The 558,226-nt window shown below is 39.6% G+C and overlaps 2 protein-coding genes across 4 annotated transcripts in view; one reads left to right on the top strand and one right to left on the bottom strand.

Moving 5' to 3' along the window:
• Positions 1-102,616, top strand: part of LOC135462722 (atrial natriuretic peptide receptor 1-like) — a 212,983-nt gene extending 110,367 nt beyond the window's left edge. For all 3 annotated transcript variants that reach the window (XM_064739944.1, XM_064739945.1, XM_064739946.1), the window contains exons 2-22: positions 27,134-27,245; positions 42,786-42,981; positions 47,440-47,575; positions 49,435-49,526; positions 53,186-53,324; positions 67,648-67,732; positions 75,653-75,776; positions 79,108-79,206; positions 80,146-80,223; positions 85,639-85,743; positions 86,268-86,339; positions 88,350-88,515; positions 92,530-92,691; positions 93,234-93,405; positions 95,056-95,205; positions 97,819-97,942; positions 98,315-98,383; positions 98,992-99,166; positions 99,811-99,909; positions 101,688-101,779; positions 102,480-102,616. In XM_064739944.1, the coding sequence (XP_064596014.1) occupies positions 27,134-27,245; positions 42,786-42,981; positions 47,440-47,575; positions 49,435-49,526; positions 53,186-53,324; positions 67,648-67,732; positions 75,653-75,776; positions 79,108-79,206; positions 80,146-80,223; positions 85,639-85,743; positions 86,268-86,339; positions 88,350-88,515; positions 92,530-92,691; positions 93,234-93,405; positions 95,056-95,205; positions 97,819-97,942; positions 98,315-98,383; positions 98,992-99,166; positions 99,811-99,909; positions 101,688-101,779; positions 102,480-102,608 (2,576 nt within the window). In that variant the 3' untranslated portion in view covers positions 102,609-102,616. The remainder of the gene's footprint in view (positions 1-27,133; positions 27,246-42,785; positions 42,982-47,439; positions 47,576-49,434; positions 49,527-53,185; positions 53,325-67,647; positions 67,733-75,652; positions 75,777-79,107; positions 79,207-80,145; positions 80,224-85,638; positions 85,744-86,267; positions 86,340-88,349; positions 88,516-92,529; positions 92,692-93,233; positions 93,406-95,055; positions 95,206-97,818; positions 97,943-98,314; positions 98,384-98,991; positions 99,167-99,810; positions 99,910-101,687; positions 101,780-102,479) is intronic.
• Positions 102,617-108,709: 6,093 nt separating this feature from the next.
• LOC135462723 (atrial natriuretic peptide receptor 1-like) lies at positions 108,710-507,299 on the bottom strand. The gene is given in 23 exon segments (XM_064739947.1): positions 108,710-108,847; positions 110,666-110,757; positions 111,595-111,693; positions 112,350-112,524; positions 113,094-113,162; positions 113,583-113,706; positions 118,080-118,229; positions 122,033-122,204; positions 129,792-129,947; positions 130,666-130,831; positions 131,876-131,947; positions 132,630-132,734; positions 140,478-140,555; positions 142,437-142,535; positions 144,171-144,294; positions 149,333-149,417; positions 158,378-158,516; positions 160,484-160,575; positions 161,275-161,410; positions 163,934-164,077; positions 164,079-164,130; positions 183,923-184,034; positions 506,442-507,299. Coding segments are annotated over 23 exon segments (3,300 nt in total). The 5' UTR covers positions 507,220-507,299; the 3' UTR covers positions 108,710-108,766.
• Between the last annotated feature and the right edge of the window lie 50,927 nt (positions 507,300-558,226).

The following is a 558,226-nucleotide window of genomic DNA, read 5'->3' as shown; positions in this document are numbered from 1 at the left end:
ATTTAGCTACTTCTAGCCTTTGATCGCCGCGGAGTTAAACTGAATAAAAGGTTCTGGTTAAAAATGGTTTTGCCGCATCTGTGAATTTCACATTTCTTTAGCGCGGATACACCATGGTGTTTCTGAAAACAGGCTTTGTCGGGCGTGGAACGGAACATGTGTTTTCGTGCAAATTTGACTAATTTGGAGGTCAGCTCCTGAGCTCTCCCAATAGCCACAAATTCGAGTAGTACAGCGCCCGGTTGTCAGCGTGACCTACTTTGAAGAGTTATAATTAAACCAGACGTGTTGGGTTATTAGTTCCCGACCCTCTCCCGACTCCCAGACAATCGCCAGCCCAACAAAACAATCTTAAATGCTCTTACCGTGTGTGGAATCAACGCAGGAGTTTGGATCCATTAAATTAATTGCAAATTCTAACATCGTAGAAACTGAAATTATGAAAATCTTCTAGCTTTACTAAACAATCCAGCTGTCTCACACAGGAGGACAATCGACTAATTGTCTTTGGCATTTAAGATATCACCCGTAATTTACATAATTCAACAATATTTTTTTGTAACAATTAAATGTATACAGTTCTTAGGATTTACCGTTTACTGTATCATTTTGTTGATTTTTGACACTTGTCATCCTCATTTATTTATTGGTTTTTTTTTTAAATTATGCAATGGCGGTCAGTCACGGACTTCCAATGAGTTACTCACCAACTTATTTGCAAAAAGGGGCTTCCTTCCCCCGGCCGTTACAAAGCAGCTCAAAGCTATGCACACATCACATTTGTCGGTGTATGAAATCATGTTCTGTCAGGAATAAACCGTAAAAAATGTGGATAGTCTATGGATTTCGGAACACCGCGACCTCAAAGTGGCCATTGTTCATCGCTGTGGCCTCAAACGACGTCAAAAATGCAGCTACGATTTTTGATACGTGAATGACGGGTACCACTATCATCGCCTCGACGCCCTAAATTAGACATCTAAAGAGTGGTCACTTTCCGGTAAACGTTAAACGGGACAAGTGTAAGAATTCATGTTAAAAATAATAATTGAGTGATCTTCACCAAACAAAAAAACATAATGTTGCGAATGCAAAATCCATGCAGAGGAAACGAAAGTTATAGTTATGAATTATTAACAGGACATATCTATTAATTCGTGCATACTAATTAATGGTCCGTCGATTTACCCTGGAAAAAATGTTTGGGTTCTGTGATGTGTTTATGTTTGGGGTTTCCATTCAGAGGTTCATGGAGGTCCTTAGGCATATTCAAGAGTTATTCCAAAAGGGACTGAGTTATACCCCTCTTATGCATGTCTCGGTCTGCTTCTGTCAATTCTTCACTCTTTGGACAATTTAAGTGCCTTGACATTCTAAGCCATTGTTGAAAACGCCAGATGCTAATGTAATCGGCTTGACATTAAAATATCAAATGCCATTGAAGTACTTTGGGCAAGAAATAAATGTGTAGCCAATAACTTTGTTTTTGTTCCAGTTGTGTTTGTGTCCCAGGCGAATTCCACATTTATAATCGCCTTACAAAACGCGCACAATTCTTGGCTGTTGTGAGATATGAATTCATATTGATTTGGAAATATCAGAGGCCAACAAATGCGATGAGAGGAATGAATTTAAATTCAAGGCGCATTAATCTTTGGGAGCATGTTAGATTGATGTTATAACCAAGGGATTTCTGTCTGATTTAGGGGAAAAATAATTCAGTGCTACTGAATTAACATTTCGTTGGTGTTAAATTTCTATTCACCAGCAATGCACTTTACGCAATGAAGTAAATTCCGAATTCCGGATTTTATAGGTGTATACTTTCTCATGTATTGTGGTTTTAATATTTGTATTCAACTATGCCTTTATTTTATTCAATTAGTAAGTTATCAGTTACGTCAGAAGTTCGAAAGCATTCTGTTTATTAAGCCGCTTGCTTGAATTAAGGTGTGAGATTTTCAGATATGTATACACTATATTATGCAATTATTCACCTTGTTTTCCCAAAACACAACTGTCACCTGCAAAACAGTGTTTCTGGGACAGATGCACCAGCTCGTTGCCCATTTTGATAGGGAAGATCTGCGGTTTTCTGGAGACCATACTCTCCAAATCAATGACGAGATCACATCACCCCTGGGCTAAGGTTCATTCCAACTGTGTCAGGGCTCAACAAGAATGTCAAGCTACAGCCGGACACTAAGTGACTTGGCATAGGAATAGGATATAGGTCTTTCAGGGTCACCATGCTTTAACTTGACGTACATACAAGATTTCGGGAAGTTGCTAACTATTGAGAACGGTTCATTTACAGGCGAATGTTAGACAGTCTGCGATCTGTCCTGCAATGCATGGGATGTTCCAAGACGTTTGATTGTATGCGTTACAAGTAACGGTAAATAGATTCAGCGGAGTAAAACGGCTTTCTATCGAATTTTTATACCAGACTGTGTGTAAATAACGCAGTGATTTTTGAACTACTGTATTTTACCTAAAATTTTGCCATGTCAAATGTACCTTTTGAAGAACAGATATGCTCCAACATTATCTTTTTGATGCTATCGCATAGGATTTTATGCAAAAATTTAATCAAACTTCACAAAAACCTATGTAAGGTGGATGAATGAAATGATAATTAAGTAAAACCTTTCATTTGGAAGATGTTCGGTTTTACAGTATTTATGCTGCTTATTTTGACTTTACTGAGTTCAGCTTGTGTTTCTAAAGAGCTTTAAAATGCATTTTTATGGACAACTTAACAATCTGAACCATAAAGTCATTCTGCGCATTCAGAGGAAATGTGAATATCTTGTAACTAAGCCATTCATAGGTACTCTCAAAAAATAATCTGTTACATTTAACAGAAAGTCTGTTGTGTGAGTTATGCTAGAGTGTATTCTGCTAATAGAACAGGTTATTCTGTTATATATAACACGCATATTCTGTTGATTCAACATAAATATTCCATCAGACTAACAAGATACTATGTACAAATATGACACAATATTCTGTTATAATAACAGGATATATTTTAGCATCACTCAGACTTTCTGTTAAAATTTAAAGATTATTTTTGGAGTGCATTGTACTTTGTAATTATCCACCGACTTGAGTGGTGCTCTTTTTTACACCTTAAAGTTGATGATGGTGTTTCGAACACAGTTCGGTATCAGCTATGATAACTTATGGCCAACTTTATATCATATACTCCAATCATCAGCCTTATATAGAGAATATATATGATGTCCATTTCACAGTAACCATAGGCCCTCATCTCCTCAGAACACAATTATTGGCTGCAAGTCATGGCTCTATAGGTTGATGGAAGTGCCCATTCTGATCTCAGAAATATTCATGTCTCTGGACGGTTTTAGCAAAATCGATGTCCGAATGTTGTCGCTTCAAGGCCCTGACTCAGCCGCATTGTAAACGGTTTTTTTCTGGAACGTTGTCCTCCCTTAAGTCGGGTCGTCAGTAACTTGACGTTCGGGCGATCAGGGGCTTTCAGGTCCATGTACCCACAACTAATGTTCGCCACCAACCCACTGAAAACAGACTGTGCCTAACGACATCAGTGTTGTAGCTGATGAAAAGAGGATCTTTTGACCAGCGCATGGGTCCATTCTGGGATTGTCCCTGGAGCACAAGAGGCTGCTTGAAGTGCACGGATTTTCGCCACATTAACTATTTTGACATGCAAATGGCAGTTAATGGAGCCGGCCGAATACAAGGCTTTATTCAGAAGGACTTCACCTCCACTCATTCCGGTGTACTTGTCCCAAGTTAATCGCTCCCTTCTACCTCGACTTAGATATTGACTATTGACTATTTCTACTTCCAAGGAACCCTACTTTTGGCAAATCTTGCATGTCTACGGAGCTTGACCATATTACCTTACTAACATCGTATCTGACAAGAACGGAGACGGAGAACCTTAATCTGAAGTTCGTGTAACAATTGTTATGCAATCAGGGTTTTATTCATTTATTTGATTGGTATTGTACTTATACCACGACCGCCATCATTATGGTGGGAGGAAACTGGACAGAACCTAGGAAAAACCCACCATCCCCCTCAGGTTGTGCCAGACCTTCCCAGATATGATCGGGGAGAAAGCCAGCATGAGATGGAACTGCAGTAGTGAGAGTCTCGTGAGTCATTGCGCCGAGCTGGCACGCTAACTACTCGGCCACAGGCTAAATGGGGGCCCCTGTCGGATGAGGAGGAATGCATGTTCGTTTAACATAAAGATAACATTAATTCCTATATATAAATAGCATATATATATATATATACAGTTGGATTAAAGAGAGAGGCGTTCTTGAGTTTCCAATGTCACTTAAAATTTAAAAAAAGCCACCTTAAATTAGCACCAATACCGAATTTTAAGTGTTAACTTATTCATTAATTTCATTGGAGCCCAGCTTTGTGGTAAGAGGGGAAAGTAAGTGCTAATTAAGTAATATTTCAATTGTCTCACATCAGAACAAAGGCAATGATGTAGATGCATTCCAAGCCATAATATAGCAGAACGCTAGAGGGGCTATACACTAATGCGATGTATTCATAAATAAGAGTGTTGTATATGGAGTCTTAACACTTAGAACGTGAGTTCTAAATCAAAATCCTGTTCAGTATCTACTCCCGTGCATATAAATCAAGCAGGGAAAGAATAATAAATAAACGGTTTACACGAATTAAACGAATATTATTAGTTTTAAGACCACAGCTGTATTGGAGGTTTTGTGATCAGAGGTTCATTTTCATTCTTACTTTTTGTATGCCTACTTTTACATTTTCTAATGCCAGGGAAAACTTTCTTTACTACCGAATCTTTCACCGAAATTTGGTTATCACATCTTATCAACAAAACTGCCTTTAATATTGGCACCTTGTGCGGTAGGTAAATAAATATACCAATTACTTAAAATCACTTTTGTCTCGGAAGACCTTCAGTGTTTGTTTTCCAGCGGAGATCCATTCATTCGATCGTGGCCAAGCACTTCTGTCAAATGTAAATGCAATTTGAGCTAGCCTGATAGTGTATCGATGCGCCACAGATTTCGCTTGATCTATTGGTCAATGCGGGTGATATACGGTCCAATCAATTGGCACCAAATCTTCTTCTGCGGAAGTACTCCAGACGAGCTTGACAGCACAAAATAAGTTTGTGTCCGTTTTAAGACCTGACTCTTTTACGTACGTCTACGCCTTATAAAGGCCTAGTGACTAAATTAGTTTAAGATTCAGTACAGTGCGTCAAAGGGAACTCCGCGAGTCAGATAAAAAGCTTTGGATGTAAAACAGGGGTATTTTGCCACATGTGTAGGTTGTTATCCCCTATTTAACTCTTGTAATTTTGCGATATACGTTGTCCAAAACCTTCCAGCTTTTGTGATTATATGGAGCCGTCAGGTAGCTGATGCCTAAATAGTTTCCTGCGATACAGAAAAGAAATAAGATTTTGTTAGCATTCTGGTTTTCTTCATGCTGAGTGTTTGGTACTTGTTAAAATAAAAGCTGAACAAAAAAACAGTGAAACCGCAAACGTCGCCAGTAGTTTTCTAGAAGGGATCGACTATCCCAACCCAACAGGTAACGGCGGCCAGGGCCGCATATGTCCGTAGCCGGAGATGCTTTCTAGGCGCTTTCTAGTGACACATTGCACTACATTGTACATCGTAGCCCAATAGGCGATGGTCAAGAGACCGCCCAAACCCCGGAAAGTCTGGTATTTCAGATAGCTGCAGACACGCGTTTTGGGCGATTCTTCGTGACTGAATATAGTATAGACAGAATGGATGAATTACATATTAGTCCATTTTTTCATAAAAATTCCTAACTTTTGTTGGTTAAGCCGGTCAATCCTCGGAGGAAGCTCATTTTAGGCGATTTCTAACGACTGAATTCCTTTTTCCTACCAACGCTTCTAGAAACAACTCTGAATCCCCACCGACCCATGCTTCCAGTGTTGACCTTGGCTGTTATGTTGAAATCGATATACACAAACAAATATCATGTCTTCATATAGTTTCAATATTGTTTTATATTGCTAGTATAACACATATGTAGTGATAAATACGACTGGAAAAATACAATCATCTTTCCCTCAACAACATTCGTGTTCATATATATTGCTTCCCGTATCCCCCCACCCCCCTCTTCTTTCCCTTGACATCAGTCAGTCGGATTATAACTATCATTTCGACAGTCTAGAAATACCTGTGTACCTTTAATACTGTTCAGGCTCAGTCGTTATAGCTATGGAAGAGGGCACCGCATTGTAAACTCTTGTCGACACCACTATGTATGATGCGATGAACTGACACTGAGGTGGAGAAAACTAGGTTTGATGGTTTGAGCGTTTTCCGTGTTCCACCCACAGGTCTCACAAACCTGCCATAACGCCACGATACTGAGATCTTTGTATGATTGCACGTTCCGCCAGAGAGCCATAATTCACGTCACATCTCGCGTGGACAGACGGCGTAAATCGTTTTATTGCTGAACCACGATATAAATCCTAGGCAAAATGCTAGCGTTGACTCAGTGCTTATTGCTATACAGTGGCAGTAAATTAAGTTTAGTATCGGTATGGCCAGTTTACAAGAATCTACTCGCGATTTGACGAGAAGGCTTTTAATGTAACAAAAAGCTTGAAAAACATCATGGGAACCTCGGGATTTGCTGTTATGCTAAACATTTTACAGCGTGCACTTACACGAAAATAAAAGACCATTCATGCTTAATGGTCTGGGCAATGAATCAGAGCTGGGAAACCAACGGAGCTATTTTCTGTCGCAGCCTGCGGTGGATTTATTTACAGTTTGTTCAGTATATAAAACTTTGTTTGTCTCATCAGCACTTCACTTTGCAGTTTACGCCTCCGCCATTTTGTTCATTTAGAATCCTTACAACTGAAAATGTCCGCTTATGGTTTGCAAGATTGCTTGGTGACGGTAGAGGCACATCAACATTATATGGACTATATGAGAAGAAGCAATAATGTACCGAACCACCAAAACCTGACCTAGTTATCGTTTTTACATTATGGAGCTGAAGTTAGACGGAGCTAATTTTTTTCACTACAATGAGTTATTGTTCGACACTAATTCTAAATGATACAAAAGTTTGCAACTGTGAAATGAGAAATTTAAAATAATGTCAAAAACAAAATCGGAAAAAAATGCAATCGCGCTAAGACAAAGAAACGTCCTCATCCAGGGATTTCTTAATTTTCAGCACCAGCAAAAAATGAGAAATTTTAGAGGCTGTAACCTCGGCCTGAACGGAGACTCCATCCCGAAGCGCAAAACCAAACATCCTTTGTGGTGATAGTGACTTGTTGGCAAATCGCATGCAAATGTAATATTCGCACAATTTTCTGTGATCTACAGACATCGAGAACTGCAGGATTTGTGCAACTAAATAACAACGAGAATGAACCATACATGTTCACGATGATGGCATGGATGCACCAAGGATTCGTAATTTCAAAACGATTTAACAATAAAAAAAAGGGAAACTAGGAAAATGGAGAAAAAAGGTGTAAATTTACTTTTTTATACTTGGGAAGTGGATTGTTATATGCCTTTGTTCGACGCTGAACGTCTCTCAGTTCAATGAGCAGTTTGAAGCTTATACTGTGGGTTTTCCTTGATGGACACAGCAGAAGTTAGTTGGATTCTACTATTAAAAGACTGCAGAAAAACACAGATGCACAATATGGTCTTCTGAGAATCACACGACAAAGGTAATGAGGTCATTGACGCTAACTTTGTTTAGAATATCACATAAAGATCTTTGACGGTTCACACAACTCTTTACATCCTCGCTTAGAAAATGAACTCATCTACTTATCGGATGAGTTGTCTTCATTTTTATATACCAGAGATTTACTCGTAAGAAATAAAAGCGAATCCAAACCTTTTATAAATATTTACACAGTGGTCTACTGCCCAGTTGATAGATGTACCATGTGTGTTCACAGATTTTAGTTGATATTTTCTTCCAGTGAACATGTATTTTAGTCTTGAAAATGTTTTTAATACATCATTTCATTTATTTACATAATAAATGTCTGGAATAATTATGGCTTTGCCACCGCAACTTTCCGGTACCGGGCTAGTTCCTAAGCATTGGATCGTTCTCAGTAGGACACAACTTAATGTTTGGTTTGTTCTCCGCGACAGCCAAATTCTTGACAGTTGTGAATATACGCGATAATATATATATATATATATATATATATATATATATATATATATATATATATATATATATATATATATATATATATATATATATATATATATATATATATATATATATATATATATATATATATATATATATATATATATATATATATATATATATATATATATTATCGTGTATGAAGAAGACAAGAACAATAGGCCTGCAGAAGTGCAAACGAAAATCTTTAGAAACGTCGTCTTTTTTGCCTCACGATTTGTGGGGCTGTTGTCTGATTTTTGCTAAAACTCTATGTATATCATGTATATGTAAATAAGCGGAGAAAATAACAGATTTTTCAGTTTTAGAGAAATCCTAATTATACATGAATTAGAAGAGCTATAACACACATGTAGTTGTCTGGGCGCGTGTCTCATGCAGAGAGAAGACTATACTGTAGATCCGGGATACCGTCAAACATACGCCATGATATCGCCTTTATGTAAATAAAAATAACTGGGAAGTGTTATTTCAGGCGTTCACCGACAGCTGTCCCGATAAACTTTCACCACTTTTGCGGAAACCTAAATGTTCTCACCTGAAATTGTGCGCAAGAGAGCCACTTTATTATCTGCCAGAATGTCTTATAATTTTGTCTGCGTGATTTATTATTCTTAAGATGATTTATTATACGTCGTGCGATTTTATCTTCACAAGTTCACATCAATAGGAAGCCGCGACTATTCCAGAGCCCAGCTAAAGCATACTGGTTGACCTGCGCAGTTTTCTCTCCAACAGCGGCTTCCGATTACTTCCTGCGCAATGATTTGTCAAAAGAAATATTCTTGCCGGAAAACTAGTCCCACGGCATTGGTGGACTAAATCACAGGGTCATTTTTTCTAGATCAAAAGGCTTTCTTTTTATACAACGTAAACGTAAAGCTATGTAAATGTACGGAACTGCGGCTGCACGCAAATATGATACCCCAGGAAGAATAATATTGTTTCTTCTCCGGATGTTGTGGAGGACTGATCTCTTTTGACTGCAGGCGAACGCAAAATTAAGGGAATGAAAGACGTACAAATAGTAGTGCATTTTTGCTAATGCAGTGATCTAATGTATTTAAGCTAAGTGTTTGCATTCCAAAGTTATTAAAAGTTACTTAATAAACATATTAATGCAATACTTGAAACCGAGATAGGCAAAATTTAACACTTTTAATGAAATTGGAATATTGTCTTACTCGATATCACAAGTTATTACTGCGTGACAGTGTGGTGCGGCAATATTATTACCGCTTTATATTATATTAATTGGCTGTAAGTTTAAGTCCAGTTCATGCTGGCTTCCTCTCCGGCCGTATGTGGGAAGGTTTGACAGCAACCTGCGGATGGTCGTGGGTTTCCCCCGGGCTCTGCCCGGTTTACTCCCACCATAATGCCGGACGCCGTTGTATAAGTGAAATATTGTTGAGTACGACGTAGAACACCAAATATTATAATATATATACATGTATTATATTGATGTTTATACCAATCCATTACTGGTTTGTTATTGCACGTTAAGTATTTACTGATCATATTCACCGGACTGTTTTGATAAGTTTTTTCTTATCCACAACAAGGGCTAGATTTATTTGTGTTTGTTTAAAAGATTTTAAAGGTAACACATTCCTTTAACAATCGACTATGTTTTAATTAAGGACTATACTGCCTACCCATGGTATAGAAGAGGAATTCCCAGAAGTGCTTGTAGCTCATAAAATAGAGTATGCAGGTCAGTGCAGTTGAACGAATTCTCAGAGAATCTCCATATATCAGCCGCACATCTGAAGGTCTCAGTCTGCGAACTTAATTAAAGCCCCTGCCAATGATTTTGTCAGATTTTTGGATAATTTGGCAATGATTGCCCCTCCAACATTAGCCAGTGATAGTGGACGCCGTTGAAATATTTCTCCACGTTATCTTCTTCAAAAGAAGCTGGGTACTGGGAAAGAAATATTGGTGTCCCTCTAAGTCCCCCATCGTCTGGTAATTACAACTTGAGACGGCTCATAAATTTTACAACCGCAATCCGATCCCGTCTTATTCAACATTATAGATGGTAGGGAATTTATGGGACAGGGAGCATCCTTTTAATGCTATAACCCTCCGCGAGATGGCTGACTAAACGGTGTACTCCAATGACCATGCGAGCACCACGACCTCATAATTACTAAGAGCAGACAAGTTGGGGGTGGATGGATTAGGTTGGTTATTATTGGGCGGGTGGGGGAAGGTTCTGGCTCGCTGATTAAATGGTTCTTAGAACATCGAGCTTTGTGTATTCGAATCGTTTATAGGAATCGATACATGCCACTCGCGTTATACATAATTGAAGTAGTCTTCAGAAGTCATGCTTAAACTTTAACTGGTTGAGTCAATATTACCGTCAACGTCAAACATGTCAGATTTCAGTAATTTTGGTCTGATAGAATTGAATGAAAAGTGTCCTGAGAGATGTATATATCTGGTTATCTGATATTTATCAATATCTTGCTTTTAAGTCTTTTTAAGATATATGTTCAGTGTTTGATATTTTAAGTGGCAAATATCCTGTAATAATCCTTTTTCGACTTTGTTGGGGAGGAGTTAATTTGTGTTAGATTAGAACTGTTTACCTTTATAGGTTAGTAGTTTTCAGTTGTATGTAAGCAGGGAGTAAACAGGATGGCGGGGAAATTAGCGAAGCAAAATGGGAACCCTGATCCACTGATATAAATGTGAGCCGTGAGAACACTGGCTCGAGTGAGACTCGAACTCACGACCACGGAGCCATCGCACTTTGGAAGAGGAATGGATAAACTTTGGTCATTATGAATCAGCCGTGGAAGCATAATCAAAATTCGAATGCACACCGCCGAACTGAGAAAATAAAAAGATGACGAAGTTTATAATGGGTTGCGCGCCATGGACAACTAACTAGCTCCTGTCACACAACATCCGGTTGACAATTTACATACGACATGTCACCAGTTATCAAGCTGTGGTCATTGTTCTGCTGAACCCATTTACCCTAATGCCTCTTCTGTGTTAGGTTCAAAACGAAATTGCTTCTATGATGTTGTCAATACAGCAAGCTGACCATAAAGCTGTATTGCAGGCCTACAATGACATGGGTTGTAAATGCAGTCCTCGTATTTGCCAACACACGTCATATATATATATATATATATATATATATATATATATATATATATATATATATATATATATATATATATATATATATATATATACATAATTATGCCCTGCATAAAGACGTGAATATCAACCTTAATGTGCTTCCGCCCCTGCTGTGTCTGTTCATCTTCCTGCAGACACTTGTTCAAGCGGGAAACCAATAGTAGATGAAAGCCAATAATTTCCATTTGCTAGCCAATTATAGGTTATTGGCTTGTAGGAGAACGTGGACCAGACCCAGGGCATCGATAAGTATATGAACTGGTCGGTAAATTACTCAGCCTGCGAGACCAATGCTCTCAGAGTTCTGCGAGGCAAGCGTTCGATATAGAATATGTACTATTAAACAAAAGCGTTGACTTAAAATGGGGTGGCAGGTTTAGGTACGTGTTATCATGAGCTTAACTTGTACTTTGGCGACGTTTCGATATTATACTGTATAAAAGATCGAACGCCCTGGACGGGATTTCTTGCTGATAAGTTTAGTGTCAAGTACCGTGACATGACAGTCGTGTATAGTCAAACTGTTATATAATAGATACAATATGGCGATAAAATTGTCCCATCTGAGAATCTCAACTGAAGAATACCCTAGCAATTTTTCCCGCCAGCTACCAAGCTATAAGAAAGAGTCCAGTGATTAGAGGTAATGTGACTGTCAAATGTTCCATTTTGTCTTTTAAACCAGAATGTTTCAAATCAGTCAGTGAGCAATGTCTTTCTAGAAGATCATAATCTGCTAGGCGACAAATTACTGCTGTGATTTTGTATTAATGCTGTTTATTAGAATTCCCCGTTCCCTACGTTACCATGGTGTCTTAACCATACTTGGAAGCCTGTACACTTGTGAAATCTGAGCCAGACTCCCAGTTCAGATCGGAATAAAGTTAGGCTCGGGATGTTTTACCGATCATCATGATAAAATTTTTCACATAATTTTGGGTTCTAGGAAACCATAAGACTAGAGTCCTATGCAAAGGTTACTTTCACAAAACTTTTCAAGTTATGTTTCTCGTAACGTTAAAACGTTGTATAGTTTATTGTGTCATAACGCGACGTCATTTACGAGAAAAATTACGAAACACTGATTCACGAAAACTTACGAAAGTGGGCCCAGGTGGATAGTCTTTCAGTTTATTTATTTGATTGAGTGAGGAAACAGAGCAGAGCCCGGGAGAAACCTACAAACATTCGAAGATTGCTGGAACACCATTTTGATTTGTAAGCATGCCATAGAAGGAGAAAAATTATCGCGAATTCAAACCCCCCCCCCCAAAACAGAGCATCCATTTCATTGGTAAATTGCTACTTGTCTCCACATTTGATTTATCAAATTATGTTGGATTCAGGTTTAATATTATTGGGCATGTGATGCTCAGTCATAGAAGTTTATGTATTTGCCTCTCAATCACTAGGTCACTTAAGGTGTGGATTCATTTCACGGTGAAGCTTAAGACTGGCCTTGGTGGCACGGAATGGTCGGTGGTGTCTTGTGTGGTCTTGCTTTGCTTTAAAGTTACAAGTTGTAACTTCCAACTTTCACGTCAAATTTGAATTTGCTTACCTTGTAATTTGAAGATACATGTCACAAGTTGAACATTTAACGTCTAGCTTAGACCTTAGAAATTTAAGGGAAGGGGTTGTGTATCAACTGTCTGCAACGTCCCCAAGAAATGTGTCCTTGCAAAGCCATTTCAATGTGAATATAACCGTAAACTGTACAATTCCTCCCACGTTTACGCCGTCAAAAGCCATTTGATTGCAAAACAGCCCCCACTTTGGACCAAATTTGAAATTATTTAGGTGGTTATTGAAGACAGTGATTAGATTAAGACCGTTGTTTGTTGACAATGACTCGACCCAATGGAATTTGACACCACTCTTGGGGATTGGATTCACGCCGCAGACAAGATGCCAGGGAAACACATCGGACGGCGTGTAACGACGAGACAAGGGTTTTTTTCGGAATTAAATACAGTCGGAAAAGTCCCAGGAAATAGAAGAGAGAGAGAGAGACATCAATCTAGAAAATACACATTTTTTGTCCCGCAACCCTGAAGGCAGACCAAACTTTGCTGATTCTTTGATCTAAAGAGCTTTTGTCAAAGGAATTACCGAAAATGATGCTATTTTGTCCTTTTTTTCGACTTTTTGATGTTTGCGAAATCCCGAATTGTTTCCAACTCTTCAGGGTTTCAGACCACGTTTTATCCACGGGGTTACAAGAAGTGCAATTACGAAATTTGGAGAAACCTATTGACCGCGGCATGTGAAATGCCCTCTTGATTTTCTGTGGCCAGTTTAAATTATCTGATCTCTATGTACGTCTGTCATTAAGAGGATTGAAAAACAATTTTTTTCCTAGCAATTTGGCTTATCTAATAAAACATCAACACAGCAGGACTTACACGGAGCTATGTCCGTATAAATTAATGTGTGACTTTGCCAGCTTTTTCGTGTTGGAGTGCCAGGTACTAAAGCAACCCGCAGGCACAGACATTGGGCAATATTTGAAGCAACAAATGGTGTTACAAAAGAAATGCTGAATGGAGATTGCGGAGTTATGTGTGTCTTCACTTTAAAATTTGTGTCTGTAAACAAAATTACTATAAACTCTCTAGAGAGTTTTCTTAATCAGTTTTGTCGGTTACCTATTACTATCTTCGAACTGTCACAATGTCGTTGCTGCTCTAGTTTTGCTCTCCAGGATGTATAACCTTTTGTGTCACATACTTGTCATTTGGCCGATCGACAGTTTATAGTAATTTTGTAGAAAGTATTATATTTTTTGTTTGTTTTACGTTTTTCCTAGCCTGAAAACATATCTGAGAGGTGAACAATGGTCATTAAAGCGTTAAATCTCAATTGTTTTGACAATAACAAAGACAAGATATTTCAAACCCCGAACTGTCTGAAAAGAGCCTTTCTTCCTTTGACAACGATTACATTTTTAAAGGCATAACAACATTCGTGGTAAACTGTCATCGTAAACATGTTAAAACCAGTTACAATGCAATTGCTGGAGAATGTCAGATCAGTATTTTGGAAATTGATTCCTGATAAATAGCGTAAAGATAACATTTTGTTTGAGAATGGAAAGTGGGAAATATATCTCATTTTGTATGTTACTGAGTTTGCAGTGTATGAATTTAAAGTCAACGGAAATCGTTCAGCACGGAAAAAAAAAGGTTGGATTTTTTGTGAAGCCATGGAAATTGGCCATACCGGCCAATGCAGTTTTGTCTCCAAAATGAAACTGATAATGTCCATAAATTACATTGAAAGTTGCTCTTTTAAGGTCTGTGATTTGACCCAGGATTGACCCTGGATCTATCCTTTTCACATGCGAAAACGTTGAGGAATTAGAGTACTTGTTAGAAGCTAAATCCTTATGACTAGATTTAAAAGAGTGTTAGCATAGGCGTTTAGTCCATCCTATCTTTTATCGATCGAGGCAGGTAAGTTGAAGAAAATGAAATAAAAAAATAATAATTGTGCCTTCCTTATATTAAAAGAATGTGAGCAGTAGGTCATGACCTTTTTGCGAGAGTTTATATATATTCACGCAAAATCAAACTACTTTAGAAAAACGTCCAACTTTCTGATAGGACTCACATAAAAGAGAAAGTAATCAGCAAATGCGTTTCTCCCACACTTGCTCTTAAATATTTAATGCATCTTTACGGGATAAAGATTGCCTCTGTGGTACAACCATAAAACTGTTTTAGTTATATACAGGGCAACGCCTGAGGATATGAGCATAACGACTGAATGATACGAATTGGCAGGTCAAGGACCATGGGGCAATATCCCCATGTAATAATATTGTTATTGTCGTCGTGATCAACATACCTTCTGGTGTATAGTTATATTGTTTAAAACAGAATGGTAATTCCTATTTCCATAATTATCAACTCATTTTTTCCATCATGAGATCTAATTATACAAATGCCAGGTATTTATAATTATTGAGCATGATCTCCAGACGAGACAGGTGGAGCCATGAACAAAGTCTTGGTATGCATGACAAAGGCGCGTTAGAAATAATCAGCCCAGTCCGCCATTACCAACACCTAATGGCTAATCTTCAACGCCTGCAGCTGGCTATGAACAGCGCCTTGATTTCTCGAGTAGTTTGCCCGCAAATCACTCACCCACCCACTGCACACCATCGCCGACTTCAGTTAATTGTCCCAAAGCCCGCGTTAGAATTACGAAATTGCTGGGCGTTCTTCATAACAACGCATTCCATCCGCCCGAGCGGGTGGCAATAGTTTATCTTCAACGTATCATGAGGTTAAAGTTAGGCAGTGAAAATGCCGCGAAATCTTTACACTACTCAGGGGATCAAGATTATACGCCAGGCTCCCAAGTAGGTCCAGGCTCTTTCCGTGTTCTGCTAATTGATATCATTTCTCCGCCTGAGATCCTTGGTTGTCTTTGGCCTGCATACAAGCAAACTCACACGTATGACTGCGTATCACTGAACCTCTATGCCTTAGATATAGTACAGGTGGTAGCCTTGGCTGGCAGAGTTCGTGATAGCGGCATCTCAACATACATAGAAAGAAATAGCAATGAGGTAAAGTGAAAGTATGGCATTCTGTTCTTGTCTGAGTTATTATATGTAACACTTACGTTATTTTGTAAGTACTTTGAATGATCAAAGAGTATGCGAAAATAGAGGGGATAGCTATCTAACAAATCAGCCTGCAAATTGAAGGCGTGATATTTTCAAGGGGCCTAATTTATTTATTGATTTGATTGGTGTTTTACGCCGCATTCAAGAATATTTCACTTATACGAGGGCGGACAGCATTATGGTGGGAGGAAAAGGGGCAGAGATAGAGGGAAACTCACGACCATCCGTAGATTGCTGGCAGTCAGCATGAGATGGACTTGAACTCACAACGACTGTAATTTGACTGCTCAAAACAGTGCCGTGATAGCACGTGTCTTACTTGTTGAAAGGCCAGCACCATTATTCGGCAAGGATTTCGAAGTTCCTTGTTAAATTTTTGTACATTGAAAGGCAAACACCATAACCCTCTTTCATCATGCGTTAAGTTAGACAACCAAACATAGAAAAGTACATTAAAGCCGGCATCAAAACCAGAGACAAAGACAAGCCCTTACTTGTTAAAAATGTCAATAAACATACCTCTATGAACAAAGCCCCCCTCTCCCCCACACACAAAATCCACCTTACAATCTGCGTATTTAGTCTTGAAAACTAAGTACATAAATTGTAGATGTAGTTTGTACCATGTTCCATTTATTTTGTGTTTAATATAACCATGTTTAATATAACCAAGTTATATTATATAATGTTTTTTCTTTATCATTTATGCATTTGCTCTGGACGGTTCAGTCTCTGACACGGTGTAGTGTCAATGTTGCGATCACATCAGTTAGAATGTGTGGATATAAATCATACGACACATTCAGTATATAAAGCCCAGACAAATCAAACCATAATGGATATATTAGTAACGGTTAAACATTCTTTCAAGACACTGTTAAAATCATTTCATATATTGACTTAATTCAAGACTTTAGTGCGGGTTGCAATTTGTCGTACCAAAACGGAAGCTTACAAATTTGTTGTTTCTTGGTATGAATGCCAATGCTGGGATTGAACTCCTCTCCGATATAATCACTGCAATAATGTAGCATCGCTCGGAGTAATATGTTGGCCAAGATAACAAAACACCATTGATTTCTTGAAAACCGACTCTTTTTTTTCTTAGTCGCGTCACGTCTTGCACATTTTTTAAACGTCTGGTACACATCAAACAAACAGTTTCAATAAAAACACCGTCATTCATAGTATCTAGAAGTGTCCGCCAGATTACAGATGACCTAAATCTGTAGCTGATACAGTTTTCTCTGCCAGTGACCTACAGTGCCCTCGATACTCATCGAGACGCATAATGGCGAGTGTTTCTGTCATTTCCTGCCCCTGCTGATTGCCGGTTTGATTACAACCTACAACGTGGGCAGCCTCTTTGGTTGCCAGGAGATGTACTCTCTGCTTCTTCTTTCCAACATTCCGATATTGTCTGCAAACTTTGACGTCTAGCAGCTTTTGTGAGTAGATGATGAATGTTTCACAAACCATCTCTCTTTCCTGTGCAGACGGTATGTTTTAGTAGACTACACATACACAGGTGTGGAAGACACGTTATCTTCCAAGAAAGTAATTACACACAGGCGACGTTGACAGTTTTATGTCTCCTGGTCCCCAGGAGCAATGAGTGCGGTGAAACCTCCAAGTTTCCTCTCGAAGCCAGGTTTGAACCTTTACTTAGCGTGTCTCAGCCATTGAAAGGTGAACGCCTTAGCCACTTGGTCGCGATTTGCTAACATACTCCTTAATCAATAATAATCATTTACCATAATCAATAATGAGACAATTGATTCATTGACCCATTTATTCAAGCAAATAGCATTCAGTGTTAACAGATTTATCGCTACATGTCATGCACTTACCGAAAAAAGATATAAATAAAAGCCGAAAAAGATATAAATAAAAGCCGAATTGATGTTGTAACACCGACTTTTTTGTGTGAAACTTGTATGGCAGTGAATTATTTCATTTAATCTGATATATTTGCTTATTTCTTGCTTCAGTGATGTTTGAATATCACTAGGTCTTCAGACTTCGTGAGAATTTCGTTTCACATCTTGTAAACTACACCGTAAGGTGTCGTTGCTAATAGGGCAGTTAAGACGTACCAGATATGTAAGAGATCCATCAGTCCTTATGTTCCTTAGAGTGTTTTGTGCATGAGATAAAAACACTAGTTGCCATTAAGATAGTCCATGTTACGGATTCATAGCCACATGCGAATGTGCCGCTATTGGATCACAGCTATTTTAACGATAATTGGTCTATTTATTGTAGATAGTCAATACATGCTAGATCGTCCCTATACCATATGAGCATGTTAGTCTCTTCTGACCCTCTCTCATCCTGTTTGAAGTATGTCCATGTAGCTAGCTGGCGCCTTCCACCATTAGTTGATAACAGTGTTAATAATTAATGTGTCTTCCATCGTCAGGAATCAACATTGTTTCGGTTAGAGGGGTTTTATGTTATCGCTAATCATCTGATTCTAACAATGTTGCTTGCATTCTTTCACTCAGCCGGTAAATTGTATTAAAGAAAAAAGTGTTTATATATTATTTTCCCAGGGTAACTGCCATGTTTCTTGCATTCATGTAGTTAGTTAATACCTTTGATCGTCCAAAATCAACAGTGTTTAATAGCCAGGTTTAGTAGCCGTACTGTTTTTCATGCCTCACGTATGCACGTGAAGATCGGTAGTCGTACTCTATTTCATATCTCACGTTTGCACGTGAAGATCAGTAGCCGTACTCTTTTTTATGCCTCACGTATGCACGTTAAGATCGGTGGTCGTACTGTTTTTCATACCTCACGTTTGCACGTGAAGATCAGTAGCCGTACTCTTTTTTATGCCTCACGTATGCACGTGAAGATCGCTGGCCGTACTCTTTTTCATTTCTCATGTATGTTTTTGCAGTTTAGTATTACTTCTCTAGATGTTTCAAGCTCTCCCACCACAAGGTCTACAAGGATTTATGGGTCATGTTTCGTTTATGAAGCAGTAAATATTCGTTAGTATTCAAATAAATTATGCAATATCCGCTTACGCACAAAGACGATCTTTGCGCCAGCACTGTTTATCGGGGCTAGGACTACTTTGTTATTCGATTCAGTGATTGCTTATCTTCGCATAAACAAACAAGTGTAATAGCTTCCGTTAGTATGCTTTGAATTTTGTGAAATCCTGTTACGATATAATGAATTTAAGTGTAATTGAAATGTAATTATTTTCATCACATAAAAGAGCAACCACTTTCGTTAGATTTCCTGTTTACTGGAAGTTACAGCATACTAATTTCAATTAATGCTGACAGATGTTATGTTAATGGTTAAAACACCAAAAGTACACTCTGTCTAAAATAATTTATACGTTTGTCTGTTGATTAAACTGCCTTCCAGTCGTCTTCTAACCATATCAAAACCTTGTGTCATATTTGAATAGGCTATCCCCCTTGTCGATCTACTTTGCTGCTGAAGTTTTGTTATTAGCATGCTGTAAGCACCAATCTTAACAGACTAACGCCACACGTCGGGGGTGGAGATGGAGAGGGGGTGGGGGTTGTGTTGGGGCGGGGAATAAACGGCGCCGATGAGGGAGGTGGTACTAGTCGTACTAATGTCAGATGTACTAGCCGCAACCTATGCTGGTATGCTGGAAACATTCAATCGCCCAACGTTCCAACAGAATTCCAGCTTCTGTATTTTGAAATGAAGTCACCATGTGTTCTATGAAAGAACGATTGTAATTGGTTGTTTATTCTAAGTCTCGCCACTGGACAGAGTGAACGGGCCTGGGGCATTTGTTGCCATCTTCCCTTAAGCTGAGAGGCCAACGAAATTACCAGTCAGTATAATGTTTGGGCGTTGTTAAATGGTATAGTTAACAAGTTTAACAACTTTTCAAATTTGCTTACGATAAAACAGTAGTATAGGGCAAGGAATCTAGATCTAAATTTAGTCCGTGAAGTTGGGATCGTTGAAAATTTCCAATTTTGAAGTTTAAGGTATGACCCAGGTTTGGAATGAAGCCAAGATATGATTTTAATGACATTAAATCAACCGATCATCGAAGCCATGTTTGTCACAACAGTATGTCATCACAAGCCCATTTGTTTGATAAAAAACGCTTGCATTACTGATACATTGGCAGTGGTGCATTTTAAATCTTGCATGGAAACGGTCTTGTTTGATATGAATGTAGTCATCTTTCGTTTCAAGAATGCGTTACACCAAACTTCAAGAGCGTAATGATGGCTTTGTTGCTCCATCATTTGTCAAAAACATGCTCCTTCCTGATGAAATCTTTGGAGCCCATGAGTGGGCGAGGTTGACGCCCAAAATACATAGAAAAAGATTTTATTCTCCTTTTAGCAAAATTAAATTTGCAATGGGACTTTCTCAGAACTAATTTGTCCATTCTCTGGAATTCTCCACGTGAAGCCAAACTTGTTAACTATACCATTTAACAACGCCCAAGCATTATACTGACTGGTAATTTCGTTGGCCTCTCAGCTTAAGGGAAGATGGCAACAAATGCCGAAGACCTTCTTATGCCTGACAGTATCACCGTGTTTACATTAGTGGTATTTTTTGTCTGCGTCTACGATGTGTTTATATGGTGGTACCTTAACGTTTGTATACTAACTGGAGAATATTTACTTTAGTTATGTAAGCACTTCTTAAACGTGGGTACCGCTTAGGTCTGAAAACACTCAATCTTGTTTGACTTATCTCCGTTATTTTGTATGGAATATCAAAACTATGGAGAAGAAAAAATTTAAACAAGTTTTTCATAAACGGTATACATGTCAACATTTTTTCCACACCACATGTGAAGAGTTACACTTCTTGATGATAGTGGCGACCTGCGCATATCGTTCTCTAGATGGTATTTAATCTCATCCAAATTTCCCATCATCACCCCAGTCGTTCATCTCTTTACACGTACGATTTGAACAGGATCCAAATTAACCTCTGAGATTTCCAACTTCAGGAATTCTTTATGATAAAGAAGATGCATGTCTGAACTATTATTTTTTCCAATTTTTCCCTTCACCTTTACATTAGTGTAAGATTTAGGCAAAGCAAGCTAACATTATTGTGTCAAAATGTGCAAATTATTTACTTCTGTATACCACGGGAACCTGCGAATAGGTGTAATTTACAATCAACTACAATGTGTTCTGTTCTTCAGCTAAAGATCTTACTTTATACGTGTTTCATGAAAGCAGACACTCATAATGATGGACTACAGGAAAGAACCAAACAGTACACAAGTTTGGACAGTGTTGCTGACGCGGGAAAAAAGCTTAAAGAAGTGCCCAGAGCATTTTATTGGTGTTTACGCATATAAATGGAACAACGCCCTAAAGATGGGAAAATGCGTCATTTAATCTATTTAAAGCGGACAGAACTTTTGGCAAAACACTAAACTGTGGACAGACGAAACGTATCAGACACTTGCCATAGCCTGCAGGCCCATATAACTCAATGCCTAACCGTGGGACCGCCTTACCTACAGCAATCTTATGATCTGCCGGATTAAATCGAAACCCACTTCTGCTTTTTCTAAGCAACCCAAAACGAAAGAGCCTCTTATCTGAACTTCTGGTGCAACCTGATGCTGAATTAGTCTTGTATGTAAACACACATCTCCCTCTCTCAGCATCCTTGCAATGGTTCAATTACCCGGTATCTAGAATAAAGAAAGAAAACTTAGAGCTCTGTGTACCATATAACACAAGCTTTCTACATTCGTGTAATTGCACGATGTGTTAAGTTACTTTAATCTGTTATTGCTCGGCCACGTGCTTCGCAGTGACGTCATAGTCACTTGATAACATTATTCGCCGTGTTTGTAATCATCAAAAAAACATTGTCCCTGAGGCTTTTTTTTTTCGGTGGGTAGAAATGTAGAGTAGATCATTGTAAAGAGCGACAGGCGCTGATAATTATTCATATCCACATATCCGGATTCCAGGACTCCGAAGAACAATTCCGTCTTTGCTCTACTGGCCATACAGTTCAGTGTTTTGTTTTCTCAATTTGGTGCAAAATTCGGCTCGACACGCCTTGTTCAGCAGAACAACCAGAATTGTTGTATAATCACCCTATAATGAAATTATACAAAAAACGAAACGTCACCAAATGTTCCTATTTTAGGTTAGAAAAAAAAAAATGGTGTTGAACCCATGTACAAAGACTTGCGTGATAGGGGCGGCTTTTGATTTTGCTGCATTCATATGTAAGAGTACCCGTACATTTACATGTTCTGATGAAATTGTATGTGAAGCATTATGAAAGTAAAGACAATCTATCAAGTTTCTCTTCAGAGCCCATACTTCATGGCTTCCCCCCGCCCCTCCACCCGGGATTATGACCAGACCATTGCATGAAATTCAGCTATAATCGCCCGATAGAGGTAGATTCCTTGTGGTGCCCCGGGTGTTGTAACGATACAACCATACCTTCCGCCCGCCCATCTTGTAATTGGTACTAAGACGTTCGCCACAAGAAACGGGCAATTGTGTATAGGAAGAGAGATTGCGTTGCTGACTCTGTTGATCCCATGGAAAGTGGATGGATGATAAGACTTGCCCAGAATCAAGTTTGGCTATCTCCGTTTTCGGCTCACAGGGGGCTACTGATATCTTCCGATTATTCGTTGACCAGCAAAACTAACACAGATTTATCACTTTCTTTTCTTCATTTATTTCACTGATAAGTACATGCTTATCTAATTGTTTATTTCATTGTTGAGGTCAAGATCAATTTTCCCCCGAGCAATCCAGATCTAGATCGTGGAGCGTCACATTATCTCTTCGTATTCCTCTTGGAGAATGTCATGACAAATCACTGTGAAAAAAAAATAGAAGTTATTTTAATTCACCTTCATCATTGGTCATTAAGAGACAAATAGATGTATCTTCATTTTAAAATCTCAAGTTACACTGAACAAAAAGATGCCTTGATTTGTGTAAAGAAATTGTTTCAAAGCAAGATCTGCCTCAATTGTACGTATACAATTTGTAATTTCTAAAGATTTTCTTCGTGCAGATATTCTTTTACGATTCTGAGCGAGTTCGAATTATTGTCGTCATTCGCCAACAGAAGGGGCAATGCATCAAATGGAAAATACATTGTTGGCGTGAAACGCGATAAAACCATAAACGATAATCCCTTACTTCTGATCGCGTGTTTCTGAAAGCTTTTCCCGTAGATTTTATCTTCTTGTTGCTCTTTCTGTTTAAATTTCAAGGCTTAAATGTGCTATTACAGATGCTGGTTTAGAATACTGGTGAAGTACATTCATCCACACAGTATATGTCCATATTATATGCTGACTGTCAGCGAAATGTCTCCATCACAATGCGATAATTCACTAGCCGGCGTTTTTTTTTACCCATAATACTTTTTTATACAAATTCACTTGCTATTCATCTTGCACCGTTAATGGTTTTCAACATCCGGGCAACGTGTCATTTGCTCGTAACTAGTGTTCGGTAGAGCGGGAAAAAATTATGAGCAATATTGATTTCTCCAGTGATAGCCTATTAACCTATGTGCATTGTTACAGAGGCTCTATCAAGGAAAATATTGAAACTGTCACTTATTACTTAAAGCACTGCAAGCGGCTTGCCACAGAATTCGGTAGGCCCTTCTTCTCACAAACCTACAGATTGAAGCTGTCTTCACTCTTACTAACGGCATTTAACGAACGAAGACTGAAGTGCAGTTATCGTTTCCTTCAAGTTTTTCTCGCTCTTGTTCATTTTTTTTTTCTTTTCTTAACGACAAGGAATGCCTATATTTACGTTAGACCTTGAAATGTTTACATAAACATCGAACAGATCTGACAGGATTGACTGTAGAGTTTACATCTTTTCAACATCATTTCAAACTGTTGGATTTTTCCGGATAATTAAATTCCACGCAGATAAATATAGCATCAGATCGGTGTAAATATAATACCACTAATTTCCTTTTTACTTATTTACCGATGTGGTGTTTAACGCTATATTCAAATATTTGCCCAGTCCGATGGCTCAGTTGGTAGAGCGTCCGCCACTGGAGCGGTAGATCTAGGGTCAATCCTGGGTCGAGTCACACATAAGCCCTTAAAAGAGTAAGTTGTAGCTTCCTCCCTTGGCTTTCAGCATTAAACGGATAGTACAACGACTGGTTGACCCGTAACAGCATAATGTCTCAGGCGGAGCAGCCTACTTGCTTAGGTAATTCGTTTCAGTGAAGCAGGATTAAATAAAAGCAGCGGTGGATATCCGTGCTGCAACAAGGGGGCACATTGCACGTTTCATGCACTATATGACTGGATGACATATTCCAGATAGGTGACGTCTAATACATTTCACTAACATCGCTGCACGTTCATTTTACAAAATTCTTATAAATGCACAGTTGATACCGTTTTATATTTTACATGAACAGTTAGAACTACAACTACACCATGTTTTCATTGCTGTCGTTTTACTGGGTATGGTGACGTCTTTTACATATTACGCCATCGGCTCTATATGCTTACAAGCTGTCTGACGGGACAACATATCCTTTTGTCTGGAGATCGTGGGTACTGAGCCTACGATGAGTACCCACCGCAGCAGATGTATATCATTGCCACGTTTAACAACGCCTAGTTCCGTGATATAAGCTGCTATTCTGCTATTTTATTGCTCTCCGGAGACGCTATGGAATTCTCGTCTCTCCAGAACCGACTGGACAGTGTCTAAAATTACGGGGCTTATCTGGGTGGTTCACGTTGTAGATGGAGAAATAACGAGGTTTTTGTCTCAGACAGCGCCTTCTTGTGGCTAAAGGGACGGGCGTTTTGCAATCTGAGAAAGCAAACTAAACACGCGAATTTCTTGTTAGTTAGCAGGGAGGCTGACAATTCCTCATTTAGACTCGTCGTCTTATGTCGGAGCTTATTAACACCCTAAGTGCCGGTGTTGACATCCTATTCTGAAATTTTGGCGCTTTATTGCGTGATCATCGGCAAGTTGGTATAGATCTGTTCATATGCTTTTATATTGTAACTAGATGGAGTGTCAAATATAGTATCTTCGGTATCAGATAAAACCGCAGACATATCGAAACCGCAGGCATACTGAAAAGAACTGCAAGGAGTCACTATCGGAACATAACCAGACAAAAGTTGCAACTTTCCAAAGGCATTTCTGTATGGTTAGATGGCGAATTTGAAGATTTATTTCATCCATTCCTCATTACAGTATTTGTTTACTTATACTGATAACATCAGTCAGATGAAAGCGAAATTTACAGAATACCGACGTCTGTAACGGCTTGCTAATATAAGGGTACTTATATTAAAGAAACAGACGTACTCTTTCATACTAGCTGCTACTCGTTCCTCTTGTTGTCATTCAAACGTACTATTATTCACCGTATGCGGAATGACAGATTAGTTTGCCTCACGTATACGATTGTGTGCTCATCAACAGACGTTGCAGACATATCTGAATTTATGAAAGGACAGGCAAATAATAAATGTCAATAAAGCATGCGTGTGGCTGTGAATGTCAGTTCAAGATTCATTTGACTTGTGAGTGTACACAAAAATCGAAGCAGACATGATGTTTCTTGGTGCGATTAGTGTGCCGGGTAACGGTAGCGTGAGCGATGCAACCGCTGTTTGAATAACACACGGCAATCTTCAACAAAACTGTGTACTTTGTAGCGAGCATATGCAACTTTTAGCGACGCTGTTATGTTTGCGTAACTAAGAAATCGATGCTAAGACTTTGATCCAGAGAAACACATGCAGCCGAATTAGAACGGCTGATACTTGTGCGTGCGTGACATTTAGCTGTACAATGACCCGCTCCCTATGTTTGCTTGTACAACGAAATGTGATACCAACCAGTTTTATTTTCCTTAGAGGGGATTTTAAACTGCGACAACATTGTTCAGTCTATAGGTACATTTGCAAATGAGATCAAGATTGATTTTAGGGTGAATTCTTGTTCTATTTTTTAAGATTACACAAATGTACGTTTCTTCAGTTTACGATATTCCTTGTTCTTCTGTGGAGTGAAAGCATAGCCAATAACAACGAAAAATAAACTAGTTGACTAAAATCTACAATTCCCTCGTCTTTTTGGAACTTCATAATTATTTCGAACTCTAAAATGCTTTACCTTTGATGAGGTATTTGTAATGGCTGAACACAATCTTCGTTAATAAGTTAAATAACTGAGTGCATAGTAAAACGCAATGCATTCTTCACCCGTACGACATTTTTCTGACAGCATTTTGCTCTACCAGGACCAAAATCACACCTCCCCACCCCCATACCACCCTTACCCCCATCCTACACGAACGCGCACCAGCTTCCACACCCAGGTTTATCATTGTCACTGTCACCAACAGATTTCTTACCTAATTCTGCTATGCCCTGAGGATACTGGCCGTCTAAGTTTAATATTTAACGGGCCGGATTTCACCTGTGACCTTTGACCTGTGACCATTTGCCATTTATTATACCGTCGTCCCTGCTTTGGTTTTACTCTCCATGCTACATGTACATAACTACACACTGTACACCTGTGTCTTCTGTATGTCTGATTCTTTTCAATTATTCATTGCATGTTCTCTATATGCTCACACAAACTACTTGTTTGCATGCTTGTGTGGATTTGTGCATGCTGGAACCGTTTGTTGGACTCTGCCCACCTCCTGGCGTTACTCATGCTTGGAACAACGTTGAAGAGCGTTGCATAATATTCCAACCTTAATGACCCCTTTGATTTGTATATACTGTTTTGCTGGCTATGACGTATTTTGATCATATCTGTAATAATATTATTTCCGTGGCTAAATGCAATTTTATTTATTTATTTTTTGGGCAGATATATCGTGGAACATGCTACAGGCCATATTGCCGTTTTATTTTGTCTAACTCTATTTTACAGGGTACTTTTCACGCAGTGATCTGGACGTAATACGCGTCAGCTCAAACTGTTTTCCCAACGTCTCATTTATATTTAAGCTGTTTTGGTTGATGTTTTTATTGATTATAAACTTTGCCCATTGTTTGTATGCCTACAGTTGTCGTACTCTGCGCCTCTCCAGACTCTGTCCGGGACATTATGCTGAAGGCGGAGGAACTTCAGTTCGACAATGGAGAGTATGTCTTCTTCAATATCGACCTGTTTGTCAGGTAAGGTGCATTCATTTTTTGTTGTCATGAATCAGACAGTTTGGTTTTAGGCAGATTTGCTGAACAGGCATTACATGTACACACTATAAAAGAAGCAAAAAATAGCCGATGTGACGGTTTAGGTTTTAACGCATGCGCATTTCCAGGATGCATCACACCATCAAGACCAAGAAAACTCTCCCTAACAACCAGAAGTAGGAGAACAACTACAACAACGCCATCAATCACAGCTAAGGAAGAATAGGGGGTTTTGGTCGCAGAGCCAAAAGATCGTTATATTTTGAATTGGTGCAAAGAGTTCTTACCAGAAATGGTGATTAGATATTACCAAACTTAAGGGAGAAAGCAACTCTATCTTTCAGTACAAAAGCCGGAATGAGAGCAGACAATGATATATTTTATGACGCAACAATTTCGTTTCTTATCTGGGACCGCTTCGTTGGCCTTACGGTTAGAGCGTCCACCTCGAAGTCGGGAGACCCGGGATCAAACCCAGGTCGAGGTCATACCAAGACTTAATAGTACTTGTTCCTGCCTCGATTGGCATTCAGCACTGAAAGGCTAGAGCAAGGATACAGAATTAGTTGGCCTGGTGTAGATATAGTGTGTCTGGATGGGGTGTCATATCTGGTGTCTTTGGCATGAAACTTCAGTGGCGGCAATACTTTAGCGGTTTGGACTCGCCGTGCCGCAAGAAGACGCAGTATATGTACACACTATGTGACTCATCGTCGTCATATGACTGGAACATTGTTCATTACGACGTTAAAACCAAAGCATACATGCAAACATTTCTTATCTGGTGTTCTAGCGAGAAATCTATTCACATACAATACCCACAGCTGACATATAACAAAAAAAAATAGCAAGACAAATCTAAATGAAGTTAGAGTGAAATTAGGTGAAACGTGATATAAAGGCTATTAAGTTTTATGACTGAGTATTTATTCATCCAAATTATATCCAGAGATTCTATAAACCGTTGGCCTTATACCCACGGCTCTCATGCACCATAATTTTGTATTTTGTTTGGGTGTAGGAGTTTTAAAATAAATGAACATATCATTTCCAATTTTGCTTTCAAAGTTACATGAAGATCATTTTATTATACCCATATAATCTTTGTACGTCTGGACATGCGTACATGTCGACAGGAATAAATGACAGCCTAAGTACATACAATGAAGACAACAAAGCTAATTAGTCTTGTCCATAGGGAAGGCAAAAAGGGTTTAGGGGCGTACCACCTGTGATCTGTCTCTGCCAACCTGACTATCACGTTCATGAACCGTCAATGGGAGTTCCAAGACCATTATCGAGCATCTCGTTCCTTCATGATCCACACAGGCATACCCTCAAAGGAATATTTAAGAAAATAATAAATAATGCCTAACAATATTTATCGACGCAAAGGAAACAGGTCTCGGTGAACAATGTTGTCAGGTACACAATCGACATTTCGGACATGCTATCCGAATCAAATTTTGAGCGACTCATTGTTAATTCACATGCATACGAATACGAGCGAGTGCTTGATCTATGTTTAGGCTGAATTTTCACTGTTAACTAAATAAATGAATATATGGTGGTGAGGGTGAGCCGTCATGCTTTCCGAACAAGGTCTGGTTTTTGCCCGTCATAAACTGCATTAGATCTCGCGTAAGAGTTGCTTAATGTTGCTGCCAGCTACATTGTTATTTTCTGTTCGGCGTTCTCATATTGCATCTGAACCTGGGCCTTTTGGCATGTACACACTCCAAAAACATCCAGTACCCCAATTTATGTATTCTTTTATTTATTTGCATTACGTAACACTTGGCAATACTAACATATATCGCACCTCGAAATCGTTCTATAGACATTTACACCCGATGGAAACATTGACAGTTCTTGCCAATATGTCAATATATCTTTGCTTTACACGAGAATGCACGGTTTACTTCATATGCTGCACACGGACCAGATTAGAGAAATCAGAAAACTGGGTAGATTCCCCTTTGGGTATAAGTACTTGCTAGCGTTTTTACGAATTTTAACGAAGGTATAGTTTTGGCAGAAACACACGTTCTGATTTATTAGCAATGGTTAAAATAGTATGAGAATAGGTTTATAAGGACACGAAAAACATTGAGTCTGTACCGATTTTAATTGCGGATTCTGTCGGTTAAAGTTGGTCAACTGTGTAAAGGCGACATGGGCATTTGATTGAGTTACTCTTGTGCTATTCGATATTTGGGAAGTTAATCTGTACTGCAGGGAGTTCATTCGGTCAGTAAATGGGTCATCTGAGTGACCACTCTTTCCGTTCGGATTAGTTGTGTTTGTTTCATTGTAAACTGAGTGAGTCAAACAGTCAGGATATGTATCCAAGTTATGCTGTTTGTCATCATTTTCCCATTGCCCTCTCATAACCGACCAAGTTGAAACAATACCGAACTACGTGTAAGCAGCAGATCAATTCGTTTATTATACTGGACACTTGGGCTGTCAATAAGTCCGCTTGACAGTCGTAAAATGTTTCTAATATAATGATTCCTGTAGGATAACACAAACCACCGCCACCCAACCACCCAACCACCCAACCACCCACTTTATCTGTCCACAAAGACGCAGTAATACAGTCAGACACAAATACAACGTGTAGACTTGGTAGTTTGAGCTTAAGTCGATGCGTCTAATCTTGTAAGGTAGTCCTTTCCACATATACTCTACTTACATCGATTTTCACAGAGCATCTCTCTGCGTTCAATATTAAAGGGACGTGTCCCGATATTAGCTGAGCGGTAGCTGTTGACGGGCAAATTCTGACGCAAAATACTGTCCTTTAACCGTATGTAACTTCGAAAACATTCCCAAAATGCCAATAAAAAACACAATCTTGTCCTCACCATTGCGCCCTTCATCGGTGCTTCAGTGAATTTCGATCGGTCGCAAATTAAACACGGCTCAGTGGTTAATTTTGTTTTCTCTCAAAGTCTGTCCTGCCTGGGGACCCTTAAGGATACCGGCAACAGAAATCGTTCCCGCAAACTTCCGGTCCCTTGTCGATGGATCAACCTAAAGGGGTTTTGCAATGATCAACTTAAGAGAGGTGAAGTGGTCAGACTTGAAACTAGGATGGCGTAATTAGTTTAAGGCTTCGAAGCACCGAGTTTCACCACAATTTATAATCAAGAATCCGTCAGTTATTCTCTGTGTGCCTACTCCTCGTAAGAAAGACGTACAAAATTCTTGTCCGAAAACTGCAGACCAATAAACGAAATCCCATGCCTTTATGTCATACGTTTTAATAAGAAAGCTGTCACAATATATGAACTTTCAAAATAGCAATACTATCCGATGAAGGATGTAGACCATTTTGTATCACATTTTGCACGTCGTATAATGCAAGTAGGGCACGGATGATAAACACATTTATTACTGATTTTACATCCCAGAATAATAATATAAATAAATACATACATAAATAAATAAATGAATAAATAGACAATTGTCGATTTTATGTATTATAACAATCGTTCTCAATGGAATCTAATAAAAACATCCCGTAGATCACTAAGCTTTTGGTAAAAAGTGCAAACGTACTTTGTAATAGATAAAATCATCATTTTTCTATTTATTTATTTATTTACTTATTTATTTATTCGATTGGTGTTTTACGCCGTACTCAAGAATATTTCACTTGTACGACGATGGCTAGCGTTGTCGTGACAAGAAACCGGGCAGAGCCCAGGGGAAAACCATGACCATCCGCCGGTTGTTGACAGACCCGTCCCACGTACGGAACAATTTTTTAACATGGATTAAAAAAACCGTTTATTTTTATAAGTGCAGAATCATGTTTTATCTCGCAGATCTATCATTGCTTGCCTGTTTTAAATATAAATGTAAAGGCCGTGAGGAAACCTTCGTGAGGAAACCTTCGTAAGGAGTGTGCAGAAAAGTTTATACTCCTTGATGGTACCTTTTAGTACACATGTACATCTACAATATACCACAATATTAGCCAAACCATGGAACAAAATTTTGTACATTTGAAACCAACGCTGTAGCAATAATTGCGTCCGCACGTTGACCTCGGCTTGTTGTAGCAAAAACATGTCCTGGATGTCGAAAACAAGAGTTTGGTGCAAATTGCGGCTGCAGTTTTTGTATCACGTTGCAATGCGGAATATCGCCAAGACACGAGGCACCACTTCTGATAGCAAGGGCTTGCACTTTCAACGTTGTGGAAATTTTTTTGCAGTTTCACTTTCGAAGATAAATGAGTTGTCTTCTAAATTTATGATCGAGCCGTTCTGCAAACAATGAATCTCAGTAGTTGTGTATGCATAACGTCAAAGATTTTTTTAAACCAGATGTTCAAGGCTTGGTGTTGTATCATCGTGTACTGGTCCAACGCGATATTCTGCTAATCAGCTCTCTTTGATTCGTAAGGTAAACAGCTAGTCCATTACCAGTGTTTTGGACTATTTAATATGCAAGGAGTATTTACGGAGCGTTAAAGGCAGAGAAGCCCATTACAGTGAATTGACTGATGATGTTACATTTTCAGGTGCCGTGGTAAGCATGACCGATTCCATGACACTGAGCCAAGACGTGTCTGAAAGTTGTCTAAAGTTGACACAAATTTATAAGTTACTGTACAGTGTTGTAACTCCGTTTAATAACTGATGAGGTCTAGAGATTTGGATTTACAGAGGAAAAAGAACTAGTAATCTTTTACGGTGTTTAACTTTCTGTTGGATATATCTCGCCAAGTTTTAGAGGACGCCCGAAATGCTCATGGCAATTTTTTTTTCTCGCGAGTTCTGAGGAAGAAATGGAAAGATGCTTAGGTTTATAATGAAAAGAACCATAAGAGCGTTACTGAATTGAAGCATATTATCTCGTAATACACTCTAATTCACTCCTCTTAAAATAAAACACCTTGCAATGAGGTTTGCCGTTTTATGTGTTATGGCTAGATTCTGTAACCGAATTTGCTGAACGTATGGAAGAATTTCGTACAGTAGTACATGATATTGAATAATATAACATGGAGCGTGAATATAAGCGTCATGTCCGACATTCGTATACCATTCGTAGTCCGTAAGGGGAGTTCCAAGTCGATTATCGCAAGATCCAATTCCAAAACAACGTTTAACACTAGCTCCAAAAGACAGAGGTATGTAAGAAATTATACAAATAGAAAATAAAGCCGGTAACACACAAGAAAGAAGCGGTCATCAGTTTTCAATGATGCCAGATGAGGAACCACAGTGCCATAACTGGTAAATGATCACACGTAATAGGTAAAATTTGGAATTTTGTCAGCTTAGCTGAGTTAAGATTTTTTATTCTTACTGTTCGAGTAAACTATTAAGTTGTAGCATCTTACATAATTCCTGACACCATGGACTCAGCAGAATTAGGTAGACAAATACGCTGGCAATAAATATAATTTATTAGAGGTTACTTTTCTAGAATTTCTTAACACGTCGTCAGTATCATGCAAAAAAATAAATATGCCGTTCATATTTACTTTTTTGGCTTTGACGAAGACTTGGAGGTTGTGTTGTCCAAAAACATCAAAGCATTTTTTCTACGGAAGCATCCACTAATAACTCAAACGTTTCTTTATAACACGTAGCTAATGAGGAACTGTGCGCAGCGCACATTTGCAGATTTAATTGGCAGGTGTTTTGCACCGTGCTGGAAACTGTTCTACATGTACGATCCTAGATAAATCTATAGGTTGAGGAACCTTAAAAAACTTCATCAGCTCACCATGGCAGCTTGTTACTCCAAGACGCAGTTTTGTAGAGATGCACTTTAGGAGATTACGTGGAACGAACAGAATTAACTAAACATGTCTGATAAAGTATACACAGAACAGCTTTTCAGTACCTTGCAGAACATTTCTGACAGCGTCAAAGCAAATGTTTCGACACTGAGACCGAGTGTGTTATTTCCGAATGCCCCACACTCTGACGTAGCCCCAGGGAGATACCACTGCCAAGAATTCCAGGAACTTCATGTTTTCCGAAAACTGTGCATAATATGAAGTTGATGATTCCGTTATAAGGCGACTTAATTGGGCTGTACACTGTTAAAATTTTCCCGTAAAACGTTTTACTGAAGAACTGCATAGAATCTGCATCCGATTCAGTAAAGTCTGACTTGACATAAAAGTGTACGTTTAAGTTTGTAATGCAAAAGTTAACATTTCTCTTGGTAGACTTTCACCGCTCGTGAATCAAGAGGTCAACCTCTATTGTAACATTGACTCCTACAGCATGTATTTGTAGTCCTCCGTTATGCATGCTGCAGTAGGCCTATTTGCTTTAGGAATATGGTGATTTAATACACACAATTTAAAAAACACAATCGTCTTACATTCTCAAATGTAAACGTTCAGCTATACATACACTGTAATCGCTGAACATGTACTAGGAATCCTTGCGCAGACCTTTCCATTGATCTCACTGCGCCAACGAACAAGCGCCCATAACACTGCATTATATTAACTCAGTGGTGTTGCACAGTTATATCAGGGTGAGCTAGGTCGTGTCGACATAAGCACAACGTCTTAGTTGACGGTCCCACAGCGCCTTCATAAGACTGTGGATCGTTTTCAGTCAGTAGAGATGTTCAACAAGGCGCGCATTTTTATCCTAGAGTGGAGATGTGTCTGCGTCGTTGCTTTTTGAATAGAGACAATAAGACGTTTTCGTTAAGCATTGTATTGCGTAAATGTCACCCTTACTATGCCATAACTAAAATTCTTCCTGTCTGCTGATCAGAACGTAGGACAGCTACGTCGATTCTTATTATAATCAAAGTTCGCCCAAGGTTTCTATGCTCATAGAAATTCCGTTTATACGGCAGAGAAAATTGATGCTATATTATTTGCATGTAGTAGAAATTCTTACTGCGCTTCCGCCAGTTTTCATTGCCTCAGAAGCATCTTCCTGGTTTTTCAGCATAGCTTTATGGTGGCATAACAACTGTCCGTTTGATCATGTCTTCTGTCACTTGGTCTCCGATATCTGTTTAACCTTTAACGTTTCAAATGCCCTTTATTTCTAAATCACAAATCTTTAAAGAATCAATGAGTGATCATTGCTAAACGCCTCTGTGAAAGAAGTTATTGAATTAATTCAACGAAATACCGTGAAATGTACAAAAATATTGAATTAAAAATTTACCCCAAAAGAACTAGATTCAAGATTTTATAAAACAAGGGCCTTAAATATAATTATTTACAAAATGTTACATGTACTGAGAAAAAAGGATATATGACTTTTTGGAAACACACGGTTACTGGGCGATACCACGGCGTTAGTTACAGGGTATTAGAGTATTAATCTAAATTTCAGACTGGAGAATTGTGAGCAGAAAAACCTTCTAGACACAAGCATTTTTTTCTGCGTCCACGACTGAAAACACCCACTGGCAAATCCCATTTCTGTTTTCCAGGACACAAACTTTTCTTCCAAGCTGCTTAAGGTGTTTTCGAGGAAAATCCACAGGTAGTGACCGGGATCTCTGTTACAGTTTGCCTTAAGCGGATTCTAGATTGTGCTAGGGACGACCAACTAGCACTGTGGAAACAGGCAAAGTTAAGATCGTCTGGATTGGTTAGCGGGTTGAGGGAAGTAAAGGCTTGGGGGAACTTTGACCAAAGCTAGATGCCAGTTCATGTAGAAAACCCTCCACGTGTGTCAGCTAGGACGTATTTGATTCTAATAGGTAGATTTTGGTGTGTCACACAGCGAAATGTATCAATGTGTCAGCTGGAAAGCATTGACACCACTGCACTATGCAATCCAGAAGCCAGACAAATGCTTGGATATGGAATATGGACTGAGCAATGCTGTTCTACATTTAGACGGTTCAAGGTTTATTACATCTCTATAACACAGTCACCATAACAAAACATGTGGGTGTCACACTGATCTCGTTTGAAACATATGCTCCACAAACCCCACAATCCTGATCACGTTGTGAGGATTAAATTCTCACCATATCATTAATGATTCCTTTTTACCGTAAACTTCATGAGTAGAATAAGACCTTCTTCTGCGCGAGCAAAGATACCTGGGGATCTTAGTTAAGCATCCCTCCCTAAAGAGAATGGCTTGGGATGGCGTTAAGTGAGGCAGTTGCCGGCCTTCCAATTGCATTACCCGCAGTATTACTCAAGATGTAACGGTCATTACGATCGGAACTGCAACACGAGGCCAGCAGCATTTCGCTGATTAGTTTTGCAACGATTGATTAATTACTACTCCCGGAAGACGCGCACTATTTCGTTCTTCCGCTCGGTTTCAGAAATGAACTACAGGGCGGAATTCGAAACAAGAGTCCATGCGAATCAAATGGGGATACCTGGAATGATGGCACTCTTCTCATCCTACGAGTACATGTAACGGCATACCAAGAGTTATTCCGCGTACTTTCAGTATTTTTATAACTTTATTTTCAAAATTTACACATCACATGACTCAAGGCTGTTTATTATTTACAGATATGGAATTACTGTGATTTATGAATGCATGTAGCCCAGGTTACGTCCGATTTGATATCGAGATCAGCATGTCTGTAGTTTAAAACTGTGTCAAAACGCGAGCAATTGAATACAATGAGCTCCAGCCAGCCATTTTAAAACTTTGGGGATATAACATCGCTGTCAGCATTAATCTATCATATTACAGCTATTTGAGAGAATATTTATTACATTCTTTATCTCAGATTCCGTGGTTAGATTTATCTTGCTCCTATTGCCACGTGACCAAACGGTGTCTAATTCAGCAGAATAGGCGTCATATTTCTTTTAATCCGCTTTATTTGAATGACGTGAATGATTTCAAGAATATGCAAAGTGAAACAGACGTGTTGAAAAATATGCAAGTCAACCCACCTGACTTAACGATTTCCAACCAAAATGACCCCGCTTTCTTCGCCACATGTTTAATTCCACCCTGTTTATCTTAAAGGTTTACCCATGATGGATACGGTCTAGACTATAGGTAGATTAGGATATCTCGCAAATCTGGGCTTTCTACAAAGTCATCGACGGAGAAAACATTTCAATCTACTGAAGGTTTATATGAAAATTGTGTGAAAATTAAAAAACAAATTAAAACTCGGATGAATGAATGAAATGATTAAGTGTAACACCACATTGACAGTTTTAATATATTGACAGGAAACTATATTAAAAAAAATTAATAAATATAGCTTTTGTACAATATCATACAATGTTTTAAAATATATGTAAATATTTAATAATATCATCACCAGGGGACAATACCCCCATGGAGGACACTATATAATGAAACATAATGAAAAGGACCCATTACTTTCAAGGGACCCACAAGGGAGATAAAGCTTTAAGATAGTCACCGTTACGCCACTTTCGCCTAGGATTTTTAAGTCCTGTTGTTTTCACCCGGGACACCCCGCGAGGGTAGGCGAATAAAAGTTTTATATTGGGAACGTGCGGTATTGCTATTACCTTGAGTTTTGCCTCTCAGGCTTTCAAACATAAACATTGAACACCATGAGTGGCCGATCAGAATGCTTTCATGACATTCAACTTAGAATTCAAATATTTAATGGAACAGGTTCGAGGAAATTTTATAAAGGTACGTCGGAGGTGTGCATGTATTGAGGTACATGTATGTCTTCTTTGTCTCAAAAACGAGATGAGATAATAAAAAAAGCTCTAGGGACTCAAAAACCATCAAACACGACATGTTTTCGTTTCCCTATAGGTCAAATGGTGAAGATACCTTATCTGTACAATGGTTAGCACGCCACCTGGAGGGTTCGCCTGGGGAGTCACTCTTAACCATTAAGACATCGTGTTCCGGCTAGCGGTAGTTTCGCAGTGTCGTGAGTTCGAAGCTTGGGGGTACCGGAAGAGGTCCGGTGATTGTCCACCCGTTTAGCCCAGTTTCATCTGCTCATAACCTCGAACGCCCAATCCCTACTCACCCCATTTCACGCGGGCCTGTAGTAATGCAAATAATAATAATAATAATGAAACAAAAACAAACAAAAATAGAAAAAAGAAAATAAATAACTTAACTAAGAAGATATACGGCATGCAAGCAGCTGTCCATCTTGAAATGGACATGTGTCAGTTATCACGTGGGACATTTTAACTGAATTATTCCTCTGAATGTTTATGATTTAGTGACAGTAATATGTTTCTACTCCCACAGTCCTAGTTCATTTCTTGAGGAGATCTGGTTGAGTCTACATGTACCGTGATGGAGATGTTCTTTCTGGATGGCAGCTAGGAGAATTGACCATGTAGCTTGCTTGGCCAAATTGATGGGCACTGGTCAAACCCATCAATATACCTTCTGCTTGATCAACTACACATCCATTATTACATCTGGCCGGAGCTCTTGAACACGTGGTCGTGAAATGTGGCACAATTGTCGGGAATTGTGTTCAGTCCTTATCACTTCAACATTGCTGATTTGATTTGACGTCGGGTCGCCAATCCAAAGTCGATAGGCGGTATTTCCTGACTTTTGTGTAGGGCTTCTCCTGGGACAGGGATGGGATTGTGGCTGTTGAGGGGAGTGGGGACTGTCAGTTCGTTTACCACCATAACGGGTGGAAATTTTCTCTTGGTCAGAGTAAGTCATGAACCTCTTAAGAGGAAAATGTCAGTCTTCGGCCCGGAGGAAGCGGGGACCGAACGGATCTTGTCAGATATAGCGTCAGTTGTCTGGACACATGAATGGCCTCTCTTGGTCCCGACACCGTCTGATATTACAATCGCCTCGCGTTTCCAGACGCTCTGAAGGAAAGGCCACCTGCTGGAGCATAAGACATCTCTTTCAAGCATACCGTGCTAATTGTTTCGATCCAATAAACCAACGAAGCAACCGAACACGCTCTTGGTGTCACGCGAAGGGTGCTCGATATATGACGCTGTACCATCTAAACCATTTGTCAGTGTTCTTTGAAACTTTGTAGGAGTTTTCCTACGGTGTTTTAGACGGTTGAGTAAGTCGTTGACAAATGGCACGAATATACAGTACAAAGCCAACCGGCATGTCAGGGTTAATGTGCATGCAGTTTATCCTTACTAATTTGATAAACTTGTCATTTCCTCTTGAAAGCAACATGGAATAAAGTATTTTCAATTCGATTACGCTTGATTTAACTCGATTTTTATTGGCAGTTTTTTTTTGCACTTATCAAATGGTTTGGTTTATATTAATATTTTTGTGAGACGCGATATTGTTTTGTTTTCTTTTATAGATATAAGTATTGACTAGTTGTAAATTGTAGAACAACAATATAATGGTGAACGCTCTCATCTGGATGAACTGATTTCAGGAAACTGTTAAAAACTTGATGAAACGTTCCTGACTAAGCTGTGAAGTTGTCTATTGTAACATAAACCGGAGTACACTATGAACTATATTAATGGTTATATTTAACGTATTGCGCTGTGAAATATTTCCGTGGTAATGACCTCATTACTGAACTGTGAAGTATTGTATGTCCATGGTAATATTAACCGTATTGCACTATGAGCTATGTCCGGAATAATGTATATCGCATCGCACTGTGAACTATGTCCAGAATAGTATATACCGTATTACACTATGAAGTATGTCGGGGAAAATGTATACCGTATTGCACTGTGAAGTATGTCCTGAATAGTGTATACCGCATTAAACTATGAAGTATGTCGGGAACAGTGTATACCGTGTTTCACTGTGAGGTATGTCCGGAATAATGTATACCGTATTGCACTGTGAAGTGTGTCCGGAATACTGTATCCCGTATTACACTATAAAGTATGTCCTGAATAGTGTATACCGCATTAAACTATGAAGTATGTCGGAAACAGTGTATACCGTGTTTCACTGTGAGGTATGTCCGGAATAATGTATACCGTATTGCACTGTGAAGTATGTCCTGAATAGTGTATACCGCATTAAACTATGAAGTATGTCGGAAACAGTGTATACCGTGTTTCACTGTGAGGTATGTCCGGAATAATGTATACCGTATTGCACTGTGAAGTGTGTCCGGAATACTGTATCCCGTATTACACTATGAAGTATGTCGGGAATAGTGTATACCGTGTTTCACTGTGAGGTATGTCCGGAATAATGTATACCGTATTGCATTGTGAAGTGTGTCCGGAATAATGTATCCCGTATTACACTATGGGGTATGTTTCCAATTATTGTATACCGTTTTGCACTGAAGTATGTCCGGAATAGTGTATACCGCATTATACTATGAAGTATGTCGGGAACAGTGTATACCGTGTTTCACTGTGAGGTATGTCCGGAATAATGTATACCGTATTGCACTGTGAAGTGTGTCCGGAATACTGTATCCCGTATTACACTATGAAATAAGTCAGGAATAATGTATACCGTTTTCCACTCTGATGTATGTCCGGAATAGTGTATAATGTACTGCACTGGAAAGTATGTCCGGAATAATGTACACCGTGCTGCGCTGTGAAGTATGTCCGGAATAATGTATACCGTGTTGCACTATGAAGTATGTCCGGAATAATGTATACCGTGTTGCACTATGAACTATGTCCGGAAGAGTGTCAGAGATAATTTAAAGCGTAATGCGTCGTGAAATATTCCCGTGAAATGTGTCTGTAGTAGTATTTACCGCACTGCGCTGTGACATGTCCATGGTAATATATACCACACTGTGCTGTGACATGTCCGTGGTAATATATACCGTTCTGTGCTGCGACATATGTCCGTGGTAATATATACCGCACTGTGCTGTGACATGTGCTTGGTAATATATACCGTTCTGTGCTGTGACATGTCCGTGGTAATATATACCGCACTGTGCTGTGACATATCCGTGGTAGTATATACCGCACTGTGCTGTGACATGTGCTTGGTAATATATATCCCACTGTGCTGTGACATGTCCGTGGTAATATATATCCCACTGTGCTGTGACATGTCCGTGGTAATATATACCGCACTGTGCTGTGACATGTGCTTGGTAATATATACCGTTCTGTGCTGTGACATGTCCGTGGTAATATATATCCCACTGTGCTGTGACATATCCGTGGTAGTATATACCGCACTGTGCTGTGACATGTGCTTGGTAATATATACCGTTCTGTGCTGTGACATGTCCGTGGTAATATATATCCCACTGTGCTGTGACATGTCCGTGGTAATATATATCCCACTGTGCTGTGACATGTCCGTGGTAAGGTGGGAGTATGAACCTTGTTGACTAAAACATCGATAGCCAATGCGAGAAGAGAGCGTAAAAGGGCAAAAAAGCCCAACGATCAGCGTGAAGGAAATAATCCATTCTATCAATTGTTCCTAGCGGGATAATATTGTGCATTAAATTTTCATCACGCTGCCAATGCTACGATACCTCTGAATGCGTACATGCCTGAAATCGATCAGTTTGTGGTCTACCATATAATAACACGATCCTGACGAAACTGTACTGCCTACGGCCTCACGTATAAGTACGTTGGAAAGTTCCATGGATTCTACTGAGGGCTTTGCGGTAAGGTGATGTCCCAGGGTATGGAAATGCAATCCTGCCATTACAACCCCACCCCTCCCCACTTGCATCACACTACCACCTAGTAATAACCTTGAAAAGGGACCTCTGAACTACAGACGGGGTACTAATGCATATTCATGAAGTTTGGGGGGGGGTGTTTTACTTTAATTAGGATGTATTTACGAAAGATCAGTCTTGCGAAGAGCGGTTGCAATCCGTTTATCAGTTTTATGCCATTATAAAGGCACTTGCAGTGTTTTACATTTGTTGTGAATCAGGAATACTTTTTTGTGTTGACATATGTTTAATAGGGAATCATAATTAATATATTAACAATGCATGAAATTCCATAACTCACCAAACACAAACTGATATAATGCTGAGTGTTTGTTAATTAACATGTCAACTGAATTTTAAATATTCCTGACATTAGCGCAAATGGAATTGTGCACTCCAGCTTTTCTCTTAATGACACGTGATTCCGGATCGTAAAACTGAGCGACTTCAAATAAAGAAAGGTAATCTTCTTTTTTCATCTGTGTTGAAGAATAACACGATTGGAGTAACCTGGGTGAATTTGTGGGTGGGTTGCGCAGACTTCGGGTGCCCCGTTATTTCACAGCCATATGATATCGATAATAATCATCACTAATCAAATGTTTAAATATTTCAAAGTAATCTGTAAAATAGGATGACAATGGAAATGCAATACACACTGTATCAATAAAAATCTAAGGGGTAAACATTAGCACATAACAGGCTGGTAAAAAACCGCACATTGTAAACGTGTAGATGACACCAAATGTAGTCCAGCGATTCGAGAACAGCACGCAACGAATGTCAAAGAATCTGACACAACTAAATGAACACTGTCGGCGTTCACATAGTGGCACACAATGAAGATAAACGATTCAACAAGAGCACACAACGAACGTTAGTGATGTTCACATGATTATCTAACGTTTAAAGAAGGGTACATTTTGAACCTTGAAGGCAATGTACTCAAGGAAATTTTAACAATCTCTCATGGAGAGTGTCTAATGGATGGTGCAAAAGGATCGGTTAAAGAATCCCACACAGTGAACGTTTGTGGCATCTTGCACAATGAATAGTCAAAGCATCGCAAACAACGATGAATCGCGCATAATGAAAGTCGATGGCATCGCGCACAATGAACGGTTAAAAATCGCGAATGACGAGCGTCTATTGCATCGCGCACAAAGGACGGTTAGAAAATCACACAATAATGCGATTGTGCACCATGAACAGTTAACATGAACAGTTAAAGATGAACGTCTATTGCACCGCACACAGTCAATAGTCAAAGCATCGCACACAACGAACGGTTGAAGAATCGCGTACGATGAACGATACACAAGAAACGGTTAAAAATCACACAATAATAAAGCATCGCACACCACGAACCGTTTAAAATCGCGAACGATTAACGGCTAGTGCATCACACACAATGAATGGTTAAATAATCGCGCACAAAAAAAAGCATTTAAGGCATCGTACACAACGAATGGTCAGCAAACGTCTAAGACATCGCTCACAACAAACAGTTAAAATAATGATACACCGTTGACGTCTTGTGTCTTGCACACAACGCCCGGGTAAAGACTCGCACACAATGATCACTGACAATAAACGGTGTAGACAAACAGCACAATATGAGTCAACAAAACAGAAGTTAATTCCAATCCATGTCGTTTTTGCCTTTAGGTACCCTAACCACCAATTTGGAATAAAAGCCGGTAATGCGTTTCATAAAGCCATATAGTGGTCGTATTACGAAAGGTTTCATCGGTTCTCTTTTGCATTATGATCATAATATCCTCTGCATATGCAATAGATATTTAAGTTCACCATCTTAGATGCTATAATGCTATCCTCTAAAAACCAATGCTGATAGTTACACTTAATGCATTTGTAATTACAATGTCGTCGTGGCATACAGTACAGTAGTCCTTCACTCTTCGTTTATCCCTTTCACAGTAAAAACCAGAGTGAAGTTCCTTGGTATCGTGCCAACGACACGAAAGAAACCAACGAGCGGGCCCGGAAAGCTTACGAGGCGTTGATGACCGTGACGCTCCGGAAACCCACGAGTCCTGCCTACCACCGCTTCTCGGACGAAGTGAAGCGAAGAGCGCAATCCAAGTACGAGAATTTTACGTATGGGGAAGAGGAGGTAAGCGTGTTGATAGTAAGAAGAAAAGAAAAAAACGCAATCGTTATACAATTCTTCATCGAAATATATACCACGAAGCTTGTACTTTTGCACACATTTAGTATAATGAGAGTGTATAAAAATTATTGCTTTAATGAAAATGGAGAAAAATATTTTTCAATAATTCATTTTAATGTATATTATGTAATTTTAATAGCCCCTCCATTTTATGCATATTTTTCGTCAATACTCGGAAATACTCGGAAATGACGTCACTGGGAACCCGGGGCCAAATTAGCTTTCACGTTAATAATGTCTTTAAAGGTGTAAGAAAAATGATAAACATGATAGGGTGCCCAAATATGTTTTGTTAACAAATGGCCAATATTCAGCGATGCAAATTTTTGTGCAGCCTTTTATGACAGTTCATAATCATAGCAATTGTACTCGTGTACAGTTTACATATTTATTTATTTATTTGATTGGTGTTTTACGCCGTACTCAAGAATATTTCACTTATACGACGGCAGCCAGCATTATGGTGAGTGGAAACCGGGCAGAGGCCGGGGGAAACCCACGACGATCCGCAGGTTGCTGTCAGACCTTTCCACGTACGGCCAGTGAAGAAGCCAGCATGGGCATGTACAGTTTAGGATCAGGCTATTTCGTCGTTTAGCAAGGGGATTTTTGTACTACATAAATAGCCTTTTCTCTATACAATCGCTTGATCCACAGCATCTGAATTGCCTGTGTAAATGGACTAGAAAACAAATGTCTATTTACGAAATGAGAAAGATCGAGGGAAAAAAACCTAGGAGATGAATGTCGAAGAGACGTAATATAAACGTTTCTCGCATTACCGATAGTTTATGGTACAGACTGACTGCAAATGGCTTCATTTTCTCTCTGCATGCTTATCCCGCGAATTGCCAGTTTATATCACATATCGTTTTACATGCTGGTTCTTTGTTGGATGGCCACACAAGAGATTTACCATCTGAAGAAGTGAAGACTTTGTTCTGAGTGCTTGTACGTTCTATTCGCATTAAAAAAGTACGGGACAGTCTGTGTTGATTCATACATATGTAGGCTTGATAACTGTGGCAGATTTAAACTGTTATTATTACATATAATCAGAAGTCCATTACCTAGAAGTATGCAAGTTTCGTATAGCTAGCCTTCAAGGCACAGTTCACATGTTACGACATCTGTAGAACCTCGCGCCACCTGGTGGAGAAATATGCCAACGTCCTGGGTGGAAATTGTGCACCGAATCATGGGAAATCTGATTGTAAACGGTTGCTGCATGAATTGGTCACACCTTGAAATCGAAACTCCGTTTTTAAAAATTACGATTTTGCTGATCATTGTTGATTTGCGGTTAAAAACACACTGACTATTTTATATTTCCAAGAAACTACATGCGTAAACAATTACTGTCAAAGACATTGATGTCCTTTTACCGCGTTTGAAATCCATCATGCATCAGCCGTTCCTCAAACGTTTACTGCACAAGAGAGAAAAAGAAAAATACATGACTGCACAGACATGTTTTGTTAGAGATCGAAGAAAGGTGTAAAGTGCCGTGGAGACTAGCTATAGAGAAGTTGCATACTTCAAAGTAATGGAGTTCTGATATAACATTTTCCCGTAGTGCATTTGAGAAAAAACACTCCCTTTATTTCCAATAAAATTTTGCTGCACATTTGTACAGCCACATCTGACTTAAATGGGCAGACACATCCAAAGATCACTTAAGTAGACAGATAGGCCTATATACATCCAAAGATCACTTTAGTAGATATATAGGCCTATTCACATCCCAAAGATCACTTTAGTAGATATATAGGCCTATTTACATCCCAAAGATCACTTTAGTAGACATATAGGCCTATACACATCCAAAGATCACTTTAGTACACTGATAGGCCTATGTACTATGGCCATGTACTATGTCACCCAAAACGGACAGATATACAATAAACACCCACAGAGGTTTGGATCAGGAGGTCAGGAGGAAATTTGGCGTGCTTGAAAATAAGCTTAAGGATGTACATAGGTCATAATGTAAAATATAAAATATATGTATATCGCGAGAATTCAAACATGCTGACGTAACTTTCAGAACAGTGTTCTGCATATATGACATCGCGTTTTTCGAACTACACTGCTGTCATTTACATATTTCCGTAGAAATATCCCCAACCAAATTTCGTGAAAATGGTCTCGTCGCTTCAGTACAGTTACTACTGGATGTATTTCTATACTCCACAATGCCTTTTTCAAACAGGGATTGAGATTCAAATCTCCAGATAGCCTTGACAAGAAATTGCACTTGTGGGATGAATCCCTTTCCACAGTGGACGCAGGAGTGGGCGCTTGTAGGTTGGCGTTCGCCCTACTCTGAAACACATGATAACATCAATACATTTGTCGTTATTCTTTGGCGCCGACAAGTTCAGTAGTCCACCAAAAGGCTGCCCCGGTCTCTGCCTCTCCAGTTGTCCGGTTTTGATCGATAACGCAAACACACTAGAATCATTTGTCTCCACAAAATCATCAATGTCTGCTTCGCGGTCATATGTTACCATAATTGCCATTGTCTGTCCAGACGTCTCTTTTTGTCCCCGTGTGATTAGCATGGCATGTTCACGGACAGTACTGAGCTGGTCAGAATATCTAACCATTCTTCAAGGTCTGCCGGGGTAAAGAAAAGAACAAAGCAAATAGTGACAAAGCTATTTTTCTGTGTGTCACAGTCTCTGTAGAATTGCTGTGCAGGGCCGCAAAGATTTAGCGGAGTATGAGACACAGTTTTCAAATCTCCGGTCGCCTTACTACAAGGAATGTTTAAGAGCATCATGAACGATCCTCTTCAGGGTTGTGGCTTGTGGTAGTTGTGTTACAATCTAGACGGACTGGTCGTAACAGTATGTGCTTGTGTTTCATATCTTAAATGAGTTTTGGTGGGAATTTGGCCCATCGCTCAAATGAAGTGTCAGACCGAAGGCAATCAGCCTGTCCAGTCTACAAGTAACTGTCTGTCAATGGCTGATTTCAAACTGAAACCCGGATCACCAGACAAGCGGATTTTTACGTTTTTTTGTTGTTGTAGGCATATGTGTTTTTGAAATTAATATAAAAAAATTAAAGCATTCATCAGATAAGGTTTAAAGTGACGGAACACTGAGGCCACCTGCCCGGATTCAAAACCACAACTTCCTTGTCCTAGCAAAATCGTAGAACACTTGAATGTAATGAGTAACAAGCATCAACTTTTTTACCTCCAGTGTTAAGTGCTTTTAGTCCTTGCTATACAAAAGACAAACTACTATTTTAACCATGAAAAAAGTCGTACCCCAAAAGGATTTTTTGCAAAGGTTGGAAGGCCTAAAATACAAATTCTCCGCAAACTGTGTTCTGCGATACACCTTCCTTCATCCCCGCAGAAGGACGAGCATTGGGATTTTTGCAGTTGACTCTAGCATGTATAACGCTACTGAAGTTGACACATTTTACAAGAAAAACATACGCTTAAATATTTTATGTATTAAAATTGTAAAAACAGAATATGGAGGAAAAAGTCTAGATCTTATGCATCAGCTAAGGGCCGAATCTAGGAATGTTTAAGAGAAAGATAAATGCACTGCAAAGGTCTTTTTCGCGTCCAGAATTCTGACAGTCGCTCTTCAATGGTCTGTGTTGCATTTGGTAAACGACAATAATAGGCCACAAAGCACTGTATATTAACTGTAAGATCAGGCTTTGCTTATTCCAATTTTGTTTTCAAGTGTATGATGCAATTTTGCTTGAAAATCATTTCACTTTACAATGTTAACAACGTATATCTGATCGGAAGAAGCCATGTTTTGGTGGCATTTCCAACGTTGCCTACGTGAAATATTTAATACACCCGGATAACGTATTTGCAGTTTACGTTGGTGGACGTTTTCCTTGCTTGTTTCGATACTTGGTCAAGGCCCCTTTCTAAAGCAAAAATGCTACATCTTGAAACGGTCTATTATTTGTAAATCTCGATGAATTGTCCATCTTCATTGAAAAAGTTAATCTTGTGAGAAGGAAATGCTGTAAAGAAAACCACTCCTGCTATGACAACAATTTCACATGACGTCTCTTTGGAAGGAGTGATGGGAAGAGTCGACTGCCTCGTATTTTAGAATCATTACTTTGCTTCTCCCCACTGGTTAGACTCCCAAGGCTCTGTCCGGTTTCCTCCCACCATAATGCTGACCCTCGTCGTATAAGTGAAATATTCTTTGAACTTGGGCGTCCAATGAACACCCATAAAATCAATAAATATTGGTCAGTCGCATGTGTTTCAAAATGAATATAAAATGTAATTCATCTCTACTTCTTTCTCCCACGCTCCTTGGTTAAATGGAAAAGCATGGATCCGGAGAAAGTGGAGACAAACGGGCTTAATAAAATAACTTATTTCTGTATCATATGTCTTTGTAGGTGAACAGTTTCGTTGGAGCCTTCCACGATGCTGTCATTCTCTATGCTCTTGCTCTAAACGAGACCCTCGCAGAAAACGGGAACATCACCGATGGCGCCGAAATCACCAGGCGAATGTGGAACAGGACCTTTGAAGGTATTGTTGACATGCACACACCTTTGTCACTCATAATCTATGTCTGAATAATAGTCTGAGTCCAACAGTATCAAATAAAAAAGACAAAGAACTAAGGTTTGTATTATGTTCTTCATTAAACCGAACTAAATAACCAGAAAAAGTAGTGAGATTACGTTTTCGTAAATTATTAGTCATGGTATGGTTGCTGTTATACACTCAAAAAATAATCTGTTAGTTTCAACAGAACTTCTGTTGTCTGAGTGATGCTAGAATGTATTCTGTCATTGTAGCAGATTGTTGTGTTAAATATAACACACGTTCTATTATTTTAACATAAAGATTCCATTAGACAAACAGGATATTATGTTGGATGTGACAGGATATTGTGGTTTAACACATTGACTCTGACAACCCACTACAGTCGCCAGTACAGCGGCGGGCTGTAGCCGTTTCTGCCTTCCACCCGAACAGGTGTCAGCGATCGCCTCTTGTGTGAGGTTTATACTGTAACGGCGAGTGACACAGAGCATTTTTCTCTTTTAGCATTCCAAAGCTGGTTTTAATTTTGTCATTTATGTTTATTCAACGTAATCTTAGTGTATTATTTGTGTAGTTGTGGACGTACATTCTTGAAGACATCTATAACAGTGGATTACCGAACTGAACATTCACAGAAAATGCCACACCAGCAAAAAGTATCGTAATTTTGGAGGTTTTATCAATAGAAGTAAGTGTTTCTAAGTCACCAAACTTTGAGGAAAAGCAGAGAAACCAGTTATTCATCGTGGGTTTGTTGAAGTGTTGAATAGAACCGTACTATAGTCAGTCGTTTTCTCACTTCAGCTACGCAAAAATACCAACACATTTTGTCGCCGAAGGCATTCGTCGTTCATTGGTCAGTAGTTGCCCTAGATTCTATCACGTGACAGAGCGGGACAGAATCATCCTACACATTCCTTTCAGAATAAATGATAAACACAAAGCAAAATAATTCCATCGTCATCAGATTCACTTTCTGATACACTAATATCTGATTCAATGTCACATTCTATGTCAGCGTACGGTCTATCATTGTGAAGCTGTGAAGCCGAAACAATCCTCTTCTTCGCTAGACTCGGCCAACGAAGACATGTTGACACTCAGGTGTGTGCGATTCGATAAATAGGTTCTAATTTTGTTGTGGTTAGGCATTCAAGCCATTAAAACCGCCAAAATACTAGTAAATACAACCCTAAGACATCCAGACAGGTGTGTTTTAATTGATTTATACTTGAACAAAACATTTGAAAGCGAAATAAGCACCCAGTGAGAAGTGGTGTCACATGCAGGTTTAGCCTCTCCTCGGGATATGAGGTCCTATCGGCCGCGCGGATATACCCGCACCTCGGGTTGAGACAGAGCGCTCTGCATGCGGCCTGAGCCGCGCGTCAGAGTGAATGGGTTAATGAAGAATACACATTCTAACATCACTCGGACAACAAACCTTATGTTAAAATGAACAGATTAAAACATTTTGAGTGTATCAGAACATTGAATACCATCTGGTGAATGAATAGCATTTGAAGTTTTTGGCCAAACAGCGCATTGTGACAAATTAGTTCAGTCATTTTAAAATATTGTGCAAAAATATTTTGCGTGCTACATATTATTATTATTATTATTATTATTATTATTATTATGTTATTGTTTTTTCTAAATCTAGGAACATTATAGTACTAAGTCGGACATTTCCTCATGCTCCTAAAAATGGTCAATTCACATACAACTCGTTCTCTGGAAAGAGAAAACGCCTGATAAGAGTTTTTAAATTGGATTTTTTGGTTCATGGAATCACAAACTCACTGCCTAAGCAAAGTCTGTTTCTTATTGCATTCTAGGCATAACGGGCACAGTCAGTATCGACGCTAATGGTGACCGGAATGGGGATTACTCGTTGTTGGACCTCAATCCAGTAACCCAAAAATTTGAGGTGAGTCATGGAACGGCTGGCACTCGATTGATCAATTGATTGATTGATTGATTGATGTTTAATGACCTGCTTTTCATTCATACCCTGGCAGTTACTAACAAACTCGTCAATCCCATATCTGGCGTATAGATATGTACACAATATTGTTTGAAGATAAGTAGAACACAATATGTACACCATATTGTTTTCCAGATAAGAAGAACACAATCGTCAAAGGGGTACAAATATGTACACCATATTGTTTTCCGGATAAGAAGAACACAAACGTCATCGACCACATGTTGTCACAAAGGTCTTATAAGCATTGAGACCGACCACCCTTTGGAGAAGGCCATAAACACGTGTATCTTGTTGTGAAACCAATACGCAAGGAGAATGATCTTGCATCTTAAAAATGTCTGTTTGGACACTGCTGTATGCATGTATGTGTGACTAAAGCAAAAATATTTGATGAAAATCAATGTCTTCTGCATTTTGGCGTTCATTTGTGCGTTTAATGGATTTGTAATTTATATCATTTGAATTTTACGCCATACTCAAAAATATTTCATTTATACAACCTCTGCCATTATTGTTGGAGGAAACACCAAATTCTGCGTTTCCGTAAATCGAGAGTTTCGTGCAAACTATGGTCATAGCTGGTGTAAGCTCACACTATACCAGCGCGTACCAGTCGCGATTAATGAGGTTGTGCATGGAATTTTAACATTTCAAACTTTTCAATTAGATTACCACTGTAAATAGAACACGCATGAGTCCAATATCCAGTATGGCAATTATTTGCGTTATTCTTGTTTAAAACAGGAAAGTTGATTTGGCTAGCGAATATAATCTCAGATATTGCTTTTTTACTATAAGGTCACGTATATCAGACAAACAGCAGTCACAACCAACATATCTAGACAGATCTATCACTAATGGGTCCCATAGCTGCAGTCAACGGAAGCTGTAGTGTTCGTTCTGTCACTGTTTTGGCATACATAGATTTAAACTGACTTGGTCTGAAAGTCATTTCAAATAAAATTACATTCGACAGTAGGGATAAGAAACCATCGTTTATCTCTTTGTCCCACAATGGTAGTATTTAAAAAATTTCGTCTTACAAATAACTTCCAACAATGCCACCTTGATATTCCACATAGCGTGGGAATCAGCGATCAAACGCTTTAGTTTCTCTAAAGGGGCCACTCCATTTCAAATAAAATGAATGACGTTTACTTTTTTTACTTTGGTCATCTCACATTGACTTTACATTCGTCAAAAATTACACTATTAATGACGGAGGTTCTTATAGCTACGTGCCTCTAGTATAAAAAGTTAAATATAATCCAAGTATACTCAAGACAAAACTGTTTCAATCTCTCAAAAGATCCGAATTAAGAACTGAAGAACGTTAAAAGTTCACACCGTAGTGCTTTTTTGTACATCGGTGCGCTTATTTCGTGACAAACTGCGTCACAAAACACAGTTCATTATTATTGAAAATTATGTGTCGGCGTGTTTTCTTTTCCTAACTGCAATTTGTTTCCAAATCTAGAACACGGTATATTGATTTTTTTCAGTAGAGCTTTTTAAAATGAAATAAAAACAGTAGTTCCAGGAGATTTCATTTCATTTCCATCCATTAAATTCACAACGGGCGTCTTTCGGAAAGAAAGTAATTGCTTTTGTGCTTGGAACAGCCTGGAGTTTGAATCCCCAGGTCTGTTCGACAAGTCCATATGCTCATTTCCCAAGTCGCTTGTGGTTTGTTAAGTATATGGTGCAGTGTTGTTGGTTTTGCCTATCTTTTTTCCAAGGCGTTTCAAATTTTCTGTCAGCTGCGATTTCCAATCTGCCAATGACGTGGGTAGGAATGAAATTGCAAAAACATGCTGACAGATCTGGCATGATATTCGTTGTTTTTATCATTTGGCCCTAATGGCCGACTTTGTTAAAGTTGTGCCGCTAGAGACTATGCCAGCTACTGGATAAATGTCACTTATTTATTACTTTCCATGTATGGTGTTCATGTTTTGAACGACTATTGATGAAAAAATGCGGGACTCGTCACACAGCCTTTTCAATGGTGTTCATGTATGGTAACTGCCGATCCAGCAAAGAGTAGAGTCAAAACATGAACGCCATTGACAAAGCTGTGTGATGTTGTCATTGTTTTCATCAATGACAACAACAACAACAACACAGGGCATCAGCTGAAGGAGCAGTAAACATATAGCTTTTCAGAAAGATTCCTTGTTTGTGACTTTGTGGCGCTCTATCCAATTTACTCCAAAAGTGAACCTTACATTCACTGTGGCTCAGTTGGTTAGCGCGCTAGCGCAGCTTAATGATCCTGGCGCCTCTCACCAATGTGGCCGCTGTGAGTTCAAGTCCAGCTCATGCTGGCTTCCTCACCGGCTGTAGGTGGTAAGGTCTGCCAGCATCCTGCGGATGGCCGTGGCTCTGCCAGGCTCCCTCCGACCATAATGCTGGACGCCGTGGTATAAGTGCAATATTCTTGAGTATGGCGTAAAACATCAATCAGATAAATAAATAAATAAATTTACAGTATACATGTGTTAGGGAATTATTAAGCATGGTGATGACAATTACTGAGAATTTAGCACATAAACCTCTATTTTAGCGGGTCTTAACAGCGTGGTTAAGGTGATTTCATTTCTAAGTAACAAAACGTAGTCTCGCCATATGTTTTTTTTTGGGGGGGGGGGGGTGGAGCTGATTTTCTCCATACCCTCTGCATTCACCCTCTACCAACAAGGGTTGGATAGTGGTCCTCTACATAAAGTTCGGGGGAGACATCATAAGTTCCATCAGCATGACACAGTCGCAGGTAGATGAGTTTTCCAGTAATTCGCCAGATGTACGTGGCGTGTTTTTCCACGTATGCATTGTCACCATTATATAAGTGACAAATTTCATTTATTTATTTATTTATTTATTTGATTGGTGTTTAAGGCCGTACTCAAGAATATTTCACTTATACGACGGCGGCCAGCATTATAGTGGGTGGAAACCGGGCATAGCCCGGGGAAACCCACGGCCATCCGCAGGTTGTTGGCAGGCCTTCTCACTTACAGTCGGAGAGGACCCCAGCATGAGGACCCACAGCGACCGCACCGGTGAGAGGCTCCTGGGTCATTACGCTGCGCTAGCGCGCTAACCAACAGAGCCATGGAGGCCCGAAACAAATTTCATAGCATGGCATATAATAGCATATCAATAAATAAGTCGCCCCCCTAAATTTTATATGGTTTTAGGGCCCAGCTGTTTGAATGTGTATTAGCTAATATCTGTCTTAAGTCATATTTTAAATTCAACATTTTAGCCAATCTCAGCAGCTAATGTAGTTGTCCAAAGTTAAAGTATAAGAGCAGCAGATATGCTTCATATTTAATATACTGTTATTTAACCCATGAATTTCTCCGTGTCTCAACGGTGGTTTCTAGTCTAACAATGATGTTAGCCCGAACGCAAATACGCAATCCGTTAATGATCCCGTCATACCAGCTGTTGTTTTTCTTGACCTTCAGCTCTACTCGTTCCATTTGATTAGTACTCATCGTCGATTTGGCAACTTTACAAGTTGGTACGCGTGAATTTGTCTAAAGATCGCTTAAACACTGACACAGTATCCCTTATACTGATCTCTTCTACAGGTTGTCGCTAATTACTATGGCAATAAGAAGGTGTACGAGCCCGTCACGGGGAAAAGGATACATTGGGCAGGGGGTCGGAATTCACCACCTCCGGACACACCCGAGTGTGGCTTCGACTACTCTCTGTGCCCTCCAGAAGGTAAGCGCACTTTGTTGAGCACAATTCTCTATGTTTATCCAGTTCTTGTGCTTAGCCAATGTTTGTCTAAATATGTATATCACGATAAACCATTCAGTTAATGAAGAGAATTCTCATGTAATTATGATATTGGATATATGACTTAACTTGGCCGAATTTTAGAACGAATGAGACTGGGCAGAAACAAGAAAATACAGGTTGTTTATACCAAGATCATATTTTGATCAGATCTGAACAGGGGAATTTCTTTATAAGTTCATGAGATTTTAGAAACTTCTCGGATAGCAAGTATCAACATGCGTTACTGAATTGAGTGTTGGTCTCAGAAATCTCTTTCAGAGATGTTTACCTCTTTGGTAAGTATTATGCTCCGACTCTCGTCTAATCCAGATTCACTTGGTATGTACAAAGTAAAAAAAAAACGGAAATAGACATTTAAAGAGTTCTGCAAAAAAAAAAAAAAAAACAACTCGTTGTATCATGTGGAAGTCCTCACTATATTGCTCTATCTATACTGCTCGCTGTGATTGTTTAACCACTCACACCTATTCTACGCTCCTGATCTTAGCCCTGCCACGCGGTATTTTACGCTGTCGTTTGACTCCGTACGCGCTATGTTTGTCAACTCATTACGAAGGATTAATCGCTCACGAGAGTTTTGGTTTGAGGTAAGTATCATTATCCCTACATCTATTGGAATTAGATCGATGATTTTTTTTTTGACAATCTATTTCACTGAGTGTTTAGACGGACTTGGATCTGTTCATAATAGTTTCCGATTTTTGGCTAGTTTTGTGTGGAAAGGTCATAAACGCAGTACTTGACTAAAAAAGAAAGCAATGACGTTATGGCCTGTGATATGAATTAAGTGTGAAAGACAGTTTTCTTTTTTAATAATAACAGGCTTATTGCTTGAAATATTTTATGTATCCGAAGGTGTTGTTTGATATACTAGTATATATTTTGCAATTAATAGATCTTACATTTTATCTTTTCTCGTATGTAAAAGACACAATTTGCAGAAACAGTTTCTAAACGGTTATTCATGGTTGATAGTTTCACATCTTTTTTAGTTTTTCTCTCCCTTTTACGTAATATGAAATGAACATTAAACTGAAACTCTGTCTCTAATTCTCGTTGTTTCTTGCCTACCAGATGATTTCGGTATGTGCTGTAGCTAGTATGTACATATACTCTGTAACACAATATACAGCAGTATTGTATGAACATGTATTTTCAGAACTATACTCCTCTATCAGAGCCATCTGTTATTCAAATCGAAGAATATTGACGGGAGCAACTGAGGGTGACTTACATATACTGTGCGCACTATGAAGGGTAGGCCTGTAATGGTACCATTTGAACTCACCTATAACGCTAATATCATTTGCCTCATCCATATAAGTGTTTCCCTTCCTAGAACGATGCCCGGTTAATGAACTTAATGGTAAGTAGGGTTATCGACGACTAAGGTGATTTGTATATGTTTGTGTAAGTCACGTGTGGGAATGTTTGTTAGTAACTTGCCAAAGGACGATGGTTTACACGGGGCACTCCGGTCTCATCCAGTCATAAAGCTGACCTTCGTCGGATAAGTTCAAATGTCATACTTTTGGTGGTAAAGAACAGCTAAATTTCATGTGATGAACACAATGTTTGGGTAACTGATACGATGATTGTATGCATGGTAGTGTGCATGTTTCCTTTGTCCTGTCTAATACTACAAAACATAATGTACATTTCCCTATAATGTACTACTGCATGAACATATTTGAAATAAATGTGTACCCAAGGAATTTAAAATACTTAAGTGGTGTACTTTTGTTTCTACTTCAGTGACAACAGCATATTGGATATACAGTGTATCTCTGAAAACGAAATAGAGATAAAAATGACTTTTCGGCCATTTCTGTGTCCAGGAGAGGAAATCCCAAGTTAGGTGTCGGTGTATAGAAATGTTTATAACAAGGAATTGCTATTCCAGTATAGCAAGGCATTTTGGCTCTGGCTGATGTACTTCTCCAACTGCCACATAATGCATCACTCCAGTATTATGTCATTTGTCCGTATACAACGGAGAAATTTTTCTATAGACATACCCCTAGGGTTTACTTTATCCAAAGAGATGTCTTTAGCATATTTGGATATTACACAGTGTAAATTGTACGTGATCTAGTCTTGACCACTTACCACCGCCACACCAAATGCACTTTCTCACCTCTGTACTCACTGCCAATTACAGGATCGCCGTCAATCAAAGCCTAGCAAATAGCTGTCAATGTCGTTGGTCTATACCAGACGATTCGATTGGTGAAACGTAACCGGAGATGGTCTGCTTTGGCGAGAATATGACAGCTGTAAACTTCCTCACTGTTCTCTACCATACCGCTTGTTTACGATCTTAGACAGGAGGCTTCCCATAGGGACAAGTGCTCTACATAAGCCGCCAGTGTTTTCAGTCGGTTTAAATACGTTGAAAGTAGCTCAAGGTGTTGTTTGGCATCTAAGAGTTTTGGGGCTAGACGGGAAGCTGCCAAAAACATTCACGACGGAAAACTGAGACTGGTGATGGACTTGTAGTAGCCGATATTCGTCAATGGAATAAATTAATACAGGCGATAATGCATGAGCTATTGTGGATATTGCAGTCAACGAAATGTCATATCAACAGGCGCAAATTCGCACAAAAGCGATGTCGTGTCGCACGCGGGCGCTCGTTATGTAAACGCTCGTGCGAAAAGATAGGATTTCGAAGACTTGCCCAACAGATCGAGTGACCACATGATACACAGATATAACGACTGCTTGTTAATGGTAACATGTGACATTTGCAATTAAATCTGTGTAGAAAAGATTTTTGGCGTGTGGCTTTGGCACAGGGTAAATAATATATAACGAAACGTGTGTGTTGCAGTTTTTAATAAACAAAGCATAAATTTGATGTGGATGAATGGTGCTCTATACTTCACGAAATATTATTGTCTCTGCTAATAAAGCCATTCCTAACAAGTTGGTTGTTTTTAAAATTTATGACAAACCGGGGGTAACCAGTGGGATAAAACACCATATGAGAATTCGTGAACAATTATACAGTATATTGGAAATGGATTACACCGCGTACAGAAAACAAAAAAATTACGTTACTACTTTACTTAGACCAGCTAAAGATAACCATAAAATCAATATCATTAATAAAATAACCCCAAATAATGTTATTAATAAACAATGGTGGGAAATTTTGCTAAATCATTCCTTAAATCATCAAACTTATGTTTTTCTGATATTTTACCGCTTTTTTCCACGTTGTATGAATGTGATACAAAATAAAAGGCTAATTTGCTAAACACCTACTTTATCACTATTAGCACTATTAGCAGCCTCCAAGACACTGATGTGGAAATACCCGTTTTACCAATTCCTAGAAAGAAGCCTCTCACTTCTTTAGAAATAGAAGAAAATGATGTCTGCCTTGAATTCAATAGCCTTGGCACAACCAAAGCAACTAGCCCGGACGGAATAAGTCAAAAAGAACTTACGGAATCTTCAAACATTCTAGCTCCAATCTTCACCAAGTTTTTTTTTACTATTCGCTAAAAAAGAAAATATATCCATCTGCATGGAGAATAGCTAATATTACCCCTATTTTTAAATCCGCTGATCGCCATGTGCCAGAAAATTACATACCCATTTCTATTTTATGTTGTCCTAGGACAATATTTGAAAAAGTTATTTTTTGCAAAATTATACGATTTTCTAAAGAAGTCGATATCTAAGACACAATATGAAATTATTTTAAATAAATCAGCAGCCCTCCAACTTCTCGACATGTATTTGGACATAGCTAAAGCACTTAACGAAAGTAAGGAAATATTTTTTTTTATATTTGTTGATATTTCAAAAGCGTTTGACAGAGTGTGGCATAAGGGATTAATAGCCAAACTGAAAAGTTTTGGGAATAATGGTGATCTTCTTGAATGGTTCAAAAGTTATTTGAATAATAGAAAAACAGAGAGTTGTTGTCGGTGGTCGTGGATCTAATACCGAGACGACTAGTGCAGGTTCACCACAGGGTTGTGTACCCTTGTTTTTTTATTTTTTATTAATGACCCATTTTTAGTTATTGCAAACAATGTCAAACTCTTTGCTGACGACACTGGTTTATATGTTTTGTCAGATAATTTGTCATTAGGTACAGTCCACCAAACATTGTTGAAGGATCTATCTACTACTGAATCGGTCATCTCCTTGGTTTGTAAAATTTAATTCTAACAGAACTAAATTTCTACTTCTGTCTAGACGTAGAACGCCATCGCGGCCGCAGCTGACATTCCAAACAGTAGCTATCCAGTCGTGCCAAACACATAAACTGTAGCAAAGACGAAATTGTACCATGTTAAGGTTAACGGCACAGTTTTCAAAATTTAAAGACGAAGTATATTTAACCTTGAAGATCGAATATCTGTGTTTCTCTTTGCGTCCTGTAGTATAAAGGTTATCACCGTTACACTGTACCCTGCCTCCTGTCCACCCAACACCACAGACGTGCAGTGGAGTAATAAGTATAAAGCAAGATGAGATGAACTTCAAGGATACAACAACAACGTTCCACGCTGTCTTTGGCTTTGTTGCAGTGAGATGAAATGGAAGACTAACTAATTGCTTTTTGAGGCTATAGTATAGCGTGGTATCATCCGGAAACTTGTGGCAAGATTGAGTTTCTTGGATTTAGCTTTAATTCCGGACGTCATATTTTTGTCGGGAATGTTTGAGATTACCTTAGTGGGCTGTCCATATCGTGCGGAGCTTTCTGTGTCTCATCACCTTTGTCCTCGTCTCATCTGTCTTGATCAATTTGCCTCAACAGCAAGAGGTCAATGAAGCTCAATGCTGCTCGTGATGTCCTCTTGAGTCCAGCGATGGAGTGTTGACACTGATGCATGTGGAAAGCGCTTGCTTCCTTCACTCGTTTAACTCCAGCAAATCTCGACACACCATCGACAGATGATTGCCTCGGTATATCGTCCCTTTGGAGCAGTGGGTGAAAATCGACCGTGGCTGAGCAGTTTAAGATATTTCACACTTTATTTTGATTGTGCTTCTGCAATATAAATCCGATTGCCAAATCATGTTTCACATCTTCCATTGATCTAAATCGCATTATTGTTTTTCTCCCAAGCTGTTCTGATCGATGTTTCACCGGATTCCATTGCATTACCAGAATTAATCGAAAGACTAGAATATCCGATATTAAATTCTTCTAGCTTCTTTTTTGATGTGATGTTTTTTGAAAAGATTACTCCAAGAGGAAAATGACAAACTGAATATGGCCCATATTATTTTATTTGCCACGGCTTTGCAGCTTCGTGTGACTTGTGGACAAAAAAAATGCTGTTATCAAAAGCATTCGATTTTCTATACTATCATACGAATTTCTTATTTGTTGCCCAAAATCGTTATATGGTGTATTTATGCTTCAGGTGTTTTTCAGTAAACAATGAAATAAACGTGAGATTAAAAAATACCCACTATAGAAAATAACCCTTTACATCTTAATCCTTGGAAGAACTCTATCCAACGTCTATTTCAACCACCCCCTACTTCCGAGTCGCGTGATACCTAAGACTCTAAAATCGAGATTCGTTGATTCCCCGCTCTTTTGGCGCTAGTCGGCCCGGCATCAGCGTATCACTGATGTTCGACGTCACATGTGTCTTTAGGAGCATCATATTTGTCTTGTAGATGTAATATCTGCAATGTATTGTGAACTAATGTGTATCTCTTGTGAAGTGTCATATTTGTCTTGTAGATGTAATATCTGCAATGTCTTGTGAACTAATGTGTATCTCTTGTGAAGTGTCATATTTGTCTTGTAGATGTAATATCTGCAATGTCTTGTGAACTAATGTGTATCTCTTGTGAAGTGTCATATTTGTCTTGTAGATGTAATATCTGCAATGTCTTGTGAACTAATGTGTATCTCTTGTGAAGTGTCATATTTGTCTTGTGGAGCCTTATATCGTCCAATGAAGCGTCATATACGTGCTTTGGAGCGTCAATTTATGCCCTGTGGAACCACAAATCTGTCTTGTGGAACGTCACATCTGTCTTGTAGGGAGTCGAGTCTGTCTTGTGGAGTCTATTGTCTGCCTTTTGGAGCGTCATGTACAACGTATGTACTGTGGAACGTACGCCAGTCCGTTTTGTTTAGCGTCTTATCTGTGATATTGAGCCCCATATCTGTGTTTTGGTGTCTCATATCTGTGTTGTAGAGCGTCATATCTGTGTTATGGAGCGTCATATCTGTGTTAAGGAGCGTCATATTTGCATTTTGGTATCTCATATCTGTGTTGTGGAGCGTCATATCTGTGTTATGGAGCGTCATATCTGTGTTATGGAGCGTCATATCTGTGTTTTGATGTCTCATATCAGTGTTACAGAGCGTCATATCTATGCTGCGGAGTTTCATATCTGTGTTCTGGAGCATTATATATGTGTTGGTAGACGACATATCCGTTTTTGGAGCGTCATGTCTGTCATGCTGGACGCCACATGTTTCTGTGAATCGCTACATCTTTCCTTTTCCAAATGGCGTTCTGGTGAAACAGCGCCGTTGAGACATGACCGCAACCATGTACATGTAGAAGCGAACAAACAAAACATATAACTTGATTTTATCCCATTTGGCTGCCAACTACCTCTTAACAAAAGCCTTATGAAATGTTGAGCATTTGAATGGAATTATTTTTTCTATATGGGAAAGAAAACTCACAAGACTTTACTAATTCGCTAATACCAAACCTCCAAAAAAACCCACAGACAGTATGATCTGGTAATGACTGATTTATTTTTAAAGTGTGAAGGTTGGTTTTTACTCTTTTGTGTTGGACAAACCTTATTGATTCCAAAGCCAATGGGGTGATAGGAATAGAAAATATATTGGCGAATAATTCCATTCAACATAGGATTTAATTTTTTTAGGGCCGCAATATGGACAGATTAAACTCATTCATAGTTTGCTTTTGCTTAGAGTATTCAAATTGATGTTAAGCTTTCCTGTCGTTTTTCAATGTTCATATTAAATTCCATATTCCTTGTGTCTGAAGTACTATAGTCTTTTTGATTACTGAGTGACGCCATAATCATAATCTTTCAAGTTACTTTCATACTATACTGTTAATTAAATCTGAGTTTTCATACACTGTAGCACTCGCTATTTATAAACTGGCAATTGATCAAGACATGCATTTACCTTGTGCTACTTGTTTCATGTTGCCCAGTGTGGGAGTCTCCCGCCAACACCCAAACCCCCTCCCCAACCTCCATAATTCCTGATAGACCTTGTTGGTTTCTCCTCCTACCCCACGTGGCAAGGTCTGTCCGCAGACTGCACAGTCTTGGGTTTCGCCCGTGCTCTGCCCGTTTTCCTCTTACTATAAATATTCTTGAGTACAGCGTTAAATGTCAATGAAATAAAAAGATAAAAGTGTATATATGTATCAGGAGTCTAAAAACCGTCTGTGTATAAACAAGCTGTCGCCATTCAAATTTTATTGGCCAAAATTGCGGCGTAGATGATCCAAGAATTGCGGTCAACAATAAGAGACACTATCCTTTCTATTGGCTAGACATGGAGCTGTGTTTTTTCCTGTCAAATAAGTCAACTCTGCTAACAGGAAACCAATCCCTGTAATGTTAAGAAATGAAAAACAATTGTCAAGACAGCAATTAGATACCACATCGGTTTTGTCACATTGAGACTACCAAACAACCAAAAAAAAAAAAAAGCAAACAACAAAAAAATCATTGATTAGAACACTGCATAAGAAGATTGTACAACTTTTTCATGAAGAAAACCTCAAAAAGCGCACCGACTTAAGCAAAGAAAGAAATGAGGCAGAAACATGAACTGAATTTTAATGAAATAGTGAAACCCGGTCAGAAGTGCCGAGGCTCCCATTTTAACTGCAACCTACGGATGATCGTGGGTTTCCGCCGGGCTTTGCCCGGTTTCCTACCACCATAATTCTGGCCGCCGTCGTATAAATCATTCTTAAAAACACCAATCAAATTAAAAAATAAATAAATAAATTACAGGTTCTATAAATTTCAAACTTAGAACAGGAAAGACTTCCGACATCTCAGACTGTAGTTGATACCATGTTCTGCAGTAAAGAATTATTCTGTTCTTTACTGCAGAACATGAAATTCAAAGCTCTCTAAGGCAAATTATTTAAATGTATCTATCGATAAATAATGAAGATGGTCCTGTTTACTATAATATTTGAGTTTATTGAAAATATTAACCACTTTGGCATGTAATCATTTCACCTGTTTACTATAATAAACAGTTCCATTTAGTTACTAAATATAATTCTTTGATGAATAAACACCAGGACGCGTTTTAAGATTGCAACACACATGTGTTTAAAAAAAAACACATTGATTTTAGTGTGTTTGCTATGCACTATACTACCTAACACTGGGCATTAAAATCGTTTGGCAAGCCTGTCGTGTATTTAGCCGGGTTGTAGTTACCAAGGGCTACACTTTAAAACTGGCTAGCTCATTCCATCCTCTAGGCTCCCCAGCAATTAGCTCAAATACACTTATACAAATCCATTAAAGCGCCTGACATTTAAAAAGGTGTTTCGAAAATGAAAGCCATAAAAGTTCCGACGAATGCCTTTGGTTATTTCATACTGTCGTTAGCGCGCTTCTGCCTTTGGTAAATATGGGTTATATGTAATTTTGCACAGGTATATAAATAGGCTTTGGACTATCCCCACTTAATAATACAGCAATATTTATGGCACGACTATAGAAACCGTCGGAAGACATCCTCAATTGGCTTCTCAAAGAGCCTGAAGTTTGTAAAAATGAACAACTATCCAAGAAAAGGCATGTCATTTGGAACGCAAACTGGCTTGGACTGAAATTTAGCCAGGGGGGAGCCAGTATCTTAGCCCGATGTCCCTGGTTTTATTACAAATTTTTCATATCCCCAAGAGCGGGTAATAGAGTCAACACGATCGGTTGAAACCTAGCCTTTTATTAGCAAGGAGTCATTATTACAAGGTAAACACACGTGTCGTTTATTCTGACGATGCCTTGGGTGAGCTAATATTATGAATCTGATATATGAATGCAAAATATGCCTTCAGAAGATTAAAGATAGGAGTACAGTGCCAGAGAGATTTGTCCAGAAGCAATGGCATCTCTACACATCTTTGTTATGAGCAGGGCCCTTCACTATTCTCCATCTCAGATCTGGTCGATGAAGATAAACTTTCCAGACATAGCTTCAGGTCCTTTTTGGCTTGAAGAGATTCCCCAATGTACAGGAAGACTTATATTCTGTTCGTCCTATGTGAACAGTATATAAATCACGAAAGATTTTTTTAGTACAGAGATTGGATTACGAAAATATCGTTTGTTACTGTTGAATTCAGGATTAGAGCAATTTACCAACTTGGCATTTGAATCTTTATTTGTACAGAGATTGCTCTTCACTTAGGGAGCTTGGGAAGGCTGAGTGTTATACGTAGAAAAAAATTCTTCAGGTTCATCCCGCCATGTGGGCAGGAGTTGCTGGGTTAACATAGGGATTTTCTGACCACTCTATACACCAAGCTAAAAGGAACTGACCATGAGATAGTCGTAGAGGTCAATGTCAGTCAGTTTCTTAGTCCGTTATTATTTGCTTATGTGCATGGCGTTTTACTCCAGTCTTAAGAGTTTTTTTACTTTTGTGACGGTTGTCCTCATTTATTTTCAAAAGAAACCGGATAAAGGTGCGAGCAAGGACACCGCTTCAGGTACCTCTAAATAACCCCGATCTAACGCCATAACAAAATTTGCAAGTGCTGGATTCGAACTCGCCACGTCGTTAGCCAAGACATATTCTGCACTTTCCTACAGCACTTTGCAATGCTGCTTTAAAAACCCCATTAGTCAATGTTTGCCTATTTCGTTCCACGTATTCATTCAAATAACTGGGAAAATATGTCGTTCACAGACTATTACAGACCTTTAACTCAGTAAGTTCAGCCTTGGATTAAAATGTTTACAGGACGTGTAACCTCATTATTCACAAAGGTTGAAGGTTAACCTGTTTATCATAGACCCATCATGCACCATACCAGCTGAGTAAACCTAATGTGTTTGTGTGATCCTGTTATATATGGGGATTGTTTTCACACATACACATTTCTTATCTAAACCTAATAATGTATTGCAGCCAATGTTACTACTATGTCCTTGGTCCCTTAGCTTTTGATCAACAATTTGTTTTTCTCATCGACCTGAATTTAGAATGATTCACTTGTCACTCAAGATAAGTTGAGAAAGGGGGAAAATAACCAACAATTACGTAAACATCAGTGTACAACAACCATTAGAACTGTATCTGCAAATACCTGGTTTACCTTACTGAAGACATACATGTTCGATGCCAACTATAAGGCCCACCCACAAATCTACACGTTTGACCTTTGATTCAGTAAGCGAAAGAATATAAGACACGATTTTAGACATAGATTTTAACGATCTTTCTACTGATTTTTACATGTTGTTAACGTATATTCTCCTATTTTACACATTTACACAGGAAATTATGAAGACAAGCCCACTTACCTTTACATTCCCCTTATTTTATCTGATAAAAACAAACCTATTTAATAGGGATTTTACGATAGACCTTAGCTGTAGGCGAATTCACCCCAAACCATATACAACAGGTGTAGCCGAATTGACCCTAAAGCATAGACCATCGCCAAAAACTGTTTTAAAACTCTACAAAACGCATGTTTCCATCACTACAAAACGCATGTTCCATAGGCTTCACAACGCATGTTTCCAAACGCCTTACAAGACATGTTTCCCTACGCCGTAGAACACATGTTTCAATACACCTTGTATCACATGTTTCCAAACGCCTTACAACGCATGTTTCCAAACGCTTTGTATCGCAAGATTCCAAGTACCTCAAAACGAGTGCTTCCAACAGACTAACACTGCATGTTCCCAGCCGTCTGGAAACGCAAGTTTCCAAACGTTTTTAACACCTGTTTTATTCTAATTCTATTCGACGAGATTGTAACATGTAAAAATCCACACGGCGGTTAGAACGGTCCTCCAACGGTGACTGATTTAGGAGCAGTTATCTCTCAAATGACAGACTGGTGGATAAGGCGGTAATGCAAACGAACGTATCCAAGTGTTCTCTTGAATCCTTGAAAATGGGCCACACATAGAGGTAATTTATTTGTCAGGCTCATGGCCGTGGACAGCTTACATGGCCTAATGGCGAAATCAATTGATAAACGACCATTGTTTTTACCCTGCTTCAGGCATTCACCTGCAGAGCGTTCACGCTTCCCCGCCTTCCTTTCTAAGCATTTTAACCAAAGCCTGTGCACGACTGCAGCTCTCTCATAGGTTTATTTTCTGTTTTGCCTAAGAACGCTAACTGTCTCACTAACACCGTTAATTCAACATTTGTATGGATGTACATATAGCTTACGAATATCAAAGCTGGGAGGCAATACCCACAAAGTGAGAACTCCTTCTGGCAGGTTGAACAAAAGACGTCCACGTATATTTATTTATTTATTTATTTATTTATTTATTTATTTATTTATTTATTTATTTATTTATTTATTTATTTATTTGATTAGTGTTTTACGCCGTATTCAAAAATATTTCACTTGTGCGACGGCATTATGGCCTGAGAAAGCCCAAGTCTTTCTGTGCTAGCAGACCAAATATGTCCAAATCCTAATGAAAACGCCTCATTTTCTGCTGAAATGCTGGACTGCTTGTTGGTTATAACCAGGGAGACGTACACTGCAGCACTGGAAAATAAGGTACAACTCTTTTGAGCACTGTGTTAAAGTTCTACATTGCAGTTTCCAATACCATTCTGAATCGATTCTCCAAATGCTTGTTTAATGTGACCCAAACTTATATGTAATTTCAGTGTTCAAGAAAATGCAAAGCTTTGAGATTAATATAAATATAAACGTACATTTAGTCGCTAATAATTGTTAAATTCCACATTTACTTATGTGGAAGTAAATTATACTTATGATATTACCGTGGTGTAACCATATTTATTTTATGAGTATAATTTTTTATGAGCGCTAACTAGATACCTGCCAAAGGGCAGAGGTTTAATCCGCTTCCCGGTTTTCTTCATTACCCTTTTTTTTTGACCACCATCAGAACGGAGAAATACTTAGCGTTATCTGGGATGAAATATCAATCAAATAAGTATTAATTAATAAAAACAATGATCGGTGTAATTTGTACACAGTTGACACTGCAAAGTTTTAGATTTGATGATTATGATGGAGTGAAACATGAACTACCTGTTTGTTAAAACGAGGTATTGTTAAAGAAATCTACCTTGAATTAACTTTATTTTCAACTGAGGTTGCATTTTAACGTTAATTTCGCGTTCATCAGCATTAAAACTTGGGTGTCGCTTTGCACCTGGCACACTTTTAAAAACCCGACCTAAGGGTCTTCCAAGAATAACATACCACTGTGACGTTAATCTTCAAGTTTATTTTCTGACGCTCCAATAAGAGATGAGACTCTACATGCCATTTCTTACTCAAAACGTTACTTTTGCCATGTATTTTGTACGTCAGACACAAATAAAGCATTATGCAATAAATTCGCTTCACTGAGACTGTAAGCCGTTCTTTAATGCTTGCATACACATTCGGTGACTCTGAGACTACGAACGCCATGTTTGTGAAATGACCCGAGAACTTCTGTCGAGCGAATGGGCATTAGCGGAGCGTGGATGAGCAACGCGATACTGTCCTATCGCTATAAATATACATGCCGTAAACGGGGCGGAATAAAGCGTTTCAAACTGTATCGGTTTCAGGATATCAGGAAGTCTTCCAAGGCCTTGGGAAAACAAGTGTTCTTTACTTTCCGTGGAATCTCATTGATCCTCAGTTTAGAGGAACAATTACATGGGTGGATTTAAGAATACGCCACGTACATGTAACTGTTATTTGACTTTACGGCGGTCTGACTTTTAATCCCTTGTCTTTGAGCACTTGTGTAAATGCCTGTTGTTTTGAAACCAGGAAGAAATATTTTATTTGTTGACTAGTTTACAGCGTGCCATGGTGTGTTGGTTTTTGGCTTCAATCCCAAATTAATGTGAACGATTTAACAAAAACAGCAACTCTGCAAAATTTGGCTTGAAACAAACAAATAAATCAATGTCAGTGGACTCAACATTACATCACTTTTTGTTTTTATTTGAAATATTTTTAGTGCACGATTACCTCATTTTACCTACAATGATGTAATTTTCAAAATACATGAAATGAACAGTGAGTGCTTTACACTGTATATAGACAATTCAAACTTATAAACACGTATTGCAGGGAACCGGTCCTCCATTGTAAAATGAAGGTGTGGTAGAACATCTGTCTCATAAGTGAGAGACGAGAGGTTCAATCCTGGGAGTTGGATTATATGCCTAAGGGTAGTCAATAGACAATTTGTGTAATGTGTTCAATGCATGCCGTTGGCATGGCATATCAATAAGCCAGCTCTAAAAATATGTCGACATTCTGACTAAGAATCACAAACAGTGGGATCTTGTATTTCTAACAATTTACGTCCTTAGGCCTTCTCAATTATGGGGTAATCATGTTTGTTTTTCTTGGGGGGTGGAGGGTAGGGTTAGTTCGCTCAGTGGAACATGGAATTGTTCCTTGTCTACTTAAGGGGCTTTTCGGTCACCCATAAACTGACCGCTATCATATGAATCCACCATTGATGACTCACTGATTCAACAATCGTTGAAGTTTAGAAATTTGGAAAACCGGAATTTTGATACGCTTTGAAGCAATGACTCTGTTAAGTACACTATAGGCACGATATATAGTAATACTTTATTGTGGCGTCCAAATCAGACAATTATGAACCCCGGAGAATATTATGTTATTTGACGTGTAAGGGCCTTCGTGGCCTTGTGGTTAGAAGGTCAACGCACCGGAATGACCCTGGGGCCCCTCACAACTCGATTGCTGTCCTGCTCTTGCTGACTTCCTCTTTGGCCTTATACGTGCGAGGTCTGCAGTAATCTGCGGATGGTCGTGTGTTTCCCCAGGGCTCTGCCCGGTTTACTCGGACCCTATGCTGCCCGTCGTCCTATAATGTTTTGAGTGCGGCGTAAAACTGCAATCAGATATATGAATAAATAATTTCTCGTGGAAATTCTGCGGAAACGAAAGCACAAGCGATATCTACCAATATTTGTAACGCGCCTGTGTCATTTGTTTTGTTTCAGAACCCATCCCAGAGTATGTGATCGTCATCATTGTGTTAGGATCCATCTTGCTGATGGTGCTGGTTGCTGCTTTCTTCATCTACAGGTAAGAGGCTTGCTGTTGTTGTTGTTCACTATTTACTTACTGGCTTTCGGTTAAACAAGTTTTACCCCCCAGATCGTCACAGCTATTCGTCAAAAATGACGTCATATAGTATGTTATTAATTTATGAAGGATGCAACGGTGGCGTCGCTTGTAACAACAAATGCTCAGTGGTTAACTCTTTGGAGATTTTGAGCTGCAGTGTAAGAACAAATCAACGCATTTCACTTGTCATGGTCGTATAGCGTATCACACTGTCGTTGGGGAAAATAATTGACTAGTCCCCAATAATAATGCTAGTATCGACTAAACATAATCCAAATGCCAATTTGCCTACCCCGTTCTTGGACGCTGCCAAACAGATCTCCATCTCTCAGCTCACAGGTCACGGGTTCGAATCCATCTCCGTATGGAGGCATCTGTGGTTTATGACACAAGATTCGTGAGGTTCCTGGCGAGATGCGACGGCTCTCACATGACTTTTGTTTTCGATTCTTAAATACATTCAAATTATTCATAAAATTGAAAATGCCTCTAGCCGGTACATTTTTCTTTGGACTATAGAATTAAGCCATATTAGAGGCTCTCAGGCCCAATCTTCAATCAAATCCACAAATTATTAAATACCACATATTGACAGTAGTCCATATAATTCTGCAATATGCACAGCTATAAAAATACTGACAATAATCTTTCTTTGCACAGACAAAATGATAAACATCACATAATTAGCAATAAGAAAAATTTTGTTACAAAATATCTTGTCACCTAGTAATTAGATTTATGAATCCGCCCGCTTTGCGTATTTCGCACATTGTTCTTTTTTAACATTGATTTACATAGCTGTTAGCGATAGAATTTGTTTACTTAATGCCTGTACTTTTGGTGAGTTTGTTCGAATTGCGGCATTTCTAGAATAGCGTATTTCTCATTCGTGATATTAACCACGTTTGCATCCCGTTACATCCGTTTTGACATCGGTTTAAAAAGGTTAATTGTAGCACATTTTTAGTAATCATTCATCACCTTACTAAAAACAATAACTTTCAGTCATCATAAATAAATACCTTTACGTTCTTCACCTTTGTCCTGTTCTGATTTCTTTAAGATAAGGATGTTTAATAAGTTTCTTTTTTTATAATTGTTGGGTAAAAATTGATATGAATAAAGTTTTATATCCTTACATGCATACTGAGGCCATTTTAAAGATGGGTGTACGGACGGCAATGCAATTTTATCGCCATGTATGAAAAATATGTAGTATATAGTATCTCAGCGTCCTACAAAATATCGAATACAGAGTTCATGTTATAAAATATATAACAACTTATAATAGAGATTTCTTTTAATATGCAAGTCACATACATTAGTCAGTGTAAGTAACTGTAGACACATTATATGCATATTGTAGAATTTAAAAGTAGATTACAAATGATATTTTCTTTGATGAAGGATATTTTCACATATTTATTTACCAAAAATGTGGTTAGATTAAAGAATTTTGATGGTGATACTGAAAAAGACAAACAGGTCTACATAAACACTAAAAAATAAAGCTCTTTATGGCATCCAATGTCTTCTATATATTAGTTGTCAGGTTTGGTTCCCTGTGCATAAATAGAATATTGATCTCCGTATCTTTCAGCATTTATTACTGAATAAAGTTTTTGTTTCAAGATGAGACTTGCATCCAAACAAGAATTTTTTAGACAAAAATGCGCTCCATTTTTTGTTCATTTAGATGGATCACTCGTGGCCGAAAACAAGTAAGCTTTTAGCTATTGCATATCTAAAAACACCTACACAACACCAAGAACTAAATTTAATACAGAAAAGAACAACGGCATTTTAAACCAAGTTCACCTTTCGCGAGATTTTTTAAAATTTTTAATTACATGTTACGCGCCTTAGAGACAAATCTGCATGTTTGTTCATATGTAATTGAATTACTTTTTGCCTATCCAATTGGCTGACATTGTATCACCTTATTCTAGTAAGAATACGTCGGCCAGACTAGATGCGACATAACAGAAATCATTGTGTCACCGTCGATCTATTTTTAAGTTAGAGATAAGCCAGATGAGCGTTTCAACTGACAAGTAGTCTAGGAATAGTGGTTTTTTATCGTCCAGGTTAAGGTTATTAATTTGAGATATATGAGCTTTTGGTTAATTTTTTTTTTGAACTTTCTTTGCAAATGCACGGAACACAGAATTAAGACGACTTGTTTTAAACATTTGTTAAACTCTAATGATTCACCGTATTGGAATTCCTGTTCAGATCACAGCCGTATAAAACACTTTCGTTTGGATTTAATTTGCCGTTTTATGTGTAGTGCAAAATAAATACTTATGGATTCGCATTACCTAATATGTCAACCGTTTTCAATGTCCGAGAATTCGATGAATCAGCACCAGGGTATTTAAATACGGGTTATTTTGATATCAACACATTTGTCATGCTAACCCAAACTATCGAGAGGCAAAGGCAAAATATGTTCAAGTTCCTGAGTGATTCCAAATACAAGATAAGTGTTACACAACCAAGAGCAAAGTGTGAAAAGCGCTGCGTCAATTTGTAGATCGGGTGTACGAAGAGGATACAAGTCTGCAATGGAGATGAAAGTTAAGACCTCCTCCGCCGGAAGTGACGAAGTAATATGGCGACCTGCGCAATCGATGGCCCCCTTACGATAATAGGCCATCAACTTTAACGTTGGCGGAAGTTTCATGTTGAACACGATCAGGGGAGATAATTATTCGACTGAGCCCTTTTTTGTGCTTCCAATGTGATCTTATTATTAAGATTTATATTAATCTGCTTAACGTACCATTTATATGGTGAACATTAGCATAGCTTTCAGTATTACCCTATGTGTATTCAAACGGATTCATCGTCAAAAAGGGGAATACAGAACTGCTTACATTATTGCAATCATCATGAGCCGTGCATTTCTAACAGTTTTTCAGGTTTATATTTTTTGCCATTTCCAAGGACTATATTTACCCAGGACTATATGCCATTCATATAATACTCAAAATTATTGCCATACCACTACCTTTTTTTCATTAGATACCCTAACTTCTCTCTGACGCATGCAATTTACGTTTTCTCGCAGTTGCTTTGAAAATAAAATAGCTTTAATGGAAACTTAAAACCTGTGTCAAAGTTTCCTATTTAAGAGAACATATAAATTGACAGCAAAAATTTAGGAACAGAGGTAAACGCTCTGTACGGTGTTTTGCTGGTTTGATTTACTATTGTTTTACATCTAACCACTCTGTCAAAAATCATGTCAGTATAATTACATGGGTTTTCTGTTCAGCAATTAACTCTGATTCTAGCATTAAAAGCCAATTCGGATCTTTCCTCGGTTGAATAATCTGGCTGATTGGACGGTGCATTTATCTGTAACCAGTTAGGCCGCGTGTTCAAATCCAGCTATGGACGAGGTGTGAATATTTGGTAAGGTGTAATAGTGCCCAGTTTTTCTGCACCCATAAACTTGACCATTGCCATCGTAGCGAATTTTGCTTGACTATTGCGGAGAGAAGGCAAATCACTCAAATAAAGATTAACCACAGCTAGATTACATAAGGCGATGGTATGCAGGCGTGCAGTTAGTCGTCAGGTGCTAAGTACACACACTATGCATCGGAAAAGTAACTAGAAGGTGAGAAATTTTAGCTTTTCAGCATGAAGCCTACATGTATGCGGACGACAGTATATCTTGGTGATACCCCCTTTCTCTGCTGCAATATTTACATCTTGCTTGTAAAATTTATAATGCGGCTCTGTTTGAACACCTGTCGTAAACCTTTGAGTTTCGTGGACTAATATACCCCTGACGATGATAATGATTATTTTGATTGCTACCTTATCCTCTGAGGTAGAGTAGATATGTTATAAGTATTTGCACATCGCACGTACTTGTATCTAAACATTTTACATTGTGCATCGTGCATCGCATTGAATCAGCTGTTAACAAGTACAGGCTTATGAATTACATGTAGTTTAATGACGTATCTTTTAGACCAGTGTTTCATGCCGTATTCAAGTATTTATTGACGGTGAAATGGAGACTGACTTTGTCGGAAACTACTGCAAAGCGGGGGATAACCGAGAAGCTGCAGTCGTACAAAGTAGCACTTCTGTCTAACGCGTTATTTTTCACAGAAAGGTTGATTTTGGAAAGGTAGACTCGCTTGTTGGGGGGGGGGGGGGGGGGGAGGTCTGTGTATGAAGAGATAGGTAATAAACATAGTTCAAGCTTCCCAGACTTCTGTTTTCACGTTGACTGTCAGGGTCCCAGGCCACAAATAGACAGCTGAAGTGTATCACATCATCCGACATGTTTTGCCACATTAATTGGCAAAAAGATTTCGTGCCAGCGTTTACGTTTGAAGCCGGCTCCAGGAAGCGCTACAAGCGACACGGCATTGTGTGGGATCTTCAGCAGTGGGGATCCGCCGTAAGGTGGTAGATACACATTGTCCCATCAGCAATTTACGTTTAAAACCTCCGAAAAGAAACACAGCCTCGTAAAAAGCTCAACGACATATCGCATTATCTGTTATTAGCACAATATAATAATACATGTTTTTTATATATTTGGGACCATGTCCACAAACCTTTTTTTGTCTTAAATCAAAAATTAAAGTTAATATATCGCCCGAAAAGTTCAAATTTTGACAGCTCTATCTTAACACTTGTTACTCTTCCCCAAGTTTAACTACCTTAGTCCGTAATTAAGCATTTAAATTCAAAGTTTCACCCAACTCAAAACCAGTTTTGTGGAATCGATGACTGAGGTTTAACTCCACACTCAATAATGTCATGCTTCTAAAATGGCAGTCTATGGGTGGAGGAAACTATTCTGAAAACCGTCAACCTGCTCCAGGTGCTTGACAAACCGTAAAAGTGGGAAAAATCCACCGGAAACTAACGACAGCTGGATTCGATCATATCACTTCAAAAATTAGAGGTCATTGGTATAATTGATTTATTTGATTGGTGTTTTACTGTTTAAGACGTGTCCAAGAATATTTCACTGATGCATTATGGTAAATGAAATCCGAGTAAATCAAGGGAGAAACCCACGACTATCTTCAATTTGCTGGCAGACTTTCCCACGAACGATTGGAGAGAAAGCCAACATCAGCCGGGCTTGAACTCACAACGAGCCGAACGCTTTGGAGGAATGAGACACAGACATTATCAAACTGTACATACAGGCTGTGCACGCGTTTATGTAAGGAGCTCCATATCGTGTAACATATTGTGCACATTGCGAATAACAGGATTAAGGAATGCTTGAAGCCATAAGTAACCTTGGGCATCTTGGGAAAGAAAATTATATTCTGCGTAGTTGTTGAATAGAATGTATCGCTGTGATTGGTTGCATGGCAAATAGGCTTCATTATTAACCACTGGTCTAATTATAAGTGACAAGAAGAACCTGGTTTTCGGAAATAAATGTAAACAAGGATTTCGGTTTTTGGCTTTGTAATTACGTTTCTGTGCAGTTACTGTTTTTGAGCTTATAAGAAATAGAGTAAAAGAGGGTATTAGTTCTTTGCAAATCGAGTAATGGCTACTTGTTAATGTGAAGGACTTCACGTGCCGTTGAAGATCGCAAACATGGCCGTCCGTAGTTATTTATAGGAAATGAATAGGAACAACCACTTGACCTCCTGCCATATGACATCACAGTTTGCAGGTGCTCCTTCGTCACATCTATCCTGAAAAATCAGCTTGCGGAATCCTCGACAGTATAACGACGTATATGACTTAATTATAACTTATTCCATTGTCTCACATTAAGCCAAGATGACGTTTATAAGATTAGAGGCACAGCACTGTGAGAAAACCCAGAGCAGCGACGACAGTGTGATAGCTGGCAAATGGTCACACGCAACCGATGAAATACGGCTACAGCATAGAGAGTAAAACCAGAGTAGCGACGACAGTGTGATGGCTGGCAAATGATCACACGTAACCCGTGAAATACGGTGTGTTGTTCATTTACCTCATTTAGGGTTTTATTGTCATTTATTGTTGACGCGCAATAGCACCATGGCTTAAGCAGAATTAAGTCAAAAGAATGCAGGGATGTTAATTGCAATTTATTATACGTCACTGGTCTAGAATTTCTCAAAATGCTGTGCTGTCAGCACATTTAACATTCTGTCACATTAAAATTGCTATCAAGTGATTAAGTCAAGGGAAATATAATGTTGTAATGCCAGTTTTGCGATCATGATCCACAATTCTGCACGTTCCGCACGAATGTATCGTTCTCTAACATAAGTAAACAGCTTACCTAAGAACAGTGCAGTTCTGAGTTGGAACTCTTTCGTTGCTGGAGGTAAAATGTGTCCTGTTATGTATCAGAAATGTTAGGCAACTAATTCTGAATACATTTAGCATAACATGGCCGGACGTCACAAAAAGGTTGTTTAAGAGTAGACGAACGATGGAGAAAATTAAGGAGCTGATCGTTTGCGGTCCTCATCAGTTCCCAAAGGAAACAAATTGTCATTTGTGCCCCTTGAGCACGGCGAAATATGTGATCAGTAAAGTAATATCAGCAAAAGTTGCCGAGACTTGTGACAAGTTATATGATACGGTAGAGAATATCTAGCCTCGTCAAAAGAGTTCCATCTCAGAACTCCCCTATTATAGCTGTAGGTACATGTATCCAACTCTCTAGCTAGTGTATTCACCACGTACAGAACTGCAGCGATCATCTTCTCCATTAATTGTCCATAAGTCCATAATGATATTTGATCAATGTTTCATAGAGTACTCAGTTAAAGCTATTCAGTTTGTGCAGATTAAAGAACCTTTATTTTTGAAATGTTCACACTTGTTGATTACCTTAATATATAGACGCACGGGCGAAAATTGTTTCCATTTTCACCTTTGTACGCATGTTGTCCAGTTAGGAGGTATTTACATACATGCATAGATTATTACGTACTCGAAAAATTAAAATATTTCATGCAGCTTTTTCTGAAAGTTATACTGTTTATTGATTTTAGTGATTAAATGATTTGATAATCAACATGCATATGTGTCTTAGGTCTATTCATAATGGTGTTTCTGACAATTGTGATGTTTCTTCATGCTATTTCTGGGAATTGTAATGTGTGACCATATTATTTCTAAGAATTGTAATGTTTCATCATGTTGTTTCTGGGAATTGTAATGTTTCATCATGTTGTTTCTGGGAATTGTAATGTGTGACCATATTATTTCTAAGAATTGTAATGTTTCATCATGTTGTTTCTGGGAATTGTAATGTTTTATCATTCTATTTCTGGGAATTATGATATCTTTTCCTGCTATTATTAGAAATTGTAAAGTTTCTCAATGCTGTTTTTGGGGATCCTTTCACAAAGAGCTTTTAGCTTGGACAAATTCACGTTTTAAAATTTTGTCTTAGTGCTTTATATACAGACCTGGAATGTAAAGTTGCTTTTTAGTTAATTTCTTGTATCCAGAAAAGAGAACTCATCAATCTAATATTTGTTGAAGACATGTATTTCTCTGTGGGTTCTGCTTATAGGCTTCGTCTGGCAGTTTCTGATTATACCCTAAACAGATCATGTTCAATACCGGAAGCTTGTTTTTTGTTTTTACTTGACATTTTCTTACCCTGGTTTTCTCCGAAAATAATTTTCTGCACACACCCACAAGATTGATCAAGTGCAAAGTCTTGTTGTTGTTGTTGTTTGGAAAAAAGTACCCAAATGTCCACATACCCATACTTTAAATTGCCTCAACAAATTGCCTGTGTGATTTTGTCAGATACACAGCGGATTTCATTGATTATTATCTGTTGCGCAATTCCACATTTTCTGTAGAGTCGTGTTTATTGTGGGTTTAATTGGATTTAATTTTTTTTTTCCTTTGTAACAGACATATCAAACTGGAGGCAGAACTGGCGGAAATGAATTGGCGAGTAAGGTGGGAAGATATAATGTTTGGAACAGGAGAAAAAACGAAACAGGAGAGGAACGGGAGTAGGCTTAGCCTCAACCGGGTAATTATTTTGTAATTACTTATGTTCCTTTAATTGAATGTGCTAGCGAATTTCTGCTGGTGGAAACTGAACAAACTTTAATTACCAAAAAATCTATATGGTAAAAATGTAAAATTTGCTTTAGATTTTCTGTAAAACAAGTGCGCTTCTTAGCATAAGGTGAAAGAGTGGGTATATTATTTTCATCACGTGTTTATCTTAATTATGAATTTATTTCCCCAAACTGCCGATTTGATCAATCTCCTCAATATGGTAACCAAGATCTCATATTTGGACGGCTGGTTAGCGTGCGAACACAGCACAATGACCCAGGAGCTTCTCGCCAATCTTTGAGCTCACATCCACTTCAGACTGGCTTCCTCTGTGGTTGTACGTGAAAAGGCCTGGCTGAAATTTGGGGATGGACGTGGGTTTCCCAGGGGCTGTGATTGCCATTGTCTAACTATAAGTGAGATGTATCGATTAAATAAATAAATTACAGATTCATGGTATTTTCTTGTAGCAAAGCTCTTTGTAAGCCTACGTCATCACTGAGTAATGTTCAAGGTGATTAAAACTTATCATCTGGACCCGAGAGTCAGTCACGGATTAACATCGTGTAACTTAACACATGAAAAAAATCTAAGTCGAGCGTAAATGAACTAGGTAATATTCTTTGCATTATACCCTTGTCCTTTGAGATAATTAGCGAGCTCGCAGGGAGACAGCTTTTTTCCCCTTCATCGAGATGAAGTACGTGAGCTTAGAACGCTTAGAGAACAGCAGTGGTTTCAGATTATTGTGCATGCCAGAATTCTGACCTGAATCCAACACCACTTCAAGGAAGTCACTACTGACATAGAGCTGGAGCGTGACAAAGGGATTTCGTCAAAGCCATAATCCAAGTCATATCCTAAGTTTTTCTTTGAAAACACATTAATCAGAGCACGGAAAATTACTCCAGTTAACGTGCAAGTATTTGATGTCTATCTTTTTTATTTATTTATTTTATTTATTTGATTATTTCACTTATGCGATAGCAGCCAGCATTACGGTGGGAGGAAGCCGGGCAGAGCCCGGGGGAAACCCACGACCATTAGCAGGTTGCTGGTGAACCTAGCTTATGGCCGGAGAGGAAGCCAGCATGAGCATTGGTGAGAGGCTCCAGGGTCTTTTCCCTGCGCTAGCGGGCTAACCGACTGAGCCACGAAGGCCCCGGTTTCCCTTTTTTAAAATCTAAATATTCCGTTGCACTTCTTTCTTGTACAAAGGTGAATGGGTGTATCACCTAAATCACCGAAGGTAAAACCCTTACCTTCTAATAGGGGAAGGTATATGGTTACCCACTGTAGGTCCAAAAGACTCAGTTGAAACTGAAATATTACCTAGGTGGGGGTTAAGCTATAATTCATTTTGTTATTTTTGAAAAATATGAGGAACTATGCACGAGTTAATGTAGTTGGTCTTATACTATTACATCTTGTGACAACTCTAATAAAATGGCTCAATGTGATACAAGGCTCAATACTTCGGTTTTCTTTGAACCATTTTCAAGAATGAATAAAAAATGTTGTCAGGGCAATGTGGGCATCAGAGTAAAAACAAGTTGAACATGCAAGGGCTTGAAACCTAAAATTACATGACAAGCCTCACTCTATAATGTCTGTAAGAGTATAGGCAGGGATACGTTTCATAAAAGCTTTGTAAATTGCATTTTATACTTAACTTCCCAAATCACACCAAATTCTAAGCTAAATGAATTTCGCCAACGTTAACTTAACTCTAACTGAGTCTGAATCCCAAGGTGAAACCCGCTTAAAAACACAATGGCAGTAACTCAGCTATTGTGCTTAGGAAGAGAAGTTCACTGTTAAAGCAGACAAAGGAGTTTACCAGAACAGAACCAATCCTGAGAAAGGTCTATCTGAAACAAAAATCTTTAAGAATATCGTCTCTGGCCCACGGCAATATTGTTTGGCGTGGATCTTGTACAAGACGCCATGCGGTTGCCGACAAAGAGGAGCTTTGCTCTTCGTCCTGGCGACGAGCCCCTTTATTGTGTAGTTCGTAATTTTCAGATCTTTGACAATCCATCGCAAAAATATATAAGTGAACTGCAATACAACAACAACGGAACAACTTGATAGGCATATAACCCTCTTAACACAAAAAGAGTTCCAAGAAGGCACCAACTAACATTAAAAATAAATTTACTTAGCTAAGTTTACTTGAAAGTGTTTATTGGAATGCAATTTGTCCGGCTTACCAAGATATTGTAAGTAAGCTTAGAGGCCTATTGCACTTGGTCTAAGAAAACTTCCAGGAAACCGTCCACATATTAATTAATTAGGAAAGCCGTAACATGGTACAATGGGTGGATAATAATAAAAAAAATACGAAGAGACAAATATATAAGGCGGATAGTGTCGGTTAAAAAGAAACATAATGTTACCAAAGCTGAAAAAAAAATGACATTTATAATGTGTTTGCAAAGGATGGATTTAAATGGCTGTGAGAAGCTGAATGGTTAGCTAAGTGAATCGCAATGGGGGACAATAGGAGCTGATCAACAATTACGGCAGACAGGGTTCCTCCTTTGCTCGTGGATTGGAAAAATGTTGTAGTGCATCCCTTCTCGCTCACTTGTTCTCCTGCTTGGGAGGAGTGTAGCAGTTAAAAAATGCAATCTGTCAAAAGAAGGAATCATATCAAATAGAAGAACACGTGGTATATCTCATATCTGCTTGCCAAGAATTCCTGTTTCTCTCTTTAAAGCCATATTTGTTTATTTTTGGCTCAGCAAAACTATAAGTTTCACCTACACATCTAATAAGACTCATGGCCAAGCGTTGACACTCCAACACCCTCCACTCCCATCCCCGTCCCCTCCACGCAAAAAAAAATATGACATACGATACTGAATTTCAATCACTCAATTTACAAAAGTCATTGATGACAATATATGAGATCGTCTTGTTCATCTTGTCTAATGGAAAACAAAGCTATCCAGGACTGCTGCTTGCCTCTGACAATCCAGACGTGTTTCAGACGACTGCCATCAATGTCTATGCACGAACTGGGAATCTTACCAGCCTATTACATGTCGGTCCAAGCAATGGGATCCTTTGTTCTTTTTTGTAGTATACGTCGCTGTTTCAGCGTTCTGTTGTGGGGGTTTCCACCCGCCACAACGCGTAAATACAAATAAAATAAATAAATCAAATAAAAGTGAACAATTTTACACTGCTATAAATTAATTAATCTGTTGATAATTTTTTATGGAAAACTTCATGTCCACAAAAATCAAGTTTATTGAAGAATGCTAACAAATGTGAGCTCTGTTTCCTTTCAGCGCTATTCCATGGCCAGTTCCATATCCGGCGACACCATTGCGGTTCACCTCAGCGACGTGGGAAACAAACAGTTGTTCACCAAAACGGGATATTATAAGGTAAAATTTGCAACCGTTGCCCTGGAAATAAAAGAGAGCAATCAGTAAATAAATCCGAACCGGACATTTCTTGACACACGGATGTCTATCTCGCGGAAGGAATATGAGCTATAGCTAGCAGGACAGCGTAAAGGCCAAAGGCCGCATCGAGCTGAGTGCTGTGGATATTAAGTGATATTAAAAACCCAAACCTAACAAGGGTCATCGATTTTGCGAACTATATTACTGAATCCGTCTATTAACGCTCGTTTAGCAAATTGAGTTGACAATCAAGCCTGTGTGACGGCACATAATGTAATGGTTGTTACTCTCGTTTTATTAGTAAACAGTGGTTTTTTGAATTTTGGTAAGGGCATTGGAAGTGCATCTCTTCTGTGAGTGTTAACCTCATAGAAATTCGTACACGATATAACAGATAACAACAGAGATGGTGTAAAGCATGCCTTAAACCCTAGTGTGGTACAACTGGGTATTCGGATTCTTTTTGTAACGTTGAATGGTTTAATTTTTTGCGGTAAGGGTGCACATTTTCTGCATATTATATTTCCCCCTGCATCCACCTTTACATAAACGCTGTAGCTATATGAAGGCATGGATATGTCAATAAGCCTGCGTCAAACGACCATTTCCCCCGGGCTGTGCCCGGTTTCCACCCGCCATAGTGCTGACCGCTGTCGTATAAGTGAAATATTCTTGAGTACGGCGTAAAACACCAATCAAATAAATAAAATAAATAAATCAAACGACCCTATGTCAGATGGCTAGAAACATGTCTATTTTCAGCTGCTTAATACGATTGTGAGGTCAATGAAACTCTTCGTTGTAAACCAGGTATTCACTTAACTTCCAAAAGTAATAAAACGTGTACGTAATAACCGTATGCAACAAAACCATTGCAAACATGTTTGTGTTTAACATGAGATTTCTTCATCTTCACAGGGGACAATTGTTGCTATAAAGAAGATTAATCGCACTAACTTCAACATCAACAAACCTGCGTTAATGGAAATTAAAAAGGTAGGTATCAATATGTAATAACGAAGTATCTTTCGGCTCGATTGAAAGGTGATGTTGCCAGAAACATTCAAAAACAGTTGTCTTTTGAACCACCCACATCAGACCGTCTTCATATTTCGGTCTTTGTTTCGTAAAACCCGACAGTCTTCAGCGTTGTAGTGTCAGCGACGTCTCATTCGCTGCAAGAAGACGTTACACGCTTTGTGGCGTCAACTTGCGCCGGAATGACATTAATGACAAAATATGAAAAAAGCTTATTCTTTCTACACATGCATGACTTTGCATTTAGAGCGTAGAGAGTTACGTATAACACATTTACGCTTCAGAACTCTGCATTATTTTTCAGTACATGGATGACATTTAAAATGTTGAGGAAATTCATCGCTAAAAGTGGGGGCCATAATAAAAGTTCGTGTCTCTCTGAACACCGGCTCTAATTTAATAACGAATGCCCTGTAGATCTGTGCGCCAAAATCTGTCGTTTGTCTTTCCATATATGTGCTATTAGACAAAAGAAATCGCTTAACTGCTCATAGTGGAGTTAAATTCTAGGCTCTAAATTCAACCTGCAGAAAGAGTTCTCTTTTTGTTTTTTTGATCCTGACTCAATTTCTTTATAATATTAAACATTACTGGAAACGCTATACCTCCTACGCATGGAGAGAAAAAAAAACGAATGGGGTATTTAACATGCTTGACTGACAATCGAGGTGTCAGTAGTGAAATAAATCTAAACAGCTTCTATAATAGAAAAAAAAGTTATCTGCCACCATTCTTCGAGGCTGAGTCGTCCATTTAACATTTCTCTCACAGTTACGTAATAAATCACTCTTGCGATTTGCGTGGAACGTAATGGCCAAGCGTTCTGGTCTCGTGATATTCAACAGAAAATGACATCTGAGGCGATGAATTCAATGCCAGTATCGGTACACAGTTTTACCACGAAAAAAGGGTTCTAACAAAGACCGCGGTGTTGAATGGTGTTTTAATGACAGTGTGAGAATTGGATTATAACACAGTAGAACATGCTTTTCTCATTTGCTTAATCATGCTCACCGAAGAGTATCGGTCTTGCTCTAGTGGATGCTTTGGATATATCAAAGCTCATCCGTTTTGTTCCGTAGGAAGTCCCTCGGCTGTTTGCAGAGATAGACCTATAAAAATGCCCCCAGTTGTGTTAACCCCCAAAACATAATCTCTCTCCGTCTTACAACTGATTGGTCAATCAATATTGTAACGCGATATCTACTGGCCGAGGGGTCCAGAGAGATGAATTTCATGCCACAAGCCCGTTGCCAATCAGGTCGTGAGTTCGAATCCAGCTACCGATAACTTTGGCCGAGTGGTTGGCGATCTTTCGCAGCAAAATGTTCCAAGAGCCTTTCACAAATGCGATCGCTGTGAGTTCAAGTGTAACTCATGATGGATTCCCCTCTGGCCGTACGTAGGAAAATCTGTCAGCAACAAGCAGATGGCCCGGATTTCCCCTCACGCCCAGCTCGGCTCCCTCCCAATATTTTGTTAACTGACGTCCTGTAAATGAAATATCCTTGAGTACGGCGTAAAATACCAGTCAAATAAATAAATAAATGAATCAATCAATTTCATTTCCTGCTGAGACGTTAGGTCACGTTATTTGTCACTAGTCCAGTGGGTGAAACGATATCCTTTCTTACAGCGCAGAAAGTGTTTTATCTATAAAAAGAGACTGGAAACCTAGAAGCATAAGTATTTATATTACAAAATGGATCAAAAAATTAGCTGTGTTTAACTTTCAAAGCCACTACCACGAATTCAATACTATACCATTAAAACCCATGTGAACAGAGGACGCACTTTTTTAAATATGTTTGACCTGTCATTTCTTTAGGTTTTCTTGAACAATTTAACCACTAGGCGGATTATCGCCGCCACAAGTATTTGAACAAATTGAACAAAAACTTCGTTGTGACAGATTTTTATCTGAAACCAGTGAGCCCTTAGTTAATGCCCACCTGGTTCCCCCAAAAAGCTCGGTCGGGAACTATCTGAATGACTCTAGATTATTCATAGCAACTATAAATCACTGGACAACATCGACTAATAATACAATCGGTATTGCCTCCAATTTTCAAATCGGTTATCAGAATAACAATTGGCTAGAGTTATGTGGAAAAAAATAGATCTTCCATTCAAGTCTCAATTTGTAGTGAGTCGAAAAATGGCAGGCTCTATCGATTTCGCTTGTGTGTTAGCGATAGTCCGATAAAATGTGCAAGCTTTTGAAAGGATGTCATTCTGACGGGTAAAACGAATGAAACCTGCTTTTTGTTTATCCATGGTATTTAGGGAGAACAGGGCCGTGTTATGCCGTTTTTTGTGTTTGCCAGTTTTTCTCATACAAAAATCAGGAATGGTCCGAAGTTTCTCGTCTATAAATAATCAATTAATTATATTTTCTTATCATAAACTATTAAATTCTTTACTGGTTCAGTTACAGGTGTGAAATATTGGTGAAAAATTGATACTTATTTTTCGAATAATAATAAAGAAACAGATCGTGCCCAACAAACCCCATCACTATGTCCACACTTTTTCGCAAACCAAAATGAAAAGATTCCTATTTCCGGTCAGAAGCTGCGATGAAGGAGCGTTTACACGAGTGTATGTGAGAAAAGAGGCGTAGCTCTCACGTTCCACCTATTGATTAAATGTTGATTACTGTCGATTCAGTGACGAGTTATTTGTTTGATTTATAACACGTCATAAAATTATGACACCCTGTATGTTTTGAATGAACAGGTTTTATACATCGAATATACTGTGAAAAAAAAGCAAGTCAGAATCCGTGTCGTGTTTTAACTGGTTGTGACGAACAAGACGCATGCGTATTTTAAAAAATACGTAGTGCCTTCACGAACAAAAACAACAACAATATCGTCTTCTTGTACAGTTGCTCGTCGGCGCTAAAGACAGAAATGGGGTTCCAGACGGAACCTCAGTTAGTATGCAATTGAAAAGAATTCAGCAATGGTGGAATAAAGACCAGAGACTGGGCCAGGGTTTATAACTCGCCGAGAGGAGTAAGCACATTGGATGATGTTAGTGTTTCGTAGATTTACAGGAATTTCCCTCAGTCCCTTTTGCAATTTAAGTCGACATGCCCCTTTACATAAAACACGCTGAATCAAAGGTACAATTAGGGTTGCCTGCATCAATAAGACTCTGCAGACTTAGTAATGGACTGTTTGCCCGAGAAATGCGAAGTTGGCTCTAAAACGGATATCCATCCAAGATTAAGCTGATTTCAACTAACATGATAGATTACGCAGCAATCTGTTGGCGACATTTCTACCGAAGCGCCGGACAAGCCCCGAAACGAGTTTGTAAGCCTTGCCCTGACAGGTCAATTTCCGATCGTCACCATGGCGACAATGGCGACAGTGTTACCTTGATAAAAAAAAAACCCTGCTGTTTCGGGTGACGATTTGGCTTGGTTTAATATGACCTTATGGGTCTTTTTATAAGTAATCAATTTTCGATAATTCAACGTCTGTTAAGGAAGGAAGGAAAGAACCTTAAAAAATGAATTCCTTTTTTACTCCGGGACACAAGAGGTCCTCCATTTGCCACGTGTTATATTGCGTTGAGGCTTTAAACCATTCTTTGTCCGGAAAAGGTTTTTTTTTTTCAAGCGGGTTTTCTTCAGTTCGCCTTCTAACACGATTGTACGTAAAACCATTACAGAAAATTTTCACTTTTGAAACACGAGATGAGTAAGTTGCGAACACACCAAGGTGATTATCGGCCACAGCCTTCCTGTTTTCTCCCTAATCCAGCTGTTATTTGGTGGTCTGCGACATTCCGTGTTAAAATGTTCCAAAGAAGAAGTGGTTTTTCGGGGTAGCTCCTCCGATTCCTCTCACCGTATCTCTTCAAAAGAATATTTGATATAGGTAAAGGATGTAGAAAATACATCCCCTAATATTAAAGTAGTCTGACAGTTCTGCAAATACTGCAAAGTTATCTCATCACAATATATAATACTCCCGTACTCATGGAAGCCGTAATACGCGCAAGGCCCATACCTACAAAGTCAATAACCGCTTTCCATATAACAGTACACATGACACAGACATGAAGAAATATTCTCGCATATATGCATGTGTAGTTAAAGGGTTACAAGAAAAACATGTGGAACAGTATTTGCTGGTTGAGAAACGTTTAATTTTAGCTCTGTCGGGCTTACCCATAGGTTATTATTTATATAGGCTTAGCGGTAGCTCCTCCCTACTCCCTGCAGCCGTGTTTCACAAACCTACTGTGCTTTCCCTCTAGCTTTAAAGCTGCCATCAGTAAAACATTCATGCCCGTATACCCCATGTCTAAGCTGTTCTAGTAAAAGCGCACTGGTACAGAACTCCTCTACGGTAGATCAATTTCGAAAGCCTTGCGGGCTGGACGGCCATGTTGACAATACGTCATCGTCGATCACTCGGCTCTTGCCGGGTTTTAGCCTACCGACCGAGACACGGAAGTAAACAGCAACACCAAAGCTCCTGCCGGTAAAGTGTGTTCTATGGTTAAGCCCGCTAGAGCTAGTGTGATTTATAAAGTGACAGTATCAAAAGGGAAACTGTCACTGGTATAGGCTCACAAGAAGATGGGCATGTAATTAAAACCACCAGACAAATGAAATAGTAATGATGTCTTTCAGACTGCTACCCATCCCAAGACCAATGATTTGTTACAACCCCTCATAAAGAAGTTAACATGTTTTTGCCCACGTTTATTTGTCTGTCTCTTTAAAGCGGTATTTAAGGCTCTTGCATTCATACGACGGCAGTGAGTTTATATGAGTGAATGAAACCGCAATGCGCGTTGCCGGGCCCCTGATAAATACCCTGAGCGCGAAGCGATGCCGAATCAACACGAGCTGGTTTCGAGCCAGCGACCTCCATAGCCCAGGGCCAATCGTCTGCTACAAGAACAGCAGTTGGTAGAATGAACAATAGAGTGTCACTTGTGGTTAATCAGTTCGTCACACGTGCGGTTAGTCAAATCACGTCCCAAATCGGCATCTCTTCATTATACAAAAGCCGTACGCACATGATATTTGAAGAGTACTAGGTGCAGCTTGACCGAAAATATTTTGTGGATTTTAACCACATTCCAGAAAACGAAAAAAATTTCAGTCTGGTTCCTTATATTTTCCTTATATTTCCGAGAGGGTTAGCACCTCAGCGCCGTGCAAAGTTGCAGGAGCTTCGCACCAATGCGGTCACTGTGTGTTCCAGCCCACCTCATGCTGGTTTCCTCTCCTGGTCGTGGCTGGCAACCTGGTTGTGAGTTCCCTCCCGCCATGATGCTGGACGCCGTTGCATACAGGTATGTTTTTCAACGAATAATCTTTTATTATGTTTCTTCCTCTTTCAGATTAAGGATTTACAGAACGACCATATTTGTCGGTTTATAGGCGCCAGCATTGACCCGCCCCACCAGTGCATACTTACAGAATACTGCCAAAAAGGCAGTCTGCAGGTAAGGCCTCATCCCTGATCGCTCCAATCCGTTTTGTGTCATCGAAGACAAAAAAGAAACGTTTGTCTCAATTTCTGACCTTTAGGACGACGCTTCATGTTTCATGTTGTGTAGGTATATGTGCTGTTGGTAATTGGTTTCCCCAGAGCATTAGACAGCTCCGGTTGAACGGTGGTAATTCACTCACGCCTACGCTGTTCCCACGATGATGTCCCTTGACTGGGAATTCTCTAACGCTTATCTTGCTTGAAATTCTAAATAGCATCCTTATTGTAAGTGCCGAAGCTCTTCATTGAAGCAGAGCAATGTTTAAATTTTTTTTCTCGCTGAGTAATTATTTTTGAGAGATAGTGTAACTAATTTTACATTGCCCTACACGATCAAACAAAAATGTTGACAGAGTAAGTTTCCACTTTCAGCGAAAAAGGCAAAACCTCATTTGACTTGGCTTGGCACGATTTGGCTGTGATATTGCTTATGGAGAACAAATGGCTTATATTTCAATGGTTTATTTCAATTCACAGGATGTATTAGAAAACGAACAGATCAAACTTGATTGGATGTTCAGATATTCACTGATGCAGGACATTGTGCGGGTGAGTAGTTGTAGGAACTACTTTTTCTTTGGAACTATAAACCTCTCGTACATCCCGTTCTTTGGAACAGAATTCGGCATGTATTCTGCCCACGATGTGATGGCTAGGACGTTCGATTCGGCTCTTTGTTTTACTGCCTTCGCTTTATGCAACATTAAACGAACGTACAATCACTCATTTGTTAATCTGATAGAATCCGTCACATACGGATCTAGTCAAACACAAGATCTATAAAAACTGCTTTGTTAAATTTACAGAATACTTTGTGTCTCTAACAATGGAAGACTAGATTGTGTCACTGCACCAATCTACAGCGTCGTTTGTATGACAGGATCGCTCTGTTCTTCTAAAAGAATGCTGTTGTTGCTGTAACCGGTTATTGTGTTGCATATAACATAATGTTACGTTGCTGTAACATAATCTATTCTAGCATCACTGAGAAAACAGAATATGGCGTTAAATTTAACAAATTATTTTTAGAGTGTATAGTGGGCACAAGCGGTAAATATCTGACATGACTGGTTAATACTCTACGTCCGTTGTCCTTGGAACGGACCGTTCATATTCTAGGAGCGATCACTCAAGTGTCGGACTTGAAACCTAGATAGCATTGCATGTGTGCATGTGTGCAATGGTTTTACGTCGTACTTAACGATTTTTCAGTCATCCGACGACGAGGAGTCTTCAGGTGTGTATATGCACAATGTATTCATTTAGGAGTGGAAGGGAGTCCATGCCGCCAAAGTGCTGCCACTGAAGAATGATACCGAAGACACCAGACATGACACCACACCCAATCAAATTATACAGGCACAGTACCAGCCAGTCATGTCTGCAGACTCTAACATCTTAGTGCTCTGCGACAACCGAAGCAGCAACAATAAACATTTGAAAAAAGTCTTTGGTTTGACCTGACCTGGGATTGATCCCGGGTCTCCCGACAATGGGAAGGATACTCTTCCAATTAGCCCACCGAAACGGTGTACATTCTATTGATGCACCAAGGAGATACCATCATGGTATGAGCGAAATAATGTTGAAAACAACGTTACACCCAATCAACTAATCAATCTTTCAATCAGTGAAAAATTTGGCTTTGGCAAATCCCTAAGCAGTTTTCCATTTTGCCGTTCCATGTATCTATTTGGCAGACGCTGTTTTGAAAACAAAGTCCCTCAGACATGCGATGCCCTGTTTTGAATCAACTATGGCCTGGAAAAGCAGTGCTGCTCTCATTATCGACCAGATTCTGAGAAGGAAAACTTGTCGCTACTCCATTTTCGTCTAACCTTTATTTTTTTTATTTTTTTTTTGACATTAATGATGTTGTGTGTGTTAAATGACATACGACGAAGTGATATGCGGAAAAAAATTAGCAAACCTTATTCACGGTGCATTCTGAATGTATGTCAGGGCTCGCAGGGTCTAGTTTACATTTAAAAAGGCTTCCCCAGGAGTATTTCTTCGATGGATAAGTTCCCCGTGTATTGATATATATAACAAGCGTAATGGTGTGGGTATTACTTGCTAGTCGCCCAACCCCTTCGTTGTAAGGTCTTATCACCCATTCCTGCAAATTAGCTGCTAGTAGGAGAAACTAAATAGTAACCGTGCTGCTAACAGTGACAAGGACAGCCCCTCAGCTGGTACTGCTAACAACAGTAACAGAGACAGTACCTCAGTCACTGGGGGAATTGTGTGACTGCTACCAACAATAAAGAGACAGCCCTGCCCCCCCCCCCCCCCCCCCCACTCCCCAGTCACTGGGGGAACTCCTTTACTGCTTCCAACACTGACACGGGGAGTCCATTCGTCACTGGAGTCCCAATTTTACAGGAACGTTCGTTCTTACCGACAGTTGAAGGGTTTGCGTTGTACGATTCACACATTAAAAACACGCAGCACATTGCTCTAACTTATCTTTTCTTGAAACTCTTTCCTTTAATTCTGCGGTGAACTGTGCACTTGGAAAAACGAATTTTTTTATTAAGACATTTTCTTTAATTGCAGGGCATGACATACTTACACAGCAGTGAAGTCCGCAGCCATGGGAATTTGAAAAGTACAAACTGTGTCGTGGACAGCAGATTTGTGTTGAAAATTACAGATTTCGGGCTACATTCTCTAAGAGACGAAGAAGACGATGCCGACTTCAACACGTTCGCTTACTATAACAGTGAGTTATATCCATAGTCCATGTTTTCTAATCCCGGTCTATTTTCTTTCTTTTTTGGAGGAGTGGGGGGGAGTATAATGAAGTTTAAGGCCATAGTGCCCAGCGGCCAGGATCATCTTGTCAGTTAGTCTAGGGTCATACTGTCCCATAAGCTAGGGTCATATTGCCCATAGGTTTGGGCCATATTGTCCATTGGGCTAGTGCCATATTGTCCACTATGCTAGTGCCATATTGTTCATTAGGCAACGGCAATATATTCCATTAGGCCGGACCTTCATTGCCCATTAACATAAGCTCCCATTGTTCCATTAGTCAAACTAACTCAATTTCAAACCACTACACGTAAGTCATCGTTAAGATTATTAAAACAGTAGACATTTATCATTTCAACGTTCGTCATTTTAAGTCTTTTACATCCCAGCATTGGTTTTTGCTAAACCACAAATCGTAAGGATCTCTACGTGGCGGGTGGTTTTGCGGCTCATGCAGTCCTTTGCACACGTCACACCATACCTCTTGAGATAGGCCGCTCTCAATAGAATCCCACTCGTTCTTCCATTCCAGGTATCTCGCGTGTTCTCGCGGATTTTTGTCCAAATACAGCAGATATTCACCAAGATCTTCTGGTGTTCTAAAATCGGACGTCCTGATGAATGAATTAGGGGGTGCCAGATCGGTATAATTCGCCCCACCGCGCACGATTATAGTGACGTCATTTTTGCTGTACGCAAATACTTTCTCGGTGATGTAGTCCTCGCAAATGGAGTTTTCAAATGCCAAGTAGAATTTATACGAAGTGTTCAGCATTTCCTCGCATTCCTGCTTATTACTTTTAGGGCACTCGTCCCTGCCGCACTTACCAAATATGTCAACGGGCACTATTTTCTGTAACCGCTTCACGTACTCCATTCGTCCGTTGGCATGGTTACAGTTGCTGACGAACCAGGCGACCATCTTGCTTTTCTGCATGACGACTTCAGTCCAATTACGCTGTCTCGGAAATTCTCGCTTGACGAATTTTCCGAACGATATCTGGAAGTCTGACTTTTGGTTATACGTCATTGTCCAATTGAACTGGCCTCTCCAATACTCGGGTAGTTTCGGGACATTTACGGGAGATTCGAGACTGAAGAAAATCCACACCTGGCCCGGGGGACGCACCTTTGGAAGAATAGGATTTAGGCGAGGGACGTGGAACAGAACGGCTGAGCTATGCTTCATTTTACTTCTTCCCCACATTAGAGCGCAGTTTCGAACTGGGCACTGTAAACGTTTAAACAGGTTATCGCCTAGTCCAAGGGTCCAGTCCTTTGCTCCGAAGAAGTCGTTGTACAGCAGAATATATTTGGTTGTCGTGTCCACATGGTTCCCCCGGCTTAATTGTCGGTATCGAACTGCTTTTTTCATCCGTTTTTTCTGCTTCCCATTGATCAAGAAGCTAGCCAGTCTGGGCATACCGTACGGGGCGGCCTCGAAGTCCTCGTCTGTATCGAAGTCGCCCGCGTGGGCGTTCATCGTGATCAGCATTATGATCAAGAAAAATCCGGTGATCAGCCAAGTTAATAGAACTTTTCGCTTCCACCTCATCGCGATGTTAAATGGAGCTGAATTCTAGGATTTTCGTATAGATGTGTGTGCGTTGTCTGGAAAAAATAATCCAAGAAATATAGGCCATTTAGTTGTGTATAAAAAGTAAAGATAAGTAAAACGAAAGCGAAAACAGCAAAAAAGATCTTTTGAACGCTCCAGGCAAACCAAAGGGCAGTTTGTTGTATAGTCGTGCCAAAACAAAGCTACTTCGATAGCGTGTCATGTTATGCAAGGGAGACAACTGCTGATGATTTACAGTTTTCGTGGTGGTACATTTCTAACCTCCTCCGTAGTTTCCTTGGAAGTTCATTGTATCGGAGTTTCAGATTTTCTTGTCAGGATTATAAAGAGTGCGAACCATCGCCTAATTTATTCCTGGTTAATAAATTAGCGCTTAACAATGTACAGTATAGTTCTGAAACGAACAGTTTTGGAGTTAGGCCTTTGCTGGCCCCTTTTGCTAAAAACTCGCTCAAGCCCTCTTGAATAAATACAGAGATCTGACCTTTTATCTGGTCTTCATGTTTGTTTATCATACCTTTACTATCATTCTGACGAAAGGTCAGATAAAATTAAGTCTGTGTAACACACAAAAAAAGGAATTCCTTATCTACACATCAATTGTTTTGACAAGAACTTCAGAAAATCATGCCAAGATTTAGCTTCACATCCAAGGTAACACTTTAGACAAAATTAAGTCTGTGTAACACGCGAGGACTTTCTTACCTAGAATAGGAAGATCTGAACAAAAACTTGAGACAAATTTAAGTCCATGTAACAAATAAAGACTCTCTTACCTGCATAACGTGTTTGATATCCTTTACAGAAACCGCTGGATCTGTGGGACGGACTAAAAGGGAAACACCAGAGTCTGCTTTATAACGCCACACATAGATTATTGGTTCTGGCTGCTTTATCTTTTAATAAGCGCGGCATATTTTCAGTTTGCACTCAAGAGATGCAACCAATGGAGAAAGCCGAAGCTGTGCTGGAATGCTGTTATCCGGACACAGTACGAAAGCACCTGTCATTTTCAATCAGCATCTTAATTAGTTGCAGCATCCGATTTATTAATGAGTCGAATTTAATAATTATAGCCTTATTTGCTAATTACCTCTTGTCACGCCGACGATGTTGTGTAATGAGATTTAAGACAGCCTTTTGTCAACGGCCAGAATATTACCTGTGTGTGCGTCTTTGGTGACTGAAAATCTATAAACACGTGTACAATGTGCATGAACGGATAGGAACTCAATATTGGCATCCCACTTTTCCACGTGATCTCAAAACAAAAATGTTATAACTGTTTAAAACGTATATATCAAAATCAGAGGAGCTATATATAATGAGTTTTAGGGGGAATGTAGTGACCAGTATTGTTTAGTGACATGGTCGCCCAAAATTTGGATATTTAAATAAATTCTGAGTGCGACGTATTAACGAAGTTTTGAAATTCGTTCATAAACTAAAATCACTCACGTTGAAATAAAAAATATTCGTTAAGTATGTAGCTTGTACGAACTCGGAAAAGTCTTGCCGTTATTCGAATTCAACGCAAAGATGGCTGGCCATTTTGCCTCATTAATATTCAACCGGAAGGGCCCGAAGCACATACGCAGCGTTTGGAAAGTTCCCTATGATACCGACTTTCGATCAATGGACGTACACATACATACATGCAGAGTACGGCAGCTTAAACAGCACTGAAAGAAGATTACGAATCAGTAAGAGTCAGAAACGTGCATCTGTTCGAAGTGTAACACGCCCTGCCCACAACAACAACAACATTTGCACAACTTATTAAGTAGTAGTTTTGCGACATCTTTTTGCGACGTTGTGCTTGGCCCAACGTAATAAAGATCTATCTATCTATCATTATACCATATTTAGAAGCATACAAATGAAGTAAATAAATATATAAATTCACGCGTAGAATTCTGCAATGTTAGTCTGTACCAGTTTATTTATACTGATAGTCGCTGTATATTTATTTTACACCTTTACTTCAGCTACACTGGAGACCTCATTGGTTATGCGGTCACAGTAACCCAGAAGTCTCTCGCCAATGCTGTTGCTATTATTTCAAGTCCAGCTCATGCTGGCTTCCTCGTCGGTCGCACGTTGAATTCTCGGCCAGCAAAATATGGATTGCCATGGGCATCCACCGTTCTCCCCCGATAGCGAATTCTTTATCTACACAATCTATTTCATTGATCTTAATTTTTTCTAGCACCTTTAGCTGTAAGTTATGAGAGATTCCATAGTAACCATAAACGCATTCTGCCATTATGCACTTCTAATCAACTCTTCAGCTTGTGTTTGGTTAATCCTTCGAATTAACTTTCGAAATAAAAAATGTCTAGATTTTTTGCTGAAACTGGCAGATAAATATGCCTTAATGTGTTGTTGTCGTTGTTGTTGCAGGCAAACTCTGGACAGCACCGGAGTTACTCCGCATGCACAATCGGCCACCAGAGGGCACTCAGAAAGGGGACGTCTACAGTTTTGCCATCATCTGTCAGGAGATTGTGTACAGATATGGCGTCTTTTATTTATCAAATTGCGAAGGCGAAATAGGACCACAAGGTGCTTTGCGTTAGTCAGTGTCGTCTTGAATATATGCCCATACGGCTTTTATCTTCACATGTTTAGTAATTGTTTAGTAATAAGCAAAATACATTTGCCTGGTGAGAGAGCAATTTAAAAAAAACTCATTCAAGATACACAGGAATTCACGAAAACTGCTTCTTTCCTCTACACAAAGTCGTTTAAAAGTAAGCTTATTCCGCTTAAATACGATAGCTTACAAACTTAAAATGGGTAGAAATGGTTTTCTATTTGGGCATAAATATACATTTTGATTATTATGATAGAAAATGTGTAAAAATTGTGTGTTTGCCAACAAATTTATAACACAAATGAAGTATTTCACTATGCTAGTGGACAACATGCATCAACGCCATGTAACTTTGAATAACCTGTGATAGAAAATGAAGTCTTGGGGCATACTCTTTCATTATATATCGTTGAAAACCAAAACCTCATTTTCCGGAACTCAATACAACTCATATTAGAACAAATATTGATACAGGTTTTTGGTAATATGGACATTTCGTATTTTATACCAGAGATATACCAGAAATTAAAAGATGGCGTCCGCCCGTACTTCCGGCCTACTATGGAGCCTGCGGACTGTCCGAATGACGAACTGGCGGCCGTTATCCGTCGATGTTGGTCGGAAGATCCAGCGGAAAGACCCGATTTCCAGAGTTTGAAATCTATAGTTCGAAAATTAAATAAGTAAGTACATTTTGTATTATTGATTTATCAAAACAAATCATTGCACCAGCGTCAAGAGGAATGCAAATCTAGACTCAGTTATTTTATTCATCAGTCCAAATTTAGAAACCCTAATATTGGAGACACGGATCTAATAACAACCCCACGAACAGATTTCTCAACGTTTTATCCGCAATACAACTTAACACTGCTCATTCTCAAATTTTCCACTAAATTGAAACAGAACTGTTCACCATATTTGTATATTCACGGTGGCCTTGGCGATGGCGTCACGCTTCCCGCCAAAAGGAACATATGTCGATTAAAACAGCTGCGGGCGACAGGCTAGGTCACTGTGGACAACCAAGCGGAACAAATAAATACCACATTAGCAGGTGGCCAGCGGAAACTCGTGTGGCAACGCATGACTTGTGTCATTCACCAGCACGGGGGGGGGGGGGGGGGGGGCAAAAGAATTCGTCTGGAACACTGTAAATAATTATGTTGGGTTTAATCGATTTGATCTTGAGCAAGCTTATTCGTGCCTGTCCAACCGGGGTACTCACGGGGGTAATCATGGTAGATGGATGTCATACTTACTTTAGGGTGATATAAATGCGTTAATAAGTGAAAGGGTTTAGGGGCTTGTTGCTATGGCTATAGGATAATTGGGGATTTTGGGACCGTAACATTTTCATATATTTTGCTGTAACCGTAAATCTTACATCTAAAAGCAGTAAGATGATGTCTTACAGTAACATAAGAACAGAAAATGTAGATGTACGCACAAACAGTTGGTGCCGTTCCAGACAAAAAAAGAGAAGTATTACCGTTTAGAAAGACAGGGTAACTGATGGTGTGTATAATCCTACAGCAGAATTCGTGTTCCATTTATTTATTTATTTGATTGGTGTTTTACGCCGTACTCAAGAATATTTTACTTATACGACGGCAGCCAGCATTATGGTGGGAGGAAACCGAGCAGAGCCCGGGGAAGCCCGCTGGCAGACCTTCCCACGTAACTTCGTTTTCCAGAGCACATTTTTAATAACATGCAGCATGATTTGCAGTAATGCCAATTCTTGATATCCGGGTTTGTTTACAACAACTGCTGTTTCTCACAGTGTACAAAACTCGTTAAGTTGTACGACAGAATTAAGCAAGCGAGCTGTGCCAAGAGAAACGTTTCATCCAAGGGACATCACTCTGGAACCCATTTGCACTTAACCGCTGTGGATGTCCAGTAAGAAAGTATACCCGCCATTAGTATAACTGAAGTGCACTTCGTTTTTCTCTTTGATCACTTTTTGTCATAGGCATTCTGCACATGTGTTAGTCTTACTACATCCGTTTTAGGCAAATTGAAATGATCACTTTTTGTCATAGGCATTCTGCACATTTGTTAGTCTTACTACATCCATTTTTGGCAAATTGAAATGATCACTTTTTGTCATAAGCATTCTGCACATTTGTTAGTCTTACTACATCCATTTTTGGCAAATTGAAACGATTCTTTACGATATCATCAGTGTCTACATATACATGTATTCACATTAAATACTTGCTCCCGAGTCCATTTCCTCGGAAAAATGTCGGAAATGATGATATGACGGCGGGCTCAGGTGAGTCATCTTATAAGTGTAATATTTATGGTCTGACTTTCCCCCTTAGGGATGGAGACAAGGGTAACATACTCGACAACCTGCTCTCCCGGATGGAGCAGTACGCCAACAACCTGGAGGCGCTGGTGGAGGAGAGAACTGCCGACTACCTCGAGCAGAAGAAAAAGGCAGAGGATTTGCTTTATAGTATGCTGCCCAAGTAAGTGCTGATTCAGTGAAGAATGTCTAGGTTGAATCAGATGGCGTCTTTGAGAAGAGCATAAAAGGGTAACTCGTTGAAACATTCGAGTGAGTGAGTGAGCGCTTGGGTTTTAACGTCGTACTTAACAATTTTTCAGTCATATGACGACAAAGCAATTCTTAGAGTGCATGTAATGTATCTCCTTGTTGTAGGACGGATTTCTACCGCTCTTTTATCTAGTGCTGCTTCACTGAGACGCCTTACCGAAGGCAAGTAAGGCGCCCGGTCCGAACGATTATACTCATACGGGTCAACCAGTGGTTGCACTATCCCTTTCATACTGAACACCAAGCGAGGAAGTCACAACTTCCTCTTTTAAAGTCTTAGGTGTGACTCAACCCAGGATTGATCCTGGATCTACCGCTCCCGACTTGATACATTCGAAGATAATCAGCTACAAACTGAGTGGTGCTTTACACACAATCTCCGAGCGGTTTAAAGACCGTCGGTATTTATTTAATAATTACCTCATAAGCCCTCATTATAATGAGGCCTCCGTGGCTCAGTCGGTTAGCGCGCTAGCGCAGCGTAATGACCCAGGAGCCTCTCACCAATGCGGTCGCTGTGAGTTCAAGTCCAGCTCATGCTGGCTTCCTCTCCGGCCGTAAGTGGGAAGATCTGCCAGCAACCTGCGGATGGTCGTGGGTTTCCACCCACCTTAATGCTGGCCGCCGTCGTATAAGTGAAATATTCTTGAGTACGGCGTAAAACACCAATCAAATAAATAAATAAATAAATAAACATTATAATGAACCTGCGTGTTTTTTTACCGCCTCACACGCTTCCCGCTGCGACGGTCGGCTCTCCCGACAGGGAGCCGTTCGCTAGAGCCAAGTTAATGAGGTGCCCGTCACGTCATCCCTCTGACATCACCGTAAGAAGTGGCTCATACTGAACAACACAGTTCACTTATACCAAATCAAATCTTCTACGAGATAATACCAAAATAATACCATGTCAGACTGTGAAACAGACATACTGGAGATTCCAATGTGTATTCCACCTGTCGACCCTACATATATGATCCTATACAAACTGATTCAGCACGTGGAGCCCAGGAAATCAGCCAAGTAAACCGCTCCTCTCATTCATCAGACAGCGAGTCTGACCACGGCTACAGCTGTCAGAAACCAACAGATTTTCGGACTGACAACTGGACCTGGTAACTACATTTATCTCAGCTAATTCCTTGCTATTTTACTATAATGGTGGCCGCCGTAGTATAAATGAAATATTCCTGAGTATAGATTAAACCGGCAATCAAATAAATAAATTTCTTTGCTATTCGAGACCGCGAACATCCCGGCATTAGTAGTTTTACTCGCACCAACACGCTTTGCTCGCGCAGACACTGCGGTGAAAACATTGTCAAAATAACATGGGAGTTAATACAGGCCTCTGAACCGCGGGATCTTAAGTCCAAAACTAAGTTTCGTTAAAGTTCATAATTTACACATGCTATGCAAAATGTTCTGCAGTAAGCATACTGCAATTTCTGGTTATTAAAAGCCGTAGCTCTCAAAATATTCCTTTAGAATGGCAAAGAAAGAAATTCCACCTCCCTTTACCAGCTGACTACTGCATCGGGTCGAAACGAATCCTTTTTTTTCGTTACGTGTTTAAAGCTTTCTACCATGAATTCTGCACGTATCGAGCCAGCACCTTCTTTCAATGACGTCACTTACTCGGCAGCCTCGCTTTGAAATTCACAATGTGCATATTCAGCCAGGAGGGTTACCGCAAAACGACTACACACAGGTCATATATGGTTAAAGGGGACCAAATTCTATCAATTTGAATTTTTTAAACAATATGGAGGCAAAAAATATAGAAAATCTTGACAGTATTAATCTAAGGTTGCCCCGAGTACGATTCCCGACCGTTAACGTGTGGAACTCTAAGCTCAAATTCAGTCATCTCTGGATCGAATGCAGCTTTGCATAACGATATCACGTAGTACCATTCTTTAGAGATGCAAATGATTCAATCGGATACCTGGAATTGCGTGTTATCCGTTGGACCATTCGCTGGAGCTTTAGACGCAGTTCAACCCAAACTCGTCTCACGCAGCTGATTCCAATGGTTAATGTCTATGGGAACAGCAAGGTTGAACATCATTCACATAATGATGACCCATTCCAACTGAAGAATAAGACAGAGTTGGAACCAGCTGTAGTTTTGTGAGACTGCTGGAAAACTACGCACCGATTCCTGTACTTAAGTCATTACGGCGCCTACACAAGCACTTGCGGACCCACGCAACAGCCAGCTTGACTAATGTGTTATTTTCAGTCCGAAGATAGCTCTGACGTTAGATTTCACCAATTTTTTTTCGGCCAAGGGTGGCCTCAAACCATCAGGTATTTTAAATGAAGCGCGCTCTGACGTTGGTTTGGGGCCATCTATGGCCAAATAAAATTTTTGCCACACATAACGTCAGATCAATCTTGAACTATGTTTGTTTTACACCCGTGTGTTAAACAAGATGTCCTACAATTGGCGGTGAGGAATCATCAATGAAAAAGATCGAGATAGAATGAAACTAACATGTTCAAACAATTTATTCCACAGACAAGTAGCCAGGCAGCTGATAGCTGGAGAATCTGTGGCAGCGGAAAATTTTGACAGCGTAACTATTTACTTCAGTGATATTTGTGGCTTTACCGCCATGTCGTCCGAGAGCACTCCCATGCAGGTAATATCGAGTATAAATAATGAATCTAACCGTATCTACAGTATATTTTTACCGATTGATTTTTGCATAACTGAGATATATTTATATTTTTATCTTACTTCATAGCATGGTAATTTGTAATACTAATGTAGACTTTTGTATAATTATATTTTGAGATTTTGGTGCTGATTTTATTAACGTTTATTATTAATTGGTCGTTGTGAATATGACTTTGTATATTGTTTTACCAGTTGACGGATTGAACTGTGATTTAGATACTTCGATTTCTATTAGATCCTGTTTCGTTTTCAATCTGAAGTAGCCAGGAAATGTGATGGCATTACAAAAACCTAACATATGGCACCATAACAGTGATTTTATTTCTATTCACAGGTGATCGACTTACTTAACGATTTGTATACGGCATTCGATTCCATCATTGAAAACTTCGACGTATATAAGGTGAGGATTAATTAGAGATCGACAACCTTGTCATAATGTTTCTAAGTACTAAGTCCTACCGCTTTGAAATCACATGGCATGTACACAATCATGTAAATAAAAGTTCAGAGTTTTTAAAACGTTTGTCCACAGAGGCAAGTCCGCGCCAAGGCAAAAAAATATTGTGCTTTGCATATCTACAACTTTTGAGCAGTACAATACTCGAAAATAACCTGGGTAAACCGCTTGATTTTAGAGGTAGTGTGAAGTGTCATAGAATGACCGATAAAACACTACCGGTATACAAGTTTAAAAAACAGTTACAGCTACACTGAAAGGAACCGTGGTCAGAAGACACTCGAACAATATCAACCCTCCAGTTAGGCTTTTATGCTCCACATAGATATGCTTCACTTTCATCCAAAGTTGGGGGTTACACAGATATTAAGTCTACTAACTGATTTGTCTGATAATTGAATTTGCATCAGCGGTAGGTCAGTTGGGAAGGCGTTCTCGGCACAATTTGATGCTTTCTTGTAATAGATTTCTACATGAAAGTTCCATCCTTGCTGACATTGCAGTGTATTTTTGATTAACCTAAATTTGTATTTTCTTTTCTGTTATTCCAGGTAGAAACGATAGGTGATGCGTACATGGTTGTTTCTGGGTTACCGGTGAGAAACGGAAATGTCCACGCACGTGAAGTAGCCCGGATGTCACTTGCCCTCCTCAAGGCAGTTCTGTCATTCAAAATAAGGCACCGCCCTAACGACCAGTTGAAACTCCGTATAGGAATACACAGTGGTAAGTGATGACGAGGGTGATGTCGCTGACGACGACGACGACGATGATAACATTTACAATAATCGCTTGTGGTATTCTTTAGGTGGAATAATGTACACGACAACCACAGTAAAGTGACTCAGAAAAATATTTTTTTAAAGAAAAAAGGCGATAAAGGAAATTGACATGTCTCCCTAGCTGTAAGAAAAAAAAACCCTGCAGCATTCGCCAACAACGTATTTATTGTTTTCTATGGTAACTTAAGAATGAATAGTTATGTGTCAACGCTACCTATAGGTTGCGGTATTGCTGATTAGAACTTGTTTAAACGAATAGGCAGAGTTCATATCTGGGAATTATCTACAGCAGGAATTTGTCGATTGGCAGGAGAATGCAACCTATCATCCACTTCAGCTACAAAAGGCCATAGCAGACTGTTTGAGGTTGTCTCAGCAAGCCTTAGTATGTTTAGGCCATCTTAAAAGATGTTGACTAAATGTTTCTTCGACTTACGAAATGTTGCAGTATTATTACTTCGGCTTCCACGAGGTGTTATGTCTATCATCTATGTGTACTTGCCGCTTGATAACAAACAGCAAAAGAGTTTATTTATACTATTAATTTAAGCTATTTGGATATTCAGCAATCGATTTTTTTTTGTTTAGGTTCAGTGTGCGCGGGGGTTGTGGGATTGAAAATGCCCAGGTATTGTTTATTCGGTGATACTGTTAACACGGCATCAAGAATGGAGTCAAACGGTTTACGTAAGTACCTATTTAAGACGGCCGTGTTGAGAGAACAGCCTCCAAATGTAGCGTCAATTTTAATTGACGGCTGTTTCACGTCATGTCTATTTTGACGCCTAGATCAAGTTATTCTTTGTTCGCAGTGATTTAAAAGAGAAGAAAACTTTTTAAAATGGCACCATACGCTGAAAAGAGCACATTTTTTTCTATATGGTGGTGCCTGCTGCATAATTTTTCGATTTTTCCTCGCCATACACGTAAAGCCTGAAAACGGCAAAGCTGGCAAAAAGTCCATGGTGTCCTCCATCTTTAACACCCTATAATTTATGCTGGCGTGTGTTGCCTCTCAGCCAGTTAGAGTCGTTAAAACTACCGGCTTGTTCGTGTAAACTCGGAACCTACGTCCAACATTCCGGTTTACCGATCGTCAACCGGAAAACGAACTGTACTGTTTGCTACCTTCTGGGAAGAAGAGTTCTACCGGAAATGTACGAACTGCACTTCGGCGGTTTCCGACGGCAATTCTCCTCCTTACACAGACGACTTCAGGACTAGTACTTAGGCAAGCTGGAGTCGCCCACAGCGCATTTTGGCGCTGACTTTATTTACAGTTTATCAACTTGAGATACATATTAGAATTTTTTTTTATGGCATGCACCTGCAAGGAAATACATACTCTTTTCAATGGTATTTGACTGATATTTAAATTTTCTTCTCCTTTAAATTTGACCGAGCGTGATAAATACACCACCGGTCCTTCCTTCCGTTACACACTAGGAATGAAGTTTGTAAAACAGTCTTTTAAGGAGTTATCACCCTTTGTGTGCGACAGGGAACCGCTTAACAGTGCTTTATATTGTACCTTGCACCAAATCGTCCAATAATCGACAAGTGCTGCGAAGAGCTGAGCTCAAAGCTGAATATTCCAATTTACTTTCACTTGTGTAATATCGTCTAAAATCTATTGAACAATGTGAATGAAGTAAGTTTGGTTAGAAGTTCTTTGCAGAATTTCGCACTACTTTCTCATGCCAAGGACCATATTTCGTTCGTTGATTAGCTTTTGTCGTCATGCTATCCGGGAAAGTATCAGTTAAAAGCCCCATTTTATTATATTTCCGCTTGACTTCATTAAATTTTAGGTTGTGTGAGCAACGCGTCAGTGACTTTTTGTTTCTAAAGATTACATTCGCTTTATCAGTTCTCTTCAGTCAAAAAAATGTCAAAAACCACGTGGACAATGTATTTTCCGATTCAGAATGTCATATGCTAAGTTTTACTATTTTTGTGTATTAATCTTGTTGATTTAATATAATGCAACCTGAGGATGGTCGTGAGTTTCCCCCAACCTCTGCCCAGTTTCCTCCCACCATAATGCTGGCTGTCGTCGTATATGTGAAATATTCTTGAGTACGGTGTAAGACACCAATCAAATAAATAAATAAATAAATATAATTACAAATGCAGTTGCACAAAAAATGGAGTGAAACTGATGTTGATTAGTCAGATATCTTTAGTAGATTATTTTAATACTGGCTATTTGTTCAGAATTGTCAACTCATGCTGACTTCCTCTCCAGTCGTACGTGAGAAGGTATGCAACCTGCGGACGGTTGTTGGTTTCTCTCGAACTCATTTCATATTCCTCCCACCATAATGCTGTCCGCCGTCGTTTTAGTAAAATATTCTTCAGCCAGGCATAAAACTCTAATCAGACAAATAAATACTCATCAGTAATTGTTCCAAAGCCATCCGTGTGCAAAATCGTTACTGATTTAGTTTCTCTATTTGTTACAGCGCTGAAAATACATGTGAGTCCATATACAAAGAAAGTGTTGGACGACTTCGGGACGTTTGATCTGGAGTTACGTGGTGCTGTAGAGATGAAGGTTGGTTTAGATTATCCCAAGTAATTCGGCTCATAAAGTTACGTTCTCCTGCCAAAGAAATAAAGAAAAGGCCCAAAGACGTGTAGCAAAAGGTTTTCACTACATTTGTGTTAGAATGCTGCTCTCGATGGTTGCTGCTGGCAGCTTTCGTTTTTACCCACGATAACGGATATGGCTGTTCTCACGGGTGCTCTCCATTGATTGTGATGCGTAGTGTATAGGCACCAATAAATATGTGCCAAATGTATGACCTGTACCATCTGCATTCAGCAGAAGGTCCTGTAGCCCATCCTTAGTCATTGCCTGTCACCAGCTGTTTGGTAGCATTTAACTTTAATAGCTCCTAGCCTATTTTCCTCTCCGGTTCATCATAGACAGATTCTGATGATCGAGCGTGGGTCATCCCTCAGGCTTTCTCTAGTTTCTTTCCACTACATAATATAAAACATCAGTCGTGTCAGTGAAATATCCTTGAGTGCGACGGAAAACAACAATCAAATAAATCAAACCAAATCTTTGTCCCTTTACATTTATTACTTTCTTTAACATATCTCTGTTCATGAGAGAAGTGTGTTTAGCGCATTATTCAAAAAGACAGTTTAAGTTATTGCGGTTACAGTTTTCTTCTCGGTACATAGTATGTCATTGCTTAAGTAGATATAACCAGTTCGTATACATGCATACCATTTTGTTATTTTAGGGAAAAGGGAAAGTCACCACTTACTGGCTAAACGGTGAATATCCCGATGTGAAGAAAAGTGGCTCTGGCAATAATATAAAAGCTCCAGACTCGCCAGATAATAATGTCAAGACGACATCTAACTCTTGATGCAGTCTCGATGAATCCTGTGCACAGCTGTGTGACTAGTAGAACCTGCAAGATTTCCGATGTTTTTGATGGCAGGGTAACTATGCTACTGGTTTTCAAGGAATAGTCTCGGCTGCGGGTTGGAGATTTTGGGTAAGCGTGATTTTACGAGCATCTGGGAGCGGAAACAGAAGTTTGGACCGGAAGCGGAAAGAGAATCCTAGGCCAAGATCTGATGTCGGTCGAGGCCCGTGGACATGCCGGAAGTGTCATACCCTGGATTGATCGGGCTGGAACCCGAGATATACACTCACACTGGATTTACCTTTCCTTTAGATGTGCCGAATGATACCTGCGATGTGTTTTTATTACTTACGCATTATTAAAAGCGTGTTTTGTATCTATGTTTGCTCTCGGAGGGGTCGAATAATGCGCTTAACGGAAGGTACTGTTCAATTGCGTATGTTATTTTTATTCGGAAATTCGTATTGTTTCAGCACAGATCGACATACATGTAGTATCGTTGTTCTTTGGTGTGTCTGGCATTTTCTGGAACAGGATTGAAATGATTACTAACCTTGCATTTGGACAGCTTCCCACCACTAAAACAACTCATGTGTGCTCGATTTTGCTGGATCTCGCAGTATACGTGATTTGGGGGAACTTCCCAACGCTTTACGATGACGTCTACATACCTCCATATCTCTGCGATCGGGTGATACAAAATATTGCTTCTCGCGTTACGTGACATGTGATATTGTGACGTGTATAAGTGCACGTGCTACCTTATCAGAGAACGAAGAAAGTGGCATTCTCTGTGTGGATATTTTACGTGTATATAAATGCTGGCTACGTGCATATTAACGTGCACATGTGCTACGCATGGACGTGTACAGAAGCATTTAGTAGATGTATGAGAAATCATCATACCGACACAGTGCATTAACTCGTACATTGTTTTTGCTCAAATAGTGTTCATCTATGTGTTTAGCAGCATTTACAAGTTTAGTCAACACGTTTAGCCATGGGATTTTACTTCACCTATGTAATGTGAACACACCACACACAACTGAAAACACAGGGTAGTTGAATATACCCCAGTGTTAAATTGAATATATATATATATATATACCTGTAGACACCTACGTTCAACTGCATCCGTATAGAGGCTACCGATGAGGATACTGCTGAGAATCTTCTTGCAGAGAAAGGCACGTACGCAGTTCTGCTGAAGGAAGTGCACACAATGGAATACACATCCTGAAATGTCTGGCTGTTGGATGCACTCAAGTGAGACGATACACTCAAGTGAGACGATACACTCAAGTAGAGTTGTATTCGCGCTTCTGCTTAGTACATGTACATCTATTTCAGCTGTGCATAGGCTTGGTATAGTGGATGACTTTAGTGGAGAAATGTGTTCTGATGTGTCAGTTGAATGTAGTTGACTGTAATCGTGAACGTGCATATTTACGAATAGTGCAATCACCTTCGCATAATGCACTGGAGTTACCAGGTGTGCAATTTGTCTGATAGCCGACTTGAAATGACCCAGGCATACATATCAGTGAGGTCAATTTGACCGCTAAGTGAATGGGAAGGTCAATACTTACACCAGTTGTGCATACAATGAAGCGGAGGCGAGTGGCTCTGCCTCTGGAGACAGTAACACCAAAGCTGGAGTATGTTCTGTCTACTTTTTGTTATGAATAGCTCCTGGAGATTGCCCGTTGTTAATATTCTTGTTTTCCTAACGTGTCACGATATTCAATCATGTTTTGGGTGTGCTAACAACCACAGTAAATGCGTTGGTGGAATTGAAATATCAACTGCACATATGCTGATCTTCTTTTCTACCACATTTGCATCTCGAGCTTACAGTGAGTTTGTATACAGCATTCATCGATGGCAGAAACCGTTTGCAATATACAGCGGACAGGTTTTTTTTCAATAGTGCCCGCCTCCATTTTGAAATTTGTGTGACTTACGGGTTTTCAGCTAATTGTAATATATGACGTAACTTATGACGTAATAGCTATGTCATTTTCCATGTAAATGTACTTAATAGTTATGCGCACTTTGACTTCTCTCTGGCTGCAGTTTCTTTGTATTTCCACATCTACATATGTAAAGCAGATTCCTACGCTGGCGGATTTATAAATTCCGTTTGAAAGTACTCATTACATAGTTTTCTTCGTAGTGGCTAGAAACTCACCCTGCAGCATCTGTCCATCTCTTCACCAACACTATTGCTTTTCTGCAGAAGATGTACATGTTCAGTTATGTAGCCCTTTGTCAGATGTTGATCCATTTGCCACGTTATGCGTTTCGGCATACGAATCATTCTTTTACTTTATTGCTACCCGTCATTATGAACGTGAAATACCTAACATAGTAAGACTTTATGTGATGTAAATATATATAAATATATACATATACAATTACGTTTTGTTAGTAATAAATACAAGTTAGAATTTTTTCGACAACTGAGTTTTGCGATCAACAAGTATCTGAATAAGTCATCCTGTGCGGATTCGAATTGCGGAGATGCCATGGTTTGTGGATTCCTTAACGTGCATACGTGATTGTTTGTGGATTCAACTGATGGATACGTGATTGTTTGTGGATTCAACTGATGGATACGTGATTGTTTGTGGATTCAACTGATGGATAGGTGATTGTTTGTGGATTCAACTGATGGATACGTGATTGTTTGTGGATACAACTGATGGATACGTGATTGTTTGTGGATACAACTGATGGATACGTGATTGTTTGTGGATTCAACTGATGGATACGTGATTGTTTGTGGATACAAATGGTGGATTCGTGATTGTTTGTGGATACAAATGATGGATACATGATTGTCTGTGGATTCAAATGGTGGATACGTGATTGCTTGTGGATTCATATGTAAATTCTACGAACTCAACAGCGCAGAATGCTTTAGTGTGAGGATAAAGCGCACTGTTTGCAACACGAGTTTTGGGTCGGATATTAGAACACTATAGTTTGGTGGCGTCTCAGAACACAAAGGTTATTTCCTAGGTGGAACGATTCAAAACACGAGCTATGCCCTATTTTCGAATGTTTTTCTATACGCAACGTAATCCCACAGGTTCCGTTATTCCGTAAACACTAAAATATATTGTGCACAGTTTCTGTGGAGCTGCCGATATATGTGAAGGTTGCCATGCCCCTTAAAGGCCCTTTCGCACACTTTTCACCCTACCAAAAGAGCATTATCTGATGAAAGTTGCAGAATGCATATAGAGTACTTTCCGGAATGGGTTTGTTTCGGTCACAAAATGCGACTTATGTCACCTAGTGAGCAAACGACAGCAGTCTTTATAGGCTTGAGCCCAACTCAAGAGGTCATCAGAACACTCCTTACAACGCATGCACCATTCCGTCATCCCTTGGCAACATTTGTGCCGAAATCTTACATAAGGCCGAAGTCACTGTGGTCACAGTGGTGATAGAGGAAGGAAGTGATATCAAAAAACACAGAACCTCTGTGTCATCCTTTGTTCTAATAACTCTTAAAGTGGGACAATTCCTCATTCGACATAGCATTGCTTTATTTAATAGAAAACAGTCAAACATTCGATTTAAATGGCTTTAAACATACAATAGATATGCCTTTTGCGGGCCATTTCTGGTGTGAAGCGAAAAATATCAAGCTTGGGTGATATTACAATGGTGCGCCGCCAAGAATGAGCGTGGAAGGCAAATTAAGGAATAACTCGGCATGGTGACAAATTCAGTGTAATATATAACATATCCATAGTGTTAAGGCTTACACCAGAATAGATTGTTAGAATTTCAGTAACAATAGAAGGGAAATGATTCAAGATCTATATACACACGATGCACAGGTACGTAATAATAATATTAATAATAATAAGTAAACAACCCGCTTTATGATATGCAATCACGTAATTTAGTCGGTAACATGGTAATAATAAATATCTTAATCATTTCCACACGTATCCTGTCAATGCTGCAATCGTTCCGCAATGCTAGATTATATCTGTTCCACCAGTAATAAAGCATAAGCACGTATCCATAATCTATCAGTATCATATATAACGAAAACCTTGGCAACCGACAACGAGAAAAACACTGAAAACGAGACTTGTTATTTTAACGAACTAATTTATCAGCTACGTGAAATGTTTCACCCACCTCAGGAAATATCCAGTTCTATCTTGTCAGCCTGGCTTTGATAAAGTATTGGTGTTATCGTGCCAGGCTTGCCTTTTCGCTTCATATGTTTTCATAGTTTAGACTATTTCATGTATTACTTATTTTCATTTTCTACAAATAGGAGTGATAATCATTTTTTTGTCTTGTTAGAAAAACCGTCAGCATTTTTTCTGAACAGGGAAACATCTGGGAACCTGTGTGATACACACTTCTAATGTAATGGGAAAATACAGCTTTATTTTCGGATTTCTTGCACCAATTGTTCCTGTAATCAGATGCTTGTACGTTCTATTCAACATACCTTACAACATCACCAAATAAACGTTACGACATTGTGCGCCATTTTGTGGCGATTTTGCCAACTTAGGGAAGTTTTCAACAATATTGTTTAGTTTGTCAAACGGGATTTCGTTTTAGAAAGCTTCAGGCTGGATCTGATTTCTGCCCAGATGTCAATAACTTCTTACAGAGCTATTTAGATCTGCTACGTTTGTTAATTGCGCAAACGCACCAGTCGATGGTCTCCTACAAAACTGTATGATACACCAGTACATTAAACGTCCTATCTTTCAAGGAACTCACGTTGCAAAAAGTGGGTAAAGCTGCATTTAGAAGGACCGACACCCATAACAAAAAGCCCTGTCATACACCATTCTCTGTATGGGAGGCGCTATGGAAAAATCAACCATGCACGCTGCAGATAGATTGTAAGTTCTTAGTTCGGGAACTTGTAAGCAATATTAAGCAATATTAAGCACTATACCATCTATGAAAGGTAGATGAATACCTTACACACGTGAGACTGATATTCATTCGTAACGTTGAAGCAAGTTGAAATAGCAAATTGACATTCATCCAAGTGCACAAAAAAGCAGACACTGTGACGTAGCAGGTTGACGTGACGTTTGTATCCTACTATATGCCGAGAATATGATGTGGTTGTTAAAAGGCCCTGTGTACAAAACAATTTAACCACGATCACAATGAAAAAACAGTTTGAATTTTAAACAATCATCCCATAGTACATGTTTCGATTAAAATCACTAATAAGTACAGCAAAAGTTCTACCCAGCTTTTGTTGAGCTCCGGCCAGTGGTGTAACGTTTTGGCACTAACTCAGGCCAGTGTTTTAACGTGTTGGCACCAACTTTCGCCAGTGATGTGAAAACATTCGTTTTGCAGAATAATCATTGCTTTTTCTGCCTTCAGCCTGTTGATTAAGAGCTTTTGGGTACGCTTATACAAAAGCAGTACCCTAATAAATCCCGATTTGCTAAAAAAAAGTCATTGTACCACCGCTGCACCATTTTAAACGAAGAGTCAAAACTACAGGTTATTTTGCTGAAGATCCACCGCGGATGGCACACGGCCATTTGTCACTAAGATCCAATGAGGATGATAGGCAGTCATTTTGTCACCACGGCTATCATCATCATCCGCACGACACGGTTACTTCCGTGTGATGCAACTACAGTACATCGGGTTCAAAACCTCATCCTTATCGTGAGGTATGTGACAAAAGGTATCAAGTACGTAAAACATCCTGTCCAGGACGTTTAAATAGACACGTTAGTAAAGAAACGTGGTTTTCACACAAATCATGCCCCTGCTAAGCCTTCTTAGGCAGGCATTCGTAAGTTGGCCGTATATAAATACACTCGGCAAATCTTGATGCTGTACTGATTTTCATCAAGGTGTTGAAGACTGTTCAGATCCTTCGAACACATCTAAAAGGTGCTCCAACACTCATACGATTACACCAGAGACAGTGAAAAACAATTCCTGAACGTTTCATTGTCGAGATCTTTCCATATCCATCACTCGTACATTTTCTCTGGAATCACTATCCAAGCGTCTTTTAGTATGCCTTGTTACTGTCAACATATCTGAGTTTTAGTTATGCACAGCCTTCGTATGTCGTTCTGAGACGAGTCCATCATGCGGGAAAAACAATCATCACTTGAATGACATCATAACTTGTTGGCTTTGACGTCATTCCCAGGGGAGGGGCTTTCTCCCTCTAACCAATACGTTGTCACAACACCTTTTCCCTGCAACGAAATAGACAAGATGTGAATTGGCATGATATATGAAAGAACTACGGGGAACTACGGGACAACTGTGTTCTGTTTTGTACACATGGACCATAGTTACACAATCTGGTACACATTTAAAGTGTTGTCACAAAATATGTGTATGCTAAGTACATATAAATGTGAGTGTACAAATCTGCTGCTATCCATGAGTACCCGTAGTACACACCTTGTGTATGTCTTTGAACACAACTGCCTTTACAGGAAAGTAAATAAACCTGACAGCAGTTAGCAAAATTATGCAAAACCCGTACTGAAATACCCGCGCAAATGTCAATGTGTAACTGTGGTAAACACTTTGCACAGAATACACTTTAAAGAGGAGCAAACAAATGTATTATCTTGAAATCTTAGTCATTAATGATTTTCATAATTAAGATGACATGTATTTTTCTCAGTTGTATTCGAGTTCATAACTTTTCACTTAAAAAGCTCCGTAACGCTACATTTAGTTGGTTCCACCATCGGTTCGAATCGACAACTATCGCAGTTCCAATGCCCATTACCAGTACTGTCTGGGCCTGTTCATATTCGTTCTAAGACATTTCGGGTACGCCATTTAAATGGGGTCTATGTTACTATGTTAAGTAAGGCTGTGTTACTTTAAAGAAATAAAGAAGTAAATCAGGCTATATTACTTTAATGTAAATCAGTCTATGTTACTTCAAAGAAAAAAAACTCATACCCACCAAATAACGCATGTAGTGCTAAGGACGCCCAAAATTGTATTATATGCTTAGTATATTCTTGGTGTAAGCAATAGATGTGGATTTGATAACAGATTAAGCGAGTGAAACCGGTTGATATGACATCAGCTGGACTAACGCGTCTCGATCACATGCCAACATGCCATCACCCGAACCATCATTGTAACAGACTTCTTTAACAGTTCACTCGCCATTTTCTGTAGTTCTGTATGAATGTCGTTCTACTGGAGATTTTAGCCAAACTTGAATATTAGGATGCTCTGTAGTCAAAAAATATACTCTTGCGTGGTTTGAAATTTTAGAATTGTCTATAGGTAGAAAGCTACTAGACATCCGTTAGAGAAGTGTTAGCTTTCTTAAGATTATGCTCCACATTTTCAATGCATAAACCAAATATTCTTGAGCATCGTCATCTGGTAACTTTATAAATATTATGCTTTCTAAATACACACACACATCGGTAATCTCGCGTGGTTTTTAAAACTGGAAAATCGCCCGTGAATGGAATTGTGCTGGATTGCAGTTACATAAATTTTAGTTTGTTTCTCAGTCTACACCGCTGCACAGCAAAACATAAGACAAAACATCATTGTATGAAGTTAATATTTTACATTTTATTGGCACTCAGACATACATTCTCGCGTGTAGTGTTTCTAAAACTAGAATTTAGTACAGACAGATCGTTCCAGGATCAGCATATGTTTGAATGCACTCAGACACAGGTACAAATGTCCCAGTAGCAACCTTGGGCAAGGTTTGAGTACAGGACACCAGAAGACAACCTCTTACAGAGCTCCTTTCTCAAGGCATTAGTGCTTTTAAGAAGATTTCTTTAGTTTCGCAAACAGAAATTTATTCCCTGGGCAAGGTAACGCTGAACACAACATAAAAGGCCGCCAGATATGCATTGTTTTGATACAAACCGACTAATTAAATTGTTTTTATACTTGAAATATGCCGGAAATCGTCTACCGGATGCAATGTTACACATTAATGGCATTCGTTTGATGAAACGGAATGACCGGGGAAACTGAGTTGTTTCGCAGAGTGCATTCAGTAAGAACTTTACCTTCATTTCAACTGGGCCCCTGAGCTCCAACCGGAAAGTACCGAAGTCGTCCAACACAGCCTTAGTGTCCGGGGAGACATGTATACGAAGAGCTGTGGAAACCGGAAAGGAAAAAAATGAGACTGGATAAGCAAATGGGCTTCAGTATTAACGAGTCATTTATATCACGTTTTATAACAAATACAGGCTCATATCATTTTTACATTTTCTAGAATTTTCAAATCCGGTATTAAAAGATATAATCACGTCTCAGTAAACATAGTTGTCTATTTTAACATAATGTAAATTGTGACACACCACACATAAATCAGCGAGATGTAGTTTTGAATAGTAGATGTTGCCGGTCGTCATGTAATATTCGTGGGTGAAACATTCCATGCAAATCTACTTACCTCACCGTTATTTTATTATTGTTTATAAATTTATTGGTGTTTAACACCAAGCTCAGAAAATGTTCAGTTTATATGGGGTGGCCAGGATTATTGCTGGAAGTAACGAGGGGGGAGGGGAGGGGGGGGGGGCTGGAGTAAACAACTGACAAACATTCTCACTTAAGGCTGCAGAAGAAACAGCTAGACCCGGGATCATGCTTGCGATTTCATTTGACACGGGTCTGATGGTCGCATCAAGCCAGCGCATAATGTGTGCATTTATATTTCTTCTGGACACATGAAATCACCCAATACAGCATTCGGCTCAAAACGAAGAGGGAAGGGTATTTCTACAGAGAATTTACTGGCTTGTAAGTTTGAAAAGGGTAAACAAAACGACAAAAATCACCTTCAAATCAAAGCGTAAACCGTAAAACACCATTTAAATAAATATAAAATGTTGGCTATAAACCCTACAGCGCCAGACGGACATGGAGAGGGGTTAATAGTAAGCTTTCAAATTTTTGTAAACTATGTTAAACTGGGCAATCCACTTACGCTGTCCATTAGACTCCATTCTTGATGCCGTGTTCACTGTGTCCCCAAATAGGCAGTACCTTGGCATCTTCAGACCAACCACACCTGCGCACACGGAACCTGGAAATACCGGATGAATGGAGATATGGAAAACTGACTAAAGAGGAAATACCGAAGGGTTCTTGCAAATGCAGTCGAAGTTTTGCTATTATTTTAGAATAGTCCATGTAATTATCTATCACACAATATCAGCTTGTCTGAGGACCTGTTACAATTTCAAATCAGGAAAGCAGTTTCTAAAATCCAAATAGCGGATCGCATCATAACAACAAAAAAGGGTATTTTCTCAATGGCTATATTTTGAGCTTTTTCTTAGGATGTACAAAAATTTACGGTTAAGACTCTCTAATAATAAATCATACAGTCGCCATCGTTTCACGTTTTTAGGAGAATAACTTAGCAATGAGTTAGATCTATGTGTTCTTCTCACAGTTTAGGCGTCCGTGTGCCACAGTTTCACTCGTTTAAAGATGGAACTACAGTTGCAATACGAAGGTTAACCAAAGGACCACTAATCTTTTATCTGGCTGGATTACCTCCCCTAGACTGACTTCTGAAAGAGTGAGAGTGCTCGGGGTTTAACGTCGTACTCAACAATTTTTCAGTCATATGATGACGAGAGAGGTAACCTGAGATCTGGAGCTTGTCTGATACTAACAAATGTAACATTAAGAAATTATCTCAATTTCTGTAGCCGAGTAAACAGATATATTTACCCGTGTGAATTCCTATACGCAGTTTTAATTGGTCGTTAGGTTTATGACGTATCTTAAAAGATCGAACACAGTTCAACAGGGCCAATGACATCCGGGCGATTTCACGAGCGTGAAGGTTTCCGTTTTTCACTGGTAAACCGGAAGCCACCATATACGCGTCGCCTATTGTCTCCACCTGAAATTATCAAAACAAACATTATTAGTTAAAGACTGTTTCTAGGAATTTCGAGAACTAAAATCAGCTGGAAAAAATATTCTCTAGGAATCGCCAGTAAGAATACATAAATCATAGACGTAATGTATTCAAATTATATCGATGTTAAGTTTGTAAGTACAATAGAACATGTCACTAGGCCTTTCAAAGGGAACGTCACACACATATAGGTGTAGAACCAGTATAAGCTTAGGTATTTGAAGAATGAAACGGGCAGAGAAATAGTAGCTGGATTCCACTCTTTACCATTGTTATATTGACGTTTGAATATTGCTTTAAAACAAATAGGCCTACATGCATTTCTCAGATAATCTAAGGGGTGAAAAAATATTATATTATTCGTTGTTAAACGTTTTTTGCGTTATTCGTATTTTGTTTATGAATTGACTAAAATGGGGTTCTTAGTGGGCGAGGGGGGGGGGAGCGGAATAAAACAAACATTGTCACAAACAAGAGGCGACTTTGCAGAAGCATGGACTTCTTCTTGTAAGTGTTATTTGTTGTAGAGAAAATCGTAGTTTGTTACTCACCTTGTATATATCAAAATTCTCTATAATTGAGTCAAATGCTGTGTACAGATCGTTAAGCAAATCGACAACCTGGAATATATAACACAAATTCATGTTTAGAGACACGAATTAAAACCTTACCGTCAACACAATATATCGATTGAAGCATTAACTGAAAAGTCAAACTTTACTTTTGATTTTGGTTTATTGATATATATTTTGTCTGTGTTTTACATCATACTTTGGCATGTTACACTTACACTGACCAATACTGGACAGAGCTAGCAGCAAACTGCAGCCCAGCAACACTCCCTATGTGACGTAAAAGTCAAAGTCTGATCATGTAACTGTCTTTACTTTCTGAGTGAGCTACCCGCGAGAAAAAGTAGGATCCCCCTGCTAAACACTGCCTAGCATAGAATCACTTACATACGCTAAACCTACTGAGGAATTTTCTGTGAAGTGTATCACGATATGGCGTCACAGTATGACGTCACAACCAAACCTCACCTGCATGGGCGTGCTCTCTGACGACATCGCCGTAAAGCCGCAGATATCACTGAAATATATGGTCACGTGGTCAAACGTCTCCGCCGTCACCGATTCTCCAGCAATCAGCTGTCTGGCCACAGGTCTATGGAAAATAAAGAACACAAAGAAATAATTTCTTTGTTTCCATCACGGCTGTCTCTTTCAAGTCACATTTTTGTATTTGATCTCAGTGGAAGGTCTACACTCTCAAGTACCGTCTCTGTAAAGTCGAAAACATCGGTTGAGAGACTACTTATCAAGGAGCATGTATCTCCTGAATCAGAAGTCCCGCGTGCTCTCAGTGTTACCCGGATGAAGCATTATGCCGATGACACCAATCACGACACTCTACCAAAATACTCTACACGGACACTGCCAGTCAAGCTTCGTATGGTCTCTTTGTATTAGATCTGTTTGAGCGAATCTATAGTAACGAATTGCACCTGAACAAAATAACTTACAATGACTTCGAAAGCCTTCCTTCACAGGATTTATTTTCCTATTTATTTTATTTTCTTCAGAGAAAGGTAGATGATGGAGACAAATTACATGCAAATTACATGCATTCCTTCGTCGTCATATGACTGAAAAACTGTTAAGTACGACGATAAACCCCACGAACTCACTCACTCAAAGGTAGACATGTTCGAACTCGTCTCTATACTGCGTTTGGAAGCTTCTTTTGCTAATTCAACGTTCATTCCTGGCTACCTCCGCGACTTTGACTTGACATATCGCATCACCTTCCAACCCCCTGCTATATGTGTTCGGTAATTGAGAGCATTTAATAGGTTTCGCCTTCAATGTCAACGGTTTATTGATCGGCTCAGGCTTGCCGTTAGAATACCGCTAAGTCTCATGGACCGCCTTCTGTGCAACGGTATGTAGCGATCTGTATGTGAAGGCAATCACACGCCTTACGCAAAAAGAGACGTGTAGCTTATCCAAAGGTAAACTTAGAATGTCGCTGAAGTTTAAAGCAGGATGTACCTCAATCGATGTATAAACTCAATAAACGTCTGTGTTATGTGTACTGTGATTTCTTGCGAGTTCTGAAGCCGATGCTTCGTGAGACCTTTTGTTAAGCGAGTATCCCGGTCAACTTCGGTAGTACAGCTCCTATCGTCACTCATTTGATGCGTAGTGTTAATATTACCTGCATAAATGCAGACAAGGACTCTTATGGCCGTACGTTTGCTCCAAAATTCTTGCTGAAATTATTGTATTGCATGGTATTGAGCACATGTATGAGAGAGAATCGCCTCGTGGCATTATTTCTTCCGGTTCGCTTATATGGTTTGAAGGCAAATGCGCGTGCATGTATGAAATGCTTTCTCAGTGCTAAATCTTTGGAAAAATACCATCGATTAAGCGCAAAGAACTCCTGTGAAACTCAAAATAAATCACCAGGGCGATAATACGTTCATCCAAAGTAGACTTTCAGGTGGATAAAATGGAAATTAACATCGATCAATCACTTCGCCTAGCGGGTGCTCATTTACAGGGAGACAACCGTGATCAGGATGATAGACCGACGAACCAATGAAGGAAGATTTATGAAAAGCGATGGCCCAATCAGTTTTAGACCGGCACAGGGCATGCGCACTGGTACGGAGTTATATAAGCCAAAGACACCAGGCATGACAACCGACTCAGTTACACTATACTGACACTGAGCAAACTAATCCCGTTTCCTTGTTCTAGCCTCTCAATTCTGTCGGCCAAGCAATTTTAAGAAGCTATGTTCATCTACGAGAGAACGGCCGTTTACAAAAGAGGATTTCCGGAGAATCTTTAATATGGAGTTAACAGTGAAAGTTTGATTAATCGTTTTGTCAACATAAATGGCCATTAATTTAACAGAAGTCCATGGCTTATTCCTTTGAAAAATTTCTAAAGAGTAAATAGAGATATTTTCCTGGACGGTTGATTAGCCTCATCTGTTAGGGTGTGGTCGAGTGCGGTTAGATCAAACGATTTCGTCGAATGAGCTAGGCTGCCAGATACCGTTTTCTAATGATGCTATTGTAAATCAAACCATGCCACATAAACATCAGAAGTGCCTCATAGCAGAACATTGTTGTTATGTGAGCAAATTCAAACAACTAAACCCCTTTCGACAAGAATTTGTTCATGGCTGACAGGCTGAGGAATCAGACCGGCTCTTGCAACAGAAAACTAAACAAAAGTGTATCACAATCATACTTTAGATCAACATACTTCAGTTTTGAAGCGTGAAATCCTCGTGAATTGGTAGCGTTTCCAGACCGATTGAACTCAGAACTGTAGACGCATTTACAGTGGATTTACATTTGTTTGTAACTGGTTTCAATTTTCCAAAAGCCTTTTGGGATTGGCGATGTAAGAGTGGAGGGGTAGCGACACACAGCCAAGTACCGCTAAGATCGATATCTCGGATTGCATCAATATTAAGCCCACGTTTTCCGAATAAGGCGATCAGCCGGGGAATAGTTGGGTAGCCAAGGGCCGTCCACGCAGGAGGCCCGCATTACCATATGCTCTCATTTGTGGAATCGGACAACCCAGTGCATGTTCGGAATGTGGGAGAACCTGGCTATTGCTTCCACGTCGTCTCCGGCAGATATTCGTTTAACGTATCTTACACTCCATCATTAACCGTGCATTCCCTGCGGGGGACATACGCTGCTTCTCCCACACAGTGTCCACTGTTAGTTAGTCTATGTATAAAAAGGTATTCAGCGTATGCAAATGTCCAATACATGACTAAAGGTGAAGACTGTTCAAATTCTAGCATCCACACAAAGGCTGGGAGCGGTTCTTTGCTAAATGGTCAATGGGATTGTTCTTTAACCGCTAGGACACGCGAGGTGCGAACTTAACACCGGTCTTGGAAAGGGAATTGGTACATTCCTCCGCATTCACTTCTTGTTGGACGTTAGAGACAATAAACTGTGGGTGACGCTTGCGGGGTCGTATGCTTAAAGTACTTAGAAGTCAACTTGTCTTCCACCAAAATGCTATGGAACTCTGTACATCACACATGTGACTGTCGTCGTATATTTTATTTATTTATTTGATTGGTGTTTTGCGCCGTTTTGATGAGAGGCTCCTGGGCCATTGTCCCGTGCTGGCGTTCTAACCCCCTTGGCCACGTCGTATACGTAAAAACAAAAAAAAATTCAGGAGTATGACGTTAAAATCAGTTAAAAGAATAAAAAAACACAAATATTACAGGAAGAATATGAAAAAGAAAAATTTTATCAATCTGTGAAAAAATAAAACCAGAGCTGACGTCTTTGTTCTAAAGCCGCTTATCGATTTGATTTTGTTTTATTCGGCAAAAAAGTAGCTCAAAATAGTTTGAAATATAGTTTTGTTTTTTCTCTTCTCAACGCTGAAGATAAATTAAATCATCAACAAAAGGGTAAAGCGGTTAGCAATATTTGATTTAGTTTATTCGTTAAATCTACTGCGGACTATTACACGGCCATTCCTGTTATCCAGAAATGGAGTTGAACAATTTTTAGCGGTTTATATTTTTCCTGTAAAGCCGTTGTCCTTCATTTGCAATGTACACTGCTAAAAGAAATTTAGCATCTAAGCCTGCAATTCATGTACCACGTGCAGTACAATAAGACACAGATTTATTTCCTCTTTTATCTAGGTCAGAAGATGTACATGCTGTGAAGCAGTTGCATCATCGCATTTATGGGAAAACGTTGTCAGAGTTCATCTTTGTTTCTCTAGAGGTCGGCGAGTGTAGTTTGGGCCTCGACGCTATCTACCAGCACTAAGTAGAGTATTAATTAACAGGCTTGGCGTGGGGGGTAATCAGGACCTGAAACTGCCTGTGTCCGACACCGAACAATAAAAACGAAAAGATACCCTTTGGAAAATTACCCAAGGGAATTTCATCCAATTAAGTAGATACCCGTTGACTCAGGCGAAGTGTAATTGGTGCTGATAATAAAAACCAGTAAAACAAGAAATTAACGGCGGCACCACCAGATTGCCCTCCGAGCTTTCTATGTAAACAGAGCGTAGTCGAGAGCTAATCATCACTGAAAACAACATGAACTAATCCAGTGTCAGAGTTCATTTGCAGTCAGCTATAGGACAGTCTGTACGGTTGATTCCAAAAAAGGGGTGGGATAGGATGTTACGCTAATCGTGATTGTAGGATTTCTTGATTATTGCTCAAGATTGGTGTTATAATGTGGACAAGAAAGCGCCTTAATTCCACGAAGTGCCCACAAACGAAAAAAATCATAATTTAAATACGCTAAAATTAATATCAGAGTGTTCACAAACTTTAAAATTGAGGTACAGAGTGTCTGACATTAGACATTAAAATACGTTAAACTTTGTTTCTTTACCAAGCCTTCTCGTCAAGATCGGTGCAAAACTATAAGCATAAAATGTTGCTTTTCTCGAAAACATCATTTGGGAAGATGTACGATTTTTACTCTGCTCTTTCACCAAAGGGGCACTTACTTGGGCAGCATACTATAAAGCAGATCCTCTGCCTTTTTCTTCTGCTCGAGGTAGTCGGCAGTTCTCTCCTCCACCAGCGCCTCCAGGTTGTTGGCGTACTGCTCCATCCGGGACAGTAGGTTGTCGAGTATGTTACCCTTGTCTCCATCCCTTGGAGGAAAAAGGCAAGAGAATTCCACATGTGAGTATGCGATTAATCTAAAATGATACCAACTGGCGTAAACTCAACACCACAAAACATCCTTGTAGTAAGAATGGGTCATCTAACTTTGAGTCATTTATGAGTGGTTCTACGTACATATTTATCGTCATAAATGAAAAGAAATAGCATACATATATAGTACACTGTGCCAAAACGTACAACCTATTCTGTAAAAATAACCGTTTCCTGGATTATTCCATGCGACGAAAATAAGAAAGGTTAAAACTGGCTAAACACAGATTCTAACTTACTACCTCACCTATTCGTGCTGTAGTCAGTTTAGTCTTAATAGATGGCTGGTAACAACGTGTCTGTGCTTAAACTATTATGGACATTGAACTGGTTAATTCAGGGCGGGAAACATCCCAGTCGTTAGCAGGGTTCATTAGAAACGGCCCACACCCCATTAGAGAGAGGCTTTGTGCCATGCAATTACCAGATACCATTTCCCATTGATTAACCAATATATTACCCAAGTAACGGAGACAGATGAAATTAGCATAGAACATTCCCTATTACAGGTCAGACTTTGCCCATTTGGAGTTATTTACTTGGGTGTACTGAGACTATACTATAGCGCGTGGAAGTCTGGTTCACATTGAAAACACACTACTATTTTAGGTGTAGACCTCTCAGAATGGAATGTCGATTGATACAGGATGATATTTTTCAATTTTTCTAGGCTATTATAAAATTACCCGTTATCGCCACCACTTCTCGTAGTACTTTCTACGAGACAGATAATTTAAGGCAAAATATATGTCACATGAATAGGACCATTTAAATCTTCAGCGAATACATAAAAAAATTCTCTAGAAATAACTGGGTAACTTGTGACGTGTTTTCTGCAGAAATCACGTAAATTTTATATAAAAAAAACAATACATTAAAATAGCTTTTTGTCATATTAAATCAATTGGAAAATTTAATGCAAGACCAATGACTGCCGATGTTGATTTAAAGTTCCATCCAGAACTATACTAACTAGGTGAATATAAGCGTCATGTCCGACAGTCCGTAAAAGAGTCACTAGAAAGCTGACACCAAAACTAAAGGTTTAATAGTGCGCTGAGTTGAAGTCACTGATGTATTACTCCTCGTTGCAGGTTAAACCCAACCGAAGAACATATGTTTGACAAGGGGAATTCGTGCACATAGGAACTCAGGAGTGTCGCTTACTGTACACTGATGCATGTTTAAGAGTATAAGCAAGCGGGATGGTTCTTGTTGTACAGAAGAAAACGTTACTCTTGTTTTGTTTGGTTTGTTTTTCCACCGGAAATAGCTATATTTATATACAACTTGAATAGAATGATACGCCTCTTTGTTCTTACTGACGGTAATTCATGTTTGTGTTGTATCTGTGATGCTTTAGCCATGCTCTGCCTTGTTTAATATGACTCCAATCACACAAGGGAAACATTACTGAGCGCCACATAAAACGTAGTTCAAATAAACGAAGTGTGTTATAAGAAATCCAGTATACAGGATGACAACTTTGACAGTAGAAACCAAACCACGTAAGTTACAAAAGTAAAAACATATACCCAGCACAATAAGAAACAAAGAAGAGAAGGATCATGCATGCTTGTCTGTTGACTGTGTTTGTTGAATCAAACTTCGGTGGCCCTTCGCTTGGAGATTGTCTGTACACAAATGTCACGCTTGGTCTGCGATACACGGTAATGGGTACGTGCATTAGTAGCGTCAACAATGGGGTTACTGGTAAGTCATACACAGACTACTCCCACTGATCTATTTTCTTTTATAAACCTATGGCAAAGCTAAAGCCGGCGCGGGACTGTGCTGAAACAAACACCGGCCGTTTTGCAAACAAAAAAGGAAGCCTGCTGGGGATCGTCACTAGCGTTGTATTAATAAACCATAAAGTTGCGCAGATTGGAAATATTGATATTATTTCTGATGATACGAATGTGCTGGTTTATGAAATGTATGACATCGACCGTACCACACACAAAACATACTGGACAAATAAAAACATACATAATTATAAATTTACTACATATTGTGGTAAGCTTGGTTTGGTTCAATTAGCGCGTTTAATACAATAAACAAATACAACAGCAACAACATCAACACTCAAGAAGAATGAAAGAATGATTCTGGCTCGACGACTCTTCGGCAGTATAGCAGCCATATCGTGTTGATACAAAATGCAACGCACGCGCCATTTCCAAACACATCCGTTGGCCCCTAGGGACCAGAGGAACCCGCGCGCAGCAACAACAACGCCCCGCTCGAATAAACCGTTGCCGGTAGCAGCAACAAGGCCCGTTGAGACGAAGCAGAGCCATGAGTGCAATAACAATTTTCATCTGACTTCGCACAGTTGGTCACATATTATGTGCGGGTACGAAAAGGTAAATGTTGTTCTTTTACCTCAAGATGTTGGAAATTGACACGCTTAAACACCTGTCGTGCATATAAATTACCATTTTAGTCGATCAGCCGTTATTCTTAGTGAAAGTTATCCCGTCCGAAAATGATGTATGCGCTGGCAATCTGGGTTATTTCGTTGGTTTATAAAGAGACTCTGGGTAAAGTACATTTAAACAGTACACCCAACAGTCTGCCGTTAACATAACCAAAGTATATCTATAGAGTGAATACGTTGTCATGGGAGCATGGTTCCACTAAATAATCAAAGAGCAGTACTTGAGATTACTTTTCACACATTTCACGCAGTAATAAATAAGTAATTGCTACAAAACAGTGCCGTTTCCAACCCCCCCCCCCCCCTTATGTCAGAAGCTGTACTTTACCCACAGGACACTTATTCATTTCAGGACATGCCCAAAAGAAAACAATTGAAAGATTTTGTTGGTCTGTACTACAAACATACCTTTCACATAAATATAGAATGAAACTTTCCAGTTTCAGGGAACGACCAATATCATGACAACAAACACCACAAATCTGAGATGTCTTCAGCCATATAAGATTTTGTGTTCGTTGAGAAACTGTAACCTTTTTGAGCCAATATGGCTACTCACGGACCGTTCCGATTTCTTGGATTAAAACAATCACTCACAGAATAATAACTGTCACATGGAAATGCCACACAGCTAAGAAAGGCCTTACACATGCCTTGGTTATTATCTACTCATTTATCTACTTGACAAAGTATTCTTACAAGTACAATATTTCATTTGCCTAAAAAAATAGTTTCAAATCAAACCGTATGCTTCACTTTGCCTAAAAAGTTGCTTCTCTTCCTTGGGTGTACGCTACACATATTGTATCTGTACTTGGTATGGGCACATTCGTCAATCGTTCTAGATTGCTTTGTGCACCCCTGTTACATTTAATAGCCCATTTAATAGCCAAGCTAATCTAAGTAATCTAGGTCCGAATTTCTAAAGCCTCTCAAGACAAATTTATTTATTTATTTGATTGATGTTTTACGCCGTATTCAAGAATATTTCACTTATACGACGGCGGCCAGCATTAAGGTGGGAGGAAACCGGGCACAGCCCGGGGGAAACCCACGACCATCCGCAGGTTGCTGACAGACCTTCCCACGTACGGCTGGAGACTCAAGTTAAATAACCAATCTCACGTTCAAATGAAAAAACTGTATAGTGATTATTTACTACACGACAACGCACTAACCAAATTTGAGTTATTTCCTGTTCTCAGGGTGTTTTTGTTAAGGGCTTGCAATTAAAGACTTACGTCGTAAGTCGCTTGATAAATACTGGCCCTTGTCCAATATGGATAAGATGCTCACTTGTTTAGTTTCCGTATGATGGACTTGAGCGACTGGAAATCAGGCCGTTCCATGGGGTCCTCCGCCCAGCACCTCCGTATGATCCCCGCCAAATCGTCCGACGGACAATCATCGTCCTTCATGGTGGGCCGGAAATAGGGCTTCACTCCGTTTTTCACTTTCTGGTACACATCTGAAAATTGTTGATAACACAATAGAAGCGATATGATCATAGCCTGAACGGATCACAACAATGCTTATGTCCGCGACAATACCACCGCCTCTGGGAAGGCTGTGCCAAACATGATATTGCGTTAGCCTGACTGCTTCGTGCATTGGGAACTCGATACAGCGATCTGGCAGTACGCGGCTACTGAGGCAGTGACGACATTAGATTTTGCCTGCGGAAGACCAGTTGCACGGCCGAGTTAGCCTCCGATACACTCACCGGGGAAATCAACAAGAGCCATTACAAACGATCGGTAGATATCCCCTATCAGTGGACACCACATCAAGCTACTGTTCAAACGAGTTCTCACAGCAGATGCAAACAGAGCCATGCAAAGCCACCTTCAGGCAATCTTCACATCAGTAAGTGTTTTCACTCACAGCGCTACAGACCTGGCGTTTACACCATGAAAAGGACCCGCAGTACAATTGAAAACAAAGCCGAGCCACAAGTACACAGGCGTGCTGCGCTCAACTAATTGATGATGGAAAAAGAAAAGTTTTTTTATATAAAAAAAATAAAAACCCTAATTGATTTCTCGGCCAATGACCTAGGCCTCCAGACCACGATATTAACGACTAAGTTAACGCATACGATGAGATTTATTTACTGTATGTCATATACAAATTCATGTATACTATCCTTATATTAAACAAACATTAAGTTTCGTACAGTGAATTACTCATAGGCCTAACCGACATGGGTTTTGGTTTGGAATATTTTAAAAGGATTTGACGTGGGTGAGTAGGTTTTAATTTCACGTAGATATGTGGGTTTTTGGTCTGACTTGGATGTGTATTTTTACTTTAGTAGAAATGGATGGGGTTTAATTTGACATGGATGGGTGGGGTTAGGCTTCACAAGGGTGCTCACGGTAGGCTTCAATTTGACATGGACGTGTGGTTGTGCTTAAGTAGCAGATGGTTGATTTTTATTTGATATGGACGGGTGGGTTTTGGTGATGGATTTTATTTTAACATCAATGTGTACTTTATTGTTTAACATGATTAAATGGGTTTTGGTTTGACATGGATGGGTGGGATCTGGTCTGACAAGGACGGGTGGGTTTTGGTTTGACATGGATGGGTGGGATCTGGTCTGACAAGGATGGGTGTGTTTTGGTTTGACGTGGATGGGTGGGATCTGGTTTGACAAGGACAAGTGGGTTTTGGTTTGACATGGATGGGTGGGATCTGGTCTGACAAGGACGGGTGGGTTTTGGTTTGACATAGATGGGTGGGATCTGGTCTGACAAGGACGGGTGGGTTTTGGTTTGATATGGATGGGAAAGCTATGGTGGCACAACCTGCCGGTGGCAAATATGCGTCCTAGTTTGTTAGGCTGATTCTGAGCTGTCACTTTAGAAACAGTTACCCATAGCCTACACAGTGTTGCTATCAACACAATTCCGCTACCCGCATGTAATGTGTCAGTCTCCAGATGTCATTCACACTGCAGCAAGTCAACACCTCGGTCATATTACAAATGATGCTTGTCAGCAAAACAAATGATTTGCATGTTGTGTAGATATTTCTGTTTGGCATTTGCTTCTAGGCTATTCAACAGTTCATCAATACTACATCACACCGCTGTTTCCGGTTAGCAACTGCATCTTATTAAAGCTGTACTTATTGTAAATATTGATATCACAAACTTGTTTATATCTCATGTCAGAATAATTTCTGATGACATTAATTACATCAGCACGAGCAATCATTCTAATTTTTTGTTTTGCTTTAATAAGGTAACGATTATATTAGCCATGGAATTTTCAACACTGGCATGAACTAGGGAGTTATTAAACATGTAGACATAAACTGGGTAGATATAATCACTGAAAAGAGACACATAACAGACATAAACCATGTGGGAAAAGTCCGGCATGCATTAGCCATATAGACATGAATCGGGTGGACATACAATGAGTATACAAAACTAACTGACCAAATGTCGTTCATGCCGCCTTTATGTATAGTAAAATCGTGAACAAATTATTAAAAGACCTATTTAGAAGAAATGAAAGAATAATATTTTCATTTAGTTACGAAACAAAAATACAAATGCTCTTTCTCCACCGTTATAAAATAAGAGTCAGATCCGAATACATGAGCAATGTCGGTGAGAGACTACACTGATGTAAATCCAGGGTAAGAGATTCAAGGCTTAGCAAAGAGAAGTTCCAATCGATACGTTTTCCATTTCTGTGGCCATTATAGTGTTGTTATGTGCTCCCAGGGAGCGATGAAAACGATACAGGTAGTCTCGTTAAGCAAGAGACCCTACACGAGAGGCTATCTGATCTTAAACCGAACATTAAACGTAGACGCCTGACTGTCTATAAATGAGAAGTCAACTGCGCAACCAGAGACCTCGGTCATTCTGAACACACCAGTCGTTCGGAATTTTCGATCCAGGCCTAATGAGTCCAACGCTTCAACAGTCTCAAGTTTAAGGCACGTTGAAGATTTACTAATAGGATGGTTTATCATGGATGGTGAAGAATTTTCATTAGTCAGGAGAACTAAGCCAAACTGATCAATGGGGCCATCATAAAAAATAATAGTTTGGCGATAACCATCCCGCTAAATGATACACTTGAAGGTATGTGAAGAAAGGTTATTTACAGGCCTTTCAGCGCGCATGCGTTAATTCGCACAGAAATTAACGCCACGATGGATGAGGTGTTACATACCCAAAACAATGCAATTTCGGAGGGGGGCTGTTACCCAGTGTAAAATGTCAACTAGTTCGGGTCACCCTTGATCATTTTGTTGTGTGGCCGAGGTCATGGTGCATATTTAGTCTGACTGGCTAATAAAAATAGTCCCCTGGGACACCGCCTCAAGCATAAACTCCCCACAAAACTTCGGCTGACATTCGCCCGAAATCCAGCCGCGGCTATCGGCGTGGTCCGTTAAACTGTTTGATGCAAATTGGATTGAATCAATTACAGGAGAATGTTGCGGAGGAAGACGTCAACCTGACAACCCCCCTTTAAAGTAATTATCGTCTGTTTTGTGGCCGATATAAGCTTATACTAGACCACTGTCGACCAATATATTGCAACTAACACCAATTGCATATTTATTTTTCTTAAACCGATGTGCTCGGGGATTATAGTTCGCTACTTTTTAAGCATTTACCTGAACTGTTAGAATAAAACCCTCACTGGGGTCAATTGACAAGAGGCCGTATTTCACCGGTTGACCATTTGCCAACCATCACACTGTCGTCGCTGCTCTGGTTTGACTCTCTGTGCTGTACGTCTACCATACTGTCGTCGCTACTCTGCTTTTACTCTCTGTACTGTACGTTTTAAATTATATACTAGAATCTGATCCGGCGCTCTAATTGGAATTTCTATCCTGATTTGTAATAATTTGAGAATCTGATGTCGACTCAAACAGCCTTTGTGTTAAAATTAAGATATTAATTTTTTGATTGTGGGGATATTGCGCTTAAATAACGCAGACGGTAAAACACCCTATATCTGCAATCCATCTAAAGCCCTACCATTATGATTCTAACTGTGTAGCAGAACGCTGATTACCAGCAAACACCAAGGCTGTCAGCCAGAACAGAACACGAGCTTGACGTACCTCGCGTCAACTACTGTTCACCGTTAGATATATATATAGAGAGAGAGAGCCTTCAGTATCGATCCATGTCTCCCTATTCCACGAATATTCTTTTAGAACTCCTGGTTCCAAGAGAGAAATCTAGAGCGAAGAACCTGGATGTTATCTTGATCACTCATCACACTGCTATCAGGCGACATTACTGAGAGTGGCTGTCACACTTTGTGCCGAGCACTTCTGTACTATGGTATTCGTGGACGGGCCGTAAACTTCGTTAATGACAAACTGATTTGATCTCCTGGTTATTAATACGAAGGTCACAAAGCTGTCATGTTCTGACCGGGACGCTGAAGATATAGAACAAATAGGGCGGATTTATTTCGACCTGACCTGCTTCGTAATCCGATTACCTCCCTTAAGAGCCTCGACGTTGGTTATTAATTCCGCGGTTCACCGACAGAAAAATAAGACAATGGCAGTGATGGCGGGGATGACACACCAAACGACTACAAGATGGGAATATTTGGGTTCTGTCCCTAGATTAAGCGAAACCTCTTCTCTCACAATGGTGACTAGGATTGTAGCAGGATTAAGGTCACGCGAGCACATTGATTTTCTTAGCTATTTATGTAGTAAATTTATCAACTTTAATCTCACAAATAAAAAATCCCCAATCATTCACGTGATTCCATTCCATGCCACCACATGTAGCTGGCATTTCTTTTATAACACACATAAAAAAAATCAGCCTAGCATGACCATCATGTTGAGCTGTGCTTACTGGAAGTATAATCGTGGCATTTTGTCTCCATGCTAAGCTACAGAGGGTGGGCGGTAACACTGGGAAGAAAAATATCTGTTTTATCCGAAACAGACGTAAAAATCTGATATACTTTAACTAGGTGGAAAATAGCAGAGCAGATATATACTGTATCAACAACCTAATCTGTCAGTGTGTCAGCATTACCCAAGCAGTGCTGATTTACTCCTTAGTTGCGAGACAAATCTTAAACCGAATTGCCTGAATTGCGCATTTGTAACCTTAACCACTGCTGTCTTGCAATGCAGGGCTAGTTTTCCTTGTAATCCTCACCTCAAAGGTGGGAAAGAACGATACACTAGCAGACATGAACAATGGTTTGGCAGGAACGAACAATAGACTAGCAGGAATGAACAATAAACTAGCAGGAATGACCGAGAGACTAGCAGGAACGAACAACAGACTAGCCGGAATGTACAACAGACTAAACATCTTTGGCCGGTAAGAAGTTTGCGTTAACATGCCCCAGTTAAAAGTTAAAGCATTGTGCCTTTTTTATCGTTTATATGCACAGTAGGCCATTTTGTTCATGTAGAAATGGGAAAAGGGTGATTGAGTGAGTGAGTTAGTGAGTGAGTGAGTGCTTGGGATTTAACGTTGAAGTGAGAATAGAACCATCCAATCAATTTCTGAGAGTTTAATATTACACGGACAAAGCAGTTAAATTTTTGAGCGGAAATGCTTTGTGGTTTTCTAAACGGAAAATCAAATGGCGAAATGTTATCTCTCAACAAGCCTCTAACAAGCCTCCCACGTGTTCCTTTATCTTTCTTCCATTTCGCATTCCCCCATTGAATTAGAAACATTCGCCAAGAGAAACAAGGGACAAAGACTACCTTTGGGACAATATTTAAGTTATAACAATCATTGTGAGCTCAAGAGGGGAGCAGTTTAGAGGAATTAAATATTTTCGAACGCAGAAATGAACTGGGATGTTTTTTCCTTTGCTTTACTACGTTTTTTTACGATTTTTCCGTCAAGGCAAAAAATAACTACGGAGAGATGTAAGAATCAGCCACACTAGGAATCTAGCCACACTAGCAGAGTCAGATCTGACTACCTCTTAAGTGTTTCAAGTTGTATTCACAACTTATTTCTCAACACACTATACCTCAATACCGTAGACAGGTGTCCTGTTATCACATTCCATAGGTACTAACATAGAAACATTGTAATCGGATTAGGCCTAAGGGACTTGCAGCCCACATACAGAATACTAGTCTATCGTTCAAAGAAAAATTGATCAATTTTGTAAGTATGTCCACTCTTGGTGTCACAATACGGTGAATGGCTTAGGATATAAAATCTCTATCGGAAGTGCATTGGTAAACCAATACTCGAGTGCTGTATTAAATAAGGAGGTCTTTGGGGACAGGAGTTAATTAGAAGTGCATTAGTAGACCAAGACTCAAATGTTGTATTAAATAAGGAGGTCTCTGGGGACAGGAGTTAATTAGAAGTGCATTAGTAGACCAAGACTCAAATGCTGTATTAAATGAGAAGGTCTTTGGGGACAGGAGTTAATTAGAAGTGCATTAGTAGACCAAGACTCAAATGCTGTATTAAATAAGGAGGTCTTTGGGGACAGGAGTTAATTAGAAGTGCATTAGTAGACCAAGACTCAAATGCTGTGTTAAATAAGGAGGTCTTTGGGGACAGGAGTTAATTAGAAGTGCATTAGTAGACCAAGACTCAAATGCTGTATTAAATAAGGAGGTCTTTGGGGACAGGAGTTAATTAGAAGTGCATTAGTAGACCAAGACTCAAATGCTGTGTTAAATAAGGAGGTCTTTGGGGACAGCAGTTAATTAGAAGTGCATTAGTAGACCAAGACTCAAATGCTGTATTAAATAAGGAGGTCTTTGGGGACAGGAGTTAATTAGAAGTGCATTAGTAGACCAAGACTCAAATGCTGTATTAAATAAGGAGGTCTTTGGGGACAGGAGTTAATTAGAAGTGCATTGGTAGACCAAGACTCAAATGCTGTGTTAAATAAGGAAGTCTTTGGGGACAGGAGTTAATTAGAAGTGCATTAGTAGACCAAGACTCAAATGCTGTATTAAATAAGGAGGTCTTTGGGGACAGGAGTTAATTAGAAGTGCATTAGTAGACCAAGACTCAAATGTTGTATTAAATGAGAAGGTCTTTGGGGACTAGTGAAATTAACTCTTTGGTTGCTTGGTGATTGAGATATTAGCGTGTGTCAATCCATCGATGGGACTGATTCACACTAAAACGGTATGGGCGTCAACGAAATCTGCATATTTCACGTTATTTCTTATCTAATTTACAAGAGAATAAAAAGATTAAAATCTTCTAGAGGGCCCAACAAGCTCTAAAACTTAAAACCAATCATTTTCCATTGGATTAAACCAAGTTGTATTCCACCTTTACACCTGATCTTCATCAAAAATATTCTTGTATGTCTCGCTAACTACCAATTAAATAAAAAATAAATCTTTTCTTCAAAAAGCTGCCTAATTTTTAAGCCGAACATCTTTAAAAAATGAAAGGTATCTTCTGATCGGAAAACCAACAGAACTGTTGGTTATAATCAATAGCTCTGATGGACGGGAAACTTGTGGATGACAGAGTTGTGTCCCCTTAGATTTGTGATGTTTTCTTTTTCTTGCAGTTGTGATTTGATCACCTTTCTTAAATTACACAACTTATACTTGATTTACGGAAGCGTGGACTTAACAATCTGGACTGTTACTATTCTCAGGTTTAATCAACAGCAAACAAATATTGCATTAGCGTAATAAAAAAATATTTCCAGCGCATGAGATGTCTAATGTTAAACACAAAATAAATTGTTCTGTTTACGGAGGTAATGCCCGAACTACGGGGACACGAAATGATCCTATCGATTTTAAATTACGACATGCAAATTAACAGCTAAAACTGAATTAAAATTCTGCACATCACATTACACAAAATGCTGTAAAAATAAAAGAATAATACTCGTATCTGTTTTTAGCAATATACGTTGCAAAGTACTACCACCTGGTCAAATTGTATATTTTTCATTTCTTCAATCTTTTGTATTACGGCCGATTTTATTAAACCATATACACCTTTTACACAGAAAAACACTGCATTACACATTCAATTATTTCTCTTAGAAAATATACAAAATACCATTTCACGCACCTTGAGGCCCCAGGTCGCTGTATTCTAAATAAAAGACACCACATCTGTAAACAATCTCCTGACAGATGATGGCGAAACTGTAGACGTCCCCTTTCTGAGTGCCCTCTGGTGGCCGATTGTGCATGCGCAGTAGCTCTGGTGAAGTCCACAGTTTACCTGCAACGGCAAAGTGCATTTTAGACTTCTGGGTTGCTGTTTCGGGGAAACAACATTGCGCCATTAGTGATTAGGCTTAGTGTGTATAAGTGCAGGTGCATCGCACGGGTTCGGATGAATGAATGGATATGGCTTAACGCCCCATCGGCAATATTTCAGTCATACCGTCGCGACGCTAGGGTCAGAGTGTCTAATGCTGATAGATAGTGGTGCAAAGCAAGCGAAGGGTTTGGCGCATGCGCTATTAGGAGTATGTGGTCATATATGATGTGATCATGGGGTGCTGAAAAGGGTTGAGAGAGTGGTTGATTTTGCGTAAAACGTGTTATGTTGCACCATGCTACATGTATATCGATGTATAATGCAACAAATGGCTCAGGTTAGGTCAAAAGGCGGTCGAGTTACACATGTAAAGAGCACGTCAAAGGCCGTTAATATTGTCGAGTTACAAATGTAAAGAGCACGTCAACGACCATTAATATTGTCGAGTTACAATTATAATGAGCACGTTTAAAGGTCGTTAATATTGTCGAGTTACAAATGTAATGTAAAATGACTAATAGTTAAGAACGCAGATTCAACTAAGGATACTAAATGGAAAGAAGTGTTTCTCTTTCTGCTTTAAAGTAAACCGGTTTAACCCTATAATAAAAAAAAGCTTATTATAAACATGACTTGAAAACTTGAAAGTGTATTGTTATAATAAACAAATTCTTACTGTTATAATATGCAAATGTATTCATATCGGAGTCGTCGTCAAAGTCACGGATAGAATGGAGGCCGAAGTCAGTGATTTTCAGCACAAACCGGCTGTCCACCACACAATTCGTACTCTTCAGATTGCCGTGACTTCTCACTTCACTGCTGTGGAGGTAAGCCATACCCTGTGGAGGAAGCAAATACAGGAATTCGTTTAAGCGATTGAGGTATAACGCTGTGCACAAGAACATTGGAATGTGACCAAGTTTTCAGCACAGGGAAACTCGGAAGTTCGAAGAAACCTTGTGTAAGTACCTGCCGAACTTTCCCATGTGTGACGAACAGAATCTCATCCACAACGCATCCTCAAGGCGCAGGACACTTTCATCGAATGGAAGCCATCTTCAGAGAAAGTCATTCAGCAATGTCAAAACGGCCTTGATAACCATGTGCGCCAAAAGTGCATCAAAAGCATTCCTTGTAAGATTTATTTATTTGATTGGTGTTTTACGCCGTACTCAAGAATACTTCACTTATACGACGGCGCCCAGCATTATGGTGATGGGAAGTCAGGCAAAGCCTGGGCAAGCCCACGACCATCCGTAGGTTGCTGCAGAACCTTCACAAGTAAAGCCGGAGAGGAAACCAACATGAGCTGGACTTGAACTCACATCAACCGCAATAGTGAGAGACTCCTGGGTCATTACGCTGCACTAACGCGCTAACCAACTGAGCCACGGAGGCCCCGATTCCTTGTACGAGGCTAGGGATTTGAGAAGTGTTTAATACGTCATGGCGATAACGCAAGCAACTTTACCGATCGACCACTATCAGTACTGTAGTACACACCAGTGAATCATTTGGTTATCAACTTCAGGGTACCGTAGGTTGAAAGGTTCTTGGATGTAACCAGGGACGTATCTAGTTACGACCAAAAACCAATGGAAAGAGGAACACTTATGCCTTAACAACAATACGATATCTAGGTCAAGTTCGGAATATGCTCCACAGGAATTATTTTTTTGGTCCCGACCTGACACAGGTTCATGTCAGATGAGAGTATTCTAAAGCTGAGTTAGATCCAGTATAACATGTGATCAGTTTTCTACCATAACTACTTAGATAAAATCTAACTGGTAATATCTTAACCAGTTCCTAACATCTCCTCAATTCGGTGGAGTTGGGTGTAGTATGTCCTAGGGTTGGCCAATCATGTATACGCCACTTACCCTAACGATGTCCTGCATAAGAGAGTATCGGAACATCCAATCCAACTTTATCTGTTCATTTTCCAAAACATCCTGAAAAAACAAAAATGTCAAAATCATTAACACTCATATTTACTCAAGACAAATTGAATGGGATTGAGAAGTACTGATCATCGTCTCTCGACGAACTCATAGCATGGTTGTCTCCCTTTCATCATGAGCACTACACATTTTCAGTCCAGGTACATTTCTGTGCAATTGCTCCACATTCCCCATACTTTCTTTATCATATCTTTATTTTATCGCATATCGCATTTTCAGTGGGCAATTGTTTTCAGGAAGCACACAGGCTCTCCGTAAGCTCTCTGCAAAGCTATGGCAGAATTTAAATGTGTGTTTTTTTTCTGCATTGATAAAATTCCAATGCCCATAATACCCGATTCGGTAAGAAATCAAACAAGGAGTACGAATACTTTTAACCACGTTATCATATCACACTTCGTTTCCAACACCACAGCAAAAATGTACGTCTTTGTACATAAAGTTGCGAATCAAAGATAAGTACACACATGCTTCATATAACGGAGCGATATTGTGGTGAAGCGATCATCACGCTTCAGAGTGAAATTTTCTTGTTATCAGGTAGAATTGTGTGCACGTTTCAACCCTGTCATATTAAAAAACGAGGAAAAATCATGTGGAGACGTGGGTTTCCGTTTTACATGATTGGTACTCCAACTGTCCTTATATTCCGATGTACATCGTTCTGTCTTACCTGTAAACTACCTTTCTGGCAGTATTCGGTCAAAACGCATTGGTTTGGTGGGTCGATATTGGCTCCTATAAACCGACACAGGTGGTCGTTCTGTAAATCCTTAATCTGGAAAGGTGAGAAAGAAACCATACATGTATCATCGCTTTCTCGCCGCCTCGCAGCCTTGCTACCTTCACCTTCGTAATGTGGGGTAAAGTGGCGAGACTAATTTCTCTTCATTACTTCGCTCATCTATTGGAACTACATTTCAGCGCTGCTCTGTGCATTTTCTAACAAAAAATAACCTCTGTAAGCCTCTTTATGACAGGAATCTTTGGTTTCACTAAACAAAAAAAAACTACAACACCTTTATGGTGTTAACATGTATTTTCCCCATATGCAGTAGTACGAAGTCACATGCAATTATTTGGTTCACAAATGTTACCGTAACACCATGGGAATAAAATCTGAGCTGAAAATTGTACCGCATAAAACGGAGACGCTTAAGATAACGATTTGATGCGCGTGCGCATGAAGCCAGTTGTATGAAGGATAAAATACCTCAGCCGAGCACGTGACTTTCCTTTATCGGTATGCGGCAACATAATGTAAAAATGTCAAGTCTATACTGGCGACCGTTATACTCTTTGTTTGCTATCAGTTTGTATCATCTTCTTGAATCGCTTTGTTTGATCTTATTGACAAATAGGAAAGGTTTCTCAGATGTTAGTGTGCAGACTTTTCACCGTATCCGGCACATCTATTTAATCTACACACTACAATAACCACTGTAATTTGGATTAACCCTATGAGTGCGTGCTTGATTAAATCAATAAGGCCGATGCCAACGCCGACGGCAATGCCAACGCCAACAGTCTGTTATGACAAGCTCGGCCTGTACTTGTAATGGACCAGAGGTAGATCACATGGTATGCATGTACTTGTCCCAATAGAGGTATTATCGAAAACAGAGTGACGCATCTGTAATTTCAGCTATTATTTTAACAACCAAAGACATGTACCTTTAAACAGTACAAATATCGACACAGACTGTTAGACCTTACAACGACCTAGTACAAGAAAAAAATATATGTGATGTCGTTTTAGGGAAAGGTAAATTAGAACGCTTTTGTACGTATGTCTAGAAAGGGACATGTCAACCTCATGTAGTCTACCCATGCAAAAGCGTAAGTCAGGTGAATTTACAATATTTAAGAACAAAAGTATGTCCCTGTGTCAATACCTGCGTCAAATGGACAATCGTGAGCTTATTCCAACTAAAGCAGGCAAATTAATTGTAAAAAAAAAATCAAATTAGACTTTTTTTGATGTAATCGCGAGGCATACATCGTCCAGCGGCACATCTCGTTTTCATCAGTGTCATCAGATCCACTTTGATCGTCAACCATAAGCATGCCCCTAGTACAATGACGCTGATCCATCTTTGTGGGGGTAATTAGGGAAACTGAGAACAGCGAAAAGGCTGTGAGTATTTCCATCATCAAAGGGAGCGGGCGATGTACGCATTGCAGTCCAGTGTGTGTGGATGATCATCGATTTTGTTCAAATCTGGGACAGGTGACCCGTTTAAGGGCTAAACAAGGTACACGTCTGACAGGTAAAAAAAATGAGGATATAAAATACAATACGGTTCCATGCAATTCACTGAGGCAATGCGTGAAAGAGGCTGTATCCACAAGATAGCCATATGTAGTATGTCTCAGTTGTATTTGGTATGTCTCAGTTGTATTTAGTTTCTCTCAGTTGCATATAGTATAGAGCAGTTTTGTAACGTATGTGTCAATAGAATGCAGTGTGTCTCAGTTGTGTGTGGTGTCTCAGCTGTGTGTAATACCCCTGTTGCATGTAGTATGTCACCGTTGCATGTAGTCTCAGTTGTATCTAGTATCTCTCACTTGTATGTAGTATGTCTCTGTTGTATGCAGTATGTCACAGTTGTAGGTAGTATCTCTCACTTGTATTTAGTATGTCCCTGTTGTATGCAATATGTCTCAGTTGTAGGTAGTAAGTCTCAGCTGTATGTAGTATGTCTCTGTTGTATGTAGTATGTCACAGTTGTAGGTAGTATCTCTCACTTGTATTTAGTATGTCTCTGCTGAATGTAGTATGTCACAGTTGTAGGTAGTATCTCTCACTTGTATTTAGTATGTCTCTGTTGTATGTAGTATGTCACAGTTGTAGGTAGTAAGTCTCAGCTGTATGTAGTATGTCTCTGTTGTATGTAGTATGTCACAGTTGTAGGTAGTATCTCTTACTTGTAGTTAGTATGTCTCTGTTGTATGCAGTATGTATCAGTTGTAGGTAGTAAGTCTCAGCTGTATGTAGTATGTCTCTGTTGTATGTAGTATGTCACAGTTGTAGGTGGTATCTCTCACTTGTATTTAGTATGTCTCTGTTGTATGCAGTATGTCTCAGTTGTTAGTAGTATCTCTCACTTGTATTTAGTATGTCTCTGTTGTATGCAGTATGTCTCAGTTGTAAATAGTAAGTCTCAGCTGTATGTGGTATGTCTCTGTTGTATGTAGTATGTCACAGTTGTAGGTAGTATCTCTCACTTGTATTTAGTATGTCTCTGCTGTATGTAGTATGTCACAGTTGTAGGTAGTATCTCTCTCTTGTATTAAGTATGTCTCTGTTGTATACAGTATGTCACAGTTGTAAGTAGGAAGTCTCAGCTGTATGTGGTATGTCTCTGTTGTATGTAGTATGTCACAGTTGTAGGTAGTATCTCTCACTTGTATTTAGTAGTATGTCTCTGCTGTATGTAGTATGTCACAGTTGTAGGTAGTATCTCTCACTTGCATTTAGTATGTCTCTGTTGTATGCAGTATGTAACAGTTGTAAGTAGGAAGTCTCAGCTGTATGTGGTATGTCTCTGTTGTATGTAGTATGTCACAGTTGTAGGTAGTATCTCTCACTTGTATTTAGTATGTCTCTGCTGTATGTAGTATGTCACAGTTGTAGGTAGTATCTCTCACTTGTATTTAGTATGTCTCTGTTGTATGCAGTATGTCACAGTTGTAGGTAGTATCTCTCACTTGTATTTAGTATGTCTCTGCTGTATGTAGTATGTCAAAGTTGTAGGTAGTATCTCTCACTTGTATTTAGTATGTCTCTGTTGTATGCAGTATGTCTCAGTTGTAAGTAGTAAGTCTCAGCTGTATGTGGTATGTCTCTGTTGTATGTAGTATGTCACAGTTGTAGGTAGTATCTCTCACTTGTATTTAGTATGTCTCTGCTGTATGTAGTATGTCACAGTTGTAGGTAGTATCTCTCACTTGTATTTAGTATGTCTCTGTTGTATGCAGTATGTCTCAGTTGTAGGTAGTATCTCTCACTTGTATTTAGTATGTCTCTGTTGTATGCAGTATGTCTCAGTTGTAAATAGTAAGTCTCAGCTGTATGTGGTATGTCTCTGTTGTATGTAGTATGTCACAGTTGTAGGTAGTATCTCTCACTTGTATTTAGTATGTCTCTGCTGTATGTAGTATGTCACAGTTGTAGGTAGTATCTCTCACTTGTATTTAGTATGTCTCTGTTGTATGCACTATGTTACAGTTGTAAGTAGGAAGTCTCAGCTGTATGTGGTATGTCTCTGTTGTATGTAGTATGTCACAGTTGTATGTAGTATCTCTCACTTGTATTTAGTATGTCTCTGCTGTATGTAGTATGTCACCGTTGCATGTAGTCTCAGTTGTAGGTAGTATCTCTCAGTTGTAGGTAGTATCTCTCAGTTGTAGGTAGTATCTCTCAGTTGTAGGTAGTATCTCTCAGTTGTAGGTAGTATGTCTCTGTTGTATGTAGTTTGTCACAGTTGTAGGTAGTATCTCTCACTTGTATTTAGTATGTCTGCTGTATGTAGTATGTCACAGTTGTAGGTAGTATCTCTCACTTGTATGTGGTAAGTCTCAGCTGTATGTAGTATGTCTCTGCTGTATGTAGTATGTCTCTGCTGTATGTAGTATGTCACAGTTGTAGATAGTATCTCAGTTGTAGGTAGTAAGTCTCAGTTGTATGTAGTATGCCTCAGTTGCATGTGGTATGTCTCTGTTGTATGTAGTATCTCTCAGTTGTAGGTAGTATCTCTCACTTGTATGTGGTAAGTCTCAGCTGTATGTAGTATGTCTCTGCTGTATGTAGTATGTCTCTGCTGTATGTAGTATGTCACAGTTGTAGATAGTATCTCAGTTGTAGGTAGTAAGTTTCAGTTGTATGTAGTATCTTTCAGTTATACGACGGCGGCCAGTATTATGGTGGGTGGAAACCGGGGAGGCCAGGGGAAACCCATAACCATCCGCAGGTTACTGGCAGACCTTCCCACGTACGGCCGGAGAGGAGGCCAGAATGAGCTCGACTTGAGCTCATAGCGACCGCATAGTTTATTTGAACCTCACATTACTACAAGCCACCCATGACCATCCGCACCTTGCTGGTAGACCTTCCCACGCACTCGAGGCTTTAACTCCGACCTCTAAAAATTTAGGTGGAGCCAGGAACTGACTAAATATGTAATCATATTATCTTCCATTTGGATGTACTATGTATTATTCGCCAATTGTATCGAATTCGGAAAAGAGTTATTATAATTGTATACAACATTTCGGCGTCGATTCCCTATGGTAAAGAGAAACTGTGTTGCAAAATCCGATTGTCCAGTCAGCGTGCAGGACGGAATTCATTGCATTCCCTAGTGGTTTTCTGCTCATGCGCAGACTGGAGTAAACGACCTCGACGGTAACTCTTAGCGTGTATACCTAACTAGGTTGGATCCCATCGAGCAATCCAGACAAATCAAAACTGTTTAATATTCACAGCTTTTATTCTATGGCTTTCCATATTTTTTTTCGGCAAGGCTGAATTCAATTCACTAGCAATTTCCTGTTTCTTCCTCCATCGTGTAAAATATGCTCTTCCCGTTCTTTCCGGACAAAGAGTGAGTAAATTCATTTTACGTCATTTCTGTGGCTTTGGGGAAAAATCGCCAATGCATACAAATAGAAAGATTAGATATCCTAAAAAAAATGAACAATAAGAATCTAAGTTTGTTTGATGGGGGTTGAACATTTTCAATTTCTTTTTATGCAAATTGTGTTCGCCTTTGTTGAAATTCATGGAGTATCTCTTTATACACAGCGCATACATGTACAAACTAAAAGTGGAACTCATAAAGAAGGTAAGAAAACTAAAAAACACGTCTAAAATGAATATCACATATTAAAACAGCAATAAGTAATATTTTAGACAGTGAAAATGAGACTGTTGATTGTTTCCTGCCAAAACATTATGCAGTGTAAATTACATACAATCTGAAAATGTTTCAAAGTGTTATCCGTCTGAAATATGGATAGGCAGACAGTTAAAGTGCTGGCTGTCCGCGCCTCTGATAACCTTGACCAATATCATTATGCTATTTATGTAACACGCGGGTCAGTAGCTTGCCAGTGGTCAGTGGTTTATCCCGGGCAACCCCGTTTCTTTAACCCGTAAAACTGACAGCCATCGCGCAAGTCAAACCTCCTTGAGCGTGGCGTAGCACAGCAACCTGTACAAAAAATGTAACTCTACGGACATATAGCTACTGTGGTTTGACTCGTTTTGCTCACGCTTGTTGCAGTCTGCGAAGTAGGCTGCCTGGGTATAAGTATCAGTATATTATCTGCAATAAGAAAGCCTTTGTCAAACAAATACGTGTATATACGGTACGTTATCATCTATGACTATTGTCACAAATTGAACAACCTTACTAAAAACGGGGCTGATTACTCTTCCACAGCTCATTAGGCACTCCTCTCCTCCCCTTCACACTTCTGCCCGTGTAAAAAAAAACCGCCCGCGCACTTATCAACCAGGCGAACTGCCCTCAACGGGGTTTTGCAAACACGAATAGCAATATTTTGAAGCTACGGCAACCAAAAAAAAAGCAGTTTTTCAACAAAGTGCACCTTTCGCGTTCAAGTCCTTTAATCCAACACCTCTCCTAGTGTCACAACTCAGCGAGATTTTGTGAACACGAATAGCATTATTTTAAAGCTATGGAAGCCTAGAAAAGCCCGGTTTTTCTTCGCAATGTGCAGCTTTCGTGTTCAACATAAGACCTTTCATCTAAGACATAACTGAACAAAGGGGAAATCAAATTACATGTTCGTCTCTTTCTAAATTCCACACTGTAACAGTCGGTTCACACACACCTGCTTTTGGACGCATACGCGTAATCGGAGATTGACCTACTTCCGGAGGACTCCGGAGCAGTCCGCCAACTCCTAGGGCAATGGTCGGTTAAAATTCCCCATGTGTTGCTCAAAACATTTAGCCATCATCAGGCAGCTTCCTGTTTCAGTTTAAGCATAGACTGAGGAAACGTTCACGGAGCAACTAAAGTTGCTATCTTGAGGGAACATTTCAAAGGGCATATTACTAATATGTTCAAACTGGTAAACCTATTTAGCCAGAGCTCCGAACTGCCATAGGTCAGTTGGATAAACCTACAATCCTATTTGCCTTCTGTAAGGAAACCTGTTTTGTGCCATCGGCCTCATCCGGTTCAAAGGAATAGCGACTTACAGTGGGGTTTATATTAAGTACGGAGTAACAGGTACAGAAATCCATCATTACATCTCGCGACAAATGCTATTTTTTCCCCTGCATAATTGTATTGCAAGAAAAACCAGGTTACATCTATGATACACACCTTCATTTTAGCGACGTTGTTCAGAAATGGGTTTTTTTTTCTGTAAAAGGAGCCGTGCTTTTAATCACTTTTGTCCACAATCATAGAAAATTGAGGCTTATTATAAGAGCGTTAAGTATCAGAAATTCGAAACACACCAATCTTTGAGCAAACTGGTAGGAATACCTAACACATATGACCATTGAATAGGTGTTACTGAAAATACCTTTCTATCCCAGAAATTCAACTAAAGTTAAGATTACGAATTATTTTAGATAGCAGGGTTGTCGAGGTCTTGGTGCCAGTTATATTCAATGAAAAATGACACTTACCTTTGGACAATATTTCATTTTTGCTCTTTTTGTCTAAGAAGTACACGAATTGTGTTCCTTATAGCTTATCTCGAAATTGCTTAGGTTTCAGTCAATGACTGAACGCCTCCGGAGTGTTATATCAACATTGTGACAACACGTGATGATGGGAAGGTTGAAGAAGGTGCTGAGAAGAGTATTAACTCTTGGACATCCGAAGCTTCATGGTTTTGAAACACATGGTGCGAAAGCCGCTGAATCTGTTGTACCGCACACAATTGAAATCGACAAATGCAAGACGTAGAACAAACACAAGGCTAGTTTAATTTAATCTAATACAGAAAAATCTTGTTAACATGGATTTAGATCAATGAGCAACCCGGTCCAGTATGGCTATTGATTTACCCCAAACAGGCCATCGTTTTTTTTCCCCCTCAACTGCTCTTTCCAAATGTTACACACCGCATCATGTTTAAAATGAAATAAGGCAATTTTTGATGTACAATGCAGTGGCTAGCAATGTGCATGTCGGTACCGTTAAATGTTATATTGCGTCAATATTGAACTCCTGAGTTTAGAATGCCAGTTTCTGGTTTCTGTTGTATAACCTCAGCCCACATTTGTCAAGGCAAGGCAGCCGGCACTACCACTCCCCAAATCCAATCTATTATTAAGCCAACTATTCTGGATTGTATAAAAATGGTACCGTGAGGACGTCAACTACCTTTATTTATGTATTACTTGAGACAAATTGGGTCATCACGAGATTCGATTCATTGGCCAGGCGTGAGGATACAATCGCTAACCGAATTACTCAATAGCCGCGAGACATTCCGCACTAAGAATACAAACCCCTTATGCATTGCTTACCCGTTTTATCTCCATTAGTAACGGCTTGTTGATGTTGAAACTGGTCCTGTTGATTCTCTTGATGGCGACGATCGTTCCCTGGAGAAGACAAAAAAAGGGAGATGTCAACACGTAATTTTGACGAATGTAAAAACCGCATGACTGCGCATGCTCATGTCTCATGTGATCCTATATCATGCTGGTATCGGGTTCTCTGGAAACGTACATGTTCTCAAATCTCGCAAAGCAGGATAACTCTCCACCTGGGTGGAACTAACTGAGCAGAATGACTCTTAGAGCACATGCTAAGTAGACGCAAAATGCTGTAGTTACGATGTTGATTAGCAAAATGATTACATTCAATCAAATATCCTTAAAAGTGGGACCCCTATGAAAAAACTTGGTAAATTAATTCTATAAAGGTTTATTCAGAATAGATTATTCTGAGATTATTGCTTTCGAACTGAAATGAAAAAAAGGAAAATTGACGAATGTTAACCGAACTGGGTACTAAAGATGAGAGAAATAAGAAGTAGAAAAATAATAAAACGTGCCCTACCATTGAACGATTGTCGGTGTGTAGGTGGTGATTAACAGGTCAACACTATAGGCCTAAGGAAACTGCCTTGTTTTCGATCCCGAGGTCGCAGGCTCGAATCCAGTTCATGCGGGTTTGATCGCACAGCATGTCATGGAGTTTGTTAAAGCAAAGATTTTCGCAGCGCACTGGCAAATTTTTCCAAGCCACGTGATTGAAAAGTTTAAATATGATTGGACAGAAGGCTGTATTGCTATACTTTTTGTCAGAAAATGAATGAAGCTTTGAAGACCATAAATTGCATAATGGGAACAACATTTCCTAACGTTTGCCATTGTCCTGATATCGGACGCGCTCATTTTGGTTTGAAAATCCGAAGTCCTTTTGCGCGCATTAACATATCAAAAAGCCTTAGAATCGCAGCTTATTTACAAAGAATACTTAGTATTCCGACGGCAAACCGGCCAGGGGACTGTCACACGGAATACTCCCTTCAACTCAAGAGACACATTATCACTTAAGAACGTGATTGGAATATGATCCTTCCATCAAGCTCACTTCAGATACTCCGTTTAGACGACTTCAAAATCCATCATGAAGTCAAGCAAGTGCGCCCAGCCATCAATCATAACATTAGGTGGTATATCTCAGTATTGTTCTAACAAGCAACCGAAATGAATTTTTCAGTCTTATATTTTCTCCGTGGAATAATACCAAAATCTTTGACATTTTAGCACGTTGTCCCTGGATAAAGTTTGCAGACACTAGCGCGCTTTGGGTTCTTTAATGGCTCTTCAAATATTTCCTAAGGGAATCAAAGTTACGTCTTCGACATTTTTGAAGCTTTTGCTTTGATTAGTACTGCGAATGCAGAGTGGGGAAATCCGGTAAGGTTCTTTTTAGAAATTCAATGTTTTCCCTCCTCGTACATATACCATGGACTATTGACATTTACTGTTTACATTACAAAGTTACATAGTTTAATAGTTATATTTAGGAAACTATTTCTATCTTTGTGAATGCGACTGTTTCGTGCATGAATTAACCATGTGACTTTAGTACATGGCGTTTAGAATATCTCGTAGCACAGATATAATTAAGTGCAGAGCAGAATCAAATAAAATGTCTACCTGAGACATATAGAGCATAAAGATGTATACCATTGTACACATACTGTCCGTTGAATTAAAAAGTTAGTTAAACACATTGTGTTCTTAAACAAAAAGACAGCGATAATCTTGGAGGAAGCACACTGAAGAGACTTAATTGCTCACATGAGGGATTAAAGACGTTTACCGTTGATCAGATATTGAGTCACGAACTAAAAGGCTGCCATACCTTCCTTTCTTAATCTGAATTAATGATGCTTAGGAAGTCTATTATGTGATTGCGAAAATTTCCGCAGCAATCCTTAAGAGGTTAGACCTGAAGATTTCACTTACCTTAAAATACCCGGTTTTGGTAAAAAGTTGTTTATTGCCCACGTCACTGAGATGGACCGCTATGGTATCCCCTGATATTGAGCTGGCTACAGAGTACCGCTGTACAAATAGAGAAAAGAATGAAAACGATTAGGGATTGGGTTACCATGTGTATGTATGCAGTCATATTTATTGTTGAACAATGAGGTTACGTGTTCGAATCCAGCTTTGGCTGGCTGTGGTTATAGGATGGTGCCGGGCGAAGGACGACATTTTTTCACGCAATTCGGTTTCCTCCTGTTCCTGTGACAGTCATTCAGCCGATATTTACAGTTTTTTTCTTCATATTGTTGAGATATTGAATATCCTACCCGTAAAAGGGAAAATTCATAGTTGTGGTATCAAGTTTTTTTAGACTGTGTTAAAATCTGTGTTAAAAGTGGCAAGGCGAACAAATGTGTTCTCCTAGTAGACAAGGCGCAATCATGCCAGACAATTGACGAAACTATTTTTTCTCTGCATATGCACTTGGCAGCCGTGATACCAGTGAAATAACTGTATAGAGACAAGAAATAGACAAATCTTTAGATAAACGAATACCATGTTTATCCACTAGTGGCGTTTACAATTTGATCGCTTATGATAATAGAGACCTTTAGTTAGATGTTACAAGTTGTAACTTTTGACTTCAAAGTTGAATTAGTTTACCTATTCTCCTGTGAAGCTACAAGTTACGAGTTCAACCTTCAACTTCCATCTGAAGGTCTCTAATTACACTGTACATGACAGACAGACACTTGGAGTAACAGGGCCAGGATATAGTTCCTATAATCTATTTCCAGCCAATGGCATACCATCTTGTTCTGAAGTTTGTTAAAGTCAACGTTCAAATAATGTCACCATATTCTCTTTGGTAGCTTTCTCATCAAGATATCTGTACAATCCCCACGGTGAATGAAAAGCTCATATCACGGACAGTGTCCGTATCTTCGGCCAAACACAGCAACAGCAGGGATAGTCTCATATAAGTTCATCTTTTTTCAACCCTTGTTGTTGAAAGCAAATATCGCTCAGACTGTCCTGCTTATTTCTGGGCAGGAGCCTGGCTCCATTTTATCGAAGCTCCAGACGCATTTCCGGGCCTTGACCAGATACCATTCACAATGCCAGCCGTATAATTGACTCCGTTACCTAACCGACGTATCTGTGGCTACTGCGTGAAGATGAAAGTAGACAAGAGTTGCCGTCGGCAGCGAATGACTTAACAACACCCAATATTCCTCAAAAATCCTTTAATATCGAGGTATTGGATTTTCTCCCCTGGCACTTTTTGAGCTCGTGAATTGGAAGCCTTAGAGTGGAGCAATAAGGTATGAAATAACTACTGCATGGTATTCTGCATGGGGTGAAGGAATGTGTCAACCACAGCTCAACCACATTGAACTGTAAGTGTAGCTCAAACTGTTCTCCTCGCTTTGAGAAAATTTTGAATATAGAGTATGGTTAAAGCCTACCATCCAATATAATTCTTTGCAAGGTATGAGCTATATCTTTCGTTAATGAATCATCAGGATCTCAGCCCTGAGGCTATACAAATTGTAACATGGTAACCAAATGAGAATACACTGCCTTAGGATATGGTTAAGTGCACATAGCTCACAGTGGTAATGTGCTAGTTTGTTACCAACGTAGACAGTAAAGGTTTGCCTTACAACGATGGGTATGACCAAAAAAAAAAAAAAAAAACCAACTAACCCGGTTCAGACTCATCCTGCTCCCTTGGCGCTCTAGTTTCCGCTTTTCCATCGTTCCGAACATTATATCCTCCCATCTTACCCGCCAGTTCATCTCCGCTAACTCGGCTTCCAACTTGATGTGTCTGTGTCAAGATACAAAAGATTCTGTCAACGAGTCAAGAAAAAATAAGCTCTCAAGCAAATGAATCTGTCAGCGGTTTAATTTAAGTACTTAATATTTTCGCGCGTATGTGTGTGAAAAACCTCGCTGTCCGTCGAGTGGAACAAAACGGTGTAAAAGTGACGTTGAGAGCTTTAGACCACAGGAATTATTCAACTGCTTGTCGGTTTTTTAAAAAATTACCATGGTAAACGGAAGTAGGGCAACGTGGTTATATCAGAGAGTATATGTTATAAATTTCACCTTGTTTATCGCTTATATCACAAGATTGTATAGATTGGGTACAGATTAAGCACATGACTGGTACAGTTTTAAGGACTGGTTTACTGTTAGCTGTCAGTGTAAATTACAGCACTAATAAACTAAACGAAAAATCGCAAGCAGATAAAAAAATTGTGCATTAGTTACAATCATGTCTATCTATTTAAATCATTGAGACTGATTTTGCTGTCAGTGTCGCATATCCATGTGCTTTCACCGAAATCAAGACAACTATGCAGGGGCTTGGAAAATAGCCCGCGTTATACGAGTTTAGTCAATCTATTTGGAGATGTTCCATATTATTAAGGGAGTGGAGGACAGGGGTTGAGAGGAGAGGGAGGGAGGGGGGAGGGGGGTACGATGTCATGGTACTGAGCATAGACTTTGTCTATGCTCTTCTTTCATCATCCAGGGAAAAAAATACTTTGTTTTCAATCCCAAGCTTCTCACTATTGAACTTTACCGAGAATTTAACTACAACTGTCATATGTTGGCTACAAGGTTCGTCCACGTTGACCCCAGAAGACATCCGTGTTTTTAAAGCTAGTGGCAAATAACCATTCCAACAGGTTGCTATGCTTTGCAAATTGCATGTGTAGTTGGCCCGTTGTACAATTTTGAGACAGTTGCCTCCATAAAGTGTGACCGGAAGTGACTAATTATGCAATTGGTATTTAAAACAAAGTTAATGTTATGGACAACTGTGCCCTTCAGTCTCACATGTAACGACATATCGCCATGTCATTACCACATAATCACATCAATATAAATAATTACTATCTGACCATTCCTAACCCGGTAATCTGTAGGCTTCCTAAGTGATAAACCTACATACATTAATCTGCAGGCGTGGTTCTTTCAATGATCATCCCAACCAATTTATAACCACTAATGGATCAATCTTCCCAGATAAACCAAACTGAATCTAGATAATGGAATAAGAGTCTGTCTACACTTACGATAAAGTAAGTTAAACTAATGTGTTCATCAGAACACAATGCTGGAATAAAGATAAGCTGTATATATCACAAAACTCATTTACACGACAGTCAGCGTACTTACAGATTCATTCCCAAGGCATAAAAACATAAAGATGTTGTGTCCGGCTATGTGGCAGTTACGCCATAGTAACTAATCCATTTTGCCTTTTCGCAAGTCAACCGAATAAGAAAAAATGGTCAAAATAACCATCTCGTAGAATGGACGGAAGGTCGCAACTCATCCACCTTTATAAAGCGTCGAAATACAGAAGATAAGTTCCCAAAAAAACTTTTTCCTTGTTGGCTGGGATTGAATATTGTAAGGCGATGTTGTATTCGAGAAAAGTGACTGGAAAAGATTCACGACCGTTTGAAAAAAGTGCACAAAACTCTGCAGAGAAATTATTTAACCTGCTTGGATTAGGCCACCCCATGTCTTTTTCCAGGAAAAGGTTCTAAAAAAGGAATAACAGTTTCTTTGAACAGATGCTCTTTCACATTTGGCGAGTTTCATATGCAGCAGCTTCAAAATGAAGAAACAGACGACAGTGCAACTTCCGGTGGGTTGAGTGGTCATGCTTGGTATCTGTGTGGAACATTGTCCTGTGCGTTAATAGAGGAAATCAATGGGGTTCATTTCAATGTTAAGTTGATATCAAGAAAAAGAAGCTGGCATGTGTCCTGCCATGGAATTGCCAACGCTTTCCCTAACTAAAAAGAAGAGTCCCTTGCAATCGATAAAAGTTTGAACTGGTCTCCCGTCACTTTTTGGGATCGACCTAAGAAGAGAACTTCCTGTTTTGGCGCGACAGGAACCCACATTTTCCTGACATACACGTTTTAGAAATCCCTATATCAAACCGCTAATTACCTGGCTGTAGTTCACCTTTTTAAAAGTGTCCCCCCCCCCCCCCCCCCCCACCCACCGATGGTTTAGAATGTGCGCCTCTTACAATGAGATATAAACATATTAGTGGTAAACACCCATTTCGCACTAAGTTTTTGAATCTTTTTGTATAAATATTTATCACTAGCGTCGTGCAAAAAGGGTAGTAGCACAAATTTTTAATGTAGCGTATACCCGGTAGCTGTTAAACAGAAGGTTGAAACCGTCTGAAAATTACGCTCTAAAATTCATCTGTTAGAAGCAACATGATGTTTTCTTGTTGATGCTACAATAAACTACATTAATGTAACACAATAATATCTTATGGACAATGTAGTACCTCGCTACACTAAGAAGAGATCATGTAATATATAACACAATAATTTTGGCAGTAACATGGAAGTTCTCAAAAACAAAAACAAAAAAGTATTTTGTCGACGTAACACATTGCAATAGATATCAGCGTATTTTTTTTTACCAAATCCTGTTTAAGGCATGGTTCTACGGGGCTTTTAAGTTGCTACTTTTTAAACATTTACATGAACAGTTAGAATAAAACTCAGTGGTACATTGACCTGAGGCTGTATTTCACCGGTTAGTATGCCAGCTATCACACTGTCGTTGCTGCTATGCTTTTGCTCTCTGTGTTAATGTGTCTTAATTATATTGTCAGGAAATTACGTCCACCCTGTAAACGTTAACGTTCGTTGCATTTCTGTAGCATAACTTTTGGTTTTCTGATGAATTAGACTATATGGCATTTTCACCATGACTTAAGTGTTTCGTTTTTAAAGTAGTGTAATAAACAATGTCAAAATCACAGGCGTCATCTTCCGTAAATCTGTGTTGAAAAAGAGTTTATACAGCTGTATTTGCCTTTCTTTACATCCAACTCCAACCTTATCTCTGAAATATTAATGCGATTTTCGCTGCAGCTACTTTCCTGAAACACCCAACGCTCAACGATTGTAAATGAGTTTGGAAAGAAACGCATGTAGCAGTTAACAAGACTATGGCTTTAAACATTAATTAAGCTCAATAACTAATTCCATGGAGATGTTTCTGACTTAGGGTAAAATTTAAGATTGACTGAAGTCAAAAATCGCTTTGTGCAATAAAAAGTTATGTCTAAGTCACGTGTGAAGAAAATCAGGTAAACTATAATTTCATAAATGCAATCGTTATCCCATCCAAGGAAATGGGTAGACTTCATGCGACTATTTTAACAATAGTTCCACGGTTCCACAGACCTTCCCAATTACGGCCGTTTCTCCCTTTAAAGACGTTTTCAAGAAGGTCTCCAAAACAGCAGAAGCAAAGCATTATTACTCCGGCCAAATATCAGTATTTACAAAACACAAGTCTTATCCACACTGTTACTACACCGGCTAGAATTTCCGCTGGACATCTGTGAAAGCCAAGGCAATTTGTAATCATGGAGACATTATGGCCTTTCTGGCACCAAATACTGATCTACGTGAGGATTCACATGACACGGGTCCACGGTATAACCCATGTGGGGTATAATAATTTTGAATGACACGTCTCCTCCCATTGACGGATTAATTTACGACGCCGTGATCTCCTTGTATATCGTGCGACAGGTTTCGTCCCATCCTTGAAGTTCTCCGCTACAATATGACGGTCATTAACGAAGATTTAAGCTGGGCTTAGACCGTTGTTCATATTAAAGTAAAGGCAAAGGGCAATGAATATTGCACACGGTATCAGTAGTAATAGGGGGCTATTTATGGAGTGGAGCAGAGTGCTATCAATCTGTTCATCTGACAATTCAGACAGACTTAGCAAATTATGTACGCATATGTAAGATAAAGTTCCCAAGTTTACCAACGACTTTCAGGGTTTCCTTACACGTATCTTTCCGCAATCTCTTCACTATTGTGTAAGCCCATAACATTATCATGTTTAGTGTTCAGGTTAAGGATATATTTCCATACTTTTCGAACAAAAATGGAGAATGAATCCAATTTAAAAGTACTGCATTAAATTCAAGAACATATCATGAAGTGGATCAGAAACGTTGAATAAGGAAGTAAGTTTCACTCAAATGAAAAACTGCCGAAGCAGGTGGTAACTAAATATGTTTCTTAAAAATATTTAACCTTTTGCCGCTGAAAACAAAAATTATTATTAACGTACACTTCATAAGCAAAAAAAAAATATCCTCTTTAAACAATTTTTAAGTTTTTGACGATCTCACCATTTTGCCTTTAATCAAACAAGAATAAGGTAACATGTCTGATTTCTTCCACGTCAAGTTAGTGAGTAGGTCGACTAGAGAGTTTAAACATGCTTTTAAGTAACTCTAGGCACTCATTATTCATTAAAATATTTCGCATACTCAGAACATATCCAGTGTATATCCATTTGTGCCAAATGTATTTACTTCTTTGATTGGAGATTAACGCCATATACACTAAAAAAATAATCTGTTAAATTTAACAGCAAATCCGTTGTCTGAGTGATGCTAGAATGTATTCTATTATTTCAGCAGATTGTTCTGTTAAATATAATACACATACTCTATCAACATTAGAATTCCAGTAGACTAACAGGATATTATGTCCAGTATGACAGAATATTATATTATGGTAACTGAATGCATTCTAGCCATTCTAACACCACTCAAAAAACAGAATATCTGTTGAAACTAAACAGATCAAATTTTTGAGTGTATTTAAAAAAAAGACGACTGTGAGGTTTATTACTGGTAGGAGAAACCAGGAGTTCCCTGGGTAAACTACAGCTGGATTCGAACTGTCGAGAGCCCGGGTCAAGGACCTGACATTCACTTTTTCCTTCATGTAAAGATTGCCACAAAGCGTTCGCGTATAGCTTTCACAATGACTTACCTGTATATAAAGAAAGCCGCGACAAGGACAATGACCAGTAATGACCCGAGAACAATGATGACGATCCCGTATTCTGGGAAAGGCTCTGGAAAGAGAGAAAAGGAGACAATTTAGTTCTACTTTATAATGACTTATTCGTGTTTTTTTTATGCATTCACTGCACTGTCTTAGTTGACTTATATGTTTGAAGCAACGCTGATGGTGCATTGTGGAAAAGGTACCTGAGGGACCTCTTGACGTGGAACAACGAGAAGAGGATGTGAACAGTCGACCTTCCGTGTGACAGGCTTATCGTATACAGTGAACCCAACACCTGATGCGCCAGGTTCACTGTATACACATAGGCCAGCCAAGCCCGGCTGCCATGAGAAGAAATCGTCACAAACTTAATGTGTACGAAGTGTGTAGTTATTTATTTCATTGTTTCGTATTTTTGCAAAATATGTAGAAATAGTGGTGTAGAAACAGATATCATGAATCACATTCTACAACCACTGTTCCTATTTGTACGATTCCTTCATTATCTCGTATTTTATATACTTTCTTAGTAAAGTAAGGCCCGGAGAATATTGATCTTCAACGTTCATATTGGTTGACGGCTGGTCTAAATGTTACCCAACATAGAACGCCCTGCGACAGTTGGATTTGAACCCACGCTAATAATGCTATGCACGTGTGAATGTATTTGGGATAGGGAGGTAAAATAGCATTGAAGCATATCTTGGATTATCGTCTCAGCAATAGACGGGGCGAATTTAATGAAAACCGAAATATCTCCATCTTCAAATTAAATCGCTGTTTTCTAATCAGCCGCCAGCTAGAGTATAGATCCGTCTTAGACAAGTTTACAGATTTTCGGTTTCCGTTTGGGTCCTTCAATAGCTATTAGCTGAACATAATCAGTACTAATGTACCAATTTAGAGCCTATTGGACGGGACGGAGAAGGGCTCTCGGCTCAGAGGCGAAGAGCCACTTAACCCAACACTAACTATTTAATGAAAACTACGGTTGACTAGTCTCACCACAATGACAATCCGACAGATCGTTAAGACCATTCTAATCTGGGCTGTGAAGCGGCTTATCGGCGTGACTGGCTTCATTACCTATAGGAGTAGAACGTTATGAAAAGTCCTTCAGTAGTTTGTGCCCATTTTGAATGACTCTTCTCCCTTTCAACAAGCCATTTTGCTATATTCAGAGCATCCGGTAGGTCATCCAGTAAGATGAGGCGTGGACAAAAATTCTTAAAATAGACCATAACATCTATGGTACCAGGCGGGACATCGGTACACAGGGAAAGACAAGTACGGTTCAGATGTTGTGTATTCGCTTGCGCAGTGTCACGTTTGTTGACACAAAACTAACCATAATCGCACGGGGAATAACGGTCCATAAACCTGCATGTAAAGACTCTTCTTTCTGTGGAGTCCTATAGGGTGTCACACAGCATGAATACGGATGATGATCATGCGTAAATTTTGTCACATTCCATTTTATTTACATTCTGATAGACAGTTGAAAAAGCTAGCGCTAACAAAAAAGATCCTGATGGATCCGCACTGTAAAGCATGTTCTTAATATAAAAAAAGAAGACTGAATCCCCTCTACGACCCTCGCTCAAACCGTGAAATTCTTGGTCTGCTGGGAAGCGCAACATGTGTCGCCCTGCTGTCTCCAAGCCAGTTCAAAAGGCACATCAATCAAACGTAATTTGATACATCGCTAAAATATTTGGGATCATTATACGGCTATCTTCTGGCATAACCGAGTACCTTAAAAATGATACAGTGATATTTAAAAATCACCTTAGCTCTCACAAAAGATTATCTTGAAGGTTGGATGATGTGCCTTCGTCAGCGTAGAAAGAAGATGCCCAAGAATTAATTTGTCAAAATATAAATCAGATTGATTTCGTGGAACAAATCGGGCGTAATTATTTTAATTCGGGAAGTCTTAACGACAGTTATTAAGTGCTGAATACATTTTGACAAGTCTGTTGTAGAAAAGCCAGACTAATATTGAAATGATAAATGCAGATATCTTTTTGACCAATTTCGTCACCGGATAAGGTAGAACTCAGCCGATAAAAGCCCTCTGCCTTTCATTTACAGATCAATCTTTAGGAACCCAATTTCAGTCTGATAGCTGTTGACCCATTTGAAGATATTGCTCACTCGAGGGCGCCGTCAACCAATCAAAAGCGATTAAGGATTTTTCTCCGAGACTGGTCTACCGGAATCCATATAAGTTGATGCCTGTCTTTATACGTGCTTGCTGATAAAGACGCTGAATTTAAATACGCCCAAGCATCAACATTTTAGCACCAGTAGACGTAGAAAGTAAATAGAATTGACTTGAATGATCCGACTTGTGATATCAAACGCAATGCACTATATTGCGATGTCGAGAATGTAACAGAGTAGAAAAAGAAGGATTTAAACAAGACTGTGTTGTTTGTATTCGTGGAACACTGGTCTGTGTATTACAACAAATGACTTGATTTGAACATATACGATGACCATACACTTTGGGAAAACTCCGTCTTGATGACGATACCAAGCGTACATAATCAAATTATAATTTTCATATTAAAGAAGGGTGTGGTTGCCGGAAATATGGGTGGGGAGAGGTAGAGGACATGTAGAGGGGTTGTAACGCAAGGCAAATATCTTCAACCTTATTTGATTATTGACCCCCCAATACATTTCCTTCAGCACGAACGGCATCGTATAAGTGAAATATAATTCGGTCTTGGAGTAAAAAAAAAAAACAATGAAATAAAAAAATAATTTTGCTCATTATCACTTCATGAAAGCAAGACACTTCCTATGTACCTATGTAAAGACATTTACATAGGTACATTTACTTCTTATTGCAAAAAACTGTTCCGTAAGAGTTAATGAGTAACAGACTTTTTGGAACATATTAGTCCAACCAACCACCCCTCCCCCCCACCACCACCACCCCTCCCCCCCCCCCCCCCCACCACCACCAACCCTTCACCAAACCCCACCCCTCTCATCCACAAAACGCCAAGCGTAAAATGATATCTCCGAGAATTTACCAAACCTCACATAGGACACATCCTTGAAGGAGATTGTCTGTTTTCGTCTGTAGCACAATCAGATTCGTGCGCTGCACTGAATGGCCAACCTTATCGAGATGCGCTTTTCCTGTGCGTTGGTGCACACATTTGCATCGATGACGAACAATCTGCTCGAGGCACAGTAACGGCTAACAAATGGCGGGTATTAATGGCATGTTTATTATATGCCCTGTGATAAAATATCACAAAAAAGTGCTTCTTCCTTCCGATGCCAAAATAAAATAGCATAAACAGCGGGCAAAGTACGAGTCTAATATCACGTGCAATCAGTCCTGTTATTTTTTCAGTGATTTTATCCTGACAGAAGCCGTCGTAGTTGCCTTCTGCTTTGGAAGCTAATTTTTTTTATCTATGGGTTGTGACTGAAGATTACCTGACGGCATGATGGACGACTGGCCGTCACTGTTGGTGAATTTATGGCAAGAAACAAATTATTTCCGATCAATACAAGGCCCAAACGCTGACCCAAGTATGTTAATCATTGGCTAGCTTGCCAGTAACGTTAAGAGACTTCCGCTTCACCGCGTGCATCGCGAACTACCTCCGAAAAGGTCTCTCATATTGAGGCTGTGCTGTCACAGTGCGGTTATTGCAAAAAAACTAAGAACGCAAATATTTCCGAACCCCTCCGAGCAAAAAAATGCTACTTGCTCACTGAGCCAAAAGCTATATTGTTAAAGACGTCGGTGGCAAGGATATCTCAAATGAAGAAGAAACTGGGCCTGGCCATCCCAGACGGCTTCACCGAAAAAGTTGTTGAAAGACGTACAAGAAATGTTTCAGTTCGCTGCGGCAAAATCAATAGCCTGATGGATTGTTTGGCAAACCCTATATGGAGTTTTCAACTATTGGAAGAGCACTGACCCACACCTAAGCCCCGCTAGAGTTAAATGGGTATTGATTCCCTCATAAGGAAACCTCGACATTGTATAGAGCATCTAAAATATATTTACTATTAAGCAGAGAATGAGAAAAAATAATTTAATTACTAACAGATGAAATGTAATAATTTGGACTATTTATTTATTTATCTGATTGGTGTTTTACGCCGTACTCAAGAATACTTCACTTATACGACGGCGGCCAGCATTATGGTGAGGGGAAACCAGGCAAAATCCGGGCAAGCCCACGACCATCCGCAGGTTGTTGACAGACCTTCCCACGTACGGCTGGAGAGGAAACCAACATGATCTGGACTTGAACTCACAGCGACCGCATTGGTGAGAGGCCCTTGGGTCATTGTGCTGCACTAGCGCGCTAACCAAGTGAGCCACGGAGGCCCCAATTTGGATTCTGTAAGTTTACGCAAACAATTAAAGGTTGAACTTAAATTTACAAAAGAATGTCAGCTTAAGGTAAATCTTTAAAGAAATGGCTGAAAATTAAGTACATCAAAAGTGGTGATACACCAAGGACAATGATGCATTTATTTATTTGATTGGTGTTTTACGCCATACTTAAGAATGTTTCACTTATACAACGGCGAACCACATTATCGTGGGAGGAAACCGACATTGATGTCATTTGGTAGTTTGCATTTATTGATTAAGCCGATAATTGTCTCACGCCGTACGTAAAAATGTAACATTTAATGTTTATGTTGTAATAAAACGGTTATCACCAGGGTTAAACCTTAGGCCTTTAGCAAGAAACTGAACAACTTTCTCACGTGTGACGTACAGATATTAACACCACTCTGATGGATGACATGTGGTCGTCGACAAACCATATATACTGCTCAAACGTCGCCAACCGCTTATTTTCACGAAGTCCCCACGAACTGCGCCAGGTGGAAAATTCACAAATTGAACGGGATTTAATCCGCATCTCGAGTACGTACTTTGGCAAAAACAAAAACAGCATCGACATATGTCACCAATGCCTTATTGTCAAATGGCAATGTTAATGCTAATGTCCTGCTTCTCAAATGTCTTATTCAACAAACACGAAGAGATGAGCCATTGTTAATTTTTCTCCAATCCTCCCGGAACTTCGTTGAAGTCAATAAGGAAATTGCCGACGATCGACCGTCCGGCATATATATATATATATATATATATATATATATATATATATATATATATATATACACACAAATGTGTTATCTTCGCAAACTTTTACATATAACATGTGCAAACAACTATACGACACTTGCTCTGCTGTAACAAGGACATCATTATGTAGTGCACGTAAACACTTACGCTAATGATGGCCTGCAATAGGAAATCGTGTCCCATATATATGGTGAGTCTTACTCAATCTCTGGAAAACACCCTCTCTAGCTGTTTCCTTTGCGTGACGTTAAAAAATCATGGAACAACGCCATACACAGCACCCGTGAATAAGACGACCGACTGATTTATTCATTTATTGATTGTTGATGTTTAAATTGTATGATGGCGATCATTTTGGGGGACTGGAGGTATCCGAAGTGCGCAGGACCTTTAACAAGTCAGTGACGTACAGATATGCGCACCATATTGGCTGAAAACAAATTGTCGTTAACGATCGTGTGGCTGCCAAAACGGGAACGAATGTTGTCGACCGCTTCCCTCCAAATGGCCAAAAAACAAAATCAGTATCTAAGGCTGGGCTTGAACCCTCACCACAAGTGTCCTAAGGACTGGAAGTCAAAGGCCTCTAACCGCTCGGTCACGGCCCGACAAGTGAACCGTGAGAGTCTCCCATTTTAAATGATGATTCCATAAATAAGTTATTAAATACGTGACTCGTACATGGCCCATAATCCTCAGACAAAAATACAACAGACGGTGTTCAAATCCCCTGCAGCCTAGTAAACCAGTGGGCTGACTTGTATCTTTCCCTGTATTACAATGAAATTATATGTTCATTCGTTTTCTGGGCATATGTATACCCTTTTAATTAAACTCGACTAAGCTGTAAGAAGTGTTGGTTTAAATTGTTATGGTGTGAGTTTATCTTTACTGAGAATATTCTGTTTCCAAATTTTTCTATGCCCCACCCTTGTCTATCACGCACTTGCACCGCTTTAAGGCGAGAGATATTAATATAACATTTATCGCCTGGATCGGGACACAAGCGTCATCAAAACACGTACATCTATCCCTCCCAGGGCATGTACTTCAACGTTAATTTCCTGAATGTTACTCAGTTTCAGGTAACGTCCTCTAAGATCGATCCCCTCTCCCTTGCGAGCAATTAGTTAATACTCTCCGCTGATTGTTTCTTCTGTGGGGTGCTATGTCAAAGAGCTACTACTCCATTAACTCCGTGTGGTATACTAATAACACGAATGGGGTCAGGGTATCGAATAGTGCATGCATAAATAAATAGCCGGCTTAAGCCTGAACCCATACTATAATGACGCTATGCATATTGTCCGTTCCTATACTGCGGATGGTCGTGGGTTTCCCCTGGGCTTTGCCCGGTTTCCACCCACCATAATTCTGGCCGCCGTAATATAAGTGAAATATTCTTAAGTACGGGGTAAAACACCAATCAAATAAATAAATCAATAAATCAATGTTTACATTGATTTACGTGTATCCGATACATATTTGTTGCACAGTGTTGTATGCGGCGCTGTTTCAAGTCATGAAAACTAGTTGAACCAACTGGTAAAACGACATGCAGCTCTACGCTTGAAGATGTGCCAGAAGATACAATCAAGTTTTCTTGTTGACTCAAGCCCTGACTATCTTATTTGCTTACCTGAAACCGAAAATCATCTATATTTGGTGTATGATTCCCAATATTCCAATTATAACAGAGCACTGATGTATGCTTCAGGTGTCTTCTTAAAACACGAAATTTGGCTTAGCAACATAGGGATTTTTCGCCTTTCAGGAAAAAAATTTGTACGGACAATTGCTACGACTGAAATATGTCCATTTCTTATGACAGAGAAAAAATGGCATTCGTATATGAAAATATGATGTTTGTTACTTTTTGCCTTGGTCTGATTCAAATCCCATGAGTGTCCACAATCGCTACAATGAATACATGAATAGTTGCAATCAAAGCCCAACTGATGTGCATATTTTTATTTCGGACAATTCATATATAGTAGTATGGCACACGATTTGAATACTGATTTTACTAGAAAAGTCCTAATTTCGCGTGCTTCTCTTTTCATAACTCTTTGGTTCTTTGTATTAAATTCCACTGGGAATCGACATTGCGAGCAGAGCGTTCATTGTGATTGGCGGCTGGTATATCGAGATGTGTTTCTACGCATGGATTCTGATGTTAAAGCGAGTAGAGTTGTCTTCATATAGATTTTTTTAAATCTTACTGTTTTCGTAGATAAGGCAATCGTTTGTTGCGTTACACAAAACTACAGCGGAAACAACTACTAAAGTCCACATTTTGCCGCCGTGGTCAAATCAGCTTGTCTCACTGTTGCGAAGTTGCCCTTCATCTTATCTCGCTGTTGCGAAGTTGCCCTTTGTAGGCTAAGCAGCAAAAACTTCCACATTCCACGTTAGATCAAGGAAAAAGTCCCCTGTAGCATTGTTGATATCAGCAGTTAAAGGGATTGGATATTATTGCCGGAAAGAGGAAGGGGATTAATATACGAGAATGTGACTGGTTAGAATTACTTCTTTCCAACTAAGATGTCTGCATCCGATTGCATTAACCTTTCACTGTTTTTTTTTAATTTTTTTTTTCTCGTTTACTGAGCAAAAATATTACACACAAAAATAAAGGTGCTGCTTTTTAAACTGATCAATGGTATGTTTTTCTTCTCTTTTCGGAGAAAGATACCAGTATGAGCAGAAAGAATTGTGCTCTGCTTCACTCAGCACGAATGTTTGATCATATCCACTGTTTTTATATTGAAACAGAACTGCTTGTCGCGATACAGATGTTACGTTACGTTAGGTATTGCCTAAAGTATAAGGTACACGTCGCAAAAAATCGATCCGCACCTATACCGTACCAAACATACTCTATCATTCTATAATAGTGTCAGAGTATGGGACGCTTATGAAATTTTAAAATAGACACAATACTTTTATTAGCAAATATTATCTTGAATCTCGAACAGTCTATGTCAAGGATGTGCCAAAGGCGCTAACGTGCATGCCTTCACTACACACTTTTATCGAGAGACTATATGGACGATGACGCCTTGCTTAAACAGCCGGACCCAACTAAAACACGGCTGGTACATGGCCTTGTATTTGACTTGGGTATTGTTAAAGTATTATTTTCCATACCTACTGCATGGAAGTAATAAATTCCACTCTATTTTGTGTATTTAAATACATAAACATAAACTGAAGTAACATGTGTTTACCCTTGTATGTCCATGTTCACTTACACTGTAAACCCGCATTAATAAAACTGACATGCCCAATTCAACCGTTATAAAATACATTTAGGCTTGAAAGACAAGATGTCGATTTCAGGACAAGTATTCTGAGGCAACCAATAAGGGTATCGAACTCAAGGCATAGGCGATCTATAATCTATGTGTCCAGCAATTTTGGAATTGGACCTACCGTTAGTTTGCGAATGGCAAGACTGATTGGTCATCACAAGTCATTAAGAGAACTCATTATATTCCTTGAAAAGGAAAGCGTGGGATTTAGGAGTGTCACTCCCTGTTCACACCCACATATACCCCAAGGTGAACATTACCAATACATCGGCGCGAATGGTGGCTGACAAATGCCACAGTGCGCTTCCAGTAATGTTAACGGCGATGAAGCAAAGGGGCGAAGTTGCAAAGCGAAGGGGTGAAATCGTGATGCACCCCCTCCCCCTCCCCCGCCCTCCACTCCACCCCACGCATCGCAACTTCAACAGTTCGCATGATCACCCTTGATGTAACTGAAGGTATACTGTGGCCCTCGCCAGCTATCATAGACACAAGAATGACAAATTCATGGATATCCAGCACATTCGTACCCTCTAAGTACATTATAAAGATTTACGGGGATAGACTTACTGTCTGGTGGGCATTTTGACCCATCAAATCCACACTTTGGTGTATCCGAGGGAGGGGAATCACGACCACCCGCCCAGTATATCCGTTTATTGGGCACTGGTTCGTAGATTTTCTTGTTGCCGTAGTAATTTGCAACAACCTGCAGTGAAAGGAAGCACACACATAAATTTATTTAGTGTTCATGTATATGCAGTGTCTTATATTGGAAGATCATGCCGTAAGGAGCAGTCAGACTGATTTATTTATTTGATTGTGTTTTACGCCGTACTCAAGAATATTTCACTTATACGACGGCGGCCAGCATTACCGTGAAAGGAAACGACCATCCGGCAGGTTGCCGACAGACCTTCTCACGTACGTTCGGAGAGGAAGCCAGCATGAGCTGGACTTGACGGCGACGGCGTTGGTGCAGGGCTCCTGGGTCATGGCGCCTTGCTGGTGTTCTAACACACCAGGTCACGGAACCTTAACCAATCACACAGTTCAATAAGAAATATATAGGCAGACGCTGCTTTCATTTGGTAGAGCATAGCTGTGACCTTTGTTTTGGAAACACAAATATTTAACGCATTGCCAGTAGGCTGAATCTTATAAAGGAAGGTGATACGTGTGTGTGGTAAAACAACGCGAATAACTGCTCTGTATAATTTCGATATATAACCAAGCAGTAAACACCGAAGGTCGATATATAACCAAGCAGTAAACACTATCATAACCAAAGGTCGATATATAACCAAGCAGTAAACACTATCATAACCGAAGGCTGATATATCACGAAGCAGTACACACTATCATAACCGAAGGTCGATATATAACCAAGCAGTAAACACTATCATAAGCGAAGGTCGATATTTCATCAAGCTGTAAACACTATTCACAACCGAAGGTCGAGATATATATTCTATTTCTTTTTAAAGGCTGTGGCGGAAGACAAAGAATGCAATTTCCTTCGTAAAGATTGCACCATGTACTTGTTTCCAAGAAGTCGTCATTGTTTCAGACAAAAGCACTTTCAGAGGTGCCTGGATGTCGTGTCGACCCATTAGTATAGCCATTAATTGTGTTTAGCATGGCAAGTACTCGCTGGTGTTCATTTCAATCATGTAAGGTCTTGTGTTATATTACCGTTGTACTGACAGATCTCGTCTTCACGACAATTAGTTAAGTATGTCGCGTCAGCATGTTGACAGTCACCTTGTGGTCTGCCTACATTCGTCTCCATTTAATGATAAACCTTTTGCTCCCAGCAATGCCGACAAGGCGACGACATTGTCAGTAAGCTGTAGGGTATGGATAGGCAGCAAGACGTAAAATACATTAGTTAAGCTCTCATTAATAATATGCAAAAACCAGATCTGGATGTGATCTGGAATCTATCAAACCTCATTCCCATAGAAAACAGATGCATTAATTTTATGACAATATACTGAAAACCAGGCATAGGGCTCGCAAAGAAATGCCAGAACAACTAGATTCACTCTTGATTACCTAAGACCTGTACATCTCCATGTACCCAGTGATATAGGGTGCCGATATAGAGGTGTTCACAACATGACAGAGGTTGATCCTATACAATGCTGCTGTGTGACATTTCACGAAGTAACCGCAATGGCAATCTTAGGAAATAAAAGATTTTTTGCCGTTCTGTGTGTTCGCATAAAAAACACCTATACAGGAGGTTGTTCTCAGTTTATGCACGATGCAGTATTTCGGTTATCCGGTCTGTATTATACGCCGTACTCCACAATATTTCAAACATTTGTCGGTGATCAGACTTGATGGATGTGAAAAGCATACAGGGCCGTGAAAATTCACCGTAGCTGTTCATAAAACTTGCAACGCGACTGTTTAAAAGCTATAACCGACTCGTCGGAGTTCGATTTAATACACTGTTATATGACACCTCGTTGGACGGCTTGCATGGCCAACGAAGACAAATAAAAGTTTTTAGTACGCCTGTAACTGGATTCACGTCTGCTGGGTCACGCTGAGTCTCGTATAGCGAGAGAACGCAAAAGGTAACGGCATCGTGGAAAGCCCCATCAACGCTATTATGTGTAATAATTTAAGAGTTCAAAAACGAAGCAAAGCAAGCGCAAACTGTACCTCAAACTTTCCTGTTGATGGGTTGAGATCCAGTAGGGAGTAATCTGCATTTCTGTCACCGTTTGCATCAATACTGACAGTCCCTGTTATTCCTGTCAAGTACAAATTATAATGATGATAATCATAAGGGTATAATCATGGGACAATGCCTGTCTCTTCTGGCATAATTACAGAAACATGCTTCCACGGGGGGAGGGGAGGGTGGTGTGGTCATAGAAAACAGGGTAGGAATTGAACCAAGGTAAGTAGAAAATATGAAGTAGAGCCAGAGGAACGGCGTGATATGGATTCGATCTCACGCCTCCAAGTATTAAGGGATTATTGTCTCCAGTTTAGAATCACTTTGCTTGACTTAAATATGGTCAGGGTACGTACTCTTTACAATTCATTTTAGTTTTCATTTCACTATAGGCAGCAGGAAATATAAGGTTTAAAAGGTAAAATGGAGTTTGTGATTGAACTCCTTTGTCGGTAAAGGTTAAAAAGTCCTACTGTATCATCTTACAACCGTCTTCACCCTTCGTCTACTCTGAACAACATTTTCGTTAAACATTTTCAGACGACAATTTTAAAGTAAATGTAATAAAAAATGGCATATTAATATTTCTGAACCTCTGTGAACTTTAGACGTTCCTGAAGCAAAGCCGCGTCAGCTATCTACCCGGAAAATGGCGAGACAGGTGGTCGGTAAACTAATTTCAAGAAAAGTTGCCTCGGATTTTTGACAAGTCACATGATACAGAAGCACTATTTTTACCTTCAACAACAAAAGAGTTCGAACTCAAACATACCGTTAAAAGTTCTGTTCCACATTCGCTTTGTAATCTCCACGCCGTTTGTGATATTCCCGTTAGCCTCGAGAGTCTCGTTGAGAGCGAGAGCGTAAAGGATGACGGCATCGTGGAAAGCACCAACGAAACTGTTGACCTGGAAAAAAAAGGGAATAGATATTAACTATATACCAGGCCATGTTTTCAGTTCGCCAGAAAAATACAGGCCCAAAAAGTCTTAAACTCTTTCATATTTATAACATATATTTAAAAGTATACTGTCTTACTATAGCGAATCCGAAAAGTTTTATACTATGCCTGAGGGATTTTCATGGCTTGTAGATCTGTGAGGCTAATATGAACGACTGTTTCTATTTTCGTCAAAACCGTGAAAAATAAATGACATCGTTATTTTGCGCACTTGACAAAACTATTTTTTGTCTTTCAGGAACCTCGTCGTAATAGACTCGTAACTAGCACAAAACACGTAACCACAAAAAAATCTTGCCAGCAGGCGCGGAAAGGAGTTCGCTGTTTCATTCGCCAAGCCGTTTTGAAAAAAAGCGAAACAGCATTTTGAAATCAAGGATTTTACATTTGAACTTCCGGAGAAATTCGCGCAAGCTAGGTATTTGATGGGATAATGACAAGAAAATCCAAGGCTGCATATCCAAATACAGAGTCAGTCGTCAGCATGAAAATGTTGGAGTTCGGGCGCATGCTAAAACGAACATTCTGTTTATAACGTTGCCAAGGGCTTTTCTCGAATGTACATTTGAACACAATTCCCTGGCAGAGGCTCAAGGCTTAAAGAGAAATTCTTTAGAATCGTCAATTTGCGCTGCAAACAGACTTATGTGGAAAGCCATCCTGTAAGTCCGCTTAACAAAACGTATTGACTGCTAAGCGCCACTCTGAGCTTTAATGCATCCGAAATGTGTGGTAACGTGTTATCTCGCTTTCTCTTGACAACGTGATCGCTTTAGAGATTAGCCCTCAACAGTCATAATGGGTACAAGACCTCAAATGTTCCAATAGCAACATACGATGGCTCCAGATGCTCTGAGTTTGTAAATAGATGGGGTGTTCGTGATAATTGCGGCCACCTTCGAGAAAAGTTGAGACACGATTTGGAAAACTCGCCTTGGTTTGAAATGAGTGTTGTGAGTCAATTGTACAGACTCCAGAATCTACACGGAGCTGTTAGTGCATGTACTTTTTTTCTGCGTTCTGAGATAAGCGTTCACAATAAGGACCGGAACACGTCGTAAAACACTGACGTCAAGCTGCAGAGGGAGGTAATCTTGTTCTTAAAACGTAGGAAACAGAAAGTCGCGCATTATTGCGACCATGTTCGGCTTTTGTTCAACTGTTTTCAACAGGATGAACAGCACAAGAATGGAAAATTTCGATTAAAACTCTTCGATTTGTTACAAATGCAAGGAAAAATTAACCACATTGCATCATCGTTTCCTTGTGTGTTTGCTTTGGATTTCATTAGGCGTCCGGCGTTGCGTCAACGACGTCCGCTCCTGGCTTTGACAGGTCAAGAACATTAACACCAAAAAAAAAAAAAACACACGGAAGGATTTATATACAAAAAATACATTGACGTAATACTGTTACGTCAATGGGATAGACATTACCATATTTCCAATTACCAATACCCGAATACCATCACGGTTTTGTTAATACGTTCATTACCCTTGTCCAAAATTACAGGATAACAGCTTGGTACACGTGTTGTTTTGGACGTAATTCAGAAAACCGTTTGCATTCTAGTCACAGGGGTCTAACTTGACCTCACTCAAATGGTCTGGATTGTATCCAATGACCTGTATTATAACTGGGGCCTAAGCTTTACCTCGCGTATTTTCCCCGCTGCTACGAACATAGCAGTCTGCACTGCAATCTGGTGGAGCGGAAAGTCTGGTGTATTAATGGTTCTTAACACAGGGTCAATGACCAATATAAACATATTCCGTATTGCTTCACACAGCTTCTTTTAGGAATGATTTGTCTATGGGATAAAACGCTCTTGAACTATTCAAATATCGATTTATTTTCGTTCCGACAAAGAACAATTCAAGGAATGCATTTATACACACGGACTATATAGACAAAATCATGTTTCGGTGCTTTTACTTCACTTCTCTTGGTCGCTGAATTAGCTGCATTTCTCCCGGTCGATGCATAACTACAGTACAAATTTTTTTTTTTTTTTTTACTTCACTGGTGTTTGACGCCATCCTCAAGAATATTTCACTTGTACGACAGCGGGCAGCATCATTGTGGGAGGAAACCGGGCAGTGTCTGACTGACCTACCCACGTATGACTGGAGAATAGGCCAGCATTTAACTTGACCTGACCTCTCAACGATGGCATTTGTGAAGAACTCCTGCGTTTCTATCGGGTAGAAACAATAAAACTATAAATTAGAAAGAAACCAAAAACGCAGCTGACATTGAACTGCATCCTTTTCAACTTAATAACTCGACAAATGAAACCAATTTCTGTCTTTAACAAATCCCATTCATAAAAAACAATGGGCTAATGTGAGGCTTTCAACGTCATCCAGCTTACATACAAAACGTTATCGAAAATGCGGAAATGTACAACGGATTACACTGTTTGGAAAGGTTTCCCTTTGTAAAAACAGATAAATGTTCATTCCCTTACCTCCTCTTCCCCGTACGTAAAATTAGCATATTTCATCCTGGCTCTTTTCTTGACTTCTTCTGAGAATCGGTGATACTCGGGACTCGTCGGTTTCCGGAGCGTCACCGTCATCAACGCCTCGTACGCCTTTCGGGCCCTCTCGTTTCCTTTCCGGAGGATCTTCGGGCCGGTACCAGGGAAACTCGCTCTGGTTTTTGCTGAAAGAATATCCAAAAAACGCATTATACATTGTAATCGTAATTTATAATCGAAAATGGGAAATACATTATTTATTTATTTATATATTTGATTGGGAAGTTAAGCCTTGCTCATGAATATTTGATTTTGCGGCGGTGGCCAGAATTATGGTAAGAGGAAACTGGACGTAGCTGTGGAGAGACCATCCGCAGGCTGTTCACCATATTGGTGAGAGTCTCCTGAGCAATTGTGCCGGAAGTTCCCGCTCAATGTCGACTGTTTCGGGAGGAAACTGCGCTGAGCCCTATGGGAAACCCATAACCATCCGCAAACCATTTTAAAGACGTGATGATAGAAGGACTGATGAATCTTGCATGAATCTCTCACTTCAAGAAATAAAATGACAAATGACAATGTTGATAAATATGGATTGTAACAACCCGCTAAGTCATCTTTATAAATTTTAATGTTCATTTGCATCAAACCATACATGTAAATGGGAAACTTGTGCACCAGTGTGAATGTGGGTATGGTGGAGAGTGAGCCCATATACCGAACACGATTTATTTTTTAAAAAATCACGCAAGTCTCAGTTCGAACTCTCTTCTCATCGTCGCATCAGTAATATCCTTAAAAATATATTTACCTTGAATGGGCCAAGGCGTCAGGAAAAGAAAGTCGCAGAGTGATATTTTACTCCATTACAAATCGCATCATTTTCAATGTGGGGGCTGTGGAGAGTGAGCGCATATACCGAACACGATTTATTTTTTAAAAAATCACGCAAGTCTCAGTTCGAACTCTCTTCTCATCGTCTCATCAGTAATATCCTTAAAAATATTTTTACCTTGAATGGGCCAAGGCGTCAGGAAAAGAAAGTCGCAGAGTGATATTTTACTCCATTACAAATCGCATCATTTTGAATGTGGGGGCTGTGGAGAGTGAGCGCATATACCGAACACGATTTATTTTTTAAAAAATCACGCAAGTCTCAGTTCGAACTCTCTCCTCATCGTCACATCAGTGATATCTTTAAAAATATTTTTACCTTGAATGGGCCAATTCGTCAGGAAAAGAAAGTCGCAGAGTGATATTTTACTCCATTACAAATCGAATCATTTTCAATGTGGGGGCTGTGGAGAGTGAGCGCATATACCGAACACGATTTATTTAAAAAATCACGCAATTCTCAGTTCGAACTCTCTCCTCATCGTCGCATCAGTGATATCTTTAAAAATATTTTTACCTTGAATGGGCCAAGGCGTCAGGAAAAGAAAGTCGCAGAGTGATATTTTACTCTATTACAAATCGCATCATTTTGAATTATAGCACTGCAGCGTTTTCTATAGACACGTCTTCATCCTAGCAGATATGCTTGTCCGGAATTTATTATTAAAAAACAGATTCCTTTGGGAATGTTTATGGTGGACTTCAATCTCAAATCGGATTATTTTCGGTTATTAGTTCTGAAGCAAATTGCCGCAAATAAGCTATTAGCTTAAAAAAAACACAAAACCTTCGTTGGAAATAGGCGAAATACAGCTTGTGGTAATAAAACATCGGAGTACTTAAAATCGAGACACCAATATATTTCCAAACCCGGAGATTTTCTTTTAATCTTTTTTGAGAGAAAACGTAGATCCGACAACGCATAAATCAGACATGGCCATCTGTCAACTTCCCGGATAGTTTCGCAAACTGCATTTCTTTCTTTGCTGCACATTTCAGTTTTTTCCTGTGGATAGCAATACGTTTATATAAAACTAAAACATACAGAGATACTTTTCTGAAAAATACGATACGATGTTGAAAAGAATTACCAAAACAAGATGAATTGTCCTGCTTCATGATTGTCTCTTGTGTCTAGAAAGATAAGCCATAGTAAACGTTGGAGTCTTCATAGTAATTCTCCTGACAGCCATCACGGACTTATTTATATGAAAGAATGAAATAAAAGAGTGACATGCGAGAATCGTTTTTTCCTCGAATAACCACCTAAAATGAGGGTACACGGTTTGACTAATTTGTTTTTGCTCGCGATTTTCATCGTTTTCATGATCATTTCAATAATTGTAGGCCTATTGTAGCAAACCGGTATCTGTGTTGGATAGGCCTATCGCCTCATACTTGAGGCTATCCCTTTTTCCATAAACCTATGCCATTATACTTGAGCCTATTCCCTTGCTCTTAAAAATATAGTACTATACCTTAGCATACAGCATTATACCCTAGCATCCTTATCTTGAAACTATCTCTAGTACTTGAGCTTTTTGCCCTTATATCTGCGTGTTAACTTTGTACTGCAGCCAATCCCTTTTCCGGGAGGTTACACCTTCTAACAGAGATCTATCCCCTTTAACCTGAGCCCATGCATGTTCTATATTTGAACAGGTTCCCTAAGCAATGCGTGACCAATTAGAGCACCGGGCTTTATCTTCTTCCAACATTCCATTGCCCCAATGACGTGTTAATATGAAAGATTAACAGATACTGCATCTAATTGCTTATCCCCATTAACGCCAGCCCATGAGTGTTCTATATTTGAACATATCTCCTAACTTATATTGGATCATCTCCTTTTATATTGGAGACTATCCCATTCAAAGCAATGCGTGGCCAATTAGAGCACCGGGGTTTATCTTCTTCACCAATGTCCAACATTCCCTTACCAAAATGACGTGTTAATATGAAAAAGTACAAGACATTGGGTCTAATTAAAAGGTATTGGGCGCTCTCTGGTGCCAGTGAAACTTGATACAACACATGTGTTAGTTAGTAACCCTTTAAAGTGGTCTATCAGTGAATGGTGTAATTGCTATATACTACTGTCTACGTGGTTGTAAGTCGCTAAATGATTATTAATAAATGTGTACTATGGATGGTTGAGTGTCTCATGCAGTATAATGAAAACGACGACAAGTCGCTTATTGGCGCAACGTAATTTTGAAACTGGGTGACTGGAATTCAACGAAACATCACTTCAAGAGTTCCAAAGTGGTCTCAGAACGAACCAATACTCTGAATCTACGTCTTTAAAGTTTCTGAGACGAAATAATGTAAAGAAAATGGAAACTATACATGCATGTTGAAGAATTTGTCATGATGGCCACTTTGTGATGGGGAAGGTCTGCAAATTAGACCACGGGCTACAGTGTCCGTTAACTTGGTACAGGGCAATGTGTCGCTCCTAATCTCCGACCAACTGGATGATAACTGTAATTAAGCCTTTGATCTTAGTAATTACACATCCCTAGCACGTCAGTCAGACATTGGTTAAAGTAGAACAGGGTAGATGTTAAAAGGCTTCTGTCTGTTTCCACATTGACAGATAGCGTTACAAATTGAAACAGCATACAGTGTCTCTGTCTTTGCCTCAAATTAAAGTTACCGTAAATAGCATTTCAACCAAATAGACACATCTTGCAGTAATGTAGGCGTATGTGGCAGTGTTATAAAATATTAACCTGAAGGAAAATATGCACAGTTTGCGAAAAGTAAGTGTATTGGAGCGCAACATAGGCTTGCTATGAAGCGCTTGATTCCTGCTAAATTTAATGCATCAGTTATATAGAGTAGCATGATTTACATACATTTTGTAATACATCAGCTACCACTTTTATGAGAAATCAATGACTCTTTATTTTATATTTGATATTTACTTATTTTTTATGGGTGTTGTCAGGAATATTTTACTGATACGACAACGACCAGCACTGTGCTGGGAGTAAACCGTGCAGAACCCGGGAGACCGTCATGACCATCCGCAGGTTGCTGCAGACGTTTACACATACGGCGAGAGAGTATTTTTTATACAAAGATATATTTAGCGGAAAGTTTTCAAATTTGATTGAATGGTTGATTGTTTGACTGATTGAACTTTACGGCCGTTTAAGAATAATAAACCCTTAACCAGGAAGTGACCATATTGAAAATGTTTAAAGATGTTTATAGTCGTGCATGCATGTTAACAGGTTAGATAGATACAGAGAGTTTTGGTTGACGTGTCATGTCAGCCACAGCACTGGATTGTAGGAATCGTAGCGAACTACGGGTTGGCCACTGCATCCTTTCTTAAGACTTTGCACTGTACATAATGGATATCTTTTTGAGTGAAGAGGCGTTCGTGTAACCAGGGGCGCTATTAATGAAAATGAACATGTTTTAAAGGATTATTACGCGAGGAATGTTGACGAAAACCACATCGTGGATAACCCGGAACATTTTAATCGAGCATGTATGACACAACTTAATTGCGGACTGCCTCAGATCTTCAAACTACAAAGTGGTCTCAGCAATAAACCGCGCAAAAGATAGCAAAACACACAAAAAGACTTCATAACTTATGTTTTGCATTAAATATCGCTGTGGGGGGATGTCATGCAAAAACAGGTGCTTGGCTGGCACTGATTACTCGGAGGCCAGACACACACGTGCGTTGCGCATGTCAAGTAGGTGATTAATACCCAGTAGTCTATTTAAAAAGGAGTTACTTTTTTGCCACCAGAGTACAGCGCGACTTAAGAGATTTTCGCTGTAATTTGGTACCACTAACAACCCTTACCTATGGAGCAGCGAATGAATGACGCAGAGGGAGACTCTTGCTTAAAGTATTTGACAAGATTATCTCTTTATGTGGCATATAGCAACATACATCTCTACAGCAACACTGCGGTGAAAGGCTCACAAGTGGCTGGGGCAAGTCATGTTACCACTCCAGAATCAAGCTGAGACTTGCGTAATTATTCCAAAGCACAGGATGTAAAGGCGCTTAAGTCATTTCAGTAATATCATCACCTTGTTAACCGAAAGGAAAAGAAAGGATATGCTTTACCCATAATCGGATTTAGGAAATTAACCACTGATTAAACGAACTACGCACACAGTCATCGAAGTGTATCGCTAACTATAAAACAGATCATCTGGAAAAGACTAGTACACTCTATTAGTTCAGCCTTTTTCTTACCTTGCACTGTAGGTTTTGCAGCCTTTTTTACTTCAGAGCATTTTTTTTTTACTTAGCAATATTTGCGTCAAATTCAACTTTCTCATCTACATCGGCCGCTTTAATCCGCTATAATGAGCAACAGACAGCTTAGGCCTGGTTGAACAGTAAGAATAGTAATTAATTTGATATGTATTTTTACCAGATGTTGACAAGTATTAGTCTTATCGTTTAATCACCAGAAGCCTCACTATGATATAATCAGAGGACATTAGCTCCTAATTGACTTGCAAATGATTGAGACAAACGCAAATTGGCAAACTAATTGGTCCAAGTAAAGGTTTTTGTACACCAGGATGTTTTATCGTTTAATTCAAAGTTGAAAAAAAAACCGTCTTAGATAGTTAATACGCCGGCTCGCTGCAATTATCAGGGCTTTGCGCAGTGATGTGGAATCCAATCCCCTTGCTGTGTCTGCAGTTTTGAGTCAGGGAGTTTGTAAGCTGTGTGTCAAAGGTCATTTGGTTTACTCCGGTTTTCCTCACACACACAACTTTACTGCCGTTATAATAGAAAAAAAATTATCCAGTACGTATTTAAACGCCAATCAGTCAATGTATTAATCAATTAACCAATCAACAAAGTTGAAATTTGTTCCGCTTAGTATCTGTAATGAAAAACTTGACATTGATCGTTTTCTCATTAACGAGGTATAACAAAACGTCTGTATATATAACTGATCTTTTAGTTCAACAGGCGTCAAATAACTCTTATGAAATACTATCTTTTCCTGTAATGTGCATTTTAATGTTAAATTTGTCTTCCAGTGGCCTTTTCTTTAATGTTGCCAGATAAGGTTCAAATGCTATTTACGGTAACTTCAATTTGACAAAAGACAAAAAATATCGTATCCTCTTTCTATTTGTAGCACTATCTGCCAATGTGGAAACCCATAGAGGCCATTTAACATCTACCCTGTTCTACTTTAACCAATGTCTGACTGACGTGCTAGGGATGTTTAATTATTAAGATCAAAGGCTTAATTACAGTTATCATCCAGTTGGTCGGAGATTAGGAGCGACATATTGACCTGTACCAAGTTAACGGACACAGTAGCCCGTGGTCTAATTTGCAGACCTTCCCCATCACAAAGTGGCCATCACGACAAATTCTTCAATATACATGTAATTTCCAGAAATGCATTATTTCTTCTCAGACATGTAGACGAAGACTTAGACCCAGATTATTGGTTCATTCTAAGATTAATTTTGCACCTAAATGTGAAGTTTCTTGGAATTTTATTCAGCCATATTCGAAATTACATTGTGCCACTAAGCAAATTGTAACCGTTTTATTATGTTGTATTAGACGCATGTACATTTATTAATAATCATTCAGCGACCTACATCCAAGTACAATGTACAACTGACTGATTCACTGATAGAGAACAGCAAACGGATAATCATTATTGAATGTGTGAAATGACACGTCATATGGCGAACCTGCAGCACGTAAAGGTTTTTAATCAGTTGCAGTATCTTTTGATCCCCCATATTAACACGTCATTGGGGCAAGGAAATGTTCGACACTAGCAAGGTAAATAAAGCCCTGCCATCTAACTGGCCATGCGCTGATTATATTAAAGCCTGACTGGACAAAACCAAGAAGATTTGTCTGAAGGGCACTCCGTAACAAACGACACGAGAATTTGTATCTGTCACGATTACAGTCCTGGGGAAGTGATGCCAGTAATATTAACTCACTGTGTGAATTTTCTAGACAAATATGTATTTATTTGTAGCGGAATATAAGTTTCTCCCTCTTTTTGCCACTGGCCTGGAAGCCTGTTTAAAGTGTAAAAAAACAGCAACATGTTCTTTATGCATAGATAAAGAGTTTCTGTCCTGTCCGTTCAGATAGCTCTGGATTTCTTTCGCTAAATATGTGCCTGTATACGGAATAAGGGCATAATTAACAACGTTATCATTGATGAATAATTTTACCGCTCGACACCGTTATTAAAATAAGTGACTAAAATGGTAAAAAAAGACCAACAACCCCATGCTTTTACACGTGTCAACCAAAGACATGTATTTTTAACTTCTTAACTTTAACCCATATGTCAGGATGGCCTGATGGGACCTAATTAGTTTTCACCCAACGCATAACAGCAGAGAATAGGGAAAATGCCTCGCTAGTATTATGTCAAAAACTCGCTTACTTCCATTATGGTCATATGGTTTCCCCTGGGCCTCCGCCCATTTTCCACCCACCATAATACTAGGTGCCGTCGTATAAGTGAAACAGTATGGAGTATGATGTACGCCAATCAAACAAATAAATAAATGAATCACTACGTTTGTCACGAGAATTTACCACACAAATATGAGACTGAATGCCAGTTTAGCAGGGTTACTGTACTAGGTGAGGATAATCTACCAGAGACGTCCCCTGAACACTGATCCAAAAAAAGTCACCCGCTCTTTCTTCAGTGGTGTGGAGACACCGTTATTCCCTCGGTAATTTGATATTCAATTCACGATGTTTTATGCCCGGTGGTGTACACTGCTATCTCTATACCTTACCCTTGATGCATTTATCGTTAAAGGACAATCAGACTCCGCTTCTACCCAAAGGGATTTCCAAAACTTCTGATAAGTCGGTGCGGTTATCTGTGTCCGTGTAGTATTTCTAAGTGCTATCAAGATCCCTCGGAACGTCTGATTTTGTTTAATTTCCTCAGGTTCAAAAATTTAATGGAAACGCTTTTTTTTAGATACTGCGTTACCATTTAATTTGGACATTAGATTAAGGAAACATGACATTTTGATTTGTGCGAAAAAAGTCGGTTTACATAGGGTTTAGCATTGCTTGGATACATAAGAATATTACCCCAGGCTAGTTTCATCCACTGAGAACGATGACCACTGTCATATAGGCGAGATAATGAAGAGCACGGCGTAAGGAAGCACTTAGTAAGTCAAGAATATTTCATTTACATTGCCGCCATCACAGGAATGCGAATAATAGGGACTAAAGCCGTGAACCATCACCCACTGAAGCTGCGAACCATCACATACTGAAGCTGCGACCCATCACCGATTGAAGCTGCGAACCATCACCGATTGAAGCTGCGAACCATTACAGACTGAAGCTGCGACCCATCACCGATTGAAGCTGCGAACCATTACAGACTGAAGCTGCGAAGCGTTACAGACATAAACGACATTACAGACAAGGAACGGTCAAACTCCGCGGAAAGAGTGATTTTGACACAATAATTCATGTATTTTCGTCGGAAATATCTCCAAATTATAATTATTTCATATTTAAAACACACGCCATTGTTTTACCCACACATCAGCTTTTTCTGTATGTGTACCCAGCTACTCTAGATGAGATGTCGCGATCACAACATACTGTGGTACTTGCTCCCGTGTTCAAAAATAGGAGCAGCATGATTTCTTGACATTTCCCCTATAGGCCGAGAAATACCGATGGTTTAGCACGAAATACGCCTACAAGTCCACTGGTGCTAATGTTAAGATCAATTAGGAAAGAATCGCAATGCGATCTTCCCATTGGACAAGTCACAAACGGGATTAATGATGAGGAACGATTTTTCTACAGCTGTGTGCACAGAGGCCTCGCTTAGACATAGCAAAACATTTCCAGCTCTACTCAAAATGTAACCTACATGAATACGTTATTCCTCGAAAGCAAAATACCTTGTTTTACGAACTAGTACATCTCCAAGTATAATAAGGAATTTATACAAATAAATAAATCAATAATAACAATCATACAAATAAAAAAATTATGACGGCCATTAAAAAGGAAAAGTTCTGTTTTACCATGGACCGTCCAGGAATAGTTAGGTATTCAAATCGTCGTGTCATCAGTGAGATAAAACAATACATATACTGCGATACCGGCTTCATGCCTCTCTCATATTCATTTCAAGCATAGCAATTCAGCTGAGATATATTTGTTCTCACTTTTCCATTAACCAAAAGGGCCCAATGGTCTACTTGGATACGTCTGCGGAAATATCCTTGTATATACATTAATTAATCCAAGTCATGTATCTTTGGGCCTCGGGACACTTTTTGATTTATCCATAGCCCCGTAACTAAGTCGTCACTAAGGATATGACCAAGATATGGAATGTTATGGACATCTCACGGTAAACTCGTTGAGCGGGATGACTTTTTTAGGCCCACCGTTCCACATACAAGGCTCCAGGAAACCAACATAATGCATATGTTGATATGTCAATGTGTATTTCATTGATGAATACGAACTGAACTGTTGTTTTTGTTATTTTTCATCTTTTTCTAAGAAAATAAGTCACTTATGTTTGGTGTTTCTTTTTTTTTTTAATCTTTCTAAACATAAATGTTCATAGGCAAGAGATACCGGTGCATTAGGTAGAACTTTTTTCTCACAGTCTTTAACTAAATACCTTACTCTCGTCCACTGGCACTAATGGACCGTTGCATACTTTTGTTTAATGCACTTCTGCTTTTAACTCGCGGTAAATCTCGTTTTTCGTTTCGCTTCCGACGACAACACCTCTTCTTGCAAAAACACTCAGTCCACCGATTTCAAGCAGGTCTACACTTTTATTGCCTCGACCGGAGCCGCTCGCGTTCTTCGGATCTGTACTATTTTATTGGTTTTGAACGACAGTGGTCTCCATCTGGCGATCAAAACGGATTTCCACCAAGTTAACGGTTGTCTGATTAGATTATATGACCAAGTGCTGGTATGATCAGTCAGGTATAATTAAGCTTTAGGGGAAGCCCCCTACGTTGGGCACGGCATATATAAACTGTTAGCTGGCCCGTCAAGGGGGAGTTGCCTCGGGGGAAGGTGTCTGCTACCATTAGCACGATCGACGTCCCAGCGGGCTAATTCGTGTCTACCAGGAACGACAGCTGATAGTTCCCAGGGGGGGACATTTCAGGTTATTTTGGTATATTTTCAGACAATCTACAGAACTTCCTTGTAATGGTCCATTACTGGTCGCCAAGAGATTGCTTGTTTCATGGATCTCTTTTTGGTACCTACCACACATGGCCCCAAATTCTTGCTTACTCGACCAGACATTAGCTTAAGTCTTTGCTTCCCAGGGCCACCCTGTCTTTCAAAGTTTGAGTGCAAGCCTCGGGATAAAGCATACTAACTAGACTCTTCCTCTAAGTTCAGGCTTACATATAAAGTTGTTTCAGAATGTTAAAAATATTGGTGACAGACGAGTATCATCTATCAAACAATACTTTTTTTGTTTAATATAAAATAATAAACATGGTCGTTTGCTAGGTTAAAAGTCAAAACTGGATAGAAGTACGCTCATGTTTGGCCATTAAAAGCAAAACAACCATAGGACACCTTGCAGAGAAGGCCTCATATTTGACATGATTTCAACACAAATTTGCGATTAGCTCTTCTCATTGTCGAATAATAGTGATTTGCGATTTAGGGAAAGTCATTATCACTGGCTCGCCAAAGCTACAATGGGTAAAATTCATTAATTGGTATATGTTGTAAAGGTGTGAACAATGCATCTCTAATTTCGCTAAAGACTGTTCGCTCAACGACAAGGAGAAATGATAAAGCAATGTTTATGATGGACAGGGCGAGCGATGTTGCATAATGTCAGAAATCAATTAATTAGAAATGTTTAACCACAAGTTATGTCAATACTGCATGCTCCAGGTGAGATTTATGGATGAAGGAAACCACTTGTCAGACACGTGAAACCTTCTAGCCAAGGGCGGCACAGAAACCAGCGATAGATTGGTTGTAACACGCGATGTGACCTTTCAAAGAGCGGTAATATTTACAAACATATTCTACCGTCCCGCAGCTGTACGAGCTCAGTAATGTGGATTTACAGCCGTCAATAATGCTGCCATAACAATAGGTGTCTGGAAATATTCGTGATGTTTCAATTTATAAAATCTCTATTTGCTCCACAAAAACAGAAACACAACCAATGTGCCCCTACGGCCAGGAAAATGTTAATCAGCATATTGTTACCGCGTATGTGTGGAAAGAGTAACAGAAGCCGCGGGGCCGAAAGACAAGCCTGTTCAATCCCAAACCCGGCATGTTGTCAGAATGCGCTGGCTTTGTCTCGTAGCCAGATCAATGTATACATTACTTGGAAAGCACTTCTACCTGAATAGCCTGGACTTGACGGCATTTAGTTGGGCTCGTTGCTCCGTCAAAACTACTACAACAGTCAGAACACAGAGGCCCTCTTGTTTAGAATCTGATAATGGCCAATTTATAGGAGAGGCTTTCATCCGAATCGGTAAGCTCCTACTTACGCCATGTTGATCAACCGTGTAAGTTTGCCTGGACGTCAGACAGGGGGAGAGTTAAGGGTCTTGTTATCTTTGACAGGCACGCTGGGTTTGTAACCTCTTACACCACTGGCTGATTACGGCTGGATTATATTCCAGCAACAGACTAAATGATTGGCCAAAAGTTCATTATTGGGTAAATGCGATGCCCTTTTTGGAAAGATTTGGATTGGCAATATCTGCGTCGATACAGACATTCGTCAGTAAGCTGTCAACTTTGATGGACGTCCCGGATCAACAATCCCAAGACTACGAAGACTTTCAATGCATCGTTCAACATCAACCACCAACGAATTAAGAAAGTGTATATAAAGTAAACATTTTTTACACTTATGGATTTATGAATAAACTTATATTCACGAATCTAATTTCTGGCGTCTAGAATATTTGACCTTCATAACATGTGCTAACGACACTGGCAGGTGTGGCGTCACCATTTTATCGAAGCGTACGCATACACGCAGAACACACATTTTCCAAGACAAGAATAGGCAGCTCAGAGCTGACCCAAATGAACACGCATGCACAGGAAAAGTTTCCATAAAGTGGACTGAGCAGCCAGTACGCCAGATTTATGTCTTTTAATAGTCAAAGGTGTCCACTTTGACCTTTCACTGCTTACAGCGCATGCGCCGCTCTATACGCTCGCTTTACATCACAGCTGCCACTAGAGAAGCTTGGTCTTTGGAGTCTGTACGACGCCTGGAGGGTTGTTCAGACCTAACCCTCGCCATTAGCATCCTCGCGCGGAACTACAATTAAATTGTTCCAGGTGTTGATTGGAATCATGTTGTGGAAACTTTAGACGAATAGAAAGCATATGTGTGAAGTATTATTATACACAATATCATAAACTGGTCGAGGCAGGGTTTTTTTTTTGTGTTTTCTGACATCACGTCCTGCTTCATCACCGTAACCCCACTCACATCAGCGTTCTTCAAGACTTTCATGGAAAATCTGCTAGTGGTGGCAGTGATGTACACCAAATGTTAGAGAGTATGCGCATACAGTAAGTATGACGTTGTCCAAGGCGGCTTCGTTTGGCTACCGCGAACGCAGAACCAAGCTTTGATTTCAATATCACCTAGTATGGTATAAATCAAATTCAATTTAATCTAGCCATCTGATTTTTTTTTTCGTATTCTTTCGAATATTAATTAAAAACATTCATGCATTTTTATTATCTGTCTTTCGTATTATTTGATATGATCATACAACAGTGGTGCCGTCTCCTGACGTGATCCAACGCAAACAGCGGTTGATGTAAGCTTACGAAAAACATTTGTTCGGTCGCTATGGCATCCGTGTATTTTATATATATACGATAAGACAAACGAAATATTTCACGAAGCAGCCTAGGGCAATCTGCGTCGATGCTTCGTGGGAATGTTACTGGTAGATTTTATCTGCCCAAAATCCATGAATAGGAAATCACCGTCTGAGCTATATAGGTCATCAGACACAGTCAAAACCTTTGACAAGACTGATCCGTTGTGATAGAACGATATGAAAAGGGTCACTCACCATGGACCTTACACATATTGTTGTAATCCGCAACACGATTGGTGCAAAATCCAGCACACTGGTGTAGGTGCCAGTCATTATTCGGTTCAAGGTTTGGATGTCATTCCATATGCTGGAACATAAGTCTATCTTTTACACTATCTGTCAATATTATTGCGATCTCTGTTGGCTACAGTCCATGCCCTGGCCACAAGCCTTATATTTTCGGGGTCAGATTCAGCATTACTAGACGTAAGTGTCAGTGATCGGCTGATCAGCCCATCCAACGTACAGTCGTCTACCCATTATAATGCAGTATACAGTACATCGTGTACAAACCTAAATATTCCAAGAGCTATGTAGAGACATTCTGAAATATAAAATATATATAATAACAAAGAAATAAATAATAAATAGCTTGTATCGGACAGTATATATATATGTATATATATATATATATATATATATATATATATATATATATATATATATATATATATATATATATATATATATATACTGTCCGATACAAGCTATTCATTATTTATTTCTTTGTTATTTCTTTGTTTTATAAAGACTGACTAACCAGATAGCCGTAGAGCAGCCAGGCGATAAAACTGTATGACACCACCGCACAATGCCTAACGCCAAGAAACCCCTAGGCGATAACAGGATTCGAACACTAGACTGAAATATCCAATGAAGCATTATGTGAAAATGACCCCTTGTTCCTGTATCAATGTAACGGCGCTTTGTTGGTTTTCAATAGATTATGGTCAATCACCCGTCAGGGGAATCAAACATTTTTCTGTGTAACTGGACGTTGTTGATAGCCTGTTGCAATGGGCTCTTTCTTACTCTAACAAACACTGTCCACTGGCACGGTAGAAAAGAGGTAATTTCAGAATCAAACCTTCCACATACCCTACATCTTTGAGCAAGTTTGGTCAAAGTCCTATAGGCCAATCTAACAGAGGCAGGATATCGATAATGTGGAAACACCATTGGGGCTAGTCCGCTAACCAGACAGTCCTGGAGCCTAATACAATTGAGGCAACTGAACAAATCTTTGTCATAACCCACAGGACTAAGGCCGATCGTAAACGAAAATGACCATGGTATCCCGGGGACATAGCGTTCACCTTAAGAACAACGAGGGAATCAGACGTTCCAAAACTTTACCCATGGCGACTGATTTACGGACACCTCGCACTCAAATTCTATACCAGCACAGACATTTCCCTCCATCCATGTTCCCAATAATCATTACAGTTGTTCGACAGGACAGTCAAGGGTTTAGTGCGCTAGGGTGAATACGTACGCAGTTTGTTAAATGAATAAAGTTTTGGACAGCCACTAAGGGAAATCCGTGCCTTCCTAGAAGGCTGTACGATCGATGGCCTCGTTATGAAAGCAGCAGTCAGTTCTCTTTGCTAGAAGACAATAACGCACGGTCACAAGAAAAATTGAAAATGAAACATGCTTTTTTAATCGCACAAATCCACCTTAAATTCTTCAACTGGAGTTGGATTATCAGACGACATCATAAACAACTCAATGTACTAAAAAATAGTTTGAATCCAGATGAATGTTTTCGACAAGACTTTTTGCTGCACATGTGTTTATAGTGCTTTTGTAAACACATCAGGGAACTGCGACATATCCGTTATTCAGAATAACAACAATGAAAAAGTATGCTTTTTAAATTTATGCGTGATACTTTTTGGATGCATATATACATTTGGCAAAATGTCATCAATTTCAATAAAGCAATGAAAGCCGATGTCGTATAAGTGAAAAACTATTGAGAAGGGCGTAAGATATAAATAAAACAAAACAAATAAATAATAAATAAAGCAATGTACAGACGCTGTACTCCTCTCAGATCTGGAGAGTCATTACTTGATTGCAGAGTTAACACACACTCTAAAACTGGTTGTTTTAGTTTTTGCTAATCCACACTCACCCCTCTTGCCTTGTATCTCACCTGAGATCTTTAATTGTATATTAGGTTATTGTTACATGGAATCGTAGAGGTCATCGGTGAGTCAAAGAATCAGCCGATTAGTCTTCTGTGAGATACCTGGTAAAAGCTCAATGCTACATTAAATTGGATAAAAGCGGTGATTAAATTTTTGGGGGATAATATCCACTTTTTGTGTCAAAATATGGAATATTAATGACTATAGATAACAACCGACATCGAACAAAAGCTTCCAGTCTGCATTATTGCCTAAGGCCAGCATTGTGCTCGACTGCTAAGCATCAACCGTTGGGTACTGCTGTCTTATCATCAAGCAAGATGCATATCCAGAAATATGCAATATCTCTAATCCCAATATGCATTTTACATCTATAAATGTACTCACAGTTGTAGCAAACGTATTTTTTATGAGAACGCAATGCTGACATGCTGTGTAAGAAGAAAATGTTACAGCCTTAACAGGTGTTTAAAAATGAGACATAATGGCGAGACAGACTCAATATTTGCAATGCATGATGTATTTGTCAGATAATGGCAGATAATAAGACTTGTTCAGGGCTCATGAAGGACCCATACCGAATCAAGACGTCTATGATAAACATCAGTGAAATGTTGTCCAAATCCGCCATAAACCATGGCATGTACTGCATTTGAAGGCGAATGGTAAACACCGAATGCGTACGCTCAAGGTACCACATACCACAGTCTGGTTACAAGTGAACTAGGTCGAACACCGAATCGTACAAAGCATCAGGATTATCTCTTACTGGGTATAAAATGATGAAAATTCTCACGCCTGCCTTTACCTTTATCACTCCAATGATTGTGTTCCCTATTTATCCCACATGTTTTAACTGCCACCACTGACAATGACATATTGTGTGTGTGTAATTCTCGTCTGACCTAAAAATACAATGCCATCTTTTTCGTGTTAAACTTTAAGATAGGCAGGCGGAAAAGGCCACTTTGTTAGATAGCATAACAGCACTTGTACATCCCATCACGCAATTCGCTCTTACATCGCTTACACGGTGCGCCCGAAAAAGAACACCTTTGGATGGATGAAGACAAAGACAAATATGATGGAGTACCGATTTTGTGAGGGAGTCGTGGGGGGGGGGGGGGGGCTTTTTTTAAAAATGATTTAATCGTATCCATCGGGATCTCTTGATAATGCATCTCCCTTCGTATATCGTTGTACACTTCCTCTGCCCAGAGCCTCGTTCTCATGCGTACTTTCTAAAACATTGACTTGCACAATTTATCAGATGAAGCAATATGCCTTTCTCTTGACGGAATGGGATCAGAAAAAAATAACAGTTGTAATACAACAACTATCATGTTTTATAACCAAATTATCAAGATTTTCTGCACAAAGAGTTTTTTCCTCAGATTTTCCTGCCCATAAGCAATCTGTACAAGTGAGTATATACACATTGAAAAAATATGGTGTAACGTATCTAAACCAGACGTAGTTGCAAACATCCCATTTTCGTTGTTTCATTGGTCATTATTTTAGATATGACTGTTATTCACCTAGTATGGTCATCTCACACTTACGGGTTTTGTCTCTTAGAGCGTGCATATTTATTGATGTATTGGTGTTTAATGACGTACTCAGGAATGTTTTACTTACACCGCCTTCACCCACGGTCCGTTTCTTGTGTGGTGGGAAATGCATTGAGTACATGTAGCAGAAGTAAGCTTTGGCAGGAAGCCTAACCGATAAACTGATTCAGGTGTCACAAACATTTATTAAAGACAATTAATACCGTTTTAAACGGGTTTTAGTATGTGCACATTCCAGTTTTATTTCCTTAATCTCTGTGCGTGTAACGCAACCACTTAATATCTACGTAATAACAAAAGGTGTAATTTTACAGAGGAATTTGGTGGCAGTTGCAAAACAATGCAATATTATGTATCTAAAGGCTCCTTGTGTTGACGTTACGATCAACTGCGGTGGGTACATAAACAAGGTAATGTCAAAATATGGCTCAACGTTACGACTTTCGAAGACAATAGGCTGTAAAGGTACAAACATCAACAGAATAATCACGAGTATGTTGAGAAGTTAAAGCCCAAAATATTGTACCTTGTTGGATAATACTTGTGAGTTCAATCACGCTGGCTTCCTCTCCGTCAAGTAAGTGAATTATACTTAAGTAAAGCGTAAAACACCGAATAAGTGAATAGATATTGTTGAATATGTCTATACTGCCAATCTACAGTCATTACAGTAATTATTGTGTATTTGGATTTGAACACATTTACGATGCTTATATCTGTCGAAAAATACACATCATTGTGTATATATACAGAAAATTGACACAGAGCAGTGTGTTCATCTGGCTATATGAGGTGGAGAAAACCAGAATGCCAGCAGACCATCATTCACTGCGGAGTAACCAACGAACACTTCAGCGTGCGATGCACACACACACACACCCGGACTCCTCACCAGATCAGGCGGAATATGCATGTCATAATTGTGGAAGACGGAAGGCAAGTGCACTTAACACAGTAACGCTTTCCACACAGCCATCTAAGACAACTGATTGATTGACATCAAGACTACGAGAGCCCCGGAGTAGTGAGAATCTAAGGTTTCCCTGCCATATGCTCTGCGTCTATGCCAATTAGTTTTACAAAATTCTTAACAAGGTTTAAAACAGGGTTGAGTGTGTCCATCTGGCAAATGTTATCTGGCAAAACGAACAGATTTAATATATATGCTGGTGAAAAAATCAACCGCAAGGTTCAATCACGATATAAAAGAAAATGTCTGTTAGAGCAACAGACTGTTTTCCAGTTACAGGTATAAACGAATTTCTCTTTTAGGGTAACTGATTTGTTGTCAGTTAAACCAATACAAACTAATATCTCCCTTAGGAGATCTGATCTGTTGTCAGTTACACCAATATAAAATAATATATCATTTAGGGCATCTGATTTGTTGTCAGTTACACCAATATAACATAATATTCGTCAGTTACACAGATAAAACAACATATGTTTTAGGGTAACTGACTCGTTGTCAGTTACACGGATATCAAGCATTATCTCTTTTACGGTCATAGATTTCTTTTGTGAGATACACGGTTGTAAAATACTATCTCTTTTAGGACAACAGATTTTTGACAGTTACAAGGAAGGAATAATGTGTTCATTTCCGATACAACACATATTACAGTCAAGTACAAGATGCTGTTTCCATGTACCGACCGCAACACAAAAACTACCAAACGTAAGTTGGCGCAACATTTGCCATCTTCTATTATCCGAAGCCCAACGATGAGACGTCTTTGTATACTTGTAGAGGTAAACGATCGTTTTACAGATGATGCAATACAAACAGCCTGAGCAGAGCCTGAATACAAAAAGCTCTGGTTCAGAGTGCATGGCCGACCCGAGCGAAATCAATTTGGTTGTCAAGAGCTCTTAAAAAAAGATTTAAACAGTGTTTCGACCGTTCTACGCCGACAGTGTCTGTCTTCTTCAACAAATAGTAATGTCCTTGCTAGAAGGGCTACATTGAACAGAACTCCTATGCTATTTGTTGAACGCGGTGTTAAAATCAATCGCCCTCACGGCGAACAGACCTGTTGATCGAAGGGCCCCTTAGAATTAAGCAATTGGAGGAGGACATAAGTGTCCGAGGAGGGTGTCGGTCTGAGGCACTATTAACCCACTATGGGCCAAATTAATTTCTCCGCCAAAATGTAATTTCCTTCTTAACCGTATGTAGAGAAGCTTCATATACTCGGATCCCCATGACTTTACAAGATAAATGATGTCAAAGTTTAACCAGAATGAAGGTGCAAGTAAATAAGCTTTGATTATGTATACGAGTTTTTAGCAATGTGTCAGATGGTATAATGTAGGGTCTCCATGATGTATGATAATTCTCACATTATTCTGTAACATTATTCTGTGACATTATTCTGAGTCCAATTGTACAACTGTTTGCTTGTAACACGTAAACGTCGAGTCAAATTTGCACAATAAATATACGCCCACAAAATAAAACAGATACATTCATGAAATGATGACACACCCGGCATGGACAATGTGTGTGTCTGAACAAACCATACATCAGCTGAGTTACCTATTAAAAACTCATAACAATAACCACAAAGGAAGGAAGACCTATCTATAATTAATACAGATAATATTATAGTTTCAATGGCATCTATTAACTTTACTTTCACGACGGTCACCCGTATGAGCGGATAAAAGAAATACAACAAAGGCTCAACAATGTATGTCTATATACCATGGTAAGATTATAAGGAAAATATCTGGAATGGCGGGAACCTACATACCGCACGTGATGTTGCCTCATTCAATATTCCTATTCTTTTTGGTGACCATAGCTGGCACCCCTTTGTTATATATAAAACGCTTGTTACAGGCTGTCTTTTTCATATTTACTCTTGACATTTTTTAAACACCATATTCCGGCGACGTAAAGGAACATATCCAAAATGACGTCGATGTGTGCTAAAATGTGGATTATAACGATGTTGTAATGTGATTGTGATCAAGTCTGACAGGATGATAAGCGCAAGGATTTGCGCAGAACTTTAAAATCTTAACTTTTACGACACTTCATTCACCTTTAGGTTTATGAGTGGAAGAAATCAGAAATTCGAAATCCATTTAAAAAAATTCCTGGCAATCCGCATAATATAAATGAGAAGACAAACCAACAATGGCAAGGTTCGAACTCGCGGCTTCATAACTCCTTAATCTGTTGCCACCTTAGTAACAATACATCACCTAGGCCTTTTTCCGTAAGACAGATGACTTGGATGTCTGAGCCATCTACGGTCCAATGCTCAGAGTAACTAAAATGCGGCGTTATCATTGCCTGGTATCTGTTAAGGTCGAGAAACCTTGTGCTAATAGAGCGTGCTGCGCTTCGTCCAAAGGCTCCACGTCACGCAAGACGATAATCAGGTCTGGCAATGGAATGCAAACATGAGATAGGTCGATCATCTACTTACCTCCCGAACAAGTCGATGTTAAAGAAGACGTATTCTCCATTGTCAAATTTGAGTTCCTCGGCTTTGAGCATGATCTCTCGCACAGAGTTCGGAGAGGCACATAGCACAACAACTACAAAAAACAAAAATATACTTGGGTAACATCTCCACAAATATTTACGATTTTGTATTTTACATTATGTAACATTGTAAAGTTATAAGGCAAAAAAAAAATGTCAGTGGATGTTTAATGACAATAATAACAATACACCAAAAACAAGTGTTAAACATAGGCTTAAACATGTATTTTTTTTATTTCATTGTTTTCTTAGAGCCATTTTTAAGAATGTGTATCGCATATATAAAATGTATCCTTCGACCTGCAGGTGCAACGTCATCACTTAAAACACACAAAATGTCTCAGAGGTGAATAAAATAAAATTATGGTATGATGAAGAGGAAGAGGAAAACAGTCACAAGTTCTGTGGCTATGTTTTCGATCTACAGCCATGTATTCCTCTCATGCCCTTACGTATGGCTTCCTGAGGATAGATTCCGTTCACAAACCAAGCAAATTCGTTTTCCGTAAGAGAGATGTTCGTTCTTTAATAATCGTTAATACATACGGGGCCTATAGAATTTTAGTTAAACCATTAATGTGTGGGTAAGCAGAATTAATGCTTTTCACGACTTGCTTCTATAGAGGTTATACTCTGTTTCTGTCACGGAAGGTCAATTGCAAATTCTTTCATATCTCTTTCACTGGGGCCTTTAAAGTAACACGGGACAGGGAGAAAATTACATCACAAGGACTTCAAGACCGCATTCCAAGCCTTTTTACAATGGTGTCCAAGAAAATACAGCTATGCGCCATAAAAATTGCAAGCAATTCACCAAGGTCATAAAATAATACCCGATGTCGAGAATGCTATAAAAGCTGAATGTAATAAACTTGACATCCAGATGGATGGGTGTCATATTCATGTCTATTTTATTTTCGGAATGGGAATTCGACTGGATTCCCTACAGATCGATTTCGTTTCGTCCTAAAAACCATAAAAAGTTAGATCGCCGAAAGACCGAATTTACACAGGATTATAAAAAAAGGACATGATTGATGACAGAGTACAGGATGACCAGAACAAGCGGTCTGTTTGTCGAAAGGACATTAAAAACCGGTATCAGCTGATGCCATATTGGGGAACCCCCATCCTGGACCAAATCCCTTCGCAAAGATTCGCAAAGCACGAGGGCCCCCAAAGCCTGGGCATTAGTTTTAAAATCAGATTGTGTGTTCATTGACAGCCATACAAGTCACGTGAAATGTGAAACTCTCCAGTTCACGCTCATCGTAGAGGTCTGGGTGACAATCAGTAGCTTGCACAGTTGAAAATCACAATATATCCCCCTCCCCTTCCAAAAAAATAAAGGGGGGGGGGGGAATAATTCAATATAGTACGAAAAGATCATTATCATTCAATTATGTATACAAGCAATGACATTCACTTCGAATCGCACCGTTGATACTGAATAATTTGAATACCAGAAAAACTGCCCGGAAAGAATCGCAAAAATATAATTTCAAAATGTGCTTGAGCTGACGCCATTTCTGCATTTGAAACTTTCCAATTTTGATCTTAGAATCATGTTTCGTTGGCGTTTTTGTCAAACCTTTCGCATGCGCCAGGCGTTTCCGTTTGATTCGATCAAACGCACTTTCCTTTGGTGCAGCAATAGACAGCGACAAAGCAACAAAAACTCGTAACTGATGTCGACTAGCTTCGTTATTCCATCAGCATGTCCTTGTTTGTAAAACAGAAAACGTCTGACTCCAATAACACGTTTTTGTCTGTTTTTCATATGGATTTTCTGACAGAGGCGTTAGCGCCTTTAACAGATATCAGGCATGCCTATGAGAAAGATGGCAGAGATAAGACGGAAATAATGCCACACAGGCGTCAAGACATAATTAGTATGTCCGCCAAAAATGACCAAAGCCTCGCATTTACCGCGATCAAAGGATCGAATACCGGGATTGCGTCAGATTATTCTTCTATTGTAATAATTACTGAGAAACAATACTAAAAGCATAATGTTCAATGAATCCTATTCAGAACGGTAAAGAAGTAAACATATTGCAAGTGTAATATTAAAGCAATCTTAAAATAATGCTAAATATGAGATGCTTCCACGATTGTAAACTCAAACATCGATACTGTCCACAAAGCATGGTACCGTAATGATATGTGTTTAGTCGTGGTAATTAACAAGATTACTGGAAATTGTTCCACTCAAGGCACGAATTCAAAACATTTTAATTGAATGACATTTTCAATGCAAGTTGTCTGAGTGGCATTTAGAAGTTGGGATGGAAGTACACTGGACAAGGCATTCTTCATAAGAATACCTTGTCCAGTGTATTATCAAGTGAGGACGATGACAGCGATCTTAACGATGTTAGTAACTACATTTAAACGTCGAGTTTGGGACCTCCGTGGCTCAGTCGGTTAGCGCGCTAGCGCAGCGCAATGACCCAGGAGTCTCTCACCAATGCGGTCGTTGTGAGTTCAAGTCCAGCTCGTACTGGCTTCCTCTCCGGCCTTACGTGGGAAGGTCTGGCAGCAACCTGCGGATGGTCGTGGGTTTCCCCCGGGCTCTGTCCGGTTTCCTCCCGCCATAATGCTGGCCACCGTCGTATAAGTGAAATATTCTTGAGTACGGCGTAAAACACCAATCAAATAAATAAATAAATAAAGAAACGTCGTGTTAATAAACCAAGACGTTGTATATCCATAAGAATGCCTTGTCTCGTGTAAATGTGCAAGCAGTGTACAACGTTCTTTTCGATGTTGCACGTGTATTCATTGTACAAAACAGCATTTAAAGCCCCGAAATAAGACATGGATGCACCACATAGCGTTAGCTTATAAGCGCCTTGCTTCAGGCAGATCATGCGTGGTCGCAGATCCAAACGTGCGATGCTCGCTGCGTACAGGAAAGTGTATACACACCTCTTTGACGAGATAAGGTAAGGTGATATATCCGAAACAAGATTCAAGTCAAATCTCCAGAAAATATGAAACGATTGAGCCATGAATCATGGAAGTGAATCTAACTTTTCATTGAGGTGGAGATGTTTATGTGAAATTACACAAAAATAAATTCCGAAGACTCATTTTCAAGTATTTTTACACCATGACTGATGACTCCTGACTTGTGGTTATGTTTCTGACAGCTCAATTGATTTTTTTTCTCACCCTGTCATCCAAATGATTTCGTGAATGATTCATGACTCCAGAGTAGCCGGTAACACCTGTCAGTCGGTGACAAACGTCCCACTCTTATTGAGATGAATTCGAGTTACATAACTGACAATATTCAACCCTCGTCAATCACCTCACCCGGCCGCCAGATGGCGCTGTGAAGGCTTTATTCAATCATATTCGATCTAGCCAGATAGGACGAGCCGTCCTCATTTTCGGCCTTGAGTTTTGACCTTTGGTGGAATGTGTCGGCTTGGAACCCGATTTTTCATGGATTGACAGTAGGCCTATTCATTACCATCACATGTTCGATTTCTGGAGTTGACTCATTGCCACCCCCACCCCTTCCGGGTTGGTCAGGCTGTAAGGGACGGGTGCCATAATAAGATTGGATTCGTAGGGTTATTGACAGCTGTTAACCTGTATTGTAATGGCCATTCCAATAACGCCTCGCACATTAAATGCCGGCCTCCATTTCAAACTCGCTGCATACGTTGACTGTAATTTACTACGAACGCTGTTGGACGGACAGCGCATGATGACCATCTTATGCGGTCTCCGGCAAAATGCAAAGGATGTACCATACATTCTGAAATCCGACACCATGCTACACTTTCCATGTGGAGCTAAGATCATGCAGTTCTCACCTTGTCTGGTAGCAATATTTAAAGTCTCTTTCCTATTCACTGACAACATATTTTCAATGAAAGCATATTTCAAAATAATTAAAGACGTGCAGTATATGTAAACCCTATAAACCTGCCCTACACGAAACACGTACAGGGGATAACAGTGGGCTCACCAAAACCTAACTTACTAATATTACGTGGACGCATGGTTTTTGTGTTCAGATTTTTTATATAAGAATAATAATAATATAAAACAATAATATAAGAATTTAATATTCAAACTGCGATGTTTCGTTCGCAGTTCACTAAAAATATCATAATTTCCAAGTATATTTAAAAAATTGCTATCGACGCATGCCCAGACTACAACATACATTAAATGTCACTTTACTAACAAAGCTTATCACTGCAAGCCATCACCACAATAAACACAAGTCTGCGGACACGCTCTTGTAACGGCTACCATTCTGAGAATAGTATGCTTTGAAGAGACACAAAAACACCCTAAGTCTATCGTAGAGTGGCTTCGTTTTAGCATCATGACATCCACACTTAAAATAACCAGTATCAATTTCTCGTGCAGCAGGTCTTCGTCGAAACAGCTGGCTGTAATGCATGGTATCAGCACACAGGTTAAAAATACCACAGGCGGCCGGCAATGCACAGCGAGCATAACTGACAAGCATATAAAAACGCCTGCCAAATGAAGATGTTGTTGTAGATGGTTCGCGTCATGGATAGGCAGGCCAGTTTAGTAAGTTCCTTCTTTCCCTTTCCCCAAAGGAAAGAGAAAGTTTGGAGGGTGAGGAAGGGAATTTACGGCACAGAGCTAATCTTTCAGGCGATTCGTTGGGAAAACTAAAGCTGGGCGTACTGACTGTAAAACCGAGACCATTTTTTTTTTTAAAGTCTGACTGATAGGTCGAATTTACATCGATTGATATATACGAGTATACATGTACATCTTATAAAGAAAGACACATGGGGACAGTACATGGTCAAGTAGTTACAAAAAAGGTCGTGCTATTTCGCTTATATTTTTCATAAAAATGCGCATCACTCTAAAAGAGTTTGTACATGTCATATATTAGGCATATAATAGCAATTAGAACAAGAAGATGAGGATTCAAGTGAATCTAGACATGACAATAAAACAGAAGAAACCACGCTTGGAGAAACCCTTTTTAATTAGATAATCATCGCCCGGGATTTGCACACAGCATACTGGGGTCCAGTAAAATAGACTACACTACTTTTCATCATGTTTATTACGCCTTGTTGTTTGATTGTATCCAAATTGTAAAACGGAAATTGTTTGAAACGAGAGTGTATAGTGAGTACCCTGGAGTAAACGGCTCGCTGCAGACTGTATCCCAATGAGCAGTTCGTTTTCAAGATAACTGCACTTACTTACAATCGTACCTTATTAATCCCGTTAACAAAACTGAGACCTTCCCATTAATGAGCACGGAGCCGTTAATGCGGCCGTGATTAAGTGGAAGCCTAACGGTGGGATTGTACGTTTAAGCAGTAACCAGACCGAAGTAGATGCGACCATGAAACACAATACTGTCACATAGGCAAAGCTCGAGCTTCGATCAATCTTCCTTTATTTATATCGTTATGGGTGTTTAGATGAAGGCTCTTTCTACACAATAACTTCCCTAGCAACGTCTCACAGGAAGATAACAGTATATCACACCAAAAATTCAGCTTCAAACCTCGCCTTAACAAATTTAAAATGGTGGGGAATCACTCCCGGGTATTGGTATTTGGCCCCGGACAACAAAGCGATCTTAGAATCAAGTTAAAATTGCAGTCATTGAACTTGGTATGTTCGTTTGTGTCTTTTCAGCTGAAGTTCGGTTCACAATAACTTATTCAGAATTTACGTTGCCAAGCAATATTTTGACATTGTTATGTAAGAACTAACAACTTCAAGTCATTTTCAATTTTGACTTCAGTCTAAGTTGGATTCGTGATCTTGGGTCCTGCTCTCTAACAGATAGCGTGTAGTCGGCTAATTGTATACGTTTTGGACAAAAATCACCGTTAGAGCTCGAGTCCAAATAACGATGATGTTTTAGAAAAACTGAACCTTAATGCTCATTAAGTCTGAACATTTGGAAATCCCAGTACATACTCTAGGCTGTGCTCACATACGGTACCAGTCACTAAAATCAGATAAACCCATGAATATTTCTTTGCAATTTCCGGTTAAGTACGTTACATGATCTAAGTCGTGAAGTCTTGTTATTCATCATTGCAAATTCTGTGACTACATAAAAAAAACAAAAGAATCTATCGACTGAATCTAGAGGGTACCAAAGAGTTGGGTAAGTCTTATACGTTGTGTAGGGAACTAAGACGAAACCAGTATATGCAAATTAACAGTATATGCGCATGTTTCATGTTTTTGCATGCGTATGCCAAAAATGAAGAAAAGAAACGGAGACGATGGAAAGATCTCAACACCAACAGTATATGCGCATGTTTCATGTCTTTGCAGAAAAAATGACTTAGCGTATGCCAAAAAATAAAGAAAAGAAACGGAGACTGTTGAAAGATCTCAACACTATCAAATTACGACACACAGAAGCAACTAAAATGAACTAAATGCAAAGGTCACATAAATTTATTTATTTATTTGATTGGTGTTTTATGCCGTATTCAAGAATATTTCACTTATACGACGGCGGCTAGCATTATGGTGGGTGGAAACCGGGCAGAGCCCGGGGGAAACCCACGACCATCCGCAGGCTGCTGTCAGACCGGTCACATAAAAGCCGACAAAACCCCTGAACAAAACTGTTGTAAGCATTTTGCGGAGCTTCGCGTGCGTGGTGTTAATAATTAGGTCTAAAACAAAAAAAAATCGGAAATTTATGGTCGAATGTTCTCAGAAGAACGGATAAGCCGCCAATGGTAGATACACTCGAGGTATTCCCAAAACATTCCTTACACATAAAGCATGTGTCTGCAGGTCAACAACTTTGCACGTCGACACAGTACGCGGATAGCAATTATTCAGCGTGCTAATGTAGTCGTTTTCTTAACGAACGGGGGTGGGGGGGGGGGGTGCGGTGGAGAGAGAGAGAGGGAGAGAGACAGACAGACAGACAGACAAGGGGAAGACAGACACGGGTTCCAGATGTCAAACACATGCGATTAATTTCAAGGGCCCTGTAGAAACACGCTGGCTTAAAGCGTGGCTAGCAATGTTTTCCAATTCGGACATGCAGTACATGAAGGACGAGGGGGAGGGGATGTTGTATGACAGAGTCTAGCACCACGTAAATGATGCTTTGGCACCGTTTTTTTATTTGTAAGCCTTACAAGCCATGGTGCCAGGTACGAATGTAGAAATTAACTCAGGGTTCCACGGTATGAACTACGTAGGTTTAGAAAAAAATCTAGAGTTGTATGAACGCAAGACATGCGTGCTACACCGCCAGTAAATGCTGATTCGACGTGTCAGAGACCTTTTTCTAAATCCCTTGGACACAACTTCCTCACAACCCTAGAGGGTAAGAGACTTGTTTGTTGTAGATGGTACACGAAACTCGTAGTTAAGTGCGCGCAGTTTGAGTAACGCATGCACTTATCTGATGTAATTAAGGCTGATACACGTGTTTCCGGTAAAACACTTCGCCACAGCTGCGAAATTCAACATATTGAAATTCATGTCTTCTTGCACGCTGGCCTCACGTTAAGTGCATTGTGTATGCTAAGAGATATAGGACTAATGTAAAAGATCAACCGAACAACACACGGAACAGCCGACTAAGGCTGTTTAGTCGATGCTAAAATGGTGACCTCTTATGTTCACATGTACATGATGTAGATAGCGTTAACTCCGATGCTTTTACCTGTCTTGATCTTAAAGGAAAAACGATGTTAGAAGAGAATGAGACCGTGGTCGATCTCGTTTCAAAAGCTGCGGGGAAATCAGAGCACGTTGTCACTGCGGAAAGTCATGTTAAAAGTACCCGTTTAAAACCTTGAAAGTTAAATGGTGTTTCTGTCCGTAAAACATATTTTAATTGAGGCACGGGATTAAGTCATCCGTGAAAATGGTGTAGAGCATTCCTTCTGAACTTGAAGATTGTCGAACGGGGAACAGAAACGTAGACAGGAAAACTCTCTGGAAGGTATTAAGCCACCTGCCAAAATGCCATATAGCATTCCTTTTAAACTTAAGGAACAATGGTTAAAAATATCAACCTTAGGTGTGTCCTCGAATTATCGGGAAGAAAAAGACATTAAGCCACCTGAGAACATGCTGTAGACCATTCTTTTTGAACTTGAGGAATGATTGTGGAAAAACCCAGATCGGGTTTAGGTATCTCCTCGAAATATCGGGAAGAGACAGGTAGACAGGGAAACTCTCTGGTAAGCAATAAGCCCCCAGAGAAAATGTTACAGATGACTCGTTTGGGACTTGAGGAATAGTTGTCATATGACACCCATGGTACTCAGGTTTCTCCTCTGGTCTTCGGGAACAGAAATGTAGAAAATGAAACTCTTTGGAAGGGAGGCATGATTAAACAAAGTGAGATCAAGTAAGGAAATACGTCTTAAGGTCTGGAACAACAATAGCCAGAGAACACCGGTCGTCCTCTAAGGTTGGCTTGGAAACAGTATGTAGATGCCAGCATACCAACACAGAAAATCAAGACATCATTAAGCAAGCCCAGAGACTCTCTGGGAATAGACATCATTAGGTAGCTAGGATGAGACACCATTAGCCACCAGGCCATGTGAGCAGCTACAACAATGGTCAAAGTGCTCTCACTTGTTTAAGTCTATCCATCAGCTCTCAGAAATAAATATACCAACACTGTTATCGAGACCAATGCCTCATAGCAAACTGTCTATATATACATCAAGGTCATAGAAAGAATGAGTAAAAACCGTTGTAATGCGCCAAAACGCGAGCGTTAATTTGTGTAGGAAATAGCTGCTCTAATTACTACAAAAAAGAAGAGATTTATCCCTCATATCGACCTCAAAAGTGGCGGTACAGATCAAAAGGAGTGGAGAGATTTGTCCGGATTAAGTTCCTTCCATAATTAAAGCGCTGTGCTCAGCTGCGTGTCTCTAGCGCCGACTGCATGGCACGCTATGCATGATGTTGGGGCAAAACTGTATATTTTTTTTTCAGCTGTACTACAATAACACAGACTGTTGTACAAATCACTACTTCAGTTACTTGCTGTTTTTAGCTCTGTTGTTTAATGATGTAAAAAATTAACGCATTATGAACTACAAAGAACACAAATATTGTAATAATTTTTTTAATATTATTTTTTTTACAAATCAAACAAATACTTTGTGTACAACTTTACATTTTTCAGAAAGTAGACCGGAAAACTAGATTTGCTGGTGTCATTTTGTGAGCTACCGTTTGCGATGTTTCCTTTCCTTTTGTTTTTTTTCTTCATTTGCAAATTTCTTTTTATTTTTGGGGGATATATTCTCCCAAATCATACCATATTAAATAGCTAAGGGTCTCAACATACATTTTCGATAACTGCTGTGCATATGAAGTGTGTTAGGCAAGTGAAAAGAAGTAACAAAAGGTAGAAAAGAACTCGGGAAGGTTAATATAGCGAATTTACTTTATCTCCAGATATATTCTGATTTATGTACCAAAACGACACTTTATTTTGCCAAACACGCTTTCGTAAGCCATAATACATTGGCGTGTATAGCTTTAATCCACTTCTTTGCTAGAACATTTATAGTCATAGTCCACATAAGCTAGGGTTTAAGGTCCTAACACGTATTTTCCTAGCTAACATTTGCTGCCAAAACGGTTCAGCAGAGCGGGATAAATAAGCCATGGGACATGCTGATACATAACTGATTTAATTTCGTCAATGACTATGGATGACAGTGACCAAGCCATGCTCGGCAATGCCATTAGAATTCCATGTCGAATAAATGCATTTCCACTGTACACTGTGTTAAACCAGCCTATATCGTCCCAAAGGACATACAGTGGATGAAAAGAGAGATAGAGCAAGATCTAAACAGATGACGAACATACACCAGAGCACTTAGAGTGGTCTAGCGCAGGTTAAACCTGAGCTATAATACACGAAAAGCAGAAGGAAAAAACGATATGCAGAGGGTATCATGTTAGAAACCGGCAAAAGATCTGTTAAGTTATTAACTGTTCGCAGCGCACGAATTCGTGGGCATGTAATTGGTTAAATTAAGTGGATTTCTCCAGCAGCTATAAAACAGACAGGGACATCTGTAGCGAAATACTGCGGGTTATGTTGGCAAACAATTCCAATCGAATTATCGTCGGCTGAGGTCGTCTTGATAGAAATGACTTATCCCGATCGAAACCTGGAAGGCCATGTCTACTCCTCGGCACAAGGTTCAAAAACCGAACAAACACTAGTGTCCCAGGCTGCTTTTACAACCTTGCCTTGCAGTACACTAACTGTCAAAGTAAATCAGATTGCAGAAGGGAGCGTTATCGAAGGCCTCTTGAAATGTCTTCAGGAGATTGCATGCGACCGCTACTACGCACGCCTCTAAAGCACAACCGCTACCTTGTCGATGAAATGAAGGCATTAGAGTCACCATTGTGCTTTGGCGTAACATCGTTGATGACTGTCCTCTCGTCAAATGCCCACACCAGATGTTCTACTGTTACTCGAGGAATTACACCCCGGGTAAGGTTTAATGAAGTCAGAAGCACTGCGCCACTACGTTTCCGACTACAAAAAAAAAACTCCCCACCAGCCCATTGCGTCAATAAAAAAAGCTTCGGAAAAGAAAAAAAACTCTTGAGATTCTCGTTGAACAGACCTGACGCGAGGTACAGGCTGACACAAATGGAGTTAATTTGCCGCTTTCGAAATAAACATGAAGATGCTAGGCAGTCATCAAACTGCTATTATTATACATCAATGCTCAGCAATATTGTCAATCGAACATCCTTAGCTAAAATAAACCCTCTTTTTCGGCTCGACGAAGCTGTCATTTCGCCTTCCTCTTATCACGCGTTCAGTCCCTAGGGGGTAACGATTGGTCTTCTACATCGATAAGACTTTTCCGAAGAGATTTTATTCCCGCAAAATGTTATGTAATTCGTGGATGCAGAACGGCTGAGGTTTTGATCTGTTCTAACCTGATGGATGGATATCCTTGTCTATGATCAAGTTTTGTCTGTAATATGATTCCAGCAAAATGATGGTGCTATCGCCATACGACAAAAAATATTTTCCAATAGTACATATTGAAAATTTTAACGCGTTCTTTTAACGGTGGAAATAGTATTACCTATATGAACAAATCCAGTATGGCAAAAATAACGATATAAGTGATATGCCTTCATATTGGGATAAAAAATAATAATAATAATTTACTTAAATGACAATGGAAATTTTTGTAACTGATCTCTGTTATGCAATTTTGGTTGCATCTATGTGTTGAAACAGACATTAATTTACCGGCCGTCAACCAAAATAGATATCCCAGTTCAACAACCGCAAAGACAATTGCAAAAATGACGTTTAATAATAAAACAAACCAAAAAAGAACTAAGAAAGCATACAATTACGAAAATAGGATGGAGAAGTAGTCAAGGTAACTGAGTGAAAACAGTATTCAAAACTAGTACATAAGTTGTCGATAATAGAATATGTTTCTCAGTTGCGCTTCGATTGCATATATCTAACGTGGCGATCTGATTCAACACGATGAGTAGAAATCCCCTTGCCCCGGGTTAAAGGGGATTAGACACAATCGTGAAGCAGGGCGCCAGAGATTCTGGTCCCTCTGCCTATCTTACAAGAGAATTATACTCTCTGTAAAACTTAAGAAACCTAGAGTGAAGACCTTTGAAGGAAGGCACACGAAAGCGCATTTGCCTTTGCTTTCAGAGGAACGGTCATAAGAATGCTTAGTACGACATTTGGCCGTTGCCTGGATCATTTATAAGACGGTTTCATGTCTATTCATCCATCATTCCTTGTTATCAAGTGATAAGGTTTGCAAATATTCGAAAGCATGTCCTTGGAACTATTGGGTGATGGAACACAGTCCAATTACCAGATTATTTTGTGCCTTCCATTTCCAGCCTTTCATCAGTGTAAATTCCCCTGTTAAACCCCACCCCCACCCCATAACCCTCAAGTTATGACTAGTATGAGCTTATTGAGAAGAAGGGAACAAGGGGTTGGTTTTTCGAAATAGCTTCCAGGCAGACTGACACACATTTCAATAAAATGTCATGCACTTCCGGGAAAGCTATAATGCATCGGATTCCTGGCATAAAACGCATGTGTAAATAGCATAACGTTTAAGATGGTTACCATTATGTTAATATGGATGACAAATGTATGGCTTACATATGTAACCATTCACTTTAATGTAGCTACATGTAGGCATACCATTACTTACACATTTCAAATTTTCCAAATCTTAATGTTCAAAAAGCGTAAATATTAACGAAGCACAGTACTGTCTGATCCTAAAGATATACTTTATGCGTATCATCTACCCATCCCAGGCACATCGTGATCGAATGTGACCTTCATGGGCAGCCCATGCGCGGATGGTAGCATCATCCTGATCGCATCTTACGCTGATCTTTTCTAAGTCGGTACACGTAATCTCGTTTCGACCATTTTACGGCACTTCATAACCTTTGTCTACACGCTAGCCATAGACATGACATGTGCCTTCAGTTTGGCTGGTGTAGTGACGAGTAAAGTATCAGTCAATGGTTTACCATTTGCCTAATTCCCATTCATTCAAGCCACTAAAAAGTCAATTAGTGTCCGAAACAGTCAAAACTCGATTTGCATTTTATCATAATTATGTCGGATCCTACGGATCGCATCCTACGCCCATCATATGCGGATATTACACCCATCTTGGCTGTATGATCGGCGTATGATGTGAAGATCTTTTTGGGATATCAAGCCCTTCCTACGCGGATGTTTCGACCCACATCCGTGCCAGATATATATTGTAAGGATCGAACAGTACTGTAAAAAGCCCAATCGTTTCCCCGATCTCATAGATACGGTGGTGTTTCAATAGATATTCAAACGAAAGTCATGTGCACGAGTATTGAAAATTAGCAGCTGAGTTGACCGCCATGAAAACGTTGGATGACAACCAAAATTTCAATAACCATCGATGTGGGACAAGAAAATAGCGACATCGGATGAATCCCGCTTAAACTCAACGTTAAACGCGACAGATAGTAGCATGCAATGGACCGCTTTATGAAGGCGCCTGAAGAAGTCTAAATCGGTTTTAAATGTCAATAATTATTTACTCCTGGCAAATGAAGCTCATCTCTGGTAGCCTCCACCGCTATAAATGCAGCTGATTCAATGCCGTCGACGAAAAAAGTAAACACTCAAACCTTTCTTTGTCCTCCAGCTTCACCAAAGAGAAATTACGTTAACAAACCAGTTAGGTCAATAAGCCCTAAGTACGAGTGAAAAATATGGCAATTGACTTGTTTAATATTCAGCCTGGGATGAAGTGAACCAAAGAGGAATTTTAGGGTGAATATACGCTTATTTCTTTAAATATTTATTTCACTTATGTTTAAGGTTGCATTTTACTTACTAAGTCATGTTGCATGGTGCAGGAACCGAAACAGTCAGAGCTAAAAGCCGGCCAGACCCTTTTGATCATTGATGATTTAGCCGGTTGAATGATAGGTTGTTTGAGAGTAATACTCTACCTCATTCCTTATTATATACTGTAAAATACATAATTCAAATATGTGAAGAATCGTAAGGCTTTTTCCAGGCTCCCTGGAAATTTCATAAAGCCTGTCTGATCACAGAATTGATTTATTTGATTGGTGTTTTACGCCGTACTCACGAATATTTCACTTATACGACGGCGGCCAGCATTATGATGGGAGGAAACTGGGCAGAGCCCGAGGGAAACCCACGGCCATCTGCTATATGCTGATAGACCTTCCCACGTATGACCGGACAAGAAGGCAGCATGAGCTGGACTTGAACTCACAGCGACCGCATTGGTGAGACGCTTCTGCGTCATTACGCTGCGCTAGCGAAGTAACCGGAAGGGTCACTGAGAATTGACGTTAACATACTAGTTGTCACACTATTGTAACTGCCTTTTAATTGCTAAACTATCTGTAAGGCATATTTTTACTTGTCATTCTGAGTAACAGTCCTGTTATGGAGTAATACGTGTAACAGTCCTCTTATGGAGTAATACGTGTAAACAACCACCTTTAGCAAAGTTGGCATTTCCATGAACTGTGATTGATTGTAGGCTGCTGGCAAATCCTCCCGTGTACGACCGTGAGTGCAAGTTAAACTCGTATCAAGTATAATATCCGGCATTGACAAGTATATTTAGCGACAATGCCGGGTAAAATTTGTCCAAAACATACGGCCAATAACTGGATTAATTTGAATTACTTCTTAGATACATTAATTATTTTTGGCGAACAGAAAAACCACTTTAATGACAGACTGACTTCTGCTGTAACGTCATACTGTCTAGGACTGTTACATTTTAGACTGTGTGCTGGTATTCCCAGTGTAGACTGATACGTACAAAGCTGAAGTTTCTCTGTAGTTATTGCCATTTCCCCGTCTCGCCTGGTCCATAATTGGCTTAATTTGACCAGATCCAATACTCTGGTTTGCAAGGTAGCTGAGCGACATTGTCCAGGTCTGCTTTATTAAAGACCATGTCCACTTTAAACTCCATGTCTTAGCGTATGCCATAACAAATGATTCAAGAGCACGGCTGTGAATGGCTTTCAATGATGCTAACTCTGTAGAGACATGCGCTGATCCATCGCCGTCAGCTTTAATTAAAACTGTGTATAAACAGACGCGCATCTTCCCTTTAAGCAGACAAAATGACATGAGCAGCAAAACACCAGAGCTTAGTTGCAGCGTCCGACCCTCCTGAGGGGTCTTCGCATGGGCCTCTGTGCTTCTTCCACCTCGATGCCAGAAAACAGAGGTGAAGGTCGTCCTTACGCAATACTTCATAGCAGACACCGGATTTATTAACCCCATGGAAATGCCGCAATCTCTTTATGGAAATCTCACTGAGAAAAATTCTTCCAAAGACAGGAAATTGCATGACTAATGCCGTTCTTCCTTTGTGCTAATACCGCGATATTAGCCTGTCACCAGCCATAACTGTCTGGAACAACCATACTAGTATTGTAAGGCATATTCTACAATATATGTTTTAGCGTTGCCATATTTTTATGCTGAGGTAAAATACGGTTTGGCCCTGTTTGGCCATACACCATCCATATACATGCTTGCGAACAATTCATATATTGAAATGAGAGAAAAAAGAAATCAGAATAAACAGAAAGAACATGACGGCGTATAGTTTCTCCAGGCTGCTTTAGGTGTAGAGTGATATGAATTTTATATGTTAACTTAATTGTTCTGTTCAGAACAACAAAAGTTTAGCGGAAAAGAGGATCTGGAGGCCTGAATCTGAGAGTGTATAGCAGCGAATCAACGAATTGTTCCCAACGTTGCACTACTTGTGTATTACACTGCACACAGCTATCAATCCAAGGCCGTGCATCTCGTGCAACAAGATTCTAAAGTTGGACCTTTTCTGGAAATGGAACGAAAAGGATTCGTATATACCGCATCGGTTTATTTCTTTGCTTCTTCCATTTTATATAAAACGGCTAACAGTGGGTTTTTTCAGTCGATCAGTCAAGCCAAATAGCTTAGAGGCATTACATCAACTAGAAAACTATACACACGTTTGTTTTATCTTTAAACTGCGTATATCTAATCTATTACAATTATATGTTGCCACTTCTGGCGTAGTTCTTTTATGTCGCATGTAGCCTAAGGCGTCTCACAGCAACCAAAGGCAAATCGTTGTCCAAAAACGATCAGAATATTACAGGAAAATCCAATCTAGCAATGAGACCAGGGTCGTATTGACAATATAAAGTAACAAGGGAACGTCAACTTTGGCAGTGGTTAAATCAACTAACACTGCCTACCCTTCAAGGCTATTTAGTTATTCACTCTGAAACGCACACATGGCGATCATCCGGCATAAAAACCAGCAACAGTGAAACAGATAGACGTTGTTACATAAGAAATGTATTTCGTTGTGGTGTAATTCCAGCCACCTTTCTGCGTTGCTGGGTGACACCAACTCCTGCGGACAAACTGAACGACAATCGTTTAATCAGTTTAAGGGCCCCACGTGGCCTAGTGGTTAGCGTGCTAACTCAGCACACTGACCCAGGAGAGTCTCACCAAAGCAGTGGTTGTGAAACTGGCTTCCTCTGCGGTCGTACGTTGAAAGGTCTGCCAGTAACATGTAGTTCTGTCCGGTACCACCACCCACCCAACCATCCCCCCCCCCCCCCCCTTAACGACTTAGTGGGGCTCATGATTCAAGATACAGGGCAACTACACAGGTCTGGATCTAAAAACAATAAGATCTGCTCTGTCAATGCAAACACCTCTTACTATGTCAGTTTTCATGTCGGTCTACATTAAATTCATTACAAAGTGGCAAATATGCCTTCATTCCGGTTTGCTTATTAAAATTATATTGATGAAATTTCTCTGAATATATCGTATGGAGCAAGTTGCTCAAAATTGTCGTACAAGTGTGGGTACAAGCGGCCTAGTATCACATTAATGTGGATCAGATGAGTTTCTCATGCACGATTTATTACCTCATTTGCATTGATATTACAACTGTTATGTGTTATTAAATTGATTCCTTGGGGCGCTTTATCGTATAACCACGTGTTATTGAAGGATCTGACATGACTGAGTCCGAGTACTATGCGTGACTATACAATGCCTTCTATGTATAGGTGTTATATATACTGACCACCATATAATTCTATCCATGTGAATAACATTTGAATTTACACTAATATTTGCATAACAGCAATATCTTACCAGAATGTATCTTACCAGAACTCTTTGCAACATATTGTATTCTCTAGTACATCAGCAACATAACAAGGTGTGTCTATAAAGTCAAAGATGAATTTACGGTAATATTAGATACATATTATATATATTAATATTAGATTACATCATCATCAAATGGTGTGGAAATAAAATTATGTAGCGGCTGTTCAAGCAATTAGCAATTCAAGGTTAAGTCAGAAACTACCTTCGAAAAGTCTTAATTCAGTTCCTTTCAAGTATTCGCCTAGTTTAGTGATCAAGATAGGTCTTTGATCTCGAGGGGGGCCTCCGTGGCTCAGTCGGTGAGCGCGCTAGCGCAGCGTAATGACCCAGGAGCCTCTCACCAATGCGGTCGCTGTGAGTTCAAGTCCAGCTCATGCTGGCTTCCTCTCCGGCCGTACGTGGGAAGGTCTGCCAGCAACCTGCGGATGGTCGTGGGTTTCCCCCGGGCTGTGCCCGGTTTCCACCCACCATAATGCTGGCCGCCGTCGTATAAGTGAAATATTCTTGAGTACGGCGTAAAACACCAATCAAAAAAAAAAAAAATCTTTGATCTCGACGACTAGGTCAGTTTGGTGGATTTCAACGAATCAAAGCAGGATTCGGTACCGGTAATGTGAGATAACACGATGTCGTAATCTAGCGCAAAAAACAGATTTAGATTTATTGACAAAACAATTAAGCTCCGAAACAGCGCATGGAGAAAACCGGAAGTAGTTCGGTGTCTTTCTGGTGCAAAATTAGGATGCTGACATTTTTTGGTGGGAAAAACTTAAACCATATGCTGCTGCGTTGATAAGAAGGCTTTGTTTGCTCTTGTCTGTAATTCTGTTACCCAAATCGATTAAATGAACATTTATTTTTGTCCAGTTCAATGCTTCATCGGGGGAAAAAATGTTTTGCCATGTTTCCATGACGTGCGGTGCCTTTGACATCGTTAACTGTGATCCCAGATTAAGGTGTGCACGACAGCGAAGGAAGGCTTTCTTTTGCGATTCCCAGAGTCAACGCCGATCAATGTATGCCGCTAGATGTGATCTGCCGTTTGGCTTTTACTTTATTGACGCGCAGAAACCACATATCTTCCTATACGAAGCCATGGAATCTAATCCGAAACAATGGAAATTCCCCGATAGACTTTGACGGATGAAGCCACTGTGTTTGCTACTTATACATCGCAGACTATCCTGTCACATTACACATACATAATGGACAGACAAGGTACTATGAAAGTCGTCGATGACAACTACCTGAAAGCCGAAAGGTACTTCATCATTACGTACCGGTACGACCTGGTGTAGGCATTTAATAATTTCCGCCTTCGCAAAGACGATTTGCTTTCACGTAATTATCTCTCAACAAATATTATCGCAAAGAAGCAATGTTTGCCTGATGCCGAGGTGCTTTTGTCTGGGTTCGGACTGTAATCCGATTATTAGCATGCGCAAAAATAACCACATGGGCATAATTATTATACTGCGTTGCTCACTGTAAATGGTACAGTTGCAATATCAGTACATCATGTAACGGGTGCTGAATTCTCAACACTGTCAATAAACATTCAACTCTTGCCGGAGAGCTGTTCATAGCCAGCCATGTGCGAACCCTTTGTGAGAGGGATTCCACTACGCGGGCCTTACTGCTAAAGCTTTCATGTTGGGGTATTACATGTCTCCTACATTTATACATCTCAGTAAGTTAAATCGCTAATATGGAGGTCGCAAACTTTATAATCCCGCTAGAGGGCGCTTGTGCGAAGCAGGACCTAGAACCACTGTTTCGTCACAATGGATCGTAGCGCAACGTCTGCTATTTTACAATGTGTCAGTTTCTCTTGTAACGTCGCGCTATCCTTATTGTGACGTCATCATCATGGGCTGAGAAAGGAGCATATGACAGCAATAAAATGACATCAAGGTGCTCCTGCCAGGCGTTTGACAGGTTCATAGAATTCATACTATAATATTCGATTGAGCTTGTCGCCGTTTCACACCTGTTTCCATAAGTGGTCCACTGTGACAACAAAATATCTTCACAAAATAAATTCCTGCGATGTCAAAGCGCCAAAGACGCTTTCAGTTGTTTTGACTGAGTCCTGAACCTATGAATCAATAAAACAAACGACCTACTAAACTTTTGTCGACGTCGTCAACGCTTTCTCAAACACCATAGGTAGAACTAAGAGCGACATGAATTGCCGTGCAGCAATTGTTTCTCTGGAAATGACGAATGACTATGTCCATTTGGATCACTGTTTCCGATAGAACTGTAGAAAGAGAGTGCCGCAGACATACGGCATTTAACCGAATAAAATCGACCTTTTTTTCGGAAGGTACGCAGAGAAAAGTAATCAACTGTTCTGAATTAAAAGCTTGAGAAATTGATGAACATAAACCACATGATGCTAACAACTTTAGGAAGGAAAAAAATCGGTTGCCAAGGCTGGCGTGGAACAATGGTGTCCAAGCCAAATTCCATGGGTAGCCACGTTATTGCTGAGAACTGGGGCAAAAGGTTCTGTACATTACAGACACAAATAACCGTGTCTCTTTTGTACGTGATATTCGGCGGTCTTGCCCAAACTTGACCATAGAGGATGACCCTGTAAGGACCATGATAAGAGTGGAAGGTTTGGCGTAGCTATGGCAGGAGAGGACATCGCAGCCAAAGCAAACTATAAGACCTAGGGTAGTAATTTCTCTGTAAAGCTAGCGATGAGGGTCGTGCTGAAATACCCACTCATCTGTTTCGCTGGCTATACCATGGCTGTGTATGGTTATTTCGTCTGCCCGAAATGAATTAATGGAAGTACCACTGTGCCTTGAGTTTAAGGAATAGCTAGTTACCCTGGGGATTTCCTTGGATATCTGTGGTATTGACTATTGACTGAACAACGCCCAGAGGTATTTTGACGAAGTGGGACCGAATGATACCATGAGGGCAAGGCTAAAGGTTTTGCACGGATCGCCAACCGGATCAATGCCAAGATATTCTCACCAACCAGCCTGCCTTTGATTTCTACTATCCGACTTTATGGATCAAACTGCCACGCCAATTTTGACTTTAGACAGAAGCCCTATCCCTGGTCTATTTGCAGCCACACGTATCAGGTGAATTCGATCGCATCGACTAAACTTTTTAGTTCAATAGCTAATGACTGCCCATTGTCAACACTTCGAATTGCTAGTCATGCCGCTTTAAAGGCAATGTCGCGCATAAGCAACTCGATAGCTGAAAAAGTCAGCATTGTCCATAATGGACAAGAAAGAAAACAAAAACAAGGTGAAAGTCCGCGTACCGGAAGTGGACTCCAAAAACACTTAGCACTATTTACAAGAGTAACAGTATATACGTCGTTACCGCACTTGGAAAGTTTGTAACTTCAAGCTGCCGAGATAGAACCATTGGCATACAGATGTGGAGAACAGGCCGGTTCTCTAAATTGGGGTTATAACCACATACATCGCATATAGAGCAAATGCTTCCTATAAACACATTTAGTTAGCATGGTAGCCATAGTTAAAGATCTTAAATTTTTTTTCATTGTTTTAATGACCAATCATTTGCTGGAAGCAACCGGTAGGTTTCAGAGAGGCAAAGAACTTGGCCACAAGGTCGCTAAAGTCAGTCGCTGTGATTTGACGGATGCCAACCCTTCATCATCACTGAGAACTGACGCTAAACGAAAAGAACAAGCGGCGCTGTGTGGCGTTCAACCATCTAAAGGAACTGTCAAGCAGAATCAGAAAGGCTTATGGAGAAACGTCGATCCTCTGAAAGCCCGCCTGTGAGGCCGCCGCTGACCGGCCCAGCTGTGATCGAATGTCAAACCGCCTTGACCATAGGGGTCATCGTTAGTTGTTCACATGACGGCTTGTCGGCCATATTAGTCACATCCGGGTCACTTCACCCACGACTTCTGAAGTTCTGCCGGCAGGTTTACGATGCCGAGGAGCCAGACGTAGGCGTTATCGCTTTCGCACATGTGCTGGGCGTCTCGAAAGCTGGCCACAAAAGCCAGGACTAGCTCATGGTTGGGTTATTTCGAGGCGAAAACACCTAGGGTGCATTTAACCATATAATCATACATTAAACTTACAGTATCATTTACGCCTAAACCCATACGTTCGACGTAAGTTAGATTTTGGTGTAAATTTAATGCGATATGTCTAGTCTAAGGTACCAGAAATTTTGCTAGAAATGAGTATTTGTGACGTCGCGTTCACCATGAATGACTATCAAATCGAACCGTCGGACTCAACTTGTCGTGTAAAAAAAGGTCACAGGGTATTTCATGCGATTGTAGCATTTGGCAAATCGCATGCCATGAAAAAATTATCTTGTTAAATTTAACAAAAATATCTGTTGTCTGAGTGATGCAAGAATGTTATCGGTTATTACAGCAGATTGTTTGGTTAAATACAAAACATATACGAGTATTCTGTTAATTCAACATAATCATTCTATTAGACTACCAAGATATTATGTTAAATACGACACAATACTGTGTTATAGTAAGAGAATACATTCTAGCATCAATGAGACAACAGACTTTCTTTTAAATTTAACACATTAATTCTTTGAGTGTAATCTGAACGCAACTGATGGAATATTCTCTATGTCTGTTTTACCGTAGGCATAATTCCATGATGTATGTCTCAATTTTGCCCTCGTGGGAGGCGGATACTATAACTGATTCAGACATAATGATCACATTAGTAAAATTGCAATTGCAAATAAGCAACACTAACATGTGTAGGCCTTGTATAACACATTTCCGTGGTGAAAGAAATATTGGAAAATAATTCCATCAACAACGACATATTTTTTTCACGCCAGAATTGATATTGCTTCCCTTCACACTGGCCTTGTTAAAATCACATCTAGAGACAGTTTTCTGTTTTGCCTTTACAGCATTTTGTCAGTTCTCATTTTGTCAGTTCAAAGTCAATGACTTAACACGGAGTATCACTTCATATTTCTGCGTTTCTCAGACAAAGTGTCTACATCATCAAACTTAAGTGTGAAAATTCGAGTTCACAGTTGAGGGAATCACCGTAAATGTTATTTCGTAAAGCATTTCCTTCATTGATGCGTAAGCGCTGAATAGATACCAAACTGCACAACGTCCAATGACAGTATTTTTTAAGGAAAACGTGTTCCAATAATCAAAATGCATTGATACTAATAATCGATTAACCGATTTAGTTCATGATTAGTAATGACTGATTACTGCCTATGATAATCGCTCAGACATTTCATACATCTCATAGCGAGTGGGCGGCGAACTTCCCCTTGTGGTCATAATATGTATTGTTTATAGGTAACTGAGCTCACTTACTGATGACATAAAGAATGGCAAGACTGTTCTAACGCAATACCCTCGTCCTTGGTGCAACATGTAATAAAGATGCTGGTTTGTTCTTAGCTTATAGTCACATGGGCGAGTGTTGATGGATATTTCAGCTTGAAATGACACCTAAGTTTGACGCCAGGTAGAAAAACTCAATGGTATCAATTTGCATGGCAATAAGCCGAGTTCGAATGGTTTTATCAGTGAGTTTAGCTAATGTCTCATCCAGGAGACAGAAAAGTCGTAATGTCTTAAAATTTAGCTCCACTAAACTTTTTGGTTTCTTGCTCGAGGCATGCTCGAGAAAAAAACTCAGATGAATTTCCTTATATTGTCTCAAAGAACTCTGTCGGGAAAAACCCGGATGTGATACTGACTGCCTAATGAAACTGGGCAACATCAAACAAAGAGCGATGCCCTTTCCATGAAAGGTATTTAGCACGTCATTGCTTTTGCAAAGCAGCATCTTTCACGTCAAACACCTATTACACGCAAACCTTAGTGAAAACTCAAAATAACATCAAAAGATACCCTCATGAATAAATTTGGGTACCAGAGTTTTAAAAAAGAAGAAGAAAAAAAAACACCTCTTCGTAGATACATGTGATGTATTTTAGTGTTTTTTTTAGTGTTGACAGTTTGGATCACAAGCTTTGGAGCTTTGCTAGTAAGGAGAAAACTTCATTTCCTGATATCAAGAGAGCCGTTTCATCAAACACATTAACGAACATCAGGTAATACACATGTCTTTTAATTAAGGTTCACAATATTGATGGCCGATTTGGTGAAGAAGTCATAAACCACCTGACCGAGATCATGCCTCCGTCAAAATTATATACTATTTTCACAAAATATTACGGTATATGCAATTCGCCATTAGTAACCTTTAAGTTATGGCGGGCATTTAGATTTGATATCGAAATCCATTGTTCTTGTCTTTGCTCATACTGATAAACACTGGCATAATAAGTAGCAGCAAGATGAAAAGACGTTTTCATATATTACATATATCTCTGTCCGATCTGGCAAAATGTAACTTCCAATGTTATTGCATCGTATTAACATTACGGTTCTCTCTCCTCATATATCAGTGTATTTCGGTTAACAAAGAGATCAAATGCATGGAATTTTCATTGCAGCATATATATATATATATATATATATATATATATATATATATATATATATATATATATATATATATATATATATATATATATATATATATATATATATATATATATATAGACATTAACACAGTGGGGTCGCAACTCTCCAAAAATAGGCCGTTGGGAAATTTGCAAATATTTATTTATTTATTTGATTGATGTTTTACGCCGTACTCAACAATATTTCACTTATACGACGGCAACCAGCATTATGGTGGGAGGAGACCGGTCAGAGCCCGGGGGAAACCCACGACCATCCGCAGGTTGCTGACAAATCTTCCCACTTACAACCGGAGAAGAAGCCAGCATGAGCTGAACTTCAACTCACAGCGACCGCATTGGTGAAAGGCCTCTGGGTCATTACGCTGCGCTAGCGCGCTAACCAACTGAGCCACGGAGGCGTCCACTTAGCAAATAGAAAGGAGTAATTTTATGTAAGAATAACAGAATATAGGCCCAATTGCTTCCTGCAAATGTTAGTTCCATTGTTCTATTAGGAAGGCGCGGGGGGACGAGTATCTGCTTCCGGTTAGTCACTGTTTTACGATCCCATAAAGAACTGCGCGTCAACGAAGCCTCTGCCATATCAAAGCTATACTACTAAGTTAAGTGGACCTCAATGTGTAACGCATCCAAGTGTACACACGTCTTGGTGCACGGCAGCAGGTGGTGTCCCTTTTATCCTGAATTGGCACTCTGTTTTCCCTCCTTGAATGCAGAACTTAATTGCGGAAAGATTTTATCGGAATTGACTTCGTACTTTTATTCACCAGTGCCCTGAAGCACAGTGCACGGAGAGGAGTTCAAACCACGGTTCAGATGATTTTGCATATTTTTTACCCTAACTTGCACTTTAAGCTATGATATTCAGGGGCCAAATTATTCCGCAATATCTTCAGGCGACCAGGAACAATTTAAGGTGATAATTACGGACTACGTTTTTCGTTTACATTGGAAAATGGACAATTTACGTCCACTGGGCCATTAAGACAACTAAAAACTTTCCCCAGCAGCACCATTGCATAAACATGTAAATTGTGCTCTAGATAGAGTTCCACTTGGTCATTACTCTGCAATTTATCGCAGTTGTCACATCTGACATGTTAAATGCCCGAGTATATTGTGACATGACAAAGGTTAACCGCTTGAGCGAATGCTGGGGTGCACTTAATGCTTCTGTCCATTCGTCTGATGGCACTGGGTGACACGCCTCAGGGTATGGCCTGCACTGCAGGGCAGTGATTCAAAACCAAGGTCTTTAAAAAACGTTACAACTACCGGGGTATTCAGAGGTTAAATCCCACGATTCGAAGGTTCACTGATCTGTTAGCCTTGGACTAATAATAAGGAAACCTTCAATGGGCAGTGCAAAGCAATAGGAAGTATAGTTTACGTTACGTTTAAGTAGAGCACAGCCAAGGTAAAACGTCAAAACTAGGTAGGGGATTAGCGCGCTCCTGGGGGTGTTGTAGACAGTTTGTAGAGGGTCTGTACAGCACCTGAAGACAGCTCCTGGACAGACAGTGTTAGAGGGCAATAAAGCAGTTGTCAAGATTGGATGTGTCAGGTCAAGTGTCACAAGTTGAGAACTGCAGAGTGATGGCCACAAGTCTGGTGTCGCATACAGAGGACAGCAAAGATGTAGGCATTAGGAGTGATGTCAGGTATGGTGTCCCACAGAGCACAGTGAAACCTTCAATGACCCTTGCATAAAAAGTATATGGCTTGATAATGCATATATACACTGCTGCTACAAGAAGTGAACGTTCTTTAACACTAATAACAGTGGTAGAGTAAGGCATACTCTGAGAGAGCCGTTCTGAATGTTGAATAACACCATATGAGATTTGATCGTCTCTCTTTCAGACCGAAATAATAAAAAAAAAACCTTTACGCTGATTATACTATGATAGGGAATATACAAAACGCAGCACATCGGTCCAGGACGCCTGTTACGTCACATTCAGCCTAGTAAGCCTAATGAAGAATGGGGTGTGTATCAGTGAGCCAGCAGAGAATGGTGTGGGTTGAAGTGAGAAAGGAGTGTGAGGTGGGCATTATATCCGGAAAAGGAACCGTGTCCGCCGCATATCTTATACATACATGGAGAAATGCAGATGCTTACGATACATCTGTTCACATATAAGTTAAAAGTGCGATAGAATACACCCCACTGCACCATCAGGGAACGTTCTAATGTCGTATCCATGTCGACTAGCGATAACATTCAACATTTTGACATGCTTTCTAATCTTATTCCATAAATTGATCATAAGCTGACATATGCATACTTCTTAGGTCGGCGATATCGGCAAGGGAAAATTGTGTTCAGCAATCTCATTTGGTTTGATTGGTGTTATAAGCCGTACTCAAGAATTTTTCACTCATACGAAGGCGACCGCCCCGGAACGAATTAGCTGTTAAGAATCCACGTTTGTATTTAATGTATTTAAATCATAATCCTTGATTCCTTAGCCCATTGTCACATTCTTCACAAACACACTCATATTAACAGCCATTTTTTGGCAACTAATACGAAAGTGTAACACTGCAAAAAGAAGCCCTTACACTACCTATTTGAGATGAAGAGTAAAAGAATACATTACATTGAAGATGCAATAAGAAATGGCAATTGCCATGGAAGTCATTTAAATAATGGAACATGGAACAGGCACTCTTTAGAGTGTCAAGTATGTCTCGATACGTCTGTCCCTTAATGTAGAAAACCTTGCAACAGGAGGACGACTGGACGCTCGGCCGGATGATGTGTCTACCATTAAACTATTCCTGAGATGAGTGACCATTTCAGTTTTGAATACTATCAGTAACACAAAAATAAAACCATTCATATGACTAGATGAAAATTGTTAAGGTATGGTGTTATATATGGCCCACTAAGTGCATGTAAACATTGCTTATAAAAAGGCAATGAATGAAAGTTGCATTCTTTACATAAAGACCATATCATCAGAGTGAAGTTTCATGCATTTTTAGGTATCAATGTGTAAACTTGAATTTAAAAAAAAATTAAGAAATAAAACAAGGACGTGTGTCTTACTTCTGACTTTTTGAGATACTTCATGGAGCAGTTCACCGTAATCCACATTTTCTGTCTGATCGTATTTCCTGTTCCAAGGTCGGACTCCCAATTCCTGATGGAGTTCAATGAAAATGGATTCGATTTGAAAGTAACATTTGGAGCGCTCAGAATTGGCCTGCGTTTTAATATCGTGATAGAGTAAACCGACGCGGGACCAATTAAAATGACGGACGACGTCGACGAAAAACAAACCCGCTTTTTCGTAAGAACCTTGTATCCGGGTTAAGAGTTTATATTCAGCCTTGCTTTTAAAGGCCGCCACCAAGCCGCCGGCACTGATCACCGGTATCCCCCAAGAGTAAGAAAATCGTGCGACGGGGGCGACGGCGTAAGCACATGCCGGACCGAGGAACACATGAGCGGCCTTGTTTACCACCATATCAATGGCAGCCAAGGGACCTGTTGTATCTGAACAGTTGGAATCTTGAATATTTAAAACCAGATTGTGATTTGGTAGTAGTGTTTCGTTTCTCGTCACCGCTTCCACGGCGTATTCTATGGCGGGTCCCGTCAGCTTTAAACTCCATGGGTAAGATTCGTTTTCTGGCAGTATAACGCCGATGTAGACGTTTGTCTTGGTAGTCAACACGCAGGGACAAGAGCGGAGGCAGATAAACACAAGCACCAATAATCCAACACGGATTCTGAACAGTGGTACCATTGTCCTCTTAACGCATGGCATGAGGGCGAGTTTGCCGGCTAGAAGCGCTCAAGGTAAAATAATAAACTGAAGAATATTTCTCCAAAAGGCGAACCCATCAACGCAAGGTGGAATTTAATTTTGGTATTTTAGATCTACTTTGAAACAGAAGAGGGAGAATATATATCCTCGATTCCTTATTTATTCAAACAAAGGCACAACCGATATATTCCTTCCAGACATGGTAAAAATGGCCACGGTAGAGCACAAGAAAGGACACCTAACCTAGTGAAATAGGCATCACCATCGCTCCAGGTAATATCTGCGCCGTGCAGCAATTAATTAACACAAATGACACGTGAATTAGCCTCGGTTCACATCCTCTTAGCACCAACAAATGAGATAGAAAAACACATAAAGCACCATCGGCAAGGGAGGCTGGCATCAACTGATTGCAGTTACATGGTGGGTTCCTTTCCCTGTGAGAGAAATACGTTATGCAGTGCTGTGCAACGGTTACACCCGTGCCGTCCCCCATCCTCCAGACTCCTTGGCTCACGGGCGCTATCTCCGGCGAAAGAAACCATACCCCAAGAGAGACGACCAGGCGACATTGAAAAGATACGTGATCGATTCTCGGTTTTGAAAAACCCTCTGCTATGTCCCAGGGACAAACTCAGGGTCTGATCCCTCCAGCTGACTGACGCGTCTCCTCGAGGAGGAAACTTCTAAACGTCATACTACCTCTGCGCCAATATGCCTTTTCAGCGATATTAGCGAAGTGGCTTCTGTGTCAACTCCACGGAGAAAATTTCCTCAAATTCAACTCAAGTGTGGAAGATTGTGCGTGGTCGACAGAGCACGAATCCACTTGCCCTCTGGCACTTGTTGCCAACACGCAGCTGTGGTAATTCTCCAAGGTTTATAGACTACCATATCTCATACGGCGGCGCGCATCTAATCACAGGCCATCTCACAAACGACGGTCTTAATATATTTTATATCCCAATCTTAATACCAATTAAATCGGCAAGGGCCTAGCGCGATCGCCTAGCGTGTAAGAGCGGTTATTGGTGAGAGAAACACCGTGAATAGAACTGTAAAGTGCACGGTAATAAAAAAGGCCTGGCTTCGTCTCGATGGTATCGCAGTCAGCAACAGATATACACCTGTCATTCGGTGGTGAACACTAAATTCAAGTTTGATAAAAAGGGAGGAAAAACACGGACAGTTTCATCAGGTTTGGAAATAGCTGTGCGTAAGATTGGGAACTATTCAAATATACGTAACCGTGTTCCTCCTCTGCGTTGATATTAGCGTGAGTTTTAAAATGAAAATATCCTCTGTTTCGTGGGCGGCTTTCCTTCGTATACAGCGCTATTATGATGACGATATGACAGTTGTCAGTTTCACTGCCGTCTACTCATCCGGATCGCCAGCGGCCTTTGGTTGAAAATCTGGTAGAGAATCCGTCTCTCTCGGAATGGATTTTATCACGATGATAATTCATTATCCTCCTGGACCAGAATACATTTAATCCAAGACGAAAGACAGCGTCATTAATGTCCAGCTCATGAATGTTTGATCAAATGATTTCCTTCTTGCGAGTGCTCATAAGTTCTTCATTTGATCAGATGTACGCTGTGGCATGTAAGTGTCCGCAACGGATGTCACTGGAGTCGACAGCTATGTCCCTGCATCTTGTGAACGGTAATCAATAAAATGCCAAGAACAAGTGTAAACTTCACGTCCTGCACGCTCCAGTTGCTCTCCTCGCTGAGCTCTTAAAAGCCATGGGCTCGCGCTTTGTGCGCGGCAGATGAGCACGGCGCCTTAAGGTATCCTCTGCCGATCACAGCTATCACAGAGCACACATGAAACCAGCCACTAGCATACACTCTTCAAGCACTCTTCTTCGCACGGTGTTTATGTACTTTGGGTTAACAGCAATCGAGACCAGCCTGAACAGGGCGTAACGGGAAATTGCCTACATTTATCTATCTAGTACAAAAGCTACGCTGACAGTTCGGCGGCATATGCACAACGATCTAGTCCTAAGCCCGAGAAACTAGGCGGAATACGACAACGCTCGTTACAGGCTTAAGGCGGGCCTTTGACCGTAATTTACTTAAAGTGCCCATTAAGCCTTCGTATCCTGACCGCGACTAACTTGTCCTATTAGGTAGGCTCCCTTTGGGCCAATGCCTGTCCCAATGCCCGATTAAGGTATTACAGGCTTACATCGCTCGGCTTGCCAGAAGAAATCGGCCGTTGATTGTGGGGCATGTCCCCAAGAGCGCTAGACTATGATTTTAAACCTTCGGAGAAATCTCCGTAAATTAGGCCTTAGTGACATCGTCAATAGTTTCAACGCTTATGGTACACAAAGATATCCCTGTGTCTCGGAGCCGGTTCTTGCGCGGCCTTCCAATCTTTCTGGCCCTGACTAGCACGTGTCTCGTCGATGTATCGAACTCAGCTTTGCATTATCCGTGAATCAAGATGCCAGCAGTAAAATTGCAATATGCAAATGGGGGTAGCGAAACAAGCGGACTTTAAGAAAAATGGAGAGAAGGACGTACAAATCTGTTCTTGAATGATCGAGCGTTGTCCGAATAAATAATCGTCTTCATGCTCAATAAAAACCCACTAAAATTGTTCGGGAAATCCGTATTTTCAATAACTAGCCATAAACACATTTTTCTTAATTTCTTGCGGCTTGCTTCGGAGCAGCCTTTATGGTCACATTTGCATTTGTCTGAATAGAGGATCCGGAGCACCGTTGTAAAAAAGGGAGGGGTATCTCGGTAAAGGATATGAGACATCTTTCAGCAACCCGCTTCCTGTGAAAAAAAATCTCTGCAATAAGCTGCTTTATATTGCCACTCGTTTATAGACGGAACTCAAAGTACACCATGCTTACAGTCACAAAACACACGGGAGCTTTCAACGTAAACCTTAAAACTGATAACAAAATCAATATTTTAAACACCTGGAGCAATACAATTTTGGCTCAGATAATTACGTGGGTCCCTCTTTTTTCAGCATGTGCATAATAATACATGAAAGAGAGCTTTTACAAGATACTGAGGATGCAAAATTTCTTCCAGGACGGTATATGATGATAATAATGATGGTGATAATGGTGATGGTGACGATGATGATGATGGTAATGGTAATGGTGATGATTATAGTGATGACGATTATATTGGTAATGGTAATGATGATAATGGTTATGGTGATAATGATGATGATGATGGTAATGATATACCCAGAAATACAAAACAAACTTTTCCAGGACTTTGTACCTTTCATAGTGTGAAACATAAATCAATGTCTAGCAAAGATGCTATCATGTTATCATGATAAAATAAAATGAAGTACAGAGGGACATAACAGCTTGCGGCATGGCAGACAGTTGCAGATTTTTCAAACCAATCCATTTAGTAAAATTAGAAATCTAATACTGAGGAAACGGGAAACAGTTTTTCTACAGTTCTTTTTCTATCTACGCCGTAGTGTACTGATTACTTCACGAGTAAGTCAATTTGAGTTTTGAAAGGATTTTTTGACTTGTCCGTTGATACTCAATATTGATTGTGTGCTTTCGATGATATGCCATTCTGTCAATGATTTACTGATCACTTCCCCGACAGAAAAGACTGGGTCAACTGCCCCAAAACCTGAGTTATACAGTTGAGCTAATTCACCTCAGAAAATTTGATCATATGACGGAAAAAAAGGCGTCAAAGACTTCAATGAGTTTTCTGACTAACCGAGTCAACATTATAATAAGATGAGTTTCATGATTCAGCTGATCTGATCAGATGACTCGGTTGTCCGGGCTGATTTTGATCAGTTGTACATCTCACATTTTTGACTCAGCTGATCCAAATTTTTCTCCCAGTGTTGTTGGACTGGTATTTTAAAACATTTTCTCTGTTTATGTCTCCTTGGATTGGTTGAACTATTTAAAAAACTAACTCGAAATGAATTAATTCCATTATTCTGGCCTTGTCAAGTTTTATAGATAATTACCGTCTGTGGCCATATGCTAACAGAAGCTATCCGTGTAATAAAGACAAAACAAGACCGCGTCAGCTGGGTTTGAAAGCACGATCTCGTACCGTCGCGAATTTACACAAAAAATAACAGAAACAGGTTGTTATATGACAACAGTGAGCCATTGGGAGTGTTCAAGCGAGATCTGCATGGCGTTGATGCGGTGTATAAAGTGCAACCAAAGACATGGGATTTTCGAGGCACTGGAACGAAATTCGATCAGCTGGCTTCCTTTCAATTGATCATATTTTATTATACAACGTGAGCGACATACTGATGCCCATGTGATCGTCCATCTTGAGGTGCTGGTTTAATGCGATGTTATCAAACTAGACATGACTGTTATTAGACATCGTCATATGACCCCCAAATGAATTTATAATTCCCCCATTTGGAGTCGTGTTTCGAAACAAAACAGTTATGCCAGCATTAAATACTATCGTTAGTTGAGACGCGCAGTCAGTGGCTTCTGCCTCGATCTGGCTACAGCCCATGCGCCCTGGTTTACGCGGCCACGTGTTCTAATCTACCGCCCACAACGGCTTCATGTCAGGCGGTTTATCAGGTACCTCCCGAAGACCGCTGATTTACTTTGAGCACGCCGGTTTCTTCCACATATACGTCTGGCCGCGCTCATAAATAATAAATAAGCAGTTTCAGATTTGCCCGCAAAAGTATTGTTTGTTGCGACAATTTGACACTACAAATAACTTATAGATATGAGGGTGTGAATATTACTATAACCTAACCGAACATCCAGCCTGTTATCTATGTCTCCAAGCCAGTGCCTATGTAAGTTTCATATACAGTAGTTAACTAATATTTTTACATCGCATGCTGTATTAAAATAGAAATATAAACAAAAATCTGCAGACAACATGAACATCCCAGCATTTGACCAGTAGAGGGAAAATTAGAAATATACGGTGTTAAATTTAACGAGGCTATAATAAAGGATTTTGGTATAAAAAATAAGGCAAAGGTATAAAATGTTTGCTATTATTTTCGAATGGCACACGTATTTACCTTTCACGTTTCTTATTATTACGAGGTGATGTTTGAAAAGGCTGGCCAGGAAAGCCTTGTATGATGTAGTCATATAGTTCCTTTTTTTATTTTGGAAATCCACCCAAACCGTAGAAAGCATCAGGTATTTGTCTGTTTACAACGCTTTTCTGCTGATATTCTTTACAATTCATTCACATTCAGTTTCAAACTGGGTCACAACATGCAACTGCGCAGTTTCACGTCACGTGGACTTGACAAGTGTAAAAGGGAAGTTCGATGCGTGTCACCATGGTTACAACGATGGTCTTTCTCTTTCGCTAAAGATTTATCGGTGTTTAGGTTAACCAAGGGGCTTCCATACGTGTTGATGTGGAAAGTAAAGCGTATCCGTTTAACGCTTAAAGGCAACATGGGACCGAAATGGTCAAAATTAAAAGACTGGTTTAAACTAACTTATTTCATCACATTTATTAAGTAATTGGTTTTGTCCAGATTACAAATTAAATCTAACAAAAGGTACATTAATGCGAAGTGAAAAAGTGTTGCCAGTCTTCCTTTTAAAATCGACAGAGCAGGTAGTGCAACTTTGTGACACCTCAAGGATGGCCCATGCAGTAACTGTCTAGCTATTTAAAACAGGCGCAGTCAGAGGGCCAAATAGCCTGGATGTAAATTTCCTGTTACGCGTGTAAGGGCCACACCCTTTACAGCAAAATATCCATCAAGTCGCCTGCGCGTCAGCTAGAAAACAATACTACCCACCGGGTAGCATGTGACATGTCAAAGCCGTTACCAGTTGCCCTTTTAAACCCAGACTTCCTGTTCTTCAACAAGTCACCGAACTAGCTCCACCTCTGCCGCGGGTAAACCGAGAGCGGCCATTAGTGAGTATTGACATAAGCTTTCTTGTTCGGAACTCCCTCAAGACACAAAGAGACCACCCCACCCACATATACGATCCCCTGCTGCTGACTGACAGACATGGTGGTTCAGTGGTATAGGGAAGAGCAGGCTTTAAATACAAAAGACTCTCAGCCAACAAGTTTTCATTCAGCTTAATTTTTTACGCCAGGCTTTATTGCTTTTTGTATTTGGATCTCGAACAGGCTGCATGATCAACATTATTCTCTTCTAAACAGTACAAAAACCAATGTGGTATCTTAAATAGTACAAAAACGAGTGTGGTATCTTAAAACATACAAAAACAAACTCACTCTTATAAATGGCGGATAGAGAAGTGTGCTCTTCTCAGACAGTACAAAAACAAACATGCCCTTCTAAACAGTGGACAGAGAAGTGTGCTCTTCTCAGGCGGTACAAAAACAAACATGCCCTTCTAAACAGTGGACAGAGAAGTGTGCTCTTCTCAGGCGGTACAAAAACAAACATGCCCTTCTAAACAGTGGACAGAGAGGTGTGGTCTTCTCAGACAGTAAAACAACAAGCATACCCTTCTGGTCTTCTCAGACAGTACAAAAACAAGCATGCCCTTCTAAACAGTGAACAGAGAAATGCAATGTTCTCAGACAGTAAAACAAAAAAACAAGCATGCCCTTCTACACAGCGGACAGAAAAGTGTGCTAACCTCAGACAGTAAAAACAAAAAACAAGCATGCCCTTCTAAACAGCGGACAGAAAAGTGTGCTAACCTCAGCCAGTAAAAAAAAGACAAAAACAAACAAACAAACAGGCATGCCCCTTTAAACAGTGGGCAGACAAGTGGGCTCCTATAAACAGTGCACACACAATCGACAAATCAGAACACACGTCCATGATGTGTATGAAATCTTTTTGAAGTCAACAAAAACATGAAGCATCTGACGTCGAAAACATCAGGTGTTTTACATATACCCACTCAGTATTCTGACGAGTGAATGAACAAAAGATAACGTATAATAGTCTCGGGGCCTCCGTGGCTCAGTCGGTTAGCGCGCTAGCGCAGCATAATGACCCAGGAGCCTCTCACCAATGCGGTCGCTGTGAGTTCAAGTCCAGCTCGTGCTGGCTTCCTCTCCGGCCGTATGTGGGAAGGTCTGCCAGTAACCTGCGGATGGTCGTGGGTTTCCCCCGGGCTCTGCCCGGTTTCCACCCACCATAATACTGGCCGCCGTCGTATAAGTGAAATACTCTTGAGTACGGCGTAAAACACCAATCAAATAAATAAATAAATATAATAGTCTCACATCGCCTTAACCAGTATATCAGGAATCTTTCCTTCAAGGATACATGGAACGTTTTGGTTTTATTTCTTAATGTGCAGATTAGCATATGTAACTGAGTATAACAACACAAGCGAATTTTTGAATTTCCACTTTGGGGGTAAAAATGTCTTCGAAGTACATTAGTCTTAAACCCCCAGCGGTTAGTCCGGAAATGAAACAGCTTGCAGCGGTGACGTCAACGGTGATCCCTGTTTAAAAGGAACTATGTAGGAAGCATACGGAATGGGCGCGGGTTTAGGGGCGCGGAGAGGGGCGCTGATCTGGCCTGAAGAAGCAATGCAGTATCTGTATACGTGTCACCAAGTCCACACTGTAGCGACACGGTTAACGGAAAATATGCATAACATAGAAGGGTAATTAACAGGTATAAAGATATCCTCAAAATGAAATTTTTTTAACACAAATTCCGGGCCATGATTTTCTTCATTTGTCATGGAAACATAATCTTTGTTTTATGGTTCCTTTTCATGTGTCCTTTAAAGTCCATATTTCAGCAAAGCCTAGAAAATCTTGCGTCATATTAAATCCACAAGCGTGCCAAGAAGAAGACTAAGCTTCCCCCACCCTACCCCACCTCACCTCGACACTTACAAAAACTACTCTCAGCCGTTTGCTTAAAGGTGGAGAGAACATAAAAATGATATAACGTTCATATGAAAGAGGGGGAAAAGTTATTCCTAAATGTGGTCTTCAATATTTTTTTCAGATTTTCCTTAAGGAGAAAAAGACACTTGCATATAATTTTTGTATGATGGCTGTTTGGGACCACCTTTTGGTTTTTATAGTCTTTGTTTAATAATGTCATAAATGAGGATGTAACACATGTTTAATAAAATATTTTTGCACTATAATTTGTTCTTTCAGCTAACAAATGTATTAAACCTCAATTTGGATCATATTTATAATTTTAACATATTGATAAATATTTTCATAATTTAGGTTAAATGCATGTGTTTCGATATAAACAAAAAAATTCACATTCAGATAAATTTATTAGACAAGCATCACCTCCTTATTTAGAACATTACTATGCAACAACGATAAATACCAAAAGTTGGTCCCAAATACTTACCAAACAAAAAAATGTGTTCAAATAACTAGAAAAAAAACTTAAAATAAAACAAACACTAAAAATCATATTTGCAAATAAGTTTTGACGCTCTTTCATATCATTTGGGCAACATTTTTATGTTTTCTTCTCCTTTAAGGAGAATGTTATAGGTAACGGTTACATGCTTCGAGAAAATACTTCCATATTTCATGAACACCTGTAGGTTTTAAGGTTTTCAGTGGTTGTTTTTCTAGCAGCTAACATAATAAGTGACCACGCTGTAAGCTAACAACGTTGAGCACAATACACAACGTTAATTAAGTATTACCCGAAAACATCACAAGTCCCAGCACGTGTCAAACTGCCCTTGCTGAATAGTTTTCGACACGTGCATGGGGTTTTGTCAATATCAGTTTCGATTATCTGGCGACAGGGAATTCCATTTAAGGATTCAATCAAGCATGACAAGCACTGACTCTCAGACTTAGCCTTGATGGCATGCTGCATTTTACACGGGCCATAGATTTGAAACGTACATTAGATAAAGTTCTTCGATAAATCCAACGAGATGTCTCAGGCAGATATATGCATTACCCGCATTGATTTATATGAGCACCTACTAGTTTAGAAATAGCAACAATTTTCATAATCCGCTGACGTGTGTTGCCATGAGTGCACCTAAGTGTTGTCGTCCATTGAGAAAGAAGGGTGATAAAAATCACAGGCCTTTCTTCTAGCCATAAAAGCGGATAATACATTTTAATTGTTTGTAAATGGCTGCAAGATGTTGCAGGGCTGCCCCATTTATATCCGCAAAATGGGGGCTGTTTTCCCTTTCTCATTGAAGCCGACGGGATATTTTAATAATAGAAACGTACGACTTTTTGCTTAGGTTTCATGGTAAAATGCATGACTTTGTGTTTACTGGTATGTCTCGGCAGAGCCGATAATTCGTAATGGCGCCATTAGTTTTGCCGCCACACTAGCAAAGTGTGTGTTTTTGTATCTACTTGTACATGTGCCATCATAGTAGTAGAATGAGTGTGTGTGTGTTAGGGGGATGGGGTAGGGGTGGGGATGGGGGTGTCCCTGGGTTGGCTCTGTTACTTAGTGCGCTATCGCAGCGTAATGACTCAGGAGCCGCTCACCCGTGCCGTCGCTGCCAGTGCGTGGGAAGGTCTGGAAGTAACCTGCGGACGGTCATGGGTTTCTCTCGGACTCTGCTGGCCGCTGTCGAATAAGTGAAATATTCTTGAGTACGGCGTAAACAGCAATCAAATAAATAAACAGAATGGATGGTTTGCTGTTAACGTGTATGTGCCCTTACGGTAGCAGAATACATATTTTGGTGTCTACGTGTATGCGCCGTCACGGTAGCAGAATGTAATGGTTTGGTGTTCATTCTTAGAACAATAGAACGCACGAGACAGTGAAACCCGTGCATTTGGGTCTATGGAGAGCCGCAAAGATAAAACGCATGATTTAATAAATATATATATATATATATATATATATATATATATATATATATATATATATATATATATATATATATATATATATATATATATATATTTAATATGGTACTTCAAAATCTTTGCCTGCTGATGGTGAGCAGAGTCAACTGAAGTCAAGTGCCCTTCAAAAGTTTATATGAATACAGGGATGCACAATGCAGATTGTCCCCTCCCAGATCAACTTCGTGGATCGATGTGTCTATGCAGGTATATTGCCTCAAAGAGTTATTCCCCCTGAAAAAATCTTTCCTCCACAGCTTTGCTTTCGTTCTGCGAGTTGAACGTTGTAAATTTCAGCCCCGACTCTTCGTTCTAGCAGATAATCTACTTTCTCTTCCTGCAGCTGTGGAGATTATTGCATTTCCGGGAAAGAAATTTATCCATTTAACTCAATTAAAGCATGCTCGCTGGAAACTGATAGCCTTACTGACGTAAAAACCGACAGAAAATTGGCAGTAATTAGGAGTACAAAAGCCCTGGAAATTGCAACCCGTTTTTAACCTAATAAAAGTTGTACATTGTCCAGGTCGATAAAATTTACTTAACAAAATTATACACTTTTATCAAAACTAGTTGCACAGCACGAAGGCCTAGAAGGAATAGCAATGATTTCTCAGAAAGCGTTCATCTGGCTGTTGCATGTAGAGTATGATATACCTTGTAAGGTATTTCCTCACAGATTTTACGAATCTAATGATTGTCAGCTAACAATTGCGCAAGGAAATTTCCATCCACGCGCAACCTATTGTTAAGATAGCTTAACACTTATCTTCATTTATTTTATATTTCCATTATTTTCGTGTATAGGACCCCTTGCAACAAGATGGAAAATCGCCCCACTTCGTTGCAGCAATGAGGTGTAATTCTTTCATGTAGGAAAACAAGTAAAGCTTGCTGGAATACGAAGTGCAGTTACTGAAGAATATGTGTGTCAAAGATTGGAGTGATGCCATTTATACTTCTTGTTTTTTTATTTCATCAAATGGCAAAATTAGGTCCAAATGCAGATTTTGATATTTTAAGACATTTTCCTAAGAGCATTCTCTTCATGATAAAAATATGATTAGGTGAAGCAAAATCGTTTCCACATAGTTGTTATCTAGTTAGGGAATGGTAAGCTATAACGAAGCATCGCGTTGATTCAAAGATACTTTTATAAATTGAAAAATATAAAATAATTTGGAAGTTTGGAGCAACTCTACATTCTCCATAATGGCTGCTAACGTCTGCCATGCAATAGTCCAGTGGCAACATTCCTGTCTTGAAACCGTTGTGTCTAATAGGATATCGAGTTCGATTCCTATAGTCGGATATATTTTTAGTGCTTAACTAAGTGAGGTAAGGAAGGGCGGTTTCATTTGAACTGAAAAAGAGGCTCTTTTTTATATTCCTTCACATATCGTCAACCTATATGTTGGATAAGTTTAAATATATTGCTGTAAATCTATACATATTATATACAGTAATCTTTCAATGAAAACTCATCGCTATTTACTTCAGCTTACAGCATGCCGTACAATTACATTGAGAAAGGGGGGCAAGTGTTTTTCATTTTACCATCGTAATAAATGGTTATTAAAGACGCTGTTATGTGCATACGGTATAATTCGTAAGACAAAATTTGCTTCAAATACCAAAATTAGATGAAAAAGAATAATATCGTATGCATTTTAACGGCATACAGTTGGCCGATGGTTAGAGACGAATATTTTGGCTCGGCCTATTCCACTGGCTACACCCATTACATAACAGTTTCAATCGCATACCGGGAAATCCTCGCGTCATTTCGTAGACGATCTGTCACTGTGAGCAGAATGACAGTTTTTATTTATTTATTTATTTATTTGATGGGTGTTTTACGCCGTACTCAAGAATATTTCACTTATACGATGGCGACCAGCATTATGGTGGAAGGAAACCGGGCACAGCCCTGGGGAAACCCACGACCATCCGCATGTTGCTGCAGACCTTCCCACGTACGGCCGGAGATGAAGCCAGCATGAGCTGGAGTTTAACTCACAGCGACCGCATTGGCGAGAGACTCCTTGGTCATTACGCTGCGCTAGCAAGCTAACCGACTGAGCCACGAAGGCCCCACAGAATAGACCAACGGTTTCCCATCTTGTTGCAAGACATCCTTTAATGACAATAAACAACCTGGAGTAAATTAACGAGAGGCTGGATTCCACTGGTTACGTATGATTTTTTGCCCACTATCGCGCTGGTGTTGCTGCTTTGATTCCTAGTTTCCTTCTCTATGCTGTAGTATTTCATATTAATGTAACATCGCAGGGCTTCTCTCTCTTTTTCTGTTTTTTGGTGCAAATTACGAATTCCTGTTTAAGAACAACAGTTAAAGATCCTGTCATCTTTCTCACAAAACTGACAATACAACGAAAAATAAGAGTTTCAATATAATAAGTATATAAATAAATAAGGAGATTCCTGTTGTTATTAAGAAGATTTTATATATAATTAAGTAAAATAATCTTAAGTAATACGGGCTAAAAGATGAGGATTCGCCGTCTATCCAGGGGGCCACGCCCGCCAAGCTCCCCTGGTTTCAGCTAAAAGCCCCATACCCAATTCCGGATGTCCCATGTTCGAATCTGTCTTCTGGTCAAAGTTACAAAATCGTGAAGTTTGATTATGGCGCTGATTTCAAAACTTGTATGCGTTAAGTGTAGGTCACTTTAGCACGACGAATCTGACACCGTTGAATAGAACCCTGTACCACAGTCATATAACAATCCTGGTTTTCATCGAACAGAATCCAGTATAAAAAAAAGACGCCATTTTTAATTTATCCGGTATTGTTTAGAATTAAATTCCTGCATGCACAGAAAGGGGGTTGTTACGTACAGGCCACCATAATAGTCATTCCCACAGGACGTCATTGCTTCTTCCTATATGTGCAACACGACTGTTGCATTATTTGATGGTTTATGTCATAGGGATATATCTCTCCAACTATGAGCTCACGTGAAACGCCACGTGCACGTGGTAAATGATCTACGCTAACATAAAAGCCATAATTCCACCTTGGGCCATTGTCTCTCAAGATATCGCGGTGAAACCCAAATTCCCTAAATTAAGTGCTAATTATGTCTTCGCATGTTAATCAACTCGGTACAGCCTTTAGCAGAAGGCTCAATTTTCACATTTAGCTAGCTAAATAAACGCTGCAAGCTGTATCGGATCCTTTCAGACTGGTTACTGTACGCCATAAGCCTAACAGTTTTCCGTAACCCTTGAATCGCTCACACACTGCATAAACAAAACTATCTAATTTTAAATTGATGCATCTGTGTGACTATGTGTATACTTCGAATTCTCCACGAACGATTATCTGGGCGACTTCGCGCTATGTCGGGCGTATTACTGAACATCCTAGGAAACAACCAGCATTCGCGAAATCGCATATTACATATGCAGATTGGGCAATGACGAGATCAGATAAGGGCACTGCGCTTGTAACAGAAACAAATGCAAGGATGGAGAAACATGGTCGATGGAAAATATTACACAACAATAAAGAAATTAGGTTACCAAGGTAGATTCGCCCACAGTTTTCTAACCAGACCAAAAAATCCTCTAGTATGAAGTCATTTATTTGTTTTCGACAGTTTAAGAAATACCAAGCCCACTGTACAAAACATCCGAAGGCAGAACAAGCAGCCGAGTTATCTAGGGCATTCACATTCACACCACTCAGGCACTGTATCGATTATCTCCCCTTTCACCAACTCTCAGTTTATTCCATGCATTCGCCCACCATCGCACATTTACTTCAATACATGTCTATTTCACCACTGTGCATTTGCAGTAGCAATTAGCATTTTGCATGCATGACAGAAACCAAAAAAAAAAAAGCAGATTGACCATAATCAATACTATACCCCCTAACTCAAAATTGTTTACGGTTTCCTTCCACCATAATGTTGGAGGCCGTTGTATAAGTGAAATATTCTTGAGTACGGCGTAAAAACAAGTATAAAATAAATCAAATTTGTTAATTTAAATTTTATAACTTTAACCCTTGTTTTCATTCAATACCATAAGCTTGTCTTCTATGTTTCTCGTTTAGGCGAACACAGATTACGCTCCTTAAATCGAGCTCATCATTATCTGGACTCAACTGACATATGTAAGCCACCGATTTCCCAGGAGATGGGCAACAGGAAAATAAAGTGACACAGCCCCGGGGGAGAAACGTATTATCTCTTCATGGACTAAACAACATATTGACAGAGAGATACTTACAACATTTATATATGAATGTGTCGATTAACACATTGCCAGCGGCTGTTTAAATAATAGATCTAAAGCGATGCTTTTCTCAATTAAGGGGCTTCAATGCTTCAACAATGTATGTAAGGTTTTGGCTTTCCCTAATTATATATCATAACATAGACGTCATTGGTTGAAAACTCCACCAATGATTTGTCGTGAAACTCGATCCCGAAAGCATATGTCTTGCCGTGCTGTCTGAGTGAGCGTTTGACACAACATTGGACAGAGGACATTAATAAGCCAAAGTCAAGGATATCGTGTTGCTCAAACAGAATCGCCGGCAACGGTGTGCACCCGAACATCTACATTTACAACACGTCTGACGTGAGGTGAATATATCGGGATTAGCACGGAATTTAAGTATTTGGTAGGAGACATAGATATATACCACCACTGGTATACACGAGTCGTCCCAAACGACATTCCATTTTCAAATCGTTTCATATACACAACTACTCATTTCCAACACTTCATCACTGATTCTATTTACTACTTCAAACTAACATATTTTTAGCACATCCCTAACATGAACGATATTGACATTTATTTCATTAGCGTAAATGCACAAAGAGGTAAACCTTCTGTAATTTAACCGACTATTTGATTTGCCCGTATGGTTGGTCAGTTGGGTTGTTTATTGATCGACTGATTGATTTACGGATTGTTTGACTGATTGATTGATTGACTCATTGATTCCTGGGTGGACTGAACCACCATTTCAATGATGCTGAGTTACAGAGCGTGCAATGACCGGAAGAAAGTCGGTCATCGGTCTTCATATTCTAAAGTAAAACGTCAGAATATGTATTCTTAAATGCACATAAATATTTTTTTCCGCTAAATAAACCAGGGCGGGTGGTAAAGTATAAAACAACAGTTCTCTAGTTTTTGAAAAACAAAATAACGGATAGATAGACATAATAGAAAAAGTACGTTTCGGCCATGTGATATTATAAACAAGGTCTATTAAAACAGCAGAACACCTGATTATCCATGCAAATGTACTGTGGCACAGAAATTTGTGCAACCGTTTGAGGCATGTACTGTAAGACAGTGCTTATTATTCATCTTCATATATGATTTCATTTTTCGTCTCCTCTTTTCACAAATGTCTCTACACAACAATTCTGGTAAGATATACTGCTTTAGTCTCATTTAGTCGTAAGGGTTTTCAGTGGCCAAAATGAAGAAATTGAGGCATCGCCACGTAAATGTAAAATGTTTCACAACCTTCCAGCGCTTTTCCTACGGTCTTTGTTAAGCGCCACGGATCTTTGTCGCTTGACAAAGATCCAAGATAAAAGGTTGAACACTTGTTTACCTTTTTCTTTTGCGTGGTGATGGCTGCGTGTCTTCATTATTGTAAGTACACGGCGATGTATGCAAAAATAACTATATGCTCGTATACTATATCACGTACTAATAACAGTAAACAGAAAACGGCCGTTAGGGATATCGGAAAAGATTCTTTGAGCGGGGATACATTGCGAGCAAATGTTTCAGCCAAAGCTTATTTCAGAATGCTTGACCATAGTGTATCAGTGCAATGGTGACTGGACCAGCGTGAACGGGCGTACTTGTGAAGTCAAATTAATGGGCCAGACGAGTCCGTCAATTAAACCCGATCGTCTTTGAGCCTTACTGCCCGAGGGTAGCAATGGCTTATTATTTTTTGTACCGATCTCGTCTCCGGTGGATCGGACGTTAAGTGAAGCGATAAGACATCCCATCAATAACTGACCACGCCCTTCAATAGCACGCGGATAAAAATGGCCGTATATCTATTTCATCCACAACTTTTGGTGAAAATTCCGTGATACATTCCAAACAAAACACCAGGCAACGGGACTAAACCGATAGCCAGATGCTAATGGCTTTCGATAAATAATGCACGGTATCTTGATAAACGAGCAAGCGGCCAAATGCTCTAAGTCGAAGCAATTTGCTGCGCCAGATCCGCCGATGCTTTCCGCGCCTCTATTCAGTGCAGTGAGCTTCCGACCCGCCACGAACACATCACCGTCGCTGTTACCACCATCGCCTTGATGCAAAGGTTCTACGCAAGGAGAGCGTCTCGCGGTATTAAATATAGATATATTTTTATGACGGTACTTAACCTGGGGGCTTTATATAATTCATCACAAGAAATGAAGGCGAAAAAGCAGAAGAAAAACCAAATTACCGTTTTTCACTATAAGCAATTTTCTCGACCGATACTTTTAACATTAATATATACATGGTAAAATAAGGCTGGTGTTTACCCTAAATTGTGAATGATTAATGTGAAAAGTACTGTTAGTTTTTCTTTCACCAGTGTAAAAACAGGCAGCGAGATTTCAGTGTCAAACTACGTATACCCACAAGAAAACTACATACAATTAATGGTCGATGATTTGCAGTAACGGCGTAACTCTACAAAGAGTCAGTTCGAAGAACTTCATTTTCAACACACGTGTAAACATTTGTATAGAATAGATTATTGTTTTAAGTAACATTTAAATCCCAAAGACAGCACCTCTGAAGCATTATATAAGATTATCCACGAAAATTGCCAAATTCACACTAGTTTTATATAGTGTGGTTATATACCATTTCTAGAGCATGTCAATGAGAGTCCTTTAACAAAACGTAAATGTACGATGGTTTGCACACAACACGCGGGAGAATAATTTAGAGTTAGGGGATAGGGGTGACTGTATCAATGGATTGGTTGTGCATAAAAGTGGGGCGGGTGGGGGATTGGTACCGTCGAGTGTGGGTGAAATGGCAGTCTTGCGGTGGGTCGGGGGGGGGGGGGTGGGGGTGGGGGTGACTCTAATGTCAGTTTCCAGTGACTTGTTATTTGCTATCTCCCTGACAACTGAGACGAGTTTTGACTTCTCCTCTAACATAAAGATCAATGTGATGTGATAGAAAGCCAGTCCGTAGCATCCCACCATGAGTAATCCAATAACGCTTGATTGTTGCCATTATTCTTGCTTCTATCTCACAAAATTTCTCTGTCTTCCCTTTGTGTTGTTTCATTGAAGCGAGCTGATATCCTCTATCATTCTGTAGTTTTAAATCGGGATATGCTGCTGCCTCTATCGATACAACGTTACACACTTGCCTGTCAGTATTACTTAAGCTACATGAAATAAGCCAAAGGAAACCACCGCTATATTGCCTATCTGTATCACTGATGTCATTAAACATGCCTAAAGGAAACCAGCGCTATATTGCTATAACATCATACATTTGCCTCTCTTTAATGCTGAAGCTTCATGAAACAAGCCTAAAGGAAACAAACGCTATATATTTGTCTATCTATATTACTTGAAACAAAGTCAAAGGAAGCTGAAGCTATATTGATATAACGTTATACATTTGCTAATCTGTACTGCTTAAGCTATATAAAACTAAACCAAAGGAAACCGGCGATATATTGATATAACATTATATATCTGGCCACCTTATTACTTAGGATACATGAAACAAGCTATCGTCGTCATATGACTGAAAAATTGTTGAGTACGACGTTAAACCCCAAGCACTCACTCACTCACTGAAACAAGCTAAGAGGAAACCAACACTATATTGATATAACATTATACATTTGCCTATCTGTATTACTTAAGCTACATGAAATAAAGGAAACAAACGTTTCATTGCTACAACGCTGTATATATTTGCCTATTTACATTCCTTAAAAATTAATGCAACACGCCTTAAGGAATATGGTTGTAAGATTGTCGCAAAGCCCGAGATTAGGTGACTAACGGCTTTTACAAAACCCCAGGCACCACAGCTCTTCCATAGTTTTCTAATATAACGTATGGATGTGTAATACGTATATAAATGTCATGTTCACCGTCTTTGTGGAGCCATTTTAAGACAGTCTTATTTACGCGAGAGGCTTTAATCACATCTTTATCGAAGTGTTATCAATGGTCCTTTAAAAACCAGGATTTACAGTTCATAAATGCGGCTGTACATGTCTTGATGTTTTACGTGTCGTTCTTGGGTTGCGTTTAGGTCAGTTCGATGAAGCTTTAACTTCACTTAAACGCATCGAGTGCCAATAACAAATTACCTGGCGCAAATCAACACTCCATGACGTGGCTACGGCTATATGCTAAGTATACAGAACGTGTATTTACTGTTTCATCGTCAGATGTCAGTGCGCCCATTGGGTTTCCCCTGCAAAAACCTCAATAATTACAAAGTTTAAATTTCATTTGGCTTCTCATGTCAGGCCTAATGCATCGCTGAGAGGTTTTTGGGGCTCCTGACGGATTTCAAGAAGCCACGATCTCCAGTACGACGCTTCCGGAAAGACAACAGGGCACCTATGAGCTCCCGGTGAAAATTGCTCGACGTCGAGGCGATGGTAGCCTTTCCTCCGAAGTCCCCCGTGGCGGCTGCCTATCGCTGCTAGCAGTTTGAATGATTAAACTGTACCATATCAACAGCCAGTCATTAACCCGTGTCACTAGTTGAGATATTGAAGCGTGAAATGCGATAATATTTTGCTTCATCGGATTGCCATATTGACTTCATCACCTTGTATTTGTGATAAGCTCGAAGCCTTAAACCTCTCCGCTAACTATTTGTCTTTTGAACCACTTCTAAGAGTGTAATGAGCTGGGAATCGTGATTTTTTTCCCTAAACCATCGTTTGAACCACCCAGGGAATTAAGGCTCATTACGAGCGATTTTCTAACTACGTAACGCAGTTTATCCCAGTTCTTTCCCCCTCTGCATTAAAAAAATCTAATGAACTGACGGTTTGTAATTGCAGAGGAACATTAGCCAATACACGTATCCTGTAGATGAATGCGCATGTCCACGCATAAACTGTCCCTTCTGTTTTACCTTTGAGAGAAAATATTTTTGCAAATCTGTGAAAAAGGAAATGACGCTTAAAACCATGCTCGGAGAAAAGCAGCAATTGTCTTAATTTGAAAAATTAAATTTTCGTCGAGTATAGTATGGCTTAATAACTACGCAATGCTGAAGGTCATGCTATCTGCAACTACCAAGTACTTGAGCACTGGTGCTATATACAAATAGAGTGATACAAGACGTTAGACACCGATCAAAAAGATAAAACAAAAAAGTAAGTAGATAACCAGAAGATGATATTATCAGAGTAGAAATGTTCCACACAAGACAATAAAAGATTGTTTCTGCCCACAGTATATACTGACGGACTGCAATTTATGCATGATTTTGTATTATAAAAAAATTAACGGTTTTTAAAAATAAAACGCAGACCACTGTCATCAACGGTTTTAAACCTGGTAGGAAAATACACAGGTATAAAGGCTGATAAACGTTTTTGTATTGTATAGCGGGGAGAACTGTGGACAGCTTTGACTCATTTGTATGTATAGTTTGACTATTAGCCGCCATCTTGCTCCCTCTCTGTCTGCCAGTTTTCGCCTCCAACCCACGCCACGAAACCTCGGCGGAAAACCAAGAGTGTTGAAATCTTTCGTCGAAACAATGTAATCACGGAGAGAAGCTGTCAGTGAAATATTAGTCTGTGAATCTCCCGTGGAGGAAAACAGCCGACGACAGATCGTCTGTGTATATCCGTTAGTCCCTTTGTCGCATAGCCGCCATTTTATCACTTTTGAGAGGACTTGAAGTGCCGACTAATGACGCTACAGCATGTTTATTGTTGCAACAGGAGAGGGAGTAACGAGTGTTCTGTAGGTGAGTGAAGATGAAATAGATGTGGTCTAATTCCAATACAATTTCCCAGTGAACTCTACACAGGGGTCGGGATAAGCGTGGAAAAAGGCGTCGAAGTGGGTATTAAGTTTTGACACGTGAGGGCGGATCAAGCCAAAACCTCCGTGCCCTCCAAGGATGACCACGGCCCAAGATACGGAAGGAACTTTGATTAAATATTTGCTTAGAGACGAACGGATTAATCAAGCGTTCAGATAAAGAGAAGAGTGGTCCGTCGCCGACTGTGTTCTTTTAGTAGCACCAGGGATTAGTCACGTGATCGATCGAACCAAATCACAATAAGAAGACGGAGGAATGTTTGCAAATTACCGGCCACTCGTCAGGAGGTGCTACATTCTAATTACCCCCATGTTTTAAGCCAGCAAGGCTTGATCCCATAAGGGTTTTCAAACATGCATCCATTTTTTTTCACAAACTTAATGTCCAAATTAAGCATTCTTACACAGCGCTTCTTAGAGGAAACTTGCAAATGATAATGGACTTTACTCCGTTTTTATTGTTTTTTATGATCCTGATGTAAACGGTATTTCTTTCTTTCGTTGTTTTGGATAGTGATGGATTATCACACCAGATAAGTTATAAGATTAACTCACAAGTTAAATCGCCAAATAAACTTTGGATCTCTTAAACAAAAGAGCTAAAAACAACGATTGCCTCTCGTGTAGCTATATTGCTTGTGTCTCGAGGTATTTTATAGAACGCCTGTTCAAGGATAAGTTCATATCAATGCTTAAGTAAAGATAGTTGACATATTTTGATATTTTATCGCTTTTCAGGGCCACTCACATCCCCGATACTTTGCCTAACTTGAAATCAAAATCGAGTATATTGAGGCATCGTCCCCAAGCTACTTACGACGACTGTTTTTATACATTTGTTCGACAGGCGGTGCAACTGATGACATTGCTTTGACCAGTTGATGATTTGATTACTATGGAAGGCACTGTCACGATTTAGAAGGTACTATTGATATTTTATGTCAATTAAGCGCATTTTTTCAAGGACACAGAATCCTCCCCATCCCCATCCCTAAAGCGTTCCATGTTTCTATGCAATTAAAATAATGATGCCACAACCTTCTAGTGCAATCGTGTGATGAAATCCACATATTATGTGCTTACAATTTAAAAAAAAAATAATAATTTACATCAGATTTTTCCAACAGAATTTCCTCATTGTCAACTTAATCTCTAAAGAGAGCCACAGGCTACGTAAGGTGCGAGGAACTTTGATAGAAAATGCAAATTCAATTCAACACACAACGACCTTCTGGAAGCTATTTAGGGAGTTTCGTAAGCTTTACCTGATTAGTTTTGAAATTCTGAGGAGGACGAAAAGAAAATTTATATTAGGTATCCCTTTGATTTTTGTTCCTTCCGAAAACTATTCCTCTGGCAAGATTTCCGGTTATTATTCTGGAAAAGTTTTTATGATCATTGGGAATAAATATCGAATCCTGCTTTGCGATATTCTCATTAAAATAAAGACCGCCTTTTACTGGCTCTATAAATTTTGAGCACATCTGGCGAGACTTTATTAGTTTCTTCTTTTCGCCATCACCTGACCCCACTTTAGATTCCAATAAGTTCGCTCTGGACAGCGTGCGCTAAAAAATAGACATTTTCCACAATAGGCCGCAGAGATCACCCGCCTCCCATCGTCTCCCCTCTCTCGTCCCTCTAGTGTTGCATCTGTATAGCAAAGTCATTTCCTGTTTTGACGGTCTCAGCAACACGGCCAAATTTCAATATGGATCGTTTCGCCTTCGCTAGACAACGCGGAAAAATTCAATATATATTAGTCACATGACAAATGCAATTGCTGACGCCGAAAAACGGGATAAATACCTTCTACATTAAAATCCCTGAGGGGAAATGACTTCGATTTGAACTTTGATTGTCTGTCGTTTCCCGAAGGTATGTTTTTTTACTGAATGACACAGCTCCGTTTTTTTCATAAGTTTGTCATGAATTCTAAAGCTTTAAACGAAGGCCAGCTCGCTTACATTTAAACTGCTTGCCCTGAAAAGTGGTCAAAATCACAGGAATAATTTTTTTTTCTTGTAATGAATACATTCGGACTAAATATTGTTCAAACTGTATCCAGTTATGAGGGATGGAAACAAACAAAATATGTAATTTTGAGTTGTCAGTGTACGCGTCACTATGGCAACTGTTTTGAAATCCAGGCGCTATGTTTTATTGCATTCATGAGCATGATCCCAGAAACGCTTACACAGAGGTAGTTATCAAGGCATGACGACCATTAACAAATATAACCATTAACGGATGCTAATATCTGAATTTGCAGAATGTAATCCTTGTGTAATGCGATAAATGATGCGCCCAGATATATTCGCCTAACTACTTAAAAGGTTTCGCGAATCAAAACTTGTCAAGGTAATTATAATTCTGAGCGAACTGCGAAGGACAATGGAAAATAATGCACATACTGTAAGATTAGTCAGAGCACACAGAAGTCACCAAGTGGAAAATCAACTGTTAATCTGATCAAAGCACAAAGTTCTCGGCTGGTTTGGCGTGAAACAGCAGAAATCGTTATCATAATTCCAATTGCGCCATGGCACTAAATATCCATAGGTTTCTATCTAAAGGTTCTTTTCATGATAAATCGTAATTTCCTGGCTTTCAACAATAAGCGACAAATCCATACGTTCGGGTACATAATGTTCCACTGTAGGAAACGACTCTATATAACATTTTAGGATAAAAATAGAGTACACATATGCTACTATTGCACAGTGACTGCAGTAATAATTACTTCCTTGGCGTGCTTCAATGCTTTGAGCCAAAAAGAATTCAATGAAAAATTTCTGTGTAAAAGTGAAATAAGTATCTTGAATAGTATAACGGTAGATAATCCTCGAAACCGGTGCTGCTAACTTTTCACCCGTAACAGCAAATAAGATGCATATCATAATCCATAACATATGTAGTTTATAAGTTGATAACATATGTATCCCAACGTCAACAATACCTCATTGGAACCTCTATTTTGTGGAGTGTAAGAATCAGGAACGGTTTAGCGTATCGCGTATGGAGTTACGTGAACTTGCATTACAGATCCATCGTGACAAGTACAAGGCGGTGTTATCGCAGCTACACGCACGTATATAGCGCAACCCACGCTTCGCCGGACTGAGCCTAACCCCATAATAAAAGTGCCGTGGTAGTGGGACTTGTTTTAGATAAGAACCAAGCAGCACGGACATTTTTGATATATTTACCTGACAACAACCCGTATCACAACAGTGTATGCACAATCTAGGGCCTAGTGCTTGTCATCGACTATGGCAAAAACAAGTGTCAATTCCCTTTCAGAGGAAACGCGCAATGGAAATCATTTCCTTGGGATTATTGCTAATCAATGATATGTCTACCGCAGATCCGAGGCGCGTCACGCGATCTCGATACGATATCGGCGAACAACTTTCAACAACGTTTGCTTGTTTCAGGTTAAAAGTTAACAGCACCAATTGTGGCGCCAGAATTTGAAAAGACAACTTCGTACCATCGAATAATTTGTCTGGTTGACTTTCCAAAAGAGCCACCACACTGACTTTCAGCAAACAGATTGAGCTCCTATGGACAATAGAAATCATTGCTCTGACCCAATTCAAGACATACGAAATCCATAGACCTCCTTAAGTTCGTATGTCCAATTTTGTTCTGCAACTCTGACGTCAGCAAGTTTTTGTAGCTCCCGTCTCAATTCACATTCTTTTGTAGTCCCGTTGCGCCGAGATTTCAACGCGATGAGTTCAGACCACAGGAGAGGGTATTACTTGCATGTGTTAGGGATGTCGTATGTCGTGTTTGCACAAAATATGATAAAGGCTTATTCCTAATTTATTTATTTCATTGGTGCTTTACGCCCTACTCAAGAATATTTCACTTATACGACGGCGGCCAGCATTATGGTGGGTGGAAACCGGGCAGAGCCCTGGGGAAAACCACGACCATCCGCAGGTTGCTAGAAGACCTTCCCACGAACGGCCCGAGAGGAAGCCAGCATTAGCTGGACTTGAACTTACAGCGACTGCATTGGTGAGAGGCTCCTGGGTCGTTACGCCCCCCCCCCCCCCCACCCCCCTCCACACGCACAAACACACGCACTATTCCCAAGATATAGACTGAGCTGATACTGTATTATGCGGGAACGGTAAAATTCACCCGCTGTCTAACGCCCTTCCTTTATTATCATACATGGAAGTTTGTACGCTCTTAAATCACCTAGGTAGCATGTAAGCACTGCAACGTCACAGAAGAAAACGATGTAACCTAGTGCGATGTGGACCCTTTTGTAGAACCCGTCTGTAAGTCTCAAATTGCGACAGACTGCACATGATAACATGTTAATGAGAAAATTTGTATCTAAATTTATCGACTTCCATTAACGCAGGTGGACAAACGCAGACGCTTTAGTCTTTTTTCAGTCAGCAGTCTTGGAGTATATCAGTTAGGAGAACTGTGTCCGGTCGAGAAGCAGGGGATACAGATCTCATCCCAAGGACGTTAGTGGATTTACTTCAGTGGAAATGCAAAACGCAGAGATATTAATATTGCGCTGCTATGACATTAAACGCCGCTGGCACGTGGCGAAACTAATGTCGAGTGTTAATACTAGGCATGGAACTAGACAAACAGATGGAGGAGTGATACAGATGTAGACATGGCGCTAAACAAACAGATGGATAAGTGACACAGATGTAGACATGGCGCTGGACAAATAGATGGAGGAGTCATACAGAAGTAATATTGAATGTGTGCTTCCAGGTCATCGCTTGTAACATCCGTCATAAAGACATTGCCAAGATTACAAAGCGCTGTGGCTAGGGAAACAGTACTTCTAACTTCTTTAGTAAATGGCCAAAATCCAAAATATAACATCCTCAGGCGATTTGCTAACACTTTAACCATAATTAGTGCCAGGGTTATGTGTTCCAAACATTACACTTGTGTCGAATCAATGCCTTCTCTTAAAAGGTGTCATATAACTAACATCTTTGACGACAAGGGTGTTAAAAGCGGCTTCCTCACTACATTTTCCCACCAGTTACTTTGCGCTCATCAAATGGGCTTACATTTCTTCAGTTGAGGTAGATTAGCATCGCCTCAAGGGCGATTAAATACTAATTTGCGCTGCGTATTACTCCCGCTAGGACCAAATCTTTTAAGTGATATCTATGAATCCTTTCTCCTCTGTGCGAGAAATTCCCACTATTTATCGTCACTGCCAACATTTATTTGCCTTTATTCACCTTCTAGTATACCTAAAAAGATAAATCTGTAAAATCAGTACGCTATTAACAGAACTTTTTGTTCTAGCAACAGATACCCCTGATATAAATATATATTAAAAACAGATGAAATATGGTTTCCTCAATTTATTCGACACAACACGAATCTAGCTGCATGCTCCGTATCAACTGAATATCTTGTCTTCATCATACCTTACCGCAAGAGAAAACAGATGACAAAAATGATGCCACGGACTTGGCTTACTGTTGCACATATAGTTGACCAATGGTAATGACATTTCCACTTATCCCATTACTACGTGGTTAAGTAACTGAGTGGTTTGGTAAAAGCTCACTGGGGATATAACGCACCAGTTCATGTAATAAGAGCACTGGGGCGTTTCAAATATGTAATATCTACATTAGCCCTTGTGCTATGATCTGATGCACGCTGCGCTTCAGCTCGAAATATGTCACATCAACCTTGTCAAGGGTCTAAAAAAAATGAAACCAACAAAGAAAAAAAAATCATGAAACAGGAAACAAATATCATCCTGAAAGGGATGCCGATTTCAGAGCTAAACTGTTGCGTGCTTACGAACAACACGTCGTCGTTCATTTGGTTGGAGCACAGATCTGATTCTTCACGCTTGTTGACGACAATTTGGCTTCGGCAAATGCAATCTCTGTGTTCGACCTGGTCCACTACTGAGTCATGTGTCGTTGTTCTAATCATGGTTGCATGGTGGAATATATTTGGCTTGTTAAACGGGAGTGGATGCACCGAACAACACCGCTTCAGCATCCAGGATCTGTATTTCCCATGGGGCAAGATGTCGCTTTGATCAACGATAAGGTATACCTAGAAAGCCAACCTGTACCCAAATGCGGCTTCAGACTACTCTAGGCACTGTTCATATGCATTAAATATGCATGGTGGAAGATTCAGCGATGTAGATATATGTCATTGATACCGGCGTTGCTGATAACTTAGGATGGTCGACTGAATAGTACTAAAACAACTATATGTCCCGCGAGCGAAAACGAACAGCGCAAATGTTAATGAAAGTTGCAGAAAGTCCGTTATATTAAGATCTTTTTGGTACAGTGGAATGCGTGCCCATGATTGTCACCGACAATATGTGCATTAGACAGAGCGTGGTGAAAAATGCAAGTAGCAACTTTCCACTACGAGCAACTGTTTGAAACAAAAGTACATGTACTTTAGCATTTATAGACTACATCAAGTGCACAGTTATCATGCAATAATCAAATTTCAACCATGCGGCGATGGTGAGTCATCAAAAGTGTGTGTATATATATATATACTGTGTCTTCTTGTCACAGGTAAACCTGTTTATACCTGAATTTCTGCCTTTTGATTAAAGGATTGACCAAATGTCTTTGATTCAAAAATATACCCTCTTGTCTTTGCAATGACACGAGTATATACACAACTAAGAACAGTGTTTTTTATTATTGTTTTTATGTTTTTTTATGTCAAAAATACTCTTTGATCAAATTTACAGGTAGTGTAAGACATGAACCAATCGTGACACTGCTTCTAACAGCGTGACCATCAGCACTGAAAATCATAGGCAACGTGACCATCAGCATTGTAAACCATAGGCAGCAGTGAGGGGAAATGGACATAGGGGAAACAGTCAATGGACCGTTTCACCGTACACAACACAGCGCAAATAATCCAACACAACAAAACACAATTTGTGCAAGGACCTTGAAAAAAAAATAAGTGGAATGTTTTACGATTTGATATTGACGGTAATGTTAAATCAGAGGATAAATAGTTAAATTTTCCAAGACTGCAGGTTGTAAGGGCTAAAACACTTCTCGTATCAAGAATACAATATTAGAGGCTATAACGGAATTAGCTCGACATCCGTCAAAAGTCTCATCCATGTCACTTGAAAGTTGCCCGTGTTTCTGAAGTTAATACTGGACTGATCTACGTTCATCAAAGTGACATTTAGTATCTTAATAATAGTTGGGGTAAATTATGTACACGCATTATGACGCAGAAAGTATATTACAGAGGTCTGCCAATGTTCTCAAGTTCGCTAAAACGCCCTTTCGAGGTAAAAATCAGGTCCTTGGCTGATTGCACTCAAGTGTGCATCTTGATGTTTGGCTGCGCCTTCAAGTCAAGAGACTCGTGAAATACATGCCGAAGGATGGTGGTTTTAATCCAGCTCTCTGGTTTCCCCCACCTATAAACCACACCTTCATCATTTCAGTACACATTCCTTAAGTGCAGCATTAAACGCCATCAATTCAATCAATCAGCCTATCAGTCTATTTCTAAGATCTTTCATGGCATTTTGAGTGCTTCTCACTTTTTTTAAATTTTGCTCGTCGAGACTGATATTAATTATCCATATACCGTACGTGGGAAGGTCTGCCAGCAGCCTGCGGATGGTCGTGGGTTCCCATCGGACTATGCCCGGTTTCCTCCCACCATAATGCTGGCCGCCATCGTAAAAGTGAAATATTCTTGAGTACAGCGTAAAACATCATCAAATAAATAAATAAACAAAATATCCATATGTAATTTATCATCAGGGCATGGACTATTTTTGCAAATAATTTGGGTTGTTCGCGCATGATTTGACGTTGTGGCATCATATGCACTTTTAACATTGTTTTTCGTAGTGATGTATCGATACATACAAGCCATCATCTTAAAATACATTCCATATAAGGATATAAGAAAATACAATATACAAGATACTAAACATGCTTACTGCGAGAGGACATGGCAATCTTCTTTAACATTTTCACGTAGTTGACGTCTTTTAGCGTCTCAGTGAAACCTTCCGCCGTTACTTTAACGCCTAGGCTTTTGAACGTCGTTTCATACAACGCCTCCAGGGTGAAATAGCACGGCGACCTCTCCCTTCCTTCCACTTTTTCGTAGATAAGGCCCAGATTCCGCCACAGGTAATGTTCCAATATATTGGCGAAAAACATGCCCGCCTTTTCGTACGTCCCTTGCATCCTTGTCAACAACCTATATTCCTTTTTGTCGTGAAATGCCTCGGCGAGAGCCCCAGCAGTAATTAGGGGGATCCCCCAAGAATACGAAAAACGGGCCACACCGGCTACAGCATAGTCGCATGCTGGCCCAATAAACACATGGGCTAGTTTTGTGTGCATTAGGTCAATGGCTGCCAGTGGGCCATACGTAGCCGAACATTGTGAATCCCTGACATGCAATGTGAGTTCAAATCCAGGAAGAATCGTTTGGTTTTTTCGAATCGTTTCGATTGCATATTGAATAGCAGCTAAATTGAGGGACATTTTGAACATCCATGAAGACTTCGGAGGATTTTTTGGTAATATGACGCCGAATTTTACTTCCTTTTTAGGCCTGGAAAAGCCATGAACTATTGAAGTTCCCAGGATGGCTACGATTAAACCAATGAGGCGTAGATCCATTCTGACCAAATAATTTACGCCGGCACACTTGTACAAATGTACACTGTTCAAAGGGTGTTGCTTGGAATCTTCATCCAGTTAAACCGAGTCATCATCTAGACGATATAGAAAAATAAACAGTATGCGTGTTTGCTCTGAGACGATAAATATGCCTTCAAAATTTCCATAAAATTCGCTGATTATTTATCAGGACAATTCGGTTTCCTAAACGCAAACTGTTCCGAAGCTTGTAATACCTTTCTTCACAGAAGGGCGTTTGCTTTAAATGTTTAAAACTTTTCGTATCAACTAAAAATATCGATCTCTCTCAATAACAAACGGCAAATGATCACAGACCAGATGCCGACGGACAATGGGAACGAAATCAAAGGTAAATGCTGTCGGCTTTGAAATTCCACTCCAATCCAGATGCATTAAATTCACAAACGTACATCCAGTGACGAATTCCTCTCGAGTGAAGCTTCCTTTTGTTCTGCAAGCAGCCGTCGGGTGGGTGAAATCAATCGGACTGTAGTAATTCCAACCCCTACAACACAAACCTACAACGACGACCACCGTATTTAAGTCAAAGGCGCACAATAACTCGATGGCATCGTCCTACCTATGCTGGAGCCCGCGGCACAAAACTGTCGCTTGTGAACCCGCTGGTAGGGTATTTGGAGTCGACTCACGGGGAAAGCTGTGACTGAATTATGTAAAGAATTCCTCGGACATAAGTGATGGCCTGCTTTAGTGAAAGGCCACAAGAGATCGGCGTAGAGCAGGGACTCCACCGAAGGTATCGTTCGCGTCCGATTTCTGTGCACGTTGTGCAATTGGCGATTAGTCGAACGACTCTCCCAATCACAGCTCGGCGGGAAAGGACAATAATCCAGGGTGGGCCAGCGCGTCACAGAGATCTAGCCGTGGATAAACCATACCGATAAATGGGATTGAGGAATCGCGGACAGCCGGCCTTTGGCTATTGAAGAAAACTCCAACGCCGACTGCGATAGGAGAGGAATCTCTACGAATCTCCGGTGCTCATCAGTTAATATTTAGATTGTTGAATGGGCTTATCTGTTTGGCCGGCCGTATGGGGCTTGTTGACTGAAGTACCCTGACCAGGAACTCAACCGGATTTCTGCGCCTGACGGCACTGCCAGAAGCCACCGTAGGACGAAGTTTCATCAGTATAAGGGGAAATGCTGTCGGCGGACTGGACAAAGGCCCGAGGTCTCTTTTTGCTGAGGCACCGAGGCCTCGCGAACGAGTTAGCTATGAAAGGCAAAAGCTTATATTGATATCAATCTACGGGCAACTGACAGGCAAATAGGGCTCATAATATATAGCATATCTTCCCAAATACACCCGTTTAAATCATTCATCCCGGCAACGCACTTGCCGGCCAACGTATCAGAAATGTGTCTTCCGATTTTGACAGCCGTACTGTGGCTGTTTCGTGCCTGAGTCGCTTTCCACAGAGAAGACCTCGAAAGGCTTTGTGCGTGCTTCTCTGCCGCTAAAAGCAACAGCCTTGTGTTCTTAAGTGGCCTCGTTTACAAGACAGCCCTATGTTTCATTTGCCTTCTAAACACCTTCTAAAAGGAAACAAAAAACGCTTCATGCGTGGCAATAAAGATAATTTTTCCCTGGACTGTCTCGGTGAGGCGTTGCGCTGTAACAGGTCTTTCGGAGCTTCCCGGCACACTAAGGCACTTAAAGTAGGAAATAAGAGAAAAAAAAACTGACTCCATATCACAGATTTCCCCCATTCCTCATCCAGATCCACTCCGTTAGTATGTCGACGAACACCATCGTCTCCAATCACACTTATACCGTTTCACCCCCAAAAGTCTGTTCGCGTGCTATCCTGTAGCAGCCAGTAATCGCGCTGTCAAGTCAAGACTCCTCCTTATCGAACGAAACGAAACCCGCTTGATTACGTTGTCAAAACTAGGAAAACTTGACTACAAATCTGACTGCAGTGTGACGCTTGGAGGTTGAAGAGTCCTTCTCAATGGCCTGCAATATCAGACAATTGCTTGATTGCGACGTCTGTACAGATTCTTATCCAAACCTTCTGCGATGGTGATATAAAAATTTAAAGCTTCCCGTGAAGCGTAAATATAGGACTACACTGTTGCAGGCGCTTCCACTCTCCAACCCTCTTAGACCATAAATAATTTACTTTAGCAAACGGTTAGCGCGAGTTGCTGATAATGGCGTGATCTTTCCTCAAGACGTTGCCAATCCAAGTGAACAAAGAGCAAACGAGCCGCGCCAAATACTTTAGCGTCTCTACTAGCACAAATTCGCGTTCCCTAACCGTCGACAGGTACTTAGCTCTGATTGAAGATTTCAAGAGTTTTCATATTTTCCACACGTCTATATCCTAGTATTGTTAAGCCAATCCATTTGTCCATGGAGGTAACAATAGACAGACTGGACCTTCCCCCCGGTTGGGAAACAAAGTTGGCTGCCCACGAAAACATGAGTGGAACTTGCAGACAAGATCTGTGTTCGAATCCAAGAAAGTTCGATTCAGTGATCACGTATCAAAGATTTCTCTTACAGTCTAGTGTAACTGTTCGTCACGCTTGGTATTCCATGTATATATATATATATATATATATATATATATATATATATATATATAATATATATATATATATATATATATATATATATATATATATATATATATATATATATATATATATATAATGGCAAACGTGTGTATATATAAAATTGCGTCGACTACTCCACATAAGTAATTTCCTCAATTTGACGACTATGACCCATGGTGTCCATAGTCGACATATCAATTAAACGACTCAAATGATTTCGCACCCTTGACTCGAATGACTGGATTATTGTAGACGTAAGTAAACCTCTCAGTTGGGTTTTGATTGGAAAGGTAGATAAATTCATGAGGTTTGCCACACATTATGACTTTAACAGCTGGTGAGGACGGTTGATTTCTGATCAAAACAAATTATCACATGTTAACACGTGACACAATATTCAATAAACAGCCTGTATTTCACGCATTACGTATGAGAAATAATGAAGTATATATACCCCAAATACTTAAATAAATCTGCAAGAAAAGGGCTGCCCATTGGTTGATATTGTATCGGTATTTCAGCTGTATCAAGTTATAATTGACACACAAGACAATGACTGTCCGGGTCTTGTGGGGGGTGGGGAGGGGGGATTTTAACTCAGCTGTTAAAATTGTACCGGATGTATTCCTCCGACACAAGCCCGATAACTTCCAGTCCTGAACGGTGGTACGTACAGTCTGTAACAATCCCGTGTAATCCCTAACTTCCGGTATTCAGTCCGCAACATCTTTATCACCTTATCTTTAGGAGCACCAAATAAGCCGACGTTCTGATCTGTCATTTCCTAAAACACAGCGGTCTTATCAACTTCATTTTCTTGGATAAGACATTCATTTATTACTCTTTAACCCACAAACTGGCTCTGTATTTTGATGTTCGGAGTTCAAGGTTAATTCAACTGAAATAAAAAAGAGGAGAGTGCATTTTTCTTGATAAGGTAAATGTGTTTGTCAACCATGACACAAACAGCTGCGGGTTTTTAGTTTTTTTTTTTGTTTTTTTTTTCACAGAGAGCATAAGACTGTTTTACTAGTTTCAGAGATTACCGCCTGTCTCACAGTTCGCGGTTTTACCTCCGTGTCGTTTCCCCAGCCTAACTCAATCTTCGGAGAGTTGGAAAACTACATAGTACTTGTAAAATCGTGAGAGGAATTACAAAAACAAATGTTCACAGATACGATTCAAAAGACCAAAAAAACAAAACACTGCTGATCGTTCAATTTCCTAACAGATAAAAACAAACCCCGATAAATGTTTCTTTCAGTAAAATCGATTTTGCGTTTATTTGATTGCGCTATGTATCACGGTTTTTTTCTTACTCTATTTTTTGGCTAGACATGGCAATCATGAAATTTTGTGTTTGTTAAGAACATGACTGGGGTAATAACTCTGTTTATTTGCTTTAAACTCCTTTCCGTGGAAAAAACAAAATTTACCTCATTCATCATGCTTTGATTTATCTTAGTCACTTGCTTTTCTGGCAGACAATTTTCATCGAGAAACAAACGAGAGCAAAACATAACATTCCAGACTGCTTGCGTATCAGTTGTGCTTACATGAGTAAAATCCTGTCTTTATATTACTTGATTGGGTGTCATATGCTACGCAAAAATATTTCATTTATTTGACTGCGATCAAAGTAATGGGTGTAGGGAATACGCTTTCACTCAGAGCCCATGAAAACTTTATCCGGGTTCAAATTGGCAGACATTATGAGTATTGCTACACGTAAACAGAGGATATAGACACAAGAATGCCTGAACATACAGTTGGATACATACCAGTCGTATTAATGCTACTTCTACAGATACCAGAAGTCAGGGTAATTACAAGGTTATTTGCTTATTTACCTATTTATTTAATTATTTCATTATTTATTTAATTGATGAACGTTTAAATATTATTGTGAGAGGAAACCGAGCAGACATGGGGGGAATCTCACGACCATCCCCGGGTGGCGAATCTAATAGTTAGTGCTGGTTTGGCGAGACTAGCAGGCGTTGAACACTGAGTTCACCTTTTAAAATGTATCTCTTGTCAGTTCAGCTGCGACTTTAAGCCAAGAGGTTAGCCACGCTCCTGGCGAAGGGTGGTGGTTTCTTTCGTGCATTCTGGTTTCACCCACTCAAGACCCTAACATCTCTCATTTAAGTGAAAAGAAATCTTTAGCACGACCTTACACGCCAGTCAAAACAAAAAATGAAACGTCACATCGAAACACGAAATCACACATACTGAGCGCGAGGGAAACATTTGCTCCATGCGATTTTAAACAAATTCTTCAAAACTCTAGAACACATTAAACTGAGTCTTCAAATGGTAAACACGGGCTAACTGTTCGTCTGTGAAAAACAAAACGCTAATAAAAACAGAAGAATCTTTACAACTGCTAGCTTTGAAGTGTCCTCTTTGAAGCAGACAGCATTGTGGCGCGGTTTCTACATCTGGTAAAGGATCCTTTCATCTAAATCGAATTCCTCCGGCAGTTTTTGCCAACTTTTCACCCGCTCAACTCATATCTGGATTTCTTTGTGCTTTCACCCTTACTCACAAAATTTGGCCATTTCCTGCCAGCATCTCAGAGGCGGATGGTGGGGTGTGGGATGGATTGGGAGGGAGGGGAGGGGGTAGGGGTGAGTGGATGAATTTATACTACTAATATACACGACAAACATTTTCTAAAACGCTATGGTCAGGGCTATGCATTATGGATTGTCTCGTGGTGAACTGTTAAGATCATTCTGGGTCACTGGTACCAGCTACGGTCAGGCTTATATGGAAAGTGTGTCTTGTTCCATAAGGGTCTTTGGTCAATGCAAACATAGAAATACGAGACCGGTCGACTGAAGAGCGAGCCAGGCTGACAGCAGGGGGTAATTGGACATAAAATGACGTCGTTGGTTGATGAAACGATTGGCTGATTTAGGTACGGCTTCAGACAACACGGAATACACAAATAGCCTTACGTTGAACTGAAGACCAATTTAGCTGACTGACGGGCTTGATTAACTGATTGACTGATTGATCCGATCTTAACGAACCCTTGGCTTGAGCTATTAATCGCTGAACGGTTTGGTCAACTCAATGGCTGATGAACTCACTTACTGATTGATTCATTGGTTAATACGTTTCACGAAATAGGAAAGAAAACGGAATTACCGCACATTGGCAGTTTAAGCTGACTTTCTCTTCGGTCGAATGTGGGAAGGTCTTAGAGCAACCAGCGAATGGTGGTGGGTTACCTCAGGTTGAAAACCCTGCCCGGTTTCCTCCCACCATAAAAGAAGGCCGTCGTATAAGTGAAATATTCTTGAGTACGCCGTTAAACACCAATCAAATAAATAAATAAATAAACAAATTTTCACACTGACAGAGACATAGGCTAACTTATAGGATCTTAGTTCGTGAACTCCCTGAATTATCTCGCCTATGATGAACGGTTAAAGACGGATTTCGAAGAGTCCCTAGATACATGGAGAAGAACTATTAAAGAGTGACTAATAATCGCTTCATACGATTAAAAAAGAAATATTTTCCACCTGGGCCTAATCCGAAAAATGTTTATTTCAGGTAATGCAATTAATCAGAGAGAAATATCATAAAACGTGTCATAACTGTCATTTAACAGATATTTAAGTCTTTCCATAAAACATGTCCCGAAAACAATCGTGTTATTACTAAGGAATGGTCTGCAAGAGATCTGCACTGGGCCAATTTCAAGACAGTGAGCTAAAATGTTATCAATAATAAATGGCAGTTTGATAAGTTAGGGCTCCCAGAGGGCAGTATAACCACATTGGGCGCGCTAGGGGTTGGGATTCGAGCAAAAATGGCGCCCTAAGGCATTATTATGTCAAATGTTCAACTATTGAATTATTAAACAGTTTTACCTTCGCGGCATGTACTGCAGTTGAAGGACAGGCAGGAAATTGTGAGACAAATATACAGAGCAAGCGGGAAGGCGATACTTTTTTTCTAGTATTATGTCAACGACAGAGCATATTCGTTAGAACAGATCGAAGGAAGGGCGTGGGCAAGATGAACGAAAATTACCTGAGCAGTTTTCCCACACAATCGGTTTGAAAAATTTAATGTGACTTTGACAGTTGCCTTGGTAAGGAGCCCTCGTGAGGTACCCTTTGTTAGATCCCCTTGCGAGGCGCCCCTGTCATCTGCCCAGGTGATTTACCCTTGTGAGACGTAGACAGCTAAATGGCTTTATCTGGCTCATTCTAGACTATTGCCTCACACATGTGCTTTTGTGGTTTGACAGATGTTCCTATCAATTTTCCTATTGGCCACTTAGAAGAGTGTGTCGGAATATTAATCTTTATCTTGTTCTAAACTATCATAAATTGCGCCTTGGTTTGACCATACATTGCTTCTTAACGGACAGCGCTAGAGAGCCATGCTGATCTGTTGGTAATGAACCTCAGAGGATTGAGGATAGACTAGAAGACCTTAGAAGAATCGACTGAGGATAGATTCGAAGTATACATCGATATTACAGGTCGCGTCAAAAGTTGTCTAACTAATCTTAGCCGAACCTAAAAAAGAACATGTGATGTCAACATCAAAACATACAAAATCAAGTAAATTAAACCATACTGGAGAAGAATTTGATCATCATCATTTGATCATTGCCAAGTTAACTGTCGCTTTCTGTGAAGAAGATCGAAATTAATAAGGTAATTTTGCTTCAACGGAACATGTCACAGCATCCAGTGAATTATTTAACAGCAGCCCACAGAGAGCAATAAAAATAATGGAGCTTTGTTTTAATATTCCTAAATGTGATTACGCGATTTCATGTAATGAAGTAACACTGTCTCGGATACGATAACTTAATGTTGTAATGTATTGACACCAAGCTGAAACCCACCTCGCTCTTTTACGTCAACGAAGGGCTGACAAAATTAATTCAAGATGAATAATTGCACATATTTGGACTCAATAACCCGCTTGGTGGTCTGTTTTCTGTAGATGTGTCATCACTGATGTCTTTATATCTTATACTGGTAGGCATCGCTATGAAACAGTTGCAAATGTCAAGGTCAAAGTGAAACCAAATTGAAAGAGAGATGTCCTATTCAGAGGCGTACTGCTGCATTTTATTTTAATCTCAAGAAGAATGTAAGCAAAAACCAAATTGATGACATAAATGTCTGGCAACAATGCCATTCATATAAAAAAGGATTAAAGAAAAAGTCAGTTTGTAAATGCTTTTCTTTGTATGATAACCAGTTCTAACATAAAAGCAGTGAAGAAATAACCTTCCATTTGGACATGGTTAAATCTGGGCTTCTTTTCCCCTAATACATTTTTCTCGTTTTATGGAGTGAAAAAAAGAGACAATCATCCTGTGTGAAAAAAAAACCGCATACTCTTTACCGAAAGACGTGGAAAGCATGGAGTATTTTTCGGAGTAGACGGGTGTATTTCTCTTTCCCTTAGAGCCTAATACATCATCGGTGAAAACGCACACAGACTTCATTAACTGTTACGGTGGCTATAATACACCCAACCGCCTAAAGCTACTTGATTTATGGCAATGACATATTTATCGACATCAGTCACGCACGCAGAAACAAAGGCGCACGCGATGTCAGAATACGTATACCGCACACATGTGCTTGCGTACGCGATGTCAGACTACATATACCTCACACGTGTGCCTACGTAGGCGATTTCAGATTACATATGCCTCACTCACGTGCCTGCGTACGAGATGTCAGACTACATATACTTCACATGTGTGCCTGCGTACGCGATGTCAGATTACATATGCCTCACTCACGTGCCTGCGTACGTGATGTCAGACTACATATACTTCACATGTGTGCCAGCGTACGCGATGTCAGATTACATATACCTACTCACGTGCCTGCGTACGCGATGTCAGACTACATATACCTCAAACATATGCCTGCGTACGCGATGTCAGAATACGTATACCTCACACAAGTGCCTGCGCACGCGATATCAGACTACATATACCTCACACGTGTGCCGCGTACGCAATATCAGACTACATGTACTTCATACACGTGTCTGTGTAAACACTGGTATACAGTGTTCAACAACATGTGTATGGCCACACCGGCATCCTATACAGCAGACGCGGAATATGATTTGACGGACAAAATGTACCGCTGCCGGTCGCTGGAAAGTGTAACAAGAGTGCGTTTCTTAAAGGTCATGCGATATGAACACAAAAGAAAAGAAAAATTAGCGTTTTTCTTTAGATTCTCAACTTTGTGCAGAAATATATGGTCAACACCTGTGATATGACAGGTAATTTTTGCCCCAGACTAATTACTGTCAACATCGTTTACTACACGTACACACAGCATACGTTGGGATACCACCTGCAATATTATAAACCTGGAAATCACTTCTCTTTATTTCACAGCTGCAGTTGGAACCGAGATGGACACAGACGTCAGCCTGTGACCATGGACAACGTTATATATGACAATGACATCGCTCATATATGTATAGCTGATACTGTATTGCGTAGAATCCTGACACTTTTTTTCTTTACAATATGATACTATTTAAGCAGTTGCATAAGCCGTTAGAATAAAAAACCTAACCGAGTTAAACTGACAAGAGACCCGTGTTCACAGGTTACATATGACCACTTGTAAAGAGAGAAATTGCTGTCGTTTTTCTTGTTTTACTCTCTATACAGTTCACTCGTTTACATCCTACAGCAGTAAGTTTATTTATTAATTTGATTGGTGTTTTACGCCGTGCTCAAGAATATTTCACTTATGCGACGGCGGCCAGCATTACGGTGGGTGGAAACCGGGCATAGCCCGGGGGAAACCCACGACCATCCGAAGGCTGCTGGAAGACCTTCCCACTTACGGCCGGAGAGGAAGCCAGCATGAGTACAGCAGTAAGTGGAGTACTGGCTGGCTAAACATGTAAGATTCTTTAATCGTCATTTTTAATCACGTGACCGTGGTACTAGCCCCGAACTTTACTATTTTCCCGAAATACTATTTTTCTTTTCGATGATAATTGTTACACACAAAACATTCATCTGTTAAATTTAACAGAAAGTCTGTTATCTGAGTGATGCTGGAATGTGTTCTGTTATTACAGTAGATTGTTCTGTTAAATATAAAGCACACCTATTATCTTAAGTCAACATAAAATGTCTATTAGACTAATAGGATATTATGTCAAATATGACAGAATATTATGCTATAATAACAGAATTATATTCTAACATCACCCAAGCAACACACTTTCTGTTAAATTTAACAGAATAGTTTTTGAGTGTACTTGCTACTGACACTCATTATCAGGAAAAATAACTGATGCTAAAACCCGCAAACATATTTGATGGCGTCTTATTAATGAAGAACATTTGATTTAACCATTAAGGTGTTACATGTACATGTAAATAATACAGTGGCGGTTCCATTTATCAATTCGAGAATCATAAAACTCATTTTCATAAGAACCTAAAACACCATCTCCCAAAGAAATATGTCATAAATAATATATATGAATATAACATAAAGGTGGTAAGATAAGTCACCGGTTTTATATGGGTATTCAATCGGTGTGACATCCAATTCAAATTTCAATCTTGTATTACATTAATAATTTCCAGGTTAAAAACAAAACACAAATAAAGGTACTATGTCTGTGAGATTTTTTTTTCCGGACAATGCTGAGTGAAGCCGATCTTACTCGAGTAACGGAATACAGCGATCCGGAAATGGCTGTTCTCATCTGGATTCTGTAGAGGAATTATACAGTCGTATTAATTGTGGAATGATGATTTCCAGTTATTTATGACCATCCAAATAAGATGATGTCAAAAATAAGACAGCTTGTTTTGGTATTGTGTAGTTTATGCACCACAAGACCGGATTCCAGGTTAACGAGTGTAAGAGTACAGACCTGTAAATCGGCAGACAGAAGGTGGGACGAACGAGACAAATATAAGTACTAAAATGTACCCAGACGTGTCTCTGTACGTTAATTTTCACATGGAAATTGCCATGACGACAGCTCCAATCTAATATACCTTGTCGGACCCACAATCTAATAGATATGCTCTTATCATCATTGGGTTCATAAGTTATACATGGACATGCGCATCGAGGTGTCAGGAGGTTTTATAGAGTAATATACAGAGTGCTTATTTATGTCCCACGCCTGGATTTATCCAAATTAACCATTAAACCATGCAGACCAAGCCACATGGAACAAAGCGTAAATCACGGCCTCGGGTATGCCTAAGTTGTGGTGGGAAATGTACATGCGTTGTTTTTAATAAACCGAAAATAAATAACTTTCGCAGCTTACCAAGTGTATGGCAAGGAGAAGTTCATAATAACGCGCGATTTGAGAATACTGGTGGACCGTAAGTCCCTGAGATCTGGTACTTTTGTATTGTTTTCGCCTGATTGTTAATTAAATGTAATGGCAAGACAACAGTTCGGTTATTCTGGACCAATGACGTCAAATAATTTACAGTTACATTCACTGCAAAACTATGTATTGTGACTACTTTCCAGTGATCACTCTCTATTCTGATGCCTTTTGCCATCCGCAGGCTGCTGCAGACCTTCCGGCATGCGGCCGGAGCATGACGAAAACATAATCAGAGCACCTGTTATTCGAACTAACGAGAATTACAAACCATAAATTTATCCCCCCCCCCTCCTCCCCCGAAAAATGGATTACACAGGACAAAATTACAAACTTGATAACATTAACCTACAATCTGCCCCACTCATGGAGTTCGACACGTTGTCAAGAGCAGTTTTTTTAGGCGTGCATGACAGTAGTTTTTTAAGCGTGTTCTATTCGAGGCACGATCATAAATGAATACAACGTATTTTCTAGCCAGATAAATCCACCTGATGCTCTTAACTTTATTTTACAACCAAAATAAGGCCCATTTAAATAGATCACGTGTTATGGTGATATAGTATTGCCTGGTTTTATCGTTTCCCAGTGTATGTTCATTAGCTAACAGATAGGTGTGTAATAAAGAAACATCAACAAGCGCGCCATCCAAGCCATGGAGGAAGCAACAAAGACACGTGGGGCGATCTGCATGAATGTCAACTGCCGACACATTCTCTAAAGAACGTAAAAATTGGCGATTTGCTAATTTGCAACTGTCATTATTTGCGTGATAAACTCGTCGATGTCACCAAAGTTCGTGCTGTAGCCTGTATGTTTTCCTCAGCCTTCAAGCACGGACATTCTTAATTATTCATATATGTCAAACTTAAGCCGACAACGCGATGCCTTAGCTTTTTGCTCAAGTGTCGCATGCAAGCACTTAGCAGTGCCGGGCAACACCCGCGGGACCAGCAGAGTTCGTGCTTCGCCTTAATTATTCATCGTCTGTATTATCCTCAGTTTATAGTAACTTTCTATGCCTACAGTCTGAGCATCAGTTGCTTTTGTCTAAGTCACACTTTTTTTGCACGCCTAAATACCAAGTGCCACCTTTTCGGTCGTGTAAGATGTAAGCAAAATTATACTGAAAGAACAGAAGAGTTTTCAACCCACTTGTCTGTCTGCGTGCGGTTATAAAATATATTCAATATCACTTGATGTATGGTTAGACGGAGGTCAGTTTTGAAAGAAGGTTACATAAGACAAAACTTTCACGAGACAGATTACCGTATGACACTATGCAGAAATGTCACGATACAGCAGCACTTTAAGCATAGTTGTACTGTACACAGTACAATTAAACTACACAGTGCACTTCGGCTACTCTGTGAAACTATGCCGCTCATACTCTGTGACTCTTACAAAGTTTCCTGTCTCTGACTGTGCACCAAGAAACTTGGCAGTTACAACAGTACTGAGGGATTTTTGCGACATTTCTGAACAGTACAGCGAGGTAATGCCTGGGATTGGCCGCAGTAGTGGAACGGCATGTCCAATCTTTTCACTAAGGCACTAAGGCATGATCAGAACGCCACATATGCATCATCATTAAGATAAATGATGATTATTAAAAAAAGGATACAATATTATTCATAATTGTTATGCAAGGACTTCCATTTTCAATACACTATAATAAATTTCCACAATGTCATAACTTGAGGGCTAAATCCAACACGGTGGGAAGCCAATCGTGCTTTGCATGACACATAACTTAATATCACTTTTCCTCTTCGATGAAATCCAAACACTTCTTAGGAGAAAAAAAGAAAAGAAAAAAAAAAGCCAATATGCAAATATGCATGGCGCTAAATTCACTTTATGCGAGAAGGCGGAATTGCTTTCACTGAAAAGATTGACGACATCTCAGCAGTATTATCGATGAAATGCAGCAATAACTGCTGCTAAAGCCGTCTCCATTTACACCCACTTCTGTTGGCTAGAATTTATTTTGTCACCGCGCTTCGGTTTTCGTCTGCAATTACCACCAGTGGGCACGCGAAGGTGTAATTTAGAAACACGTTGTACCTGTCGCACCTGTTCTAGCCCTACCTCAGTGTTATACAATACTTTAGAACTTTCTCCTCCAAAAACCAGTTTTCACGCAGTAATGATGATCCTTGGCATTAAGTTACCCCTTTATTGTAAAGGTATTTAATGGCGTCATTAGTTCAGCGAAATTTCGGCGTCTTTCAAACCACAAGGCAAGACAGTATTAATGTGATGGCTCCGATTACCCGTCGGAATAATGAGTTTCACATTACATGTAAATAATAGATGTATGTGACCAAAGCTCTAAATAGCGCCCATTTAGTGGAGTCATAAATACGAAATCAGAGACAAACTGTGTCAACGATTTAAAGTGCAAGAAAATGGGAATTTATATTCTTGTGAGGTTAAATGTCATAGCATATACCAGCAAAGATAGTAAAATCAATTAAGCCTGGGCAATGGCGAAGTTTAATTTTTATACAAGAATTTACGGTTAAAATATCAAATAATGGCCGATTAAAGATGTATGTGAGGTCGACGGTACTTCCGCTAAGTGAAATAAAATATACAGAGATGTACAAATACAGCTGAATAACAGGATAGTAAGTTCAGTATGACCCGGTTTTCTACTGTAGAGCATATGTTTCACACCAGTATGGAATAAACCTAGCTGTACGGTTCAAATTCTCGTCTTGCTCATGGCCTGAAGCTGACGGGAGGAAAACAGGATTTCTCCGATAGGTTTTAAAGCATAATCAACTCAGTGAACATCGCACATCCAAATACATTCCCCTGAGGCGGCTGTTCAGAGCTTAAAGTTAAGGGGCGTCTCCCGTGATAAAGGACTGCCCGAACATACTGAAGACAATCGTACCAAACATTATAAGATGAGCTTTCATCTTGTCAAAAGTTCTTACAGTTTCTCAAGGAGCCATAGCTTTGTTCTCGAGATAAACTTGATATTTTGTTTAAGTATGCGACAGTGTGTGATCCTGGGTGTGTAAAGGCATATTTTAGTCACACAATAACACGCTATTGCAGACATACCCTGAAGGGGACGTTATTAAAATGGCCTTGACATTGAGAAGAATATCGTTCTAGACGGAGCAGAAGGCCACTTAAGGGAACAGAGAAGTTTCAAAACCGAAAAAACAGCGCGACAAACGAACTGATTTCGCATTGGATATATTGATATCATTTAAAACTACTGATTTCGTACATGAAACAACCAGCTTATTTCGTACATGAAACACCCAGCCCATTTCGTATATGGAACACCCAGCCCATTTCGTTCAAAAAACACCCAGCTGATTTCGTATACAAAACACCCAGGTGATTTCCTACATGAAACAACCAGCTTATTTCGTACATGAAACACCCAGATGATTTCCTGCATCAAACACCCAGCTCATTTCCAACATGAAACACCCAGCTCATTTCCAACATGAAACACCCAGATGATTTCCTGCATCAAACACCCAGCTCATTTCCAACATGAAACACCCAGCTCATTTCCTGCATGAAACACCCAGCTCATTTCCTACATGAAACACCCAGCTCATTTCCAACATGAAACACCTAGCTCATTTCGTACACGAAACACCCAGCTCATTTCTTACATGAAACACCTAGCTCATTTCTAACATGAAACACCCAGCTCATTTCGTACATGAAACACCCAGCGGATTAGGTTCATAAAACACGCAGCTCATTTCGTACATGAAACACCCAGCCCATTTCGTATATGGAACACCCAGCCCATTTCGTTCAAAAAACACCCAGCTGATTTCGTATACAAAACATCCAGGTGATTTCGTACATGAAACACCCAGCTGAGTTCGTACATGAACCGCCCAGATGATTTTGTACATGAAACACCTGGATGGTTTCGTACATGAAACACCTAGCTGATTTCGTGCATGGAACAACCAGCTGATTTCGTTCACGAAACACCCAGCTGATTTAGTGTATGGAACACATTCAGTCCGAATATGTGACTATTCTTCTGTTATAAATCTCATCTCCAACCTGCAAACTTTGAGGATGGTGAGAAGCGTCAATCAGATACATACAATTTAAGTAATGCTTAAATTGTAAGTATTGATTTATACATGTTGTGTCCAATCTCCATCGTCCATCGTCGTATTGGACAGTTTCTCATGTGATTATATGCTTGCCTATAGCAATATTGCCTGAACATGCGTGTTTGTGGTAAGTCTCGGACATTCAAAAATATATTCCTATCTCTAAAATATATCGTTCCATTTTGAAATGATTGCCACTAATCCAAATAGGGGCCTCCGTGGCTCAGTTGGTTAGCGCGCTAGCGCAGAGTAATGACCCAGGAGTCTCTCACCAATGTGGTCGCTTGTGATTTCAAGTCCAGCTCATGCTGGCTTCTTCTCGGGCCGTAAGAGGGAAGGTCTGCCTGCAACCTGCGGATGGTCGTGGGTTTCACCCGGGCTGCCCGCTTTCCACCCACCATTATGCTGACCGCCGTCGTATAAGTGAAATATTCTTGAGTACGGCGTAAAACACCAATCAAATAAATAAATAAATAAATAATCCAAATATGCCACGTTTTCTTAGCGTACGCTTAGCGCAATAAACAGATGTACTGTAAACTGTAATCTGTATACTTAAAAATGTGACTTTTATTTATTTCGCTTAATTCGCCGGCGTTTTACGCAATCTTCCGGAATGTTTAACTAATACAAACAAGCATGCACATAAGCAGCAATTAATATTTTAAAATGAAAACCGGCTTTCTGTCATTTAGTATTTATTGCCTGTACTTGGAACAGTGTACAAAATGAGCCGTAATACTTCCTTTCTGTATACCTATGACATGCAGGCGATTTACGTTTGCACGGACGATTCAAATTTGTCTCGCTCTTTACTTGGCTGACGGCAGGAAAAAGGTACTAAAATAGAAACAGATCTTGTGTCCGTTGAGCGAACTGTCCAGTACATTAGCCACAAAGTCTGTTGCACTCACTGGAAACAATTGACAAGTCTCGTGGAAAATAAGAGATAACGCCTGTTCTTGAAGCACTAGGCCATGCGGTATAGCCGAAATAACTCGGCATACATATTACCGCATTCAGTGGAACAAAAATAGACCAGACTTCTTGCGTCTCTGAAATTCACATTACAGAATCATACTTAAAGCAAATTGCGCGAATTACCGTTATTTAAATCAAAGAAAAAATAGCTTCAAAGAGCTCCGTGGTTTCTTCGTTGGCCAAACGTCGCGCCTTACCAAAGGGTTCATATAAAAACGGTGGTTTGTATGGTCGGGACGAAACAACATTTCGACGTGATAATCTTGCAACTTCTTAACTCGTTCCGGAAAGAATATCTGTATAACTAATATTTACACTACAAAGAGCGCCAGGCTGGATTGAAAACTCGAGCTAATGCTAAATATCATCCCACACGACCTCTTTGTCCTAGGGAAAAATCTGCATCTGAATGGATGACGGTCGCAAATACTCCATACGACAAAAATCAATTCAATGATTAAACTTGCATGTGGAAGTAAAAGCTGGGCTAGCGTTCTCACGTTGGCATAAGTCACTAGACAAAGCGCTGCATTTCAGGGAAAATCCAGGTGCCAGAGACAATGTTCCCAAAATGTTCCCAGGGATCGTGGAGCTTCACCACTTCGTGATAACACAAAGCATTCTTGAGGAATTTTTGGGCCAATTTCTAACAAATTTACTGCACTTTGTTCACTATTTCTGCAAAGAGAGTTGTGCCAAGGAGCTTGTATTTTCTACTTTTAAGCATATAATAGTTTAAATAAAAGCTCAACTGAGGTAAACTGGCAAGTGGTAGGATTCCAGAAGTACTACGCATGTCGAGACGGTAATATTTGCCAACTGTCACCATGACGTCACTGCTCTGGCTTTCCTTTCTATGCTGTGATTATTTATATTCAGTTCATTTCTTGTCAAGATGATACTATGTTCGCCATGGCACGGGTTTTAACATAAAGAACAAACGGTTTGAGCATGTATATATTAAATCTGCTGATGCGTTAAAATATATTAAACAGAGGCAGAAAAGCACGCATATTAAATTTACTGCTGCAAATGCATATTTTGTGGATGCATGTTTATTAACAGAAACGCATTTCTTTGGAAGAGTTGTTATTATTGGTGAGAAAAGAAATTTCTTTTCCAAACATCTGGATGCTTGTGCATGTGATTTTGTGCTGGCATGTGATTTTGTGCTGGCATGAGATTTTGTGCTGGCATGTGATTTTGTGCTGGCATGAGATTTTGTGCTGGCATGTGATTTTGTGCTGGCATGAGATTTTGTGCTGGCATGTGATTTTGTGCTGGCATGAGATTTTGTGCTGGCATGAGACTTTGTGCTGGCATGAGATTTTGGGCTGGCATGTGATTTTGTGCTGGCATGTGATTTTGTGCTGGCATGAGATTTTGTGCTGGCATGTGATTTTGGGCTGGCATGTGATTTTATGCTGGCATGTGATTTTGTGCTGGCATGAGATTTTGTGCTGGCACGAGACTTTGTGCTGGCATGAGATTTTGAACTGGCGTGAGATTTTGTGCTGGCATGAGACTTTGTGCTGGCATGAGATTTTGTGCTGGCATGAGACTTTGTGCTGGCATGAGATTTTGAACTGGCGTGAGATTTTTGCGAGTGCTTTCTTTTATTGGAAGATTTACTGGAGTGCTTCTCGAGGATGCGAAATGTCCTGAGATTTTGGGGATGTGATTTTATATGGATGTGACATCTTGTGTGGGTGTGATTCACATTGACGTGATCTGTGTAAACACAGAAGTTCACGTGGATATGAATCTGAGTGGTTGTTGTTGTTGTTCTGGATGATCATTTCGGTACCGAATAACGTATGTTAATTATTGTTATCGTATTCCGAACAGAACTTGAAATTTCAGCGTGTTTTTTTTCCATGCAGAAAAGCACTTACTCTAACGTTCAGTTTAAGGATGACAAGGATGGGTGTGAGGAGAGAGAGGGATGGGGTAGGGGTAAGAGGAACTGGGACAGGTAGGAGCTGGAAAGTAGTGGACTCAGTTTCAGAGTATGATATTGATCACGGTCATTTCTGTGACCATTATTCATCTCTTCGTGCCTCCAAACAAATAATGGTGACTAATGCGGATATTCGTTATCATCACTAATTGTCGCTTCATGAAACCACTACCTGCCTATTAACTGCAAATCCTATTTTTATTCATTTCTCGTACGTCATTTAAAAGACAGCCGATGTGGCAGATACATTCTCATCAATGTACACCGAAACCCACATTAACGATACATAAAACTACGGCTGATGGATGATCCAGGTGGAAGAAATACATTTGCCAAGGCGTAATCGGTAGTGCACAATACAAATCTGTTTGGATATAATGCCAGTGGTCTTTTGTTGTTTTTTTTTAAATCGTGGAAACTGGTTCTTTATTAGCAAGTTTTGAATTCATATCATCGTACAACATGACATTTCTGCAAGTAATCAGGCAACGAATCCGTTGAATGCTAAGTAAATACCGAGTATATTAAATACTTCACCATACCAGTAGCAAGTATAAAATAAAGCTTTTGGGTTCAAAGCAGGGTCTAGATCTAAATACACAGCTATATTGTCTGTTGTCTAGCACAAGGGATTTAGAGTGGCATTGCTCGTGTCAGTGTCCCCGAGACAGGCTTTATTACTTGTGGCGAACAGTGAAACATGAAGACGACTGGAAAAACACAGAATTGTGACTATCACTTGGATCAGTTTTTATCTCTGCTAAGGACAGATCAGCAAGAAACTGTTTCATGTGATTTCTCAAATACACAAAGTTCAAGTCCAATTATAAACGTAACTGTAAACGGCTGACAGCAAATCAAAACTTGCTTGAGACATTTTTAATCTTACGCAGAAGAGAAACCTTTAAATTTGCGATCGCTTTTTTTTGTGCTTACTTCATGGCCGTGTTCATGTAAAATGAGTCGCTCTCCAGTATCACGCTGTTCCGGTTTTTCTTGTCAGCTCGAGAATTGCTCAAGCTGGGAGTAACATTTTAATTTGAAATGAACGTTTTTTCCCCATGACTACCAATTACATTTTATCGATGTAAATGATACCAATAAGAACAGTTTCGATTAAAACCTCCTCTGCTATTTACTATACTAGACAGCTTCACCCGAGAACGGATTTCGACACTTACAGATTAACCAGGTTAGCTACACATATGGGCAATTAAATTTTACATGACTCGACATCAACAGTTCAGCTTTCTTTAACGGCGAGTGTCCTTTATTGCCGGTCAGGGTGGAAATGAGACTAGAAAACTAACTCACTGAATCTACCGCTATGAATTTTGCTCGTGTACATTAAATGTATTTATTGACAATACGTAACGTATTGATTATCGATTAGGCGATGTCGAGATTTCCAATATATATTCCTTCCGTATGACGAAAGGCTCCCCAACTGCTTTTCGTCCGCTGACAACGCCAGGCTGATGTTTTGATCGAAAAATAAGACTGCGTGGGCACGGTTTGCAATCATATCTTCAACCACATCAGGTTGGCTTCCCCAGATGGTGCGATATGGGTTATATTTGGATTCATTTCAACAAAAAATGTTAGGATTCCTAATGGATGTAACCGTATAAACAACGCATAAAGCTAGGTTAGTCCTCTTTTTATCTGTTTCGTCACATGTTACAATAAAACCCCAAATCAGGTAAACTGACAGGAAGAGGCATTTCACCGGTTACGCGTAACCATTTGCCAACTATCACTCTGTCGTCGCTGCTCTGATTTTACTCTCTGTGCTGTAGCCGTATTTCACCGGATACGTGTGACCATTTGCCAACTATCACTCTGTCGTCGCTGCTCTGATTTTACTCTCTGTGCTGTAGCCGTATTTCACCGGATACGTGTGACCATTTGCCAACTATCACTCTGTCGTCGCTGCTCTGGTTTTGCTCTCTATTTCGCACGCCTTTAACTGTATACTGTACAGCTTTAGTTACATTAAAATGGAAATGATTTACGCTTTCCAAAAAGTACTTATAGACTAGATAGACTTGCATATACTTTAAGTGACGATATGGTGTTTTACTTCTCCGATACGCCTGTGTTTTCGACTTACTTTCACACTAACTTTTTTACTTTCTACTTAACACTGCCTATACTTTTTATCACAAAGTATATTCTACCATGCATATTGGACTCTAAGACACAATCATACATTCACTCATCTTTTTAGTTGAATGCATATCTACTGTTGCAGTGACTTGGATAAGAAGATGCGTATGGTATAGTATCAAATATCATCGACCCAACCAAATGTTTTAAAATAATTTTCTTCAAACATAATATTATTAGAACGGTATTAAGATGTCTCCTAAAACGCTCAAGTTCAACTTTCCACATTTCCTAAGAGCTGAAATGGTACATGTTAAAACATTTCAAAATATTACTCTATGTGATGATTTTTTACAACATTCTAAACAGTTATAATGCCGAACCTGAAAAATGTCTGTTTGGCATAATATATAGTCGTGTATGCTTTATCCCTGGATGAACTAAAATTCTGCTGACGGTTTAAGCATCTCGGGGGAGTTGTCACTTTGAAGTATATAAATGTTTGTGTAGGTTAAATGTGATGGAAACACATTTCCGATAATTCTCGACCAGTGAGGTGCAATAAGTTGCAATCAACATAATTGCATATTTTTTTTATTAAACTTGCTTAAGCCATGGTAATATGGGGCGCGTAAATAGCTGCTATTGAAGCATTGACATGAAGTTAGAATACAACGCTGACTGATGTAAAGTAATGAGAGACAGTATTTCAACGGATTGGTGTAAACACATCCCGGCTACTAAACAGCCGACGTTTTGCTCTGTATGCTGCTGTCTAATTTTGTCTCTTAGGAGACTACTGAAATGTTGGGGAATGCGGGCAAAACTTGAGAGATACCACCCAGACCTTCAGCAGGTATATGACGGGAATTGTAACCTTTAAGTGTAGTGGAGCAAGCAAAAGTTTAGATTGTGTATATTCCCTCTCACTTATTAAGTGTACGTGTTCAAGATGAGAAATAAAATAGGAGACCCCTCACATATGTATGTATACACCATGTCCTAAAGACAGATCTCTGTTTGCTTTATTTATTTGATTGGCGTTTTACTACGAACTCAGGAATATTTCATTTATACGACAGTGGCCATCATTATAGTGGGATGAATCCGAACAAAGCCCGGCGAAAACCTATGACCAGGTTTTTGGCAGAGCTTCCCACGTACGAACGTTGAAGAAGCCAGCTTGAGGTGGACTTGAACTCACAGCTAGCGCATTAGCAAGAGGTTCCTGCGTGATTGCGCAGCGCTAGCACGCTAAATACGACGCGAAGGGGGTCTAAAGAGAATAAAATTCTACATATAGGCAACTTGGTCTTTGTTGTGATGGATTTCTGCCAACAGCATTTTGAAGAGTAATGAGAACATTACAGTATTCGTCTGGGAGACAAGAGCAGGCCTTTGGATGAGATGTAATTCTGCTATTCCTTTCCCTGGAGCACTGCAGCATACCGTAGATGCGTCATATCAAAGGGTTTTTCAATAGTGTTATTGCAGTCCACGTTTGGTGGTCAGCATTGGAGAGAAATCGTAAGGCACATTCAATCCGAATGCAGCACACTTTGATAGGACTCTGTGTAATGTCTGACACGTGGGGCATGACAATCACAGCTATGAGTGCGCGGACAATGAATCAATACGCTAGTACAGTCACAGCATGGATAAAATAACACAAGTGTTGAGGGTGAGAGCTCGCTAGCTTAGTTACTTAAGTCCTTGGTCTCATCACAATGAACAACCTCTTGACCAATGATGTCAATTTCAATCCTAAGATAGCGTAATGCCATGACATTTTGTGGCTTTACGAGGACATTTGGTGCCTTTTTGAGGACATTTTGTACATTTTCCAGGCCATTTTTTGCCATTGCGAGGACATTTCCTAGACAAATTGGTAACTGAATACGCGTGCATTTCACCACAACAATGATCAATTAACCACATTTTTCATGGAAAAATAAAGCGAACACTTTAAGGTCACGTGACCCGATTTATCTCACGCTGAGTCGTCTATGGCTATACGTTTGTCATGTACTGTCAAAATAGTTTTTTTCTGTTGTTAAAAGTTTTAAGCACAGCTTAAAACAAGACTTAAAAGATTTTCAAAAATTATTATAAAGCTCACCTAAAAAAATAAATTTGGAGTTAAACAAAACTAGAAAAGAAATGAAAGATAAGTAAATATTAAATTAATAAATACAAAAACAACTGCTGTATCAACTGCACTATGGTTGGGATAGAATCTCCATTCTAAACCATCCACAAACATGCCTTATCGTAAGAGACTGACGTAGATTGTAAACCGGATTACAAACAGATTTTGAAATGTAACTGTGCTTTTTTTGTCCATTAGCTAAATCAGTGTTGATTGTGATATTAAAGAAACTGCTTGGGGCTGCAATGCTGGACTGTGTTGTTTGATGTTTTAATGTCACGAAAACTGCCAACGAGAGTCGAGTTTTATGGCAACAATACGTTTCTCCCCCTGGCCAGTCCGTCTGATTCCTCAAAAAGATAATAGGTTACATTGAACAAGATTTAAAATTCTACCGACTAAAATCATGTGTGATTCTTTGGTGTGCAAAGTCGTCAGTAAAGGAGGACGTTTGTTGTAACTAGTTGCCCAAGGGTGATTGTGACACCTCACAAGATTTGGTGTTGTTGTAACGGTTGTTGTTGTAACGAACATCTGGGGTTAAATTCATGTGGAAAGAGCCTTCAGCCGGCTTGTTGCGCCACTTTTCTGAAAATTGGTATAAAATATTCATTTGAGAGGAAAGTGAGAGGCGCGTATTCGCCCTTAAGGCTTGCGAGTTAGTTCAATCTAGATTCCCAGAGGGACCCAAAAAATGGCTGCGAAATACTTTCTATATTTCCTCATTAGAACGTGACCTGGCGCCAACTCTTGTCATTTTGTTTACGCTAAAACACGTTGACATCGGAGTATGTGTGATTGGAGCTCCCCAAGGTCAGAGAAAGCAGGCTTGCTGAGATTTCCCGAGGCGTTCGCAAGATTTTGCTGCCAAGCACTCTGTCATCGTATGGTAGCCTATGGAAACCAATCGTCATTGCTACAGTGGTAGGTTTTGACAGCGCATTTGACAAGCTCTGCGGTGTAATTTTGGCATGAAATCCTGATAAAGAACCTCTGAAGTCGATCATAAAGTCATATCTAGGCCGTTGGGAACGTGGTAGCGATACATTAGGAGCAATTGGATTTTAAAAGGTTCGCGATAACGTGATGAGAGGATCCTTTACCGAAGAGCCTGTATAACGGTAGTGACCAGATCCGCTTCTGACAAGCAGCGGAAATATGCAATAAAATCCCTGTAATTCGAGTAATTCTGCCAAATTTGGCTGCCAAGCTAACTCCGATGCGGCCGATAAAGCCAATGCAATATGCAGTTGATGGCTGTGCAGCTATTAACGTATGGTTGCCTTGTTCCGTACGGCAGTACAGCGGCTTCGGCGGCACATCAGCAAGCGAACAGGACGCCAAGCTGCCGACAACGTCAATTTACGGGAGTGGGCTTCCATGACATTCCAAAACATTCATTTCATTCTGGATCGGTCAATTGCATATTCGTTCCGCCAAGCGTGCATTGCCATACAGAGGGGTTTAATCAGGAAATGACACTGGCGTTACCAAGCGCACAGAGAATTCGTGTTGAGTTCGTCCATTATGGGCAGACTTACATGCTGTGCTCTTGTTTTTGTCCCTGTCGTTTCAAGGGAATAAGGCCAAAAGTTCCTAACAGCCAAGTGAGCTAGCAAGGACGATCGGTTCACTTAAAAGCAGTTGTGGCTTAAACAACCTGTTGTGGTTAAGACTGAGTGTATTATAGAGTCTATTTCATTTTACAGAGTCGCCTATATTCAGCTGCCTGTAAGTCAAAGTCATACACGCTACCAAAATTGCCTTTTGCCAGTGATACCTCACAACACAAGATCTACACATGGTTATGTTGAAGTCCATATTCTTGCAAAAAAAAATAAATAAATTAGAACACTTTTTCTAATTCATAATGTTAAAAAGCTTAAGCTCAGTTTCGACGCCAAGAACCCATTGCCTATGGTGACGTCATACGTATTCAAAAACAAGTGGCATGCTAGGGAATGGGCATGGAGAGTAATTCACTTTACAATAGGTGCACCAGCATGCTGTTAGAGCAAACTCCACGCAGTGACACCGCCTACACTACACTCTCAGTGAAAAGACTACGTTGTTTTTTGTGACAAAATTTCCTCATATCCAACTTTAAAACCATACTGCCGTAAGATCAAAAACCACGAGAGATAAAATAAAATTCATTTATTAAGGATATAATATACTAGAACTTGTCAACAGTTTCAAATATGGCAGTCAGAAACAGGGCTTGTAGTAAACTCGATAGCTGTTTAGGCAACTGGTGTCGCCCGCCGTCAAAACATGTAGAATTCCGGCCAATATCCAGCATGATTCTGGTTTTTGAATAAGTTTGACGTCACTCGAGGCAATGCGTTCTTTCCGTCGAAACCGAGCTTATGGGCGTTAACATTATGGATTAGAAAAACTGTTCTAACTTCATTTCCCTTGCAATAATGTGTAAGTCAGACACATTCGTGTGCAGAGCTTATGTTGTTAGTTGTGACTGACTAAACACAATTTTGGTAGCGAATTTGACTGATTTTACAGACAGCTGAAAATAGGCGACTCCCTAAAAGAAATGGACTATAGCTGGTTTTATTTACAATGCAGCTGAAGAGAAAATGTCAACACGTGGACTATTCTGATTTCACCAATAAATCATTTTTTTTTTATTATTTTGATTATTGCCCAACACAATGGGTGTTTTATGGGTGGAGAAAACCAAAGCGTCCGACGTTTGGCAAGGTACTGATGAACTTTCATCACGTGGTCCTGAACAAACGTTAGACGATGCAAACAACCACACCAGCAGCGTCACCAAGGCCCCACATTAGGCTAAAGAAATAAATGATGCTTATTAAATGCCTGTTCATATAACGGTTTTACAACACTAACACATACGCATGTATTTAAATCAGCCTAGATCCTGATCTTTAAAATTCTTATCGAAATAATTTAAATTGCTGGACTCCCTACAAACGATGCACATAGATAAAGCAGTCTCTCACCAATGCGGTCGCTGTGAGTTCAAGTCCAGCTCATGCTGGCTTCCTCTCCGGCCGTAAGTGGGAAACTCTGTCGGCAACCTGCGGATGGTCGTGGGTTTCCCCCGGGCTGTGCCCGGTTTCCACCCACCATAATGCTGACCGCCGTCGTATAAGAGGAATATTCTTGAGTACGGTGTAAAACACCAATCAAATAAATAAATAAATATCGTGGGAGGAAACCGGGCAGAGCCTTTTGCCTTTACAGAGAAAGTGTTTCCTAGTACTATTTCCTGGGTGAAGCCAAAGCTATAGAATGTATTCGTCAAAATGTAGACAGTGGTATATCAGCCCTCCACCAGTATGGGCATTTCAGATCGATGATCGTAAGGCCAGTTCCCAACCTGACCTTTATTTATTTTGTTCGATTGGTGTTTTACGCCCTACTCAAGAATATTTCACTTCTGTGATAGGGGCCAGCATTATGGTGGGTGAAAATCGGGCCGCGCCCGGGGGAACCCACGAACACCAGCAGGTTGCTGGAAGACCTTCCCACGTACGGCCGGAGAGGAAACCAGCAAACCGACGTTAAACACAAACCACCAGAGAACTGAGAAAGTATATGAAGTACGATAAAGTATTAGGGCGGAATGATGCAAAGAGAAACAACCGTTTTCAATGATGTAAGAAACGCCCAAGTAATGTTCTAGGTGAGTGAAGTCAGATCAGTATTCAAACTGTGTACCATGATAGAATATAAGTAGTCGATAATAAAAATATTTATTTCAGTTGCGCTTTTCAATGCAACTGTTCATATATCTAACGTGGCGACCTGATTCAAAACGATGAAGATACATCCCCCAGCCCCGGGTTAAGCAAAATTAGACACAATTATGAAGTAGAGTGCGGGAAATTCTGAAAAAAAAATCTGTCCATATTTACTTACAAGAGAATAATACTCGTTCTATATAACAGACGCTGAATGTTAAGTCATTGGCGAGGTCTTTAGTCGCAGACATAAACCAGGTGATCTCCACACTGGGAAGCTATGTGATCAATATGGCGGTGCAATCCAGCCTCTTTAAGGGTGGACTTTTTCAATCATCAGGGTAATTTTTAACCTACAGCGGTGTGATACCGTTTAATGACAAGGTCGTTATTTCACCCATGGGACGGCAGAGACCATCTGGTCGTCCGTTGAGAGACAAGAGGTGCCGAACGCCCCGCCTTAAATAAACGGTAATGATATTCGGTTCATCGAGGCAGGTGAAGTTTTAAGGCAGCCTAGGCTCCTAATCAATGACGATGAGACGGAAGATGGGACAATAACGTTTAAATCTGATGTCTGCGGTTTTAACGAGGGCCTTGGTACCTTCCAGGGCAGCGGAGATTGAATTCCGTGACGAGGCTGAATGCGTCTTCCTTCCAACGGTAAACTCTCTAGTGAGCAGGGGAGACCATAAAGAAATATCCCCGGTTAAAGTCGCTGTGTTAAACACTTCTAGGCCTAAGATCGATCGGGCAATAGGTGATTTAGTGCCGTTTTATTAAAGTCGTTAAGAGCAAGGCTTAAAATCGTCTCCTATAGCCGGATTAATTCGATTTGGCTAATTTATATTACCACAGAAAAAAAAGCATTCTCTGAGGTAAAAAGCAGTAATCGTCGGAGTGTGAAATCTATACAATCAGTGACAATACTGGAAAATGTTGAATCAATGTTTAGAACACAAAGACAAGTATGGCCTCTTTTTTTCGGTGGGGGAGATGGGGGAGATTGAGTTCTAAGAAAGGAAAAGGTAAATTTAGGCCTTGTAACAAAAATTAGCGTTTATATCATAACGTATAAAAACTGCATCAAATGCTAACGAAATGATCAGGATAAATGTACAAACCAAATAGCTTCAAACCTTAGTCATAGTGCATAGGGGTATTTGTGGTTTTGTGGTTGCCACCCTATGCGGTTTCTCTGTGGTGAATGGGACATGAAAATTGGTTTGCCAGACTATGCCAGTAGGAGAGGCTCACGATAGCCAGTTGTGTTACATCTTTCTAACAACACTTACTGACTTGTTGATGTTACGGTGTGTTAAATGTGATTAATTTTTGTTGAATTTGCTTAAGCCATGGCGGTAGAGGGCGAGTACTTTGCTACAGGTAAAGTATTTACAGGGACAGTTGGAAACTTCACACTTAAAACAGAGTTTGTGGGGCCTCCGTGGCTCAGTTGGTTAGCGCGCTAGCGCAGCGTAATGACCCAGGAGTCTCTCACCAATGCGGTCGCTGTGAGTTCAAGTCCAGCTCATGCTGGCTTCCTCTCCGGCCGTATGTGGGAAGGTCTGTCAGCAACCTGTGGGTGGTCGTTTCCCCCGGGCTGTGTCCGGTTTCCACCCACCATAACGCTGGCCACCGTCGTATAAGTGAAATATTCTTGAGTACAGCGTAAAACACCAATCAAATAAATAAATAAATAAACACAGCTTAAAATGATGTTATCTAAAGCCATATATTTTGTCAGACATCTACAGGTTGGGCATTATAACTGCTTAAAATCCTGTAAGGGTGAGTGAGTGGGTGAGTGAGTGAGTGAGTGATTGGGGCTTAACGTCGTGCTCAACAATTGCTCAGTCATATGACGACGAAGGAATCCTTAGGAAGTATGCACTGTACCTCCTTGTTGCAGGACGGATTTCCACCGCTCTTTTATCTAGTGCTGTTTCACTTAGACGACTTACCGAAGGCAAGTAAGCCGCCCCGCCAGAGCCGTTATACTGATACTTGTCAACCAGTCGTTGCACCATCCCTTTCATGCTGAACACCAAGCGAGGGAGTTACAACATCATCTTTTAAAGCCTTACGTGTGACTCGACCTAGGATTGATCCTGGATCTACCACTCCCGAAGCGGACGCTCTACCAACTGTGCTATCAGGGTCGGTAAAATCATGTAAGGAGTCATTATATAGAGTAACATTTTGAAATGTTTTAACATGTATCATTTCAACTCCTAAGAAATGTAGAAAATTAACATTTGCGTTTTAGGAGAGTACCTTATTATCGTTCTTTTGATATTACGTTTGAAGAAAAACATTTTAACAATAGAAAACAAGTCGATTGCCCCGGCGATATTTGCTTACGGACTACACATCTTCTTGCCCACGTCACTACAACAGTCGGTATACATTTAGCTGAACAGATGACCAGATTCATGCCTATGATTCAGAGGTCAATCTGCATCATAGTCTATATTCTGTGATTAAAAGTACAGGAAGTATTAAAGGAGAAGGAAACTTAAAAAACATGACATTAAAAAGCATGTAATGACATTATAGAGCACACGAAAAGAGCACATTTTTTTCTATCTGGTGGTGCCTGCTGCATAATTTTGCGATTTTTCCTCGCCATACACGTAAAGCCTGAGAACGGCAAAGCTGGTATAAATCGCTGAATCCATCGCGTTCTCCATCTTTAACAGCCTGTAATTTATGCAGGGGGTGTGTTGCTTCTCAGCCAATGAGAGTCGTTAAATCTGCCGGCTTGTTCGTGTAAACTCTGAACTTACGTCCAACATTCCGGTTTCTCGATTGTCAAGCGGAAAACGAACTGCACTGTTCGCTACCTTCTGGGAAAGAGACTTCCTCCGGAAATGTAAGAACTGCACTTCGGAGTTTTCCGACGGCAATTCTACTCCTAACACGGAAAACTTCGGGAGTAGTTCTTGGGTAAAATAGAGTCGCCCACAGCGGATGCTGGCGCTAACTTAGAAAGAAAGTATAAGTAAGTGTCGCATGCAAACCGAAAACAGAGACATCAGGAAGAAGTGAAACACCATATCGTTTACTTACACTATGTGTAATCTTGAAACTATCAGTACAGTTTGGAAGGCGTACAATATTTCTATTAGAATATAATTAAAGCCGTACCGCATAGAGAGTAAACCAGACCAGTGATGGCAGTGTGGTTGCTGCCAAATGATCACAGGTAAGTGGTGAAAGACGGCCTGCTGACAATTTATCTCAGTTCGCCCTGTGGTACATTACAACCGAAACCCCAAATAATCTGCTTAAAAGTTACCCGAGAACCGCTTCTCCCATGCGTCCAACGCGTTCACTAGCATTGGTACAATTCAGATGTCCACACCATCCTGAAGTTCGCCCGAGTTTTTTTGGCTACAAGTTTCATTTGTTCAACAAGAGTTGTATCCCTTTGACCTCGTATTGCGCTTAGTTAACACGCAGTGTGTGCTAAATACGTGGACCGAACCGCGAGAAACGGATGTCTGTCTTACAAGTTAGCGCGAAATAGTCAGGCATAACAGACAGAAGGCCAAGTAATGCTGCGGTCGTTTTACCTTCGTTTGACGCCTGCATTTAATATTATTCATGAACATATAAACATGTATCATTGTAATCTTTCAATTTATATCACTTTCTCTTTAATTACCGACTCCTTTGAATAATGCAAGATGAAAGTTTTCAACTACAGATACATTTTCTTGGATATTAATAAATACCTATGAATACAACTATTTGTATAGACTCTAGATATGACAAGAACTGTATTTATTATCAAAAAACGTTTACTTCTTAAGATTCCAGCATGCTGTAGAGAAAATATGTTCCATTAGCAGAGTACTAGCAGATTTTATTTATCTAAGACACAAATATGTATGTGAGACATGATTAAATTAACGGATTACACACCCCTCGGCGTCACGGTCAAAGGGGCGTAACCCAGTGCTTACACAGCACGTTTCACACAGTGGGTATGACATCAATCGATTTTGCCAGTTACAGTGCGGTTGATACAAGATATAGACCTTGAAAGTGGCTGCAGGGTGTAAAAGACAGTGTTACTAATGAGTACCCTCAAACAACGTTCTCAAAATTCACTCTGTAAAAAAATTCTCAAAAAAAAAAATATTTTGAAACAAAATAATCCTTTTTTTTTAAAAGATCTGAGGTGTTTTTGTCTTTATGGAGAATAAAAAGAAACCAAAGTTGCATATATATACGCCTGCAGGCGTTTTGCAGATAAACCTACATTTGTAACGAATGGGAAAAAAGGTGCTTCTTTTCGGACGTTCAAACATTGAGAATGACTATGAAATCTTTGAGATACAGCTATCCACCATAAAAAAAAACGAAAACGATGACTGATACTGTTGAAAAACAGATGCACTGCAGCGTAAAAAATGGCCTACACCTCGTGAATAAGGGGGTTATTTCTTGATAATTTCTTGTCAAAATTTATCCTTTTTGAAAATGAAAATGTTGTTTGTGACGCTGCTGTCCAATATAAATGGTGTTTCCACTGTAGAGTAGTTCGTTCTTGGAAAGATTTATAAACAAAAAAATTTTTAAAAAATACAGCAAGATTTAGTAAAAACATAATTTGATTTACATGATTTATGTTTGGCATTAACTGCTTTTTATTACAGTTGTTAATTTTCCATTATTACGTGGCATGAATGACAAATCAATATCATACAGCTAGATAGATAGCCAGAAAGGCAAATATTTTAATACATGCCGACTTAGCTACACTTATAAGGCTACGCATAATCTTTGCAGGATCTAGGAACACAGGGAGTTGTTCTTACATTTACACATTTTTAATGATCTCAACATGACTAAAAAAGTTCCTCACGGCCAGAAAGGCATCAAATGTGTTCCATGAAAGCTCACCATGTGTTATTCACTTGTTCAGACCAGATTGTCTTATCAAGACTGCTGTGTCTCATTCCTAAGCTATGGACCAATCTTTCATGACTTTTATCCCTGTATATTGTTGTTTGTTATGATTCTATATCTAACTGCATGACCCTCAAACTATATAACAGGGGCCTCCGGGGCTCAGTTGGTTAATGACTTAGAAGCCTCTCACCGATGCGGTCGCTGTGAGTTCAAGTCCAGCTCATGCTGTCTTCCCCTCCGGCCGTAAGTGCCTGCAACATGCGGATGGTCGTGGGTTTCCCCCGGGCTCAGCAAAGTTTCCTCCCACCGTAATGCTGGCCGCCGTCGTATAAGTGAAATATTCTTGAGTACGGCGTGAAACACCAATCAAATAAATAAATAAAATAAAAGCCTATAACTGATTACACATAAAACACACTTGAGTTTTTTTCATTCCCCACTTACCGGCCCCAATAGCACAGTTGATAGAGCGTTAACGTCGAGAACCCGTAGATCCAGGATGAATCGTGGGTCAGGTCATACCTACGATCTTAAAAGAGGAAGTTGTAACTTCCGAGATACAACAGCAGTGGAAATCCTGCAAAAAAGTCACTCTAAGGACTCATTCGTGGTCATATGACTGAAAAAATTGTTAAATGTGATGTACAGATGATGACAAAATAATAAAACACAAACTTGAACCAGAATTAGACAACAAAGGAAAACAAAAACTTATTTTCCAAGGTATTGTGTACAACGTCCAACACATATTGCGTTTAGATCTTTCCACACAAAAACTTTGCTTATTCACCACAAGATAAAGCTATTCAAATATGGAACAGGGCTCTTGTTGGAAAGAACACGATTTGTGTTCATGCAAAACAGGGTTTTGTGTGTGTAGTTTACATTGTAATGCCGGCATTATTGTGTTCATAATTCAAATATTGAAATTTAAAGGAAAAGCTTGGATTTTGTGAGTACGATTGTGCCACGGGTAATTTTTTTTTCAAAACACCATCGAGTACAAGTTGAAAGGCAGAGCAAAAATACGGTAAAGATGGGTTTCTGGTTAAAGGAGCGCATCACGTTGCATCGCTTCAGGCGAATACAATGGGCAAACCTTAGATCAAGGGGAGTAACTCTCTATGTACTTTCTAACCATACCTAACAATTACAATAAATCCGCCCTGCAGTCGCACCTCGTAAATCAGCTGATTATACTTATCGCTAGGCGGAGACAGGTTGTCGCTGGAATTACGCAAGGAATCTGAGAGGAGACACATGCACATTATATCGCTTTTAGCACGCAAGGCTAAAATTCTGCGAACTATTTTCTTACTGTGTAAGCACAGCAATCAGTGGCCGTGTAACCCACGAGGCACGGGAGGGAAAACGTGGTTGAGAGAAAAAAAGTGCTAAGTGTTGAGAATTGGCTTAAGTGATTCCGTAAAGTGTTGCTCTCCCCGGCACGAGTGTGCCAATTAAGACACAAGTTATCCACCCTGGGTGTATAGCTCTTTCGTAAACGAGGTGATAAAAAAAAGGTTTCGATATCGAAGCGGTGTCACTTGGGACGAGCAATTACAGTGCAGATTGGGGATGAAAAGGACATTGGCAGAAATATTTAATTGGCTGTTTGAATAACTGTACCCAGAGCTGAGCCTAAAACTGCGCTTTTTCCCCATACATTTCTGTTTGCATATGTCAACAAATTGTACTCTTTTCTTAGCAGCCTGACATTTACGGTAAACTCTCGAACAAGAGATATTAATATCACCACAGAAATTATATACTTTAAAATAATTTAAGTGTGAATATTGTTTAGTATTTTGGGGGTATTTATTAGGAAAATTGTTGGTATGAATATTACAGTTATCGCATTATGGGTAGAACACAATGGCCCTATGTCCGGATAAATCACTAGTCTACGTGCTGTCGACAAACTGTTGGCGGTGTCAGATTTGCAGGACATTATGAATGACAGATGCGAGTATTAAGCCGAATAAAAAAATGCTTAATTTCTAAAATTGGAGAAGTTGTGTTTTCCTACCTTTCATACCTTCCTATGACCCGACCTTTTGGGTCGATACTAGGGTATATGTATGAAATTAGTCATATAGACTGAAAAGCTTTTAAAATCTAAAAAAAAGCAAATGCTGCAAGGTGTATAAATGAAAGAAACGCCAGTTGATCGTTGTCGCCAGAGAATTTTCTAAACTAAAATGCTTGTGAACCAATACAAGGTGTTCTTGCGCATGACAAAGCAATTGGAACATTAAATATTTGTTTAGAATGATATCAAACTCTTTATGACGCCACCGGCGATATACGATATCAATATGGCTCCAACTTATTATCCAAAAATCTTACTGCATTCAAGTAAGTAAAACTGAGAAAAAATTTAATCTTAAAATATAGTTAAGGCTTTTTGCATACAGCAGTCAGTGTTTTTCCTGCTGATGGTGGCTACATTCTTGTGCATCTGTTCGTGTTTAAAACCAGCGGCTGGTGAGTCTGGCACCCACTGGCTGTTCAACTTCCCAGGCGTTATCATTACACAGATGTTTGCAACGAACTCCAGTCGTAGCACCGGTTATTTTCTGCGTAAAAACGTACATCATACATGGCGTGCGTATGCACATGGAAAGGTCGCATCGTTATAAATCATCAGTGCTGCCATGCATAAAGATGCGGGGAATGGCACCAGCGGCAAACTAGCCTGGTTATAGATGAGAGATGAATCTGTCGCCCCTGGTGCAAGCCACTAACGAGAAGGGATAAAGATTAGTGCCGCTCACAGACCATATTTTGACCCACAAAGATAAAAGGCCTTCGAACCACGGCTTATCGACGGCGGGTACGTCTGTGGGGGGGGGGGGGGGGGGGTGGGTACAAACCAGCTAGAACACACAAATAGGTGCATGTCCGTTGCAGCGGTTAGATTCTATGTCAAAGAGGTGGATGTTAGAATTTCTGCGGTTGTGACAGGTGCGCAAACTTAATTAGTCAAGCAGATCATATCTCATAATATAATCTTAATCCATTGCGTTTTTATAGGTGTACAATCAACTGCTTGGTTGACCAGACTTCGCGATTTAAAAACACCTCAGCAGTTTCCACATATCCAATTCTGACTTTAGTAAAATATTTGCACTGTGTTTTAAATGCTTATTGTTTTAGACCATGCGCATTAAAACTACAAACACATACGAAGTTTTACATTAAACTAAATATATTTATGTATACGAGGCTACAAAAAGCATATGATATCGAAGTTTTAAATAACGTCGTTAATTGGTTCGTGTAATCGGAGCTTCAAAGTTCTCATATATAATAAGAAATTTGGAGGAAATGGCCAGTTTGTTTCTTACATTACCGTAGGTAGGCTACCTGGAGATCATCAAACGCCTCTCTGTAGGTCCCATAAGCTCTTGTGCTACAAGTATGTGTCGAAAAGATTTTTAAATCGGAAAACATGATTTACGCACAAAGGAATTACTTTTCGTCTCAGCCAGGTGGAATGTGTTGGGGTAGGTCCTGACTACCCCAGGGTAACAAAGCTGTTTTAGAGTTAAAGTTATCATAAAGTGTGCCACAAAACAAAACCAAAAAAAAAAAAAACAGAGGAGACTGAACTGATTTCAACATTGAGACGTCTACACGTGTCGCAACACCTACGTGTTAGTCAGTCACTTGCCCTGGCGACCTGCCAGCTAATCCCCCTCGGAAGAACCGCCATTGTATAAGAAAGACATTATAAAGTTGAATTATTTTTCATCAGCGAAGCCAGATTCATTATGGCAGTATTATCTCAACGTCGGCAAGAAAGAGACTGTGCTACATGACCCGGAGGAGACCCTGTTATGTCCGGTATAGTTAACTAATGCCAGTACGGCCAGCGAATGCTGAAACCCATTGAGGCCGGAGACAAAGACGATAAGGTCCGCTGAAAGAACACGTTTGTGCCAACGAAAGCCGTCTCATATACAAACTGCCAAACTGAGAGAAACATCGGTTGTTCAAACACGGATCAAAACCGAAAATTTTGAGTTAAGCACTGGCTTTTTTGTTATCACTTTCACGTCCGATCCTGTACACTGGAGCATGGTACCGATGGTATATATAGGACAGTTCTTCAGGTTTGTGACGTCGCACTATACAGCCAGCATGGCAAATTAAAACCAAATCTTATTTATGCTGATAAAATAGTGTTTCTCCTTTCCTTCTAAAAGTCGAAAAACCAATATATTTGTTTATTTGTTGGTCGATATCTTCTTTATTTACATCAATAATAGGTTCTTTTATATTTTTTCTCTTGGGCGTAAGCTAGTGTGGTCGAAGCGACCTAACATCATAGCCGGATTCTCCCGCTCGAGAGATCAATATGTATGCCAAAGTTAGATGAAATCAAGCAACCTGTCTACTGGACTAACCCGCCCATCTGTCTACCGGACTGTGAGAGCTACCAGGATGCTTCCCTTTCCTCCCCAGGGATAATAGTTTGGGTAAAATATGTGGACCAATATTGATACGCCGGTGCTGAAAACCGCAGTAGTTGATCAAAGCCGCGTGAAGCTAAACGAATCATGCCCCATTAATCGCTTGAGTAACGGTCCGGATCGTGACCGGCAAAGACGCTGACATAACGACTTCGGAGAATACGTTGTGGATGATCCAATTTGTTCCATATTTGTTAGTATTTTTAATAATTTATGATTGCCACAATTGTCCAGTCCTGAGTTAATATAATGTGAATGCAAATTATTATGCAGATATCAAACGGTTGAACATTTTCAGCATCAGCAATTTTCTATCAGCGCCAACGTAGTTGAGAGTATCGCAGCTGCTGCAACAATGTAATACTGCTGCAACAATGTAATATCGCTCAGATTCCTCACATCATGTTTCGAGTAGATCCATAATCGGCAAAAGAAAATATTCAAAGCACATGTTGGGATTCGAACCCATGCGCAGGTTTACAATGGGAGATATAATTTCTGGTGGAGGGTGTTTAATCCATTCAGACGGCAATAAAGTAATCAACAGGTCCTTTGGGTAAGCAAGTTTAAAGACTCGCCAGCCGACTATGCAGTGACAAACAGAGTTAGCCTACAGTAATCAACCGTGATTCTAGATTCGGAGAGTAATTTCCCGTCAGTCACCAGGGACACTTATTTTATATAACGGGGCCGACTTCCATGACGATAAGGGCCAGCCACAGTCGACGTATTAGAATAGGAGTGGTTTCATTTGAAGGGACCCCACCACGGGAGATGTACCCCCCAATGATGACATTCTGCACAGGTGATTTACGATCTCTTATTTCTATGACGAACTCAATCGCCAATCACCGTGGCCTTGATGGCCCCAGTCAGCTTGATAAATCACCAAGTCTGGCCATCCCGTAAATCCGGCCAAACTTTCACCCACGGTGCGTCTAACTACATCGGCCAATTATTATTGGATCCCCGATGATGTCCTAATTTTAGGCACAGCGTTTTCTCTCTGCGTCCTGGCTTCCTGGTATGCAGGGGTTGTACATACAGGTATACGGTGAAGAACATCTGTCATGTGTATCGAATTAAGCTAAGTGGTTCACCGATTCAGTGTGTACTTCGTACGCGTAATGACACCACTATTGTTCGTATATTGAGGAATAAGCTCATCAGCGTGCATATTTATCTACACGTTACACCACTGACTTACAACAGCACATAGTTGTTTACTGAGACAAGCATACGAAACCACAGTCTGGGAAATGTTTGCTTTTTTAAAGCAATTTCCGCCTTGATATGCAACAGATGTTTATGCTTATGTTCATTTTCGAGATGATCCACATGTTTCTTATAATACAAGCGATTGATAAATATGTACAGCCAGTCAAATAAGTAATGAAACATTTTTTTTGGCTAAATTTCAATTTTTTGTATAAAATTTCATGAGGGAAACAATATATTCTTGTATATAAAGCTAGGTCAATGTAAATACACAGAGGAGTGTCACAGATAAGCTTGGACATTGGTGCAAAGCTATGACAGATCTGAACAATATTTTTTTGAAGCAAAGCTTAACATGCTTGTGTTGACAACGGCAGATCAGGTAAAAAGTCTTGACAAAAATGTTGAGAACATCTATGCCCGTACTAATGTAATATAGTGACATAAAGGAAAACACGGTCAGCAACCAAACATAAGTTAAAGCAGTCAATTCCTCTTTTTCTTAAGCTGAGCACTGAGGACAGCATCTCAGCTTCTCTATAAAATATTGAAAACCTTTGAAAGTAAACACTGATGACAAATGAGATGTACACATGTACAAATACTAATGCAATGTCTGGAGCATATTTTGGTACCATCACTATGCGTCCTATTTAATACATGTATGTATGGTAGGGCTTTTACGTTGTGCATCTTCACGACACGGGCTAATTAACTGTAAGGCAGTCTACAAAATGCAGAGACGAAATATACTATTTTGGTACTAGATATGTTCCATAGGAAAAGGTTTGTGTATATGCCAGACATAACAACCATATTGTCTACACTTGTGTAAAAAAAAGGATTCATCCGCGTGTATGAAATATAGTCTGGAGTAGGGCGATGGTTTGCAAGTTTGATTACTGGAAATGGTGTAGGCGGGCTTTGGGGCCATGCTGCCCATTCAAGCACAGCCCCAATCTATCAAAAGTGACATAATCTTGATGGGGACAACCTGGGCAAATGTATGCTAAGCGAGTGCAGCTGAGCCAGTGAAGTAGACGGGGGAAATAAAGTCAGCTTATAACAAAAAACACTGAGTTCCGATGCATTATCTAGAGAACAAACGACGACGTTTATTCAACAGACCGACGGACGGAGAGCTGAGTTGGGTCAATCAATTCTGAACGCGTCGAAATACTTCCTAAGAAAGAAGTCGGTTTTGACGGAGAAAGCGTAGTGGTGGAAGTAAATTATTTAACACAAATGCCGTCGGCGTTGACAGGAAGTTGGCCAAAAAAGACGGCTCTTTCTTCGTACTGGGGAAACGATGAGGTACTGTAAAATTGTAAAGACATGATCTCCTTCTTAGTTGTTCAAAATGGGATGACAACTTCACTATTAGGGCCATGAAAACAAGCGTTTTCTCCTTTGCTGATTTCAAAAAAGGAGTCTTGACATCGAACTCCTTTGTCGATAGAGGTAAAACAGATGCCTCGGTGTACTGTGTGACTTGTCAGAAACGTTTTAGGCAAATTTTATTGACATTAATGTCACGGACATCTTTCTTGCCATATTCCGGTGACACAAATTATAGAATATGTAATCAGACACACTTGCCTAACCTCTCTGACAAGTCAGATGGTATTGTTGGACTTTGACAAAAGACATCGACCTGGAAGTTCCATATTAACCAGATATGTCGCTAAAATCAATCGCTAGAGAAGTTGATTTGAATGTGCATGGACTTACAATACCCTTTAGTAATCATGATAATTGTTTATATTTATACTTCAATCCCACGAAGCAAGTGTCTTTACACAAGATTGGACAGAACCATTTACTTCTGGGTCAAGCTATTTCAAAGAAGATCTTCAACAAATAAACAAAAAACTACAATCGTCATAAAATCCTTCGCGTCCACATTCACATTGGCTAACCGAAGCTTTGCAAGGGGGTCTCTGTTTGTCTTTCAAGGCTCGATTGGGTTCGAGCTGGACACCAATATTTTCAATTTTCCATTCACCAGCTCCATTATACCCAAAAGGCTTCACAAAATACAACTACAGCGTACTCACTGGCGAGTTCGGAGGTTATATAACGGAGGTTATATTACCGTGCTATTAACGTTATTAACATAGCAGAGCTGACTGGTTATTACTAAATTGCTTCCGTAATGCAGACAGAGCGATATGCGAGCAATTACTGAAGGTAGTTACCAGCCGGTTATAACTATATTGCCACTATTATCTCCTTTTGTGTTATTAAAATAGATGGTGTCTGGCGTTGTGTCGGTAATTAGCTGTTTTGTAGTTATTACTTCAGATGACTTCTCCTGCGTAGAAACACAGACAACGGTAACAGTCTCGTTAAAAACAAAGATATGCAGAGCTTGTCTGTACTGTACTGAACCAGAATGTCGTGACAACAAAGCTGATTAACGCTATTTATTCAACGCCCACCATGTTAAATAGAGAGGCGTCGACGTGACGTAAAACAGTTAACAGGTTATGTCGTCACCATCAATTCGTTTTCGATCTGTTCTTAAGACAGACACATGCATACACGTTTCCCAGAACATGTTCACTACACAGATCTTTCCATCTTTCGTTTCTAGTTAAGTTGAAAACTCTTTTTTTTTTATTTTTCAGCTTAAATCTGCCAATTGTCCCAGTCATTCTGAGACTCCACGATTCTTAGTTCGATCCCTACACGCAGTTACCATATAATGTGCTGTCACTTACTTTCTAACAGACACATATTACACACAAAGCAAGAAAACACACAACTTCAATGAAATATCTAAAAGCTCCAAAAGCTCTATTAGAATTTTTTGTCTTCAAACTGACACACCAGGATGTATTATACCCAGAGGAATGGAACGATGCCATGTGGACTTAATTAATGATATTGCTCTCTTGCTCTCTATCTCATAGATCCTTACACGCGGACCTTTCCCAGCCAGAAACCACCATTTGTGAATCAACCTAATGAATCCACAAGGGCATAGGCCTACAACTAACAAAAAAAAAAAACATGTCAAAAAAGAACAGAACTTTGATGAGAACTAAATTTAGAGCAACTGCTTAGGTATTGACCTGAGTTATAGAGTTGATGCAAGAAATCCAGCAGGCCATCGAGGTAAGCTGAGGTCTGCTGTAATTAGCAAATGTTTGCCTGTACATTGCCTTGTAACAATTTTGGAGTTATTGCATTGCAACTGTTATCAGAAATAGGATATAGCCCATGGCTAAGCATCGTGCTTCGTCTGGTACATTTGATATTTTTAGAGATCAGTGGTTAAATGTGGAATCTGGAGTTCAACTTCAACCCTCAACTTCATGAATACATAAAGGACAACAATTGTGGCTTCTTAGTCAAACCCATTCCTGATCTCACCAGAAATGGGCCTCATTCGTACACACCCATTATATAGGTTTTCTTTATAGATACATTTATGACCCAGGAGTCTCTCACCAATACGGTCACTGTGAGTTCAAGTCCAGTTCATGCTGGCTTTCTCTCCTGTCGAATGTGGGAAAGTCTGGCAGCAACCTGCAGATGGTCGTGGGTTTTCCCTGGTTTCCTCCCACCATAATGCTGACCGTTGTCGTATAAGTGAAATATTCTTGAGTACGGCGTAAAACACCAATCAAGTATATAAATAAATAAATACATTTATGACGTTTCTTATCAAGCGTGTCCAAGAACGGTACCGAAGGCATTCTGCTTTTCATCAGTATAATATATATATATATATATATATATATATATATATATATATATATATATATATATATATATATATATATATATATATATATATATATATATAAGGCTGTCGATATGACCCTTTTGGGAACTTATGCCAATTTCATTAAGTTCAATTTCCCAACGGTGATGTTTGAACTTGATGAAGAGCATGATCGTTTCCTTGTGAACGTATCAGAACGAATTACAACATTCCCATTCCAGTCATTTCCCTGAGCGCACAGATAATTAGAATAACGATGGTAAAGCACGGAGTCTGATCGTGTTCGTATAAAAACTTTAGATTTGGGTTTAATCATTTTGATATTTTAATATTTTGCAAAACTTCTTTCACCGACTAAATATGTTTTACAAATTGATGTCATTTTTTTTTACATGCGATTTTCATATTTTAACGGATAATTTGTTTAAGGTGATCTGAAAAAATGACCCTCGTTATCACTTTTTTGGTATGGATGTAGCCATTTCTGTCTCCTTCCTTGTCTCAATACGCTCTTTTTCATCATGTAGATGTGGAATTGCTGGTATTCATGTTATTCTAATTTACAGACTACGGCCTAACGCATGTGTTCAGTTACTACTTTACCCAGTGTACCTATAATCAAAGTACTTATGAGTAAACATGCAGGAAACTGCGGGATGCACTCGAATAATCATGTCAACGTCCGCACATTGATGACCCATCAAAGATTAGATAATATTACAAAAAGGGGTAAAGATATGGTAAAAAGCTGAGCTTTCCCCGGTAAACAGAGTTAAAAGACATCGTAATCTACTTCACTGTTCTCGTAACTACATACATCACGTATATATATATATATATTTCATTTTACATTTTTTCGTCCCCCCACCCCCCAAAAAACCAAAACAACAACAAAAAAAAAACAAAAAAACAATATATATATATATATATATATATATATATATATATATATATATATATATATATATATATATATTTTTTTTTTTTTTAAAGAAAAAACAAAAAAAAAATATATATATATATATATATATTTTTTTTTTGTTGTTTAGGTTTTTTTTTGGGGGGGGGACGAAAAAATGTAAAATGAAACATGTGACATGTGGATTTGTACGAACAACAATCATACATAAATCACCTGCCCGGCAAAACCCCGCGTGTTCTACCAAAGACATTGTGATTAGAGCTGAAACGGATTGAATGATGTCAATTTAATGTGCGACTGAACGCATCATGATGGCATTATTATTGTCCAAAAGGAAACAGGTACGTCATTCAAAGCTATTTCCTCAACAAGACTGAGAAAGGCCAACAAGGTCAGCAAAAAAGGGAATGGGTTTTAGCCACGACACGGACTGAACGATTTTATGCCAAGCTCAAATTAAGGACAAAAAGGAAAGTCCGTTTCCGCATCCTGTTAGGGTCAGACAATTCTGATCCTTGAGCATCTGGTCCTGACAGGCCTTGTGGGAAAAAATGAATCCGCCCTGAATCAAAGCCACCATCTTGTTCTTGTGTGATTGAATAATAGGATCCGTCGTCTCGTTTCATACATTTTATTTTTCGTGTTTATTCCTTAAAATTAAGATGGACGATATGCCACAGATATTTACGGGTGGGTAATAAAGTATTGCTAAAAAAACGCCAGAAAAGTTGGTGCACAGACAGTTTCGATTGAGTAGATTGGATTTTTAGGTCATATCAATGCAGGTTTTTATTATCCGCATCTGAATCGATGGTTTTAACTGTAAACAAACACATAACCTCCAAACCATACTTAAACAACATAATGAACAATATGACCCCAAGCCTATACAGCATTAGACCCTGGTCGACGTATTACAATAACAGACGTATTGAATTTCTCACTATTTAACTTGTACATAAAGTCTCTAGGGTCTTAAAGGAAAAGAGAACAAAAATGATGCCAACATTAGCTAAAAGAGCGTAAAAACTTATTCGCAAATATGGCCTTTAATATTTTCTTCGATTTTATCGTACAGGAGAAAAGGTACCTAAAATAGTTTTGTATAGTGGGTAATTGGTTGTGCAAATATGTTGTTTATGTCCAAGCCAATGCACTTAATCTGAATTACGACAATGTTGATGAATACATTAAAAATAAAAATATGAAAAAAAAATCAAGGTTGAACACATTTGTAAGCTAAAAGACCAAATCCTAGAGCAAACATGTTCATTAAACATGTGTTACATCCTCATTTACAACATCTTTACGCAAAGACGATAAATACCCAACTACTCACCTTACCAAAATTATTTTCAAGTGCCTTTTTTTCTCTTCAACCAAAAATGGAAAAAAATATTGAAGACAACATTTACAACTAACTTTTCATACTTGTTCATCTGAGCTTTAGGTAATTTCACGACCTTTAACCAATTATCTGCTATGTTGATAAACCACAGCTACATGGGCTTGTAACAACCGCGCTGACATGATTCATTTCGAAGCATGTGAGATTAATGGAGATCTTTCAAACACTGGTTTTGTAAACACTGCTGTCGTTATATATGTTTTGGGGGACAGTATTATCGTAATTTAAGTTGGATCTGACCTGGATCCAGAAGTTCCAAATGATGGTGCATGTTATTATACTGATTAATTTGGACGTTGAACAAATGGATGAGCCAAGAAAACCAAACTATACAAAGCCAATCAATTCCGGCAAAGTCAAGTCCGACAAGGCGTTGTATTCATTTGATGTATTGCCCAGCATGTCTTTGGACGTCGTTGTAAAACATTGAAGATTTAATGGATGTTCCAGTCGAAACCAGATGGTTTTTAAATCTTGTTTTCTGGAGTGATGAACAGCTGTCTTTTTTATACTTGACATAACACCAAGATCTGGCAAATCCATGCTATAAAGTGGCATTAGCCCAAGGACACGTTCTAACTGACCGACCGGTGATTTCTTCGATACGAAACAGATTTCTTCTCCCCCAACCACTCCACCCACTCTCCCGCCCAACCAACACACCTAACGTTTCCACGTCATCTAACCTTCAAGGCGAGTAGCTTAGATTGAACAAGCCACTGATCAATCCACCTTAAGGGGACACTCAAGTTACATGAGCGCTCCACACAGCCGTAATGAAAGTGCCAGGGCAAGATGCACACTTCAGGTTTTAACATCCCATTCAAAGCTTTAAAGGTCAGTTTTAATAAGCGTATATAGGAAGTTCCCTCCCGTCGAGCTGTGCATCCACGCAGCCTCCGGGAGCGCGGTCCTGTTCGAGTGCTGCAGTTCATCCGGGCTAGTGTGAGTTTCTAACAGGATGCGTTTGGAGCTCTAATGAAGCAACGCCCGCTGGACATCAATCAATACGCCGATATATGGTAAAGCTGTTAAGCTTCAACCACAGAGTTTTTTTCCATTAAAAAGACAACTACATATATTTTTTCCTTCTTCACATAAAGACAGTTACTGCTATGTAGTTGATTTTACTAACAGCGATTCCTAAGAGTCCACATTTCGTGCAATTTGAAGTGGTTACCTACTTATCATATCAGTTTACCCTTTCACTAGTATCCTCGCTAATAAACACTTTCGGAAATAATTGAACATATATCATTTGATTAGTATTCCTCAAATACATTGGAATACAACGCTGTAGAAATTTGAGAAGGTTTTTTTTGTATATTTTACTCCCAATACAAAATATAAAAATTTGGTCCGCATCTTCATATATATAAGAAATAACATTATGCAGTTCAACATTATGAATTAGAAAAAAATGTTCTGACTTCATTTTCTGCGCAGGAATATAAACTTCAAGTACATCCATGTGTAGAGCATGTAAATGTAAATTTACTAAAAGCAGCATTGGTAGCGAGTATGGCTGATTTAAGAGACAGCCGAAGATAGGCGACTGGCTAAAAGAAACAGACTATAATAGATTGATGTTCTTAAGTGGGTTACTCGAATTATTACATGCCAAATGGTCCAATGCAAATAGAAGGCATGGTTACAGGATCGTCATCATCAACAGAAAGACTGATATGTCCAATAATAATGAATAGAACCGACAAAGAAGCCACATTTGCGGAAAATTAGCCGACGAGCCAAATATACTTAACGCAGAAATACAAGGCGTTTAACTGAGATGGCCTAATTCAAGTCTCATGTAAATCGATCCAAAGTTCGTAGAAATGTCAGATTATTGTAGAGTGTGTACGAGGGCTGAATTCCTAAACAGACCTTTCTGCGATTAATAAAGATAAACACAGAGGTAACCGTCAGATAAAAGAGGGAGACCTGCGGGCGAAAACTCTGGCTGCTATTGTGTTTTGTATGCCAGCACTCTCAGTTTCATATTTCCTCAGAAAACGGAGTCATGTGACAGCCTAACTGAAATCTTTATTTGCCCCTAGTGTGGTTAGGTGGACATACGGATCTGCGGTAATGAATCAGGGGTTAAATTCAAGAGGTATACAAATGTTTTTAAAAGTATTTCACCAGTAATTGCCTTTGTTTAGGCCTAAACGACGCGAACAGCTTTGTTGTGCGTGGTCAAAGACAACGGTCAATTTAATCAATATGGTCATACGCAACCAGTGAAATACGGCCTCATGCCAGTTTGGCCTAAGGCATCATGGCCTAAGCAGAATTAGGTCAAAAAAGCAGCGATCTATTGCAATCTATTTGACGTCACTGGTCTAGAATTACTCAAAATGCTGTCTTGTCATCACATTTAGCATCCAATATCATTAGTGTTATAATACGAGGCCTACGAGTCTGGGGATAATTCCCATGTTTGGACAAGGGATTCATATATCCCTACTTCTATTATCAGCACTCAAAAAAATAATCTGTTCATTTTAACAGGAAATCTGTTGTCTTCATGATGCTAGAATATATTCTATTATTACAACACAATATTCTATCTTATTCAACACAATATCCTGTTTTTTGTAATAGAATATGTGTGTAAATTTAATAGAATGTGTGTGTTACATTTAACAGAATAATCTGATGCAATAGCGAAATGCATTCTAGCATCTTTCAAACAACAGACTTTCTGTTAAATTTAACAGATTGTTTTTTTTAATAAACTGAATCTTACGGTCCTTGGAAACTAATCGACTGACAGCGCTCGGATGCCGGTTTCTGCAGTTTTGCATTCGTTGAATATCACTTGCTTACAGCGAATTTGGCGCATGAGTTTCCACGTCAGGTGTTGGAAAGCTGGTGAGTGTCTTGCTAAAGGTCAATGGTTTACTTCCGTTATATTGGTTTGCTCCACCCAGAACACTGACCTCCACCGTGAGGATGAGAAAATCCCAGCGTATTCCTGGTTCAAAAACAATCAATCCGTCAATCAGTCATCCAACTTAATTGCCCGACTGTCATAAAACTGCCAAGTGCCTGTAAATCATCCAGATCCAATCATCGAATGATTCATGTGTGACCAGATGTGAATCATCCAGTCGATCATGTGTGACCAGATGTGAATCATCCAGTCATTCATGTGTGACCAGGTGTGAATCATCCAGTCATTCATGTGTGACCAGATGTGAATCATCCAGTCATTAATGTGTGACCAGATGGGAATCATCCAGTCGATCATGTGTGACCAGATGTGAATCACCCAGTCATTCATGTGTGACCAGGTGTGAATCATCCAGTCATTCATGTGTGACCAGGTGTGAATCATCCAGTCATTCATGTGTGACCAGATGGGAATCATCCAGTCAATCATGTGTGACCAGATGTGAATCATGCAGTCAGTCATGCGTGATCAGATGCAAATCATCCAGTCATTCATGTGTGGCCAGATGCGAATCATCCAGTCATTCATGTGTGACCAGATGCGAATCATCAATTTGTCATACACTCCGTTTGCATGACGCATTTAGACAGTGCGCCATTTTCACAATGCCTACATTTTATGAAGTTCAATCCCATTGTAAACGCCGAATAAGGAAGAGCTGATCACTGTTGATCAATCCCAATGTATGGGAAAGAAGGTTTAATTACTATATAAAGTATTTTCGTCCTTCTGTCCTCCCGTACATTACCAGGGAGATAAATCGCGTGACAATGTGTGACATGCACACCTACTTTGTTACAATCTTCTTGTGAAATGTGCTTAACCTCCAAAAGGAGATCGATGAGAAACGGCGGATGTGCATCGCGTGCAGTAGTCACCCGCCTGTACTGTTTTGCGCTCTTTTCACAAAGGAGCTCTGGTATGACCGGCAACTCATCCAGCCGTCTGCACCGTGGTTACACGCCTCGTGGCTTTAATCTGTGGGCAAAAGAGACTACAAAATGCACTTTAATGGCGAAATGGCGACAGCCATTTCTCGCGTGTGGACGTGAAAGAATATTTCCTGTAATTACAGTCGATTCAGACAACCGTAATAGAAGACACTCACCCCATATGAGAGTTGTAAGCGCAATCTGGTCATGCAGAGGAGCAAAAACCTCCAAATCATACAGAGAAATTTTCCAAGTGCGGTCTTGTGTTTGGAATGGAAGAGTACAGGTTGATATGATGCATATTCATATGATGTGCATGTACATTGAAAAACAAAACAACAACAACAGATGTTTAACATTTAAAACGTGATAAAAATGTCTTCGAAATCGATAATAAATGTGTTTAACGTTTAATTATAACATGCTTAATCATGTTTAATCCAACAGTTTACAGTAAGACCGCTTTATAATGTTGACCAAATACCTTGAAAACTTAACATCGCCCCGTTTAAGCAATAAATAAAATTTAATACAGAAATGATTGCTATTATACAAGAAATGTCAGTATTTATAAAATACTGCGAGTATTCATGAAACAAATCCAAGTATTTATGAAACAATATACGTGTATTTAAAAATAAAACATGTTAAACGGAGGCATTTATTACAGTGTATGCACAGGCTTAAATGGGTTGATACTATGCCAACACAAAATCATATATTCTTGGATCTTCTCTGGTAGAGACTTAGACACTATGCAAAACTGCGAATATTATCATTACCAGAAAACCGACTCAGCCTCTGGATTTAAGCATCCTATAATTACAGGCTTAACACTTGTCAAATAGGTTTGAAGGGCAAAACACTATCTTCTAGGTGTCTTAGCTGAAGATTGGTCCACTGTCTCCATAAAAGGTCATGCGCAATACTTCAGGTGGATTCCAGTAGTTTAACGAACCAAAACAGGGAAAAGGTAAAGAGTTCAACCCACGTAAGACTTTAAAATGGGATATCCTGTTATCTGTGTGTGTTAGTCGCTGAGGTATTCCGAATTAAAACCATTCACCAGAACCCGTTTACGGGCCATTAACGGAGCGAAGCGAGGACAGCAGTGTCGTCTTGGAGAGGAAACGAGGTGCTCACCAGAGATGATTTATCACGCTGAATGCAATTCGGTGGAGAGAACTCAGAACTGGGAACGGCTATATTGCTCGTTGATTTCAGCAACCGAAGACACCTCGAGAACATTTCGTGTACTTCATTCGCCACAGCTAACGTAACTTCAGCATCGATTAGGCTCGGGGCTATTAAGTTCTACTGCGTACTCTGGTGTGATGATACTATAAAGCTAACAGTCATGGAAACTCTCTGTTCACCAACTGAATATAAGTCTTAGCCCTTTCGGCAAAATTTCCCACCAAAGGTGATACCCCCAGATCAGCAGATGTATCAACCTTTAACGGCCTGGCCTTAGACACCGTGGTCAAATACGCCGCAATTACTTGTGATAAGCCAATTATAACAGCACAGACCATTTACAGCATCCGACAAAATGCATTTGTTTTGGGCTAATCGAAATCAGCACAATTTGATAGCAGACAGAGAGTAATTTTCCTAAAGACAGAATTTTTGTAGTTAGCCTGAATCTCTATTACATCAGTTCACATGATGCAAATACTTTTTTTAAGACATAAAAACAAATTGTACATGTATAGGTATGCAATGCAGCAAACTATGTATGCGTCAGAATGAATCATTCTCTCATTCTTTTTTTAAAGAATCGTCTCAACATACTTCATAAGAAACTTCAAAACCACTTAAACCTACTCGATCAGCAGAACAGGCATCAGTACCCCTAGTACTATGCAAACGGCAACCGGTCAAACTCTCATACCAGGAACGTAAGAGTGAGGAAGATGTTTCTTATAAACTTCAGCCGAAGAATTTCCTCTTCGAGGCAAGATTGTAAGAGTTTAAAAAGGATGAGGAGTGTGTACGAAGAGAAACACATTTCAGGATTTCAATAGTTGTAATGTGGAACAAAAATGAATTTATTTATTTATTTATTTGATGGGCGTTTTAAGCCGTACTCAAGAATATTTCACTAATACGACGGCGCCCAGCATTATTTTGAGAGGAATCCAGGCAGAGCTCGGGGGAAACCACGACCATCCGATGGTTGGTCTGAACGACCTTACCACGCACGGCCGGAGAGGAAGCCAGCATGAGCTGGACTTGAACTCACACCAACCGCATTAGTGAGAGGCTCCTGGGTCCTTACGCTGCGCTAGCACGCTAACCAATTGAGCCAAGGAGGCCCCGAAATAATATGAGACAAACATACTGATAATGAGCATACCTTTTCACGCAGTTGTAATTGCTTTCACTGGTTTTCTGTCCTCACGTTTATCAAGTGAAGACAACTTTGTTTAAAATAAAATTGACAGAATGGACCTGAAAAATGTATAAATGCTGACGACCAATGACATTCTGTGTTACCCGCCATCAAGTTATGACGCAAACTGATTTGCTGCTAGTATGCGCATGTTTTATTATGTACTACTTACTTAATATTACATGTAATTGTTGTCCACTTAAAATCCACGGACTGAGGATCGGAAATTGCATAGAGATATCTTTACGCCCTTGTGTGTTGTTGTTGAACTCATACATACTGCATAACTCTAATACGACGTGTGTGTGTGTCCGTGGGTATATGTACCTTCGGGGTTTTACATCGTAATTAGCAATTTTTTCAGCCTTATACGACGAGAGGCCATATACCGTGTCTTCTTGAGGTAAAACATTGTAAATCATAGTCTAAAATATGATGCCATGATCATAGTATCGTCAAATATTAAGAACGTTGAGTTATGCCTAATTTTATATCAATGCCTTATACACTCCATAATTTCTCACTGACAGTGGTATATTTCTATACAGAATCCCCAGTGGTTGTTCAAGTGCGCGTTCCCGTTCTGATGCGTTTCCAATAAAACGTATTGGTTCAAATATAAATGCTCTCCACTATCAATTGTTCGAAGTGCCCGTCATAGCACAAAACAACTGTCAATCAAAGTGGTTTCATCTGAGATAACAACTTCCAAAGCAACACTTCATTTCTAGCAAATCCCGAAGACTGAACAAGGCAGTTTGTTTCTGAAGAAGTTCCTCAGTGTTATTACGTTTTAAGTGGTTTGTACGCCATGTATGTCCCTCCATACAAAACGAAAATATGAGCTTGTACTTTATTGTTCGACTCGCCCTTGACGAATGTCTTCAAACTTACCAGGCCTGTACTGGAAGCGTCGTTAGCATTGTTCAGCTTTACATTATCTAACCAAATGTTATACAGTGGTTATGCATGGTATTAGACAACACGTCTACCCTAGCCAATTACAGGCTGAAACTGTACGCAACTCATCTACAATTATCAGTGTTTTATTACAGCGTGATGTGCAAATAGGGACAAATCAAATAAGATCTTCAGAATAAAGATCCAAATAGTTATTATGGGTAATCTACATGTAATTAATATCTTTAAAAGTGGTTAATTTTAGAGAATTAACTCAAGAGAATGTCATTAAATAAGTATTTTAAAAAGATAGAAAGTTCCCTCAGCAATGTAACGCAATTAAGATAGTTAGTTTGAGTTTAATGTTTATTCATCGCATTTTTATAAAAAAACAGATACCGGCTGCACATTATGTAGTTTCCGGTGGGGACTTTTTACCGTATTCAAGAATATCTTGCACGTCAGATAATGTAAGGATGTGTTCGCCAATATTCTGATATCTGACAAACTTGATAAACAGGATATTACTCAAATACTGTCAATGCCGTGTTAAATCTCCATCATTCAATCAAAACCCTTGACCTCTGGATTTGAACCAGTCATATAAAACAAGCCATTCATCTGCATTGCGAAGAGCTGGTATTCTGTCCAGTTAACGGGGCGCTTTGTGGACAAAAGGACTAGCCGACACTCTCCAATACATTTCCCAGAATGCAAATTTAGAATGAGTTAAGGGGAGTTCGACGAAAACAAGAAAAAAAATCCGTAATCAAAAACCGGTAAGGAATGATAAATATTTCAGGTATATTCTCGTGCGGACTAAAAAACACCCTGTAAACATATCAGCAAAAAAAGCAAGGTCCAATATAGTTTTTTCCGCATGACATAGCTTGTGATGGTCAATGCAATAGACAATTTTACAATTGTCCCACTTCACCGTGTACATTTTTTTCCCTGAATTTACGAGTGGGGAAAAGGGAACTATTCATATTTCGACGGTTCCCATTGTCTAGACGACGCTCTGGAAGTACATTGAGCCGATATAATGGCTTGACAACAAGACAACACCCACTATTAATGGATGCTTCTCATTCTCTACGTTGACATTTCTAGAACAACGTTAGGAAGTTAGTAGTGTTAAAATGCAGGCGTGTGAATATTTCTTTCGTTACAAATTCGATAGAAATCAGTGCAAGATCTCCTTTAAATATCATCCTTTTCACAGGTTCAAATACTAACCAGTAAAAGCATGACGAACCCTCAGAAAGTTGTGTGAGAACACTTTAATAGACTTCTGTCTCAAGGATACTTGTTCTGTCAGGCTAAACCTAGCGCTCAACATTACGGAAAAATACAGAGACGATTCAAAATGATAATGGAAGTTAACACCTCCAGTTAACAGCGAATGCCAGACGTGTGCGTTGCCGCGACAAGCTGGACAGGAAGTTGTCTGCGCGCAGGTAGGACGGTTTGCCATTTCATATCTGGTACATTTCCCCTTCTTTTCCATACTCCCAACAGCGCATGAGTCGTTCTCTACCTTTCGCTTTACACCACGACCACCAGTAGACAGGCTTGACATTTGGAGACACACGTAACCTTCATTAGGCTTAGCTGCATCCCTTGTCTTGTCTATTTAATCAGCATTCATCAACAAAATTGCGTCAGGTTTTGGTTAGAATCATGTCGCACATTCTAGATAAAGATAATGCATGTGTATAAAGTATTATTAGAGACAAAGGTTTAGCCAGAATGTTTGTGTTTTCTGACATCACGTCCTGCCTCATAGCCGTTACCCCAGTGACCACGGCGTTGTTCAAGTTTTATGTTCAACCTTCTTTATCAATGGTGACATTGGCGTAAAGCGAAAGATAGAGAGCGACACATGCGCTGTAAGTAGTAGGCGTTTTTTCCCTATTGATGTCGTTGTGGTATTTGAAGCTTTGTGGTTACCAGACTCTTGCTGGACTCTGGGTAAGATCTGATTGTATGCGGTTTTGTGGGAGTACATTTCGTTACGCAGGACTAGCCAAAACCCTCCCGGTGACGATTTCTGGTTAAGTGACACGGTGAGCTTGATGGCATTAAGGCTCTCGATACCTTGACTTCATTACGGTCATTTTGCGTGCTCAGAATGCTGGTAAGGGAATGTAGTACAAACATCAGGCGGGTATTGCAGAAAATTACGCGATTTTGTGTCAACACAATACCAACCAACAGATACCAGCCCACGCTAACCAGCTGCTTGTGTCTCACAGCTTTATCCAATCTCGGTTATAACCAAACCCGTGTTTGTCGGTTTACCTTCATTACCGTGAAGAGTTATTGAATGTGTCTGTGACGACGCAGAAAGAAGCTGCAGCTGTGACATCAGATGATGTGGAGCGTTGGCGGAGATCAATGACTAAAGTCTTCACGTTCATTATCTGGTAAATTTATGTGCTGGTTTCAGTTGGGGTTATATTGGTGACCTACTGCAAATATTCCTTTGAGGCGTACCGTACTGAATGTGGGCTAGATCCATGATTTCCGATTCGAACTGTGCTGCACATCTGCCGTCTGACCAATGTTTGGGTTTTTTCTCTGATTTATTTATTTATTTGGTGTTTTACACCCTACTCAAGAATATTTTACTTATACGATAGCGGCTAGCATTATGGTGGGAGGAAATCGGGCATAGGTCGGGGGGATTTCTCATTTAAAGGTGACCTCTAAACAGTGCGTTTATACTTTATACATTTGACTAAGCGGTTATTGGAGGAAGGGCTATGCAGATTAGAGCATAACTAAGTTCTTTTTTCGTCTAGCTTTTACTACACGACAAAACTAGAGAGAAAAAAATAAAGTATGAATACGATACAGCCGGCTGGAAGGACTTCAGTAATTTCATGCAATGATTGATAAGAGCTAGGATTGCACCCGTGGTAAATCAAAACTGCATTCTGGGCTACACTTCCAAAGGAGCACGGTGTCCAAATATTTAAACGAGCGATAGATTGATCTGTTTTTATACTCTCACGAAGTCAGAGTCTATTATTTCAAAATCTCTGTCTGTTTACGTGACATGGCTGCAATTTCTCCCGACAAATCTTGAAAATACACCCGTGGTATACATAGGCACACCCTACCCTATATTGTTATATCCTATCCCCTCCTGTCGTATCGCCGTGATCAATCTATTGCAAGACAGTATTCGACACCTTACTTCTGGATAACGACTAATATAAATATACAAAGTCTACTGTCTTGCCATAACAGACAATCCCCTGCGGGTTCCGTAAGCCTGTCTCATCACACGGAAGCTTTATCGCTAAGGCAAATCGACCCCCTGCGCCTTTATCATGTATACGAGTTGGTTTGCACGCAGATATAGACAGGCTGTTGGGACATACGTGTGCATTAGCCCCGTGTCATGTACGTTACGCCACTATTAACTTAAGACACCAAATACTGTGTACAACACAGTGGTGCCCTGCACGGTGCAAGCACGGAATGCTTTCAAACATTGGCCATAAAGAAAATAAGACAGACATTAAAAAGGAGATCTTAGCCTCGCCATTGTTTATTGACTCGCATCTGCTCCTTGCTCAGAAACGCATTTTTTAAGTAGGCGTAGTGCTTGGATTTATTAATACAAAGCGACAATCGATCGAATTTTTTTTTAATCCCAACACATAGCGCAGAGACGAGATAGAATCGTAAATATACTGTCGATCAAAACAAGCAGTATATCGTAATTAATAAACTGTATAGATATACATACCCTGTACCCTTTTCAATAATGTAAATCTTCAACCTTTTCAACCACTAAAGCAATTTTTCAGTGGAATTTATGCATACAATTATTAGGAAAAAGATGCTATTTCTTTTTTCGGTCATTAGTTGCAAGCTTCATAAAACGGTGCAAATTATTTCTCTACACCCCACAGTCCTCTCAGAATGTTTCAAAATATTGGTTGCAGAGGCAGTTGAAGCGGGTGAAGGCATGTATTTAACACGCCTGCTAAAGGGCATCACTTGTCCACGCTAGCTACTTTAGATGAGCCAATCAGTTTATGCCCTTATGCTACGCTGCGTCCTATCTCTACACAACTAATACTGACCTCCGTTGCAGACATTTGCTTGGAGCACAGAATATTGCATGTGGCGGATCTTTGCTATTCATAACGGTTCCAGCGATATCTATGAATAACCACGTAGAACGTGCTACGGCCCGTAAGCCGTCACGAAATGTCATCTGGCAACCGGAAGGAAAAGTTACCAAAAATAAGCGTACGCGGCTTGGTGTAGTTCAATACACATAAATATTATCTATGCTAATCATGAGAAAAGAGATAAGCACTCGAAACAGGCAGAAAGCGAATACACACGAAGCATAGGCCACAACATATGAGACACCAATGTTTTAAATGAAGTTGGAAAGAAGCTTTAGCAATGCATAGGCCTAATAGTAGTTCCGTATTGTGCTGATAGATGTACTTCTGCATATGTTCAACTACATCTTGTTGTTTTAATGAAACGACAGTGCCACTGAGACAAATCCACAGAGCCTTTATGTGTATATGCACAATGTTTCGTTTTTGTTAGTTGTCGAAAAGTTGTTCAAAAAAACGATCTGCTTGTAACACCTGGACTTAAAATTCGTATCCCCATTTGTGGTTTACGAAATAGGTGTATACTACATTATAATATAAAAAAGATTTACAGCATAGAGAGTAAATAATTTGAAATATCTAAATGCAATGATCGACACACGTTTGTAGGATGTCTCATTGAATATATATCTTATATTCTCCATTGACTATTGCACACTTTCTTTAAACGGAGAGAAAATGATACGGTCTTTACACAGAGATGTTCTTATCTGTCATTCTTTCTTGTCTTCTCAAAATATTTTTTCCATCGTTCTCATTCCAGAAATGATAAGTCAGAGAGTGCAAAATAACTGTAGTTGTCTCGAATGAATTATCGTTTGCAGCCGGCATATAGATTTTTTCCCAGCCATACGTGGAGGGTCTTGCAGCAACCTGCAGATGGGTCGTGGGTTTCCCCCGTTCTCTGCCCGGTTTCCTCCCACCACAATGCTGGACACCGTCGTATAAGGGAAATATTCTTGAAAAAAAAATATATATAGATTTTTTCAACAATGTATCTTTCTTTCCTCGGCATAATAACCTCTAGAAAACAGGTGTTCTGAGTTAGAATCGATGCAGGCTGTTTTTGAGTACACAGGGGTAAAGAAAAAGATGGCCTTTGTCTAAACCTTACACAGTGTAATTCCTAACATACATACGTCGATGAGATCTTCATGGCTGGCGCCAGCCGTCATAGGTGACTTACCGTAATTCCTCGACTTTTTCGTACATGGAAGCAAAACTTTCAGTGTAGGTTATATACATTATTAATTTGATTTTGGAGACAAAACTACATTGTTTGGATTTGCCAGTTTCAGGGTTTCAGAATAGTTTTATCTGTCAGCACATAGTAATGCCTTCAGAATATGCTTGAATAAACATTTTGCAAACGTGCAAAACGGTTGAAGAATTACAGTAGCGGAATATACAGCTGGCAATAGATTATATGAATCCGACAATACGACACGTGGATGGTTTACCAGCAACTTGTATTTTGTCTGTCCGGTTCCATTTTGACTTTCACCTGAATGCTGGCCACTGTCGTAAAAGAAGAATATTTGGAACTGCTTGGAACCACTGGTTGTCTATATTCCTGTAAATTGGCAATAGTTTCATGGCCGCTTGGTCTAATGGGTTCTACCCAGAAACCATAAATGATGTAAATGGAATAATACCCGGGCTTTACGTTGTCTCTTTACATTTCTCAGCCGCATACGCGTGTCAAACTGCGTTTGAACCGTGTGATCTATCTCGAGTAAGCAGGATTCGTTTGGGTTTTGTTTAAAAATCCAGCGTAGTTTCCTGTAATGTTCATTTGTCAGTGCGCCATATTTCGCTAAGTATCCGGATGATACTGTAAAATCCATTCGACCTTACACAATTTATTGCCCCATAATTGGTACTAAATCAAACAGGGTTTAACAATATAGAAGAAACAACCCTCCAGTCCGTCCTTTTGTCACTTTTAGCTTCTTTTTACCTTATAACTTTGATTTGTTTGAAATATAAATCTTAGACAATATAATATAAAATAGTGCAGTATGGAGGGTAACCCAAATATTCAAATTGCTCGTGTTAATGTACACACAGGATCAGGTTATATATTTCCATCTAGTCCAACCTTCAGCATGCTTACATAAAAAAATGAAGTACTGATAATAGGAGTGTATTAAACGCCATTGGTCTACAATCACTCAAATTTAGGGAAAATGTCTCCCTAAAAGGTTTTTATCTTACAACGGCTTCTAATTTGCGCCGCACTGACTGTTCGATAAACGGCCTTACCGCTAACCCTATAGCAACTAAGAGATCATGCACCGTACAATATAGGAGTCACTGACCTCTACGTATACATAACAGGAGGCTAGAAATACGAATCTGAGACCAAACGAAGCGAATTAGACTATGTTCAGAAGTGCAATGACCTTGACCTTGTAAGTTGTCCGGAAGATGAGGTAATTTCATCGTGGCTGGTGCCAAGTACACTCTCTACCTTAAATACATAAGCTCACAGCACGTATATTAATTTATTTTCTTATACATTAAACATAATTGTACAACATAAATAAACTGAATCTACATCTGAACTTTCTTAAAAAGTCTAAAGAATATCCAAATAATTCTTGTTTAACAATATGTTTTAGAATATTTTTCCATCAGGGCAAGGCTATTCGGTTAGTTCGGCCTACTTTCAGGGTACTGTGATATCAATGATGTTTTGAACGATGCCTTCATGTAGAACACTGCTACACGCATAACACCAGAAAGCATCATCAGCAATCTGTTACAGTTCTAATACATACACATACATCAAAGATAGTTTTTAGGGAAAAAAAGATATATTTATTGTAATGGTTTTCGCCCAAAAGCCAAATGTATAACGAGAATAGAATGAAGGTATAGTGTGGCAAGCATCCACTTTCAAAACAAATATTTTTGAAACTGTACACCTAGTGGGTAAGTGGCAGTTGCAAACGTTTCCCTGACAAGGATAGTATTGAGGTGGTTAACGGTACCAGCCTGCTCATTTGTCAGCGACGATATATGTTTTCAGCCTGACTTCAAAAGACAGACCAAGGGTACCACTCTCACGGCGATGTTCTAAATACATCAATCTTCGTCCATCTCCGAAAGCAAACAGCCGCATCCCTAGGACCAATCGTTAAAAGCAACCCGCCTGAATACTCTATTTTTCTAGCATGTTTTCTCTCACACTCTCTTCACCCGAACGCCTTGAATACGCAATGTGATTTAAAGAGCAACGTATTAGCAAAGGCGTCAGACCTTGTCTCATTTTGACTCAAAGGTTATAAATAAGTTGAAACGTTTGGATGAGGTTTACGGAAGTAATAATTCCTTCTATAGTTTTTATTTATTTGATTCGTGTTTAACGCCGTAATAAAGGATAACTTCTTTCTGTAGAGAACCAGTAAGATATAACATGTTTACGACATACAAGTATCGCCACTAAACAATTTATTCGTCCGTTTAAATTTTTCAAGAACATTGGTACATTTACTTAATTTGCAAATCAGAGCGCAGTCGAATTTCACGAAGCCGTTTAATATGATTTTATTTTCATTTCGACAGGGGTAAAATCTGGATATCCTTTTAGAGGGGTGGAAAAAGCAACCGGCAATAACATTACCGGTGTGGTTAATCGAGATGAGCTAACACGCCTATGCAAAATTTGCCCCCGCCACACACCCCCCATTCCTCATGAACAGCTCGACGGGAGTGAATGTGTTTATCGATCGCATGTATCGTTTTATAAAAGGATTTAAGTGACTCTTACTTACACCATGAGGAGAAGATCTGCAACTGATATCTAAGTGCCTGTCAAAGTCGTTGTTTATGGTAGTGTATACTGCGTCAGCTCTGTGGTGACAGACACAATTCATTGTATTCACAATGGCAGTAAAAGCGGATGCAACAGACGTAAAAAAAAACTGGACCAGAAAAACGGCGCCAGCTTTTCCGTCTACTTTAGCTGACTCCACCAATATATTCAGTCTGGTATATAAATTCAAAATTCCAAAGTTCATTGTAGTGTCTGCAGGTTGTAGTCACAGTAATTCTTATTTATTTATTTATTTATTTATTTTTTTATTTATTTGAGTGTTACGCCCTACTCAAGAATATTTCACTTAGGCCTATACCATGGCGGTCAGCAATATGGTGGGAACATCGAGCAGAGCACAAGGTGGTTAAATGCGTAAGGCAATTCTCAACACTTAAATTATTTAGTCAACATTGTTTTATTTTAAGTACCTAAAACTGAGAGATAAAATCATGTTTTTGTTTTTGATTTTACTTAAAATTAGGTGTGGGGAATGGGTCACAGTTTCATCGACCACTGTTTGTTATAACAACCGTTACAACGCAAATTATTTTTATTCATTTATTTATCTGACTGGTGTTTTGCGTCGTATTCATAACTATATCACTTATAACACGGCTGCAACATTAATGGTGGGAGGAAGCCCAACAGAGGCCGTGGGAAGCCCACGACAGCCCGCGGACATGAGCTGGACTCGCATTGGCGAGAGGCTAACCATCTCAGCTACATAGGTCCCCACTTGTTAAAGAAACCGTATGCTTGACTTATTCATATATCAAGCTATGATGAGCAGACTTGCATAAATCACTCGTTATATACATCCTACGTTTGCACAGCTATTCTCAGCATCGAGCCCCGAATTCATACAGTCAGAGTATAGGCCCGGCGTCCCCTTCAACAACGGTCTGTAAAGTATATCTTTCCATTAAATGGCATACAATCTATACATGGGTTTGGTGTAATTTCTAACAATAGTGTGCAAGTTACATCATTGCATAAATGGCCAATTGTCTACATACAGGCCGTGTGTAACTGGTTCGGTCTGTAAGAATAGTCGTCTACAAGGCACAGCCTGTCACGAATGGTTTGTGGCGTCATTATGAATCGGGTGTCCCTTGCAACGATGCCCTGTGACGTTCTGATGTGGATATATGCAACTTGGTCTGATTGTCTCTGTGACAATAGTCTGTAAAGTATAGCACGTGTTAGACATATTCGTGCTATTCTATAGGCAACTCAAATAAATGGCGTTTGTTCGTAAATCTGTTTAAATATATAGTGCAAACACATGATTTATCTCTCAGCAAATATAAACAAGTGCATGACCACGTCTTTGGATAAGATATGAGCGATAATGTTGCAAAGCAATTTTGTATAAAAAGTTACCCGTGTAATGAGCAATTGTGTAAACAAGAGAAATGGTCGCTTGTACATACACCTTACAGCACATGTGCCGCTCCCTTCTCTCAGTTTACGTCACTACCATCAATAGACAAATTCGATCTTTGCAGCCCCTGTGACGCACGAGATTTGTTCAGGCTTAGTTTCATCAGTAATGTCTTTCCGTGGACTTATATTCAGCACGTATATAGCAATTTTGGAACAATGTTGTGTATATTTTAGATAAAGGACAGTGCACATGTATATCAAGCAATGACAGAAATAGACGTTATGACATAGCCATCGTTTTCCTGACTCCGTTCCCTATCTCGTCACCGTGTGCCCAGTGAGCGCTTAACTTTGTCCAAGATAGCAGTACAATACATCTGTTAGTGCTAACATTAGCCATGTTAAAAGAGCTGAGCATGCGCTTTACGGCCTGTGTCCCGGTGCGTGCATGTCCAGAGAAAAAAAGAAAAAGAAAGAAAAACTAAGACATGTGAGGTGCAACTCGGTACAAATGTATGCAAACATGACGGAGAGGTGGAGAAAGGTTGTGATCCGGCTTAGCTGCGCAGAACACGAGTTTGGCAGGAGCCAGTTGAGCAGTTTAAATATAGCTCGAAACGATACACCTCGTGAGATCAGACACTATGACTTCCGGGGAGGTTCAGTGACACGGAGAAGCTGTCCCTAATTTCAGATAGCGCTAGAAAGTAGAGAAAGGCGTAGGGTGGATATTCGAAAGTTGTCTTTTTTTTTTTTTTTTTCGCCTTTTCGTACCATGCCCCATGTTGTTATTATTGGCACAGCAATTACTGGCGTTACGGTTTTCCAAGGGGAGCTGTCGGAAGTCTTCTGCTGGTAGATTCATCACAAACCAGAAAGTGACTGGAAACCTGGGTGGTTATACCAGGCAAGATAAGGGGCTAGCCGACGCCGTTTTTAAACTATAATCTGTGATACTTGCACAAAAGTATAAGCCAATGAACTCCCAGTTTAATTGGACGCTAGAGAACCGTACCAGATATGCTGACTCAATTTTGAATAAAGGTAATTAATGTTCTGGTTTTTGAACGAAAAACAGATATAATAGAATAACATGTGATAAAGGAAGCGCTTAGTCAAATACTGACCAATTGATACGTTGTCAAGGTCAGAATGTCTAAAACCAATTTCACTTGAAAAACAACTGTGTCGAATAGTTTTTGAAGAAATACACATTTCACACACTCGTGAGAACGACCAATTTCCTGTTGTCTTTTACTGTGTCTAATATCCGATTGTGTTATCAGATTAGCCGGAAATCAAGGCAGCTTCTTTCCGTAAGTTCGCTATGACATATATGAAGTTATACGGGTTGTACGTTACCCTTGCTTAATGCATGTCTGTGCACATTGTTGTACATCTTCATTATAGCTGAACAAGCTCACAGGTCGCCGGCTTGTCTTTTCAATCACATTTAATATGGTTATCAAACCCACAGTGATTCCAGTTGATATATAACTACATCGCACGAAACTGATTTACACATAAGATAGACATGTCTTTTCGAGCACTGGGCGTTTTACTTTCCGGGTATACACGGAAAGGAAACAGAAAATTGTACAACACAAATCATAGGAGATTTTGTTTAGCTTACGTACAGTTTGGCAGTTTTTACCCCTAAATGAGAAGAGCTCCATCGTCTTTACCTCCATTATATGATATCCGATATGATAACATATACAGTAATACACGAAGTAAAGTACTTTTGTCATGGACCTTAGTCAAAACGTCTTCATGAAGTGGTGATATTATTGTTTTTTTTTTTTGTTTTTTTTTTTGGTTCCAGACTGCAAAATACATTAAACGCAAAAAATATACGAATTTAAAGGCACAAAATTTCCACAATATAATCGTGTTATAATAAAAACTTCTTCTGAAATCAGCAATAACGAAATGGATGGTAAATGCAAAACTAACGTTTATCATTAAATGTAAAAGGGATATCAACAATTTATATGGATAGTCTGTTTAATGGGGACTCGAGGAGGAGCTACACAGACGGTCCAAGTAGAACGGGTCGTTTTTTTGTGACGTTGCAGTTCGTGTGTACTTCATATATGCTTTATGAGCACGCCTACTCCGATAATTGTGACGTTACAAAGGAAAGAACAAATGAGTTCGCAGCTTTGGACCGTCTTGATACATACCGCAATGAGTTTTACGAGTTCTCCAATGGCAGAAAACTACTTTATTTTTGAACGTCTCCCTGAGTAATGGCGACCTGGCAACACCCGGCAACGGGACCTGTTCCTTTTCCAGCTCATCATGATGACGTCACATTTAAGACAGTACGACGTTGCAATAGAAACTGATATAACGGTGTACACAATACGTTACAATCCGTTTTTGTCGTAACAGTGGCTCGAGGTCCTGTTTTGCACTAGCGCCACCTCACGGGAATAAAAATATGCCGTCTTCCCACTGCACAGTTCCTCCGCCAGTCGGAAATACCGTATTTCAGTCTGCCATTCGTAATACTATTTCTCTTAATAACGCGTCAAACGTTTTTTTTTTTTTTCTGATTGCAATATGTGGGTAATCTCAAGATATGGTCTCAACAGATCCCAATAAAACAACAGCAACACAACAATGACGAAGATATTATGAGTTGACTTTGAGTGAGAGTTGCCATTACTTGTCCTATTCGGAGAAATCATGGCTGTTTCTGTAACAGCGGATTTCCAGCTCAAAATAAACATCGTACTTAAGCCATTCTGGAATAACACAAAGTTTTTGACTGGTCACAACCACTGCCACCATGCTTACAAAATATGGACAGAGGGACAGTCTCTACATTCTTCCTTGCAGATGAAGCAGAGATCTACCGGCAGAGATATTTCATCGATAGTTCGAACTAGGATCAGACAATGGCTCGAATGGTCCGTTGCTGATTAGTACAAGCCGTTGCCACCCGTTTAAAATTTGCGCCTCGCGTAATCTAGCTTGGGAACAGAGTCGCGTTTACCGAATCGATGGCCTCAATAAATCCATTTAATTACATGACGGCACAAACCGGTTGCCCACAACACCTTACAGTCGCTTGTCTTCATCAGCCGAGTCTAACGACACTCCACGGATAAAGTCAACATTGTTCTCGTCAAGAGTCCTTTAGAGTTATCGACCTTTGCGACCAACGGCGTCCGCTAGGCTTCCGGTCTGGGTCAATGCTCGAGACTGGGAGAGCAGACGACAGCTGTATTTGTAGTCTCTTCGTCCCAACTCTTTCAAAAGGCGATTCCATTGTCGGAGCCACTCAGTATTGAACAGACTGTGTTTGAGCTGCACTAAAGGAGGAACGGATACCCTTTTGTTGGAGATATTGAAAACGCATTGCCATAGGGCCCGTCGTTCCACGACTGGAGGCCAGCTTTTTTTCATATATCACTCCTAAAAACCGCAACGAAAGTCACATCATCAACTCAATGGATCACCATGACCTTGTGCTATGTGCGTTGTATAAAACCTTGAGGTAAATGGATATGATGTTGTAATTTCACCGCTTTTATGTGACAATTTGTCACCGTCGTCGTAGCTGTGGTTTTACTCTCTGTTCTGTAGTCTTTCATAGTCTATTCCTTCAATCCAGGATTCCGTTTGTCGACTAAGCATCCTCAACACCTGCTCCCTTTGCTCTGTGACACCATAAACGTCTAATAAATTGCAACTAACAGCCCTGTGTCATGGATTAAGCCAAGCATTCAATACCGTTTCGTAGAATATATTACAGTTTGTCACCTTATCGCCAGCGATTGTATATCCTATATGTATACATTGTTCATTTTGTTGATTTTTGTTTATTCGCACTTTTTTTCACGTAGATGATAGCTGACATGTTTATGGTTGGTTAAAGCCCCGTTGTCAAGAGGAAACCTGTGACATTTGCCAGGTTACTGATGATTCACAACACACAAAGCACAACACGATTCCCTCCAGAAGTTCAAAATATGCGCGTAGAGCTCTTGACGTTTTTAGTTACAAGGAAATTTAAATCATTATACTGTCGTGTTCTCGAAGCCAGCCCTGGCTGTCGCCCGCCCGCAAAATTACAGCAGTAATGCGGCAGTGCATTTGCCACGTCACCATAAGATAGTTGTACATCATCGCGACCTTTTCATGGAGTTATGATGCGACAGATGATGTATGTTGCGTATTGCAGACACGTTGTCGATTTGCCGTAAACTAGTCGTCTGATGCTGGTTGGAAACCAATACCAGCCCAAGCACAGGTGGCCGTGTAGAATATATGGCAGCTTTCCAGGAGCTCAACAGCGTTAGAGCTGCCCGTTGGAATGATATATCTTGGGTGCACACAGCCTCTACAGTAATCGTACAAGGCCATTTTAGAATACATAACTCCACGAATCCATATGACGCACTATTAAGGTTAACAAACCGCAAAATAATTAGGTGTACGATTGTCAACATTCATAATTTATAGGTAACAACTTCGGTTGTGAGGCAGAAAACGTCTTGCACCTAGTACGAACGAGGACTGAGCACATGTACCTTCAGTTTTACTAAAGAGAAGATCTATTCGTTCAGAATTTGTACTTTGGTTGTCGTGAGTGAAAACTTTCAACAATAAACTAACAAGATCATATAAAATGACTATATATATATATATATATATATATATATATATATATATAATATATATATATATATATATATATATATATATATATATATATATATTCTTAATTAAAATTGATCCAAGCAGTAGTATCTCTATTTCTCCAAATCTCGTAGAGTAGTAAGGAGATGCTTCTGAATAGATATATCGATTTAGCGAGTCGTTGACTCCATCAGCACTCATGCACCATATACTGCATTATTTTCTAAATAATCCGGCCAGCCAAAGAAGTTGAGCAATTCCACGAAGTCACCATATTACCCATAGCTATTTAACAGCTTGTTGGTGACCACAACGAGAAAATTTCAAATCACATACATTTCTAAGCCTTAGATTACACGGCATTTTGGGAATTAGCAGATCATCTGAGGGGTAATGCATGTTCGCTGTAAAGTCTACCGGTCAACTACCTTTTATTTTCGTGGAAGGCCTGTTGGTCGAGTGGTCTAGACGGTTGACATATATTGCTGGCGATTTGCTGCCTGACTCTGATGTCGTTGGTTCGAAACCCATAGTGGTCTCAGCCAAATTTCTGCACTAGAATCTGTGCTATATTCAGAAAGTGTAACGATAATACAGACCAGTGACGTTTAGTAAATTGCAATTAATATCACTTCATTTAGGCCTACTATAACTATTTCTGTATGCTGACGCTAGGGGGTGAGTAATTTGGTTCTGTTTATTTATTTATTTACTAATTTGATTGGATTTTACGCCGTACTCAAGAATATTTTACTTACACCACAGCAGCCAGCATTAAGCTGTGAGGAAACCGGACAGAGCCCAAGGAAACCCACCACCATCTGCAGTGCTTCTATTTAAGCATTTACATGGACCGATAGAATAAAACCCAAACTGAGGTCAACTGACAAGGGGCCGTCATGACCGGTCACGTGCGGCTATTTGCCAACTATCAAACTGTTGTCGGTTGTCTTCTTTTAATATCTTCACTACAAATCTTCTATTATGTTTATATTTGTGTAACAGATAAAATGCGCGCAGTATAACATATATGCCATTACGGAGACACGCTTGTTGTTTATTGACATAGGGTGTTCCGTGAGCTGTAGGGGAGGGTGGGGGGACATGGGGCACAGCTTGGATCAGAAGGGACGCTTTGCTTTGCACAAAGGTTGAGACTAGGCATAATATCCATATAGCTCCTCATCAATTCATGTTAAACACCCCACTCACTCATAAAATGCGGCCGTTCTCGCCCTTGTGATGTTTCCGAGGTGAGCAGGGTAGGACCTCAGTCCCTGTAGTAGAGTTTTACGTAATGGCAACTGACCTACATAACGTGCGTTTGTTTGCTCTTTGTGCACATGCATAATGGGTTCACATCGTTTGAAACATGCGACCGTTGACCCCATCTGACAACGTCATTAGCTATGCTGCATATACATGGTCAAAGTGTAGTTTTTAGGGTTATTGTATAGCAACAATGTTTAAAGATATTTTAAAGATTATTATGTATGAAGTACCTTAAATGTGATTTTAAAATAATAACTGTTGTCGCATGATTTTTTTTTTTGGCTGATTTTGAAGGCAAGCCATATCTGCCTGTTCTGACTTCTTGATGTTACCTTTCCCATGTTGAAAGACAACTGTTTCCTAGTTGTAACATGTTCCCACCACAATATGGCTGAAATACTATCATAGTGGCGTTAAACGATTACCGTCTCAGTCATAAACGATTACCGTCTCAGTAGTAACATGCGCAGACAGATATCACAATGTGTACAAAGGTGTAACCGAAAATGACGATATTATCAGTCATAACCAACTTTGACGTCTTCCAGCGTCACTTTTGCTTTTTCCCTCGGATTCTGTCCGGTTCCCTCTCACCATAATGCTGGTCGCACAGGGGCAACGATGTGGCTGGCATACTGCCAATGGCGGCGTTAAACTCTTACCCAGTCATACTTTTCATCGTAACATACACAGATGCATATCTCAAAGTGTACGGAGTGATAATCGTAAATGTCAATATTATCAGACAAAGGCAGTCATCACTATGGTCTTCCAGCGTTACAAATATGCTTCCCTTTGACTCTGCTCTTTCCCCTCACACGACAATGCGGGCCGCAGTCGTACGTATAATGGGCATATTACTGAGAATGGCGCAAAAACATCAATGAAATAAATCGTCCAGCAATACTGGACCCCTGATGTCAAAGAAAACGTTGTAACAAGCACTGGGGTAAGAATCAAGAAGCGCGTATATTTGTTGTTATCCAAATTCTTAAGAACGACTCGATAATAAATCTTTCATTAGTTTAATGTAATGGCTATATACGTAAAAGAAATACTTATGTCCCTTATTAATGAAATAATGTTCACAGAAGTCATGTTTACGGCTATCTTGGGCCTTATTGCAAGGGACGAGCTTGTGTAACCTAAAATGGTATTCGACATTCTAGCAGATGTCACAAGTAACGCCGCCTTGGCTTTGTATACGTCACCGACAAGCGAAAACTATAGCACGGATGTTATTCCTTCGGAAGACAGCGCAGGAGCAATCAGTGCAGAATCAGCAGGGCAGTATAATCATTGACCGCTCGGACTTTTTCCGGATATGACCGCGCTCTGGCACATTGGATAGCCTTATAACACCAGCGAAGTCGTCTAAACTCAACCCGTGGCCATTTCCGATGGAGAGCCTGTAAATGAATCCTTATGCCAATTGAATTTGAGGAAGCATTTCTCCAGTACGACCTCCGATGGGCTTGGGCGATCATAGAAGAGGGTTAGTATCAGTGTAAAGTGAAATGGAACAGTGTTCGCTATGGGGCAGACATGGCCTGTCCCCATGGACATGGGTTGCTTAGGCCATATCTGCAAACATGACAGTATAAACTATACACCAGGATTCCACTGTAGCAATAAGAACTAAATTATATGACGGCAGCATACGAGGTCATCTCCAGAAGGTTTTTCTCTATTGACACGGCTATATCTAAACCCTGCGTAGATCCTGGCAGTAGAAATCTCTGCTAGATTCACGTATATTTAAAAATTATCAAATATGAGTAAAGTATGAACTCGTTTCTGTAATGTTAACGAGAATGAAATTGTACAATAAAGATAAACAGTTTTTCTATTCATCATTGATGTTTTGTACTAACAGATATACGGAAAAAACAATACACTATTATTCCGTGAGAGTATCATTTAAAAAACAAAACGCTTCACTAGTTATGAACAGACAACAAAATATACACATGAAGTAAAAAGTTTTCCACTTTTTGTCCACCCAAAACTTCGTCACTGTCCTTACTGTAAGCGTCGAAACAGACATTCGTATACCAGCTGTCAAATTAAATGGAGTGAGTGGGTGAGTGCTTGGAGTTTGACGTCGTACATAACAATTTTAAGTCATATGACGACGAAGGAGTCCTTAAAGCGTATGTGCGTGTAATGTGCCTCCTTGTTGTAGGACGGGTTTCCACCGCTCTTTTATCTACTGCTGCTTCACTGAGACGACATACCAAAGCCAAGTAATCCTCCCCAACCCAGCCATTATTCTGATACGGGTCAACCACTCGCTTCACTATCCTCTAAATACTGAGCGCCAAGCGAGGAAGCTACAGCTACCTTTTTAAGGTCTTAGGTGTGACCAGGCCTAGAATTGACCGCCTCCGATCTACCGCCTCCGAAGCGGTGGCTCTACCAACTGAGCCATCGGGGCCGGTCAAACTAAATGGACGTTCTGGGTCAATATTCGCAAGGTCAGTTAAACCAATGTTTAACACGAACCAACGAATAACTAAGAAAATGTACAAAGTTCCTAATTAGATTGGCATCACGTCAAGAGAAGCAGAGAAGCAGAGAGGCAGTTTTCATTAATGATGGAAAGATGCAAGAAATTCGCTAGGAGGAGGGATTTAATCAGTATACTAATTGTGTATGCTGCAAGTTTAGAAGTTGTCGTTATTCTAAATATATGTCGCAGTTTGGGCCCTAATTGCATGTGTTCATCTATCCGATGTAGCGTTCATATTTAATATACAGGCCCTGGGCCCAGGCTTAGCGAAATTACGCATGTTATGAGTCCCAGGGATGCTGGATATATTTTTACTTACAAGAGATCTGCACTAGTTGTAAAACTTAAGAAACTTAGAATGAAAGCGTTTGATGGAATAAACATGACGCACTAATCTTTGCAGTAATAACTTGTGACGTTGATTCAAATCGTCACACAGCACACAGGATCTAACAATTGCTATATGGCGAACAATCCTCGTGCCGTACGCAGTGCTCTTCAGTATATTGCTATTCAAGGAAGGATAATTTACAATATCAGAATTGAAACTATCCTTTTAGTTGTAGAGTGGGCCATACAGGAAAACATCTTGGCCTAAGTACAGATACAAGTCATGTTAATCTGTCTATCCAGAAAGTCTGGAGTTTCCTTAATATAATAAAAGACATACACGGCAGTGTGATAGTTGACAAATGGCCATACGTAACCGGTGAAATACGGCCTCTAAGTAAGGACCGATATATCGCGGCACATGCAAGTTCCATTGTTCTCCATACCTTCAGACAAGATGACTTAAAGAATAAGGCACACATCAGCTGTCTAGATAAAGTTATAATAAGTGAAGGCATCACAATGGAGAACGATATACATGGAGACGACCTTGGTTTTGGATCGGTTTCAAAATATAAGAACACAATAAATGAGCTCAATGTCCGATCACAGCAAATACCGAAGATAGATAGCAAAGTAAACATAACCGTTACAACTACACAATACTAACAATGGTGATAAACGTAAAATCGTAGAGATTTTATAAATTAACGTTAACTCAGCGAATCACAAAAATAACCGACCACCGTCCGGTAATAAAATGATATTATCAATTAATCATTGTAGCAGAGCATAAGGAAAGCAAATGGAAACTGCTTATCACTTGATAACATTTCATGACAAACGGGTTAAAATAAATACTGAGTAACTGGACTCTTTTGGCAGTTTATAACAGAACGCTTTAAGAGCATTATGGGCAGTCTTACGTAACCACACAGAATAGGACCTGTGAGGTTACAGAGAAATGAACACACTGAAATGAACCGCCGAGCGAAGAACACAGAATGAAGCCCCACTGCTCGTTTTATGCCCTGGCGTTACACTGAATAGACTGGAACACGTGCTATTCCCAACGGGGACGTCAGATTAAATTCTCCACAGATCACGCGTAGTTTTGCGAGACTAATCCAAGGGCAATTGCCTGGGATCACGGCGACAAATTCGTCCGCTTCTGCTGCTGTGTGGAGAATTCACCCTTGCCATTCATTCGGCAGGTAATTTAGAAGTTTTATTGATGCTAGGTCTTAAAAGGCATCAAAAGGCCGGTATCTGCCGATTACGAGACGGGTGTAGCTCATTCAATCTAAATATTACGCCCGCGTGGAAGCATTGAAGACGGCACATAAATTGGTCCCTAGACCACAATCGCTTAAGACCTTATTTGGCAAAGGAAGTCGTGTCTTTGCTCTTTTTTTTAACATTGGCAACTGTCCTTCTTATTTTTTTGTTTCGATTTATATTTTTTGCCTTTTTGGTCCAGTTCGCTATATAAATGTAGGCGTATTGTGTCTGTGGTTAACTAATATCGCGAAGAAATGCCGGAGAGACTGAACTACCAACATACGCCCAAAAACTTTTAGCCCATTATGTTGTGTACATTATTTAACTACCAAGATACATGTTCTCCACTTTAAGCTGCGTGCATGGTTAAACTTCCAACACACAAGCGTTAGCGTTCTCCACGTTAAACTGTGCGCATGCTCTTGAGCCAAAGATATATTTCAGGCTGAGACTTGAGTCAGTTTAATAACGAGCTGACTGGCTCGACGAGTGAGTTACTGCTAGACCTATGAATGACTGACTAGTAGATTCACGGATTGACTGATATAACTTACTAACAATTCTGGGTGATATAACCTTCCCTAGATTTGGAGATAAAGGTGTATGGGGCCCATTTTGTCCAATTCCACTTACAAGATGGTCTAAAATGCTTTATGCTTGTTTCGTTTCCACATTAGATTCCATCCTAAGCTGCGAGGTTTTATGGGCATTTCATTAGACAAAGAAGAAATTGTTCGCAACAGGCAATTACAGTCTGTTCTGCTTAGGGCGCAGACTATGTTACTCGGCATATCTTTTTTTCCTCACACATATGTAGTCATCAATATGTCATATCCTATAGGATAAGAAAAAAAAACTTGATAATTCCTGTTCGAATACAAGACTGAAAAAACACACACACACACAAGATAAATCGCTTGCTATGTACAGTTCGTAGAACACAGCGTCGCACAAGGGTTCCTATAAAGTTTGTTCATTCGGTCACAGTGAAAAACCAAAATCGGACTAATTACGGAAAATTGGCTATCAGGGACCGGGCCAAATCGAATTAAACGAAGTAAGTGTATGGCTATTGCCTCGGGCTTTCTATCCATTTCCGAGAGTCAGAGGGTATAATCCGAGCTTACCTAGCGACATATGGCCCCGCCAGGCATAAATACATTTAACGTCTGGAAAAATTCTTGTATTAGCTTTTAACAGAGGTTATAAAGGCGTTCAAGCCCTATCTTGGACATGGAGACACCCCGCCACCGGTATGCCGTGTGAGGGGAATTACGCCTGTAATGAGAGAGTCGAGCGAAGCCAGTCGATAGTCTACAGTAAAACATCCATACAAGCTGTTGACTGAAGGCGAATAGCCGGATTGATCAAGCCGTAGAAATGTCCGAACAATCGTGATGATATCTGAGGGGTAGAAACCCCCAAGTAAAGTCATACACTTTGCGCCAGACATTTATAAGCGCATTTTGAGGAATGTCCTTGTCTCTGATGCCAAAACCCATTGATTAGCGCGAGGTTACACGCAATGTCACAGTATGTCAGTGCACGTATAACACATACCTTCAGAGGTAATTTCAGCAAAGTGATTTTAGCATTAACATCACCTTTGTGACAAGCGACAGATGCCCGCCGTAAATACTATCCAAGGTCATTCCTGGAATTATCTCTCGAGGGGAAACCAAGGCCACGGTCATTAGTTAGCAAGTCTTGCGCAACAACTATGTTAATTGTGAAGGCCATAGGCCTGTTAATGTACAGTGGTAGTAAACAAGAGTACTTTGTCTAATGAAAGACAAGGCCGCTAAATCTAAACAGAGTTACCGTTAAAGAGTTACTGTAAAAACAAAGATTGTTCTGACAACGACTCGGCATGTATCAGTTTTTACAGTTAAGATAGTTATTACAATATGACCATAAAAAGCCATCATATTTGCCATGTTTCTAATATTCTTAGCGTCAGTTGAATTTTTCTCGACGGCAAAACAAATGACAAAAGTGAACAAAGTTAAAAACATGTGGAGATGTTACTGCATTGCTGTCGTTCAGTTAGTCATCATCCCATTAAGTCATCATCCCATTTAGCCATCACCCCATTTAGTCATCACCCCATTTAGTCAACATTCCATGGCTAAAGTTCACGTTTTCGTCATGGAGACAACACTAATTTGGGTATTCAGTAGTCAAAAATACCATTTTCTAGAACGATAACGACTTCAACTATATAGGACGATAACATCAGCGTTTCTCGGAAACCAGTTTCTTCACGCAAAGTTGATAAGTGTAAGGATCAATCATTTTGATACAAATGTTTATTTGTGTTGTGTGACCACAGGCTGGTGAACAACCGATCGGGCAGTTTTATGGCCTGTATATTTAGTAGGCGTGATGTAGCAATGAATATTATTAAAAGTGCATGTGAAGACGAATTAAACAGCAGCAGACTATCTAGCTCTAGCCCGCCCACTCAAGCGCGTTGTCTTCTTGGTATGGCCATGCAATTTTGTTTGTTGTACACACATCAGCAGATCAGAGACGCCTAGGCCGCCTCCTTCCTGAGTTCTGTTAACTGAAAACGTGAGCGTCAGAATTAAGGGTGGAAGTCTGAACTACATATATTTAGCCCCGAAAGTCTCCAACTTCTTTCTTATACTGTCCTAGCGTCTTTCGAGTCTCAACGCTTACAATGTTAATTTCGTAACTAACGAAGATCCAGGCCGATTCTCTTTGTTATCGAACAAGTCTCGCGCAAATAAAAATCACCAACCTAAAGGCCTGCACCATACACCCCTGTTCGACTTAGAATAGATGTATTATGGCGACTGCCGCCATGTTGAGCAATTACGCGCATGTCCTGCTTCGTAGTGGAACAGTGGGAAGATGACGGCATTAGTCTAGGAGCGTATACCGTGGAAGCCGCCATAGCTATAATATTGTAAATCGCGTAGAGGTGTATGGTGGCGGTGCAGTGAGTGCGAAAAGCAGGTCTTTAGGTTGGTATCTTTTATTTGCGCGAGACTTGTTTGAAAACAAAGAGAATAGGCCTGAACTTTCGTTGACTACGAAATTAACATTGTAAGCGTCGAGATTCCAACGAGACTAGGCCAGTATATGAAAAAGGTGTTGGAGTTTTTCGGGGCTAACATATATCGCGACAAATGGGCTATAGCTCAAAGCCTCTAATGCCCTAGTACTATTAGCCAAGTCTGGCTGCTTCCTTAAAAGTGCATGTCCTATAACACTGTATCGCATACTAGTGTTCACGGAATACTTTTTTTTTCAGTTAATGTACAGGTTTATAAAGATGATTGTATCATCAGTTCCTTTGTTCCATAGTCTCATTTCAAATAGATTTCTTCGCAGAACTGATGAAAAATCTTCCACCCAAAAGGGCAATAATTACATTTATGATTTTGCTGAAGATATCTCATTTCTATGTCTGGGGAAAGGATGTATACGAAGTCGTAAAACCGGTGGACACACATATATATATGTCAGTCTGGATTCTTCTCCGAGACCCTATATTAGTAATTTATCCGCCTCATTTACCAACCTATACCTTTGATTGCCTGATACGGCTCTCCCGCGAAATCTTAGACATTGGAGGTTTACAAGATAAAACCCCAGCTCGAGACAGAACAACCTCACTCTACCCCAGCTTTAACATTCTTAACACAGTGAAAGGAGATAAACTCGAGTGGTCAATAAAAAAACCATTGGGACTGAGCGGTCTACGATTTCAGACAACTCTGTCCATTTAAGTTCTAAGTTATCCCGGGTTTGATTTGTAAGGTAATCAGAATTAACTCAGTCGTGAGAAGTCTTGCCCTTTTGAGGACGATTCCTTCACTGGTGTTCAGAAATGGAACTTTCACGCTCCATTACCAGTTTAAACTCTGTTGGGAGGTTCGAAATATACACCATTATTTATGTCTTTTTCAACGCAACTGGAGCAGGGAAATGCCTAAGGGGATCTGAAATGCATCTACTAGTCCTACCATGCTGTGTATAGGAAAAAGTGACTGGTATATTGCGGGAGCTTGATTCAAGGGCGCGAAACTATTGGCACGACGTTATGTCCACAGTACAGTTCGTTGTGGTATATACGTTTCACGAAACAGTCGTGATGACTTTATGTTTACAGTATTCATTCCTACTGAAGTTAATTTCACGTAATTAGCGCGATCACGTTATGCTATAAGTACAGTCCCAACATTTGTCGCTGTTACAGCTATTGTGACGTCGCTATTGTGTTCTTGTCGTTGGTAGTTTAGTGTACGTTACTATGGTAGTTCAGTGTACGTGATGGCGTTATATATACAATATTTCCGCCACTGTGTTAGTTAAATACACGTGACAATACCGTGACAACGTTTTCTCTGTATTACTTATCACTTTGTTATCCAAGTGAGCAAAACTTTCGTGACGACGTTATATCTGTAGTATTTCTTGACATGGTTGGTAAACGCAAGAAACCCTCGTGACGACGTTATATCTCTCTAGTATTATTTGCTATTGTTGGTAAGTACACATAAGTTTCATGACAACATTATATCTGTAATATTTCTTTCCATGGTTGGTAAGTGGGTGAAACATTAATGACGATGTTATGTCTGCAGTATCCCTTGCTATGGCTGATAAATGCACGTAACTCTCGTGAAGACGTTACATCTGTAGTATTCCTTTTTATAACTGATAAGTCGACGTGACACGATTTAGTCCAAAGCTAAGCTGGACGTTCCTACCGTAACGGCCATATAGACTTTTCCGCGGACAATTTCACCAATAAAAGCGTATAGGAGCGTCTAGCTGTAAATTCATGTAACTGTTGTAGCGATGTTATATTTGCAGTAGGCGTATCCATCACTGTGACTGTTAAGAGGTAGCTATCATAATGCTCGCTAAGGGATGAAATGCTACGAGAGAAAAACAAGCAATAAAGGTATATATATGTGTAACTGTTACACGTCTATCCCTAAGGATACTGCACCATGAATTTAAAAAAACAAACAAATTATTTTCTTTTTTCACAAATCATTTCACTTTGTCTGTCTCCTTTAATCTATCTTTTTCCTGACACCTTTTACAATGATGTTTCATTTCATCTCAACCAAAAAAAACAAAAAACATTGAAAAAAAAATACACAATTATTAGAGTCTAATTAACGCTGGCAAGCGACAGTGAATAGCTTCAAATCTCAATGCTCCGGGCTTGTCAACGGGCTGACGATACGGGAACTATGGCTACAGCTGACCTGACAAAGTGAAATACCGCCGGGATTCTGAAAGATTACCTAAATCATGACAAAAGGAATGAGCGAGAGTTGAACCTAATCATGAAGTCTTTGATCTGACCGTAGAACTCTTTGGCTCACAATACTGTGTACGTACAGTCGAACATCAATGAGTGGGGGAGCAGATTTGTCGTCTTGGGAAGGGGTGGGGGAGTAATGCTTTGACGGCGAAGCACTGTGTTCACAGCACACGTCAAATGCAACTTGGGAAATCATAGTTTGTTGTAACTATGTCCGATGTGCGTCATGAATTAGCGGAGGTATCCCTAAGTTTTAACTTTCTGAGAATTCGTAGAAGGCTATTTGTTACTACCGGCTATAGATGTGATTACAAATTCAGGGGGAGTGGTGTGGGAACTGGGAGTCTCTATCTGTATCGTTTAAATTAAACTCACCACAGTTCCTCTATACAGGTAAACATTACAGTTGCATTAATTTGCATTGTTTAATTCTTTAAATAACCGTTCAATACTCAAAACGGTAGACCCCTTTACAGAAAAATTCTTAATCGCGACAGCCCAGATATTTTATCTCCTGTGAGAACTGTCTGGGTACGCCATAGTAATGTACCGCCTGGCCACATCATTTGCTCTATATAAGTTCGGGTGCTGTGCATTTAAAACTGTTAAGACATAGAGTGTTTTTTGACGAGGAGATGAATTAGCAAAAAATACGGCTCTGAATGCATTACCCAAATGACGGTAACAGAAATTGATAATGTGAGGGCCCTATTGCTGATCCAAGGCACAAGCAGTCCAAAGCTTGCATCATAAATTTGGCGGGAATTTTAAAGCACACGCCACGCTTACACAGGGTTTGACCTTGGATGTGGTATAGGAGACACGATACAGGAGACGCCAAGGAGGAGAAACGTGTTAATTAGGTCTTCACCAGCTTTCTGCCCTCAGTCAATCGTATGATCAACGACTAGCGGCATGGGCTGGGTCCGGTAATGGGGTATGTCAATGCGCCACGTGTTACCGACGGTCGCAAGGGATCATGCATATCTATAATATTGTGGGGGCATTTAGGCCAGTTGCTTACTGCTTACGCCAGTATTGTTGGGTCCGCCTCTACGTTCGTCTATCCGTATGTTACAGACGCTCAGCTCTATCTGACTCTGTACAAACGTATCCTGATGGATATTTTTTTTTTGTCTTTTTTGTCTTTTGGTTTTTTGGTGCGGGGTGGGGGAGTAGTTAATATCAAACTTTCTTCCGTTCATGCAATCCTCACTGAAGCCGTACCCTTTGATGTGCCAGATTAACCTAGTATACAATATGATTCACTCTAATTTAGTGTCTGACAAAATATACATCATTTGTGATTCGCAACCACCCACTTTACAGCAATGCGATATCCATTAGCATTGATGCGAAAAATTACATCACTAATATCAAATCAAACACACAAGTTATTATTTTCGTTATTGAAACAAATAACTGAACTAGTCGCATATGGTTGACCAATTTCGCCGCTTCGGCGCATATATTCGATCAGTATGTATGTATTAGTGAGTGTGACTGTATCGACATTCAGTAGAACGAGAAGTTTGTGGCTAATAAGAGACTTCAAGGCCCATCCTAGTGACGCACAGCTTTCTAGCTTAGCAGCAGCTGTTTTGTCGCTGACTTTACTGCAGCAGTTTAAATCACCTTTGGAAGAATACGATGTTATTTCTGGTTGTTTAAAACTGTAGATTTGTATTTATTTATTTATTTACACTTTTATATCGAATTCATTGTTTTAGGTAAGCTTGTACATGTAGCACATAGAAATGTTTAAATTTTTTGAACACGTTCAACATTTATCCATTTTTGAAAATGAAAAAAATCTTAAATCGTGAGCAATAGGAAGGCCCAAACGTCACAATGAATCAACAACAATAAATTTAACGTACACTATATATTGAACAATTGTATGACCGTTGTATTTCTCAACATTATCAGTATATCATCGACAAGAATTGTCCATCTAAAGTTTATGTCAATTTCACCGCTGTACAGCTTAGATGAACGCATCTAGAGGGAAAAGATGGCTAACCGTATGTAGATCAAGCTTCCCTTCAATCAAGCGTAAGTTCAGAACGACCGGCAAGCACAATGGGACATAAAACAGCGTATGATTCAATTACCGTGACCCATCGTGCAGATAAAACCAAGCCAAGCTGCCAAATTCCAATTTTCTCGACAGTACCATTCAATTAATCAGGGGCTCGCCTACCCACTATGACACTGATCAACATCCGATTGGGAGCATGGCGTCAAACAATAGCGAACATGATTGCGTAAGAAATTGTCTATAGACTGAGCCAGTGAGCTCCTTGAGCTTTTGAGGCCACTGTTTCAAGTGAAGGGAATCCAGATGATAGAATGGTATTTCACTGAAGATAAAGAGAGTACAAGCAGTTTAGAAAATTGATCAGAAATAACCATAAGTCTTATTATTCCAACGTCATCAACTCGGACATCGTGAACACTGGATTCCATGTTAGTACTCACGCAGACCTCCCCTTATATAGAAATGAAACTTGTGATATATATGATTGTACAAAACACACGAAAGGTAATTTTTACTATAAAAATATCTGGTTAGCAGTAAGCTGTTTAGAACAGCTTAATCAATAGCTTTATTCCTGTGGCTCCAGGCCTGAGTTCCGTTATTCCTATTGTTTAAAAGCTATAACAGAACCTAAGGTATACGGTTATATCCTTCCGGTACACATGCAGGAAAGAACCTACCGTCAAAAGTGTTAACGGAAAATAACACACATATATCCGGACTATCAGATGCCAAAATTTAAGTATCTGGAGTGAAAGTGGAAATTCGTCATGCTGCTGAACTTTTCGCAAACATGAGCATAGTCAGATTCAGAAATGCACCCAGGCGTAAACTTCATTGGGGAAAAGGACATTCCACAAAGTTTATTGTCAGTCAATCGACTGTTCGGTATTTTGTGTGCTGCATAAAGGTTAATATATACTATGTGAGCCTTCCTGTATGTATACGGTTCACGGTTTCTGTGAATAATCAAGCACTTGATGCCTTATTTTGTATAATACAATTTCGGAAACAAACATATAATGATTTACATAGATGAGTATTAATTATTCTTAACTGATAATGATAATCAAGTGTGAAAGGTAATACCATGCGTTAGATCAATAACATTACCTCGCCAAGGAAGTGAGTGCTTGCTCGCATGTGACTCACCGCAAAGACAGATTATTGAACAAGGCAGTACATATGATTAATACGTTTAGATATACAACATGAGCTGTTTACTTCGTGTTTATTTGGTATACGAAGCATACATAAAGCATTTCATGCAAGTTTATGGGAAGTACAAGTTTGCGTTACAATTAAAAGTGTATACCGTAAATGCTAAAAGTCTGAGACTAATTAGAATATAGGAAAGATGGGCCTGTGCGGGAATGTAAAATTAGGTATACCAAAATCCTAAAAGAAAATAACAGGGCAAATCTCTTTCACAGAAAATAAAAACACGAGAAGGAAAAGTAAAAACTGAAAAAATGATATACTTACTGCTATGTTTAACACCAACTTCCTCCTTGAGTACATGGTCAACTGTATGTATATTCCGATCGTAAGAAAAGAAATCGTATTTCACCTCTTTGTGGTGTTTGATGTAATTAATAAGCGCGCCAATAGCAAGAAAGCAAAAGCGTGGCGACACTTCTTCGAGGCCATTTCCGGTATAAATAACCTTGACCTTTCTCCAGGAGAATATCTTCACCATATTAATCAAACATTGAGCTAAGGTATTAAATGTGGCCCCAATTCGTGTCAACGTAGGAAATTCCATATTAGGCACAGTTTTATCCGCCCCAAAATCATGGGCCAGACCCCCAGGGGAGATAACTGGTATATTCCAAAATGGAGCGTAACGTGCAATGGGGGCCAAAGCATAGTCGCAAACAGGCCCTAAAAACAACTGTACACCTATATTCCTGTATATATCAAATGCTTTGATTGGAGCGTCCCTTCCGCTACACTTTGAGTCTTCGAAGGTGGCAGCCAGAACGTAATCTGACAACAATCCCTTTCTTTCAACGGTTTCCTTGGCGACCTCAAAAGCTGGGGTCATTCTACTGATGGAAAATAGCATCCGCTCACTTTTGGGTAATATAGCCGCTATGTGAATCGGTGAAGCTTTCCTTTGTTTGCTTCCAAATGATGGCTGTATGACGAATTCACCTATCAGAACAAACAATATCACCGTGACACATATGCTTTTGAAGTTTGACGATTGACTCTTGAGTGAATTTGAATTAGGTCTTTTCTTTAAACCACAGACACAACCCAGTTGTAAATCCGATATTACCCTGGAAATTGAAGCTAGCTGTGCAGTTTGAGCCATGGTTTTCGTCGGCGGAATTCCTCTGAAGCTGTTCACAAAATTTAGATTATGACAAAGCTTCATCATAAGTGATTGGCAAAGTCGGTACATTCCACGCTATACTGCGGTCACCATCGGGGCAAATCTAAACAGCACGCTCCATATAGCACCGCTGGGGTCAGAAATCAAACCGAATCCTAAACGGTGTGGACATATGCACGTATCGACAGATTCGACACATCTACTGACCTATTTGTATTTTGATTTACAATGAGCACACATTTTTCCAACCCCAAAAATAGGTAGCTATCACAACAGATCTCATACATGTGGTGTTATTATCTCCGTGGTTTCTTTAAACGAAATCCAAATCGCTCTGTTGTCTCCCTACGCACAGGTAGTCATGCTGATTCGCTTTATATGCGGCAATTCAATGATTTCTTGAATAAGCTACACGCTGATGGGAAAATCCAGTCGAGCGTATACCCAATTTCACGCCTGTGGCGACAACGTTCGGATTTCTTCAAGATGCATCGCTGCTGCTCATTTGCGGGTGAATGTAAAATGCACGAGCGATACTCCAGAAGCACGCGTCCGCACCAGTAAGTTGGTAACGTAGACTGACTGGAACCGATAGAAACTTAGCGGCTGGTACAGATGCCATGGTGGGCTGGGGATCTAAGAGACGGAGTCGGCGGTGAGAGGGAAGACCCTCATGAGTGGTGAGTGAGGGAGGGTACGAGTGCTAGTGTCAGGAGAAGCAGGTGGAATGATAAGCTATGTTGGCGGCGTTAGTTTGGCTCAAACTCGGCATCTCTGAAGGGAAATCATTAGACCGAGATGTAAAACAAACTATCCGTGTATCACCAAACGGCTGGGAACTACATCGGCGAATATCCCACTACCAGCTTCAAACATCTGGCCAAAACCACTCACACAGTACAACAATAAACACAGTCAGAACATCCGAGGTCATTATCCACAGGGGGCAAACAAGGCATGCATCGTATTTTTTACCTATCTTGTAGCGATCTCCGAAGCTTTTGCTTTTGACAGCAACATATTCTTGTTAATCCACATTAGCTTTTTTATCAAACTGCACGGTTTTGTATGCACACCTTGGCCTAAACAGTGCTGCCTGCGCTCTGGTCCATGTGTCGTAACCCTGCCTCTTCAGCTATCTAAGTCCGTTGTTCCGCTTAAGTGCGTTTACGTGTGTTATGTTATACACAGACGGTCCGTCATTGCGTTTTTACGGAGCTCTGTAGTTTTGCCATCCCTTGCAACCGTGTCACTTTTCACACGCTAAGTCCCATTAGTTACGACTACGTTCACTGAATTAGCCTCTATAGCCCCCGTAGACTGTCAGCGTGCACGCACGGCGTACACCATGCGCTGCCGTCGATAACACGAGGGGTTGTCTCTCGGTCGAGGTACTAGACGAAAGGCTACAAAACAGCTGGGAATGGGCGGTTCTTATCCAAACACCAACAGTCAACGGTAAAGTTATACGGATGCTACACTCAAGGGCTCTGGTCATCCTACTTCCCATGGGCCAGACAAAACTGGCCAGAGGTATACGTGTTAGCCCTATTGGTGTGAGGCAAGGGGAAAATAAATAGCGTATTCCATTACTGAGAAGTCTGGTGAACGTGTTTGTACATAGCGAAAAGCACTTACAAGCGTTTCCAAGATCCAAGGATTTTGTTGCTGGAATTCTTCAAAAGGGCAAGCGTTAGAACAGATTTCATCCAAACACACCGATTCAGAGAGAGCGTGGAGCTCCCAAATATCCGCACGGATCAAATCGAAACTATGCCAATAAGTCCTGAGTCGTTAGTGGATTGAGACATATGCGAGCTCTCATTTTGTTGATTGGATGGCGAGTCAGGCGTCCGAATAAATAGGTTTACACACAGGTTTATGCGAGTTTGCCTTTCAAAGAATTCCGGGTCATTTTAAATGATGTCATTTAACTCACGTGGGTTTGTCACTTATACCACACCCATTTGTATACAAGAGTTTATGTTCACGAGACTCCTGGGTCTAGTATTTTCCCATCTAACACGTTAAGTTTAATTTGAATGGATACGGCAGTGCACTAACTTACGACACCTTTCACTTCTTCGTTCCAGCCTGGGGAATGCAGCATCACCTTTTCATCAGCAGCTGGGATGAAAAAACAAAGTCTTCTTTTGCATGAAAATAAAACTACTCACATATCGCAAGGACAATCAAATAACATGGCTAGCAAAGGAAATCCGCTATTTCTGCATCTGAGTACAACCGAAGCACAGTGTCGGTGTGTATGCTTTCTTTACTAGACGGGAAGCCTACGCACAACCACTCCATCTACAGCTGTTTACCGTCTAAGGCCTCTAGCCACGTGCAGCGTGTCATTTCACCACAACGCACAACCTTTCGAAGAATGTCCCCCTGAAGCCCCCTAGATAGCAGGGCACTCTGGCCTAACTATGTTTACCGACGACCTGCAAAGTCGGGGCCTGGCAGGTCTGTACTCCACACTAAGCTATATCATCTTGCGGCGTCGAGGTATCACGTTCCCCCGGTAGACTTAAAGTGGACAGATCGAAGATCTTTGATTAGCTATTAGCTATCCTTACTCACGACTTGTCTTAAACATTTAACGTGATAGGGCAATTTACCCTGGGCTGTGTTGTGTTAGACTTTCTTGACCCCGTCAGCAATTCACACCCCAAGAGGGCTAACGCTCTCTTTCCCACTCTATCATCTTTCAATCTCGAAGACAGCCACTCAGAGACTGAAAAGGTAAGCTCGGATGGGGTTTTACTTCATTTAGGTATAAACACAGACAGACAGTACTAATGCTCTCCTTGCCGGACTGGGACATGGAACTGGATTCACGGAAACTGCCTAATCACCGTGCGAGGCTACACAGGTTTTTCACACAGCTATTGAAAAAGACGACTATCACATAAAAATTTATTTCATTTTTTTATCTGGGAAATTATAAGGTGCACTCCGGCTGATATGTGACATACACCATAACCAGTCAGACACAAGAATATGTACCGGTAAGTAAAGTTCTCGTTACGAAAAGGAATGTGCACTGAACGTGTTCCGTTTTAATATTGATACACACGAATCCACTCCCAGTTAAATCGAATGACTGTGGAAAGCCAGTGACAATGCCTTCGACTGTTCAACAATTTTGTTACAGACAAGCGACAGTAGAATCTATAACTGGATTGATCACGTAGGTTTCTTGTCAAACCTTTGATTGTTTATGCCCTTGTTGACTTTGCGCACATTTCACACGACAACTATTAATTCTGTGCTCAAGTACCTGTAACTTGATCGTGTCTCACTCCCACGTACGACCGCTTTTATGACACGAACCAGAACATCTTTCTATGCATTTCACCAGAAGTACATAAACACAACGTAGCTAAGTCCTAGTCCATGGCGGAATGCTATACCCATCCTCTGACATCAAAGGCTGGGCGAGAATTGCAAACTGTTGAACCGTCTAAGTGGAATATCCTAAAAGCGTGGATATATCACTCTGGCGAGATTTACGATGGTACTCCCTTTCCGTTGGGACTCTTTCTGTTCATAAATACTTCTTTTAGCGATAAAACCTGCACCTAGAGCATTTCTACTTAAAAGGGTGAAATAAATGTATATCTAATACTTCTTTTAGTGTAGCTATTAAGCACTGTTTAAACCACCTATAGTAGACTAAGGGGAACAAATCAGATTACGAAGAAAGCGTGAATTGAGATGAATGCAGCGGACAAAATTCCTGATTTCTTTACCAGCTATAAAACCAGCTATCAAAATGGCCTTCGCAAATGACAAAGGGCGCTCGCTTACTGTGATAAGGCGTGGTGAAGTCGATTTTTCCTCTCTCTTGATCAAGAGCCACGTCACATTAGTGAAGAGTTCTTTAGGAAGAGCTAATGCGGCTAAGCAAATAATTACTTTAAATCCATTTCTCGCAGGCAACTCACACGTATACCCCAGCTGTTTTGTCTCTGTATATATTTATTCGCAATTCGTACATCGTGTTATACTAGCTATCGTTTTTGTGTCAAAGAGTTTTTTGCGGTGATTATAGTTTACTATATTTCGCTCCAAGGCTAAACTGTGTATCGTTTCGTTTGTAATAAATAGGTCATTATTTATTTATTTATTTATTTATTTATTTAATTATTTATTTATTTGATTGGTGTTTTACGCCGTACTCAAGAATAATTCACCTATACGAAGGCGGCCAACATTATGATGGGAGGAAACCCGGCAGAGCCCGGGGGAAACCCACGACCATCCGCAGGTTGCTGACAAGGCCTTCCAACGTACGACCGGAGAGGAAGCCAGCACGAGCTGGACTTGAACTCACAGCGACCGCATTTGTTTGAATGGCTTATTGAATGAATACCAGCTATGTGAGTTTGTTATATTTTTGCGTAACTCGCAAGCTCTCTACTTAACAATTTTTTAAGTCATATGACGACGAAGGAGTCCTTAGAGTGCATGTACGTGTAATCTGCCTCCTTGTTGCAGGACGGATTTCAACCGCCCTTTTATCTAGCCCTGTTTGACTTTGACGACTTACCTAAGGCAAGTAATGCGCCCCGCCCGAGCCATTATACTGATGCGGGTCAACCAGCCGTTGCGCTATTCCCTTCATGTTGAATGCCAAGCCAGAAAGTTACAACTTCCTCTTTTAAGGTCTAAGGTACATGACGATATTATATGTGCATGCTGCAGGCATATCATGGGCTATAACCGTGTATGCATTGTTAAGCTGTTGACTGGAACAATATTGTGAGAGTTGGTAGTGACAAAGTGGCTCAGACATTTCTCCAGTAAGAGCTATAGGACATAAGTCACTTTGTCGGTCTCTACTCGTCTGGAGAGAATTTGTGGCCATTGGTGACAACAGGCGCTTGACGACTGCTCATCAACCTGCGATACATATCCCACAGTTCGGTGGTTTATCCCGCTCACTCCAGTTTTCTCTATCGCTAAAATTGTCCGACATCGGGTAAGTGAAGAAATCACGAGCATGACGTTAAAGAAAGACGTGGAAAGGTCAAAATGAGAGCGGTGCCATTTCAGATAAGAGCCCCCTCCCCCCTCCCCCCCACTCCCCATCCCGAAGAAAATTATAAATTAACTAGTTAACTTAACTTAACTTAACTATAATGAAGAACGCCGTTCCATTTTTTTCCTGCATATAAAACACCGAACTGTAGTTACATCAAGCTAATACAAAGGTGTTCGTCTGTAGCAATGTCGGAGGCCTTTCTGGCTCCCTTGGCTGGCACATGTTTATGGCTTACGTATATTATTATGTATGCTTTAATATCACTCTGTTTTAATGGTTGACGGCTGGTATACGAATGTCTGTTTCGACGCATTGATTAATAGAATTTCCTTGATCAAAGTAGGTGTTAATCATATACGCTTGATTTACAAAGCTTACTGAATTCTGATCAAGAATCACCTTCAGGGGTCATCATTAATTTCTGACGTATTCCAAAGGGGATTATAATAACTAAAAAAAACTTCCGCCGATTATAAGATGAAACATGTCCATTCAATCCATACTTTAAGAAACGTTGCATGGCAAACAATGTCGGAACCCACGGACGCCACCCTCGAATGCTTATATAAGCTGGCTTCCGATCATTAGTATCATTATTATCGAGGGTCTACGTTTAATGTGTTAGATCTCTGATGCAGAGTGTTCTGTGGTGCCCTATAATGAGCGTAAATTTCCAGTGCAAGACGTCAAGGGATCTATATAACTGCATCAGAAATGAGACAGGATATTCCTGTGCACCCTGATTAACCGAAGTAAGATTTAGACCCTGTAATTTTTAAGGCCCACTGAAGCAATAGTTGGCGCTTTCATTATACGTAGTATGAGGGGCCGCCGACGATGTACAGGTACATTTGTACTTAGGTTTCGCGACAAAGGAGATGTACACCATGATGACATGGCTTATTTTCTTAAATTTGGTGATCCCTTCTATTGCATCAAATAAACTGTTGACGTGTTTTTGAAGGCAATTGTGAATGGGGAGAACAAGCCACGCCTGTGTTCTATATAAAATACACAGAGAGGACATCAGAGCGCATGCGCGTAATATACGCGGGACAAGCAAAAGCACATGGCGATTTTTATGTCTTTGGGGTAAAACATTACAGACTTGGGGGAAAGCACATTAAACCTTCAGTTCAGTTGTAATGTATTTTTCGGTCTTAAACTACGCTAAGTGAGGCCAGTTGAAGTTTCCAGTTTCACACATATTCTCATAAAGCAATTTTACCGAGTCGTTTGTAACTACCCACGGTTGGTGTGTTTTAGCATGAGGTACACGTGACTTTGTTTATTCCCCTAGAATTCTAGTGTGCCATGTGTATTTGAAAACTCTTTTGTTTATTATCGGAACATACCGAGTTATTTGTTCATTAAAATAACGTTACTCTTCCACCAGGAGTATAATATATGTCTTTAGTACTGAACAATACATTAATGTTTCCACCTGGTCTGCCTTCAAGGGCGGAAAGAACTGCCTTGTAAAACTACCTTGTAAAGAAGCATTTATTGTTTCACCTCTTCAATAGAGTTATTAAATCTACATGAAATCTCTGCAGAGAACTAATTATATTTCGCCTTGCGATAAGAAAATATCAAGCATATCTGAATTAATATCCTGCACGGTATCAGAATAGAACCGAATGTCAGTTCTCCAATTTGTTACATACTTGGAATTCAATATCCTTGTTTCTATTCTTTTCCGGCCCGCGCCACGTCTCCTTTACATGACATTCGTTTGGCTTGGCCACAAAGCTCTGCTAGCTGTTCAAAGTCCATATATCCTTCATCGGAAGTCGAATTTGTTTTCCAGCGAGATAAGTATTTAACAAGATAACCGCAGATGACGGACTCATCCTGAAGATGCTATATGGCTTGTTCACAAGGATTCAGCCATTACGAGAATAGAAAAGGACCAGTCAAGGATTATCCAAGAAACGGAAGTGGGTCAGGTTTGAAACGATTATGAGATTATGAGATATTTGTATATAAAGATTTTACAGTTGAACTTAAGTCTACCCTTTAATGTATCTGCTGGAGGCTTAGCGGCTGGCGTGCTATGCAATGATTAGCATCACGACAATACGACCGCCATGGTTTCAAGTCTAGTGATGTTGCCGACACCCCCTTCCCCCTTTCCGGTCGTACGTAGGGAAGGTCAGTCATCAGCCTGCGGATGGTCGTGGGTTTTCCCCGACATCTGTCCAATTTCCACGCACGGTAGAGCTGATCCACGTGGTATATGTGAAATATTCTTTAGTACAGCTTAAAACTCCAAATCAAATAAATCTAACAAAATAAATAATGTATGGGTGCATTATTACTTCTTGGAGAATGGTTAATGGTTTCCATGCGTTTCCTGGTAAATGGCTGGTTAACGAAGTATCTTGAGCTAGATTTGTGGGTCTGGTGATCTAATGGGGCCCGTTGGTAAAATGGTGCCTTCACTCACTGACTCATGGATTGGTCAGTTGAGTCAAGCCTTCGTTGCCATTCTGTTTGTACAATGATGGTCCTGATTACTTGCTTAATTAGTTTCATAGGACAACATCTTACCTCACTCTTGGTTGGTATGAACGATGAGATTACAGATTGCACTACAGGCTGATTACGTCTGTTAGTCACTTAAAGACTTCCAGATAAAGATTAGAACCATACGATTGTAAATCATTTTAAGTACAATTCAAATTGGCGATAGGAGATACTGGAATGCTGTTGTGCTTGCTCTTAAACAAAATCATGCACAAATTTCGTTTGATGGTCAGAGAAATATTTTTCGTTTCAGACAGGTTTATAGCGTGTCAAATGGCACACAATCACACGGCAGACAAAGCCTCTTATTATCAAATGACAGGACAGTGATTAAAACTGAAAAGAAATGGACAAGACTGATTTAGTTAATCCCATTAATCGGATTAAGACTTCCACTTCCATGAAATGTGTATCGTCTCAACGTGCATGTCAGGAACTATTGCGCATTTGACTATCTAGATTAGAGTCACGTGTAAATATTACTGACCAGCACTTGTGGGTGTGGGCTTAACGAAGAATCAGATATAGAGCGTGCTTGGCACACATCTTTAGATTCAGAAAGCCATCCGTGCGAAAAGATAGAGTTGTTTTAAGTTACCGTCAAAGTGGGTTTTACTGCCACCTACTACCCGTGACTTCCAAAGCTCTGCCTGGGCTGAGTAACACGATCTTAATTGAAGGTACTTGGCAGACACTTTGACAACTATTAATTTCTCGTTATGTAACTATCTAGCCAGGAATAAAGATTTATCCACGCCGCGAGCAAACTGTGCCTAAAGGGGAGATGGAGAGAGACTTTGCCTAAGCTGTATTTGAATAGGAACCTTTTGATATCTGTATGACTAAGTAATTATGTTACTATATGGCAGAGTAATTATGTTACTATATGACAGAGTAATTCTGTTACTACATGACAGAGTAATTATGTTACTATGGCAGAGTAATTATGTTACTATATGACAGAGTAATTCTGTTACTACATGACAGAGTAATTATGTTACTATGACAGAGTAATGCTGTAACAGTGTGGTCGAGTATTTCTATAACTAAATGACTGAGTGATATAGTGACTGTATGACAGAGCAATTCAGTGACCATATTCCCACTTCTTTTCCTACGAAATCGAATTGATGTACTAAACAAATTAACTGATAATGGTGTAACTGGCGCAGCAGTGTTAATTCGGCTACATAACTGCATTAATGAACACCTTCGGGGAGAGTAAGGCCCCTTTATAAAAAAAGGCTGTGTATTAGAGAGCTCTTTAATTACTTCCTGGTAAGCAATTATGCAGGAGTTACAAAAATATTGCAAACACCTGGTTCAAAGGAGGCCTAGCAGCTCGACAGATTCGTCTACCCTCAGGGTGACCCACTTACATTACCCACATAAAGTCACCAAGTCGAATGACCTATATAGAGCTGAGTAATCTCTGCTGCAGACGGTATTATCCCGCAGTACTCCACCGTCGTGTGCTCAAAATACGACAAGATTCAGCATATTGACGGTGTTTGCATTATTAAAGGTACCTTAATGATATCCTTCACATAAATGCCCGGAAAGAAATGGCTATCTGATCATTAAAGAGGCCATCATCGATCATCCTACAAACAGGATGTTGTGAAAGGAACGGTGATAGAAAGATGAGGCATGGGAAAAGAGGGTGAAGATAGGAGCCGGGGGGAGGGGGGGAGTCTTTGACTTAAAGCGGTGTCCCATTTTAAAATAAGGGCTCTACATAACCAATTATAAGTCCTCTGTATTAAAGAGCATGTATACATGTACGTCTAAATCAATGTCTTTCTACCACCTCACGTGCTCTCTTTCTTCCTTTTTCTTCTTCATTTTTCTTTCTTTCTTCTCTCCTATTTTTTTCTTCTTACCCGTAATTTGTTTACATTGCTTTTCGACGAATGTATGAAGTATCAAGGACAATGTTATGCCCATCTGATGTAGAAAAAAACATCATCAGTTCAACAGTGCAATTTCTTCCGGATACTGAGAGTGGGACTGGACTCCCGTACATCCTCCACTTTAACTTCATTGCTCGACTGCATTGTTTGTGTTTCAAATATCTCGACACGTACAAAAAAACAAAATGTCACACATCCCAAAGCGCTTGGCGAGATGTCAATTTGTAAAGGTAGTCTTTTTTTTTTTTTTGGCACTTGTAGGGGTACACTTTCTATAATGTATGTATATCGCCTTCGATGTGTTTATTGCACTAATATCTTTCTTTCAGTTTACTTCTCAAAGATAGAAAGCTGCAAATATAACTAGGCTTCAGATCCATCTACTATACAAATGGTGTTAAAATTTCGCACATCTTTCTTTACACAGGCTCCGAGCACCCGGCTTGGGAAGAAAAAAGCCTTTGTTCTTAACTTACTAACAGCTATTTAATAAAACCATCCGCTTTTGGAAGTCCGCGTCGTTCATGGCCGATATTGCTTTTAAGAAATGACCTCTCCATTCTTGTCCACTTCGCTGGAACATCGCCATAATCCGTTTAACAGGGTTAAAGCAGTACGCCGGTAAAGGGAATCTCCGCGCAGGAAAAGAAGCTGTCAGCCGTCCTCCGAGCAAACATAAACCGTGTGCGTTTGAACCGAAGGTGATTCTTCGCATGATTAAATCCAAGAGTTCTACAGTCTTCAACCCTGACAGTTATATAGAAATTTAAGTAGGTTTCCACTGGTTGCCTCGCTGGGACCGCAGTTTGATATTAATGTGAAAAGATTGGTGTGCTTGCTTAGAAGAGGCATCCCAATAAAAACGTCATGGGGAGGCGAGAAATGCAGTGACGAGGGTGGAGTTCTCGAATTAACATTTGGTGTTTTGTTGTTATTTACATGTCAGACCATTGGCTTGACCAAATGGGACATATCGCTCTGGCCGAGGAGAGTACGGGAGTAGAAAATATTGCGGTTAACGTAGAGAGCGAGTTGATCGGGGTTCTCACCCGACGTTAGCGGTATACTTGTTGAAGAGATGGAGAGATAAAGCATGTGTATATAACGAAGGAACGGAGATGATTGGAATTATCCAAAAGTAACGATACCAGTAGGTAATAAATGGTATCCCTACGACAAAATGTCTCAGGAGTGAGCAAGTACTAGGGGTTTAACGTCGTACCTAACAATTTTTCAGTCATATGACGACGATGGACTCTTTAAAGTGCATGTAATGTACCTCCTTGTTGCAACACGAATATCCGCCATTCTTTTACCTAGTGTTGATTCACTGAGACGACTTACCAAAGGTAAGTAAGGTGCCCCGCCAGAGCCATTACACTGATACTATCCCCTTAATGCTGAACGTCAGGCGAAGAAATCACAACTTCGTCTTTTACGGTCTTTGGCGTGACCCTGGATCTCCTGAAGCGGACGCTCTACCAACTGAACTATGGGGATAAGTCACTGTCCAATGCATGATGTGACAAACACTATTACAGAAGGCAACTGTAGACGTTAGTGTACAAAAATAACATGACTCTCTGAGTTCAAATAATTCAATTTGCAAATTATAGCCGGCGCCAGTATAATAATCGTACTAAACGGATATTGTATACTGGTCATGATAGGCGAATGAATGGTTTTAATGTTGAATGTGATGACAATAGAGCATTTTGAGTAATTCTAGATCAGTGACGTCTAACAAGCTGTAATTAACAGCATTGTGTTGTTTTTACCCAGTTTTGCAGAAGTCATAGTGCTAGAGGGTGTCTATATTGGTACTATTTAAGCATTTATATAAACAGTCAGAATTTAAAAAAAATGTCTGGGGTAAAATGACAAGAGGCTGTATTTGAACATTAGCCAACTATCACACTGCCGTTTCTACTCCATCATATAGGCGGGGTCTAAAGAAAAGCGGGAAGAAAATATTACAATAAAGGAAACGGTGACCTGAATGATGTCTGATTATTCAGAGTACTCAAGAATGCACAGTAAAGCACAAAAACGCATAGGAGGCTGCGATGAAAGTGTCTGAGCTGACATCTGGTCATCCATAACATATGAAATATGGTCATTTGGTAGTATGGCATTACTTAGACTTTTCATACCATGTCTAAGTCGGCCTGGTGAGGATTAGTTTGCCTCATAAACCAGCTCATCGTTTGATCTCTACAGACCATGGCAGAATTCAAGGAATATACTCCTTTGTGGCATTGATCCGGGTTGTGTAATGTTCTTTCTGTGTCTCTGACAAGACACTGTCGAGATTGTATACAGCGTCAATTTTCTGTCTACCTCCGGGGCTATTCATATCTTAAGCCATGGCTTACCCATTTCGTAAAATCATGACTTTCCACGGCATGAAACAGAATCCAATCCAAAGACTGACTACAGAAGCGGTAAAGCTCAGGAAAGTCTGATCTTTTGGCATTGGTTCTGTAAGATCTCTCGTACACCACGGGTGCACTATGTAAAAGGGTTTTCGAGTTTCGATCAAACTTCTACTGAGACCAATTTATGACCATTCTGACGATTTATCGACAGGAAAGATGGGCATCTAGGCCTCTGCAGACTAAACCGGCTCTCGTATCGGTTTGAGCATTTGCTGTTACACAAGTCCGGTTGGAGTATGCTGTTGAAATCGATACCTGTACAGTCCCATCTCTCGTTATAAAATTTTATGGAATGACAACGAGAGCTGATCTATTTGATTGGATGCCTCCGATCACATCAGACTGTTCCAATGAAATTGATATCTAGGTTGGAGATTGTTAAAATGCTCCATTAACCCCCAAGTATTGACCGCTCCCGTAAGACGCCTAGAACTCATGTTAATATGGCCTCTATGCGATGTATCACATAACATTAAGTCTGGTATTTAATGTGTCATTGCCCTAAAGGGTCTTACCATCCATGATACATTATCAATGCTTTTCTGCTGATATATGATCTGCTTTTTACTGTCCGGCATGGGAAGAGTCACAAGAGTAATTCGATCGCACATATATAAGTAGGCTTCTGGATGTAAGGCGATATCGTAGGTTTCCTCTCTGATTAACCACATGCCGGCTTAATACCGCCAGCATGTTCCCTGTCATTAATAAACACACTGCAACACAACAATGGTGGATATACATTTGGCGGCAGTGACAATCGATTTCAATAGACGATAGTATGAAAACTTGTGTCAAAAGATATTAATCTATAAAACTTGAAGATGTTTATATTGATTTGGAGAGTCACCACATCAGTACTTTCGCTTGTGCACTCTGAACAGCTAAAGAAAGAATGCAACGACAATTTTACATCGTGGCAGTATAAGGATTGTAAAATGACATGATGATCCATATAGTTTGGCGTCCGTTCTAAGAGGACATACAGGAAAGAAAAACCGTGAAGTTTCGGTCTGCTGGAAAGGAATTGGGTGAAAAGCATGCACTCTCACTCTTAACCTCCCTTTATTCAGAACTATATCAAAAAAGTTTAAAATTCACGCTGTGCGGTACACTACGAAAACCTGTAGACCTGCCATCCTGCAAAGCAAAAGAGCCATTGGAAAGATACAAGGCTGTATCCGCATTCGCGAGACAATCTAGGTGTTATCTTACTACCCTCACACGAACTGTTTAAAGTCAACAACAAACACTTGACTCTCCTCGTTCTGGACAATCAAACGTGACTTCTTCAATAGATCTGTCTGTTCGGGTCTCTTATCTAAAGAATCGAACTCAAACAAAAAGAACAGCAGGTTTGTTTCCTGAATCTAGAAGACCAGTGTGCGCCGATACGACTTGACGCCGTCTTGTGTGCAGACCACGTTATTGAAAAGACTAAGTATAGGTTACTTGGGGTGTTTCCTTTTGACGGAATGTGGTCAGCTGGGAACCAATTTAATCCCATTTCTGCTTCGTATTTCTGTACTTTCTCAATTACAGCAATTTGTCACAGTATTTTTATCCACAATATATGTATCCACTTGTGAAATATGATTATATATACGTTTTTTTGAGGGTTTAACCAAATTAATTTATAATTTCACTTTAAAAAAACTTATAGGAAAGTACATGTATAATGCTCATGGACTGCATTTAGGGAAGGTCTGGCAGCAGCCTTCGGATGGTCGTGGATTTCTACCAGACTCTGCCCTTTTCCTCCCATCATAATGCTGGCCGCCGTCGTATAAGTGAAATATTCTTGAGTACGGCGTAAAACACAATTCAAATAAATAAATATAATAAATCAAACATATTTTTGAAATCCCATTATCTAACTTTGTAAGAAGCTCGTGGTAGAGAAAACAGGAATACTTTACATGATGGAAAATGCAACAGACAAACTAACTTTGGATTGCTTAGTTTTAACACCATAGTTAAAATATGGATAAAGAACTGGAACAAAGTGAGCGATGTAACACTTGCGTTCCGTCTCTGGGTGAAAATATTGGTGTCACATGTCTGAGGTAAAGAGGTCAGTTACATTCTTACGTCAGATGTGTCACTGCGGGCATTTTGATTTTTTTCCAGCTATATTATTTATTTGTTTGTTTATTATTTATTTATTTATGTACCTTACGCTCCTTTAATGAGCGGCAATACGATTGAGTGAATGCGGGAAACCCGGCCACTCCAGTATGAAACCATCCACGAACTCATATAGCTTGATATTTATTTAGTTATTGCATTGCTCTTTTTTTGCAAAATACTCACAAAATTTTGACTAAATTTTTGCAATAATTATAACACGGCTACCGATATGGCTTTATATCAGGATCTGAAGAAATGTACAAAATGAACTTTTTGTCAGGTGCACAGGTCCAAAGAAACTCCACAGGGACAAAAGCTGTTTTTCCAAACACAAAAATTACAATTTATGTCAAAAAAATATAGGACTCTTCCGACCCTATAAGGGCATTGTTACCACACTGAAACTAGTGACCTTAATGTCAGCATGGGGTCAACCAAATGATAAATGCGATGTGAGTGCGCAGTAGTATTAAGTTACAATAATGATGGAGCCTCTACTTACCCATCCCAGTGGACAAGATTATTAACTGGAAATAATGCCTCAAAACCCTAAATATAATATGATACTGGACATTTTACCCAGATAATTACGATATCATTGGAGGTAGGTCTGACATATTGGTGATTTTAGTGCTATGGGACACTTTACAGCTGCAATTTGTCAGACAAACAACAGAGGTCAAGGTAAAGTATGATTTGGCTTCTTTCAGAGGCATTTAGGAATTGGGATGGTATAGATTGACAGAGGCATTACTTATGGATAACAATTCCTGGATTTATTGTGTTGGTGACGTTTCGATGTAGGTTCTTACATCGTTATCAAACCATATGAACATACAGAGATACAAGACAACATATATACAGTAAGAGTGTGAGTGGTGTCAACAACAGTGGACATTCATATTCATATTCCTTGAAAATAATATACGCTGTCATGTCAGTTTACCTCAGTTAAGATTTTATTCCTTACTACTATTCTAGCAAATGCTTAAATAGTAACAAATTTCATGCCCCTAGGATCTTGGCTTCGGCAGAATTATGTATAAGAAATGCAGTGATGTAGTTTCTAATTGATTAAAAGTCACTGTCTAGAATTACTTAAAATTCTGTCTTGTCATCACATTTAATTATATACAATAACATTAGAACGATGCAAAGGGACCAGGTCAGGGTGTAGGAAATCTTACAGGGCTAAACGCGTGACCCTGAAAATAGTCCTTTATATTACTGTAGGAGATGGGCAAGAATGACGCATCCCCCCACCCCCCACCCCCACCCCTCCCTGGACTGCGGGGAAAACTTGAGGAACTGAACGCTTTCGTGATAGGTATTTAGGGGTCACTTTGTAACTATGAAAAGTGTGTCTGGCTCCTGACAACATGGACCCATTTCCATCTCCCGGTCCCGTGAAACCGTGCGGCACATAAAGCATGAGCAAAATGAATTATTCAGATTCATTGTGCCAGTGGCATTGAATCTAGCAATGTTTTAGATGGAGAGTACGAGGTCAAGAGCATTGTTCTATGTCTTCCATATGCATTGTTCTCGTGTTATAGTTCACTAAATGTGATAACGACACAGTATTCTGAGTAATTCTGGAGCAATGATGTTTTAACAAATTACAAGTAACATCCGTGCATTTCAGCCTAATTCTATTTAGGCCATGTTGCCAGGGGGGCGTTTAATTTGCTACTGTTTAATCATTTAGGTGAACAGTTGAGGTAAACAGACAAGAGGTCGTATTAACCCAATTAGCAGTGCCCAAATCCCCAACATCACGTTCTCGATCTGGTTTTGCTCTCCACGTTGTATTAACATCAGCAAATGTAACAGTTTCCTGTATTCTTGAAAAATTTGTTGATTTGTTCTCTCACCAAACTGACCAGACTCTTACCAGTGAAATATGCCTGTAAATGTCGTAACCTCACATTGAAATAATGAAAGAAAGACATAACATAAATGTGAAGATAAACAACTGCGTAAACAAATATTGGTTAAAATAGCCAAACCCCCTGAAACATAACTTTAGTGAAGTATCACACTCTTAATTAGCCCATTTCATGAAAACTTAATTTCAAAATTTCTATGTTATTTACTGCATAGAGTGAATGCATACCGGATGTCAAGTTTTTTTTTTAAAGTGAGTTTTAAAGATGAGTGGTTGTAATAATGTTCTTTGAGGGGTAAGCGAAACTGAACGATAGGTGTAAGGACGCAGAGGTTGCGCTGGTAATGTTGTGAGTGAGTGAGTGAGCGAGTGCTTGGAGTTTAACGTTGTACTTTTTTGTGTCATATATGGCGACGATAACCTTTGATTAAACGTAACACGACCAAAACGACTGCTTACCAGAATATTGCTCAAGTTAGAAACAGTCTGCTGGTTGAGGAACTGAATTTACAGTTTGTCAATGAAGTCTGCCTTCTCGCAGAATCAAAGGCAAAGAGAATTGGATTCCTTTCGTAAGTCGTTTACATTCCTCTTAAAAGAAACAGAGAGAGAAATGTTACCATGGTGTCATTTTTGTGTTATCTTGACATGGCAGCAGGACGCATACCATGAAACAAAGAGTTCCAGAAAACATAAAGTCACACGTGATGTGTGCAACGCTTTTATCGAATGAAAGGATGATTATGGCTTAGGGTCACATCTGTAATTTGTCATCCGTAGCGTAGTAACATTTTTATCAACCACATAGTCTATCGTATACACGCGACTTCACCAAAGATGATTTTTTTTTTAAAAAAAAAAGGCCATGATCATTTAGCTTAAATTAATCAATGGAGATTTTGAATACACTGGTGTGGATTTTTCCTTCTAGAGCTGTTAGTCTTAGATGGTATGTGATCGGTAATACATATGTAGCCATTTGCCAGTTCCACAGCTCTGTTTTTATTTTCTACCAATATGACCAATATGCTTGTCACACGTGAAAAAGTTCGTCAGTAATATAATTAAAGACGTACAGCATAGAGAGTAAAACCAGAGCAGCGACGACAGTGTGACAGACGTACAGCATAGAGAGTAAAACCAGAGCAGCGACGACAGTGTGACAGACGTACAGCATAGAGAGTAAAACCAGAGCAGCGACGACAGTGTGACAGACGTGCAGCATAGAGAGTAAAACCAGAGCAGCGACGACAGTGTGACAGGAGTACAACATAGAGAGTAAAACCAGAGCAGCGACGACAGTGTGACAGACGTACAGCATAGAAAGTAAAACTAAAGCAGGGACGACAGTGTGACAGATGTACAGCATAGAGGGTAAAACCAGAGAAGCGACGACAGTGTGACAGCTGACTAATGATCGCACGTAACCGGTGAAACCGGTCTCTTTTCAGTTTACCTCAGTCAGGGTTTTATTCTAACTGTTGATGTAAAGGCATAAGAAGTAGCAAATTGCACGCCCTCTAGAACTATGGCTTAAGCAGAATTATATAAAAAAAAGACTGAAGTTATGTTAATTGCAATTTAGTAGACGCCATAGGTCTAGAATTACTCAAAATGCTGTGTTTAACATACAATTACACTAAAAAAACAAAAAAACAATGTGACACTGATTTCGTTGTTCACCCCTGGGGAATACACTTTGCTCCACCATTAAGAATGACCGGAATCCTACAGAAGTACAATAAGTCTATGGCGTATACTATTAAAAGAGTATGACGTAATAAAACATCACCTATATGAAAGTAATATAATAAAGGTGGGGGGAGCAAAACCCACTCTGTATATTTACTGGAATGTGTGGTTTTGCAATGCATAACGGCCCTGTATTATTTGCAGTTGTGCATATTCGTAAATACCAATATGTTAGTCCATGGCAAGTATACGTTTGTACAAAGCAACTAGTAAGTGTATTCATACACACATATTCACAATATACTACCCGTGACATTTGAAAAGTGCAGTGTCTATATACATGGCGGTCTGCGATATATTAGAATGTTGAATGATGTAAGCCAAACCACATACGTGAGTAAATAATTTAATCATATAACACTGGGATCTCCAACCCACAAGGTGGTTTTCAGTCAATGATTTATCTAAGGAACGAGATAACACAGTACACTATCACATAACAGGCCTGACTCATTTCTCTTCCACCCGGCTTTTTTCCTCATAGGCGTCAAACGTGTAAGTATATTTTAGCCTTATCTTCTATATAGAGAGCGAAGTCTTACTATCACTTTCCCTGCTTTTTTGAAAGGCTTGAAACACATATCGTGCATAAATTCACGTTATAAACGTGTTTGAAACAGTACAGGCTATAAAGAAATTCAAATGATTTAATTGTTTTAATAAAGATTTTTAAATAATTGTTTTTAGCTGTTGTGATATCATTAGACACTCAGTATAATAAGATATATAGCGCCACAAACGTCAATGTAATTTATAATATTGCTTCATGGTAATGGGCGAACATAGTCTAGACTGCTAGGATAAAAAGAACATCATCTGATGTCAGAAGATGTGGCTGCAACTGGATTCAAATTCAAATTTCTGGGGACTGAGCTTTTATACTGCTCGATAAGAAGCATTTTAAATCCTTTTTGAATGTGTTTGGCATTTGGAATTCGCACATTTTCATTGACACAGTGGAATATTACATCGATCTGGTCAGGAAACTCTCTCGACGAAAGACCGCCTTTTCGACCATAGTATGATTTACGGTCTTAACCCGAGCGGAGATTCCCTATATGAATTATTAAATATGCTGTAAATCAAATCGACATGTCCACAATGACGCTAGGACTTCCGCTTGTCGTCTGTACATCCATGGTGATAAATTCCTGAAGCTTCGTCCCTGGTGATGTACATCCATGGTGATACAGGTTTGGTGAAATGTATGCTTGGTGACGACTGGTGATATATCCCTGGAGTCACATCCTTGATGACATATATCCCTACTGATACAGCCTTGATGAGATAAATCATTGGTGACGACTGGTGATATATACGTGGAGTTACATCCCTGGTGGCATACATCCCTGGTGATACAGCCTTGGGGAGATACATCATTGTTAATCTCTAGTGATATATCCCTGGAGTCACATCCTTGATGACATATATCCCTACTGATACAGCCTTGATGAGATAAATCATTGGTGACGACTGGTGATATATACGTGGAGTTACATCCCTAGTGGCATACATCCCTGGTGATACAGCCTTGGGGAGATACATCATTGTTAATCTCTAGTGATATATCCCTGGAGTCACATCCTTGATGACATATATCCCTACTGATACAGCCTTGATGAGATAAATCATTGGTGACGACTGGTGATATATACGTGGAGTTACATCCCTGGTGGCATACATCCCTGGTGATACAGCCTTGGGGAGATACATCATTGGTGACGACTGGTGATATATACGTGGAGTTACATCCCTGGTGGCATACATCCCTGGTGATACAGCCTTGGGGAGATACATCATTGTTAATCTCTGGTGATTTATCCGTGGAGTTACACCCTTGGTGGCATACACCCCTGGTGATACAGTCTTGAGGAGATACATTATTAGTGACCCCTGGTGATATATCCGTGGAGTTACAGCCTTGGGGAGATACATCACTGGTGATACAGGCTTGGGGAGATACATCATTGTTAATCTCTGGTGATATATCCGTGGAGTTACATAATTGGTGGCATACATCACTGGTGATACAGCCTTGGAGAGATACATTATTGGTGACCCCTGGTGATATATCCGTGGAGTTACATCCCTGGTGATATACTTTCCTGTTGGTACAGCCTTGGAGAGATACATTATTGGTGACCCCTTCTGATATATACGTGGAGTTACATCCCTGGTGATATACTTTCCTGTTGGTACATCCTTGGGGAGATACATTATTGGTGACCCCTGGTGATATATCCGTGGAGTTACAGCCTTGGGGAGATACATCACTGGTGATACAGCCTTTTAGAGATACATCACTGGTGATACAGCCTTGGAGAGATACATCATTGTTAATCTCTGGTGATATATCTGTGGAGTTACATAACTGGTGGCATACATCACTGGTGATACAGCCTTGGAGAGATACATCATTGATATATCTGGTGATGTATCCGTGGAGTTACATCCTTGGTGGCATACATCCCTGGTGATACAGTCTTGGGGAGATACATCATTGTTAATCTCTGGTGATATACATCCCTGGTGATATACTTTCCTGTTGGTACAGCCTTGGTGAGATACATCATTGGTGATACATCTATGTTACCTTGAACATATGTGTGCTCTCGGTTTTTCGGCGTCATTAAAACATTTTCAGTCACATGACGACGATGCGTCATAAGGTTTGTGTTCACAAGCATATACTTTGTCGTCCTATGGCAGGGTGAGACCACTGAAGTATCATGCCGAAGACACCAGACAAGACACCCTACACAGTCACATTATACTGACACTGGGCCATTCAGTCATGTTTGTTTACTCTTACTTCTTAGTGCTGAACGTTGCAACAAGTACCATATCTGTATCAAGGCATTCCCGGTGATACACCCTTGGCGATACGTCAATCTCCCTTGTGACTCGCCAACATGACACGTACATGTCTGGTTATTTATCTCTGCCATTATATTCCGATTCCTGATTCACATAAGTTTTCGTCCTTTGTATGATCCGAAGTGCGTGTCATTTTACCTACAACGAGCAGGTTTGTAAATTGTCTGGCTGTCTGTCGACGGGTTGGCCATATTTTTCAGCTGACATCCTATATTCTATTAAAAATAATAGGCCTAAAAGAGGGGTCTGAACGCCAGACGACATCGGCAGAGTGCGGGATTAATTTGCGCTTGCTCACGACATGACAGATACACATTGTACACATTCCGCCAACAGGACTAAAGGCAGAGGATGTCGAAGAATCGTTAGATTGTATCCGATCATATAAATGATTTGATGAAGCGATTTTTTTGAGTAGGTAAATAAGGCACTCCAAATCTTAAAATATTATAGGTCACATCACTCACTGGGATTTGTTTACATAAGTGCTCTATCAATGTTTATTGCATCAGTCGTTATTTTCTCTGTCTTTGTTGGTCTTTATGATAATATATGAATTTGCTGTTTGGACTGTCGTAGTGATGTCCTGAAAAGTCGTGCTACACGACGAGATTTCAAATTATTGAAGAATTGAACGTTTTTATCAACCGACAAATATCCTATCAGAACTGTCGAAAACTCTTATGTGACAAACAGGCCCTGATATACAGAAAGATGATTTGAAGCCAACGATGATATAATGCAGTCAGCTTTTATAATGTGTATATGAGTCCACATAAATGGCAGCATGCATTATGTAGACATAAGTCAACCCTGATCTATTGATGTTCCAGTCGTCACAGAACCGTTTTGAGCAGTAGTGTGATGACAGGGTCAGGACGTGACAGAATACCCAGCATCTCCCGTGCAGATCAATACCAAAGGTATGCAACCACTGTTTCCCGGCTTCGCCCTCTTTCCAACGTGAAACAAAGCCTATAAGATCGATAAACAACCAGGAATTTAAATTCAACACGGCGAATCGTGGTATTGATCATGCCAGGGAAAATCTGTCGTGTTATTGATAGAATAATGAAGACATTGATCTCAATCACGCTGTGAATGGTATTTGCTTTATCCCCGTTTACAGTTGCCAATTGTGCGGCCTGCCTGACGTTTGTTATCGTAAAGGAAAATGTCTCCTGGGAATAGTGGTGAAATTTTGCGACATTCCTAGAGGTCTTCTGTACTTTTCATCATGCTCTGATGCATTTAGTGGAACAAGCGTTTTTAAAAGCGGAGATGCTTTTCTTCTCTCTAAGGTTTCGTTTTCATGTGTTCAAGTAATAAGTAAAAAGACTTAATCCGTAAGAAAAACACATAAAAATGACTAAAAAGGCTTATTCCGTAAGAAACATGCTCATGTAAGAAAAACGAAACGTCTTATTCCGTGTGAAACACGCACAAAAAAAAAAACCGGAAAGGCTGATTCCGTCAAAAAACATGCGCATGTAAAAAAACGGAAAGGTTTATTTCTTGAAAAGCATATGTCACGAACAAAACGACGTAATCCTCCACAATAACATCAAAAACGTGGAAAGAGTGTTGTTTAACAAGCGCCTATAACGAGGGAATGAGGGTTTGCACATTACAAACACAAATAAGAGGTGGAAAGGCTTTTTCATTGGCACAGTAAAAGTTTTCAGAATCGATCAATCACGCAATGCAACACAAAAGAAGTGAGGATGCAACAGTGGAAACTCGTACATTATCGTCTCTAAAGACATTAGTCATTATTTACAGTGGGGAGACAGGACTATTCCGTAAAAATAACTTACCAGTACTTAATATATCAACTTTGTTAATATACATCATTTCCAATTTCAATGTTAATTACTGCAAAAGCATGTTAATTTGATATCCTGCACATTCTAAGCTTACATCAAAGTCCGTAAAATACAAATGCCAGCAATTCTTTGTTTTGGGGTTTTTTTTAGGAAAAGATTCAACCAGATTCAAAGCTGCATCCCAACAGGTCTATGGGTCTCTGCTGGTTTTGAACTATAACGTCTGTAGACAAGTAGACCTTTAGCGGCTTTTCCCGCATGTTTACCAGAACTAAAGTATTTCTTGGTAACCGCGTGAAATCTCGTTTCTCTGTTTCTTGGGAGCGAAATTTATTTGACAAGTCCTGTTATCGTAGGTCTAAAGAGCTTTTCCGGAATTGTCATCGAGCAGAAGACGCCCTATATGAAGATGGTGTACACTGAGTGTTAAGAAGGGATGTTAAAAAAGAGTCCATGGAAGTGACAAGAAAGCACCCTTATCTGAGACAAGGCGGCAGAGATTTGGTGAAGACTACGGCGCGAATGCTCGACAGGCTGCCAGAGATAAGAACCCGTGTGCCCTAGTGTTTCCAAGTGCCCACAGCGACTGACGTGCTAACTTAAGACACAATAAGCTGTTACGGGACTGGGTTGTCAGGGTCGATATTCTGGAAGAATTCGAGTCCATCCAAGGCTACGTTTCAAAGTGGCAGTATATATATTTCCTTTACCCTGTAATTCTGTTGTCTGTTACATTATCAAAATGCAAATCACCATATAATCTCCATGGTCAAGTATATATATTTCCTTTGCCCTGTAATCTCTTGTCTGTTACATTATCAAAAATACACCGCACCATAGTATCCATTTATATACACACACACATATATATATATACACACACACACACACACACACACATATATATATCATACACACACACACACACACACACACACACATATATATATATATATATATATATATATATATATATATATATATATATAATATATATATATATATATAATATATATATATATATATAGATAGATAGATAGATAGATAGATAGATAGATATATATAGTTTCGGCAACCGCGTTTCGGCAACCGCGTGATACATAGGAAAATGGTCGGCATTTATAGCCACTATCATCAATAATTCCATTAAATGATGACCACGGTGGTTGGAGTATTTTAGTGTACATTTCATCACGTCCTGGAATTAGTAATGTCACAAGTACCATATCTTACCGCTGTTTTGCTTTAATGTAGACATGTTATAAATAGATGTGTGTTTATATTATAGCGGCAAGAACAATGCGATGACTTACGTGTGACAACAGATAGCAAGTAAGGAGAAATCACATGTATGTTCACTACAGTCAATATTTCGTTGTAGCATAGTCTGGCTGCTCAAAGGAAACTGCATGACGTCTAACGCTGTGCGTTTGATGTGAGTGAGTGAGTGCTTGGGGTTTAACGTCGTACTCAACAATTTTTCAGTCATATGACGACGAAGGAATCATTAGGGTGTATGTACGTGTAATATGCCTCCTTGTTGCAGGACAGATTTCCACCGCTCTTTTATTTAGTGCTGCTTCACTGAGACGACTTACCGAAGGCAAGTAAGCTGCCCCGCCCGAGCCATTATACTGACACGGGTCAACCAGTCGTTGCATTATCCCCATTCATGCTGAACGCCAAGCGAGGAAGTTACAACTTCCTCTTTTAAAGTCTTAGGTGTGACTCGATCAAGGACTGATCCTGGATCTACCGGTCCCGAAGCGGACGCTCTACCAACCGTGCTATCCTGTGCGTTTGAAGCCGCATGCATTTGACACTTCAGAACTTGTTACTCTGCACTTGCGTTCCAAAAAAAGTTGAGAGCATTTATACTTGGTGACTTCCTGACATCCAATTGCTGATTTTCATTAAAGCAAAACCTGGAAACTACTTATATATATTCAATACTTTAAGTATTTTATTTATTCCACTGGGATTTAACATTGTCCTCTATAATTTTGTAGTCAAACGATAGGGCCTAAATGTCTAAGTGAAATGACATTTGGTACCCTGGGCAATTCACCCCCCCCCCCCCTCCCTTTACGACGAACCTGGCAATCACCAACGAATCAGCGTTCGAATTTCGTGCCACATTCACAAAACTTCGTAAATGTATTTTGAGTATTAAAAATTTAGTATTTCACATAACTATTTAGTAAAACACGTTGACAAGGTTAATAAGGGTACGTTATTTGCGAGAAAGGTTCCAAAAATGGATTTAGAAAGTTTTTTTGAAATGGGCCCTGTGGTGGCACTTGTCAGAACTTGACAGGCAAATGTGTCGAGGACGACCCTAATAGCACGACTGATACACGACGTCAAGAAATATGGACCCTAGTAACCTATAAGGTCTCCCCGAGTACCTAACAGTAGATTGCTGTGTCGAACAGTGCAGTGTGTTCCTTGCTGAATTTTCTTAAAGTAACCTTTCTCGTTTGACACAAGACTCCCACTGAGTCCATATAGTGTTTCTTAAAAAAATAACTTGAATTCTTCGTTATTTTTTAAATTGCCAATTTTAAATTTTAATGCTGTTTCTTAGTGTTTCCTTATAAATATTTTACGCATTTGTTTTCTATCACTACTTTCCCTATTTTTTAATGGCGCAGATGAGGCTATCGCCTCTGGCCTGTTCTATTTTTTACTTGCCCTGACGTTAAAGGTCTGATATTGGAAACCACTGTGATCAATAAGTCAGCAGAATTCGATCTGAATATAGGTTTCTCCCGCGAAGAATGGTGGCTTTGTTACAGACTGAACTATTTATAAGCGCACATGTTTACCTATAACTGCGCAGGCGCAGGTATTCATACATGGCACCGGTACTCAAATTGATCAAAGACTTAAGATGATGTTCAGAATACAACCATCATTACACCGCCGGTGTAAGTTTAACCCCCACATTATAAAAAAAGGGCCCCTCTCAATTTAAATCATGCAACAAGAGGCGGTCGGCAGTGCTGATCTGACCGACAGTACACGAGGCCTTTTCCCAATAATGAGACATACCAATATGTAAGTGATATTTATTTATTTATTCATTTGTTTATTTATTTATTCATTGGTGTTTTACTCCGTACTCAAGTATATTTTACTCTTAGGACGGCGAGCAGCATTATGGTGGGAGTAAACCGGGCAGAATCCGGGGTAAACCCACGACCATCCGCACGTTGCCGTCTGACCTTCCCACTTACAGCCAGGCAGGAAGCCAGCATGAGCTGGATTTGAGCTCAGAGCGACGGTATTGGTGAGACGCACTTTGGCCATTGCGTGCAAGTCACATTTGGAAAAATGTTTGCCAGTTGTTTGCAAAACTGAGGTGGTCTATTCGCATTGATGGGACATGTGTATATTACTATGGCTTTAGCAAAATGCTACCAATTAACAAAAATAATATAAAAACAAAAACAAAAGGTATGTAGGTTGTAAATGTATACCTAACTGTATATTACATGTATGGGATTAAGAACAAAAGGTGGAATTCGCCAGAGGTGTGGCTGACGTCCCCACCGTGAAGGGATATGGAAGTGAGGCCGCTTAATTCACAGCGATACCAGTGACACAGTGAGAAACACACACTCCTCAAAACATCTGTATATTCTCTTTGGGAGCGCTTGAACTTAAAAGCTGAGGATGACCCGTTTTGTAGATGGTCTGGGTTTTAAAATCGCGGCACCAAGTTCGGTGTCGTAGTTTTCAGTCTCCATTCGATCACACGTCCACGAGCCTCTGGGGAGTCTACGAAGGAGACGCAAAGTGCTCAAGGGAAGGAAAAAATGTGTTTTCAGATAATAGGTTAATTGCACCTGTCCCTTACCAGGAACTGTCCGCGAAGCGTTGTTTATTCATGCTTGTAGCTAATTTGGCTTCGCGGAACATGGTTTTGACCAACCACAGCTGCTCCAGCCTTCACTGAGGGTGTTTTGACAAGTAAATTGGACCTGCGAGGAGATTTATGACACGTGATGTGTACCACCCGCGAGGCGTGGATAACATTCTCTGCGCAGGTGACATGGTAATTTGAAGGAAATCGCCTGCACCTGTCAATCAAACGAAAAGTCGGAACCAGCGGCAGAACTGAAAAGTGTAATCAGAGAAAAGAATGAAAACCGGACTCCCGGTGTTTTTAATCTGATGTTTTAGAAACACATGCCTTCGCATCATACCAATGTCTCCTGAGTTACTACAGCTAATCGAAAATCATGCCTCAACAGTAGACGCTATTGAACACAGACTTAATTTTTGCCCACCCGTGTACATACCAAGGTCGCATTAGCAATTAGGCGCAAATTGCCGCTCTTAGTGAGAATGGCGGGCGTTGACTCCGTGTGTCATTTTGCAGCTTAAACATTTCTCCCCTGAGCCAGGTTTAGGTGACGCCCTAGAGACAGTCAGTTTGAAACAAATCTGGTGTGAACCCTGAACTTTCCTGCTCCACCCGTCCTCTTCAGACAACGATCGCAAAACTGTTCCCAAAGCAATGGTTAACCCTAGGATGGATACACGCGACATATACAGAGCCGAGAATCAAATTTATTTATTTGCTTGGTGTTTTACGCCGTACTGAAGAATATTTCACTTATACGACGGCGGCCAGCATTATGGTGGGAAGAAACCGAGCAGAGCCCTGGGGAAACACACGACCATGCGCAGGTTGCCGAGAATTAAACGAAGTTCGGTGATATCAAGGAAAGATAACCGCGTAACTTTTAGAGGACACCGAAAAGGCGGATATTCTTTGATGATAATTGTTCTAATGGTTGCTTTAGAAATTCCTACCCTAATTGTTGGCCTATGTCGATTGGTATGCTGATGTACTGTGAATTGCTCGCATTTAATCGATATCACCTTTCCAATCACTAACACTATTGTAATAATTAGAACAGGCCAAATATCATCACAGTTAGCAGAATAATCAGTATTTTAATGGAATATATATAAAACGTCCGTTAGCGTTCCTGTTAATAACGGGCAAAATCTCTGCCATTCAGTCTTTGAATTCTACCAATTTTATGATATTAGATACAACTACACTTATACGTGAATTGTCAGTATGGAGAGGAATTAAATGTTAGGTGAATGTCCTCTCTCCATAACGTGTGCATGAAAAGTGCAAGGTATATCTCGCTTCGCATAATAACATTAGCCTAAATTAGGCCTGATGTTAATGCTACTTGTTTTACGCCTATAAAATACTTTGTAACCCGACATATCAAACATTTCTACATATTCTCTGTAGGGAGAAGAGCATGTAAGCTGCAAGAACATGTTAATGATCCAAATTAACGATAATCAATAAAAATAAACTTTAAAACAAAATAAATAAACCCGGATCTGAGACAGAGCAAGCAGGATTACGTGTATTAAATCTCAGTGTTGAAAGGGGATGGCCATTAAACGGCCTCGACGCCTGTTTGCCGAAGCCTGATTTAACTCAGACATATACAAAAAAGAACCCATATTTTAAAATTCGTGGTAAACTCATTCGTATTAATGTGATTTAGCCAGAGATCGGATTTAGCGATGGAGATAAAAACAGGTGTATATTATAGTTTTAAAGGTTTAGTTTCTTTAACTGGTTTTAAACATGTACGTCTATTTTATTTCACCTTAAATGCACTCCATATCAACTACATACGGATGTATTAAATACATTCTCGGTTTAATCTTGTTGTCATCACGAAATGTCTGAAACAATGCCGATGTTTCGTTAAGCCATGATCATTCGTTCATTCTACGCCAAGGCCCAAAATTTTTCACTTGCACGAAGATGGTCAGATTTATAAGGGCAGTAAACCACCGACCTTTGGCAAATCATTGACGAATTTACCCACGTGTGACGTAGATATATGTACGCCATATTGGAGGAGCGCTTATTATCACCGAGACCCCATGGATAATGCGAACGGAAGAATGTACAAAAGTTCCTGACCAAGATCGGGAATTGAACTCACGCCATATGTGTCGTAAGTATTGATAGGTATGCATTTTATCCATTTGGCAACTCCCTTTTTCCAGATCAGGTTTGAAGAACACCACGTCGTTCTTTTACAAAAAATTCAAGAGAAATATGAGACGCGTGTTTCGGATTTGAAAAAAATAAGATAATTGTACCACCTGAAAAATCATTTTCCTGACGTTTTTTTTGATCCCTTGTCTTGAGAGTATCTTGAAATTCGACTGCCATATATAAACCATCTGTCGTTCTTACTAAAACACACGTAGACAAACATGAGAATTTAAAGGCCCCTTAAAGATAATATCGGGCATGTGGTTTATGCAATATACATGTTAGACCTCTGCGTTTTAACGGTATAATTTCCAGGGCGTTAACTTTGAAGATCCACCCTGAGTTTTCACAGCTGGTTGTAACGGTATTATCCAAAAGGGGCCGAGAATCTGGGCAAATGCTTTTTCGCCCGCAACCTGGTTTTTGAGCGGCTGTCTTATCTTACGAAGAGTAAATTCTGCCTCGTTATGTTCAACACACAGCTGGTGACATCTGTATATGTACTCCATGTTTTATCAGCCTAACATCTGAGCCGTTAAGACATTAGCTCTCTTTCTTAGCGCACGAAAGTGTATATGAGTAACTTAATCCACAGTACGAGTCTAAGCGGGTTTTATGCCTCGTTGGTAATTTGTACTGTATTATCAAGAAAGACAGATGGGAAATGTTAAAGGTTTCTCAGTTTTATCCCTGGAAAATAGAACCCGTATATAGCCTCATTTAAAAGACCTGTGCTTGCTAACCATACGGTTTGTTGGGAGTCGCGATCAAACACATACCTTATATTATTAATAGAATTTTTGTCGTAAGAGGGAAGGTCCATCAGCAACCTGCGGATGGTCGTGGGTTTCCGCCGGGCTGTGCCCGGTTTCCTCCCACCGTAATGCTGGCCACCGTGAAATATTCTTGAGTACGGCGTAAAACAACAATCAAATAAATAAATAAATAATAGAATTTTGGGAATTTGTATAGCTCTGTGCTCGGCAAGCCTTTTAGACCATCGCATTTTCAAGCAGGAGGTGTTGCAACAGTGAGGTAGCCGGTTCGAATCTCATTCCTGATGGATTTTCTGTGGCTTTAAGACGGCTTGGCAGTGCAGGACACACATGTAGATTCTATGTGAGAATGCGAAAGTGTATATTTAATGCCATTTTTCTCAAAGTGAGTGCTATTCACAAAATATAACGTTGCAAGCGATTATTTGGTAAGATCACCACTATATGTGCGCGCCATTGCTCTATTGATTTTATGTGCGATCCAAGATCAGTCTTCGCTAAGGCTCTTAATGATACTGTTCGTCTTATTTTTTATATTTTGCCAGTCTGGCAAGTACTCAAGGAGGAATGCGAAAGGGCACTCTGTTTACCGATATCAATTTCAATGCAAATCATTTTTATCACTTATAGCGGCTCTCGCCTCTAAAAAAGCAAGGCTTGGTTTGCAAGCGATACCTCACTGATATATCGGACAGATGTGTCAAAAAACAATCACGCAACGGTTTAATATATTATGCAACTGTGAATTAACGTAACCTCTGTTCAAGCTAACCGGCATTACTGGACAACTACCACAATGGAAATCGGAACTGTTTCCCGGTATCCAATAGCTAAACTGTCAACAGAACTCCCAAAATCTGATAAACGCTCCCTTGTGGCGTCTATAATTGCATTGTCATTGTACAGATTTTCTTGAAACGTCTAAAACACTTTACTGCGGGTAAGTCCTACTTACTTCAGTCGGATGCTGTAAGACTCGGCCAGAATATATTGGGAGAGTTTGCGTGTGGGAATTTCTCTTATTTACGGAGGAGTTTATGTGTTGAATTTACCTAATATAGCAGTGCAACTTTAAAATAAACAAAAGGACTGTGAAAAAAAAAGCACAACTGGGCATCAGAAGAAAGACCAGCCAAAACTGTCAATGAATTAGGTATACTTATTTTGTTAGGTCTTTTTGCACTGAATTACGCTGTCAAATGTTCGCTATAATGAGAAGGGGAAATACTGGCTATTTCAATAATATAAGCTGTTTTAGAATGAGAAAAACGCTCTTTGACTCCCTAAACACTACCTAAACACCTGGTATGCCATGCATAAAGCCAACCGTACAGAAATTAAACATTTCAATGCATTTATCTCCTTTGAAATCCCCCATTCCCTCCCAAAAACAAAATATAAAGGAAAGTATTTTGCACATAGTTTTCAGCTGTTCATCTAAAGATTGTTACTTAACAGCATAGCTTCCTTTCACTTTACGAATTTAGATTTTGATTAATTTGATTAAAATTAAATAATTTATAAATAATTTATATTTATACATTCAGACATTTAGATTGAAGACATATCGGTACCTTTCACTTTAATGATGGAGTTTTCTTAAAGAACGCGTGTAAAAAAATACTTGCACATACTCAAGGCTATTTATACCTTAAATTTAAGAAATTGCTTACTGTATTAATCTCAGTGTTTGCCTATTAGTCATAGACAGGGACAAACATTACACGCAGGTTATGAACAATAATATTAAACCAAGGCAGTCTTTGCAAAGTAGTACGTTCTATGCCTAAGACAAGGAGAATGGCGACCTATTTTGGTCTGTATATGCCGAACGGAATGGCGTTTTCAAGAGAAAATTTGCAGGCTATAATTAATGTTACAAATATACCAAAACATGACTGAAATGAATAATTGTTCTGCCCAAAACATCATTTTAAGTTTATCCGAAGATGCGGCTATTTTTGTCACGTTATGTTGTTGCATTTTTTTTCCCACAGACTTCATGTTGTGACAGGAACCGGAAACAAGAAAACCACCTTGAGTTAAAATTACAAGATTCACCATTCACATTGTAGAGACATCGATGTATTCAGTGTCTGGCATATTTTCTCCTCCCCAGAAAATTTAACTTGAATAAGGATAAATATTCGTAAGACAAATTAGCCGCATTCAAGAATATTTCACTTGAATCCAGCGGCTGGCATTATAGTGGGAGGAAAACGGACAGGACCCGGCTGAAACCCACGACCATCCACAGGTTGCTGGGAGACCTTGCCACTAGAGATAAAACTCTCAAGAACGGCTTTGGATGGAGGCTGTTGGATTATCGTGCTGCGCGAGCACATTAACCACTTGGCCACGAGGGCCTCAGCTCGACATTTATATAGCCATAGCTCAATATGTATAGTCACGTAAAACACACGCCTTTTGTATGTACCGGAAGCTTGCCAACACCTAATTACTACCTCGAATCAAATTATGTATGTGTAAATACTGTATTCCATGTTAACGAATTGGCCTCCATGGCTCAGTCGGTTAGCGCGCTAGCGCAGCGTAATGACCCAGGGGTCTCTCACCAATGCGGTCGCTGTGAGTTCAAGTCCAGCTCATGCTGGCTTCCTCTCCGGCCGTAAGTGGGAAGGTCTTCCAGCAACCTGTGGATGGTCGTGGGTTTCCCCCGGGCTCTGCCCGGTTTCCACCCACCATAATGCTGGCCGCCGTCGTATAAGTGAAATATTCTTGAGTACAGCGTAAAACACCAATCAAATACATATAAATAAATAAATAAATGTTAACGAAATAAATGCCTTGGTTGATTTTCTCTGACTAGCGCATAATTTACATGTGTTACAAGTATATCAGTGCTTCTTAGTTCATGTAGACAACCTTTTATCACATTCATGTATATTACCCAATTCCAAAAAATAATTTAAAAAATGTACAACATAGAGAGCTAATAAGCAAGATTGCATTATACAAAGTAATCGCCGAGGATTTAGAATATAGATAATTTCCCAAGATATATGATCCAAGTTTGTGTGGTCTTTGTTACAGTTGCGTCGAATTACGAGTTACGGTGTTGTAAACGGTTTAAGCTGTCCAATGCCAGCTGCACATGCTTGTTAAATGGACTTACTGGAAACGTACGTGTAGCCAAGATAGCCCAATAATGAACCCAGACATAGCGGTGGCACACACAGCGACTTGCAGCCAGCAGAAAGTGGAAACCGCTAAGAAAAGACAACCCGCCTAATTAAGCTGGAATGTTTTTGTCAGGAGTGATTGTGCTTTATAGCTAGAGATCCCCCGTGGGTGAATTCGATGTCAGTTAGCTGTCGAGTTGAAATGATAGGGGAGAAAAAAGTCATCGGTGTCACGAAACTGGATTGCACGGCGGACGTATGAGGTAGTTTAAATGTCTTCTCTTTCAAAATGTGGAAGAAGAAAGAAAAAGAAATGTAGTGTCCATTAAGGGAAATGCCAATTTGGCATTTCTCAAAATCTCAAATTACCAGTCTCAGAACAACCAGCTAGCAAAGCAAGAGTAGGGTATAAGGGCCAAGGGCTTTCTCATTGACATACGCGTGTGGTGAAGGTTACAGAATCATCAACCTACCTATCTACCTTATTAAAAGTCTACAACTGCACAACGGCGTCCATTTGCTATAGCGTAATATGGCTGTATTTTCCAAGCTGTCTATTAAAATGGTCGCCGACTGTTGTTTGCTACTTTCAGCAATTCATCAACCGCACGACCAGAAAGAATGGACTTCTGGTTAAAACAACGTGAGATGGAAATATAGACAAGTTACATTATTCGCCTTTGGCGTGTGCATAGTTCACGCTGAAGTCAACAATTTCGCTTTCACGTTTATTTCATTACTTAGATCTAGCACAAAGATTTTAACTGTTTATGCACGACTGTGATTGATCGTGCAACATTTTAAATGACAGCCTCATGGAATGAGATACGGTGCGCCGGGAGTCATGGACAAGCCACTACGTTTTCCAATGTGTAACCATTATATACATTCATGGTGGTAGTCAGAAGAAAGAGAACCGTGTTTTATTACCAGCCATACAATTTTACTTCTTCAAAGGACGTGTAAAATTCTGATTGCCAAAGTGAAATACTGTGCATACCCTGGAGATGAGGCACCTATCGGTCGTTATAGAAATATCGCCACTTCAGTTCCGTCTGTTTTATCCGCAGTATGAATTCTGACTTCACCTGCAGCGTGTGTCTTTTCCCCTTTATTTTTGTTTATGGCTTTTTGTTTTGCTTCAAATGCCTCATACTTACTTGTGTATATTTATGATCCAGACACCAGGGTATAAACAAACAACACTTAAAGACATGCCTCGAATAGCAATACCAGGGAAATCTCTTTTTCTGTTGAGTATTAGGACCTGACAAATATATTTATGTAGAAGCTAAACGACAAACGTTGTTCTGGTTTGAGGCACTGTACAGTCCACCTGATAACTTTGATTTATACTTTGACGGTAGTCTAGTATAAACGATAACCTGTCATGTCAGCGTGGCTTTAAAAACAATTGCATAATAAACCCTGCCTTAGTACTGTGAGATATATGTGTTACAGCGCTTTTTTAAAAGGCTGTAAAAAGTTGATAAAAAGCACGTCTTATAAATCTCTTCTAATGTAGCTTACAGTGCGACATTCGATCATGTCTGCAGGACGGGCTTACTGGTTTCTATAGCAACTGTTTCCATGACAGTTTTTTTATCGTATTAATGGTAAAAGTCAAGCAGACGTACAAACGACTTTGCAGACAACCATAAAAATTGAAACTAACGGTGCATATCAAAGGCTGTAGATTCCGAATTGAGTACATCGGCAACTTTTAAGGGTTTAGTGCTGTTTTGACACATATTCACCAGTGTCTACAAGTATATTCGTCGTCAACGTGTTTATAGCGTTATATCACTGAAGTACAATACCAAAGGCTGCAGATATATTACAGTGCTCATATGGTTTAAGCACACTTACTCCACTCAGAGTAACAACCGTACACGTGTGATTTTGACCATTATTTCGCTTACGTTACCATGCACGTCCTTTTAAGCGTTTTGTCGTCACCATATGCATCACTGAAGCCCCACACCGAAGACACCAGACACCATGTAGTCCAAGGACATTTACATCAGGATGACTAGACACTCTGCATGTGGCATTTTGGCCAATGTAAACCAGGAGCATTTAACCAGCGTTGTGATACGCCCTGAATTTGACGCATCGGATGTTGCACACCTTTGTCTCTTGATTGGAAACTGATGACCTATTCTGTTTTCAGGTAAAAGAACTTAATAAAATTATCTGCTTGATGTTCTACGCCGCACTCAAGAAGACGTCACTAAAACGACCGCGCTCGGTATGGTGGGGGGAAAGCGGTCGGAGCCCGGGAGAAACCCACGACAATCTGCAGGTTGCTGGCATATACACGTATACCAAGAGATTGCGATGCTATTTTTCTAAATGTTCTGACCTTTCACTTTTGATATTGTTCGATCGATTGATGGTTTGAGCTGTGATCTGTATACATCGCTGTCTTTAGATTTATGTATGATCCGGCACATCAATGAACACAAGCTTCCAGCAAACTGTTTGAATGCCACCATGTCACCTTTGTTGCCGGGACAACAAAGAAATGATTAAGGAAGATATTTATCTTGGTGTCGTTACACCAAACAGAGCGATACTATTAAATGTTATATCCCAATCTAAGGCGAGTCTGGACTGATACTTGAGCTCATGTTGTCTTTGTGACATGGATTGTGATGGATTAGTGCTAAATCTCACACCATACCCGCCAAACCGGAAGCTGGGGTTCCAATCATCTCCTTAAGGGCTTCCATGTTGACGGCCTACCATGGCAACCTACCGGTTTAAGCCAGCTGCAGTAAACCTGTTATCCAATCAAAACGCTCCACTAGAGAACATCACATCTCAGTTTGCGAATAATGTTGTTTTCGCGTAATATTATACTTAACAGATTTAAAGAGATTGGATCAAACATTTGTTATGAACTGAGAGACAGCAGTTCCGTTATGGCATGTTTACTGATTACTTGTATTAAAGTGGAATCATTGATTTCATGTCATTCCAATCATCAGGTAGAGCACAAGAAGGCGTTGTCACGATATTGCTGACTAAATGAGGACAAGACGTAAGATATGAACCAAAGAGACAAACATAATCTCGCAATAAGAGTTAAATCAGAGTTAGATTCGAAATCAGAGATTCACTTGTGCAACTCTGTTGTGATTTTCCTTTCGGGTAAACTTTGTTCTCTTGAAACAAATAATTTGTGCAACTTGTGCAAGAATTTTCAAAGCAGAGCTATTGTCCAAGAAAACCCCAAACGAGCGTCCGAGAGATATTTTAGGTGTCCTCTATGATCTGCTGCCTGTCACACTTGGAGAAGGGGCTCTTTACGGCTCTCATCCGGTTAGCATTCGTTAGTCATGCTTGAGTTACTTCCCCTGAAACACGCTTGCCACTCTAAGTAGTAATTCGCGTAAAAGATAGATCGTTTGTATTGTAAAGTGCAGGAACAGGTAATCGACAGGATATTTAATACTTAAACTGATATCTCGTTGATTCCACTGACGCCTTAAATCAGGACGTTTGTCAGATATCCAGATATCAGACATCTTGGTTGTCAGATTAACTAGGCGTCCTTTAAGACTTTCTGGAAACAACCATCTTTAAAACAGAAATACTGTGGTCTGTCACGCGGAACAGCGGAGTTCTTCAAGAAGGGAGTTTATTAAAGGTTTCACCATCTATTGCGGTATAAACAGATGATCTGGCCCTAGCACAAAACGACCACAATTCGCATGACCTTGTGAACCTCCGACCTGACCTTTACGAAATCTGATAGGCATCGTCTTTAAAACCCATATCATAGGAATTCAGTAGCCCCGCTGGCGTGCTTTGTATAATACAGAAAGGAAGCTGGTCCTGAAACATTACTTAATAGCCTGTTGAATTTGTATTAATGTTATCGTATGTCAAATGTGGTATTTTGAGTATTTCCAGAGCAGTAAGGTCTAATAAATTAAAATTGACATCACTCGATATTTTGCACTTAATTTTGCTTAAGCCATGGTTCTAACGGGTATGTAATGTGCTACTATTTAAGCATTTACATGAACAGTTAGAATAAAACCCTAACTGAGGTAAATTGAGACGAGACCGTATTTCACCGGTTATTTGTAGCCATTTGCCAGATGTCACATAGTCGTCGGTGCTTTGGTTTTCTTCTCTGTGCTCTATGTCTTTAATGGTAGAAAGTGTGTATCAGGAATTAAAACAGGAGTAAGATTAATCGCTTAAGCAACAACTTATTAGTAAGCTATTAATTATTATCTTTATGGCAACATTCCTCCAGTAAAACCGAAGTAACAAGACGTTGTGTCTTCATGGGACTTTAATGTATCAAACTGTCCAGTGCTGTATATAACCAGAACCAGTATACTGAATAGACGAAAGTGTGCATCACGAAATATATAGGAGACCTGCAAAACGTGATGTGAGTTATCTACTCCTTAGCTGAATATAACAACTTCTTTCGTGTGATGTAGAGGCTTCGGCGTTAATCTGTCGTTAATATATATATATATATATATATATATATATATATATATATATATATATATATATATATATATATATATATATATTTATATATATAGCGCGAGTTCAAGTCCAGCTTAAGCTGGTTTCATATCCATACAGTTATACTTATGGAAGTCTACCAGCAACCTGGTGATGATCATGGGTTTTCGTGGGACTTTACCCTGTTTCCCCCCACCATAATGTTGACAGCTGTCATATAAGCGCAATATTCTTGAGTACTTCGTAAAACACTGATCAAGTAAGTAAATAGCGACTATCTACTATGGTAAAGTCTTTGGTATGACTGGACGTGAGACTGAAGTGGATCTGACGCTAAATATATTCTCATCTTTATGCTATGCTATGTTGAGATTCAGTTTTAAATGCTCGAGACTTTACGCCAAGGGTAGAGAACTTGTATGCATGAAAACATTTCGCAGTTATCTGCCATGAAAACTTAACTTTATATTTCCTATTGCAATTCTAGATAACCGAAAATAGTTTCATGTAAAATATGCGTTTTGCAGTATTGAAACGGAAAATAGTGGAGCATTACCTGAAATGAACGGCGAAATGAACGGCGTTCATTTACATCAGACACCGAAATGAAAACAACTGAGAGACTGGAATTCACCGTCACAAAATTTAAGCAGCCCCATCTGGCTCACTGTATATAATTCATCAACAGATAGTCTTTTCACGGCACGAGATTATACTGCTCTACCACAAGGCCGGCAAAATAATTTAGACAAGTTCCACCATGTCAGATTCAGTCCATTACCAATAAGCTCCGAAGTGATGAAAATTGCCAAATTACGATTTGCTTTGCCGGGAATGAAGGCTGAATGGAACTGCAGTGGCCATGTTTGCGGGTAATGTCACCCTAGAGCCTGTTAAATGAGACTGTACCCAGGTGTTTTAACGTAAACACATTGTCTAATGATTAATATGTGAAAGCCACTGCCACGTTAAAATCGAGAAATCGAGATGATGTAAAACGATACGGGCAATTAAATTTGCGCCCTCTCACCTTCATCACGTCATCTCCCCACTCACACGAATAAAGGCGTGCTTTACAGAAGCTTGACAACAACGGGATTGTACAAAGTGGCGCCGCAAACCATTTATAACTGGTTGAATTATTCAATGTGTTGACAACAATACAAACATGGCACTCTAAAGCTAGGCATTTTATACTGATCCATTCTGTCGTAATCATTGCAACAAAACACACCCCAGTATCATGACTCCAGTGCGCTATCCCCGAAATTATGACTACACTACCTCATCCCTGATATCATGACTACACTACCCCATCTCTGATATCATGACTACACTACCCCATCCCTGATATCATGACTACACTACCCCATCTCTGATATCATGACTACACTACCTCATCCCTGATATCATGACTACACTACCCCATCTCTGATATCAGGATCACACCCCATTTCCCCAATATCATGACTACACTACCTAATCTCCGATATCATGACTACAATGCCCCATTTCCGATATCATGACTACAGTAACTCATCTCCGATATCTTGACTGCATTGCCTCATTCCCGATATCATTACTACACTGCCCCATTTATGATAGCATGACTACAATGCCCCATTTCCGATATCGTGACTACACCACCTCATCGCCATCATCATGACTACACTGCCATATCCCCAATATCATGACCTCACTCCCACATCCCAAGCGTCATGACTACACCTCCGCCCTGCCCCTCCCATCCTTAACGTCACGCACATGTACATAGCCCGATCTCCAAAATCACCACACATGACACTCACCCCAGCTTCATGCCCAAACTACCTTTTTCCCCAATAACACTCCGTTCACCCCCTACATCTCCACTCATTACATCAGTAACAACCAAAAGAGAATAAATATTCCCTTGCGTAACCTAAAATGTGTCCGTTTGTTTTTCTTTCAGATAATGAACGTTTCCAATGTCCAAATATTTCTCGTGTTGCCTCATTAAAACAGCAGACATGCCGTCTTCTCCGCAGATGTCAGGTTACTGGCACTGTGCAGAAGGGTGTGGTGACGAATCAAAATCATTTAACAGTGACTGAGCTGGAATCGGGTCCATCAAGTTATACGCCATCCAGGTGTGTGGTCACATCAGTTTAAATCTGGGGTTAATAGAATGAATACAAGTGAAGACGTACACCACAGAGAATAAAACCACACACATTTCATCATACTGCGTTATAATGCGATTGTTTGTCAGCAATACGCAGTCACACATTTCATCATACTGCGTTATAATGCGAGTGTTTCTCAGCAATAGGCAGTCACACATTTCATCACACTGCGTTACAATGCAATTGTTTCTCAGCAATACGCAGTCACACATTTCATCATACTGCGTTATAATGCAATTGTTTCTCAGCAATACGCAGTCACACATTTCATCATACTGCGTTATGATGCGATTGTTTGTCAGCAATACGCAGTCACACATTTCATCATACTGCGTTATAATGCGAGTGTTTCTCAGCAATACGCAGTCACACATTTCATCATACTGCGTTATAATGCGATTGTTGGTCAGCAATACGCAGTCACACATTTCATCATACTGCGTTATAATGCAAGTGTTTCTCAGCAAAAAACAGTCAAACATTTCATCATATTGCGTTATAATGCGAGTGTTTGTCAGCAATACGCAGTCACACATTTCATCATATTGCGTTATAATGCGAGTGTTTGTCAGCAATAGGCAGTCACACATTTCATCATACTGCGTTATAATGCGAGTGTTTCTCAGCAATACGCAGTCAAACATTTCATCATATTGCGTTATAATGCGATTGTTTGTCAGCAATAGGCAGTCACACATTTCATCATACTGCGTTATAATGTGAGTGTTTCTCAGCAAAAAGCAGTCAAACATTTCATCATATTGCGTTATAATGCGATTGTTTCTCAGCAATACGCAGTCACACATTTCATCATACTGCGTTATAATGCGATTGTTTGTCAGCAATACGCAGTCACACATTTCATCATACTGCGTTATAATGCAATTGTTTCTCAGCAATACGCAGTCACACATTTCATCATACTGCGTTATGATGCGATTGTTTGTCAGCAATACGCAGTCAAACATTTCATCATACTGCGTTATAATGCGATTGTTTCTCAGCAATACGCAGTCACACATTTCATCATACTGCGTTATAATGCGATTGTTGGTCAGCAATACGCAGTCACACATTTCATCATACTGCGTTATAATGCGAGTGTTTGTCAGCAAAAAACAGTCAAACATTTCATCATATTGCGTTATAATGCGAGTGTTTGTCAGCAATACGCAGTCACACATTTCATCATACTGCGTTATAATGCAATTGTTTCTCAGCAATACGCAGTCACACATTTCATCATACTGCGTTATAATGCGAGTGTTTCTCAGCAATAAGCAGTCAAACATTTCATCACATTGCGTTATAATGCGATTGTTTGTCAGCAATAGGCAGTCACACATTTCATCATACTCCGTTATAATGCGATTGTTTGTCAGCAATACGCAGTCACACATTTCATCATATTGCGTTATAATGCGAGTGTTTCTCAGCAAAAAGCAGTCAGACATTTCATCATATTGCGTTATAATGCGATTGTTTGTCAGCAATACGCAGTCACACATTTCATCATACTGCGTTATAATGCAATTGTTTCTCAGCAATACGCAGTCACACATTTCATCATACTGCGTTATAATGCGAGTGTTTCTCAGCAATAAGCAGTCAAACATTTCATCACATTGCGTTATAATGCGATTGTTTCTCAGCAATACGCAGTCACACATTTCATCTTACTCCGTTATAATGCGATTGTTTGTTAGCAATACGCAGTCACACATTTCATCATACTGCGTTATAATGCGAGTGTTTCTCAGCAATAGGCAGTCACATATTGCCTCGTAATCCGTTATATAATTTTACTTTCATTATATGCTTTTATTGTCATTTTACAAATTTATTCCAAAAATGTCGTTGGTTGTAACATACACCTGTAAAGCTTCTCCTCCAAACAGCTGGATAAGAGAGACAGACACTGATATCACTGCTGTTGTTGAACATGACCTTTGTTTCACAAGAAAAGTTGGTGGGCATGTCGGTGAATACCGAACAAAAGCCTGGCTACCACAAAGGGAGATAATCAATGATGAAGGTTAGACTGATTAATTTGATATCACAATACTTTCCAATCACACTTAATCCATGCATTGTTTAGACTCACACACTTTTGGCTACGCCTATATGTGTTCAAAGCTTGTGTCTGTAGCGCAGGGGCATTGCATGTCAGCAGTGGCGGTACTTCCTATAATGAGGTTTCCATTGACTCGTTCATACCGCTCTATTCTCATGTCTTAAGGAGGCTAATCTCTTCGTACTAAACCCGATATTCCGTTTTAGAAGACTAGAGAGAAATTTATAACAGGCGAGCTGCCAAGTAGAAATTGTGTATCCAGTGACCACATTCGTCATATAATCTGTTATTGAAAGCGCTGCAATGTCTATATAAGAAACGCATGTCCTGCAACTTTCCTTTGGCACAATACCACCTTGTTCCTTCTGCAGGCTGAGACGTTCGAGTTTTCTAGTATGAACTTAATCATAGCCAATCCGAAAGCCAGGGGACTCTTGATGACACGACAGCCGCTGGTCCCAGTGTCACTGAAATACCTTGTACCTTAGGGATCACCAAGTGTTAAGAGGACATCGTCGGCTTAACTCCAAATGACATGATGACCGCGGCCACTATGCCTTCAAATTACATACTTGTGCATGCGCCACGGCATAGAGACGTGTTCAATCTTAGCGGACCAGAGGTTTCAACAGCAATACCTTGAGCTTAAATCTGCTCAAGACGCGTTAATTACCTGGATAATTTCGTCGAGCTGGCAATCATGGGGATTAAAACCTGCGCCAACGAACACCCCAAGGGAGATCACCAGCAAAGCACTCGGCCCGCGCAGTTCCATTCACTTGGTATAATTCTTAGGCACCTGGTGAGCGCACTTCGATCTCTTTTATAACCCTTGAATGAGAACGTTGCACTAGGCAGAGGAAAAGATCAGGGGGAGGGGGATTTTCCGACACCGTCGGACACGGACGTAGCTTCTGTTCAGCCTACAAGAGACAATGTGCCGTATTTCAGAGGGAAACGATGACACTTTTGGAATGCAAGTATGTTATTTCTGTGTCGCTTGCCATTATAGGTCACCACAGGTCATCATCATAGAACAGCTCGATGGACACAATTGGGAACGATGATCACAGTTTCCTTTTGCAAACCTTACCGAAGTGAAGCTAAGATAACCCCAGCAAGATCAAAATCTTTTTCTGAACCCCACTCGGAAAATGGACCAGTTAAAAAGTCGACAAAAGAAAGTCGTATTACTGGCGCTGAAAAAGATGCCAAAAACATCTTCCTGGGAAAATGCTTCACAAAAAAAGTAAGCAAATGAGAAATAATACACAAAAAGAAGAGAAGAATGTTTATCACATCTATCCATGTGTTTGATACTTGGTGTTTCACTGGTCATTGGTGCAACTTTAGTTCACGGTGTCGCAATAACATCGTTAAGGGAATATCGTACACTCGATGGGGATGTACATGTACAACTGCACAAAATATTATTAATTTTGTAACAGACCTTTTAGCGCAGTATGATATATATATATATATATATATATATATATATATATATATATATAGTTTCGGCAACCGCGTTTCGGCAACCGCGTGATACATAGAAAATGGTCGGCATTTATAGTCACTATCATCAATAATTCCATTAAATGATGACCACGGTGGTTGGAGTATTTTAGTGTACATTTCATCACGTCTGGAATTAGTAATGTCTCAAGTACCATATCTTACCGCTGTTTTGCTTTAATGTAGACATGTGTAAATCGATGTGTGTTATATTATAGCGGCAAGAACAATGGGATGACTTACGTGTGATAACAGATAGCAAGTAAGGAGAAATCACACGTATGTTCACTACAGTCAATATTTCGTTGTAGCATAGTCTGGCTGCTCAAAGGAAACTGCATGACGTCTAACGCTGTGCGTTTGAAGCCGCACGCATTTGACACTTCAGAACTTGTTACTCTGCACTTACATTCCATAAAAAGTTGAGAGCATTTATACTTGGTGACTTCCTGACATCCAATTGCTGATTTTCATTAAAGCAAAACCTGGAAACTACTTATATATATTCAATACTTTAAGTATTTTAATACATATATATATATATATATATATATATATTTGCTTAGCAAAATGATGACAAGGAGTCATCCGGCGTCTTCGTGTTTCAGGGCGAGTTCTTCATGCCGCAAACGTTATGCCGCCACTAAAGTATCACGCTGAAGACATGACGCCCCGCAGAGTCACATTTTACTGGCCCCTCTCTGCAACTGTGTAACGCTAACTATTCACAAAACCATAGCATACTGCAAGGCTGAAATAAATTGGTCCGGAAGACAATTCAATACGTATATACTAAAAACTAAACATAAATTAATGAATCAAACAACCAGATGAAAGCTTTTGTTGAAGAATTCGTCGACAAATTCACTTAAATGTATTTCTTTCAAAATTACGTCCTTACGATTTTGCACTTTTATTTAAGCTCTTGCTTCCATACGGGTATAAATGTTTAATTACTTCTGTGCATGCAAGACCGTCATTTTGCGTTTGGACACACTGGGGTTTTTAATTTAAAGAAAACGATCGCCCCTGCCTCGTTAATGTTTCCACGTAGGAAATTTTAAGATTCTAGCCGCGCGACACGCGAGGACGTCAGGTATAGTCTGTAATGTTTAAACAGACACTCTCTCATATTTCATTATGTAAATCATGACAGATTCCCAAGATACCTGTGCTGTAGGATCGCGGCGATATTATATATCAAAAGGGTATGTTTCTACGCATATGCTACATGCCATTTATTTTCCGAATATCGAAATAATCAAATGCTTGATAGCAGAATGGCTTCCATACCAGCAGATTAAATGCAAACGAATATGCCATCGTACAAGTTAAGAAATCAATGGTAATGACAGGAAAAATTGAATTTGAATTTTAAGATACCAGTGAAAGAAGTCGGTGACATCGAAGGCCTGATGTGAGCGGATCCTGGCCGAGTGGACAAAGGCGCTTGTCTTTCAGTACCAGGGATACACGAGTTACGGATTCAAGTCACACATAGAATTCGTCTATTCTCAAGATTTCACTGCTTCTGTGCCATTAGTAAATATTAATAAGCGGTCGTCAGGAGCTTGCCAAATGTGGGTGGTTTAGGCTGAGCACTTCTCGACCTGTATTTTCCCAGGGTCTTAGGACTTAAGTAAAAGCAATCAAACACAGCTACACTTAAACCCTACGTTTTGGTCTAGAATGTTTAAAATTTGTACAATGATTCTTTACTGCAGAGCAATGTACCTGTTTACAATGGTGCTTCCTATTCTAAGTTTGGCTTTTTAAGAACTTGATTTATGATTTACGTCTTAAGTTGCTTGGTAAACATGGACCCAGTTTCTTCCAAGCACAAACAATTATTAAGTACGGTGTGAAACAACAATGAAATAAATGAACAAATCCAGAAATCAACGAATCACAAATCAGTGAAATAAGCTTACAATCCCTCAGTGGCCTAGGACAGACGAGGCGAATCACCCATCCAAGCTTGCCGCAGATTTCTTCACTCGGTAAACATCTGCGCCCTAATATCAATGGTCATAGAGTAAGGTGAAAATGAAAAAAAAAAGAAAAAAATTCAACCCCCTTATAGCACACTGATTTTCGTTTTCTACGTCAAAGCTCTTTACCACACACATTGCTAGATTGCTCTCCTATTTTGACATTTAGTGTCATCATCGCTCTGCTTTTAAGCACATCACAGGAAGAGATGTAGACGGGAATTTTGTCACTGGAAAAGAAAATGTTCCAGACGTACTTATGACAACGTTCTTGTTTGACAGGTTGCCCCGAGGGGTTGGGACATCAGAAATAATTCTGTCTTCGAAGTTTTAACTTATTATTTATCAATTACTGTCCATGATGTGTGGTAATCTCTAGACCAAAACACATTTTGATCGAATAAGAAGCAAAGAAAGCTTTTGACAGTTACTTTATTAAAACCGACGGCGGCAATTTTTCCCCGGTAAGAAGTTGTTTAGCTGACTAGCATTTTTTAAATGGTTAGAAATGTCCACTTCTAAAACATACCAAGTATTAAGCAACGAACTTTTGAATAAGATATTCGAAAAGTACAAAATGAATATGTTAGCATATAAATAAAAATATCGTATTTGGGTTTCGAACCACAGTTTAGCAGACAAAACGAAGCAGCATTGTAGCGTTCAATTAATTATAAAATTTGCTCATGGCTTAACCTGGTTTAAAACATGACATGGAAAGGGCGGTTTCGAATCGATGTCGAAATCCGCTGGCACCATGGTGTAGTGGGTGTCTGTAATCCTTCATCGCCTGTAATAAGCCCACTACTCTGAAATGTAACACGCTGCCACCCATTGGAAGAAACTCCGCGTTAAAAATATAAACGCAAATGTGCCATTCTTCCCTGCGAGTTAGGACAATTTTACAACGACGTGATACCAGTCATTAGCCATTTGTGCACCGAGACGAACATTTGGCTGGCAATTTATAGTTTCTTATTGTTGAGTGTTTTGTTTGCTCCTTAAAAAAAGCATTAGTGCGCGAGCGGTTGGTAGCGATATAATTGGGACAGATTTAGGCAATATGGTATATTAAAGTGTATTTGATACATGCAAGTGATGGTGTTATAAACAATAAGCTTATTGCTCAGTTGGTTGGCCTTGAGCCTTTTGGAAAATGTCCATTATGTTGGGTAATAGCGTTGTACACGGCGAATATGACTGTTACGTGACTCAAATCCGGCGAGGGAGTGGATTTCCTATTTTATAAAGAACTCTTTTATTTTCGCAAACACACCAAGGCTAAAAAAATATAACCGTATAAAAAGACTGTGGAAGACGTTTTTCACACCTACCCAGAGCCTCCTTACGCTTAAGTGACCAAATCAGGCTGAGAAAGCTTAAAATCGCACACAAACATTCGTGTGTTGCTAGAGGTAATCGCGCATGTGTCCTACAGGGAGAGAGAAAAAAAATCGTCTTATTTGGAAGTATTTTCTCGCACAAGAAGCCACACAACCTCTACGCTAGCTTAACTACATGCACACTTTATCAACAGTTCCAGGATTCTTGTCCGGCGGCGGAAGGTGCTTGGGTGTTCCTAAATATCGAAGAGCGCTCCCAGACGATGAGTCTATTTACTCTGCAACAGAGTTATCCCTCGGGCAATTCCGTGACCACATCAATGTATCCAATTTTCCGGAATAAGGCTCCAGTGGATTACCGTTCAGGGATTAAGTGTACTGTTGACCTCAAACTGTAACAGCTGTGGAAATATCCACGGAATGGGCATTCCCCATCCTTCGATCTCAGCTACATGCCGCTCGAGATTTTCTTGGAAATGGCAAATCGAGTTTCCGCGTCGTTTGCGGTTGCGAATATCCCGAACGATTGATTCTTTTAGTTCAGGAGTGGTTTATTTTAACGCATTTTGTCCCAGTTACCAGTTTTGTCATGTAACTTCCTGCGAGATGCACAAGCAGGTTGGCAGTATTAAAATTACGGGAACAAAAAAAATACAAAACATATTGTCATCTTGAACCACAGGAAAGATTACGTTCAATGATTTTTATTGCTGGGATAAATATTTCGTCTTGGCATGGCTTAATATCAACAACTAATGAACCCCTCCATAACAGTTCCTATACATGTACAACATAGTCGTTTGCTGTGAACTATACATTACGGAATAACCTATGCTACATCGACGCAGACTATTGTTGACCCAGATCTGCGACAGCTGCCGTAAAGTATCTGGGGAACACATCAAACTTTCAGACCCGTTTCTTCATTTCTTACAATTCTGGTTTTTGGGTAATGCGTGGCTAACGATTGCCGAGGTGCTTAACCGCATTAAATCACTGATAAGAAATTGTCCCTTACCGAGGAAAAAATGTACACAAGTTTAAGTGAGTGCCCCTTATAACCGAATTAATCGGGGCTTTGCCTACTTGTTACTATGTAATAAATCGAAAACTAATGCAGTGCGACGATGAAAACATTTCGTGTGTTTTCTTTTACATTCATATCTTCTGATAATAATGTGCGTTAGTTCATGGCTGCAAGACATTTATGCCAGGAAGTTAAAGATTTGTTGATACTGTGTATGTTTTTGTAATCTTGAACTGAATTTCGTTCCAGTAAACTGTCCCTCTAAAACAACCTAATTTCAGAGTCAAAATAAATCCTCCTTGATATTTGTTCATATTTAAGAAGAAAATAAATCTAATACAAAATTGACGTTCACTGACAATGTTGTTTTATGATCTTCGGATCTTTTTTCACTATGCTTAGCTCTCTTACAAGATGTCCGCTGCTTTTTTTGTATTTTTTAAATTCAGAAATGTAGATAAAAATACATCCTGAACAAAAAATTAAGTATTGTGACAATATAGTTTTCTCAACCTGTTTCATTGGCCTGGGATAAATATCGTTACGCTGGCAATTTCCTCGGCTAGGCTTCAGCATAATACAATTTTGTCTAACAAATACCATGAGAACCCGACGGCAAGAAATTTCGAGGAAGTGCACGAGTGTAATTTCAGTTATTACCGGGTTTTGGCACCATTAGCCTGCGATTTTTACAGATGCCTTCAACTAATACTGGAAATTAAATACACACTCCAGAATCATTCTCAAATGTCTCGCAGGCCGTTTTTCATCCAGCCTTGTTTTTGAGGTAAGCTCTAATTTTATCGCACCTTCATCAATTGATTTGGACAGAAAAGTCGTGGTCAGCTTCAGGTTGAATGATCGTTTAGAACTCAGGGAATGAAACAGGAGTAAGTAACCCAACCCTAAACAGGAAATGGATTTATGAGAAGGATTTATGTGCATGAAAACATGAGCACTCGTATAAAATGGAAAACATTGTATTTCTTTCGTTGCCTCGTGACTATGTGTGAACCAGTGTGTTGTTTTCTTCTTAAAGCAGAATGCATAAAATAGTAAAGACGTTGTCGCAAAATCGGATTGGAGGGGTGGGGGGGGGAAGATCAAATAATTTGATATTTGGTCATTCTTGCAGGCAATCATTCAGGTTGTTTAGAAGACTGGGTAAAGAGCTGAAATGAAGATTGTGGAGAGATAAATGACCTCAATATGCTGAGTGTTGAGTAAGCAAAAGACATGATCTGATCTGTAATAAATGGTTCAATGTAATCGCTGGCCTAAGTGACATAACGCGTTCGTTGTTCTCACTGCAGTCAACAGTTAGTGACCATTGAGATCGCAGACCAGAATATAGGGGCCTGGCAAAGGGTAGTGGTCAACTCCGCCATCCACCTTCCTTCACTGTAGTCATATTTTTGGGATAACCAAACAAATCTGGTAATTCGATTGGCTGAAACCATTGGAGATACGGAAGTAATTTTACCTGTTTTTTGTGTACACCAATCATTAATTCAACGTTGTTGCTTTTTCCTGAATGTAACTAAGAGAATAGAATCTATGAGGACGCTTCCCACTTTGATTAATTACACAAACAAATAAGATACATAAAGAACGAAACCATATACAGATAAGTTTTAACAATGATTTAATTCGACAAATGTATGGAGATCTAATTGAAAAGTTTGAATGCTTGTTTAGAAATGCACCCGAAGCAGAAACGCAAAAGGGATGCACGGTGTGGGCGTGTTTTGACGATTGGCGTGACACGTCACGAACAGCCTAAATGTATTCGTTATTCATTTAGATGAATAAAATCATACTTACATTAACACCAACGATCTGAAATGTTCCGCACTGTTTTCTGAATGGTGTATATATCGGGGACCAATGAATAGTATGTATCAGGGACCAATGAGTACTATGTATCAGGGGCCAATGAATGGAATCTATCAGTGACCACTGAATGGCATGTATCAGGGACCGATGAATAGTAAGTATCAAGGATCAATGAATATCATGTGTCAGGGATCACTGAACAGTATATATCGGGGACCAATGAATATTGTAAATCAGGGCCACATGAATAGTGCGTATCAGGAATCAATGAAAAGTATGTATCCGGGCCAGTGAATAGTATGAATACGGGATCAGTGAATAGTATGAATACGGGATCAGTGAATAGTATGAATACGGGATCAGTGAATAGTATGAATACGGGATGAGTGGATCGCGTATATCAGGGATCAGTACAGATTGAAAATCGTAAACACTTTCAACTAGGTTAGACCTAATTAGATGGTCAATTCTAATCACCTTTCTTGACTATGGTGGTATCCCATTGTAAAATATGGCGTATAGATCGCTAATGAGCATTATACATGATTGGGTTTGAAACATTTTCTCCGCATTGAAAGAAGAGAATCCCCTGGCTGATATTGATTGGCACTAACGAGATTGATTTGACTCGTTTTCATTAATGGCTTAGGATGTTGTGCTATTTAAAGGAAACAAGAAACAGTAACCCAATACTAAATGGTAATGCCACGTGTTTGGACAATTTCTAAAAAAAGAGAGAGAATGGTCATCGGGTTAACGTTCCACGGAAGCGGCAATTTTTCATCAGCCTATCATGTGAAGCGTAGCGAAATCGTCAACGTATAATACCGCATGCAATTCTTGGCCTGTTTTATAATTTTATATACGTTTGTGATTCCAATACAATAAAAGAGAAGATAGGTGTACGTCAATCATAAGTCATCAGCATATATCGTTATCTTAAAAAAGATTTAGGTTGATTTGCGAATAACGACGTTAAGGCATTCTAGGTTAAAGATGACATTCTTGGTCATGTCTAATTTGATTACCGTTCCCTCCGGTCATATTGAACTGGACTAGAGGTGATTTGGGACAGTACTTGTATGTTTTGTACACGATGAAAGAGCCCAAGTATTTAATATGCTAAGTGCGTGCGTGCATGCCTGCCTGCTTGGAGTTTAACGTCGTATTTAACAATTTTTTCTGTCAAATGACGACGAAAGGATGGTTAGAGTGCATGCAATGTGCCGCCTTGATGCAGGACGGATTTCCACCGCTCTTTTATCTAGTGCTGCTTCACTGTGTCGAATTACAGAAAGCAAGTAAGGCGCCCCGCCTGGGCCATTATACCGATACCGGTCAACCAGTTGTTGCACTATCCCCTTTATGGTAAACGCCAGCGAGGAAGTTATAAGTCTTAGGTGAGACTCGACCCAGGGTTGAGCCTGGATCTCTCAAAGCGGACGCTCTGCAAACTGTGCTATCGGGGCCGGTAATTTGTTAAGTACGAAAGGTTTGTTAAATGAGTTTGCAAGGTCACAAATGAAAACGACGCATTCTACTGCTGTTTCCACTTCTTTGAGCTGCCCGTAAGACACTTACGGAAAATTTGTTAAATAAAATACCATAGAAAAAAAGTAACAAGCAGTGTAGACTTTAATTGCTTAGAAGAACGGAATAGCAAAAGAGACTTGTAATGTGGATAGAATTCTCATTCGCGAAATGTAGAAAAACGGTATTACAAATACCCTCGATGTTCTATTTTATTGATTAAATTTGCTCCCAGCGTTATGGAATGTAAATCTAACAAATTAAATCCTATAATTTCTGTTATTATTTTCACCTATCTGTTATGGTAGGGTCCATAAAAAGACATCCATCTCTGGAAAACATGAATTCTCGCCAGACGAGAGGTTTCGTGTCTGAATACCTATACTAACACTTGCATAGTTATTTCTGCTAATAGCCGAAGGCGATTGGACACCTTGTTGTACTTGTACTTGTAAGTCAAATTACGTCTTACTTCATTGGGTCGTGTAGGGTGAAGTTTATCAGACATGGTGGTGTCGATCTGAGATTCCCTCAACGGAAGAACGTACTGTTTATCTAGCCGCGAGGGAAGCGTTCATATTGAAGGCGCAGGAAATCTAAATCTAGACAAGGGCAGACGTCTGAATTGCTTTGTCCGACACTTCAGCGATTTTGACGATGTGGAGGGTTCGGTGACCAAACAAGATTGCCGGGGCAAGTCAGTCTTAGGTGACCAAAATTACTATATAAGGGAAAAGTAGATACGGGAGGAGATGTTAAGCTTTGAAGAAATGAGCTAAGATGAGACGCATTGACATAGAACATGCGGTGTCTTTGGCCATTTTCATGACAGTAACTTTAGAAGAAAAGAAGCCTTTCAAGCAGACCGATGAATAAAGTTAGAGCGAACTACAGAACTAACCAGTTGACCACTCAACCAGTCTGGCCCACATAAAAAGAGACGTGCAGAAAATACAAACAGCATCGCCATGACGACTGTTCAAAGGTGTAGCGAAAAGGCCTCTCCGATCACATGTTTTTCCTCCCTGAGCTACTATAGTTACAATCAAAAGATATCGAAAGCATTGATACCACTTGATCAGTTAATTTCCCCTTGCTAATTGATATTCTTATTGCATTACTCATACTGTCTCTTTGGTTTGGACATACCTTTCGCCTTTCCAAAGTCATTAAAAACTGTCGACGGCTTCTCTTTTCATAATTACGTACTTTATATAGTTAGTTTCTTAGATTTGTGATTTGTGTTAAACGTCGTTTATGGAATTGGCTTTGCAATTATTTACCTGGATCCTCACTTCTGGTTGACGGCTGATATACAAATGTGTGTTTCGACACATAGATCCTGTCCAGTTTTACATTTCCGCCAAAACAGTAGGAACAATAATTTTTTCGTGATGGTAGGTTTTTTCAAATACATACTCAAACCAATTACTCAAATTGCTGACATAGTTATGTGATTATTGTCAGTTTTGACAAGAATATCCCCCTCTGCTAAAGATGTTTAACTAGCATCCCAGAGCTAGTTTTAGGAGAAAAGAAACATTCCAAAGACTGGGTAAAATCTTACAAACTTCAGCTAAATATGCCCACGCTTGAATAGCTACAGGCGTTTTGCAACGGAAATATTTTGGAAACGAGTTGCGGGGTGGAGGTGGGGGGTGGGGGAAGCATTTACAGCTGAATTTGCCAAGCATGACTGGACAGACGACACGCAAAACCTGGACCTTGTTGCAAAGCTTAGCTGATATCTCCAATGCCTATCGCCCTGTGTTAAAATACACTGTACATCTCTCGTTCACTCCATGTGGGTGTGAAATTTATATTTTCCACGAAAGGATTTTTCTCCTTCCCACTAGGACAACATATATTCCTATCATAACTGAATACATCCCCGAGTAGTTATTCAGAAACCCATGTAACATACGGGCAGTTCCATTAGGCCCCCAACCAATCTGTTTTCCTATCGGTTAGTTTTAACTAACGACGTGTTACTTTTTTAATATCTTATGTCGATACCACCTTTATTTATTCCCCGACGGCCCGTCTTTCTATTTCACGGATGGGTGAGTTTAGGCTACTGCCTGTGAGCCGATATGTGAGTGTCAACAACTACCAATAATTTTCACCCGAAAAACGTATTTGCCACAAATCATAGGCCCACTACTTTTTTTCACTATCTCGGTTCTTGTGATATGTTGTTGCATATAACAAGAACATGTGAGGCCAAGTTATTAATTGATACCCATTTACTCTCTATACTTGTAGTATGTAGATTAAGATAAATTTATCTCCGGCCGTAAGTGGGAAGGTCTGCCAGCAACCTGCGGATGGTCGTGGGTTTCCCCCGGGTTTCCACCCACCATAATGCTGGCCGCCGTCGCATAAGTGAAATATTCTTGAGTACGGCGTAAAACACCAATCAAAAAAAAAAAAAAAAAAAAAAAAAAAAAAAAAAAAAAAAAGTTAAATTTAAGGAAAGAGTACTGATAATACTTGGAACGCTTGCTCCATAAAGTAATTGTTACAGTATAATCTAATATTCATTTTCGCACTTCCGATCACGTTTTTCGGCGTGAACTACTAAACTTTAACCGCCAAAGGTAATTCTGACGAAAGCTGTATGTTGTCTGTTGTTCAGTACTGCCCATGCGAAGACATTTTGTGGACCAACTGGTAAGGTAGTACTTATACACTGCCATTCATTTGTGGTTAGTTAAGCTTGGACCCGAGTGGCCAATGGCCAATGGTTTTCCATTGATTCTGCTTGTTCCAAAAACAGCTCTTAATGATTCTGTAGCTGCTAAATCTGAATAGGTTTGTCAAGTACATGGCAAATTGCGGTAGTTCTCCGTGAACGTTAAACGTCCTTGCAGTTGTGACAAAATACAATTAAGAGCAACCGCTCTTTATTTTTTTTTTACGTTTGTCTCAATTCTACCTAGTACTTTCTATCCCTTTTGGCCAAGAGTGCGTTAAACCAAGTTTACAAATCAATAACACGTACCTCACGGAAGGAAAATCCGTAAAAACAGGTTTAAACTAATATCACATGCGCGAGCCATTTTGACTCGGCTTAAGCTAATACGTGTATTTTTGTTTGCCGATTTTCCCCATTGCAGCAAGTCACGAAAATAACAGGTGGCAACCTCTGCCTTCTAGTCTAACGCAGCCAGTGTCTTACGGTCCCTGTGATGAATGCGTAGCTTTGATCCTTATATTGTTTGTAATGCCCTGGAGTTGATTTGCTGTCATGTCGGCGGATGTGATGGGATCAATATGGTGTCAGAGTAAGTGATTTGTCGCCAGTCTTCTCGTGTCAGAGAGACGACTATCAACCCAAATAACACACTAGCCCTGTGTACCATTGGCGTTCCCGAGGTCACGTCATGAACAATCTTTCACAGCTGGGCCGACAAGCAAGGCAAGCCTTCCATTATTTACTACAACAAAGAATGGCTCTACGACGTAAACAAAAGTCAATTCGCCAAAGCAACCCTCTTCTCAGGCGCTGTTCGTTTGTCATTGACAGATCCTGTTGGGAATATTGGAGAACTTGTGAATAAAGGTTTTGATTAATTGCCCACTTATTCTTTATCATACATACATCGATGGGATGCCTGGAGTGATTGAATAAGAATGTCCTCAATGTTGCTAAAATTCTCATGTGAGATATACCATTAAGCTTGTACCACCATCCTTACTGTTGCCACTTACTCCAAACAACAGTGATATTGCCACATTCTTATGTGAAGTAAACGATGAAGCTTTACCAACATCCTCATTGTTGCCACTTTTGCAAGCAAAAGTAATATTTCTGCATTTTCCTGTGAAGTATACGGTTAAGTTAGTATTGCAAATCCTTGTGGCCTTTCCCCAAGCAACAGTGTGATAGGTGGCAAATGGCCATATATAACTGGGGAAATACAGCCTCTTATCATTTTGCTTCAATTTATTAGACTCCCCAGTTCTAGAATGGTCTCAAAATGCTGTGTCGTAATCACATTCAGCATACAGTAACATTAAAGCAAGGGACACAGTAATGTACAATGGAAATCGTTCAATACTTCGCGCGTACAACAGCGGCCAACTTTATGGTGAGAGGAAACCAGTCTGTGGTATGGAATCTTACAATTTGCAACAAATTCACGTTCTGCTCGCTAGTGATATTGACAGAGTTGCAGTAGCAATTTTACAATTCTACTGCTGTCTGTGTTTTTGCTCAGGTATCTGACACAGTCTTAAACGTTGGAAAACCTCAATCTGACGTACAGTTAGCTATAATTCGGCAGATAACTATGCGACATGTAAATATAGATCCCTGAAAATTCCACAAATCAAATCAAGGACTGGAGAGAAGACTTGTTTAATATTCTGGGATCCCAAAAAAGAAAAAGAAAATATGTGTAATTCTAACGCTTTTTTTGTTGTTAAATGTAAAATGTACAAACAATACGTGAAGCGAAAACTGTTCAATTTACGAGTTCATTCTCAAAATCTATTCCACATCCATGGCAACAGGCCGTGATCAAAATTCCAAGACTGCTCCAATAAGAAGTTATTCTTTTGACACAATCGCCCTTGCTTGGTGCAAAAAATAATTGCCAGAATCGACAACTTTCTATCAAATATACTTTTTTTTTTCGATCCTGAGTTGGGTTTAATTTGCTCTTCTGCCCTCTTTTTTTTCTCCTGTGCATGATATATTAGCTGTAATCCGATCGAGGAAATATTTTTCTATGTGAGTCTCCGATGGCCAAATTCTCTGCATTATCTGAGTCGTTATGACGTGCTGTTAATGAAAATCATATTGTATCAGAGAGAAGCAGGACAAGTGAATGACATAGTCTTAAGTCATCGTGCCACTGGGGCTAAATCGCTGGCGACATCTTCGACAGGGATCACACGCCCTAGAGCCAGTTTAAGGCCTCCATCGATTGAAATCACTAAAGACGGTTTGCTCAAACACAATTCTCCCCTTCTATTGATAATAGGTCATGATACATACGCGCACTGACACAACTTGCCGATATCAAGCAAGTTAACCGTAACATTACTACATCGGCTAATCTGTACATATCATTTCTGTTACTAGTCTGTACTGAAAATCACTTCACTGTTGTCACTTTAAAATGAACATATGTAGTAATCAAGGGTACTTATTTGCGATTTGCATGGGAAGGTCTGTCATCAACCTGCGAATGGTCGTGGGTTTCCTCCGGGCTCTGCCCGGTTTCCACCCACCACAATGCTGACCGACGTTGTATAAGCGAAATGTTCTTGTGTACAGCGTAAAAAACCAGTTAAATAAATAAATAAATATTGCGACTGTTTAACATGCTTAGCGTTACAGTCACAGTATACCAATGTTCATAAACTTGGAGGTAGAAAGCAGTATTTTGTAGGGTTTTATATGATAATTTCACTGATTTGTGTTACTCTTATGTAAATGAGGAAGGCAACAATATCCGTTTAATATCAGAAAATACAAAACGCTTTATAGATACCAATGAAAAATAATCCAGTACATGGATACGAATTCTTAAGTTTTTGCACTTTAGATACGATCTCATTTTACCTTCTGACATATAAAACCATGGGCCTAGGGGATTAGATACATCGGCTGATCTGTACAGGTTAATTATTGATTGATAAATAACGACTTTCTTTTTATTTCTTTTTTTTTTCTAAAGTGAAGTGCATACTGTCAGTCAAATTTACTGACTCAACGTCAAGACCGATCTATGCAGCGTTCACTGCGGTCCGCGCTACACTTGGATCAATACATGACCGTAAAACTTGTAATCCTTTATCAATGGATTCAATACCATCCCAGTCGCTGGTGATCTTTGGTGAAGCTCATTCCTGACAAAAGAGTTTAACTACCTAGACACGCAGTGAGCTTCCTAACAACGTAATCTAGCGAGAGAGACGAAGAGCGGGCTATTCCAAGTTTAAGTCAACGGATCAAAGACGTAAAGCACACGTCGTCGCTTCGTCAAAAAACATTTAGGCTACTGTTGTTCTAGAGGGAATGCTCTCTCAAAGGAATGAATTATAGAGATTTTAAACAAAATAATTTTTCATGTTACAAGGAAAAAAGACATCCTCGTCACACAAGAGTTACATCTTCAACACGAATGACACTGCATGCTTCCATTTTTGATTACTTCATAAAACTATACATTCTTCTGTTTTCTACCAAAAAAGTAAACCTTTTTTTCGCTCATTGTTCAATGTAGAACGTCAGTCACTGTACACTGCGCGGTAAGCTGGAGACAGCAAGCATCATTTGTAATTACGCTAATTTCGACCATGTTAAATCAGACTACTCTGCGCATTTGCTCCCTTCCATGTCAATGTTAAAGGTGGAGAAAACATAAAAATGACATAACGTTCATATGAAAGAGTGCGAAAAGCTATTCCTAAATGTGGTCTTCAATATTTCTTGCCGATTTTTTTCCTTAAGTAGAAAAAAGACACTTGAAAATAAATTTTGTATGGTGGGTATTTGGGACCACCTTTTGGTATTTATAGTCTTTGTTTAATAATGTCATGAATGAGGATGTAACACAGGTTTAAAAATATTTTGGCACTAGAATTTGTGCCTTTCAGCTAAAAAATGTTAATCCTATATCTTGGATCATGTTTATATTTTTAATATCTTGATAAATATTATCATAATTTAGGTTAGATGCATATGTTTCGACATAAACAACAAATTCCCCTTCAATAAATTGATTAGACAAGCATCACCTCCTTATTAAGAACATTATTATGCAACAACGATAACGATAAAATCTTTTCAAATACCATTTTCTCCTGAAAAAAAAATCCAAAAACATATTAAAGATCGTATTTGCAAAATACGTTTTGACGCTCTTTCATTTGATATTGGCATCATTTTTATGTTTTCTTCTCCTTTAAAAGAGTGATATTCTATAGGCTCTGTAACCGTAGCTCTGTACATAGTGTAGTAAAGCATTGTTGCTGCCTTCATTATTTGGTAATTCTAACAAGTTTATTCGAAACCCAATTGCACGCATCAGAAATTACATTAATCAAATATTGAACACAGTATTAGCAGATTTTCATGAATACGTCGGTACTTTCTCTTTCTCACATGCTCTACAAGTTTATCTCCCAAATGTAATTATATTTATCTTTAATTAAATTTCTCCGTTCAGAGATTGGATAAGCAATTATTACCTTTGCACAAACATTTTATTTTTTAGATTCTTGCCGCGTTTATCACCACTAAGTTAAATGGAATAGGCTACTTTAAAAAAACAATTTCCGGCAGTCACACTATGATTTCTCGCTGCATGCTTATATGAAAACAATAAATTACATCTATCCAACCGAGTCTTAGTAACAGAAAACAGAGCTTTGCTAACTGCAATGTTACACATTATCAGTGGTTAATAACTTTGTTCTCATGAACAATTGCAAAACACTGTCACTATACCATTGTGCTTTTAGCTAATAAAAGAGAAAAAAAACTAATACAGGTGTGCGTATATAAGTGAGGTATATAGCGGAATATAAGGGAGAGTAACTTTACACAAAATGTATTTCGTAGAATAGCATCATAGACGTATTAAATATTGAAGATGTGGAAAGATTCATATTCAAATGACGCTATGACCATCTACATATACACCTACATAACTGGGGTTCACTTTTGCAAAACTTCAAAAGTTATATTTCTCGCAAATGTTTCTTTAATGACGTTGCTTCTAAGCTATAAAGCGCGCGATAACGTCTGAGCTTATCTTACAGTAAAATCGATGACGACATCATGAAGCCAATGATTAATGGTTTTAATAAATTATCACAGTACATCAGCGTTGTTACCTTGTTCCAGTAAATGTTTTTTTTTTTTAAAACGTCCAGCTGACTTTGTCTTCAGCATGCTTGTTGTGACCATAAAACGCTGCGTTGTATAATTACTCCAATTATCTTGTACTATGCTGTATTGGTGCTTCAACTGATTTGTACTGTGTTGTATTTGTGCTTCAACTACCTTGCACTGTGTTGGTATTGGTACATCAACTGAATTGTTTTTTTGTTGTATCGGTGCTTCGGTTGACTTGTACTGTGTTGCATTTCTGCTTCAACTACCTTGTACTGTGTTGGTATTGATACTTCAACTGAATTGTACTGTGTTGTATTTGTGCTTCAACTGAATTGTACTGTTCTGTATTTGTGCTTCAACTACCTTGTACTGTGTTGGTAATGGTACTTCAACTGATTTTTACTTTGTTGTATTGGCTCTTCAGTTGGCTTGTGCTGTGTTGCAATGGCACGTCAAATGGCTTGTGTTGTGTTGTATAGGTACACCAATTGTGATCCGTCAAACATTCCCTCTTTCAACAAAAAACTGTTCGGCTCGCGTGAAATTCTGTTTTTCAGCTAAGTTATTGAAATATTCCTTCTTTTCAATACACGTCACAATTTGCGTATATTTCCTTTGCTGATATAGGGGTCACATAGATTTTAAATAACCAAATAACATCCAATGTTATGTTTGGACCTAATGGTCTGCTACACGCAATCATGGGGAAGAATTTTCCCTCCGCACTGATTGTTTACTTCACTACAAACTACAACACGGTATAACATCCACAATTTACATGTACTTGACCGGTCTCATAGGGCCAGCACAACGCACCGAGATACTCACAACCCTCGTGTTAATGAGGTCAAAAGATCCGTACCAAGAATAATCCTATTATAGGGAGTCTCCTCAGATCGGTGCAAATTGGACACATGATTGGACGGGTGGATTAGTCAAAATTTGTGGTAGAATGGCAACACTTCTCCAGGATATTTTCTAAACTGCAAGCTACGTTTTCACTGTATATGGATTGGAATAAATAGAGCCGAGACGTAGAATAGTGTTTAGCGTACTATCGTAGCACAAAGTCCCAGAGACGTCTCACCAATACGATGGCTCTGAGTCATGATCAAGGCCTGAGAGCAGCCTGCGAATGGTCGTGAGTTTCCCTCGGTTTCTGTCCGGTTTTATTTCACCGCAATACTGGCTACCGTCGTATATGTTAAAATTCTTTTTAGCTCATAAAATAAGTAAATAAATATTGTGGATTGAAGCTAACTCTGTTGACTCTTTCAGTGACATTGTTCATATAATCGGCTTTAGCGAGACAAATGACGTTGTTTCAGGGTGCTTAGAAATGTAAATCTGCTAAACGTAAAGACCAATTAATTTGCTTGACCGTGTTTAACGTTGTTTTTTAGATTACTGCTGTCTTTGAGGTGTTTCCTTGAGGCAGTGCGGTCCCAGTGCTAATATGTAGGTGGTGATGCATCACTATAACGCTATGTCGCCGGATATAACTTTCCATCTAGTGCCAGTACCAACAAGGGCTATACCAATATCCAGGAAACCAATATTTCCTTTGCAATGAGAACCAAGAATAAAGTACCAAGATTGTCGATTTTAGTCTTTAGTATGACCCAATTCGGAATCAAGCCCAAGGTATAATTCACATGTTTCAACAAAATGGCAAGTCTAAGATGATAACACGTTCATCTCTTTCATATAACGTGAGCTTTGTTTCTCTTGTCAGCGTTGAATGGCCAAGATGCAACACTCAAACTGCTCCGTAGTTGTCTTAGAAAAGTTTTACGGCTGTTTTGAAGGTCAATTTGCCGTGGTCCTTATGGAAATGTAGCATCGAGTGATAATTACACTCCTGGCTGTGAAATCGATTATCGATTTGTTCCTATTTTTTGTATTGTTTTGAAATGTTTAAACATCTCCAAAGCATTCGTCACATTCACGCTGTAAAGATTCCAAGTTGAAATAAATCAGACGAAAATATATTAGAACGATTTGTTCGTTCTAGCCTTTGATGAATCAGGCCGGCCTGGAGTTATGCTATTCTTTGGATGAATTAGACGTAAAAAAGGGCACCTTCTGTTTCATATACTGGACTCGACCTTGAAAAATCTCTTGTCCCAGAGCTTTGGGTGAACACAATTCAAATTTATCCAACAAAACTATCAATATACATGAACTGTATAAGCGACTCTGCTTCATAACACCAGGAGACATTTGCTTTGTTGAGATATTATACAATTTGTAGTATTATCCCTATTGGATTTTCAATCATAGGAATTTGTCAATGGTGCCTTAGAATCTGAATTAATCAGCCGTGGGCTTTTTGATTGCCTTGCTATCATTAAGATTCAAACAGTGACGCACTTGTGCCGGAGAATACTATGGCCTGATGAGAGAGTGATGCCTGCCTATTAAACGGTGTGGCTAACTTAATTTGTCAGACATCCTACTGCGGGTGGCGAACTCAATTGTTCCTGTCTCTCAGATGAGTTCAAACAAAGTCACGGTTTTATGCTACTATATATGAATAACAAAGGATGAAAGATGTTTGGAATGGGCGACAGTATGTTAATTTAACAGTTGTTTTCCTTATTTATTTATTTTTTTTTCTGACTGGTGTTTCACGCCATAAAAAAATTTCACTTATACGGCCAGCATTATGGTGGGATGAAACCTGGCACAGCCCTGGGGAAACCTATCAGCGGATATAACTTTCCACCTAGTACCAGTATGCTGACTATTTATTTATTTATTTATTTATGTGATTGGTATTTTACGCCGCCGAATATTTCACTTATACGACGGCGGCCAGCATTATGGTGGGTGGAATCCGGGCAGAGCCCGGGGGAAACCCACGACCATGCGCAGGTTTATGACAGACCTTCCCACGTACGGCCGGAGAGGAAGCCAGCATGAGCTGGTCCTGAACTCACAGCGATCGCGTTGGTGAGAGACTCATTACGCTGTGCTAGCGCGCTAACCATCCGAGCCACGGAGGTCCCTCACCAGTATACTGACACCGGCTGTACCAATATCCAAGAGCTATTTATACCAATATATCCCTTGCAATGGGAACCAAGAATTAAACACCAAGATTGTCGATTTCAGTAGTCGCCTACAGCAGGGATCAAAATCAAACAAACTGTACGATTCCAACTCACGAGCGACTGTCATACAAACAACGAGATATGTGAGAACAGACACACTGATATTTTGGCATAGACTCAAGAAGTTCCAGGAACAAGTAACGCTGTAAAACAAGGTTTTGACTCGAAATGAGAAGGATTTGTACACCAAGGCCTTATTCATTTTGCTGCACAGCAATAAAGAAAAAAAAAATAACGAGCCCTCTGTTCATTGTAGCAAGTAAGAACTAGAGCGGTATTTGATATAGTTAGTGCTTGCTAACGTTCACGCCTTGACATATTTGTGGAATTTTCAATTACATAAAATTATATGATTTGGGATTTTATATTGGCACCAATGCTCTCATACTGTTTCTGTACTGTAGTCTATCTGACTGAAGATGCCACACTGGACCATTCCTTTTGAATATCCTATGGCACACAAGTATTAAACCACAATACTCTGTTCTGATTCCTCACTATCGTGAACAATCTACATGCCAAAGTTAGACACAAGGGGAATTCCAAAAGCAGGATTTATACCTTTGATATCTTATGAACTCCTCAGCTTGAAACAGGGTTTATTTATGTGATACTAAAATTCCTTATGCCAGACAAAAACCAATCAATAGGTTTGTATCCCTTCGATATCACGCTCTGATGTCCTCACTGACAGGCATCGTCTTTTGTGGGCCGGTCTGGTATTTCGTGTAACGTCTATACAAACCAGACAAGACGCCTCCCCTTCCTCCCCCCCCCCCCCACTCGGGGAAAATTGTACTTAATTCCCCCATCATGTGGTATGAGCTTAAACAAACTTGACAGCGACGTGGCGTGGATTTGAAATGAAGGAGCGTGCTTGGCTGCCGTGGGATTCGATCAGCCAAAAATACGTGTGCACTTTTCAAAACTAGACACATATCTTATGGAACGTGGTCGCTGAAAAATCGGATTAATTAATGCCGTTAAGGAGTGTGTGTAAATTGCTACATATGAAACAGAAATTTAGATTAACACCCTAAATGATGTCAGTTGTACTTTTCGTAAATACAAAATACAAATAGGATGAAGAACTCTGCACGAATGTCTTATTTAGCGACACTAAACAAACGGACTGGGTCAGGCCTGAGGGATTCTGTACCACAATTGTAATTCCACCAAGAACAACAGAGTCGGGTTGTTCAAACATTTTAACGATACACATCGTCATGCCTAAGTCAATAATCATGCCTAAGTCACGGAAATCACCGAGGGCAACGCATATCTGTTTACCATCAGTATATCTAAGACTAACTCAGACGGACTCGAGTTATTTCCATTTTGAAGACTCTTCCACGGTCAACAACCAAGGCAAACTCTAGGAGTTAACAGTACTAACAGTTACCCTACAGGATACATACAGATGCCTTGGTACATGCAGATGCCTTGTTACATACAGATGGCTTTCCACGCACAGATGCCTTGCTATATACCGAAGGTTTGCCTCGTACAGATGGCTTGCTGTATACAAATGTTTTGCTTTATTTATTTATTTGATTGGTGTTTTACGCCGATCTCAAGAATATTTCACTAATACGACGCAGCCAGCATTATGGTGGGAGGAAACCGGGCAGAGCCCGGAGGAAACAATAGACAGACAGATCTATTGTTACATACAGATGCCTTGTTACATTCAGATGTCACGTTGCATACAGATGCATTGTTACATACAGAAGCCTTGTTACATTCAAATGTTACGTTGCGTACAGATGCCGTGTTACATACAGATGCCTTGCACTATACATATACATTTTATGTAGATTTGCCTTGTATAAAAATGATTTGGACATGATGTTCCGTTGAAGCAACTACTGGCCTTTTTCCACGTGACATTGCTCTACAGGTCAGACGGTCGGAATGTCGTGTTTTAGACAACAAACGCTTTCCTTTTTCGCCATACTCAGGAGCTGGTCAGGTGTACAAGGACTGTGAGTTTTATGGGCTTAGGAAACCGGGGTACTCGATAAGGAAAACTCCTGGGTGCCAAGAAGTCTATGGTTTTGTCACAATGCAAAGTGAAGCCCCGAACAAAAACAAAGCCAATATTACACATAAATACATCGTCATGAAACATACTCAGAGTTGGTCCCAAACGAAACAATGAACCAGTGTCGTGTAATAGTGACCCACTGTAACTGAATATCTACAGGGAAATGTAACAGGAACTTCGATGATATCCGGTGTTAGATTTCTCCAGGTCACTGAGTTTACGGTTACGCCTGTTAGGATGCAACCGTAAAACCATGGACAGCGTTAAATGAGATGTATATGGTTCGAGCTTTGTTGAATATGATATACACCAAAGAACATGAATGATTGTAGAAAAATCAATAGCTTTCCTTGTGGTTTGGTGTCATCAAAAAACACAAAAAATTGGATCCAATTAATATTCAGTGAATATATACCAGTCTTGGAGACGCTCGTCAAAAGGAAATTTGTAATAAATGAAACGTAACTAATCTGAGCAAAAACCTTTTGCGGAAAATTCTGTAATCTGAAAAGATGGTACCGGTAGCTATACATTGAAGATATTCAACCGACACCTAGATAAAACCTTGAAACTCACAATCATGACGTTATGTAACATGAAATCAGGCGCTGGTTACGTATCATACGAACAACACACTGAGCATACGAAAGCCACCTGGGACCTCCTTCACTTTGACGTCAACAATCGTTGAGTTCCATCTCAGAAATAAGTTACGATCTGGTCAACAGATACTTTATTTATTTTGCAATAATTACCGTATTCTCTGGAGTATTTCTGTCCAATCGATGACGTGATTCACCAAAAATGGGTGGTGTTACAAAGTGCAATAAAACTACCCAACAAAACTATGTAGTGTTGTATTAAGAGATAGATGTATAGTGTCCTCTAGCGTAACTACTCAGATCATAAGTTTATTAAAAACATGTACAGCAGACAGGAACTGCGATGTGAAGAACAAAAATATCTATTGACCATGACAATATTTCACGTAGTCAATGATAAAAATGTATTGTTTAGGTTACATATACCCTTAGCTACATATATCCTGGCTGCTCTGATTTCACGGCTCTTTAAAAATGGAGGCATGCGAAATCGTTTATTATAAAATAGTTTATTACACTATCACTGGCATATGTCGTCTGGTAAATAATCATGAAACCAGACTGAGACATCATTTGCTGTATTTGCTGTTTTTGCAGTATTTGCTGTTTTTGCAACCTTTTGCGCACGGCCATTTGGGGTGATTATTATGGATTTATGGTGAATTTTTTCGGTATTTATAAATACCCGAGTTTAACGTTGTAGCGTCCACAGCTGTGACATTTTAAATGGCAGATAAGGGTAGGCTAGTAGCCTGTTCTTTTGCACCGATCCATGGTGCACTAATCCTATAGTTTAATGTTGCAAATTTTCTTTGAGCATGTTAACAAAACCAACACTTTAATAATGTCAAAATATGAAATTTTATTTAAACTCCGAGATTGGAAAAACACAGTTTTGGTGAATAACCTGTACACAATACTGGATTTTCAACCTTCGGAGTTTGGTCATGCGCAAGAAAGTGGAAACTATTTATTGGCTTAATGTGAGTAGACTTTAGCCATACATTTCAGGCGTAGCACTCCACTCCCAAGATACCTTGCAAAAAATTGCAAATAAAAGCTTTTCTAGAGATAATCGATAAAACATTTTACTTAATTACTTCACTAGTGTTTTACGCCGCTCTCAAAAATGTCACTTATACGACAGGGGTCAAAATTATGATGGGAGGAAACGTGGAACAGCCAGTGGAAAACCCACAACTATCCGCAGGTTGCTGAGAGACCTTCCCACGTGAGGCCGGAGAGGAGGTAAACCAAAGCAATCAAACCAAAAATTCACAGCATTCACAGACATTGCCAAACTGGACAAAATAAATGCAGACAAAGTGGATAACGACTATCCATGGCCACGCCCAAAACCACTCACACTAGCCAACATTTAGCCCACCGTTAGCCCACCCCTAGCCCACTCCTACGACACCGTGGAATTAGACAAGCTGATATCATACACGTATCACCATTCTGTCTATAACCAAAGAGATATCCATGATACGTCCGGTAAATACCCCCTGTCCTTGTCGCTGTGTGACGGGGGAGATCGATTGGTGAGCGCGGTGGGTTTCTGACGAGAGCTGATCGCATCTGTGTACTGCAGGAAACTTGTTATGTAGCCCCTAAATGAAACGTCGCTGACAGAGACGCTGTCTAAACCGGATGTAGGTTTTGTTTGGCTGCTTCCTGTTGCCTTTAATAATACGACAACGAAGATTTATTTGTTTATTATGGTGATGTCAGAACATTACATTTTAGCAATACATTGTCTCACGTCATTTCATAGGATGTGCTGTCTGGGAAATATATAGAGATCAGTGTGGCTATTAAAGTGTGCGACAAATTGGGTTAACACTACATCTTCGGCTCAAGTTATTGGTGGTAGAAGCATAAAAATGTAATATTATTATGCTACTAATCTCTTTTTGCTCCCGGTCAATGCCATAAAGGCAACAGCTAGATAAGAGTGGGCTATCTTGAGTTGAGCAACCTAAGATAATGAGTTGCCGAAAAAAAAAGGAAATTATTCTAGGGGCAAAAACCATCAAGACCTGGACTTATGTCGGTGAAAAAAACGCAGCAATTGGCCGAAATCAAAACATTATTGGATTACACATATTAACATAACAAATGGTTTGTTCATAATAATTGTCTGAGATACTCAGTTCAATAAAAAAAATACTTATGAAAGAATAAATGAATGAATGCTTGGGTCGTGTTAAACATTTCAACTCATACAAGGACGAGGAGTCATTACGTGTGTGTACGTATACTGTGTCTGCTTGTGACAGGGCAAGACCATGCCGCCGAAGTGCTTCCGCCAGTGAAGTATCATGCCGAAGACACCTGACAAGACAACCCACTCTGTGACATTATACTTACACCAGGCCAACCAGTCTTGTTCCCTTGCTTTAACTTCTCAGTGCTGAGGGCGAAGCGAGGAAGCAACATTTTTTGTTAATTTATAAATTTAACCAGCACCATTTTTAAAGTCGTTGGTATGACCTGTCCTGGGTTTGATCCTGGGCCTCTCGACTTCGAGGCGGACGCTCTAACCATTAAACTACCAGGTACTTATGAAAGAAGGGTATATAGAGGATTAACTGCAGCTCAACCAATAAATATGAAAATTGGCACGTTGTTTGTTATAAAAATAAGAAGTAAGGCACATATGATATGGTTAGGTAGAACCAACTTTAATAAATAATGCTTTTTCGCTTATTTATTAAAGTTGAAAGAATCAAGATATTTCATTACATCCAGAGGTCCAAATGATAAAGTAATACGAATCTAGGACAGGGAACAAAACATGTTACGGATTTGCTATGAAGAACAGATTGCAAACAATACGCCATAGCTTGGAGTATCTGTCAGAGCGAGGCGCAACCATTGTGAATCAGACCTGAGTGGATGCCTATGCAATAATGAAATTCGGATTCCGTCATAAAATAACCCCCTGATGAGCCGTTTTCGGATGTTATAGTCAGTCCGCTAGAAAGAGTGATGAACAATACTGTCAAAATGCATACACGTTAAGCTCCTGGATACGACAATAACACCTGTGCCGGACAGAATTGGACACTACACTTGTAAAAGTCGTTTAAAGCTACAAAGAGTCACATGGAATAAAAGACCTAATGTCAAAAACACACATTAATAGGAATTGGTTCCATTTGTTCTTGCAAACATTACTTAAAAGGCCTAACCAGGTATACATTATTTTACAGGGCAAAGAATACAGTTATTACACAATAGCATGTACAATAAATAACCAAGCATATGCATAGCAATAGTCCCTTGTGTCCACCAACTCTGTCACCACAGCCAAGAAAGGTTGATCATCCATTTATTATTTCACGAAGAAGAACTTACACCGTTACTCTCTTTATTGACCACCGTCAGAGCGCTAAAGGTCCTTTGGCGTCACTAGATCACAGCTTTTTCAGACAAAGCGTATGCCAAAAAAATTGCCTAGATATTCCTTACGTAACCTAATGGTTCTTAAGTCAATGGACAAGAACTCTGTGAAAAATGAAGAGAGCGACCACAGGTCGAGACGGGTGTAACAACCGGGTGAAAAGTCAATGCGTCCAACGGCATGGAAATGTCAGTCTGCTCCCTAGCTAGGGTCATTTATTAAAGAATAGTAACCCGCCAATACCGGCGTAATCTTCCACAACGACCAAATTAACTGTCAAACGTGAACCGGCCGCTAGAATGTTGGCCAACAATTCTCTTATGTGAGGTGTTGGAAGTAGACGGAATGCCGTCATATGTACACAGGAATCCACGATAATGGATGCCCAACTTCAAACAGCAGCGAGTGTACCGTCTGCTCCGTGACGTGAATTATGGCTGCAAAAGCGAAATCAGCAGGGTGTCCTTCATTGGTTCTTTATTTCACACGGCAAACACAATAAATAAACTTATTAGTAGTTCGAAGTGGTCAGGAGCTACCGGAGGTAGCAGCTGCAGATAATGGCACTTTTTTCCCTTGCATCAATTTGTCATTCGTGACTACTTTGTTCTGAGCAAAGAGAACTACCTTGAAATTTCATTTGTCATCAGTGTGCACTATATGAACACGGATTTAATACGTTCGACTAAAATATTTATCGCTTCTATCCGACATCATTGAAAACAAACTGCTGATTGTATTCCTTTCCCTGAGTCAATCCTAATTTCTTACTTCAAATACTTTTTTTTAGTTCTATGGTGATTTCTCTTGAACGTTGCTTTGGACACTGGCCTGGCGATTATCGAATCGGAACGTCCAAACAGTGGTATGTGCATGTCTGGATGGACGCCTGAACTTCAAAAAAAATATACAGAACGAAAACAAAGAAAAAAAAGACAAATAAATGTGACTAAAAAGCATATCTATAACGAAAATGTTACTTTTTTATCATTTGTACATGTTTTGAGTTATTTGATAAACTACATCTACCGTCTGATATTTGAATTTTAAATTTCTTTCTGCTGTGAAATTAATCCTCCATTTAGTCCAGGAATACTCAATTTCACATCACTGGATTTCAACGTTTTGAAATCTATTTCGCACGCATCCACCCTGGTCCAATATGTCCAACATAGAATTTAAGCATTTGGCCGTACTTAAGTCAGGCATAAAGCATTTACTAAGGACACTGTCTGCATAGGTTTCAATAGTCTTTGGGCAAAGGTACAGTTCCGCCAAGCTGGTAATTTCCAATTGGCACGTCGCATTTGTGTTATGCTTTGCCGTTTACTTTAATAAAGATTACGTCACCTCATCAGTGCAATTTAAAAAAAAAATCATATTTGGCGTTAACAATTGGCGTAAGATGCGACAAGAAAATTAAAATTAAAATTACTGAAGTTTTGTGAATAATCCTATACGAAACAATTAAAGGTTACTTTTAACAAACCTGCGTAAGCGTTAGACATCTTTTTCCAGTAACATAAACGACCCTGTCCAGTGATCGTGCCCAATACCCATCGAAGGCTTCGCGTGTCATACAGCGCTATATTGGCACATACCTTCATCCATTTCGCTATATTGGGGTAGGTATGGTCAGTGTAAGTGCAGATGGGATTCGATTTACTTGATTTATATTTGATGGATGTCCTTTTCGGGATAGATGCGATGTATCCTCTTGACAAAGCAATTTGTCTTAATCAAGACAGTCCAGTTAAACAGAGCGTTATCATTGCTCTCTACGCAAAAACTGGGCAATACGTGACTGGAATGTACCACGCCTTATACTGTTTACCCGCAATGAAACAAGCGAAGAGAAAAATGATAATTGAAGAAAAATAACACAAATAAGGCTAAGAAAGAAAAATCATTAATGCGTGGTCGCAAGTTGTGACGCGTGAGCATTTAAAAAATGCACCCACGGTTAAAGTATAAATTACAATAAAAACCACAACAACACTCTTCAAATCTTATTTCGTTGCACTGCACATTTTCCCCCATAATCTGCGCTGCGCCCTTCGCTAATATCCTTTCATGTAAATAATTTAGTTTTAAATATGATGTAAAACGGGAATAATGGTTTTCGCATCTTGTATAAAAAGGACAAGCTGGACAACATGTTCCTTCTCTTCATTATACAAACAATAAACAAGACTCTCCGCCCCCCCCCCCCGACTCCCCCCTCCACCTCCCACCCCCAAAAAGGTATGCTTATTCTTGGTTTCAGTCCAAACTTTCCATAAGTTTTTCTTTTACGTTGCGTGGCGACTAGAATCAAAAATCGGGTTTACCGATGATTTTCTTTGCTGTCGCTGTGCGTGTGCGTTAATTTTGATTTAATGATCTTTATTATTCAGGAATAATTAGACTGTATGAATTCTGAACCACTCTAGGATTTAATGAAAAAAGCTTTTGTGAAGTACAGTTTTGACATGTTGAGGACAGCACGTCCAAAAAGACGGAGTTACCAGCAAGTGAATAGGAGAGTAGAGATGTGTATTTCTGAAAGCTAAGCTGGGGGTGGGGGTGGGGTGGGGTGGGTGGGGGGGAGACGGGATATCTAGATTTGAGAGATCTACACAAGAAACATACGCCGCATTTCACGGACTAATGGTATCTAATTAGGAAAACATACAAGGCTATAGTCTGAGATGTAGTTAGATCATGTATCCTTCGTGAGAAGTCTAGAAAACTTCATAGACTTAATCAGGTATGTCATACAGTACGCGGATTACTCCATCATTCCGTCCCTATTTCTCTGCCAACTTGTCTTACGCTGACAGTAACTCCTTCCTGGTGTAGCTATATTGATTTTTCCCTGACACAATTTTTTTGTCGCGTGGAATTCGTCCATAGGTGCGCTGTAGGAGACCCAAAACACAGTTCCAGAAACGAAACACAGGGATTTGACCGCGTTTTATGTTGTATGGGATTTCCTACCACACACCACTTCGCTTTCTGCAACTCAGATCCTGATGGAGTATGAATTCCACGAAGCTTTTTCTACATAACGTCATTAAGTAGAACGGTAAACCGTGTACGCTGTCGCATGTGATTTGTTCTCCAGCAGATTTCATTAAAGTATGCTTTTGAGCATCTTTTTTTTGAGAAAATAAAGTTAAATTGACATGCTTTGTGTTTCAAAACTTCGTGGATTAAATTTCAGAGTGGCGTATTTGTTACATTCGTTATGGAGAATAACGATGATTAACAATGCTACCTGCGTTTTTATTCCTTTGAAAATCAGAAAAGTGCAGAATTTTGATTCGAATCCAACAGGCACCCTGAAGACAGCACATAGACGTATGTAACTATAGTAAACATTGATTTGTAGCTAAGATATATACACGTGTGTGTTTTGTTAACACAGTGGTTTTATGCTTTCCAAACCTGGTCAAAGGCAAAGCTCGTTTGTTTATTTATTTTTTTGATTGGTGTTTTACGCCGTACTTAAGAATATTTCACTTATACGACGGCAGCAAGCATTATGGTGGGAGGAAACCGGGCAGAGCCCGGAGGAAACCCACGACCATCCGCAGATTGATGGAAGACCTTCCTACGTACGGGACTGGCCCGGATAGCACAGTTGGTAGAGCGTCCGCTTCGGGACCGGTAGATCCAGGATCAATCCTTGATCGAGTCACACCTAAGACTTTAAAAGAGGAAGTTGTAACTTCCTCGCTTGGCGTTCAGCATGAAGGGGATAGTGCAACGACTGGTTGACCCGTATCAGTATAATGGCTCGGGCGGGGCGGCTTACTTGCCTTCGGTAAGTCGTCTCAGTGAAGCAGCACTAAATAAAAGAGCGGTGGAAATCCGTCCTGCAACAAGGAGGCACATTACACGTACATGCACCCTAATGATTCCTTCGTCGTCATATGACTGAAAAATTGTTGAGTACGACGTTAAACCCCAAGCACTCACTCACTCCTACGTACGGCCGGAGAGGAAGCCAGCATGAGCTGGGCTTGAACTCACAGCGACCGCATTGGTGAGAGGCTCCTGGTTCATTACGCTGCGCTAGCGCGCTAACCAACATCTCGTTTGTTCGGAAAGGGGGAAAACGTGAAGGCAGGAATAAGGCAATGGTCATTTATTTAAAATGACAGATGGAAATCCCTTCCCCTTATTTCAAAGAATTATCAGATGTAAATAATAACTCATTATTAAAATGTGTTAAAAATTAAATGTTCTCGAGTGCCAACTTACGAGGACTGGGTGGGTGAGATACCAGAAGATAGGAGGTCCCGATGCACAAGATGGATGTACTTGTGATCTCCATAAAGGTCACACGGGACCGTGACCCATTTATTGTTTATTTCCCAAAAAATAAATGAACCGCAGATTGTTGCATTAATATAGGATTGCAACCATCAGTGTTGGTGGTAACTATACATAGTTATCATGCTGATAATTCCAATTTAGCAAACGTATGAACATGGTTAGGCAAGCAGTTTTGATCACACATTCGTTTGTAGCAAAATAATATACACGTATGTACTTGTAGTTTTGTTGACATAGTTTTTGATAACGAAAGTATATACACGTATGTGCTTGTAGTTTTGTTGACATGGTATTTGATAACGTAAGTGTATACATGTATGTGCTTCCAGTTTTGTTAACATAATGTTTGATAACGAAAGTATATGCACGAATGTTCTTGTTGTTTTGTCAACATAAAGACCTGTGCCGATATTAACAAGATGAATTAAAGAAACGTTGGGGAGAGTATTGAGTTCAAACACTTAATGGTATATACGCAATAGTTTGGCCTCTGTTCTTATTATTTTATTAAATTATCTTAATTTTATTAAATTTTCAATAATCCAATAATATGTTGGATTGCCTTTAGTCATCGTATTTAGCACGGAATTGACAAGCACTCAACACAGGACTTGATATCTACCGAAGAATCCATTATATGTTTGCATCAGGGTCAACCGATTTGAAATCACACAGGCTCAAATGCTGGCGTAGAAGTCCCGACTGAGATTAGCGATACTCTCTATACTCTAAGCCATTATTAACTCGGGTAAATCCAGAGGAGAACTGCGAGGTTATAGAACATCTCTCATTGAACTGAAAGGCGCGTAAGGCTTCAAGATCCACGTATGTGTGTCACGGATAAATGATAGGGCCTGACTAGAGGTAAGCCGGAGCTCTGAACACAATCTTGGGTACAAGTGATTAGAGAGGCAGGTCATATTACCGATGCCCTCTTCGTAAAGCGGCTTCTCTTCAATGATCGGAGAGCGGAAATGCGCAGAGCTGTCCTCTGATATACTGGATATACATTCTTCCTGATCAAAAGCTACGGTTGCTAAAGACGGAGACAAAATCGTGTGGATTTCTTTTCATCAATGAGAGTCGTCGCACGAAACCCATCTTCACGTCAGATGAGGTTTCCACTTGTCACGTGCAATGGTGTTATGTTTATCCACTTTGACAGGGTGATGTATCAAGTTGACTGCACTTCCGGGTAATGCTGAGAGAGCCTCTTTATACTTACTAATTATCAACATAGATACAAATAAATCGCAATATTCATATCACAGAGACTCCAAGGAGAATACATTTAACAAGGTAAAGTTGTCCTTTTTTTCGTGTCTTTCTATGAAATATTCTGGACTCTTCATTGTGCAGGCGCCGTTCACTGAGCTCGCTCTGCATAGCTGTCTTCTTTAGCAAATTTTCTGCAAAAAAATCTTCAGACACGCCAAAAATCATTGTACTTGACCACTGGCTGTTAGTTTATTTATAACAGCTTTTAGTGTAATCAACGCTGATCGTAAGGCGTCTGAAGGCGTAGTAGGGTGTTTCCGCCCAAGAAAACTAGCGTGCCCAAAAGTCGCACATGCAGCAAAACTGTTGAACGTACTTTTACCTGAGGGTCATTGTTTCGCACCCTCGTTGGAAACACTTTCAATCGTTCTAAGAAAGGTCAGTTTAAGAACATTCTGTGGCTTGCTCACCTAACATGTGATTCTTGTGCCTATGTAAAGCTTCGCGTAAGATCGAGGTACTGTTGGAGATTTTAACACACTTTTTGGGAGTAAGAACTCTCAAACTCTCAACAACAACAAGTAGGTTTCCTTGGAATGGTAAACCACAAATTCCGAAAAAAAAAAATGGTCTCAGCATGCTCCTAAATGAGGGAAATAAAGAATCATTTTCATTGGACAAGCTGTCTGTGCGGCCCAGATGTGACCAATCAAATAAAGTATCGTGGGATTCAAATTTCAAGCCATTGATCATGTGACTTGTCTTTTTATCAGTATTCCTTATAATAAAATGGCCAGGTAATGTATTAGGGAGACCATGCGAACGAAGACTGTAAGGTCGATTCTGTTCTAGGGTTGGATTTGTACTCTATCTAGTGTGGCTTCCTTGTGATCCGAGTTCTTAAAATGCCGTCGACTGCCGCTGATCGCGTTAACAAGGCGGTTACTAACATCGTCCTGCTGATGTATTCTATGTTTTGTATGTACACCGTTCGCTGTTAACAAGGTACAGCACAAACAAAGCAAAGCGTACACACACCATGGGCTGCGAGCAACCATTCAATGGCAAGAAAAGGAAGACCGAGGCAGACAAATGTACTAAAATCAATAAATAGCACGAACGTCTTAAATGCCAAATTTCAGCGCCACTGGTTAAGTTACGAATGATTTCGATTGGAATTAATGCACCATGTATAATGATGGAGGTGGTAATTGTCCATCGTAATGGTATGTTCAGCAAATAATGTCAGATTACCTGTACTACAAACATACCGTACCGGTATAACATCGGTCGAAAACGGCCAGGAAATACAGCGTTGTTAGGATGTAGAGTCTATCCGTCAAAACTGACATTCGCATACCAACAGTTAACTAAGATGTACGTTCCACGTCAATGGTCATAAGGCTAATTCCTAAAACGACGTTTAATACATACCGCCAAAGAGAAAGGAAAGTATGTAAGGTACGAAATCAGGACGGGGTCATGCAAAGAGAAGCAGTTAGCAGTTTCCAATGATATTGGAATGGCGCAAGGTATGTTCTGAAAATCAGAATGCAAATCATGTATTATGCTAGTCTATAAGTTGGTGACAATAAGACATGAATCCAACGTGGCGAAAACCCTTTCTGGCTCTAAACTTAAGGCGGTGGCTAAATGTGAGAGGCCTGGACACGACTTTACCATAGACGTAAATAGGTTACAAAAAGGATGGATTGCACCCCGTCTAGACACAGTATAGATACATATATCAAACACAAAATGATATAACTGAACCTTTCCGTTGTATGACAAATTTGTTTCTCACTGTAATTTTTCTCGCGAAGTCTAGTTTCGGTTGATCATTTATCTGTATGTATCATGATTTATAGCGTGGTGCTGGAAAGCATATTAAGATTTATGTGCCTACCAGAACTTCTGAGAAAACAAAAAGACACACGCACTGTCTCATCACACCGACACCGAGAGAAACATTCCTTGTGTTTTTGGTGAAATTCTGAGCTACAAATATAGAGGCGGTATACAACCTAGGCAGAACAGTTCATTCGTTCAAAATAAGTTTTGTCAATGGAAGAACAAGTGATGACGACAAATGGAGAGAGCGACTACCGATATTCAGTGCGATGAAATCATGATGTAAAAGGCAGTCCCCGAAAAATCATAATCATTTGGTTTAAACATGATGACAGTCGTATTTTTGGTTCGTTATCCGGCTTAACCCGGGTTACTGTGTAGTTATAACTTTGATTATTTACGTGAAACTAATTTAAAAATATGCAGTCAGGTTACTGCATGAATCGTATTTAACTCTCCCACCTTCCGACAAGACTGAAGACCATTTTCGTCAGTTAAACGGTTCTAAGCAGTAGGCCTCATGCATGCAGCCAGACCAGTCAGTCAGGCCTAATGCGGGGTAAAAATTTAACATTCATAAGTAAGAACAGTATCGTTGCGTCGTATATTTAGCATTCTAGTAACAACCGGTAGCAGATGTTCATATGGGCTATATAGCTATTAATACATGTATGTAGAATGAAATCAAATCCGCACCTAGCGACTGTGGGGAACAGGCGGCCTTGCAGCTTAAAAAGTCTCTAAAGTCGTTAGGTACTTCAGGGACTCAGCTGTGTACACCCTAAAGAAACAAAGCCGATGTCTTCATGTTGCACACCTGCAGCGTTTTGTGGAAATGCTTAACGTGCGTTCCGATGGTAGAGGTGTGATTACATTGTCATCGATATGACTAGGTACCGTTATACTGTGACTGAGTGTCCCATACGGTGTCATCGTTGCGATGCTACAAAAAAAAACAGCACTCTAACTATGGCAGTGTTTTGCTGCAAGAACAAACCGTCGTGATATTAAATATCTACTAATGAAAACGGAAAAAACACTACAGCCGAAAAACATCGAATACGTACTTGTGTTCCGTCCATAACAATCATTATTTATATAAGTTGGCTTACTTCTCTTTACAAATACCCAGTGATTTCGAAACGAAATGAAGTTTGCAATGCCTTTTATGCATATAAAGCTATACACATATATAGATACTTCGATCAAGATGCCCGAGTGCTTTCCTACGTTTTTTTCTACTTTACGCTGGCCTCTCGCTTAACACCGAGTTTTACTCACTTCGCTCTTTTAATCCATTTGTACCATCCTATGTGGTAAACCTCCATTAGTCGCCTATATTTGCAACAAAGGACACAAATGATACCTTCTCAACACTCCACGGACAGAAAATATCTGCATGAATAGTCTGTATCTCCGTCCTCAGAAAGGAATTTAAGGTGCCTACAGGCTTCAAAAAACATGGTGCTTTCAAATGATTCAGGAATATAATTTTGCAGATTTGCCCTGATGTATCCATTGAAGCCGTAATAAAATTTGTTCTCCACGACATGGAGCAAAACTGTTTTTTCCAAGAAGATTTTTTCATAGAATGTTTTTAGCAGGCGGAGATTACATGACTTGCGGTCAACACAGTGCGCATTGAGGACAGTGTGATATATTTCTGGTCTGCTGCCAAATCCCTCAAACTGTTTGAATGTACTGAAGGTTGTTACGAACCCTGTCTTTAAATATTGTATTATATTTTTTCTATTTCTTTCAGAATCATTGTCTCACCCACATTTTCCGTATTTGTTTACGTTATAGCCTGCATTGTAATTCAGTCCAACGCCCTCGAGGCTTCGGTGTTTATGAGTTTAGTGTCATTGTACATAGGGTATACATTCTGGAAATATGTATCGGTGTTGTAAACATGTTTGCGATCAAAAAATCCAGAATTTTCTTTTACGTAGGTCTCTATAAATATGCGCTGCGGAGTTGTGAAGCTCGCAGTCATTCATTCGAGTCCACTTGTGAGCAGTTATTTACTCAAGTCCATTTGAGGGCGGTCATATTTATTGTCATTTACTGTCATTTACTAAATTTTTTACAAATGATTACAGACACACACACACACATTGCCATATATATATATATATATATATATATATATGGCAATGTGTGTGTGTGTGTCTGTAATCATTTGTAAAAAATTTATTACCGAGATCATTAAGTGATTTATTTATTTAATTGATTGGTGTTTTACGCCGTACTCAAGAATATTTCACTTATACGACGACGACCAGCATTATGGTAGGAGGAAACCCACCATAGCAATTATTAACTGAAAAATATCTTCTGTGGGGCGGTTAACCTTGCTAATTGAGGTAAAATGAGTGGTTTTAGGATTTTTTCGCGCATTTCAAAGCCTTGATGTGGGGAAAATGAATGTATAAACTGACACTCAAGGAAAAGTTGCCAGTGGTCAGTAGGTCTGTACCCAGTGGCTTCATGTAAAACTACACTAATTTAAACTATGGTAATCAGTATAGCAGCAATAATTAATCGATCCTATATTTGCGAATAATTACTAAAAGTGAGATCAAACGATAAACAGTGTAACCTTTGAGGTTTGATTGATTTATTTATTTATTTGATTGGTGTTTTACGCCGTACTCAAGAATATTTCACTTATACGACGGCGGCCAGCATTATGGTGGGAGGAAACCAGGCACAGCCCGGGGGAAACCCACGACCATCCGCAGGTTGCCGACAGAGTTTCCCACTTACGGCCGGAGAGGAAGCCAGCATGAGTTGGACTTGAACTCACAGCGACCGCATTGGTGAGAGGCTCCTGGGTCATTACGCTGCCCCCCCCCCCCACCCCCCACACCCCCTTGTTGACATCCCATCTCTCAACATGCACTATCTGTGTAACATTTAATGAAGGCATTACATTTCCTTATAAGTTTTTTGTGTGTCTTGTCCAATGATAACATGGAACATAGAGAGCACTAACGAATTTATGTGAATTTAGTTTATAACACATTAAGTTACTGATCACCAGATAACAGATTCACTGATTGCTTTGCAACTCAACGTAGGAACAATAGACGCTGGTAGTTTTTGTATTTTGTAATTTTTGTAATAAAACAGGGCGTTAGCCTCGACATTCAGTCCAGCTTCTTGTGGCGCATACAAACCTACAAAAGACATATCCCATCCTGACTACTTCTGTTAATCCCGGCTGCAATGCGTGGAAATGCAAACAGACGCAGCTGTCACGTGTAATTGTACAGCCGTGTGAGACAACATGCGGGGTACGGAAACATGAGTGGAGTGACAGTGCTATTTGTCCGTTTAGTGACGGTTGTCAGCTGCGAATGGCAATTGTGGCCAGTCCTAAATGTAGTGGGGATTTATAATAAATCAATTGCCACCGATGTACGGGTGGATCTTTCTTTTGAAAAGTACAAAATATCTGGCCTCTGTAGGTTCGTTTACTTCCCTTCCCCCACACTATATACTGAGGTCATATTGAGGAGCCTTTTATCCCGTAACATACATATATCATAATGATAATATTACGTACGTACATATCTGCACTTCTAAAATCAGCAGCGCCAAGCTTGTAAACAACCTATAAGCTATGGCAAACAATCTATAAGCTATGGTAAATAATATAGTAACCAATCTACAACATATGGTAAACAATCTATAAGTGAGAGTAAAGAATCTATAAGTGATGGTAAATGATGAAAAGCAATACATTTGCATATACATATGTATACTGCCCCTTAAGCAACGTTTGGTACATTTGCACTAAGTATGCGCAGTGCTGTTATGTTTAAATTGTTCGTATTGTACCGAGCTTAGTAGTACTATGTGCTACATTACCGATGGCAGATTACCTTACTGTAATTACTGTGATTAACGGAAGAGTAATGCTACATTGCGCAACATTGGTAGCGTAACATCATCAACGTTATTCAAATGGTGTTATGCTACACAATAGGTAACAGATTACTTAAATGTATTCAATGTTCTACGCTCCACCGATTGCTTGTAATGGACTTTATAAGGCAATTGTTATGACACGTGTTAGTACTTCAGCTTCAGACGTTGGTATATCAGGCAACCGCAGTGTCGCGCGATTGAAAACGAATCAGATTTTGTCAAAGACAAACCGTAAGACATTTATGCACATAGTTTCATGTGAGGTTCAGTGAGATGGTTCATTAAGAGAGCATCGCTGAATCACAGCGGAAATGTTTTCCTCTGTTGCCACGTGCGTGTCACGACGTCCCTCGCGCGTATTACAATGGGCTTTCTTAAATCGATATTTCTCCAAACGTTCGCAGGGGGAGGCATGTCTTGGCCAGATGCTTAATATTCTGAAACGATACAGGAAGACAGATGTAAAAAAAAATTCTTCACCTACCTGAGTATTCCAAGCCCACTTTTTCCGTTAAAATCTGTTCAATGCTCTTGGCTTGGTCTGTCCTGAAGAAGGTTTGTTTGATATCCTTAGCGACACTTAGCATTCCATGATGTATCGCAGCAGCAGCCAAATTACAGAAGCCGGTCATAATGTTATCTTGGCCAGGTCTGTCGTATATTGTTGTAAAGCTAGCCCAATTATAATGTCGCAATGTTGTCTCAAAAAACTCGGCCAGCGAGACAAGGTTCACCGGTCCGACTCGCGTCAGCATGCTGTACATCGTTTGTTTCTTGTTTGTGAAATCCCGGGCCATTGCCCCTCCGGATATTAAAGGTATCTTCCAGTAACGAGTCTGGCGAGCCACAGGGGCAACTGCGTAATCACACACAGGCCCAAAGAAGGCACTTACTTCCTTCTGTACGTAAAAATTGATGGCTTTGTGCATGCCTTCGGAAATAGAGCAGAGAGAGTCTTCGTATTTTACACTAAACGTATGGCCGTCTAGAAAATTGCTAGTGTTGGCCACACTCGCTAAAGCGGTCTCGATAGCGGGAGCAATACGGCGAATAGAAAACATCCTAGAATCATCCGAGGGCAAAATTGCAGCAATTTTTATGTGAACACCTTGACAAAATAACGCATTGTTGAAAAGCAGAGCTGTGCAAATAAGCAGAAATCCGTTAGTGCTTCTGGAAGCCATTTTAGACGTAGCCTCTATTAGAGTCACTTCATATAAATTACACAAGTGAATCCGGAAAAGAAGAGAGGTACAACTGTGATTTTCTCACAGACCCGGAAATTGTACCATCCAACTTTTTCCAATGAAACAAACTGGTGTTGTGAGCTGTGTAATCCATTTGTTTTGCGATTGAATTATTGAAATTTCCATTGACTTAGAGAGCCACTGAACGATTCCTATTTGGCAGAGAGCTTCAATTAAATTAGCCATTGGTAATTTAGACCTTTGCAAATCTACGGATTCAGGTATCGGAAAATTAGAGATACACAGGAGAACTGAAATCAAGGTATGACGCCTCAGACAGCACAATTATACACGACTGGTCCGCTGGGCAGCAATGTGAAGGTGACATAAAGCGACTTCAACAACAGCTGATCAAGGCTGGGTAATCACAAGATCACTGTAACAACAAGGAAGTGCAATGCAAAATATTTTCCAAATTCGTCCGGAAAGTTGACGGATTTTCAGAAAAGATGCATTGATAATGCATTCTCACGCAAAACATGCCAATACATATACCACGTAATATTCCACTGGAATGAGTCCTTGGTCGAGATGCTAACACACACAAGTTGTTAAAGGCTTGTAGAATTACACCCTGTGCTCCCAATAAAATTGCGTAACATTCGATAATTTCATTCAAAAAGAAGAAATTCCAGTTGTACACGAAAACCTGTGGGAGACGTTCAATCCAATATTCAGAGATGCGACAAACTTCTTTGTTGAAGAACACGTTCCTGGTAGCGAAAAGCTGTCGTTACAACTTGCTGGACGTGGCCTTCCCAAGGGCGGTGTAACAGCAGGGAAGCCTACATTGAGTCGATCGCCGCAGCGGAGAAAAAGCTGGCTCACGGTGATTCTAGCATCCCGTGTAAGGACGAAAGGCGGGAATCTTCCGCGCTAGCCTTTATTTACCGTCTGTGTCGAGATACTATCAATCAGACCCCGAATCCTATGAATTCATCGACACGGCAAGCCGATCTGACGGCCACGCAAATATAAAAGCCGCTAAAGGGGCAAGTGAAGTATTAAACCCTTTGCCCACAGCCTTATCAGTGTAATTTAAGGGTTAGGCGGACTGGCTGCCCAGGTAAGCGCGATGCTCAAGCTACTTAGGGTTGTCAGTGAAAACAGAACGGATAGTGTTATGCGTCTGGAAATTGACCATTAGCAGAATGCAGTTGCGCCAATTCTAGCCAAATAGTAACAATGTCCGCTAATCTCATATAGATATGTCCCTCTGTTCCAATGTAATTACGCAGACTAAATCAGTTGGCACGTATGTTTGCCAATATGAACCATATTGTACCTTATAACACTCGATGATATGTTCAGCTACACTCAAAAAGTTAAGCTGTTAATTGTAACAGAAAATCTGTTGTCTGAGTGATGCTAGAATATATTCTGTTATTTTATATTCTGTTATATATAACAAAATATTCTGTCATATTCATCATAATATCCTACTAGTCTAATAAAATCTTTGTGTTGAATTAATAGAATATGTGTGTAATATTTAACAGAACAATCTGCTGCAATAACATAATACATTCTAGCATCATTCAAATAACAGACTTTCTGCTAAAATTAACAGAATAATTTTCATTATAAAGTACTATGCCTTACCATTACTGCACGAGCATTTAGAGTCGTTGTATGTAAAAGTAAATGAGGAATTCTCATTCAACGTCGTAGTGTATTTGAATCCACTCTAAGAACATTTTAAATAAGAGAACGGCAAACTTCAGAGCATAACACGGAATAAGTGTTATATAATATATACAGAGAATGGTTGCAGATATCAGACCTGTTCCTTGTTTTTGACAGGCAATGTAGTATGCATGCATCGATCTAATCTCTAGCAACAGAACTGAACAATGATGCTTAAAGACTTGGCTGCATGACGTGTGTACACGCCATTTGGTTTTGTTCAAGCTATTTCTTCAGATCACCGAACATTGCGAATTCGGGATAGAATAACCATGTACACATCTTTGCTGAATATTGCATCTATAACAGTTAAAAAAAGGATGTTATGTTCAACGAAGAAACTAAAACTTTTGTCCAGGTCTTAAAAAACATTTTATTCTTTGGTCAAGCGCTGGAGCGGAATAGAATAACACTGGTTATAATAATAATAATTAGAGGGCCTCCATGGTTCATCTGGTTAGCGTGCTAGCGCAACGTAATGACCCAGGGGCTTATCACCAATGCCGTTGCTGTGAGTTCAAATCCAGTTCATGATGGCGTCCTCTCCGGCCGTACGTGGGAAGATTTTCCAGCAATCTGCGGATGGCCAAGGGTTTCCCCCCGGGCTCTGCCCGGTTTCCACCATAATGCTGGCTGCCGTCGTATAAGTGAAGTATTCTTGAGTACGGCGTAAAACACCAATCAAATAAAATAAATAAATAACTAATAATAATTAGTATTAATTATTGGTGACATTATTTGTTATTCTCCACGAAGAAGGCCTGTAATTAGACCGATGTAACATTACTACATGTCACAAATATGTGTTTAATGAAGTTATGATATACTTTAATTTTACATTCAGGGAACACATCTGATAGTGAGTGCATGCAGAGTTCAGTATGGCTGGAAGCAAATCTCATTTCCTTTCTGTCGGTCAGAACGAGATCTATCAAGTATTACCCTGTTTACATTGATAAATAATTTCTGTTGTCGACATATTGTATTAGAATTCATGCTGGATTCAGACCGTACCCAGCGTAGACTTGCACATTACATAAGCCTACCGGGAATAAAGCTAGCCAGTAAGTCGTTATTAACAATTGTTAATGCCTTTCTTAGACAAGGGTTGAACTCTAGGATATGGTAATTTTCACTGCTGATCTCCCCCAGAAAGAGATAAAGTAATGAAAGAGGTAAAGCAATTTCCTCTACTGGTAGTCCAACTGGATTTCTACTACCATGCAGTAGGACGTGACACAACTTCCTTTGCTCCTTTCTTGATACGACAATGATACGACAATTGTGACTGGACGTAAGGTATCACTTCTCTGACAAAAAGGTCTTATGAAACAAGTTGCCAGCACCTGTTTCTTCAGACAGGACATGTGATACTGTTGCAACGTCAAAATAACATATTCAAAATGGCGTGGCAGTTTACTGCAAGGTATATCGTCGGAGAATGAACCTGCTGTCATTGTATACATAATCTATACACTGAAAATGCAAGAACACTGATGTTCTATTTTGATGCTTTTAGTACAGGTGTTGAATGAATGATATAGCTTAACGCCACATCAGCAATATTTCAGCCATATCGGGGTGAACTGTCATGTTCTGATATTTTGGGTGGATTTATCCGCTCTGTTTCTTATGGGCCAATACCGTTGATCTGTTAAGATACATGGACACTGAGCGATAGATCTATGAGATAAATGCATTTCCTAAAGTGCATAACGGCATTTTTTACCAGTTTGGTAGAGCACTGAAATAAAAACTCAAAGATCCTTACGTGGATGATAAAATCGTCTACTAGCCAGAACATTCAAATTCTATCAAAATTAAAATATAGCTCTCTGTTTTATAGTTTTCTTCTTTAATCACAACTGTACCTGGCGGTTTTTATTCAGGTGAGCCTTATGGATAAAGAACCCTAAGAGCCGTTTATGTCATCCCCACGGACAAATTACCTTCCACATTACCGTCGTTCTGCAAGTAAATATCAGTACACCACTTATCGAAAAGCTCTTTATTTACTTGCCAGATGGTGATGGTTTATTCCGAACATTACAGACTTATCCACCCATAAAAATGACCGTCGCTGTGTGACTGGAATATACCTTAGTAGGGCAATCAACTAACTGATCAATCGTGAACTTGTTTCATAACACAGGGAAATGCTTCTTCTAGTTTTATATGGCAAAAATCAAAGGTCGTGCAAGATACGTATATGTAAATGTTTTAACGTATAGCATGCCGCGAAGACATAAACATATCTCATCTTTTCCACAGGTTGGGAGAAGTTGTCTGTAATACGTCAAGATTTAGGTAATGGCTTGGAATGGGTGTTGGGCAGTGACGCAATGGGATTTGGATCTGTCTGTTTCCAACGCATTATTTTCTATGCATGACTCAGGAAATATTCGGAAAATGTTCTTTCCTCGCTTTCGTGACGATATACTGTCAAACTGAGAAATATATAACGACGTTTAAATTTTGTGGCGTGCGAAATATTAAGCAGAAAGTACCATTAATCAAAACAGTGACGTCATCTTTTCCTTGTATTCGCTTCATTGTCTCACGGCAAGACGTATTCATGGTGCTCCGGGAGTTTTGGTGTTAACAGTAGCTGGCAGCACCAAGATCAAAGAAACACAAGAGGCGGGTGAAAAATTGGAGTGGTAAGTCATTTGTTATTTAAAATGTGCAGACGGGCACATGTGAAGAAATAATCAAGAAATTCCACAAAAATCAATTTATTATGTTTTTAAACCATAATTTCAAAAGGTTTTTACACATTATTTTAAGCGCGTAATAATTCATTAAAGATAATCCAAACGATCCTTTATGGTAGTTCATCAAAGATGATTTTTACAGAAAATAACTACATGTACTTGTTAAAATTGGTCCGTAGAGAGACAAAGTGAAGTCATGTCACTTACATGTGGTCCAAACTATTTTATCTTAAATTAACTGCTTTCATGGAGGCCCAAATTCTAAAAAAAATGTAAATAAAAATGGTTTTGGTCCCAGCTTTGCAAAGGCGTTTTGAATGGCTCTGTTTTCTGTTACAATGTTTATGTTTACACAAAAGTTGTACATGAGAGATTCGATCACAAGATATTGACCTATATAACAAATACGTGAAGTACATGTAGTCTGGAGAGACGATTGGATGACCCCCAAAATGCCCATATCCAAGCACAGAGACGCCTAATGTTTCACGCGGGGAAAATGCGGTAATTTCTTGGCACTGGTGATAAAAATGCTAAAGTACCATGCTTTTCCGCCTGAGACAATGGGGTGAAGTGATACATAAGTTAGCAGCTGCTGTTTGAAAGCTTTTGGTTAAGTTTTGTCTGGTTTAATAATTCAAAATACTCGAGACCTAGACTTCATGGTAAGCATCTTGCTCCAGCAATGAAGAAACTAGATGTTCGCGGAGACAATGATGTAAAATTGCCCACCTGACAAGTGGATGGCACGGGGTTCAATCCCAGTCTTTTTTTTTATTGGCACTCAACATAAAACACTCTTTGGACTATAAGCCAGGCACTCAGCAGCCGGGGCTTTTGTACTCCGTCTGATGACTTTCGAAATATTTGCTGAGCCTTGAGGACATTTCAAATGTGTAAATATAACTGAGATGTCATTAGAGTTATCTGAATAAAAAAGGTATCTAGCTTTTGAGAGAACGGAACGATACATTAGTTATACGAAGAATGTACCAACAGATACACGGGACCCCTTTGACAAAGATGTCGCACCATATCGCACATACAGGGCAATGGTACGTTAATTGCGACGTACAAAATATCGTACCATAAATATACGATAAAAAATGTGAAAAGGGCTTTGGATCCCCTGGATCTTTCACCTGTTACAAATTGGACAAAGCGTGCAGACTTAAAGTGTTAACTTTTCATGTCCTTTTTTTATAGAAATCAAGAAATATCGAAAGTGGAAACAGATATATTTTATCATCATGTTTAAAATGAAGTCGTAGAGATTTTACTGTTAAATTTATTTATGGTAAAACTGCCTTAAAGCAAGGACGTTGAAAAAAAAGGTGTTCGTTTTATTGAAATACAAAGTTTTTAAGAGCTTAATTGTCTTTGTTGTCCTGATCAAAATGGAAAGATTTGTGACTGCTAGCTACAGATCAAGATTTACACTAAAATTTGGGTCAGGCGTGGAGTAGGCCTATGGTTTACACGCCAATGCGGCTAATTCCTGTGGATTTCCACAGGCTTCATCACCCAGTGGTTATATTCTCTTTAACTGCTTGGTTCACTTAAACCAAATTCACACAAGTAATCTGTGAGATACATTCGGTTAATTGCCCAGTATAAGGAAACATCGCTCTGGTCGTTTCGCCTCTAAGGATTTCACGCTCAGCCTTTATCGATCATTAGGAGGGGCGATCCTACGGGTGATGCACGTTGGGCAAAAACTGTTCACTGACATCAAATAGCGAGAGTATGGCCAATGTGACGTGAAATAATGAAGTAATAACGTGAAACAATTCTGATAAATGAAAATAAACTGCATATGTATCAGACCCACGTATATTATACTTAAGTGTACCATATACTCTGGATGTATCTTTTTGATGGAATGGGAGACTCGAGGACGAGCTACACAGATGGTTCCAAATGAAAGTAGAACACATCGCTTTCTTCTGTGACGTTGCCGTGCTTGTGTGCTTTATATATGTTTATAAGCACACGTTCACCGATAATTGTGACGTCATAAAGTCAATGCCATGCAACTCCGATTAGTATATGAGCGTACCATCCAACTGACTTCACATCAATCGCGAGTTATTGTCCACGTGAGGGTGTCTCAGGGGTGGGATCACTATGGTTAATTCAGACTTAAGTGTTTTTGGAAATGGACACAACGACCACAAACCCATTCCGCAGTACCATTTGCAATTTGTAATACAGATTAGTAGACGATGGAGTGCTAATGTCATTGGCTTGGAGCCTTCAATGTACATGCCTAATCATCTTAAAACAGAACAGTCAAAAGCTTTTAGCTGAGGTTAAATCACACAGCATTGCACGTGATCTAAAATATATTCTCAAAAAGCAAATGTGAATCATTCTGTTACTCATGTGTTTGTGTTATCTCGCGACGTAAACAACATTTACATTTGTACCGCAGGTACACATTTTCTGTACACATGTAAAATGTAGGTACGTGAATATGATGTATGCACATTTAATGGATTCCTCTGGTACGCATCTTTTGCAATGTTGTACACAGTTGTTTTTAGAAGTTGTGCCCAATTGCGTCTACGTACTAGAGAATTCTGCCACTTAATTTTCATATAATGCGTCATCATATTAAAGCTATTACACGGCAACTTAATGATGGTGTTGTTTGTTGAAAACAGAATAATTTTAGAAAAAAAAGATTGTGATCTTACGCCACAACGCCAAGATTTCAGCCTTATCCTGACAAGGATCAGGCAGAGCGACTGCGCACAAATACCATCGTAACATTTTGTTTAACGATCATTTTCCTAATTTTAGAAATGCTGAAATAAACCCATATTTTGCAATAAGACTAATCTGATAACCTCGATTTCTGATGGTTTTACGTATATTTAATTAAATGTTTTACTGAAAGCCAATTAAGTTCACTAGCTGACCTACGGAGAATATATATGCTATAGCAAAAATGTCGCAAGTTTGTCGCAGCGCTGTCGCTTTATCAACGCTATGGTGCAGGTTTAAGTCCAAAAAACCAAAACAAAAACAATGCTCACACTAGTCAATGTAAGACGCTGCACATTGTCTCATTTCGGCAAACTGTACTGATTAATCTTCCAGCAAGAAAAGGATTAATATTCTATCAGAGTTTTGCTGCGATTAAAATCCGTACGGTTCCTAATAGAGGTCTCCAACCTGGAGTCAGTTTTATTCAGCTGAGATGTGGGGGCGAATGTGGGCGTACGGAGCACGCGATAACATACATGTGGCGCGAAGATTGCCTTCCACCAAGGCAAAGACCCTGGTCTTCCTGTGTCGGGATGTGGCGTACGTCCTACGTGGCGACATGCCAATCATTCCCGTAACAGAACAATCTCGATCCTCCGAGGTAAACCAGAAAATATTTCCCCCAAGAACGATTCTGTGTACAATTACAGGTGAACATATGGTGTACAACTGAAACACAAAACACGTCAAATTTGAAAATCTGAATTTCAGTAATGTTGTAATAAAATACAAATTCATGTAGATAAATTGAAATCATCAATTACACCAGTCAAATACTTTTTTTGTTTGTCCCTTGAGGGAGGCTGAGAGACGCACCAATGTTTAATAGCTATTTCTGTATCAAGGACAAGCAGGTAAAATATAGCATGGCATTTGATACTTTCTTATACGTCTCTATTCATTTTAAATTATCTTTCGCTGTGAGTTCAAGTCCAGCTCATGCTGGCTTCCGCTCCTGCAGTACGTGGGAAGATCTGCCAGCAACCTGCTGATGGCCGTAAGTGTAGCTGTTATCTCCGAATATGTTCGCCATGCCCGGAGTCTCTGGCAAACAGTTTTCTAACTGTACTGTATATATCGATTGTGCTGAGAATAATCGCTTTTATGGCGACCATATCAAGAGTTTCAATCAAATCGCGACACACAAAGTAAGTGGGTCGCTGGTAAAAAGTTTATGGGATAATAATATCTTTCCTCGTGTGCGAAAAATGCATACAGTAACAAAACACGGATCTGGGCTAAGCTTTTCAAAAGACATTATCTCCTCATCCCAATTCTTTAAGAACGAAAATGCCAGAACGAATTTTTGCACAACAAATCGAGCCGTTTTTTTATTTTTATTTATTTATTTTTTTTTTTGTTTTTTCTCTTTTTTGTAGTTATTTGATCTTACTATAGGTGACTTGTATTTAATGTAGTAGTCTGGGTAAAACATTTATTCGCAGAACACACAATGTACGACCAAGTACTACACTGTCACATAATGCACAACCCAGTACCACTATGTTACACAATGTACGACCCCCTACCACAATGTTACACAATGTACGACGCCGCACCACAATGTTACACAATGAACGACCCGGTACTACAATGTTACACATTCTACAACAACATACCAAAATGTCACACAAGGTACGACCCAGTACCACACCGTTACACAATGTACGACCATATATGTAGTACAAGATAACATAGTGTACGTCTATGTAGTACATTGTAACACAGTGTACGTCTATGTAGTACAAGGTAACACAGTGTACGTCTATGTAGTACAAGGCAACACAGTGTATGTCTATGTAGTACAAGGCAACACAGTGTATGTCTATGTAGTACAGGGTAACACAGTGTACGTCTATGTAGTACAAGGAAACACAGTGTACGTCTATGTAGTACAAGGCAACACAGTGTAGGCACAGTGTATGTCTATGCAGTACAAGGTAACACAGTGTACGTCAATGTAGTACACGGTAACGCAGTGTATGTCTATTAGGTACAAGGTAACACAGTGTACGTCTGTGTTGTACAAGGCAACACAGTGTACGTCTTTGTAGTACAACGTAACACAGTGTACGTCTATGTAGTACAAGGTAACACAGTGTACGTCTGTGTTGTACAACGTAACACAGTGTACGTCTATGTAGTACAAGGTAACACAGTGTACATCTATGTAGTACAAGGAACACAGTGAACGTCTTTGCAGTACAAGGCAACACAGTGTACGTCTATGCAGTACAAGGCAGCGCAGTGTACGTCTACGTAGTACAAGGTAACACAGCGTACATCTATGTAGTACAGGGTAATACAGTGTATGTCTATGTAGTACAAGGTAACAGAGTGTATATATATGTAGTACAAGATATCACCGTGTATATCTATGTAGTACAAGATAACACAGTGAACGGCCATTTACCACAAGGCAACACAGCGTATGTCTGTGAAGTAAAAGGTAGCACAATGAACGGCCATGTACCACAAAGATAGACGCAAATCCTTGTTGACATGTGTACATTCTACAACACGTGGCGACCAGCCTGTGCGGGGTTTACACATCGGTATACTGGTACAATCGGATGTGGAATGAAGGAAGAGAAAAGTCGATACCGAGCGCATCTGGGCGGCCATAAATTGGTGGGAATCTGAGAAGACCGCTGTGTACTGACAATGTAGTTGATGTTCCACAGTCGTATATTTGTCCGCAGTGAGTGAAGCTATGCACAGTTTAACAAAGCCGTGTTAAGTAGTAATAGAAATCAGGTTAGACAGGCTGATTCATTTCTGGGCTGGGGGTAAAACGGCGTGATGCAATCCAGACTTGTCCCCCTTTGAATACCTCTCTTGTTGTAAGATTGAAGAATTCATAAAGGCGTCCAGCACATCCATAGCCTCAGATAGGGGTCACAAGTTCACGACAACATTCAGCCAATGTTTCGCCGGTGATTTTTTCTTTATCAATTTTCTATTTCAGAGAGAAAGAAGGTGCTAATATCTTTAAAGGAAATTAATATGCGAATTAAACCCTTGTAATCCCCATACGTGTGACATTTGTTCCTACAGCACGTAATTTTCGATGTTGCCATTTTTTACATTCCCGAAGAACATGTACTTCGAAAAATGCCTTTGACAAATGTGTGCCACGTGTATGAATTTCAGCGTCATTTATGACTGAAATGTTTTTATTCTAATAAATCAAATACAGACGGTGTGTATATGAAAGCATCTCAGAAATCTCCGGTTTTTGGTAGACTTCGGATTTTTCTCACGTCTTTTATACACGAACTAATAGCAGGCCTTTTGAAAATTTCTGCACGACGTATTATCTGAGATAAAAAATTATAGCATTTAATGAAATGGAAGATATCTCAACGTGACACTAGTGGATTGAGACGGTGTCAGTTACATGGCTGCTCGCTGGTGTCACATTGCTTTGTGCGCAGGTGCAGTTAAACATTGCCTATCTCACTGCCGACGCACCTGCGTGAGCAAATGCTCATGTCCTATAATAGCATTCACAATGAGAAAGGCCAGGCATCCTAACAGCCTTCGTAACAATGGGTGAGAAGCTCTAACTGAAGTGATGTAGTCATTTAAGCAACGATGCTGATTTCATTCACTCGTTTAGAACATTCCTTGCGTCCTTGCGTTGCATCATTAACGGAAATATCTTAACTACTTCTCTTTGTAGTATTTCGTCCAGATCTCGTACATTATATACTTTCTTAGTCCTTTGGTGGTTTGAATTAAACGTCGTTTTGGGGAATTTGCCTTACTATTATTGAATTTTTGTTTTGTTTTACGGCTTGTGTACAAATGTCTGGGTCTGTGAATAGATTCATCTATAAGCTGAAGTATAACTTCATTTTCTGGTACAGGAAACGTCACTGAACTAGTTAGTTTAAATGACTTTTAATGCAAAAATGTGACTCATATTTTCCCCTTGGCACACTCGTTATCTCTCCTGGAGATAAAGTCCGTCATTTCTTAAGGGTTTAAGCTGGAGAACCTTTACAAATTGACAAACATGGATCACCAAATGCGACAGGCTTTTTGCCTTATAAAGTTCATTTTATGAACTTCACAAATACGTTGTTCTTGGTGCAAACATTATTCTGTAAATAGGCTATAGAGAAATGGCTTGCGTGAAAATCTCTTTCTGGAGGCTCCAGCACAGCGACGCTGGATATTACTATGCATAAATATATATATAGTTTTATGTCCACCGCTGTGAAATATGGCATTGAAAGATGAGCACAGCTCAATCCAGGCCATGGAAATGATAAAATCTTATCAGTTTGATGAATTATACTTCACGACGTGCCTGATTCTGACGCAGATAGTGTGTTATAAAAGGACGACATCCTCCTTTCCCTACTTCCCTATGCCATTTTATAATATCAAATATATAAACTTTTATAATTTTTAACAATTTGCTTCGTATTAGTTCGATTAAAACTGGGTCTGATACCCTTAAATCAAAATATCCCAATCTCGACCTATTTTCCTTCCCCTGGCCTGGTGTGTTGCAATATTAGCTCGAGATTCAAGATTTAAGGTTAACGCGCGATACCGCTGTATATCACGGTATTCGTGAAGCAACTCAGTCATTTTCGATTATTGCTTGATCCAAAAGCTGAGACAAAAAAAAAAAAAGAAAAGTGAAAATGAACAGCTAGTAACCTAATAACCTGGGCGAATTTCCTTTCAGTACCTCGGGTTCGCTTTCCTCAAATGAACCATAAAGCTTGATTAGGGTCATAGCATTTCGCTCTCAAAAGCTAATAATCATAGCCAAAAATAATCACTACTAGCCAAAACCATCTATCGGGTAGCCAGAGGGGTGAATGACAACATGGTATATAAGAGGCCCGGAGGTCGTACTGGCGCCGGTGATTTGATACTATAAAATGGCATAAGCTCGAACAGGTCGCCAACAGGAAGTAAATGACTGGCCGGACCAGCCGCAAGATATACATATACCTATATTAAAAGACCTGTGTGCGAAATGTGACCAAATCTTGGCACAAGCTTATTCCCTGGGGTGACACAGGAGAGAGCCGGGCACGGGGGAGAGACATATCCGATATCAGGTTTTAAGACAAAACGGAAGAAGACTTGTGTGGTGTCTTTACCGGAGCAGTACAGGAGCTGGTATTTGAAACTTTGACAGTTATTTGGCACTTGTAACTGTTTTTTTTTCCACGTTCGTACACCAGTCGTTAACTGGGACTAGTCAATGACGCGCAGAGCAATTTCCAAAAGAAACTTTGCCAATGAAAAGAATATATATATATTGTTAAAGAAAAATCAAAAAAAATAGGGCCATGTGTAAACAAATAGCGCCCATACATTCTTGCATTAATTTACTAGTTTGAATTTAATTGTCAAACCCCACTAAAAGCCGTGCAATGCATATCAGATTCAATGCAGGTCTCTCTAGGCTGAAAGGAGAAGAAAATTTAAACATCAAACAAATACCATTGAAAAAAAAATGCATTTCCTCCCAGGTGCACGCCATGAAAAAATCTAATTTGTACATCAAGTTGATAAATAAAAAATCAGCGCCAAAATCCGCTGTGGGCGACCCCATTTTGCCTAAGAACTAGACCTGAAGTCTTCTGTGTTAGGAAGAGAATTGCCGACGGAAACCGCCGAAGTGCAGTTCGTACATATCCCGAAGAACTCTTCTTCCCAGAAGGTAGCGAATAGTACAGTTCGTTTTCGCTTGACAATCGGGAAACCGGAATGTTGGACGTAGGTTCCGAGTTTACACGAATAAGCCGGCCGTTTTCAGGACTCTCACTGGCTGAAAGACAACACACCCCCAGCATAAGTTACAGGGTATTAAAGATTATGGACGCGATGGACCCAGCGATTTATGCCAGCTTTGCCGTTTTCAGGCTATACCGGTATGGCGAGGAAAAATCGCAAAATTATGCAGCAAGCACCACCAGATAGAAAAAAAATGCGCTCTTTTCAGCCTATACCGTAAGTTTTTTTAAGTTGTCTTCTCCTCCGAAGCATTTCGTCGATGTTCTATGGCGTATGACATTATATGGCCAAGAAAGGCCGCCACCACCCCTCAAAAGTAATACCCCTAATAAACCTAAGAAGAAAGATGTTGAGATGATCGATTTCTTAACTCAGGAATTCGTTAGCATGACGTTCGTTAGCGTTATTTCCTACACATTTTCCCTTCGAAACGTTTTGAGAATAACCAACATAAAACCCGAACGACAAAAATTCCTTGCACTTTTTATATAAAATTTATTAGATTATTTTTTTCTATACATCTGAGACCTACAGAGGATGGACTCATGTATTCGTTGATCCAACCTAAATAAACACTGAAATGAAAAAAAACATGTCTCTCCCAGGATTCGAACCTCTACCACTTGGAAAGTACTGTGATGAGGAGCAATTTAAAACATGTATATAAATATTGCAACATTGATTTCAGCCAAAGGCTTCTTAACAAACGCATCCGCGAAGACACTTGTTTCAGGCAAAAACCATATATAGGAGAAATAAAATCGAAAGACAAGATAACTTCAGTCTGACAAAGTGGGTTACTTATTTGTCGTCTGCTGACAACTGAGTACCGCACCGCGAAAATAAGCACTCGACACACACAAGTTTTTCGCAGCTTTCTGCTAGATGCCAACGGCAAAATTTCGAAGTGCCAGTTATTATACGGTGTTTGTCCAGCTGAAGATATTCAAGTGTTTGTTATTTTAGAAGTATTACAGGAAATTGATATTCCATAAATGTCTGATCATCATTTCCATTCAGCATTTTTTTTTGCGTGTATTATGCCGCTCATAGATGTCAAAAGGATACCAGGGCATCCAAAGTAAGCTAATTGGACTAAAAGCTATTTGGAGGACGATGGATAACACTTCTTTCTAACAAATCAATATACACATTTCAGCCAGACAAACGGCTGTAATGGAAGGGGCATAACTCTCTAATGTACTCTGCGGTTTGTCATTACGGAGTTGTATGCCCTTCTTCTATCTCGCCAACCATATTGACTTGATGTGTGAGTTAAAGCTCGTGATTAAACGGATATTCGACGTGGGCAGGGAATGTTCTTCTTGGCCTTGGTACTCAGTAAGTGATAAGTGATTGTACTAAAATTTTCACTTATTTTGACAAGTACGAATTTCTACGAACTAACTGAGCTGATTTTCTCTGTGTTTCTGGCCTAAGTACCCCGGTACTTAGACCAGAAATTTTTACCAAAAAAACAACAAAATTATATCGATTTTAAGAAGGCAAAAATAGTTCCTACTCCAAGCGTTGTGCCCATTTCGCGTGCATGCCTGCAAGGCTAACAAAACATAGTGAACAACAGGGAATATTTTATTCTCCTCTTTAGCATGTATTATACGGGGGTCGATTGGCTTTAATAGCTTGATTTTCCAACTCCAGTGTGCCCTCTACAAATATTATATATACACCTTTTCATATTGCGTGCTGAGTTTCAGAGGTTTCCAGATTTGTCGGGTCAAAATCTTTATCGAACATTACAGCGCCTATTCAACCTTATGTATTACGACAAAGATAAATAATTTAAAAAATCTTTATTTTTTTCTGGGCTACCTTCGAATTGTCAGGTCGGTGAAACGTTAGCTATCCCAGAACTGAAGTATCAGTGTAAAACTGCGCGATCTTTTTGCATGATCACGGGCTATTATTTCAACATATCACATTTCAAAGCATCATTTGCTTTTTTACAGTTATGATCTTTTAACAAAGTTGATATAAAGGGATTTACAGGCCTTAAGGAGTAACATTGGCTCGTGCAAAATGCAGATGGCAATAGTACCCTCTAAGGCTTTTGAGGCTCCTTTCTGGTCAAATCAAAGCTTAACTGTTTTGTTATCGATAAAAAGGAGTAAGTTGTAAAACTTTTTTCGGTTCTTCATTTCTAGAAGCCGCATGCGATTTTTGTCATTCTGCTGGAAACTGTAGCAAAACGAAAGAATAATTCTAATTGGCTTAAATTACGTCATGTCGCTTTCGTGCTTTCCCACGCATGCTGAGGTGGCTTCCGTTGTTTTCGGACTGATTACACGATTGATTTGAACCAATCGCAGGGCCTGTTTTATAGGAAAGCATGTCGTTCATCCAATAAAACATTAATAAAAAGTCACGGGGATCAAGGAAAAGCCATAAGCGCTAAGTATGAATATATTAAACTTGAGAAAAGTGGTAAAGAAAAGAAATCAGCATGTATCACAGAGAATCGATCTCAGAACTCAAAAGGAGAATTTCAAAAGAAAAAGACACACAAAGGCCTATTTGTTCCCGCATTTCAATTTATATCTCTAATGAAATTGTCTAAACAACAGCTCAAGCAAACGGTTCATTCTTGTGTATTGACGATTCTGTATGGGTATGCGTGTCTGGAAGCCGTTTCGTGTCAAGAAACAAAGGCGTTTTTTAAGGCTCTTGTTGAAATGAGCCGTGCACAGCTCTACACGCCGGCAGTTCTGGTGTCTGCAATATACAAAAGAAACAGTGGTATGACTGCGTCGCCACAGTTGCCCCTAATGGATGCACATTGAAAACGTTTTCAGTTACACGTATATTTAGGCATCAGTGTTGTAAAGCATAAAATCAATAGTCTTAACAATGAAAACGATGCTTATAGTGTACTAGCCGTGGATAACAGGTGTTTACAGTGGCTTGAGCAGATGTGTATTCTGGCAAGCTGCTGAAACGGTGTCAGATTTTAAAGTCTCCAGATACTTCTAGAACCTGAAGTCTGGTTGGCGAGACGCTATAATATGCTGGAAAGCTCTAGTCTAAGCTCTACAATTTAAGGATTCGCCTGTACATTTGGGACACGATACAGACTTCAGTTCTACAGGTGCATATTTTGTTGATATGTTTGTACCTTTATGATGATCGAGTTAGCACGCTATACAATCATCTGCAATAAAACATTGCCCGTGTTCGAGGACACATAAAGGAGTTGACATGACGTGACCATTTCAGTTCGACCATGATACACATGCGCCTCGTTTCTTGTGACCGAGATTTTAGGGGGATAGCCTATTCATCTTAGCACGGAGGATATAAGAGTTACAAGAAACTTTGACTGTTCGAACCATAACATCCCTTAATTAATCATTCTTAATTCATATATTATTCCTGGAAGGTGGGTCGCTCAGGTATTTTGTATAGACAAAAGTCGATGAAAGTAAAACATTCACCTATAGCTAAGCAGCGTGCCTAACTATGATTTATCAGTGGAAAGGTCTGTCAGCAACCTGCGGATGGTCGTGGGTTTCCCTGGGCTCTGCCCGGTTTCCTCCCATCACAATGCTGGTCGCCGTCGTATCAGTGAAATATTCTTGAGTACGGCTGAAAACACCAATCAAATCAAATAAATAAATAAATATGATTTGTGAAATCAGAAGTTTCAAAAGTGAAAGAGAACACGTACAGTAAACTTCGCGGTTTTTCCATTTTAAAATCTTCATCTTTAAAAAAAAAAACAGAATAAAGAAACTCAGGAAAATTGTGCTCAGCATGACTTTGTATCAGTAATTAAACCAATAAACGATACGAATGACCAGGCATTTAAAAGCGCGGCAAACGCCAATAAAACATGATTCATTCCCGCTTGAAAATTGGTGTGAACTGCTGTCCCCACCGACGAACAGAAACGAATTCCTTGGAAATGGCATATTACGAAACAACAGAGGAGTTCGATGTTAGGGTATGATGTATGCCTTTTGTTTAGAACGAGTAAGTTCGGTGAATACACGGAGAGGTGTAATGTCCCACTGCCACTGATACCATTTCTGGCCTGGGGACGTATCCTGCATGAACCGACTAAATATGGTGGACGAGAGGACAATGACTGAGGCGTTTGTCTGTTGACCTTTAGTGTAATCTATAGTGGCAGCAAAAAACATAAGATTGGTGTGCTTGAATCAGCTTGAAAAGGCCAAGAGTTCGTAGGAAGGTTTTCAAATATCGGTGGTTTACACCGATTACATCGGTTTTATTTGCACATAACACTGACCGCCATGCATAACTAAATAATGGAGACCGCATTAAACTACAATAAAGTAAAAAAAAAAACATGAAAAAAACACTAAATATAAAATAGAAATCAACAAATCTATATGTATAATAAGAATAAATAAATACAATACATATACTGTAAAAATAAGCATCATTCCATTCTATCAAGCCAATAACTTTTGCATTTCTCAGGTGATGCAGAATATGTTAGGTAATACGATAAAATTAAGTTTTTAATACACGTTTTTGTTTAGGATTTAATTGGTAAAAGGCACAACACCTAGAGTTTTCGGAAATTACGGCGATTAGATGAGTCAGGCTTCAAGTTCCGGTTCAGCACCAACGTCTCCAGACTGAAGATGAGGGGCCAGACAACTTGGACGGCGAAATAAGAAGTTTTGTGTTAATGAACTCACGTACTTTAGCAATATACTCGAAAGCGAAATACCGCCTTCTTTATAAACAGTTACAGTGCGATGCCATGTAGAATTCAATACTGTCCCAAGACTTGGTTAACACGTGGCCTAATTGCATTTGAGAGCATACGTCTTCTTGTGTGCCTTGTTGAAGAACATGGGACAATACCAATGGGACTGTGTAATCTATTTAAGGACGACTTCCCAGACTCTAGTCCATTTTCTCGCTTGGGTCAGAATTCGCAAGAGTCCCTGTTATGTCAATGACAAACAGCTCTCTCAGCCAGCTGTCCTCGGGGAGCATCGTTGGTGACTGCCACGCGTTGCCAAGATAAGGCATGTACGGGTTATCTAGGCTGTGTGTCAGTAGAAACTATGTAAGACTGGTACCAGTGACGAAATAGAATCCTAAAATAACCCTAAAACCGTATTAACGTCTGCAGAATTACGTCAGATATCGAAATGACACTCTGTGGTGTTATACCTCCTTACATGAATCGTTGACCTGTGCCTATAAGGTAAGCAAGAATTTTCTCTAAAATGATTGGGGGAGTTCAGATAAAGATGAACAATCGGAGATCGGTGCTGAGCATGTGTTAATGCGACTATGTGATAAAAGTAATCTTCCCGCGTTAACCACACGTAGTGATAAATAGTAACCGTGATGCCTTCATTGGTCGCTTTTAATAGTACCATAATGCTGGCTGCCTTCATATAAGTGAAATATTCTATAGTACGACGTAAATCACCAATCAGATAAGTAAATAAATATATTGGCATGATCATGATGCCCCGTTATTAACATTCTTATCGATTTCTTTTTTTTTTAATTGTTGTTCAGCGAAGGGCTCTAGAATATGGCTAACAATTAATAATAAGTTTATCCCACACTATCGTCCTACTGATGGTTTAAAGGAATAAATGAAATACAGCGAGTGACTGATTCATAAAATTGGATAATTTCTTGTCGGTTTTGTCACATGCCCTCTGTCAACATCTTCGAAACATGAGAATTTACCTATTTGCACTTTCTTAAAAAAAATCCCAGCCTGCAGGTGTTGGTATAGACAGGCGCAGAAAAACAATCGGAATAAAGACACCAAGCCAGATGTGGAAAGATTGACGCAAAACAGCACATTCTGTCTCCGATGGATTGTAGACTGAACCTAACTTGCTGACACGTTAAATGCCCAGGTAGACACCTGTGGTGAGCGGTGAACACCTGTACGAAGAAAGGTTTAGAGAGTTGTTTATTTTTTTGGCTTAAAGTATATATATATATATATATATATATATATATATATATATATATATATATATATATATATATATATATATATATATATATATATATATATATTGAAAGCTGCTTTCCTGCAAGGTGAATCAGTATTTTCCCCACGTAACAAAATTTCGCTGTTTCCGGAACAGCTGATTCGGTTGACCTTTCACTCAACAGACGTCACTGAACATGCGTAAGATATGGATATTCGCAGACCTACATACCAAGTATTGTGTAGAGATATTTTTCTTATGAGACTGTATATAAAAATGATAGGAAAATCGCAAGAAAATATAACCATGTAGACTCAAGAATATAGACTTATATTTAAGGTAAATTAGTGCCGTAAATTACGACTACATTTTTGCAGTTTAAAAGGAAAGCCTAATCTGCATTCATAGAGCGCTTTACGGGGAAGGGATTATGTTTTACTGCCGTTAGCATTATGGTTAAAAGGTGAATAATAAGGCTATATTGCAATCTCTCTACCTATGAACTTACACACGCTGAAGCGGTGCTAAGAAACATGTAAAATAACATAAAGACAAATCAGTAAATCCATGCGTTAAACCTACATATCAAACTGCGCATTAACAAACTATGCACCAAACTGGACTATTACCAAAATTCCTCGGGAACTCAGATACAACTGTATCAATTGTTAAACCTCGTAGGTCAGGGCCTCTGGTATAAATATTAAAGCTTTCTAAATCTCCACTTACACTGTCGAAAGCTTACTCTGGCTAGTAGGAGCGTGTTCCCTCATGGGGAGATGATGATCTTACAGGTCAGAACTGGTGTGTCACGCCAGATCAGTTTTGCCGTCGAAAGTTTCTATGAGGTGTAAATGAAAATCAAATTAATTGGGGAATTAACTACATTACTTCAGCAGATTTGATGGAAAAGTACAACCTGTCATGGAATGAACACGCAGTAATTAACAGGTGGATTTTACAGGTTTATGGGACGGATAGGGTATAGGTTGAAATAACTTCCTCATTCGAATTGTCCTTGAACATCGAGTTTATATAACTTCCATTTCATCCAATGTCTAGCTCATTTAACTTCTAGCTCATGAAACTATTTGGTAATTTGTTTTTAATGATTTATAGATTTATTTGATTGCTGTTTTACCAGGACAGCGTTATTGTGGGAAAACGCCCACGACTGTCAACAGGTTGCTGGCAAACAGTCGTACGAATGACCGAGGAGGAAGCCAACTCGAGATGGACATGGACTGGTGAGATTTGTCAATTCACATGCGATTATGTATAAAAACTCGCCTTTGCAACAACAAATAAGAATAGAAGAATGACCAAAAAACGGCTTTGAATTATTACGAAGGTGATTCAGAACTGCGCATGGTATATTACAGATTTGTTAGAATCAGGATCCACAATGTTGAAACCCAACCCCTGTCAAGAGAAGCTAATTTCTTAAACAAAATGGATGCAAAAATCCCATGTGCGCTTTCATTTGTAAGTGAAGGCAATTTACACAATTCATCGTTTCTTGAGCACCCAGTATCCCATGCTGAAGGTACTGTATGCGAGAATGGAGCAAATTTACCAACCCCGACTGGAAAAAAAAATATCACGTGTTAATCGGACTTTAGCAGTGATTGGATAGTCTAGCGTCATAAATAAAATAGGGAAAAAATTGAATCCAAAAATGCTCTCACGGTTATGGCGTGAAAACAGTGCACCTGATGCTCCGTAACATAATCCGGAAGCGGGGAGGGAGATACACCGTCATTTCTATCGAGTGCAATTTCCCTTTTTTAAGACGCAATAAACATGTACCACTGAAATCCCAGTGACGTGATCGTTTATTTAGAACTAGAAACAAATATTTCTTAGACAAGGCATTACCACTGTATCAAATTTATTTCTGTTTCCCATGAATATAAACGTATATTTCTAGCAGTTTGTGTTGATTTCACCATGTAAGCGTGGCCAAGACAACCGACCTGTTCCAGAAAGTTGGGGGGGGGGGGGGGGGGGGAGGGCGGGGAATCGATGTGACGGATTTGGTCTAAGCAATATTGCAGGACTTTTTAATTTCTCCTAAAGAAAAGTCGACTTGAATAAGATCTTAAGATGCCGAGTGGGTGCACTTCTGTATAGCACCTGTAACGAAGTCCATTAACCAAAAAACCAACGAATGGATACCTATTCCTGTACAGAAAGTTAGGAGCAACGGTTAATATGCGCCGATGTAGAAAACTGATAAATTTGTCTTTTTTTGTTTGTTTGTTTTTTTTTTATCATTATTATTTTCATTTATAAAAATATATGTTTGTAACCAGGTTATCTTTTATTGCCACTTAATTATATTGTTCCCGTGTGCATCCGTAGTCATAATAACTGAACTCCAGTTATATCAATAAATTGTTTAGATGGACCAGTTGATACCGCTGTAATTTTGTTTGACCAGTTGTTACAAATCCTCCTCACTGGTTAATTTAATCAAACAATCAATTTACTCTCGGCTCACATTTGAGAGGCCTTTTTGTTTACTACTGCTGGATCGTTACTAAACGCCACTACTCGTCCTAGGTTTCCATTCTCTGTTGTGTTTTATTCCTTTCTTGACTTGCTCCCTACTTAAGGTGATTCGTCTTTCCCAGTAATTATGCTGCTCTTCCATGCTCTCGCCAATTAGTAATGATGCATTGGGAGTTCTGGGATAGGAAATACGTATTACCATGCTTTTGTACTTCATCTTCCAACCAACTGTTCCAACTATTTAATAATCTATCACAAGATAAGGGTAAAATTACAGGGTTTAAAATTGATAGCACTTGTGGCCATCGTGAAAGTACGGTAGATGAGAAGCGCCATTCCATCATTTAGCTTATGCAGTCTCTAATCCTTCTCCAAATGACACGGTTGAGGTGCAACAGCAATTTTTCTGCCACCGTTGAATGATGACTCTCATTGTATATTACTTGGCACAGACAAAGTAGTGTCTGTTTTTGTTGTTTTGTTTTCTTATGAATGTCTTTTGGTGCCAACGAATTATACTGTAACTATGATCCAATGATTAATGGCGTTGTACTGAGCGCCTCACCCAGCGTTATTTCGCACACAGCACTACGCCTACACATACATCGTTTTCTGATTGTGGAACACTTATAAAAAGATCTATGTTTTGTAAATACTAATGATTGTGCAACGTCAACATTGGTCTGTCAGCAATCTGCGGCTGGTCGTGAGTTTCATCTGGGCCTCTTCAGTAGGGCTTAAAGACTGATCAAATAAATCAATCGTGGTCTACAAAAAGGAAAAGAGTACAACGGTGGCAAACATTCTGTTTACGCTTCAGAAAGCAAAGTTTGGCGATGAAAACAAAGTGATTTTTTTCCCCTAACTGTACTTGAACTGTACTCCTAAATATAGGAGAATTGCTTTTTAAAACAAAAGTTTTCCCTGACTGTACTTGAACTGTACTCCTAAATATAGGAGAATTGCTTTTTAAAACAAAAGTTTTCCCTGACTGTACTTGAACTGTACTCCTAAATATAGGAGAATTGCTTTTTAAAACAAAAGTTTTCCCTGACTGTACTTGTTCTCTATTTCGTGTTCATGTTTATGGTCTGTAAATTAGAGTATGGGAGAAATGCTTTTTAAAAGAACAATGTTATGAATCAGACATATTATGCTCAACCAGGACCAAATTAAAGACTAAATATACTCAATGGCTTTTCCCGGATACGTCACTGGCTTAAACTTTCTCAACCCTAAAATGTCTTCCTAAAATGTTCCATCAGTCTACTCTACCCTAAAACGGCTTCACCGCCATACCATTTGTTCTAAATAACGGAATGTCCTTAACCAACTTTTGGGTGGAGGTTAACTGATGGATTCCCCCAGCATTTGTTTACCCTGGGAACTTTTTCTGTCACTTAGGTTGTTAATATACACTTCTCGGTGGACTAATAGGGAAAATTGCTGAGAGGAAATGAATGATGGTATTTTCATTACGATTGTCTGTCTGGACTTGTAGAGAAATGGCGTGATAAAAGCGGGATCTATCTGTCTCGCCAAGAATCGATTCTCGATCGACCTGTTTATTGGATATGCAATACCCAACATCTCCGTAAAACCATCCCCTGTTTTGTCTGACGCATTAAGTGTCAAGCCAACCGCTATGGTTTGCGCTTTATTTTCATAAGACGTTGTGGGTACCTCTGTACCACACCTATTGCTGGTCAGAGGAAAACGCGTTAAAGAGCCGAAATGTCAGCAAAATCCCGCACAAAACTGAAGAAATTACCAGGATTGCCAAAAGGGCTCCCATCCAACCCTTGCTTCATATCTGACAATTTCTAGTTTATTCGCTAATTTGCCCGATTGCTTGAAATTTGTTTGGCCCCCAACAGCATTCTGTCGGTGATAATGTCTCTGTAAAAGTCAACGGTTCTAAAGCAGATCTGTTTGTAGTTTAGTTGAATCAAAGTTTAATTTTCTTCTTAAACTCGACTCATATATCGGATACCCTCTGAGAATTAGAATCTGAACATACATTAAACAAACGCATTCCATGCAGATGGGGTTTCCGGCTTTTTTGTTAGTTGGTTATTCTATGTTGCATAACCCGTGTTATAATTTCCTTCAAAACTCGCCTTGTCTGTTATCGATGAACGACGTGTTGAGCATTTGCACTGGGATCTCTCATATGAGGATTTCAATTAACTAAATTAACATGAATAAAACAAAATAAAACTGGTTTTCAAATAAAAGCAGAATCGTGTGACGTGAGGTAAAAATTGAATTCTTAGCTTCTTTACGAAAAACTTTATTTCCCAAGAGCACTAATGTCATTTCTCCTCCCCTGGCAACTTTGTTTGGAAGGCTTAACAATCCACGTATTACCTAAGAATTGATTTTGCCCTAGGTGTTAGGCAATTAAACCGGAACACGTAAGCATTGCCTTTGCTTTCGTTATAGCTGCTTCAACGTAGGAGAATCATAATGCAAAAAATAAAGAAGTCAGCAAGCTGAAGCACGAGGAAAGCGACATCCCAAAATGGCAAGCTCACAGGAGTTTATAAATAGAGGCCAATGCCATAAAGTTTAACTGTGTTTTATCCCCGCGCGTGTTTGATCCGTGGAGAGCGTGAAAAACTACTCTAAATTCCCTTAGGGTAGATTTTGAAAATATAACACAGCAAATCCACTTAAGTGATTCCATATGGCCCCCGGATATGAGAGACTTTAAAGAAGCAACTTATTGAAAAGCAAGGTGGTTTCTAAATGGCGACGGTCAATTTAATATTAATTTTGCCGACATATAGGACTACCGCCTTTGAAGTCTACGCATGGCGCTCTAGGTCTATTAGCCTTGTAAATGTCAAATAAAGAACAAAGCGAATTTTCATGGCAAAAAAGAATTCCCCACTCATCTTATTAAGTTATTGGTAAACCTATTCTCCACGATGTTGATCATCTCGGGTCATAAATTTAAAAGATAAGGTAAACGTTCGTTAATAAAATCACAATGTAGCCTGCACGTCACAAATGAAAGCAATCTAAATTTCAACATTGCTTTGATATGGTAAAGTCAACGGAAAACGGTTACATGTTTTAATCGATGCGAAAAATTATTAACAGACTGAGACATTTTTACCTTTCAAAATAGTATCTTTGGTACGACGTTACAGCTTATTACAGAAAGGAAAATAATATCACAGAACTCTTCCTACGCTCGACCAGAGTTGAGTTGTGAGTTATGTGGTTGAAATGAATTATGTCGACGTGACAAATCAATTATCCACATGATGCAATGAGTTTCTGTGTTCACACAACTATTTATTGCTTTAATACGAGATAATGTAGCTAGGTATTACGTTTTTGTGCCTAATTATTTTGTTTTGGCATCTAGTTTTTGTAGTAATTTTTTTTCTGGATTTAGATCCCCCTCTTCCATCTACAGCTCTAGAAATATGACACCCTTGTTATTACTTTTGCTTAAATAGCTGTGCAATAATTCAGTCTTAAATTAAGTACTGTGGACAGACACATAATTAATGATCTTTTTCCTACTACATTTTTTTCTCTTAGATTTCTTTACAACGGCAAAGTAACTGGCGCGAGAAAGAATCCAGGAAACACGAGCGCAAAAGAGATCATTTCATTAAAGTCATTCTAAAGCTGATTATTTCCTGTGAGAGATCGAAACTTGTTATTGGCTTTTCTTCAAACGAGATTAAGATACCCGTGAAGAAAACGACCTATCAAACCTCATTAAAACAACCTCTCTTATCGTTGGTTCACTCTAAGCCAGTGCCAGAGGAATTTGTCTGATAATCTATTTCTTTTCTGCATCATGACGAGTTTGTTTTCATCAGTTATTACATACTTTCGTAAGTTTTATATTGGTTTGTTATTATTAACTGTGGAATGCTAACTGTTATCTCCTAACATTATATGTAACATTATTGTTAAACACGATAATCTCATGGGCAGTTACAAAAATAATCGTGGAAATTGATAAAAAATTGTGCTTGATAAGGAAGTTTTGGCGATAAATCATCGCTTGTTACAAGGACAGTCAATAAATTACTAAATTAATCACAAAGATATGAGTATATTTTGAGAACCAGAGATTTTTCAGAAAAATACCAGTTGGGGCGCATCTAATAATGAGCTTTCCATCCACCGTCTTTCAATGATGATAGCAAGAATTGCCAAGGAGTCATTTTAACAAAGTATCAAATGACCTGGAAAATAATTTGAGAAGCATTTTTTTTTAAATGACCATATAAACCACCTACTAATCTCTAACTAACCCCTACCCCCCACTACATCTCATCGCAATCATATCAATACTACGATACCGTGAATCAGAGGTTCAGGTAATAGTCTCATTAGCCAAGAGCGTTCTAAATACTCAGTAATGCTTAATATTATAAAACCGCCACCTTTGCATCTCGCTGTGCAGCGCCCTGTGCAAGTATTGGTCGACCTAGTAGTTATACATGTTCCTCACAGCGCATGTGCCGCTCTCGGCGCTCGACATGTTTGACCTTTACAGTCCATGGAACAGATGTATGATTGATTTGGATTAGCCCAAATTGTAATGTTCTTGCGAGGAATTAAAATTAGACTTTTTAAGATAATGATATGTGTACTTTAGATGAAGAGAATGCTTGTATCAAATATGAACAGACATAACGATTGAACATCATTTTTACCTCAATGACATTGGTGTTGTTCAAGATTTGATTCCTATCTATGTTTACTGGTGGCAGTGAAGCGGCTCGATCGTAGAGCGGCGCAGGCACTACATGGACTACAGTCATTATGTATCGTCACTAGGTGGCGCTGTACATCCGGTGTTTTGAACATGGCGTTCATCAGAGGTAGCACTAGTAAATCATAGTATTTTATCACAGAACGGAACAATTCAAGATCGATCGTCAACTCTAAGCGATAAAAAAAACCTCCCTCGAAAACAAAAAAATGTCCATAGACTTTGAATGGAACTTCTTATTGATATTTATATATACTTTTATACTATACACCATGTATGTAATAAAGTACATGTGAACGGACTCGAAAATGATTAACTGAATTAGAGCGATTCACAAACGTTGCTTTCTGTGTTGTGTTGGTTTTTTTTTTCAATTTTCGAATTTTAAACAAATTCGTTTATAGGCATTAAACGAAGAAAAAGACAGTTCAAAATGATAGAAGAAATCGCCAGTTACAGTTGTTTTAGCTAGCAATACTGGATCGCATCAGTAAAGGTCAAACGGTTTTATTTGTTTCTAGCGGTGTAAGAAAAATCAGTGACAGTAATACAAGGGGTAATGTTGCCATGGGTCCTTGAAAAGCTGGAGGACTCGCCCGAAATGTCAAGACAAACAATGGCAGCGCCACAAAACTTGGCTGTCATCATTGTTGTTTACATGAAAGGTTCAGTTAAGGAAAAGCTTTTAACACATTGCTTCCACCAGATAAACGGACCTATAAAAGATAGGTGTCATATTTTTCGGACTACGTCATCCGCACGCCCTTTCTTCTTGTGTTTACAAACACACGTCCTGGGGTCGCTGTGGCCGAGGTGGTTAGCGTGCGGCACAAAGACCCAGGAGTTTCTCACCAACGCGTTCACCGTGAGTCCAAGTCCAGCTCATTCTGGCTTCCAGAAGGTCTTCCAGCAACATGCGGATGGTCGTGGGGCTCCTCCGGACTTTGCCCACCCATTAAATAAATAAATGAAGGCTGACACGTCTGTGGGTGGGAGAAAGCTGGGTTGGCTGGACCAGTACATCAAAGCCATTTTACAGTTACGTCACAAAACTTCTAACTTAAAGCCGCTGCCGGAACAAAAAGAGAACTCGCCATCTCATTGGTCAGGGGGGTTGCCAGTTGTGGCGATTAAGAGAACCTGTTGAGACATTCCTTTATAATAGAATAAAATCGGTCAGCTAGGTACTCCCTCACTGAGCGTTCAACATATAGCGCATATGATTATGGTTGCTTGATTATGCTTCTGTTTTATTCTGAAAGTATTACAACATCGATGTATGTGCGGAAGTTCACAACAGGCAGAAAACAGTTTTGATGAAAATTGTGGTAACGGCCAAAAACTGGAACTTGATCTGCTAAGTTTCAATTCAATACTATGAACCGTTTAAATTTATAATGGGCCCAGACGTTGATAGGAACTAGTAAACCCTAAGTAAATAAGCAAACAAATACAATAATAAAGCATTTAAGTAGCAAGGTTCTTGCGAGCTTATATTCATCATACAATGGCGATATGTTTCTGACATTTCAGTACTATTCGTGCGAATAAATCATGTGCATTGGCGGTGAGGAGAGTAATTTTCTCAAGGGGCAGTTATTTCATATATGTTTATTGAGGTTTCACTTAGCGAAATATATCTAGCACAGAATCAACTTTGACTTTTGCACCATGAACAAAACAAATGACCATCCGTCTAATGAATGCTATTTATGTCACTTGACGAAATGCAAAGTGGGCTCAGTTGGTTAGCGCGCGAGCGCAGCGTAATGGCACAAAAGCCTCTCACCAATGCAGCCGCTGTGAGTTCAAGTCCAGCTCATGCTGGCTTCCTCTCCAGTCGTAAGTGGGAAGGTCATGGGTTTCCCCCGGGCTCTGCCCGGTTTCCTCCCACCATAATGCTGGCCGCCGTCGTTTAAGTGACATATTCTTGAGTACGGCGTAAAACACCAATCAAATAAATAAATAAAATAAAATAAAATATGAAGCTGTAAGTGCATTTTGTGTCGTATTAGAGGCATACGTGGTTATTTAATGATGGCAACAACTAAAAACGGTAGATACGATAATGCATAATTGCAACACATTTCTGTAAGCGTTAAGACAGAAACACAAGGGAAGTATACCATGCAATACGGACAAACACTTAAGCCTGGTTGTGAAAATTTAATTAGACGATAACGTATTCAGAAACGAGTGTAGAGTCCAAGTGCTATTACATAGTTTTAAATTTATATATGAATACTGTCGGTATGCTGCCATTTTTTATCGAAAAGATAAGAAACATTGTAAAAAATTTCAAACTTTTAAAAATAAGAACGTTCTGCATCTATGTACGCGTCGCAAGACCCGTCAATCAATGTCAGTCCCGAAATAGGCTTCTGTAAATTATTAAAATCTCATTTTAAAACACAATTATACTGGAGCACATTCGAAGTTCTTCTTTTTTTAAGCCACACAGAACTACGTCAATTGATTTCAGTAATTCAGCCCTAGTGAGAGTTACAAATCGGATAAAATCCTGCAGTATAAAATGCTAACTCTGATGAGGTTTTTGCAATGAATGGAAGGAATTCGATTTTGTTAATTTGCCAGATTTTTAATCCTGCACATGAAACTCGGTCCATGTTAACCCTATAAATCGAGCTTACTGTTTATGTGACTATGAGCAGTTCTTCACTCCTTGCCTTCAACCGTTAAGTTCACCTCGAGACTTGGCTATTTCTTCATTCTAAAAGTATATTCTCCAAAACACATAGTTTCAAACAAGCTCCGTAGTCTAACCTAAACCTTCCTTGTTGACTGGTGCCGTTAGATCAGGAAGTTTCCCAGACACCTAGCGAGACGGAGTAGTTTTACCCCGGGTTTTTTATATCCTCTTGTATTCCAACAAAATATCAGATCAGTCTATACAACTCATTGTTACGAACTAAATAGATGCGACCAATGTTCATATCCATTGTGGGCTGCGTTACTCTTTAATGTTTTTGATGCAATTCATATTCTACAGTATGTTAAGGTAATGAATGTGTGGCCTTCAAAGGCAAAGCGGTTTTAAATCGCATATTTCTTACAGCGCTACAAGTGTTATTGAACACTCATTCCAAAGTCATTTCAAGGCTGGCTGCTACACGATTATACAATTACCGCTTATAAATGAATTGTTTTCATTCTACGATATAATGACTAAAAATGTCAATAAAAAAAAACAAATAGAATAATGGACAATAGCTGCCTGCAGGGTAATTCAATGGAAAAAAGGGAAACAATCGCGTAGCAATTCTTGATATACGAGGTGGTAGGTTCAAGTCCGGATCTAAACAAATAAACTAAGCTAACGCAACAATTTTATTCATTGATTTTTTTTTTTGAATTTTGCGTCGTATTAAGAAAAAAATTTTGCCTGTAATCATCATTATGGTGGAAAGAGTCCGGGTGATAGGCTCCAGGGTCATTGTACGCCAACCACTGGGCCACTCCCCACCCCCACTCCCCACCCCCACTCCATTCCCATTCCCTAACGGTATTATGAAAGATACAGTTTCCGTGCACGAATCCTATGATTTTTTTTTTATTTAGAAAATATCTGTTATATTTTTATTCTAAATAATAAGCTTTTTTCTTTCGGAGGTTGAAGTGATTTATCACAAATAGCTTGCACTGTTCTACTGTAATAGTTGCTACGTGACTCTTGTTCTGTGCAAATCACTGATTTGTTCTTTGGATGCCGCCAGGAAAACACCATTACGCCTAGCCCTAACCATGCTATCCGGAGTAACATAGCGTCAGTCGTAATCCATGTTAAATGATACCTGTTTTTCCGATGAAGAACCTGATATACCCCTGATCCTTCGAAAACAATTACCCTTGAGTCTACTTTGGCCTATTCTATTGAGACGGATGATCCGAAGTCATCAGAGCGTACTGTCTGACTCTACTGGTAATAGACGCTTAATGACTTAAGCTCTATACCCACTGAAATGCCCTAGTTATCCCCGCGTACGGCTCGTGAATAGGATGGGACATACAAGACTAAAGTTCCTCCGTGGCCAGAGTGGTTAGCGTGTCAGTGCGGCGCAATGACCTAGGAGCGTCTCACCAATGCAGTCGCTGTGGTTTCAAGTCCAGCTCATTTTAGCTTCCTCCGGTCGTGCATGGGTCTTCCAGCAACCTGTTGATGGTCGTGGATTTCTCCAGGGTCCTGCCTGATTTCTTACCACCATAATGCTGGCCGCAGTTGTATACGTGAAATATTTTTAAGTAAAGCGTAAAAGAACTACCCAATAAATAAGACCATCGATATTATGCAATTTCACGAAATGCTACAGTTGTTAACTGCGTGATGAACATTTCCCTTGAGTGAAAGAGAAAGTTATTGTGCTGCCAGCTGCATCACGTCTACCGTAGAGCAACACACATGCACAGATATTTGTTGACATCAAATATCGCACATGTTTACATGAATTTGACTTCTGCTTTCACAAAACCATCACGTGCCAAAAATGTAAAAGTAAGGTTGCAAAGATTGTCTCATCTAAGAAGACTATACGAAGCAGATCAACCAATGTCGCTTAGTGTTATTCTGCCGGGTTTTAGCCAGTAATAAATGGCATATCTGTTTTTGTTTTCCATTCTGTGGGTATACAGATTTCCCAGGACGGCTGACGTTATCAGCTAACGAAAAATCATCCCGCGGTTACAACAGAAAAATGACACGGCATCAAACGTATTGCATCCATCCTTATATCCATAACGCCCTTCCCCTAAGGGACCGGGGGTAGCGACTGAAGCCAACTGTGGATGTAAAGCAAACCGTCTTCTGACAACCTGGTCTCATCTATACCGATTAGGTGAGTGGAAGTGGAAACAAAAAGAATAGCGTTCCGCACATCTGAGAGATTCGGTTGTCAGCGATTCCGACCTTTTTAGACGTTAGGCAAAGCCATAGACAGGATCCTAATTAAGAGTCCAAAGAAACCCTGTGTGGGGAACTGTATAACTTAATCAGCAAGACAGTTAGAAAACGCTGTATAAATGGAATATCAAAGAGCTCTAGGCCACCTGGCCTGGCCAACAGGCATCTAGGATATCCCAGATCCTTACGAACGAGTGCGCATGCCTGGTCAAAGAAGAGCCAGACAGGCAGAAGTTATACAGGCAAAATTATTCTGAGTTGTAAGCGACGAATTCTCAACAAAATCATGTATTGTTGCGTACTCATGAAGTCATTGATGAACGTTCCAGAAGTAGTGGGCAAATTTCATTGGCTGATGTGTCTTCCTGTCTGTATCTGCTAAGCGGAAGTGGGACACTCTGGTCAGAATTTGAAGTTTGCATTTTTTTTATTAACTTTCGCCTTTCTGGAGAATACCTGACGGTGTGGCTAATAGCCTTTTCGTTTCATTCTATTAAACGTTTACACTCAAGTATGGATAAAAACAAGATTATTGCTCAGTGGCCGGAACATCTGACCGTGTCATTGTTTGAATATGAAACACAACATGACATTAGATCATCCGAGCGAACATAAACTGGGCTATTTTTAAGTTATCACACGGAATTAGCGTAAAACATTTTTTCTTTTTTGTTTTTTTTTTGGTGAAACTGACACAATGACAGCGCAGTGGGCCTTCGCTAATCTTTATCTGATTCACACGCACGGCAAATGATTTTGTTTTCTCGATCCCTGATAATTCAATTTGTTGCATCACGGACAACCTAAATGTCATAAAATGCCAAAGTACAAGGATGTTAACCGTTGAAAGTATAATGAGATTGGACACGTGATTATGCCTGTGCCCGGATGTAACACGATATTCTAACCTAATCCACCCTTAATATAATAAAATTCAAAATAACAAGAATTAATATTACGGCGAACTTTAATAATTTTGCTCATTGTACAAGAAACAAGACGTGCTTAATAACATTGTCCAGGTTTGTGGAACTACTTTCTGTTTACGTGACATTCGGGAAGATTTCTTCTTGTATAGAACATAATAGCAAAGCAAGGGGTTGCTGCATTTATACCCACCAGGTTTTCCAGCCTGAAGTCATGGCACTAAGCCTAACATAAAATAGTTGTTTTTACATTCATTTACATTCATAACCAACGAGTGGACACATTTCTGTTCGTCCGTGTCTGATTTTGTTGGGCTAACAGTCAAACTCAAGATGCCGGCTATCTGGCATCACTACTTTTTTATTGCGATGATGTAAAAACTACTAAATGTCTCGCCTGACCGTATCAAATTAAAGGCTGAGGATATCTGAATGAATCATGATGAAGGAGAAACAGTTTGCTACAACATAATGCTTTGCTAATTTAGATTTGACTGCTTAGACATTAATTGCACGGTCATCGGTGGGCAATACGACGTAAAACCCCAAGCTTACATGGATTCTCAATTGAGACACAATCACAATACAGTATATTCACACTGCCTCCTCAATGTGCAGTCATGCGGCAGTTATCATGCCCAGTACACTAATAGGCACTGTATATTACGTCAGTCTTCTGCATAGTGTCAGAGGACGTCTACGTTGCTAGATTTAAAAGCATACATATGAATAGTCCGAATAAAACCCTGACTGAGGTATTTTGAAAAGAATTTGGATTTCACCAGTAATTTGTAAACTTTCACGTTGCCGCCAATGCTCAGGTTATACCGCCTAACATAACTGTATGGGTAGCCCTTTATCCGAGAATGAACCTGCTTTATTTTATTTTATTTCAAAAAACTTTAACCTTGTCACGTATATTTTGAACAAACTGTGCTCGAATTGCAACACATGCACAATTGGCATCCGCGTGATCATTGTCCGGACGGTGCCGTTGTTTTCTCATAAAAACAGAGGATTTGTGTGGTGCTGATGGCATGCGGCCTTCTACAAATCATATAACATTGACGTTCTTTCAATCGGAATGATAAAATATGTTTACATATTGGTCAGTATGTTTTTTTAGGTTAACGATTTGCTATCAAGTGCTTTTCCTGTCTACCAAACACGAAGAGTAGGCATAAAGCAAAATGGAGTCAGGGATTTTACCTAACACCAGTTCCATTTGCCTGTCCTTGATCCAAAAAATAAAAAACATAACCCCAGACAGCGGCATATGAACAAAAATATGACAGGCTACGTTTTATGCCTTACTTTTCAAATTAACAAACCAGATGCTCTCAAAACAATAAACATCACTATGGCAGAAAGCAAGTCCGATAACTTTATCATCAGTTGTGAGTAATACATGACTGTGCTGTTTTAAGCCGTTTCGGTGGCCTAATGGCTTGAGCGTCCGCCTCGAAGTCGGTTGACCTGCGATCAAACTCAGTCCATTCATACCAAAGACTTAAAATGGTAGATGTTGCTGCCTCGCTTGGTGCTCAGCAATGAGAGGTTAGAGCAAGAAAACATTACTGGCTGACCCTGAGTCAGTGTAATGTGACTGGGTGGGGTGTCATGTCTGGTGTCTTCGGCATGATACTTTACTGGCAGCAGCACTTTGGCGGTTTGAACCCGCTCTGCCACAGGAAGACAAAATATATGTACACACACGCCTAATAATTCCTCGTCGTCACATGACTAAAAAAATGGTTATGTACCCCAAATGTTCATTCACTCATTCAAGATGTATTAGTCAAAACATCAAACTGTCAACATTATACCTGTAAGATAAATCGTATGTCGCAGCACACATGCCATATGAAAATTGCAGTCAGCATAAACCAAAAGCCCAAATAAAAAGGTTTATTTTGAGTTGTTCACAAACTGTTAAAAGTGGAGAAAACGTAGAAATCAAGAAAACATCAGATGGAAGAGTGTAAAAACCTATTTGGCAATAAGCGCTTTTTTTCGTTGCATAACAATATGTCAAATGAGGGTGTAACGCTTGTGTAATAAAATGTATTTATTTATTTATTTGATTGGTGTTTTACGCCGTACTCAAGAATATTTTACTTATGCGACGGCGGCCAGCATTATGGTGGAAGGAAACCAGGCAGTGACCGGGGAAAACAAACGGAAACCGCAGGTTGCTGGCAGACCATTACACGTACGGGGGTAATAAAAGCAGTTATCGTTAAATGTGAACTTTTAATCTTACAATAGTGTTCAGTCAGATTGTTGTATCATATGTATAGTATTAAACGCATATCAGATATAAATACAGTCACATTCGAGTATATTTATTAGACATGCATCACAGCCCGTTGTGAAATATTATTCAAAGATGATAGGTGGTCCCAAATAACCATCATACAAAAATGATTTCATATTTTTTTCTTTGTTTGGGAAAGGCATTGAATATAATTTTTAAAAGTAACTTTGTACTCTCCTTTGTAGGAAATTTTCATAATCTTCACGTGTTTTTCGTCTTTAAACGGTCACCATCTGGAGAGTTTAGCTTATCCACTCGTGAACGGGAGCATTCCAAGGTTTAATGCACAAAAAGAAACATTTGTAACTTTGTACAGTTCCCTCTTGGAACCATCCTCGGGTATAAAGTAGACACTCGTGTCTGGTATCGTTTTTTCCCCTTATAAAGAACGATTCAAATTACCTACACTTGACTTAACCTCGGAGTCTCAGTGACACAACTATAATGACCAAGAAAAATGTGCTTACAAAGTTGCTTCTCCGAAAGGCCACTGACTTTTTTTTCTTTAATCGAACAGATTTTATCACGGTCTGCGTACAGAGGCATAGGATTTAAGGTAAAGGTTAGCGCCTAAATCAGTCAAATTACTTGTAAGTCACGATAAAAAATTACGCGACTGGACGACTCGCTGGGCACTATTACAAAAGAGAATGGTTTATTACCAAACGTCAAATAAGCACGTGTCGGTCTTTTCCATCATGTAACAGGCATACTCATCTAGTGTAATAGGCATACTTATCTCGTGCAATAAGCATACTCATCTCGTGTAATGGGCATAGTTATCTCAGCTGAAAAAAGTTTCCATCATTATATTTGGCCATTAGTCTAAACGAACTCACTAATTTTGACTAATTTTAGTTTCACAAAGCGGTGCACTTCATTTTTTTATCGTACATTTGTCGTACGATTGTTTGTAAGTTGCTGTTACCATACCATTGTCCTAGATGTACGATAATCGTACATGTACGACATCTTTGTGAAACTAGGTCCAGGATAATTGGAGATAAGCTTAGGCTAAGTCATATCAAACATGTTACAAAGTGTATTTGGGGGTCTTTCTTTTGCCAGGTCACGAAGTATGAATAGGAGTGGTGCTCTACACCACATCCCAGTGTGGTGCAATGATGCTTTGGTGAGACAGCACCTTAAACAGGACCTCATTATGTACGTCTTGATATCACTGGATTATTGTTTGATATCACTGACAAACAGGTCGATGATACACACGCTCACAGAACAAGGTTTAAATTAGTAGTCTAAAATTGATGCCTTGTGTCGTCTTGCATGAAGCTCCTTGGAGACCACTTGCCTACACTCCGCAATGGACTGCGGATTATTCCAGTTTCTTTCAGGCATAAAATGGATGTCATTAAAAATTTACGCTGCCGTTTACAGTTTAAGTATTTAAATGAAAAAGGTTAAACAAAACCCTAAGAAAAACTGACAGGAAGCTGCATTTCATATTTGACAGGTGAAAAAGAAACAACGGTTATATTACACGTTTTATCTGATGTAACTGAACGTCTTACCAACTTGACGTAAAGTTAATTTCAACGCTAAATGCCATTCCATGTGGACACCAAGGTGCTTAAAATATTCTTGTTCTTATTTCTCCATTAATCTCTAAGTCGGTCTCGACATGCTGATTACAGCAAACGTAGAAGATTTAGTTTACACGGATTTTTCAAAGCTAATGTGTTGCAGAAGTTACCATAACTATACTTTGAATCCAACAGCATTCTCAAGTTAGTTCAGGGACTCCATGTTGAACCCAATGACATACAGCTATTCAAATAGGCCCTGGATCTTTATTTATTTTATAAAGAAGAATTATTCATTTCCTTTAAGAAGTTATTTAATATTCTCTGATTCTTAAGGAAAATGACAAACTTAAATATTATTTTCGCTAGGGAATGTAATTTTTCGTTTTGGCTAGGCTCAAATAGAGATATATTTCCTGCACATGTACAGAATTGACTGTTAAAATGAGTGATGAGAACTACCGTCCGCTCAGCTTAAAGACTTAATTTCCGACGCCACATGCACCAGGAACTTGTTTTTCCGCAAGACATCGTTGCTTCACAGTATCGTCCGGGGAAAGTGTTGACCTGAATCAGAGCTGGAAAAAAAAAGCCACCATCTCTTGGTTTATGAAGCTATTTAATCTAAGCCTTGTTTCATCACGAACTGTCAGTTGTTATGATATATCACTGAGGATTACTCTGCCATAAAAACCCAAGAGAGATTAGCGATGTAGTCCGTTTCCGTTTTTTACATGGTTGGGGCTAAGCTGATGGATTAATTTTGGGTTATAGATTGGCTCCGATGGATTGCATCACGGGTAATGCTGCTCCACCACCATGTTGTCATCGAGAAATAATTACCTGGGAAAGAACCGGCTTTGTTTTATCTCTTGGCTTCGACAAGCAAAAAAAAAGGGCAATCTTTGGCTGAGAGCATGAACGATTTAATATACATGTCATATTAAGATTTTAATTTTGAGGGAAAAAATAGTACAGAAAAGCGCAATACGACGCACGAAGTACCAGTCAGTAGAACCCATCTCCTTTTCCCAACTATGAAAATCAACCATTGAAAACCCATTTATAACGTATCAATTTTCACCAGTGGGAAACAATAATCAGTTTTGACCCAGATAGACATAACGCCATCTAAATGTTGTCTAAGGAAGGATAACTCAGTGGTACAATAAAACTGTCATTGACTGTTGGGCTATAGTGCTGAGGTACCTTCCGCTTAGACGACATCCAGGTAAGGCTTTGCCTATATCGGTCATGGCACACACATGTACCTGATCATTCTTTAAAACTTAGGATTGGTCTAAATCCTTAAAAGTGCTACAATAATATTTTTCAGCCTGGTTCGTGCTCAAGGTTACATAACTTATCGGCCTACCTGGCCTCATCTAGTGTCTTCGGCTCAGCACCCGGCTGGGGCAGTATTATAGTTGTGTACAGCGTTGGGATTATTGTTTAAGATGTGTTAACTAAGGTCTCAAATACAGCAATGAAGAGTTAAAGAGCTGGGGCCCCTTCTACAAATGTGAAAATCTTAATCATTCAGACTTCTCGTTACTTCTTGGCGTTATTAATAGGAGAGACCCATACGACGAACGCCACAGAAAATAACGTACAAAGACTTATGAAAGTATCACTGGAATATTACTGCAAGGCGAGTACCACCATGGTGGGAGGAAGCCGGGCAGAGCCCGTGGGAAAAACCACAACCATCTGCAGGTTGCTGGAAAACCTTTCCACGTACGGTCGGAGAGGAAACCAGCATGAGCTGGACTTGAACTCACCGTGAGCGCATTGATGAGAGGGTCCTCGGTCATTACCCTGCACTAGCCCGCTAACCAACTCAGCCACGCACCTCCCCCCCCCCCCCCACCCCGATGTGAATACAATATACAATACATACACAACTATTCATTAAAGTATAGCTTAGCAATTTTAAGATATCGTCAATGATTTTCAAGTATATTAAATCTAGGCATGAAGACAAGTTTTTTATTTGTAAGGGTTAAAAAGGATCTTTTCCTCCATGACACATTCCATGTCTTTTATGTTGTTATTGTAGGATAGGATAAAGCGATCAAGGAACCGTTAGTAGCCGGGTATTTGAAAGTTGAGAAAAAATGTAAAAAGAATTGGACAGGCTTGCTTTTTAAAACCTTAATGTAACCAAAATCATTACGTCGTGATTTTGAATATATTTTAAAACATATAACAACTTAAAAGGTTTAGCATTGTATTTTATGTAGTTACATAGTTATTGCTCTTACTATCCCTGTACTCACCAAGTACAAATAAAATCAAGAATGAAAACAGAATAAATTTGAGACCTTCATATACATAGTTCTATTTTGAAAACAACTCTTACGCTCAAGGCCTTGCAGGATGGAAAAAACACACGTGCTAGTAAATTGAGATTTAATCTGAATTTAAGACTTGAATGCAACATAAGCCTGGACCTTGATGCGATAAGGTTCCTTAGGAAAAATGCTTTAGGCCTCTCCCACATGCCTTCGTAACTGGAGATTTGAAATCGACACAACCCGAAATGACTATTCCCTCTCCTCTTAACTGCTGCTAAAGTGATCAATTCTGCGCGTTTGCTAAGGGGCACTAATGTTACCTCGATCCACCCCCCCCCCCCCCCACCCCCCCTCCAGTTAAGACGGCAAGGAGCCATTGTCCATACTGCCCTCACAATAGACTGACGCAATACAGAATTCCGTACCCTGAAGGCAAGTTCGGAAAGCCCTACCCCGCTGGAGATATATAACGCAATGGTCTGCCCCAGGTCGTAACTGTTGGTTCATCGAAATTGCGAGGCTTTTACAATCAATAAAAAAAATGGGATAATGCAGACGATCCCGGTTTGATGAGAAGTGTTTAAGAGATAGATCTAGCATGGATCGGCAGAGTAATTGCTGCAGATAACCAGCTTTTAACGACTCGCTTACACTGTCCTTGGGCAACATTCCGATACCTCATCTATGCAATTCAACTACAGATTCATCGATGAGATTGGTAATCAAACCGTGCCTAAAGGTCCAGTTTTGTATTTATTTGAACAATTGTTTTGCCCGAGAGTAAACTAAGGGGGGGGGGGCGAGGGGGGGGGGGGGGGCAAAACGTATCCAAATCAAAATACTTGTGGAATCAAAATACTTGTGGTTTCTCAGTAACTTGGTGACAAAGTGTCAATCCTCAGAACTTGTTATAAAATTACAGGCTAAACTACGATGTAAAGCATAACACTGGCAACAGGAGCAACGGTATATCCGTTATATGTCAGTTATCTGATCAATTTATTATACAATTACAACTTTATGGGAGCTTGTATTCCGTGTAAAAATAAAAATTTCAAACTCAAACATGTTGTTCGAAAACACTGGTTTTCAAGTGACTGGACTGGCTAGATTGGGCTAACTAAAGTTTAACGTACTACACGGAAATGTTTCAGCAAGACGATACAGTTGGAAGACAATGGAATATTCGAAGCACACCTCCTGTCTTTGATAAGTAACCGACTCATTTCTTTACCTGGGACATACGTACGTCCTTATTATATTATACGGCTCATTTGGTTAGCGCGAAAGGGCCAGGAGCCTCTCACCAATGCAGTCGCTCTGAGTTCAAGTCCAGCTCATGCTGGATTCCTCTCCGGCCGTACGTGGAAACGTTTTCCAGCAACCTGCGGATGGCCGCGGGCTGTGCATGGTTTCCTCCCATCATAATGCTGACCGCCGTCGTATAAGTGAAATATCCTTGAGTACGGCGTAAAACACCAATGAAATAAATACATAAATAAAAATATTATTCAGAATGACTCCCGAAAAGTGAGTTCAACGTGTATGTGTTTTGGGTACAAATAGTTTCAATTACGCGGGTGTAAATAAACATGAGAGCGCTGTTTATCGTCTATTGCCACTATCGTCGCGAGAACGCTTAAAGGAAAGGAATGTTCCCTGACCGAGACTGGAAAACCTAGCAATTCGAAGACAAAGCGTCTTAACGACAGAATTGCGTTATTCGTCTAAGAAGTTCTTTGCAGGTATACCATTACCTCAGACACGCCAAACGTCAGCTCGCCCTTCTCTCCCAGTTTCGCAGTTTAAAGAGAATAACAAATACTAAGATAGACTAGTCTATTTCTAGAGAAGGGCATTTGTATAGCCCTGGGCAAAACTAATTCCACGAATGGCTAAGGCGAATTCGATAATACAACGGAGTTATCCGCCTCCGTTTAGGGCATGCGACATGGCTAGCCCAAAGGTAAATCTAGAACAGTGTGCATGGTGTGATTATTGCGTTGTTTTCCCGGAAGGGAAGATTTGCTGCTTTCTAGCCGCCAACGACATCTTGCTGAGCGCTTACATGCCACTCCATCCAAGAAGATTTGCCGGCCATTGATTCGCATTACTAAACTAATGTAACGACTAATAACTTGGCTGTTTTACCCTGTTGGGCGGAACTGGGTGATGACTTGGGGGTCCGACAAATACATAATTATACGTAAGAATCACGAAAATAGTAGATATGATCAACCCGAGGATTATTTTCCCATATCAGATTATCGACAACTTCCCCAAATACCATAATCACATGGAGACACCTAGCCGGAATAAAAATATTCTAAAGTTCCAAGAACATCAGTGTGCTCTTGGCTACTTTATTGCTTTCAACTTTATTTTTGCATTTTAGCTACCAATTGCATCAAAACAGTTCTAGTGTGGTCATATCCAAATTACTATGTTAATAAGACTGGAGCATTGTGTTACAAACACCAATTTTGACATCTCGTCGAGATGTATTACCCTGTCCGGTATTCCTAAAAGTAAGCAGCAAAAGATTAACAATGAAAACTTGTTATCAGAAACAATGGAATGAGTGAGTGCTTTGGGTTTAACGTCGTACTTAACAATTTTTTCAGTCATATGACCACGGAGGAATCCTTAGAGCGCATGTAATGTGCCTCCCTGTTGCAGGACGGATTTCCACCGCTCTTTTATCTAGTGCTGCTTGATTATATCGCTGAAATATAGCTAGTTTCTGTTGACAGGCAGTTAATGCAGCCTACAGAGAAGTGGATACTTTTGATATGTAACAGACTGGTTTATCGTACTTACAACGCCATTATTTTGCGATAATCTAGGTCATTATGAGCATGCTTATTGGAAGCTACCTAGTTTAATGACGATCCATTCCGCTTGTAAATCATTTACTTGGAAATATTATTTAACATGTCTGTTTGAAACGGTTTAATGCCGAACATGCCGATGTTTTAAAATCAAATTCTATATTCATAGAATCATATAAGCCAAACAATAGCAACATTCAGTCAATCCGAGGCTAGCGTCTAATCTTGGATAGGACAAAATGCATCTGTTGACCTATCCTTTGTTACCCGACCTGTGGAATAATTTCCGATTTGAATTTCAAAACACGGATCGGGGTCGGAAGCGGAAAAGGATTTGGTGTTTATTCCGATTTTATAGACCGCGCGCTCTCGCTTCACTTCCGTTCCATCGATCTGAGGAAGCAGAACTATGGTTCCACAGTGTTAGCCCAAATCAGCACATATGCAGAGAGTAACACGACTGTGGCGCCGATTGACTCTGATAATTACTACATAGTTGACTTCTCTTTGCTGCACGGTAAATTTCTTCCGTCCGGAAATGGGAGTGGTGAAATGTCTGCGGTCGAGGGACCGGTTCGATGACAGGCTAAAGCTGGTCTCATTCATTATTCATTGAGCATTGAGCATTCGGGAAGTGTTAAGCTAACCACACGACACTGGCACTGCCGTTGTCAAGGCGTGGGCCCAGACAAGTTGCAGGGGCAGTAGGTATAATTGTGTAGACAATTCCTACATTTCAAATATCCGCGTGAATTTTGACACTTCAGTACTTGTTAAATTTAGTCAAAGCTTACTTCAAGCTAATTGCATAAAAACACAAATCCGAACATCGTCCAGTGTTTGAGAAAGTTTAAAAATAGTCTAAACTTCGTAAGTACATGTTCGGTGTGTGGCCATTTTCAATGGGAACCCGTAAACGTCCTTCATGCCTTTAACAAAGCTGTCGAAAGCTATGTTCCGTTTTAATTTATTTCTGTAATATTTCAAACTTTTCTGTGAATATGTGCTTATAATTCCTTGGTATTCGAGCACAGCAAAGTTACAGCGAAAAACTATGTATTTTACTGCGGTTTTGAATCTTTTTGTGTATGGGATATGAGTCTCCTTTCATGTCGTATTTCGTCCATGCAGTCAAACGTCTTTGCTTTCAAAAACTTCCGTCTCTTGTGAATTAATGCATCTGAAATGGTCACATGAGGATGGAAAGATAAGCACGGACAGTTAAACGATTTATCTGTAATGATTATAACGTTCAGCGAGAACGTCATTTTCAGGCTTGGTTGATAGCGTTTTGATTTTTAAAAGAGTCATTACCTCAGTAGTACTTTGCTAACATCAAAGCAGGATATATTACTGTATATACAATACTCAAGCGATAAATAAAACATGCCTTTACAATTATTACATTTACACGGCTTTTTGATGACTTTCTCTTTTCGATGACTTAAAGGCACATGGAAATCGCCTTATAAAGGAAGAGTGCCTAATCCATCATCTTTAATCTTTTCATCAGATATTATTCAATGTTGATTTTTGCAGGCTAGTCATTGTTACCTCGTCTGATGGCTTTTGAATTATATTCAAGTCTTTTATCGTGGCAATCCAACGGCAATATATATAAAGATAAATTATTTGGAATAAGTCTTTCGTCGATATATTTTATTAAGTCATAATCTGGGCGCCGGTTGGCTCTTGTGGAATGACAGGAGCACTGGAAAAAGTGAAAGCACCTAGATGGACTAATATCATATGCGTCATACTTCGCAAAAAATCTGTATTAATTTCAATAATAAACGTACTGAATTATGAAACACTTTTTCAGTTTTAAAATTCAGCCTGTATCTAATATGTAATCTCTATCATATACTATAACGATTGTAAATCTGACAGCGAAATTGATTGAAGAGCTCTATCATTCCTGGAAGAGAAATATTCCACCTTACAACAACGCAATTCGGTCACCATGACCTTGACAATGTGATAGAAAAGACTGTCGGTGACCTGATACAGCATGAATATCGTGAGACATGTTGCACACGTGTTCACATACTTGACAGGCTAAGACAGATCATATTTAACAGAAAAATAGCCTTCTAACCAATGCAGTCGCTGTAAATTCTGGTCAAGCTCATGCTAGCTTTCTCTCCGGACGTACATGGGAAAGTCTGAAAAAAACCTGCGGATGGTCGTGGGTTTCCCCCAGACCGGTTTCCTACCACTATAATTCTGACCGCCGTCGAATAAGTTCTTGAGCACGGCGTAAAACACCAATCAAATAAATACATAAATAACAGAATAATGCTACATTTACATGGTTAAGGAAGGAACAGAACCAACTCTGAAACAAATGCATTCTAGCAATTACAGTGAACCCAAATTCATTTTTTGGAATGTATAGATTGATGTATAGATTATGTCAGATTCTAGATCAGATACCCATTTCGTGGGTATACGCTGTACGACTAACGGTGAAATGATTCGCTCTCATGGCAAAAAAAAAAACAAGACCTAATTGTACAAATTGATGAATAATTTCTCACTCATTCGTAAAATGCAAACTTGATACTGTAGTTTCTACCTGAATTTTATGTAAATATACGGCCTTGCTCTGTATATAATATTGTGTTGTCGAAATTGCCCCGAAGTTTAAGTTTTGTGTGCAAGAGACCTTTTCCCCTACCTAGATTTAGCAAGTCGCTCCCAAAGTATATAAGATGCATAATAGGGTTAACACAGTCATCCAGGTGCATATAACCTAGAAGCGGTGGGCTGCTTGTTTATCTTCCTAAAAAAACATAAAAAGATCCTGTTCTCGTTCCAAAGACTTCAAATGCCTAAAACCTTAAAATCGGAAATATTTGTACTGCCTCGCGTGGGAGTACGATTACAGAGGAATAGGCCGAATGCTTGTCGGCGGGTGTCGGGTGTCCGTAGCATGGCATTGTAGCGAGATAGCATTATAAACATATCGGCATGTTTATAGGAAGACACCATCGTGATGTAACCGAAATATTTTCCTGAAAGCGAATATAAGCCCGAACAAACAAAGAAAATGTGAGTAAGCGTAGGCTTTTGACCAGGTGTTGGATTTGGCCGCTGGTAAGCCGTCGGTGAGTTGTCGGGAGGGCTCTGTCCAGGGACTTCTCCCTATAAACACTAACGCCGTTTTTATTAAACCATGGTAACCCAAGACTCTCTTCCTTGGAAACAAAGGTTAATCTTAATTTGTTGCGATTCTCCTGAGTTAAGATTTGAAATAAAACTAAATCCAATCTTCAATTTTGTCAAGAAAACTAATATCAGTTTAATAGTAAAATGAGCAGTTTTGAGGTAAATGCATTTTTAGCACAGTCAAATGTTTTAGACTTCAGAGACTTAAGCTTGACTTCCGTCTAAGGCGTTTCTGTTATGCACGAGCCTGGGTATAGCCAATCTAATAAATGGCTTGCCACTAACTGCCATGTTATAAAGAAGAGACAAGAGAGCATTATGTACTGCGACATAAGGCATTTACATTACGATTAAGAACTATGGCGGTTCACGTGTCTTGCATACTGTCATATAGCGTTTTCAAGCTTTATTTGACACAGTGGGTATCGTAAGCAAGATTAATAGCGTGAGGTGATTTCTTGGTGAAATGACAGACAAGAGACAAGGACACTGACACAATATTCTCTAGGACTGCTGTCAGTCATTCTGAAATTGACAATTGCTGTAAGAGTAATGAGCGTTATACCAGCGGTGATAGTAATTAAGTATGTTTAATTGCGAGCACCATTAAAAATAACGACAATAATTCATAAAGCATTACAAGACAACATGTACTGAAGCAGTGTAAGTAACGCTTATACAGCAATATTTACCCAAATGCCAGAGTACGATGCTGCTTCATACCACCATACACATAGAGATTAACAGCCATACTTTATGTCCTTCATTCAGTCATAGTTTATGAACTCCCATTCTGCCATAACACATGACCTCCCAATCAGCCATAGTTCACGACTTCCTAGCCATAGTTCATAAGTTCACATTCAGCCAGAGTTCATGACCTCCCATGACCTCCCATTTTGCAATTGTTCATGACCCCCCACCCATAGTTCATGACCTCCCATTCTGCCATTGTTTACGACCTCCCACCCATAGTTCATGACCTCCCATTCTGCTATTGTTCACGACCTCCCATTCAGCCATACTTCACGACCTCCCATACAGTCGTAGTTTATGAACTCCCAATCAGCCACAACTCATGACCTCCCTATTAGCCATACTTCATGACTTCCCAATCACCTATAGTTCATGACATCCCATTTAGTCATAGTTCATGACCTCCCATTCTGGCATTGTTCACGACCTCCCACCCATAGTTCATGACCTCACATTTAGTCATAGTTCATGACTTCCCAATCAGCCATACTTCACGACCTCCCAATTAGCCACAGTGCATGACCTCCCAGCCATAACCTATGACCATCTATTCAGGCATAGTTCATGACCTCCTTATCAGCCATAGTTCACGACCTCCTAATCAGCCATATTTCACGACCTACCAGCCATATTCCATGACCTCCCAGCCATAACCTATGACCTTCCATTCAGGCATAGTTCATGATCTCCTAATCAGCCATAGTTCACGACCTCCCAGCCATATTCCATGGCCTCCCAGCCATAACCTATGACCTTCCATTCAGGCATATTTCATGACCTCCTAATCAGCCATAGTTCATGACCTTCTAATCAACCATAGTTCACGACCTCCCAGCCATATTCCATGACCTCCCATTCAGCTATATTTCAGTGCCATCAGTCTTAACATATAGACATAGTTAAAATTATTAGGACTAACCAATTAAATTATACGTACCATATAAAACCTTTACTTTAGTTTTTTTTTCAAAATAAATGTGTCGTTAATTCGCTTGCAGCCTAATTCTAACTTTTTGAAAGAATAATTTACAAACGGAAGTTTGGTCGCTTTGTTCGGATTCAATGTTTCTCTGCAGAATGCAACACATGTGAAATTTAAATAATGCCTTTATCCTAACAGCCTTGAGATGTTTTGCTAAATTGTGACAATTTGTTCGCCAAAACATTTATCTTGATACGTTAGGCAAGAATGTCGCATTTACTTCCGGTAATTTTTTTTTGATTGCCAGGAAGTCGAGAAAGCTTCTAATTTTTGGGCAGCCTTCAGCACCGAATTTTGGCATTTAGTATTGACAAAAATACATCGACGTTTGTTTGTTTTTGTTTTTTTATTTAGATATGGGATAAAAAAGATGAACTCTCTGAACGCCTTCTTTAAAAAAACAACACTTCCTGAAATCGGTATTTCTACCGCCATAACAACTCTGAAGGCACATTCGCGTGAGGAATTGAGAGATGACGGCATTTATGAATGGACCGCTATGCTGGCCAAATATAGAGCAGGAAAACACCAAAAAATATAATGATTGGTGTACACCATATTTAAATTAATATATGAAGTTTTACTCTATACCGATGAAACTATATATATATATATATATATATATATATATATATATATATATATATATATATATATATATATATATATATATATATATATATAGTTTCATCGGTATAGAGTAAAACTTCATCGGTAAATAGCATTGTAGTTAAGAGTAAGGGATCATCTTCTTGCATATTTTTGCAGTGTACAATAGGAAGTGTGTCGTTTGTGTGTGTTTTTAACGACATTGCTACATTTTCAACAAACGTGCTTCACACTCATAATCGCTATCTGCTCGAGATAATGCACAAATTGTCTCAGTGAAAGCCGTCAAAAGACGACATTCCCGTTATACGAGGAACCCTCGCTGGCCTGGACATATCTGGGATGTTGTTTTATGGCCAATCAAAAACCCAGACGATATTAAGTGCGATGCTGACAGGAACAGCTTCCGTGAAAAGCACCAACGAGCTGGTAATGCCACGCCAAGTATGGCAACTCTACTAAAGTACCGTTATTTAGCTTCATGTTTCATTCATACTGCCGAATGCCCGGATGCCTTGAAACCTGGACAAATATCATCGTCTTGCCACGAGTTCTGCAAATGATACTAATGGCCGTCCTTGACTCACTATAGCGCTACAGACCGCTTTATCAAAGTCTGATGAATCCAAGCATTTATTCTCAAATGCCCTAATTCTTCCTTGGAACCATCTATCTCTTTGTCATCACGTCTGTCTTATTTGCATAACAATACAGCGAATGTGTTAGTTCTTGTGTGTTATGTGACGATTTTATTTAACGTCACCAGTCATTACTGCGAAAACTAGTTGTGTCCAGGGTATTCAATCGAAAACCTAAGTATGTGATTTTATAGGCTACTGAGGTGACTGACGCCTGGATGGTTTGGAAATTCCCACAGATAAGATGAATTTATTACATGGTTTTCGGTGTGTTATTTTTTTTTTTTTTTCAAATATAAAGTTAAGCATTTGAATTTGGGTAGGAACTTCATCGAAGACACCTCCCCGTTCTAAATACTTTGCAAATGCACTGTTATTTACGTTAATAATTGTATTAACGATGGCATATTTTAGCATACCAATACATTTATATATATATATATATGATTGGTGTTTTACACTGTAGTCAAGGATTCTTCACTTATACGACCACCCGCAGAGTGCTGCAAGGCCTTCCAGCGTACATGTACGGCCAGCGAGAAACTCACAGCTGAAGCCTTGGTGAGATGCTTCGGGGTCATTACGCCCCGCTGGACATACCAACAAAAAAAAAACGATGCCCACTGCGATAAATACACATAGCTTTAACTTGTGCCTGTTTTAAATAATTATCGTGAAATGTGACATAGTGGCACAATGGCAAAAAAAAATTAACTACATGTACGTAAGTTAAAGTAGGCTTTTAATCAATCTTCATGCACTGGTCACATCTGTTAGTGACGGCAAAACTTTAGAATTTCAACATGAGTAAATGGTTTTATACTTCTATATGAGGGACAGTACGTTCGCGTCTGTTGACATCACATTTATGATGTACTTAATAGTAAACATATTCACTTCACACTATCCATGTATGGTCCAGTGGTTGGAGAGTAACCTTGGAAATTGTTCAACGAGGACAGGCCACGCATATATTCCAAGTAAAGTAATTACGGTTTTATGCAAACACCTGCTCATGTGAAGGTCTTAGAATTAGAGCCTGTGTAACACATTTGTCTGCGTATAGTTGCAACGCCCCTCCCCCCTCCCATTCCCCCCCCCCTTCCAAACACACATATTCTGTGACCGTGTTATAGTTCGGTCGTCCACTGTTGAGACATACGTATACGTAGGCTTTGCATCATTTCCCATAATGTTAGTTCTTGAAGCCGAGACTTTACTCGTAACAAGCTGGCCTTTGTGACACTCCGCAATGACAATGCTTGAGTGAATATTAACCGGACGAAAACCAAAAGAAGAATATACTAATTTTATAAGCATGAGAGAATGCCAGTGAAATCAGCTTTATTGTACAATATAGCCTAATATTAGACAACTCTCCGGTGTTTCGATTTCACTGACAGGAACCTTAACCTGTGGTTGCGAGCGCCACGTTGCATTCTATAACAAAATGAAAGCGTTACTGACCCTTAGGACCCTTTTTTAGGATAAGAGCAGAAAACGCAACCCCACACCTCCTTTTTCACAGTATCCTGAGGCAGTACGATCGGGTTTTCCTTGTGAATACCAAAGGTCACTGGAAAATAAGCAGCAGCCTTGATCCAAAGCATGTGCTCTGATTTGTAAGGAAACCGGAACTGTTGGAAGGTCTTAAATTACTAGTAATATACGATGGCAAACTACAAGACGAAGTCTAGTTAACCAGTCAGGGGAATTCGCGAGTTATTCGAACTGAGAGCCCCAATCGATATGGTGCCCTTACACTGGTCAGCAAGTCGGACCGGTGAGTAAAAGTGCCATATTGCTTGACCACCGGTCAAGTAACGTCATTTGATACCCATCAGCCGCCAATAACTATCTGGCCATAATAGAAACCAGATGACCTGAGGAACGCCTGGTAAGTTGGCCCCAGGTGACATAGCATCCATAAACCAGGTTTTCTTGCCAAAATGAAAACTTCACAAAGCTCCACATCGAAGGTTAGTCCCTTCCTAGACGCAGACCTCCCAGAAAAGCATAAAACATGACACTGTATTGTCATGTCCAGTACTAATTGCACTTCACGCTTGATTTATGTCTGACGAAAGCATCTTATATATACCAAATACGTGTCAAGAAGAAACGCTGCCAATTTGTATGTGATAATTTATTTCTAAATAAAATTTTTGTCAAATGCACATGAAAAGAAAAACTTCTCTGTCTGGTTTCCCGTGTTACTGGTCAAGTACACGCCACGCACTTTATTACACCGTAAGGGATTGTGCGTGTAAATCCTTACTTATTACTGCCTTTGTATTCGTCCACAATCTAACACGTGTACCACCTGCCATGTTTTTGGTGTGAAATACACCGATTTGCTAAATAGCGTTAAGCCTTTCGACATCCACTAGCTTATAGTACTGAACAAAAGGTGTGTGCAAACGCGTATGTCTGAGACAATGGGTGGTGACGACATTGTACCCAGAAACCGTATAATCTGTTTAGGTGTAGGACTTTCCTTGCCTAGTTTGACCCTGTTTTCTACATTACATCCACATTATAGTTAATGTCTAGTTTACACGTACATCTAACAGTCCAAGAATGTTCGTATTCATTCAAGTCGCATATGTGTATAAAGAGATGTATCACATCGTCTATACGTGCTGCTATGACGTCACATGTGTATAAAGAGATGTATCACATCGTCTATACGTGCTGTTATGACGTCACATGTGTATAAAGAGATGTATCACATCGTCTATACGTGCTGCTATGACGTCACATGTGTATAAAGAGATGTATCACATCGTCTATACGTGCTGCTATGACGTCACATGCGTATAAAGAGATGCATAATATCGTTTATACGTGCTGCTATGGCGTCACATGTGTATAAAGGGATGCATCATATCGTCTATACGTGCTGCTATGACGACACATGTGTATAAAGAGATGTATCATATCGTCTATACTTGCTGTTATGACGTCACATGTGTCTAAAGAGATGTATCATATCATCTATACGTGCTGTTATGACGTCACATGTGTATAAAGAGATGCATCATATCGTCTATACGTGCTGTTATGACATCACATGTGTATAAAGAGATGCATCATATCGTCTATACGTGCTGTTATGACGTCACATGTGTGTAAGAGATGTATCATATTGTCTATACGTGTTGGTAACACATATACAGTTAAGACGTCCCTCATCTTCGTTCTCAATCCCCATGTGTCATACGTGCCTCATACAGGTATTACTATATAGGTATGCGCAATCCTCACTGACTTTTAATTCCCTATTTCACCCATCATTTCACAAACGTCGACTGCATCAGATGGTTTTGCGGCCAGTTAATTACATGCTTGGTTAATTTCAATTAATTTCCCTCCATAATCAATAACAACGGCGTAATTATTTTATAGCTTATCCTCGCACCAATCTCCATTCATCAGGCGAAGTGTACATAACAATACCGGTAATCGAATACCTGACGGCCCTCCCATCGCTATTTCCACACGGACTTGCATTCATCACTACAACTGATTGGCGTGAAGCTGCTTGCCACACGGTTCAAGGACTCACGACCACTTATCAAGGAATTAAATTACAGGTGTTTGCATTGTCTTGACAATGTATCCTGTAAATCTGCAAAGAAAAGAACTCTTCTATTAGAGCCTGTTTGGTGGGCTACAAATTCACCTCACGATCGCTTTCTCGTTCTTTGTTTTGCATGTCGTTTCCGTCCATGCTATTTCACAGTTTCCTCGATATATAAACCTGGAAGCGCCATACAAGTTCATACCAATTTAAAGCACAGTTGCGATTAAAAAATGACAGATGAGGCACATCGGTTATCTGTAGCATATTGTCCGTGTGCACATGTCATAGCGGTCTTCAATTTTGGGATCATGTTTCCAATGCTTGTTTTATTAAAACCAAGAGAACATTCCAGTCGCCATGGCACATTACCAGACGTAAATATCGTGTCACGGATAAGAAAAATATGTGAAATTCTTCTCTGATCACTGAGATCGGCCAGACGGTCTTCCAACCTAAACTGGTTGATCAGAGATATTTGACACCAGTCAGTGTCGGTACAAGGCCCCTTTATAGCATCTGACTTTCAGCTCCTTTCCAACTGGATTAAGGTAATAGCTCTACTAATTTATATCAGGCTATCCCATAACAAAAATACCGAAATGCATTTAACGAATGCGCTTTGACGCATAGTATATCGTCAATTGGGGAGTTTCGAGTTCGAATTCTTTTATCTAAAAAGGTAGAAAAGGTCCAACTGCATCATGTGAATTGTCACTAGTGTTAGACAAATATTTTGATCATATTTTTTATAAGATGGGCGTCTGAAAAAAGTTTCATAAAGTGTAATTTACACAAGACGAATGATCGGAGTTTGTGAACTTAAGAAGTCCTTAAAGGAAAGACGTGTCACCTGACCTTCTGGAACAAGATAAGACAGGTTAATGTCAACAATGGTTGACTTTTTTCGCAAGTCACATGGCAGAGTAGGGCTGTTTTTACCTTTAACGAGAATAAAGTGAAGAAGAGTTCCAACTCAATACTCTCCTGTTGTCGCCTATGCTGGTTACCCTGCATCCTGGCCATATTGCCCATATAAAATCCATCTGTTTTGTATCACTATCATATGGACATGTTGTGTCTCAAAAATATCCGAAGTTTTAACAGTGTACAGATGCCTACAATAAAACGCTACCACAATCCGTTTTACCAGGCAGGCCTGTTGGGGAATATTATCTATTGAATGTAGTCAAAATCTGTGCTTGCCTCTAGGGAAAAGCGAAATTTAAAGCAGCGTGATAAGAGATACAGTTTATGTGTTGTATCCGGTAATCTTAGTCCGCCAAATATGGCGGTCTAAGAGCCCATTCTACAATTTATTGCTCGATGAAAACATTTTGCAGAGAAACAAGGCAGAAAATTGCCAATAAATAGATAACATACAGTTCTAAATCTCAGGCCATTGTAACTCTCTCGTGTGATAAAGATGTTAACAGTTTTTATGATTTTTACAGTAATGTCGTTTCGATTTTCGACTTAGGAACAAACTCAACTGACCTCTTCGCCTGCATACATATTACATAGGTGATCTTTAGCACCAAAAAACGAAGTATTTCAGAGAAACAGCCTATTGTTCCTTTCCCTCCTGGAAGAAGTGAACAAAAACAGTTTTGTACCACTTTATAATGTATTCATATAGTGCAAATATTAATTGTCCAGAACCTGCCAGTCACGAGGTCGTACTTTCACATTTCTTTAAATTCTTAACAGCAAAACATTATGCAGCAAGCTTATATTTTCTGTTCGCCGAAATTCAGTTAATAGCCTTTTGTTGTAAACATTATGAAGTTTACAATGTATTTCACATATATCACTATCTTCAATCTTGTTATATTTCCGAAGCCTGGTGTGAGTGTAAGTTTTGCAAAACACTGATGATAGGAAGAAGTTAAAAGAGCACCTGTTATCACCCAAGCCTATAATTTCTATATCATCGAGGAATAGTAGAGCTTTTGTAATACGCCCCCCCCCCATACCCCCACTACATTTCTCACCGTATTCACCATGGCCTTTGCAGATACTATATGTAGATATCTACAAAACCATTTAAAATGCCACGATGCAGAACGCGGAAAGTCCATGATTTACCCTGCTTTGTCCTTCCTAGAAAGAGAAGGGTACATCTCTTCCAATGTAGCGGTTCCACTGAAGTAATTGTTTCCATAAAGCAATGACTCCCTAGAAATTTTGGCGATTTCGCCAAGCTAGGATAATGACCGACCGTGTATAGATTGCCTGGTGTTGACAGCTTCTGGAGTTTGGTAAGGAAATCTTTTGGCACAGTGGACTGGCCCTCTCTATCACTGACAACTTTTCTGAGGAATCTCCCCCCTAAATACCCTGAATGCAGTGGGCATTTTTTGTGTGAACTAAATCCCAGAACAATGGATCTGGAAATAAACTGCCTTCCCAGTGGGCTGATATGGAGTGGTTGCCCACAGACGTCGACCTACTAATCTAGAGCTTAGGGTAAAATCCCCCTCCCCAGCCCACCCCAGTTAAAGCATCTGGAGTTCAGATGGTGAAATGTGGTCCTGGCACTGTTGAATCCAAACTGCTACATATTGCTGAGATATCTCCGTAAAGTGTGTCAATAACTATTATGTTCGCTTCACTTACTTCACCTCAGATAACCCGAGTCCCTGGGCTTTATAAAGAGGACCTGTTAATGTTACAAGTAAGCGAGACCCTCGAACAAGACGGGTTGTAGATCGATAGCGGTCAGTTTATATGACAGAATGAGTACGGCCTACTTTGCAGTCCCAGCAGACAGCGTTGTCGCGGAGTGTGTGCAAAAGCAGTCGTTACCATCTCCTTCGTGTCAATCGTCCCATGATGAAACCCTTAAGCATGTGTTTAGAAGAACACAGAGGTTCAGCCTCATGTACTGGCTAGGCCAATGTAAACCAATGATATTACAGTGCGCGTGATTTGGCATGACATTTTACATGACAATTTCTTCCATAGGACAAGAGCGTTCGATGCAAAAGGTCGACAAATTGATATCATTACAGGTACGGCATAGTTAATTAGTTTAGGACATTGTACGGATTATGGTTAAAAAGTTGAATTTGTTGATGTGAAGAATAAGGATTAAAAAACAAGAAAACCGTCCTATTTTTTTCATGGACTGAACTTTCGGTTTCTTCCTTTAAGATTTTCTTTTCCTTAAACAGATTATATATTTATTTCTTTTACGGAGTTATACGCGGAACTGGTGAATATAACACTTCTACAATAGGAGAGAGTAATAGGAGTGCAAGCAGTGTCCGCTGGGAACCAGCAGGATTCACCGGGTGCCTGAAATACGGTTAGAAACCTAAATGAACATGCTGACTAATTACGGTAAGAAAAAAGATAACATAAAGATGCAACATAATAAAATAATAGAAGACAAACAACATAGACAGTAATATTAGATCAGCGACGACAGTGTGATAATTGGTAAATGGTCATGGTAACCGATGAAATACTGCCTGCTGACAATTATCTGGCTTTATTCTGACTCTTCATATGAATGCCTCAGTGGTAGCAAATTATACGACCCTAGCGCCATGGCTTAAGCTGAATTAGATAAAAAAAAATGCAGTGATTTTAATGCAATTTATTAGACGTCAGTGAGGTAGAATTTTCATAGTATTTAACAGATAATAACACTAAACCATTTCCATCAAGGATTGCTATTGATATATGGGATATATGTCGTCTACATAGTAACAGTTAATACAGCTGTATCGTTTTCTCACCCGTGTGTCACAATTGTTTCCTGGTAAACCCGTCTAGTTCACTGTGGCTGTAATGAAACTTCAGCCAAGGGAATGCTGCAGCTTTACGACACAAAAGGTGTAGAGTATAAATAACCGAATGTTTCACTCGAATTCTATGGCTGATGTGCTCCTCTCCCGTCAAAACAGAACGCGAATTTTCCATTCCAACGACGTCTGCGACCAGATCGTCGGTATGTGCGCCAAGAAATCAGTAGATCGTACCTTGGGGGATAAGTGTCAGCGCTATCAGACGACCTGCGAGAATAAAACACCGCCTTCTATTGCATCTTTACTGTCAGACATCAAAAAGGCGTCCAAAATTTGGTGACCTGTGCCACAGATTCGGTCATGGGGTACAAAACTAACGAGAAAATAATGTATGGAGGTAACCACTTGGTGAACAGCTGTGGCTAAGCTGGGCTCTATCTTATCAAACTTTCCAAAGCTGTTCGCAGCCAAAACGGTGCAGTGTTAAGAGGGCTGCACTTACTTTATTCCCAGTGGATCTGGAAAATCTCAGAAACCATTCGGCGCCTAAGAACAAATCTCTGGGGTAAACAACTACTTTTTACCTAACTACTAAAAGCTGTTTTCCAGAATTTAGCTGATATAACTCGTGTTAGGTTCATGGGACTTGGAAATCGGAGTGAACAGAACCCCCACCCCCCACTCCACCCCCCATGTGCTATCACATTGTCGTCGCAGTTCTGGTTTTGATCTCCATACTGTACATCTTTAAGTATATGCCAATTATAAGCTTATCTGCCAGTAATCATAGTTATAATAATGACGTGAACAACTTTTGTAAGCATTAGGAATCTCGGAATGGGCGGATATACAATATAATCCCCAGTTTACAAAAAATAAGCTAAGATTGTGTATCCAGGGTTTCTATTCAACTGGTTTGTCTATGCGTTTAGCAGGGAAGCTGATTTACCTTTAAATCGAGAACAGTTTCAAACCTGACTGTTGGTTAGAGCTGAAAAGCAGAAAATCTTAAGCATAATGCTAAACAAGTGTGGCATACGCTAAGCCATCTAATTGGTCCTCAACTCATCACGTTATTATTTGCAATTATCAGCAAACATGTCAGATATAACCTTCATTTTGCTGAAGCCAATGGATCAATTTCATTTCACAGAACTAACGATGAGCCCTTCGTTACCCGGATCACATATGACGTGCTTTGTCATTCAATTCACGTAATTGCCCATTTTGGTGATTTGGTCTCTAGCCGGGGTTTCTGCGCGATTTCCAAGTGCGAAAATGCTAAAGCATAGTTAGGGAGGCTTGGCAGACTACACTTTAATCAATACACCGGGCACCAGCCGTGGTTCTTAGACTAGAGATTTACCCTAAACACAGCGGGATTTGATTATTTTGGAAACTGCTTTAAGGAGATCTCGTTTTGAGACGTCGGTATTTATAGCTTAAACACCATTCGTGGAACAACGGGGCCTTCATATTTAAAGCAGCTTAGATCGCAGACCAATTTAGTTGGCTCCACCGGAAACCACAACCGGAAATGACCTCTTTCAAAACGAGGTCCACTTCCGGTAGACGGTGTAAGGCCTTCATTTGGCTTTTGGCATCTGGCAATACCGCGTCATTCAATATCTTCATGAGATTTAACCAGAATAACTCTGCGATCACTATTTTTTTTTGTGTGTGGACATGTGTATGTGAGCTAAGAATGCTACATATAAGACACAACTGCCGTCAGTATTTCCTAACTCATACCTACATGTCTATGTTCGTCATATTGCATGTGAGTGTATACTGTCTCAATGCAAAGAAGGGAGAAAATGGCATTCCAATAAGAATAAGCCGTAGCCAACGAGAATTAAGTCCAGGATGTTATCATTCAACTAATGCCTAAATGTACAAATTTTCCTCAATTAATAACGAAATTGGAACGCATTATTTTCTTAACGTCAGGTTGCTTTGATTTATGTTTGTTATTAGAGCAGGACATACAGTAATATTCAGTATCCTGACGGCACGGCACAATGACCCACGTATCTCTCAGCAATGCCGTCGCTGTAAGTCCAACTCATGTCGTCTTCACGTTGGCTTCCTTTCCTGTCCTAAGTAGGAAGGTTTGCCAGCTCCCGACAAGTTGCCGTCGTTGAATATCATTTCTCTCGAGTTGACAATTCATGACGTCCCGCTCCACCGCATGTTCTTTCTGTATAGTGTTTTCATGTACAGTTCTGATGGGTGACTGGAGGACGACTGGATTTTGTTCTGTTTGTAGATAATATTCCTTGGAATAAGAATAACTGAATGACACACATTACAACACCCACAAGTCTGCTAATATTTAAAACGGTACCATCAGCTTAAATGGTAGAATCAAATCGTAATGTCAGCTGATAAATATATTTCTATGTTTTAATCATTTATGATCGTATAAATGGAAAGAATTTGAAAATTTGTAAACATCAGTAGAAACGTCATCTTGCATGTACATGTATCAATGATCAATTTTGCCAATGAATGAATAAATCGTTACCGACTTCGTCTGGTTTCCCACAGACTTTATCTATTTATTGATTTGATTGGTGTTTTACGCCGAATTCAAGAATATTCTACTTATACGACGGCGGCCAGCATTATTCGTGGAAGGCAACCGGGCAGAGCCCAGATAATTCTCAAAGGGAGGTAGCTTCTGGGGAATAAACGCACGTGATTGTTGGACATCGCCTCGTGAACGTGGGACAATACTTTGTGAGCCTGACGCTGCATTCCTTAGTGCGCGTGATCGCTGTACGTCATGTTCTGCGGAATATCATGTGACTGTCTCTCGAGTAATAGAAACCGAGAATTACCTTATAAGTTATAATAAATTGATTTAGAGCATGGAAACCACAATCTGTTACACAGGCTCAGAACGAGATTTTCTCTCCACAATGTGTACTATGGGCTTACAAGAAAGGCTATCCAACTCTCCAGGTTTCTGATCCAAACCTTAATGAACGCAACATGCAGTTCAATTGTGTAAAGAAAAATCCGAGACATAGATAAAGATATTCTCAGGCATGTTTCAATGATTTTCTACTGATGCTTACTTCATATTTTCAGATTCTTTCCATTTATGTGATCATAAATAATTAGAGCGTGGAAATATATTTGACAGATGACATTGCCATTTAATTTTACCATTTAAAATGATGATACCGCTTTAAATATTAGCAGACTAATGGGTATCGTAATGTGTGGCATTCAGTTGTTCTTACTGACTTTCAAAGAGCCACCAAACCCAAAATTAAAATGCCTAATTACAAAAGAAACAGAAAACTGACTTAGCTGTGATGATTTAAGTGAACAAACATCTAATTCAAACCAATCGGCAAAGTTCTTGGCTGTATAACCGATCGTTTGTACGTTAACATGTTCTGTATTTCAACCAAAAAAAAACAACTTTAAAATAAAAACACCCAACACTCCACTTGACAATTCATCTCTGACCAAATTTTCCTTTGTAACATGATACAAGACGTGATGAAATTAGTATAAATTTCGTTCGAATTTGTCGTAATGATACCTTACACATCACAAAAACGGAAATTGGTTTCAGTTAGGATCAGATAGTACCCCTTGTTACTCGTCTAAAAACAACCCAATTTGTGAACCAGGAAACAACTCGTCAGAATAATTGGCAACAATTTTATCAATGATTCATTATTCACAAAGTTAAGTGATCAAAAATTTGAATGTAATTCTTTGGAAAAAGTAAAAATTTATTCGCAAAGGCTTTTATTGTTTAATGGACCGGAAACACAGAAAAAATATACAAGTTGCTTATCTTTTTTTTCCTTTGTACCCAGAATTGATTACTAAGCAGCCTCCGCTCATTTCATTAAAAATGAAAATGGCATTTTGTACCCGGAAGCAAGGGTATTCAATGACAGGGAAAAGTCAAGTCATTTCCAAAGCTATATAAGTAAAGGACATTACAGAGCCTTTTTCTTCAGCGGTTAAGTTTCAGGATACTAACTTATTTTTTTGGTGGGCAGCGGGTCTTGGCCTAGTGGTTTAGACGTTTGTTTTAACCCAATCACCAGAACACAGGAGATCCATATTCAATCCCAACATTAGACATGGAATCCAGATATTTCACCTTGTTCGTTGGAAGTTCAACGTTCTTTGAATACCACTTGTGTTTCATCAACGTGACGGGCTTAACTATATAGTCCACACACGCATGAAAAACTTCATGAGCAAATTGCCGAAGGTCGGTGGTGCACAAAGAAAGTTCCTTTAATCTCCACCCACAATACTTATGACAGGTACATGCGAAAATTTCTTGAATACAGCGCTAACAACAAATGAAGTATGGTAAGTAAGTCAAAAGTTGGTTTTCGAAGAAGGTCCAATTACTATTCCCTGACTGCAAAGTTCTGAATGACCCAGCTACCACCGTTTCTTCATGTAAATATTCCTTAAGGTTTCGTTTACCCTTTAAACGAAATACGCTTCAAAGTCTCTTTCCTAAATAATGCAATTTTGCCGACCTAACATTTAAGAAAATCACTAAAAACTCCAACCATTGCCAACGAGACATGAACTGTACAGTCCAGCCACGTGCACAACTTATATGTAACAAATCAAAACAATTTGGGGCCAGAACTTGACAATGAAAAATCTCCCATGTAACCTCGTAGCCCAGAGAATACATATTTTAACCTGAGATGAAGAGTGTTTGCAAATTAAGGCGCCGTGCCAAAAACAAAGCGGGACGGTAGTCTACGTCGACTACCGTCCAAAGACGAACCGGCTCAAACTTGATTGATTAGTTTTGTTTTTGGCCAGAAAGTGAAAAGGAAGTTGGAAATAAAAAAGTGTGGAATTAAGTGATATAAAAAGACAAATTTAAATCTGACATTAGAGTTCCACTCGTAAACCAAATCAATAGGGCATTCAAAATCAGTGTTATTGCAATTATTTTAGCTGCAATGATACTTTTATGACATATACCGTGAAATGACTCGTATATCAGCTCCCACACTTTTATTTATCTATTTTATTGATGTTTTACACAGTACCCGATAATATTTCACTTATACGACGGTGGACACTTTTACGGGGGAAGGAAGCCGGACAGAGCCTGGGGAAACCCACGACCATCCGTAGGATGCTGACAGACATTCCAACGTACGACTGGAGATGAGACTAGCATGAAGTGGATTTGAACTCAGAGCGGCTGCAATGATAAGAAGCTCCTGGGTGACTGCGCTTGACTGCCACGCTAACCTATATGCACACAGAGATTTACACTCTGTATTCTTTTTTACAGAACCGTGTACTTTGGTGTGATATTGTTTTAATAACTGTAAATACCAAGCCGGTTTACAAGACCAGCCTAATTACAAGTTAATTACAATTGCCTTTCCCGTGACGACACATCATCTTTTACAATGTAACAAAGACCTGGAAAAGAACAAAAATGTTTCCGTATAGCCGAGCGATCTGATTTGGCATGCACTGAGTACGATATGATTTACTCTCATGTTGTTATGCCCGAAATTAACGCTCCTCCCAAAATATTGATTACCACGTAACATGAGGCTAAAATTTGGAGTTTATCAGTGCTCCACTCCCTTAATGCAAATGTACGAAATCAAACACATTTTGCGATCGTTAGGTAAAATTTCATTAAACATTGGATAGGACAGTTTTCAACTAAGCTAGGCTAATATTTACCGAACCTTATGCAAACCAGTACCAAAATATACTCTACAGAAATTAAAAACTAAGAAGAGGGATTCGTGTACAAGGTGATGTGTAGAAATTTAATTTAAGCAACTGCTACTTGGTTACACCACTCGCCTCAATAAACATGTGTTGACAATAGCAGCTTTTTACTCAGTACAACACAAAAGTTTCCATCACCGTAAAAAAAAAATTGTCAGGATTATGATCTAGCCGAAAGCACTGCTATAAAAAATCCTGTTATGCGTTTAAGTCGACACCTTTTTTCTGTCTCACAGAATTATTTGCAGTTTGCCCTAAAGGGTAAGAACGTAAGCTGAACAAGATCTTTGGAATATTTTTTAGGACGATCCTTCTGGTAAATGTCAGAAATACTATGTTTTGCAAGATATGAAAAGGTTAACTTTTCTTAATTCAATGTAAGGACAAATTTTACATGCAAAAATTGACACATTCGTTCTTCAAAAATTAAGAGGCTTTGAGCTGGAGATGTACTACATTTTTGGCTTTCAGCAATATTGGAAATTTGATTCAAGCATACCAGATAATGTACTTTAATAAAGATTGGGGTTTTCAGTAACATCAAGGAAAGAAACTCACAGAGTCAACAGACTGAAATCTGGAAACTTAATTTTGCTTTCCAAATTAGAACTATGATTTGTTAATGAATACGATCACCGAGGATCTACAAACACCCATAAAGCTTGCGCTGCACATGAGGCCTGAATGTAAATAAAACACGTTCTAAAGTGCACCTTTGAATTCCACTTGCGCTTTCCATTTCATCAACATTTCCTCAAAGGTTTCCACCCTATCTATCGGTAAAAATAACTTGTTAGCTGAGTTGAAACCATCGGGAATGTATTATTCAACATCTATCGATTTAGTGAGTTACAAAGGATAGCCAGAAAATAAAAACAACAACACAAAGTTCAACTTTTTTCTGCATATTCGAGTGAGATTCCACCTTTGTCTTTGCGCATGTTTCTTTGCAGATAGTTGTTCCGTTTGCTTGCTCTCACTGCAAATTATCGTTCTGCAAGCGCTCTGTCTGAACACTAAGTTGTCTCACTCCCCACATAGTTATATTGCTGCCTGACAACAACGACAACACCAGAACACCAGCTAATTATAATCTAGTATTCGCGATATGACTGTTCATTTGAATGAATATCGGTTTTCTCCTTACAAAATAAAATCAGAACAACGACGATAGTGGTGACCTTTGGTCTATGATGTCTTAGTACTATAATCAAGTGATGTTCGCAATGCTGCAACGGGTTTTATCCCACTTACCATGTACACTAATGGAAGCACTGAAAGGTACTACACTAGCTCATTTTCGCCACTCATATTCATGTACAAAAGCGCATTTTCTGAAGTGAAGGGAAGTCTGATCATTCCATATCTCACTCAACTTACCGACGGAATTCCAACAACAGCAACACTTCAAATATACCCCGGTGACTTACAATTCACGGACCGTCACATTTTTACACAGCATTTCGAAAAGAGACACAGTCGTAACACACCTTCTATAGGTGTACTGTAACAGAACACACCCGAAGACATAGGAACAATACAGTCCGTCATTTATATGCTGTGTTCCGTGGCTGTTCAGTCCGGTGGGACCTCTGATGAACGAAACCTCTTCTCATACATTTCACTGTGACCTGACCACAAATGGGAGGAAATTACAAGATGACCAGTCACGAAGTGTCCCTCAGCACGCGATGACCAACATCAGAGGGAGTTAAATTGAAAGCCGGCTTTTGTCAAATCCAGACGCCTTATGGTCTTTCAAGATCTAAATGGAACGAATGTGAGACTCCCAGCACGTTAGCATGAATAGTATGAATGAGCAACATGGCAATCAGCACCGAGGGGTTAGTGGAAACAGGATGGGTTGACCCTGTGTCAGTATAATGCGACTGGGTGGGGTGTCATGTCTGGTGCTTTTGGCATGGTACTTCAGTTGCAGCAGCACTTTGGCATCATGACTAGGTGTAGAAATAGTATCACGTATCACCAGTGAAATCCGGACACTTGTCAATTTACTCTGTTGAACTGTTCAAGTATACGCCTAAAATGTAACAAAGTACACACACCCCTGAACCATGGTTATACCTTAAACGTACCTAGGCACGCATGCTCTTGCGCCATGGCTATACCTAAAACGTAGCAAGGTACATGTAGGCATGCCCTTGCGCCATGGCTTAAACCGAATCAGCTAACAATAATGCACTAACGGATGATAGCTGCAAATGATTACGTCACTGGACTAGAATTACTCAAATTAACTGATTCCACCGGTTATGTCACATGACTCCATGTCCATGTGGAATCGTAATAACGCAGGTGTTATGTCAGACAAATATCGCCCTTCCCTCCTTAATCATTTAACGTGTTGACATTTCCGCCCAAGGGGTTTGGTCGCTGCCATGGAGGCTGTCTAAGTTGACGCATGTGTGTGAGATTGTTTTCTGGCAGCGTTAGATGCTTGTAGATGTGGAATCTTTCTTACATTTTGGAACAGACACTTAGTCATTCATAAAATAAGGTCCAGAGTACAAAAAGGCCACCCTGAACTCTAGTGCTTAGTACGTAATTTTAGTTGCAGTTTTCGTGTTTTTTCTTTGTTAAATATGACAACACGTGTTTTCGAGGAATTCTAGATCAGTTACGTCAAATAAATGGCTATTTCTGCAATGCTCTAACTCTATTCTGCTTAAGCCATGGTGATACCGCTGTAGACCTCACTACTATTTAAATATTTACATGAACAGTTGAAAAAAAAAACTCTATCTAAAATAAATTGGCAAAAGGCTTGACTTCACCAGTTATCTGTGACCGTTTGCAAACTGTAAAACTCTCCTCGCTGCATTGCTTTTACTCTACTTGATGGGGTTTTTTTTTTTCATTTTAATATTTCTGGTGAGGCTTATATCTTTTCTCATAGGGTGTGGTAATCTTCTTTTAACCCTGAACCTGAATATATGCCCTTTACGTGAGGCATGCAAACAATCCGGAACAAGATCACGTCAAACTTCTTTAGGGGATGGCATTTTTACATGGTGGCTTGATACACGTCTCTCGTCATGTAAACGTTTTCCACCATATCCATAAAAATTATGTCCAAGCCAATAAAATCACCCCAAATGTTACACTGTTTGTATATCTAAGACCTACTTAAACAACCGTATATCCTTCGAAAATGGTTCATTAGTTCTAATTCTCATTACATGGTCATACGGTCGGCGTGACAGTAGAGCATAAGAGGTGGTCATCTTTGCCCAATAAAGATCAAGAACGCTTTTCTTCCGCAAAAGGTATCAGTTTCCACGTTCCCTGAAATTCATGTCTTTTCAGCGAAATAAATCCCCTTAAAAGTCAGCGAAGAAACAGAATAAATCAAAATTTTCTACCTTAAAAAAAGCAGTTACCATCTGAGTTTTTTTCTGGCGTCCAGATGATTTGTGTCATAGCAGAAAATAAATTCAATTTTCGTTCCACACTCTTCGGGATCTTGTCTCGTCACAAACGCCTATATGCCTTTCTCAGTTACACGTCCCAAACCTAATTTGGAGATCATCACATATTTACAGTCCGATATTCTTCCAGTTTTATTTTGGACGACGCTGTTTCTTCAGCGTCTGGTATTGTCTACAAGGTCAGATAGGGAAGCTGAGCAAATCGTAGAAACACTAATTGATTTTGGTTCCCAACAACCTCATGGCTACACATCATAATTGTGTTACTCTCATTCATCATCTAGTTTTGTCTTCTTCTTCTTCTTCAAAAATGAAAAAAGGGTTTTGCTTCTGCTAATACGAAAGTAATAGCATTATGTTGACGTATGGTTTCTGTCTAGATCTTACGACTGAAATACAAAGAGCCTACATTGCCAGCATGTGCTCTGTACAGTGGCACAATTTCTCTTGCTGTTTTTTTATTTCTTCGTCTGGCAGAACGAAGATGTATTTATTTGACCAGCTTATTTAATATAAAGCCGTACACTAGGTTTTTAAATTACCACTTCGACAGCCCTTGGGTTTATATCTGGATATCTGAACCAAAGTGTCCGGGATAAAACTTCCGTCCTTTGAGAGGTTACATATGACTTACTTCCGTATCCAAACCACCGAGATCTTCATTCACTTACCCGGTCTTATTGTTCAAGCATCGATTATCTTCTGGGAGAGACGGCCCAACCGTGTTACTCATGTGTGCGTGCACTGATGTCGCTAGGCCTACTTTCCACAAATTTTGCGAGGATTTTGACGATTAAAAACCGAGTCGGCGTAAAATTTGTCTAAGCCCAATGCTTCTAATTTCAACATAAAACAACAACGGTGAAATCGTTATTAATATTCCATCCCTGTAAATAGCCCCCATATAAGACTAGTGCTAGCCCGCTGATAATCCAGCACCTGTGTTCAAGGCTTGGCAGCAGACGTCACATTATCACCAATCCCCATGGGAATGGTTCCTGAGCCATTAACTCACTGGAATAACAATACCACCGAATACGTTCACAGAAAGAAACCGTTCAGACAGTAAAGACTTCAGGTGTATACGCGAGAACAGGGTCTAAATGTACTGTGGCGTATACCGTATCATAAAGCGAGATCAGACGTTAAAACGAATATTGATCGAGCGAACCAACAAAGAAACCTTCTCTACTCCGAATCTTTGTACATCGTCGCTAAGTTCCATACAATGATTCCGAGACGAACTGCAGTTTGATTAAAAGCGATACCAAGACGAGTGGGATACCTTCGATACATACAGCCAATTATCCACCGTTTAGAAGGGACTTAAGATCACAAAGATCACGAGGGGTCGCAAAAGGTATGGCACTGATGAAGGTTTATGGGAGGAAGCAGGGGATAAGGGGCCAACCAGTTTAACCGGTGCAGGAGTCATTAGATGGTAAATAAAACTGTAGCCACTACTCGAACTTCCTTCCTCGTCAGCTCATCTTATCTTTCCTGCTTATTTCGATATTTCTTCCGTCAATTAAGATTACAATTATGCTAAAACACACGCAAATAAGCAACGCCTTACTTGGCGACACATATATTTTAATATACGCCTCCTTTTATAGTGAGAATCAGTTTACAGTCGATGCGTTACACACGTCATATACACTCAAGGAAAATGAAAATTCATTAGTGAAATGGACACAGTCGTTACTGGACTGGACTGGAAAGACTGGACTGTAATGAAAGTCCTAAATCATTGCGCTGTGACAAAAGTGACTTAATGACAGATATAGATGAATAATTAAAGAAACCGCACCTGTTTAACGATAAACCTAATCGTCTAACCTCGGCCTTGTCAGATATCATGTCACCCAGGCTGGGTTGAAGAATTAGCTCTTGCAAACAAGAGCCCCATTGAGCTGTTCACTTACGAGTTAGTCAGGAAGGAAGCTGGTCTAACTTGCTTGTTTGCCTGATACTTTATTGCCCTTCCATTACGTCGGTTGTTTGACGAGATGTTTCATATAGCAGTGAAAACATATTTCAAGTACTGCCTCACTGGAGCACTTAAAACAGAAATGTGTTGATCAAAAAGTTAATAATCGCCACGTCATTTCCGAAAACAAAGTTCAAAACGATCCACCAAATAACTACGAAAATATATGGAATTAAAACGAACATATGCAAAGAGAAGCACTGAACAGTTCTCAGTGATGTTGGAAAGACGCAAGAGGAATTAATGCAATCAATATTCAGATCGTATTCAATGTTAGTTTGTAAATTGTTGATAATCAAAATATGTACCAGTGCCTCAGCTGTGCTGTGACTACAACACGTCATAATGCTCTATTTTTTATATCCACAACCAACAGAGGGCTGATAATATTCTTGAAATATTCCCTTGGGATCTGTACCTTGCGAGAATGACAAAATAATGAAAAAAAATTTTAAACTAAATAGTGTAATACACGGAAGAGAAATATTCTTTTGTTTCGAGTTTTCCCGTTATGCATGTCTTTCGTTATAGGAATGAACTGTGCGGAGAGCGGAATGCGGAGTGAACGCCTACAGCAGTCGGCATTAATCATCCTAGCATATACAGGTGTGGTGGAAGTCAACCGTAATTGGTGCCGTACAGTGTTACTTATGTGGGTCGCCATGTAACCTCTCTTCCTTGGACCCTGAATTTCAGTCTTCAGTGACAAGGAAGATAAGCATCAATATATAGCGTGGATGTATAAGCCGTTTGCTTATGTGTAGTATAGATAAATATATAACTGTTCGTTTTTTATGTACACGTATATAAATTTGAAATCACCGATATCAGCGAGCGCAACGCCACGACAACTGTATGGCATTTGGAATTTATTCGCACATAACGTGTTACATTCGATGGCACCTGAGCTCTCTTAGTATTGTATTTCCTCTATTCTCCAAATTACACGTTGTCATCACCTGGGTAAAGAGTGGAAAATAAGCGCAAGACAAAATGGCTGCACATAAGCCAGCACTGCACCGTAATGGCAGTGGACATGTAAAACAACTGAGAGAAACAACTGATGAAACAACTGATAAAACATCTGATGAAACAACTGATGAAACAACTGATGAAGCAACAGATAAAACAACCGATGAAACAACTGATAAAACAACCGATGAAACAACTGATAAAACAACCGATGAAACAACTTATGAAGCAACTTACCTAAAAGCACCTTGTGAAGTGCGCCACGGCCTTAGATTGATACATGTTATTGTGTTCAATAACCAGACGTGTTCCAAAGTGAGTTAGAGCTACAGTTTGGTAATTAATGTCTGATTACATCTAACTAGCTGAGTAAATCTACTTGATATTGTACCCAGTCAGTGTTCTTCTGTTCAATCTCTTTTGAATCAACGTGAATTTGTGAGGGAATGTGTTGGGTATAACGTCGTACTTAACAATCTCTGTCATATGACGACGAAGGATTCCTTAGAGTGCCTCCTTGTTGCAGGACGCATTTCCACTCTTTTATCTAGTGCTGCTTCACTGAGACGACTTACCGAAAGGAAGTAAGCCGCCTCGCTTGAACGCCAAGCGGGGAAGCTCCTCTTCCCCTCAAGGTCTTAGGTGTGACACGATCCAGGATTGACCCTGGATCTACTGCTCCTCAATCGGACGCTCAACTAACTCACCCATTGGGGCAAGTCAAAATAATACACCGAATGAGTCTACCTAAAGACAATTGACCACAATGTTGCTCTTATATGTCCTCACCTTTATCATATATACATGTTGTCTGTAAGTTTATGCCTGTAACCGAACTTAAGACTATTTTGAAAACACTCACAACATTAGAGGAGGAGTTTTATTTTATTCTGGTTTGCCCTATCTTCAGTAGTTTGCGTAAAAATATTTTGTAACGTTTTAATGGCAACATTATAGCGCAAAGCATTTAAGCTAAGAGATGAATTGTTATATAGTTAGAGGAATTCACGCTATTTAAAATTTTGTCAAAGTTTAACCCCTGGATCCTAAAATCACAATGGATACAAATGCAAAGCTCATATATTATCAGAATGTTTGACTATTGACTCTGTCGGTGTTTTACGCAGCACTGAAGAATATTCCACTTATGGGGCCTCCGTGGATCAGTTGGTTAGCGCGATAGCGCAGCGTAATGACCCAGGAGCCGCCTCACCAATGCTTTCGGTGTGAGTTCAAGTCCAGCTCATGCTGACTTCCTCTCCGGCCGTAAGTGGGAAGGCCTGTTAGCAGCCCGCAGATGGTTGTGGGTTCCCTCCGGGTTCTTCCGATATTCTCCCACCATAATACTGACCACTGTCGTATAAGTGAAATATCCTTGTGTGTTACGTAAAACACCAATCAAATAAATAAATAAATATTTCACTTATGCTATGGCGGGGAGCGTCATAAAGGAATAAGACCGGACAAAGCCCGTGGTAAATTCCCAACATATTTCGGATTGCTGCCAGAATAAAAGCTGTAAGCTTGGAAACTATAAGACTAAAGTCTGACTAATAATACAGCACATCTGCCAAAACAGTGTAGCGTGAAAAACGGTGTTTGATGATTCCACAGCTATCTCTGTAGTTACATTCCATCCTTCGAACGAAGAATATCCACAAAATTTGTTTCGACTGATTCCAGGACGATAACAAAAAGAAACTCTCGCGCTATATAAGCCGGGGGCAATTCTTGACCTGTGATATACCGTCCTGAGGGTATTAGACGGTCAAGCTTTTAAAGGTCAGTGAGCAAGCCTCCAGCAGTTGGCACAGTACTTGTCGGCTCGTTACGTTCCCCGACACTTCCAGCATGGATGCGGGTGCTTTAAGGAAGCACTGGTCATCTACTGAATCGTGTCATTTAAACGAGTTGGCGTCGGTTTCTATGGTCTTTTCCCAACTTTCTTCAGGCGTAAGGGAATAAGTATTTCACCGCTTTGACCTCTCGTCTTCCTACTTGCAAAAAATAATCTTTTAAATTAAACAGAAAATCTGCTGGAAGGTATTTTGCTTTCCGAGCGGATTATTAAACACAGACTGGTGTACTGATAAGAAAATACATTCTAGTTTCTCTCAGATTACAGACTTTCCTTTGATATCAACAACAATTTTTTTAGAGTATCGGTTTAAACATTAACTCGCATAAGATTATATTTCTCTTGTTTTGGACTTGCGACGTTTAAAGCATTTTCACTCATATAACCTGAGGGATAAAAATAATGGGAAAATACTTTCGTTTGAATATACATATTGTGATATTGTGTTATACGTGTTTAACTCGACATATCATACAGTGTGAAAGGGAAAATCAACACAAGGGACCTATACACCACAAGCTTCCGGAAACTTATATCGCCACCATGTCGTATTGTTATCGTCAGCTTTGTTATGTATCAGGTAATAATCTCTAAGCTTAAACAGTTTAGTGTTGTTACTATTACACACAGTGACATTTGCAATATACGTAGGTGAAGCACACTGAAAACCACAGAAGAATTGCTTGTTTTTCCTTTGAGTTTACTGTCTTGAGTTGATAATGTGAAATATGCAGACTGTTTAAACATATCCTTCTAACAAACTAAATAATTTACGTTACCAATGCATCTTGAAAAACATTTACAAAGCTGTATTTTTCAATGTTGATTCAGCGGCATTATGGCTTAAATGGGGAAAGCTAGCGAAGATTTCGTAAAAAGACAAAAATACAAAAACAATGGCTGAAAACATCGGTCTTTTCATTTCTCGTGCAAAGTAGAAAATCATCACACCCTGTTAAGAAATTATAAAAAAAACGATATTTCTCCTTTAGGGTTGGATCGGTTTGCCGTTGGTAATTGTTGATAAGACGACATCATTATAAAATACATTTTACGGGAGGCAAAAACAGTCGAATATAATCGGTGCCAAAAAAATGTGCCAATGGTTTCTCGCCATTTCCCGTGGACTTCTGCCTTGTTACCCTCGCTCTGGTGCATCTTCCATGGATATACCTTTCAATTCAGTGACGTTGAAAGCCAATTTGTCGATAAGAACAACCAACGCCTCTGACAAGAAGACACCGCTTTTCATCTTGATGGCCCTTTTCATTGATTTCGAAAGCAACTGCCGGAAAACTGCAAGTGGCAATGTATAATCGAACGGGAACGACAACATTAAATTCTCCCTACTTTTTTGCAATTATGTTCTCCTTTACAACGTCAGTAACCCGGCATTGGATCCTCTTGATGAGGTGTCACTTCAACGGTTCAAATAAAAACGTCTACAGGGAAGGAGTTATCATAGCAGAAAGCATCGTTTCATCTTGCGGTTTCAACCAGTGGAAATGCGAAATAAAATGTACTTAGATAAATCATTGCAGTTTTACGCGACAAGGCTTTCAACTCCAATCTATAATGATCGAAGAGTCGATGGCCGAATTCTTTTAATGACGTTTAACCACGAACTGAAATCAGAACAAAACCGCCTCAATTGCCTTTTACTACGGAACTTCTCGAATGTCGGATTAATTCTCTAATGACAGCATAATAACAATGACAACATAACAACCAATTTTTTGGTTAAAAAGAACTGCTTTTTCAATAGGATTATCAATGAGGTAAAACAAGCAAAATGCAAAGTTTAACCTATAATCGAGATGAAACCTAAGTGAAGAGATTACTAATGAAATTGCTAGTATTTCGTCTACATCTAATGCTGTATTGGCCCTTACAGTTACACATTAGAAACCTTGTAATCAGACAAGAACGTGAAACTTTGATGTAGCATAAAACAGTTCGACTTTTCGTCAAGCGAAAATATATATATATATATATATATATATGCTTGCTGATATCTATGCGTCAAAACAAACACTGGCATAATATCCCTCAATCAATAAGGACGTTCCAGGTCAATAATCGCAAAGCCAATTCATAAAAAGACGTTTAACACAAACCAGCAAAAAGATAAGAAAGTAAATAAAGTACTAAAATAGGGCAGATTTATGCAACAGATAAGCGGTCCAAAAAAGAGAACTTTTTCCTGATATTGTAAAGACGCAATATACGTTCCACGCGAAGGAGTGTAGTCAATATGAGACTGATATGATACATACCAAATATTTCCGGGAGTGTTTTTTCTGGCCATATTTCACTTTAAAAAAATGAAAACCTGTGTCAATGATCGCCCTCAGGGTTCACATTTCGCATTAATTTTTGCTAAACCTCAGCGGGCGGTGTGGTATCGTAATTATCCTTACATTCAGTTCAGGAAATGACTGTTCAGATAAAATGAGTATATAATATATTTTGTACATCTTGTTGATATACAGCAAAATACTAGTCTTTTGGATTTAGCGAATGACATGACAGATTTTTGACGCTTACACTTAAAGACGTGTAACTATCTCACACTCGTGGGGTTCAGCAGTCAGTAGGGTCAAACATGGTAGCAATAATTAACTGATTTTGTTTGATCGGTAAAGTTTACCCGACAGTGAGGCTTAACGCACGAAGAATCCACTCAAGCATGAAAAAGATCATTGTAAGTAAGGTCAAAGAAATTAGACCAAATAGTGTCAAGAGCAACAGTATTTTTGAACGATGAAATATTTTGACCTCAAAAACGCAAGAAAAGGTACAAATTCGATCGATAGTATATGAAGTAAGTAGGACTTCATCTGCGCATAGCCATAATTCGGCTTCTTATTCTGCAGAATTCGATACAAAAGAACTCTCCTTCACTTACAGCCAAACAGCTCAAGATCAATATAGAATAAGGCTCTTCGTAGCATCGCTCTCACCTTTGGCTTTGAACACAACGTCTGCCATCCGAACCCTTGGCAACACGCTTCTTCACACCTTTTCAATGACATTTCAATCAGTCGGGAGTGCGTGTATCGAAAATATGGTCACTTTCTGCTGGTCGTTATGGATACATTACTTGTACACTAGTTGGAATTATAATAAATAAACATTACGAACGGTTAGAAGCGTGTATGGATAAAGTTATACTTATATAACTACATCGGCGATTAGGCAAGTAAACCTTTTATCTAGCCATAAAACAAATTCGGCTCTACTGCCGGTAACTCTTCTCCTGAAAACTTGTCCGCACTGGGTCAGTAATAAGACGATACAAACTACTTTCCAGAAAACTTGCTGCTATCACATCCATCTCTAAGTGGCTTTTTCTTTTCGATAGTTTCAGTTCAATACGCATGCGCAAGTGCCTTTAATGTTCACAATCACAACAAAACACTTGAGTGCCAGAATGTCATTATGTCGTAACTTGAGTGGGACTACCACTGTTTATGCTGCCGTCAAGTGATCTTTTTGTTGGACATAAAAAAATACATCAATGCATTGCCACAGTTACTTTAAAGAGTCCGTAATTTCTATTGAGATTGCAAAAAGCGGCTTGTCGCGACGGGCTTTACGTTCTATCGACCTTTCTGCAGGTGAAGTTCAAACACTCGAGTGCAGAGTAATGGCCAATCAATGGCATTAAGGTAAATCGTTGCCTGCTCGAGATGTGCTTCCGCTTCTTTAGAGTGTGAGAATGTTTCAGGTGTTCTCAGAGACTGTCAAAAATGCGCCAGTCAGATTGGGGTTTTATAGCCACTGATTTACAAATTGCCGTTGTCTAGTTTAAAGGTGTACTAGGAAACAATGGCTTACTTTTTCTTCAAAAAATAATGGCAGTGGATAAGAGGATAGAACAACCGCTGTCTGGAAGTGAGAGACTGACAAATTTGTCGAACGACGGATACCCCGGCAACCTTTGAAACGTTAACACTTAGATTTGGAAATAAACTGTTCTGCATATCCATATGGACATGTGTAAATTATTTTCATAAGATTTTTTGGCAGATAAATATTGTTGCTTCCTCTGGAGCTTGGCTGAACGTTCTGGACGTTCTTGGCTGGACAACAAAAGACTTCAAATTCCAACCTAGTGCCGATTTCCACTCCCTAATATTACACCCAAAATATATTTTTAAAAAAAAGGCTTTGTGATTCCCCATTTGTGTTTGTTTGCTGATAAGCCCTGTTTTCCTACAGCAGCACAGCGGAACCTTTTTTCTTGGAAAGGCTCTTTTCTGCTTGTTGTGGTTTGTACTATAGGATGCGTTGTGCTGAAAAGCTACTGTTTTGGCTGTATGAGGTAGACTTCATGTTCTGAGGTTCTATCAGGGCTCACGTAAAGGAAATCAATGAGCAGGAAGGCTGGACGTCACGCTAGTCGGGATATTGTTGGAGATCCCGCTGTATCGGCTCTCCGCAGGTTATTTGGTGTCATAACTAATGGAGTGCTGGGAATATTCCATGAGCGGGTGATGATTCTTGTGTTTATCGCGTGGAATGTGCAGCAGGGAGAGAGATCGAGTCATTAAGGGAATTCTTGCTCCTGGAGTGAATGTTGGTAGCCCCATGCTGGGCAAGAACTGGAAGTGTGCACCAGAACATGTTCAGTTGGCTATAAGTTCTCTTAAACGCGAACATAATATACACTAAAGACAAAGGAGGCAACGTAAATCCCCATACACAAACCATTGTGCAAGGTATACCGAAAAAAAAAACGCTCAGTGTGCAATACAGGAAACCTAGTTGTGATATGCAATATTTATATTGAGTCATTATCACACTCGGTCTGAGTTATAAGAACATTTATAGAGAAATGAGGGCTCCAACATTGCACATAGCAGTTAAGTTCAACATAAATGTGACCATTGTATTGTGATGGGAATTTTAACACAACCGTAAAATAGGGAACGGGCTGGCCAAATTATCTGTATATTGGGATTGTGTGGATCGTCAAGTGAGCTGCGTGCAGTTTGGCAATTCAGCAAGGCAGATTTTTAAACACGTATGCAGTTTGATTCTAGACCAGTCACGTCTAATGAATTGCAAGTAACATCACTGCATAATTTTTTTCACCTAATTCAGTCTAAGCAATATTGCTAGGGGGCATGTGATTTGCTAATATTTTAGCAGTTAGAATAAAACCCTGGGGTAAACTGACATGAGACCGTATTTCTCCGCTTACGTGTGACCGTTTGCCAACTCTCACGCTGTCCTCGCCGCTCTGGTTCCACTCTCCATGCTGCAAATCTTTTGTTCTATCCAAGTGCAGTAGGATATCATCATATGATCAAAGTAACGTTGAAGTCAATATTAAACCGCACGCAAACAATCATTCAAAAAGTGAACCAGTGAAGGTCGGACACTTTAAATTCAGGGTCTTGTTTTCAAACATCGTGTCTGGTTTCCTTCTTAGATACACCCAACATCTGAGCTTATATCTTGATAAGTAACACAACATAAAAACAAGGTTTCGCTTTCTCTCAAAACGCAATTGTGCACCGTTTTGTACACAGGTGTGTGAATTGCTCGCTGTGTGAACAAGATATCTGTCACCGGTAGGATACACAATTTGGTACACATCAAAAGTGTATGTACATAAAGATGATGTTCCTGTAGGAATTTATTACAATTAATGTGTGCCCGCGGTACACATCTTGTGAATGTTTGTACACAGATGCCTTTAGAGAGTACATTACCGTCAAATATATCACTTTGCCGAAAATAATAACTTATGTTTTCTTTCCTAAGTGGAAGTTTAACAAGGCATATGGAAGATTTCTGGGGAAACCCACGCCATTTTATTTATTTATTATTGGTTTATGTGATTGGTGTTTTACACCGTACTCAAAAATATTTCACTTATACGACGGCGGCCAGCATTATGGTGAGTGGAAACCCGGCACAACCCGGGGGAAACCCACGACCATCCGCAGGTTGCTGGCAGACCTACCCACGTACGGCCGGAGAGGAAGCCAGCATGAGCTGGACTTGAACTCACAGCGACCGCATTGGTGAGAGACTCCTGGGTCATTACGCTGCGCTAGCGCGCTACAAAACTGAGCCACGGAGGCCCCTACGACATTTTAAGTGTGTCACAAAAATCCTGATTTCAGTTCACATCTGAAACACTAAGAACTTGATTTGTACCTACAATATCCTTGGCAAAAGAGCTTATGGATTATGAGCTAAATCTATTAAATTATCATAGATGGCTAATATCAACTATTAACATCTGCATAAGAGAATAATTCCTGATCTCGTTGATTAAAAGATGGCTGATGCAGATATATGAACGATTTGGAACATTGCGTGGAACAGTGCCTTGGGGCATGTATGGAATATCGACTTGGAACATGTATTGAATACCGACATAGAACATGTGTCGATTATTGACTTGAAACATGTATTGAACATTGACTTGGATCATGTATGGAATATAGGCTTGGAACATGTATGAAATGTTGACTTAGAACATATATCATATGTTGACTTAGAACATGTATCAAATGTTGACTTAGAACATGTATTAAATATTGACTTAGAACATGTATCATATGTTGACTTAGAACATGTATCAAATGTTGACTTAGAACATGTATTAAATATTGACTTAGAACATGTATCATATGTTGACTTAGAACATGTATCAAATGTTGACTTAGAACATGTATTAAATATTGACTTGGGACATGTATCGAATATTGACTGGGGACATGTATCAAATATGGACTTTGAAAATGTATTAAATAATGACCTCAATAGAATATTGACTTGGAAAGTGTATCGAATATTGACTTAGAAAATGTATAGAATGTTGACTTGAAACATGTACCGAATGTTGACCTGAAACATGTATCAAATGTTGACTTGGAGCATGTATCGAATGTTGAATTGAAACATGTATCAAATGTTGACTTGGAGCATGTATCAAATGTTGACTTGAAGCATGTATCGAATGTTGAATTGAAGCATGTATCGAATGTTGACTTGGAGCATGTATCGAATGTTGACTTGAAGCATGTATCGAATGTTGACTTGGAGCATGTATCGAATGTTGACTTGAAGCATGTATCGAATGTTGAATTGAAACATGTATCGAATGTTGACTTGGAGCATGTATCGAATGTTGAATTGAAGCATGTATCGAATGTTGACTTGGAGCATGTATCGAATGTTGAATTGAAGAATGTATCGAATGTTGAATTGAAGCATGTATCGAATGTTGACTTGGAGCATGTATCGAATGTTGAATTGAAGCATGTATCGAATGTTGACTTGGAGCATGTATCGAATGTTGAATTGAAGAATGTATCGAATGTTGACCTGAAACATGAATCAAATGTTGACTTGGAGCATGTATCGAATGTTGAATTGAAACATGTATCAAATGTTGACTTGAAGCATGTATCGAATGTTGACTTGGAGCATGTATCGAATGTTGAATTGAAGCATGTATCGAATGTTGACTTGGAGCATGTATCGAATGTTGAATTGAAGCATGTATCGAATGTTGACTTGGAGCATGTATCGAATGTTGAATTGAAGCATGTATCGAATGTTGAATTGAAGAATGTATCGAATGTTGAATTGAAGCATGTATCGAATGTTGAATTGGAGCATGTATCGAATGTTGAATTGAAGCATGTATCGAATGTTGACTTGGAGCATGTATCGAATGTTGAATTGAAGCATGTATCGAATGTTGACTTGGAGCATGTATCGAATAATGTGAAGACTAACTGGTGTAGTTTTGCCTGAACGCCCGATGCCATATCCGAGAGGATTGTTTATTGGTGCACTGCTTAATCATGAGTTTGTATTAATTAATTCGGCTCAATGCTAAACGAAAACATATGGCATTCTTGCTGCTTTTACCAATCAAAAGCCAATATCAAAAATAATACTGGATGAAGTGACAGATATTTATAAAATGTTAAAAGGCGCGTTTTGAAATCCCGAACACAGATTCCAAGAATTTACAAATGAGAGTGCCTGAGTTTAAAGCGATAGAAGGGAACTAAGCCTATTAGCTACTCCTTAAAGAAATCACTTTCATCTCGAGATAAAGCACAAAGGTCTAGTTTTTCTTAGCATGCATTTTCGTTTGTGAACCTGAAGCCCGAGAAAATCTTATTTGGCTGCCACATAAAAAAGATGGCTTCCATTTGGTCACCTTGGCACTTTTCCTCAGTAGAAACCTTCCAAGAGACACAGAGTATCTATTCCTGAGACCCAATCGAAATCTGACCCATAAAGGAGAGGTTATCTCATTACCTTTGCGTAATTAACCCTGGAGCAGGCAGGGATTTTAGTGGTGGCTACGAGGTGCCGTTAGACATTTTGAAAACAACGAAGTAAATTTGTTCCCGCTTTTCTGTCGCTGTTTGGTACTTTCGGTAAACATTCGGTTTACGAAGACAGTTTCTATGATTTACTTAGAAAAGGATAGGAGAGTAAGTAACAACAAATTTACCCATCTAAATACTAATGGAAAGTAAACTTTGCCCTACTTAGACTGTTGGGAATATGTATAAGGTTGCTTCTGGAGAAAATGCCCTCTTAAAAGATCGTATATCAGGAAAGAAAACAATATGATACCTTTTGCTTGAGTCTTAATATCATACAAGTGCATGCAAGACAAGAAATCAAAACGTGGTCATATTTGTATTGCAGTTTTATTTTATCGACATCCCCCAAACACGCTGAGTTAAGTAAATGCTCCCTTATGAATATGCAGATTTAAGCAGATGTTTCGGCCTAATGTGCAAAAATAATGTGTTAATGTGGTTATGATAATTTTATATCCGGACAACCGCTTCACAGTAAACAGTTAATCTCCACGATATGACTGACATATTGTGGATCAAACCTAAAAACATTCATTGAGTCATTAAATAACCACTAGACCTATATATTTTACTCAAGAGAATGTCCACATTTGTGTTTTAGATATTTTAGGTAGTTTGGTGCTTAGTTTGCACTATTAATTAACCAAGTGGATTTAAGTCATTTTGAAGGTATGCCAATGAGCAGAGTGATAACTCTATTTTCTAACCACGTGATCACATCTGTAAAACCTGCCATGAAACCAACACGTACGTAATTTTAGCTCCCTAAATCATCGCACCACACGCTCTGTCCTATCAATCAGTAAGTGAATGTGACCAAGGGAACACCAATAATCAGAGGTATTGATACATCGTTCAGAGCAATACCAATGGCATTGATGAAGCTAGAGCCCGTTTAATTGAACTACGGTAATAATCCCAGAGACATAACACCGATTAAGTACTGTGACGCTATACCATACAAACCCACTGACGGATCAATCACTTTGTATACTCCATGGCAGGGTAATGCCTTGGAAAAATGCGTCGGCTTATCTAGCCAGGCGAAAAGCGTCTGAGTCAGGGAACAGACATGGAGTATATGTGTAGGCTTACAGGGATTCTGAACTGAGAGCACATGAAAATGTCCCTCTTTTATAACTAAAAACGGAAATTCTGCTTGATGAAACACCCATCATATTGTTTCTGTGTTTTATGCAATCCGGTAAATAGTTCGCCTTCTCCTTGGATAACAAAGATAAAACACAGTTGAGGAGATCAATGTTACCGTCGTTGCTTCTTTGCATCATATCCAGTATTATTCCATATATGTCCTTGTGATTTATTTCAGGTCATTGTTTATTAAATGTGACCACAACCACAGCTTCTACACCAGTGGCGTCCTAATACAGTATAAGTTTCACTGTGTTTTCATTGTTTAACCTAAGTCTGCTAAAGCCACGGCGCTAGAGGACATGTAATTTGCTACCATTTAACCATTTACATGGACAGTAGAAATTAAACCGTAAACTACGAAAATTTACAAAGTGTGTTTTTCCCAAGGGAATGAAACGGATTTGACATTTCAAAGAATGAAGAGCAACTCGAAAATTGATTTTTTGCAACCATGATATAACTCTTGCATGACGCTCTTCAGATATCCTTAGAATGCTAACGTCACTCGCGTTAGAGTATGACCCAAGGTGATATTCCCGACATGTACATACGTAAGAGCGGTTTAAAACACGGTAAATCCACAACCACTAAATCATTTGTCTCACATATTCTTGTTAATTACTCCCAATATATAAATGTGGAAATATAGTCAGCAAGCTAAATATATAATGCGGTTTAACTCACTTGAATAAAACTGACAATGTTCAAAGCGTCAGGAAAGTGGCGCAATACATGTAAGCTGATAATGGAGTCGATTGAACTGTCGTTTCTAATTTCTTTTCAGTGATTTAGCAGGGAAGCAGAACTACAACTACAAAAATATCGGAGTTCATACCAGACCTACAAAGAGACACCACTATGAAGTAATATTTTTAAAAAATGACAATATATTGACGATATAAAAGACTACAGTACAGACACTAAAATCAGAGCGGGGATGACAGTGTGATACTTGGCAAATGGTGTCACGTAACAGATCAAATACGGTCTCTTTTACTTAATTGAGTGTTTTATTATTATGCATAAGATGAATAAGATGAGCCTCGTGAATTAGACCAACTTAGAAACAAAAATGTCCCAGTTTTAGTCTCAAGGTATTTGACGCAGCTGGTCTAGATTTGAGTCCACCTTAGTCAGCAAAGAATTAGTGTTCCACTCTCAGGTAAAAAAAAAGTGTTATAGTTGATAGTGTCATCTCAAATACATATTCTAATTTGAAAATGCTGACAGCTGTATCATAGATTATGTCTCAAAACTGATGCTAAAATATGCATGACAAAAGAAAAATTGTGTTTGCAAACTATATCGTCTATTTTTGGTTGGACGCTGAAGGACTTTTATCCACAGACTTGCACTGCTACATATGGCTAGTGTTTCGAAGCTAGTTGTGCAAACAGTTGGGAAGACAGCCTGTAGCTGTAAAAACGTGAGCATTTACTTCCTCCAGAGAGCAGCTCCAAAGGCCTAAGGCTAAACGAATCGGTTTCCAAAATGGAAAATAGCTTTAGCAAGCTTTGGTTTGTTCTAAGCACCCGGATCAAACGAGAGCAGAGACCCGCTAACAGGCTTGAGGGCAGAATTAGGCATTTCCGACAAGATTGGAGTGGTTTTTGCAATGGAAACTATGTCCTAATCATAAAGCCAAAGCAGATGCACTTTATAACACACAAAGCTAAGAGCGTGTACTTCTTTCATGACGTTGCTAAACCCAGATACTTTGGTGATACTGAGGTGGCTAATCTAGAATCCCTATATCGCAATCGCCCACATTGATACGTGGGTCCATAAATAACAAATGATCTGTGTGTGTTTGAACTCGACGGGGCGGGGGAGTGAGGCGGTGGTGGTGGTGGTGGTGTTGGCGATGTAGAGACAAGAGACAAGTATCTATGCACACAGAGTGATTAGGCGCGCTTAACCTCACAAATATCACCCATGCCTTGTCCAGCGTGATCTCGTAATCGAACGGGTTCGTGCCCGATATGAACGGGGTGTGAATGTCCTTGGCTCACGTTGTTTCTGTGGTGTCATTATCAGCAATCATTTTCATCAATGAAGACTGGATGTTAAATACCTGTGGACAAATTATAAATGGTCAATAAAGTGAAAAAAAATTGCAGTATTAGACGACTTGGCACCCATGTTTGAGACATGGTTTCCGTCTGATGTGTTTACGATTCGCGAACTCCTTGGTATATGTTGGTGCATCTTCGTGACGTATTTCGTGACGTCATTCGTCTCCCAAATAGGATACTGACACCTGGCCAAATATGTATGCCACTTGTGTCTGATAAATACTGTGCGAAATGGATAAATCTACGTGTTACAAGGTTCCAAGTTTGTAATATCAAAGCCAACCACCTGTCTTACGGAGCAAAGATTGCAACTGTTCATGTAACGAGAGCTGTCGTATTATACAAAAACAGTTTTACGAAGCTCTGGTAACGTTACCATCTTGTACCTATTATGGTAACCGACAATGAGGCCATGACGTCTCAGGTTTATCCTTATCCCTAGGATTACGCAGACTGTGAGATATATTTTCAGTTATGTAATAAGTGTTGCTGACAACATTTTCACCACAAACCAACAGACACACGATAGGAATTTAATTACTTCGGTGATCTGTTTTAATGGACAGTGAAATATCACGTGGCTGTGTCCAGCGCCGTCGCAAGTTAAATGAAAACCTCCTCAGTGAACGACACCGCCAATAAATCGAACAGCTTTCCTGGAGGAAGTTCAATGTGAAATAAAAGAACTTGTGTGTTTTATCTCTAGCCGACACTACCCCAAGATCAACCATGCATCTTAATCTCGCCTGCAGCGAGACGTGATTCCGCGTTACTTTTTTCAGCCAATGGTTGATGAAGTAGAACTTGTCAGTCGCAACTGGGAATTTCGTTGACAAATTGAAGCCATGACACGTGTTAGCTGGGAGTTTAATTCTGTGTTTATTGATTTGCAAATGCTGCAGGGATACGGACTTCGATAAATGACAACGGTGCACCATTGCAAGATATATCAGCGTAATAAAGACAGAACTACTTTTTCAAGACACGAAATTTGTCGCTACGATTAGAAAAAAAATAGTTAAATACACCCGCAAGAACGTTAGCGTTAAGCGTTTCATTACAACTGTTTCCGAGAAGCCAGCCAAATGTAATTGTATGCCATACATGAACAGTATGGTTCTCAACTGTCGGAAGGCTAGCTCCGAAGTCTGCTAGTTTTGAGTGAAGACTTTAATAGTGCGCAGACGCCCATTGAAATAAATTAACTTTAGCAATGGTCGCTTTATAAGGGAACACATGGAACTCGTTTATTAAACTTTTTTCACAAAGTTTATGTCTAATGCCTGTTAAAGTCTTTTACTGTCTTACCATTGGAAACTAAAGCAATATACATGTATATTTAAAAGAAACCAGCAAACTAAATGTTTATTTCTAGCAGTATAATAATGTTTTGATATAGCGGATAATACGAAATGTACATTCATTCCACGTCCTACCTTATGTTTGCAAATTACAAATTACATGCCCTCACAGGCGCTCCAGGTTCATCCAACGGTAAAGCTGAACGGAATCGTTTGTGTGAAAAACATGTAAAAAATGATCAGATGAGAAGAGGCTTCTCCTGTGTTAGCAAATCGTCTTTTTGTGATATCTATAGAAAATTAAAATAAATAATATACTATGAAGCAGGAAGCTAACTGTTATGCATTAACCCAATTGACGTCTTGCAAATGGGGCCCTGACTAAAAGGATGTCACTATAGTGTGATATTACAGAAAACTGGATATTAAGTGAAAAAAAAAACAACCTCCAGGCAATATCTATATTGAGGACCTACCACTGACGTCATGTAACAATGCAGTCATGCTCAAGTTTTCAGCAAAATGTCGATCGCATTATAGGTCATTCCCTTGGTAAATGCCAAAGCTTCATTTGCGTAGTTTTGGCGACAGCAGCAACATGATGGAACGATATGTATGTGCATCCGTTATGACTTACCACGCCACTGATCGACGTCACACAAAACTGATTTATTATGTAGCGAACACGCGTACACGTGTACCCGTAATCGACATTTCTGTAATATTAAAATACATATGCACAGGTCGACATTCACCGGCCATGTCTGTCTCGAGATGTAAACTTCAGATATTTATATATTGGTGCAGCCAGTTGTTTGATGCCCGCACACAATATATTGCTCAAGTGAGCCATGATTCAACTCGGCCTATTTTAGCTTTCAGATCCATCGAACTGTTCAAACAGTCAATAATCGTAATATGTTGGCATTTAAATGCTATGCAATTTCTTTTTCTAATATTGTGACATGCGTCGCTGAAATGGACAAAATTTTATAATATTTTCTTTCATCATGGATTTAAGAGATGAGGCAGCCCTCAGAGTAAAAACGGCCCGGTTGAATTATTCACTAGAAGTTGTTTTACTAAGATTGGCTACATGCAAAATGAAAACGGGGCTCAGTTTGCACTGCTGATATCATGAGTCACCCGTGTTGAGACTTAATCAGTCATTGCTGTTAGAGGATAGTCGGATTGTCAAAGCATCCTGCCATGCCGGACGCAGTAACGGTTTCCTGAGATGTGGCGATATAGGCGAAAGAAAAAAGGAGCGAAGGTCGATTCGTTTTCATTTACGGCTTAGATCATCGTGAGCGCTATCAAAACCAGCCGAGAACATTATTGACCAGTCTAACAACTCTGGCAAGGATCAAGTCGACCAGGGATTGCAGGTGCCAAAGTTAAGCTGGACGCCTCCGACACATGTAGAAAAGAGTTAATCTGGACGGAGTGAACCTCAAAGATTCTCGATAAATGCCCTCACCAGCCCTTAACCGCTCTTTCGCAATATCTCTGTGTCGTTCACAAAGCGAGACTGAGGATGGTTTGAGATCTAAGTTTCAGTGCTCTAACATCGGGGTATCTTTGAGTCTGACCTGCGCATGATTGTATTTTGAGGCAAAAGGACAGACTGACTCATAGTACGCATAGTACGATTTGGGATGAACTAGAGTAGCAATCATTTTAGAGTACACACTGTAGATTCAGGCAATGCATGTGACAAGGGGGCCTCCGTGGCTCAGTTGGTTAGCGTGATAGAGCAGCGCAATGCCCCATGAGCCTCTCACCAGTGCGGTCGCTGTGAGTTCAAGTCCAGCTCATGCTGGTGGTTTAGGTCTGCAGCAGCCCGAGTTTCCTCCCACCAGGCTAGCCGTCGCATAAGTGAAATATTCTTGGGTACGGCGTAAAACACCAATGAAGTAAATAAATGTGACAAACTACAAGAGCTACTAGATCCTCTGGCAAATGACACTTGAATAACCGGCAATGGACGATTACTGACATTTTTTTTAACGCTGTACTGTAGATTAACAGCCACTGTTGTTCATTGCCTGATTTTTTTTTATTTCGACAATATCCGAGCGTGTAGCCTTGCATACGCCGGTCCAGGAGATACGAATAGATGAAAAGTAGCCCATAGAATGTTTTCATGGAATCTGCTATTTCACCGAAATGGGAGATATAGGATATATCAGATCTCTTAACACACTCCTGTAAACCAGCTCTGAATAACTTTCTGTACAGCTCCAGTAAAGGAACTAAGGCTATAAACGTGACTACTTCAAACAGCAGCCAATACTCGTATGACTCCCATTGTTAACATGACTCGATGCGTAAGAATATGTCCAGACTCCCACCAAGGGTATCCGTTCGTTTTTTCACTTGGAATCTGCCTTATGTCCACCTAATGATATCGATGTTCAATGGGGTATACTCAAAAGCTGTTAACACATTATATACAGTGGAGCTGTTTCATGTCAGTGAAAATGGAATTAATAATGAGGATTGGCTAATTTGGGACGGATGAATATAGATCTTTCATATCATGATTGCATCCAGACAACCCTGTTAACAAATTAAGTTAGCCTTGATTTCAAAGTCTTCTTCCTGCTCCGTGGGAAGGCCGGATGTTGGCACAGGATGTAAAATAACCTTTTCTAAACACTGTCTATATCGCTATATGTCGACGCACCGCTCTACCGTATCTTGGCTGTTTACCTGCTATTACCCAATACTCTAAAACTAACTTCGGCATACACGAAAGCCTTACGCTTCGCAGTCAAGGGATCTTAAAAGACACGGCTCAGCGCAACTCAGCAACGAACAAAAATTTGTGTGAAGTGTCACATGTGCAAAAATTAAACAGCGCATGACTGGCCGTCACAGCGTTGTCAAAGGAAACACTTTGTAGGAATCATCTATACTGGCATTCTACTGCGTTGAGAAGTCTGTAATACTAAATAGCTATATGACACACACTAAGCTTTAACGTAAACAATGGCGATCAGTTTAATAAGCCTAGAAAAGGAAGCCGGAGTGCCCGGTGAAAACCACCAAATTTTGGCAAATTACATGTACACACGATCTTTACTACGAGTGATTTACTCTTATCCACACAATTTTGGTGGAATACGAAATGTTCTTCAACCGATAATATAGCCCAAAAGTGCAAAGTCGTCAACCTTTAAACGTCACACGTGTTGTTCCAACTACAGTGAGAGAATTCTTTGTCTTACACTGGAGCTTTTATTTCCGTGTATAAAGAACAAGGTTGACATTATTTGACTGGTAGCTTTAGTTATTTCGCACGAAAAAATGCAAATCTGTAGCAGAAGAAACCGTATTCGTGTGTCCACACCCTCTCAGCGAGCTTTGTAAAACTCAGTCAAGCCTAATACGACAAAGATTAGTGAGCTTGGGAAGAGCCCTATATTCATGGTTATCTCTACATTTCCGGCCAGTCCCGCTACCACGAAGAATCAATAGACTTTTGTTAGTCGCTGTCGACACTGACAAAGCTGTGCGGTACGGGAGGTGTTCCCTGAAAGCATTCTGTCCTGGACACAACTCAGTTCTCTACTGCCTTGAGCGGCGCTATGGTTCTGTATGACCAAGATTGTAGCTTGTACACTTACGAACCGTGTGTGAAGCTCAGAAGTTTATAACTGCCATAGAGAATTATTCAAAATTGTCAGCATTTCATTTTTTCGCTGGACTACCGAAAGTCAAAAACAAAAGACGCATCGAGGAAATTTCGGCGCTGTTGTCTGAATCTATATTTGGTTTGATTAATTTTACTGGAGACATAGTATTCATAGCAGAGCTTGCCCTTCCTTGCGTTCGATCTAAACCATGAGGCCATTGCGTAAAGATTGACTTTAAATATTGGTCTTGTAACAAATTAATTTAGCAAAATGTATTTCTGTGCCATCACTTACAAGTTGAAATTTGTGATGAAAAGTTCATCTTTGCAAATACAACCTGTCAGTGATGAAGATTTGCATGTGAAACTGTTTTTATGTTATGGGAATGTAGATTTTCAGACATCCGGGTTTGTATACTATAAAATATAACGCTATAAAACTGTTCTACTTGACAATTTATATTATTTACTGACGTTGCGGCGACAACCTATCGTCTTCAACAGAGTAAGGTGTTAAACAAAAAAAAATTCCTATTTATACAAAAGAGGTGAAAAAATCAGTTTGTACATGTTTCATGGTGAACACAGTTCACGTTCACGATTGAAGTATACAGTGGGTCAAATTTAAAATAATGAGACAACTGGACCTGGTATATAGTGACAGAATTTGAGTATAATACAGTTTTACACGAGTGAATAGATTTTACCATGTTGAGGTACATTTACACGAGCTAATTAACATTTTTTCAATACCGTGTCCCAGGTGTGTGACAAGTTTTTATGTTAGGATTGTGTGTCGCATCATGCAATTCAGGCGCAACTCAGATGCATCTTGATTTACGACAACATAATAGCTACCATGGTATACGGCTTCGTTGTACCGCTTCGGTGGTACAATGGTTATAGCGTCGGGAGACCCGGGATCAAACCCGGGTCGGGTCATACCAAAAACTTTAAATATAGCACTTGTTTCTGTCCCGCTTGGTTTCTCTGTCCCACTGAGAGTTTAAAGCAAGGAAACAGGACTGGTTGGCCCAGTGTCAGTATAATATGACTGTGCGGGGTGTCATGTCTGGTGTCTTCGGCATGTTACTTCAATGGTGGCAGCACTTTCCCCCCTGCCACAAGAAGACACAGTATACGTACACAAACCTGATGACTCTTCGTCGCCATATGACCGAAAAATTACCAAGCGCGACGTTAAACCCAAACAAGCATACATGCGATTTGGGTACTAATTTAATCCGGTTTTAATCCGCCTTCACTGAAATCTGTTGACTACTTTTATTTGCATGAATCCGTCATAATATTGTTACTTTCATATACATCTTATACTTATATTATTTAGTGATTTGTGTTGAAGGTTGTTTAGGAAATTGGTCCCTGATTGACTAGGAACGTCTGTTGTGGTTGTCGGTTATTGTAAGAATATCAGTTCGACACTGCTGGGTTGGCCTACATGTACGTAAGCACAGTCTACGTCTGATATGATATCATTTCCAAGTATCGATATGTCAATATGTGTCGGTGATTTGTCTAACGTGTACATAACTCTTTATGGCGTAGGCTGCTGCTTGATGGTGTGTTTGTTAATAAGTATTGACCAGGTATCTAAGCATTTTAAAACTAAGAGTGATATATTTATAACAGTTTGTTGATGCGCTAAATTTTGTCTACAGGTATAGGTGACGGGTATAACATATGAGTAGCTAACAGACACTGATTTCCTTTCAAACTTCATATCAAAATGTACAAAATATTCATAATTTCAAAGAAAATAAAAATATAGAATATATATTCAACAGACGTTTGCACTACTCCATGAAATTTTTTGTTGCATCTCACTTGGATAACCGAGTTAAACCACATACAGTAAGCAACCCCAATTGATTTGCGCGCTAGTGCAGCGTAATGACCCAGGAGCCTCTCACCAATGCGGTCGCTGTGAGTTCAAGTCCAGCTCATGCTGGCTTCCTCTCCGGCCGTACGTAGGAAGGTCTTGCAGCAACCTCCGGATTGTCGTGGGTTTCCCCCAGGCTGTGCCCGGTTTCCACCCACCATAATGCTGGCCGCCGTCGTATAAGTTAAATATTACAGCGTAAAACACCAGTCGAATAAATAAATAAACTAACCAGTCACGGACAGTAAGCCATAATCATTCATTCATTCAAGCAACCAAATAGCGTGTGTATGTGTAAAGGATGCTGCACGATACACTTTAACCTAAGCTGTAATTGTTTACGAAGGATCTATCAGAATAGAGTTACACCTTTTCGCCATACAACTCTGCAAAATATTGTTTGTGCCTTATTTTGGTTTTATACTCAACATTTCATTGTATCATATTATACTCTCTTATTTGTGCCAAACATAAATCTATACAAAATGCAATATTTAAACCGTACAACACTCTCTCTGTTCCAGAACAGATTGCAGAATCATGCATGTGATAAAATAATGATTTTGTTATCTTTTCGCCTCTTCCTTTAAATATTGGTCTAGGAATATGCTTGCATTTAACAAACATACTCCGTCCAGCTTTATAACTTTAAAATTTAAAAAAAAAAGTCTAAGGGTGTTGGACATCGAGCGTCGGCGTTCAGTTTTCAAAGTGGCTTATTTAAGACCCCAGAGCAGTATTCTCCACTACAAACCAATTGATAGCTAATTTAAGTTATACCACAGATTTCACGGGTTAAATGGGTTCATCGTTGCCTCTAGCAGGCCCTGAAAATAGATCTCCTCAACACCGTTAGGACATTTTGTTTCATTCTGCATCGCAGATTATCAAAGCATGGCACGCTGTTAAATTTGAGCCTAGTAAACGTGATTCTCAGTCGAAATGCGAGTCGCTAATTGGCAAGTGCCCGGATATTCGACACAACCTTCGCTGATTGGACGAACAAGCAACATGTCCACGTTTCCGGTCAATACCGGTTGCTAATAAATGTCGCTTGGGACTAGATTTTCCAAAATGGACGGAGACGAATGAGATATGGGGGACATAAAGTTAAATTTAGTACCCACGAAGTTGTGTGTACCAATAACTAAACGGCATAAATGTGGTTTGTAATTTTACAAAGGCAGTGCTTTCTGAAATAGAGAAACTTACTTATTTATTAAAAGGGGATTCTGTTCGTATTCCCTTTTAGACGTGATATAAACCAGATTTCTCACAGGTATTAAATAGAGAAATATAGGCGTGTGACTAGTAGAAACTCCTGATGTCAGTTAGTGCCTTACGGGCAAAACAAAACTATTTTCCTCTAGCAGCCTTCCGAAATCGAAAAAAAACACGGGATGGATGGTTCCCCGTTGCTGCCATCTTGCGAGTTATTCAACGTTCAGAACAGTATTCTTCAGTATTAGCTTGTGACAATGCTATTTCCTGCTCATAAACAGCATGACGGTCCAATCTTGTGACAGTTTCACGATGAAGCCAAGGAAAGAAGAGTATTTACCGTCAGACAATCCTAACTACATTTTGATGTGGTAAACACACAAATGTGCATACACATATTGCTTGTTTATTTGATCGACAGGTGTTTTACTCCATATTCAAGAATAGTTCACTTATACGAAGACGGCCAGCATTATGGTGGGAGGAAACAGGGCCGAACCCAGGAAAAACCCACGACCATCTGCAGGTTGCCAGCAGACTTTCGCACGCACGTACGGCAGCCAGGATGAGCTTGACTTTAACCCTCAGTAACCGTATTGGCGAGAGGCTCCTGGGTCATTGTGCCACACTGACACGCTATTGAGGCCCCGCATTAGCGGTTTAAAAATATCCAATTGCAGATTCAGATTAAGTACGTATGTAGATCCTATCTCAATGATGTTTAAGAAATTACTTCATGGACAGACAGTACATGTTAGCCATGTGGAAAACAGGTCTTTTATTTGTTTATTTCTTTATTCCATTGGTGTTTTACGCCGTACTCAGTTATATTTGACTTAAGCGATAGGAGGGGCATCATGATGGGCGGGTATCAGGCAGTGTCCGGGAATAACCCACGATAGTAGCAATTATCAGAGTGTCTTTGCTAATCTCGTTTTACTCTTCATGTTGAAGTCATTTATACGATAATACTTGTATATGTATGCTGGTGAAACACACGACTTCACTTCTTTATTGATTTATTGGATATGTTTTCCTTGCCGAACCCACTTACATGCTGTTCCACTAACATGCTGGCTATCTGACGTGTGAGCAGAGAAAACTGAACAGACCTCGGAAACACCAGCCCCATCGCCAGGAATTTGGCAAATCTCCTGATTTAAGGCCGCAGCTTGATAACCATCAAGAGGCATCACCTCAGATCAAGCGTTTGGTAGAATATAGCTTATACTTATAAATTTATTTCTTGATTTCCAGATCTTCTAGAAGTGAATTCAGTGTTTGACTTGATGTTCAGATTTCAAGGGCATGAGGACACTAATCGGAAAATCGGTGTGGCGGGCTGGCAGACGCGCAAGGCGTAATCAGGCCGTTAATCGGCTCCGAGAGCGAGCTTCGGAGACGATCGGAAACGACACCGGAAATGTCTCGACCGTAAACTACCGGATATAGCCGAAGTTAGACGTTTGATTTTCAGGATCAAGTGGTTTATTAGCTTATTCATGCGCAAGCCAGAGGAAGAGACGTGAAAGGCGTCCTTCACGGGCGATTAAGCTGCAAGACCGGAGGGTCGTATACAAACAAGGCGGGCTTTATTAAAAGGCATGCATTATTGGGTTAAAGTACGTCCCTGACTAGCCTCGCGTACCAGACAATCAGGCACGACACTGATGCCCAGATGTGACCTTTTCAGTGCGAATTCCATAATTGACCAATGTATAGCCAATAATGAGGGGTATAACACGCCCTCTGTCCTGACAAAGGCGGGAGATCTGCAAACATGCCAGGAAGGCCGGCAATGCAACGCTGGAAGGAGAACGCAGTGGCCTGAAAAACATGCTTTTTGTCATCATGGAAAAACGATTATATCAGGGAGAACAGTATACCAAAGCTACTTCACAGAGTTGTCTGTTATTGCTAGGAGACCGACTGGCGGTGTTTCATATAATTGTCCATGAATACGGCTAAGAGAACTTAACCCTATATGTATCTTTTCTATATGAACTTTTGATGTATAATACAATAACCAATTATATTGTCTGGTGTATGGTATGGTTTGGATGTTTGTAACGGTACGGATTCTAACCTTGAACGAAATGCTTCTTTTTCTGTTTGTTCGCGGTTCCGTTTTAACGCTGTCTTAAGCCGCAGAGAGATACTGTCAGAACGAGTTAGCGTTGTGGCACATCCATTCAAAAGACATACTGCATCACCTGACTCTAAAAACGCTAAACACTGATAAGTCACGAATTCACGGTGGAGTAGCCTTGTATTGGCCAGCTCTTTGTCTATCTCCATAACCTGACATTCAAACAATAAATTCGCGGGATGTCAGCCTTTATGGCTCCTTGGAATAACCGAAAATTAAGAAAGAGTATTTAGTATTACATATTGCAAAAAAGATATTTATTTATTTGCTTTTTTATTTGAATACAGTTTTACGCTGTACTCGAGAATATTTCATTTATACAACATCAGGTAGCAATACGTAGTGGAGAATCGACGAGGAACAGTTGACTCTTGAAAAAGAATCGACAAGGCGCGGAGCGCTGGATCAATTCTTTTTCAAGAATCAACTGCTCCGAGTTGTTTCTCCCGCTTAAACGCGTTTGTAGTAATGTCAAAGCTATCGATTCTTTTTAAAAAATCGCAACCAAATATTAAAAAAAAAACACGTTACATCACAATTAGCGATTGCTCTTTCTTGCCGGCTGAGCCACATTATTTTCATAGATAAAAATAATACGTGGCATGGTTGATCTTTCGTGATGGTGTTACATGAAGTTTACGTGTAACAGCGTTAGATCTCTTAGCCAATGGGAGTCATGTTGGTTGTACTCTGTATTGATTACTACACGAGCATACACTGGGTGTGTAAGATTGCGATCTAATATATAATTATGCGAGAAAGTAAATTTGAACTGATTGAAGCTTACATATAATCTGGGGAATTCTGATAGTAGACGATAAAATTTCTGTCACACTTTTATAACCATGCCTCGAGATATCGAAAATATTCGCAATCGGAATGCCACAAATTAGGCCCACCAGTTCTCTTAGCACGAACACTGCTTTGTTGTTCACATTTGTGCTTGAGAGAATTGATGACGTCACTCTGCCTTTTCCCATACTGGCAGTATCTGGCGTAGTCAAAATGAAGGCGAAGAACGGCACTGTTAAAAAATAAAGTTCTCATACATACATTTCTCATATATACATCCCCATAGCAGCCAGCGCTCTCTGATGTAGAACATCACATCATTTTGACGTATGTGGGTGTAAGTATGTCATCACCTACTACCAACGTTTTGAAGACAGAATATTGCATAACTGGTACAGAATGAAGATAGCCTGCTAACCACTGACACAGCAATTGGGTGTTTCAAACGGAAAATATTTTTGGGAGGAAGCAAAAAATATATCAACAACCATGTAGAAAAAGTTCTGGCTGATGAAGCAAAAACAGCTGCAACTCGAACCTAATCATTCCGATAAAAATAAATAACAAATTAGTCCTTTTCACGAACAGAAGATGAAAGCAACGGCATGGCATTTGATTTCACAAACTCTCGATCTTGTTATGTGCTTTTTCAATACAACGCATCTGTTGGCAATGTTTTATTCTCAAAGTTCAGCCTTAGCTTTACTGGATGCGAAAGTTACTTTTACCTGGGTTATTACATTGTAATGTTTTTACTCATGGATAATTGCAAAATGTGCTGTTGAAAATGTAACCAGTTGCAACCTCATTTGGGGCTCAACCGGACTGGTATATATATATATATATATATATATATATATATATATATATATATATATATATATATATATATATATATCCGATATATATATATATATACCAGTCCGGTTGAGCCCCAAATGAGGTTGCAACTGGTTACATTTTTAAAGTCTTTGGTGTGACCCGACCTGAGTTTTTATCTACCGACTTCGAGGGTGACGCTCTGACCATAAGGCCTCCGAAACGGTAGCATGTGAAAGCAGAAATGCCTTGGCAAGATTATGGCGTGTCATATAAATAGCCCAAGGCGTGTCTCAGACACTGTTCCTGTTTTTCTAGACATTACCGATCTTGTTTTAATTTAGATTAATATCTGCTATGACAAATACATGGTATCGGTAGTCACAATCCGACAGCGAGAAACACACCACTGGGTGGCACTCCGCCGGCTTTGTGTTATAAAAGAGATCCGTTGATTATCATTTATGTAATAGCTCGTATATTTCGCTTAAGGGGAGAAAGCGATAAAGAGACTTATAAGAAGAGCTATTCAAATACTGAAGAGCGGTGCGGACCATATGGTGCCGCAGACCCTAAGGTGAGGTAAGGTGGCGTTAATCAGACAGACAATAAATATTGCTTTACTGACGCGGTTAGAGACACATATTGCAAAAGCGCCTTGACTTACTCGTTAGGAGGTCACAAATCTCCATGAGATTGGGCGTTTAATGCAGCCTTTATCCGGAGACTTGTTTATGGGTGTGCGGTCTGTTAGAGAAATCGAATTCGCGCCTTGACATTGAGACGTCCGAGGCAGTTTAACGGTCTGAGACAAAGAACCGAACCGGATATCGGCCTTCTGAGAAAGAAGGTAAGGCAAATATAAAGACAACACCAGAACAATTATCACGTCACGTCTGATGTTGCACTTACCTGTTCAAAGCTGTGCCTTCTCTTTGGTTTACTCGTATAAGTTCCTTAATTTAATAACAAACGTATTCAAGAAATGGCCTCAGCATGATTGCAGGGAATTGCTACTATGATTTGTGTTCTTCGAGCAGAAGACTAGCTGGGCATCACGACCTTTGTGGGTTCTGATGCATTGGATTAGAAATATTTTGTCTTTAGCTATAAAGTAATCAGTTCGCAAATAACGTTATCACTTGTACATGATTTATGTCTTTGTTGTCGACGATTTAGCCTGGGTTAGCAAAGCTTTAAGGCAAATGACGGCATAATCGCCTTAGGTCGTGTGCAGAACGTCTGGTGCTAAATTAAGATTCATTAAGGCTATTCAATTTCTGAATGCACCATACGGACAATATCGGCAACAAAATGCGGTTCAAGCATCGCAGTGACAATTTTGCTGTATTGTTCCTCGTGCATAAACACAATGGAATTGACAGAACACAATGTATATATATATATATATATATATATATATATATATATATATATATATATATATATATATATATATATATATATATATATATATATATATATATACACCCTGCTCACTTTAAAGTAAATGTGACAATATGTTAAACGGCAAGGCATAAGAAAGATAACACAGTAAAACCGATTAATAAGCATAAGACTGATAACATGGTCATGCGTTTATTTATTAATGTTCTTTACGTAATTGGATTTTTACGCCGAACTCAAGAGTATTTCACTAGTACGACGACCAGCAGCATGGTGTGAAGAAACCGGACAGAGCCCGGAAGAGACCTACGACCATCGACAGGTTGGTGGCAGATCTTCCCGCATATGATTGGAGAAGTCAGTGTGAGTTGGACTTATTTCACATCGATCCCATTCATGAGCGCTAAGACCCAAGCTAAGACCCAGGACACAGAGGCTCGGTTTCCTCCTAATGCTGGCCACCTTCGTATACATGTAAGTGAATTCTTCTTGAATACGGTGTAAAACACCAATCAATCAGTCAATCAATAAGTGTCAGACACATTCTCTTTCTTACCAGATTATCTTCGCACAAAAATTGAACTATGTACTTTGAGTGGGGTAAAGCTGTGTAGACTCGGTCATCCATCTCACGAAGAGAGGAAAGTTGTCGCATTCTCTAGCCAGAAACTGAATGAAATCCCACAACAGATCTAACCTGTCGTGAAACTGTGCCGTCCGTAATGGCCCATGTCTATCCCACAGGAGAAGATCACACTGCCTCCTTATGTCAGGCTTCCCTGTTTTTATAATATTGCTACTCCAAAAGGTAGTGATAAAATATCAAGCCTGAAAAGCAAATGCCGGACAGGCTCACTGAATTCGGCCTTACAGTCAAATTTTCCCCTCCGCATCAACATCCTAAATTGAAGATATTACCAAAAGCAGAATAAACTCTGTCACCATCATCGACCATAAGAGAGGACAGAACTTTTAGAGTACGTTTATATTTAAAGGATACCCTCTACCGCCAATACAATAATAGAAAAAAATACATTTGGAAAATGGCTGATTCAAAAACAGCTGAAAGTGCTATTTTCAAATTGTTCTTCATTTAATGAGGTGATAGGGGAGATATTTTCGATATTATCATAGAATAGCAATTACTTTTCACTAAATTTTATCTTCGGCTGTGCACGTGTTACTGTTTAAGCCCGGTAATAAAGTTCCTAAGATTTTTAAAGCGGGTCGCATTATAGCTGTTTCAAACTTAAGAATCATTTTAAAACCATAAATAGCACAGATCCGTGTCTGATAGTTTATTACTTTATCTGTTAAATTTAACAGAATGAAATGAGATTATTTTGTCTGAAAATGCTAGAATGTATTCTGGTATCATAACATAAAACTATCAACATTCAACATAATTTCATGTCAGCGATGTAGAATTAATATAACTTGTGTGTCATTTCTAACAGTACATTCTCTTGTAATACCGGAACACATTCAAGCATCACACATAAGACAGACTTTGTGTTAAAGATAATTAATTCATACTTTCGGCCTAGTTGAACGAAGGTTTCTTATTTCTGCACATTATTCATACTTTCTGCGAACAAATACATAATGTTTATGTGTATTTATACAAATGACCTAGTATGGTAAGGCGGAGAATCGGCCTCAGAGAGGTGCGATAAGAAAGTACAAATTTCAAAATCCCAGTACAATTCTGTAAATTTCCGAATCAGAAGTATAAAACTTGGTCGAAACACTCATGGAAATTACAATGCCATAAAAGAGATGGTTGCTTAGTAATAACCCTCCAAAAATGCACTCTCGATCAAAAACGCCAATTTTTCGTTCAAAAGAGGCGCTGTGTTTGTTACTTACAGTTTAAAGATCAATGTTAACTACAAAAATACCTTTACTGAAACTTTCCTGTGTGTATTTCTACGTGCTGTCAAAGTTTCGTTTTGGTTAACTTTTGCCTTCATGTATAAAGCATAAACTTTATAATCTGATCAGTGTTGTCATACTTAAAAGTTTCAAATCCGTTTTTCTGCCATAATCTGTCAGTCATCCTTCATAGTAAAACTAACGGAGTCACAATGGAGAAAGGTTGTATCTCAAGGAAAAGTTCGAATCTTTGTGAGGTTACTTTATATTCTCTGGCAACAAACTTTAGGTGTGAGTAAAGACATAGATCGTATTGCATTAAATAAGTGTTATAATAAATCATGAAGCACAGTAGATAATTGTTAAGCCATGGTAATACGTAGGTGTGGCAACTATAGCGAAATCATACGAGAATCCTGGTGGAGAGCACATGCGATCCTCTAGGTATCACTAACATGATATGCGTATCGGAAGTATAACGATGAACATTCGTTATACATGTATTTAATGGATTGGCACATAACTGCGGTCAATTTCGGGAGCGGTAGATCCCAGGATCAATCCTGGGACGAGTCACACCTAAGGCCTTAAAAGAGGAAGTTGTAACTTCCCCGCTTAGCATTCAGCATGAAGGGGATAGTGCAACGACTGGTTGTCCCGTATCAGTATAACGGATCGGGCGAGGCGGATTACTTGCCTTGGCTAAGGTGTCTCAGTGAAGCAGCACTAGATAAAAGAGCGGTGGAAGTCCGTCCTGCAACAAGGAGGCACATTACATGCACTCTAAGGATTCCTTCGTCGTCATTTGACCGAAAAGATTTTTGAGAAGTTACGTTTGTGGTGCAGTGTTTTTCCCCATTCTACAGTGTCTAATGCAAAAACGATATTTCAGTGTGACTGAAGCGGGCTACCAATTTTTCGATTTTATGACATTTACATTGCTTCAATACATTCTTGTTATATAACAGTAAAAGGCAGGTAAAATAGAACTGAAAAAAGAAGTAAAATCTTGTAAATCTTCAGTGTGTCAGTTGCTGTTACTCACAGCTATAGTCAGTTTCGCTTCTTGAGGTGCACATTTTCGTGCACTGGGTCCGATTCCCCCGCCTTACCACACTAGGTCCTTTTAGTCATTAGAGCAAAAACGTGCGTGTGGTGTACGAGAAAAACGGCTTCTTTAATCAACTACATTCAAACCATGCAAATCCTCTAAGAATTGGGGGTAACAGACTCAATACATCTTGACATTTCGCAGATGTTTTCAGAGAGCAGTGCGGAATGCAAAATTTACAACCACGCCAGGCGTTGTTGTAAGGCATGAAATACGCAAGAACCCTCACTAAATCACTGCAAGCCATAAAGTCAGAGAATATCCACGCCTTTGTCGACGCCTTGAATTGCCGAATCGGCGTTTAATTCCCCTCCAAATCATACTTACGTGTAACTTTGACGGAGAAAGCGTGGAGTAGACTGATATACTGGCCATTCACAAAAGTAATTTCTGTGTCTTGACGTCGATCAAAAGCGATTTGTTCCATTTTGGGCAAGCAATGCTATCAGTAAAAGCACAGGATGAGGATGGTACACACACGGAAGTCATGACATGGTGTATTTATTTATTTGACTGGTGTTATACGCCATACTCAGGTAAACTTTACAGACTTAACACAAAGTCTGCCACAAGATATACATGGAAGGAAGTATATAGGACACAGTTATCACACAAAAATATGTAAAAAAAAATTGTTTAAAGTTTTAAAAGCCGAGAAGATGGAGTTCAGCATTGGGGATATGGCACTGACTAACAATTCACTCTGAGTAGCCATGTTGCAGAAGCATTTATGAACTTGACCAATCAATAGCACTTAAAGTGTCACGTGAGAATTATCTGTCATGTCAAAAAAATCTGCCTGTGTCACAATGCGAAGATATTGGGCAGGATACTGCAGTATAGACTTGTCAGGGTAAGCTAGCAAGAAAACCGAACTGGGAGAGTAATTGCATTAAGAAACATATCCTGACTTTGCATTACTTTTCCTCAACAAAGTCAGATTTATTACGAAAATATCTTCCTAAAATATAAATGAAACGATCTGTTATCAATCAGATGTTCGCTAAATTTCAGCTAGGCCAAATTCGTACACCCATGCAGGACGAGGGCGAGCAGGGCCGCTAAAACACCACCCTTGTGGCCACGAACATCGCCCTGACCGAACGCCAAACTAAAAGAAACATCGGCCCTTTGAACACCGAACAGAGCTGATCGTTGAGTATCAGGCGTTTTTGTTTGTATTTTCGCATTGTCACATTGTTTAATACCAACGGCACGGGAGAGCTCCACGGTTTTTTGACGTCACACTTGATAGCTAGGACATGGCAAATTGTCGTCATCAAATGAATGGCTAGGTACTAACGGTTGTTTGCTATTTATTTTGTTGATAAGCGGTGTAGAATTTTTGAAATAATTGTAGAACATTTCTGGAAAACTACTTTATTAAACAATTCAGCTTTAGTGACACACTCAATGTTCACGATAAACGAGAGCGACCAGTACTGGAGTGGGAAGAAACCGGCGGAATCCGGGGCAAAACTAATGGCCTTAGCCTTGAGTATATTCAACCGTGGAGAGGTTTAGCTAAAACCAAAACAGATAGGACTATTTTGGCAGCTTTCGGCCGCAAATTCTGCAGCAATCATCAGATAAACATTATGGCAGCAGTCGTGGCCGAAAATTCAAAAATACCATCATGCAAAAAGTTGTCACAAAGTAAAACCAAACGATCATCCGCAGATTGCTGAAAGACATGTACGAACGGAGAGGAAGGCAAATACCTGGACCCGTATTTATCAAACATCTTAAGACTTATTTTGAAAATTCAAATACATTCAGACATTAAAATGTTCCGGTTTAGAGAGTTTAAAATTCGTACAATGCGTGTTTACTGCAGAACAACGTATAAACCACAATCTGATTTCTTTCCCGTTTCGAGCGTGACTTAAGGCTTAAGTCTCAAAGTAGTACTGTGATGTTGACATGAATATATTGATTTTGAGACTGACAGATTTTCTGAATTCGTTGTTCGTACTGACAGATCGGCTGACAAAGCCTAACCAGAACAAGTAAATGCGAGGTATGTACAAAACTAACCCGAATTATCCCATAAACAGTTTTATAGAAAAAAAAACATTTAATTCAAATTGAAATCGCCCAATATACACGTGGTTGCCAACATCTTTTCAACTTCCTTTAAGTTGTGTTTAGTAATCGCACCGACTCGTTGCCGGTCCACTTATGACACATCAGGGCGTAAAATAACCAATATGCAAAAATAACAATAAAATTCTACGCAACTGAGCTAGTTAAACCAAAACAATCATATATTTAGCTTACAAATGCCACATACCAGATTTCATGGTCTATTTTCGCATTTGTCTAAGTAGGTTTATAGTTACTCGTGGAATTTTTTACTAACTTCGTAATTCTTGTATGTTTTAGCAAACATGGGCATCAGAGCAAATAGGGTTTGGGAATTTTGGCATCCCGTTAGTGGGCTAAAGCGACAGATGTAAAATTAACGGTGTAATCCATTACTGTGGGCAAACGGATTGACTCGCAGAATAAAACAAAACGATAATCAACAGATCTGATTTTTTGCTTCCTTCGCTTAATGTCTACTGCATACGACTTACATTTTTTGTGTATTTTGTGTATTGTCAGACATGAACCATTTGGAAACTCAGTGCAAAGAAAAATCCGACAACCAAATGTAAAAGGGTAAAGCAAGGTTTCTCGAACTCGTGACGTCGAAGTTGTTGGTTTCCTAAACAGCTACGGTCAATGCAGCGTTGAAATTTAAAATATTCATATCTGTGAGGGATACATTCGAATTTGCCACGTAGAGAAAAAACTCATATTTTTCCATACATTTCAACACGTTATGGCAATGTAATTAAATTTTTTTATGAGGATCCGTTTTGTCTTCCAAATAAACTCTGTATTTACCATCCGTATTTTAATTACATCAGCTCCGTGTCGTTATGACCGGCCCGGATAGCACAGTTGGTAGAGCGTCCGCTTCGGGACCGGTAGATCCAGGATCAATCCTGGGTCGAGTCACACCTAAGACTTTAAAAGAGGAAGTTGGAACTTCCTCGCTTGGCGTTCAGCATGAAGGGGATAGTGCAAAGACTGGTTGGCCCGTATCAGTATAATGGCTCGGGCGAGGCAGCTTACTTGCCTTCGGTAAGTCGTCTCAGTGAAGCAGCACTAAATAAAAGAGCGGTGGAAATCCGTCCTGCATCAAGGAGGCACATTACACGTACATGCACCCTAATGATTCCTTCGTCGTCATATGACTGAAAAATTGTTGAGTACGACGTTAAACCCCAAGCACTCACTCACTCACTCCGTGTCGTTAAGAACTTAGCAGGCCCCAGAGAAAGTCACTGGCCCTAATTAACTCACAGGCGAGACACATTTTACGTTAATTGCAAAAACCAGAGGCGGAGTCTACGGGCGGGAATGCCACCCTTTAATGTGTTTAAGAAAGGCTGTTTGCGCCTGGAAACTTGGACCGTGTGTTTCTGGAAACACTCCTGCCTCTGTCTTCTGGTAATTAGAGGAATCATCTATAAAGGCGATTAGCTACTTTCTTTCAACATTTAAAGCGTACTTCTAGACACATTTAGTCCGATTACCTGGCACGGTAGACTTGGTTGTGGACGCTTTCTTATAGTGTACATAAAGATGTACCCGCCTGTCTTAAATATATGGAAACCAGAACAAAGAAATAAACGGCTTTTAAAATCGCAAAAACTGAAATCTGGGGTATCCATTGTTAATGCGCTCACGTTGTCACGCCGTTCGATTATTTCTATTCTTTCTGTGGTTTTTTGCTTCCTTAAAGGATTTGTCAAATTAAGAGAAAAGGTATTGTGCCCCTTGCCAACTTCTAAGCCATGGTGGAATGTTTCCTTTCTGAAGCTTCAAATCCAGACCAGTCCTTATTTTCTGTCCGACTTGCTCTTCAACCTACGGCCTGACAGGTATGGGGCACGTGAAGTCTTTTCATTCAAAACCTTACCGGATAAAAAGGGGATATAAATCTATAGTTTAATTGCATTAATTACATTAGATATCAGTTAATCAAACTTTTGGCTGTCACCGTTTGAAATAATAACAATACATAATGGCGCTGAGAGATAAAAACATTAAACAATGAAGAAACATGAACATTTGCATACAACCCTGCCGCTTTCAGGCGCGCGTTTTTCAGTTTGTCTCCTGATCGAATTCAAAGATTGCAAGCCGTAATTGTACGTTTGGAATTGTGTTGCAGCAACGGATTGATACTCAGGGTAGTGTCTTGCAAACTTCTTTTTCAAATGAACATAAGATCACGAGACAAATCTAATCTGACCCTACCACGAGTACCCATATGTGGATTAAAAACTGGGCTGGATTAAACTTAGTGTGACTTCGGTTTTAGTTTATTGGGCATTGTTCCTCAGCATTATTCAGTCAGTTGTCAGTTGTCAGTTGCAGGGATGTTTGTGTGAAATACTAGGCGTAGCGCCATCTACAAACCGGTGATACATTTAACGCACGAGCTTTCAAAATCACGTTAGAACATGCCGACAAAGATATATATATATATATTTAATAAAAACTTATGGAAATTGTGAGTGTTGAGAGACTCATTGTCGAGGAACAAATTTGTACACGATGACTTTTAGAGCACACACTTGCTCTTGATAATGACATCACATAGCTCTTGACCTTGATCATACCAGCTCAGCTCTATCCGACAAGTACTGCGCAAACATAGATTATGTGTGCTTAATACACTACAAGAAAAAATGGTTCTAAGTAATCCAGATACTGCGTGGTCTTATAATAATAGGCTAAAACTCAACTGAACCACTACATATACGTCATCGACTTGGATAATAAGTACTTGTAGTTTGATTCGCATATGTTTCTACTCCGTCTATGCTCCTCTGGACATCAGTAAAGGTCAAGGAATCTAATTAGGGTCTTGCCAACTTTATTGTGTGTTTTTTGTGTGTGTATATACGGGAATATCGTTCGGAAATAAGCAGTTGACGGATCCAAGTGTGAGGTCACTATGTCATGTCTGGCAGATTTATCGGTCTATCTAACATGCTAAGAGTAAACTCGTATATCATTTTTTCAAGTTAAACAAGACGGTAAACATAGATTTATGTCATATCTACCTTCAGACATATGGACACTCGTTTAATGACGTTAGTAAAACTAGTATGTACATAAGAAAGTGAAACCTGCCATTCTCTCCTTCAGCCAATGTCTTTAAGTCAGGCATACAACTTAAATCGTGTCTTAAAGTGCATTAATTTAGCTCTGTGAATAGAGGATTGTACATTCATTTCAGGATGTGAGAAAATGTTTGTGTTTTATAAGATACATCTGGCTAAAACTCACTGGTACCGGGCTGAATAATATTACACGATTTACGTCATGCTGAGCTCCAAAGATGGGTGTAAAATATGTTTACATCCTTCGGGTCATTTTATGGCAAGCTGAACACGGAGCCGTCGGTCAAACATGTCAAACAAAATACTATTGCGTATATGTTCGTGTAAATGTAATGCATATGTTTACACATCTCTGCAACCTGCTGATAACTATTGTTACATAAATGTATATGTTTCGTCAATACAGTGCAGAATTTAATACTGAACTGTTCGTTTCGGATATATGTATATAGATACAGTGTTTGGTTTCACTTGGATAACGAATAATAAGTCGTTCATCTATGAATGCCAGTCTCGGCTTCCGCGAAAATTCACAGTCGGTAGTTTTCCCTGTATGAACCTTATACCAGCTGACATGGACCATAATCTGTCCCTACAAAAGCTATAGGGAACGAGGTGTTTTCCAGACGTTGTCTCATAAATATATGATGTCCGAGTATACGGATATATCATGATAAATTACGATCCATGGAAAAAGGATTGAATGTCAATATAAACTTTAATAAACATGCAACTCTAGTACATGTGTACTCAAGCTGGCAAAGAACGTACACTGGTGGCAAGGTCTTTGGAGTGTGTGCCTCTTCACTTCGAAAACCTCAATCGACTAGCATAAGAAGAATTGTTTGTTTGCTTGTTATATCTTGTGTTTACTACCATGACTTTTGTGATATAAGTCTCGTGTCATCGCAAGGTTTTGCTATGATTTTTAATGAAAAATCTAAACATTTTTATACCAGTTGGAATAAAACCCTAATTGAGATAAACTCACAAGCAGCCAGAAATTACCATTTTACGTTTAGTCATGTGACAATAATCACAGTTTAGTCACCGCTGTAGTTTTACTCGCGAGCTATGATGTTGTATTTTATATCAATATCAACAGAAATTGTCCTCAAAATACCGTTGAATAATTTTTCATATTTATCTATTTATTTCATTGGTGTTTCACGCCATACTCAAGAATATTTCTTATACGACGGCGGCCAGCATTACGGTGGGAGGAAACCGGGCAGAGCCTGGGGGAAACCCACGATCATCCGCAGATTGTTGACAGACCTTCCCACGTAAGGCCAATAGTTTATATAATATTAAGTTCAAATCACAATTGGTGTAATTAAATACTGTTTTATTTTTTTTTATCTGATTGTGTCTTACGCAGAGCCCGGGGAAAACCCACGACCATGCACAGGTGGCTGGCAAACCTCCCCACGTAAGGCCGGTGAGAAAGCCTGCATGAACTGGACTTGAACTCACAGCGACCGCATTAGTGATAAGCTTCTTGGTTATTTGCTTCGCGCTGACGTGCAAGCCACCTCGGCCACGAAGACTCCATAAATACTGGTATATCATACATGGTCTTAGGTATGAGTTTGAAAAATACCTGGTGTCATGAGAATCTGTCTGTAGTCTTCTCGGGTAAATTAGACACACCAAAAGCCTAATCAAGAGTGAAACAGAGGCCCAGTATTGTACTGGACTCTCGACTTAATAACTATATTAGTAGGGCTCCCGGGAATATCAATTTGGCGGAACTAGGTTCAGTTGCGGCGGGTTTCATGACTTGTGTTAGCAATATACCGTAACGAACCTCTCGGTTTAGATATTATTGTCCGTATTAATGAAGCAAAATCTGGATTCTCCACCATTTCACAAAGGACGGGGACAAACTGGACCCATTCTCGAGGGATGCGACGACAAGCATCCGGTTCGGACGTTTCCGATGGGGTTGGGTATAGCTGTAATGTTTAAACATTGTCCACTGTACGTCCGTTTTAAGGCAACATATGCGACTGTAATTATGGGCTGAATTTATATTTCACGTGGCTAACCAGTCCCTTAATATGTAACACATATCTTTTATTGCTCTCCAAGGGAGATATTAATGTATCCCAGATGGCAATCAACCAAAGATAAAAATAACCCATATTTAGAAAGTCCCAAGCAAACACAGCTAGATTTATACGCTTCAAAGCAACAACTCTGCGACAGGTCCCATGTAAAAGTGCAAAAAGAACCAGTTTTAGGTTTCATCAAATTAGAATCTGTTTCACACACTTCTCTTGTTGAGGCCTTGCTAAATCAATCAGGAATTGGACACGGAACTTAGAGATTTAGTTAAATGTGTAAACGTCAACAGCCGCTTGCTCTGTCATCTTGGAAGGACGTAAATCACCTGTCACTTCATTTGATATGTGAAGCGAAAAAGTGTGGGCACAGTTTAGCAGACCGTTGGGGTTAGATTGAGCTTAGAGATTTTGGTATGGGATACAATATCCACGAGATAGCCCAAGATATGTCTGCATTTCCGTAATTGACATATGCATCTTTTTGTTCTTTGGCTGCATAACTTATGAAAGGCAACAGTTGGTGGAGAAGTAAAATTTTTGTATCACCAAACCTCTGGGGCCCATACACACATTTTATATGTAAATATGAAACCACAAGCCATTCAAGCGTAACTGGTTAAAATTTCCACATGACTTACTCATCACCTTGAACCAAAGTCGGTGAATATAAACTTTAACAATGAATGGTCGAACCACAGAGAATCGGTCGTAGTTTTTGAAATACCAATTCATGTTGACGGGAAACTATACAAAATAATGTGCTATTACGCAAAATCTTTTTAAACAAGAACGCTGTTGTTTTAAATATTGTTTATTTTAGACCTGATAGGTGTCATTAAAACTATTGATTTCCAAGTATAAAAAGCATGGTTACTTTTCACACATGCTGCATTTGGCAAGCCCTTGTGCGATGCCTGGATTCAGAAAATTCTTGGCGCGTGCCACAGGTTTGACAAACTCAAGACAGCCTTCGATCAATATCAGACCTTAGGTACCTTGTCCACGAACTGGTGCCTTTAACAGAACGTTTGAGGACACTCCAGAAATAAAGGCTTCCAGGAAAAGCTAAAAAAAAAACACGTCACAAAGAACTAATCCAGCTAACCTTCGACAAGTGAGATATGTCGACTGAAAGAAGTTTAGTTTGCCGTATGTTGTTCTTCACAACGTGTTTGAACGAATGTTCGTGATGAGATGACGTTTTGTGATGAGTGCCTTTAAATGTGTTGCAAAAACCCAGCACTCTCACGCAATATTGGCAAAAAGGAAAAACATTGAGGTCGCCAGGAATGTACTACTTGTCTCCCATTACCTCTTTTCTTGAGGAGACTGTTCAAGTCACATACTGGTAAATGGTTATTGAAGCTTACGGCCAGCTTTCTAGTCCACAGGCACGAGGCCGTTGGCCTGTTCTAAAATTGCATCAGAAAAAAATGAAAGAGGAATATATGCTTTCAGAAAGGAGGTAGAATTAATTTATCGGATGTGTTGATTAATTTTCCCAACAAAAATGCAAAAATGTTGTATACAAGAACTGCACAAAAACAACTGGCTTGAGGCAATGCTATGCTTAAATAACCCTTATTATTACTTATTAATCGTCCTAAATGCCAAGAGTGTATGTATAAAACTATGTATTTTAATCAACTGACCCAAAATAACCATGTTTCTCTACTGATGCCAATTCACCAATTGTTTATTAGATTACTGAGTTAATATATATGTAACTCATAAAATTCTCAAATGCACGAAAGTTAATGTACAGTTAATGTGGCCTATACATTCATACATTCACAGCATTTCTTTTTTTTAAATATTAGAAACCCAGAAATATTTTTCAATTACTTATGCCCAAGATACTAAATTCACAAATGAAATTTGCGATAAAAAATTAATAAATGAAGAAAAGTCCTTATTGTTACAGGATAAATTAGTTAGTTATTGATGCAAAAAGAAGCTGATCGTATGGAGGTATGCTTCAGTTAAAATAAAACCAGTAAATTGGAAGAACAAGGCAGTCGTCTTGTAACAAGTAAAAATTATTTCCAGGAGAGTGACTAATACTTTTGCGAGGAGCATGGAGTGTTCAGTTCTACCTTTGCGTGACTGGATTCCTCAGAGTAAGAAATACTCGTCATTTGTCGTGATAACGTCGAGAAACATTACCCCCGCCTCTTCTGTATTTTAATCTTGTGCTTAGTTCACTACAGATCTGTTGTCATATGTTTTTTTTTTCATATCTGTTATTTACTGTCTACCGTAAATCCATTTGCTCCCGGGCGTTTTGTTTGACAGCATATCTAGACAAATAGAGCAAGAAATATCCATTGTGAAAAACAATAGTGGCCTGCGAAATGAGATCGGCTTCATGTCACATCTGATTTGTGGCGCAGAACTCACAGGGATTGCACGTATGCTCTGTATATTTTGTCTGAGGCTTACAATGATGTTTAACTTAAGAAAAAAATCGCAAAATTGTAAGTTCAGTGGAACGGTGTCTGCCATAAGACGTGCATTACAGGGAATCAGGGATGTCACGCGATTCATTGTCCTGACTTAATGAATTTAGTAAAACTACAAATCGGCTCATATGTTTAATTTTATTAGCCACCATTAGAAAGAACATCAGATACTCGTATTTATTTTCCAGCATCTTAACGAAATGGTCAGAAAAACTAGACCATACATTTGAGAACATCATTGTATTTATCGTTCACTTAGCAAGTAAGACTTTATCTGCAACAATCTGTCAAAATTAAATGTCGCAGAACTGTGTTTATAAAGGAGCTATGTCGTTTTAAAACACGCACCTGAAAATGCCTAAGCAAAAAACTAAAAACTTTTCCGTGGTAAACAACAGCGCTAGCAACCGAATATATAATTGTAAAGGTACACATTTACAGTATGCCTAAATGTAGCGGAACACATTTACCAGTATGCTTAACTGTAGCGGTACACATTTACCAGTATGCTTAACTGTAGCGGTACACATTTACCAATGTCCTTAACTGTAGCGGTACACATTTACCAGTATGCTTAACTGTAGCGGTACACATTTACCAATGTCTTTAACTGTAGCGGTACACATTTACCAATGTTCTTAACTGTAGCGGTACACAGGTACACATTTACCAATGTCCTTAACTGTAGCGGTACACATTTACCAATGTCCTTAACTGTAGCGGTACACATTTACTAGTATACCTGACTTTAGTGGTAAACATTTACCAATGTCCTTAACTGTAGCGTTACACTTTTACCAGTATACGTAGGTGTAGCGGTACACTTTTACTTGTATGCCTAAGTGTAGCGGTACACTTTTACCAGTATACCTAAGTGTAGAGGTACACCTAACTGTATTGCGGGACATTTTGTTGCCCAGGTATATACTAGACAAATTAAGGCTGGTATTCATGGTATGCAAATATTTGTGAGGAACTCAGTTCTTGGCAACATGCATTATGCAACAGTACTAAATGTCAATGAAAATGCCCTGAAAAAACTTCATTGCATATTGCCTTCCTAGTTAAACTTTCGCGGCCAAAACACATGCATTTTCAACTGCGTAGCCAGTATAATGTACTTTCTTTAATTATGCAATGAGAAAAAACATAACTGTTGTGATATTCAGTGAGCTGTGTCACGTATAAGTCAGATTACGGTTACAGATTATCACGCCTCATTTTGTCAGCACTTGGTTATAAAAACATGCGAAACCCGGTTACGCAAATGGGAGCTTCCCAATAGTGTTGCATTTGTGTTGAGCGGGCTCATTACTGCATTTTCCTATCGTATGCTATGCCTTTTGAGCGCGTGGCGTTGCCATGACGTCATAAGAGTGTGTGTTTTGTCACATCATGACAGAGTAGATAATTACAAGACACGCGCGCGCGTACAGAGATTGTAACCTCATTAAGAGGTGTATGTGAGCATCACTAAATAGGCATATCGTTTCCTGGAAACAAAATGTGTATAATTACAATTCGAAATTTGTTCCTGCAATGGAAAATGCATAGTAGCTGTAAAATAAGACGTAAAATGTATAGAAAAATGCTAAATTGTCTAATTCACAGTCCATACATCCAAACCTGTATTAAACAATCTTTCCAAAATAGCCTCCAAAGGGACATTTAGGCGTCTCATTTTGAATTTTAAAAAATTGTGGGAAATTGTAGGCATGGAAGACGCTGACTCTAAAGGGTAATGCATGAGGGATGGGATAAAAATAGAACTGGACTCACCACCGTATTCGTTGCCAATCACTTTGGGCATCCTGTCAGTAATATCCGAAAGTTTGTCAAACTTTGAGTAGTCCGGAATAATGTTCAATTCGGAATAGCCCTCCTTCAGAGCGTAATGCAAGCCATCCATGGTAATATGGCAGTACTGGTGCATTATATCTTGGTGACCTTTGGGGTCGTAAGCAAGCAAAATTTTACTCCAATCAAACTTGGTTAAAACCGAAACCAAGAAGCCTCCGAGAGATCCTATATTGTGTCCAATTCGTGTCAGGTAGGTGTACCTGAAGACTTTGTTGATGCCGAAATCGCGATGCATGGCACCTGCGGTTACCATGGGCACTTTCCAAAACTTGCTCTGTCGTGCCACAGGCGCTGCGGCGTAATCACAGGTCGGGCCCAGGAAAAGATTCACTTCCTTCTGCATGTAGAAGTTAATTGCCTCGTTCATAGAAAGCGCGATATCACACCATGAATCTGCGTATTTCACCGATAGCTTCACGGAGGGAATAAGCCGTCGTTTTTCCACGGTCTCTATTGCGTAGGAAATTGCAGGCGATACACGATGTATTGAAAACAATCGTCGATCCCGATTTGGTAATAGTATTGCTATTTTAATAGGCGTTTGTGGTTTCGTTGCGTTTTGGCCTACGGTTACGGTATAATTTGTACCTCCAAATGCCCGTGGTAAAAACATTGCCAAACATGCACCCACAAGAATTGACACATGCATTGCCTTCCTGTAACGCAATCCCATTCGGAGATCCATATGTAAATCCATATTGTTTGGAAACGCTCCGGTATCACCTATCCAACTTGTATGAAATAGCTTGAGACAATTCACTTATACTGAATAAATTCCTCCTGTTGACGCACAAGCAGAAAGCAATTATAATTTTACCCCTCTTTGGAATGTTGTACAGTTTCAGGTAAGATAACAATTCCGTGTTGTAATGGCGCAAAGATTATGGTTGACTTCAAAGGAACGTAGTAAAGATGCAATTCACAGGAATCACGTGTGCTAATGGAACTGGTTTCACCCAATAATTAGCGTGCATTCTTCCGTAGAAAGACGCAACAATTGCGAATTGGAATGATAATACTCTTTATGGCTGCAGATACTTTTTATACTTTTTACATGTACATAGAGCATCCAGTCATTACCACATTTAAAGCTTTGTTAAGCACAGCAAATGAACATAGATTAACAACAACGCTGAAGGTAAATCCTACGTAGCAGATAACTCCGTAAACACAGGAGGACGCGAAACAGACCTAAATCAATCATGGATCGTAGGATGGAATATATGACGCTGTTATCCGAAGGTGGTATCCCTTAATATCACAAATAGGTATTCAGATACCGATGCACATTTGTTAATCCTGACGCTGATGCTTTAGACCTATTGATACGAAGCAGTTCCAGAAATCGAGACGCATTCAGTGGGGAATCACCTAAAATGAGGTAGGCTAACCTTTTACGATTGTATTCGCAAATATTTACATCTATTCCGTGAGGGGATTCGTAAATATACTCACATGTCAGGAAAACACATTTGTTTCCATATCCTTATGTATTCTTGACCACAATTCATCACTTTTGACAAGAATGGCTTACTCTTTTGCTGAAAAGATTCCTTCCTGTATTATTCCATTTCGTGGCAATGAGTTGTCTAAACACAGTGAATCTTCGTTCTTCTATGTTTGGAAATATTTTAAATCATTCAGACTTGCGGCTATCACCACACATGTGTCTGCGAACAAACACGAGGTCAACGTTAGGAAATCAATCTTCCAAATCCGAAATATATACGTATTCCTTAGCATTGGTAAGTTTCCAGCGACGAACCATGTATTGACTCTACGACGCAGACATTTGCATGACTTGTGGTTCAGATAGCTATAGATGTGTAATGGTCACAACGAAATCGAAGCCCATAAATGACACCTTCTTCGGAAAGCGGCAAATTAAATGAACATTTGTGCACAAATGAAACGTATAAATCCACACAATCCGCAACCTGTGATATAGCCTGGTAGGATTACATCCGTCAGTCCTCTGTTAACAAACTGTATTCAATTTCGTTTCTTTTTCCATGGAAATCCTTAACAAATTATTTTCGTTCTTATAAAGCAAAGATTTTTGTTAATAACAATCGTGGTGGTTTGAGAGCTGATAGGTACTGGTTTGTGTCCTGTTGGCTATCGATAACCCCCGACAGTGATGTTGCCTAACTCTGCGGACTGGTAAGGCAGAACACAAGCACATGTGGTCTTGGCAGACGGGAATATGCCGCGTCACCTGGTGTCACGGAGAAGCTAGGTATGGGAATAAGGCTAACAAAAGGCACGGTCTTCAACAGCAATCGCCAATCGGATTTTTTTTTCTCAGTCCCACCAGAGAGCAAGGATTTCAAAGCGCACTGATAAGTATTACCTCTCTATTGTGCCCGTCGATCCGTGCTTAGGTCAGACTCCTCCCCATTATCGTAATTGGTATGGCCATTCTCGTACAGCAACAACAACAACACGTGCATTAAGCATTCTAGCCTTCGTGTAAAACAGGTAACCCGAGGCTATGAGGCCCAAAGTTTGCGTCCAGCACAAGTTATTATGACGATAGAATTCCTTTTTTTTTTGCTTTAATAGCCTTTTTTCGCTACAGAGAGACTTACCATACCACTCGAAAAACCTGGGTTCTTATAAGTCCAGGTAATATAATATGTAAAATTTCGGTCGTCAGTAGCTTAAGGGCACCTCTACCAGACGTAGCACTATTATTGAAGAAGACGAACAAATTCAATTATCCGGTAAAACAGCATACGTCCACTTGGAGGCCAGAGTTCAGTATTCGCCCTGTGGCCCACTGCCGAGAAATCCTGACTAATATCTTACATAAAAAATAGCATAACCTTCAACAGGTTTCCAGGGCTTAACAAATAACGGCCCTCTTCAGCCGAAGCCAATATTTTACGAAATGTCGAGTTTTGCAAAAATTCCTGCGGGCGGTCATATCCTCGCAATGCAAAAAGTCGGAGTGGTCAATCGTGGCTTCCGTAGAACTTTGGCCTGGAGTTATGTATGGACTCGCACTGCCGACAACAAAACGCTGACTTTTCTCCCGCCCAGTATATCTCGTTTAAGAGGTCATTCCATCGTGCTGCTTGGCAAACCCCTTTGCACGGTCCTGGTAAGATTCCATTCCTCGAGACGCCAGGATATCTGGAACAGAGAAGTAGGCAAAAGTCAAAATCAAAGTTTCGTCTGACGATCCAATGCTTCCAAGAGGGTTATGGCCAACTCCGAGCACCACTATGTTAGCCGCGTGTTTAGAGCAAAGATACGCCGGCAGACCAGACACGAATAGTCCTCCACGGGCTAACGGAACGCATCGATACTAAGCAAGCCTGTTTGCCATCAGTGGAAGTGGCCGCATAGCAAAGAGCTTAGCAGCGCAGACTGCAGAGCTAAAATCGACCTTCGGAGATCAGAGAGTATATTGAGACACAGCTTGGCTAACCCTTCGGCGCATTTCTGGTGGTTATGAAGTAATAGCGGTTCGGTTTATATAAGTGTTTATTACTGAGCCAAGCCAAAATTTATTATTTAAAAAAGAATAGGCTTTAAGGTTCAAGACCTCCGCAGTTCAACACTTCACATGCTAAATTACAACGGATGATTAGAAGATTAAAGGATTTGGGTTCCCATAAAGTAGGTCGTAAAACAGATTCGCCTGTCAAACTAGACATGGCGTTACCATGACCAGATTACATCAAGGGCATTTAGCATTAGCCTATAAATGGGAAGGTAGCAAATTCTGACATGGCGCTGGAGTGCACCCGGGCCATTGTTTGTCAAATATCTCCAGACAACACAGCTAAATTCTAAGACCTTTGCTCTAAGAAGTTGAACATTTGTACACTGATTTGATACAACAGAACAGAGTTTGATCCACAATTTGAGCACTTGCAGTTTATGAATTAAATCTTCAGTTGATTAATTAATACGAGCCCTGGACCGCAATTTAAAAAAAAAACAGTTTGTATGGTCTAACGATATTTAGGTGTAGAGTGGGATATACCCGTAACTGAACATATACATGTTTACTGACTGTTACTATCGCATTGTAATAGGCTACTGTTTCGTGTAAAAGTACCTTAGTTCATTTTATATCGGACTGCCAATTCACTATTGAACTTCCGACCTGTGTCGTACATATTCGGTCGCCATATTAGTGGGAGACACGAGGTCTTCAATGAAAGGCTGTCCAATGCAAATCTGTAGATGTATCAGCTCCCATTGTTAGTTGGAGCTGATACATCTACAAATGTCCTGTCCACGGATGGAATTGAACTCGCACCTCGAATGCTTGGTGGACGTGAATCACACGACTTGCCATCAGTTAAGCGAACATGGCGTAAGGAGATCATTGCTGTAAATAAAGATCTGCCTTAGATTTTTGCACAGCTCTGCATAATCCATGGCTCCATTGGAGTGCGTAAATGGCTGTATTTTCAGCCTTTACTTGAACACTTAAAATGAATCACAACAGATGAACTGACACGGGATCGTATTTCAGCTGTTAAGTCTGACTATTTGTCAACCAATACACTGGGTCGCTGCTCTGGTTTTACTCTCAATGATACAGATTTTTATACTGGACACTCTTTTTGCCCCCTCAGTCCCCATCCCCACCCCACCCCCCTTCACCACCCGAAAAATATAGTTTCAGACTAACCAGTTATTGGAAAACTTTTCCCCGTCAAGGCCATACAAATTCGCCTGACGTTAATAATCCAGCAGTCGGTCAAAACAGCCCCTGGTCTAAACTTTCAGATGAATGTCATAGCCTTAACAGCGGTCATGTATTAAGTAGACCAAACAACCAGTTACAGCATGATGTGTCAGAACGACCCGCCCATTTATGGCCAACACCTGTTTATGTTCTCAGAAGACCCATGCACATTACGAATTTTACGCAAAACTAAGTCTATACAATAACACGAATCAAAGATGAATCTGTAATCTACAGATAATGGTATATTGGTCAGGGCTAGCCCACAGATATTGTTAAACTTCGTGAAAGTCGTTGTTTATATACGGCCATAGATATTCTAATCTATCATGCGCAGCCTTGCACATGGCAGTTATCTCTAGCATTTAAACGCCCGACATATGGTGCTTTCTCAGTCGAGCTTCCATGCCGTTTCAAATCCAAAGGTTTTAGGTCAGGATACACCAAATACCGGTCAAATATAGGCCTCCGCTATTAGAATTTTCCTGTAAATGGTCACTGAAAAAGGTGCAGCTGGGCTGCATCCGATTATCTTGGATCTTTAACCGGTCAACTGTAAACCTTTCCTAAAAACATTTAATCAAAAATGTGCAGCCTAGATGTGTTATTTTCATGAATAATGTATTAGGGCTGTAGCCCTATTTGCTTTAGGAAAGAACTGATTTAATAGAAAGAATCTTAAAAAGCACAAGCAGTTTGTATGGTCTAATGCTATTTAGGCGGAGAGTGGGATATACCCGTACCTGTAAACATGTACATGTTAACTGACTGTTACTATCGCAATGCAACAGGTTAGTATTTTGTGTAAAATACCTTAGTTCATCTTATAAATGCGGAATGTTTACTGTAAAAGGTACATATTTACACAGTATGTGTAAAAAATATACAGTGATAGCTAAGCGTAAGCTAGGAATTGTAACAGTCTACTGTATGACTGGGCACTGTGTAACAACGATTGGTAGCATACTGTGTGATTTTGTACCGTGTTACACCGACTGTTTAGCATAATGTGTAATTGTTGAATTTATTACACCGACTGTTAGCACACTGTGTGATTGCGCACTGTGTCACACCGGCTGTTAGCATACTGTGTGATTGGGTAGTGTTTCACACCGGCTGTTAGCATATAGTGTGATTCTGTACTGCGCCAAACCGGTTGTTAGCATACCGTGTAGCTGGGTACTGTGTTACACCGACTGTTAGCAACCTTTGTGATTGGATACTGTGTCACACCGGCTGTTAGCATACTGCATGATTGGGTACTGTGTCACGCCGGCTGTTAGCATACTGTGTGATTGGGTACTGTGTCACGCCGGATGTTAGCATACTGTACGATTGAGTAGTGTATCACACCAGCTGCTAGCATAATGTGTGATTGGGTACTATGTCACACCGGCTGTTAGCATGCTGTGTGATTGCGTACTGTGTCACACCGGCTGTTAGCATACTGTGTGAATGGGTACTGCGTCACACCGGGTGTTAGCATACTGTGTAATTTAGCACAGGTGTTGCTGACCTAAAATCTTTACCCGATTTACACTTGGGAAGGAAATGTAAATAATTAACGCTTTATAAGAAAACCTTTTATTGCTTAAAGTCGATTTTGTATGTAATATGAGCAAGCCATTTTGTAATATTCGTTCATGAGAATAGATCAAAATGAAATTGTCCTTGAAACTGCCTTGGTTGCGTCGTTAATTCTTTCTGATGAGCCAGTTAAATAGACAGATATATCAATAACGGATAAATACATGAATTTTTTTTTCAAATACATGAATAAGCTTTCGATTCAAACATATAAAAACAAACCTTAAAATCTATCCTGAAAGCTCTGTACCAGCACAAAAAGAGAAAAAAAGCCGAAATATTGATTTCCAAATTGCTCAGTACTGAATGAATGTGTAGCGGTTCGAACCGGTTGGAATTTTCAAGAACACTTAACGTCCATGACGAGTGTTCTTGAGATAACACGTGTAAAGGACTTCACCAAAATGTCCCAACCACTGGAAAATCTTGGGACTGCTCTAGGAGCACATGCAGTCTCTTCTAGGGCTCCACAACAGGACTCATACAGTGAATAATAACATTTAATTTTGCATTTATTGATGAATTTTGGAGAACGGTAAGAAACCGGATGCACTTTCAACCGTATCAACCGCGATGACCATCAGGCTAGAAGATGCGACTTGTGGTTTTAAGAGCCTTGGGCTGTATATTGACCAATCTGAAGTTGTCCCTGACTATACGTGAATTGGTATTAGTGAATATGAATACAAGTTCACGCAGGACATTGTGGAGGGAGGTATTGACGAAATATGAACGAAAATACTTCTATGACCTAATACATTTCCTATAATGGGAGAAAACACTTCACACTAACCCAACGCTGCTCTCATCCAAGTACATTCCGTGATGGCGGAAAACCCTTCCCATTCATTGAATACCCCTTTGCCTCAAATTAAAGATGTCATTTTGTATTTGCTTAAGGCACCTCGCAGTTCCAAACTGCCAAATACACTTTGTGTTAGCCGCCTACATTTCTATTTAGACAATAGCACATTAAATTCGCTCAATATCTGACAGAGGGTACATCACCCTGTTGCCAATAATACACTTTGCTACGAGTTACCTAACTTTCACTAGTGGAAGACTTTATTTATTCATTTATTTATTTATCTAATAATTTGATTGGCGTTTTAGGCTGCATTCAAGAATATTTATCTTATAAGGCCATGGCCATCCGCAGGTTGCTGCAAGATCTTTCCACTTACGAACTGAGAGGGAGCAAGCATGAGTTGGACTTGAACTCACAGGGAAAGTATTGTCGGGGAGTCGTGGGTCAAGTTATCGCTCGATTCTGGTTGACGACAGTTCCCGGAGGCCCCGAAGACATTTTTGATGACCTAAAACAACTCGCGATGGTCTAAGTCATGTCATTTTTGGCCGACGACACTATGTTCTTCACCACAATAATCCGACAATCTCAGCCAGCCGACGACATCCCGTACTGGTCGACGACACCCAGTACTGGTCAACGACGATACCCCAGTACTGCCGACGACACTGCGCACTAGGACAATACACTCGATACTGGTTGACGACACGCCGTACTGGCTGACGACAGTTTACATTAGTCGACGCCATCCCATACTAATCGACGTAGAACTTCTGAACAAATATTTTATATATTGATGTTAAAGTCGAAGAATGTAGCTCATTCTATATTTTCGTATTATCCTTTTATATCAGTATTACTAAATCTGGAAGATCACCATTGGATTTATTTATTTATTTATCTGATTGTTGTTTTACGCCGTACTCAAGAACATTTCACTTATACGACGGCGGGCCAGCATTATGGTAGGAGGAAACCGGACAGAGCCCGGGGGAAACCCACGAACCATCCACAGGTTGCTGGAAGACCTTCCTACGTACGGCCGGAGAGGAAGCCAGCATGAGCTGGACTTAAACTCACAGCGACCGCATTTGTCCACCATTAGAAGATGCATTGTACATTAGTGTAACAGCAAAAGAAAGACAAGCAGTAGAATTTTCTTTGAAAGTACATCTATACGCACCACCAATGGCTTGTACGACCCAGGAACGGCAATATGCATCTCAATGTCTGGACATCATACAGTTAGATGTTTCCTATATAGCTTCTAGGCAAGTATAGAAAGAAAATTCTGTGTTCTTAATTTAGAAAAGCGAACATGCATACAGTTCGGCTTGTGACTAGGGCGAGTACATACATGTAATTCTGTTAAAGGTTTTATAACGTACCACAGCAAATTTAATATACTACTTTTAAGTTGACATAGGGCATGAGCTCTTCAGCTAGGATAAAATTAACCCAGTGTGTGTTCGTGTTCAGTTGTCGCTTTTCATCGAACGGTGAAAACACTTACCGATGACCTACTTCATTTCTTTCTCTCTCCACATGTCAACCCTATGACCTAATACGTGGCCATGATATAAATCTACGTAGGCCTACACCTGTTCCATTACCGGCAAAAAATCCATGTCATTTCAGTGGCTAAAATTTTGTTTGGGTTATAAAAAAATGACCTCATATCTATTGATTGCAATGACATTCATAGAACACTGTTTTGCAGAGTAATTGAAATGCTGGAGTAGGATAAATGTAGACGAATGCGGAATGCGTTCAGACTTTTGTTATATTACAAAACCCATACAACCACTGAGTGATACAATAATGACTACGGGACGGATTCTTAAGTAAAGCTCGTCTTATAGTGGACAGCTGTTACAAGGCATTTGAATCAGTTTATTTTTAAAAAGTTCTCTGACGTCAAAAGGGCCTAATGTTTTCATAGATGGATTTTTTATCGCCTTTTTACTTCCCATTTTATATTGCTAAAAATCGTAATCATCGTATGCCCAAATCAGACTTCCCTTGAAACTCTTGACAACGCGTGAAAATCTCTCTTTTTTTGAATTTACATCACTGCCACCACTAGTAAATTTTGTACTAAATTTTGTACAGAAATCTTCAACATCGCGGAGGTCACCGTTATCACAGCGAAGAGACAGGAAGTGATGTCAGGAAACACAAACAATGTGTCTCAACCTTTATTTCTAGCAATACTTTATACACATGCATTCTCCTTATCTAGAATATGCACAACATGGTTCTTATACAAAAGTGAAATAGTGTTATTGATAAATGCTGATTAAATAGTTCAACTGGACGACACATGCGATGAGGCTGGATCTAAACACAGGCTCCAAAGGTGAAGGTTGTCTGGCGCTTGCATTAATATGGTAGACAGCGACGCATGCCTTGTAAGAAGTATGTTGATAAATATCTAGTAAAGTTACACAGAAAAGACAACATTTCGTTACAGTGGCAATTAATTCCAACCCTTAAAAAAAGTTTGTGGGATACTTATATCAAAGCAACTTCCTCGAAGTGTACAAAAGCCAGAACAACGACTGACAAGGTCGAGACCTTTCGAGGAAGGGCTTCTCAGGCTATAGCAATACTGGAAAACTCATGTTGTCAATGCAAAGGGCTTCCTGCAAGAATTGAAGTATTAAATAGAATGCATTTAACTATTTTGACATATTTTATTGTTTGTTTGTTTGTTTGGCTGTTGTTTTACGCCGTACTCAAGAATATTTCGTTTTCACGACGGGCGCCCGACCTTATACGGTGACAGGAAAGACCAGGAGATACCCACGACCATCTGCAAGTTTCTGCAGATCTTCTCACGTAACATCGAGACGAAACCAGCATGACCTGGACTTGAACTCACAGCGACCACATTAGTGAATGGCATCTCCACATTTTATGGCTGATTTTGAAATGTATTAAGGACTCACAACAAATTCCTTGAAGTGATCCCATGCCCAGCCTCCCTACTTGAGAATATGTCATCTAAATGTCGATTTTCGATGTCGAATGTCGAAAGATTTCACTATACGGCTGTAAACAAAAACATGATGTGGTATACAAAGGATTAAGGTCCAGTTGATGCGATAAGCACACAGACCACAGCGAAATGTAACGGCCGGAGAACTAGATTATCCTAGAACTAGAACTGGGATTTTCCACTCATCTGTCTGACTATAATAGATTTACCTTCTTACAGACTGTGCTACATGTTATTTTTCCTTCGTTTTCTAGAATTGTCTTCAATTCTGCAGGGAGTTTAAACCTTACACAGGTCAGTGTGCTTCCGGGCATTGTACAAAGTATCGATGGTCAGCAACGATTCAGGACGACCGGTGCTAACGACATTACAGACAACGCTCAAATGCATTGTACTTTAATTTGCCTTTAATATGGCGAATCTTCAGATCTATGCCGTGCAATCATTTTAATTTGGATTGGGGGACGGGGTCAAAACGTTTGCATACCCACTACATCAAGGGCCTAACTACAAAACGTTCATCTAAGAAACAAGAACGAACAATGAAAAATATTAGCGAGAGCTCATCCTGCAAAAGTCCCAGCTGATAACCACACAGATTCCGTAGTTCAAAACCGCATTTGCAAACGACAATCTAAATAAATAATCTGCTAAATATAACAGAAAGTCTCTAGTCTCAGTGATGCCAGAATGTAGTCCGTTATTGCAGTAGATTGTGTCACAATAAAAGAATACATTGTAGCAAAAAATCAGACTTTCTGCTAAAACTAACAGAAAATGTTTTTATTGTTGTTGTGCAATGGCCTTTGGGCGTGTTGATTTCTGCTACTCGACCAACAAAAATTGAAATGGTTTAAGAAAATATAACACAAAAGTGTAACACTTCTGATCTTTTTCATGCGACATGTGGTTATTTAAAAGAACTGTCCAAAATCATACCCTGATTAGTAATTAGTGTATAGCCTGTCAGATTATCGTCTCGCGTTTCGCTCTGTGTTATTTCTCACTCACTTTATTCATTTATTTAGACGGATGGGTTATGGAAATTCATATTTAGTGGCTGTAATTAACTTAACCTAAATATTAGCCTTTGCTGTTTGGCTAACCATGCCTGTTTTCTGAAGCCTTTGCTCTGCTACTCTGTTGGCTGTGGTCAATTAATGCTAATCTGGCAGAAATGTTCCATTGAAAACTCCCGTTAACCGAGAGCTAGGTCGAGATTGTGGAAGGAAAAAAGACGTTAAAGGCAACAGGGGCCTAGAAATTATGTAGATTTGAGGGTGCTTCAAGGAATATTCTCGAAGCAGACGTGAAGCTCGCCATTGACTCTCAGGAGTTCCTCTTTTTTTCATGAAAGAAGCTCACGTAGAGAAAATCGAACTTATCGAATTTGACAGCGAACAGATCCAGGCAGTTCTATAGAAATCTTCAAAAGCCAGGCCGTTCCGTCGAAATATGAGAAAACATATTTTGGACTGACCATTAATCTGCATGCCAGTGGACAACGTATGAAATACACTCTCCATTGTCGTTTATGGGTTTCGCGAATAATTTAGGGTCAGCAGAGCGGGCCAAATAGTCCAGATGGCATGAGTGAGATGTTATAGATGAGAGAGGCTTGTGCAGCCCGAGTTGTAAAAAGGCGGTACCCGACTGATCCAGCTTGGAGATGAAGTAACAATTTATTCACGTATTGTGGAGCTTAACGTTGTACTTTTTTTTAATTACGACGGCAATCAGATCTATTGGTGCGATAAAAGCATCTTGAAGGGAAACAGAGTCAGCAATATGCTCACTTTATTGACACTTGTTGACATGTATCGGCAGCCTGGAATCGTGACACCGGGGGACCTAGCCTTCGATCAACCCGGATCGGATCATACCAAAGACTTTCAAAATGGCACTTGATGTTGCCTCGCTTGGCGCTTAGCCTTGAGAGGTCAGAGCAAGGAATTGGCCCAGTGTCAGGATAATCTGACTGGGCGAGTTCTCTGGCGTCTATAGCATTATAGTTCAGAGGGGGAAGCTCGGACACAGTGTAACACAAGAAGATACAGTATATGTACTTACTATTGAATTCCCGTCATCTATGACTGAAAAAATGTTAAGTATGACGTAAAACATTTCAGATACCAAACCCTTACAACCTCTTTCTATCACTGAGTCATGAACGATCGCGGATCGATGTTAATTTATTGGCATTCGTTGGCTTCGCTTTTTTGTCAGTACCTGTTTATCATCTTATATATCCACGCTTTAGTCTCTACAAACAAATGTCCATGAACAAAACAATCTTTTTAATGTAGAGTTCTCGCTGTTTTGAGAGAAATTTGAATAAATGCGAGTAGGCGAGAGTGTGCAAAACACTGAATTAATTCCGATTGCATTTGTTTTTGAATGTGTTCTTGTATGTAACACCGTATGTATGGCTATGTGCTTCCTTTTATCTTACTTTTGGTCTACGTGTATTTTAACCTTTAATAGTAGGATGTCATAGTTTTCCATCATAGACTAATGGCGCGTTACAATACTAAGGCAAAGCAACGTCAATCGCGTTCACGAAGCAAAGAGCATCATGCGATATTTGAGATCGTATTCTGTCGGTAGTATATATATATATAATATATATATATATATATATATATATATATATATATATATATATATATAAAGGTCGATTGACTTCTCCATTGTTCTCGAATCAAGCTAAAATTATACCTCCTCTATACCCGTAGGCCTGAGTGCAGTAAGAAACATCCCAAGTTTCAAATTGCATAGAGAACATGTTGACATAAAGGATTCCGTAATTCAATTACAACACTGTACCCCCGCATATACCCAGCGGCGCGCTATAGACACTCTCGCGGGAACGGAAGAGTTGGGGCCTTGCAAACGATATCCGCTCCACGCTGACGCGCTTTGCCAGCAGGTGTTCGTTACAGCGGATTATTTCGACAGCTGATAGTCCTGATAACGGGTTGATGATTTCAGCATCTGACCAAGCTGATCCTACAGATTCTCTTTCACGTGTGATATCGACTACGCATGTGTGAGAGCGCAGTGCGTGTGTGATCACGTTTCACTATATACTGAGATATCGACATTCAAAACTGAATTTATTAAATTGTTTTTGTTATGACAGGTAAAAATGGAAAATGTAAATTATTCCACTGATTTACGCCACGCAATAAAAGTACACACCTCTTTGATGATAACCCTGGAAGCACAGTTTGCTGATTTGCGTCATAACTTCAAAGGCTGTATGGACTGTAGTATGGCCAATATGCATGGTGTTTTACCGCCGCACTGGATCAAGAAGCCGAAAATAAACCCAATTCACATTAAATCTACCCATATTTAAATATCGTGAACAGTTGTTTGGCATTTTGAAAAAAAAAACAGACAACACATACCCCTGACTTACACATGTATGAGGTACATGAAAGATTGCTGCGGCTTAACAACTGATAATGAATCAGGCCAAGCGTGATGATTTTATCGTGTACGTATTAATGAAAGAATTTTTTTTTGAAAACACCAAACAATTAAATAAATAAATAAAACTGCCTGATCATATTTAAACTAGAATATCTGCCCTAACTCACTAAGACCACGTTTTACATCTCGTGACGCGTAACATTTTAAATTAGAACTGTATACTTCTACTTGTTTAACATTTTAAGAGAGAGATACTCCATGGGGAGAATAGTTCAGATCAATTTAATGCGATAGACGAAATTAAGCATGTTCATTACATAGAAAGGGTGCGTGGGGAGGCCTGTTTACATCGTGTGGATGGTCGCTGGTTCCCTCTTGCTCTGCCCCACTCCTCCTACCATAACGCTGTCCGCCCTCGCATAAGTGAAATATTTTTGAGTACGGTGTAAAACACCAATCAAACAAATAAATGAATTTCACAGAAAAGAAATGTACATCACACCCAGATGGAAAGTGGAATAAATAAATATATAAAATCAAAAGTACAAAACCGCGTATTTTAATTTCGGCGCAATGTTTGGAGCATATTTTCTTAATGTCGAAAGATTTCCTGTTTTTCCACTTGGGAGAGTTATATTGAGTCTGACAGACTTGACCCAGGTTGTTTAAATCACAGCTCTGTTCCAAGCCCATTCCAACTGCTCTATTCCCGCCATTACACCCATCTGTACTCTCTCCTGTAATAGCTCATGAACAAGGTGCCATGTACAATTTCCTGATCTGCCCATGATGTACAAGCATCATGGAAACCCTGATATGAAAATCGCTTTTAGCTTCTGCACTATAGAACAAGGTCTGTTTTAAAGAGTTTTTAGCCTATGTTTAGTCATCTATATTCGTTTGATGTAATTTTTGTTAAGTTTTAAACATCATTTTACAAATGAAAGAAAGAAGCTTATTGAAACAACAAAAAACGTTTAAGGGGTCAAATTTTATTACATGTACGTGGCCAACTTCTACTGTCACACTGTCTTCACACATGCAGATTGCCACTAATATATTGACAGTGGTTTACTTTGATATCAAAAGAGAAAAAACAATCTGACTATCCAGAGAAAAACCTGTGAATGTAGAGCGAGATTATACCGTTAACCATTGATAAGGCAACTGACATAGTATGAGCGTTTGAATGTAATAATATGAATAAAATCTTTTTAAAACCAACAAGTAAATAAATAAATAAATTTGCCCATTGATGTTATCCAGTTTTTATGCTATACACTTATACACTTACACTTATACACTTATACACTTATACACGACTCATGAACAACAACAGGGTGTGGCATACCTGCGGCACAAGGGTCAGTTAGCTAACAAAACGGCTCTGTGCCGGAGTTTTGTATATCAACCGACGAGGTTGCCCTAAATCGGCTTTACCTGTCCATTTCCCATATATTTCTGGAATCTGTACATGTATGTGTCTAACGTATCACTTGGACACCCGAGATGAGTGTCGACACAATCGTGAATCAAAGCAACATTGCATTCCTTCAGTCCACAATAGTAAGAAAATCAAATGTGTAAGGTGTTTAAAGGAAATCACCCGCTAGCATGTATACAAGAACGATTCCCATGCAAATCAATGAATGATGGGCAAATTAAAGCATAAATCAAACTTTACGTGAATAATTTTTTCATGATGTAAAAACTTTAAACAAGCGTCTTTCCCGTGGTGTTGGGAGGACAGCTAACCCATTTTCTGAGCGAAATCACAATCTTCTAAATACAGAAAGTCGAGATATTGTTGGCGGTACCCAGGTTTGAACTCACGACAGGTCGTGCCGAAACCTGCCCCCAAAATATGCAGGGAGCGGTGAAGGGATACATCAGTGTTTTGCGTTTCGGCTGTTAATTAATTTTATGAATGTTTAAAAAAAAAGTGTGCCTTACAAATTTAAAAAAAATCGGGCTTAAATCCAACAATTCACCTATGTTCCATTAAATGTATTTCCTAATATTTTTAACAGCAAACTTTAACATTTAATGCACGCAAATTCCCCTTGAATCAGGGTGAACTGAATTAATAAAGTTTCCAGCGGTGAACGAGACAATAATAATAGCTTTTAGAACATAAAAGGCCTTAGCTAGGATATAATTTGTACTTTGAAACACAAAATTGGTGCAACAATCGCTCAAGAACAGATTTTAGATTTAAAGAATGGCAAGGCAAATAAACATCGTGTAAATTAGCTATTGATTTCAACCTTATGGGAACACAGATGAACTATCAATCTACCATCGTTGTTTTCTGTAATTTATATTTCACATCGGCTTTTCTTAAATTTTGTTAACTCACATCCCGTAAGATACGCCCTCTAAACAAATTAACACATTTCGATTTTTTGATATAACTAATGACACCTTTAGTTTGGCCATCTGTATACTTCTGCTGTATAATTTACGAGGGAACTTCATGTAAGATTCACGAGCCATTTTATTTTACAAACCACTTTACAATCTAATCAATGTGATTGATTACGAACAGATTGATGGAATAGCCGTTAACAGTTCGATTGATTTAGCCTGTGGTGATATCAGGACCCGATGCAAAACAGACAAAAACATTAGAACGGGGGGTTTTAATCCAGTTTCAATTACTGTATGACAGTTAACGACTTCTCAGTGGTATAGGAAGAGAAACGTTGTGTGAATGAAATGTTTGATACAATGTAATTTTGTTATCACTAACATGCAATAAACAAAATGAGAAAAAACAAAAAACAGAAACAGGAAACTTAAATCGTTGAGTTCAATGGTCATTAAAAACGCGAACATTAACGTTATAGCACTCATGACGTCCACTACACAGTTACGTAGTTTTTTTTCCATTTATTTATTTGCCTGAAGAAATGACTCATTTCAAATTGTCCCATGACTCTTTCATCATGTTTTCTTATGTTTTGTTTATCTGTGCAGAAACAAAAAAAGACTTTGATTTAATTCTAAGACTGGTCAGTGGGGAAATTTTGATCTGAAATAGAATATATGAACAGAACGTTTACGCTCATTTAAGTCAACATAGGATGCATCCGGTGTGCCTGTATCAGGAATAAACATGTTCTATATATTTCGACGGCCGTACGTGGGAAGGTCTCACAGCAACCTGCGGATAGTCGTGGGTTTCCCCCGGGGTCTGCCCGGTTTCCTCCCACCATTATGCTGGCCGTCGTATGAGGGAAATATTCTTGAGTATGGCGTAAAACACTGATCAAATAAACAAGTAAAATCAATTTCGCCAGAGGGCTCTGTCCAGTTTCGTCCCACCATAATTCTGGCCGCCGTCGTACAAGCGATATACTTTTGAGCACGGCGTAAATCATCAGTCAGATAAATAAAATGTTTCCACAGATGAAATAAATAGTCGTTAATGTGCAGTGTATATATCAGCATTTTGCCGTCATACCGCGATGGCGTGGCGTGCACGTTTTGAGCGTGAACCATTTTCGTCTGCTGGTGACATACACGTCAGAGACATGCTTCAAAACATTGACTGCATCACCGCCCGAAAGCAGATTTTTCTCGTCAAAATATGTCAGATGAATCTGGTAGGAGAACTAATTAGGGCAGCCAAGGGATTTATCGCTCCGTCAGCTCTAAACCTATAAATACGGCTATCATCTGTCAAATCAATACGACCGCACTAATTGATACGCGCCGTTGCCGTCTATTCTACACAGTAGTCTTTTGTAAACAACCCGCTAGGGGTCGCACGTAATACTGGCTCGCGGTTTGTAAAAAAACACAGTTTCAACGCTAGTAAATATTACCATTTAAATTACGGATGCCAATCTTTTGAGGGGTTGGGAAATGGAGCTCGTTGCCTGTCTTGTAAATGAAGCTATGCAGTTGCCCTCGGGCCTAACATCCTGTCAACGTGGATATCTACGGCAGCTATCTTCAAACAGCTGGTAGACCTCTGTATTACGCTCGCGAAACCCTACTGACTGGTACCTGATCACTCCCCGAGCAGTGGGGCTTCCGTGTTGTGGCTGGCGTAAGGCTATTGCGTATCGCCGCTAATGAAGCATGCACATCTGTGCCTGTTCTGAGCAAGCCGTACAGAGAATTTCGGTAATGGGGTTTAGAAGGGAACACCAAGTATGGAGAGAGAAGGTAGTTGCAGCAATCTGGCTAATTTCACATCCCCCAGCATCGGTATAGATTACGTTAACATCAGGTCTGATCAAAGCGATGACATTAACGATGCAGACAGTATACTAATGTACGGAAACAGTCGTACGACTGAAGACAAACGGTTAGTGTGGGCGTTGAACTAGAACATGAGAGGTTACACTACCTTTTTCATATCATAAATAACCCTGTTACACCTTAAAAGAATCCGTATCAAGAATACCAATTATACTCGAAGATCTCTGATCCGTTGTAAATATTGAAACCAAATCTTACAAATATTTTTTCTCATTTCTATATAATATAAGACAGTATTAAATGATAATATTATTTTTAATTTAGCATCTTTGGGTATTGTCCGTCCTCAATTCGTATCCGTCATACAAAATCAATTTGTCTTTATCGCAGTTAGAACCATGGCCGGCTCATTACTCTAAAACGTCACTCTATCTCGGAAAATAAGGCTAGGCTTCACGAAATTTCTTAGGATCACGAAACTGTACTAGGAAAAGAGTTTTGCTTAAGCAACACATTTAGGAAGTGTTGTGGAGTTACTTTAGTTTTGTCAACAAACAAAGATTTGTGAAACCGGACAAATAGAAAGTGGATTAATCAAAAGTATTATCATTAATAGGGATTACACTTTCTGAATATTACACAGATTCTAGTGCTGAAAATTGGCTGAGACAACTATGGGTTTCGAACCTGTTCGTCGAGTGGTCTAGGCGGTTGCGTATTGCTTGCGATATTGTGCCTGACTCTGACGACGCCGGTCCGCAACCCACAGTGGTCTCAGCCAATTTTCCACACTAGAATCTGTGCTATATTCAGAAAGTGTAACTCCTAAAAACCATTATACTGAGACTAATTAGGACGTTGAAACGCTCCCGCCATCTAGACATTCGTTTTGAACGAGTTTCAGTCGTGGATATTAAAAAAAATTCTCAACATAGTGTTTTTAGTGTCCGGAAAATTATAGTAAAACAATTAATAAATCTGCGTTAGAACGCAGATTCCGTCAATATATACGTATAGTATAATTTCTATTACTTCTCCCTTTTTGTTTTTGCTCTATTGGGGCCTACCTGTCTGCCTGTCGAGCGGATGGTTATTTGTTATCTACGTTTCGCACTAGTTCCAGCCCAGAAGCGGCTGATGGTAGCCTTGACTGCCTTCCCAATTCAGCATCCTCTGTCGTGACCGTACTCATTCCGTGTAATGCCTTGTGAATTTACGAACACGCAACAGCAAAGAATGTGTGACATTTCGCAGAAAACAACGCTACAGAGGATCACATGCATGTACCAAGGGATCATTCTTCGTAGCGCAGAACTGGTTTCTGATTTATGCCTTGTGTCCGTTCTTGTAGCATTCACTCTAGATTTGTGGACGCACAAATTGGAAATGAACGCCCACATCATTCTCTTTCTCCACGCAGACGCAGAAATGTGGCAATTATTTCAATATTGCACAATGAAGAAATTAATACAAATTTTGTTATACGTTAAAGTGAAAAACCTCTCCCGGGAGTGGAAGTGCATACCAAAACATACCATGCGTTTGTTTTACATTAGTACAGTTATCCTGATAAACCCGATAAGACTTCATCGTGAACACAATACTTTGGTATCTGTGTCTCCGTCATCATCCCGTGGTAATAACGAAATAAATGGGGAAATATTAAGTAAAACGCATCGGTGGAATTACAGGTTCCTATGTGTTCATTCTTAAAAAATTTAACATTAATATGGTCATAATAAATACTTTTGTTTAGCCTACAAGCAAACATAGTTCCGTATGCAGCATCTATATCCAAATCTATCCCCGTTGTGCAAATCTTACCGGATAATTTCACCCGAAAATGGGGACAATGTATTAATGCACCTTCATCGCTTTAACCACATGGCAAGTTCTTAGGCTTGGGTTCTCCCACAGTATGAAAAACAAAAACATTAATGTGTTAACAGGTGACTTGTTGGTTCGCTTATACCCTATAAAATGAATTAAAATTCAATTAAAACGCCATTTACAATGCACACTGTTTATGTCTATCCAGGAAAATATCACACCGAGTGTGTGTCAACCGTCTTTTCGAGTAACTGTGAAATCACAAGATTTGAGTGCAGCTTTCGGGAATTTAAAACAAAGAATACTAGATAACAGAATTCTAGGCTGCATGTGTCGGAGCACTTCGATGCCACTAAGTGGAAATGAGAAAACGGTTTTATAATACGCTTTCTGGATTTATATCTTCTCAAGGGGTAGCATTTGGCCCTTAGTTTAAAAGAGATCTCGTTTGCGATAAATTGCGAGTCTTCATCCCTCGGGACAGAGCAGGGGATCGTAGGTCTTATTTCCGATGTTGACCTGACTGTTATCGCACGGCTATCGCTTCTCGGTGCGGTCCACTCACACCGAAACGGAGGTTTTTGCCACGGAATTGCACAATAAACCACCGGGGAAGCCAGGTTGCGAGCACAAGTGTAAAACAACCAGCAGATTCCTGAGAGGGAAGGCAGATATTGGACAGCTATCTAAGTGTAAATCAACCCATGACGTTCGGCACTTACACGCGGGAATTGACTTCGACGAAAATTATCTCGGCTGAAAATTCTGTGTGACGTCATCTAAGGCGTGTGTAAGCCTTCCTGCATGCGAAGACTAATTTTGCGAATGTTGTAAACATAGATATATATCGTTAGTATGCGCATGCCTAACTATCTTTTACTAAGAACATCCATCCCATATTGGTTCCTAAAACAATTTCTCCTGTGAGCGGACGTACATTTCGCCGTATCTATAATGAACGTGCGCTTAATGTTGCGTGACGTATGACATTCATTGACAGCTTCGACAGGTGGTTGCGAAGACTGACAGCAACAACCGTTTCACAGCTGTTCTTTCAGTTGCCTTCGCGAAATGTGCAGGAGTCACTCGCAATCTGCCCTGCTTTCCCCACGCAACGGAAAAGAAATCGTAACCAAGGGCTACAGCATAAAGGTGCTAAGCAGCGTTTCCTCTCTCATCAATGTAGAATATTAACTGGATTGTCACTTTCGGAAAGTCAAAACATAAACTGTACTCTTAGATGTGTACATTGATATAAATGACTGCGACACAAAGCAGCTAAATGTAGTGAATGGTCATTTGTAATCGATGAAATGTATGTGCCCAAATGATACGTGAAAAGGAACTCTAAAGGCAGGATTACAGGTTTAACGGAAATTAAGAAAAAAAAGGGGGGGGGTAATCTATTGTTAAGCCCATTTTATAGCTCTTAGAGACCATTTTATGCATATTATCTGTGAATGGCTGAAAATTTTCGGCAATGGCGACATCAGTGATGTTAACGAGAATTAGGAAGCAACTTGACGCCTCAGATTTGGGCACATTCGCCCCAGGAGATGTTTTGATAGCTATCATTGTTGACATGACTACTGCAGACTATTTAATACCCGTGATGCAGGTGGGTGGGGCTATAGGAAAACTGTAGTGTGTAGAAGAACGCTGAGAAGCTTTTTGTACTTTTAATATCTTAGGACACATCATAAATTACATATGAACAAATAAAAATAAACCGTTTCATGTATCGTTTAGAAAACCTACAATTGGAGAAACCAAGCTGCAGAGCTAAGACTTGTGTATATAGGGTTACGTTTTTTATGGGATGCTCGCAACCAATATATGGAAGAGCAACGGGCACAGGTGTTCGAACGCACTCTCAGATTATTAGTCGAGGGTCGGTTTTCGACTCTTCCGAAGGTATCACTTGTACTGAGATGAGTACCAGATTAAGATTTAAACTTAACTTAAGCTTTTGTTTTGAACCGTTGGACTTACAGTTTTGGAAAGAAGCGCATTTAGGACTAAGATACTTAGAAAGGACAGGCTTAAGGTCTGACGTTACTTTGCAATAAGAACAGGTTATGTTACATGTGTGAGAACGTGGTGTGGTATAACCTACAGCGAACATGGGCACAACGCCCCGTAGTTTTTGAATTACTGCTGTCAGCGCGCGAAGAGTTACACTTTAACTCAAACGAAACCCATGCCGGGGAACAATATAAAAGACTGCACCGTACTGGGCAAAACCAGAACAACAACGATGTCATAGTCTGGGTGAAACTCCGGCCACATGTCAGTTTATTTCAGTTGGGTTTCATTCCAGCTGTTCATTTACTTATTTATTTATTTATATGATTGCTGTTGTATGTAGCACTCAAAAATATTTCACTTATACGCCGGTGGACAGCATTATGGTGGGAACAAACCGGACAGAGCCCGGCGCATCCAACAGATCACGTATATATTTAAAACGTAGCAACGTACACGCCCAATAGTACAACACTTTCAGCAGAATTAGCGAAAACAATATGCAGTGCTGATAGTTGCAATCTGTATTAAACTTCACTGCTCGAGAATTCCCCTGCTTTGTATAATTAACGGAAGACATTCTTTCCTGTTTGACAGTGACCAATCCTATTTTGAAAGTCCCACGCCTCACGAAATTTGCACGGGTCGGTATTATCTGGAAGGAGTTTAAGCCCCTCAAGACCAAGGGATATGACTCGCGGTTTGATTGGTCTTGACTGCCCAGAGTTAATTACACGAGTGTAATTTGCTTCTATTTAAGCATTTACATGAACAGGTAGAATAAAACCTTGACTGAGGTAAACTGACAAGAGGCCGTATTACAGCGGTTATATTATTTATATTTATATTAATTTATTTTTATTAATTATTCTATTACAGATGCAACTCTGGTTTTAATCTCTATATATGCTGTACGTCTTACTTATATTGACTGGATGTTTTGTCAGGTAAAGACCTAAATATTTACTATTTCTTTTTAATATTTATATTTTTTATTTAATATTTGTTTGTGTTCATCAAACGCGGCATAACCAAAAAAGTGAGATTTTAGCTCGAAATCTAGATTATTTATTATACTGGTGTCATAAGTCAATCTCGGGACTAATTCTGGGCGGAATTTTTTGGAGAGAAAACCACAGCATACAGACAGCCACTTCCTCTGGATGCTCTTGGAGGCAAAGTGACAGCGCATATGCAGTAAGCTTTGAAACCTATCGGGCAAGCACAATGCCGACGAAATAATATTTACGGTCTGGTAACGAGGCTGAATTCAGTCTAGGTTGGCCTAGGGCAAAAACAGCAAAAAAAAAAAAAGCGACAACTTCCGGTCATCATAGATTTTATCTTTAGTATGATTTAGACAGCCAGTTGACTTTCGAACAATAAAGCTATCAGAGCGTTTACGAACCGCGTACATCAATGTCTTCGTGCAGCACAATACATGACTTCTCGACATGGTTACCATGTACGCTGCCTCTGGGGGTATACACTTCCCGTATTAGGAAGCAAGATTGACCTATATCTGCCGGGCACACTTCCAGTGCAAATCAAAGAGACATAGTGTCCCGAGGTTTTGTCACGGTAAAGGACTCGGGAAACTGTTACTATCATTAAAGGTACTGCTAGTTGAGAGTACTTACATATAGTGCGACGTTGTCGAGCGGATGTCGTAAACTGTCCAAGTTAGAATATGGGGCCTGTCTCAGTTCACATGACTGAAAAATTGTTAAGTACGACGTTAAACCCCAAGCACTCACTCACTCACTCACTCACTCACCAATTAAACGAAGTTCGATTTTAGATACATCTGATTTTACTGTACCTTTACGCCAAGAGAGTTACTAGGTACCTCACAAAATGTGTTGGCATCCACCGGGCTCTTCTGGGTTTAGAACTCAGTATCTGGCTCTTACTGCTCCGCACCCCTCTCCACCCCCACTCCACCTCACCCGCCACCCAAGCCGAAAAAGTAAAACTGTCGGCCTCCATAAAAGCGCAAAATTGCTGCCATGGTGCAGAATGAAACAAATCAGGTAGCTAAGTGTATTTTGGCTGTGTCCATTTACCACTTTTTGTGTGCACATTTGGAATTACCAGTGCTATACAGACTTCATAATTTGTCAGAAATGACACTCTTGTATCAGCATAGCTGTGGATGTCGATCACATTGACACACACCACCTATGCCGCTTGTGAGAGTTAGTCAAATTCTTACTCTGCCAAAAGCAATAAGTGAGCCCGCGAGTGCATAAGCTGTTGTTCCTTCGTCTCAGACGAACAAATTTCTTTGGCCATAAATAAGAGGTTCACTAACGAGCCATTGCCTGATTTCCATTTAAAGGCAACTTTAATATCCCTTTTGCTGTGCGTTAATGGGGAGTGAGTGCGGATGAAAATTTCCATTACAATGGCAAACTAATTCCACAAATCACTCCGCCACTGGAGGAACATGGGCTGGTGACAATGGCGGGTGATCTAGATTTGAGCTTTATCTCACCAACACACACAAACCCGCGAACCGAAGTATACGATCAATCCCGATTGATTACATAATACCCGTGATAAGATCTGGGATGAAATCGATCAAGTACCTATTACAAGATCGATACCCTGTACCTTGTAGACCAGTGGGTAAATACCGATGATTCAGAAATTCTAGACCGCGGATTTGGGCCAGGGTCATCGTGCAGCTCAAATAAGGAGATCGTTTTTCACAACGCTCGCCTGCCTGGGATGAAGGCCTTTGGGTTGAGTATTTACCATTCTGAAGGGAGGCAACTCTTACGTAACATTATTTTGTTTTATTCCCAAACCTGCATAGCGAGAGGTGAAAGTCCTTCTTCACAGCGGATATATGCTTACTGTGTATTTTACCTGAGAGTTGAATTATTTATTTATTTGATTGTTGTTTTACGCCGCACTCAAGAATATTTCACTTATACTACGGCGGCCAGCATTATGGTGGGTGGAAACCGGGCAGAGCCCGGTGGAAACCCACGACCATCCGCAGGTTGGTGACAGATCTTCCCACGTACACTTGCCAACTGAAGTTCCAGTGATATTACGATAGGATAATGGTAAGGATGTTGGAAGGATATAATGAGGTTCACCGAGTAGAGTACAGAAAGCATGAAGTATGACACCAAAAAAGCAACGACAATGTAATAGTTGGCAAATGGGCACAAGTAACAGGCGAAGGACGGCCTCTTTTCTTTCCTTGTACTCAGTATACCTATTTCCGTATACGTTAAAAGTTGGAAAGAATGCAGCAGAAAGTACAATCTACGCCTGCTTCAGTTTTGGATGTTAAAGCTGTTGACAAAAAAGTAAAGATAAATCTTGCTAAGCAAGGTTAAACTTATTTAAACTTGAACATCAAATCTTTAAAAAAAATGTAAAGGATGTAAAAAAAATGTAATAACTTGCAACAAACATCACTGCACTTTTTCACTTAATTGTGCTTCAGGGTGTGTAGTTTGCTAGTGTTGAAGCACTTACGTGAACACTTTTAATAACGCACTAACTGAGGTAAATTCAAAAGAAGCCGTTTGCCAATAATTACACTGTCACCTCTGTTCTGGATTTACTCTCTGTACTGTAAGTCTTTTTTTTGCATATTTTCTCAGTATCTGCTGAACACTGTTAGTCAACATGACCGTATCTGGCCTCAGTATTGCGACCGTTGCTTGAGTCACACTACACGGAAACGATGCGGACCAATACTTAGGCTGTCTTCTTATGCCCTTCGACTGGCCAGACATCACCAGTTGAATGTTGAGATCGTTGCAACTATAAAACGACGACTGTGTGATATCTATCAAATGGTCACATCCAGACGCTGAAATACGTCCTCTTGTCAATTTGCCTCCATTATTAAACTATAATACGATAGGTTGGTTTGGTTTGAGACAAAATCGTTGGCCGCACAAAATTTTGTCACATGTAACCTCAGGGGAATTTTGGACTATTGAAACTGAGTTGACATTTGTACAGAAAAACATAAAGAATATCCATTGAGCACATGGTGATAATCCTCACGTGGTACCTTTGTACCAGATAAATGCAACAAGCACCGTCATTTAGAGAAGTCCACTGAGTTAGCAATGGATTTGCAAGAGACCAAACCTCTTTTGACCATTTTAGGCAAAGGCAGAAACGTGTGAGCATTCTGAAATATTCAATGAACACGTTTTGTAGTATAGTTTGGAGGACGAATGAGAAAAACCATACATAAAGAACTGTAACGCCTATTATGTTCGATTGTTGGTACATGAATATCTCCTTCATTGCCAAGATAACTAGAGCTGTGTTTTAAACAACTGACTTCAGATAAATGGCAGACTATTCTGAATCGTGAACATTGCCAACTGAAACTTCCTGATACTTTTCCTCACATTGCAAATTTCCAATGAATGTAAACATAATTATCGTTGTTTGATTCGAAATCTTATCCTCATTCGCAAAATATCGCTGGTCTAATCATGCTATGGACGTAATGTGGCCAAGGCATAAGACTGCCGTGGATGGAATTTGGAGACAAAGAAAACGCTACCAAATGAAGCACTCGTGAGATAAAAGACCTCTGAACACGGTACAGAATCTTCTTTTCAACGAAATAAAAGCATCTGGAAGATTGGGTTTTGCGGTGGTCTGAAATGATCATCATATTCTCCCCAGCGATGTAACATCAGCCTTTTGGCGCTTAGTAAACACAGAGATTATATGACTGTAAAAGACTACAGCACAGGAAGTAAGACCAGAGCTCTGACGACAAGACATGTTGCCGTTGAAATCTTGCCTTTTGTCAATTTACCTCAGTCATGGGGCCTTTTTAGTGGCCCATTGGTTAGAGCTCCCACCTCAGAGTTGTGTGACCCGACATCAAACCGGGTCATACCAAAGATTTGTAAAATGCTACTTGTTGATAAAAAAAAAATGCAGTGACATTGGGTTTAATTTATTAGACTGTGGCAAAATTTTTTTTTTTATCTTGATGCTATTCTATACCCGAATAATAAATATTCTATATAAGAAAATCTCGTTTTTGATTGCCTTTTAGCGGTAATTTTCTCACAGTAATCTCGAGTTGAGTAAGCACACACTCGAGATGTAGCAAAAATGAACAGAACGGCCTAGCGATTTCGGATACAAACACGGCTTTGCGAGTTGTGTCCCTTTAAATTACACTGCTGTAACATTCTCTTGCCAACATATCGCAAGCGCCTACATTTTTTTGTTTAACAGGAAGTCTTATTAGCACTTAATATCGTTATGCAAGTATCAAAGTATTGTAAAAGAGACTTACTTCATTAAAGGACTGTAAAATGAGACATTTATATACTGATTAGAGTATTCTAGGCCCATTATCAACCACAAAATGAACAGAGCATGCGTCACTTTCGGAATTACCTAACGAGAAATCACTTTGTCAATTTCTTTCAACGAAACTCAGACAATGCAAAAATGTGTATCTGTAGCAAACAACGACACAACATTGCGGCATTTTTGAAAAAAATCACTAGACTTTACAAGAAATAATAATGTTTATAATGATCCTAAAAGGAAATGTTGACATAGGCTTACACCCTTTCTATTCACTGTCCTGTCCTATTCACCGTTAAAATCAATAAGCTAAAACTTTGGTAAATATATTGTTTTAGAATGAAAATAGCATTATACAAATAAGGACTAAAATGTAATTATTGACAGCAAAGGTACATTACATTCTTTGTTGTTGTTATAAGTCACAGGGGTTCTTGTTCGATACGACGGATGGCCTATATTACATGACTTCTAGTTATACTTTCTGTGACGTGCATGAGGCTTGCGGGCTTAGGCCTGTCAGCGAAAATTTACGATCCACAACTGGAAATCAAAAATTCTATATTTGCTCTTTACTTGTACTGAGACAGTTTCAGTTTGTCTTCACTGCTGTGGTTTTACTTTCCGTGCTTCATACTACATGGCTGCAATAGCCGGGACCCTGCTGGTAAAATTAACATTCATAAAACCTAACTATTGTCTGCTAAATGTGACAACGACTTATGCGACTTTTTAGAAATTTTACACCGGTGATTTATTTATGGATTTTTTTTTTTGATTGATGTTTTAAGCCGTACGCAAGATTATCACATTTATACGACGGCGGGCGACATTAGGGTAGGAGGAAACAGTTCACAGCTACATTGGCTTGAGCTCACTCGATGCGCAGCGCTGGCACCCTAACCACAAAAGGCCACGGGGGCCCCTCTACACCAGTTACGTTTAATAAATGTACTTTGTATACTTCCAATCTGCTTTCATGATTTGCACGATGCATGCTGATTTTAGCCAGAATCTGCAAATTTCCCATGCACCTGTAGCTGAAATACAAAATTCTATATTTGCTAATGAAATTATCTACTTGTTAATGTGAATTAATGAAATAATAATGGAAATAATGAGAAATGGACTGTGATGTAAATGTTGCATTTCCCAGGCTGCAAAATATAAAAAAAAACGAGAGTGACAGAGCGAACTACGTTTTGTTCGGCAAGATCGCTCAATAACATATATGTTTATACAGGGTACTATATCTTGGCATGACTTTCTGTCTGTATAAAAAATAACAACATGGTATGAGATCTGGCATGTACATTGTTGCGTGGGGATGTAAATATCGGTAAAACAAATTACTTGCCGCGCGCATTGTCCAGCGTGCCACTGTTTTTTTTTAATAATTATGACGTCAGCTTTGGCAGCGAGTTCTTGCCGTCGAAACTGAGAGTATACAATATAATATTAAGGATCAGAAAAAGTGTTCTAACTTCAGCTTCTTTGAGAGAATATGGAATTCCAGTATCTCCACGTGTAGAACTTGTGTTGTTACGTGTCATTGACTAAAGGCAATTTGGGTATCGAGTATGATTGACTTTACAGATAGCTGACAATTGGCGACTCGCTAAAAGAGAGGCTACAGTTTACTCTTCGGTCATATGTTTATTTATTTATTTATTTATTTATTTATTTGCTTGGTGTTTTACGCCGTACTCAAGAATATTTCTCTTATACGACGGCGACCAGCATTATGGTGGGAGGAAACCGGGCAGAGCACAGGGGAAGCCCACGGCCATCGGCCTCGGTCATATGTAGTTTAGTTGTAACTATTTATGTATTCAACGTACCATTCTAATTCAACACGACGAATATACGGTCCTTATTTAAGCGGGTTAAGCGGAATTAGACACAGAAGACAGAAGTTATGTGTGTGGTAAAGGTCTTTGCCTCTCAAGCCTATAACAGACATTCACTCCACACTCCATATTTCATACTACATGTATCCGGACTTACGGGCAACTACAATGTGTTTAAAACCCATTCTAAGCCATTCACATCTGACTCTGTAGTAATCACAATGCAGATACGAGGACACCCACATTCATGGCTGGGATATCCATCAAAGCGTGACAACCCTGTATACCTGAGGAGGCGTCTCTTTGCCCTTTTTGGGTATACAAACAATGTCCAGTGGCTTAAGTAGTCTGTGATTACTGACTTATTTGTGCGACAGTGTTTATTGCCACCGTGTGGATGAATCACCTGTGTCTGATGTCCACCCAAAGGGCTAAAGAGACAACTGGTTATAGAAGTCCAAATGCGAGACGGTGGAAATACGGGCCCTGAACTAGTCGTCTGCAGCCCCAAGGCGACAAAAAGGCAAAAGATATCACAGGAAGGTATAGGGAAAAGACACTGGATGATATTCTGAGAACTGATAATAACGAGAAAATAATAGTATATAAGACAACAGAACAATCTGAACGGAATATTGAAATTATGAAAGTCAGCATGTCGTTATGTTTGAGTAATGTTGATCTGAAACATTGATTTATAATAGCTTTTAGACATTTAGTCAATGTCTTCACCTCTGTCTCTGAGCGGGTGAAACTTCTTAGAGAGAGTAAACAGGCAAGTGGTCGTTAATTCTTCACAATTTGTTTACCAGTTACATGCACAACAGCTGGTACACGGAGTGAAATAACCATTTTAAGAGAATAACACGATCCTTCCCAAAGAGCTGACCACTTCATTACAATGAGGTGTTGCGGATATATGTGTACAATAATGCAATTGAATGACATGGGACTGCATCGGCGCATCACGGGTACATGTATAATCTCTGACTATTTAAGTCTTGACAAAGAAAACTGTGATTAGCGTTTTCGATATCAAAACATTCTCAAAATGATGACAGGGGTGTCTACATTTTGCGTTACGTATTTTGTCATGTTACCATTAAGCAGAAAGAATACATATCAACACCTATAAAATAACTAATTAAATGACTGTTGACTTGGTTTTTGCGCTCCAGTGCCAAGCGTTAAACGAAAAAATCTGCATGTGTCATTGTCCAATGTATTGTTCATCTGTTCTTTGTATTTTATCTGTGCCATTGTACTTATGATTTTGAGGCAATATTTTCATTTTTATATGCTTGGTTATTTATGCGTTTGTGGTTTAATGCATAGTTTTTAAAACTCCATGTAATGCTCGTCATTTTGGACTTACAAGATTGTCTTTGAGTCGAGCTGATTTTAATGACGCGACGTGAATCCAAGACAATGGATACAACCCTCGGATGTTTTTTAACCTATGTACATTTGTTTCCAGGTGTTAATATATATATGGTGTTATGTAATTTGGCACCTGTTTAGCCGTTTTTAATACAGGTTGACGGTGACGTGCACATGCCTTAGCGCGTTGCACGTGAGAAACATATCACAGCAAAACAAAAAATAAACAATTAGCAGTATGAATTGTTTGATAGCAGCATAAAGTGTCTGAAACCCATAAAACCCGAGGTGGTGTTACCTCACGTAGTTTTAAGGGGCTAAAGACGGAGGTATTTTCAGCATGGTTGTGTTTATCTTTTGTGAAAAGTAATGCTTAAGTAACTAAATAAATATTTAAATAATAAAAGACAGGCGGAAATGGCTGATTTACTAACAATAAATGGACTTTTGTGGCGTATCACACATTCTAATCACCATGTAGTCGTTTCCTCCTCACCCAAAACCTGCCAACGAATATCACAGTTCTCTTTGCTGCCTCGCTTGGCGCTTATCGCTGTGAGATTAGAGCAAGGAAACAGGACTGGTTAGCCCGGTGTCAGTATAATGCGATTGAGTGGGGGTGTCATATCAGGTGTCTCAGACATGATACTTCAGTGGTGGCGACACTTTGGTGACAAGGACTCGCTTTGACGCGATAAAACACATTAAATATACACAGACCCAACGACTCCTCCATGACCGAAAATTGGAAAGTACGACGTAAAACAATCCTAGCGCACATTGGCTTACATATAGAATCTTCTCAAGAATAATGCGTTTATAGAACAACGACCAGATTCGCGGAAACCAGACAGAAATGCAGAGGAAGCCAACGTTTCTCTGCAGATGCCTAACAAACCGTCCGAGTAAGACCACAGCCCAGGCAACAAATACCCTATTCGAACCGAGTGCAAGTCATCTGTACTGAGACAGTCTCGGTTTGACGTCACTGCTCTAGTTTTATTCCCCCTGCTGTAGTCTTCAATATTTCAGGCTTGCTTGAACCAGATCCTGTGGAGTCCTGAGGCATAGCCGTTTTGAATTGTTACCATGTTAATTTTATTCTTATATAAAATATGAAGCCAAAGCAGAAATTCTCTAATAAATCACTTTGTTAATACCATTCCAATTTCATTATTTGTTTAACCTAATTCTGCTTAAGCCATTTTGCTAGAGACCTGTATTTGAATACATATTAGACATTTACATGACTAGTTGGAGTAAAACTAGTAAAAATGAACTGCATGCTGGTTTCCTCTCCGGCAGGACGTGGGAAGGTCTCCCAGCAACCTGCAGATGGCCGTGGGTTCCCCCCCCCCACCCCCCACAACCACACACGAAACTGCTGACCGCCGTCGTATGGCGAATGAGTACGGCGTAAAACTTCTCCTGTTAACTATATATGTGCACCCAGCTAGAAACTTACTCCTTTGGTCTTACACACGATGATACAGTTATATATATATATATATATATATATATATATATATATATATATATATATATATATATATATATATATATATATATATATATATATATATATATATATATATATATATAAGGTGTCCTAGAAGTCGCGCACCATCCACATTGAGGTTGAATGCTTGAGCTACAGAGAGGTGTGTTGCCCCATCTCTTCCAAACATAAAAACCAATTCAACTCTTTCTTGTACTGTTAGTTTATTAGCCATAATTAACTCTGAAAAGAGAGAAAAAAAATTTAAACTTAGTATTAAATCTGCAACACAGAAAAAATGAAAATCAGGATGTTGCACGACTTCTGGGACACCCTGTATATAAGTGTTTATATGAACAGCTGCAAAAAACATATTGGAGGTAAATTTGTAAGACGCTTGATTAGACAGATTACATGAACAGTCAAAGTTGTACATAGGTGTATCTCCATGACAAGACTGACAAAATGTGGCAGCAAGCCGAGGGTTTTATACGTCGTCCACCGATAGTTAGAATATTATTACCCAAGTACAGCACAGTTATTAAACACAGAGCAGCAACTACTGTGTGAGAGCTGGCAAATGGTTACACGTAACCGGTGCAAAATACGGCCTCTTGTCAATTTCGGGGTTTTATTTTAACTGTTCATGTAAATGCATAAACAGTAGCAATTTACACATCTCTTTGCACCATGGCTTGAGCAGAATTGGGTAAAATAAATGCAGTGATGTTAACTGGAATTTATTAGGCGTCATTGGTCTAGAAATACTCGAAACACTGCGTTAAACCCAAAGCACTCACTCACTCAAAATACTGCATTGTCATCACATTTAACATACAATCCCATTAAAACAATGCAAAGTTCGGCCAATAACAATCAAAAGATTTTAAACAGACATATATCAAACTTGGCTCCATTCACTTACTGAGATAGCGTTCACCTGTGTTAGACCCCCTTCTACGTTATATAGCTTTCTACTAACAGCTTCTTTGCTGAACGTCTAAGTGTTTGCATTGTAAATACCCTGCATTAAAACACGTTCGGCAAAATCAATGATTAGCACCAAATCTGTTTGCGTAGGACACTTGCCAAAGAAAGCGTCCGGTGTTAAAGCAGGTCACCTGAAAGCGATGTGTTAATGGCAATACTAGTCGAACTGAATAGCAGTACACGGTCAGCAAACTATTATTGGTGAAAATGCATAAACAGAAGTGGAGTCAGCCGACTTACGATAAACTTAACACAATGAAAAAAGCCTAGCATTTGCATTGGTTTGTTTATTTGATTAGCGTTTTACACCGTACTCAACACTAACGTTAGCACAAATGGGTAAGACGACGATCCTATAGAAATGTTTGGAATAATTTAGCGTGAACTCTGTGTTTTTACAGCACCCTCTACATCCGCCCATTTCTTTGATTACAAATGGGTTTCAGTCCCGCTTTTGCACTAGTTTGCCGTAACTATGAAAGCACAGTGGTGTATAAAGAACTCTCTGGCGTAATTACAATAAACGGACTTCTTCATTTTATTAGGTAACTGTTCGTTTTCCAAGGCACATACCTGTACCCACAGTAGTAAAAATAGGTCCTCGCTCCAACTGCGCAAAGCTAAGCGTTTCCTTTGGAATCGCACGGTCAGGGTACCATTCCGCCTTGCGTCAGCACTCAAAGATTTTATTTATTTGATTGGTGTTTTACGTCGTACTCAAGAATATTTCACTTATACGACGGCGGCCAGCATTATGGTGGGAGGAAACCGGGCAGAACCCGAGGGAAACCCACGACCATCCGCACGTTGCTGGCAGACCTTCCCACGAACGGCCGGAGAGGAAGACAGCATGAGTTGGACTTGAACTCAAAGCGACCGCATTGGTGAGAGACTCCTGGGTGATTACGCTGTGCTATCGCGCTAACCGACTGAGCCACGGAGGCCCCTCTAGCATTCAAAGAAGCCATGACATAAACCCGATACAAATTATTCTCAGCGTATTTAACATTTTAACATCTATGTGAGCAGCCAGGACTTGGGTAAACTATTACATTCCTTCCTCATACGTAATTATGTGGGCAGTGTAGTGTAAACACCTACCGTAGCAAACGTATATTTTTTTTATACATGGATGATATGAAAGACGTTCATCGCAAATCCAGAAATAGACACAAGGTATGATTTATTTATTTATCAATTTATTTATTTGATTGATGTTTTACGCCGTGCTCAAGAAAAGATTAACTTACACGGTGGCGGCGAGCATTCTGGTGGGAGGAAATCAGAGGGGAGAAGAAGCCACTCTGCCCAGTTTCCTCTTACCATAATGCTAGCTTCCGTCGTCTAAGTGAAATATTCTTGAATATGGCGTAAAGACCAATCTAATAAATAAATAAATTAACACTCAGGCCCCAGTGTTGAACTCACGACCTCATCGATACAAATCGCTTGACACCCATCCCCAATCGAATTCAACGGGCTTATGCGCCCCCCCCCCCTCCCCCCGCCCCTATGTGGCCAGACAAATGAGCATGTAGATTCAATCCCGATATAAGCCCTTGATAGGCAGCTCAATGATGACCGTGGTAGTAACTTACAAGCACGGTTGAATGGTTCCTGAAAGTGATCCATTTAAATCACGGCTCTCGTCGACATCGCAAGTTGGGTGGTCAAGGTCATTGTCAAAGGTCAAAGGTGAAGTCTTCCGATAAGCATGGCGGGCTCTCTAACTGGGGGCAGACCTATACGAGTATGTTTCTGGGGGGAAAGCAATTGTTTGGTTCATGCTCTAACAGCTTGCATCTTTGTTGTTAACAACAGTGTAGAGGGCGATAAACTGGTCGTGTAAGGTGTTAGGGCATATATATATATATATATATATATATATATATATATATATATATATATATATATATATATATATATATATATATATATATATATATATATATATATATATATATATATATATATATATATATATATATATATATATATATATATATATATATATATATATATATATATATATAGAACTGCATTCACTTGACCAAAGGAAGGGTGACACATAACAGTAAACACGTGGTACGCTACAGCATATATCTTTTTAAAAAGTCAGCGTGCATCTACATGCAGATATTGCATATGCCTCTATCTAAAATCCAATAATTAAAAAGAATATTCTTCAGTGCGGCTTAAAGCACCAATCAAATAAATAATTAAAAAGCAGTTGTGTAGAGATTAAGATGGCGATCAAGAAGACGAGTCTTTTACTCGTGGGTACCTTTCTTAATATTCACGCTTACAGTCTCACTGAATGCTTGTTGTAATACGCATTCCAGAATAGTTTGGCCATGAACTGAGCCATATTGTGAAATGGATATCCAATATCTAAATCCATATCAATAAATACATATTCATTCATGTGATGCAAATGATTTGGAAGCACAAGATTTACAGATGTGAAAGAATGCACAAAACAGGATAATGGACCAAAACAAGGCCTCGTGCTTCTATCCTGTACATATACATTATGACATTTTGCTATGCCATGAAAACCAGGTGGCCAAAACGTTACATCGAACGAAGGTCTTCGTTGTGTTTGCGCGCTCATTGTTCATTGTAATGTTAATGCGAACGATGGTTTTCCTTATCAGTTTTTGTTTTATACTTTTCAATATATACCCCAGTGGTATTTCGTACCCACAAACATGAATTAAATTACTTTGAATAACGTTTTGTGCCATGATGAATAATTTTTAGCCATGTCTTATATTACCCATATAAACCATCGACTACTGGCACGTTGCAGGGGAACATTCCCACGTCTGACATGTATCATATTGATGGCAGGGAAAAATACAGAGAAATCTAGAGAAAACTTCGTCAAAGACAACACAAAAAGATACTGGAAAATAATCAAAGCAAAAGAATCACAAAAGTCTTTGTCCAAGAATGGTATTGATCTCATGGCTCGTGTGACGTAAAGCTTAAAAGACCTGCACCGTTAATCGCTCCGTCACAACTCGCCCTCAGCATAAATTGAATGAAAAGAGCAATACAGAGCTGTACATACCTGTTGGGGCTGTAATGGGTAAATCCAGACAAACTATTGTGTCCAGGCTTTCAGAAAACGCTGCAGGCCCACATGGTAAATCCAGAAGATATTTCGTAGCAGGGTAAATAATCCAAAGAATGGGAGGCACAGAACCACATGCAGCGGGAAAGATTTGTGTTGGGATTTTTATCTAGCACGTCGCACGCTGCAGGTAGGTTACACGGCATGCTTGCCTTTCCTGGTGTAAGCGTAGTAGCCGTAGATCCGGTCACGGTAGCAAGCCATACTCTGCCCGTACATGTGGGCGTATGCTCGAGTGTACCTTATCGGTGACGAGGCGTGTCATTAGTAGATCGCCAGGGGAGATCGCATACGAGCATAAATCCTGGATATCACGATAACTTCTATCGATAAATCAGCATTGCAGTACTACAGTATGCCTATTTGTCGGATTATGCGGTTAATTGGTTACGTTGTCAATTCAGGTAACTAGTTATGTTGCCAATTGATAAATCGGTGTATGAAATGTGTTTTTTTTTTCGTTAAGGATAAGTGACAGGACTTATACATGTTTAAATGTGATTAAAAAGAGCAATAAGACCCAGTTACTTTGTTGTGATTTTCTTTTCTTTAAATCACAAAAACAGTTTAAACCATGAAGGCCTCATCGGGCCACTTGTTGCTGTTACGTACTTGGGGAGTTTCGAGCTCGAATTCTTTCATTGTTAACGTAAAAACGGTCCTGCTTTAGCATGTGACCCATGTGATAACGTTATGGAGCCTTCGACGACATTAACTTCCAGATCACCTTACTCACCATGCTCCGGGCACTCACATGACACCTCAGCTCAGTTCCTTAAGTTTCTCCGTCGCTTGTATTCTCTAAACTACTTATTGTGAAAATTTTTTCAGAAGCCTGTATGCTGTAAGAAGTGTGATCAAAAAATAGTTGTCTAACATTTTTGACAGGCCACATTATACAGCAGGGTTTTTTATCTTTAGAGATAAGAGTTCGAACTAAAAACTCCCCTATATTCTCGGAAAACATAGTGACGAAACGTCAAGCAATTGCAGGTTCCAAAAAAAGAATGGACGCCGAACAAAGTTTCCCACCTTAAAAGCAATCACAAGTAGATGAAAGGACAAACTGGGAATATACAGATGTGCTATAGAGAATAAACACTGGTAAATAAAACCTGATAAAACCGGGAATAGACCTAGACGATGAAAGAGGCGTGGGAACAAGCGGTTGACAGTATAGAGGGTCAAAATTATTTGAAAGGCAACTGTGAATGATCGGCAACAACTTCTGTAGGTATAACGTTTCTCCTGAAACCAGGCTAGTTTCTGAAATGTCAGGATATTACGTTTACCAGCATTTATACAAACCTTGTCCAAAAAGTCAACTGGGCAGACGACTGCAGGGAACCATTCGAAAGTTGTACAGCCCAGAAGACTGGTGTTGTACGTACAGGAACATTCAGAGCCGTAGTTGCTGTGGATATTTTTGGAAAATTCCTCATCTTCTGGTAATAGCAAAGGGTGCAATAGACCTCCAATAAGTCAAAATTAACATCTTTCTTTTGATCATTTTTCCGTCACTACTTTGAACCGTTTATAATTGTTGAACGGTTGAAAAAATATTAATACGTGTTTGAATTTAACTCTGCATGTACTTAATACAATTATTCGTAAGTGAAACGTGTTTTTCCTTCAATATATAAAATAATAGTCGAAAGATTTGTATGTGGAATATGCGACTAGGCGGAAGATTATCTGTGACAGGATGAGATTCCAATAATAGACACGTCACAATTAGACGTCACGATCATTACATGATAAGATTCCAATAATAGACAAGTCACAGTCAGATGTCACGATCATCACATAGTGAAATTCCAATAATAGACACGTCGCAGTCAGACGCCACGATCATTACATGATGAGATTTCAATAACAGACACGTCACAATCAAACCGTCGTGCAGGCACGATCATTACATTATCACCTATTGGCAGGATTGCATTACCACCTGTTAGTGCGGACTAGTATGTAGTGACACATCGTAAACCTATATTAGCCATCTTCTATTCTCTTTTTCAGACCATAACAGTTCAGACTGACGAAGTGAAGGGTTCGAAATCGTCAACATATACGGCAACTATAAATGAATGAATGTTTATGGTTTAACGCCACATCGACAATATTTCAGCCATATCGTGGCGACCAACTATAAATGAGGACACACCTCTACTCAATCTCAATTACAGTGACGATCTGAAAGGTGTCTACTATACTGTTCATGTCACAATAATTCTCCTATACTTACAGTCACGGCAATTACAATATTGCTATTGTTTCAACGGTGGCTTTCCCCTCAAGATCTGCCTGACTTTCTCCAACCAAATTGGTGGCGACCGTCATATAAGTGAAATATTTTTGAGTTCGGTGTAAAAAGTAATCAGTCAAATAAATAAACAAGTCAATAAACCGTGAACTGAATACATGTAGTCCCCAGCTGAGTGAGTTTGAAGATATGAGATCACAATTTCAAGCTCTCTTTTAAACTTGAGTCAACCAGAGTTGAAATGCATTAATTCAGCGCTTAATAACGCTGATTTAGCCCGGATGCTCTTACACCAATCGTCACCAATCACAGTCGTTACAGAAAATCACAAAATCAATTTCCACCATAAAGTTTAACGCTAACCTCCACGAACTAAGAAAGTATACAGATTTGGAAATTTGAATGTTGTCCATCTAAAGACAATCGCTTTTAATGATCCTGTCAAAAAGACGTAAAGGATGATCCGGGCCCGACAGTTTATCATTGCATGAAATGGAGCATCGTGCTAGTTGACAAGTCATCATTAATGAAAAAATATGTACATTTTTTTTCAGCTGAGCTTTGATTGTCACTCTTTAATATATCCAAAATTATGATATTAGTCAGAGCAATGCACATTACAACCCGTTACCTCGGTTAAGCTTTATTAAAATCTACCATGAAGCAGGGTGCCCGTCGTATAAATTATTTGATTTATTTATTTATTTATTTTATTTTTTTTATTTTATTTGATTGATGTTTTACGTCTTATTCAAGAATATAGGCTAAAAACATCACTTCGACGACGTCCGCCAGCATTATGGTGGGAGGAAACAGGGGGGAATCCCACGACCATCGGCAGGTTGCTGCAGACCTTGCCACGGAGGTCGGAGAGGAAGACAGCATGAGTTGGACTTGAGCATGAGCTGGTCACTACACTGCGCAAGTGCGCTAACCAACTAAACCACGGAGCCCCCCCCCCCCTCCCCACCCCGTCATATAAGAAAATATTTTTTTAAAACGACTTGAAATAAACAATCAGATAAATATCAACGATTCTGCAAAACCGTCCATATTTGCTCGAAATGCAGCTATATACATCTTCGATGTAAACGTCAGGAAACTTGGAGAGGCGCTGTTTGATGGAATATTCTTGTCACGTGGGGTCTAAAGCTGTGCGGATGATTGGTATGATAAAATAATACACAGGATCTAATAAATACTACGGGACGAGAAACGTGTGCTTTATATATAAATGCCTATATGCAACAGAAAAGACTACAGTGCAGAGAGTAAAACTGGAGCAGCGACGACAGTGTGAGAGTTAACAAATGGTCATATATAACCAGTGAATACTACAACTATAGATCAATGCCGTCTTCGAAATTGCAACTAACGTCTGTACTTTTTTTTTACCTAACTCTACTTAAGCCATGGTGCTAGGGGACGTGTATATTTCTATTTCTCAGCATATAAATGAACAGTTGGAATAAAGCCCTGACTGAGTTAACTTTACAAAAATATTTGATTTCAACAGTGTAACAGCTTCGACCATTTGCCAACTATCACACTATCGTCGCTGATCTGGTTCAATTTGCTGTATATACTTCAATATCTTGACAATTTACATCAGGTATTATTTGATCCGTTCACATAAATGTGTAAATGGTAGCAAAATACGCTACTATTTAAACGCACAGGAGGCATCGATACATTGCCGTCCAGCTTAAGCAGCCGCTAATCATGTAGGGACCATCTCGGTATACGGTCTCTGTTATTATTTAGCAGGTGCCAAGCCATACTTTGGCTACATCTGCAATGCGAGGAGCCATTGCGTTCGAGCGGGCGCCATGCGAAAGCTATATATTGATGCAGTTGCAAGGAAAAGCTGTATAGCTTTCTTTTCTGCAGCAGTTAATTAATATAAAAGCCAATTAAAGGATGGATTAGCTTCCTCAGTTCTCATCACAAGGATTATTGCCAGCCCAAATTCATGGGAATCCTCGATTCTCAAAGTCCCCCTCTATATGACTGACACAAAGCCAATGCGCCATAGGAATAATCATTTTTCCATTCTCTAAGAAAATAACACCAAGATGCCAGCCTTTATTGTAAAAATCGAAGTCCGTAAAAAGTGAATTTTTACGTTATCAAGCGGAAAAAAAGTTCTCTCAAAATCGTTTTTTATTAATGCATTGAGTGATATTGCGGGCGTGTCACAATCACAGATTAAACCGTAAAAAAGACATGAATATCTAAAGACTCATTTCCACTCCCGAAAATGCATTTTGCTTGAACAAGAAATGAGGCTCTAAACCCAGCTGCTCCGATTGCTTTGTTGGTTTTGTACTTGCTTACGAACTGTGATTTTCTCCCGTTTTGTAGGGGTAAATGTCTGGCAACAGCCGTCGGCATTACTAAGCGAACTTAGACTCAAGTCAAAATTTCAAAATCACTTTAAAATTATCATTCCTAAAGTAACAAACTCAAAATATTCCTTGACAGCGTAAATACGCGGTATACTATGTTGCACAGCAAACTTCAGGTAAACTGACAGAAAGAAACATACAAAATTTAATGATCAAAAATTTGACTTAAATCTAAGGTCGCCTCGTCGATCCCAGTTCCACAAAGACATTTCTGACTGATATCAAGAATTCAAATCACGTCATAGTGCTTAGTTTTTGGTACTCGATGTTGCAATTTTGACACATTTATCTTAATATAGCATTGCTAAGTTGGGCAAATTTTTATTTTACTGGACCCCAAAACAAGCTGTAAAATTGTATTTCAAATTTTGATTAGAGTCAGAAATGGCTTTGTGGATTCGGCCACAGGACTGTTGACGTTTTCTTTGGCTGTTCGTTACAACGCACTTCACATTAAAGACAGCACAACCTTTCAGTAAAATCTGATGTATTATAACACTACAGACGTTGCAATGCAATGAATTTTTGACTTATTTTTCCGACGAACTGTTACACAGTATACAACCATCTCGCGTAATTAAAACGTATGCTACCTTCTCCATTGTATTGCATTCAACTTAGTATCAATCGTACGTGGGAAGATCTGTCAGCAACCTGCGGATGGTCGTGGGTTTCCCCCTGTCTGTCCGGTTTCCACCCACTATAATGCTGGCCGCCGTCGTATAAGTGAAATACTCTTGAGTACGGCGTAAAACACCAATCAAATAAATAAATAAATAAACTTAGTAACAAATAAATGAATACAAAACTTACAGTTTTATTTCACAGCATTCCCTATCTTGAGGTAAGAACACGGTCTCATTAAATACGTCATGTACGTCTTTATGGCAACTGTCAACAGCAATACAGCAGTAGTATGTTTTTCCACATCAATACATCATTAGTATGTTTCCACATGAATACAGCAGTGGTATGTTTCCACATCAATACATCATTAGTATGTTTCCACATGAATACAGCAGTGGTATGTTTCCACATCAATACGGCAGTGGTATGTTTCCACATCAATACAGCCGTGGTATGTTTCCACATCAATACAGCAGGGGTTTGTTTCCACATCAATACAACAGTGGAATGTTTCCACATCAATACAGAATTGGTATGTTTCCACATCAATACAGCCGTGGTATGTTTCCACATCAATACAGCAGGGGTTTGTTTCCACATCAATACAACAGTGGTATGTTTCCATATCAATATAGAATTGGTATGTTTCCACATCAATACGGCAGTGCTATGTTTCCACATCAATACAGAATTGGTATGTTTCCACATCAATACAGCAGTGGTATGTTTCCACATCAATACAGCAGTGGTATGTTCCCACATCAATACATCAGTCGTATGTTTCCACATCAATAAAGCTGTGGTATTTTTCCACATTAGCACAGCAGTAGTACGTTTCCACATCATTACAGCCATGGCATGTTTCCACATCAGAACATCAGTGGTATTTTTCCACATCAGTACAGCAGTTTTTTTCCACATCATTACATCAGTGGTACGTTTGCATATGAATTTAAATCCGTTAATTTCTACAAATTCCTCTCCGGCCGTATGTGGGAGGGTCTACCAGCAACCTGCGGATAGTCGTGGGTTTCCCTTGGGCTCTACCAGATTTCCTCCCCCCATAATGCTGGCCGCCGTAGTATAAGTGAAATATTCTTGAGTACGGCGTAAAACACCAATCAAATAAATAAATAAATAAAAAAATTTGTACAAGATATAATTTACACTTAAAAAATACACTTTATACATATTGTATATGTATACCACATATACGTGTTTTTTAATAACAACAAAGTGATGCATTCATTTACTTCATTTAAGTTCCACTGTGATCAGTGTGTCGGTGGAGGAAACAAGGGTACCGTGGTTAAAGAACGGACTTAACAAAGAAACGGAGCTATTCCAACCTTTGAGCCATCTAACGTAATGCTTGAAACCGCAAGACATACTGTAACGACATGGCGACGAGTCAACATGTTTAGTTATCATCTGTTCTCACGTATGCTGAAAATTCCGGCCTTCCTGTGACATCACTGGTACTTTGAAGTCTACCTGTACACATGACACCAGGATGTCGGCCCTGCGCATTAGCGCGCGGGTCCGGCCTGTGCGCTCGCTAAGTGAAACATCCGGCGTAATTGTGTGTCAAGAGTCCAAATTATTAACATATGGCAGTAATTTCCATCGATTTTTAATCAATATTATTAATATTACCTGCAGCTCAAAGCTTTTGAGTCAAAGCGTTCCCTAAGAATCCTCCAGGAAGTGGGATATTTTAGCTAGTCGGTGACACTAGTCTAGTATTTAGATTCGAAACCACTCTTTGTTTGTTCTTCGATAAAACTGCCCAATACAACTAGACGAGAATTTCCTTGACTGAATTTGTTTCGCTCTACAGGCTTCCAGAAATCACCAAGTAAAGGTTCCAGATATTCATTACTCTTTATTCGGGGCCTCCGTGGCTCAGTTGGTTAGCGCGCTAGCGCAGCGTAATGACCCAGCAGTCTCTCACCAATGCGGTCGCTGAGCTCATGCTGGCTTCCTCTCCGGCCGTACGTGGGAAGGCCTATCAGCTACCTATCAGCGGATTGTCGTGGGGTTTCCCCCGGGTTTTGCTCGGTTTCCTTCCACCATAATGCTGTATGATAAGTGTAATATGAAAGACTCACAGTATAGAGAGTCAAACCTGAACACCGATGACTGTTAATGTTTGCAAATTGTCACAATTTACCGGTGAAATATGGTCCCTAGTTAATTTGCATCCGATACGACCTATTCTAACTGTTCATTGTAAATTCACCTAAATAGTAGTGAAGTACAGGCCCCCTAGCACCATGGCTTAAGCGGGATTAGGTAAAACGAGCAGGCAAGCAGTAATGTTGCTTGGAAATTAATTAGACGTCACTGGTCTAGAGTTTTTAAAAAATGGTGTGTTGTCATCCCATTTAATAAACAATAACAAGAAAACACTGCCAAGGGAAGAGTCCTGCGATACCAGCCGTGATTATCCGAGTTAATAAGCCATGTAAATGGATTATCCCTAAGTATAATACCATATCTTGCCATAAATAGAGCAAACAGATCAAACGTCTTGAAAACCAAACACACCTATCACTATTTACTACTGCACCACATAATCCAACAGAATATGAAAGTGTTTCGGCGGAAAGATGAAACAGCACTGGAAGCCTGTTATGGAAGATGAGAAGGGAAGGGCTCTAATGAACGAGGTTATATTGATAGCATGGTGCCATAAAGACCGCATCGTCTTTTTAATTTGGCTGAACATGCACGAGGAAAATTAATACGTCTACAAACCGGATGTCAGTCATACAGTTGAAATATGATACCGACCTCGGGCACAATGAATAATCCACGAACAGGCAAATTAACCATCACCGACGTCTGGGAAAATTATGGACTTCCTGTTTTTGAAACCACAATCAGCTGTACTCGTTCTTTTCTCCTTTGATCTCTGTCTCTGATCCATTTTCAAGATTAATTTTTAAATAAAGCATACTAGAGTTGTTATAAAGCTTATTTAAATTATTCAAATTTGCCTTAATGTGAATATGATTAGACCCAGAGCATGCTAGACAGTTCTGTTTCCAGGTAAATCATCTTTGGTTGAAAGCACATGTATTTTGTAAAGTGAGTGTGATGTTACTTTATTAATGAAAATGGTGTTTGGAAATACGACTTTGGATATTGTTTTATCGGTTGATCTTTAACTGCGATCTGCAAACGACACATACAGTACTAACGTCGTTAGCCTTGCAAATGCATAGGTGCATTTAATAATGCTATATATGGTAGGTTGAATGCGACATTTAACTAACTTTCTCACACGTCTGAAAAATCCATACGAGAACATTCGTGGAAGGCAGAGACGCAGACTGTTTTTCAAGACTCTTGTCAAATTGCGGCGTCAAATCGTTCATGGAGATTGTTTCACCCACAGACATTGAAAGGGGGATAGGATGATACAGCACACATCGTTTAAACATATACAAAAAAGGTACACAACACTGAAGTGCGGCCTCATCCCACAAAAACTGTATAGTTCCCTTTTACCGCAGTTATCCCAGCGTATACACAGAAGTCATGATTTAGTTGAGCCACTGAACAACTTAGCGTAATAAATGAGCAAAGCCCTACTTGGCACATTTCTCGTGAGGATGACTTCATAGAAGTCGAAATATTCAGATCGTCAAAATGAATTTCTTCAGAGTTACTTCGCTTATTAAAATGAAGGCATTATTTCTTAATCAACGTTCTTCGTACTGGATTAGTGCTGATATCTGGCGCATGCGTACGTGGCTGAATCGTTTGGACCTTTGGAACTCCAAATATGTTCAAACTCTGTAAAGGCTAATGAAAAAATAATGATACAATAATTAACTATGTGATCGTGTTGATTGCTGCAAGAATTATGACTATAAATAAATATGAAGAAAAAAATCAAGTTAGACAATAAACATGACATTAAACAGCACAATAAACCATGAAATTCAGTGTTTACTAAGAGATCAATCAAAATATTTTTATAAAACCTCCAAATCAACAATTTTTTGTCTTGTTAGTAGTATTCAATATTTAATTATTCCATCGCCTATTTACACACTAAAACGCCCGTGAGTCGGTTTAAACGAGTTTATTCTTAAAATATAGCCATGTGTTTAAAAAAATTCATGTGTTGGATCGATGCCCTAATGTAACTGATGCAAATTCTCTGTCACACAGCTGGAATTGCAAATCACAAAAGAAACTGTAACAAACCGCGTAGTAATAGCGAAATATACGATTTTCAATATTTGCAGCTTATACAGTTCAATGTTACATTCCTACGCAACTAACACCACGTTACTCACAAGGGTGTTATGTTCGGTTTTTGCAGTACTGGTACTCCAAATCGCCTGACCGACAACTATAAAGACGAGTCCGTTCATGCCAGAGGCCCTGAAATAGACGCTTTTATATTTTATGCCACTTGAGCACAAACCGGCCTAAAGTTATCACAACAGTCTACTGCATTTTGAGTAACCACCTCGTTCCAGTCTAAAGCTTTCAGTAAAGTTACACAGACGAGAGCATTACGAGTAAACGACCCTTTTCAATAACTGACGTGACGATTTAACCCCTCAAGTCATTTAACCCCACATTCCGACGTCGTCGAGAGCGCAGTTCACAGCAACGTACGAGTGGACCGTGTTCTGGGGCTTCGATTTTTACTGCCAGCCACAAATCAATAAAGTAGATTCAAAGCTGGGGATTTCCGAAATGACAACAGCCTCTCTGGATATTTACAGAACGTATTTGTTTGTTTAATCCGTGGAGAGCGGAATGTTACGGCACTATCTTTAAAATAGTGTCACAGCAATGGGATTTTAATAACGGTAACTGAGTACAGCTTAGCAGTTATTGCCTTATGTACACAAAGCCATTAAGGAATCTGAAGCAACGTGTTCGATCTTGATAGGTATTCCAGGTCTCACGTGTTCAATTACAGTTTGACCCTATTTTGTGAATTCACTTTTCTCTACACGAAAGCATATTAACTGAAAAACTTAAAACTTATAAAAAACAAAAGGGGTTTATTTAACATGCAGAGAAAACTTGTGGATTACCTCGCTTTTCGTTTCATTTTAATTGTTCACGTAAATGCTTAAAAGTAGCAACACCTTATGTATGTATATTTTAGCCATATTTGTTGAAACGGATTTATTATACAGAACCAGTGTTTGGCATAAGAAATAAGCAAGTTCTTCAGTTTTCACGACGTATTTCATGGTGAATACTTATAAGGATCCTGGTTACTGACCCAGGCAATTTGATCGTATTTTTGTCACTTAACCGTGAATTACGCCCCACTGTGCTCTTCGCGAGGGCCGATTGACGCTCCCTGACGTACTCAAAATTATACTACTGCGGAATTTTTGGCCTTCTACTTGTAAGTCAGATCCATCGGGCTTTTTGGGGAGGTATTTCATACCATGACATGTATGCTCTACCTTAAGAGTCACCCAGTTGTAGCACATAATTAATATCACTTCACAAAGCACACAGTATCATACTGTAATAGAGATGCGACTTGTATTTTTGACTCAAGTAAAGGGTAAGTTAGATGGGATTTAGATCAGCAGGCACAATAATTTATTCCATTCTGATTGTCTTTTTATTCTAAATGTACATGATAATATAAAGGTCTCGTACCGTCACGTATAAGCTTAGCAATGCAAATGCGTCATGATTTTGTGTCTGTTGTACACTGTTTTCCCCGTTTGTCTGTCATGCATTGTATCAGTCACAATTCACGTCGGTACCGATGCGGATATCTTACTAAGTAGTTTACTTTCACTGACTGCGAATAAACTGTTGTAACGCCATTACTGTTTCAATAAGGAATAAGGAGCCGCATATGGCATATGTCCACATAGCCTTGAGTGACCTCCCCCCCCCCCCCCCACCCCCTCCTTGGCAATCCGAACGCGCTTTGACCCTGGCCAATCTCTTCAATCACGAAGCAGCACTTCAAAGCCCCGATAAATTCACTTGAATTCCCGCTGAAGTACTGTTGTCCATTCAAGCGGAACTCTGTAAAGCTATAGCAGGTTAGATCTTCACTTTTCAAGCTGAGGGTTTACTTAACGCTGTTAGTTTTGTTCGAATTTATGAACAGTGTCTGCTGGAAATTATTTCACTGGCGTATTCTAGCATAATATCCAATGCAAATTTTAAATCCTTGATTGTTTTTCAAATACACATATGTATGTCTTATGCAGCTCCCATCTGTAGACTTTAAGAAACTTCAAGTTGAGTCGTTTGATGAAGTGTTCTCACTACACTAGTTTTAATTACGAATAACTTGTGAAGTAGACTGAAATCATCACATCACAGGAAAAGCACGAGGTTGCTAGTAGACCTTCCCACGTGCTGCCGGAGAGAAAACTGGTGAGCTGGACTTGAACTCACAGCGACCGCATTGATGAGAGGCCCCTGGGTCAATGCGCCGCGAAAGCGTGTTTACCACCTATGCCTCGGAGGCGCCCATCTCGGCCATGGTGGTGCCCACCTCGGCCACGGTGGCGCCCACCTCGGCGATTTGAGAATATGTTTATGACGAATGTGTCATCAATTTACGCCTGGTAATCGAAAAGAATCAAGCTTTAAAGGGTTTACTTATTAGTCATTTCTGTTAATACTGTTACTTTATCCATTTCTAAATGACATCTGTACCTATCTGATATATTCACCTAAGGGAATGACGTCAGTGGTGATCATCAGAGGGGTAATGCATGTTCACGGTAAAGTCTACCGGTCAACTACCTTCTATTTTTGTGTTGGTCGAGTGGTCTAGACGGTTGACATGTATTGCTGGCGATTGGGTGCCTGACTCTGAGGTCGCTGGTTCGAAACCCGCAATGGTCTCGGCCAATCCCCATTAAAGATAATGCTTTTACTCTATCCACTTTCTAAATGACATCTGTACCTATCATTTCTGCACACAATGGACCCATTGGAATACCTATGGCATTTTGGTGAATAGCATCACAGAGCTTCCCATAAATATTATTTACGAGAAAGTTCAGTAATGTAGTTATATACCAACAGAACGTCCTGTGAAGTGTAAACCTTAAAGGAAAAATAAACATAAAGATGAGGTCTTAATCAGATTTATTTAATTGATTTGTGTTTTACACCGTACTCAGGAATATTTTACTTATACGAAGGCGGTGAGCATTATGGTGGGAGGAAACCAAGCAGAGCCCGGGGGAGACCCGCGACCATCCGCAGGCTCCTGGAAAAATCTTCCCAAATACGGCCGGAGAGGAAGCCAGCATGAGCTGGACTTGAACTCACAGCGACCTTAATCAGATGAAAGAACGTTAAAACTTATTTGCAGCAAGGGTATTTGAAAATATGTTTGTGTTTGTGTGTGTGTGGGGGGGAGGGGGTCTGGTAATCTGGTAATTAATGCATAATAGTCTAAATAAGGATGTGACGCATGTCTAATACATTTATTTGAATGTAAATTTGTTTTTTGTTATCCAAACATATGCATTTAATCTGAATTATGAAAATATTTATGAACATATTCAAAAAATATGAATATGATCAAAATAAAGGGTTTAACACATTTGCTTGTTGAAATGACAAACTTCTAGTGCAAATATATTCATTCAACATCTGTTACATCGATAATTGTAACATCATTACAAAAACACTATATATACCAAAAGGTGGTCCCAAATACCCACCATCCAATTTTCTTTTTTCATATGTTTTTTTTCTCTTTAAAGAAAAATCGAAAAAAGTATAGATGACCACATTTGCCACCAACTTTTTGCTCTCTTTCATTAGAAATTTATGTAATATTTATGTTTTTTTCCACCTTTAATAAAGCAAAGATGTGAAAATGGCTGATTTTGATCTTCACGTTAGAGTAACCCTTACCTGTTCCGTGAACACTGAGACTTAAGTGAGATTCATGGACAGTTTAAAGGCTGAATCGGATGATACACCAAGACTATCGACTGTGTACATTTTTCTATGCATCATTGAAAACTGACGACTGCTTCTCTCTTGCATGCTAGTAGATGTATATTTGCTATTGGGAAATATTATTGTTCCGTTTGGAGCTGGTGTTTATGATATTTTGGGAATGAGTCATTATTGTCATTTAACATTGTTGACTTGGAACTCTCTTTCATAGTTTACGGGGGCCTCCGTGGCACAGTCGGTTAGCTCGCTAGCGCAGCGTAATGACCCAGGAGTCTCTCACCAATGCGGTCGCTGTGAGTTCAAGTCCAGCTCATGCTGGCTTCCTCTCAGGCCGAAAGTGAGAAGGTCCTCTAGCAACCTGCGGATGGTCGTGGGTTTCCCCCGGGCTCTGTCCGTTTTTCTCCCACCATAATGCTGGCTGCCGTCGTATAAGTGAAATATTCTTGAGTATGGCGTAAAACACCAATCAAATCAAATAAATCATAGTGTACGAATGTCGGATTAACGCCTAGATCGGATCTCTCACGGTCTGAGAAAAGGGTGTAATATGGAAAGAGAGGGTGGTGGGAACGTTCAATTTATTTATTTGATTTATTTATTTGATTGGTGTTTTACGCCGTGTTCGAGAATATTTCGCTTATACGAAGGCGATCAGCATTACGGTGTGAGGAATCAGGGCAGAGCCCGTGGGCGGGGGGATCCACGACCATCCGCAGGTAGCTGTATGACCTTCCCACGGTACGGCCGGAGAGGAAGCTAGCATGAGATGGGCTTGAACTCACAGCGACCGCATTGGTGAGAGACTCCTGGGTAAGGGCACTCTGAGTCCCAATAAGTCTTATACCCTGAATTCGGAAATTTACATATGCGTGCTGTGTTTGAAATTCGCATTTTCGTACCTAACTTAATTATCTAAGAGTGATATCCCGCCTTACCATACCAGGTTCTTTGTCCGTGATTTGGTGATTGGCAAATGTCAGTATTAACAGGATCAAAACAGATTCATTCTTCGTTTCCTGCAATTTTGTCTCGTAGAGATTCGTATAGAATTTTTCAGGAATAGCGCATGCTTGGACTTCTCTGGCAATTTCAGGCTGTCTCCTTTGAAATCAAATTTGCTATAATTCTAAGGGTGATCTGTTGGACGATTAACATAACTGGTTCTTTCGCGTGGTCTGTGAGTGAATCTGTTGCTGATGGATGTACTAGTGGTTGACTCTTAGTGATGGTATGAACATCACCTATCCCCTATCAGCAGATAGGGGAGGTTTTGTGTCCCCACTGGTATATATTGTCCATGCTCTGTTACACCTGTCTTCTGATAATCAAGTTCAGGTTGGCCTAATATTGTTCAGACAGTGTAAGGCCTTGCCTTGGCTAGCCATGTCTGCCGTACAATTTACACGCTTTGCATGGACTGCAATTCTGGTTTGCGCTTCGGCTCTGCGCTGTGACTTGTGAAAAATCACTTTTCCAAAGTACTCGTTGAGTATGATTTGTTGTTCATCAGATTAAACACGACTTACAGGGAAATGGTCGTGAAACATTCCTCCAGCGCGCCAAAAATATACATGTGCACAGCGTGATCACCCATCAGTCTCTCGCCAATTTGGTCGCTGTGAGTTCAACTCCAGCTCCTGCTGGCTTCCTCTCCGGCCGTACGTGGGAAGGTCTGCCAGCAATCTGCAGATGGTCGTGGGTTTCCCCCGGGCTCTGCCCGGTTTCCACCCACCATAATGCTGGCCGCCGTCGTATAAGTGAAATATTCTTGATTACAGCATAAAGCACCAATCAAATAAATAAATGAATAAATAAATAAATAAATGTTTTTAAAACCTTCCAAAGACATACATGTCTACTCTTAGGGAGTAGACTACTCATAGTCTTCAAATACAACATCCCAAAAACACGACCAGATTAGAAATGCTCTGGGTAAAGTTAGAAATGTTGTAAAACATTAAATAATATAAAGTTATCGTTCGCTTGAACTGGAATAGGGGAACAAAACTTACCGTTCAGGTGTAATTAACCAGGATGACTGCTTGTATGGATGTATACCGGAAGAGTTTCTCGTATTGTTAGGGTATCGGTGTAATAAGCCAAAATCAATTCCCGATAACAAGCCTAACCTGGGTCAAACACAGTAACACTCTCAAACACTCAAATCGTTGGTTTAACAATTTAAAAAATCAAAAAGGAAAGTAAAGAGTTAAACTACAAATAGCAATGCACAGGATATATATATAATAAATGTTACAATAAATGGCTGCAGCTTACTAGTATGTATAAATACTTCAGACCTGAGTTACGCTACAGTCCTTAACTTGACTTCCCGTCGTTGTCAAATCGGCCCTGGAATATTCCAGTCCTGTTTCTGGACGTCCGTTTTCTCTTTACTGGCGCAGTTTGTTGATCTCCCACAGCCTTAACACGGTTGAATCCTTCGACTCGTCTTACGAAAGGAGGTTGATACTCTTCTGGTATCGAGATTACAAATTCTCCAGTAAACAGTTAATATATACACACGATAATCACAGTTTACAACCGGCCCGGATGGCACTGTTGGTAGAGCGTCCGTTTCGGGACCGGTAGATCCAGAATCAATCCAGAGTCACATCGGTAAGTCGTCTCAGTGAAGCAGCACTAGATAAAAGAGCGGTGGAAATCC

Source organism: Liolophura sinensis, chromosome 2 (genome assembly GCF_032854445.1).
Source record: "Liolophura sinensis isolate JHLJ2023 chromosome 2, CUHK_Ljap_v2, whole genome shotgun sequence".
In the NCBI taxonomy this organism is placed as follows: Eukaryota; Metazoa; Mollusca; class Polyplacophora; order Chitonida; family Chitonidae; genus Liolophura; species Liolophura sinensis.
Note: the sequence above shows the minus strand (reverse complement) of the source record. Positions and strands in the feature narration are given on the sequence as shown.